Source organism: Dendrobates tinctorius, unplaced genomic scaffold, assembly GCF_039654945.1.
Source record: "Dendrobates tinctorius isolate UK_male_01 unplaced genomic scaffold, ASM3965494v1 ptg000127l, whole genome shotgun sequence".
Lineage (NCBI taxonomy): Eukaryota > Metazoa > Chordata > Amphibia > Anura > Dendrobatidae > Dendrobates > Dendrobates tinctorius.
Window position 1 is genome coordinate 572106 of NW_027361795.1, and position 576716 is coordinate 1148821.

Here is a 576716-nt window from a genome sequence, read left to right on the forward strand (position 1 = left end):
ATGGAACAATGAATTTGGAACTTTATAAGCAAATTCTAAAGGAAAATATCAGGAAATCTGTCCATGAGCTGAATCTCAAAAGAAGGTGGGTAGAGATAAGCAAACCCGAACTATAAAGCTTGGGGTTCACACAGGACACTAGTGTCCGGTGTTGAACTCTGAACACGGGTTTCTCCTGGAAATCTGTTTTACAGTTTGGGAGTTCATGGAGGAGTGAGAGAGAGAGAGAATTTCCAGCTTGAAAGGTCCCAATTGATTACTATTGGGTTCGGGTTCAAGTTCGGGCACAGTTCTGGGACCCAAATCGAACTTGAACTTCCATGGGTCTGTTCATCTCTAAACATGGGTCATACAGTAAGACGACAACCCCTCTAAAGCATATAAATCATTCTACAAAGGAATGGTTAGGAGAGGACCCACCAACATAACAGAATTGAAGCGGATTTGTAGGGAAAAATGGACTAAAGTTCTTAAATGCAGATGTGCAGGACAAATCAACAATTACATGTTTAGATGCAGTTATTGCAGCTCAAGGGGGTCATTAGGGATGAGTGACCCCAAACTGTAAAGTTCAGGGGCCGTACCAAACACCTAGCGTCTGGTACTGAACGCCGGCACAGACTTTTTACTGTACGCCTGGTTTCCTGTTCGGGTTCGCCAATCAACAAGCTTTTAGACTGTGGGCACTTCTTCAGCCACCACAGCCATGCCAGGTTTGCACATGCTTTGACTGGCTGGCGAACATTACCGTATGTGGTCAATTGGGGGAAACAAATTTGTAAAAATAAAATTCAAATAAAGCATTAAAAAATATTTTGACACTGAAAATGCTGTTTTATATATAGACTAAATAACTAAACCAAAAAAGTGCACATTTGACCCAAACTATAAAACTACGATAACCTATACAATTTATTATTATGCATTTATATAGCGCCATTTATTCCATGGCACTTTACATGTGAAAAGGGGAAATATAGACAAGTATAATAAACATGTGTAAGACAAGGGACACACAAGTACAAAAGGAGAGGGGACCCGGCCCGCGAGGGCTCACAGTCTACACGGATATGGGTGAGGATACAGTAGGAGAGGGTAGAGCAAGTCGTGCAGTGGCTCAGTAGACCGAGGATCATTGCAGGCTGTAGGCTTGTCGGAACAGGTGGGTCTTCAGGTTCTTCTTGAAGGTTTCCGTTGATGGTGAGAGTCTGATGTGTTGCGGCAGAGAGTTCCAAAGTATGGGGGAAGCACAGGAGAAGTCTTGTATGCGGTTGTGGGAAGAAGAGATAAGGGGGAGTAGAGAATGAGATCTTGAGATGATCGAAGGTTGCGTGTGGGTAGGTACCTAGAGACCATGTCACAGATGTATGGAGGAGACTGGTTGTAGATGGCTTTGTATGTCATGGATAGGGTTTTGAACTGGAGCCTCTGGGCAATAGGAAGCCAGTGAAGGGCCTGGCATAGGGGGGAGGCTGGGGAATAGTGCGGAGACAGGTAGATTAGTCGGGCAGCAGAGTGTAGGATGGACTGGAGTGGAGCCAGAGTGCTAGAGGGGAGGCCAGAGAGTAGGAGGTTGCAGTAGTCAAGGCGGGAGATGATAAGAGCATGCACTAGTGTTTTTGTGGTTTCGTGGTTGAGGAATGAGCGGATCCGGGAAATATTTTTGAGTTTGAGGCGGCAGGAGGAGGCGATGGCTTGGATATGTGGTTTGAAAGAGAGCGCAGAGTCGAGGATCACCCCAAGGCACCGAGTGTGCGGGACTGGGGAAAGAAAGCAGCCATTGACATTGATGGATACTGGTGGAGGGGTAGAGTCAGATGGGGGAAAGATGATGAATTCTGTTTTGTCCATGTTCAGTTTTAGAAAGCGAGCAGAGAAAAAGGCTGAGATAGCAGACAGACATTGTGGGATTTCAGTCAGTAAGGAGGCGAAGGTTGGGTCCAGATAGGTAGATCTGCATGTCATCGGCATAGAGGTGATACTGCAAACCGTAGGATTCTATGAGCAGTCCCAAGCCGAAGGTGTAGATGGAGAATAGTAGGGGTCCTAGGACAGAGCCTTGAGGAACACCAACAGACAGGGGGCGAGGTGAGGAGGTGGTGTGTGAGAGGAAGACACTAAATGTTCGGTCTGTTAGGTATGATGAGATCCAAGATAGGGCCAAGTCTGTGATGCCATGAGATGAGAGAGTCTGTAGCAAGGAGAGAATGGTCTACGGTGTCGAAGGCAGAGGACAGGTCCAGGAGAAGGAGGACAGAGTAGTGTTGCATGCTCTTGGCGGTTAGTAAGTCATTAGTGACTTTAGTTAGGGCAGTTTCAGTTGAGTGATGCGGTCGGAAGCCAGATTGTAACCGGTCAAAGAGGGAACAGGAGGAGAGGTGGGAGGACAGTTCAAGATACACATGCTGTTCCAGTAGTTTTGAGGCGTAAGGGAGAAGAGATATCGGGTGATAGACACAAAGGATGGATCAAGGGAGGGCTTTTTGAGGAAGGGTGTGATTGAGACATGTTTGAAGGATGAGGGAAAGACACCATTTGTAAGTGAAAGGTTGAAGAGGTGTGTTAGAGATGGGATGAAGACTGTGGCCAAGTTAGGGATGAGGTGAGATGGGAGTGGGTCGAGGGTGCAAGTGGTGAGGTGTGATCTTGACAGAAGGGTGGAGAGCTGATCTTCTGTCATGGTGGAGAAGCTGGCTTTTGCAGAACAGGGCTGAGCGGCTAAGAGGGACATTGGTGGCTGCGGGCCAAAGTTTTGTCTGATCTTGTCGATCTTCTGCTTAAAGGCTTCAGCAGAAATGAGAGGAGGGGGAGGAGGTGCTGTGGGACAGAGTAGAGAATTGAAAGTGTTGAAGAGTTGTTTAGGGTTGTGAGACAGGGAGGATATGAGAGATGCGAAGTAAGTTTGTTTAGCGGCAGAGAGCATGGACTTAAAGCTGGCAAGAGACTGCTTGTATGCGCGGAAGTGCTCAGTAGAATGGGTTCTCTTCCATCTCTGCTCAGCAGCCCAGGAAACCCGTCTCAGTTCTTTGGTCAGGCTGGTCAGCCAGGTTGTGGTCAGACAGGGGGAGGGGTGAGTTATTGAGATTAGTGAAGGAACAGAGACGGGTGAAGATAAGGTCCAGCATGTGACCATCTTTGTGAGTGGCCGCAGAGGACCATTGAGTTAGGCCAAGGGAAGCCATGAGCGATAGAAGTTTAGAGGCAGCTGGGGTGGAAGTGTCAATGGGGATGTTGAAGTCGCCCATGATGATGGTGGGAATGTCAGCAGAAAGGAAATGGAGTAGCCAGGTGGTGAAGTGGTCGAGAAATGTGGAGATGGCTAGTTCTGGGGGGCAGTAGATGACAGCCAGTTGGAGGGGGAATAGATGCGGACAGAGTGCACCTCGAATGAGGGAAGAGTAGCGGAGGGTGGCAAAGGAATTGGGGTAAAGGAGCAGGTATCGTAGAGGAGCAAGCCAACTCCTCCACCACATTTGTTGCTGGGACGAGGGGTGTGAGAGAGATGGAATCCACCATAGGAAAGCGCAGCTTGAGAGGTTGTGTCAGATGGAGTGAGCCAGGTTTCAGTGATGGCAAGGAAGGAGAGTTTGTTGGTGATAAAGAGGTCATGGATAAACGATAGCTTGTTGCAGACAGAGCGTGCATTCCATAGTGCTCCAGGTAGGAGGACCAGGGGAGTGGGGGCTGGATGAATAGGTATGAGGTTATCCTGGTTGCAAAAAACTGTAGAGGATCGTGGCAGGATGTTAGAAATGAGTGTGGGGATGTGTTGAGGAGGGCCAGGATTTGGGGATACATTGCCAGCAATGAGGAGTAGTAGACAGAGCATTAAAAGGTGGGAGCAGGATAGGACATGATGTGGCCGTGTGTGTCTGGAGAAAAAGGATTGTATGTGGAGGAACAGTTGTGACGAAGAGGTGAAATGGCTGGGAAGGATGGAGTGGGAAATGACTAGTTCCTTACTGGGTGGAGGGATTGCAGGAGTTAGGGAGAAATAGAGTAGCATGGGGGTTATAGTAAAAAGATGGCGAAACATTGTTGTGATGTTATAGCCCGTTACCTTGCAGTCAAATTCCAGTCCAATTCTAGTCTTATTCAGAGTACTTATAAATCTGTACTTTGAAATATGGATTTTGAAATAGATGGAGCCGACAATGTCTGGAGCAGACCCATGGTGCTGAATATATGTGCAGCTAAACACAATCAACTGTGAGTGAAAGTGGGGTGTAACTGCCCAGGCCAAATGCACAGAGTTAAGTAAAAGTCATAAAAGGGGGAAGGGGTTATACAGACCACTTAGATATGTGGCAGAGATATCAAGAATGGAGTACAATTCTGGATACAAGAAGATGGGTAAGCAATGCATACCATATAAAAATACAATGCAGTTCACATGGGGCATTCAGGAGCATGGGAGAGAGGGGTGGAATTCAGCAATGCACACCATATAAAAATACAATGCAGTTCACATAGGGCATTCAGGAGAATGGGAGAGAGGGGTGGAATTCAGCAATGCATACTTTGAAATATGGATTTTGAAGTAGATGGAGCCGACTACGTCTGGAGCAGACCCGTGGTGCTGAATATATGTGCAGCTAAACACAATGAATGCCATTTAAAAAAACTAAAACAAACACTACAAAAATGTTCAAAAAATGATCAAAAGGTGTAAAGAAAAAATGGTATCACTAACATTTTCAGGAGCTTTGCTATGTATTACAAACTGAAAGCGCTGCACTAACAGACAAACTTGCTACATCATGTTCTAAGCATGGTATAAGCAGGTTTGCTACGTCTGGTAACCTGGATGGCACCATGGCAACGATCGGCCCCTTGCGATGACGTCGCGGCGGCGCCAATAGGAGAGCAAACAGGGCCCCCTCTCTCTGCTTGCCTGCTAAATACTGCTATCGATATCGATTGCACTATTTAGTTGGCTAAAGTGACGGGATCGGTGCTTGCACTGCTCCTGCACTGAGTGTTGGGTGTCAGCTGCAGGTTCTTAAAAGGTCGTAAAGTGGTTAAACCAGTTTTTCCACTCTTAAGCACCCATGTCACTGACAGTACTATGTGTAAAAATAAATTTGTATAATCTGCAACCGTGTTTGCTTGTGTACTTTGCCTAAAAAAAACTTAAAAAAAATGAGGATAGAATCAAATAAGGATCATGGACATGGCTATCAAATTCTTGATTTTTGCCATCTTGTTGCCTTTCTTATTTCATATTGGTATCATCGGCTGGAAATAAATATTCATTCTGGTCACATACAGTGGGTACAGAAAGTATTCAGACCCCTTTACATTTTTCACTCTGTTTCATTGCAGCCATTTGGTAAATTCAAAAAAGTTATTTTTTTCTCATTAATGTACACTCTGCATCCCATCTTAACTGAAAAAAACAGAAATGTTTGCAAAATTATTAAAAAATAATTTTTTTTTTGTTTTTTTTCAGTGAAGATGGGGAACAGAGTGTACATTAATGAGAAAAAAAATGAATTTTTTGGAATTTACCAAATGGCTGCAATGAAACAAAAAGTGAAAAATTTAAAGGGGTCTAAATAATTCCGTACCCACTGTACAGCTCTTCCACAGTCCATAACTTGATACCATTTTTCCATACATTAATTGACAAATTCACTTTTTTTATGGTGATCTGTAGTCAGAAATTCATAAAGGCAGGCAAAATTAACTCATTTAATGAGCATTTGCAGTTTCACTGTACCATCCGTGTTTGCAGGGTATTAGTGGGAGACTGTATTGTACACTACTGGAGCTGTAATTACCATGGTTGCTAGCATCAGATTTGGTCTCCAATAAATGCTCATTAAAGGATTTAACTACTAAACTCTAAATTATGGATGTGGTCCCCTTTAATCAGGCTGCCACTCTGGAAGAGACCCCAGATTCTCATTACCCATGTGTACTCTGCACCACTGCTTGTGGAAGTACTGTGCCCAATAACGTTTGTGCACTCAGAAGCCGGGTCTGTACGACCAGTGGGCATAAAAAAATTTTTTTTTCTACAATTGTGGTTGGGCCTAATACTCATTAAAGGATTTCACTACTCATTCCAATTACAGAGCCTCTAAATTGTCATGCATGGCTATTTTGTCACACTACATCAACTGCTGACTAAGTTGGGAATTGGTTAATTTGCTTGACTGCTGCTTTCCTTGGATGTGGTACCCGTTTATCAGGCTGCCTCTCTGGAAAAGAGCCCTGATTCTCCATTACTCGCCTGTGGGAGTACTGTTCCAAAAGCTGCTGTGTGTACTCTGCAACTCAGCCTGTGGTGGTACTGTGCCCCATGGTCTGGGGTTGAAATTTTTAATTAGCTTCTGTGGGGTTACTCTGCTCAATAGTCTGGAAGTATCACAGTTCTGGGACTCGTAAAGTCATTTACATCGGACTGGAACATTTTCTTCCTGGTAAGAACCCTGGAAAGACGTATGTTGTCCATAAAACTCACAGTCCTTGTTTTGTGCACCTGAACCTGCAAACCAGCAAGAAAACAAAAAATTAAAATTAAACATTTTTGGCTGTAACAGGATTCCTTAGCGTCAAGGGTATTGCTTTTAATTCCTTTGGTACTTCTTCAATTGCACCATGGGGATTATTCACACCACTTTCTTCATGAGACAAATCTGTATCCTGCCAACTACGCCAAATGTAATAGGTCCCAGGGTGGTAGTCATGGGCGAGTGAAGTACTATGGCACCCCGGCTCGCTACAGAAATAAGGGGGACCTTTGGGTTCCTGAGTGTACTGTATGTGGAGTGCAGTGTTTTGGTGAGGTAGATTTTCATACTTCTGATTTGCCTACCAAGGCGCCAATTCTTTTGGTCTTCAGAATGAGACAGCCACATCAGTACTTGCAAAGTCCTCTTTACTTATCAACACATTCAAATACAGGAAGTAGCGTGTAGCATGCTTTCTTTGATTTCAGGCAATGACACTTTCACAGCAATAAGAGACACAGACACAGTTCTTACACTACATATCACAAAGTGTTTCAGCCCTAAAGCCCCCGTCTCATATAGTGAGATTGCTAGCAAGATCACTGAAGTGTCACTGATTTTGTGATGCAACAGTGACCTCGCCAGCGATCTTGCTACATGTGACATATAGCGGCGACCGGGCCCCCGCTGCGATCTCGCTGATCGTGCTCGAATGTCCTGGGCCATTTTTTCATCGTCGATGTCCCACTGGCCAGCACACATCGCTGTGTTTGACCTGACGAGCGACCTCTTTGGCGACGCAGAACTCAGGGATGCAGGCTGGAATCATTCAGAAAAGCTGCTGTGTGACAAGGTACCAACGACCGCCGAGGATCGCTGGATGGCTGCTGCGTCACTGAAGAGATCTGCCTGTTTGGCAGCTTACTAGTGACCATTTAGCGATGCACCAGCGATCCTTACCAGGTTGTATCGTTGTCGGGATCGCTGGTGCATCGCTAAGTGAAACGGGGCCCTTAGGGTAATTCAGTGTCCTTAGAACCTTGGCGCAAGGGAGCTACTGCTCAAACTTAATGTTCCAGCTACCTAGCTATCCTGAATACACCTTTTAGACAAGGCTTTGTGTTCTACCGGGTCCTCTCTTTATCATGACCCCAGTTTCTGGCAAATAAGAAAATAGAAACAGAGTAAAATTCCATTATCCCCAACTGGAGTATTCACTCATGTTTGCCTGCTTTGAACAATAATATTTTCAAGGTGAACACAGTTCAGGTCCCCGGGACACAGGCAACAGCATTGGGGAGGCTTCCCAAGGGGCTGGGACTGCAGCAAGCCTCATGGGGGGACCACCAGCTCGACCAAAGATCATACTACCGGTTTTTTGTTGTCGGCTGCTATAATGTACGCAACTGGACCTGACATTTTGGAGCGGTGGTGTAAAACATGTTCTGTGGGTGAAATTCATAATCAGCTTCTGTGGTGAATTGTGCCTCATGCTCTGTGGGTAAAATTTGTTATCAGCTTCTGTGGGGGGACTGTGGATACACCCAGCTACATTCAGGACACAACTGATCAATTGAATAAACTATGAGCAATAGGTCTTCTACCTGAAGGAACCATTCTGGCCACCATGTATGTTGAATCTTTGAACTCTAATATCCCACACCAGGATGGATTAAATGCCTGCAAAATCTTCATGGAAAACACTGGGAATGATGTTGATTCTGTGGTGAAACTCACAAAATTCATCCTCACCCACAATTACTTTGAATTTCACAACAAGATCTATCTACAGGACACTGGCAGGGCAATGGGAAGTAAAATGGCTCCACAGTATGCAAATCTTTTCACGACCATGCTTAAAAGCAAATTTTTGTCTTCATGTCCCATCAGGCCTCTGGCTTACTACCACTACATTGATGACATTTTAATCACCTGGACGGAGTCTGAGCAACAGCTAAAGACGTTCAAGGAACAGTTTAATCAATTTCTTCCCACCATCAACTTAACACTCAACTACTCCAGCATGGACTTTAACTTTTGGACACCATCATTAAACTAACGAACAATGAAATAGAGACATCCCTGTATCAGAAGCCAATCGACCGTCCAACATACCTTAAATGGGACAGTTTCCATTCAAAACACATAAAAAGCTCTATTGTCCACAGCCAAGCCATCAGATACAATCATATATGTTCCAACCCCATAGATAGAGAGACAAACACCTTTGTCGCCTCAGAAAGACCTTTTTGAATCAGGGCTACCATCCAAGAACAATTGAAAGCCAAATTACAAGAGCCACCAGAATATCAAGGACTCACCTGCTACATTACAAAGCTAAAGATGAAAATAACTGGGTGCCTCTATAGCTGCACGGAAATTACAACCTTTACTACAAAAAGATGCTCGATTACAATCCACATTTCCAGACCCCCACTACTGTGCTTTAGGCAGCCCCCAAATCTAAGAAGCATCATTGTCAGAAGCTCCTTGTCCCCTCCAACAGCTGCAGGAACCTTTCCTTGCAACCAGAAAAAAATGTAAAACCTGTCCATTTATAATGACCACGGATAAGATAAAGCTCCCCAATTCACATCAGGACTGCAAGATCCCAGGTACTTTCAGCAGCTGCATCACATCGAATGTGACAACCCAAAAGAAAAAGTGTTGTGAGTTCATTCTCCCCTTCACCTTTGATGTCTGATGAACTCCCTCTGCTGGTGAAGAGAGGTAGTGAAATTGATTGGGATGGGAAGAACCTTTCATCTGAACAGGCAGTGTGATTGGACATCTGGAGTTCCTGAGTGGATATAAGGCAGCCGATGACCTGCAGGGCTGCTGGTGATCATTTCTGCTTTGAGCTCTAGTGTTTTGAGTTCATTTTCCCCTTCACCGTCGATGTCTGATGAACTCCCTCTTCTGGTGAAGGAAGGTAGCGAGGCTGATTACCAAACACCTGATCTGGTAGATGATGACTGGGTAACAGGAACTTCGGACTGGATATAAGGCAGCCGACGCCCTTCTGAGTCGCTGGTTATTTCTCTGCTGGATTCTTGGAGACCAGTCTGATTCCTGCTTCCCAAAGATAAGTTTTTGCTCTGCTATTGAACTTATTAGTTTTGTTTTGTTTACCTTGTTTTTTGGAGTTCAGCCATCCCCGATCGGGGGTGTGCTGAGTTCCATTTTTGTCTCTGATCAGTTTGTCTTTTTGCTCTGTGTTCAAAATTTACCTGAGTGCCGATAGTCATTTTGAAGTCCTAGCGACTTCAGGGCCTGTTTTTCCTATCAGACGGTTGGGACATTTTTTGGTAGGGTTTTTTACGGATTGCAGACAGCAGCTTTTCTATCCTGTCCTTTTTAGTTAGCTTGGGCCCCATCGTTTGCACAACCAATCTTTCTATCTGTGTTAGTGTTTTCATCTTGCTTCACCGTCATTATATGTTGGGGGCTGCCTATTGCTTTGGGGTCTGCTCTGGGGCAGTTTAGATTTCCCCTTTCTTTCTTTAGGCCTATTTAGTTGTTCGGCTGTGATCGAGGGGTCTAGGGCATCGTAGGAACCCCCCACGGCTACTGTTAGTTGTTGTGAATAGGATCAGGGGTCTGCAATCCGATAGCTACCAACCTCTCCGGTTTTTTAGACTTAGCTTGTATTTATGTTTTTTCCTCCTTCGGTGACTCATTCATAACAGAATCACCAGCCATACCGCAGATCCTAGGGTACTCAATAGCAGGAAAGAATTGTAAAAAAAAAAAAAAACGTTTGTCAGAATTTTTTTTTCTTGTGTAGATTTTTTTCTCTATGTCTCTGAGGCTGTAGGGGGAATTTTTTTTTTCTTTCTCATTGGAGATGAAGCAATTGTCTGATCGTGTGGAGCAGCTCACTGCTGAAGTGCGGGGAATTTCCACCTATCTTGCTCATTCACATGCTGCTGAACCAAAGATCCCTACTCCTGATGTGTTTTTTGGGGATCGGTCTAAATTTTTGAATTTTAAGAATAATTGTAAATTATTTTTTGCCTTGAAGCCTAACTCATCGGGGAGCTCTGCGCAGCAGGTTAAAATTGTCATCTCTTTGCTGCACGGCGATCCCCGGGATTGGGCGTTTTCTTTGAAACCTGATGATCCTATTCTGACTGATGTGAACGCATTTTTTCGGGCCTTGGGGTTGTTGTATGATGAACCTAATGCTATTGATCAGGCTGAAAAGGCCCTGTTGGCATTGAGCCAGGGTCGGGATTCTGCAGAGTTGTACTGTCAAAAATTCCGAAAGTGGGCGGTCCTTACTACCTGGATTGATGGTGCCATGGCAGCTCTCTTTCGGAAGGGGTTGTCAGAAACCGTAAAAGATACTATGGTGGGATTTCCTGTTCCCTCTGGTCTTGACGATTCTATGTCATTAGCCATTCAGGTTGATCGTCGTTTGCGTGAACGCTAAACTGCACGAGAGGTGTTGCCACCTGTTGAACAAATGTCTGAACCTATGCAATGTGATGGCCTTTTGTCTAGGGCGCAACGTCAGGAGTTGAGAAGGCGTAATAAGCTGTGTTTTTTCTGTGGAGATGCCTCTCATATTATTTCTGTCTGCCCTAAACGAGAGAAACGTTTTGCACACACATTTGCTGTGGGTGGTGTTCAACCTAAGTTTCTTCTGGCAATTACTCTGATCTGCTCCCTGTCCACATTTTCCGCTAAGGCTTTTGTGGATTCGGGAACAGCTCTGAACCTGATGGACTTGGATTTTGCTAAACGTTGTGGGTTTCCTATGACACCTCTGTGGACGCCTATCCCTTTGAGGGGTATTGATGCTACTCCTTTGGCGAAGAATAAACCTCAGTTTTTGACCCAGGTGGTAATGCGGGTCGCCCCAGACCATCATGAAAATTGCAGATTTTTGGTGTTGCATAATTTGCATGATACCATCGTTTTGGGGTTTCCCTGGTTGCAAATCCATAATCCAGTTTTGGATTGGAAATCTGTGTCTGTGGTGAGTTGGGGTTGTCGGTGTGCCCTTAGTGACGCTCCTATTTTCTCCACCTCTCCCCAGTCGCATCATGTTCCTGACTATTTGGCTGATTTTTATGATGTATTTAGTGAGAATGAGTCTGCGTCTTTGCCTCCTCATAGGAGTTATGACTGCAATTGAGCTGAGCCCTGGGTGTAAATTTCCCAAGGGTCGACTTTTCAATTTATCTGTACCCGAGCACGAGGCTATGCGATCCTATATTAAGGAGTCGTTGGAGAAGGGTCATATTAGACCATCCTCTTCACCCTTAGGTGCTGGGTTTTTTTGTGGCCAAGAAAGATGGTTCATTAAGGCATTGTATTGACTATCGTTCCCTCAACAAAATTACTGTTAAATATCAGTATCCATTACCCCTGATTTCTGATCTATTCTCCAGAGTTAAAGGTGCTTGCTGGTTTACCAAGCTTGACCTCAGGGGGGCGTATAATCTTATTCGCATTAAGCAGGGGGATCAATGGAAGACGGCGTTTAATACTCCGGAGGGACATTTTGAGTACCTGGTGATGCCTTTTGGGCTCACTAATGCCCCTTCTGTCTTCCAGTGCTTCATGAACGATATTTTCCGAGACTTTGTGGATAAATTTTTGATCATCTATCTGGATGATATTTTGATCTTTTCCAAGGATTGGGACTCTCATGTGGAACATGTTCGGACTGTGTTCCGGATTTTGAGGGAGAATTCCCTGTATGTCAAGGGATCGAAATGCCTTTTTGGTGTATAGAGGATTTCATTTTTGGGATTTATTTTGTCTCCGTCAACTATTGAAATGGACCCGGCCAAGGTACAGGCCATTTATGATTGGGTTCAGCCCCCTTTTTTGAAGGCCCTCCAGAAGTTTTTGGGTTTTGCTAATTTTTATCGTAAATTTATAGCTAATTTTTCTGGTATTGCCAAACCATTGACTGATTTGACTAAGAAGGGGGCTGATGTGCTGAATTGGTCTCCGGAGGCTGTTTCTTCTTTTCAGGAGCTGAAGCGAAGGTTCACTTCTGCTCCGGTTTTGCGGCAACCTGATCTCTCACTCCCGTTTCAGGTAGAGGTGGACGCTTCTGAGATTGGTGCAGGAGCTGTTTTGTCCTAAAAGGATCCTGTAACATCTAAAATGAATCCCTGTGCTTTCTTTTCCCGAAAGTTCTCCCCGTCCGAACGCAACTATGATGTGGGGAATCGGGAACTGTTAGCCATGAAATGGGCATTTGAGGAGTGGAGACATTGGTTGGAGGGAGCTAAACATCAAGTCGTGGTCCTTACTGACCACAAGAATTTGATTTACCTGGAGTCGGCCAAACGCTTGAATCCTAGACAGGCTAGGTGGGCCTTGTTTTTCACACGTTTTGATTTTGTGGTCTCTATTCTTCCGGGCACTAAGAATGTCAAGGCATACGCCCTCTCTAGGTGTTTATTTGCTGATTCTCCTATTGTGACCAAGCCTGCTAGCATCTTAGGTGAGGGGGTAGTTCTTTCTGCCATCTCGCCCGATTTGAGACGTGCTCTGGAAGAGTTTCAGGAGGACAAACCTGAGCGTTGTCCCATTGGAAAATTGTATGTTCCTGACCAGTGGAGGAAGAGAGTGATGTCTGAGGTTCATTGCTCCGCATTGGCTGGTCATCCAGGTATTTTTGGTACTAGAGATTTGGTGAGTCGGTCTTTTTGGTGGCCTGCCTTGTCTCGTGATGTCAGGAATTTTGTGCAGTCCTGTGGGACTTGCTCTTGGTCTAAACCTTGTTCTCGCTCTAGTGGGTTGTTGATGCCTTTGCCGGTGCCCAGGAGGCCATGGACCCATATTTCAATGGATTTTATCTGATATGCCTGTCTCTCAGAGAATGACTGTTATTTGGGTGATTTGTGATAGATTCTCTAAGATGGTCCATCTTGTACCACTCCCTAAGTTGCCATCTTCCTCAGAGTTGGTGCCCTTGTTTTTGCAACAGGTGGATCGCTTGCACGGGATTCCTGAGAACATTGTATCTGACAGAGGAGTTCAGTTTGTTTCTAGATTTTGGAGAACTTTCTGTTCCAAGCTGGGAATTCAGTTGTCCTTCTCCTCTGCGTTTCACCCTCAGACCAATGGGCAGACGGAGAGAACAAACCAGACTTTGGAGTCGTATTTGAGATGTTTTATTTCTGCTGATCAGTTCTGCCACTTTGATGTCACCTTTTTTTTGTAACTTTGGGTTTCATCCTCGATTCTCTTCAGGGCAGGTGGAGTCTTCTGCCTGTCCAGGTGTTGACACTGTGGTGGAGAGAATGCACCAGATTTGGGACCAAGTGGTGGATAAGTTGTCTCTCTCCCAGGAAAAGGCCCAGCGGTTTTCCAACCGGTATAGGACCATTGGTCCCCGGTTTAAGGTGTGTGATATGGTTTGGTTGTCATCAAAGAATATCTCTATGAAGGTGGCTTCTCCAAAGTTTAAACCTAGATTTATTGGACCTTACAAGATTTTGGAGATTCTTAATCCGGTCTCTTTTCGATTGGCTCTTCCTGTTACATTCAAGATCCATAACGTGTTTCATAAGTCTCTGTTAAAGAGGTTTGTTGAGCCAGTAGTTCATGTGGCGGCACCTCCTGACCCTGTATTGGTTGAAGGTAATGTGGAATATGAGGTTGAGAAGATACTGGATTCTCGTCTGGCTCGACGGAGACTCCAGTATTTGGTTAAATGGAAGGGTTATGGCCAGAAGGACAATTCTTGGGTCCCTGCATCTGATATTCATGCCAAAAGATTGGTTCGTGCTTTTCATCGGGCCCATCCTGATCGCCCTGGTGGCGTGGATGAGGGTTCTGTGACCCCTCCTCAAGGGGGAGGTACTGTTGTGAGTTCATTCTTCCCTTCACCTTTGATGTCTGATGAACTCCCTCTGCTGGTGAAGAGAGGTAGTGAAATTGATAGGGATGGGAAGAACCTGTCATCTGAACAGGCGGAGTGTGATTGGACATCAGGAATTTCTGAGTGGATATAAGGCAGCCGACGCCCTGCAGTGCTGCTGGTGATCCTTTCTGCTCTGAGCTCTTGCATCCAGCTTAGTTCCTGTCTACTAAAAGCTAAGTTTTTGCCCTGCTATTATTCCATGAGATTTTGTCTGGTTTCCTTAGTGTTTATGTTCAGCCAGTCCTGGTTGGGACTGGCTGAATTCCATTTTTGTCTCTGATCAGTTGATCTCTTTGCTCTGTTTTCAGAATATACCTGAGTGCTGATATAGTGATTTTGAAGTCTAGCGACTTCAGGGCCTTTTTCCCTATCAGACGGTTGGGACATTTTTGGTAGGGTTTTTTGCAGATTGCAGCCAGCATCTTTTCTGTCCTGTCCTATCTAGTTAGTTGGGCCCCATCGTTTTCTCAGCCTGTCTGTCTGTGTTTGTGTTTTCATGTTTTTCACCGACAATACATGTTGGGGGCTGTCTATTGCTTTGGGGTCTGCTCTGGGGCAGTTTAGATTTCCCCTTTCCTTCTTTAGGCTTATGTAGTTCTCTGGCTGTGACGAGGGGTCTAGGGCATCGTAGGAACCCCCCACGGCTACTGTTAGTTGTGGTGTATAGGATCAGGGGTCTGCAATCCGATAGCTACCAACCGCTCCAGTTTTCTGGACTTAGCTTGTATTTTTGTTTTCTGCTCCGGTGACTCATTCATAACAAAAAAAGAGTACACAAAGCTGTTTTCAAAATATCATAATATTATTTTATTTAATAAAAATATTGTATAAGATACATATAAAAGCATTAACTGGACATTATTGCAAAAGACATAAGCAGTGATGCATAAAATGGTACATAATATCGATTTAAAGGATTGGGTCCATCATAACCCCAGTATAAAAATAGTGAACACTTAGTTACACAATTGTTTTAAGTGCAAATAAAGTGAAAAAGTGCACACTTGACGATAATGAATTTGAAAAAAATCTATCTATGTCACTCCAAAAGACCTTCAATATTATAAACCAAAAATATGTAAAAGTGCACAAAAACAAAAGGGGGAAAAGATTTTTTCTTTCTTACCCAGGTAAGTCCAAGTGTACCACATGTGTAAGAGCCCCAACGCACGTTTCATGTCGGCTTCCTTTTTATTTAGTGCTCCTATTTTGTATACCCCTATGCTGATACCTAGAATATATATTTCGGACATGTGTGGACAGCCCTTTTCATCTCATAAACTCCTGCTATCCTCTGGAATGTACTAATGGAAATACTCCAATCGGCAAATATGGATGTATTCTTAAAATGTATGGTCTATATATGTATTTTCACATTTTTTCATTATTTATATATGAAGGTGATTACTATTTCACAATATATATTGTTGTTTTTGTATTAAAAACTATATGTGCACTATATTTATTGTATTATTTACATTATCACTTGTGTGTATATAATTTGAATATTATATGTGTTTATACTCTCCCTGATGGGTGCGCATGGCCATGGTGTGTGTGAGTCGGGGCACCATCGTGGGCGTCTGTCTGGCATGCCTGGCATTCTGGTACTATGGTGGCGGTTGTGCCTGTTGTGTCTAGAGGCCTGGGGGTGGTGCTTGTCGGCGCATACACCATTGCATCATGCACCAAAATACATCTTGGAGTGCACATGTTTGCAATGCTCATTTGGAGCGTTTTTTATTATGCCTATTATAATAAGTAATTTTAGTGTATTCAATTTAGGTGACCATGGTGATGGAACTTTTTATGGTACATGATTTTGGGTGAAACGTCACTTCCGGTTTCACGGGGTCTATGGTGATAGTTTTGTAAACATAAAACCCCGCATTTGGTACTGGGAGTGACGTTACTTCTGGTATAGGTGCCGATGGGATAATCACTTTTATGAATGGATAGTGGTGCTTATCTTGATTAGTTTTTGGCGACTTTTTTATATATGATGCGTGATATGGAGTAAGATTATCATGGTGACATTTTTATTATATTTTTCACACAGAGTTGTATGTGAAAACGTCATTTCCGGTTGTGATGGCTCTATAAATGAGAACCTCGCATGGGGAATTGTGGATGACGGCACTTCCGGTGCAGGCAAAGATGGGATGTGCGCTTTAATAAATAAATAAACAGTGGCGCTTGCCTGGATTATTCTGAGCGATTTTGTTATATATGGTGTCGTGTGTGAATCATGATTATTATGGTGACATATTTTAATATATTGTTATATGGAGTATCTTTGTTTGAGAACGTAACTTCCGGTTTTGGTGGTTAACAGGGTGATGGCTTTGTGAGTAGAATCTTGCAATGGATACTGGGAAATTACATCACTTCCGGTTTGGGTGTTGATCGAACATGAGTAACAATTAAGTGTCATTAGGGAACAGGTGTAGGGGTATATATAAATATGGGCTAACACACAGTAGGAGCATAGTAGAGGAAGCCGACGCGAAACGCATGTTGGGGCTGTTACACACGTGGTACACTAGGACTTACCTGGGTAAGAAAGAAAAAAATATTTTCCCCTTTTGTTTTTGTGCACTTTTACACATTTTTGGTTTATAATATTGAAGGTCTTTTGGAGTGACCTAGATAGATTTTTTTCAAATTGATTATCGTCAAGTGTGCACTTTTTCACTTTATTTGCACTTAGTTACACAATTGTTTAATTGTTTTAAGTGTTCACTATTTTTACACTGGGGTTATGATGGACCCGGTCCTTTAAATCGATATTATGTACCATTTTATGCATCACTGCTTATGTCCTTTGCAATAATGTCCAGTTAATGCTTTTATATGTACCTTATACAATATTTTTATTAAATAAAATAATATTTTGATATTTTGAAAACAGCTTTGCGTACTCTTTCTTTTGGGTTGTTATACTTATTTTGAGTATTGCTGTTGCCTTATATGGCGATTTTATAACATCTGTTTCTTTTTGGTGTTATCACATCTAATGTGGTGTACTTAATTATTTGTACTAAATGTCCTACTGGGGGTCTGTATGTGGGGGAGACAGGGCAAAAACTGAGAACAAGGATGAATTCTCATCGCCACACAATAAGAGAAAAAAGAATGGATCTACCTGTGACAAAACATTTTTGTATTCCCGGTCATAGCACGATGGACATTAAATTACTTGTTTTATAAGGTAATTTCACATCTCAGAAAGACAGAAGGGTCTGGGAGTACAAACTCATGATGACCTTTGCCACACTGCAGGAATGAATGTGTCGCATTGGATTTATGTCTTATGTCTTTTTACATCAATTAAGGAATTTGCCCCTCAGACCTTATGGGGGCATCACAACACAGGACCAGAGTATAAAACATTCACACTCCTTATCTATGAACTGTTCCAATAATTATGGCCACAGCTGTTTATCACTCTCCCACAATGATAAATTTCTGCTTCATGTCACTTGTCTTATCTATTGCATTCTTTCTTTCTTTGCTGTGTTGTGTATAAATATGTGATTCTTCAGATTTTGCTTTATTCTATGCCTGATGAAGAGACCTGGGTAGTCTTGAAAGCTTGCAATCTGTTCCCATCTTTTCAGTTAGCAAATAAAAGGTATCAACCACTGAGGACTCTCAATTCTAAATATTTTTCTATCTACTGGCCAACACGGTACAAAGATATATATCTTTCCTGTATGTGAGGGTGAAACTTTTAACTGGACTGCCAGTAGTAAGCCTCAATCTCTGTGAGGGTACTGTTAATTTTTTATGTTATTCATTTACTTCCTACTTTTTAGTCAATTCCCTATCCAATTTTTTTTTTTGCAGTGCAATTATCCTGCTCTTAACTACATTTTGCTTACCATAGGTCTTTCTCCGACCATTTTACAGCACTGAAGTTCCGGTCCCATTGACTTATATGCGGTTCGGTATCCAGAGCCAAATTCGGGTCCTGAACCATACTTTTTAAAAAGTCTGTCCGAACCCGGCGAACCCAAACATCCACGGGTTCACCCATCACTAGTGGTCATACGGGAAACTGAAAACAATGGTCCACATTCGTCACCCATAGACATGTAATATTGGATCAATTTTGTCTAAACAAAAATGACAAAGTCTAATATTTTTAACTCATTTATTTTATTTGGTTTTCTGTAATTACTTTTAGGACTTGTATGAAAATCTAATGTATTTTTACATCAAATTTATGCACAAATATGGAAAATTCTGAAGGGCTCACAAGCTTTCAAGCCCAACTTTAGATAAATATAAGATATATGTGGTTACTTCCTGATGAAGAAGTAATTTTAACCCCTTTCTGACATCAAACGTACTATCCCGTCCATTGGACCCGGGCCCCTATGCCCATGGACGGGATAGTACGTCTAGCGCGATCAGCGGCGCCCACGTGGTGAGCGTCGCTGATCGCGGCCGGGTGTCAGCTGATTATCACAGCTGACACCCGGCACAATGTGTCAGGGGCGGTCACGGACCGCCCCCGACATGTTAACCCCTTGCACACCGCGATCAAACATGATCGCGGTCTACCGGGAATTAAAGGGAAGCATCGGCAGGGAGGGGGCTTCCTCCGTGCTTCCCTGAGCCCCCCACAGCAGCGCAATGTGCAGTGCTGCTGCGGGGGGCTCTTTCCCTGCAGGCCCCCAAATCCAAGATGGCAACGGGGGCCTTCGGGGAACTGCAGGGAGCTGACTTCCTCAGTGCCTGCAAAGCGTAGGCATGAGGAAGTCTGCAGCAGTGCCTGTGACAAATCGCTGATATGTCACAGTGATCTGTGATGTGACAGATCAGCGATTTGTCACAAGACAGTGATGTGCCACCTGGGACAATGTAATAAAGTTAAAAAAAAAAGTGTTAAAATAATTTTTAAATAAATTAGAAAAAAAAAAAAATATTCCCCAATAAATCAATTTTTTGGAAAAAAAACAAGCAAAAAAAAAAACTATAAAAGTACACATATTAGGTATCACCGCGTCCGTAACGACCCGTCCTATAAAACTGTCCCATTAGTTAACCCCTTTAGCGAACCCCTTAAAAAATAAATATAAAAAACTAAGCCAAAAATAATGATTTATTATCATACCGCCAAACAAAAAGTGCAATAACGTGCAAAAGACGCATATAAATATCCATGGTACCGCTGAATATGTCATCTTGTCCCACAAAAAACGAGCTGCCATACAGCATCATCAGCAAAAAAATAAAAAAGTTATAGCTCGCAGAATAAAGCGATGCAAAAATAATTATTTTTTATATAAAATAGTTTTCATTGCAAAAACCTCCAAAACAAAAAAAAAATCACCTAAATGAGGTATCACTGTAACCGTACTGACCAGAAGAATAAAACCGCTTTATCAATTTTAATGCACACGGAACGGTGTAAACGCACCCCCCCAAAAGAAATTCATGAAACGCTGGTTTTTGTTCATTCTGCGTCCCAAAAATCGGAATAAAAAGTGATCAAAAAATGTCACATGCCCGAAAATGGTACCATTGAAAATGACAACTCGTCCCGCAAAAAATAAGACCTCACACATCTCGGTGGGTCAAAATATGGAAAAATTATAGCTCTCAATATGTGGTGATGCAAAAACTATTTTTACAATAAAAAGCGTCTTTTAGCGTATGACAGCTGCCAAAAATAAAAACCGCCATAAATAGTAAATCAAACCCCCCGTTATCACCCCCTTAGTTAGGGAAAATAATAAAATTAAAAGAAAATGTATTTATTTCCACTTTCCCATTATGGTTAGGGCTAGGGTTAGGGCTAGGGTTAGGGCTAGGGTTAGGGCTGAGATTAGGGTTAGGGGTGTGTTGGGGTTCGGGTTGGAGTTAGAATTGGGGGTTTCCACTGTTTGGGCACATCAGGTGCTCTCCAAATGCAACATGGCGTCTGATCTCAATTCCAGCCAATTCTGAGTTGAAAAAGTCAAATGGTGCTCCTTCCCTTCTAAGCTCTGCCATGCGCCCAAACAGTGTTTTACCCCCACATGTAGGGTATCAGCCTACTCAGGACAAATTGGACAACAACTTTTAGGGTTCAATTTCTCCTGTTACCCTTGGGAAAATAAAAAAATTGGGGACTAATTGATCATGTTTGTGGAAAAAATACAATTTTTCTATTTTCATGCCCGGACATTATAAACTTCTGTGAAGCCCTTGGGGGTTCAAAGTGTTATCCACACATCTAGATAAGTTCCGTGGGGGGTCTAGTGTCCAAAATGGGGTCATTTGTGGGGAGTTTCAATAGTTTAGGTACATCAGGGGCTCTCTAAACGCAGATGACACCCGCAGACCATTCCATCAAAGTCTGCATTCCAAAACGTCACTACTTCCCTTCCGAGCCCCGACGTGTGCCCATACAATAGTTTTCTCCCACATATGGGGTATAAGTGTACTCAAGAGAAATTGGACAACAACTTTTAGGGTTCAATTTCTCCTGTTACCCTTGGGAAAATAAAAAAGATTGCTGACTAAAAGATCATGTTTGTGGAAAAAATACGAATTTTTTATTTTCACGCCCGGCGTTATAAACTTCTGTGAAGCCCTTGTGGGTTCAAAGTTCTCACCACATATCTAGATAAGTTCCTTGGGGGGTCTCGTTTCCAAAATGGTGTCATTTGTGGGGGGTTTTCACTGTTTTGGTACATCAGGGGTTTTCCAATCACGACATCGTGTCCGATCTCAATTCCAGCCAAAAGCGTCAAATGGCGCTGCTTCCCTTCCGAGCTCTGCCATGCACCCAAATAGTGGTTTACCCCCACATGTGGGGTATCAGCATACTCAGGACAAATTGCACAATAACTTTTAGGGTCCTGTTACCCTTGGGAAAATAAAAATTGGGGCTGAAAAGATCATTTTTGTGGAAAAAATATGATTTTTTAATTGTACCGCTGTACGTTATAAACTTCTGTGAAGCCCTTGTGGGTTCAAAGTTCTCACCACATATCTAGATAAGTTCCTTGGGGGTCTAGTTTCCAAAATGGGGTCACTTGTGGGGGGGTTTCCACTGTTTAGGTACATCAGTGGCTCTCCAAACGTGACATGGCGTCCGATCTGAATTCCAGCCAATTTTGCATTGAAAGAGTCAAACGGCGCTCCTTCCCTTCTGAGCTCTGCCATGCGCCGAAACAGTGGTTCCCCCCCACATGTCAGGTATCAGCGTACTCAGGACAAATTGCACAATAACTTTTGCAGTCCAATTTCTCCTGTTACCCTTGGTAAAATAAAAAAAATTGAACCTGAAGTATTTTTTTTGTGAAAAAAAGTTAGATGCTCATTTTTTTTAAATATTCAAAAAATTCCTGTGACGCACCTAAAGGGTTAATAAACTTCTTGAATGTGGTTTTGAGCACTTTAAGGGGTGCAGCTTTTAGAATGGTGTCACTTTTGGGTATTTTCTATCATATAGACCCCTCAAAGTGGCTTCAAATGTGATGTGGTCCGTAAAAATAAAATGGTGTTGCAAAAATGAGAAATCGCTGGTCAATTTTTAACCCTTATAACTTCCTAACAAAAAAAACATTTGGCTCCAAAATTGTGCTGATGTAAAGTAAACATGTGGGAAATGTTAGTTATCAAGTTTTTTGTGTGCCGTATCTCTGTGATTTAAGGGCATAAAAATTCAAAGTTGGAAAATTGCGAAATTTTCAAAATTTGCCAAATTTCCGTTTTTTCACAAATAAACGCAAGTTATTTGAATGAAATTTGACCACTATCATAAGTACAAAATGTCATGAGAAAACAATGTCAGAATCACCGGGATCCATGGAAGCATTTCAGAGTTATTACCTTATAAAGGGACAGTGGTCAGAATTGTAAAAATTGGCCCGGTCATGAACGTGCAAACCACCCTTGGGGGTGAAGGGGTTAACCCTCCGTCAGGAACAATATTCGCACTAACTCGTAATGGAACAATGTGCCTGTCAAGCGCAGGCTAGAAAAATGCCTAGAATATCTAATTTTCTCAATTTCAGTGATATAAAAGTGATCAGAGACCTTCATAGGGATGTAATAAAAGAGACTACACATTATCAGGTGCAAAACAAACCCATTTACTCAGCATAAAAGTAATAACTTTGATATACACAAATTTCAAAACTCCTGAGAAGTACACTTTCATTTGTAAGAAAATCTGCCTTATTTATATGAAATATCCACAAACCTTTCTCTATCCATTCATAAAACAAGCTAAATAAACAATAGTAATGACTAAAAACATTACATACCAACCTTATAAAGTGTGATGTGTTAGGGACCAATGAGCCTGAGAAGCCAGCACAGCTATATCTTCCTTCCTGAAGCTCTGCAGACCAACTGTGGTATCAGGTTTCACACAGCTAGAGCCAGGAGACTATCTAGAGGGAGGGGGTTTCCTGAAAATCTGGTGAGAAGGGAGAAATGAAAGTAGAAGAGCTGCGCCTTTCAGATCCATTGTTCCTGACGGAGGGTTAGACTTCGAAACGCGTCGAATAAACCACAGGCAATCTGTTACACCTTGTTTGGTCTGACGTCTCTATAAACTCAGCAGTGCAGAATTACTCCACAGAAATCCTTTTATGTCCAACTTTAGATAAATGGCATAGTAATATATAGACAGATATACATTTTTATTGAGTGATTGCAGTAATCTAAGCCGCAGTTCTATAGACCCATTCTAGCACGAGCTGTGTCTCAGGAATATAAATAAATCCTTTTATTAAATCCTGCACTATGAGTCACAGCTTCTATAATGATACAAAGCTTTTACAAGTGGCTTTCCGTAATACTTTGCAGTGCAATATAAGCTAAATAACTGTGTTTATGGATAATAAATGGAACATCTAGCTAAAATGTTTTCCACCCTTTTCTTTATATTGAATCTAAAGTGTGCAGGGTGGTCTCACTGTCCCTTAACCAAAGACATGCACAGACAGCTGAGAACCTATGTACTAGAGCAGTGGATAGGACCCAAATTCCTTAGTATTCCCAGTACCAAGTGTAAATGCTAAAAAGGCAAAGATTCAGTTCCTCCGAAGTTGTAAATGGAAATAGTCTTGAAGTTAAAGGATTGATCAAGGGTGCAACTATAAGGCTGTGTTCACACACAGCTTTTTTTAGCGGTGTTTACCGTGGTTTTCGCTAAAAAACCGCTAAAAATAAGCTGCACAGTCATTTCTATGCATTTTGCACTTTTTGTGCACATTGATGTTTTTTACCGCGAAAAAAACACATCGCGGTAAAAAACGCAGCATGCTCATTAATTTTGCGGATTTTTCCGCGGTTTTGGCTTCTTCCATGTGTTTAGAAACCGCTGCGGTAAAAAACGCATCAAAAACGCATCAAAACAGCGCAAAAAACCGCCGCGAAAAATAGGTGCGGTTTCTGGGAAAGGATTCAGGTTTTTGTGCAGAAAATTTCTGCAACGTGTGCACTTAGCCTAAAAGATGCAGGGGATGCAGTTGCACCCTGGCTCTGGAACCTAAGGGTGTGTGCAGACGCTGCGGAATCCGCTGCGGATTAATCCGCACGGATTTTGCAAAAACCGCAGATAAACCGCAGGTCAAAAGACCTGTGGATTATCTGCGGTTTTGCCTGCGGTTTGGTCCTGCGGATTCACCATCTCCACAATGGTGGAGATAGGAACCCGCTGCGGATTCCACAGAAAGAATTGACATGTCAATTCTTTCTGCGGTTTCAAAACCGCAGCAAATCCGCGCGGATTTTTCCGCAACGTCTACACAGCGTTTTTTTTTTACCATTCATTTGAATGGTACTGTACACCGCAGCTAAAACTGCTGCGCGTCCGCAGCGGCCGAAACCGCTGCGGAAACGCAGCGGAATCCGCAGCGTGTGCAGTGCACATACTCTAAGGGCTCCAATGGTTACTTGGCCCAAATTTAAAAAAAAACAATACAAATAGAAACCCATGGTAGTTGGGGACCCTGTTGGAGATTTTACATTGTGGCCCTGGAGCTTCAAGTTCCACCAGTGAAATTGATCTACAGTAGTAGAAAGTTTATGCTGTTAGGAATACAGTACCTGCCGTAGACGCAATCATCCTCCTCCGGTTTCCAGACATCCCTGCTGGTCTTTCCGTGTTGGTGGTGGAGCTATCACACACTTGGATGGTGCAACTACACATGGTGGTTTTTTGTGTGTTGAAGAGGTGAGTGATTGGGAATGTGGGACACCGCGCTTCCCATTTATTTCACAGCCCATGACTTATGGATATGGGACGGACCCCCACTCCATCTTAAAACCACCATAACTACAGTAAACCTAGGCACTAGAATAAATACACAACACATTATTTTGGTTGTCAAAATGGCCACAGCTTTATTTAAATCACAGGATTAAAACAATCACAGTAGGAGTAAGGTGAAGTGCTAGTACATTGGGATTCACAAGTACTGTGATATCCCCAGCTGTCTGACATACAGAACCAGGACAGACAGCCATAAAGGGGCAGCACGCACTGGCTTGCCATTCAAGCAGAGCCAGTAAACGTTCAGGGCACCAATGACCCTATTATCCTCACTCCTGTGCTTAACCACTGTGCCCGCCCCTGATTGACGTTACCATTACAACGTCCTTGAGGCTGGCCACCAAAGCTGAGCCTGTTCACCACCATGAGGTTTTACATCCTCTATTAGTTAAAATGAGTCCACCTTAACTTGCCTGCAACTTACACCTGACTCCTAAACCGCAAAGCTGTGACGGGTTATAAATTCACATTTGACACCATTTTTTTTTTTTTTTTTTAATAAATCACTTTAGTAAACTTATAAACTAGAAGTCCCTGCAAAAGCATTAAGGGGACTAACTTGGCAAACCTCCGACTCACAAAGAGTCATCCTACAGCACTCAGGAGAGGAAAAACCCCCTGTGGAGGAAACCTCTAGGGAACCATGGCTGATGGATGGCCCTTCCCTTGGGCTTAGAAGGTTAATGCTGTTAACTCTTTATAGCCATGATAAAATTGAACCTGGAACAAAATATACAATGGTAAATTCAAAAATACAATAAAGCATTCATCATACAAGCAATAATTAAAACATTTTTGGACAATGATTATAAACAGGGCGGGTGGGCGGGAAATGCTTCCTCCTGTTCATCCTGTGCAAGAAAGAGGGAGAGACACAGATTTCCTGCTCTATAAAAGCCCCACCCTCCTCACAGTAACCCACCAGGCACATACATACTGTGCTTCTTACTCTTAAAGCAACATCCCTCGTGCTTAAAAATCTACACCACTATACCAAAAAAGCTGCAGGAGTAAAGGTCCACCCATCCCCAAGTCATGTCCTCCTCCGCCTATGGCTACAGTGGTTTCTTGACTTATGGATATGGGACGGACCCCCACTCCATCTTAAAACCACCATAACTACAGTAAACCTAGGCACTAGAATAAATACACAACACATTATTTTGGTTGTCAAAATGGCCACAGCTTTATTTAAATCACAGGATTAAAACAATCACAGTAGGAGTCAGGTGAAGTGCTAGTACATTGGGATTCACAAGTACTGTGATATCCCCAGCTGTCTGACATACAGAACCAGGACAGACAGCCATAAAGGGGCAGCACGCACTGGCTTGCCATTCAAGTAGAGCCAGTAAACTTTCAGGGCACCAATGACCCTATTATCCTCACTCCTGTGCTTAACCACTGTGCCCGCCCCTGATTGACGTTACCATTACAACGACCTTGAGGCTGGCCACCAAAGCCGAGCCTGTTCACCACCATGAGGTTTTACATCCTCTATTAGTTAAAATGAGTCCACCTTAACTTGCCTGCAACTTCCACCTGACTCCTAAACCGCCACCAGAGAGACCATTTGACACCTTACATGGACTCGACCCCCATCAACCATGCCTAACAAAGCCATCAACCATTTCTACATGCTATGGAAAGTCTGTGCACACAAGTAATAAAATTAAAATTCCAGAGCTCTGACAGATTAATTTTATCAGTGCCATGCTACCAAGTTATGATCGATTATACGGTAACTACAGCAAAATAACAGTTGCTAAACATCCTGCAATGAGGATCCCATAATGGGGAATGTGGAAAGCATACCATAATTAAGGTCGTAGCCACAATCTGAATACCTGTATAATGACATCTGTCATGCCTCAAAAAACTATTATACCGCACGTATTGTAGCCAGCTCTAATAATTCACCAAATCACAGATTTTAGTTCTAGAAACCACCATTATTTACAGTAGCTGTGCAGTAAAATTTCTTAAACCCACTTACTATCACTACCCGAAAAGTGATGAACATATCAATAGAAAGATATTATAAATAGGGAGTAATTAAAAACTATACACAATATAACATTATAACCGACCATAAAATAAGGTTCAGAATATCTGGAAGTAGTAATTTAAATAGACCTAAAGCAGAAAAAGTCTACAAAGGCATTATTAATAAAACTGCCACGCCATTGTTAGTTGTTTTTTATGCGCTTGATAACATTTACTGTTGACCTCTCCAACTGGGTCAAAGGCATTGGGAATAGGCATATTGCCCTTTGTGTTAACGCACTTGATTACTTTACCCTTAGCCGCTCCCACTGGCTCAAGGGCACCGGGAGTAGGCATACTGCCCTTTGTGTTAATGCACTTGATTATACCCTTAGCCGCTCCCACCAGCTCAAGGGCATCAGGAATAGGCATATCGCCCTTCATGTTAATGCACTTGATTACTTTACCCTTAGTCACTCCCACTAACTCAAGGGCACACAGATTAGGTACATTGCTCTTCAGTTTCATGCACTAGATAACTGCATTGTCCAGACGACAACCTTGTTCTCTTCTCCCCTCCAGCCGCTGTTCCTGGCTCAGAGGAGCCAATTTATTCTGTAGGCATGCAAAGTATGATTGCTATGACCCCAGGGACTTTACCCTAACAAGGTCCTATACAATATAAATGCTTCTGGAGACCAGGGGGCCATACCATGATGGTTACCCCCTCCACACCAGGGGGCCATACACGAGATGGTTACCCTCCACACCAGGGGGCCATACCTGAGATGATTACCCCTCAAAACCAGGGTGCCATACCTGAAATGGTTACCCTTCCAAACCCAGGGGGGGTCAGCGGCCAGTTTATTAACAAATAACATAAACATTTACAATAAGTATTAAATACACAATCTTATTTGACATGAGGGGAGGGTTCTTGGAGCCCCAAAAATTCTGGCTAAATATTTGGCAAAAACACAAGAACTTAAAAATCCACGTTACCCTCAGCCGTAACCCACCAGCTCGAGGGCACCAAACATCCCGTTCCGGGAAGTCCAACCACCAAAAGCTCCCGGGTAACACCCCGTCCAGAGTTACCCGTCCAGAGCCGTAACCAAAAGCCAGATCCAGAATTTTGACTTCCAATTCCTTGTCGCTGATTCAGCGTCAACTCCAAGAACCCCACCCCAGAGGTCCATACTTAATATGGTTACCCCTACTGACCAATTTATAAATAACTTCCAAGGACCTACTAAAATGAAAACAATTAACTTTTTTTTTTTTTTTTTTTTTTTTATTTTTTTTTTTTTTCAATTCATGTTCTTATTAAAATAAACATAAAATAAACATCAAAGCATAAATAACATTAACACGCTGGTGGGGGGGGAAGTCCTTGAAGCTCCCAAATCTGGTGATTACCAAACATAAAAATGTACCAACAATTGCTCCCAGCCATTACCCCACTGGCTCGGGTGCACCATAGCCACAAGGGTTCCAAGGTTCACTTGAATTTCCTGGGGATCCGACAAACTCTTGCCGAAACTCCCCTCCACCTTTCACCAGGTCCAGAACCATATTAACTTCCAAAAAGAGGAATCCATATCCCAATGGATCCCCGAGACCAATTTCTAACCAACTTCAAGGACCCCCCAACCACCAGGCTCCAGGTAATCCACTCAGGCCTGTGCTATCCGCCATCTTAAGTAATATAAAATAAGCACTTGGTGGGTATACACCGATCCGTTTATTTTTTTAATATAATTATTATTCACACCTTTATTAAAACAAACATACCATAAAACAACAAAGCATAAATAATATTAACACGCTGGTAGGAGTCCTTGAAGCTCCCAAAAATCTGGTGATTATCAAACATAAAGTGAACATAAAATGTACCAACAATTACTCCCAGCCGTTACCCCAATAGCTCGGGAACACCATAACCACAAGGGTTCCAATGTTCACTTCAATTTCCTAGGGATCCGACAAACCCGTGCCGAAACTCCCCTCCACCTTTCACCAGATCCAGAACCATATTGAATTCCAAAAGGAGGAAACCATATCCCAATGGATCCCCAAGACCATATTTAACTAACTTCAAGGACCCCTCCAACCACACAAGATGTGGGATAAGTGAGGGTGAAAACCATGCAGGTTTAGAAACCAAGGTATACAACAGGTTAATAATGGAAAATATCCCATCGTAAGGTCCAGAAATAGACAGAGATGGGCAATGCTGTGTTATATGCTGTAACAATAAATGAGAAGCCGCCTGCTCCTCTACAGCAGTTACAGACAGACACTAATCACCAGCTGCGCATAAATGGTAAGAAATATATAGGTCTAATATAAGCTGCCTGCAGCCATAGGTGTGTGAGCAGAAAACTGCAAGTTCTGAATCCCAGTCAGTCACTCTACTACATACAATTACAATAGATGAGAGACAGGGCTGAAAACTGGGCCCATGAGGTGTCCTCCAGAGCAATGTGCAGCATCACACAAGGAGTGCTCACTCACTGCCCGCCATGTGCTGAGTTATTAGTGCCCACTCACTGCCCGCCATGTGCTGAGTTATTAGTGCCCACTCACTGCCCGCCATGTGCTGAGTTATTAGTGCCCACTCACTGCCCGCCATGTGCTGACTTATTAGTGCCCACTCACTGCCCGCCATGTGCTGAGTTATTAGTGCACACTCAAATGTGCCGAGTTACTCCACGATTATTTATTTTACACGATAAAACATAATCCATTCAGGCCTGTGCTATCCACCATCTTAGGTAATATAAAATAAGCTCTTGGTGGGTATACTCTGATCATGCAACATACGAGGGGGAGGACTAAAGGCAGCAATAGCTACAGAAATTAAGCACTAAGCTGGAAGTCATGTGCAGATTATATGTACAGCCAGGAAAATGACCTGGAGACACAGGATGTCTATACCCAGCATGATCCGTATATAGCAGAGTGAGGAGTGATATCATGTATACAGACCTGTGGTACAGGTTAAGTATACAGCACAGGAATAGAGCCTTTACTCATATACCACATATAGTGAGTAACCTGGTTACACTGGATCTGTACACCCAGCCTCACAGTATATAACAGAGATGAGGTCTCATACAGATCTGACTCCATAACTGGGAAGGGGGGTAATCAGCACACAGCAGGGTCAGTATACAGTGCACTGACATGAAGTGCAGCCTCTCATCATCATACATATACCATCCCCCGACTGCTCCTCTCACCAGTGTCTTTAACCCCTTCACCCCCAAGGGTGGTTTGCACGTTCATGACCGGGCCAATTTTTACAATTCTGACCACTGTACCTTTATGAGGTCATAACTCTGGAACGCTTCCATTGATCCCGGTGATTCTGACATTGTTTTCTCGTGACATATTGTACTTCATGTTAGTGGTAAAATTTCATTCAAATAACGCGTTTATTTGTGAAAAAAATGGAAATTTCGCAAAAATTTTGAAAATTTCGCAATTTTCCAACTTTGAATTTTTATGCCCTTAAATCACAGAGATACAGCACACAAAAAACTTGATAAGCAACATTTCCCACATGTTTACTTTACATCAGCACAATTTTGGAACCAAAATTTTTTTTTGTTAGGAAGTTATAAGGGTTAAAAGTTGACCAGCGATTTCTCATTTTTACAACACCATTTTATTTTTAGGACCACATCACATTTGAAGCCACTTTGAGGGGTCTATATGATAGAAAATACCCAAAAGTGACACCATTCTAAAAACTGAACCCCTTAAGGTGCTCAAAACCACATTCAAGAAGTTTATTAACCTATTAGGTGCGTCACAGGAATTTTTTTGAATATTTAAAAAGAAATGAACATCTAACTTTTTTTCACAAAAAAAATACTTCAGGTTCAATTTTTTTTATTTTACCAAGGGTAACAGGAGAAATTGGACTACAAAAGTTATTGTGCAATTTGTCCTGAGTACGCTGATACCTGATTTGTGGGGGGGAACGACTGTTTCGGCGCATGGCAGAGCTCAGAATGGAAGGAACGCCGTTTGACTTTTTCAATGCAAAATTGGCTGGAATTCAGATCGGACGCCATGTCACGTTTGGAGAGTCCCTAATGTACCTAAACAGTGGAAACCCCCTACAAGTGACCCCATTTTGGAAACTAGACCCCCCAAGGAACTTATCTAGATATGTGGTGAGAACTTTGAACCCACAAGGGCTTTACAGAAGTTTATAACGTACAGCGGTACAATTAAAAAATCATATTTTTTCCACAAAAATGATCTTTTCACCCCAATTTTTATTTTCCCAAGGGTAACAGGACCCTAAAAGTTATTGTGCAATTTGTCCTGAGTACGCTGATACCCCACATGTGGGGGTAAACCACTATTTGGGCGCATGGCAGAGCTCGGAAGGGAAGCAGCGCCATTTGACGTTTTTGGCTGGAATTGAGATCGGACACCATGTCGCGTTTGGAAAACCCCTGATGTACCAAAACAGTGGAAACCCCCCACAAATGACACCATTTTGGAAACTAGACCCCCTAAGGAACTTATCTAGATGTGTGGTGAGAACTTTGAACCACCATGGGCTTCACAGAAGTTTATAACATAAAGCCATACAATTAAAAAATCATATTTTTTCCACAAAAATGATCTTTTCACCCTCAATTCTTATTTTTCCAAGGGTAACAGGACCCTAAAAGTTATTGTGCAATTTGTCCTGAGTACGCTGATACCCCACATGTGGGGGTAAACCACTATTTGGGCGCATGGCAGAGCTCGGAAGGGAAGCAGCGCCATTTGACGTTTTTGGCTGGAATTGAGATCGGACACCATGTCGCGTTTGGAAAACCCCTGATGTACCAAAACAGTGGAAATCCCCCACAAATGACACCATTTTGGAAACTAGACCCCCTAAGGAACTTATCTAGATGTGTGGTGAGAACTTTGAACCCCCATGGGCTTCACAGAAGTTTATAACATAAAGCCATACAATTAAAAAATCATATTTTTTCCACAAAAATGATCTTTTCACCCTCAATTCTTATTTTTCCAAGGGTAACAGGACCGTAAAAGTTATTGTGCAATTTGTTCTGAGTACGCTGATACCCCACATGTGGGGGTAAACCACTATTTGGGCGCATGGCAGAGCTCGGAAGGGAAGCAGCGCCATTTGACGTTTTTGGCTGGAATTGAGATCGGACACCATGTCGCGTTTGGAAAACTCCTGATGTACCAAAACAGTGGAAACCCCCCACAAATGACACCATTTTGGAAACTAGACCCCCTAAGGAACTTATCTAGATGTGTGGTGAGCACTTTGACCCCCCCAGTGCTTCACAGAAGTTTATAATGCCCGGGCGTGAAAATAAATAATTCGTATTTTTTCCACAAACATGATCTTTTAGTCACCATTTTCCGGAGAAATTGGACCCCAAAAGTTGTTGTCCAATTTGTCCTGAGTATGCTGATACCCCATATGTGGGAGAAAACTACTGTATGGGCACACGTCGGGGCTCGGAAGGGAAGTAGTGACGTTTTGGAATGCAGACTTTGATGGAATGGTCTGCGGGTGTCATGTTGCCTTTGGAGAGCCCCTAATGTACCTAAACAGTGGAAACCCCCCACAAATGACACCAACTAGACCCCCCAAGGAACTTATCTAGATGTGTGGTGAGCACTTTGAACCCCCCAGTGCTTCACAGAAGTTTATAACGCCCGGGCGTGAAAATAAAAAATTCGTATTTTTTCCACAAACATGATCTTTTAGTCACCATTTTTTTATTTTCCCAAGGGTACCAGGAGAAATTGGACCCCAAAAGTTGTTGTCCAATTTGTCCTGAGTATGCTGATACCCCATATGTGGGAGAAAACTACTGTATGGGCACACGTCGGGGCTCGGAAGGGAAGTAGTGACGTTTTGGAATGCAGACTTTGATGGAATGGTCTGCGGGTGTCATGTTGCCTTTGGAGAGCCCCTAATGTACCTAAACAGTGGAAACCCCCCACAAATGACCCCATTTTGAAAACTAGACCCACTAAGGAACTTATCTAGATGTGAGGTGAGCACTTTGAACCCCCAAGGGCTTCACAGAAGTTTATAATGCCAGGGCATGAAAATAAAAAAATCGTATTTTTTCCAGAAACATGATCAATTAGTCCCCAATTTTTTCATTTTCCCAAGGGTAACAGGAGAAATTGGACCCCAAAAGTTGTTGTCCAATTTGGCCTGAGTATGCTGACACCCCATATGTGGGAGAAAACTACTGTATGGACACACGTCGGGGCTCGGAAGGGAAGCAGTGACGTTTTGGAATGCAGACTTTGATGGAATGGTCTGCGGGTGTCATGTGCGTTTGGAGAGCCCCTGATGTACCTAAACTATTGAAACTCCCCACAAGTGACCCCATTTTGGACACTAGACCGCCCACGGAACTTATCTAGATGTGTGGTGAGCACTTTGAACCCCCAAGTGCTTCACAGAAGTTTATAACACTCGGACGTGAAAATAAAAAAATCATTTTTTTCCACAAAAATGATACTTTTGCCCCCAATTTTTTATTTTCCTAAGGGTAACAGGAGAAATTGGACCCCAAAAATTGTTTTGCAATTTGTCCTGAGTAGGCTGATACCCTACATGTGGGGGTAAAACACTGTTTGGGCGCATGGCAGAGCTTGGAAGGGAAGGAGCACCATTTGACTTTTTCAACTCAGAATTGGCTGGAATTGAGATCAGACGCCATGTTGCATTTGGAGAGCCCCTGATGTGCCCAAACAGTGGAAACCCCCAATTATAACTCCAACCCTAACCCCAACACACCCCTAACCCTAATCTGAGCCCTAACCCTAGCCCTAACCCTAACCCTAGCCCTAACCCTAGCCCTAACCCTAAGGCTGTGTGCACACGCTGCGGATTTTGCTGTGGTTCCGCAGCGGTTTTGGCTGCTGCGGACCCCTGTACCATGATTCCCTATGGGAATCAAAAACCGCAGTGCAGACGGTGCGGAATTTTCCGCGCGGATTATCTGCGGTTTTCAATCCGCAGAAAGAATTGACATGTCAATTCTTTCTGCGGATTCTCCTGCGGTTTGCCATCTCCTCTATTGAGATGAAAAACCGCAGGACAAAACCGCAGAGCAATCCACAGGTAAAACCGCAGGTCTTTTGACCTGCGGTTTCACCTGCGGATTTTACAAAATCCGCGCGGATGAATCCGCACCTAATCCGCAGCGTGTGCACACAGCCTTACCCTAACGGGAAAATGGAGATAAATATTTTTTTTGTTTTATTATTTTTCCCTAACTAAGGGGGTGATAACGGGGGGTTTGACTTACTATTTATGGCGGTTTTTATGTTTGGCGGCTGTCACACGCTAAAAGACGCTTTTTATTGTAAAATAGTTTTTGCATCACCACATTTTGAAAGCTATAATTTTTCCGTATTTTGACCCACTGAGTCATGTGAGGTCTTATTTTTTGCGGGACGAGTTGACGTTTTTATTGGTACCATTTTCGGGCACGTGACATTTTTTGATCGCTTTTTATTCCTAATTTTGGGACGCAGAATGAACAAAAACCAGCGTTTCATGAATTTCTTTTGGGGGGGTGCGTTTACACCGTTCGGCGTGTGGTAAAATTGATAAAGCGGTTTTATTCTTCGGGTCAGTACGGTTACAGAGATACCTCATTTAGGTCATTTTTTTATGTTTTTGTCGGTTTTATGCAATGAAAACTATTTTATATAAAAAATAATTATTTTTGCATCGCTTTATTCTGTGAGCTATAACTTTTTTATTTTTTCGCTGATGATGCTGTGTGGTGGCTCGTTTTTTGCGGGACAAGATGACGTTTTCAGCGGTACCATGGATATTTATATGCGTCTTTTTGATCGCGCGTTATTTCACTTTTTGTTTGGCGGTATGATAATAAATCATTATTTTTTGCTTCGTTTATTTTTATTTTTTAAGGGGTTCGCTAAAAGGGTTAACTAATGGGACAGTTTTATAGGGCGGGTCATTACGGACGCGGCGATACCTAATATGTGTACTTTTATTGTTTTTTTTTTATTATTTCCAAAAAATGGATTTATTGAGGGAATATTTTTTTTTTTTTTTCTAATTTATTTGGCGATTTTTTTAAATTTATTTTTACTTTTTTTAATTTTTTTTTTACTTTATTACATAGTCCCAGGTGGGACATCACTGTCCTGTGACAGATCGCTGATCTGTCACATCACAGATCACTGTGACAGATCAGCAATCTGTCACAGGAATTGAAGACTTCCTCTTGCCTGCGCTTTGCAGGCACTGAGGAAGCCAGCTTCCTCAGGTCCCCGAAGGCCCCCGTCGCCATCTTGGATTCGGGGGCCTGGAGGATAGGAGCCCCCCGCAGCAGCGCTGCACATTGCGCTGCTGTGGGGGGCTCAGGGAAGCACGGAGGGAGCCCCCTCCCTGCCGATGCTTCCCTTTAAGGCTGTGTGCACACGCTGCGGATTTTGCTGCGGTTCCGCAGCGGTTTTGGCCACTGCGGACCCGCAGCAGTTTTTGCTGCGGTGTACAGTACAATGATTCCCTATGGGAATCAAAAACCGCAGTGCAGACGGTGCGGAATTTTCCGCGCGGATTATCTGCGGTTTTCAATCCGCAGAAAGAATTGACATGTCAATTCTTTCTGCGGATTCTCCTGCGGTTTGCCATCTCCTCCATTGAGGAGATGAAAAACCGCAGGGCAAAACCGCAGAGCAATCCGCAGGTAAAACCGCAGGTCTTTTGACCTGCGGTTTCACCTGCGGATTGTACAAAATCCGCGCGGATGAATCCGCACCTTTTCCGCAGCGTGTGCACACAGCCTAACATGTTTGATCGCGGTGTGCAAGGGGTTAACGTGTCGGGGGCGGTCCGTGACCGCCCCTGACACATAGTGCCGGGTGTCAGCTGTGATAATCAGCTGACACCCGGCCGCGATCAGCGGCGCTCACCACGTGGGCGGCGCTGATCGCGGTAGACGTACTATCCCGTCCACGGTCATACGGGCCCGGGTACCGTGGACGGGATAGTACGTCGGATGTCAGGAAGGGGTTAATACATGGGACAGCCCAGCTCCACCATAGTAATGGCAGACACTGTATGTGTCCCTGCTCTGTCCTATCATACATAAACCCAGAACTCATGGAGACTCTGTATAATACAGCAGTAATGTGGTATATCAGAAATGTCTGCTGGGAGGTCACACAAAAGCTGCCTCTGCAATAAGTGAGGGAACATGGCAGCTACATGAATTACTGAGGTAATCTTGCTCCCAGATATGATGTAGGAGCTGATACTGTACACACTACACCATGTCTGAGGTGAATGCAGAGTCGTATATCAAACACGTCTGCAGGGAGGTCACAGGGAAGCTCACAGTCTGTGAGGAAAATGCAGCATGCACATGAGGGACATGGCAGCTACATGAATTGCTGAGGTAATAGTGATCCCATACATAATGTAGGAGCTGATACTACACTAGTACATATGTCTGAGGGGAATGTGCTCCTGTCATCTGTAATGTTAGGTGATAACCCCAGTATTATACTCCCTGACACTGCAGACATGCTTCCTCCTGTTCATCCTGTGCAAGAAAGAGGGAGAGACAGATTTCCTGCTCTATATAAGCCTCACCCTCCTCACAGTAACCCCCAGGCACAGACATACTGGGCTTCTTACTCTGAAAGCAACATCCCTCGTGCTTAAAAATCTATACCACTACACCAAAAAAGCTGCAGGAGTAAGGCTGTGTGCACATGCTGCGGATTAGGTGCGGATTCATCCGCACGGATTTTGTACAATCCGCAGGTGAAACCGCAGGTCAAAAGACCTGCGGTTTTACCTGCGGATTGCTCTGCGGTTTTGCCCTGCGGTTTTTCATCTCCTCAATAGAGGAGATGGCAAACCGCAGGAGAATCCGCAGAAAGAATTGACATGTCAATTCTTTCTGCGGATTGAAAACCGCAGAAAATCCGCGCGGAAAATTCCGCACCGTCTGCACTGCGGCTTTTGATTCCCATAGGGAATCATTGTACTGTACACCGCAGCAGAAACTGCTGCGGGTCCGCAGCGGCCAAAACCGCTGCGGACCCGCAGCAAAATCCGCAGCGTGTGCACACAGCCTAAAGGTCCACCCATCCCCAAGTCATGTCTTCCTCCGCCTATGGCTCCAGTGGTTTCTTGAGACATGGGATGCTGTGTCTCCCAGTTGCCAGGCAAATCAGGACGCTGCCTTGCCTGGTATAATCCAATGGTGGGAATGTGTGCACCTTGCTGTTCAGGTGAGCAGGGAGTGGCTCCCTGGAAGTGACTGGGAGGAAAACATCTCCTGATTTTTATCAGTAGCATTGGGCTGGCTATTTTAAGACTGCTCCTTTCCAGTCCAGAGCTGGTTATTCAGTTCTCTAGCATAGTGGTGGGGTGAGTGATTTCTGGTGAAAGTCCAGGTTGCTTTATGGTCATTTCCTGTTCTTCTTCCTTAGCTATTATCTTTGGGTTCCCTTTTGGCTTTCATTTTAGTTTAATGCTGCTAGCTTAGAATTTACTCTGGCATCCTGACTCTGGTAGAGTTTGAGCCGAGTGTCATCTGAGTGTGATCCGATTCTTTCGCATGACAGAATCGAGGCAAAGGTGCGAAGAAGATGGAGAACTTAATTTCTCCATCTTCTCCATTGTCTCTGTGCACGTACATCAGACTGCAGTTGGATGACATCCGAGTGCAGTCCAAAATTTCACGGCCATAGACTTGTATTCCCCAAGTTGGAGCTGTGACTATCATGCTTTTGTCTTATTTTTAATTTACCTAAAAAATTTGATACTTTTATATACATCGTATTTCTGAATCTGGATTTACCATTTTCGACTACATATTGGTCTTTTTACGGTACTGTTGGATTTTCTGAGCTCCGGACTCTTCTATGGGTGAGCTGACATAATCCCCTTTCTTATCTTTATCCCATAGACTTGTATGAATGCATCTAATCCGAATATCTGAGCTACTAGGAGTATGCTGCTATTGTTTTCTCATGTCGAATTGGCATTAGAAAATAATCACAGGTCTGCACTGCCCCGCAGTATAACATTAGGCTTAGTGCTATCCGATGACATATCAGATAGCAATCTGCCATGTTTAACGACAGTGTGAGTGAAACCTAATAGTCATGTATGAAGGCCCATCATACTGTATTACGGGCTGTGTGAAGATCACAGTTGAGGGAGTAGAATGTGTTCGGATCACCATACTTTGCCAGGGGATAGGAAGAGAGGTATAGTGGGGTCATCATACTGTGCATGTGGAAGGGTATTGTTATTGGTATCATGCTTCATGGGTGCAATGAAAAGAGAATCTAGAGCTTCAATAGGAAAATCTCTTTGTAAGGGCTGAAAAGTTGTGAGAATTGCTCTTCTGTCACCTCGCCATGTATTAATTCTTTTTTTTTTTACTTTGCCCCATTGTGTATTACAGATCCCTATAGCTGGGATGAGGATTGTGCAAAAAGATGCAGCGGATTATTCATGATACTCTCCAAGCGTGTGACAACAGAGCTTCTTTAGTCAGGAACAAACAGGAACAATATATAAGCTTAATAAATCAGGAATAAATCATTTTTGTGTCTCTATCTGTGCAGCATCTACAGCAGGCTGCTTCTCTCATACACACACAGGAAGCAGGAAATACAGTCACATGCTCTCCCTGTGTGAGCCTCTGGGAGTTTTTTTTTTGTTCTAACTTTATGAACAGCATTCAAATCTATATATAGCACAAAAACCCATAGGTGAAAAAATGGCACAACTCACTATAGTGATAAACCACAGAAGAACATAAACAAGTATAACATGCCAGTAAAGTTAATAAGTCTTTATTGATAATAGACTGCTATATAAAAGTAAACAGTTAATGTACAAAATACAATTTCAAGGTCACTACAAACATGTAATAGGAGTAAACAGTGCCAAAAGCCCGACCTACTAATTATGTAAACATAGCGCACAGTGTAATTCACAGATGTAACCATAAACTAATTAGCATTCCCTTAGTATTGGCTGCCAGTACACAATAGGCACTATTATGTTGCCTAAGAATGGCTACTGTGGTAACAAAGCTAAGTCTGGGCACTTACATATGAATGGTGGTCTGCTAATGAGGTCATCCACAGGCACCTCAACGCGCGTTTCGTCCCTTCATCAGGAGGCGAACCTCCTCTGAGAGTGAGATCTCCTGATGCAGATATCTTAAGATATAGCCTTTGAGTTTCTTTAAGATATTGAAGAATTCTCTTAATTGCATTCCAGTCTCTTTGGCCTGGCTTCACGTCGGCAGAGAATTCAGACTGTGGCTGTGATATCCGGATGAGTTTTGATTGCTATGTACAGAAGCACCCCCACTGCTTGCCTGTAACTCTCATTGCTGGGCAGCAGATCTTCTTCTCCTTCCTACTTTAAGTAAGACGGATCCATTGGTGCAGATGCACCTTTGGCTTTTGACATTCCAAACTGATTTAGGAAGTGTTCTGACCATATAAGAAAGGCATCTAGCTGGGATACCTTTGTTTGGCCTTTCTGATCTCCTGACTGGAGGTTGACCTGATTCTTCTGTGTCTTCCTTGGTGGCTTCAGAGCTAATTCACACTTCAGTGCTTTCCTTTTCGGTGTCTGGGTTTGGTGATAGATTCTTGTTCTTGCTTCTTAGGTTGAATAACTGGTTTAACTTCATGAAATTTGAGCGATACTGAATTTTCATCAATCACTACATCTCTACTGATTGTTGCTGTGTTGGTCTCTGGGTGCAGGATTCTGTATCCCTTTTGAGTTTCGCTATAGCCCACCAGGACTCCTTGTTTTGTGTGTGATTCTCACTTTGAACATTTTTCTTTGGGAATATACATAAAGGTTTTGCTTCCAAATATCCTGAGGTGCTTTAGGTTAGGCTTCTCGCAGTTCTATAGCTCATATGGCGTTTTACTTGTGGCTTTACCTGGCACTCTGTTTTGAAGATAGCAAGCTGTCATGATGGCTTCTCCCCAATACGTTGTAGGTAGATTTGCATCTAACAACATACTTCTTCCACTTTCACAGAGATTATGGTTATTTCTCTCTGCAATGTCATTTTGTTCTAGGTTGTCTGGAATGGTAGTCTGGAACATAATTCCATCCTTTTTCAAAATGGTTTGCACCTTACCACTTGTAAATTCAGTTCCATTATCTGCACGCAGGGCATTTGGCATTCATCCAAATTTGTTAAACACTACAGCAAGATATTCTTTAAGTTTCTGTGGAACTTCATCCTTACTGTGTAGCAGGTAGGTGACTGTATATCTGGAGTAGTCATCAATAAATGTGAGAAAATATCTCTTCTTGCTAGGAGTTTGAACACTCATTGGACCACATACATCTGTATGTATCAGATCCAGTGGCTGTGCAGATCTAGTGGTGCTTATTTTAGGAAAGGATTTTCTGAACATTTTCCCTTTAAAACAGCTAGTGCACTTTGTTATGAATGAGTCACCGGAGGAGGAGAAAACAAAAACACAAGCCAAGTCCAGAAAACTGGAGAGGTTGGTAGCTATTGGATTGCAGACCCTTGATCCTTTTCACACAACTAACAGTAGCCATGGGGGGTTCCTACGGAGCCCTAGACCCCTCCTTCACAGCCGGAGAACTAAATAAGCCTAAAGAAAGAAAGTGGAAATCTAAACTGCCCCAGAGCAGACCCCAAAGCAATAGACAGCCCCCAACATGTATTGTCGGTGAAAAGCAGATGAAAACACAAACACAGACAGAAAGACAGGTTGAGCAAACGATGGGGCCCAACTAACTAAATAGGAAAGGGCAGAAAAGATGCTGGCTGCAATCCACAAAAATTCTGCCAAAATAATGTCCAACACGTCTGATAGAAAAAAGGCCCTGAAGTCACTAGACTTTAAAATCACTATATCAGCACTCAGGTATATTCTGAACACTGAGCAAAATATCAACTTGACCAGAGACAAAAATGGAGCTCAGCCTGAACCAACGAGGGCAGGCAGAATACAAACACTAAGTAAACAGACACAATCTCATGGAAAAATAAGAGAGCAAAAACTTAGCTTTCAGAAGACAGGTACTGAACTGGTTTGCAAGAGCTCAGAGCAGAAAGGATCACCAGCAACCCTGCAGGGCATCAGCTGCCTTATATCCACTCAGTGATTCCGGGTGTCCAATCACGCTCTGCCTGTTCAGATGACAGGTTTTTCCCATCCCAATCAATTTCACTACCTCTCTTCACCAGCAGAGGGAGTTCATCAGACATCAACGGTGAAGGGGAAAATGAACTCACAACAGCACTTCATCATTTGACTATACTGGTTGATTTCAATACCATTTGCAAGTTGAGCTAGCTTCCTTACTGCTTGTGGGTCTCTGTGCCTAAGATGTCTGTGCCATACATGGATACAGTTCTTATGCAGCTCCTGTCTAGCACTGTAGACTCTTTCTTTGCATTTTAGCTGATAAGTTTCATCTTGGATTTTTCTTTCTGCAAGAGTGTGACCCTTCTTTGAGATGATGCAGCTGTTATATCTAAAAGCAACAACATTACCCTTTTGCGTGAGCTTCTTTACTGACAGAAGATTGCTTTCAAGGCTCGGAACATAGAGAACATCCTTTATTGAGATCTTTCTGCTTTGTGCTGAGGAAACTGGACAGTGAATGTCTCCTACTCCTTCTGAAGTCATATAGTGACCATTAGCTAAGATGACCTTTTCTGACTTGCTTTCATTAAGGTCAGTGAAGAAATCCTTGTTACTTGTCATATGGCTGCTTGCACCAGAATCTATACACCATATATGCTTTGCAGATGGGCCTGTACTGGCATTAAACGCAGCTTCAACACATGCAGAGACTTCCATTACAGCTGTTTTAACCCTTTGATGATTGTGCTGCTTTTTAAGCTGACTCATTCTTGCTTTCCAAATTCTGTAGTCTGCTTTAAGGTGGCCAGGCTTTTTACAGACAAAACATTCACAAGTTTCTCTTAGATTGCTCTTACATTTAGGGAAATGCTGTTTCAGCTCTGGATTCATTACTTCTGCTTACATGCTGCATTTTCTCTTGAATTCAGCCACAAATTTGCATTTAATAAACTCTAGTGTCAGCTCATCATCTGGCTGTGCATCTAGTGCAGTCACAAGTGTGTCATAACTCTTTAGAAGACCACTTAATAGAAGTGCAGCAACATGGAAATCTTTAATTTCTTCTCCAATACTCCTGAGACGCTCCTCAATCTCTAGGGTGTTTCTTATATAGTCCTGCATATTCTGTCCATCACTTAGCTTAGACTGATGCAGCTTTTTCATGAGATAAAGCTTATTGCTGAGATTTGATCTTTCATGCACTTTCTGTAACTCATCCCATATCTCCTTTGCAGTTGCACACTTGCATATATGCACAATCTGATTATCATCTACACTGAGGGAGATCATGCTTTGTGCTTTCTGATCCTTCTCTAGCCAGTCTTCTGGTAATAGATGAGGCACTTGTTCCTGAGTATATTTCCATGTACCATCTCTTATGAGCAGAATCTTCACCTTGAATTTCCAAGTCTTGTAGTTCTGGTTAGAGAGTCTTGGCACTGAGAACTTGACAGGATTGCTGCTAGTGGACATCTTCTCTGTTGCTCTGTGCTGCTTTTGCTTTGGGCTTCTGTTGCTGTGTTACTTTGGGGTTCTGTGTCACTCTGGGCCTATAGCCTGTTGGCAGCAGATTATTCAGGATACTCTCCAAGCGTGTGACAACAGAGCTTCTTTATTCAGGAGCTATCAGGAAAAATATGTGATAAGCTTAATAGATCAGGAATAAATAATTTGTGTGTCTCTATCTGTGCAGCATCTACAGCAGGCTGCTTCTCTCATACACAGACACAGGAAATCAGGAAATACAGTCACATGCTATCCCTGTGTGAGCCTTTGGGAGGTTTTTTTGTTCTAACTTTATGAACAGCATTCAAATCTAGCAACTAAACACTCAGACTGGAATGGAGTTGTTGCACCAAACATATGCCAACACATTTAATCCCAATCTGACCCTGAACCTGAGAAAGAGGGTTATAAAGTATGTAAATTGTTCTATTATATATGCAATATGCCATTAGTTCTGTAGTTGTGCTCAGAAAAATTTAACAGGAAACACTTGAGAAAACCCCTTATTGTATGGGTAGTTCAGTGCAGAGATAAATTAGAGGCTAATGTTAATTAGAAATTCTATTTTATTATTATCTCACAAAGTGGCATTCTCCATTGGCTACCAGATGTATAGTGTGTTCCATGCAAATACTGTGATTTCTGTGTAAACTGTATGTTGTAACATATTGTGAAACTTGCTGACAGGCAGCACTCAAATGGTTAACATGTCATCTTAGTGGCTTTTTTACATGACTCAACGCTGCTTCTTATGTAGAAGTATCTGGAAAGAGCTGGAACAAGCTCCCCCAGCAGTCAGCCAATGTCTGCAGCTGAAAAGATTCACAGGAGAGAGAAGTTAGTAAAGGGAGGCAGACTGCATCAAGGAGATCTTGCTCTCCCCCATGACTCCTGGGTCTAAAAGCGACTGATAAGGAAGGAAGGGAGCTGACAATCTTCAGATTGGAAGGATTTCTATTGCATCTCAGGAAGAAAAAAATTCCTCAGAGGAGAATATCAGCTTAACCCTAAAGGCCCCTTTACATTTAGCGATGCACCAGCGATCCCGACAACAATACGACCCGGTCAGGATCGCTGGTGCATCGCTAAATGGTCGCTAGTGAGCTGCCACACATGCAGATCTCACAGCGATGTAGCAACGTAGCAGTGGTCGTTACTTACCTCTCAGACGCTGCGATCCTGATGTCCTCCCACCCGCGTCCACGTGTCGCTCGTCGGCGCCAGCATGAAGCGCCCAACAAGAAATGGAGCTGCACGATCTCACACGATCAGCGACAGACAGTGGGGTAGCCGGTCGGAGGTAAGTATCACACATAGCGATATCGGTAGCGATATCGCTGCTGCGTCACAAAATCGGTGACGCTTTAGCGATATCGGTAGCGATATCGCTATGTGTAAAGGCCCCTTAAGTAAGGACTATTATGTGAGGATTACCAGAGAGACAGTCTAAGGGCCCCGTCACACATAGCGACTCACCAGCGATCCCAACAACGATATCAACTTGTCAGGATCGCTGGTGAGTTGCTACATGATCGTTGGTGAGCTGACAGACAGCCTCACCAGCGATCAGCACCAGCGACGCCGAGCACGCGGCGTCGCTGTGTACTTTAGTTACCAGCGCGCTGATGAAGGGAGCTGGTATCTAAAGTACACATCAGGTTTCTAAGCACCGCCCGGTGCTTAGAAACCCTGCGTTTACCTTAGTTACCAGCGCACTGATCGCTGGTCTCCCGTCTGTCACACGCAGCGATGCGTGCTGGCCAGCGGGAGACGAGCGATCAAAAAAATGTCCTGGCCAATCCAGGATGATCAGCGATAACCGGCAGGGGGGGCGGTCGCTGGTAAGTCACACACAGCGATCTCGCTGGTGAGATCGCTGTTGCGACACAAAACTTGTGTGACTCAGCAGCGATCTCGCTAGCGAGATCGCTATGTGTGACAGGGGCTTAAGAACCAGTGAATTGTATTGTTAAGACAAGTATCTCACATAGATCTGCCTGTCTGCATGTGTGGGTCAACCTCCAACTATGAGTGTAAATTTGACCACCAATTACCTACTATTTGTATATAGTTATTTACCCCATTAACATTAGTCATTCTTTCATGTTAACCCTGCTTCTTCATGATTGGGTATTAGCTGCATAAACAACCACCACTATCATACTCTACTTAAAGATACAGCTATTGTGCAAAATTATTATTAGCCCCATTGCCCTCTCTGATGTGTGTAGATTAGGTTTTGGTTATTAACAATGTGATTTGAGGCCCATCTCCAACTATCAGACACGCACCTATCGTCGCAACAAACTATTTCTCACTGTTACTTTTTTTTTATATTTTTATTGGGGAACTTTGTAGGTGTGTAATTGGAGAGAGGGAAGATGCTCAACATGACAGAAAGCTTGGCCAAAGTGATGCAGATTATAGACCTCCAGGCAGATTACAGACCTCCAGAAGCACAAACCGTCTGCCAAGCACCACATAACGTTACCATCCAGGTAACTTTTTAAAGATAAACTGCTAGATACAAAAGTAAAGAGCACTTTATATTTTGTGCAAATTTATGAACCACATGTGCTACTTTGAAGAATTTTGAAGAAATTGTCACAAAATAATTCAGCGGATATAATAAAACAAAAAGAAAATAGACTTTAAGAAATTGCAAATGATGGAGCAGGCCCAGTGACTAGAAAATAGTGGAAAAAAATACTGAAAAATGGCAAGAGTTAGAACTTCCAAGGTTCACCTCCAGAGCCATATAAAGATTTAAAGATTTTCCAAGACTTCTCCAAAGAGACAATGGACGCAAGAAGGTCCTTCAGAGATTTGACCTCTAAACTTAGAGAGCTCAGAGTGTCATATAGATGAGGTTTCCCTACCAAGCTATTAGTCTGGTATAATGACAAAAACTACCCCATCTACACTCCACATGAGGGTCAGAAGTTCATTAAATTTCTGATGGATGACCCAGTATTTAGGGATAGGGATTAGGACTGATTTTTATCTTATGTTCGAATTTCCATGGTGTATACTATTAATTTCCTTTTCATGAATATGAATATCTTATGACCCGTATTTACGGTTTATTGATGTCACTGTGGGAACTTGCCACTTAATTTTTTCTCACTTTTTCCCCCACACTAAGGTGAGACACCAACCGGTTTGGAGTCCTCCAGGAGAATGCTCAAGTTCCTAATTTTTTTTTTCTGTATTTCACTGTTTTGCTTGTTTCCATTTTTCTTCTTTGATATTGCACTCTAACGATGAAAATCTTATCATACAATGTTAGGGGGCTCAACAGTCCGAATAAGAGGAATGTGGTATGGAAGGAGATCAACCGAACCCGTGCCGAATTGATATGCCTCCAGGAGGTTAAACTGGCCTCCGATCAACACCCGATCTTCCAGCACAAGAACTTTCCATACATGTACACGTCACTGTCCACAAAGAAAAAGGCTGGGGTCATTACACTGGTAGGTGGCACCATACCTTTTCAGCTCATCAAAGAGATACCAGACTCATTGGGCAGGTTTCATATACTCATATGCTTACTCCATGAAAGGCCATGCACAATAGTGAATGTATACGCACCTAACAAGGGACACATTCGTTTCTTGAACAAGCTAATCAAAAAAATAGACAAAGTCAAAACAGGTGATCTGGTCTTACTAGGCGATTTTAATATTGTCCCAGATAGTAGCATGAATTCATCCTCATTAGTTCGCCACACGGTTCCAGCTTTGAAAAACTGGTTAATTCAAAATGAGCTTTATGATGCTTTTCGTTGCTTGAACACATCGTCTCGTGAGTATTCTCACTTTTCAGATGTACATAAGACAGCATCTGGAATCGATCTACTACTTACTAATATATTTACTTTAACCAAAATTAAAGATATACGGTTCATGCAAAAGACCATCTCAGATCATACCCCGGTTCTCGCTGAGTTCCTCGTGGGTCCTCCCTCTGACAAGCCATTCCGCTGGAGACTTAACCCAGCCTTGTTATATATACCAGAGTACAAGCAAGAGATAGAAAACGTTCTCTTAAACTACTTCAAGGAAAATGTATCTGGTGAAGTAAATCAGTTCACGGTCTGGAATGCCCATAAGGCGGTCCTGAGGGGATAACTTATGCAGATCCTCTCTAAACATAAGAAGAGAAATAGGGAAAAAATTACAAACCTACAGGCCCAAATTAATGATCTAGAAAAAAAACAAACCAACTTGAAAGTTCCTTCCCAAACCATCCAGGCTGAGATTTTGAGACTCAGACAGAAATCTACCAGGAATACGATGCAGCCATCAAAGCATCTAGGTATAAATTGTATACATCTCTCAACAAGCCTACCAAGTTTATGATGAGGAAATTAAAAAGAGAAAGAATAAAAAAAAAGGATAATTAAGATTGTATCTCCCTCGGGTGATCCCAAAATTCACCCTAGGGACATGGTCAACTCGTTTGCAGATTTCTTTAAAAATCTTTATAACCTGAAAGATGACCCCCAAACACCGGTGGTTAACTCGAATTTTGTGGATTCTTTTCTACAGAGTATCGATTTACCAAGAGCTGATGAGCTGGACATGAATTATGTCAATAGCCCTTTTACAGAGAGTGAAATAGTTGACGTTATCAAGAAACTGCAGTCCCAAAAATCACCAGGGCCGGATGGCTTCTCTGGGGAATACTATAAATCCTTTTCAAAAATTCTGGCTCCACAGTTGGCTTCCATCTTTGGTCTGGCATCCTCTCGGGGTTCCTTCCCAAAGGAGATGTTAGAGGCAACAATTGTCATGATTCCAAAGGAGGGGGGAGACCCTGAGAGGATACAGAACTATAGGCCAATCTCGCTCATAAACAGCGATATTAAAATCTACTCAAAGATCATCGCAAACCGACTAAAAAAATCCTTCCATGTCTGTTGGTGAATGATCAAATAGGGTTCACAGAGGGCCGCCAGGCCTCAGATGGGACTAGAAGGGTGTTGAACCTGATAAATTTAGCTAACAATTCGAGAACCAAAACTGCTTTTCTGGCACTGGACGCCGAGAAGGCGTTCGATAGACTAAACTGGCTATATTTAAAAACAACTCTCACTAGATTTGGCTTTGACGAGAAGTTTCTATCAACAGTCTTCGCCCTATACTCGGGTCCTAGTGCCAGGATCTATGCAAACAACTTCCTTTCTGACTCGTTTGACATTACTAATGGCACAAGACAGGGGTGCCCCCTGTCTCCCCTTCTATTTGTGCTTGCCATAGAGCCCCTAGCCGAAAAAATTAGATTAAACAATGATATTAAAGGCTTTGAAATGCCATCACGAAATTTTAAAATCGGATTATTCGCAGATGATATCTTCCTCACACTTTTTGATCCCGCAAATTCCATTAAAGCCCTTTCAGATGAACTAGAAAAATTCTCTATAGCATCCTATTTTAAGATAAACCCACACAAATCCAAATTTATAACTCTAAACATGAAACAATCCGAAATTAACTAAATAAAGACTCAAACCCAGTTCATTTGGGAGGAAAAAGAGATTGTCTGTCTAGGGATTAGACTAGCAGGATCAATCCAAGCCACAGTTAGGGCCAATTTAGACAGCATTATAAAGACTATTACAGGCAATCTATCCTTTTTGGCTCAGTTAGAGACTTCCATTTTTGGGAAGATTCTGGCAGTCAAAGCCTTTATCCTTCCCAAAATTTTTTACATATTTAGGACTTTGCCAGTTAGCTTTCCACGCCAATCCATTGATAAAATTCAAGAGCTCATCCGACTATTTATTTGGAAAGGTAAGAAAGCAAGAATATCTGCAGACTTACTTTATAAAAATAAAAAACATGGGGGCGCAGGACTGCCCAACATATACGCTTATTATCAGGTCTCACTTATTAAACAGAGCTGGCACTGGTTTATAGAAAACATGACACATCCGGCTTGGTATGGCTTGGAGAGAGATGCTAGTGATAGAGGTTCCACGCAAAAGCTTTTCTTTCACTTCCTTCTGTAAAAGCACAGTGCAAACTCATTGCATCCTATATTTCGGTCGATAATCTCAGCCTGGAGGGAACTCATTAAGCTGACTAAAAATATCAAAAAAGCAGAGCAAATCTTAAAACTTACCCCTATCTTGATTTGCACTGATGGATGATCTCCCGATGCCAGAGGTATGGGGGAAATCTGGAATCAAAAAGGTGGGGGATGTTTTTAGTGGAGTTCTTGAAATTCAGTGAGATCAAGGCTAAATATAATCTACCATCATCTGAGCTGGTCTTTTACACCATGTTGAAAGACAGAATTTTGAAAATCATAAAAGGGAAGACTTTAAATTATGAAATGCCTACTTCACTGTTGTGCAACCTTAAAAATAAAAACCTCTGGAGTCTGCGTAATTTGTATATATCTGTCGTCAAGGACCTAATGAGCCACAAAAACATATACATGAAGAGATGGGAGTCCGATTTAGGTGCTGATATCCGTCTCGAGAAATGGAACGATGCCATCAAATTCACTTACAATTCAACATATCAATGGGTCTTCACGAGGGTTATTTTAAAATGTTAAATAGGTGGTACTATACCCCGACAAGATTATCACATTTTAACACAGAATTATCTTCCTTGTGCTGGAAAGGCTGTGGACATCAAGGGAACCTCTACCATATATTTTGGGGTTGTTCAAAGATCAAAAACCTCTGGTTCCAGGTCACACAGCACATTAACCTCATTGCTAAGGACTTCACAATTACGCCTGAAAGACATGGAACAATTTGATGATTCGGTAAGACATATTATCATCCACATCCTCTTAGTGACTAAGACCATGTTAGCACAAAGGTGGAAGAAAGTCGAGGTTCCTAAGTTTTCGGACATACTTGATAAAATAGGCCAACATAGTGATTTAGAATTCAGATTTGCGATTAACAACAATCACATCCACAAATATACAAAAAAATGGAAGACTTGGAACAACAAATTCCATATCAAATACACCTATTAAGAGGTATTATATTTTGAGGCCTAAACATGGCCGTTGTAGTACTGGGATGTCGTATCTCCTTCCAAGAATGTTACCCCATAATAAGGATTGTCGATTTTCTTTTCCTTTTTTGTTGTTATTTGCTATATGCTATTTAATGCCTATTTGTGGGTTCTCTAGTTTTAAATTTTTTCCGTACCTGTACAAGGTTCTTTACTTCCCATTCCCTTTTCTCCCTTCCTTCCCTTACACTGTTTAATGACTGAAAACCAATAAAATTATTTGAAAAGAACTTCCAAGGGTCTCTGGGCAGATGAGCTGGACCCATGCAATAAGTCCATCTATGTACGCAACAACGATGAAGAAGGTCAGTTTTTAATATGTTCAAATCCTTGATCCTTTGAGTAATAAGCAATAAAACTTTTTTTCTGGCTTAATACAATAGTAAAAAGTAAAATCAAATAATAATGACCCTGGAAAGATGCGGGTGCATATGGTGAACTTAATGTCCCGTATTCATCTGCTGGAGGTTAGAAAAGTGTCCTTTTGGCCTTCACCAGTGTGATGTGCACTGGCATACCATGTGCCATGCTTTCCAATACAGCGGGCCCCCACATAAACCAATTTACACAGTTTTTAAACATTGTGGCCAATGTATAACATTATATTCAGTGACAAGTGGAAAGTGTTTTCTTCCAGATGTGAGCACGGCCTAAGGTATATGGGCAACTTTAAACTGGATTACAACCAGAATATTTTGTAATAACAGGGGTTGCAAAAATAGGGGTAATAATGCTCTGTAAAAAAGAGGGGTTGCAATAAGAGGTGTTATGATATGTTCACACTTTTTTCCATTTGGTTCTAGAGCAAAAAAAGCACAGCATTTTACAGTCCCAGCAAAGTGGATGAGATTCCTGAGGTCTCGTACACATGCTTCTTATTATTAAATTGCAGATTTGACGTTTCAAACCTGTAGCATGTGAATTCTTTCTGCATTTTTGCAGCGTTTTTCACCTATTCTAATGAATGGGAAAAACACATAAAAATGCATAAAACATGGCAAAAATGCAGGCTTGTTTCACCTAGCATTTTTCTGCCAAGAGTCATGTTTTTGATGCAGAAATGTTTGCAGCAAATTCTTAATGTGTACACATACCTTTATAATGCCTTGAAATAAGAGTGGTTGTAATGAGAGGGGTAATAACACCTTAAAATAAGAGGGGTTGTAAGAGGAAGAATAGTAATGCTTTGTAATAAGAAGGGTTGTTATAAGAAGGGTAATAATGCCTTGTAATAAGAGGGGTAATAATAGTGCCTTGTAATAAGAGGGGTTGTAATAAGAGGGTAATGCGTTGTAATAAGAGGGGTTGTTATAAGAAGGGTAATAATTGTAACAACCCTGCTGGCGTCACTGCATGGCCTCCCATCCCCCGCACATCAACTTACTCACTGCTCCGGGTCATGCTGTGAATTCTGTCTGTTGCCAGTTCTGTGCTCTGTGCCTCTGCTCTTCTGTATGTTTCCTGGCTATGTGTGTATAGGGGGGTGGCGCCAGAACTCTCTGGTTCTTATGCAGTCAGGGTGCACCTGTCTAATCTGTCCCTGACCAATCACCTAGAGCCCTTGACTATTTAGTTCCGCCACACCCACTGAAACATTGCCTGTGCAATGTCTTAACTCAGCTCCTTGCTGCTGAGCTAGCCAGGCCCTGTCCTATGTCTTGCCTTCTCTGAAGGCTCTTATTGCGCATTACTGTGTCTTGGTACCTTGCTTAGTACTTCTCTGTCCGCCTGCCAGGAGGCAGAATATTCTGGTCTTTGTGTCTTTGTCCCTGTGTCTCTGTCTGAACTCAGTCTTACCTCTGTCTGTCAGTCTCCTTGTCTTTGGCTTCCTTCTCTGCTGTGTCTTTCCTTGTGTCCTCCCTATCATAGGCTCTGCTCTCTTGCAGATCTGCCTGCGCTGCTCTCTTGCAGCTCTGCTCTCTTGCCTCTCTGCCTGCTCTGCTCTCTTGCCGCTCTGCCTGCTTGGCTCCCTAGCCGCTCTGCCTGGTCTGCTCCTTAGCCACTCTGCCTGCTCGGCTCCTTAACCGCTCTGCCTGATCGGCTCCTTAGCCGCTCTGCCTGCTTGGCTCCTTAGCCGCTCTGCTTGCTCGGCTTCCATGCAGCTCAGCCTACTCAGCAATCCTGCGGCTCCGCCTATTCCACACTCCTGCAGCTCCGCCTACGCCGCACTCCTAACCTGTTCCAACATATTCCACTCCTTCCTGCCTGTATCCATACCTGCACCTCTTGTGTGAACAGGTCCAAACCTGTTCCTTCATATTTCACTCCTTCCTGCCTGCATCCATACCTGCACCTCCTGTGTGAACAGGTCCAAACCAGTTCCTTCATACACCACACCTGCTTGCCCTGTGTCTCCAAGCCGTGCCTGCTTGCCCTGTGTCTACAAGCCGTGCCTGCTTGCCCTGTGTCTCCAAGCCGTGCCTGCTTGCCCTGTGTCTCCAAGCCGTGCCTGCCAGTTTACCAAGCCGTGCCTGCTTGCCCAGTGTCTCAGCCTGCCTGTTAGTCACACCTGTCCAAGTGACTTGTCCCCGAGTGGGATCAGCAGCCACAGCCAGACACCACCCTGGAGTGGCACCTGACAGCTACCTGCTGCACAAGCCTGACCTCACCATCAGAGGCTCCAGTGAAGACCGAGGTAGCTGCCGTAGTTACGCCCCTTCCAGGGTAGTCTGGTTTGTGGCACAGTGGGGCCACAACCCCCCGGCTCGCGCCATTCAGCCAAGGCGCGAGCGTGACAGTTTGCACAGGCCATAGTCCCCGCTGAGTCCCATGTCCTTCCGCTCGCAGAGCATGATGAACTTTCTCCCTGCCAGTGTGAGCCACCGGAAGAGTTTGTTCCGCCTTGCGTGGTTCCAATTGTTGAGACTTCTGAACCACTCATAGTATCCAAGGCCATCTATGAGCAGCTCCAGGCCTATGAAGAGCATGACCCAGCAGCCCCGCCTAGGTTCTATGGGGACCCCAAAGAATGCCAAGGGTTCCTGAAAAAGTGCCTTCACTACATCCTGCAGAATGCAGCTTGTTTCCCATCTGACCGGGTCAAGGTGGGATACATCATGTTTCTCTGCCTTCAGGGAGCTTTGGTGTGTTTAAGTCACCAGTCATACAGAGTCAGTGTCTGGTCTCTGTCATACAGCTCCCGAAGCCGGCGTGGGAATCGTCTAAAGGTGGCCGAGCCCTCTTTGAGAACAGTCTAGTCCTGCAAGGACAACTAAAGCTCCAGGTTGGAGCTTTGTATACAAAGAAGTTCATCTTCCACTTGCTGACTGGTATGCCCATGGGTCATTCTGATCCAGAGATTCTAGTGCCCGTTTATGTCTGGAGACCCAGCATGGCACCACACTTGAAACAACCTAGTGACAAGAGGTGTCTGGTTCCCTTGCGTCGCATTCAGTCAGCAAGGTCGTCTTCTTAGCCTGGTTTGCTAGTCGCCGAGTCAAGGTGTGAGGATGCCTCTGAAGAGGGGGAGGCGGTCTCAGTCTCCTCACACATCCCCAGTGACTATACCAGTGTTCTGCTCCCAAGAGCACCCCTGCCTCTTGATTGTCTTCCCCAGGATAAAGGGTTGAAGGTGGATCCAGAGTGTATGCTGTGGGGATGTGGCTCGCTTAGGTGCAGCGGGAGACAAATGTGAGACAGGTTCTTCCACAGTGCTTGCAGTTTATTCACAGCATAAACGCACAAGGCAACGTAACAGCAAACAAATAGCCTTTTAGCTCAGGCAAAATAACACAATGTCCGTAGTTGTAGACTCACAGCAGGAGTCTCAGCACACATGGGAGGCTTAGTCCTCCCCACACACAACTCCTTGGTTCAGGAGCAGGCCACATTATAAGGCTGTAGCCACACCCACGTTCCCAGCAGCTGACTGGTCACCTGACTGTGACCTCACCACAGGTCCTTCAAACAAAAACAATAACAATATCTGTTATGCTTTACTTCTGCCTTACATTATAGAGACAAGCCATTTATGAGACACATATCTCCCATCGATTACACGACCCTTAGCCCTGCCACATACCTCCCCCCTCTGCCTAAAGCCGTGGGGCTTGGCATTTTCACCTACCAGGCAAGGGATTCTGGAGAGGGCATCGGCATTCCCATGTAGCTTCCCGGCCCTATGCTCTACATGGAAGCTGAAGTCTTGTAGGGCTAAGAACCAGCGGGTGACCCTAGCATTCTTGCCCTTGGTTTCCCTCATCCACCTGAGTGGGGCATGGTCGGATATTAACCTAAACTTCCGTCCCACCAGGTAGTACCGTAATGTGTCCACTGCCCATTTTATGGCCAAACACTCCTTCTCTACAACTGAGTAATTTCTCTCACAAGAAGTCAACTTCCTACTCAAGTAGAGAACAGGATGCTCCTCCCCACGTATCTCTTGGGAAAGGACAGCTCCTACCCCGACATCTGAGGCATCTGTCTGGAGGACAAATTCACGTTTAAAGTCTGGGGCCACCAAAACGGGTTGCTTACAAAGCGCTCCCTTCATTTCTTGGAAGGCTGACTCTGCTTCTTCGGACCAGCTGACCATCACTGACTTTGTTCCTTTAAGCAGATCAGTTAGAGGTGCAGCCATTGTGGCGAAGTTTGGGATAAACCTCCTGTAATATCCCACAATCCCCAGGAAGGCTTTAACTTGCTTCTTTGACAGAGGTCTTGGCCATGTTTGAATTGCCTCCACTTTATTGATTTGGGGTTTGATCTCGCCACGCCCCACTACATATCCGAGGTACTTGGCTTCTTCTCTCCCCAAGGCACACTTCTTCGGGTTTATTGTAAACCCTGCCTCTCTTAGAGCGTCAAACACTGCTTGGACCTTTTCCAGGTGAGTCTCCCAGTCCGGGGTAAAGATGACGATATCATCCAGGTATGCAGCAGCGTATAGCTTATGAGGTGCAAGGATTCTATCCATCGCCCTCTGGAAGGTTGCTGGAGCTCCCTGTAGGCCAAACGGCATCCGGACATACTGGAAGCACCCGTCTGGTGTGGAGAATGCCGTCTTCTCCTTGGCTTCCTGTGCCATGGGGATCTGCCAATATCCCTTGGTCAGATCCAAAGTGGTTATGTACCTGGCAGGTCCAAGTCTCTCGATGAGCTCATCAACGCGTGGCATGGGATAAGCGTCGAACTTGGAGACCTCATTCAGCTTCCGGTAATCGTTGCAGAACCTCCATTCACCATCAGGTTTTGGGACCAGGACAATCGGGCTCGACCAGCCGCTCTTGGATTCCTCAATGACCCCGAGCTTCAACATACGCTGCACCTCCTTGGAGATTACCTCTCGCCGGGCCTCAGGAATACGATATGGTTTCACGTTCACCCGCACATGTGGCTCGGTCAGAATTTCGTGCTCCACCACCTTCGTGCACCCCGGCAACTCTGAGAACAGGTCCCGGTTTTTCTGGAGTAACTCCCGGCACTGCTGCTTCTGGGCCTTCGATAGAGTCTCCGCTATGGTAACGGCTCCAACCTCCCCTTCTAGGTTGCCCAGCAAGCACGGAGTTACCGCTGGCTCTCTATCTTGCCACGGCTTGATAAGGTTAACATGGTAAACCTGGTATGGCTTCCGTCTTCCGGGTTGGTGGATCTTGTAGTTTACGTCTCCCAGTTTCTCCACCACCTCATATGGCCCTTGCCACTTGGCCAAGAACTTACTTTCCACCGTCGGGATTAGCACGAGAACTCGGTCTCCCGGATTGAACTGCCTCACTCTGGCTGACCGGTTGTAGACCCTGGCCTGAGCCTCTTGTGCCTGGCGGAGATGTTCTTTAACAATGGGCATCACCTTTGCAACCCTCTGCTGCATCAGTGCCACATGCTCAATGACGCTTCTGTGGGGCGTGACTTCGGCTTCCCAGGTTTCCTTGGCTATATCTAGGAGACCTCGCGGATGCCGGCCGTACAGAAGCTCGAAGGGGGGAGAACCCCGTGGAGGCCTGGGGAACTTCACGGATAGAAAACAGTAAATACGGTAAGAGACAATCCCAGTCTCTACCATCTTCCTCTATGACTTTTCTCAGCATGCTCTTCAGGGTCTTGTTAAACCTCTCAACAAGGCCATCTGACTGTGGATGGTACACTGAAGTCCTCAGCTGGGAAATTTGCAAGACTCTGCACAATTCTCTCATCACCTTGCTCATAAAAGGTGTCCCCTGGTCGGTCAGGATCTCCTTCGGCAAACCCGTCCGGGAAAACACATGGACCAGCTCATGGGCTATACTCTTCGCAGAGGAGTTTCTCAGGGGAATGGCCTCAGGATAGCGTGTGGCATAGTCCAGGATGACTAATATATACTGATGGCCCCGAGCTGATTTAACTAAGGGACCGACCAAGTCCATGGCAATTCTCTCAAATGGCACCTCAATAATGGGCAGTGGCACAAGAGGGTTCCGAAAATGAGATGTGGGGGCAGTTAACTGACATGTCGGGCAGGACCTGCAATAGTTTACTATTTCCCGGTGACACCCAGGCCAATAGAACCTCTGTACAATCCGTTCCTGGGTTTTTTCCACCCCCAGGTGTCCCCCCAAGATGTGTGAATGGGCCATGTCCAACACTTTTCGTCTATAGGGGCCTGGTACTATTAACTGCTCTGCCACCTCCTCCCTTATTTTCGTGACCCGGTACAACAATTCCCCACTCAACATAAAATGGGGAAACCTTGTGTCTGCTCCCGGCTCTTGTGCAACCCCATTAATGACGGTGACATTGTTAAAGGCTTCCCTTAGTGTGGGGTCCCTATGTTGGGCAGTCCCAAAATTCTCCCCAGCCACCCCTAACTCCGGGATGTCAGGTACAGGGGACCCTTCCTCTTCATCCCCAACAAGGACACATAAAGGGAACTCGTCTGCCTCTGGTGGTGGCGATACCTCAGTGGGGTGGATTGGTTCCCTGCTCTTGCTAGCACACTCAGAACCCATCCCCCACAGATCCCAAAACAGACAGAAATCCCGGCCAATAATTATGGGATGCAACAAGTCTCGAACAACGCCAACTTCATGCGACTCGGTGCCATGCGCCGTTTCAATCTTCACCCTAGCCATAGGGTAGTCCTTTGCATCGCCATGTATGCACCGAACACCAATCTTTTTACCCGGGAGTATGTTTAGAGGAAAACTGGCCCTCACAAGGGTCACCAAGCTCCCGGAGTCCAGAAGCGCCATTACTGCTCGACCGTTCACCTTCACGGGACACGCTTGTGGCCCCTTGTTAGGTAGCGAGTTCACACTGCAAGCTGGATATGCATAGTATGAACTACGGCGTCCCATGCTGCAGTCCATCTGCTCGGTGGTCTGGGGACAACGGGCCGCTATATGTCCTGGCCCATGACACTTCCAGCAAATAACACCCGAGGGGACCTTGGGCACCGCCTCCCCCGCCCCTTTTGACCTTGGACGCACCACCCCTTTTTGTGACTCCGCCCCCTGCTGGGACCCCCAATATGGAATGGGCTGCTTCCCCAAGGAACCTTCCATCCCCTGGTATCTCTCGACCAGCCCAACCAGTTCATCAGCATTTTGGGGATCACCCTGGGCAACCCAAGTCTGTAGAGGTCTCGGCAGAGAATGCACAAACCGATCCATCACAACTCGCTCTACCATCTGTGCAGGGGAAGCCGACTCTGGCTGCAGCCATTTCTGGACCAGGTGCAACAGGTCAAACATTTGGGAGCACGGGGGTTTGTCCCGGTGATAGGCCCAACGATGCACTCTCTGTGCCCTGGTAGTCATTGTTACCCCCAAGCGGGCGAGAATTTCCGCTTTTAATTTGGGATACTCTCTGGCATCTTGTACCGTCAGGTCAAAGTACGCCTTCTGGGGCTCCCCCGTTAGGTAAGGGGCCAGTACCTCCGCCCACCGCTCTGGCTGAAGTTTTTCCCTCAGCCACCCTCTCAAACACCGTCAGGAAGGCCTCCACATCATCCTCAGGGGTCATTTTTTGTAATGCGCGTCTTACCGCCTTCTCGACGTCGGTGGCATCAGCCCGACCTGGGGTTGGGGCGCTCGTCCTGCCCTCCTGGATGGCGGTTGCCAGAAGCTGCATCTGCTGCCGTTGTTCCTGCTGGCTTTGCTGGAACTGCTGCCGCTGCTCCTGCTGGCTTTGCTGGATCTGCTGTAACAACAGCTTGTTGGTTTCCTGCTGCAGTGCCTGGGACTGGACCAGGTGTTTCATGAGGTCCTCCATGATTCCAGGCAATGCTTGTTGCCCCGCTGCAAACTTCACCCAGGACATGCAGCAACTGTCTCAAGTCTCTGCTGGGACCGCTGCCCGCATTCTCCACCAATTGTGGGGATGTGGCTCGCTTAGGTGCAGCGGGAGACAAATGTGAGACAGGTTCTTCCACAGTGCTTGCAGTTTATTCACAGCATAAACGCACAAGGCAACGTAACAGCAAACAAATAGCCTTTTAGCTCAGGCAAAATAACACAATGTCCGTAGTTGTAGACTCACAGCAGGAGTCTCAGCACACATGGGAGGCTTAGTCCTCCCCACACACAACTCCTTGGTTCAGGAGCAGGCCACATTATAAGGCTGTAGCCACACCCACGTTCCCAGCAGCTGACTGGTCACCTGACTGTGACCTCACCACAGGTCCTTCAAACAAAAACAATAACAATATCTGTTATGCTTTACTTCTGCCTTACATTATAGAGACAAGCCATTTATGAGACACATATCTCCCATCGATTACACGACCCTTAGCCCTGCCACAATGCCTTCAGCTCCCCTGTGGCCTAGGGGTGAAGGTCCCAAGACAGAGCTTCACTCATCCTCTAACCAGGAAGATGTGGTCCAGTTTTTTCAGGGTAACAGGCTGAAATGGCTCCCTGTATGTATGCCTCCAGCTTCCATGTGGCAGGTGGATGAAGAGGTTGGAACAGTGGCCTATGTATCTCCATTTCTCACCCTCCTGGAGGAGGTCAAATTTTCTTTTTACAACGAGCTGAAATTGGACTTATTGAAGGTGTCTTCAGTTTCCAGCTGGCCGGCTGATGTAGGGATCAAGTCTGAAGCTTCCAGGTCCCTACTTTCTGACAATCAGGAGGACGAAGTCCTTGTACCCTCTGTGTTGGAAGCTGTTGGGCACCAAGAGACTGGGCACTCAGTGATTCCGGATGGCACGCCTACTTCACATCACCTGAAGGATGCCCTGTCAGCCTGGACTGTGTGTGGTCCAGTACTCCTTCTTCTGGTCATTCTGGCAGGCTTGAGGAAGAGGGGCTGTAAAGGGGGGGTACTGAAACAACCCTGCTGGCGTCACTGCATGGCCTCCCCTTGTCTACGAGTGGGATCAGCAGCCACAGCCAGACACCACCCTGGAGTGGCACCCGACAGCTACCTGCCGCACAAGCCTGACCTCACCATCAGAGGCTCCAGTGAAGACCGAGGTAGCTGCCGTAGTCACGCCCCTTCCAGGGTAGTCTGGTTTGTGGCACAGTGGGGCCACAACCCCCCGGCTCGCGCCATTCAGCCAAGGCGCGAGCGTGACAATAATGCCTTGTAATAAGAAGGGTAATAATAATACCTTTAATAAGAAGGGTTGTAATAAGAGGGGTAATAATAATGCCTTGTAATAAGAGGGGTTGTAATAAGAGGGGTAATAATAGTGCCTTGTCATAAGAGGGGTATTAATAATGCCTTGTAATAACAAGGGTTGTAATAAGAGGGGTAGTAATGCCTTGTAATAAGAGGGGTTGTTATAAGAAGGGTAATAATGCCTTATAATAAGAGGGGTAATAATAGTGCCTTGTAATAAGAGGGGTTGTAATAAGAAGGGTAATAATGCCTTGTAATAAGAAGGGTAATAATAATACCTTGTAATAAGAAGGGTTGTAATAAGAGGGGTAATAATAATGCCTTGTAATAAGATGGGTTGTAATAAGAGGGGTAATTCCTTGTAATAAAAAAGGTTGTAATAAGAGGGATGATAATGGCTTGCAATAAGAGGGTGGTAATAAAAAGAGTAATATTACCTTGCAATAAGAGGGGTTTTAGTAAGAGGGGTAATAATGCCTTGTGATAAGAAGATATATAATTAGTGCAAATTAACAAACAGGCAATCCTCTTGTGTTTCGGCTGTCGAACACCCGAGAGACATGCAGCAGCGGGAACTCAAACATATTTTTCGAGCACACCAATGACACTCGGTTAGCACCTTAGCATGCTCATATAACACCTTATCCCAGCACGTTCGCTCATCACTCTTTACAATAGAAGGGATAATAATGCCCTGTAATACGGTTTATGATAAGAGAGGTAATAATCCCTTGTAATAAGAGGGGTCTGGCACAGAGAAGTGGACCTCATGTGAAGCAGTAGTTTGCCAACAAATTTTAATTATTTAATTACAAACCAAGTAAAATTGTTTCCTATTTGCTTATGATCAGTTAGTCACTCACTGATATGGCATGCACTCAAGGAATGGATGCCAATAAGCAGGAGATATGTAAGTTATATATATGATTGACAGAAAAACAGCCTGGGCATGTTAATAAGCTATCTGGACTTGCACTACAATCCTCGGCTCCCTCGGCGGCTAGCCCTCTTGCATACAAATAAAGCCACTCAGAACTCCAGTGGAGGTACTGTATGTTGTGTGTCGCCTTCCTCCTCCTCTGTAAATGCTGCTTAGTAACCATTCAGTGGAGGAAAACCTGCTCTCCTCATCTCTAATCCTTGATTCTTGCTAACAGAGGTGCCAGGTCGATTCCGATACACTAGACTGGGACTGATCATCCAAGCAATACAATCTTCTCTACCAATTTTCTGGTAAGGAGCCTATAATGATTATTTTCTATTGACTAAATCCATGTAGCTTCCATATCTTAGATTCATGAAGCCCCAGCATAGACTTTCCAGCAGTGAGTTGAGGAAATCTATGAAATATTATTCTTGTTTCTGAATTGTCAGATGAAGTTTCCTGCAGAGGAATGTCGTCGTTCTTGTCACTCAATAGCCGGCTGATTTCTTGCTTCCGCTGCTACTAATTGTATTTGACATCTAACAATTGTGTCAGTGCAATGCAAGACTTAATCTCCCGTCATAACGCATAGCGCGTCGTAAAAGTGTTGACGTCAATCAGAATCGAAGACAATGATTAAGTCAGTGATGGCCAAGTGTCGGCATAGACAGCACTGCGATGCCGAGTGCAAACAGCTGCAGTGATAACTTCTGTATTTTCTACATCCAGAGATGGAAAATATTGCTTGCTTTTCTTTAACGATTGCAAAAGTAAAGATGTTTTATATGGAACATAAGAAAAGCACCTATTGAAACTAATACGCACCAAAACTATCAATACCAGATCATTGATATGGGTCACCTATACCTATAGAGTGCAAAAATGTAAATTTGACTCCTGCCATTGGCTTACTACAGTGAATGCTACAAAATCTGACCTACGAATATTGAATAATCATTCAAAAATAAATATCAATATAATTTTATTAACCATACTACACTAAAACACAAAAAATAAGTGGGGAATGACAGAATAAAAGTTCATAAAAAAGCATCAGATGAACTAACCGCATGTACGGCCGGTATGTAATCTGAATCCAATAAGGGTTGTACATTGAAAATAGGATACCATGCAATGTTATAGAATAATGAATAAAAATATAATAAAATGGCACATGCAAAGAGAGATGAAAGACAGAATTAAACACACTAGACACCTGGACCTGTTGAAGTGAAATAAGCACGCGAAACGGCTGTTGTCCACCACAGAACCGCCTCCACAATTTTAATCTTGATGTATTGAATAAGCAAGATTTTTTTTTTTTACCGGAAATCAGAGGGCCACCCCTTCATTTCTTCTCTTGGATTAAACACACTATCTCACATAAGGTAAAAGTAGACCCCATATTCAAAATACCATTGCAATATTGTCAATGTAAACATCCCTTTTGTGTAATAAGGCCACCCAAACATTGAATTTTTGGATATCCTTTTACACATTAACAACAAAGGATTGATTCAAAGACACGTTTTGTAAACATATGTCAGCAAATACGCTCCTGCCGCCCTCTGGTGACGTGTATTCGACTCTGGACCGCTGACGTCACTTCCGGTGACGCACATCAGGTTAGAGCATCATTGTATCATTACGGGGCGCTCATTTCACCAGAGCGTGTCATCTCTGAGACATCGTGCACTCCACTGTGGGACTCACTGGTGTTTCTTGCGTTCCACCTTTGAATGTGGCTCTCACTTCCTTTGCATGCAAAATGCAACACATGCCAATGTACAGTATCTTGCAAGCACGTATAGATAGACTGCTTCTTCATTGGCCACTTAATAAAACCGCCATCTGATATCTATATACTATTTCCTATCTTGATCCTCCCTTCCTCGATTTTGCTTAAATAGTAACTACTTACTTAAAAAAAAATGACTCCTTGAGAGAGGTAAGGCGAAACGTACATTAGAGTTTTGGGGTCTCCATTGTTAGGTCGGTTTGTTATACAAATGGTATGTTTACATTGACATTATTTGTGCTGCATTTTACCGTATGTGAGATAGTGCGGGTTAATCCTCCCTTTCATCTCTCATTGCAGTTGCTATTTTATTATACAGTGGGGCAAAAAAGTATTTAGTCAGTCAGCAATAGTGCAAGTTCCACCACTTAAAAAGATGAGAGGCGTCTGTAATTTACATCATAGGTAGACCTCAACTATGGGAGACAAACTGAGAAAAAAAATCCAGAAAATCACATTGTCTGTTTTTTTTTCATTTTATTTGCATATTATGGTGGAAAATAAGTATTTGGTCAGAAACAAGCAATCAAGATTTCTGGCTCTCACAGACCTGTAACTTCTTCTTTAAGAGTCTCCTCTTTCCTCCACTCATTACCTGTAGTAATGGCACCTGTTTAAACTTGTTATCAGTATAAAAAGACACCTGTGCACACCCTCAAACAGTCTGACTCCAAACTCCACTATGGTGAAGACCAAAGAGCTGTCAAAGGACACCAGAAACAAAATTGTAGCCCTGCACCAGGCTGGGAAGACTGAATCTGCAATAGCCAACCAGCTTGGAGTGAAGAAATCAACTGTGGGAGCAATAATTAGAAAATGGAAGACATACAACACCACTGATAATCTCAGGTCAGGAGAAGAAGGACAGAGTAGTGTCGCTTGCTCTTGGCGGTTAGTAAGTCATTAGTGACTTTAGTTAGGGCAGTTTCAGTTGAGTGATGCAGTCAGAAGCCAAATTGTAACCGGTCAAAGAGGGAACAGGAGAAGAGGTGGGAGGACAGTTCAAGATATACATGCTGTTCCAGTAGTTTTGAGGCGTAAGGGAGAAGAGATATCGGGCGATAGTTATACACAGAGCATGGGTCAAGGGAGGGCTTTTTGAGGATGGGTGTGATTGAGGCATGTTTGAAGGATGAGGGAAAGACACCATTTGTAAGTGAAAGGTTGAAGAGGTGTGTTAGAGATGGGATGAAGACTGTGGCCAAGTTAGGGATGAAGTGAGACAGGAGTGGGTCGAGGGCACAAGTGGTGAGGTGTGATCTTGACAGAAGGGTGGAGAGCTGATCTTCTGTCAAAGTGGAGAAGCTGGCTTTTGCACAACAGGGCTGAGCGGCTAAGAGGGGCATTGGGGGCTGCGGGCCAAAGTTTTGTCTGATCGTGTCGATCTGCTTAAAGAAGGAGGCAAAGTCTTCAGCAGAAATGAGAGGAGGGGGATGAGGTGCTGTGGGATTGAGTAGAGAATTGAAAGTGTTGAAGAGCTGTTTAGAGTTGTGAGACAGGGAGGATATGAGAGATGTGAAGTAAGTTTGTTTTGCGGCACAGAGTGTGGACTTAAAGCTGGCAAGGGACTGCTTGTATGCGTTGAAGTGCTCAGTAGAAAGGGTTCTCTTCCATCTCCGCTTAGCGGCCCTGGAAACCGATCTCAGTTCTTTGGTCAGGCTGTTTAGCCAGGGCTGCCTGTTGATTGTTTGAGTTTTGCTTTGCATGAGGGGGGCAGCCGAATCAAGTGTTGCTGTCATTGTGGTGTTATAAAAAGTGGCAGCAGCATTCTGTGTCATGAAGGGAAGCTATGTCTGTAAGAGGGAGAAGGGACTCAGAGAGTGATTGTAAATTGAGGTGTTTGAGATTCCTGCAAGGGTGAGCAAATTTATGGAGCGGGGGTTGCGCAGTAGGAGAGGAGGGGGAAGAGAATGTCAGTAGGTTGTGGTCAGACAGGGGGAGGAGTGAGTTATTGAGATTAATGAGGGAACAGAGACGGGTGAAGATAAGGTCCAGTGTGTGACCATTTTTGTGAGTGGCCACAGAGGACCATTGAGTGAGGCCGAGGGAAGCCCTGAGCGATAGAAGTTTAGAGGCAGCCTTGTCAATGGGGATGTAGAGGTCGCCCATAATGATTGTGGGGATGTCAGCAGAAAGGAAATGGAGTAGCCAGGTGGTGAAGTGGTCGAGAAAGGTGGAGATGGCTAGTTATGAGGGGCGGTAGACGACAGCCAGTTGGAGGTTGGAGGGGGAATAGATGCGGACGGAGTGCACCTCGAACGAAGGAAGAGTAGCGGAGGGTGGCAGAGGAATTGGGGTAAAGGAGCAGGTATCAGACAGGAGCAAGCCAACTCCTCCACCACGTTTGTTGCTGGGGCGAGGGGTGTGAGAGAGATGGAATCCGCCATTGGAAAGCGCAGCTGGAGAGGCTGTGTCAGAGAGAGTGAGCCAGGTTTCAGTGATGGCAAGGAAAGAGAGTTTGTTGGTGATAAAGTGGTCATGGATAAGTGATAGCTTGTTGCAGACAGATCGTGCGTTCCATAGGGCTCCAGGTAAGGGGGTTTGGGGAGTGGGGGCTGGATGAATGGGTATGAGGTTATCATGGTTGTGAAGACGTGTAGAGGATCGTGGCAGGGTGATAGAAGTGAGTGTAGGGATGTGTTGAGGAGGGCAAGGATTTGGGGATACGTCGCCAGCAATGAGGAGTAGTAGAGCATTAGAAGGGGGGAGCAGGATAGGACATGATGTGGCCGTGTGTGTCTGGAGAAAAAGGATTGTGTTGTGAGTTCATTTTCCCCTTCACTACTGAGGCCCGAGGAACTCCCTCTTCTGGTAAAGAAAGGTAGTGAGCCTGATTATCAAACACCTGAGGCTGATGATGATGACTGGCTGAGTGGAGTTACTGACTAGATATAAGGCTGCCGACGCCCTTCTGCCCTGCTGGTGATTTCTCTTTGGGATCCTTGGAGACCAGTCTGAATTCCTGCTCCTCTAAAGCTAAGTTTGCTGCTCGGCTTTTTGCATTTGTGCTTTGACTTTGTTTTGCTTTGTTTTTCTGGATTTCTGCCATTCCCTGCTGGGGTGTGCTGAATTCCTTTAGCTCTGTCTTCTGAAAATACCTGAGTGCTGATTTAGTTTTTGAAGCCTAGCTGCTTCAGGGTCTTTTTCATATCAGCTTGTTGGCTTATGTCTTTGATAGGGTTTTTGCAGATTGCAGACAGCAGCCTTCCTGTCCTTTCCTATCTAGGTAGTTTTGGGCCCCGGCTTTGCTCAGTCTATCTTTCTGTCTGTGTTAGGGTTTTCATCTTGCTTCACCGTCATTATATGTTGGGGGCTGCCTATTGCTTTGGGGTCTGCTCTGGGGCAGTTTAGACTTCCCCTTTCTTTCTTTAGGCCTATTTAATTCTCCGGCTGTGATCGAGGGGTCTAGGGCATCGGAGGAACCCCCCACGGCTACTGCTAGTTGTGTTGATAGGTTCAGGGGTCTGCAATCTGATAGTTGCCAACTTCTCTGGTTTTCTGGACTTAGCTTGTATTTCTGTTTTTGCCTCCTACGGTGACTCAATCATAACAGGATTGTATGTGGAGGAACAGTTGTGACAAAGAGGTGAGATGGCTGGGAAGGATGGAGTGGGAAATGACTAGTTCCTTACTGGGTGGAGGGATTGCAGGAGTTAGGGAGAAATAGAGTAGTATGGGGGTTATAGTAAAAAGATGGCGAAACATTGTTGTGATTTTATAGTCCGTTACCTTGCAGTCAAATTCCAGTCCAATTCTAGTCTAATTCAGAGTACTTAGAAATCTGTACTTTGAAATATGGATTTTGAAATAGATGGAGCCGACAACGTCTGGAGCAGACCCATGGTGCTGAATATATGTGCAGCTAAACACAATCAGCTGTGAGTGAAAGTGGGGTGTGACTGCCCAGGCCAAATGCACAGAGTTAAGCAAAGGTCATAAAAGGGGGAAGGGGTTATACAGACCACTTAGATTTGTGGCAAAGATAACAAGAATGGAGTACAATTATGGATACAAGAAGATGGGTAAGCAATGCATACCATATACAATACAATGCAGTTCACATGGGACATTCAGGAGCATGGGAGAGAGGTGGAAATTCAGCAATGCATACCATATACACTACAATGCAGTTCACATGGGGCATTCAGGTTAAATCAAGGTGTGATCATGTGTGTAATTATATATATATATATACAGTGTATATATATATATATATATATATATACACACACAGGTCCATATATATATGGGCAGAGACAACATTTTTCTAATTTTGGTTCTAGACATTACCACAATGAATTTTAAACAAAACAATTCAGATGCAGATGAAGTTCAGACTTTCAGCTTTCATTTGAAGGTATCCACATTAAAATTTGATGAAGGGTTTAGGAGTTTCAGCTCCTTAACATGTGCCACCCTGTTTTTAAAGGGACCAAAAATAACTGGACAATTGACTCCAAGGCTATTTCAAGGACAGGTGTGGGCAATCTCTTCAATATGTCATTCTCAATTAAGCAGATAAAAGGCCTGGAGTTGATTTGAGGTGTGGTGCTGGCATTTGGAAGGTTTTGCTGTGAAGGAAACAAGCGGTCAAAGGAGCTCTCCATGCAGGTGAAGCAAGCCATCCTTAAGCTGCAAAAACAGAAAAAACTCATCCGAGAAATTGCTACAACATTAGGAGTGGCAAAATCTACAGTTTGGTACATCCTGAGAAAGAAAGCAATGGTGAACTCACCAATGCAAAAAGACCTGGGCGCCCACGGAAGACCACAGTGGTGGTTGATTGCAGAAAAATTTCCATGGTGAAGAGAAACCCCTTCACAACAGTCAACCAAGTGAACAACACTCTCCAGGAGGTAGGTGTATCAATATCCAAACCTACCATAAAGAGAAGACTGCATGACAGTAAATCCAGAGGGTTCACTGCACGGTGCAAGCCACTCATAAGTATCAAGAATAAAAAGGCTAGACTGGACTTTGCTTAAAAACATCTAAAAAAAAAAGCCAGCACAGTTCTGGAAGAGCAATCTTTGGACAGATGAAACCAAGATCAACCTCTAGCAGAATGATGGAAAGAGAAAAGTCTGGCGAAGGCATGGTACAGCTCATGATCCAAAGCATACCACATCATCTGTAAAACATGGCGGAGGCAGTGTGATGGCTTGGGCATGCATGGCTGCCTGTGGCACTTGGTCACTAGTGTTAATTGATGATGTGACACAGGACAGAAGCAGCCGAATGAATTCTGAGGTTTTCAGAGCCATATTGTGTGCTCAGATCCAGCCAAATGCAGCCAAACTGATTGGTCGTCGTTTCATACTACAGATGGACAATGACCCAAAACATAAAGCCAAAGCAACCCAGGAGTTCTTTAAATCAAAGAAGTGGAATATTCTTAAATGGCCAAGTCAGTCACCTGATCTCAACCCAAATGAGCATGCATTTCACTTGTTAAAGACTAACTTCAGACAGTAAGGCCCACAAACAAACAGCAATTGAAAACCACCGCAGTGAAGGCCTGGCAGAGCATCATAAAGGAGGAAACACAGTGTCTGGTGATGTCCATGAGTTCAAGACTTCAGGCAGTCATTGCCAACAAAGGGTTTTCAACCAAGTACTAGAAATGAACATTTTATTTACAATTATTTAATCTGTCCAATTACATTTGGTCCCTTTAAAACAGGGTGGCACAAGTTAAGGAGCTGAAACTCCTAAACCCTTCATCCAATTTTAATGTGGATACCCTCAAAAGAAAGCTGAAAGTCTGAACTTCAACTGCATCTGAATTGTTTTGTTTAAAATTCATTGTGGTAATGTCTAGAACCAAAATTAGAAAAATGTTGTCTCTATCCAAACATATATGCACCTAACTGTATATATATATATATATATGTATGTGTATATATATATATATATATATATATATATACACAGTATATATATATATATATATATATATATATATATATATTTGCACCCTGGGCACATCCTGGTATATAGCTTGGTGTATATGTCCCTTATCCTGGTGTAGATGTCTCTTATCCTGGGCCCCATTCTAATATATATATATATATATATATATATATATATATATATATATATATATATATATATATATATAAAGCTCAAAGTGTGTGTGTATGTACAGTCATGGCCAAAAGTTTTGAGAATGACACAAATATTATATTTTCACATGATCTGCTGGCCTCTCGTTTTTATGTGTGTTTGTCAGATGTTTTTATCACATACAGAAATATAATTGCAATCATATTATGAGTAGCATAAGGTTATATTGACAGTTAGAATGAGTTAATGCAGCAAGTCAATATTTGCAGTGTTGACCCTTCTTCTTCAGGACCTCAGCAATTCTCCCTGGCATGCTCTCAATTAACTTCTGGATCAAATCCTGACTGATAGCAGTCCATTCTTGCAAAATCAATGCTTTTATTTTGTCTGAATTTGAAGGTTTTTGTTTGTCCACCCATCTCTTGACGATTGACCACAAGTTCTCAATGGGATTAAGATCTGGGGAGTTTCCAGGCCATGGTCCCAAAATCTCTATGTTTTGTTCCCTGAGCCATTTAGTTATCACCTTTGCTTTATGGCAAGGTGCTCCATCATGTTGAAAAAGGCATTGTTGATCTCCAAACTGCACTTGGACGGTTGGGAGAAGTTGCTCTTGGAGGACATTCTGGTACCATTCTTTATTCATAGCTGTGTTTTTAGGCAAGACTGAGAGAGAGCCCATTCCCTTGGCTGAGAAGCAACCCCACCCATGAATGGTTTCAGGATGCTTGACAGTTGGCATGAGACAAGACTGGTGGTAGCGCTCACCTGGTCTTCTCCGAATAAGCCGTTTTCCAGATGTCCCAAACAATCGAAAAGGGGATTCATCAGAGAAAATGACTTTACCCCAGTCCTCAGCAGTCCACGCCCTGTACCTCTTGCAGAATATCAGTCTGTCCATGATGTTTTTCCAGGAGAGAAGTGGCTTCTTTGCTGCCCTCCTTGAGACCAGGCCTTGCTCCAAGAGTCTCCGCCTCACAGTGCGTGCAGATGCACTCATACCTGCCTGCTGCCATTCCTGAGCAAGCTCTGCACTGCTGGTAGCCCGATCCTGCAGCTGAAACACTTTTAAGAGACGGTCCTGGTGCTTGCTGGTCTTTCTTGGGCGCCCTGGAGCCTTTTTGGCAACAAGGGAACCTCTCTCCTTGAAGTTCTTGATGATGCGATAGATTCTAGGCAAATATTGAGTTTGCAAGTAATTGCTGTTAAGCTGATCACTCTTTATAACATTCTGGAGTATATGCAAATTGCTATTAGAAAAAATGAAGCAGTAGACTTTGTAAAAATTAATATTTGTGTCATTCTCAAATCTTTTGGCCATGACTGTATGTGTGTGTGTGTGTGTGTGTATGTTTGTATGTCCGGGATAGGCATTCGCACCGTCGCAGCTACAGCCACAAAATTTGGCACAGTCACACGTCTGGACCCCGAGAGCGTCCTAAGCTATGTTGTGAGGCGAAATTTTAACCCTGCGCGTTCCAATTCACCAAACAATTTTGCCCCTATATACATACTGGGAAAAAGTGTGTGCGCGTCAAGCCCCGCCCCTCATTATGATGTCCTAATGCCCCTATTTGCATACTGGGGAAGCAGTGTGTGCGTATCAAGCCCTGCCCCTCATTATGATGTCACAATGGTTGCCATGGCGACGCTGATGTCATCATAGGTTGCAAGCCCTGCCGCCGCTCATTATGATGTCATAATGGTTGACTATGGGATGAAGGATGTGTGATGGGTATATGGGCAGTGGACTATGGGATGGGGGATATGTATGACGGGTATATGGGCACGGGACCATGGGATGGCGGATATGTATATGGGCATGGGACTATGGGATAGAGGATGTGTGATGGGTATATGGGCATTGGACTATGGGATGGAGGATCTGTATGACGGGCATATGGGCACGGGACTATGAGATGGCGGATATGTATGATGGGTATATGGGCACGGGACTATGGGATGGAGGATATGTATGATGGGTATATGGGCATGGGACTATGGGATGGAGAATATGTATGATGGGTATATGGGCACGGGCCTATGGGATGGTGGATGTGTGATGGGTATATGGGCACTGGACTATGGGATGGAGGATATGTATGATTGGTATTTGGGCATGGGACTATGGGATGGCGGATGTGTGATGGATATATGGGCATGGGACTATGGGATGGAGGATGTGTGATGGGTATATGGGCATGGGGCTATGGGATGGAGGATGTGTGATGGGTATATGGGCACAGGCCTATGGGATGGTGGATAATTAGAATTTGTTATAACTAACCACAGTTAGTTACTATGCCCGGGCAGCGCCGGGCTCTTCAGCTAGTATATATATATATATCCCTTATCCTGGCTATCATCTTGGTATATATGTCCCTTATCCTGGGCTCTGTCCTGGTATATGTACAGTATATATCCCCCATCCTGGTTTTTGTTCCAGTCATGTGCACACCAATGTCAGCTGCTGGCCTCTGACTGCCTCTGCACTTCACTTCTGCTGAATGTGCATCTGAGGATGCACATCCAGTTGATGTTTGTGCTGTGCTGGCAGGCCCCTCATCCTCACAGGCCTAGTCATGGTCGCGACCTCTGAGACCGTGATCCTTACACCCCTGATTCTACAACATCCATTCACTTTTTGGCAACCATGCAGTCCTACAGAATGGTAGCTGCTCTTAGCTGATTATACAGTGGTAGTTTGTAGCCTTCAATGTTAATTTTTCATAGCATAATGCTAAACATTAGCAACATATGATTGCCTGGGAATGTAATAGTTTGACAGTGTCTAGTTCCTGGATTGATGTGCTTATGGTGGGATGACATCTGCAGGCTCCATTGGGAGACACTTTGTGGTAGATTTAGTTATATTTATTGAACTAAAGCACAGCATGCTTTTTTCTTGTAAAATGTTGTAAAATGTTGGAAACCTAACAAATCCCAATTTAAGTCAGTGGGTCATCTGGCACTGTTGGTGTCCAGAATGTGACAGATCTATTTGTGGCATGAATTACATTGTTCTTTTCTTAATACAGAACAGTATAATAATAAAACATGAGCACTAATAAAACATAATATTTAATAATTGCAGCCGCAATGCAACCAAAAAACAATACAATATATAACTTCCCATCCAAAAATGGCATAAACGCAGAGAAAAAAACTACTAAGTACGTTTTACCAGAACAAGCAAAAATGTCTGCAATAGTATAAATGGATTATAAATTGTCCTGACAGTGATCAGTTTTGCAAAGGTGGTCTGTAAGACAAGACCCACCAAACTAATAGGAGGATAAATCAACACTTCATGTCATCCTGCAAAGATTTAATCCATATACTGAATCCATATATGAATTAATAAATAAAGGAAGATACAAATTGAAGCACTCTCACCCATATTTAGGTCCAAAGGAGTCACTGCATATCAGTCCACGTCTCAATGGCTCCAATTGCCAGTAAGCAGTGGTCCAGTTGTAGGGAGATTGAGCTGACGGACAGGTTTGTCTGTAGTGAGAGACGGAGAGATAGCGCAGTGAAGGCTGAGATACAGAGAAAAGGGTGTTATGTGGTAGTTTGACCATTGGAGGGCAGTGGGGAGTATAGAAGGGTGACTGTGTAACTGCCATGGGTCAAGGTAACTGCCATTCATCAGAGGTTACTGTCAGGTGATAGTGGGCGGAGCTACTGGGACTGGGAGTGTAAGAGGTCAGGGAAGGTTCTGGAAGTTCCAGTCATCAAGGGGAGCTCACAAGAGAGGAGGGTCTGCTGTGAGGAGAGGCAGCAGAGAACCCTCAGAGAGAGAGACTTACAGTGGAGACGGTCACGGGGGGTGACCGTTGGTCAGAGGTTACTGTCAGGTGATAGTGGGCGGAGCTACTGGGACTGGGAGTATAAGAGGTCAGGGAAGGTTCTGGAAGTTCCAGTCAGCCAGGGGAGCTCACAAGAGAGGAGGGTCTGCTGTGAGGAGAGGCAGCAGAGAACCCTCAGAGAGAGAGACTTACAGTGGAGACGGTCACGGGGGTGACCGTTGCTCAGAGGTTACTGTCAGGTGATAGTGGGCGGAGCTACTGGGACTGGGAGTATAAGAGGTCAGGGAAGGTTCTGGAAGTTCCAGTCAGCCAGGGGAGCTCACAAGAGAGGAGGGTCTGCTGTGAGGAGAGGCAGCAGAGAACCCTCAGAGAGAGAGACTGACAGTGGAGACGGTCACGGGGGGTGACCCAAAAGGACAGTGGCTGCGGACAGAGACATACTGTGAGTGTCAGGTGGATGGCATACTCTAAAGGGTGCAACGCTGTGGTGAAAGTGCCTAGGGAAGCCACAGCGGGAAAGAGCCATAGAGGACGCCACGAACGGTAAAACAAGGAAGAGAAAGTACCTCGGTCTGTGTAAAAAGTGAAGTGTGGACTAATCCTGTGACAAAGTACGGTGGTCGTCCAGAAAACGGCCAATAAAATCTGAACTGTTGGACACAACCCTTGTCTCTGTCTCGTGTCTGCCGACGCCAAGAGGTGGGTCACCCCCCAGTTCTGTGGGATCAGCATCACAGCACACCTTCCCCGCTTATCCGCACTATCATCAGAATCTCCTCAGCACCACCTTAATCGCCACCCTCAGCCGTCAGCCCCGTTGGCCCTCGCCACCCCTACACAGTAATAACCCTAAAAGGTCCTGTTATAAATATGTAGACCCTGGTTAACCTGAAAACTCCAACCCTGACAAGGGCAGTGCCCAGCTCTCCCTCCACAGATAGACACCCTAGGCTATCACCATGTGCTCCCAATGCGTTTCTTCCATTTGGGTTGATCAGGGGAATTGCAATGCATGTGTCCATCTAGTTAAAATCCAGGGCTATAGTGCTATCTTTCCTGTTTTGGAATGTGCACCTATCAAAATGGCACATCATAGTACAGGTAGAAAAACTGTAGGGGAACAAAAGTGCACAAGACCATAGGATGATACCTTTTTATGTGCAAAGGAAAGTAAAAGGAAAGTGCTCACCTGAGCAGGTTGTCTGCAGGCACAACTCATGTGAATAACTGAAGATATCAGCTGCTGCTGCCTCATGGCTGGGGATCATCTCCTCCAGGATAGTTGACCAGTTGACCAGTTTGGACAATAACACGATGTCGAGCTGCTGTAATGAAGAATCCATAGGATCAAGATGAGTTGAACGGTTTTTATTTCCACATTGCGTTTCAACACTGGACTTGCATTTTTTTCAAGTGAATAAACAAATTGCAGGTGTTTTTTTCACTTGAAAAATATGCTAGTCCAGCTTGGTCCTAAGGATTCTTCATCAGCCTGATATCGTCTTAGGCTGGTTTCACACTTGCGTTTATTAGCGCTGCGCATCGTGCGCTATCGTGCGCATGCGCATTGCTCCCCTATATTTAACATGGGTGCGCACGGACTAGCACATGCACACGTTCGTATGCGCTTTCGTGCGCATGCGTTTTTGTAGTGTGCGCCTGGGCGCGCCGGACGCAGCCTATTGCATTTTTGATCCGTCCGACTTGTCTCAAAAAACGCATGTGCATGTTAGCGCACAGCATGCACAAAAAAACAGCACTACAGTCTATGGGAATGCATACGTGCGCTAGGACATGCGCACACATGCGTTTAAAATCTCATGCGTTTTTTGTGTTAACATGGGGATAAACTGGTTAAATCGCATGCGGAAAAAAACAGCAAATGCATGATGCGTTTTTTGCATGCGTTTGGTATGCGCACGAGGCGCAGCGCAAAAAAATGCTAGTGTGAAACTAGCCTTAGTACAGAACATATTAACTGAAGTCAAAACTCTATGCAAAATGACAAGGTGTCTGTGGTAAAACAATAATGTAACACTGGTAACTTACTGGTCAGACTTAATATGCAAATTGCCTCTTCAGAGAGAAAGAGGACTTTTACTCTGCAGCGCCACCTATTGGTAGTAACAATCCTACAAGTCACAATCAACCCTTTAACGAGTCTTGTAATATGACTTAGGATAACAGCCAAATCAGAATCTCAATTTGCAGACACGGTGTTTCGGGCTATTGGCCCTTGTCAGTGTAAAGTATGAGATCTGATTTGTCTAGGTGAGAGACTCTGGACTGAGGTCTTAGGGGTAAGGTTTCTCCTTGTGGAGAGTGACATACCAGCTCTGGCTTGTCAAGGTAAGGAGGCTTATTTGCCGTGCAATGCTTGTTTTTGGGAATAGAACAAGTAAGAGAACAGTGGAAATTTTCTGCACCAAATGTCCAGAGTGGAAAGCCACTGGATATTCCAATTGAATACTATAAAGCCAGTAGGGTTTAATAGTGAGATCGAACTTTTTGCTTTCATGAATTGATTGAAGGAAAGTATATTACAGCATATAAGAGGCTAAAAGAAACCTGGAGCACCACCTGTATATGCTTATCAGATATTGATTGATTGAAGGAAAGCTAGTTACCCCACACAAGAGGTTGACAGTAACATGGTATGACACCTATATGAACTGACCAAGTCCAGAGGAGATGCAATTCTCTGTTGAAGAAGGATGATACCTTCGAAATGCGTAGGATTGGCAAACTTCTTTTTCTTCCCAGGACCTTCTGTAATGGGTGACGTCACATTGTTTTAGGGCAGATCGCTTACGAGGCATTCAGCTGACACCAGCGCTACCAGACGGAGGGCTGCAGAGAGATTTTGACTTGCTGATCATTCATCCATAAAGACGCTTCTTAATCTTCATGAGTGGAGGAAGAGACAACATTGACTGATGATCCACAATCATTTTGAAACTGGGGCCCCTGAAAGCTTTACATTTTGTAATATTGTATCCAGAGGACACATCACTGTGAATCCTGAACAACCGTTTTTACAGATAAGAAAACCATTTCTTGTAAGTTACCAGTGTTACTCAATTGTTTTACCGCAGAGACCTTGCGCACTGCTGCGCAGTCTGCATTTTGTACAACTTTATTAGAATTCAGTCGGGCAGGGATTAGCAGGTAACTTGCCACCAATAGCAGCAGAACACTCAACAAGTGGGAGCACTGATATTAATTATCTATTTAACTTCTGAATTCAAAACTTGAAAATAGCAGTACTGTTATTGTTGAGTGATCGTTGAGTGATCAGATTAAACCAAAGATGCAATAGACAATGATCCTCAATTCGAAGAACATGGGACCATTATTTACTCACCTAATAAGATATGTTACGTGTCCAAAAGATTTCATCTAAGAAGTTGGGGAAGCAAAAGAAATAAAACAAATGAAAAATAAACCAAAATATTATGGTTCAACATCAGATTTAAGATATACGTGGAGAACATCTTAGTTGATAGCAGGTACATACTTTATTAAGACTAGAAAATTTGTTCGGCTTCAGTTCCAAATATGATCAGAATCGAATATTGGTTTTGCGATATTCGTCGAACACAGCTGAACTTCATTAGAGCCAATGGGAGTAGAAATTACAGAATACAGTGGGGAAAAAAAGTATTTAGTCAGTCAGCAATAGTGCAAGTTCCACCACTTAAAAAGATGAGAGGTGTCTGTAATTTACATCATAGGTAGACCTCAACTATGGGAGACAAACTGAGAAAAAAAAATCCAGAAAATCACATTGTCTGTTTTTTTTTCATTTTATTTGCATATTATGGTGGAAAATAAGTATTTGGTCAGAAACAAAATTTCATCTCAATACTTTGTGATATATAATTTGTTGGCAATGACAGAGGTCAAACGTTTTCTGTAAGTCTTCACAAGGTTGCCACACACTGTTGTTGGTATGTTGGCCCATTCCTCCATGCAGATCTCCTCTAGAGCAGTGATGTTTTTGGCTTTTCGCTTGGCAACACGGAATTTCAACTCCCTCCAAAGGTTTTCTATAGGGTTGAGATCTGGAGACTGGCTAGGCCACTCCAGGACCTTGAAATGCTTCTTACGAAGCCACTCCTTTGTTGCCCCGGCGGTGTGCTTTGGATCATTGTCATGTTGAAAGACCCAGCCACGTTTCATCTTCAATGCCCTTGCTGATGGAAGGAGGTTTGCACTCAAAATCTCACGATACATGGCCCCATTCATTCTTTCATGTACCCGGATCAGTCGTCCTGGCCCCTTTGCAGAGAAACAGCCCCAAAGCATGATGTTTCCACCACCATGCTTTACAGTAGGTATGGTGTTTGATGGATGCAACTCAGTATTCTTTTTCCTCCAAACACGACAAGTTGTGTTTCTACCAAACAGTTCCAGTTTGGTTTCATCAGACCATAGGACATTCTCCCAAAACTCCTCTGGATCATCCAAATGCTCTCTAGCAAACTTCAGACGGGCCCGGACATGTACAGGCTTAAGCAGTGGGACACGTCTGGCACTGCAGGATCTGAGTCCATGGTGGTGTAGTGTGTTACTTATGGTAGGCCTTGTTACATTGGTCCCAGCTCTCTGCAGTTCATTCACTAGGTCCCCCCGTGTGGTTCTGGGATTTGTACTCACCGTTCTTGTGATCATTCTGACCCCACGGGGTGGGATTTTGCGTGGAGCACCAGATCGAGGGAGATTATCAGTGGTCTTGTATGTCTTCCATTTTCTAATTATTGCTCCCACAGTTGATTTCTTCACTCCAAGCTGGTTGGCTATTGCAGATTCAGTCTTCCCAGCCTGGTGCAGGGCTACAATTTTGTTTCTGGTGTCCTTTGACAGCTCTTTGGTCTTCACCATAGTGGAGTTTGGAGTCAGACTGTTTGAGGGTGTGCACAGGTGTCTTTTTATACTGACAAACAAGTTTAAACAGGTGCCATTACTACAGGTAATGAGTGGAGGAAAGAGGAGACTCTTAAAGAAGAAGTTACAGGTCTGTGAGAGCCAGAAATCTTGATTGCTTGTTTCTGACCAAATACTTATTTTCCACCATAATATGCAAATAAAATGAAAAAAAAACAGACAATGTGATTTTCTGGATTTTTTTTCTCAGTTTGTCTCCCATAGTTGAGGTCTACCTATGATGTAAATTACAGACGCCTCTCATCTTTTTAAGTGGTGGAACTTGCACTATTGCTGACTGACTAAATACTTTTTTGCCCCACTGTATGTTCAGGACCGATCATAAGACATACATTCGGCACGAATAGTGTTCAAATATGGCACGAATATGTCAAAATCAGATTCAGGGATAAAATCCGAACAAATCGCTCATCTCTAATTAAGACCCAATTTTTTTTCTAGCTGCAAGGTCTTCCCTATAAATCACGATGACAGCTAAAGCATGTAGACTAGACCTCATTGGGTTATCTTTACAAGGGGAAGACAAATCTCTAGCAAAATCAACTACATAACCTTGTAAATTGAACCGTGTGATTACTGAAGATGTCAAATATAGAGATATTTTACAGCATCTTTTTAGACTAAGGGACAGATTTACATAGACCAGACACCTCCAAACCTTTGTTACAAAGACAATAACAAACAGAGAATATGGTTATATAATGAGTGTACCACACAAGCGAGAATTCCACTACTGAGCATTGCAGGTATTTTTCATATGTTGTTGGTATGAAGAATATCATGGATGACCTCTGGTGGTGGATGGAGGTGGAATGAGTCCTTAGTAGAACGTACAGAATGCTGCTCTCTTAGATCATTTGTGTTATGGCTGCTTTGGTCCAGGGCCAAAGTAATCTATATATAAGATGATCTAAGAGATCAATAATTTTATGTTTCCATCATTAGACTGTGCTTATTACATAATAGATCCTGACAGACCTCCTTGGGTGCAGTGCTATGGCGATTTACTGTGACTTGTTGAGATGTAGATCATGGTGTACTTTTCACATACTGCATACTTAAAGGGAACCTGTCAGCAGGATTGTGCACAGTAACCTACACACAGTGTCAGGTCAGCCCATTATACTGATTACAATGATACCTTGGTTGATGAAATCCGTCTTGTGGTTGTTGTTTAATCTTTATTTTTAGTTTTGAGCTAATGATATGCTCGTGCTCCGGGGCGGCCTGAGGGAGTGTCTTCATGTGGAGATAGCCGAGAGCTGCTACTGCGCAGACACGGGTGGCACCATCTTGGAGGAGGATTTTTTTCTCCAGTAAGATGGCGCTGCATGCGCAGTAGCAGCTATTGAATCACAGCTATATACATTGATAGCTGCTACTGCGCAGGTGTGGCGGATGCCATTTTCAAATTGATTTTTTTCTAGCTGAATAACATCAAGAATAGGTATTTTTGGGACATGAAATGTGATTATACTGCAGAGCACATGCCACGTCCGGCACCAGCCTGCAGAAGGTTTTTTTTTTAGTATGTACAGATATTCATTATGCAAACTAGGGGGCAGATCAGTAAGGGATCAGTGACCTGTCAGTGGTCTGGATGACGAATACCTAATCAGAGCACCACATGAAGACCCCCCCACAGGCCACCCCGGAGAATGAGCATATCATTAACTGAAAACTACAAATAAAGATTAAAGAACAACCACAAGACGGATTTCATGAACCAAGGTATCATTTTAATCAGTATAACGGTGCCGACTAGAGTTGAGCGATTTTTGGTTTTTTAGGGTCGCGTTTCGTTTCGTGAAACCCGACTTTTCCAAAAGTCGGGTCGAGCAAGATCGTCCGATTATAGGGAAAAGTCGGGGTCGTCCCGAAACACGAAACCCAATGTAAATCAATGGGGAATAAAAGTCGGCAGTGAGAGGAGGACAGGAAACACACCTACAGTGCCCATTTGAATGCCAAAAGCATCAATTCTTCTTACTTAAGCTTGTCAACCTTAATTAACTTCATAATACCAGTTGCGCACTGAAAAATGGGGGTTATTTGGCTAAAGTTGTGGGGGGGGAGGGCTGGCTGCAGGTTTTCATGTGCCCTGGGCGAAAGAGCGCCCCTTTAACACATACCACAACTCATCATGCTCCGATACGGCAGATAAATAGCGGTATAGTACAATGAAAAATACCTCACTTTTTACATCTCATGACGAGGCCCATCTATTTCTCCATACAGAATCATTGGTCCCATATAATGTTTGAAACAGTATATGATGAGCTCCACATAATGCTACAGTATATGTTGGTCCCCATGGATGAAGCTCCACTGTCTTATGGGCCCAAATAATGCTCCAAACATAATGGGCCCCATTTCTAATGCTCTAGTGTATAATGGGCCCTGTAAATGCTGCTCCAGTGTCTGATGTCCACCTTTGGAATGTTCCAGTGTATGGTGGGCCCCATCTATCATTCTCCAGAGTATAGTGCTCCCCAAAAATTGCTGTCCCAACATAGAAAACAATCAAATAAGTCTCCTCGCTAGGGAATCCCTGTACTTGTCTGGACAGGTGCTGTAGCTTGCTTAACAGCTCGCCAGCCGTTCTCACGCCCAGTATGGATTGCACGTGATTGCATAAAGGTTAGAAAGGGTACCGTATCCCTGAATAACATGTATGGATAGCGTACACATTCAAAATATATGTCTCAGGAGGCAGGCTCAGACGGTGTCAGGCCCAGTATGGATTGCACGTGATTGCACAAAGGTTAGAAAGGGTACCGTATCCCTGGATAACATGTATGGATAGCGTACACATTCAAAATATATGTCTCAGGAGGCAGGCTCAGACGGTGTCAGGCCCAGTATGGATTGCACGTGATTGCACAAAGGTTAGAAAGGGTACCGTATCCCTGGATAACATGTATGGATAGCGTACACATTCAAAATATATGTCTCAGGAGGCAGGCTCAGACAGTGTTAGTCCCAGTATGGATTGCACGTGATTGCACAAAGGTTAGAAAGGGTACCGTATCCCTGGATAACATGTATGGATAGCGTACACATTCAAAATATATGTCTATACAGCATGAGGCAGGCTCAGACGGTGTTAGGCCCAGTATGGATTGCACGTGATTGCACAAAGGTTAGAAAGGGTACCGTATCCCCGGATAACATGTATGGATAGCGTACACATTCAAAATATATGTCTATACAGCATGAGGCAGGCTCAGACGGTGTTAGGCCCAGTATGGATTGCACGTGATTGCACAAAGGTTAGAAAGGGTACCGTATCCCTGGATAACATGTATGGATAGCGTACACATTCAAAATATATGTCTATACAGCATGAGGCAGGCTCAGACGGTGTTAGGCCCAGTATGGATTGCACGTGATTGCACAAAGGTTAGAAAGGGTACCGTATCCCCGGATAACATGTATGGATAGCGTACACATTCAAAATATATGTCTATACAGCATGAGGCAGGCTCAGACGGTGTTAGGCCCAGTATGGATTGCACGTGATTGCACAAAGGTTAGAAAGGGTACCGTATCCCTGGATAACATGTATGGATAGCGTACACATTCAAAATATATGTCTATACAGCATGAGGCAGGCTCAGACGGTGTTAGGCCCAGTATGGATTGCACGTGATTGCACAAAGGTTAGAAAGGGTACCGTATCCCTGGATAACATGTATGGATAGCGTACACATTCAAAATATATGTCTATACAGCATGAGGCAGGCTCAGACGGTGTTAGGCCCAGTATGGATTGCACGTGATTGCACAAAGGTTAGAAAGTGTACCGTATCCCCGGATAACATGTATGGATAGCGTACACATTCAAAATATATGTCTATACAGCTTGAGGCAGGCTCAGACGGTGTTAGGCCCAGTATGGATTGCACGTCATTGCACAAAGGTTAGAAAGGGTACCGTATCCCTGGATAACATGTATGGATAGCGTACACATTCAAAATATATGTCTATACAGCATGAGGCAGGCTCAGACGGTGTTAGGCCCAGTATGGATTGCACGTGATTGCACAAAGGTTAGAAAGGGTACCGTATCCCCGGATAACATGTATGGATAGCGTACACATTCAAAATATATGTCTATACAGCATGAGGCAGGCTCAGACGGTGTTAGGCCCAGTATGGATTGCACGTGATTGCACAAAGGTTAGAAAGGGTACCGTATCCCTGGATAACATGTATGGATAACGTACACATTCAAAATATATGTCTATACAGCATGAGGCAGGCTCAGACGGTGTTAGGCCCAGTATGGATTGCACGTGATTGCACAAAGGTTAGAAAGGGTACCGTATCCCTGGATAACATGTATGGATAGCGTACACATTCAAAATATATGTCTATACAGCATGAGGCAGGCTCAGACGGTGTTAGGCCCAGTATGGATTGCACGTGATTGCACAAAGGTTAGAAAGGGTACCATATCCCTGGATAACATGTATGGATAGCGTACACATTCAAAATATATGTCTATACAGCATGAGGCAGGCTCAGACGGTGTTAGGCCCAGTATGGATTGCACGTGATTGCACAAAGGTTAGAAAGGGTACCGTATCCCCGGATAACATGTATGGATAGCGTATACATTCAAAATATATGTCTATACAGCATGAGGCAGGCTCAGACGGTGTTAGGCCCAGTATGGATTGCACGTGATTGCACAAAGGTTAGAAAGGGTACCGTATCCCTGGATAACATGTATGGATAGCGTACACATTCAAAATATATGTCTATACAGCATGAGGCAGGCTCAGACGGTGTTAGGCCCAGTATGGATTGCACGTGATTGCACAAAGGTTAGAAAGGGTACCGTATCCCTGGATAACATGTATGGATAGCGTACACATTCAAAATATATGTCTCAGGAGGCAGGCTCAGACGGTGTTAGGCCCAGTATGGATTGCACGTGATTGCACAAAGGTTAGAAAGGGTACCGTATCCCTGGATAACATGTATGGATAGCGTACATATTCAAAATATATGTCTCAGGAGGCAGGCTCAGACGGTGTTAGGCCCAGTATGGATTGCACGTGATTGCACAAAGGTTAGAAAGGGTACCGTATCCCTGGATAACATGTATGGATAGCGTACACATTCAAAATATATGTCTATACAGCATGAGGCAGGCTCAGACGGTGTTAGGCCCAGTATGGATTGCACGTGATTGCACAAAGGTTAGAAAGGGTACCGTATCCCCGGATAACATGTATGGATAGCGTACACATTCAAAATATATGTCTCAGGAGGCAGGCTCAGACGGTGTCAGGCACAGTATGGATTTGACGGCCCAAATTACACAGCGAAGGAGCAGGGAGAGGTAAAGATTGCAAATGCTGGGGCCCTGCCCAAGCAAGGGGGGCCCACTCGTGGGCGTCGGTACTGGCACTGGGCCCCTCATAGTACAGCGGTGTGTCTGACGGCGGGTGTGCACCACCACCGTCAGAGACACTTGATTGCACTATGAGGGACCCTGTGCCAGTGCCCGCGCCCAAGAGTCGGCCTACCCACCTGTCCAGGGCAACGGCACTCGCACGGTGTCATGCGGTAGGTGGTGACCCCGGCCATGGGGGGGAGGCAGCACAGTTAGGGAGTTTTAGAAAGTGGCATATGTTGATGTTGGACATTCAGCTGATGCAAAAGGCGAAATAGGTGAAGTACCAGGAAGAGGTGGACCAAAGCAAGCCATTTTTCTGTCACCCTATGTGTCATCAGGGGAAGGTGGGACAAAATCCTTGGAAACCCATGCGTGGTTCATTTTAATGAAGGTTAGATCATCCACATTTTGGGTTGACAGATGGGTCCTTTTTTCTGTCAGGATTGATCCAGCTGCACTGAAGACTCTTTCCGATAGCACACTTGCAGCTGGGCAAGCGAGCTCCTGTAAGGCATATTGGGCCAATTCAGGCCAGGTGTCCAGTTTAGCGGCCCAATAGTCAAAGGGGAATGACCTGTGTGGGAGAACATCGATATGGGAGGAAAAGTAGTTTGTAACCATAGTTGACAGCTGCTGTCTCCTGTCACTTTCCATCGATGCAGTATTACCAGTTGTGTGAGCGGTATTTGAAAAATCAGTCCACAACATTGTAAAATAATGCTTATCCTGTAAAATACTCAGGACTAGTTACCAGATAAAAATATAGTGGTTTATTTGGATTCTTCCATCAAAGAAAGGTTATTACAGAAAAACAGGTGAATAAAAATAAGTGAAAGAGAAATTGTCCATTGTTCATACTCTGAGATCCCACATGGCAAAAGCAACATGTATTCTTCTTTCTCTCCGGGATCTCACATGGCAAATGGCGTCTGTCTCTCTTAGTCTTCTTTGTACTAAAGTAACATACCAGCTGTTATGTCATGTCATGGCCCAGCACAGAAGACATCTTCGTGTCTGTCTCTCATGATGGTGAGGGAAGAAGAGCGACCTCTACAGTTAGCCATGAATTATATACGTCTCCTAAAGCACGTGGTCTCTACATATATGGAGCTGTCTTTCTACCATGAGCCAAGCTTAAAAATAGCCTATGTCGTGTAAGCTAAAGCAATGTACAGAACTGAGTCTTATAAGAAATTAACGGATTATTAATATTTAACAATTCCCCCTTTTGAGGGAGACAGACATTAATTGGAACCCTCAAACTATAATGAGATCTTTTTTTTTTTTTTTTTTTCCCTTCTTTTCTTCTTCTTTGACAAAATAATTTAATATCAATAACAATAATAATATCAGATTACCATTATAAGTACTCAATGACATAATTTATGTGAATTCATGTTATGGTAAGCCGTGAACAATATTCATATAAAATATGTATAATTATACTTCCCTAAGTCTAAATTGAAGCATCTCAGGTCCAGTCATCATCATCTGATGTCATCTGGTCTTCATTTTGATGTCTTCTGTCTTCTTCTTGGTTCTTTTAAAACCACAGTTTTTCTCTAGCATATAGATGTTGTAAAAATTGTGTTGTGTATCAAATCAAAGTCCATAAATTCAAATGTTAATACGAAAACAAAGTCTATGCAGCTTTAATATCTGTGTAGTGTCACCTTTAAAAACCTGGGCTTACATTGGCTCGCCTTGGATATTCTGGAATCCTTCATCAGTACTGGTCTTTGAACAGGTGTGACGTCTTTGGTCAGCAAAGCAAGGGTTAAAATGACTCTTCCTTGCTAAACATAGCACCATAACCAGTCCTTGTCCTAATGCACAGGACATATGTCAGGGTTGTAGCTTCCTGACAATTACCTTATTGTTCACCAGCTTTACATCGAAGCTTTACAGGTGATTGAAAACTTCTGGAACTTGATAAGAACGTGATAACACAGTTCACATCAGCATCGTAGGATCATCGTCCTCTGGTTGTCAGGTTAGACACTTTAATTGTGACTGTCAGTGGTGGATACTGCACTTGTAATTAACACAGTCTTACTGAGAAGTCATAGCTTTGTTACCTTCTGGGACTTCTGGATCGCGGCATTCTTCTTCTTGCAACTGATAAGAATCAATTTAAATATGAAAAGTCTTTATTAACGTAATTTCAGTATCTTGCTTGAAGTCTTCATTCCCTAGTCTATACCAAATCCGGTAATTTTCCTATCCTATAATATCACAGCGTACCATAGCAATCAGTAATATCCATATAATTATTATCAGAATTTGTACCATATATAGATTTCAATGTTTGAAATATTAAACCAATAATAAGTGATAATACATTATTATCCATATTTTTTCATGTGATAGAACATTTTTATGTCATAGGTGTAATTACCTTTTTCAACCCATAGGTGTCACTGTGTTTTATGTGATCAGTGTTTTCATCTTTATTAATAAGGAATATATTTATTATACTAATAATATGTAGGAATGTATAGCCATGAACCAAAATAAGAATATATGAGTGAGCGAATGAATGAATAAAAGAATTGTTGCATATAACTCAGAAGTGAAACATTTTCCTTTGTAATGAAACCGTATCATTGTTATATTTAATGAAGCAAAATTCTATAGTAGATATTACTTTACTATTGATGAAAGAAAAAATAAAAATGTAAGAATTAAAAATAAAAATAGAATAAAAAATTGAGAATTAAAAATAAGAATAAGAATAAAAATAAAAATAAAAATAAGGCCTTTATGTTGATGCAGAGTAGTTATGTCTTCAGTGACATATACCCTTAATATTTCCATGATCTGGATTATTTCATAATTGTCATAAACTTGTGTTACCAAAATATTCAAATTATACAACTTTGCTTGTAATTCCTCTTAGTGTAAAGAAATGACTCTTTATAATACTTATTATTATACCCAATACTTATACCATTGTACCTTATTAATATTTTTTTTCCTATTAAAATGTGTGAAGAAGAGGTATTAATCAAATGTGATGATGTAGTCAGGATCAAAAACATATTTTCCCCCTTAATACCAAAAAATATTGTTTCATGAAATAATTCATTTATCAAAACCAAAATTAAAAATAATTAATTTATAAATTGTGTAAATATTATACTTGCTTATACCATTATTTGTCTGAAGATGTGTAACCATCAAAATTAATTTGAATATCATAAAATTATCCTTTGGAAAAATTAATTTGCATAAACCATTTTGATGTGCGATTGCACTTTGCACTTATCCACTATTAACTAAATCAAGAAATAATAATTACTATAGAAATATAGAAATATATGTTGTATAGATAATATTTCATTATGTATCTTAATATTCTAATAATTTAACTGATCTGCATATTTCTCCTAAAGATAAAAGCTTTTGGGGTTTTTTTTTTTTTTTTTCCTCTCATGCATTCAGGATCCTGAGGCCTCACAAACATATCACATTACTCGCTCAGCAGCTGCTCATACACTCAGTCACTGTCACTCAGACTGTGTCACATATTTAAGTTTAAACCATGTACCTCACATACGAAGGTGTGATGAATACACGTATTTTAACCCAAATTATCCTAATTATCAATGCATTGTAAACTATTTCAATTTAGTCTTCATATTTCTTTGAATATTCCTCCACATTACATAAATATATGTTGTATAGCTATACTTGACATTTAGGCCTGGAAAAAAAAAAATTCCATTGGTTTGCAAAAGTTGAGACCCCCTTGAAAATTCTTTCCCTATGGAACAGGGACATAGTATACTGGTCTGGTATACTTATTATTAGAACAAGGTTGAAATTTTCACCTGTTGAGGTTGTCATTCAAGCCATGCAGGAAAAGGCATACACCCAGAACACATTTAAAAATGCAATTAGTTATTTCCTTTTAAGGGTTAGATATATAAAATCATGCAATTATTGCAACTTCCTGTGTAAATAAAGGCATAAATCCTTATAAGAGAATTTTTCCCGATTAAGTCCTGCTTTGAAATGAAAATTCTAAGGAAACATAAAAAATAAGGTTAATATCATATTCATAATTCTATATATTATTACTGATGTAGATTTTAATTTTCATAAAAAAAAAATACAGTTCTACTATTTCCACTTCTACAAACACTCTATATATACAGTATGAATATGTATATATCCACAAACCATAAAACTACAGGATTATAACCTATAAAATAATTACATATAACTCACTAATTGTATAACACTGTTACACAATATATATAATTACTTTTTCTAGCCAATTCCTACACCCATACTTATTTCTCTGCAAAAAATATCCTGAAAGGTTCTTGCCATTTTAAAGCTGATAGATTCTTGGAGCAGAGTATTCAGTTTACAGGCCATGATGTCACTCACCACCTGTTTCTGTCTGTCAAATTCGGCCATCTTGGTTACAGAAAGAAGATCAAAACTCATCATTTTTCTTAATTCAATTTGTGTCTTTTCGGTGTTCTTTTGCATCATTCCATATGGCTTATAACAAACATGTGATTTTCTTTTTCTTTCTTCGTAGATTTGATTTTGGGGAAAACTCATTTTAGAAGGCTTTGCTAATACCGGCTTCTGATAAGATTTTACTCTGCCTGTCTTCACAAAATTAGCACAATTTACTTTCCTTTCACGATTCTCGTGTTTTCTGGCAAAATCAAGGGATTGCGCACATTCAAACAAAGAATCTTTTTGTGACGCAATAACACGAGATGCAGGATTTAAAAACCAAAATTTGCTTACAAAACTCCTTATGAGGGACTGTGTTTTGACATTCTCATTCAGGATTTTGTACAAACGTTCATATATGGACATAAACGTAAAAATACATTCCTTCCGACCAATCCTTAATTTTTGAAGAATATCAATATCTGGATGATTTTCATTTGATGAACAAAAAATGAGAATTTTTAATCTGTCCTTATCAGTTAAATTCTCATGTGTTTCACCAGATAACTTTAAAGTCAATCTCCTAGCAAAGTTTACAGGGATCCACATTTTGAACAACTGATTCTTCTCCTCGTTAGATAAATCAAATTTATCAACACAACTTTCAAAAACCTCAGAGTTTCTACAAACATCTATTTTGTTTTCATATGCAGGAATTATTTCGCATATCTTAAGCAAAATTTTTCTTACTTTCCTTCGGGTTTGGGCCTGTGAGTCGTCTATTTTTAGTGGTACGTCTTTCCCTTGTACGTCCTCTACGTCAGTTCTGAAGTCTCCTCCTACTTCTCCATCTTGTTCCACGTCTGCAAGGTCACCTTCCATGGCTGCTGCTACTTGTAACTGTTTCTCCACATTACAGTAAATCTCGGGAATATCACTATCCTCTACACAATCATTTTTAGATTTCTCTGACACAGATCTATGAAATATATCTACCATCTGTAGAATATTTTTTAATCTCTCTCTTTCTCTATTGAAAAACTTAGAATCTAACCTTTGATTCTCGAGTTCACACTCGGCATATAAACTTAACCATAAAACTTCTGAATTAGAATTGTCTGCAGACTTAAATTTCAATCTACTCTGCTTAGCATAAGAATTAATTACATCCATTTCTCTTACCTTGAAATTTCTCAGCTTGTCCCTTTGATAGACAACGCTGGGCTCTTGTCTTGGTTTCAGCACGTCTGGCACTTTGGCACTTGTAGTACTTCTCAATCTATCTGGCAATTCTTACTTCTAGGTTCTGTGTGATTCTTGTAAGTAGTGGAATTCCCGATAACTTGCACATATGATTTGACGTTAGCAAAGTCCAATCCCCCTTGTGGGCAAGTTGAGGGAAATCCGCAAAAAAGTACAAAAATTCAGATCTGGCTGGCTCTCCAATGTAAAATAATGCTTATCCTGTAAAATACTCAGGACTAGTTACCAGATAAAAATATAGTGGTTTATTTGGATTCTTCCATCAAAGAAAGGTTATTACAGAAAAACAGGTGAATAAAAATAAGTGAAAGAGAAATTGTCCATAGTTCATACTCTGAGATCCCACATGGCAAAAGCAACATGTATTCTTCTTTCTCTCCGGGATCTCACATGGCAAATGGCGTCTGTCTCTCTTAGTCTTCTTCGTACTAAAGTAACATACCAGCTGTTATGTCATGTCATGGCCCAGCACAGAAGACATCTTCGTGTCTGTCTCTCATGATGGTGAGGGAAGAAGAGCGACCTCTACAGTTAGCCATGAATTATATACGTCTCCTAAAGCACGTGGTCTCTACATATATGGAGCTGTCTTTCTACCATGAGCCAAGCTTAAAAATAGCCTATGTCGTGTAAGCTAAAGCAATGTACAGAACTGAGTCTTATAAGAAATTAACGGATTATTAATATTTAACAAACATTGTCATGAAACCCCTGTCTCCAACGCCACTTCTGCTGTGTGCACCACGAACACCTCTGCCAAGCTGCCCCCGGCCCGTACGGCTCGTGTGAGAACCATCACCGCTGCTGTGTGCTGGGAATGCCTCAAGCAACCGATTTACCAGAGTTGCTTGTTTATTAGCCAATATTAGGTCAAGGTTCTCCTGTGGCATGATGTTTTGTAATTTGCCTTTATAGCGTGGATCCAGGATGCTGGCCAACCAGTAGTCGTCATCGTTCATCATTTTGGCAATGCGGGGGTCCCTTTTTAGGATCCGCAAGGCATAATCTGACATGTGGGCCAATGTTCCCGGTGTCAATGATGCACTGCGAGTGCTGGGTGGAGGAGCACTTTCTGGCAAATCCACATCCCTCCAGTCACGCACAAACCCTGTACCAGACCTTGCCACGCCAACATTTTCACTTGCCCCACGAGATGCATCCTCCTCCCCTAAGTAATCATCCCCATCATCCTCCTCCTCCTCTTCTTCCTCCACCTCATCCAGGAGAGGTCCCTGAGCAGACAATGGCTGAATGTCATCAAGGATTCCCTCCTCCTCTTCCTCCTCATCAACATTGGCTGCAGACGCCTGCTCCTTAAGGTGCGTCAAAGTTTGCATGAGCAGACGCATAAGTGGGATGCTCATGCTTAGGATGGCGTCGTCTGCGCTTACCAGCCGTGTGCATTCCTCAAAACACTGAAGGACTTTACAAAGGTCTTTCAGCTTCGACCAGTGCACGCCTGTCAACTCCATGTCTGCTCTCAAAGTGCCTGGCCGTGTATCCTCCCACAAATGCATTATGGCCTGCCTCTGCTCGCACAGCCGCTCCACCATGTGCAGGGTGGAGTTCCACCTTGTTGCAATGTCGATAATGAGGCGGTGGTTGGGAAGGTGGAGCAATCGCTGCAGCTTCTGCATACGAACGGAGTGTACAGGCGACCGGCGGATGTGCGCGCACAGTCTTCGCACCTTCTGGAGCAGGGCTGTTAACTCCGGATAATTTTTGAGGAAGCACTGCACCACCAGGTTCAAGGTGTGAGCCAAGCAAGGTATGTGGCTGAGTTTTGAAAGGGCTATGGCTGCCACAAAATTACGGCCGTTATCACTAACTACCTTGCCTGCCTCAAGATGTACACTGCCCAGCCATGACTCAGTTTGTCGCTTCAAGTACTCGGCCAGCACCTCGGCGGTGTGTCTGTCGCCCAAACACATCATCTGCAACACAGCCTGCTGACGCTTTCCACTAGCTGCTCGATAGGGGGACACATCGTGTGCAACAGTGGCAGCTGCAGATGGAGTGCTCGTACGACTGCGCTCTGTGGACGAGCTTTCGCTTCTGGAGGAGGAGGAGGAGGAGGAGGGTCGAACGCCTACAGCCAACTGTTTCCTATACCGTGGGCTAGGCAGCACTGTCCCACCACCGCTGTCCCCTGTGGACCCTGCATCCACCACATTAACCCAGTGCGCAGTGATGGACACGTAACGGCCCTGGCCATGCCGACTGGACCATGCGTCAGTTGTGAGGTGCACCTTTCCGCTCACTGACTGCTTGAGTGCATGGACAATGCGGTCTTTCACATGATGGTGGAGGGCTGGGATGGCTTTGCGAGAGAAGAAGTGGTGACTGGGTAGGTCATAGCGTGGTACTGCATAGGCCATGAGTTCGCGGAAAGCTGTGCTTTCCACCAACCGAAAGGGCATCATCTCAAACGAGATTAGTTTGGCAATGTGGGCGTTCAAACCCAGTGTACGCGGATGAGAGACTGAGTACTTTCTTGACCTACTCATAGTGTCTGGGAGGGTGAGCTGGACTTGAGAGCTGCATATGGTGGAAGTAGCGGTGGACAGGGCGGACTGAGAGAGGGTTGATGATGGTGATGGAGTTGGTGTTCTTTCTGATGGCCTAGAATCAGTCTTTCGTTGATATAACAGTGGGATTCCCTGACTGCTGTGGTCTTGCAACGACACCTCAACATTTGCTGCTGTGCTAACCGGTGGGCTTACAGTGGGGGAAACAATGTAGCGTTGCTGACTACCTTCGTTGTGATCAGTTGCACATGTGGCACTTGAGGTTTGGTGTTGTGTCCACGCTTGCAAGTGCATGCTGGTTAAATGTCTAAGCATGCAACTGGTATTCAAATTTTTCAGATTTTTCCCTCGGCTAAAGGTCTTTGCGCACTTCTTACAGATAACCTTGGCCTGATCATGAGGATTTTGTTCAAAAAAGTGCCACACTGCACTCTTCCTACTTTGGCAGACATTTTGCGGCCTAGCACGCTGTGATCTTTTGACCCTCTGGACAAGCTGTCCAGCAACTCTTTTGATGTTTGGAACCTGTCTTTGGAGTGCTCCGGGCCTGCCAGATAACAGCTGTTGCGATGTCGATGTCTGCTGTGGATGCTCCTCATCTGAGCTATTGGAAGCAGCACCCTCTTCCCCCAGTGGATGCCAATCTGGGTCAACAACTGGGTCATCCATCACCTCCTCTTCTATGTCATGTGCACCTTTCTCTGTGTCACCATGTATGGTGGTATAGTGTGCGGGAAGGGGCACCTGAGTCTCATCAGGGTCAAAATCTGGCTCTGTACACTGCGAGGACAATGTAGTGCTCTGAGTGAATGTACCAGCAGAATCATCCATCAGCGGCTGTGCATCAGTGCACTCCATGTCAGATTCATCTTGGCCTGGGTAATTCACCATTTCACTTGATAATCCAGGCATGGTATGTGAAAACAGCTCCATGGAGTAATCAGTAGTATGGCCTGCGTCATCCTTCAATCTTGGTTGGGGTGAAGGACACAAGGAAAGGTGTGGTTCATGAACATGAGCCTCCAATGACGACTCAGTTCTTTTACTTTTTACAACTGAAGAAGAGGAGGCGATAGAGCTGGAGGCTGAGTCAGCAATGTAAGACAAAACTTTTTCCTGATGCTCTGCCTTTAAAAGCGGTTTGCCAACTCCTAGAAAACTAAGCGTTCGAGGCCTTATGTAGCCAGACGATGACGCAGGGTCAGCACCTCCTGCATTCGGTCCTATTTTGCTCTTGCCACTACCATCAGATCCACCACCAACACCATCATTACCAGCTGCCAACCCCCGCCCAATTCCACGGCCTCTTCCACCAGCCTTCCTCATTTTTGGTAGAAATGTAGACAAAATCCAACAAACTATATAGTAATGTAAAACAAGGTACAAGGTGTCTATAGGACAGGGGAGATTTAGAATTTCTGCACACACTTGTGGACAGTGGACACTTTTGGATTGTGTGAGGCCCACTGATATCTGAGCGCTATGTGACACGCTCGATGGCACAGCTGCCTGTGACCAAAGTGACGAGAGGATAATGAAGATTTTGAATCTCTGCGCACACTTTTGGACACTGGACACTTGTGGATTGTGTGAGGCCCACTGATATCTGAGCGCTATGTGACAGGCTCGATGGCACAGCTGCCTGTGACCAAAGTGACGAGAGGATAATGGAGATTTTGAATCTCTGTGCACACTTTTGGACACTGGACACTTGTGGATTGTGTGAGGCCCACTGATATCTGAGCGCTATTTGACAGGCTCGATGGCACAGCTGCCTGTGACAAAAGTGACGAGAGGATAATGGAGATTTTGAATCTCTGCGCACACTTTTGGACACTGGACACTTGTGGATTGTGTGAGGCCCACTGATATCTGTGCGCTATGTGACAGGCTCGATGACACAGCTGCCTGTGACAAAAGTGACGAGAGGATAATGGAGATTTTGAATCTCTGCGCACACTTTTGGACACTGGACACTTGTGGATTGTGTGAGGCCCACTGATATCTGAGCGCTATTTGACACGCTCGATGGCACAGCTGCCTGTGACCAAAGTGACGAGAGGATAATGGAGATTTTGAATCTCTGCGCACACTTTTGGACACTGGACACTTGTGGATTGTGTGAGGCCCACTGATATCTGAGCGCTATGTGACACGCTCGATGGCACAGCTGCCTGTGACCAAAGTGACGAGTGGATAATGGAGATTTTGAATCTCTGCTCACACTTTTGGACACTGGACACTTGTGGATTGTGTGAGGCCCACTGATATCTGAGCGCTATGTGACACGCTCGATGGCACAGCTGCCTGTGACCAAAGTGACGAGAGGATAATGGAGATTTTGAATCTCTGCGCACACTTTTGGACACTGGACACTTGTGGATTGTGTGAGGCCCACTGATATCTGAGCGCTATGTGACACGCTCGATGGCACAGCTGCCTGTGACCAAAGTGACGAGAGGATAATGGAGATTTTGAATCTCTGCGCACACTTTTGGACACTGGACACTTGTGGATTGTGTGAGGCCCACTGATATCTGAGCGCTATGTGACACGCTCTATGGCACAGCTGCCTGTGACCAAAGTGACGAGAGGATAATGGAGATTTTGAATCTCTGCGCACACTTTTGGACACTGGACACTTGTGGATTGTGTGAGGCCCACTGATATCTGAGCGCTATGTGACACGCTCGATGGCACAGCTGCCTGTGACCAAAGTGACGAGAGGATAATGGAGATTTTGAATCTCTGCGCACACTTTTGGACACTGGACACTTGTGGATTGTGTGAGGCCCACTGATATCTGAGCGCTATGTGACACGCTCGATGGCACAGCTGCCTGTGACCAAAGTGACGAGAGGATAATGGAGATTTTGAATCTCTGCGCACACTTTTGGACACTGGACACTTGTGGATTGTGTGAGGCCCACTGATATCTGAGCGCTATGTGACACGCTCGATGGCACAGCTGCCTGTGACCAAAGTGACGAGAGGATAATGGAGATTTTGAATCTCTGCGCACACTTTTGGACACTGGACACTTGTGGATTGTGTGAGGCCCACTGATATCTGAGCTCTATGTGACAGGCTCGATGGCACAGCTGCCTGTGACCAAAGTGACGAGAGGATAATGGAGATTTTGAATCTCTGCACACACTTTTGGACACTGGACACTTGTGGATTGTGTGAGGCCCACTGATATCTGAGCGCTATGTGACAGGCTCGATGGCACAGCTGTGACCAAAGTGACGAGAGGATAATGGAGATTTTGAATCTCTGCGCACACTTTTGGACACTGGACACTTGTGGATTGTGTGAGGCCCACTGATATCTGAGCGCTATGTGACACGCTCGATGGCACAGCTGCCTGTAACCAAAGTGACGAGAGGATAATGGAGATTTTGAATCTCTGCGCACACTTTTGGACACTGGACACTTGTGGATTGTGTGAGGCCCACTGATATCTGAGCGCTATGTGACACGCTCGATGGCACAGCTGCCTGTGACCAAAGTGACGAGAGGATAATGGAGATTTTGAATCTCTGCGCACACTTTTGGACACTGGACACTTGTGGATTGTGTGAGGCCCACTGATATCTGAGCGCTATGTGACACGCTCGATGGCACAGCTGCCTGTGACCAAAGTGACGAGAGGATAATGGAGATTTTGAATCTCTGCGCACACTTTTGGACACTGGACACTTGTAGATTGTGTGAGGCCCACTGATATCTGAGCGCTATGTGACACGCTCGATGGCACAGCTGTGACAAAAGTGACTAGAGGATAAGGGAGATTGGATTGCTTTTAAAAAAAGCAGTTTGCGGAGCAGTGGGTAAACAGCAATGCCAGCGTGTCAGGAAGCCTTAGAAGGCAGCCCAACAACCAACACCACTGATACACCACAATATAGCCTCCCCTTGCACTGCACACACAGTGACTTGTGTGTTGTGCAGGCCAAATCGCTAGCAGCAGAAGCAGTTTTTTTGTCTTCTTCCCTGCCTATCGCTCTCCCTACAGAATCAGCAGCAACCTCTCCCTATACTAAGATCGGCAGAAGTAAGATGGCGGTCGGCGTGCACGCCCTTTTATACCCCCTGTGACGCCCACCAAAGCAAGCCAATCACTTGCATGCCCTTCTGAAAGATGGTGGTGACCCGTGCCTAGGTCATCACGTTGCCCACAGTGTCCGTGGATCCTGATTGGCTGAAAAAGAGCGCAAAACAAACTTTTGAAACGCGACTTTGGCGCTTAAGTCGCCGACCTCGTGGCCGACCTCATCCTAGGGTCGGGTTTCGTTTCATGAAACCCGACTTTGCCAAAAGTCGGCGACTTTTGAATTTTTTCGACCCGTTTCGCTCAACTCTAGTGCCGACCTGAAATTGAAGGTTACCGTGCACAATCTTGCTGACAGGTTCACTTTAAAGGCTTTTTTTCTGCTTTCTTTCATCTGAAATATTGCAAATTATATTATAAAGTGCGTGGTTCAGTGCTTGGCCCCCTGTGTATTCATATATGCTTAAATAGATATCTTTCAGGCATTTGTTGCATGCTTTTATGTATCTACAAATTTAATGCCATGGTAACCAGGATTACAGTTTCTGTGGATAATAAGGAAAAATAACAGTTACATGAAATTGAATTATTTTCTAGTTTTGTTCCAAATACCCGTCAGGCATCTTTCTGTCTACACCCAAAGTACGGTCTAATTAACACCTCTGAAATGGCTAAGGATTACATTACTGCTTTACATTAGCACACAACCTCCCTCAGTGAAATGGTGCACCTAGAAATCTAACATTGGGGGGTCCCTGAGCAATGGACACCCCGACAAATGCATGGCAGATTCTCAGTCCCTCTCTATTGAACTCCGCATCTAGTGCTGTTACACACGGTCTGACCTCATCCTCATCTTATCTAATAAGATGTGGAGACTGAGGAGATGCAGATGAACAGCATTGACAGCATTCACTCTCATCAGATTTCAATGTAGAGTAAGTGTAGAAAAACACATCAGCCATATTAGTACAGAATATAAAATTGGGGTAAGTGAGTTATCAAACTCCAAATGGGACACAAACATAAATGCAAGCCTAAGACTCCATCCCTAAATAAATTTTGACCTCTAGGAGCAGTGGCGTATCTAGGGGGGGCAGCCGGGGCAGTTGCCCCGGGCGCAGCCAGCAGGGGGGCGCAGTCGGGCCGCCTAATGCAGCGGTCCGCAGTGTCCTCCCTGGCGGCTGCGTTCTGCCGCCCCCCGCCTGAGAGTCGGCGGTTCTCTGTGTCAGCTGTTAAGCTGACAGCCGGCGCAGAGAAGGAGGCCGTGCCGGCTCCCAGCGAGCAATTGTACTGGCGTCTATACAGACGCCTGTACAATTGAAGCTCTGACCGCCGGGCCAGAGCGACGTCAGCAGCGTGATCATGTCATGTGATCACGCTGCTGACGTCACTCCCCGGCGCCCAAAGCAAACGCTGGTGGTAAGTGTGCTCCACTGTGGAGCTGAAGAACCACCAAAGATGGGAGATGAGGGGGAGTTAATGAGTGGAGATGGGGGGGATTTGTAGAGGGGATGGCGGTTAATGTGTGGGGGTATTTAGAGTGGGGATGGGGGTTAATGAGTGGGGATGCCATGGGGTTAATGTGTGGGGGTATTTAGAGTGGGGATGGGGGTTAATGAGTGGGGATGCCATGGGGTTAATGTGTGGGGGTATTTAGAGTGGGGATGGGGGTTAATGAGTGGGGATGCCATGGGGTTAATGTGTGGGGGTATTTAGAGTGGGGATGGGGGTTAATGAGTGGGGATGCCATGGGGTTAATGTGTGGGGGGATTTGGAGTGGAGATGGGGGTTATTTAATGTGATGGGGGTTAATGAGTGGGGATTGGGTTAATGTGTGCGGGGGTTAATGAGTGGGGATTGGGTTAATGTGTGCGGGGGTTAATGAATGGGGATGGGGATTAATGTGTGGGGGCGTTAATGAGTGGGGATGGGGGTTAATGTGTGTGGGGGTTAATGTGTGGGGGTATTTGGAGTGCAGATGGTTATTTAATGTGTGGGGGGATTTGGAGTGGTGATGGGGTTAATGAGTGGGGATTGGGTTAATGTGTGCGGGGGTTAATGAATGGGGATGGGGGTTAATGTATGGGGGCGTTAATGAGTGGGGTTGGGGTTAATGTGTGGGGGTATTTGGAGTGCTGATGGGGGTTAATGAGTGGGGATTGGGTTAATGTGTGGGGGGATTTGGAATGGGGATGGGGTACTTAATGTATATGGGGGATTGGGGATGGGGGGATTTAATGTGTGGGGAGATTTGAGGACACAAAATAAAGAGTATGAATGAGGAAACAGTATGGGGGATTGGTGCAGACAGTATGGGGAGCGAATGGGTTAATGTAAGTGGACACAGTATGGGGAGTCGGGGATATGTGTGAGCAGACAGTATAGAGAGTGAGGGGGTAAATATATGAGGAGACAGTATTGTGAACAGGTGGGATGTTAGAGGAGACAGTATGAGGAGGGAGGGGAATAGTGTGAGGGGACAGTATATTGCAGACATTTTTTATTTAGGAGCATTATAATGACACTTCTATCTTTAAGGACATCGTGTGGAGATTTGCTGCAGAAGACCGGAGAAGATGGAAGTCTACAGAGACGGCTGTGGATGAGAAAACTCATCATGGGGTCTAGAAGAAAAGGAGACTGACTGCAGAGACGACGTCATCTATAAGGTACTTGGATGTAAATGTTATTTGTGATACTGACTAATTCTCATGTTTTTATTTGTTAGGAACATTAAAGGGGTTGTCCAGGTTTGTACGGAGTCTGCTGTCATTCTATGTGACTGCAGACGTCTGAATTCTCACAGTGCTCACTGAACGCTGTTAGGATTCGATTCTCTCATGCCGGTAATTTACATCCATGCGGTCACATGCTGACTAGACATGTGTGGCCTCACTCAATGAAAGTGAACGGAGCGAGGCCGGGCACGTCTAGTCGGAATGTGGCCAGAAGTATATACAGTGGGGAAAAAAAGTATTTAGTCAGTCAGCAATAGTGCAAGTTCTACCACTTAAAAAGATGAGAGGCGTCTGTAATTTACATCATAGGTAGACCTCAACTATGGGAGACAAACTGAGAAAAAAAAATCCAGAAAATCACATTGTCTGTTTTTTTTTCATTTTATTTGCATATTATGGTGGAAAATAAGTATTTGGTCAGAAACAAGCAATCAAGATTTCTGGCTCTCACAGACCTGTAACTTCTTCTTTAAGAGTCTCCTCTTTCCTCCACTCATTACCTGTAGTAATGGCACCTGTTTAAACTTGTTATCAGTATAAAAAGACACCTGTGCACACCCTCAAACAGTCTGACTCCAAACTCCACTATGGTGAAGACCAAAGAGCTGTCAAAGGACACCAGAAACAAAATTGTAGCCCTGCACCAGGCTGGGAAGACTGAATCTGCAATAGCCAACCAGCTTGGAGTGAAGAAATCAACTGTGGGAGCAATAATTAGAAAATGGAAGACATACAAGACCACTGATAATCTCCCTCGATCTGGTGCTCCACGCAAAATCCCACCCCGTGGGGTCAGAATGATCACAAGAACGGTGAGCAAAAATCCCAGAACCACGCGGGGGGACCTAGTGAATGAACTGCAGAGAGCTGGGACCAATGTAACAAGGCCTACCATAAGTAACACACTACGCCACCATGGACTCAGATCCTGCAGTGCCAGACGTGTCCCACTGCTTAAGCCTGTACATGTCCGGGCCCGTCTGAAGTTTGCTAGAGAGGATTTGGATGATCCAGAGCAGTTTTGGGAGAATGTCCTATGGTCTGATGAAACCAAACTGGAACTGTTTGGTAGAAACACAACTTGTCGTGTTTGGAGGAAAAAGAATACTGAGTTGCATCCATCAAACACCATACCTACTGTAAAGCATGGTGGTGGAAACATCATGCTTTGGGGCTGTTTCTCTGCAAAAGGGCCAGGACGACTGATCCGGGTACATGAAAGAATGAATGGGGCCATGTATCGTGAGATTTTGAGTGCAAACCTCCTTCCATCAGCAAGGGCATTGAAGATGAAACGTGGCTGGGTCTTTCAACATGACAATGATCCAAAGCACACCGCCAGGGCAACGAAGGAGTGGCTTCGTAAGAAGCATTTCAAGGTCCTGGAGTGGCCTAGCCAGTCTCCAGATCTCAACCCTATAGAAAACCTTTGGAGGGAGTTGAAAGTCCGTGTTGCCAAGCGAAAAGCCAAAAACATCACTGCTCTAGAGGAGATCTGCATGGAGGAATGGGCCAACATACCAACAACAGTGTGTGGCAACCTTGTGAAGACTTACAGAAAACGTTTGACCTCTGCCATTGCCAACAAAGGATATATCACAAAGTATTGAGATGAAATTTTGTTTCTGACCAAATACTTATTTTCCACCATAATATGCAAATAAAATGAAAAAAAAACAGACAATGTGATTTTCTGGATTTTTTTTTCTCAGTTTGTCTCCCATAGTTGAGGTCTACCTATGATGTAAATTACAGACGCCTCTCATCTTTTTAAGTGGTGGAACTTGCACTATTGCTGACTGACTAAATACTTTTTTTCCCCACTGTAAATCACATACTTGTGCTGACATGACTGTACATCGGCAAGGGAGAATCCTAAATGTGTGCAGTGCATTCGTTGTGAGAATTCAGAAGCTGCAATGTCAGGATTCAGCGCTGCAGGTTCCAATAGTCATCACATGGACACTTCACTCATGTGCGATTTTCATACTTGACAACGAGCTTCTCTTCCTGCTTCTCTCAGTTTTTTACTGAACATTGAGAGCATTAGGAGGAGCAGCTCGTGGGTACATGGCTAAGTGTGCAAGTTGCATATGTACTTGGGGGGGGGGCGCCAAACCGAATTCTTGCCCCGGGTGCCAGAGAGCCTAGATACGCCTCTGTCTAGGAGGTCATTGGGTGGTGAACCCCTTTAAGTATTAGGATACTGTGGGCCTTGGTGATACGGAGCTTTCCACATTTAGGGATGTGGAAGAATTGCAAAAGTACACAGTACAAGAACAGATTCACTTACAGGAGGCTTCAATACAGTGGGGCAAAAAAGTATTTAGTCAGTCAGCAATAGTGCAAGTTCCACCACTTAAAAAGATGAGAGGCGTCTGTAATTTACATCATAGGTAGACCTCAACTATGGGAGACAAACTGAGAAAAAAAATCCAGAAAATCACATTGTCTGTTTTTTTTTCATTTTATTTGCATATTATGGTGGAAAATAAGTATTTGGTCAGAAGCAAGCAATCAAGATTTCTGGCTCTCACAGATCTGTAACTTCTTCTTTAACAGTCTCCTCTTTCCTCCACTCATTACCTGTAGTAATGGCACCTGTTTAAACTTGTTTGTCAGTATAAAAAGACACCTGTGCACACCCTCAAACAGTCTGACGCCAAACTCCACTATGGTGAAGACCAAAGAGCTGTCAAAGGACACCAGAAACAAAATTGTAGCCCTGCACCAGGCTGGGAAGACTGAATCTGCAATAGCCAACCAGCTTGGAGTGAAGAAATCAACTGTGGGAGCAATAATTAGAAAATGGAAGACATACAATACCACTGATAATCTCCCTCGATCTGGTGCTCCACGCAAAATCCCACCCCGTGGGGTCAGAATGATCACAAGAACGGTGAGCACAAATCCCAGAACCACGCGGGGGGACCTAGTGAATGAACTGCAGAGAGCTGGGACCAATGTAACAAGGCTTACCATAAGTAACACACTACGCCACCATGGACTCAGATCCTGCAGTGCCAGACGTGTCCCACTGCTTAAGCCTGTACATGTCCGGGCCCGTCTGAAGTTTGCTAGAGAGCATTTGGATGATCCAGAGGAGTTTTGGGAGAATGTCCTATGGTCTGATGAAACCAAACTGGAACTGTTTGGTAGAAACACAACTTGTCGTGTTTGGAGGAAAAAGAATACTGAGTTGCATCCATCAAACACCATACCTACTGTAAAGCATGGTGGTGGAAACATCATGCTTTGGGGCTGTTTCTCTGCAAAGGGGCCAGGACGACTGATCCGGGTACATGAAAGAATGAATGGGGCCATGTATCGTGAGATTTTGAGTGCAAACCTCCTTCCATCAGCAAGGGCATTGAAGATGAAACGTGGCTGGGTCTTTCAACATGACAATGATCCAAAGCACACCGCCAGGGCAACGAAGGAGTGGCTTCGTAAGAAGCATTTCAAGGTCCTGGAGTGGCCTAGCCAGTCTCCAGATCTCAACCCTATAGAAAACCTTTGGAGGGAGTTGAAATTCCGTGTTGCCAAGCGAAAAGCCAAAAACATCACTGCTCTAGAGGAGATCTGCATGGAGGAATGGGCCAACATACCAACAACAGTGTGTGGCAACCTTGTGAAGACTTACAGAAAACGTTTGACCTCTGTCATTGCCAACAAATTATATCACAAAGTATTGAGATGAAATTTTGTTTCTGACCAAATACTTATTTTCCACCATAATATGCAAATAAAATGAAAAAAAAACAGACAATGTGATTTTCTGGATTTTTTTTTCTCAGTTTGTCTCCCATAGTTGAGGTCTACCTATGATGTAAATTACAGACGCCTCTCATCTTTTTAAGTGGTGGAACTTGCACTATTGCTGACTGACTAAATACTTTTTTTCCCCACTGTATATGCTTAGGGGCTACAAAGTCTCTCATGAGGCAAAGCGCTTGATGGCTACAATCAGGTAGCAGTTTGAAAAAAAGGTAGATAGTTGGTTTTTGTGTTGATGGCTCTATTTTTCAGCACAGCTTTTAAAAGTACAAATAATGCTGACAATGTTAACAGTGTCGCAATCGATGCTGCCCATTACTGGTCCGGCCTACATGGTATTTGCCAGATTTACCATTTGGCCAGTCCAACTCTGATTATGAGAGTTCTGGACCCAGATCCCAGAAAACTTCCTAATGAGTACTGTTGACTCTTAAAAAGGACCAGTGACCTTGTTTTCCATAGGTAAACATTCGTCGGCAACTTTTAGACCTTCTCCATTTAGCTCCGGCAACCCTTTCATAGGAGTCCACCTGCCCCACAAGCTAAGGAAAATGCTGAATGTGCTTGTCGTACGACATATGATAACCCGATGGGCATCTCTAGACTGCTTGGAGCCTCATCTGTGCCTGCAATGACCTCTGCTTCTGCCCCGATTGACGCAGATGTCTCCTTTGACATCCACACAGCCTGTTTCATCTACTCAGGCCTTGTCTACTACTGTGTGGGTGTGATAGTTGGACAGGCTATATGAGTGATGCAGGAGCCAAGTTAATTAAGGCAGAGAGTGGGTGATCGCGGGCACAGAAGTGGCGCCAAGCAAAGTCTGGAGATGCCCAATGGATTAGTATACAGAGAGGAACAATTATAAAAACAAATTTCCTAAGCCTCAAGGCAGTAGAACTCTTACGAGGTTTCCACAAATACAATTAGTCAGTTCTAAAGATGTGGGATATATAGAGAACACACAGTGACAGGTTCTTTTTAACTATTAGTGTTACGTATTTTCTGATCTTACATATTAGCCAATTGGTGCAAGTTTTCTATACTGTGTTAACTAATAGAAGAAGAATGTGTATCTGTTATATGCAACCCTTACATAGACATGCACTGTATGAGCATAGTATGAATCTATGAGCATTAGGAACATTTTTGTAATGTTATTTAATATTTAGCAGATTTTGCTGATGGTAAATCATTGAGGGGTAGAAGAAGGTTATTGTCAAAGTGAATCTATGGAAGGGTTCTTAGGCGTGTATAGGTAAAAAGATGGCAACGTAGTGTGCAGCACTGTCAGATGACAAAAAATCTGGATGAGGCAGCAAATCTAATCCTTGCCTCTCAGTCAATATTATAATGGCTCATATTGTAATATACAGGGTCGAATTATTCATAAGACAAGCAAGGCTGAAGTCACAGGACCCCGTAGGAACTTGGGGCACATCACTTTTTTTGTTGAGGCCCTGTTACCTGCACAGTAGGACTCCAATGCTCAAAGACATTTTGCACTCATCGGACCTATAGACCATTAGATGCCTTCTTCCTTATTATGTCCCCATAAGTAATAGAATCATGAGTGTACCCACAGGCCATTAGAATAAGCCAAAAAAGGTATTACTTATAGGACTATATACAGAAAATAGGGCTATGTACTATATCTAGAACTCAGGGTCAGGCTGTCAGCTGGAGACAGAACAGTGCGCTGGGCCTATAGTTTAGGCTCACTGACCAGTTGTAGTTCCAATATAAAATAGCATATCCTTTAAGGCCCACTTCACATGCACGTGTTCCGGTTTTCACATGTACCGTAGACACGTATCCACACGTACGTTTTCCAGTATTGGTATCATACGGACGTGTAAACGGGGCCTAAAGCAAGGTCTCAAACTGAAATGAGGACTGCATTATTAAATTTAAGCTGAGCTACACGGCGACTTTAGTTGCGGCAAAGACAAAGTCCCACACACAGATGTGCACCAGACCAAAATATATAATTAGCCGCTGTACAACCCACTATTCAAAATATAAATTGATAGACCACTCTGTGCTCCCCCATTAACTATAATTAGCCCCTTTTCCTATGCAATAAAATTATAAATTATTAACCACTGTGCCTCCCCCCAATTCATTACAAGTCCCTGTTCTGAGTCCCCCTCAATTAATTGTGATTCCATGTCCGCTCTCCTGTCCCTCCTGTATCATGCTCTCCTTCACTGTGTTATAAAAAGGAGTCACTCCCGATCCCTCGGCACAAACTTGTCTGAGCCTAAAAAAAAATATCTTTTAGAAATGTTTCTATATATTTATTTTAAAGTCTTGGTCATTTGAATCACTTTTCGCCACTCCTTTCCTTTAGCATCTTTAAATCATGGGTAATTTTTATCTTACTATGCCAAAAACGGATCTTTTAATTAAATTATACGGATATTGATTGTTGAAAAGACCCCCCTTAAAATTCTTAATAAGATATTTATCTTCTAATTAACATGTTTGATGCATCAGATCTTGTGAGGGGGGTTTATATACAGCTGATATTCAAGGCGAAGTACATTTTTATAATCATACTGTAAGTCCGGGGATGCACAGCTGAAGCAGGCATTCCATCAGTCCACGTAGGAAGGAAATCTGACCTAACCTCTGCGTCAGTGTGGATGTGGCATCGTAACTACATCTGGAGACAGATGTTCTCAGCTGGCTCGTTGGTCTAGGGGTATGATTCTCGCTTAGGGTGCGAGAGGTCCCGGGTTCAAATCCCGGACGAGCCCTTATTTTATTTTTACTTAATATTGACATAATTATCCATTCTCAATACTTTAGCACGAGTTGTAAAACTTAAGTTCTTTGCAAAGTGCAAAAAGATGAAGATCTCCATCTTGACATATCAGAGCTGGTTCTGGGTCACATCTGGCATTGTTTCCACACATGAGAGAGCACCGTGTGCCTAGTGACATGTATAACCCATTCACAACTTTTGATGTAAGATTACATCAAGGTCGGGAAGGGGTTCCCACGAATTTACGTCCTAGTGATCATGCAGGCACAGGAGCTGCCAGTGATCAGAGTACTAAAAGCTAAAGTCCTACAGAGGGACGAAGTAAAAAAAGTAAAGAAATTTTAAAAAAATCACAGAATGAAGAACAAAAAAAAAGAACAATATACTACTAATAAATATTTATGAAAAAAATAAATAAGCAAAAGCAGTACACATATTTGGTATTGCCGCATCCAGAACAATCCAGTCTATAAAACTGTAACGCTATTTAACCCCTTCACTGAACATCATAAACAAAAAGAGGCAAAAAACTTTGCTGTTTCATCATACCACTAAAACAAATTTAAATAAAACATGATCAAAAAGTTGAATGTAAAAAAATTGGATGGCTAAAGACATTATCTTGTCCTGCAAGAAGCAAGCCACAGTACAGCTCAGTCAGCAGAAAAATAAAAAAGCTATAGCTCTCAGAAAAGAGCGATGCAAACCAAAAAAAATTTCTATAGTTTTATTGTGCAAAATTGCCAAAGTATGGAAAATTGATATAGAATCATAGAATCGTAGAGTTGGAAGGGACCTCCTGGGCCATCTGGTCCAACCCCCTGCTCAAAGCAGGATTCGCTAAATCATCCCAGTCAGATGTCTGTCCAGCCTCTGTTTGAAGACTTCCATTGAAGGAGAACTCACCACTTCTCGTGGCAGCCTGTTCCACTCATTGATCACTCTAACTGTCAAAAAGTTTTTTCTAATATCTAATCTGTGTCTCCTCCCATTCAGTTTCATCCCATTGCTTCTTGTCTTTCCTTGTGCAAATGAGAATAAAGTTGATCCATCTACAATATGACAGCCCTTTAGATATTTGTAGACAGCTATTAAGTCTCCTCTCAGTCTTCTCTTTTGCAAACTAAACATTCCCAAATCCTGCAACCTTTCCTCATAAGACAGGGTTTGCAGACCAGTCACTATTCTGGTCGCTCTTTTCTGAACTTGCTCCAGTTTGTTGATGTCTTTTTTAAAATGTGGTGCCCAAAACTGGACACAATATTCCAGATGAGGTCTGACCAAAGAGGAGTAGAGGGAAATAATGACTACACGTGATCTAGACTGTATGCTTCTGTTAATACATCCTAGAATTGCATTTGCCTTTTTTGCTGCTGCATCACACTGTTGACTCATATTCAGTCTGTGATCTATTAGTATACCCAAGTCTTTTTCACATGTGCTGTCACTTAGCCCTATTCCTCCCATTCTGTATATGCTTTTTTCATTTTTATTGCCCAGATGTAGTACTTTGCATTTCTCCCTGTTAAAAACCATTCTGTTAGTTGCTGCCCACTTCTCCAGTTTATTTATATCTTTTTGAATCTTCTCTCTCTCTTCTCTCGTATTAGCTATCCCTCCTAGCTTTGTGTCATCAGCAAATTGAATCAGTTTACCCTCAATTCCTTCATCTAAATCGTTGATAAAGATGTTGAACAATACAGGGCCCAGGACAGAGCCCTGTGGTACCCCACTTGAGACATTCTTCCAACTGGATGTGCAGCCATTTACGACCACTCTTTGGGTCCGATCACTAAGCCAGTTATGAATCCACCTAACAGTTGCCTTGTCCATTCCATACTTAGTCATTTTTTCAATAAGGATTGTATGAGATACTTTGTCAAATGCTTTGCTGAAGTCAAGATATACTATATCTACAGCATTTCCTTGATCCACCCTATCAGTGATTCCATCATAGAAGGAAATTAAGTTAGTCTGACATGACTTATTAGTTACAAACCCATGCTGACTCTGTTTAATCACTTCATTCTTATCCAGGTACTGACATACAGTACATGTTGTTTAATAATTTGTTTAAAGATCTTTCCTGGTATAGAAGTCAGACTCACCGGCCAATAGTTGCCTGGGTCCACCTTCTTCCCCTTTTTGAAGATAGGAACAACATTTGCTCTTCTCCAGTCTTCTGGCACTTCTCCTGTTCTCCAAGAATTTTCAAAGATTATGGAGAGGGGTTCAAAAATTTCTTCTGCTATCTCCTTCAGTACTCTGGGGTGTAATTCATCTGGACCTGGAGACTTGAATTCATTTAGGTTAGCTAAGTGTTTCCTCACTATCTTTCTGTTTATAGATATCCTGAATTCTTCTATTCACTTAAGAGGACAGTGAAGAACAGTTGATGTTACATTTCCTTTCTGAGAGAAAACAGATGCAAAATAGGAATTTAAAAGTTCAGCCTTCTCAACATCCTGTCTTACCATTTCATCATTTTCATCCTGTAAAAATCCTATAGCATCTTTGACTTTTCTTTTACTTTTGACATATCCCCAAAATCCTTTATTATTGCTTTTGACATCTCTTGCAAGCCTCAATTCATTTTCAGCTTTAGCTAATCTGATTAGTGCCCTGCAGGTTCTGCAGACAGCATTATATTCTTCTTTAGATATGCCTCCCTCTTTCCATTTTATAAACATTTTTTTCTTCCTTTTTAGCATGTGCTTAAGTTCTGTGTTCATCCATGCTGGTTTCCTTAAATGCTTCCTATTCTTCCCTCTTTTCGGAATTGTTAACAACTGTGCTTTGAGAATTTCATTTTTCAAGATTTCCCATCCTTCCTGGACATTTTTGTCTTTAAGGATATCCAGCCATTGGATCCCTCCAATTCTCTTTCTAAATCCCTTAAAATCTGCCTTTCTGAAATCTAACCTTGACGTCTGAGTCTTCACAGGTCTTCCGCCTCTAGTTATCCAAAATTCTAAAATAGCATGGTCGCTACCTCCTAGGGTCCCAGCCACTTTTACCTCCTCAACCATTTCCTCCCTGTTTATAAGGATTAGATCCAAGGTAGCAGTTCCCTTTGTTTTCTCCCCTACCTTTTGGAAGATAAAGTTGTCAGCAAGAGAAGATAAGAATTTCCTTGACCTGTTAGTTTTGCCAGAGAGATTCCCAACAAATGTCTGGATAGTTGAAATCTCCCATGTCAACTATGTCATATTTTTTGGAGAACTTGGCCATTTGATGCATAAAGAGTTCATCCATGTCTTCAGCTTGCACAGGCGGCCTGTAGTAAATGCCTACAATGGTGTCCTTTCCATTGTTCTGTCCTTGTATTCTTACCCAAACAGTTTCCACAGAACTCCCAGTCTCTAAAGCTTCAATCTCTGTGCAGATATACACGTTTCTAACATACAATGCGACACCTCCTCCTCATTTATCAAGTCTGTTTCTTGCAAATAAGTTGTATCCTTCTAGTCTTGTATTCCAATCATGTGTATTGTCCCACCAAGTTTCAGTGATTCCAATGACATCATATTTCTTTTCCTGTGTTAGTAGTTCCAATTCTCCTTGTTTGTTGCCCATGCTTTGTGCATTAGTATAGAAACATTTTAGTTTGTGATAGGTTTCTCTTTCTCCAATATTTTTATTAATTAGATTCTTTTGTCTTTGTTCTTCCTTTCCACTTCTAATAGCAGAGTTCTCAATAGCATTTGTCAGGTGTATGGCTTTTTCTGGTCTTTTGCTTCCCTTCCCACATTGTTCTAGTTTAAAGCTCTCCTTACAAGTGTAGCAAGGCAACTTCCAAATACATGTTTTCCAGTCTTCGTAAGGTGCACCCCATCTCTAGCAAGTAGTCCATCGTATAAGTAATTCACTCCGTGATCCAGAAATCCAAATCTTTGCTGATGGCACCATCGACGTAGCCAGTTGTTCACCTGCAGAATCTTATTCCACCTCCTTGTTCCATGGCCATCCACTGGGAGGATGGAAGAGAAGACCACCTGCACTCCCAGTTCTTTCACTTTCTTGCCTAAGTCTTCAAAGTCTCTGCAGATGGTTTCCAGGTCATTTCTTGTGGTGTCATTTGTCCCCACATGTAGTAGCAGGAATGGGTAGTCATCTGTAGGTCTGAAGAGTCCTGATATCCTGTCAGACACATCTTTAATTTTTGCACCTGGAAGACAGCACATTTCTCTTGAAGTTATATCCGGTCTGCAGATAGCGGCCTCTGTTCCTCTCAACAGGGAATCCCCCATGACCACCACTCTCCGTTTCTTCTTCACAACATTTTTCTTTCTCCATCCAGGAGGACTCTGAAGGCGTACAAGGTTGCTGTTTGTGGGCAAAGTCTTATCCTGATGTATTTCTTCATCGTTTTCCTGCGTGAGAGCCTGGTACTGGTTCCTGAGAAGTATGGGTGCTGACTGCCTCCTGATCCTCCTGCTTCTCTGGGTCACATGTCTCCATTCCTCTGTTTCTTCAGGTGCACTTCGAATTTCTTCTCTTTCTGTAACATGAAGAGATAATTCTGCTCTGTCTAAGAACTCTTCACCTTCCTTAATGATCTTCAACGTAGCTAACCTCTCTTCGAGATTTTGCAACTTTTCCTCCAACAGGGACACAAGCTTGCATTTGTGGCATGTGAAGTTTATCTTTTCCACTGGTAAGTCTGTGAACATGTAGCAACAAATGCAGCTCACCAAATGGCTCCTGGCCGCTTCCATATTGAGATTTCTTAAAAAAGATGAAAGATGAGCCAAAATTCCAATTTCCTCTTTTCAGCTGCAACGGCCAAAACCCAGTGATCGTTGAGCTCGCGGAGACTCTTCACTTATCCCAGAAGGCACTGGGAATATGCAAATGATCTCCTCAAGACTCTTCCCCTGGTTTTCCGATTTCCTCTTTTCAGCTGCAACGGCCAAAACCCAGTGATCGTTGAGCTCGCGGAGACTCTTCACTTATCCCAGAAGGCACTGGGAATATGCAAATGATCTCCTCAAGACTCTTCCCCTGGTTTATAAATGTGGTATCTCTGAAATCGTAATCACAGTGGCTTAACTAGAGTCTGCTCAAAAAAATAAAGGGAAAAATTAAACAACAGAATATAACTCCAAGTAAATCAAACTTCTGTGAAATCAAACTGTCCACTTAGGAAGGAACAGTGATTGACAATCAATTTCACATGCTGTTGTGCAAATGGAATAGACAACAGATGGAAATTATTGGCAATTATCAAGACACATCAATAAAGGAGTGGTTCTGCAGGTGGGGACCACAGACCACATCTCAGTACCAATGCTTGCTGGCTGATGTTTTCATCACTTTTGAATGTTGGTTGCGCTTTCACACTCGTGGTAGCATGAGACAGACTCTACAACCCACACAAGTGTCTCAGGTAGTGCAGCTCATCCAGGATGGCACATCAATGCGAGCTGTGGCAAGACGGTTTGCTGTGTGTGTGTCAGCGTAGTGTCCGGAGGCTGGAGGCGCTACCAGTTGACAGGCCATTGCACCAGGAGACGTGGAGGGGGGCGTAGGAGGGCAACAACCCAGCATCAGGACCGTTACCTCCACTTTTGTGCAAGGAGGAGCAGGAGGAGCACTGCCAGAGCCCTGCAAAATGACCTCCAGAAGGCCACAAATGTGCATGTGTCTGCACAAACGTTTAGAAACTGACTCCATGAGTATGGTCTCAGGGCCCGACTGCCACAGATGGAGGTTGTGCTCACAGCCCAACGCCGTGCAGGATGCTTGGCATTTGCCACAGAACACCAGGATTGGCAAATTCGCCACTGGCGCCCTGTGCTCTTCACAGATGGAAGCAGGTTCACACTGAGCACATGTGACAGACGTGACAGAGTCTGGAGACGCCATGGAGCGCGATCTTCTGCCTGCAACATCCTTCAGCATGACCGGTTTGGCAGTGGGTCAGTAATGGTGTGGGGTGGCATTTCTTTGAAGGGCCGCACAGCCCTCCATGTGCTTGCCAGAGGTAGCCTGACTGCCATTAGGTACCGAGATGAGATCCTCAGACCCCTTGTGAGACCATATGCTGGTGCGGTTGGCCCTGGGTTCCTCCTAATGCAGAACAATACCAGACCTCATGTGGCTTGAGTGTGTCAGCAGTTCCTGCAAGATGAAGGCATTGAAGCTATGGACTGACCCGCCTATTCCCCAGACCTGAATTCGATTGAGCACATCTGGGACATCATGTCTCTCTCCATCCACCAACGTTAAGTTGCACCACAGAATGTCCAGGAGTTGGTGGATGCTTTAGTCCAGGTCTGGGAGGAGATCCCTCAGGAGACCATCCGCCACCTCATCAGGAGCATACCCAGGTGTTGTACAGAAGGGAGGTCATACAGGCATGTGGAGACCACGCACAATACTGAGCATCTTTTCTATGTCATGAGGCATTTCCACTGAAGTTGGATCAGCTTGTAATTTGATTTTCCACATTGATTTTGAGTATGATTCCAAATCCAGACCTCCATGGGTATTCATTTTGATCTACATTGATTATTGTTATGTTTTATTGTTCTGAACACATTCCACTATGCAATGAATAAAAATTTGCAACTGGAATATTTCATTCAGAGATATCTAGGATGTGGTATTTTAGTGTTCCCTTTATTTTTTTGAGCAGTGTAGTTATCATTGATAATAGTATGGCAACAACAAACCCACAGCACCAGAATATGCGGTGGATCTGTATGTCTTCTATTATTGCTTCTTCTTAAATATTATAAAACAAAAGCACTTCAGCACTAATGAAAAATACATTACAGTAAGGTTTAAGAGAAAAAAGTGGAGTGATTACAAATATAATTTGACTTATCCTCTTGAAAGAGTGTATTGCAGAGTAAAAATCTGACTGTGCGGGCATCTACTGTATTTCCAGAACAGTGATACATCTTTGGGAGATTCTGGTGACTGTTTCATTAGCCGGGATGCAGTTCATTCATTGAATGATGATAAAGGTGGCTTATGAGCTCCTATACAAAAAATCAGGTAATTAAAAATGATTAATTTATTAGTGATGGCACTTATGTATTCATGGTACAATAAAAAGATAAAGCTGACAGATATACAGTCTAGCAGTTATGAAATAGTGCTGGATTTGTGTGGAAGGATAAAGCATTGTGAACGCTTAATGCAACTGCTAGGCAAAAAAAACCCTCTTTTCTATTATACATATATGAATTATATATAAGTGTATTATTAAAGTATTTGTTGGTCTTATGGATCACGAGTCATTACAGTTAAACGGGTTCTTAAAGGAAAACTGTTGCAAAATCCATAATGCCTCTTTACTTACCAGGGTAATCCATCATAAAGTGCTGTCTTCTGCCCATCATGAAGAACTATTATGCAAAATAGAAAAAACACGGCACTCAATAAGAGGAGAGAGGTGCACAAGTCAGGTATCCAGCCAACTTACAATGTAGTACAAAAACGGTGCTTCTCCTAACAGCGCGTTCACCCTCCCTGTGACACACTTGCCTCCCTGGGCAGGACAGACCATTTGGATAATCGCAGCAACCAGTTGTGGACATTTATGCCTGTCACAAACAACACAGGATAGTTTCCTGAATATATTACAGTGCAAATTTCTGGACACCCACACCGATTATTGGATATACCGGTCACTGCATAACTTAAGGTGTCAATCCTATGGGTCTAGTGATTTCCTGCATGAAGGGTGCCCCTTCATCCTCAGTAGCTGCTGTTTCTCAGATGTGTTTCTCCACATTATTAATGAATATACCCAGTACTGAATAGTGCCTACTTACGACAGCGGTTCTTTAATAATAATATTGGAATTTTCCATTACAGCTCCTCTCAGTTAAAACCAACTGAGAAAAAATTCTGTTTTTGATGAAGGTCAATTGTATGACCGAAAACGTTCAAAGGAGTATATTGAACTGGATGCTTTTTACAATAAAGGAGCTGTCAAGTCATTTTTTCTTTTGAGTGCCAAGTTTTTGTACTACATCATGAAGAACTGATAGGGTTTACAACGTTTCAAAGTGTTTTATGCCAGTTTTCCAACCAAAAAACCTTGATGAATTGCCCTCCATTGCACTTTGAGTAAAACCAAAGGAGGATAGGAGACCCCTAAGAAATTACAGTGGGAAAAGAGTATTTAGTCAGCCACCAATAGTGCAAGTTCTCCCTCTTAAAAAGATGAGAGAGGCCTGTAATTGTCATCATAGGTAGACCACAACTATGAGAGTCAAAATGAGAAAGCAAATTCAGACAATCACCTTGTCTGATTTGGCAAGATTTATTTTTTAAATTATGGTGGAAAATAAGTATTTGGTCACCTAAAAACATGCAAGATTTCTGGCTCTCACAGACCTGTAACTTCTTCTTTAAGAGGCTCCTCTGTTCTCCACTCATTACCTGTGGTAATTGCACCTGTTTGAACTTGTTATCAGTATAAAAGACACCTGTCCACAACCTCAGACAGTCACACTCCAAAATTCCACTATGGTGAAGACCAAAGAGCTGTCGAAGGACACCAGAAACAAAACTGGAGCCCTGCACCAGGCTGGGAAGACTGAATCTGCAATAGGCAAGCAGCTTGGTGTGATGAAATCAACTGTGGGAGCAATAGTAAGAAAATGGAAGACATACAAGACCACTGATAACCTCCCTCAATCTGGGGCTCTACGCAAGATCTCACCCCGTGTGGTCAAAATGATCACAATAATGGTGAGCAAAAATCCCAGAACCACATGAGGGGACCAAGTGAATGACCTGCATAGAGCTAGGACCACCATAACAAAGGCTACCATCAGTAACACACTATGCCGCCAGGGACAGATCCTGCGGTGCCAGACGTGTCCCCTGCTTCAGCCAGTACATGTCCGAGCCCATCTGAAGTTTGCTAAAGAGCATTTGGATTATCCAGAAGAGTATTGGGAGAATGTCATATAGTCTGATGAAACCAAAGTAGAACTGTTTGGTAGAAACAAAACTCATCGTATTTGGAGGAGGCAGAATGCTGCGTTGCATCCAAATAATATCAAACCTACTGTGAAGCATGAGGGTGGCAACATCATGTTTTCGGGCTGTTTCTCTGCAAAGGGACCAGGAAAACTGATCCGTGTACATGAAAGAATGAGTGGGGCCATGTATCGTTAGATTTTGAGAGCAAACCTCCTTCCATCAGCAAGGGCATTGAAGATAAAATGTGGATGGGTCTTTCAGCATGATAATAATCACAAGCACACCACCAGGGTAACGAAGGAGTGGCTTCGTAAAAAACATATGAAGGTCCTGGAGTGGCCTAGCCAGTCTCCAGATCTCAACCCCATAGAAAACCTTTGGAGGGATTTGAAAATCTGTTGCCCAGCGACAGGCCAAAGCATCACTGCTCTAGAAGAGATCTGCATAGAGGAATGGGCCAACATACCACCAACAGTGTGTGCCAACCTTGTGAAGACTTACAGAAAACGTTTGACCTCTGTCATTGCCAACAAAGGATAAAAAAACTGAGATGAACTTTTGTTAATGACTAAATACTTATTGTCCACCATAATTTGAAAAATAAATCTTGCCAAGTCAGACAAGGTGATATTCTGGATTTGTTTTCTCATTTTGACTCTCATAGTTGTGGTCTACCTATGATGTTAATTACAGGTCTCTCTCATCTTTTTAAGTGGGAGAACTTGCACTATTGGTGGCTGACTAAATACTTTTCTTCCCCACTGTATTTAGTGGAAACACACTCATACTATTTCTTAGCATGGGTTGCCAGCACCCAGAGAAAGACAAGCATCTTGTGCCTTTTAACCCATGGACCGTTAGCACTCCCTGATTCCCTGCTGCCAGTCTAGTAATGAACTTCTTATCCCTCAAGCACGTTTTGTATTTTGAGAAAACACTGATGATGTGATATTTTTTACTTTTTATTTTTTAAGTACATTTTGTTTTTTCTTATTTATTTAATTATATTATTAGTATTACCTTATCACTAAACCTATTACAATCTCTAGCCCTAGTCCTAATTAACACCTTAGTCTTCCTCCTACCCTAGTCCTATCCCTATCTCTAGGTCTAACTCTAACACAACTTTGGGTTAGAAAAAGGTATATAAAAACGTAAAGTTTATTACAATGCTAGTGTTTTTTTTATTTACAGGATACATTTAAGTAGAGAAATAGAATTTGGCACTCAACTTACATGCAGAAAACTTTTTAATGCAGTCCAGAAAAATAAACATTTCGGTCATCAGTCGACCTTCTTCAGTAATCTGCAGTGTATAACAATTGTGTATTTGAACAAAAATACATCATAATCATGGTAAAATAAACAACAGAAAAAACTGTATTCATAACAAGATACATAATTATGAGGAAAGAATGGGATGGAGGAAAAGGAAAAAGGAACCTTCCCGACTGCTGCAAAACGATGTTAGAGTATCAGTGCCTCAACTATAGTGCAGAAGAAGAGTCAAGGTCAGGTATGTATTGATATTCAGATAATGTTCTGTATGGAATATAGGAAAAAATAGAGCGCATTCAGAGAGAATAAATAAAGGCATCATGGTGTCTTAGTATGAAAACAGTCCTGACCTGGGAAGCATGAAAAAATAATCTTGACCTGTAGGTCATGCAAAAATAGACCAATATATTGTCTGGTTTATGTCCTATTCTGAAAAGAGAAATGGTTGTTTTAGTACCAGTCAGTACTTACAAAAATGGGAATATAATTAGAGTAATTACAGGAATATTACCAGGTAATATGGTAGTGCGCCCAACTAGAGATGAGTGAATGACTAAATGGTCTGTAGAAAGAAACGGTTGTTATTATATAAAAGAGTGGGATGAGAACTATGCTGATCATGAGTGAGGTATAATCACATTGCATCTTACCATTTGTGGTCAGTGGCCATGTCCCTGCATCCGACGCGGTGTCCACCGCTTGTCAGAATGTCGGGCACCGCGAATCTACAATCAAATATAGGGTAGGGGCGGGACACAGCGTACCAGAAGTACGGTCCCGGGAGTGAGGTATGCGTTCCAACAGGTGGTAGAATGCATTCAAGAGTGTATGTTCCGTGACCGGTGCGTCACCAGAAGAAGTGTGTGTGTGCGTGCCATAGCTAGTGGAGTGCGTTCCACAGCCAGGCAACTGAGGCAACATGAGCAGTGTATGTTGAACTGTCAATGTAATAAAAGGATATCCAGGTCATTATATGGAAAAGCAGCCAGGTAGGGATGGAGGAGCCGGGAAGGTCTGAGGGAGAGGAGGATCAGGCAGTGAATTGCAGGACGAGCTCAATAAAGGCGACTCTGTGAAAAAAAACAAAAGATGATTAGTAATAGAAGTAATAGCAGGAATAACAAACTACAACAACAAATTGCCTATCCTGGTAATGGTATGAAATAATGGAACTGCATAATGGTCAAATCATAATATATAAATAATAAAAATAATAATATGAAAACATTAGCACTACACCAACCAAAATGTCTATCTTGACACTAGATAAATGACAATATATCGTACTCTCTGTTAAGACCCTTATGCGATAAGGTCTGCAACTCATGAATCCAGAATGCCTCTTTTTATTAAGAGCATGTATGCGGTCACCACCCCGCCTGGGAGGCGGAACATGTTCTATAACCTGGAATCTTAATTCAGTGATGCTGTGTCCCATAGTGATAAAATGAAATGGTAGTGGTAGTAGCATATTCTTACACCTAATTGTGGACTTGTGTTTCGAGATGCGAGCTTTAATAGGTTGTGTGGTCTCACCAATATATAGGAGGCCACAGGGTCACTTAATCAAATATACTACATAGGCCGTGTCACACGTGGAAAAATCCTTAATGTAGTATTTCTTCCCAGAATGTGGGCGAAAGAAAGAGTCACCCTTAAGAACATTGCTACATTGATTGCAAGGTAGGCAAGGATAAGTACCAGTTTTTAGCGCATGTAGGAACCTCTGTAGTGTGGTTCTGCCTCTGGGACCAATAGCAGCCTTGACAAGTGAGTCACAGAGATTGGGAGGGCGTTTGTAACATGGTAAAAAAGGTTTTCTGAATTTGGCAATATTGGGGTATGCTGTATGCAACAGTCCCCAATGTTTTCTGATATTCTGATGTAAATTATGTGCAAACCGATGATATGTATCCACAAAAGGAACATGTTTATCCATTGATTGGCGAGGGTGTTGAGTAGGTTTAATGGCATCATGCAGTAAATTAGGGGGATAGCCTCGTTCCCTAAATTTGGTATACATTTCATCGAGTCTCTTGTCATTCTGTACAGGATAAGAAACGATTCTCTGTACTCTCTTAAACTGGGATCTTGGAATAGATTTCTTAATGGATATGTGGTGGAGGCTCTGAAAATGAAGGAGGCTATTTTTGTCAGTAGACTTGATGTAAAGATCGGTGCTTAACATGCCATGTTGATCTTTGAGGACAGATATGTCCAAAAAATTAACCTGACTTGTATCATATGTGATAGTAAAGGATAAGCTGGGCCATGCTGAGATGAGTTTAGCAAAAAAATGAATCAAGTGTCGGGGATGTACCGGTCCAGATGCAAAACACATCATCAATGTAGCATTTCCAAATCAGACAATGTGATTGGAAGAGAGGATTAGGGTATACTATGTCCTCCTCAAAAATAGCCATGTAGCTATTAGCATAGGGCGGAGCTAAGTTAGAGCCCATAGCAGTCCCTTTCGTCTGGAGGTAAAAAGCATTCTCAAGCATAAAATAATTTTTGGTAAGGACTAATGTTAATAATTTAAGACACATATCAGTGACTCTGGGGTCTGTGTCAGATGAGGTAAGTAGACCTCAGACATATGAAATTCCTTATGGATGAGGAATGGATGTGTAGAGGTCCTTAACATCCATAGACACTAAAAGGGAATCCTTGGGTAGATTGCCCAATTTCGAATTTGCTGTAAGAAATCACCTGTATTAAGTAAGAAAGATGGTAATCTTCATATTAATAGAGTCAATATCTTTTCAAGAAAAATAGACGGAGAAAAATCGAATCTGTCAAGACCACAATCGGACAGCCCGGTGAGCATTCCAGATTTTTGTGAACTTTAGGTAACATATAGAACACTGGAATGATAGGGTTAGTCTTAGTCAGAAATTCCTGCGTTTTAGCATCAATAACATACTGATTAACATAATCTATAAGGATATTATAAATAGTATCCCTGATCTCCCCAGTAGGGTCTGATGTCAGTTTGATATCATTATCACTTAGTTGTAGAGATGAGCAACTTTGCCTTTTTTCGGGTCGAGTCGGGTTTCATGAAACCCGACTTTCTAAAAAGTCGGGACGAACGAAATCGGCTGACTATAGGGAAAAGTCGGGGTCCGACTGAAACACAAAACCCAATGCAAGTCAATGGGGAAGCAAAGTCGGCAGGGAGTGGAGGACAGTAAACACACCTACAGTGCCCATTTCAATGCCAACGACATCAATTCTTATTAAGCTTGGCAACCTTAATTTACTTTATAATAATAGTTATGCATTGAAAACTAGGGGTTATTTGGCTAAAGTTGTGGGGGGTAGGGCTGGCGCCAGGTTTTTGTGTGCCCTGGGCCAAAGAGTGTCAGTGCGCCCTTTTAACACATACCACAATTCACAATGCTCCGATACGGCACAGAAATATAGGTATAGTACAATGAAAAATACTTCACTGCTTACATGACATGACTGATATCCATTTTAAATTCTACAATAGCTCAAAAAACGGACAGTATATTACTCCATACAGTATTATGCCACCACCTAGTGCGCCATACAGAATAATGAGCCCCATATATTTCTCCATACAGAATAATTGGTCCCATATCATGTTCCATACAGTATATGATGAGCTCCACATAATGCTACAGTATATGTTGGTCCCCATGGATGTTGCTCCACTGTCTTATGGGCCCAAATAATGCTCCATAGAGTCCATATATAATGGGCCCCATTTGCAATGCTCCAATGTATAATGGGCCCCATAGATGCTGCTCCAGTGTCTGATCTGCCCCATTTAGAATGCTCCAGTATATGATGGGCCTCATGGATGATGCTCCAATGTATGATGGGCCCAAATTATGCTCCATATATAATGGGCCCCATTTCTAATGCTCCAGTGTATAATGAGCCCCGTAAATGCTGCTCCAGTGTCTGATGTCCACCATTTGGAATGCTCCAGTATATGATGGGACAAATGGATGATGCTCCAGTGTATGATGGGCCCCATATATCATTCTCCAGTGTATATTGCTCCCCAAAAAATGCTCCCAATATTTAAAAAAATTAAATACCTCTCCTCGCTGAGCACTGCTCTACTCTGGACTCCTCAGCATTGCCATTTTAAAGCTCTCTGCACTTGTACTGTTTCGGTAGAGGGCATACAGACGTGATGTCATCGCGCTCTGTAACGTGAATGTCACTGTCAGGAAAGGCGGAAGATGTCACGGCCTTGGCGCAGGGAGAGGTAAGTATTGCAAGTGCTGTGGCCCTGAGCAAGCATGGGGGGCCCACTCGTGGGCGACGGCACTGGCACAGGGCCCCTCATAGTATGACGGTATGTCTGACGGCGAGTGGGCCCTCCCACCGGCAGAGACACTTTAGAGTACTATGAGGGGCCCTGTGCCACTGCCGTCGCCCATAAGTAGGACCCCCCACCTGCTCAGGGAACCGGCACTTTCATCTGCACCTTCCTCTGTGTGACCGTGCAAGGTGGTATAGTATGCAGGAAGGGGCACCTGAGTTTCATCAGTGTCACATTCTGGCTCTGTAGAGTCCAAGGGGAATGTAGTGCTGTGGGTCAATATACCAGCAGAATCATCTAGCAGTGGCTGTGCATCAGTGCACTCCATCTCCAATTCATGTTGGACTAGGGAATTCAGAATTTCACTTGTTATCACAGGCATGGCCTGTGAAAAGAGCTCCATGGAGTAATCTGAAGTTTGGGCTGCCGCATCCTTCACTTTTAGAGGGGGAGAAGGAGACGAGGAAAGGGGTGGTTCCTGACCAGAAGCCGGCACTGACGACTCAGTGCTTGCATTCTTTTAAACTTCAGAAGAGGAGGTGATAGAGCTGGAGGCTTTTTCGGCAATGTAAGGCAAAACCAGTTCCTGATGCTCCGGCTTTAAAAGCAGTTTACCTACTCCCAGAAAAGGGAGCCTTAAAGGCCTTCTTGTGCCAGCTGATGATGCAGGCTCAACACCTCCTGCCTTAGCTGCTATTGTGCTTTTGGCAATACCAGCAGATGCACCACCTCCACCATCAGTAACCGCTGCCCCCCCCCACACCCACGTCTGCAGCCTCTTCCACCATACGTTATAATTTTTGTGAAAATGGACTACAAATACCAGCAGATATATGGTACTGTTTCAGATGGGGACAGCTCTATACAGTCTAGGGATAATTGTAAATCTCCGTATATATTTCATGAGTCAGACACAGATGGTCACAGACTCAGTATGGATTAGACAATAATATAAAAATTTGGAAAAGGGTACAGTATCACTAGATACAAGGTATATATAGTATAGTTTAAACATACTGAATCTCCGTATACATTTCAGGAGGCAAACACAGACGCTCTCAGGCCCAGTATGGATCCGACAACAATATAGAAAGTTGAGAAAGGGTACTATGGCGCCCCTGAGAGTACGGTCACCACAGAGGTACTGCACCTCATCCAAAGGTGTGGTATCCCACCCTCAGGTAAGGAGGGATCACCACTCATGACTCCTAACCTGCACTCAACACACACACACTAGTTAGTCAGTGCTTTCCGGGTGTACCCGGCGGGAGGATGGCCTCATCCCAGACTGACTAGGAAAGGGTGTTGGGGGTTAGTGTGGAAGGTAGGTACAGTGGTAGGAGCTTAGGTAGTGGAGTGATTGTGGGCATCCAATCATAGAGAGCAAGCTGACAGTTGATGGGTGGAGCTAGTCTGAGGTAAATGGATCTTTCTAGAGAGTTTTCAGTCGGTGACAGGACAGAGCAAGAGCAGGATTGCTGTGAGAGGGCTGAGGGTCTTGTCCAAGCTCCTAGACTGGAAGGAAGGTGTCCTTGGGGCACGGGAAGTGCAATAAGCCATCAGTGAAGCCTGTTTCTGGAGAAGGAAGGACCAGGCCTCGTTGGGGAAGGTGACTCCTGAAGGTAGTGGAGAAATACAGAGGTCAGCTAGAAAGACTGAGGCTGAGGTAACTTTAAGTGCCTCAGTTGCAGCCGCATTCAATACTCAAAAAGGCAGCAGCTGGAATAAAGGACCCCGGAGCCTGACCCACGTCGCCCGGTGTGATCCGTGGCTGCCGGCTTGGGACACGGTTTGCGAAGGCGCACAGCAGGAAGGAAGGGAGAGATCAGCGCAGAGACACGGCCTAGAAAGGATACACAAGGAGGAGTCTTGAACAGGTGTTCCTGATCTACCTTGGAGTTTGACGGACACCTCCCTCGGATGACACAGTACCAATCGGGTCATCTTGTGCACAAAACTTTTGAAGAAAAACTCAGAAACTGCACCCAACTGTGTCCTTGGTGGCTTTTACAACTCGCCGCTACACACGCTACACTCACCATCACCGTCAATGGCTCACAAACACCATCTCAACTGCCCTGGGATACAGCTCTGCCCGTGGAGAGCTTCATCATCTTGGCTGCTTTAACACCGGCCCAGAGGATCTGCATTGCAGCGTCGGCTACCCTAGCCGAGTACCACGGGTGGCGTCACGATCCCCCTTTTCCAATTTAATTATCATACCATCTTCCCCCTCATCTGAACTGTCATCTTCTTTATTGGACACCCAGGGCCACGGACCAGGTCCCAATCACCACCGTGACATACTTCCCCCTTACAAGAGCCTGAAAGGCCCGGTACTGAGTAACCCCTGGCCTTGCGTGGCGTTTCATTTTAACACCAGATAACAGGGATATATTGTATAGTTTCAAAATTATAAATCTATGTATATATTTCAGGAGACAGACACAGACGCTGTCATGGCCAGTATGGATTCGACAACAATCTAAAAAGTAGAAAAAGGGTACAGTATCACCAGATCCAAGGTATATATAGTATAGTTTTAACATTCAAAATCTCTGTATTTATTTCAGGAGTTAGACACAGACGCTCTGAGGCCCAGTATGGATTACACAACAATATAAATAGCAGTAAAAGGGGAATGGATCCCAAGCGTACTGCTGTATACAGTGTTGGGGTCATTTGGCGATCTACATATATATTTCAAGATTAACACACAGCCTCTCTCACGCTCAGTATGGATCACACCATAATATAAAAAGAAGATCCGCAAGAAATAATCACACATGTGTGCCAATGTTCCAGGTGTCAATGATGCACTATGAGTGGTGTGTGGAAGATGAATTTCGGGCACAAAGGGTACTGGATCAACAGATACAAAGTATATATAGTATACTTTGCACATAGACTTTGCACATAGGCTTTGCACATAGACTTGCCTCTGCACCTAGCATTCACATGGTATGTCCATCCACCCAGCTCTCCTGCTCTCCTGCTGTCTGTCTATGAAGGACACACAGTGCGTCACCCAGCTTTGCACATAGACTTGCCTCTGCACCTAGCATTCACATGGTATGTCCATCCACCCAGCTCTCCTGCTCTCCTGCTGTCTGTCTATGAAGGACACACAGTGCGTCACCCAGCTTTGCACATAGACTTGCCTCTGCACCTAGCATTCACATGGTATGTCCATCCACCCAGCTCTCCTGCTCTCCTGCTGTCTGTCTATGAAGGACACACAGTGCGTCACCCAGCTTTGCACATAGACTTGCCTCTGCACCTAGCATTCACATGGTATGCCTTTCAGCTAACCCCAGCTTACCCCAGTGTTATTTATGACCTTGTTTACTCTGGCTTGATCATATACATCTGGTCCACTCTTAATTGTCTGGCCAAGATGAGCAGAGACCACTCCTCTCTGCTTCACACCTGACTGCACTTAGTTGTACATATATTGCAGAGTACAAGTCTGCATAGACTTCAGTCTGCATTGTGATTGCTATAAGTGTGTGCTAGAAGTGTGAAGATTAATTTAAGAATTAAAACCAGAATTGAACCAGAAGGGAACTGAAGGTAACTGGACACAGTCACTGTAAACAATGTTTCTGTTTGTTTTCACTTTCACCCCAATAATCCTTCACTTTCTGCTAATTCCCCTAATCCCTACTCCTAGTAAGGAACTGTTCATCTCTTCTTCAATCCTCCCCATCCACCTCACCTCCGCCTCAAAACTGTTCCTTAACATACAATCCTCTGTCTCCAAACACAGACAGCCCCCTCATGCCCTCTCCTGCTCCCACCTGCTAACACTTTCTCTGCTCCTTCTCACTGCTGGTGATATCTCTCCAAATCCTGGTCCTCCTCACCACATTCCCACAGTCATTTCTACCTCCCATCCACGCTCTATCACAACCTTCCGTAACCTCTCCAACCTTATACCCATTCACCCAGCCCCCGCTTCCCCAGTCCCACTAACAGGAGCTCTGTGGAATGCTCGCTCTGTCTGCAACAAGCTTTCCTACATCCATGATCTTTTTGTTACTACCAAACTCTCCTTCCTCGCCATCACCGAAACCTGGCTCACCCCTTCTGACACAGCCTCTCCTGCTGCACTTTCGTATGGCGGCTTCCACCTTTCTCACACCCCCCGCCCCAGCAGCAAACATGGTGGAGGAGTTGGTTTTCTCCTGTCAGATACCTGCTCCTTCACCCCAATCCCACTGCCACCCTCTGTTACCCTCCCTTCCTTTGAGGTGCACTCTGTGCGCATCTACTCCCCCTCCAACCTCCAACTGGCTGTCATCTACCACCCCCCAGGGCCAGCCACCACCTTCTTTGACCACTTCACCACCTGGTTACTTTATTTCCTTTCCGCGGACATCCCTACTATCATCATGGGCGACTTCAACATCCCCATTGACACTTCCCTCTCAGCTGCCACTAAACTTCTATCTCTCACTTCCTCCTTCGGCCTCACTCAATGGTCTTCTGCAGCCACTCACAAAGATGGCCACACACTAGACCTCATCTTCACCCGCCTCTGCGCCCTATCTAGCCTCTCTAACTCACCTCTTCCTCTCTCTGACCACAACCTGCTCACATTCTCTTCCCTCTTCACTCCATGTCTACAATCCCCACCCCACAAACTTTCACACCCTCGCAGGAATCTTAAACACCTTGACCTACACTCATTCTCCGAATCCCTCCTCCCTCTTACAGATATAAGTTCCTTACACAATGCGGATGACGCTGCCGCTCTATATAACACCACAATAGCTGTAGCTTTGGAATCCGCTGCCCCACTTACACATACCAAAACTCGCAAAATCAACAGACAGCCCTGGCACACCAGCCTGACCAAAGAGCTGAGGCGAGCTTCCAGGGCTGCTGAGCGCAGATGGAAAAGATCCCACTCCAACGAGCATTTCATCGCATTCAAACAGTCCCTCACTACTTTCAAGACCACACTCGCCACAGCTAAACAAACCTACTTCTCATCTCTCATATCCTCCCTGTCTCACAACCCTAAACAGTTATTCAACACCTTCAATTCTCTCCTCCGCCCCCCAGCACCTCCTCCCTCCCCACTCATCTCAGCTGAAGACTTTGCCTCATTTTTCAAGCAGAAAATTGATAACATCAGGGACAGTTTTGGTCAACAACCCCCAGAGCCCTTCCTCCCGACTTCCCAGCCCTCCACCTTCAAAACCAACTTCTCCACCATTACAGAAGATCGACTCTCCACTCTACTCTCAAGATCACATCTCACCACCTGTGCACTCGACCCGATCCCATCCCACTTCATCCCAAACCTCACCACAGTCTTCATCCCAACCCTAACCCATCTCTTCAACCTATCACTAACAACTGGTGTTTTCCCCTCAAGCTTTAAACATGCCTCCATCACACCTATCCTCAAAAAGCCCTCTCTTGACCCATCCTCTGTATCTAGCTATCGCCCTATATCACTTCTCCCATACGCCTCCAAGCTACTGGAACAACACGTCTACCTTGAACTGTCCTCCCATCTCTCTTCTTGCTCCCTCTTCGACCGCTTACAATCTGGCTTCCGGTCACACCACTCCACTGAAACTGCCCTTACTAAGGTCACCAATGACCTCTTAACTGCCAAGAGCAAGCGACACTACTCTGTCCTCCTCCTCCTGGACCTGTCGGCTGCCTTTGACACAGTGGACCATTCCCTATTATTACAGACCCTCTCATCCCTCGGCATCACAGACTTGGCCCTCTCCTGGATCTCATCATACCTAACAGACCGGACATTCAGCGTCTCCCACTCACACACCACCTCCTCACCTCGCCCCCTATCTGTCGGAGTCCCACAAGGTTCAGTCCTAGGGCCCCTGCTGTTCTCTATTTACACCTTTGGCCTGGGACAGCTCATAGAATCTCATGGCTTTCAGTATCATCTTTATGCTGATGACACACAGATCTACATCTCTGGACCAGATATCACCTCCCTACTAACCAGAATCCCTCAATGTCTGTCCACTATTTCATCCTTCTTCTCCACTAGATATCTGAAACTCAACATGGACAAAACAGAATTCATCATCTTTCCCCCATCTCACGTGACCCCCCCTACGAACCTATCAATTACAGTAAATGACTGCCCACTCTCCCCAGTCCCACAAGCTCGCTGCCTCGGAGTAATCCTTGATGCTGATCTCTCCTTCAAACCACATATCCAAACCCTTTCCACTTCCTGCCGACTTCAACTCAAAAATATTTCACGCATCCGTTCATTCCTCACCCAAGAATCTGCAAAAACCCTAGTCCATGCCCTCATCATCTCTCGCCTTGACTACTGCAACCTCATGCTCTGCGGCCTCCCCTCAAACACTCTCGCAACCCTCCAATCTATTCTAAACTCTGCTGCCCGACTAATCCACCTGTCCCCCCGCTATTCCCCAGCTTCTCCCCTCTGTCAATCCCTTCACTGGCTCCCAATTGCCCAGAGACTCCATTACAAAACCCTAACCATGACATACAAAGCCATCCACAACTTGTCTCCTCCATACATCTGTGACCTCGTCTCCCGGTACTTTCCTGCACGCAGCCTCCGATCCTCACAAGATCTCCTTCTCTACTCCCCTCTTATCTCCTCTTCCCACAATCGCATACAAGATTTCTCTCGCGCATCACCCCTACTCTGGAACTCTCTACCACAACATATCAGACTCTCACCTACCATCGAAACCTTCAAAAAGAGCCTGAAGACCCACCTCTTCCGACAAGCCTATAACCTGCAGTAACCACCGATCGACCAAACCGCTGCACGACCAGCTCTACCCTCGCCTACTGTATTATCACCCATCCCTTGAAGATTGTGAGCCCTCGCGGGCAGGGTCCTCTCTCCTCCTGTACCAGTTATGACTTGTATTGTTTAAGATTATTGTACTTGTTTTTATGTATACCCCCCTCACATGTAAAGCGCCATGGAATAAATGGCGCTATAACAATAAATAATAATAATAATAATAATAATACTTAAAATACAAAAGAATATCCGTATGTATTTCAGGAGGCAGACACATATGCTCACACGCTCAAAATGGATTTGACAATAATGTAGCGAGTTGAAAAAGGGTACAGAATGACCAGATAAAAGGTATATCAAGTATAGTTTAAACATTCTAAATCTCCATAGACATTTCATGAGGCAGACACAGACGCTCTCAGTCCCAGTATGCATTAGCCAAGAATATAAAAAGTTTAAAAAGGTTACTGTATCACCAGATACAAGGTACATGTAGTATTGTTTAAGCATTATAAATCTCCTTATTTTCTCAGGAGGCAGACACAGACGCTCTCAGGGTCAGTATTGATTACACAATATAAAAAGCAGTAAAAGGGTAATGGATCAGAAGCGTACAGCTGCATAAAGGGTTGGGGTAATTGTAAATCTCAGTAGATATTTCCAGAGTCAGAAACAGACTCTCACTGGCTCAGTATGGATTAGACCACTATATAAAAAGCAGTAAATGGGTAAGGTATCACAAGCGTACAGCTGTATGCAGTGTTGGGTTAATCTTAAATCTACAAATATATTTCTGGAGTTACAGACAGACGTTCACAGGCTCAGTATGGATTACACAAGAATATAAAACTTGAGAAAGGGTAATGTTTTACAATCATTCAGCTGCATACAGTGTTGGTGTCATTTTAAATCTCCTTATATTTTACCAGACTAAGGCACAATCTCTCACAGGCTCAGTATGGATTACACCCGAATATAAAAATGAGAAAAAGGGAAATGTATTCGAAACATACACCAGTATACAGTGCTGGAGTACTTTGAAATCTTCGTTTATATTTCAGTGTCAGTTTGCCAGTCCAGACTCTCCGCTAGAGCAAGGTAAATGGAAAAAAGTACAGACGTAAAGTCGAGTGATTTTAGATGTTTTTGAATTACGGGAAAACCTCCTGGGAGAATTCGCAGAGGCGATGCTGACCATCAATAACACTAACTGTGGATACAGATAAACGCAAATTAGTGAAGAAAGGGTTGCTGTATTGCTGAAGCATTCATCCCATCACTGTAACTCGTCTCCATCAAATTATGATCACAGGGAGAGCTGTAGACATGGTCCTCACTGCCTATCATGATCTGTCTGGTCACTTTGGAGTGTAAAACACACAAGCCACAGGCCGTAGGGGATTCTATTGGATTGCCATGAGAGGAAAAATGGTGGCAGGAATGTCACAACACGTCTGTGACTATCACAACTGTGAAAGGTGATCATAAAGCACCACTGCATCCGCTTGTAAGCTGATGTCCATTACAAATGGTAGCCATTGGTAATCTGAAGGTAGAGGCCAGCAGGGCAGGACATAGCTACATCTTAACCATCATTGATCAGTACACCAAATTTGTAGTGGCCATCCCTGTGACGGATTTAACTGGCCAGACTACACAGCGGTGGAGCAGGCAAAACCAAAGGAAAAAAAAAGTGTGTATATACCCTAATGAAAATAAATAAGTAAAAAAGCAAGTGCATTAAATAACAGTGGTGGAGAAGGGAGAGGTAAGTATTGCAAGTGCTGTGTCCCTGAGCAAGCAGGGGGGACCCACTCGTGGGCGCTGGTACTGGCACAGGGCCCCTCATAGTATATCAGTGTGTCTGACGGCGAGTGGGCCCCCCCACCATCAGAGACACTTTATTTTACTATGAGAGGCCCTGTGCCAGTCCCGTCGCCCAAGGGTGGGGCCACACACCTGTTCAGGGCAACAGCACTTGCCTGGTGCGGCAGGTGTTGACCCCGGGGCTGGGGTGGGGGGGCAGCCAATTTCGGGTGGTTTAAAAAAGGGCATATGTTGATGTGTAGGCTGGACTTTCAGCTGCTGCAAATGGAGGAATTGGAGAAGTCAGAGGAAGAGGAGGACAAATGCGAGCCTTTTTTCTGGCAACTTATGTGTTATCAGGGGAGGGTGGGACAAAATCTTTTGAAACCCATGCATGGTTCATTTTAATGAAGGTTAGATCATCAACATTTTGGGTAGACAGATGGGTCCTTTTTTCTGTCAGGATTGATGCAGCAGCACTGAAGACTCTTTCAGATAGCACACTACCAGCAGGGCAAGCGAGTTCCTGTAAGGCATATTGTGCCAATTCAGGCCATGTGTCCAGTTTTGAGGCCCAATAATCAAAGGGGAATGACCTGTGAGGGAGAACCTCGATATGCGAGGAGAAGTAGTTTGTAACCATAGTTGACAACTGCTGTCTCCTGTCACTTGCAATCAATTCTGCATTAGCTGTCGTGTGCGCGGGACTTGAGAAATCAGACCACAACATGGTCAGGAAACCCCTGTCTCCAACGCCAGTTCGGCTGTGTGCACCACGAACACCTCTTCCATTTTGCCCACTGCGGCTTGTGGGAGAACCAGCTCTGCTGCTGTGTGCTGGGACTGCCTCAAACAATCTGTTTACCAGAGTTGCTTGTTTGTTAGCCAATATTAGCTCTAGGTTCTTCTGTGGCATGATGTTGTGTAATTTGCCTTTATAGCATGGATCAAGGATGCTGGCCAACCAGTAGTTGTCATCCCTCATCATTTTGGCAATGTGGGGGTCATTTTTTAGGATCTGCAAGGCATAGTCACACATGTGGGCCAATGTTCCAGGTGTCAATGCTGCACTGCCAGTGGTGGGTGGAGGAGCGCTTTCTGGCAAATCCACATCCCTCCAGTCACGCACAAACCCTGTACCTGACCTTGGCACGCCCACATGTTCTCTTGCCCCCTGAGAAGCATCCTCCTCCCCAAAATAATCATCCCCCTCATCCTCCTCCTCATCTTCCTCTTCTTCCTCCACCTTGTCCACGACAGTTCCCTGAACAGACAAAGGTTGACTGTAATCAAGGCTTCCCTCCTCTTCCTTCTCCTCCTGTTGCTCATCAGCTGCAGACGCCTGATCCTTGATGTGTGTCAAAGTTTGCCTGATCAGACGCATAAGTGGTATGCTCATGCTTATGATGGCGTCATCTGCGCTTACAAGCTGTGTACACTCCTCAAAACATTGAAGGACTTAACAGATGTCTTTCAGCTTTGACCACTGCACACCCGACAATTCCATGTCTGCCCTCAAACTGCCTGCCCGTGTATCCTCCCACAAATGCATTACAGTCTGCCTCTGTTCACACAGCCTCTCAACCATGTGCATGGTGGAGTTCCATCTAGTAGCAACGTCTATGATTAGGCGGTGCTTGGGTAGGTTGATTGATCGCTGCAGCTTCTGCATAAGACTGGAGTGGACATTTGAGCGACGGATGTGCGAGCACAGTCTTCGCACCTTATGGAGCAGGGCTATTAACTCCGGATAATTATTTAGGAAGCACTGCACCACCAGGTTCAAGGTATGAGCCAGGCAAGGAATGTGTGTGAGTTTTGAAAAGGCTATGGTTGCCACAAAATTCCGCCCATTATCACTGACTACCTTGCCTGGCTTAAGATGTAGACTACCCAGCCATGACTCAGTTTGTCGATGCAATTAGTCAGCCAGTACCTCCGCTAACTTCAGTCGGAGCAGGTGCACATGTGCTACCTGAGCTTTTGTAGTCCATCCACGCTTGCAAGTGCATGTTGGTTTAATGTCTAAGCATGCAACTGGTATTCAAATTTCTTAGATTTTTCCCTCTGCTAAAGGTCCTTCGGCACTTCTTACAGATAACCTTTGCGTCATCAGTAGGATTTTGTTCAAAAAAGTGCCACACTGCACTCTTCCTACTATGGTACAAATTTTCAGGGCTTGCATGCTGTGCTAATTTGACCGTCTGGCCAAGCTGTCCTGCAACTCTTTTAGTTTTCTTGCCAAGTGTTTTGACAGCTATGGGCCTGCCGGATAACCGCTGCTGCGATGACGATGCCTGCTGCAGATCCTTCTCCTGATCTGACCTATTGTCACCAGCACCCTCTTCCCCAATGGATGCCAATCCGGGACAACAACTGGGTCATTCATGACCTCGTCTTCAATGTCATCTGCACCTTCCTCTGTACCTTCCTCTGTGTCACGATGTAAGGTGGTATAGTATGCGGGAAGGGGCACCTGAGTTTCACCAGGGTCTGATTCGGGTTCATTAGACTGCGAGGGCAATGTAGTGCTGTGGGTGAATGTACCAGCAGATTCATCTAGCAGTGGCTGTGCATCAGTGCACTCCATGTCAGATTCATCTTGGACTGGGGAATTCAGGATTTGACTTGATAACCCAGGAATGGTATGTGAAAAGAGCTCCATGGAGTAATCTGAAGTGTGTGCTGCAGCATCCTTCACTTTTGGTGTGGGTGAAGGACACAACAAAAGGTGATGTTCCTGACAAGAGGCCTGCACTGACGACTGTGCTTGCAGTTTTTGTAACTTCAGAAGAGGAGGCAATAGAGCTGTAGGCTGTTTCGGCAATGTAAGCCTAAACCTGTTCCTGATGCTCTGGCTTTAAAAGCGGTTTACCTACTCCCAGAAAAGGGAACCTTAAAGGCCTTCTTGTGCCAGATGATTATGCAGGCTCAACACCTCCTGCCTTAGCTGCTATTGTGCTTTTGCCAGAACCAGCCGATGCACCACCACCACCATCAGTAGCAGCTGTGCCCCCCCCGCCCAAGTCTGCGGCCTCTTCCACCAGACTTCCTCATGTTTGGGAAAATGTACCAAAAATACCAGTAGCGTACAGCTGTGTAAGGTATATGTAAGAAGTGAAATCTCCGTATATATTTTGTGAGTCACAGACGCTCACCCAGTATGTATTTCACCGTAATCCAACAAGCAGATATACGGTACTGTATCAGAGGTGTACAGCTGTATACGTTGTTTGTGAAACTGTCAATCTCCGTATATGTATTTACGGAATGTCACACACACATGCTGACTCTGTGTAGATGTGACAGTAATAAGAACACCAGATATCCGATACTGTTTGAGAATCGGACTGCTCAATACGGTGTATAAAGAAATGGAAATGTCCGTATATGTATTTATGGAGTGTCACACACACACGCTGACTGTGTAGATTTGACCGTAATAAGAACACCAGATATCTGATACTGTTTGATAATCGGACAGCTCAATACGGTGTATAGAGAAATAGAAATGTCCGTATATGTATTTATGGAGTGTCACACACACACGCTGACTCTGTGTAGATGTGACCTAATAAGAAAACCAGATATCCGATACTGTTTGATAATCGGACACTACAATTTGGTGTATGTATGGAAAAATGTTAATCTCCGTGTATTTTTTTACGGAGTCACACATATATAGCATGTATTTGTCCGTGATACCAGCTGGTACACGGTAGTGTGTGAGGAGCATACACCTCTATATTGTGTGTGAAAAAATGTACGCTCAGTATCTACTGTGCAGAAAAAAGGAATAAAAGGATTTTTGCTTTTAAAAAAGCACTCTGCACAGCAGTGTGCAAACAGCAAGGCAGCTATCAGGGAGCCTTATAAGGCAGCCTAATAATCAACAGAGCTGCTGCACACAAATATATCCTCCCCTGTCACTGCACACTATACTGTTGTGTTGTACAGTGACATTCGCTATCAGCAGAATCAATTTTTTTTTCTGGCCTGCCTAAACACTCTCCCTATTGAGAACGAGCAGTAGCAACCTCTCCCTATGCTAAGATTGGCAGAAGTAAGATGGCGGTTGGCGGTCACGGCCTTTTATAGGCACTGTGACGCCACACAAAGCCAACCAATCACTTCAATGCCCTTCTCTAACATGGTGGGGGCCGCTGCCTATGTAATTGCGTTGCCCACAGTGTGCGTCCTTGATGATTGGATGAGAAAAGGCGCTGGAAGCATTGTGGGTAACGCAACTTTGGCGCGCGGGTCGGCGACCTCATGGCCAACCTCACGCTATGGTCGGGTTTCAATCGGTGAAACCCGACTTTAGCCAAAGTTGGCGGATTCTGAATTTGGCCGACCCGTTTCGCTCAACTCTACTTAGTTGGCGTAAAGCTTCATTAACGTAATCTGTTTTATTCATCACAACGATAGCTCCGCCCTTATCTGCGGGTTTAATGATTATCTCTTTATCGCTGCGTAATGACTGTAAGGCCTGAAAGTCCAAAGGACTTAGGTTAGAAGGAAAATGTCGTCTGCCATTTTCCATATCCTGTCGTAATTTATGGAAGGCATTGTCAATAAATTGGATAAAGGTCTCAGCAGCATATGACCCCTGGACTTTTAGTTTGAAGACCTAGAGTAGTGATGGAGATCAGGAGAGAGCTAGTAGAAGAAGCTGAAATAGGCCATTCATTAGTAGTAGAAAAATGAATGAATAATCTAATACGGCGAAAGAATCGCTGTAAGTCCATGTCCATATCGAAGGTATTGAGTTTATACGATGGACTGAAAGAAAGACCTTTTTGTATTAGATCATGTTCTGCAACACTCAATGTCCATGATGATATGTTAATGGCGAGTGTACAGGTACCTGGGAGTGTGTCACTCTGGAGAACTCGGTATCTCTTCTTTTGCTGGCTTCGGTGAGTCTTCTTCTTTGTCGTCGTTTTCTTTGGCATAAAAAAGGCCAGGTCCTGAACGAACACCTCGTCTGTCCGACTCTAAACCTGAAGTAGAAGGATCATTAGAAGAGCGAAAGTCTAATCGTGAACTACCCGATCGAGGGATGGATTTATCCTGCCACTGATACACATGATTATTATCATAATCGTCGGCGTCCCTTTAAAATTTAATCCTCTTTCTATGTTCAGTGTCATGCCTGTGTTGGTCAGTGACAGTATTAATCCTCTCCTTTAGGGCATTGCGTTCATCAGGTGTACCAGCTGTAGTTAGTTGAGATTCTATGTTTTTAATAGTCTCTTTTGTGAAGGCAATAGCTCCCTGTAAATGTTCCACTGTAAGTGGCGGATTACAATGAGGTCCATCTGGGTGGTATCCCAGGGCCTAGTGGTGTGGGGGGCCCACTAGCCCTGGGTAAATTGCCCCATTATAATCCGCCATGGTCTCTATGGCAGAAAATCAGCTGGAGTGTACAAGGTTTAATGGATGTCCTATGTCCCCCCCATGTTACCCCCGACACATCACAGCAGGGCCATGGGTGCAGGCAGTAACCAGGAGGCGCTATGAGAGGGGAAGAAGCAGTGAGGAGGTGGGGAGTGGCTGCCTAATGATTCTTTACTCTATCCTTGTTTCCTGGTCTAGATTTGTGTGATAGAGCAGCAGCACAGAGATGACAGCGAGCGGCGGCCAGGACTAGCTGTCACACATGTCCTCTCCGCAGCCGGAAATCATCATCATTGGCTCAGTAATACTGCAAATCTCTTCCTGCTGCCAAACTCTCTGCCCCCTGCAATCTCTGCTGCAACCGGACTGGCACTGAGTGGGGCGCCCGGGCATGCAGGAGGGATACCCGCCTCTGTGTGGAGCTCAAGGCCAGAGCAATGCAGAGGGATAAAGGGTACAGCCGGATGAGTCAGTCCCTGGGGCCACCCGGCCTGCCGGGGTGCAGGTAAGACCTGGCCGCTCAGTGCTGCTCAGGGGGGCGGTAGCTGCAAGTTCACTCACTTCAGGCTGGGAATGCTTGGGATACTTCTTGCGATATTACTCTTCTAGGGTGTATCTCAGCAGAGTTATGGAAGTACCTCAGTGTGGAATAGCATTATACAGGGAGTCCAGTCATCTCCATAGTGGGTGGTGGGGAGGTCCTGGGGTCAGTAGTAGCCGGTGACAATGAGGGGTCATAACATTGTTACATTGTAGCCAGGATTTAACCCTTTCTCTGGGAAGGTGTCCATACACAGACGGCCGGTAACCAATCATCATAGTGGAAGTCGTCTGTTTCCATCAACTTTGTTATATGTGGGCAGTGGGCACCTCTAGTAAGGTGGGCATGAGATGGCGGGTCTTTTCACCTCTTCCTCACACATAAGTTACTTTGAGGTGTACTTTATTCCTGCCACATTTCTTTCTTAGCCTACTGAGAGAAATGTTTTGACCAGTTGAAAGTTATACAACCTGAGGATTGTGCATGTGTGTGCTGCCCGCATGCAGTAATATGTGTGTGTGTGTGTGTGTGTGTGTGTGTGTGTGTGTGTGTGTGTGTGTGTGTATATATATATATATATATATATATATATATATATATATATATATATATTTTACTCCGATCCCTATATAAACCCTGCTCCTCCGACCGACGTCCACTTTCCCATGCTCCTATTCTAATCCTGGGGTCTTTTTTGTTCCCCCTTGGTCCTCCACATGCTGAACATCTGGGACATGACTAACATTGTGCAATGTGCGCTTGTTCGTTGCCAGATGCATCGTTGTGTCCAGCGTGTAAGAAGGCGACTTGTCTGTGGCGTTAACCCCTCTGCTGCCATGTTGGACACAGCCTGTGACGAGGAGCGTCTATTCCTGTGTATCCGGCCACAGGCTGTACATCGGAGGCTGCTTCTTCTATCTGGGGAAGTTCATGAAGCAGACGCCTCTGTGTGACTCATGTGAAGTAACTTGTCTGACAGGTCATGGGTCCAGGTCAGCAGGTGATTGCAGACTATTAGCTGGTTTCGATGTTAGGTATAGGTGAGTCAGGACTAGATGTTGGGTGGAAGCCTTCCAGTATTTGTAAGGCCTCGTGCACACGCTGAGTATTTGGTGAGTTTCTACCTCAGTATTTATAAGGCCTCGTGCACACGCTGAGTATTTGGTGAGTTTTTACCTCAGTATTTATAAGGCCTCATGCACACGCTGAGTATTTGGTGAGTTTTTCGCTCAGTATTTGTAAGGCCTCGTGGACACGCTGAGTATTTGGTGTTTTTTACCTCAGCATTTGTGAGGCCTCATGCACACATTGTGTATTTGCTGAGTTTTTTACCTCAGTATTTAACCCCTTCCCGCCTCTTGACGCACCGTATGCGTCATGAAATCTAGTGACTTCCCGACCCTGTCGCATGACCGGGGGGCCCACAGAGTCTGAACAGCCCGGGGCCCTGGCTACCTTTAATCCACCCCTGGTAAGCGTCATCAGATCAAATGAACATTTGTTCAGAATAAGTTCAAATTTGTGGCAATAATTAGAATAATCACTGAACAACATAGGGCGAAGTGCAACTCTAAGTCCCCTCGGGATCCTTTGGACACAGAGATACTCTGTAAGTGTGGCACAGTGAAGTTCGAGGCTGATCCGATGTCGCAATTCCCGCTCTAGATTCCTTCCCCTCGTCTCTCTTGGGGGGATTTTTAGAAAATCGCTGGAAAGATTCAGCTTAGAAAGAATATTCTTAGTTTCATCTGGGTTGTATGGGATGACATGGTGAATAGCGTGCACACGTAAAGGTGAAGACAGCAGAAAGTATATCGTGGCACAGCTACAGCGGTGCACAGATAGGTTCCCAAGCCAATATGATAGAGAAATATAGTGCAGAAGAAGAGTCAAGGTCAGGTATGTATTGATATGCAGATAATGTTCTGTATGGAATATAGGAAAAAATAGAGAGCATTCAGAGAGAAAAGATAAAGGCATATAGTTGAGGCACTGATACTCTAACATCATTTTGCAGCAATGGGGTAGGTTCCTTTTTCCTTTTCCTCCTTCCCATTCTTTCCTCACAATTTTGTATCTTGTTATGAATACAGTTTTTTCTATTGTTTATTTTTGCTATGATTATGATGTATTTATGTTCAAATACACAATTGTTATTCACTGCAGTCTACGTTTATTGTTCTGGACTGTATTAAAAAGTTTTCTGCATATAAGTTGAGTGCCAGATTCTATTTCTCTGTCATATTGGCTTGGGAACCTATCTGTGCACCACTGTAGCTGTGCCACGATATACTTTCTGCTGTCTACACTTTTTAAGTAGGTCTCTGTTTCTCCTGACACAACATTATAAGAGAAAGTAGGCTTTTTTATCTCAGTTAATTCTTGCGCAGAGCAAAGCAGTCAAAATGAGTATCCCATCAGCTGTTCAGCTCCATATAGGCAGCAAACTAGAAGAACAGTTTCTCAGTACAATCAGAACTATGTTATCTCATTCTCTGTAGAACACAACATTATGACGAAGTAATCTTGATGACCAGTGATGTGCTCTGCATATTCACTCCTGGCGGCAGTAAGCAGACAGCCTTACTCTGCTGCTCCTCTCTGCTGGGCATTGGACACTTAGGGTATGTGCACACGTTGCGGATTCTGCAACAGATTTTTCCGTGCGTATTTTGCTAAATCCGCAGGTAAAATGACCTGCAGATTTCCTGTGGATTTCCCCTGCATTTTTACACCTGCGGATTCCTATAATGGAGCAGGTGTAAAAACGCTGCGGATTCCGCACAAAGAATCGACATGCTGCCGATTCAAATCCGCAGCAAATCTGCGTGTAAAAATCTGCAGCATGTGCACAGCGTTTTTTGTTTTACATAGAATAGAATGGTACAGTGCACCGCAGGAGAATCCGCAGGGCCAAATCCACTGCAGATCCGCAGTAGAATCCGCAACGTGTGCACGTAACCTTACTATACTCCTATGCAACTAGATATGAATGGAAGATTGCCTGTTGGTAGGGGCTGGTGCTTTGGTCACTTTGACAATGGTAGGCCAAATTTTTGTGCCCTTATATAATTTAGCATTTTGGTCAACTTCTCCTTTAGCCCTCTATACTACTGCACGCTGATCTATTATGTATAATATACTTATTCCCATGCAGTAAATCTGCTGTCTGCTCTTTAATCTTACAACAAATTGAATTTTAGATTCTCTCTTATATGTAAGTAAGTATGTAATATGTCATCTTTTGCTAAGATTAAATGACTGAGAACTGTGTAATTGATGTACTGTACATGTTACATTATGTAAAGACTATTTGAAAGGAATCAACCACATCATGATATATGCATATTTGTTAAGGAAAGATTGGATGGACTAATCGGGAGCAGCACAGAAAACCAATGGGACGAAAACCTGAAAAAAGGTCAAATGGTAGAAATAGTTCATATTGAAAAGTCTTTATTGATGTACAATAGGTACATGGTGGCAAAGAAAAGTGTATACATACATAATTAATTATATAAAAAGTGAACCAAGAGGTACTATGGGACAATAAGCATTGCTGGACTCATATCAAAAGAGCAAATATCCAGGTTAGTGTTGTTAGGGTGCCCAACATACACAGAGGAAAATTCTGAAGTAGCAGGTATTGTACATGAAGAAACAAAATGTGACATGTAAAATTGAGTGCTAGCCACAGTGTGTATCATATAAGGTTCAATGCTGACTGTGGTATAACATATGTGGTGTCACTATTACATATGCCCTTAGACCTGTGAGTGTACATTACAATCTTGCACATGCCCTATATGTCAGGTGTGCATAGTCTATCACCACCATATTGCACATAATGTTTGGACATAATTGAATGGAAAAATACCTTAATGTATGTGAAGCCCAGCAGACAGTATAGCACTCACCCCGACGCGCGTTTCAGTGCGTCCTTCATCAGGGGCGGGGAACATTGAATTATCAGATCAGACCACCTTTTTCCATTGCTCTATGGTTCAGATCTGATGCTCACATACCCACTGTAGACATTTGCCGTGGTGCATTGTTTGGTCTTACACCTTTCTATGTATCCAGCAGGAGCGGGCTGAATAGTGGTGTAGAGGGACAGGTCAGTCTGCTAGTAACACTCAGGACTGACTGACCACCTAGTGCGTCTACAACACTGTACCAGGCATTAAAATCTCACACTGCTCGGTACAAGCTGCAGCTGTAAGTCAGGCTGTTTGACAGAGATTGAATACACTTGAACTCCCACTCTTTAGCTAAATTTAGCTGAACTTATAACATGTTCATGTTAATAATAGGATTAGATAGCCATTACTATATGGACTTTCAAAGTACATTCACCAGTCTCATCAGGTCTAAGAGACCTACTAATAATGAATGTATTTTCGCTTGTGAAATCTAATGACACATCTGCTTTAGGATCATAGTGAAATGGTGAAATGCCTGTTATAAAAGTTACTGTCTACACAGTAGAAAGAATGAAGTATTCTGACAATTTACTCAAGATATGATCTGTCTTGGGGAGAACGTATTATACTGCTGTGTGTATACATAAAATATAGATTTCTACATTATTTCTTTGAAAGTATTATTGAATGAATATAATGACTCAGTTGACAATTCTGAATGACAAATGGTAGGAGAAAAGAAGTTGCACAATTACCCACTGACCTTGGACCACCCCTGCGTATGAGTCAGTCTTTTAATGGAAATAGTCATCCTAACTATATAGTGACATGCGGCTTTTTCCTTTAATGATATAAACATCAAACTGATCACCCAGTGTACAGAGAAATGAAAAAGTGTTTGATACGAATAAACTGATTTGTTTTCAGCTGGGGTGGATAGGTACAGTTTTTGCAGTTGATAAAATGAAAAAGTTGTGTATAAAACTGGCAATCACAGAAACTATTAAATAAAACACTCCTGTAGGGAGCCGTTATATGTTTTAATAATGATATTCACACTGAGAAGGAGAGCAAAATACTTTTTCGATAAAAATCATATATTCACATCTGGAAATTTGCTTTTTACCCCAGCTCTTTTCAAGTCTCAGTCTACCATTACACAAGAACTTTCAATTCCACATCTTAGAGGGATTGTAGTCTAAGATACATTAGGATACAGTAGGATAGGTCATCAATAAAAAATTATTATTAGGGTTTAGACAGCCGTAACTCACACTGATCAGCTGTTACCAGGTCCCTCAATCATTTGAAGTACTCAGTGCTGTACAGTGCTGCGCTGTATAGCAAGGCCACAATGGCTCTATACACCGTATAGTGGCCATTCTGTGGTACTGCAGCTCAGATTATGATCAGCGGTACGATTATTACCACCAATCACATAAGAGCATGAATCAGCAGCTGTTACTGGAAGTAAAAAGTTTACCGCTGGTCACAGGCATTGGTTTATGAGAGAGTACTACGCCCATCCGCCTATGCCTGCAGTCGCTGGTAACAACAAGAGCAGGTGCTACTAATGGAAGTATTTATCAGCCGGCACCTGCACTATAAATAAAGAATTTTAAAAAATTACATAGGGTCTGTTCTATTTTTGATCACCAGTACTGGCAAAACTGACAGCTGCAGGCTGCAACCCTCAGCTGGAGAAGTCTGTGTTCAAAGTCCATTCCCAAACACTAGGTGTTTGGTACGGACTCTGAACTTTGCTTTTCGGGTTTGCCCTTCTCTAATCGTGGGCAACTCTTTTAACCCATGTAGTATCTCCAGCACATTTTGGGGGAAATCTGCAGTGCAATTTAATGACAGAAAAGTGGATTCCAAAAAATCCCACTCTACAGTCAGCATGAAAATTTCCAGGGAGGAAATTGTACTGTAGTAAAAAGGTTTTAAATTTAACAGCATTTCAATATCTAATGCAAATTGAGGATTGAAGAAAACTTTTACTAGAGCCACTCTCTACAAGAACAATGCTGGTCATTTGCCAGCGCCCTGTCTGCTCACACTCAGCCTAGAACATGGATGAATTCTCATCACCACACAATTAAAGAAAACATAATTGATCTACCATTTTTGTAGCCTTGATCACAACATAATAGTCATGAAGTTGCTGTTATTGAAAGGGCACTTCACAGACCAGAGAAACAGAAGAATGTGGGATTACAAACTTGTGACGACCTTTGACACTCTCAGTGCAGGAGTGAATGTGTCGCATGGATTTATGTCTTTTTCCATCATATAAAGAATGTGCTCTGCAGACCATTTGGGGTCATCACAACCCTGGACCAGACCTCAATAAGGGACAATAAAACTTTCACACTCCTTATCTATGAACTCCACCAATATTTAGCTGTTTTCACCCCTTCCCTTATTGATAATTCTGCATCATGTCAAATGTCTTATTTACTGCATTATTCATGTTGTGTATAATTATGTAACTCTTCAGATTTTGAGTTATACTATGCCTGATGAAGAGAACTGAATAATCTAAAAAGCGGCTGTTTAATACCATCTTTTCAGTTAGCCGTTAATAGGTATCAACCACTAAGGACTCTAAAATGTTAATATTTTTCTATTTACTGGCAAACACAATACAAAAGTATATTTTCCCAGCTCACACTCACATACTCAAAAGGGCCTATTTGTCTTATCCATTTTGTTCACTCCCTACCATGGTGACTCTATGAATATTATTGTGTCAGTGCTATTTATGTACTTCTATGTTCTCTAGTGCCCTATATTTCATAGAATCATAGAATGGTAGATTTGGAAGGGACCTCCTGGGTCATCTGGTCCAACCCCCTGCTCAAAGCATATTTACTAAATCATCCCAGACAGATGTCTGTCCAGCCTCTGTTTGAAGACTTCTATTGAAGGAGAACTCACCACCTCTCGTGGCAACCTGTTCCACTCATTGATCACCCTAACTGTCAAAAAGCGTTTTTCTAATATCTAATCTCTGTCTCCTCCCATTCAGTTTCATCCAATTGTTTCTAGTCTTTCCTTGTGCAAATGAAAATAAAGATGATTCTTCTACAATGTGACAGCCCTTTAGATATTTGTAGACAGCTATTAAGCCTCCTCTCAGTCTTCTTTTTTGCAAGCTAAACATTCCCAAATACTGCAACCGTTCCTCATAGGACATGATTTGCAGACAGGTCACCATTCTCTGAACTTGCTCCAGTTTGTTGATGTCTTTTTTAAAATGTGGTGCCCAAAACTTGACACAGTATTCCAGATGAGGTTTGACGAAAGAAGAGTAGAGGGCAATAATGACTTCACGTGATCTAGACTGTATGCTTCTGTTAATACATCCTAGGGTTCTATTTCACTTTTTTGGTCTGCACCACACTGTTGACTCATGTTCAGTCTGGGATCTATTAGTATACCCAAGTCTTTTTCACATGTGCTGTTGCTTAGCCCTATTCCTCCCATTCTGTATATGCTTTTTTCATTTTTATTGCCCAGATGTAATACTTTGCATTATTTCCTGTTAAAAAAGCATTCTGTTAGTTGCTGCCCACTGCTCCAGTTTATTTATATCTTTTTGAATCCTCACTCTCTTCTCTAGTATTAGCTATCCCTCCTAGCTTTGTATCATCAGCAAATGTAATCAGTTTACCCTCAATTCCTTCATCTAAATCATTGCTAAAGATGTTGAATAATACAGGTCCCAGGACAGAGCCCTGTGGTACTCCACTTGAGACATTCTTCCAACTGGATGTGCAGCCATTTGCGACCACTCTTTGGGTCCGATCACTAAGCCAGTTATGAATCCATCTAACAGTTGCCTTGTCCATTCCATCCTTAGTCATTTTTTCAATAAGGATTGTGTGAGATACTTTGTCAAGATATACTATATCTACAGCATGTCCCTGATCCAACCAGTCAGTGATTCCGTCATAGAAGGAAATTAAGATAGTCTGACATGACTTATTAGTTACAAACCCATGCTGACTCTGGTTAATCACTTTATTCTTATCCAGGTACTTAAATGCATGTTGTTTAATAATTTGTTCAAAGATCTTTCCCGGTATAGAAGTCAAACTCACCGGCCGATAGTTCCCTGGGTCCACCTTCTTTCCCTTTTTGAAGATAGGAACAACATTTGCTCTTCTACAGTTTTCTGGGACTTCTCCTGTTCTCCAAGAATTTTCAACGATTATGAAGATTGGTTCAAAAATTTCTTCTGCTATTTCCTTCAGTAGTTTGGGGTGTAATTCATCTGGACCTGGAGACTTGAATTCATTTAGGTTAGCTAAGTATTTCCTCACTATCTTTCTGTTTATAAGTATCCTGGATTCCTCTATTCCCTTAATAGGACAGTGAAGATCAGTTGATGTAAAATTTCCTTTCTGAGAAAAAACAGATGCAAAATAGGAATTTAAAAATTCGGCCTTCTCAACATCCTGTCTTACCATTTCATCATTTTCATCCTGCAAAAATCCTATAGCATCTTTGACTTTTCCTTTACTTTTAACATATCCCCAAAATCCTTTTTTATTGCTTTTGACGTCTCTTGCAAGCCTTAATTCATTGTCAGATTTAGCTAATCTGATTCGTTTCCTGCAGGTTCTTGAGACATCATTATATTCTTCTTTAGATATGCCTCCCTTTTTCCATTTGATAAACATTTCTTTCTTCCTTTTTAGCATGTGTTTAAATTCTGTGTTCATCCATCCTGGTTTTCTTAAATGCTTCCTATTCTTCCCTCTTTTTGGAATTGTTAACGATTGTGCTTTGAGAATCTCATTTTTCAAGATTTCCCATCCTTCCTGGACATTTTTATCCTTAAGGATATCTAGCCATTGGATCCCTCCAATTCTCTTTCTGAATCCCTTAAAATCTGCCTTTCTGAAATCTAACCTTGAAGTCTGAGTCTTCACAGGTCTTCCTCCTCTAGTTATCCAAAATTATTTTTCCTTCTTTTGTAGTCACCACTCCCTTTGCGTTCTCTGTATACTGCTATCTACCATCTCCACAACACTAACTTGTCCTGCAGTTTTTGGTTTGTCCCTACCTTTGGCAGATTTCTCCAACCCATTTTTCTCCCTCTGACCCCCTCCATTTCTATGCTGCTATTAGCCCCTTCCTGATATGCGCTGTATATATACGGCACTGTGGGAGCTGCGTTCCCAAAAAGCTCTGTACATGTACAGCACCACGATCATGAGGGCTCATGCTGAGAGCTGCTATGATCTGGTGTGGGTGTCAGCTCTACATGAGAGCTGACACCCTGCAGCATTGCTCACAATTGTTGCTAGCACCGATCATGGGCATTTAACCCCTCTGATAATGCTGTTAATAGTAACAGTGACATCAATGAGATCCTGTAGGGAGGGGGCTCCCTGCGTGCTTCCATCAAGACACAGCGATGCGATCGCGTTGTCCTGATAGTCTCAATGGAGACCCCCAGCCCCAAAATGGCTGCAGGGTCCTTCAGGGAAGGTGACTTGTCAGTGCCTGCTCAGAGCAGGACCTGAAACACCTCCTTCCCTGCCTGTCAGACACTGTTCTGATACTCTGCAGTGCGGAAGCATTGCAGAGTATCAGATCACTGATCTGATACTGTACAGTGATATCCCATCCTGGGACAATGTAAAATAGTACAGTAACACTGAGCGCTTATATCGGGGTTTCCGTGTAAATCTCGGAAATACATGATTCAGACAGAACCTCCGGCGGAAGTTCTCCTACAATTAGGCAGATGAAGGCACTGTGGACACCATCTGACCTATGATTCGGTGGTGTCTGTCTTTTTAGGTGAGTATAAAAGCATGGTCGACCACAGTTTTGTGCACTTCTGAAAGAAATGACAGCAGTAAACAGAGTCCAGATGGAATCCACAGTAACTTTGCTGCCTCATTATAGTGAATGGTTCTTTCGGGGGTTTCATCTGAATCATGTCACTCAGAGATTTAAATGGAAATCCCAGAGTGAGTGCTCAGTGTAGAGAGCCAGATAAACGTGATCCTAAATGTTATGTAAAATGTTTCCAATAAAAGCTTCAACTCAATCCACAAAAAAAGCAAATCCCCACTCTGCCATCTGTTAATGGAAAAATAGGGGGCTTCCATGTTACTGTTAGTGCAAAGGCTCTAGAAAAGCAAAATGGCTTCCCACCGCCAAAAGAAATTTAGCAAATTTTGCGCTACCATATCTAAATGTACCCCCTCCCTTCCTAGCCCCAGTGTGTCTAAACCACATTTAGCTGCCACATGTTTGGCATTTCTGTAGTGATGAGAGCCCATCTAATTTAAAGATGCTTGTCTCCAGAAGCATAGGCTGGGCATAATGTACTGGTCACTATAACATACTGGTCACTACAGCGTACTGGTCACTACAATGGCAGTTTTCAATTTTCACTCAGCAACATCCACTACTTCTTTTTTCTGGAAAACAGACACAAAGTCAAAATCGTCACTATACCTGTAGATAAATTACAAAAGAGGTATAATTTCCAAAATGGGGTCACTTGAGGGAGGAATCTGCTTTTCTAGCACTTAGGGGCTCTTTATATTTTATTTATTTTAGAAAAATCTGCGCTCCAGGAGTCAACTAGCGCTCCATCCTTCCCGAGTCTCGCCGTGTGGCTAAGCAGTACTGTACATCCACATATGTGGTATTTCAACACTCAACAGAAATTGTGGGACAAATTTTAACAGCATTTTTACCAATTTCCCAGTGTGAAAATGTAAAACTTGGGGCTAAAACACAATTTTGGTGGAAAAAAATGTAAATTATTTTTTCTTCACTGCCCACTGGTATAAATTTCTGTGACATACTTGTAGTGTCAATATAATCACTGCACTCGTAAATGAATTTATTGAACAGTTTAATTTGTAAAATTTGGTCACTAAGGGCCCCATCACACATAGCGACTCACCAGCGATTCCGACGATATCAACGTGTCAGGATCGCTGGTGAGTCGCTACATGATCGCTGGTGAGCTGTCAAACAAACAGCTTCACCAGCGATCAGCACCAGCAACACCGAGCTCGCTGCGTCGCTGTGTACTTTAGTTACCAGCGCGCTGATGCAGGGAGCTGGTAACTAAGGTACACATCGGGTTTCTAAGGGACGTGCGTCACTTAGAAACCCGATGTGTACCTTAGTTACTAGCTCCCTGCATCAGCGCGCTGGTAACTAAGGTACACATCGGGTTTCTAAGTGACGCACGTCCCTTAGATACCCGATGTGTACGTTAGTTACCAGCTGATCGCTGGTCTCCCGCCTGTCACACGCAGCGATGCGTGCTGGCCAGTGGGAGACCAGCGATCAAAGAAATGTCCAGGGCTTTCCAAGAGCGATCAGCGATACCGGCAGGGGGGCCAGTCGCTGATCGCTGTCACACACAGCGATTTCGCTGGTAAGATCGCTGTTGTGTCACAAAACCTGTGTGACAGGGCCCTTAGGGGGGATTCTGCTGTTTTGACACCTCAGGGTCTCTGTCAATGTGACATGGCACCTTCAAATTAGTGCAGCATTGTAATATGGTGGGCCTTTCCTTCTGAGCTTTGCACTGTGCCTCAAAAGTAGTTTTCAACCACATATGGGGTATCAGTGAATGCAGGAGAAATTATACAACAAATTTTGGGGTCCATTTTCTCCTGTTACTCTTGTGAAAATACAAAATTTGGAGCTAAAAAATGATTTTTGTAGGGAAAATATGATTTTTTTTATTTTCAGGGCTAAACTTCTGTGAAGCACGTAGGGGTTCAAGGTGCTCAATACACATCTATATAAGTTTCCTAAGGGGTCTAGTTTCCAAAATGATGTCACTTGTGGGGATTTTCACTGTTTAGGAACATCAGGGGCTCTCCAAACACAACATGGCATCCGCTAATTATACAAGCAAATTTTACATTCAAAAAGTGAAATTGTGCTCTTTCCCTTCCGAGCTCTGCCATATGCCCAAGCAGTGGTTTTCCCCCACGTGTGGGCTATCGGCATGCTAATATTAAATATTTATTTTATCCTTACACATTCCATTAATTCCTGTGAAGCACCTGAAAGGTTAATAAACTTTTTGAATGTGGTTTTGAGCACCTTGAGGGGTTCAGTTAATGTCAATTTTGGGTATTTTCTTTTTTTTTCTATTTTAATTTTGGTTTACTGTGTATTTGAGTTTTACATCCCTGGTCTATTTGGAATGAAGAATAGAGGGGTCCTTGTACTGTACATGCCCCATTAGAGGTGAGTACCCAGCAACAGGTTCGAGAGAGCGTGATTAAAAACAAAAATTTATTATAATTTCATTAAAAGGTAGAAAAAATAGACGCAATCCCCAGGATCTGTGCCCTGTTAAGCCAGTAGACAGACGCGTTTCGATCTAGGTAGTTCTTATTTATGGTCTTGCATGGTTTCATATCACAAGTAAATGTTCTGAATAGTAAAGAAAAAGCATTAACTCTAAAGGTCCCGTTACATTTACCGATGCACCAGCGATCCTGACAACGATACGACCTGGTCAGGATCGCTGGTGCATTGCTAAATGGTCGCTAGTGAGCTGCCAAACAGGCAGATCTCACCAGCGATGCAGCAGCCCGTCGGCGGTCGTTACTTACCTGTCAGATGCAGCGATGATGATGACTTCCGCCTGCGTCCATGCGTCGCTAGTCGGCGCCAGAGGGGTGCCAGTGGGACGCCAGCGAGAAGAAAATGGCCCAGGACGTTCGCGCGTTCAGCGATATCCAGCGGGGTGCCAGGTCACAGGTACGTGTTACATGTAGCAAGATTGCTAGCGATATCGGTGTTGCGTCACAAAATCGGTGACGCTTTAGCGATCTCGCTAAGTGTGAAGGGGGCATAAGAGTGCTGACATCACCTTGATGGTGATTTAAAAGTGCTGATATGCACCTGACGATCTGCGGGTTGTACTGTTCTGGGAATCATAAATGTGTTCAGAGACGCGTCTCCGTAACATTCTTGTAGTACAATCAACATATTGTATATTGTACTTGGTGCAAGTAATGGCATATGCTATATAGGTTCTGCCACAGTTGTTAAAAAAATCAATTCTATACTCTTTGCCATCAGCAGAAGATATGATTGTTTTAGTGTTAAACACATACATACATAATCCGCAAGATTTTTTTCCACATTTATAGGACCCATATGCTCTACTGTACCATAAGCCTAGGTATAGGACTGGCATACATACCCTTATGAAGGCCTCTTCATGGTTTTGCCTTTGTGATCATTGTGAGATGTTGAGAAGTGATCTTTTCTGTGCTGCAAGGGATATTAGACATAATATACCAATTCTAATGTGTCAAGCAGTGTCCACACAAACCATCAGAAGGCATTTTCATTACAGTAGGCCAAAAGCCAAACACCCAGCTACAGGTGTACCATTAACCTCATGCCACTGGTCTCAAAGGTTATCATGGTGCAGGGAAAGAGCAAAGCAGGCTGAAACAGAGGTCTACCTTCTTCAGCAATGAGGCCTGTTATGAATGAGTCACCGGAGGAGGAGAAAACAAAAATACAAGCTAAGTCCAGAAAACCGGAGAGGTTGGTAGCTATCGGATTGCAGACCCCTGATCCTATATACCACAACTAACAGTAGCCATGGGGGGCTCCTACGGTGCCCTAGACCCCTCATCACAGCCGGAGAACTACATAAGCCAAAAGAAGGAAAGGGGAAATCTAAACTGCCCCAGAGCAGACCCCAAAGCAATAGACAGCCCCCAACATGTATTGTCGGTGAAAAACAGATGAAAACACAAACACAGACAGAAAGACAGGCTGAGCAAATGATGGGGCCCAACTAACTAGATAGGACAGGACAGAAAAGATGCTGGTGGTAAGCCGCAAAAAACCCTACCAAAAATGTCCCAACCGTCTGATAGGGAAAAAGGCCCTGAAGTCGCTAGACTTCAAAATCACTATATCAGCACTCAGGTATATTCTGAAAACAGAGCAAAGAGATCAACTGATCAGAGACAAAAATGGAATTCAGCCAGTCCCCACCAGGACTGGCTGAATACAAACACTAAGGAAACCAGACAAAATCTCATGGAATAATAGCAGGGCAAAACTTAGCTTTTAGTAGACAGGAACTAAGCTGGATGCAAGAGCTCAGAGCAGAAAGGATCACCAGCAGCCCTGCAGGGTGTCGGCTGCCTTATATCTACTCAGAAATTCCAGATGTCCAATCACACTCCGCCTGTTCAGATGACAGGTTCTTCCCATCCCAATCAATTTCACTACCTCTCTTCACCAGCAGAGGGAGTTCATCAGACATCAAAGGTGAAGGGGAGAATGAACTCACAACAGTACCTCCCCCTTCAGGAGGGGTTACCGAACCCTCATCCACACCACCAGGGCGATCAGGATGGGCCCGATGAAAAGAACAAACCAATCTTTCGGCATGAATATCGGATGCAGGGACCCAAGAATTATCCTCCTGGCCATAACCCTTCCATTTAACCAAATACTGGAGTCTCTGTCTAGCCAGATGAGAATCCAGTATCTTCTCAACCTCATATTCCACATTACCTTCAACCAATACAGGGTCAGGAGGTGCCACCACAGGAACTACTGGCTCAACAAACCTCTTTAACAGAGACTTATGAAACACGATATGGATCTTGAATGTAACAGGAAGAGCCAATCTAAAAGAGACCGAATTAAGAATCTCCAAAATCTTGTAAGGTCCAATAAATCTAGGTTTAAACTTTGGAGAAGCCACCTTCATAGAGATATCCTTTGATGATAACCAAACCATATCACCCACCTTAAACCGGGGACCAATGGTCCTATGCCGGTTGGAAAACCGCTGGGCCTTTTCCTGGGAGAGAGACAACTTATCCACCACTTGGTCCCAAATCTGGTGCATTCTCTCCACCACAGTGTCACCACCTGGGCAGGCAGAAGACTCCACCTGCCCTGAAGAGAATCGAGGATGAAACCCAAGGTTACAAAAAAAAGGTGACATCAAAGTGGCAGAACTAGCTCTATTATTTAAAGCAAATTCCGCCAAGGGCAAAAATGAAACCCAATCATCCTGATCAGCAGAAATAAAACATCTCAAATACGACTCCAAAGTCTGGTTTGTTCTCTCCGTCTGCCCATTGGTCTGAGGGTGAAACGCAGAGGAGAAGGACAACTGAATTCCCAGCTTGGAACAGAAAGTCCTCCAAAATCTAGACACAAACTGAACTCCTCTGTCAGATACAATGTTCTCAGGAATCCCGTGCAAGCGAACCACCTGTTGCAAAAACAAGGGCACCAACTCTGAGGAAGATGGCAACTTAGGGAGTGGTAGAAGATGGACCATCTTAGAGAATCTATCACAAATCACCCAAATAACAGTCATTCTCTGAGAGACAGGCATATCAGAGATAAAATCCATTGAAATATGGGTCCATGGCCTCCTGGGCACCGGCAAAGGCATCAACAACCCACTAGAGTGAGAACAAGGTTTAGACCGGGAGCAAGTCCCACAGGACTGCACAAAATTCCTGACATCACGAGACAAGGCGGGCCACCATAGAGACCGACTCACCAAATCTCTAGTACCAAAAATACCTGGATGACCAGCCAATGCGGAGCAATGAACCTCAGACATCACTCTCTTCCTCCACTGGTCAGCAACATACAATTTTCCAATGGGACAACGCTCAGGTTTGTCCTCCTGAAACTTTTCCAGAACACGTCTCAAATCGGGCGAGAAGGCAGAAAGAACTACCCCCTCACCTAAGATGGTAGCAGGCTTGGTCACAATAGGAGAATCAGCAAAGAAACTCCTAAAGAGGGCGTCTGCTTTGACATTCTTAGTGCCCGGAAGAAAAGAGACCACAAAATCAATACGTGTGAAAAACAAGGCCCACCTAGCCTGTCTAGGATTCAAGCATTTGGCTGACTCCAGGTAAATCAAATTCTTGTGGTCAGTAAGGACCACGACTTGATGTTTAGCTCCCTCCAACCAATGTCTCCACTCCTCAAATGCCCATTTCATGGCTAACAGTTCCCGATTCCCCACATCATAGTTACGTTCGGATGGGGAGAACTTTCGGGAAAAGAAAGCACAGGGATTCATTTTAGATGTTACAGGATCTTTTTGGGACAAAACAGCTCCTGCACCAATCTCAGAAGCGTCCACCTCTACCTGAAACGGGAGTGAGACATCAGGTTGCCGCAAAACCGGAGCAGAAGTGAACCTTCGCTTCAGCTCCTGAAAAGAAGAAACAGCCTCCGGAGACCAATTTAGCACATCAGCCCCCTTCTTAGTCAAATCAGTCAATGGTTTGGCGATACCAGAAAAATTAGCTATAAATTTATGATAAAAATTAGCAAAACCCAAAAACTTCTGGAGGGCCTTCAAAGAAGTGGGCTGAACCCAATCATAAATGGCCTGTACCTTGGCCGGGTCCATTTCAATAGTTGATGGAGACAAAATAAATCCCAAAAATGAAATCCTCTGTACACCAAAAAGGCATTTCGATCCTTTGACATACAGGGAATTCTCCCTCAAAATCCGGAACACAGTCCGAACATGTTCCACATGAGAATCCCAATCCTTGGAAAAGATCAAAATATCATCCAGATAGATGATCAAAAATTTATCCACAAAGTCTCGGAAAATATCATTCATGAAGCACTGGAAGACAGAAGGGGCATTAGTGAGCCCAAAAGGCATCACCAGGTACTCAAAATGTCCCTCCGGAGTATTAAACGCCGTCTTCCATTCATCCCCCTGCTTAATGCGAATAAGATTATACGCCCTCCCTGAGGTCAAGCTTGGTAAACCAGCAAGCACCTTTAACTCTGGAGAATAGATCAGAAATCAGGGGTAACGGATACTGATATTTAACAGTAATTTTGTTGAGGGAACGATAGTCAATACAAGGCCTTAATGAACCATCTTTCTTGGCCACAAAAAAACCCAGCACCTAAGGATGAAGAGGATGGTCTAATATGACCCTTCTCCAACGACTCCTTAATATAGGATCGCATAGCCTCGTGCTCGGGTACAGATAAATTGAAATGTCGACCCTTGGGAAATTTACACCCAGGGCTCAGCTCAATTGCACAGTCATAACTCCTATGAGGAGGCAAAGACGCAGACTCATTCTCACTAAATACATCATAAAAATCAGCCAAATAGTCAGGAACATCATGCCACTGGGGAGAGGTGGAGAAAATAGGAGCATCACTAAGGGCACACCGACAACCCCAACTCACCACAGACACAGATCTCCAATCCAAAACTGGATTATGGATTTGCAACCAGGGAAACCCCAGAACGATGGTATCATGCAAATTATGCAACACCAAAAATCTGCAATTTTCTTGATGGTCTGGGGCGACCCGCATTACCACCTGGGTCCAAAACTGAGGTTTATTCTTCGCCAAAGGAGTAGCATCAATACCCCTCAAAGGGATAGGCGTCCGCAGAGGTGTCATAGGAAACCCACAATGTTTAGCAAAATCCAAGTCCATCAGGTTCAGAGCTGCTCCCGAATCCACAAAAGCCTTAGCGGAAAATGTGGACAGGGAGCAGATCAGAGTAATTGCCAGAAGAAACTTACGTTGAACCACCCACAGCAAATGTGTGTGCAAAATGTTTCTCTCGTTTAGGGCAGACAGAAATAATATGAGAGGCATCTCCACAGAAAAAACACAGCTTATTACGCCTTCTGAACTCCTGACGTTGCGCCCTAGACAAAACTCTATCACATTGCATAGGTTCAGACATTTGTTCAACAGGTGGCAACACCTCTCGTGCAGTTTTGCATTCACGCAAACGCCGATCGACCTGAATGGCTAATGACATAGAATCGTCAAGACCAGAGGGAATAGGAAATCCCACCATAGTATCTTTTACGGTTTCTGACAAACCCTTCCGAAAGAGAGCTGCCAAGGCACCATCATTCCAGGTAGTAAGGACCGCCCACCTTCGGAATTTTTGACAGTACAACTCTGCAGAATCCTGACCCTGGCTCAATGCCAACAGGGCCTTTTCAGCCTGATCAATAGCATTAGGTTCATCATACAACAACCCCAAGGCCTGAAAAAATGCGTTCACATCAGTCAGAATAGGATCATCAGGTTTCAAAGAAAACGCCCCATCCTGGGGATCGCCGCGCAGCAAAGAGATGACAATTTTAACCTGCTGCGTGGAGCTTCCCGATGAGTTAGGCTTCAAAGCAAAAAATAATTTACAATTATTCTTAAAATTCAGAAATTTAGACTGATCCCCAAAAACACATCAGGAGTAGGGATCTTTGGTTCAGCAGCATGTGAATGAGCAAGATAGGCGGAAATTCCCCGCACTTCAGCAGTAAGCTGCTCCACACAATCAGAAAATTGCTTAATCTCCATTGAGAAAAAATTCCCCCTACGGCCTCAGAGAAATAGAGGATAAAATATACACAAAAAAAAAAAATTCTGACACTTTTTCTCTTTTTTTTTTTTTTTTTTTTACAATTCCCTCCTGCTTTTGAGCACCCTAGAATCTGCGGTATGGCTGGTGATTCTGTTATGAATGAGTCACCGGAGGAGAAAACAAAAATACAAGCTAAGTCCAGAAAACCGGAGAGGTTGGTAGCTATCGGAATGCAGACCCCTGATCCTATACACCACAACTAACAGTAGCCGTGGGGGGTTCCTACGGTGCCCTAAACCCCTCGTCACAGCCGGAGAACTACATAAGCCTAAAGAAGGAAAGGGGAAATCTAAACTGCCCCAGAGAAGACCCCAAAGCAATAGACAGCTCCCAACATGTATTGTCGGTGAAAAACAGATGAAAACACAAACACAGACAGAAAGACAGGCTGAACAAATGATGGGGCCCAACTAACTAGATAGGACAGGACAGAAAAGATGCTGGCTGCAATCCGCAAAAAACCCTACCAAAAATGTCCCAACCGTCTGATAGGGAAAAAGGCCCTGAAGTCGCTAGGCTTCAAAATCACTATATCAGCACTCAGGTATATTCTGAAAACAGAGCAAAGAGATCAACTGATCAGAGACAAAAATGGAATTCAGCCAGTCCCAACCAGGACTGGCTGAATACAAACACTAAGGAAACCAGACAAAATCTCATGGAATAATAGCAGGGCAAAACTTAGCTTTTAGTAGACAGGAACTAAGCTGGATGCAAGAGCTCAGAGCAGAAAGGATCACCAGCAGCCCTGCAGGGTGTCGGCTGCCTTATATCCACTCAGAAATTCCAGATGTCCAATCACACTCCGCCTGTTCAGATGACAGGTTCTTCCCATCCCAATCAATTTCACTACCTCTCTTCACCAGCAGAGGGAGTTCTGTTGTGAGTTCATTTTCCCCTTCACCTTTGAGATCTGATGAACTCCCTCTTCTGGTGAAGGAAGGTAGTGAGGCTGATTACCAAGCACCTGGGCAGGATGATGATGACTGGGGGACGGGAATTACTGACTGGATATAAGGCAGCCGACGCCCTTCTGCCTTGCTGGTGATCTCTCTGAGGGATTCTAGGAGACCAGTCTGATTCCTGCTCCTCAAAAGCTAAGTTTTCTGCTCTACTTTTTACATTTGTGTTTTGGTTTTGTTTTGCATTGTTTTCCTTGATTTCTGCCATTCCCTGCTGGGGTGAGCTGAATTCCTTTTTGCTCTGTCTTCAGAAAATACCTGAGTACTGATATAGTCTTTTTGAAGCCTAGCGTCTTCAGGGATTTTTTCCCTATCAGCTGTTGGCTCTTGTTTTGATAGGGTTTTGGCGGATTACAGACAGCAGCTTTTCTATCCTGTCCTATCTAGTTAGCTTGGGCCCCATCATTTGCTCAGCCTATGTTTCTATCTGTGTGAGTGTTTTTTCATCTTGTACCACTACCTAAGTTGCCATCTTCCTCTGAGTTGGTACCCCTGTTTTTGCAACAGGTGGTTCGCTTGCACGGGATTCCTAAGAACATTGTATCTGACAGAGGAGTTCAGTTTGTGTCTAGATTTTGGAGGACTTTCTGTTCCAAGCTGGGAATTCAGTTGTCCTTCTCTGCTTTTCACCCTCAGACCAATGGGCAGACGGAGAGAACAAACCAGACCTTGGAGTCGTATTTGAGATGTTTTATTTCCGCTGATCAGGATGATTGGGTATCATTTTTGCCCTTGGCCGAATTTGCTTTAAATAATAAAGCTAGTTCTGCCACTTTGATGTCACCTTTTTTTGTAACTTTGGGTTTCATCCTCGATTTTCTTCAGGGCAGGTGGAGCCTTCTGCCTGCCCAGGTGTTGACACTGTGGTGGAGAGAATGCACCAGATCTGGGACCAAGTGGTGGATAAGTTATCTCTCTCCCAGGAAAAGGCCCAGAGGTTTTCTAACCGACATAGGACCATTGGTCCCCAGTTTAAGGTTGGTGATATGGTTTGGTTATCATCAAAAAATATCGCTATGAAGGTGGCACCTCCGGACCCTGTATTGGTTGAAGGTAACATGGAATATGGGGTAGAGAAGATACTGGATTCCCATCTGGCTAGACAGAGACTCCAGTATTTGGTTAAGTGGAAGGGTTATGGTCAGGAGGATAATTCCTGGATCTCTGCCTCTGATATTTATGCCAAAAGATTGGTGCGTGCCTTTCATCGGGCTCACCCTGATCGCCCTGGTGGAGTGGATGAGGGTTCGGTGACGAATGTTGCTCGTGCGTAGCCTAAAGTGCTACTATGGCCTGCAGCATCTCCAAATTTGTTTCCCATCAAGCAATTGTAAAGCGGGCTGCTTTGCGGGATGTTGATTATTTGCGTACCCAAGTACATTCATTGTGGCAGAACATTCCTCAAACAGCCATTAATAACCTCATTGATAGCATGTAAAGTTGTTTAAGTGTGTGTATTTCTGCACATGACGTTCATACTCGATACTAAATAATTTGAAATGTTTTGAAAATCATGTTTCAAACTTTGTAGCATTGGCATGTTATCAATATGTCTATCAATTCTATGTTTTCCAGAATTTCCTTCTTCATGTTGCAATTTTACGGATAAACAGTGTTTATAGCACAAATGCAGGTCGGGAGAGATTGAAGCTGCATTCCAAAAGATCAATGTGAACACTGGCTTTTATTCACCCATAGCCATTACAGAAGCCATCAATGTTTCAGCCCCTCATTGGATCATTTGTGTGGGGACATAATAATGATAATAGCAATCATAATAATATTAAAAGCATATTTGTTTAATTGACAGCTATCCATTCAATTTATGAATTAAAGGGTTTTCTCTCAAGCAAAAGTTAATTTTCATCAATAGATCTTGGAATAATAATAATTTCCACACTTGGATGTGTTTAAATAAAATGTTCCTGTGCTGAGATAATCTTATAAATGTGCCCCTGCTGTGTACTGTGTAATGGCTGTGTCTTACCGTACAGGGACATGGTCTGATCTTACCACAGCTCCTAGGCAAGGGAGGGAGCAGAAAAATATACAAATATAACAGCATGGGATTACAAATAATTCTTTTTGTGAGCTAAAACATTTCTCTGCCTGTCTTTAATCCCTTTCCGACGTCAGGCATTATAGTACGCCGATGTCGGACACCCTCCCTTTGATGTGTGCTCTGGTGGTGAGCCCACTTCTTTCCCAATACATGTCAGCTGTTTTGAACAGCTGATATATGCCCGGAACAGCTGTGGGTGGAATCGCAATCCACCCGCGGCTATTAACCCATTAAATGCCATTGTTAAACTCTGACAGAATCATTTAACAGGAGATTCCGGCAATCGCGCCAACGGTGACCCCTGTCACGTGATTGCGGGTCATAGATGAGTCGACATGGTAACCAGAGGTCTCCAGGAGACTTCTATGGTTGTCACTGTCGGATTACTATGAGCGCCGCCAGGTGGTCAGCGCTCATAGCAAGTGAGCAATTCAGCTACATATAGGCGATCTGATCATTGCCTATATGTAGCAGAGCCAATCGACTTATGGCAGCTTCTAGTTTCCCATGGAGACTATTGAAGTATGCCAAAAGTGAAAAAAAAAATGTTTTAAAAAATATAAAAAAAATTAAAAAATATAAACGTTGAAATCACCCCCCTTTCATCCTATTCAAAATAAAACAATATAAAAAAATCAAACATACAGATATTTGGTAATCGGCACATTCAGAATTGCAGGATCAATTTAAAAAAAAGGAATAAACTGATCGCTAAACGGCGTAGCGAGAAAAAAGTCAAAACACCAGAATTACTTTCTTTGGTTCTACTTTGAAGAACCTAGAATATAAGACATACAATATTTTCAGTTGTTTCACACTTTTTTGTTAATTATATAATTCCACGTGTGTTAATTCATAGTTTTGATGCCTTCAGAGTGAATCTACAATTTTCATAGTCATGAAAATAAAGAAAACTCTTTGAATGAGAAGGTGTGTCCAAACTTTTGGTCTGTACTGTGTATATATATATATATATATATATATATATATACACTGTATATGAGAGAGAAAGATAGCAGAGTAGCCAGTAATTCATTTGTCAGCTTTTGTAAAATAATTGCAAAAGCCGACAGGATATAAGACATGGTTTACATATATTAAACCATTTCATTTCTTTTTTATTTTTATATGTCCCTGACTAATAATTAGATTAGGGTATGTTGGTCAAATTTGGGAGATGTAGGTGTTAAATTAAGGGGTTAATTCGTAGAAAAAATTTGCATGGGCTTGTGCGCAAATTTCACAACCAGAGAGGGAAAGCAAGTGATTGAGAGCATATTTTATTAGCCTAGAGAGGGACCATTGTTTTAACCCCCCTCCTGGCTAAAAAAAAATGTGCCCCCAGCCACCCCAGAAAAGGTGCATCTATAAGATGTGCCTTTTCTGGCACTTAGCCTCTCTATTCCCATTGCCCTGTAGCGGTGACGAAAGGGTTAATGTCACCTTGCGTTTGGAAGGTGACTTTAAGCCGATTAATTATGGAGAGGTGTCAATAAGACACCTCTCCATTATTAACCCTAGACTAGTAAAGGGTTAAAAAAACACACACAGACATTAATTAAAAAGTCTTTTAATGAAATAAAGACAACAAGTTTTGACCACATTTTATTGCTCTACTATTCCAAAATAAAACCATGACCTGCAAAAAAATAACATAAAAAAGCAACAATATCCTTACCTCTCCGCCGTTCAGTCATGTCCCACGCTATAATCCTTCACAAGGGGTTAAATAATTTACAATGAGGACCAGTGCTAATACGACCAGCCACACTGTAAACTACTGCAGAATGACTTAGTTCAGTTCAGCGCAGCCTCACTGGCTGCCCGGAGATGAACTAAGAAGTGTGGGAAATTTTCTGACTTTTTTCCCACGCTCATCAGTTTACCTCAGGTCAGCCAGGGGACTCCCCGCAGCCTCAGTGACAGGACACTTGGCATTTGCCACAGAACACCAGGATTGGCAAATTCGCCACTGGCACCCTGTGCTCTTCACAGATGAAAGAAGGTTCACACTGAGCACATGTGACAGACATGACAGAGTCTGGAGATGCCGTGGAGAGCGATCTGCTGCCTGCAACATCCTTCAGCATGACCAGTTTGGTAGTGGGTCAGTAATGGTGTGGGGTGGCATTTCTTTGGAGGGCCGCACGGTGTTGGGCTGTGAGCACAACCCCCATCTGTGGACGTCGGGCACTCAGACCATCCTCATGGAGTTGGTTTCTAACCGTTTGTGCAGACACATGCACATTTGTGGCCTGCTGGAGGTCATTTTGCAGGGCTCTGGCAGTGCTCCTCCTGTTCCTCCTTGCACAAAGGCTGAGGTAGCGGTCCTGCTGCTGGGTTGATGCCCTCCTATGGCCCCCTCCACATCTCCTGGTGTACTGGCCTGTCTCCTGGTAGCGCCTCCAGCCTCTGAACACTACGCTAACAGACACATCAAACCTTCTTGCTGCAGCTCGCATTAATGTGCCATCCTGGATGAGCTGCACTACCTGAGCCACTTGTGTGGGTTGTAGAGTCTGTCTCATGCTACCACGCGTGTGAAAGCACAACCAACATTCAAAAGTGATCAAAACATCAGCCAGAAAGCATTGGTACTGAAAGTGGTCTGTGGTCCCCACCTGCAGAACCGCTCCTTTATTGAGGGTGTCTTGATAATTGCCAATAATTTTCATCTGTTGTCTATTCCATTTGCACAACAGCATGTGAAATTGATTGTCAATCAGTGTTGCTTCTTAAGTGGACAGTTTGATTTCACAGAAGTTTTATTTACTTGGAGTTATATTCTGTTGTTTAAGTGTTCCCTTTATTTTTTTTGAGCAGTGTATTTCTATACTTCCATACATCCACGTATGATGTTATTGATATTATATAATTGCACTCACTTTTATGTAAATTGCTTCGATGTAAAATGGAGAATGTAGCTCTTGAGTCTTCTTTGAGAAGATGTGGATATTAATGCTTCACAACTGTATCATATGTTTTCAGGAAGAAAGAATGACATAGGTTCAAAGTGAAAATGTTGATAAACAGATATTGTGCTGAGATATTGAGATAAAAGGGTTCAATGGATAGTAGCATCTAAGTGCATAAAAGGCGAGATGAATGCGCTTTCAGCAACACTGAAATTGTTATCACACAGCAGCAGTTTTACAAAAACCTATCTAGATTTTATTATGGTCAGTCATATTGACGGGAAACATCAAATAGTGAGCACTCAATGTAGTCTGCCCTTGTTAGAAATGTTACTGTCTTTTTATGTCACATCAGACTGCAGCTATTTAAAAAAAAAAGAGAGAGAAAACAATAGCAAAGAAAAAAGGCATGAAGAATAGCACTGAATTTAATGTTTAAATATAACTCTTTTATATTGAACAGCATCAGTATTCGCACTGTTGAATTTAACCCCTGAAGCCATGTAGTTTCAATCCTTGAAAACTTGCAGCCAGATATGTAAACCTGAAGTCTGTTCAAAAATTCCAAAGAGGATGTCCGGCCTTAGACTATGTGACTGCAGACTTGTAGCGCTGTGAGCGGCCGGCCATTTGACTGCAAGTATGTGATTTGCATACTTTTGGCCACATTCCAACTAGACGTGTCCAGTGGGAGAGGAAGGAAGGATTTGATCCAGCAAAAATTTGATATTTTTCTTTGTGTGTATGCATCTTTTTGCCTTCATTGAAACCAACTATAGTGCCAGTTTTAGTAGTTGTTTTGCCATTTGTAGCTGGTGGGATTGGGGGTACTAGGCAAGTTGCAAGTTGTGATAGTAATAAAAATAATATACCTTACCTTTTCTGCGTCCAGCACTGGCTCTTTGCCACTGCTCCAATCTTTATTGTTTGTTTGCAATGCTGATATCACATTAATAGCGCTATAAACATTGACTGAGCTCAGCGGTTCTGCCAGTATAGCCAGCACAAGCCACTGACCTCCCTGACTAGCTGTAGTTCTGTTAATGTGACATCAGTGCTGCAGATAAAAAACAAAGATTGGGGCTGGGACAGAGAGCCACCATGGAGAACTGGCACTGAACCCTGGAAGTGAAGTAATTGTCATGTATGTACCATCTTCTTCTGGGACCAGTGCTACATCTGAGATTAGAAGAGCACAGGTCCTCTTTAAATCTACAAGGCCATTCATGAGTTAACAAGTATTTTGTGCCATGAAAAGAGTTTAGAGATCCTAGTGGTGCTTATTGGAACCCCACTCTTTCATTATACAAACCTGTGCCTGGCTTCCCTCCGTGCAAGCAATAGAATCTTCATTCTGTTCTGGGCTGCATGGGACAAAGTGTTCTGGAGAGTTGCACTTGTCATTTTGAGATTGTTGTATGCGGTTTGTTGTGAATACCTCTTGCTTCCCCTTTTTGGCATTCCTTCATGTTCTTTTTCTTCCTTGTTACTGTGCTCCCATCTTCCCTTTCTATTTTATCCTGTGTCCCTGTCATTTGATTGTGCCTTGGTTTTCCCTGTCTGTCCAGCTGGTGATACCCCTTTTACTGCTGCCCTTTCCTTTCTGGGGGTAGGGTGGGAACTGGATTTCATAGTAGCTCAGAGAGGTACGAGAATCGGACAGGAGTAACCCCGGGGTAAGGGATATATTAGAGCTTCCCTAGATTAGGGACAGTATAGGGTCCTTCTTTCCCGGCATGCCTACACCCACAGGGTGACAGTAATACTCGGTTTGTTTTTTATATATCTATTACAGCTAGAGTTGAGCGACTTTTGGTTTTTTAGGGTCGAGTTTCGTTTCGTGAAACCCGACTTTTCCAAAAGTCGGGTCGAGCAAGATCGGCCGATTATAGGGAAAAGTCGGGGTCGTCCCGAAACACGAAACCCAATGTAAGTCAATGGGGAATAAAAGTCGGCAGTGAGAGGACAGGAAACACACCTACAGTGCTCATTTGAATGCCAAAAGCATCAATTCTTCTTACTTAAGCTGGTCAACCTTAATTAACTTCATAATACAAGTTACGCACTGAAAAATGGGGGTTATTTGGCTAAAGTTGTGGGGGGGTAGGGCTGGCTCCAGGTTTTCATGTGCCCTGGGCGAAAGAGCGTCCCTTTAACACATACCACAACTCATCATGCTCCGATACGGCAGAGAAATAGCGGTATAGTACAATGAAAAATACTTCACTTTTTACATCTCATGACGAGGCCCATCTATTTCTCCATACAGAATCATTGGTCCCATATAATGTTTGAAACAGTATATGATGAGCTCCACATAATGCTACAGTATATGTTGGTCCCCATGGATGAAGCTCCACTGTCTTATGGGCCCAAATAATGCTCCAAACATAATGGGACCCATTTCTAAAGCTCTAGTGTATAATGGGCCCTGTAAATGCTGCTCCAGTGTCTGATGTCCACCTTTGGAATGTTCCAGTGTATGGTGGGCCCCATCTATCATTCTCCAGAGTATAGTGCTCCCCAAAAATTGCTGTCCCAACATTGAAAACAATCAAATAAGTCTCCTCGCTAGGGAATCCCTGTACTAGTCTGGACTCCTCGTCATCCTCATCTTCCATCTCACTGCACAGTATTTCAACCTTGCAAGTGCTGTGATCCTGAGCAAGCAGGGGGGGCCCACTCGTTGGCGATGGCACTGGCACAGGGCCCCTGATAGTACGGTGGTGTGTCTGATGGCGGGTGGGCCGAACCTGCACTTTCATCTGCAGCTTCCTCTTTGTCACCGTGTAAGATGGAACTGTATATGGGAAGGGTAACCTGAGTTTAATCAGGGTCAGATTCAGGCCGTGTAGCGTGCAAGGGGAATGTAGTGGTCTGGGTCAATGTACCAGCAGATTCATCGAGCAGTGGCTGGGCATCAGTGCACTTGTGTCACCCCCAGGAGTACGGTCGCCACAGTGGCATTACCTTCCTCCTAGGGAGTGTGATGTCATGCTTGGGAGCAACGAAGGATCTCTCTAGCAGGTTAACTGATTGGGCGGCGTTATTCCCACGAGTCATGACCCTCCAAACAGCGTTCATGAAGGCAAAGTGTTTGTTTTACGTGGGCAGTATGGTTGCAAAGCTGAACCTTAAAGGAATGTCCAGAAGGGCACCACCAGGAGTGGAGCCTTCGGTTAAATTCGACTCCACCTGGGAAACCTCAACCATGCCAGCTACAGAACAGATGCACACATTGCAAGCTTAATTCCGTTAACGAACGAGACTCCGTCATGCCCCGCGGTCCGAGTCCGGCTTACTAGAGGGACACGTGAGGCTCTGGCACATGAGATTGGCCAATAACTGGTGTTATGCCCTTACATGTCCGTGGCTGCATGTGCGCTATACTGAAAAGGCCAGCGTTTGTCGCTTACAGGTGCAGATAACCCGCTGAACAACGTTAGTGATGGGGATCACTGATTACAATTATTACCCGCGAACGATGATTTCCCAGTAAGTGCAGGTCAACCGCAGTTCCGGAATTAGGCCTAACCGTCATTCCTGAAAAAATGAAAAACTTACATGTGCAAACCACAGGTGCTGTAGCTTGCTTAACAGCTCGCCAGCCGTTCTCACGCCCAGTATGGATTACACATGATTGCACAAAGGTGAGAAAGGGTACCGTATCCCCGGATAACATGTATGGATAGCGTACACATTCAAAATATATGTCTATACATCAGGAGGCAGGCTCAGACGGTGTTAGGCCCAGTATGGATTGCACGTGATTGCACAAAGGTGAGAAAGGGTACCGTATCCCCGGATAACATGTATGGATAGCGTACACATTCAAAATATATGTCTATACATCAGGAGGCAGGCTCAGACGGTGTTAGGCCCAGTATGGCTTGCACGTGATTGCACAAAGGTGAGAAAGGGTACCGTATCCCAGGATAACATGTATGGATAGCGTACACATTCAAATATATGTCTATACATCAGGAGGCAGGCTCAGACGGTGTGTGGCCCAGTATGGCTTGCACGTGATTGCACAAAGGTGAGAAAGGGTACCGTATCCCCGGATAACATGTATGGATAGCGTACACATTCAAAAGATATGTCTATACATCAGGAGGCAGGCTCAGACGGTGTTAGGCCCAGTATGGCTTGCACGTGATTGCACAAAGGTGAGAAAGGGTACCGTATCCCCGGATAACATGTATGGATAGCGTACACATTCAAAATATATGTCTATACATCAGGAGGCAGGCTCAGACGGTGTTAGGCCCAGTATGGCTTGCACGTGATTGCACAAAGGTGAGAAAGGGTACCGTATCCCAGGATAACATGTATGGATAGCGTACACATTCAAAATATATGTCTATACATCAGGAGGCAGGCTCAGACGGTGTCAGGCACAGTATGGATTTGACGGCCCAGACTACACAGCGGAGGAGCAGGGAGAGGTGAAGATTGCAAATGCTGGGGCCCTGCCCAAGCAAGGGGGGCCCACTCGTGGGCGTCGGTACTGGCACTTGGCCCCTCATAGTACGGCGGTGTGTCTGATGGCGGGTGTGCACCACCACCGTCAGAGACACTTGATTGCACTATGAGGGACCCTGTGCCAGTGCCCGCGCCCAAGAGTCGGCCTACCCACCTGTCCAGGGCAACGGCACTCGCACGGTGTCGTGCGCTAGGTGGTGACCCCGGCCATGGGGGGGAGGCAGCACAGTTAGGGAGTTTTAGAAAGTGGCATATGTTGATGTTGGACATTCAGCTGATGCAAAAGGCGAAATAGGTCAAGTCCCAGGAAGAGGTGGACCAAAGCAAGCCATTTTTCTGTCACCCTATGTGTCATCAGGGGAAGGTGGGACAAAATCCTTGGAAACCCATGCATGGTTCATTATAATGAAGGTTAGATCATCCACATTTTGGGTTGACAGATGGGTCCTTTTTTCTGTCAGGATTGATCCAGCTGCACTGAAGACTCTTTCCGATAGCACACTTGCAGCTGGGCAAGCGAGCTCCTGTAAGGCATATTGTGCCAATTCAGGCCAGGTGTCCAGTTTAGCGGCCCAATAGTCAAAGGGGAATGACCTGTGTGGGAGAACATCGATATGGGAGGAAAAGTAGTTTGTAACCATAGTTGACAACTACTGTCTCCTGTCACTTTCCATCGATGCTGTATTACCAGTTGTGTGAGCGGTACTTGAAAAATCAGTCCACAACATTGTCATGAAACCCCTGTCTCCAACGCCACTTCTGCTGTGTGCACCACGAACACCTCTGCCAAGCTGCCCCCGGCCCGTACGGCTCGTGTGAGAACCATCACCGCTGCTGTGTGCTGGGAATGCCTCAAGCAACCGATTTACCAGAGTTGCTTGTTTATTAGCCAATATTAGGTCAAGGTTCTCCTGTGGCATGATGTTTTGTAATTTGCCTTTATAGCGTGGATCCAGGATGCTGGCCAACCAGTAGTCGTCATCGTTCATCATTTTGGCAATGCGGGGGTCACTTTTTAGGATCCGCAAGGCATAATCTGACATGTGGGCCAATGTTCCCGGTGTCAATGATGCACTGCGAGTGCTGGTTGGAGGAGCACTTTCTGGCAAATCCACATCCCTCCAGTCACGCACAAACCCTGTACCAGACCTTGCCACGCCAACATTTTCACTTGCCCCACGAGATGCATCCTCCTCCCCTAAGTAATCATCCCCATCATCATCCTCCTCCTCCTCTTCTTCCTCCAACTCGTCCAGGAGAGGTCCCTGAGCAGACAATGGCTGAATGTCATCAAGGATTCCCTCCACCTCTTCCTCCTCGTCAACATTGGCTGCAGACGCCTGCTCCTTAAGGTGCGTTAAAGTTTGCATGAGCAGACGCATAAGTGGGATGCTCATGCTTAGGATGGCGTCGTCTGCGCTTACCAGCCGTGTGCATTCCTCAAAACACTGAAGGACTTTACAGAGGTCTTTCAGCTTCGACCACTGCACACCTGTCAACTCAATGTCTGCTCTCAAAGTGCCTGGCCGTGTATCCTCCCACAAATGCATTATGGCCTGCCTCTGCTCGCACAGCCGCTCCACCATGTGCAGGGTGGAGTTCCACCTTGTTGCATTGTCGATAATGAGGCGGTGGTTGGGAAGGTGGAGCAATCGCTGCAGCTTCTGCATACGAACGGAGTGTACAGGCGACCAGCGGATGTGCGCGCACAGTCTTCGCACCTTATGGAGCAGGGCTGTTAACTCCGGATAATTTTTGAGGAAGCACTGCACCACCAGGTTCAAGGTGTGAGCCAAGCAAGGTATGTGGCTGAGTTCTGAAAGGGCTATGGCTGCCACAAAATTACGGCCGTTATCACTAACTACCTTGCCTGCCTCAAGATGTACACTGCCCAGCCATGACTCAGTTTGTCGCTTCAAGTACTCGGCCAGCACCTCAGCGGTGTGTCTGTCGCCCAAACACATCATCTGCAACACAGCCTGCTGACGCTTTCCACTAGCTGTTCGATAGGGGGACACCTCGTGTGCAACAGTGACAGCTGCAGATGGAGTGCTCGTACGACTGCGCTCTCTGGACGAGCTTTCACTTCTGGAGGAGGAGGAGGAAGGTGGAACGCCTACAGCCAACTGTTTCCTATACCGTGGGCTAGGCAGCACTGTCCCACGACCGCTGTCCCCTGTGGACCCTGCATCCACCACATTAACCCAGTGCGCAGTGATGGACACGTAACGGCCCTGGCCATGCCGACTGGACCATGCATCAGTTGTGAGGTGCACCTTTCCACTCACTGACTGCTTGAGTGCATGGACAATGCAGTCTTTCACATGATGGTGGAGGGCTGGGATGGCTTTGCGAGAGAAGAAGTGGCAACTGGGTAGGTCATAGCGTGGTACTGCATAGGCCATGAGTTCGCGGAAAGCTGCGCTTTCCACCAACCGATAGGGCATCATCTCAAACGAGATTAGTTTGGCAATGTGGGCGTTCAAACCCAGTGTACGCGGATGAGAGACTGAGTAACTTCTTGACCTACTCATAGTGTCTGGGAGGGTGAGCTGGACTTGAGAGCTGCATATGGTGGAAGTAGCGGTGGACAGGGCGGACTGAGAGAGGGTTGATGATGGTGATGGAGTTGGTGTTCTTTCTGATGGCCTAGATTCAGTATTTCGTTGATATAACAGTGGGATTCCCTGACTGCTGTGGCCTTGCAACAACACCTCAACATTTGCTGCTGTGCTAACCGGTGGGCTTACAGTGGGGAAAACAATGTAGCGTTGCTGACTACCTTCTTTGTGATCAGTTGCACATGTGGCACTTGAGGTTTGGTGTTGTGTCCACGCTTGCAAGTGCATGCTGGTTAAATGTCTAAGCATGCAACTGGTATTCAAATTTTTCAGATTTTTCCCTCGGCTAAAGGTCTTTGCGCACTTCTTACAGATAACCTTGGCCTGATCATGAGGATTTTGTTCAAAAAAGTGCCACACTGCACTCTTCCTACTTTGGCATACATTTTGCGGCCTAGCACGCTGTGCTATTTTGACCGTCTGGACAAGCTGTCCAGCAACTCTTTTGATTTTTGGAACCTGTCTTTGGAGTACTCCATCACCTCCTCTTCAATGTCATGTGCACCTTCCTCTGTGTCACCGTGTATGGTGGTATAGTGTGCGGGAAGGGGCACCTGAGTCTCATCAGGGTCAGAATCTGGCTCTGTACACTGCGAGGACAATGTAGTGCTCTGAGTGAATGTACCAGCAGAATCATCTATCAGCGGCTGTGCATCAGTGCACTCCATGTCAGATTCATCTTGGCCTGGGTAATTCACCATTTCACTTGATAATCCAGGCATGGTATGTGAAAACAGCTCCATGGAGTAATCAGTAGTATGGCCTGCGTCATCCTTCAATCTTGGTTGGGGTGAAGGACACAAGGAAAGGTGTGGTTCATGAACATGAGCCTCCAATGACAACTCAGTGCTTTTACTTTTTACAACTTCAGAAGAGGAGGCGATAGAGCTGGAGGCTGAGTCAGCAATGTAAGACAAAACTTTTTCCTGATGCTCTGGCATTAAAAGCGGTTTGCCAACTCCTAGAAAACTAAGCCTTCGAAGCCTTATGGAGCCAGACGATGACGCAGGCTCAACACCTCCTGCATTCGGTCCTATTTTGCTTTTGCCACTACCATCAGATCCACCACCAACACCATCATTACCAGCTGCCAACCCCCGCCCAATTCCACGGCCTCTTCCACCAGCCTTCCTCATTTTTGGTAGAAATGTAGACAAAATCCAACAAACTATATAGTAATGTAAAACAAGGTACAAGGTGTCTATAGGACAGGGGAGATTTAGATTTTCTGCAGACGCTTGTGGACACTGGACACTTGGATTGTGTGAGGCCCACTGAATATCAGAGCGCTGTCACAGGCTCGATGCAACAGGTGTGAAAAAAGTGACTACAGTATAAGGGAGATTTTGAATTTCTGCAGACACTTGTGGACACTGGACACTTGGATTGTGTGAGGCCCACTGAATATCAGAGCGCTATGTCACAGGCTCGATGCAACAGGTGTGAAAAAAGTGACTACAGGATAAGGGAGATTTTGAATTTCTGCAGACACTTGTGGACACTGGACACTTGGATTGTGTGAGGCCCACTGAATATCAGAGCGCTATGTCACAGGCTCGATGGCACAGATGTGAAAAAAGTGACTACAGGATAAGGGAGATTTTGAATTTCTGCAGACACTTGTGGACACTGGACACTTGGATTGTGTGAGGCCCACTGAATATCAGAGCGCTATGTCACAGGCTCGATGCAACAGGTGTGAAAAAAGTGACTACAGGATAAGGGAGATTTTGAATTTCTGCAGACACTTGTGGACACTGGACACTTGGATTGTGTGAGGCCCACTGAATATCAGAGCGCTATGTCACAGGCTCGATGGCACAGGTGTGAAAAAAGTGACTACAGGATAAGGGAGATTTTGAATTTCTGCAGACACTTGTGGACACTGGACACTTAGATTGTGTGAGGCCCACTGAATATCAGAGCGCTATGTCACAGGCTCGATGCAGCAGGTGTGAAAAAAGTGACTACAGGATAAGGGAGATTTTGAATTTCTGCAGACACTTGTGGACACTGGACACTTGGATTGTGTGAGGCCCACTGAATATCAGAGCGCTATGTCACAAGCTCGATGCAGCAGGTGTGAAAAAAGTGACTACAGGATAAGGGAGATTTTGAATTTCTGCAGACACTTATGGACACTGGACACTTTTGGATTGTGTGAGGCCCACTGAATATCAGAGCGCTATGTCACAGGCTCGATGGCACAGGTGTGAAAAAAGTGACTACAGGATAAGGGAGATTTTGAATTTCTGCAGACACTTGTGGACACTGGACACTTTTGGATTGTGTGAGGCCCACTGAATATCAGAGCGCTATGTCACAGGCTCGATGGCACAGGTGTGAAAAAAGTGAATTGTAGAATTGGGCAGAATAGGAATCTCCCTAGAGTGTAGGTCTGTAAGAACGGAACAAGTCCTCCACTTCTCATTCCACAGTGACACACAGATAGCTTCACTGTGGCTGTGATAACAGCCGTTACACGGTACTGTGTGAGGAGCGTACACCGCTGTATGGTGTGAATAAATGCACGCTCAGTACCTCAGCAGAACAAAAAAAAAAATTGGGATTGCTTTTAAAAAAGCAGTTTGCAGAGCAGTGGGGAAACAGCAATGCAGCTGTCAGGAAGCCTTAGAAGGCAGCCTAACAACCAACACCGCTGATCCACCACAATATAGCCTCCCCTTGCACTGCACACACAGTGACTGGTGTGTTGCACAGGCAAAATCGCTAGCAGCATAAGCAGTTTTTTTTTCTTCTTCCCTGCCTAACGCTCTCCCTACCGAATCAGCAACCTCTCCCTATGCTAAGATCGGCAGAAGTAAGATGGCGGTCGGCGTGCACGCCCTTTTATAACCCCTGTGACGCCCACCAAAGCAAGCCAATCACTTGCATGCCCTTCTGAAAGATGGTGGTGACCCCTGCCTAGGTCATCACGTTGCCCACAGTGTCCCTGGATCCTGATTGGCTGAAAAAGAGCGCAAAACACACTTTTGAAACGCGACTTTGGCGCGTAAGTCGCCGACCTCGTGGCCGACCTCATCCTAGGGTCGTGTTTCGTTTCATGAAACCCGACTTTGCCAAAAGTCGGCGACTTTTGAAATTTTTCGACCCGTTTCGCTCAACTCTAATTACAGCTTATAGTGCAAGGAATTATGAAAAGGACAACCATATTTAGTAATAAATAACCAGACAAAATTGTTCATCATAATATGAAAAAACAAAATAAAATAAATAAAAAAACACATAAATAAGAGCATTAAAAACACACACAAAAACAATAACCACTTAACAATTTATCAATTGTATTAATTCAGTTTTTTTGGAATCAATATGTATTTACAGATGTCCAGAGCCTGTTTAAGTGAAATAGGAACTTTAGCACCACTAAAGAAAATGAGACAGTAGGTCTTGTTGCAGTGTTAATTTATTTTGATCCATCAAGGAGTCAAAAAGAGATATTGACCATATCTCCTTCATCAGATCCTGTTCCTGATTAGCCCAAAATTACTGGAAAATCTGAAATATATGAATCAATTTCCCACATAGTTGACTATTAGTTTCACAGATTCCTGCGCCACTTTGAGCACCTTGGCAGCCAACTAATCACATTGCTATTGCTGGAACGATTGTAACCTTTATGGATATTATCATTTCTGAAAACCCTTTGTGTGAACTTATGGTAATGTTGTTCAACCTGATTCTCTAATTCATTAATCTGGTCACAGTTCCTATGAGCATGTAGGAATTGAGCAGCGAGTCCATGCATGTAAAAGAAAAATGACACTTCTGTTTACAATATATTTTAGTACAAATCATCTCAGTGGAATCTGTAGAAATCTTGAAATTTAGAAAATTAATAGATTTTTGATTAATGCAATGTGTGTTTAATATTAACTTTATTATCATTCATGTGTGCAATAATAGCAACATATCATCAAAAAACTGCATCCCTGATACAACTGAGCCTCCCAGAAGTGAAGCCATTACTTGGACGGTCCCTTTTCCACAATCCAAGAAACAAGTTGACATATGAGGGTGTGCAAATCATGAAATTTGCAATGTCTTAATTTTTTTGGAAATACTTGTACTTGTGAGGAAATCATTATAAGTCAATCATAATCTAGAGTAAAGGCAAAAGAAGTCCAAATAAATGGTACTCAATACCCCGCATTAAGCCATGTGTGTTCTATACACTCAGTGTTGCACAGAGGCATATCTGGGGTGAGATGGGGCGTGTGCCCTGGGTGCAGCTGGCGGGGGTGCAGTAGGGTCACCTAATGAGGCTGTCCAAAGTGTCTCCCCCGGAGGCTACATTTTGCCACTCTTCGGACTGTGAGTCAGCCATTCACTGAGCTAGCTGTCAAGCACACAGTATGGTGAGTGGGGGGATTGGTGCAGACACAGAATGAGAAGCGAGGAGAAAATGTATGCAAAAATAGTATGGGAAGCAAGGTTGATGGGATGAGTGCAGACACAGTATGGGGAGCTGGGACTCAGGAAGATGTGTGAGGAGGCAGTATGGAGAGTGAGAGGGTAAATGTATGAGGAGGGAGGGGGAAAAATGTGAGGAGACTATTAACCAGAATAGTGCGAGGAGACAGGAAGGGGAGGAGAAAAGTGTGAGTGACCACATAATAAAGACTGAGTAGTGTGGGGGGGTAGTGTAAGGGCACAGCCAGGAAGTGATAGTAAGCCAAGAAGGGGGAGTGTGGGGAAGGGGGCACAGTATAGAGACTGGGCCCTATAGGAGAGACAGTGTGAAAAGATAGTGTGAAGAGATGGCCAAGTATGGAAAGGAGAGGGCAATGTGGAGAGCATGAACCATAAGATAGACAGTGTGGGGGTCATATTTTGTGCAGGGAATATAGTGAGGGGCAATCTTTTATTTAGGAGGTCAGTGTAGGGCAGATATTTTAATTCAGAAGCCTTATAATGACACTGCTGTCTTTAAGGGTATCATGTGGGGATGTGCTACAGAAGTCTGAAGAAGATGGAAGTCTGCAGAGTGGATGAGAAAGCTCATCATGGACAAGATGAAGAAATGAGAACAACTCCAGAGACAACATCATCAAGTACCTGGATGTAAATGGGTTTTTTTGTGATACTAATTCTCATGTTTTTATTTATGTTAGGAGCATTAAAGGGGTTGTACAAGTTTGTGGGGAGTCTGCAGTCATTCTATGTGACCGCAGACTTCTGAATTCTCAAAGTGCACACTGCACGCTGTCAGGATTCTCTCATGATGGCGATTTGCATACATGTGGTCACATGCTGACTAGACATGTGTGGCCTCACTCAATGAAAATGAATTGAATGAGGTTGGATATGTCTAGTAAGAATGTGGCTAGAAATATACAAATCTCATACTTATGCAAGCTAGAATCCTAAAAGTGTGCAGTGCACGCACGGTGAGAATTCAGACTCAGCTCAAACCTGGACCAGTCCTTTAATTATAAAATGAAGCCCTATAGTATGCCAATCGTAACAGCGTGTAATACACTCACTGTCAGGATTCAGCTCTGCTTTCTGATTCCAGCAGTGATCACATGGCCACTTCACTGATGCGATTTTCAATCTTACGGTCACGTGACAAGTAGCTTCTTTTCCTGCTTCTCTGTTTTTCCCTGAACATTGAGAGAATTAGGAAGAGCGGCTTGTCGGCATGTGACTAAGTGTGCAAATTGCATATGTGCTTGGAAACCTACAATACCAAGATACACCTCTGATGTATGTAACTAAATGTATGCCTGGTTCCAACACAACCTCATCAAGATGCTGTAAAACCTCCTCTAATGCCCCTGTCTCCACTCCAGAGTCGGTCTCAAAAGTTGCCTGGAAAAATCTAATGACATCATCACTAAAGGCCTTTTAAGTCCAACTTGGAAGTTGATGTGTGTCTGAGTATTAAGTAGCTTAATGTTCAATTACTTTATGCTTTAGAGTTTGTCCTATCAGTTCTCTCAGCTTGCAATCATCTCAGCAAACTATTGTTTGTTCTTCCATCTGCATCTACTTCATGGCTCAAACCTTTAATTAATCATCTCTCTGCTGTAATCTTAATATACTCATCTCTGGACTATTTCACCACTGCTGTCAGCAGCTATCCATTTATTTGCTGACTAACGCTTTGTCTGCTGTAAGCATAACAAATTTCTCTCTGTAGATACTCACAATACTAACATTACTGCAAGTCCCAAATTTACTATACAGTTACTGTGTTTCTTTCCTGACTCTGTGTTGTCTGCTATACCCTGCTGTGATGACACTGCATTTATCCTTAATCCTGTAAATTCAATAGATGAGTAGATATACGCTATTATCTTTATGTTGACTTTGGAGTTTATGTGTTTTCTTTGGTTGATCAAGAAACAGACTATTGTTTGTATGAGCATTTAACATTGACTTTTGAGTTGATGTTTGTTGTAAATTTTTATCTGTTATTTTGGATGACAGGGATGCAGGGTAATTGAACAATAGATGTTTGTTAATCTGTTGATTACACATTGTACCAGGAAAACTAGTTTGCTTTTGACCTGCAAAATAGAGCAGGATGAACTATGCAGGTTGGCTAAATACTCAAACAATTAGAGTTCCACCTTCCCCCTGACCTGTGGATGATGACCCACAGAAGTAGATATAAAAAGTGATTTTCCATCCTTCCGAGAAAACCGAAGACTCTTTACAAAACCACAGAAAGGAATATTCTACAGGATGTCAGCTTAGGGGACCACAGCCCCAGCTAGAAGAACACAGATCTGCTCTATTGACCATCGCTAAACCCTCAGAGACGTTTTGAAGAATCCAGGTTGTGACAATCAGGTCACGTGGCCAACTACCTCACTGCTCTCGGTCAGCTTCCTAAGCTTGCCGTTAACTGCTCTCTGTGGGTGCCCACTAAAAATAGGGGACCACTAGTTGGGGTAGTAAGCCCTGGAATCCCCGAAGTCACAGCTGCTTTAATCCCAGTGAGTCCGCAGAAGGATAAGATTCTGTAATTCTGTAATTATACACCATCTGGAGTGTTTGCTGGGACCGTTTTATATATTATTGTCTGTTGGTGGTTCAATAAATTATTGCCACACTCTCTTACCCTCACCCTGGAATTGTCTGAGAAGTATGATGCCCACGGAAAAGGAGAGTGGGATGAGCCCTGGCCCGTGCGGTCTTGGGTCACCAGACAAGACCACCCACTGACCCCCAATGTCTCCACATCTGCCCCACTTGTCATCCTGCTGTCCTAGTTCACAAAGACCTGCCAAAGCAATAAAGGTCCCCCAGGTGATTCATGTAAATCTTTACATATCGTTTGGAGAAGTTAGGTGTTGTACCTTAAGGCCCTCACATACATTTTTTGAAATAAAATCACCCTTAAAATCAAGGTCCAGCATTGAAAAAGTTGGAGGTGTAAAGATTTTGAGGGAACCTCTGGTAATTATTCGTAACAAGACTCATCCTTCAATCATTTTACATCTTGTGGAATTTCTGTGCAAATTTCCTCAGCAATTTTATAAAAATCCATACAGAAATCCGTAGAACCAATCTTTTCCAAATGGGGCAGATACCATACTATTAGAGTTTTGCTAGATATAAAATCTTATTACGTGATACACATCTATTCCCCTACTAATTGCATTGCTGGAATTAATATTGAAAATGTACATTCAACTAAATATGTAATCTATGAAGGTCAGGTATTGGGTATAGCCACACTCACAGAATATTGTCTCAAACTGGGATAAGGTTAGATCTACATGTCCTGGTAAAGCTTAGGATCACACCTGAGTCAGCAAAAGAACAGCTTCTGGAGTCTCATTACGACTTTCTATAAGCAGCTTCCCTTCCAACAGTTAAACAATGTCACAGATTATCTATGCTAAGTACAAAATATTTCTTGAACTCAGCACACTTAGCTATCAGACTACTGAAAAGCCCTCACATCATGTTTCATATACAGGTCTTTTCAAAGCAGCAATTCTATTTAAAACTATAGCTAGGCATCTTCTGGTGCAAAGATCAAGTGTGCGCCGCCATTTGCGAGCACACAACTTGAACCTAGCGAAATCACCCCCGTCATAAATTTAAACTATAAGCCGACCCGTGTATAAGCCGACCCCTCTAATTTTGCCACAAAAAACTGGGAAAACTTATTGACTCGCGTATAAGCCTAGGGTGGAAAATTAAGCAACTACTGGTAAATTTCAAACATAAAAATAGATGCCAATAAAAGTAAAATTAATTGAGACATCAGTAGATTAAATGTTTTTGAATATCCATATTGAATCAGGAGCCCCATATAATGCTCCATACAGTTCATGATGGCCCCATAAGAAGCTCCATACAAAATACACCCCATATAATGCTCCATAAAGGTTAATAATGGCCTCATAAGATACTCCATAGATTATGCCTTCATAAGATGCCCCATAAGATGCTCCATAGAATATGCCCCCATAAGATGCTCCATAGAATATGCCCCCATAAGATGCTCCACAGAGTATGCCCCCATAAGATGCTCCACAGAATATGCCCCCATAAGATGCTCCACAGAATATACCCCCATAAGATGCTCCACAGAATAGGCCCCCATAAGATGCTCGACAGAATAATCCCCATATGCTGCTGCAAATAAAAAAAGACATACTCACCTCTCCATCGCTGCTGGCTCAGGACCTGGCACCTGAGATATTCACCTGTCCACATTCCCACACTGTTCACCGCTGTCTGCCACGTCATCTCTCAGTGACGTTCAGGCAGCAGAGGGAACAGCGCGCACTAACAACGTCACCACGCCCTCTGACCTGAACATAACAAACAGAGGACATGACAGACAGTGGTGAGCAGCGTGGGGATGGGGACAGGTTAATATCACTATACTTACCCCCTCTTGGCGCGGTCTCTGCAGCCCCGTTCTCCCAGGGTCTCCTGCACCAGCTTTCAGCGGTCACATGATACCGCTCATTAAAGACATATGTGCATATTCATGTCTGTAATGATTGGTACCACGTGACCGCTGAAGGCAGGCACCGCAGACCATGGGACAAGCAGGGGGGCTGCAGAGACTGCGCCAGGAGGGGGTAAGTATGATCTCTGACACCCCCGCCTCCCCTCCCCCGCCGACCTCAGGTATATGACTCACATATAAGCCGAGAGGGGGACTTTTCAGCCCCAAAAAATGGGCTAAAAATCTCGGTTTATACGCGAGTATATACGGTATTATTATACATTTATATAGCGCCATTTATTCCATGGCGCTTTACATGTGAAAAGGGGAATATAGACAAGTACAATAAACATGTGCAAAACAAGGGACACACAAGTACAGAAGGACAGAGGACCCTGCCCGCGAGGGCTCACAGTCTACAGGGATGGATGAGGATACGCTAGGAGAGGGTAGAGCTGGTTGTGCAGTGGTTCAGTAGACTGAGGATCATTGCAGGCTGTAGGCTTGTTGGAACAGGTGGGTCTTCAGGTTCTTCTTGAAGGTTTCCGCTGTTGGTGAGAGTCTGATGTGTTGCGTCAGAGAGTTCCAGAGTATGGGGGAAGCACGGGAGAAGTCTTGTATGCGATTGTGGGAAGAAGAGATGAGGGGGCAGTAGAGAAGGAGATCTTGAGAGGATCGAAGGTTGCGTCGGGAAGGTACCGGGAGACCATGTCACAGATTTATGGAGGAGACAGGTTGTGGATGGCTTTGTATGTCATGGTTAGGGTTTTGAACTGGAGCCTCTGAACAATAGGAAGCCAGTGAAGGGCCTGGCATAGGGGGAGGCTGGGGAATAGCGGGGAGATAGGTGGATTAGTTGGGCAGCAGAGTGTAGAATGGACTGGTGTGGTGCCAGAGTGCTGGAGGGGAAGCCAGAGAGTAGGAGGTTGCAGTAGTCGAGGCGGGAGACGATAAGGGCATGCACTAGTGTTTTTGTGGTTTCATGGTTGAGGAACGCGTGGAAATATTTTTGAGTTTGAGGCGGCAGGAGGAGGCAAGGGCTTAGATATGTGGTTTGAAAGAGAGTGCAGAGTCGATGATCACCCCAAGGCACCGAGTGTTCGGGACTGTAGAAAGCGAGCAGCCATTGACATTGATAGATTGGTCTGGTGGAGGGGTAGAGTGGGATTGGGGAAAGATGATGAATTCTGTTTTGTCCATGTTCAGTTTGAGAAAGCAAGCAGAAAAGAAGGCTGAAATAGCAGACAGACAATGTGGGATTTTGGTCAGTAAGGAGGTGAGGTCAGGTCCAGATAGGTAGATCTGCGTGTCATCGGCATAGAGGTGATACTGCAAGCCATTGGGATTCTATGAGCTGTCCCAGGCCGAAGGTGTAGATGGAGAAGAGTAGGGGTCCTAGGACTGAGCCTTGAGGAACACCGACAGACAGGGGGCGAGGTAAGGAGGTGGTGTGTGAGAGGTAGACACTAAATAATCGGTCTGTTAGGTATGATGAGATCCAGGATAGGGCCAAGTCTGTGATGCCAAGAGATGAGAGAATCTGTAGCAGGAGGGAATGGTTCACGGTGTTGAAGGCAGAAGACAGGTCCAGGAGAAGGAGGACAGAGTAGTGTCGCTTGCTTTTGGTGGTTAGTAGGTCGTTAGTGACTTTAGTTAGGGCAGATTCAGTTGAGTGATGCGGTCAGAAGCCAGATTGTCACCGGTCAAAGAGGGAACAGGAGGAAAGGTGGGAGGACAGTTCAAGATATTCATGCTGTTCCAGTAGTTTTGAGGCATAAGGGAGAAGAGACATCGGGCGATAGTTAGACACAGAGGATGAGTCAAGGGAGGGCTTTTTGAGGATGGGTGTGATTGAGGCATGTTTGAAAGATGAGGGAAAGACACCATTTGTAAGTGAAAGGTTGAAGAGGTGTGTTAGAGTTGGGATAAAGACTGTGGCAAAGTTAGGGATGAGGTGGGACGGCAGCAGGTCAAGCGCACAAGTGGTGAGGTATGATCTTGACAGGTGGGTGGAGAGCTGATCTTCTGTCATGGTGGAGAAGCTGGCTTTGGAAGAACAGGGCTCAGTGGCTAAGAGGGGCATTGGGGGCTGCGGGCCAAAGCTTTCTCTGATTGTATCGATCCTCTGCTTAAAGAAGGAGGCAAAGTCTTCAGCAGAAATGAGAGGAGAGGGAGGAGGTGCTCTGGGATGGAGTAGAGAATTGAAAGTGTTGAAAAGCTGTTTAGGGTTGTGAGACAGTGAGGATATGAGGGATGCAAAGTAAGTTTGCTTTACGGCAGAGATTGTGTACTTCAAGCTGGCAGGGGACTGCTTGTATGCGTTGAAGTGCTCGGTAGAACGGGTTCTCTTCCATCTCCGCTCAGCAGCCCTGGAAACCTGTCTCAGTTCTTTGGTCAGGCTGGTCAGCCAGGGCTGCCTGTTGATTGTTCTAGTTTTGCTCTGTGTGAGGGGGGCAGCCAAATCAAGTGTTGCTGTTATTGTGGTGTTATAGAAGGTGGCAGCAGCATCTGTGTCATGAAGGGAAGCTATGTCTGTGAGAGGGAGAAGGGACTCAGAGAGTGCTTGTAAATTGAGGTGTTTGAGATTTCTGCGAGGGTGAGCGTAGGAGAGGAGAGGAAAGAGAATGTCAATAGGTTGTGGTCAGACAGGGGGAGGGATGAGTTAGTGAGATTAGTGAAGGAACAGAGACAGGTGAAGATAAGGTCCAGCGTGTGACCATCTTTGTGAGTGGCCGTAGAGGACCATTGATTGAGGCCAAAGGAGGCAGTCAGTGATAAAAGTTTAGAGGTAGCTGAGGTGGAAGTGTCAATGGGGATGTTGAAACTAATAGAGGTACCTGCTACTAAATGCAGTACATACTGCACACATACATATAGTATACCACCAACACTGATAGTGTTGCTACACTGTACACAAACATAGTACCTTCTAGATCACAGATGCTCAAAGTGTAAAGTACTTTGAGTACCATGTATCATGTACTATGTTTTAGCGCTGATCTGGATGAATACAAATAACTTCTACTGTGTCATGATCCAGGATGGGATTTCGCTTTGGCCCATCTGGTCAGACAGGGGGTTAATTGTTTCTGCCTCTCTCTGGCAGAGGGCGGCTATTTAATGCTCACTAGACCTAGGTCCGGTGTCAATTAAACTTCTGCCCTCGGCTGAGTTAGTTGACCTCTGATGTACGTGTGCCTTGTGCCTGATTACTTGTTGCTTGTTTAGTTTTGATCCGGTTCTGTCCCTGTTACGAGTTCTGCCTGTCCCTTTTGTACCGCACCGCTCTCTCGTGTATGACTCTCTGCTTGTGAGTTGACTATTCTCTGCTCGTCCCTTTGGTACCGCTCTGCCCTCTTGTGTATGACCTTTGGCTTTGTCTGACCTCCCATCTGTATATCCCTCCTGTACCTTGTTTGCCCGTACTGTGTATGACTTCCATTTTGCCTGACTCTGAGTTGTTGTATGGTGTCCTGCCATCTCTGAAAGAAGGATGCTAAGCCCCGCCCCCTTGCAGTTACATGACCGTAGGTCCTGTGCCAGCTTGCTAACTTCAGCATCCACAGGTCCTGTGCATCTTTACTTTCCGGCGCTGACAGGATCCTGACACTGATAGTCTGAAGCACGCATTGTCACCACTGCTGCCCTGCTCCAAAGGTATCTTTGAGCACTGTTTTTGTACTCAGGACATGCGCACTGGCTCAGTGAGCGAGTGTAGTGCGGTGTTTCTGACATTATAACTGACCATTACCATTTTTTTTCTCTGCTCCCTTTCTCCTGTGTGTGTGATGGATCCTATGCACGCTCTTTCTGAGCAGGTAAAGCACCTGACTTAGATGTCTCAGAGACTCCTAGGGGAACAACTAGCCCTGGCTCAGTCTGGCTCAGTCTCAGCAGCTGATCGCTGACACTGTGCAGGGAGTTTTATCATCAGGGGCTCGGGAGGTTACAGTAATTTCCCCTGAATCTCCGGTTAAGTTACCGGATACTTTTTCTGGTGATAGAAGGGAATTCAAAGTGTTCAAGGAGGGCTGTAAGCTTTTTTTCCCTTGAGACCACACTCCTCGGGGGATGAAAGTCAGAGAGTAGGGGTCATTATGTCTCTGTTAAGGGGAGCTCCCCAGGCATAGGCTTTCTCCCTTCCTACCACTGGCCCTGAGTGTATGACTGTGGAGGCATTTTTTGAAGCCTTGGGGCATATTTATGATGAGCCTGATCAGATGCGTATGGCTGAGGACAGGGTGATGAGTGTGTGTCAGGGGAAGCACTCAGCCGAGTGGTTCTGTTCAGAGTTCAGACGCTGGGCTGCTGAGGTCTGCTGGAATGATGCCGCCCTCCAGGGTTTGTTCCGTAGAGGCCTGTCTGAACACCTGAAAGATGCCTTGGCTCTCCACCCTCCGCCTGATTCCCTGGAGGAGGCTATGACACAAGCCGTCCGAATGGATCGCAGGCTACGGGCCAGGGGAGTGATGCAGGTCAAAACCCCATTATTTTCTCAAGGAAGGGGAGCCAGTCTTACATTGGAAACCATGGAGATGGGAACTATCGACTTCAAGGAGAAAGGAAAGAGACAACGGCGTTTTGGAAAATGCTGTTTTTTCTGTGGAGATTCTGGACATTGGAAAAAGAATTGCCCTTCTTGTCCACCAACCTGCAAGCGACTGAGCCCGGGTGATTGCCGTGGAGGTCACTCAGGCTCTCAGGTACCCTTTTCTCCATTTTCCAAAATGATGTTACAAGTGGAACTTTGTTGTGGGAATGTCTCCAGAACCACTTCTGCTTTTGTGGATTGTGGATCGTCGTTAAACTTTATTGACTCTGACTTGGTGTCCAGGTGTAAGTTAGGGACAGTTAGGTTGGAGACTCCTATTCACGTTGTTGCCATTGACAAAACACCAATGGCAAAAAATGATGTCATATTTCGTACAGAAGAGTTTCTCCTTACACCAGGAACATATTTCATGTTTTATTATGGACAACCTGCCTGCGGGACTAGTGTTGGGGTTCCCCTGGTTGCAATTACATAATCCAGTGATCAATTGGGAATCTCGGGACATTGCTAAATGGGGTCCCTATTGTTCTGAAAAATGTCTGGTTACTGTGTCTGTGTCGTCCGTGAGTCTGGAAGGTATTCCGGAGTGCCTAAAAGACTATACGGATGTTTTCTCTGAAAAAGAGGCTGAGGTTTTACCACCACACCGCCCTTTTGATTGTGCCATTGACCTGGTTCCAAGTGCTAAATTGCCCAAGGCCCGCTTGTATAACCTTTCGGGTCCAGAACAGGCTGCGATAAAGGAATACATTTCCGAGAGTCTCCGTAAGGGACACATTCATCCTTTTGTTTCTCCCGTGGCGGCGGGGTTCTTTTTTGTAAAGAAAAAAGACAGTGGTTTACGCCCACGCCTCGATTTTCGTGAGTTAAATAAGATAACTGTGAGGAATACGTATCCCCTCCCACTTATTCCTGATTTATACAACCAGTTGTCCAGAGCTAAGTGGTTTTCGAAATTAGATCTAAGGGGAGCGCATAACCACATCCGAGTCCGGGAGGGAGATGAGTGGAAAACTGCTTTTCTCACTACTGAAGGGTTGTTTGAAAATTTGGTCATGCCTTTCGGTCTGACCAATGCTCCAGCGGTCTTCCAAAATGTCATAAATCACGTGTTTTCCGATTTTATTGGACGGTTTATGGTGGTGTATTTGGATGACATTTTGATCTACTCTCCTGATAAACAGGCTCACATTGGCCATGTTCGGGCAGTTCTCCAAAGGCTTCGAGAGAGCTGTCTCTTTGCTAAACTGGAGAAATGTTTATTTTTTGTTCAGGAGCTGTCTTTTCTGGGATTCATTGTGTCTGCTGAGGGGTATCGCATGGATCCTAATAAGGTGCAGGCCATTGTCGATTGGGTTCAACCTTGTGATTTAAAGACTCTGCAGCGTTTCCTAGGATTCGCCAATTATCGCAAGTTTATAAGAGGGTTCTCACAGGTGGTTAAACCCCTCAGAGACAAGACTCAAAAGGGGGCCGATATCAAGAATTGGTCAGCCGCAGCGATAGCGGCGTTTCAGTTTTTGAAAAAATGTTTCATGTCTGCTCCGGTTCTTATTCAACCGGACCAGTCTGAACCATTTATCGTTGAAGTAGACGCCTCAGAGGTGGGGGTGGGGGTGGTATTGTCCCAGGGACCCGCCACTTTGACCAATTTGAGACCTTGCGCCTTTTTCTCAAAGAAATTCTCCGCGGAGAGAAACTATGATGTTGGGAATCGAGAACTTCTGGCCGTAAAGTTGGCCTTTGAAGAATGGAGACATTTTTTGGAGGGGGCTGTCCATCCTATAACAGTAATTACGGATCACAAAAACCTAGCTTACATTGAGTCAGCTAAAAGGTTGACTCCCAGACAGGCTAGATGGTCACTTTTTTTTCCCAATTCAACTTCTCGATCACTTTTCGGCCAGGGTCCAAAAATGTCAGAGCTGATGCCTTGTCACGCAGTCTTGATTCGGTGTCCCCCCCGAACCTCCATCCTCCATTCTTCAGCCTGGGGTGGTGGTGGCAGGTGTCTCTAATATGTTGGAACGGGAGATTCGGGAAGCCCAGTCTCTTGCACCTCTGGCTAAGCCGGTGGATAAACTTTTTGTGCCAGCTCAGTTTCGTCTCATGGTCCTCCAGGAGTTCCATGACTCAGTTCTGGGTGGACATCCAGGGATCTCGGCTACCTGGAAGGCCATTGCTAGAGTATTCTGGTGGTCTTCTTTAGCCTCTGATGTTGGGGAATATGTGTCTGCATGTGATGTTTGTGCCCGTGCAAAAACCCCCCCATAACCGGCCGGCCGGGGAATTGGTACCACTGCCAGTTCCTGAGAGACCATGGACGCATTTGTCCATGTATTTCATCACCAACCTTCCCCCCTCCAAGGGTAATACCACTGTTTGGGTTGTGGTAGACAGGTTTAGTTAACAGGCACATTTTGTACCATTGGCAGCTCTACCTAATGCGGAAACATTGTCCAGATTGTTTGTTGAGCATGTGGTGCGGTTGCATGGGGTACCCTTGAATGTGGTGTCTGATAGAGGAGTGCAGTTTGTTTCCAGATTTTGGAGGACTTTTTGTAAGAGGTTGGGTATTGGTCTGTCCTTTTCATCCGCTTATCATCCAGAGACTAATGGGCAGACCAAGCGGACCAATCAGTCTCTGGAGCAAATTCTGCATTGCTTGTCCTCAGCCCGGCAGGATGATTGGTGTTCTGTGTTACCGTTGGCCGAGTTTGCGTTTAACAACCGCTTTAACCAGTCTACGGGTACATCTCCCTTTTTCTGCAATTATGGGTTTCATCCTCATTTTGGAGAATTTTCCCGTTTGATCTCTGGGTGCCCTGGGGCGGATGAGACTATCCAGCGGTTGGGGGAGGTATGGCGGGAGGTCCAGAGTAACATTACGAAGGCCCAGGATAAATTTACATTTTTTGCAGACAAAAAACGATCCGTGGGACCGGTGTTTCTGATGGGGGATAAGGTATGGTTATCTACCAAGAATATAAGGCTCAAGGTCCCCTCTGCGAAGCTTGGACCTAAATTTATTGGTCCCTATGAAATTATAGAAGCGGTTAACCCGGTAGCTTTTCGGTTGCGTCTCCCACCATCTCTACGGATCCCCAATGTTTTCCATAGGACCCTTTTGAAACCTGTGAGGTCCTGTGGGGAGGGATCATCAGCCTCCCCGCCACCGGTTTTGGTAAACGGGCAGTCTGAGTACGAGGTGGAACGAATTGTCGACTCTAGGTTGGTCCGTCGTGCCCTTCAGTATCTGGTACATTGGAAAGGCTACGGTCCTGAAGAACGGTCGTGGGTTCCTGCTTGATCGGTTCATGCAGATCGGTTGGTCCGGGCCTTTCACGTCAAGTATCCTGAAAGACCTGGGGGTCCAGTGGCCCCCCCATTGAGAGGAGGGTACTGTCATGATCCTGGACGGGGTTTCGCTTTGGCCCGTTCTGGTCAAACAGGGGGTTAATTGTTTCTGCCTCTCTCTGACAGAGGGCAGCTATTTAATGCTCACTAGACCTAGGTCCGGTGTCAGTTATACTTCTGCCCTCGGCTGAGTTAGTTGACCTCTTGTGTACGTGTGCCTTGTGCCTGATTACTTGCTGCTTGTTTGGTTTTGATCCAGTTCTGTCCCTGTTACGAGTTCTGCCTGTCCCTTTTGTACCGCACCGCTCTCTCGTGTATGACTCTCTGCTTGTGACTTGACTATTCTCTGCTCGTCCCTTTGGTACCGCGCTGCCCTCTTGTGTATGACCCTTGGCTTTGTCTGACCTCCCAACTGTATATCCCTCCTGTACCTCGTTTGACCGTACTGTGTATGACTTCCGTTTTGCCTGACTCTGAGTTGTTGTATGGTGTCGTGCCATCTCTGAAAGAAGGATGCTAAGCCCCGCCCCCTTGCAGTCACATGACCATAGGTCCTTTGCCTGCTTGCTAACTTCAGCGTCCACAGGTCCTGTGCATCTTTACTTTCCAGCGCTGACAGGATCCTGACACTGATAGTCTGAGGCACGCATTGTTACCGCTGCTGCCCTGCTCCACAGGTATCTTTGAGCACTGGTTTTGTACTCAGGACATGCGCACTGGCTCAGTGAGCGAGTGTAGTGCGGTGTTCCTGACATACTATATATGATGCAAATAAACATACTACTTACAGTACACTTTACATACATCACACACAGGTAGGTATACAGTGCATTCACATTACACATAAATTATACAACACATATATATTGTGGAAGGTCAGCTCTCTTAGCTGATCCTCGAGGTAGACACAGGCACACATGGGGTTAAGGTCTCTGGGTGGTTTATTGTATCATAAACCAAAAACCCAAAATCGTAACAGAAAAACAGCCTTTCTGGCTCAAAAGAAAATAAACCGTTCATACTAAGGCTACTTTCACACTTGTGTTTTTTTGCTGCACGTTTTTTGCTGCACGTTTTTTGCACACACAAATGTATGAAAAAATGCATCATGCGTTTGTGTGTGTTTTTTGGTGCATTTTTTTTTTAAAAAGCATGCTTTTTTTGCGCATACATGCGCATTACAATGCGCACGTATGTGCACCCATAGACTTTAATGGGTGTTTTGCTGTAAAAAAAAACGCATTGCATGCGCATGCGTTTTTTGGGGGCAAGTCGGACGCACAAAAAATGCAACAGGATGCATTTTGTGCGCCCGAGCGCACACTGCAAAAAAAACGCATAAGCATACAAACGCGTACGTGCGCATATGTATGCGCACATATGCCCACCCATGTTAAAGTATGGGGAAAAAAGCATGCTTTTTTTGCGCTAAAAAGCAGCGCAAAAAAACGCAAGTGTGAGACCAGCCTTAGTCCTGCACTGCACTTCTGGGACAACACATAGGGCAGATCTCACAGGAGCGTCAGCCTAGAGGCTTCTTTGCCTCTACACAACACAGAGGAAAAAAAGACTGGCTGGACATTCATTTCCACAGCCACAAACCTTGAGGTGGAGATATGTTGAGTAGGCGTCCCGCCTATCTCTTACCTACTCACCTAGAAGCCTGCCCATAACATGGCTGCTTCACTCCTTCAGCACATATCATGCTGAAAAGAAACTTATGGGTTTCTAGATCATGGGGGAAAGCAATCTCTGTGACACGTATCTCCCCTCACATACAGTGCCAGTGACCCTGTCACATATTCCCTCCCTCTGCCCAAAGAAGGGAGCTTTGGCACTTTCAGACACCAAACAGGGAATTCGAGAGAGGGCATTTCGTTTCCATGTGACTTCCGGGGCATGTGTTCTACATGGAACTTGAAATCCTTGAGGCCTAAAAACCACCTAGTCATCCATGCGTTCTTATCCTTTTTCTCTTAACCAACTCAGAGGGGCATATTCGGACACAAGTTTGAACCTCTGGCCTAGTAGATAATACCTCAATGTATCCACGGCCCATTTTATGGCTAGACACTCCTTCTTGACGATGGCGTAGTTCTTCTCGCATGGCAAGAGCTTACGGCTCAAATATAGGATGGGATGTGCTCCACTTATTACTTGAGACAGCACGGCTCCCAAGCCAACTTCTGAGGCATCCGTCCGAACTACAAACTCTTTGCTAAAGTCTGGTATGACCTAAACCAGATGTTTATGCAGAGTTCTCTTCAGTTCCTAGAACGCCATCTCTGTATCATCAGTCCATTTAACTATCATCGATTTGGTACCTTTAAGAAGATCTGTCAATGGCACAGCGATCATAGCGAATTTCCGAATAAATCACCAATAGTACCTCACAATGCTAGGAAACGCCCTAACTTGCTTCTTTGAAAGCTGTTGCGGCCACTCTAGAATCACCTCGATCTTGTTGATTTGTGGCTTAATTTTGCCTCTCCCAACGACATAGCCTAGGTACTTGGCCTCTTCCTTCCCTATGGCACATTTTTTCGCATTTATCGTGAACTCCGTATTTCTTAAAGCATCCAGAACTGCCTGTACCTTTGGCATTTGACTAGCCCAGTCAGGGCTAAAGACCACTATGTCATCGAGGTACGCTGCGGCATACTTCTTATGCAGAGCCAGGATGTGATCCATCGCCCTCTGGAAGGTGGCCGCGGCCCCCTGCAGACCCAAGGGCATCCTGGTGTATTGAAAACACCCATCAGGTGTCGAGAAGGCCGTCTTCTCCTTGGCACTCTGGGACATGGGGATCTGCCAATAGCCCTTTGTCAGGTTCAGGGTTGTAATATACCTCGCAGGTCCAAGTCTCTCAATGAGTTCATCCACACGAGGCATCGGGTAAGCATCAAAACTAAAAACTTAATTCAGCTTGTGGTAGTCATTGCAGAAATGCCACTCACCATCAGGCTTCAGTATGAGGACGATGGGACTTGAGCATCCACTTATCGACTCTTCTATCACCCCAAGGTCTAGCATCCTCATCACCTCATTGTATATCACCTCTCTCCATGCTTCCAGAATTCTATAGAGCTTGAGGTTCAGCCTTACGTGCCGTTCTGTCAACACGTCATGTTCAACCACCTGTGTACGCCCTGGCAACTCTGAGAGTAGGTCCAAGTTCCACTGCAACAGTTCCCGACACTGTTGCCTCTGGGCTGGCATCAGAGTCTCTGCAATGGTGACATCGTCCATGGTTACTTTGGGACTGGCTCCCAGGCAAGGGGTGTCCCGCGATTCTCATTGTCGCCAGGATTTTAGCAAGTTCACATGATAGACCTGGTGGGGCTTCCTTCGCCTCAGCTGGTATACTTTGTAATTAACTTCACCCAGTTTTTCCACCACCTCGTATGGGCCTTGCCACTCGACTAGGAGCTTGCTCTCTACCGTGGGGATAAGAACTAGCATGCGGTCCTCTGGCTGGAACTGTCTAAGCCTTGCTGTTCGGTTATACACCTTTGCCTGTGCCTCCTGTGCTTGGAGAAGATGCTCCTTCAAAATAGGCATCATTTTTGCCATTCTCTCCTGCAGCTGTGCGACATGCTCTATGATGCGCCAGTGTGGCGTGACCTCAGCTTCCCACATTTCCATGGCGATGTCCAGGAGCCCTCGTGGATGTCGACAATACAGGAGCTTGAACGACGAGAAGTCAGTAGAGGCCTGGGGAACTTCCCTGATGGAGAAGAGCAGAAACTGAAGCAGGTAGTCCCAGTCTCGACGGTCCTCCTCAGTGACCTTTTTGAGCATGGCTTTCAAGGTTTTATTGAAGCACTCTACTAGGCCGTCGGTCTGTGGATGGTACACTGAGGTTCGCAGATGGGCAATCTGGAACACCCTACAGAGTTATTTCATAACCTTGCTCATGAAGGGGCTTCCCTGGTCTGTCAGAATCTCCTTTGGCAGGCCCATCCTATCAAAAATATGGAAAAGTTCCCTGGCGATACTCTTAGTCAAAGAGTACCTTAGGGGTACTGCTTCAGGGTACCGGGTCGCATAGTCTATGACCACTAGGATATATTGGTGCCCTCATGCATACTTAACTAGAGGACCTACTAGATCCGTGGCAATTCACTCAAATGGAATCTCTATTACCAGTAACAGGACTAGAGCACTTTTGAAGCACACAGAGGGAGTGGTTATCTGGCAGGTGGGGCAGGACCTACAATAATTCAGGATCTCCGATAACATCCCGGCCAATAGAACCTCTGCAGTATTCTCTCCTGCATTTTCTTCACCCCCCGATGTCCCCCCCAAAATATGCGAATGGGCCATGTCTAGAATTCTCTGCTGGTATGGCCCTGGAACCAACAGCTGCTCCATTATTTCACCTCCCCTCAGTGTAGTCACTCTATACAACAATTCGCTATTGACTGCAAAGTGTGGGTACCTGGTTTCAGCCCCCCGCTCTTGAGCAACCCCATCAATCACAGACACATTTTCAAAGGCTCTTTTTAGAGTAAGATCCTACATTTGAGCAGTCCCAAAATTTTCCCCAGAAACCCCCAGCTCAAGAACCTCGGCCTCACTGGTCACAGTTTCGTACACATCATCACCAACTAGGACACACAAGGGGAACTCCGCAACCTCTGACTGCGATGGGGATTCTTCAGGGTGGCGCTGGCTCCTGCCTGAGCCACTGAGCATCCCTGCCTTCCCCACAAGTCCCAGAACAGTCTGAAGTCCCGCCCAATTATCACGTGGTGTAGTAAGTCTCTGACTACCCTGACCTCAAGGAACTCGGTACCATGGCTCATTTTAATCAACTGTCTAGCAACAGGATAGTCTTTGGCATCCCTGTGGATACAGCATATGCCCACGTTTCCCTAGGATCAACTGGTGGGGAAGAGTGGCTCTTATCAAGGTCACCAAACTCACGGAGTCTAAGAGTCCTGATAACCAGTACTCTGTTTATGGTCACGGGGCATGACTGCGGCCCCTCTCCAGGCTGACAATCCACACTGCAGGCTGGGTAGGCGTAACATGAGCAGCGCCTGCCTAGGCTACAATCCATCTGCTTGGCAGACATAGGACAACGGGCCGCTATTTGTCCAGGATCGTGACACCGCCAGCAGATCAGGTCTTTACCAGCATCCTTTTGGTAGCCCCTCAGCAGCTCCTTGGGACCTTGGACTCCCCCAGTGGTAGCTCTGTTACCTCTGTTTTGGGACTCTGGCTCCTGAGTTGCTGGGTATCCCAGTATGGAGATGGTCCACCCCCTGGATTCGACAGGGACCTCTCAATCACCTGGTATCTTTCTACAAGGCTAATCTGGTCTCCTTGGGCAATCCATGTCTGCACCAGTCTGGGGAGAGAGTGAATAAATCAGTCCATGACTACCTGTTCGACCATCTAAACTGGAGTGGAGAACTCAGGCTGAAACAATTTCTGGACCAAATGCCCAGTGATGAACCCTTTGGGCTCTGACAGATATCATGACCCCTGAGTGTGTCAATATCTCCGTTTTCAACTTGGCATATTCCTGGGCATCCTGCAAGGTCAAGTGAAAATAGGCTTTCTGGGGTTCACCTGCCAGCACCTACACAGCTCCGGGGGGCAACCTCTCCTGCTCTGCAACCTGTTCAAGAACTGTCAAAAATACCTCTATATCATCCCCTGAGGTCATCTTTTGCATGGCTCGTTTTACTGCCTTTCGGACGCAGGAGTCATCACCTTGATGTGGGGGAGGGGCAGTTTCTCTGCTGCGGACCTCTCCCATCAGGAGTTACATCTGCCTTTGCTGCTGTTGCAGCTGTTGCATTAGGAGTAGAGTTGAGTGAAATGGGTCGAAAAATTTCAAAAGTCGCCGACTTTTGGCAAAGTCGGGTTTCATGAAACGAAACCCGACCCTAGGATGAGGTCGGCCACGAGGTCGGCGACTTACGCGCCAAAGTCGCGTTTCAAAAGTTTGTTTTGCGCTCTTTTTCAGCCAATCAGGATCCACGGACACTGTGGGCAACGTGATGACATAGGCAGGGGTCACCACCATCTTTCAGAAGGGCATGCAAGTGATTGGCTTGCTTTGGTGGGCGTCACAGGGGTTATAAAAGGGCGTGCACACCGACCGCCATCTTACTTCTGCCGATCTTAGCATAGGGAGAGGTTGCTGCTGATTCTGTAGGGAGAGCGTTAGGCAGGGAAGAAGAAAAAAAAACTGCTTCTGCTGCTAGCGATTTTGCCTGTACAACACACCAGTCACTGTGTGTGCAGTGCAAGGGGAGGCTATATTGTGGTGGATCAGCGGTGTTGGTTGTTAGGCTGCCTTCTAAGGCTTCCTGACAGCTGCATTGCTGTTTACCCACTGCTCTGCAAACTGCTTTTTTAAAAGCAATCCCAATTTTTTTTTTTGTCCTGCTGAGGTACTGAGCGTGCATTTTTTCACACCATACAGTGGTGTACGCTCCTCACACAGTACCGTGTAACGGCTGTTATCACAGCCACAGTGAAGCTATCTGTGTGTCACTCTGTGAGAATAAGTCGAGGACATGTTCCGTTCTTACAGACCTGCACCTACTAGTTTTGTCTAGCTTTCAAACAGTTAAATATATTTGCTGTTTGATCACATTCAAAACTATAGAGAGACAGCGTGTGTCAGTCCGTATACTTAAAAAACACGGAGCTTGACAATTTTACGTACACCGGACAGCCGTGTACGTGCACGCTCCTCTCAGTACCGTGTAACGGCTGTTATCACGGCCACAGTGAAGCTATCTGTGTGTCACTGTGGAAGGATAAGTGGAGGACTTGTTCCGTTCTTACAGACCTACACTCTAGGGAGATTCCTATTCTGCCCAATTCTACATACACCTTGTAGTTTGTGATACACTAGCCAATTTCTGCCTGTGACATAGCGCTCTGATATTCAGTGGGCCTCACACAATCCAAAAGTGTCCAGTGGCCACTAGTGTGTGCAGAAATTCAAAATCTCCCTTATCCTGTAGTCACTTTTTTCACACCTGTGCCATCGAGCCTGTGACATAGCGCTCTCATATTCAGTGGGCCTCACACAATCCAAAAGTGTCCAGTGTCCACTAGTGTGTGCAGAAATTCAAAATCTCCCTTATCCTGTAGTCACTTTTTTCACACCTGTGCCATCGAGCCTGTGACATAGCGCTCTGATATTCAGTGGGCCTCACACAATCCAAAAGTGTCCAGTGTCCACTAGTGTGTGCAGAAATTCAAAATCTCCCTTATCCTGTAGTCACTTTTTTCACACCTGTGCCATCGAGCCTGTGACATAGTGCTCTGATATTCAGTGGGCCTCACACAATCCAAAAGTGTCCAGTGTCCACTAGTGTGTGCAGAAATTCAAAATCTCCCTTATCCTGTAGTCACTTTTTTCACACCTGTGCCATCGAGCCTGTGACATAGCGCTCTGATATTCAGTGGGCCTCACACAATCCATAAGTGTCCAGTGTCCACAAGTGTGTGAAGAAATTCAAAATCTCTGTGATCCTGTAGTCACTTTTTTCACACCTGTGCCATCGAGCCTGTGACATAGCGCTCTGATATTCAGTGGGCCTCACACAATCCAAAAGTGTCCAGTGTCCACTAGTGTGTGCAGAAATTCAAAATCTCCCTTATCCTGTAGTCACTTTTTTCACACCTGTGCCATCGAGCCTGTGACATAGCGCTCTGATATTCAGTGGGCCTCACACAATCCAAAAGTGTCCAGTGTCCACTAGTGTGTGCAGAAATTCAAAATCTCCCTTATCCTGTAGTCACTTTTTTCACACCTGTGCCATTGAGCCTGTGACATAGCGCACTGATATTCAGTGGGCCTCACACAATCCAAAAGTGTCCAGTGTCCACTAGTGTGTGCAGATATTCAAAATCTCCCTTATCCTGTAGTCACTTTTTTCACACCTGTGCCATCGAGCCTGTGACATAGCGCTATGATATTCAGTGGGCCTCACACAATCCAAAAGTGTCCAGTGTCCACTAGTGTGTGCAGAAATTCAAAATCTCCCTTATACTGTAGTCACTTTTTTCACACCTGTGCCATCGAGCCTGTGACATAGCGCTCTGATATTCAGTGGGCCTCACACAATCCAAAAGTGTCCAGTGTCCACTAGTGTGTGCAGAAATTCAAAATCTCCCTTATCCTGTAGTCACTTTTTTCACACCTGTGCCATCGAGCCTGTGACATAGCGCTCTGATATTCAGTGGGCCTCACACAATCCAAAAGTGTCCAGTGTCCACTAGTGTGCGCAGAAATTCAAAATCTCCCTTATCCTGTAGTCACTTTTTTCACACCTGTGCCATCGAGCCTGTGACATAGCGCTTTGATATTCAGTGGGCCTCACACAATCCATAAGTGTCCAGTGTCCACAAGTGTGTGCAGAAATTCAAAATCTCCCCTGTCCTATAGACACCTTGTACCTTGTTTTACATTACTATCTAGTTTGTTGGATTTTGTTTACATTTCTACAAAAAATGAGGAAGGCTGGTGGAAGAGGCCGTGGAATTGGGCGGGGGTTGGCAGCTGGTAATGATGGTGTTGGTGGTGGATCTGATGGTAGTGGCAAGAGCAAAATAGGACCGAATGCAGGAGGTGTTGAGCCTGCGTCATCGTCTGGATCCACAAGGCCTCGAAGGCTTAGTTTTCTAGGAGTTGGCAAACCGCTTTTAAAGCCAGAGCTTCAGGAAAAAGTTTTGACTTACATTGCTGACTCAGCCTCCAGCTCTATCACCTCCTCTTCTGAAGTTGTAAAAAGTAAAAGCACTGAGTCGTCATTGGAGGCTCATGTTCATGAACCACACCTTTCCTTGTGTCCTTCACCCCAACCAAGATTGAATGATGACGCAGGCCATACTACTGATTACTCCATGGAGCTGTTTTCACATACCATGCCTGGATTATCAAGTGAAATGGTGAATTACCCAGGCCAAGATGAATCTGACATGGAGTGCACTGATGCACAGCCGCTGATAGATGATTCTGCTGGTACATTCACTCAGAGCACTACATTGTCCTCGCAGTGTACAGAGCCAGATTCTGACCCTGATGAGACTCAGGTGCCCCTTCCCGCACACTATACCACCATACACGGTGACACAGAGGAAGGTGCACATGACATTGAAGAGGAGGTGATGGAGTACTCCAAAGACAGGTTCCAAAAATCAAAAGAGTTGCTGGACAGCTTGTCCAGACGGTCAAAATAGCACAGCGTGCTAGGCCGCAAAATGTATGCCAAAGTAGGAAGAGTGCAGTGTGGCACTTTTTTGAACAAAATCCTCATGATCAGGCCAAGGTTATCTGTAAGAAGTGCGCAAAGACCTTTAGCCGAGGGAAAAATCTGAAAAATTTGAATACCAGTTGCATGCTTAGACATTTAACCACCATGCACTTGCAAGCGTGGACACAACACCAAACCTCAAGTGCCACATGTGCAACTGATCACAAAGAAGGTAGTCAGCAATGCTACACTGTTTCCCCCACTGTAAGCCCACCGGTTAGCACAGCAGCAAATGTTGAGGTGTCGGTGCAAGGCCACAGCAGTCAGGGAATCCCACTGTTATATCAACGAAATACTGAATCTAGGCCATCAGAAAGAACACCAACTCCATCACCATCATCAACCTTCTCTCAGTCCGCCCTGTCCACCGCTACTTCCACCATATGCAGCTCTCAAGTCCAGCTCACCCTCCCAGACACTATGAGTAGGTCAAGAAAGTACTCAGTCTCTCATCCGAGTACACTGGGTTTGAACGCCCACATTGCCAAACTAATCTTGTTTGAGATGATGCCCTATCGGTTGGTGGAAAGCTCATGGCCTATGCAGTACCACGCTATGACCTACCCAGTCGCCACTTCTTCTCTCGCAAAGCCATCCCAGCCCTCCACCATCATGTAAAAGACCGCATTGTCCATGCACTCAAGCAGTCAGGGAGTGGAAAGGTGCACCCCACAACTGATGCATGGTCCAGTCGGCATGGCCAGGGCCGTTACGTGTCCATCACTGCGCACTGGGTTAATGTGGTGGATGCAGGGTCCACAGGGGACAGCGGTGGTGGGACAGTGCTGCCTAGCCCACGGTATAGGAAACAGTTGGCTGTAGGCGTTCGACCCTCCTCCTCCTCCTCCAGAAGCGAAAGCTCGTCCACAGAGCGCAGTCGTACGAGCACTCCATCTGCAGCTGCCACTGTTGCACACGAGGTGTCCCCCTATCGAGCAGCTAGTGGAAAGCGTCAGCAGGTTGTGCTGCAGATGATGTGTTTGGGCGACAGACACACCGCCGAGGTGCTGGCCGAGTACTTGAAGCGACAAACTGAGTCATGGCTGGGCAGTGTACATCTCGAGGCAGGCAAGGTAGTTAGTGATAATGGCCGTAATTTTGTGGCAGCCATAGCCCTTTCAAAACTCAGCCACATACCTTGCTTGGCTCACACCTTGAACTTGGTGGTGCAGTGCTTCCTCAAAAATTATCCGGAGTTAACAGCCCTGCTCCAGAAGGTGCGAAGACTGTGCGCGCACATCCGCCGGTCGCCTGCACACTCCGTTCGTATGCAGAAGCTGCAGCGATTGCTCCACCATCCCAACCACCGCCTCATTATCGACATTGCAACAAGGTGGAACTCCACCCTGCACATGGTGGAGCGGCTGTGCGAGCAGAGGAAGGCCATAAGGCATTTGTGGGAGGATACACGGCCAGGCACTTTGAGAGCAGACATGGAGTTGACAGGTGTGCAGTGGTCGAAGCTGAAAGACCTCTGTAAAGTCCTTCAGTGTTTTGAGGAATGCACACGGCTGGTAAGCGCAGACGACGCCATCCTAAGCATGAGCATCCCACTTATGCGTCTGCTCATGCAAACTTTGACGCACCTTAAGGAGCAGGCGTCTGCAGCCAATGTTGATGAGGAGGAAGAGGAGGAGGGAATCCTTGATGACATTCAGCCATTGTCTGCTCAGGGACCTCTCCTGGACGAGGTGGAGGAAGAAGAGGAGGAGGAGGATGATGATGGGGATGATTACTTAGGGGAGGAGGATGCATCTCATGGGGCAAGTGAAAATGTTGGCGTGGCAAGGTCTGGTACAGGGTTTGTGCGTGACTGGAGGGATGTGGATTTGCCAGAAAGTGCTCCTCCACCCAGCACTCGCAGTGCATCATTGACACCGGGAACATTGGCCCACATGTCAGATTATGCCTTGCAGATCCTAAAAAGGGACCCCCGCATTGCCAAAATGATGAACGATGACGACTACTGGTTGGCGAGCATCCTGGATCCACGCTATAAAGGCAAATTACAAAACATCATGCCACAGGAGAACCTTGACCTAATATTGGCTAATAAACTAGCAACTCTGGTAAATCGGTTGCTTGAGGCATTCCCAGCACACAGCAGCGGTGATGGTTCTCACACAAGCCGTACGGGCCGGGGGCAGCTTGGCAGAGGTGTTCATGGTGCACTCAGCAGAAGTGGCGTTGGAGACAGGGGTTTCATGACAATGTTGTGGACTGATTTTTCAAGTACCGCTCACTAGAGTTGAGCGACTTTTGGTTTTTTAGGGTCGCGTTTCGTTTCGTGAAACCCGACTTTTCCAAAAGTCGGGTCGAGCAAAATCGTCCGATTATAGGGAAAAGTCGGGGTCGTCCCGAAACACGAAACCCAATGTAAGTCAATGGGGAATAAAAGTCGGCAGTGAGAGGAGGAAACATACCTACAGTGCCCATTTGAATGCCAAAAGCATCAATTCTTCTTACTTAAGCTTGTCATCCTTAATTAACTTCATAATACAAGTTACGCACTGAAAAATGGGGGTTATTTGGCTACAGACTGTGGGGGGGAGGGCTGGCTCCAGGTTTTCATGTGCCCTGGGCGAAAGAGCGCCCCTTTAACACATACCACAACTCATCATGCTCCGATACGGCAGAGGAATAGCGGTATAGTACAATGAAAAATACCTCACTTTTTACATCTCATGACGAGGCCCATCTATTTCTCCATACAGAATCATTGGTCCCATATAATGTTTGAAACAGTATATGATGAGCTCCACATAATGCTACAGTATATGTTGGTCCCCATGGATGAAGCTCTACTGTCTTATGGGCCCAAATAATGCTCCAAACATAATGGGCCCCATTTCTAATGCTCTAGTGTATAATGGGCCCTGTAAATGCTGCTCCAGTGTCTGATGTCCACCTATGGAATGTTCCAGTGTATGGTGGGCCCCATCTATCATTCTCAGACGGTGTTAGGCCCAGTATGGATTGCACGTGATTGCACAAAGGTTAGAAAGGGTACCGTATCCCCGGATAACATGTATGGATAGCGTACACATTCAAAATATATGTCTCAGGAGGCAGGCTCAGACGGTGTTAGGCCCAGTATGGATTGCACAAAGGTTAGAAAGGGTACCGTATCCCCAGATAACATGTATGGATAGCATACACATTCAAAATATATGTCTCAGGAGGCAGGCTCAGACGGTGTTAGGCCCAGTATGGATTGCACGTGATTGCACAAAGGTTAGAAAGGGTACCGTATCCCCGGATAACATGTATGGATAGCGTACACATTCAAAATATATGTCTCAGGAGGCAGGCTCAGACAGTGTTAGGCCCAGTATGGATTGCACGTGATTGCACAAAGGTTAGAAAGGGTACCGTATCCCCGGATAACATGTATGGATAGCGTACACATTCAAAATATATGTCTCAGGAGGCAGGCTCAGACGGTGTTAGGCCCAGTATGGATTGCACGTGATTGCACAAAGGTTAGAAAGGGTACCGTATCCCCAGATAACATGTATGGATAGCGTACACATTCAAAATATATGTCTCAGGAGGCAGGCTCAGACGGTGTTAGGCCCAGTATGGATTGCACGTGATTGCACAAAGGTTAGAAAGGGTACCGTATCCCCAGATAACATGTATGGATAGCGTTCACATTCAAAATATATGTCTCAGGAGGCAGGCTCAGACGGTGTCAGGCACAGTATGGATTTGACGGCCCAGATTACACAGCGGAGGAGCAGGGAGAGGTAAAGATTGCAAATGCTGGGGCCCTGCCCAAGCAAGGGGGGCCCACTCGTGGGCGTCGGTACTGGCACTGGGCCCCTCATAGTACAGCGGTGTGTCTGACGGTGGGTGTGCACCACCACCGTCAGAGACACTTGATTGCACTATGCGGGACCCTGTGCCAGTGCCCGCGCCCAAGAGTCGGCCTACCCACCTGTCCAGGGCAACGGCACTAGCACGGTGTCGTGCGCTAGGTGGTGACCCCGGCCATGGGGGGGGAGGCAGCACAGTTAGGGAGTTTTAGAAAGTGGCATATGTTGATGTTGGACATTCAGCTGATGCAAAAGGCGAAATAGGTGAAGTACCAGGAAGAGGTGGACCAAAGCAAGCCATTTTTCTGTCACCCTATGTGTCATCAGGGGAAGGTGGGACAAAATCCTTGGAAACCCATGCGTGGTTCATTTTAATGAAGGTTAGATCATCCACATTTTGGGTTGACAGACGGGTCCTTTTTTCTGTCAGGATTGATCCAGCTGCACTGAAGACTCTTTCCGATAGCACACTTGCAGCTGGGCAAGCGAGCTCCTGTAAGGCATATTGTGCCAATTCAGGCCAGGTGTCCAGTTTAGCGGCCCAATAGTCAAAGGGAAATGACCTGTGTGGGAGAACATCGATATGGGAGGAAAAGTAGTTTGTAACCATAGTTGACAACTGCTGTCTCCTGTCACTTTCCATCGATGCAGTATTACCAGTTGTGTGAGCGGTATTTGAAAAATCAGTCCACAACATTGTCATGAAACCCCTGTCTCCAACGCCACTTCTGCTGTGTGCACCACGAACACCTCTGCCAAGCTGCCCCCGGCCCGTACGGCTCGTGTGAGAACCATCACCGCTGCTGTGTGCTGGGAATGCCTCAAGCAACCGATTTACCAGAGTTGCTTGTTTATTAGCCAATATTAGGTCAAGGTTCTCCTGTGGCATGATGTTTTGTAATTTGCCTTTATAGCGTGGATCCAGGATGCTGGCCAAGCAGTAGTCGTCATCGTTCATCATTTTGGCAATGCGGGGGTCCCTTTTTAGGATCCGCAAGGCATAATCTGACACGTGGGCCAATGTTCCCGGTGTCAATGATGCACTGCGAGTGCTGGGTGGAGGAGCACTTTCTGGCAAATCCACATCCCTCCAGTCACGCACAAACCCTGTACCAGACCTTGCCACGCCAACATTTTCACTTGCCCCATGAGATGCATCCTCCTCCCCTAAGTAATCATCCCCATCATCATCCTCCTCCTCCTCTTCTTCCTCCACCTCGTCCAGGAGAGGTCCCTGAGCAGACAATGGCTGAATGTCATCAAGGATTCCCTCCTCCTCTTCCTCCTCATCAACATTGGCTGCAGACGCCTGCTCCTTAAGGTGCGTCAAAGTTTGCATGAGCAGACGCATAAGTGGGATGCTCATGCTTAGGATGGCGTCGTCTGCGCTTACCAGCCGTGTGCATTCCTCAAAACACTGAAGGACTTTACAAAGGTCTTTCAGCTTCGACCACTGCACACCTGTCAACTCCATGTCTGCTCTCAAAGTGCCTGGCCGTATATCCTCCCACAAATGCATTATGGCCTGCCTCTGCTCGCACAGCCGCTCCACCATGTGCAGGGTGGAGTTCCACCTTGTTGCAATGTCGATAATGAGGCGGTGGTTGGGAAGGTGGAGCAATCGCTGCAGCTTCTGCATACGAACGGAGTGTACAGGCGACCGGCGGATGTGCGCGCACAGTCTTCGCACCTTCTGGAGCAGGGCTGTTAACTTCGGATAATTTTTGAGGAAGCACTGCACCACCAGGTTCAAGGTGTGAGCCAAGCAAGGTATGTGGCTGAGTTTTGAAAGGGCTATGGCTGCCACAAAATTACGGCCGTTATCACTAACTACCTTGCCTGCCTCAAGATGTACACTGCCCAGCCATGACTCAGTTTGTCGCTTCAAGTATTCGGCCAGCACCTCGGCGGTGTGTCTGTCGCCCAAACACATCATCTGCAACACAGCCTGCTGACGCTTTCCACTAGCTGCTCGATAGGGGGACACATCGTGTGCAACAGTGGCAGCTGCAGATGGAGTGCTCGTACGACTGCGCTCTGTGGACGAGCTTTCGCTTCTGGAGGAGGAGGAGGAGGAGGGTCGAACGCCTACAGCCAACTGTTTCCTATACCGTGGGCTAGGCAGCACTGTCCCACCACCACTGTCCCCTGTGGACCCTGCATCCACCACATTAACCCAGTGCGCAGTGATGGACACGTAACGGCCCTGGCCATGCCGACTGGACCATGCATCAGTTGTGAGGTGCACCTTTCCGCTCACTGACTGCTTGAGTGCATGGACAATGCGGTCTTTCACATGATGGTGGAGGGCCGGGATGGCTTTGCGAGAGAAGAAGTGGCGACTGGGTAGGTCATAGCGTGGTACTGCATAGGCCATGAGTTTGCGGAAAGCTGTGCTTTCCACCAACCGAAAGGGCATCATCTCAAGCGACATTAGTTTGGCAATGTGGGCGTTCAAACCCAGTGTACGCGGATGAGAGACTGAGTACTTTCTTGACCTACTCATAGTGTCTGGGAGGGTGAGCTGGACTTGAGAGCTGCATATGGTGGAAGTAGCGGTGGACAGGGCGGACTGAGAGAGGGTTGATGATGGTGATGGAGTTGGTGTTCTTTCTGATGGCCTAGAATCAGTCTTTCGTTGATATAACAGTGGGATTCCCTGACTGCTGTGGTCTTGCAACGACACCTCAACATTTGCTACTGTGCTAACCGGTGGGCTTACAGTGGGGGAAACAATGTAGCGTTGTTGACTACCTTCGTTGTGATCAGTTGCACATGTGGCACTTGAGGTTTGGTGTTGTGTCCACGCTTGCAAGTGCATGCTGGTTAAATGTCTAAGCATGCAACTGGTATTCAAATTTTTCAGATTTTTCCCTCGGCTAAAGGTCTTTGCGCACTTCTTACAGATAACCTTGGCCTGATCATGAGGATTTTGTTCAAAAAAGTGCCACACTGCACTCTTCCTACTTTGGCAGACATTTTGTGGCCTAGCACGCTGTGATCTTTTGACCCTCTGGACAAGCTGTCCAGCAACTCTTTTGATGTTTGGAACCTGTCTTTGGAGTGCTCCGGGCCTGCCAGATAACAGCTGTTGCGATGTCGATGTCTGCTGTGGATGCTCCTCATCTGAGCTATTGGAAGCAGCACCCTCTTCCCCCAATGGATGCCAATCTGGGTCAACAACTGGGTCATCCATCACCTCCTCTTCTATGTCATGTGCACCTTCCTCTGTGTCACCGTGTATGGTGGTATAGTGTGCGGGAAGGGGCACCTGAGTCTCATCAGGGTCAGAATCTGGCTCTGTACACTGCGAGGACAATGTAGTGCTCTGAGTGAATGTACCAGCAGAATCATCCATCAGCGGCTGTGCATCAGTGCACTCCATGTCAGATTCATCTTGGCCTGGGTAATTCACCATTTGACTTGATAATCCAGGCATGGTATGTGAAAACAGCTCCATGGAGTAATCAGTAGTATGGCCTGCGTCATCCTTCAATCTTGGTTGGGGTGAAGGACACAAGGAAAGGTGTGGTTCATGAACATGAGCCTCCAATGACGACTCAGTGCTTTTACTTTTTACAACTGAAGAAGAGGAGGCGATAGAGCTGGAGGCTGAGTCAGCAATGTAAGACAAAACTTTTTCCTGATGCTCTGGCTTTAAAAGCGGTTTGCCAACTCCTAGAAAACTAAGCGTTCGAGGCCTTATGTAGCCAGACGATGACGCAGGGTCAGCACCTCCTGCATTCGGTCCTATTTTGCTCTTGCCACTACCATCAGATCCACCACCAACACCATCATTACCAGCTGCCAACCCCCGCCCAATTCCACGGCCTCTTCCACCAGCCTTCCTCATTTTTGGTAGAAATGTAGACAAAATCCAACAAACTATATAGTAATGTAAAACAAGGTACAAGGTGTCTATAGGACAGGGGAGATTTTGAATTTCTGCACACACTTTTGGACACTGGACACTTTTGGATTGTGTGAGGCCCAATGAATATCTGAGCGCTATGTGACAGGCTCGATGGCACAGCTGTGACAAAAGTGACTAGAGGATAAGGGAGATTTTGAATCTCTGCACACACTTTTGGACACTGGACACTTTTGGATTGTGTGAGGCCCACTGATATCTGAGCGCTATGTGACAGGCTCGATGGCACAGCTGTGACCAAAGTGACTAGAGGATAAGGGAGATTTTGAATCTCTGCACACACTTTTGGACACTGGACACTTTTGGGTTGTGTGAGGCCCAATGAATATCTGAGCGCTATGTGACAGGCTCGATGGCACAGCTGTGACAAAAGTGACTAGAGGATAAGGGAGATTTTGAATCTCTGCACACACTTTTGGACACTGGACACTTTTGGATTGTGTGAGGCCCACTGATATCTGAGCGCTATGTGACAGGCTCGATGGCACAGCTGTGACCAAAGTGACTAGAGGATAAGGGAGATTTTGAATCTCTGCACACACTTTTGGACACTGGACACTTTTGGGTTGTGTGAGGCCCAATGAATATCTGAGCGCTATGTGACAGGCTCGATGGCACAGCTGTGACAAAAGTGACTAGAGGATAAGGGAGATTTTGAATCTCTGCACACACTTTTGGACACTGGACACTTTTGGATTGTGTGAGGCCCACTGATATCTGAGCGCTATGTGACAGGCTCGATGGCACAGCTGTGACCAAAGTGACTAGAGGATAAGGGAGATTTTGAATCTCTGCACACACTTTTGGACACTGGACACTTTTGGATTGTGTGAGGCCCAATGAATATCTGAGCGCTATGTGACAGGCTCGATGGCACAGCTGTGACAAAAGTGACTAGAGGATAAGGGAGATTTTGAATCTCTGCACACACTTTTGGACACTGGACACTTTTGGATTGTGTGAGGCCCACTGATATCTGAGTGCTATGTGACAGGCTCGATGGCACAGCTGTGACCAAAGTGACTAGAGGATAAGGGAGATTTTGAATCTCTGCACACACTTTTGGACACTGGACACTTTTGGATTGTGTGAGGCCCAATGAATATCTGAGCGCTATGTGTCAGGCTCGATGGCACAGCTGTGACAAAAGTGACTAGAGGATAAGGGAGATTTTGAATCTCTGCACACACTTTTGGACACTGGACACTTTTGGATTATGTGAGGCCCACTGATATCTGAACGCTATGTGACAGGCTTGATGGCACAGCTGTGACCAAAGTGACTAGAGGATAAGGGAGATTTTGAATCTCTGCACACACTTTTGGACACTGGACACTTTTGGATTGTGTGAGGCCCACTGATATCTGAGTGCTATGTGACAGGCTCGATGGCACAGCTGTGACCAAAGTGACTAGAGGATAAGGGAGATTTTGAATCTCTGCACACACTTTTGGACACTGGACACTTTTGGATTGTGTGAGGCCCAATGAATATCTGAGCGCTATGTGTCAGGCTCGATGGCACAGCTGTGACAAAAGTGACTAGAGGATAAGGGAGATTTTGAATCTCTGCACACACTTTTGGACACTGGACACTTTTGGATTGTGTGAGGCCCACTGATATCTGAGCGCTATGTGACAGGCTCGATGGCACAGCTGTGACCAAAGTGACTAGAGGATAAGGGAGATTTTGAATCTCTGCACACACTTTTGGACACTGGACAGTTTTGGATTGTGTGAGGCCCAATGAATATCTGAGCGCTATGTGACAGGCTCGATGGCACAGCTGTGACAAAAGTGACTAGAGGATAAGGGAGATTTTGAATCTCTGCACACACTTTTGGACACTGGACATTTTTGGATTGTGTGAGGCCCACTGATATCTGAGCGCTATGTGACAGGCTCGATGGCACAGCTGTGACCAAAGTGACTAGAGGATAAGGGAGATTTTGAATCTCTGCACACACTTTTGGACACTGGACACTTTTGGATTGTGTGAGGCCCAATGAATATCTGAGCGCTATGTGACAGGCTCGATGGCACAGCTGTGACAAAAGTGACTAGAGGATAAGGGAGATTGAATTGCTTTTAAAAAAGCAGTTTGCGGAGCAGTGGGTAAACAGCAATGCAGGAATGTCAGGAAGCCTTAGAAGGCAGCCCAACAACCAACACCACTGATACACCACTATATAGCCTCCCCTTGCACTGCACACACAGTGACTGGTGTGTTGTGCAGGCCAAATTGCTAGCAGCAGAAGCAGTTTTTTTGTCTTCTCAGCAGGACAAAAAAAAAAAATTGGGATTGCTTTTAAAAAAGCAGTTTGCGGAGCAGTGGGTAAACAGCAATGCAGGAATGTCAGGAAGCCTTAGAAGGCAGCCCAACAACGAACACCACTGATACACCACTATATAGCCTCCCCTTGCACTGCACACACAGTGACTGGTGTGTTGTGCAGGCCAAATTGCTAGCAGCAGAAGCAGTTTTTTTGTCTTCTTCCCTGCCTAACGCTCTCCCTACAGAATCAGCAGCAACCTCTCCCTATACTAAGATCGGCAGAAGTAAGATGGCGGTCGGCGTGCACGCCCTTTTATACCCCCTGTGATGCCCACCAAAGCAAGCCAATCACTTGCATGCCCTTCTGAAAGATGGTGGTGACCCGTGCCTATGTCATCACGTTGCCCACAGTGTCCGTGGATCCTGATTGGCTGAAAAAGAGCGCAAAACAAACTTTTGAAACGCGACTTTGGCCTCGTGGCCGACCTCATCCTAGGGTCGGGTTTCGTTTCATGAAACCCGACTTTGCCAAAAGTCGGCGACTTTTGAATTTTTTCGACTCGTTTCGCTCAACTCTTCTGCTCACACAACTGGTAATACTGCATCGATGGAAAGTGACAGGAGACAGCAGTTGTCAACTATGGTTACAAACTACTTTTCCTCCCATATCGATGTTCTCCCACACAGGTCATTCCCCTTTGACTATTGGGCTGCTAAACTGGACACCTGGCCTAAATTGGCACAATATGCCTTACAGGAGCTCGCTTGCCCAGCTGCAAGTGTGCTATCGGAAAGAATCTTCAGTGCAGCTGGATCAATCCTGACAGAAAAAAGGACCTGTCTGTCAACCCAAAATGTGGATGATCTAACCTTCATTAAAATGAACCATGCATGGGTTTCCAAGGATTTTGTCCCACCTTCCCCTGATGACACATAGGGTGACAGAAAAATGGCTTGCTTTGGTCCACCTCTTCCTGGGACTTGACCTATTTCGCCTTTTGCATCAGCTGAATGTCCAACATCAACATACGCCACTTTTCCCTAACTGTGCTGCCTCCCCCCCCCCATGGCCGGGGTCACCACCTAGCGCACGACACCGTGCGAGTGCCGTTGCCCTGGACAGGTGGGTAGGCCGACTCTTGGGCGCGGGCACTGGCACAGAGTCCCTCATAGTGCAATCAAGTGTCTCTGACGGTGGTGGTGCACAACCGCCGTCAGACACACCGCCGTACTATGAGGGGCCCAGTGCCCGTGCCTGCCTCCTGATGTATAGACATATATTTTGAATGTGTACGCTATCCATACATGTTATCCGGGGATACGGTACCCTTTCTCACCTTTGTGCAATCACGTGCGATCCATACTGGGCCTAACACCGTCTGAGCCTGCCTCCTGATGTATAGACATATATTTTGAATGTGTACGCTATCCATACATGTTATCCGGGGATACGGTACCCTTTCTCACCTTTGTGCAATCACGTGCAATCCATACTGGGCCTAACACCGTCTGAGCCTGCCTCCTGATGTATAGACATATATTTTGAATGTGTACGCTATCCATACATGTTATCCGGGGATACGGTACCCTTTCTCACCTTTGTGCAATCACGTGCAATCCATACTGGGCCTAACACCGTCTGAGCCTGCCTCCTGATGTATAGACATATATTTTGAATGTGTACGCTATCCATACATGTTATCCGGGGATACGGTACCCTTTCTCACCTTTGTGCAATCACGTGCAAGCCATACTAGGCCTAACACCGTCTGAGCCTGCCTCCTGATGTATAGACATATCTTTTGAATGTGTACGCTATCCATACATGTTATCTGGGGATACGGTACCCTTTCTCACCTTTGTGCAATCACGTGCAATCCATACTGGGCCTAGCACCATCTGAGCCTGCCTCCTGATGTATAGACATATATTTTGAATGTGTACGCTATCCATACATGTTATCCGGGGATACGGTACCCTTTCTCACCTTTGTGCAATCACGTGCAATCCATACTGGGCCTAACACCGTCTGAGCCTGCCTCCTGATGTATAGACATATATTTTGAATGTGTACGCTATCCATACATGTTATCTGGGGATACGGTACCCTTTCTCACCTTTGTGCAATCACGTGTAATCCATACTGGGCGTGAGAACGGCTGGCGAGCTGTTCAGCAAGCTACAGCACCAGTGGTTTGCACACGTAAGTTTTTCATTTTTTCAGGAATGACGGTTAGGCCTAATTCCGGAACTGCGGTTGACCTGCACTTACTGGTAAATCATCGTTCGCGGGTAATAATTGTAATCAGTGATCCCCATCACTAATGTTGTTCAGCGGGTTATCTGCACCTGTAAGCGACAAACGCTGGCCTTTTCAGTGTAGCGCACATGCAGCCACGGACATGTAAGGGCATGACACACCAGATATTGGCCAATCTCATGTGCCAGAGCCTCACGTGTCCCTCTAGTAAGCCGGACTCGGACCGCGGGGCATGACGGAGTCTCGTTCGTTAACGGAATTAAGCTTGCAATGTGTGCATCTTTTCTGTAGCTGGCATGGTTGAGGTTTCCCAGGTGGAGTCGAATTTAACCGTAGGCTCCACTCCTGGTGGTGCCCTTCTGGACATTCCTTTAAGGTTCAGCTTTGCAACCATACTGCCCACGTAAAACAAACACTTTGCCTTCATGACCGCTGTTTGGAGAGTCATGACTCGTGGGAATAACGCCGCCCAATCAGTTAATCTGCTAGAGAGATCCTTCGTTGCTCCCAAGCATGACATCACACTCCCTAGGAGGAAGGTAATGCCACTGTGGCGACCGTACTCCTGGGGGCGACACAAGTGCACTGATGCCCAGCCACTGCTCGATGAATCTGCTGGTACATTGACCCAGACCACTACATTCCCCTCGCACGCTACACTGCCTGAATCTGACCCTGATGAAACTCAGGTTACCCTTCTCATATACAGTTCCATCTTACACGGTGACAAAGAGGAAGCTGCAGATGAAAGTGCAGGTTCAGCCCACCCGCCATCAGACACACCACTGTACTATCAGGGGCCCTGTGCCAGTGCCGTCGCCAACGAGTGGGGCCCCCCCTGCTTGCTCAGGATCACAGCACTTGCAAGGTTGAAATACTGTGCAGTGAGATGGAAGATGGGGACGACGAGGAGTCCAGACTAGTACAGGGATTCCCTAGCGAGGAGACTTATTTGATTGTTTTCAATGTTGGGACAGCAATTTTTGGGGAGCACTATACTCTGGAGAATGATAGATGGGGCCCACCATACACTGGAACATTCCAAAGGTGGACATCAGACACTGGAGCAGCATTTACAGGGCCCATTATACACTAGAGCATTAGAAATGGGGCCCATTATGTTTGGAGCATTATTTGGGCCCATAAGACAGTGGAGCTTCATCCATGGGGACCAACATATACTGTAGCATTATGTGGAGCTCATCATATACTGTTTCAAACATTATATGGGACCAATGATTCTGTATGGAGAAATAGATGGGCCTCGTCATGAGATGTAAAAAGTGAAGTATTTTTCATTGTACTATACCGCTATTTCTCTGCCGTATCGGAGCATGATGAGTTGTGGTATGTGTTAAAGGGGCGCTCTTTCGCCCAGGGCACATGAAAACCTGGAGCCAGCCCTACCCCCCCACAACTTTAGCCAAATAACCCCCATTTTTCAGTGCGTAACTTGTATTATGAAGTTAATTAAGATTGACCAGCTTAAGTAAAAAGAATTGATGCTTTTGGCATTCAAATGGGCACTGTAGGTATGTTTCCTGTCCTCCTCTCACTGCCGACTTTTATTCCCCATTGACTTACATTGGGTTTCATGTTTCGGGACGACCCCGACTTTTCCCTATAATCGGCCGATCTTGCTCGACCCGACTTTTGGAAAAGTCGGGTTTCACGAAACGAAACTCGACCCTAAAAAAACAAAAGTCGCTCACCTCTAATTAGGAGTTAATTAGTCTCCACCTGGTGCTGTTGTTGTTGGCTCATAATCAGGTGCTTGAGTAGCTCGTCCATTTTGTCCCACCACTGTTCCATCTCCGTAGCTGCCTTAACCCAGGAAATACGATTTGTCTGCCACTGCTACACATGTTCCTGGAACCAGGGCTGCCACTAGGAATTTCAGGGCCCCATACTGGCAAAATATTCGGGGCCCCCTTGAGACTCCGCCCAGGCTCCACCCAGCCCCGCCTCCACCCCTCAAACTGTCCACAGTCCCACCGCTCTCTCTTGGAAAAACTCCACTTCTCACCTATCAGACATTAACAGTTCCCATCACTAGATCACACATATAGCCAGCAGCTTTTGCTTTGGACAAAAGATTTTTTTAAACCGCCACCATAACAGGGTAGACACTTTTGGCCGGGCTCTACGCTACTGTAACCTATTAAATATTTGATAAAATATGCAATACAATTTAGGTATATTTTAATTTATTTTTCAATTTTTAAAATGACCAATAATATCACATACAAGGAACAAATACCGCTACACCATGTCCAGAACACATATTACCACCACATAGTGACCTATAATACCACATACAAGGAACAAATACCGCCACACCATGACCAGACCACATATTACTACCATAGTGACCGAATAATATCACATACAAGGAACAAATACCGCCACACCATGACGAGACCACATATTACCACCGCAAAATGACCAAATAATAGCACATACAAGGGACAAATACCACCGCACCATGCCTAGACCACATATTACCACCACATGGTGACTGAATACTACAATACTGATCATTAAAAAAAAACATAATACTATCACCATAAGTGGCATTATACACAGGAGATCTGTACTTAGTATGCAGTCTGTGCACAGGTAATACAGTGATCACCGGTAACATTATACACAGGAGCTCTGTATATAATGTACAGGTAACACAGTGATCACTGGTGACATTATACACAGGATCTTTGTATATAGTATACACTGTATACTGTCAGTGTACAGGTAACACACTAACTCACCAGTGATGTCTCTAGGTGAAGTCCTTCATCCTTGCTTTTCATTCATCCAGTACAGATCTCCATCACTTCTTCCAGCCAGGGCTCGTCTCTGCAGGAAATAACACAGTTATCTAGAGCTCCGATTGCAGAACACATTACTTATTTTTTCCCAACTTCTACATTACACCACATGAAGAAAAAAAGGCGACATAGTGTCGCTCTGCACAGTAACAGGACCGCCCCCCTCCATTTAAAACAGTATCCTCAAAAAATTAAATACATCACTGCAGTAATAATATCCCTTAATTAGCCCCTATGGTAATAATATCCCCCATCCTGACCTCTGTGTGTCTCATTCATGGCTTTAGCCATATGTTCTCCCATCCTGCCCTCATGAGTATCCATTCTGCCTCCATATGATCTCTATCGTATCCATCCTGCCCCATGATCCTGTGCGATCTGTCTCCAATCATGCCCCGTATCTCCATTCTGCCCAGTGTCTCCAATCATGCCCCGTGTCTCGCATTCTGCCCCCATGTCCAGCATTCTGCCCCCAGTGTCCAGCATTCTGCCCCCAGCGTCCAGCATTCTGCCCCAATCTCCAGCATTCTTCCCCATGTCCAGCATTTTGCCCCAGTCTCCAGTATTCTGCCCCACGTCCAAAATTCTGCCCCATGTCCAAAATTCTGCCCCATGTCCAGAATTCTGCCCCATGTCTAGCATTCTGCCCCAGTCTCCAGCATTCTTCCCCAGTCTCCAGCATTCTGCCCCATGTCCAGCATTCTGCCCCAGTCTCCAGCATTCTGCCCCATGTCCAGCATTCTGCCCCACTCTCAAGCATTTTGCCCCATGTCCAGCATTCTGCCCCCATGTCCAGCATTCTGCCCCAAGTCCAGCATTCTGCCCCAGTCTCCAGCATTCTGCCCCATGTCCAGCATTCTGCCCCATGTCCAGCATTCTGCTCCATGTCCAGCATTCTGCCCCAGTCTCCAGCATTCTGCCCCATGTCCAGCATTCTGCCCCAGTCTCCAGCATTCTGCCCCATGTCTGGCATTCTGCCCCATGACCGGCATTCTGCCCCATGTCCGGCATTCTGCCCCAGTCTCCAGCATTCTGCCCCATGTCCAGCATTCTGCCCCAGTCTCCAGCATTCTGCCCCATGTCCAGTATTCTGCCCCCATGTCCAGCATTCTGCCCCAGTCTCCAGCATTCTGCCTCATGTCCAGCATTCTGCCCCAGTCTCCAGCATTCTGCCCCATGTCCAGCATTCTGCTCCATGTCCAGCATTCTGCCCCAGTCTCCAGCATTCTGCCCCATGTCCAGCATTCTGCCCCAGTCTCCAGCATTCTGCCCCATGTCCAGTATTCTGCCCCCATGTCCAGCATTCTGCCCCAGTATCCAGCATTCTGCCCCATGTCCAGCATTCTGCCCCAGTCTCCAGCATTCTGCCCCATGTCCAGCATTCTGCTCCATGTCCAGCATTCTGCCCCAGTCTCCAGCATTCTGCCCCATGTCCAGCATTCTGCCCCATTCTCCAGCATTCTGCCCCATGTCTGGCATTCTGCCCAATGACTGGCATTCTGCCCCAGTCTCCAGCATTCTGCCCCATGTCCAGCATTCTGCCCCAGTCTCCAGCATTCTGCCCCATGTCCAGTATTCTGCCCCCATGTCCAGCATTCTGCCCCATGTCCAGCATTCTGTCCCAGTCTCCAGCATTCTGCCCCATGTCCAAAATTCTGCCCCATGTCCAGCATTCTGCCCCAGTCTCCAGCATTCTGCTCCATGTCCAGCATTCTGCCCCAGTCTCCAGTATTCTGCCCCAGTCTCCAGCATTCTGCCCCATGTCCAGCATTCTGCTCCATGTCCAGCATTCTGCCCCATGTCCAGCACTCTGCCCCCGGCCCCCCGAATCGCCGCTGTCAAAAAAAAACAAACAAAGCAAAAAAACAAGTTCTCCTTACCTGGCTGCGCTCCAGCGGCGGGTGAGGCTCCGTCCCTTCAAGCTGCTTAAGCGCGCTCTAGCCAGTAACTGACAGTGACGTCAGACGCCGGCGATGTGCGCGCTGCTGCTGACGTCAGCTGCCAGCCTCCGATTGGCTGTTAACTATTGACGTGCGGGCCAATGGGCCCGCATGTCAATAGCATTTAGCTGCTGCCCGCAGCACTGCGCTGAGGGCCCGGTTTACCTGCCGGTAGGGGCCCGGTGAGCAGAGGAGACTGGGCCCGACGCGGGCCCCCTCTGCCCACCGGGCCCCATATGCCAGTCAGTAAGCCCTGATGGCGGCCCTGCCTGGAACGTTTGCCCGCATCCAAAACACCACGTGTGGAAGGTTGGCTCACTTAGCTGTTCCTCGAGGTAAACACAGGCACACGTGGGGTTAAAGTCTCTGGGTGGTTTATTGCATCATAAACCAAAAACCCAAAATGATAACAGAAAAACAGCCTTTCTGGCTCAAAAGAAAATAAACCATTCATAAAACAGTCCAGCCTAGCACTTCTGGGACAACACATAGGACAGATCTCACAGGAGCGTCAGTCTAGAGCAGTGATTCCCAAACTCCAGTCCTCGCGGACCCCAACATGTCATGTTTTCAGGATTTCCATAGTGTTACGCATGTGAGAGAATTCCTGATGCCTTGATGATATGTATATCATCTGTGAAATACTAAGGAAATCCTGAAAACATGACCTGTTGGGGTCCCCGAGAACTGGAGTTTGGGAACCACTGGTCTAGAGGCTTCCTTGCCTCTACAATCTACATAACACAGACAGAGGAAAAAAACTGTCTGGACATTTATTTCCCCAGCCACACCCTTGAGGTGGAGATATGGTAAGTGGGCATCCCGCCCATCACTTACCTACTCAAGCAAAAACCCTTCCATAACATGGCCGCTTAACTCCTTCAGCACATATCATCCTGAAAAGAAACTTATAGGTTTCTAGATCATGAAGGAAAGCAACCTCCGTGACACATATCTCCCCTCACATACAGTGCGAGTGACCCTGTCACAATATATATATATATATATATATATATGTAACTAACTGTGGTTAGTTATAACAAATTATAATTATCCTCCATCCCATAGTCCCGTGCCCATTTACCCATCATACATATCCACCATCCCATAGGTCCGTGCCCATATAACCATCATACATATCCTCCATCACATAGTTGAGTGCCCATATACCCATCACACATCCTCCATCCCATAGTCCCATGCCCATATACCCATCACACATATTCTCCATCCCATAGTCCCATGTCCATATACCCATCATACATTGTCGCCATCCCATAGTCGAGTGCCCATATACCCATCACACGTCCTTCATCTCATAGTCCCATGCCCATATACCCATCATACATATCCTCCATCCCATAGTCCCGTGCCCATATACCCGTCATACATATCCTCCATCCCATAGTCCAGTGCCCATATACCCATCACACATCCTCCATCCCATAGTACCGTGCCCATATACCCGTCATACATATCCTCCATCCCATAGTCCAGTGCCCATATACCCATCACACATCCTCCATCCCATAGTCAACCATTATGGCATCATAATGAGCGGCGGGGCTTGCAACCTATGATGACATCAGCGTCGCCATGGCAACCATTATGACATCATAATGAGGGGCGGGGCTTGATACACACACACTTTTTCCCCATTATGTAGATAGGGGCAAAATTGTTTGGTGAATTGGAACGCGCGGGGTTAAAATTTCACCTCACAACATAGCTTAGGACACTCTCGGGGTCCAGACATGTGACTGTGCCAAATTTTGTGGCTGTAGCTGCGACGGTGCGGATGCCAATCCCAGACATACACACACACATACATACACACACTTGAGCTTTATATATTATATATATATATATATATATATATATATATATATATATATATATATATATATAAACACTACACATACTTACCACTTGTTACATAATCAGCCACTTAATTCTCAGTGGCCCCTGACAGAAGCATCAGACAGTATTTCTTTTTTCGTTATTTCATAGTTTTAGAAGACACTAGTTTATCAAATGCAACCCATAACCTAACATGATGATCCAGAGGAAGGCAAAAGCCCATGAGGCAGATAGTAATTACGACATATTAGTGGAAAAATTTCACATCTGTAAAGGCAAATACCCATAACATTCAATATAATATTTTTCAAGAAAGACATCAGTCCCTCTTGGTACTTATTACGTGAATCAAACAGAGTTTAAAAATCTCACTGCTCGTACAGTAAAGAATCATAGCTTATGATGATTGAATCTTCTTTCCTCCTGATGCAGAGGATACCACCTTGACATCATTGCAGGCATAGATGTAAAAAGATCATTGCAAAGATCTCAGTATTATGCTTCATATATTTGAATATTGCAATTAGATAGTCTCTTAGCATTCATTTCTCCATACAGAATTTAATAACCAAGTTTGATAACCTGTGTTGCTATTGCAGCTCTCTCATTCACTTAATAACCTTGGTCGCCCTTCTCTGCTCCTACTCTAGTTCCGTAGTGTCTATGTTATACACTGGAGCCCAAAATTGTACACTGTATTCCAAATGTAACCTGACTAGTGACTTGTATAGAGGAAAAATTATATATTCTTCCCATGAGCTTCTATACCTCTTTTAATGAAACGTTTTGAACGACAGTTTTACCCAGTGTTTTGCTATTTAGAACATAACTGTACATGTATTTCCTCCACTCAAAAGCTTGTCTTTAATTTTATCAATGTTAAACTTCAATTCTCATTTCTCTGGCTAAGCTACCTGCTTCTCCATATCCCTTTGTAATATTAAAATATCCTTCTCTGTGTTCATTAGCTTACAGAGCTCAGCATTACGTGCAAATATTAAAATTCCATTCCACATCCCTTCCTATCACTGAAACATTATCATAATAAAAAGCAGAGGGCCCAGTGCTGACCCTGTAGCACCCCTCTGTTAACTCTTTCCCAGTTACAGTTTTTTCTATGAAAGGTGTTTTATTATTTACAGGAATATTGGTGATGACAACTTTGAGTATTAAAACATAACTTTAAGGCCCCGTCACACACAGCGATCTTGCTAGAGAGGTCGCTGATTTTGTGACGCCACAGCGATCTCGCCAGCGAGATCGCTGTGTGTGACGGGGATCAGCGACCGGCCCCCCTGCCGGTTATCGCTGATCATCCTCGATCGGCCTGGGCCATTTTTCGATTGCTGGTCTCCCGTTGGCCAGCACGCATCGCTGCTTGTGGCAGCGAGAGACCAGCGATCAGCGACGCTGGACATAGGTTTCTAATGTAAACATCGGGTATCCAGGAGTCGCGGCTCCTGGATACCCGATGTTTACATTAGAAACCAGCGTCCAGCGTCGTCGGTCCTGATCGCTGGGGCTGTCTTGTGACAGCTCATCAGGGATCAGCCTAACGATGTCCCAGCGATCCCATCATGTCGGATCGTTGGTGGGATCACTGAGATCGTTATGCGTAACAGGGCCTTAAATGAATCATTAAAAAGATTGCGGACACCAGTGTAATCACATAATACCATCTAACAAATTTATGAACCAAGATAGCCAATGCCTGTTAGAATTGCACATAAACCCACTTTTGTAGGCTATATGTGGACAGAAATATACATTAAAGAAATCCATACACCCATATGTAGGCAAGTGAATCTCCAGTCAATAGTAAATTCCCAAATAATTCTGATATTAATTAGTGGTGTAAACAGACAGACACACACCAGATATATCCGTGTGTGTATATATATATATATATATATATATATATATATATATATATATATATATATATACACATACATAGTGTTTGAGTAGATGCATCACCATTAGTGGTAGATCCCACTCAATAGTTATAGATCAAAATCCACCATTGTTCAGTGCCTGCCTACCACACAAGGTCATGTACAATATAGAATACAAAACTTGTTTGCTGTTTAGGATATGTAAAATGAAACAATCTCACCCATCTATCCATCCTTGCAACCACGGCTTTCCTTCCTGCTGGTAGGACAGCATTCCAGATTTACACCTATTGGGCTTTACATATACTAACCAGGCCTGGTTCCCCAAGACTACTGCCCTAACTAGGGTAGTCCACAGCTGTCCCTAAATAAAAACATCCTGCGTTTCCTCTATGTGCCTCCCAACGCGTTTCCTCCATTCAGCTTCATCAGGGGATTGTAATGCACTTATCCGTCTATACTACATCTCAGGTTATGGTGCTGTCGCTAAAGTGAGGTCAGTTTCTCTTTGGGATGTAGAGTGAGCTTATTGCTTCTCCTTTCCCCATGTCTTTTGTTCTTTCATTATTTCTGACAACTTTGGGCATTTTTAGACCAGTAACTCTTGCCAATTTCAATCAAATTTGGGTCATTTTAATTCTATGCATGGTCTCTTTAAGTTCCATAAGAATTTCAAATAAATTCCTGAAAATGACATGCCTACATACCACGATTGCTGCCATGGTGATGACAAGGTCAAGATATGAACTCATATTTTACCGTTACAGTTATGTTTTCAGGCAGATTACACAAAGCAAAGACATTAGGAAAGCATTTACTGTGCAGGCAGAATGGAAGCTGAGAGCTGCTTCTCACACCAGGTACGGGCAAATTCATTGACCTTCTGCTCCTCTGCCAGCGCACATTGATGGACACCCAAGGAGATTGAAATTGTGCGGATTTGTATTTTAAGATCACACATGTCTGTCTCGTCCCTGATCGCTCGTATAATCTGATAGGACACTCCTCTCATTAGCTTCAGTGGCAAAGCTTCCCGAAGACAACATTATTTTAGCCTTGTGTTTGCCAGGCATACAAGAGCAGCTTGTCCGTCCCGGACTTCAGGTAGGAATTATTTTATACTAGTTGCTTCATGCTATCAAATCCACTGAATCTCCCATAAACCTAAGGAAGACTTTAGTGCTTGATTGTCTACACAAGTGCCCCAGGCTGCATGGTTTGTGCCTTAGAGAGTATTTCTCGCATCCCTGAGAAATCAGGCGGAAGAATACGCTCCGATATTACATAATTACCATTAATCCTCATTAACACAGTCTGAAATGTTTCTGACAATTTTTTTAATTACTCCTAAAGATCAGATTCAGTTGTTCGGCTCCATTAGACTCATCACTAGTGTTGAGCATTCCGATACCGCAAGTATCGGGTATCGGCCGATACTTGCTGTATCGGAATTCCGATACCGACTTCCGATATTTTTTCAATATCGGAATTCGGCATCGGAATCGGAAGTTCAGTTGATTGACGGCCTGACGTCATCATGATGCGCGGTGTGTGCGCATCATGATGCGCCGTCATTTCGGGCCTTCCGGGGGTCTCTGCCAGCCTGCCGGGGGGCTGTGCCGGCCTGCCGGGGGGCTGTGTGGACTGCCCGGGGTCTGTACCGGCCTGCCGGGGGGCTGTGCCGGCCTGCCGGTGGTCTGTGCACCCTGTGGGGGTCTGTACCGGCCTGCCGGGGGGCTGTGCCGGCCTGCCGGGGGGCTGTGCTGATGTCCGGGGGTCTGTGCAAGCATCGTCCGATGGGACTACAAGTCCCATCGGGCGATGCCTGCTACCATGACAGTGATTGACACATTAGCCAATGATGGGACAGTAGTAGTCCCATCATCCGGCTAATGTGTTAAATGTTAAAAAAAAAAAAAAAAAAAAAAAAAATACTACATGCATGCTACATACATACTACATGCATGCTACATATATACTACATACATACTACATACATGCTACATACATACTGCATGCTACATACATACTACATACATACTACATACATACTACATACATACTACATATATACTACATACATACTACATACATGCTACATACATACTGCATGCTACATACATACTACATACATACATACTACATACATACTACATACATGCTACATACTGCATGCTACATACATACTACATACATACTACATGCATGCTACATACATACTACATATATACTACATACATACTACATACATGCTACATACATACTGCATGCTACATACATACTACATACATACTACATGCATACTACATATATACTACATACATACTACATACATGCTGCATGCTACATATATACTACATGCTACATACATACTACATGCATGCTACATACATACTACATATATACTACATGCATGCTACATACATACTACATACTACATATATACTACATACATACTACATATATACTACATACATACTGCATGCTACATACATGCTACATACATACTACATACATACTACATGCATGCTACATGCATGCTACATACATACTACATGCATGCTACATACATACCACATACATACTACATGCTACATACATACCACATATATACTACATACATACAATACATTCATACAATACATACATAGACATACAGTACATATAACATAGAGTAACATACTTACCAATACTTGTCACATTGTTCCCCGAAGCCATTGTCTATTCCGGGATAAATATTAACATAACAAACCACAAAAATACTCACCCACGATCCGAAGCAGTCCACGAGTGTGTCCCACGACGATCTTGGGTAGAGAACTGCAGCATCAGATGATGCTGCCGTTCTCTACGGGCTGCAGGAATCCAATGACGGAAGGTAGGTATCCTTCCGCACTGTATTCCTCCGCCACTTAAAAAAAAAAAGTCCCTAGTCTCACTTTATGCCATTGCTGTGTGGGAATTTCCCACACAGCAATGGCATAAAGTGAGACTAGGGACTTTTTTTTTTTTAAGTGGCGGAGGAATACAGTGCGGAAGGATACCTACCTTCCGTCATTGGATTCCTGCAGCCCGTAGAGAACGGCAGCATCATCTGATGCTGCAGTTCTCTACCCAAGATCGTCGTGGGACACACTCGTGGACTGCTTCGGATCGTGGGTGAGTATTTTTGTGGTTTGTTATGTTAATATTTATCCCGGAATAGACAATGGCTTCGGGGAACAATGTGACAAGTATTGGTAAGTATGTTACTCTATGTTATATGTACTGTATGTCTATGTATGTATTGTATGAATGTATTGTATGTATGTAGTATATATGTGGTATGTATGTAGCATGTAGTATGTATGTGGTATGTATGTAGCATGCATGTAGTATGTATGTAGCATGCATGTAGTATGTATGTAGTATGTATGTAGTATGTATGTAGTATATATGTAGTATGTAGTATGAATGTAGTATATATGTAGTATGTATGTAGCATGTAGTATGTAGCATGCATGTAGTATATATGTAGTATGTATGTAGTATGTATGTAGCATGCATGTAGTATATATGTAGTATGTAGCATGTAGTATGTATGTAGCATGCATGTAGTATGTAGCATGTAGTATGTATGTAGCATGCATGTAGTATATATGTAGTATGTATGTAGTATGTATGTAGCATGCATGTAGTATGTATGTAGCATGTAGTATGTAGCATGCATGTAGTATATATGTAGTATGTAGCATGTAGTATGTATGTAGCATGCATGTAGTATATATGTGTTATGTATGTAGCATGTAGCATGCATGTAGTATGTATGTAGTATATATGTGGTATGTATGTAGCATGCAGTATGTATGTAGCATGCATGTAGTATATATGTAGTATGTATGTTGCATGTAGTATTTATGTAGTATGAATGTAGCATGTATGTAGTATGTAGTATGAATGTAGCATGTATGTAGTATGCATGTTGTATGTATGTAGCATGTAATTTTTTTTTTTTTTTTTTTTTTTTTTTTTACATTTAACACATTAGCCGGATGATGGGACTACTACTGTCCCATCATTGGCTAATGTGTCAATCACTGTCATGGTAGCAGGCATCGCCCGATGGGACTTGTAGTCCCATCGGACGATGCCTGCACAGACCCCCGGAGCCTGCACAGACCACCGGCAGGCCGGCACAGCCCCCCGGCAGGCCGGCACAGCCCCCCGAAGCATGCACAGCCCCCCGGCAGGCCGGCACAGCCCCCCGGCAGGCCGGCACAGCCCCCCGGAGCCTGCACAGCCCCCCGGCAGGCCGGCACAGCCCCCCGGCAGGCCGGCACAGACCACCGGCAGGCCGGCACAGACCACCGGAGCCTGCACAGACCCCCTGGCAGGCCGGCACAGCCCCCCGAAAGGCCCGTACAGACCCCAGAGAGGCTGTACAAGGGCAGGAAAGGGTTTTTCTTATTCCGATACCGGAAGTCCCATAGACTTGAATGGGACTTCCGGTATCGGAATCGGCGATACCGATACTTTTTTTAAAGATCGGCCGATACCATCCGATACGATACTTTGAAGTATCGGACGGTATCGCTCAACTCTACTCATCACTGCTTATATTGTTTGACCAGCTATTACAATCATGACTCAATCATTCAAGGGTGTAGTTGCTGCCTTCAAACTTAAAGGCCACGGTCACACGTTCAGTATTCGGTCAGTATTTTACATCAGTATTTGTAAGCCAAAACCAGGAGAGGAACAATCAGAGGAAAAGTAGAACAGAGACACGTCACCACTTCTGGATTTATCACCCACTCCCGATTTGGCTTCCAGATACTGAGGTAAAGAACTCTCACAAGGTTGTCAGACAGATAAGTGATGTTCTTGGTGCCCGGTTGCTTAAAATACTCCATTTTGGATTTTTTTTATTAACTCCCATAAGATTTAAAGAGCAATCAGAACAAGCAGTTTTTAGAGTTTTTATTACTTTAGTTTATAACTACATAAGTTAGGTTTTATAATATGGCCCATTACTAGGAGGAGGAAAGTGTTCACTTGATGAAGGGTTAGATTGTTTCAGTTTGACGCTAGGTAATAAGTAAAAGTCATATAAAGGTGCCCATACACCTTCATTTAATGGCCACAGATTTTCTTCCTGATACCTCGGTACACCAGCGATTATTTTCAACATGTTTGCAGCTTCCACACTCATCTGATGGGGACTTACCGTCTGCAGGAACAATTGATCAGGCATGTTGTATCCAACATGTCCGATTCTTTTTTCCCAACTTCTGCTGTTGGAGAAAAGTTGGGACAAATCCATAGACGCGAGAAAGACCAGTGATTTTCCTAATGATTTTCCTAATATAAAGGAAGCAACCAAACATCGTTCAACAACAAGGATGAGGAAATGGTTTTCTTAAAGGGATCTTGTCACGTTGAAAATGGGATCTGATCTGCAGGCAGATGTTATAGAGCCGGAGCAGTTGCTTGGATTGATATAGACATTTTTTAGGAAAATATTCACTAAGCCTTGCATTTTATTCATTTAAATTACTGGTGTTTGTATGCATATGACTCCAGTGGGCGGCCCTATTCCATGATTGACAGTCTTCCATGTTTGACTGTGCATGCAGAGAGAGCTGTCAATCACTAGTGGGACCGCCCACTGGGCTCATGCACACAAACACCAGGGATTTCAATGAATAAAAGAGAAAAAGAGAGATTAAGACAAGTTACACTGAATCTTTTCCAACAATCTATATATTATTCTTTTCAGCTTCTAAATATCTATAACATGCCATTCGCAAATCAGACTGAAAGTGTGACATGACAGGTTCACGATAAGAAAAATGGGGATATTCTATTCTGGGATTGCACCTTTAAGAGGGTTTTGTGCTGGAGTACACTCGCGTAGTATTTGTTTCCCAATTATTTCTGGTATATCGGCTCTGTCATTCTTTCACCATGCAGCATGTACATATGTCTCAGTTATCTTTATAAGTGAGTTTTTATGTCTTTAATATTTTATACTGTTCTCCAAGCTATTAATGTTTTATGTATTCATCATTTTTTATTGTTGTACCACATTGTATCTCCAGGGGGAGGTGGATTGAAATGTTATTGTATCTTATAGATTTTGATATGCTGAACATGAATATGTGCTCCAAAAGTCTGTATCACGTAAGGTTTTTAACCCCTTCATGAACGGAACTTTTTTCGATTTTTCGTTTTCGCTTTTCGCTCCCCTTCTTTCCAGAGCCATAACTTTTATTTTTCCTGCAATATGGCCGTGTGAGGGCTTATTTTTTACAGGACGAGTTGTACTTTTGAACAACACCATAGGTTTTACCATGTCGTGTACTCAAAAATGGGAAAAAAATTCCAAGTGCGGTGAAATTGCAAAAAAAAGTGCAATCCCACACTTGTTTTTTATTTGGCTTTTTTTTGCTAGGTTCACTAAATGCTAAAACTCATCTGCCATTATGAATCTCCAGGTCATTTCGAGTTCATAGACACCAAACATGTCTAGGTTCTCTTTTATCTAAGTGGTGAAAAAAAATTCCAAACTTTGCTTAAAAAAAAAAAAATTGTGCAATTTTCCGAGACCCGTAGCGTCACCATTTTTCATGATCTCGGGTTGGTTGCAGGCTTATTTTTTGCGTGCCGAGCTGATGTTTTTAATGATACCACTATTGTGCAGATACGTTCTTTTGCTCTCCCGTTATTGCATTTTAATGCAATGTCGCAGCAACCAAAAAAACATAATTCTGGCATTTTGATTTTTTTATCGCTACGCCATTTAGCGATCAGGACAATTTTTTTTATTGAAAGATTGGAAGATTCTGAACGCGGCGATATCAAATATGTGAAGGTTTGATTTTTTTTATAGTTTAGTTTCATTGGGGCGAAAGGGGGAGTGATTTGAACTTTTATGTTTTTTTATTTTTTTATATTTTTAAACACTTTTTTTTTTACTTTTGGCTTGCTTCAATAGCCTCCATAGGAGGCTAGAAGCTGCTATAGCGCGATCGCCACATGGTGGTGCTCATAGCAATCTGCCATCAACAACCATAGAGGTCTCAAGGAGACACAGCGATGACCCCTGATCATGTGACGGGGGTCGTCGCTGTGCGTACTTCCAGACCAGCATCCGGAAGTGCATTTAAATGCCCGCTGTCAGAGTTTGACAGTGGCATTTAACTACTTAATAGGCGCTGGTGGATCGCGATTCCACTCACGCCTATTGCGGGCACATGTCAGCTGCTAAAAACCGCTGTCATGTCGCGGCTTTGAGGTGTGTTCACCGCCAGAGCCCACCCCAAAGCGGGGGATACTGCCAGCTGACATACTATTCCGTCACCTGGCAGTTAGGGGTTAAGAAACAGCAGTTTATAGTCTACATTATGACGTCTGAGACACTACATACATGTGCATCGATGTCAGAAGCAAAAGCAATTGTTCAAAAGTGTTTTGGAGATGACTTTCATTTATAATTCGTGTCAGATGCTTCTCGAATAAGATTCCAGCAATAGTCAGCCAGCATTGACTGTTGTGAGTTCATTTTCCCCTTCACCATTGAGGTCTGATGAACTCCCTCTTCTGGTGAAGGAATGTAGTGAGGCTGATTACAAAGCACCTGGGCAGGATGATGATGAATGGGTGACGGGAATTACTGACTGGATATAAGGCAGCCGACGCCCTTCTGCCTTGCTGGTGATCTCTCTGAGGGATTCTAGGAGACCAGTCTGATTCCTGCTCCTCAAAAGCTAAGTTTTCTGCTCTACTTTTTGCATTTGTGTTTTGGTTTTGTTTTGCATTGTTTTCCTTAATTTCTGCCATTCCCTGCTGGGGTGAGCTGAATTCCTTTTTGCTCTGTCTTCAGAAAATACCTGAGTGCTGATATAGTCTTTTTGAAGCCTAGCGTCTTCAGGGCTTTTTTCCCTATCAGCTGTTGGCTCTTGTCTTGATAGGGTTTTAGCGGATTACAGACAGCAGCTTTTCTATCCTGCCCTATCTAGTTAGCTTGGGCCCCATCATTTGCTCAGCCTATCTTTCTATCTGTGTGAGTGTTTTTTCATCTTGCTTCACCGTCATTATATGTTGGGGGCTGCCTATTGCTTTGGGGTCTGCTCTGGGGCAGTTTAGATTTCCCTTTCTGTCTTTAGGCTATGTAGTTCTCCGGCTGTGATCGAGGGGTCTAGGGCACCGTAGGAACCCCCCATGGCTACTGCTAGTTGTTGTTGATAGCTTCAGGGGTCTGCAATCCGATAGCTGCCAACTTCTCTGGTTTTCTGGACTTAGCTAGTATTTCTGTTTTTGCCTCCTATGGTGACTCATTCATAACAGAATCACCAGCCATACCGCAGATCCTAGGGTACTCAATAGCAGGAAATAATTGTAAAAAAAAAAAAAAAAAAGGTGTGTATATTTTTTCCTTTATATCTCTGAGGCCGTAGGGGGAATTTTTTTTCCTCTCAATGGAGATAAAGCAATTGTCTGATTGTGTGGAGCAGCTCGCTGCGGAAGTGCGGGGAAATTCCGCCTACCTTGCTCATTCACATGCTGCTGAACCAATGATCCCTACTCCTGATGTGTTTTTTGGGGATCGGTCTAAATTTTTGAATTTCAAATATAATTGTAAATTATTTTTTGCCTTGAAGCCTAACTCGTCAGGGAGCTCCTCTTTGCAATCCCCAGGATTGGGCGTTTTCTTTGAAACCAGATGATCCTATTCTGACTAATGTGAACGCATTTTTTCAAGCCTTGGGGTTGTTGTATGATGAACCTAATGCTATTGATCAGGCTGAAAAGACCCTGTTGGCATTGAGCCAGGGTCGAGATTCTGCAGAATTGTACTGTCAAAAATTCCGAAAGTGGGCGGTCCTTACTACCTGGAATGATAATGCCTTGGCAGCTCTTTCGGAAGGGTTTGTCAGAAGCCGTAAAAGATACTATGGTGGGATTTCCTGTTCCCTCTGGTCTTGACGATTCTGTGTCATTAGCCATCCAGGTTAATCGGCGTTTACGTGAACGCAGGACTGCACGAGAGGTGTTGCCACCTGTTGAACAAATGTCTGAACCTATGCAATGTGAGTTTTGTCCAGGGAGCAACGTCAGGAGTTCAGAAGGCGTAATAAGCTGTGTTTTTTTGTGGAGATGCCTCGCATATTATTTCTGTCTGTTCTAAACGAGAGAAACGTTTTGCACACACATTTTTCTGTGGGTGGTGTTCAACCTAAGTTTCTTCTGGCAATTACTCTGATCTGCTCCCTGTCCACATTTTCCGCCAAGGCTTTTGTGGATTCGGGAGCAGCCCTGAACCTAATGAACTTGGATTTTGCTAAACGTTGTGGATTTCCTATGACACCTCTGCGGACGCCTATCCCTTTGAGGGGGAATGATGCTACTCCTTTGGCGAAAAATAAGCCTCAGTTTTGGACCCAAGTGGTAATGCGGGTCGCCCCAGACCATCAAGAAAATTGCAGATTTTTGGTGTTGCATGATTTGCATGATACCATTGTTCTGGGGGTTTCCCTGGTTGCAAATTCATAATCCAGTTTTGGATTGGAAATCTGTGTCTGTGGTGAGTTGGGATTGTCGGTGTGCCCTTAGTGAGGCTCCGGTTTTTTCCACCTCTCCTCAGTCGCATGATGTTCCTGACTATTTGGCGGATTTTTATGATGTATTTAGTGAGAATGAGTCTGCGTCTTTGCCTCCTCATAGGAGATATGACTGTGCAATTGAACTGAGCCCGGAGTGTAAATTTCCCAAGGGTCGGCTCTTCAATTTATCTGTACCCGAGCACGAGGCTATGCAATCCTATATTAAGGAGGCGTTGGAGAAGGGTCATATTAGACCATCCTCTTCACCCTTAGGTGCTGTTTTTTTTCGTGGCCAAAAAGGATGGTTCATTAAGGCCTTGTATTGATTATCGTGCCCTCAACAAAATTACTATTAAATATCAGTATCCGTTACCCCTGATTTCGGATCTATTCTCCAGAGTTAAAGGTGCTTGCTGGTTTACCAAGCTTGACATCAGGGGGGCGTATAATCTTATCCGCATTAAGCATGGGGATGAATGAAAGATGGCGTTTAATACGCCGGAGGGACATTTTGAGTACCCAGTGATGCCTTTTGGGCTCACTAATGCCCCTTCTGTCTTCCAGTGCTTCATGAACGATATTTTCCGAGACTTTGTGGATAAATTTTTGATTATCTATCTGGATGATATTTTGATCTTCTCCAAGGATTGGGATTCTCATGTGGAACATGTTCGGACTGTGTTCCGGATCTTGAGGGAGAATTCCCTGTATGTCAAAGGATCGAAATGCCTTTTTGGGTACAGAGGATTTCTTTTTTGGGATTTATTTTGTCTCCGTCAACTATTGAAATGGACCCGGCCAAGGTACAGGCCATTTATGATTAGGTTCAGCCCCCTTCTTTGAAGGCCCTCCAGAAGTTTTTGGGTTTTGCTAATTTTTATCGGAAATTTATAGCAAAATTTTCTAGTATTGCCAAGCCGTTGACTGATCTGACTAAGAAGGGTGCTGATGTGTTGAATTGGTCTCCGGAGGCTGTTTCTTCCTTTCAGGAGCTCAAGCGAAGATTCACTTCTGCCCCGGTTTTGCGGCAACCTGATGTCTCACTCCCGTTCCAGGTAGAGGTGGACGCTTCTGAGATTGGTGCAGGAGCTGTTTTGTCCCAAAAGGATCCTGTAACATCTAAAATGAATCCCTGTGCTTTCTTTTCCCGAAAGTTCTCTCCATCTGAACGTAACTATGATGTGGGGAATCGGGAACTGTTAGCCATGAAATGGGAATTTGAGAAGTGGAGACATTGGTTGGAGGGAGCTAAACATCAAGTCGTGGTCCTCACTGACCACAAGAATTTGATTTACCTGGAGTCGGCCAAACGCTTGAACCCTAGACAGGCTAGGTGGGCCTTGTTTTTTACACGTTTTGATTTTGTGGTCTCTTTTCTTCCTGGCACTAAGAATGTCAAGGCTGGCGCTCTCTCTAGGAGCTTCTTTGCTGATTCTCCTGTGGTGACCAAGCCTGCTACCATCTTAGGCGAAGGGGTAGTTCTTTCTGCCATCTCGCCCAATTTGAGACGTGCTCTGGAAGAGTTCCAGGAGGACCAACCTGAGCGTTGTCCCAGCGGAAAGTTGTATGTTGCTGACCAGTGGAAGAAGAGAGTGATGTCTGAAGTTCATTGCTCTGCATTGGCTGGTCATCCAGGTATTTTTGGTACTAGAGATCTGGTGAGTCGGTCTTTTTGGTGGCCCGCCTTGTCTCGTGATGTCAGGAATTTTGTGCAGTCCTGTGGGACTTGCTCTCGGTCTAAACCTTGTTCTTGCTCTAGTGGGTTGTTGATGCCTTTGCCGGTTCCCAGGAGGCCATGGACCCATATTTCAATGGATTTCATCTCTGATATGCCTGTCTCTCAGAGAATGACTGTTATTTGGGTGATTTGTGATAGGTTCTCTAAGATGGTTCAACTTGTACCACTCCCTAAGTTGCCAGCTTCCTCTGAGTTGGTGCCCCTGTTTTTGCAACAGGTGGCTCGCTTGCACGGGATTCCTGAGAACATTGTATCTGACAGAGGAGTTCAGTTTGTGTCTAGATTTTGGAGGACTTTCTGTTCCAAGCTGGGAATTCAGTTGTCCTTCTCCTCTGCTTTTCACCCTCAGACCAATGGGCAGACGGAGAGAACAAACCAAACAATTGACATACTCCACTTTCCCTGGTACCGTTTCTCAATCAGCGCAATGTCTTGGTGAAATCTTTCACTGTGTTCATCGCTATCGGCACCAAGATTGGCTGGAAAAAAGTCCAAGTGAGAATGTAGAAAATGCATTTTTAGTGACATGTTGCATTTCATCAAATGATATGCTGTGAGCTTGTTGTCCACAAGTTGTTCAAAGTTCGGTGCCCTGCTGTGGCCAAGGAAGTTGAAGGTCACATCTTTAAAGGCTCTCCATGCCACTTGTTCAGCACCTTCATAGAATCATAGAATCATAGAATCATAGAATCGTAGAGTTGGAAGGGACCTCCTGGGCCATCTGGTCCAACCCCCTGCTCAAAGCAGGATTCGCTAAATCATCCCAGTCAGATGTCTGTCCAGCCTCTGTTTGAAGACTTCCATTGAAGGAGAACTCACCACTTCTCGTGGCAGCCTGTTCCACTCATTGATCACTCTAAATGTCAAAAAGTTTTTTCTAATATCTAATCTGTGTCTCCTCCCATTCAGTTTCATCCCATTGCTTCTAGTCTTTCCTTGTGCAAATGAGAATAAAGTTGATCCTTCTACAATGTGACAGCCCTTTAGATATTTGTAGACAGCTATTAAGTCTCCTCTCAGTCTTCTCTTTTGCAAACTAAACATTCCCAAATCCTGCAACCTTTCCTCATAAGACAGGGTTTGCAGACCGGTCACCATTCTGGTCGCTCTTTTCTGAACTTGCTCCAGTTTGTTGATGTCTTTTTTAAAATGTGGTGCCCAAAACTGGACACAATATTCCAGATGAGGTCTGACCAAAGAGGAGTAGAGGGAAATAATGACTTCACGTGATCTAGACTGTATGCTTCTGTTAATACATCCTAGAATTGCATTTGCCTTTTTTGCTGCTGCATCACACTGTTGACTCATATTCAGTCTGTGATCTATTAGTATACCCAAGTCTTTTTCACATGTGCTGTCACTTAGCCCTATTCCTCCCATTCTATATATGCTTTTTCCATTTTTATTGCCCAGATGTAGTACTTTGCATTTCTCCCTGTTAAAAACCATTCTGTTAGTTGCTGCCCACTTCTCCAGTTTATTTAAATCTTTTTGAATCCTCTCTCTCTCTTCTCTAGTATTAGCTATCCCTCCTAGCTTTGTGTCATCAGCAAATTTAATCAGTTTACCCTCAATTCCTTCATCTAAATCGTTGATAAAGATGTTGAACAATACAGGGCCCAGGACAGAGCCCTGTGGTACCCCACTTGAGACATTCTTCCAACTGGATGTGCAGCCATTTACGACCACTCTTTGGGTCCGATCACTAAGCCAATTATGAATCCACCTAACAGTTGCCTTGTCCATTCCATACTTAATCATTTTTTCAATAAGGATTGTATGAGAGACTTTGTCAAATGCTTTGCTGAAGTCAAGATATACTATATCTACAGCATTTCCTTGATCCACCCAATCAGTGATACCGTCATAGAAGGAAATTAAGTTAGTCTGACATGACTTATTAGTTACAAACCCATGCTGACTCTGTTTAATCACTTCATTCTTATCCAGGTATTGACATACATGTTGTTTAATAATTTGTTCAAAGATCTTTCCTGGTATAGAAGTCAGACTCACCGGCCTATAGTTACCTGGGTCCACCTTCTTCCCCTTGCAAAAGACCATCAAAGCTACTGTCATTCATTATATCTCTGATCTGTGGGCCAATAAAAATACCTTCTTTATTCTTTGCATCACTTATTCTTGGAAATTTCTGTCGCAAGTAAGGAAAGGCTTCCGATTCTTTGTTCATTGCTTTGACAAAATTCTTCATAAGCCCAAGTTTAATATGCAAAGGAGGGAGAAATATCTTTGCTGGATCAATGAGAGGATTATGTTTAACAATCGTCTGTCCAGCAACCAGGTTTTCGTGGAGTGACCAGTCCTTTCTGAAATATTGCATTTCTCGTGCAAGACTGTCCCACTCACAAATAAAACAAGAATACTTCGTATATCCAAGCTGCAGTCCAAGAAGAAGTGCAACAACTTTTACATCACCACATATGTTCCAGTTATAATTTCTATTAATGTGGGTCAACAGTATTTCCATATTCTCATACATTTCTTTCATGTGTATGGCATGTCCAATAGGTATAGAAGGATAGATATTTCCGTTGTGTAGTAAAACAGCCTTCAGACTTAAAACTGACGAGTCAATGAACAGTCGCCATTTCTTCGAGTCATGTTCGTATCCAAGAGCACCAAACAACCCCAAGACGTCGTTGCAAAAGGTTAAACTGTTGACATGGTTGAAAAATTGATTAAGGTCTTCTTGACGACTGCGAAAAACAGAAACTCTTGTTCCTGGTAATAAGAGTGTCACGGAGTTACCGCGACAGAACAGAGCGGGAAGACCGCAGCGTCTGACGGCTCCTGCTTTGAAGCTGAGGAGAAGCACTCCTCCGGCATATTAAGGGTGATTGTTTTCTTTGAGCAGGACAGGGGTTAATCTGCCATGTGGAAATCCCTGCTACCAGCTGTGCTTGGTTAACCACTCCTCTCTCCTATAAAAGCTAGGTCTGCTGGCCAGATCTTGGTCTAAGTTAATGTCACGCTGCTACAATGTAGGTAGGTGCAGGCTCCACTAGATGGCAGTGGAGTGGAGACAGGGGTGCACCTAAACAGAGCTGGCCTACAATGCGGCAGTGAGGCTACCACAGGTGGCACAGTTGTGACAGAAGGCTGGCGAATAAACTGGGACCAGGGTGCCCCTAGTGTCAGGGCCAGGAAAGGTGCTACTGGTCCCAGTTTACTCGCCAGCCTTCCGTCAGAGAAATTGTACTAAAGCAGCTACATTTTATATGGGGTTAATCAAAATCGCTTTAAATGATTGACTACTATTTAACATGAGATTGGCTAATTCTGAACACAACCACATAGCCAATTAAAAGAGGGCGTTAAAACTTATACCACATTATTTTAGTTTTTTCCATATTTTATTATCCCCTTAAAAATGTTTTCAGCTTATTTGTTACATGATCTCTCTGCTCTCTCCATATCATTGGGACAGCAAACGGCATTGAAGGTCGTGACCAATTCAGCCATGCTCTAAGTATGTCAGTATTGTCTTTTGATTCCTCCCCTGCCCAGGAGATGTGGTATTCTCCGTACACGATCAGCTGAATGATTCATTGCGCCTGCGCGGAATTCGCACAATAAGTGCTTGCATATATGTAGATCAGCGATTTATGTTATTTCAGTGGAACATTCAGAATATACTGTTTCAGAAAAAGTTCATATATGAGTTTTTAGAATTATAACAGAATTTTATAATGTTTCGTATCATTTCTCAAAAAATGTACGTGATAGGAAAAATCTGAAGTCATTTCTGAAATCAGCATGAAAAAATCTATCAGGGACACTCAAAATTGTCCAAGGGACAAAACCTTGGTAACAGTGTAATCTGTTATGTCGTATCCCCTATGTTGCTGGGTTTTTACAATATGTTAGAATGGAGGAACAATTTGTAAACTATTTTTCAAAAGTATGGATATATCACCAAGTATCAACTCTTTCTTCAATTTCAAAATTGTATCACTGAAAATGTAATTTCTTTCCGCAAGTAATGCAGCTCATCAGCTTCAAAATTTTTCTATGTGCAGCCCACTTACCTGGCTGAGTTTGAGACCCCCGCTATATAATGTCAGGGTTTCCTACATACTGTTTGCAAAATTTCAGTGTATATGTGAAGTTAGGATTTTATACTTATCATACTTATTTATACTCATTATCTTAAATTAGTATTATAGTACAGAAAAATTGTGTGTTATGTCGGATGTTGAGCGAAATTTATGATACGTTCCTCCAAAACTGCAAAAATGCTCTTGTGAGTTGTTTCATTGGATGAAATCTTTTAGCATTTTATTCAGTCATATGCTAGCTTTACATGGCTCTAGAAAAGCTTGCTGACAATGAATGTGGCTGTCATTATAGCCCTTTTGGAATTCGTTATTTAGCTACAGAATTTGTGTGGGGGGTAATGGCCAACTTGTTATTTCATACCAACCTTCCATATGGATCATCAGATAGCTGGAAATTGTTCTTACTAATCAATTCCCTGTGTTAATTGGTGGAAACGCATGGTATACGGCCACTATTCTTTGATAAAGGAAACCTGTCACTTGATTCATGCTGCCCGAACCATGGGCAGCATCAATCATAGCCTGCCTGCATGATCACAGCCAGTTATGTTTTTACTCTGAACTGCTCCAATGTATCAGAGAAAACATAGCTTGGGGAGCCGGCCCGAGGACCATAGGGAGAGTCCTAATTAGTTTGGGTAACCCGTACCACAGGTCAACTTCTCCCCAACTCCCCCAAAGTGATTGACATGTCTCTCGCTATCTACCCACATTAGAAATCAGGTGGATGAATACACTCCGCCATTATATAATTCCCATTAATCAGCATTAACATATTTAGAAATGTTTCTGATATGTTTCACTCAAGAGGAGCAGTTCGCGAAGAAGCTGGTCATGGGAACAGTCAAGGTCTTTCTCTACGTTCCCCGAATGGTTCTTCAAACTATGTTCTCTTTGAAATGCCATAGAATTTCAGAGTAAAGTACCTGGCCGTAATTATGCAGCATGCCTCTGATTCCTACTGCCTGTGGTTTGGACATATAACCTGAATTGTGCGCCGTCATACCACCATATAGATGTAGACACACAGAGCTTGGTCCTACAGCTAACACATTCAGTATATATTGGGAGCCTAACCTAAAACAGGGATATATATAAAAATATAACTGTCATTGGTTTAGTTTTCAGTTACTGTACATCGTTTTCATTATTTTCTCGTTCTTCTGTGTGCCAATGCTGTTTAGTAAGGAATATGATAGTTGCCACCCATTTCGGTCTGTCACGGCAATTTTAATATTTTTTTTCCTTAATAGACGAGAAAAAAAGAATCCACATGGATTTTAGCAAGTAGTAACAAACAGGTCCATTTCTCTGAATGTGTTTTGTGCCAGTCGGGATGGCTCCACAGAGTTCTCTGTTTAGAACAGAACAGATGGAGTTCTATAAAGTATATTTAGAAGCTTGGCATCTGTGTGCGTTCTGTTTATTGGCAGATTAGGGAAACCGCCAAGAGTCTTTTTTACCAGATACTACATTTTAAGGTATTGCTAGTTGTTCGACTTTCAACTATTTAAAAGCATGAATATAAATAAATCATTTATATATAAAGACGTTATACCAAGGTTTTGTTATATAAAAAAATTATACCAAAAAGAATAATTTCAGAACTTTTTCTACCATTACTGTCACCCAGACTATGTAAAAATCCATTGAGAAATAAGCTGAAAACATTTTAAGGGGATAATAAAAAATAGAAAAAAACTAAAAAATTGTGCTATAAGTTTGAACACCCTCTTTTAATTGGATATGTGGTTGTGTTCAGAATTAGTCAATCCCATGTCAAGTAGTCAATCATTTAAAGTGATTATGATTAACCCCATATAAAATTTAGCTGCTTTAGTACAATTTCTCTGACATTTTCTTAGTAGTATTTTACAGCAAAAGTCATGGTATGAAAACAGCTTACAACACAGCAAAGGGAGCTCATTTTTGAAAGTTATCAGTCAAGAGGAGGGTACAGAATTTATTTTAAAGACATTAGATGTACATGGGATGATCATCAAGAAGTGACTTAAATTTGAACAACAGTGACATTACCTAGAACTGGACGTCCCTTAAAAATGTATGAACAAAAATGAAATAAAATTGGTCTGGAAGGCTGCCAAGAGGCCTACAGCAACATTAAATGAGCTGGAGGAATTCCTGTCAAGTACTGATTGCTTACTGCATGTGATAACAATTAGTGATGAGCGAGTATACTCGTTGCTCGGGTGTCCTCTGAGTATTTTGGCGTGCTCGGAGATTTAGTTTTCGTTGTCTTATCTGCATGATTTGCAACTTGTATTCAGGCTGAATACATGTGGGAATTCCCTAACAAACAGGCATTCCACACAAGTAATCAGTCTGTCTAGCAGTTGCAAATCATGCAGATGAGATGACGAAAACTAAATCTCCGAGCACGTCAAAATACTTGGAGGACACCCGAGCAGGCTCGGGAAAACCCGAGTAACGAGTATACTCGCTCATCAGTAATAACAAGCTCTCATATTCTTCATATGTCTGGTGGGTCGGGTAGAGTTGCAAGATGGATGTCTTTTCTTACAAAGAGAAACTATCCAAGCTTGACTATGATTTGCCAAAATATACGTCAATTCAGCCAAAAGCCTGTGGGAATACATGTTGTTGTCTGATGAACTAAGGATGAACTTTTTGGCTATAGTTCCAAAAAGTATGCTTGCCACAAAGCCAACACTGCGCATTACTAAAAGAACACCACACCCACAGAGAAGCATAGTGGAGGCAGTAATATGTTTTGGAGCACTTTTAAAGCTGCTGTAACTGGAGTTTTTGTCAAGGTGGAGGGAATGAGCAGTTCTAAATATCAGTCAATTTTTCATCAAAATCTTCAGACCTATGCTAAAAAGCTGAAGATGAAGAGGAATTTCACCTTTCAAAATGACAAGGACCCTAAGTATACCTCAAAATTAACAAAAGAATGGCTTCGCTAAAGATGATGTGTGAACATATATTACCATTAAAATACAACACTTTTATTCAAGATTGCTAAAAATTCACCAACCCAGTGTATAAGCAGTAAAAATACCACAAGCTAATATAAAATAACCTGTCTAAAACCCTACGATATCCTGCTGTCCCTTCCTGACAGTGGAGATTGGTACCCTAAAAGATACGATTGTTTGGCACCCCCGCTCCGCCGTGGCTGTCCCAGACTAATCCCGGTAACCCCTAATAGTCTACAGGTGGGAAAACAATGAGCAAAATAAAAGGGATGAAAGGATAGAACTTAATTATCTAAGGTATAAGGCTGACAGGTTATGCAATAATAACTCTTCTATAAAAATAGGTCAAATAAACAATGGTCCTTATCTTAAGGTATGATGCCCTATAGCAGAAGCTGTATAACGGCAAGAACAATGATATAACTCATGCAGGTATGATACATGAGTTATGGGGGTCAGAAAAACAACAAATATGACAATAATCTCCCCACCAGAGAAAAGACAACTGACCATATAACAAGAGTAGACAGAGTCTATTGCAAGATTCACATAGCAATAATGGTCAGGGACAACGAAGATTTGTCCATAATAGTTCCCAACCAAATGAATGTCAAGAAAAAACAAAGCGGGGGGTTTAACCCCAACTTAGCTCCAGCCTCGACGTGTTTCCCCGTCTTTACGGTTCATCAGGAGGCCCAATGAGGAACCCAGCAATGCCACAGATGTGAGGTGTCCGGATGAAAAGGCATACCTGACTAAACTTGTGTGCAGCAGGTTTAAATATCCCACAATGGAGACGGGGACCAATCATGGTCAGCCTTCAGAAACCCGCCCATTACCCCAAAATTCACCGGGTATTATTATAATCCAGACATTATTTTAATAATATCAATTGCCCAATGTGTCCACACCCTATTCCCACTGGTGCGTTAGTGCGGCTTATAACTAGGCATACTAATATAATAGATATATGAGAATACGCTCCGACCTGAGATGCCGGTGCTTCCTGTAATACAGTGATGAAGATGATGAAAGTTTTGAAACTGTCCTACCAGAGCCAAGACCTGAATCCAACTGAAAATCTGTGGATTGATCTGAAGAGGGCAGGAGATGTCCTCGCAAGCTGAAAGATTTTGATCGCTACTGCAATGAAGAATGGGCAAAGGTTTCCAATTCTATAAGTGCAATTCTGATATACTCTTAGCCAAAACAACTGAATGCTGTCATAAATTCAAAAAGCACTTCAACAAAGTAATAGTTTAAGGGTGTGCATATTTATGCAATCACATTATTTTAGTATTTTCTTTTTCTTTTTCCATCCAAAAAGATTTCAGTCTGTTTTTTAATTGAATTGTGCAGATTATTTGTGACATTGAAGGTGGAAAATGTTCTGAAATTATTCTACTCGCTATGATTTTTTTTAACATGACAAAAAACTGCTACTTTAACAGGTGTGTACGCTTTTTATATCTACTGCATAGGAAGTGCATAAGTTTTCCAAATACCAACTGACTGATGCTCCATGTAGTTGTACAATGGACAATGACTACGGATAAGACAAATGAAAATCTGTTGAATGCAATCATCATTATTTTAATGCCATGCACAAATTGACACTGAAAGGGAATCTGTCAGCAGGTTTTTGTCACCTAGTCTGAGAACAGCATAATGTAGAGACAGAGACCCTGATTCCAGCGATGTGTTACTTACTGGGCTGCATTCTTCAGTTTTGATATTATCACTGTTTTATCAGCAGGAGATTATCAGTAGAGGACTAGTCGTGTGCTATGCATAAGCCAGCCCCCACTTCTGATTGGCAGCTTTCTTTTACTTATACACAGTGTACAGAGAAAGCTGCCAATCATTGGTGTGGGTGATGTTATACAGAGCTCAGCATTCACAGAAATGGTAGATCTGCAGCAGATAATACTGTGATTTTAATAAAACTACAAGAAGCAGTCTAGTAAGTGATACATCTCTGGAATCTGTGTCCTTACACCTAGATCTTGTTACTCTCATATGGAGGGCAAAAACCTGATGACAGATTCCCTTTAAAGGAATAACTAAAGACATTACAGCACAAGGAAACACATATAGACAGAATATTCTAAATTGGGGTTGTAACCGTGAACATGCCAGCCACATAGGCTCCAGTTCACAGGATTGTGGGCAGTGAGTACAGTACAATCACATTATTGCTACTATTTGCAGGGAAAATTCGCCTTCTTTCTACATTGACAAAATACAGGCACCATAAATGATACCTGGAATCAGCTGATTATGCCAAGAGCAGTTGTGGGGAATTGGATTATCCCTCTATTGCTGCCTCTCTCACCCATCAGTCCTGCTCTGAAAGGGATCGATTCCTGTGATAAATGTATTTTAGCGCTGTTCCCTAATATAAAACTACAGGTTAACCATAGGTGAACTTTCATATTAAACAAATGCAATTTCCATCTACAGACTATCGCAAATCACATGTGCTGTAAGTCTTAGCACAGCGTACAGTCTGAAAGAGAAACATTACACATGAGATATAAGGGCAGCTCGGATCTGGAAGGTAACGTGTCAGCTCATTATGAAGAAATGATCAAAAACTATGTATTTCCTCTCAACCAATTATCTATTCCAGGAATCCTGGAATTCAATAAAAAACAAATGAAAACCCAACAGAAGCAATTAAAGTCAATGGACCCATCTGGATTCATCAGTTTCTGATTAAAAACAGATACAGCATAGTTATATTAAAGGGAATCTGCCACCAGGTTTTCGCTATCAAATCTTAGAGCAGAAGAATGTAGAGACAAAGATCCTGATTTCAATGATGTGTCACTTACTGATCTGCTTGCTGTCATTTGATAAAATTATTGTTTTGTCTATTGAAGATCTATCAGTTCTGAGCTCTCTATAACCCCTCCCACACTTCTGATTAACAGCTTTCTGTGCACACTGTGCATTGGCAGAAAACTGCCAATCAGTGATGGAGCTCATACTTACTGTGTGTGCCCTGGCAATTCCAGTCATGGCTGAAGATGACGATGTCATCCAAGTAGGCTGCGGCATGCTTCCTATGTGGCACCAAGATATGATCCATTGCCCTCTGAAAGGTAATGGGGGCCCCCTGCAGGTCGAAGGGCATCCTGGTGTAATGGAAGCTGCCATCCTGTGTTGAGAATGCCATCTTCTCTTTGGCACTCTGCGACATGGGGATCTGCCAGTATCCCTTCATTAGATCGAGGGTTGTGATATACCTCACGGGCTCAATATGTTCATCCACGCGGGACATCGGGTACGCGTCAACACTGGACACCTCATTGAGCTTACGGAAGTCGCTACAAAACAGCCACTCGCCACTGTACTTCGGTACGAGGACGATGGGATTGGACCAGCCACTTTTTGATTCCTCTATTACCCCAAGGTCCAGCATCCTCTTCACCTCTTGTGAGATTATCTCCCAGCGTGCTTCGGGGATTCTGTAGGGCTTTAGGTTCACCCTTACATGCGGCTCTGTAAGTTCGCTGTGTTCAATAACCTGTGTGCGCCCTTGCAATTCCGAGAACAGATCACGGTTCTGCTGCAGCAGTTCTTGACATTGCTGCTTCTTGGCCGGCATTAACATCTCTGCAATCATGACCTCCTCAACCTTGGCTTCGGGACATGCCCCCAGGCAAGGAGCTTTCAGTGATTCACGGTCCTGGCAGGGTTTGAGCAGGTTCACATGGTACACCTGGTACGGCTTCCTGTGAAGGGGCTGGTGTATCTTATAATTCAAGTCCCCGAGTTTCTCCACGACCTCATACAGACTTTGCCCTTGGCCAGGAACTTGCTCTCCACTCTTGGTATGAGTACTAACATGCAGTCCCATGGCTGGAACTGCCACAGCCTCGCTAATCAGTTGTACACCATTGCTTGGGCCTCCTGTGCCTGAAGCAGATGTTCGTTCACGATAAGCAGATGTTCATTCACATGCTTTGGTGTGGCATGACTTCAGCTTCCCAGGTCCTTGGCAATGTCCAGGAGCCCTCGTGCATGTCGGCTGTCCAGACGCTCAAATGGTGAGGACCCCATGGATGCCTGTGCAACTTCTCTAATGGAAAAGAGCAAGAATGGGAGCAGATGGTCCCAGTCTTGATTGTCCTTCGCATTGACCCTCTTGAGCATGGCCTTCAAGGTCTTGTTGAAGCGTTCCACCAGGCCATCAGTCTGCGGATGGTACATGGAGTTTCGCAGCTGGGCGATCTGGAGGACTCTGCACAGCTCCTGCATCACTTTGCTCATAAACGGCGTTCCACGGTCCATCAAAATTTTCTTGGGCAAACCTGTCCTGGCAAAGATGTGTACCAACTCCCAAAAAATACTCTTAGCTGAAAAGTTCTTCAGTGGCACTGCTATTGGGTATCGGGCCACATAATCCATGACAACCAAGATGTATTGATGACCACATGCTGACTTAACAAGAGGACCTACCAAGTCCATAGCAATTCAAATGGAATTTCTATCATCGGCAATGGAACTAAGGGACTTCTTAAGTGAGACACAGGGGCAGTTATCTGGCAAGTAGGGAAAGACCTACAATCTAGAATCTTTCAGGAACAACCTGGCCAAAATGACTCTGCAGTACTCTCTCCTGAGTTTTCTCTACCCCTAGATGACCACCCAGTATATGTGCAAGGGCCATATCTAGAACCCTCCGCAGGTACGATGTTGGAACTAACAGCTGTTAATCAATTTCTCCACTCCTCAATTTGGTTACCCGATACAGCAGCTCTCTAGTCACTGCAAAATGAGGGAGCCTGGTGTCAGCCCCCAGTTCTTGAGCAACCTCACTACATACAGTGACATTTTCAAAGGCATATTTCAACGTGAGATCTAGAAGCTGAGCAGTCCCAGAGTTCTCTCCGAGTACCTCTAAATCAGGGAAGCTGGGCTCCTCAGATACAGTCTCGTCCTCCTCTCCAGCGAGGACACAAAGGGGAAACTCCTTCACCTCTGCTCCAGACAGAGTTACCTTCAGAGAAACCTGGCTTTTAACCAGGGCACTCGGTACAGCCCCCTTCTGCCACAAGTCCCAGAATAGAGAAAAATCATGACCCAGAATGACAGGATGGATCAAGTCTCTCACTACCCTAACCTCATTGGTCTTGTCACCACAGTCTGTCCCTATGGTTACTCTAGCTACAGGGTAGTCCTTAGCGTCTCCATGTGTGCAGCGGACACCCACCAACTTATTGGGGATTAACTGATGGGGCAGTGCAGCGCTGATTAGTGTCACCAGACTTCTAGAGTCCAACAGCCCGAGGATCCTCACACCATTGACGAAGATGGCACACGATTGGGGACCGTTGCTGGGTTTACAATACACACCGCAGGCCAGGTAAGCATAATATGAGCACCATCTGCTGAGACTGCAGTGAATAGGTTCAGGAGGCATATTACACCGGGTGGCTACTTGCCCAGGATTGTGACACTGCCAACAGACCACATCCTTCATCCCAGTCTTAGAAGTTCCCTCAGTGGGATTGGGTCGTCCCCCAGTTGTGGGCCTAGCCACTGTCTTTGGTGAGGCTGCCCCTTTTGTGTATCGTAGTACAGGGACATAGTAATGTCTGGTCTCCCCAGGGATTTCTCCACCACCTGGTACCTCTCAATCAGTCCAACCAAATCATCTGCATTCCAGGAGTCGCCCTGGGCAACCCAGGTCTGTATTGGCCTGGGCAGGGAATGGATGAATCTGTCCATCAACACATGCTCAACCATCTGTCGATGACTCTGGCTGCAGCCGCTTTTGGACCAGGTGTAGCAAATCAAACATCTGTGAGCCAGGTGGTTTATCGCCAGCATATCTCCAATGGTGGACTCACTGAGCCCTTACAGACATTGTCACCGCCAGGAGTGCCTGTATCTCAGTATTTAACTTCCCATATTCCTTGGCATCCTGGAGGGCTAAGTCATAATATGCTTTCTGGGGCTCCCCAGTCAGATATGGCGCCAGTACCTCTGCCCACTGCTCTGGCGGAAGTCTCTTCCATTCAGCCACCTGCTCATAAACTGTCAAGAAGGCTTACACATCATCCCCCAGGGACTTTTTCTGCACAGCTCACCTTACCATTTTCGGCCGTATGCCTCACCTTCTGAAGATGAGGAGGAGACCACTGGCCTTACCCGGACCATCTCTGCGAGGAGCTCCATTTGTTGCGTTAGTGCCTCCTGCTGTCGCTGCTGCTGAGATCACTGAAGCTGCTGTATCAACAGCTTATTAGTCTCCTGTTGTGCTAGTTGTACCTGCTGACTTGCAAGTTGGTGTTGTTGATGCACCTGCACGAGATGGTTCACCAGCTCCTCCATGTTGCCAAACGTCTCGTGCTGGATGGTGGATTTCACCCAGGACATGTAGTTGTTCTCAGCCTCTATCCAAGTTCCTAGATCACTGCCCACATTCTCCACCATGTGTGATGGGTTGTCACGCTAGGTAGAAGCCTTTAGGTAGACTCAGGAGCACGTGCAAAAAAACACCAGTGGGTTTATTATATGCAGCATAAGCCACGGTGTTGAAAGCAAAACACAACCCTCCAGGCACAACAGAAAACAAAAATAATAGCATGCAGTTTAGTCCTCCTTTGTGCGAGGTCCTCCTGCACAGTGTTAGGGAAAACCATTCTCAGTCCTCACTTCTGTGGGAAGTACAGCCTCTCCCCACAGCACCACACACAGACTGAACCACAGGTCCAGGTATATCATCACATGTGCTGGTCACGTGATCATGACACTACTGCAGGTCCTGCAGGGAAAAGGGTACGGTGAGCACCCTCCCTCCTGCACTGCGGGTGCTCACATGAAACTGGCCCATTAAACTCTGTACATGGCCTCTCAGCACATAGTGTGTTGGAAGCACAAAGCACTCCGGTTTCACATCACTGACGGCTGCATGCGCAGTGACACATACCTCCCTTCCTATAGAAAGCCAGTGACTCTGTCACAATATGTATAGCATATGAAGCTATAAGTAACAGTTTTTACATCAAATAATTCTCATTCAGTACATCTCTGCACTTTTTGTATCCATTTTTCTTTAATATTCTCTCTGTTAAATCGTATTTTCCATTATATTTGGCCCAAAGCTCATTGCTTCTGTCCTCCTTAGACTATTCCCATAGCATAATCTTATCAATCAAGCCCTAATCAATTTGCGCTATATCTTTCAGGTTGGATTTTACAGCAGCTAAAATGCCAAGTGCCAAGTTGACTGCATTTTCCCCAGTTGGTAAGACAATTTTCTTTTAAGTAGATTTTAAGACAGCTATTGAATGTTAAATAACCTTAGATTTGCAAAAATTAAGTGGTTATTCTTTCTGTCCTATTAAATTATGTGGGACTTCTACTGTATGTCACTTAATTGTCACTTTTGAGATCTTACTTCTTTTGGACGAGTTTGCATAACATGCTCCAAGTCTTGGAGATTGGATGGATTATCCGAAAGACAAAAGGAGCATACTCTGCACCCCATATGGACTGGAAAAAAACATAAATGTAGAAATTTTTGCAAATTTATTAAAAAAGAAAAACTGAGATATCACACGGTCATAAGTATTCAGAGTGTACATTAATGAAAAAATGAACTTTTTTGAATTTACCAAATGGCTGCAATGAAACAAAGAGTGAAAAACTTAAAGGGGTCTGAATACTTTCCATACCCACTGTAAATGTTTTAAAATTTGCCAAAAAAGGAATATTACACAGTTTCAACTCATTCATAGATTTGGTAGGAAAAGATGTTTCGGACCCGGTCCATTGGCCGTGTCAGTAATCTGTGGTCATTGGACTGGAGCCATGAGAACTGCCTCCTACCTGAGTGCATGCAAGACCCTTATTTTTATTAACCAGCACATGTGCGTGACGCAAAAACAATGTACCAAGCCGGATAATCATAAGCCAGAGACACCATCCGATAGAAGGCCATTTTCATGACTCCCATGAAATTTTAAATGTGGCCAATAAAATGGGTCCTGCAAATCGATTTGAACCATCCCTACTCATATATATTGTATTAGTGAGGACCTGAAATCATTTTTTTCTATTTTTTCTGACCTCTTATCATATCTGATCACAATGGAAATGGAAGAAATACAATAGACAAGCTTTTCTGTTTGTATCCAAAGGATGGAACAGAAATTTGATGACTTCAGCTTCTTTATCATGGATCAACCATATTGGAAGGCAACATTCCCAGTCCTTGGTTTCCCACCATAAAAAACAGGCTGCCTTTATGTCAACTCAGTTTTTGAATTCTGCCATCATTGGTTGCAACTGGTAACAATTATCTGATATGCATTGCTAACGTCATTTAGTGGTTCATTAAATCACCTTGCTACTGGGGGCCACTTTCCCAATGATACTGCAAAAGCCATCGGCACAGAAAATTACGTGAGAAAGCAGCCTCCTATCTGCTGGTATAACTAACCATCCGAACATCCGTCAAGATGTAATACTGCAACCCAGATTATCTTTTTTCTAAGTAACCAAAGTTTCCAATGCTTATACAGTATATTCAAGTGTTTTTGTCAGTGTGAGGATATTAGTCCTGTATAATTATAAAAACAATAATTGTAATATCCATCTATTCATGCAAAAAAAAGAGAGCTGCACTTTGATTAGAGAGTGACTTCAAATCCCAGGACCCCAACTCCGCATCCCCCAAATTGGAAGTTTCCCTTAATTTTTATAAAATTCTCAATGTATACTTAACTTTTTATGGTTACTAGTAAATCTGATAACAACCCATCCTACATCTGCAGAATTTGCAGTATCCACTATAGAAAAGATGAGCCGTAAAGAAGAGGAGAATGCTTGCATTTGGAAGAAACAAACCAACAACATACGTGAAACCTTCGTATTTATGGAAGTTCTTGGATCGTAAGTAATACAATCAATTTTTTCTGTAATATATTTAGGTTTCCGTTATGCTACATCTGTTCTTTTCTTTGGCTGAGGGCATGTCTTTATTAGAATGCTGTGATGTGAAGCAAATAACACTATCCAAAAGTTTTGTCCATCTACACCCTTAAAGAGGACCTTCCACCAGATAAAAAGTGGTCAAGTTGTGTTCTTATTTTATTGCCACTGTTCTCCTACTTATTCTGCCATTTTTATCCACTATACAGTTCTTGAGAAATGGTCCTTTTTATTAGTGCTCATATTTATGATCTTTACAAAGGGGGTGGTAATTGCCTTACCAGGTAATAATACAGAGCAGCCTCAAGACGCACCCCCAGGGAATAATGTGTGCAACACCCCCTTAGTCAAGATTATAAAAACTGGCACTAAAGATAAAGTTCCAAAAGTCTGGAACTGTATGGTGGATTTAAAAAACAAAACTCTTTAGACATAGGAGTTTCACCAACTCTTCCCCTTCCCCAATGGCAGACATTAGGGAAAAGTCTGATCAGTTAGGTTGGATTGTCAACCTACCTGTTCCTTCATCATCAGGCTATGACTTTTCTCCATATCCTCATTGAAATAGCTGTCAGTCAAACAATAACTTGCTTCCTATAGAAGCCCAAATTTATCATTTTCATATTTATCATATATTTAACACTACATATTTCACATACACTACACATGGTTTCTTCTTCTTCAGCATGCTCTACAGAATTCAGTCTACGTTTGTCAGGTTATCATAAGCAGGTGAACAGGTTGTTATTCATACCAGAATGCAATCAGGAGGCATTACATGGGCCGCACATCCCTGCTGAAAGCATTTAATGTCCCTGCCCGCCATTTACCTGCTAGGAATCCTAAGAATCCGTTAAGAGAACTTGGTGTTAAATAGGGAATTTAAATGCAATAGTGCTGACTTAGATCTAAGATATGTTTCCTAGAAGTATTTTGCAACTACTTAAATCTTTAGTGAACTATATTAAGATACAATGCCTGATGATTGTTTTGCTTCCCAAAATGATATACTAATGAAATGACCCATAATATACCCAGGACAATTTTTTCAATTCTGACCAGTGCCACTTTATTTGGCAATAACTCTGGAACGCTTCAACGGGTCCCACTGATTTTAAGAATGTTTTTTCATGACATGTTGTACGTCATACTAGTGGTGAATTTAGGTCAATATGACTTGCGTTTATTTATTAAAATGTAAAACAATTGACAAAAAAATTGAAAATGTTGCAATTTTCAAACTTTTATTTTTTATGCTCTTAAACCAGAGAGTTATACCATACAAAATAGATAATAAATAACATTTCCCACATGTCTACTTTACATTAGCATCATTTTTGAAGAATTTTTTGTTAGGAACTCAAAAGGGTTAACAGTTTACCAGCATTTTCTCATTTTTCCAACAAAATTTGCAAAAACATTTTTTTAGGGACCACATCCCTTTTGAAGTGACTTTGAGAGTCTATGTGACAGAAAATACCCAAAAAGTGACGCCATTCTAAAAATTACACTCCTCAAAGTGATCAAAACCACATTCAAGACGTTTATTAGTCCTTTAAGGATTTCACCTGAATTAAAGTAATGTGGAATGAAAGTATAAAAATTTTACTTTTTCCAAACAAAATATTGATTTAGCCACAAATTTTTAATTTTAAAAAAAGGGTAACAGGAGAAGTGAACCATAAAATTTGTTGTGCAGTTTCTCCTGAGTATGCAGATACCCCATAAGTGGTGGAAAACTACTGTTTTGGTATACGGCAGGGCTCGGAAGCGGAGGAGCACATAGATAGTGGATACCATGTTGTGTTTGCAGAGCCCCTGATGTGCCTAAACAGAGGAAACTCCCCCACGAGTTACCCCATTTTGGAAACTACACCCTCAAAGATTTTTTTACAGAGCTGTGGTGAGCACCTTGAACCTGTAAGTGCTTCACGGAATTTTATAAAGTTGAGTCAAGAAAATAAAAAATCACATTATTCCCACAAAAATGTTGCTTTAGCCACTAGATATTCATTTTCTCAAGGGTAAGAGAAGTAAATGGATCAAATAATTTTTTGTGCAATGTTTCCTGAGTACATTGATGTCCTATTTGTGGTTGAAAGCTACTGTTTGGGCACATGGCAGGGCTCCAGAGGGAAGGAAAGAAAGAAAAAATAATTACATTTTTACCACTAAAATGTTGTGTTAGCCCCAAATGCATCATTTTTATAAGGACTAAAAGAAAAAATGGACCTCACAGTTTGTTTCCCCTGAGTGCACCAATACATGTAATCGGAAAAATTTTTCAGGCACAGTGGAAAGCTCAGAACGTATGGAGCAGCGTATTGTAGTGCACATTTTGTGGACTGGTTTGTGGGTGCCATGTGACATTAGCACAGTCCTTGAGGTGTGAGAATAGCACAACCACTCAAAAAAACCCATTCTCACAACCTACACCTCTCAATGAATTCATCTAAGGGTGCAGTGATCATATTGACACCATGGTCGTGTCACAGAATTTTATTCCATTGGGCAGTGAAGAAAAAAATAAATTTTTACCATAAAACATGTTGTTTTAGCCCCAGATTTTAAATTTTTACATGGGAAAATGGGGAAAAATGGCGACAAAATTTGTCCCACAATTTCGACTGAGTGAGGCAATACTCCATATGTGGCTGTATAGTACTGCTTAGCCACATGGCGAGACTCGGAAGGGACAGAATGGTATTTGACTCTGGAAGAACAAATTATCATAAAATAGTTTGCGGACTCCATATACAGAAACCCTAAGTGTCAGAAGAGCAGAATTCCCCCTCAAGTTACCCCATTTTGGAAATTACACCCCTCTTGGAATTTAAATACAGGTGTAATAACGATTTTGACTCATGTGTTTTTTCCAGAAACAGGCAGCAGTGGATGTTGCTGGTTGAAAACTACAAATCTATCTTCACTATTGTGCAACCTTAAAAATAAAAACCTCTGGAGTCTGCGTAATTTGTATAGATCTGTTGACAAAGACCTAACGAGCCACAAAAACATATGCATGAAGAGATGGGAGTCCGATTTTGGTGCTGATATCCGTCTCGAGAACTGGAACGATGCCATCAAAAACACTTACAATTCCAACATATCAATGGGTCTTCATGAGAGTTATTTCAAATTGTTAAATAGATGGTACTATACCCCGACGAGGTTATCGCATTTTAACACAGAGCTATCTTCCTTGTGCTGGGGAGATTGTGGACACCAAGGGAACCTCTACCATATTTTCTGGGGTTGTTCAAAAATCAAAAACCTCTGGCTTCAAGTCACACAGCACATTAACCTCATTGCTAAGGACTTCATCATTTCACCCGAAAGAGCACTTCTTTCATTAGACATGGAACAATTTGATGATTCGGTAAGACACATTATCATACACATCCTCTTAGTGACCAAGACCATATTAGCACAATGGTGGAAGAAAGCAGAGGTTCCCAAGTTTTCAGACATACTTAACAAGATAGGCCAACACAGCGATTTAGAACGCAGATTTGCGATTAACAACAATCACATTCACAAATACTCAAAAAAATGGAAGACCTGGAACAACAATTTTCATGTCAAATAGACTTAACAAGAGGCACAATATTTTGAAGTTTAAACCTGGGCGCTTTAGTACTGGGATGCTGTATCTCCTTCCAAGAATGTTACCCCATAATAAGGATTGTCGATTTTTTTTTTCTTTTATGTTATTCGATATATGTTATTCTATGCCTATTTGTGGGTTCTCTAGTTTTTAAATTTTTTTTCCGTATCTGTACAAGGTTGTTTATTCCCACTCCCTTCCCTCCCTTCCTACCTTCCTTTCCCTACCCTGTTTATTTCTAAAAAAATAATAAAATTATTTGAAAGCAAAACTACAAATCTGTTATTGTAGTGCCCAGTACATTGCAAAGCCCAGTAAATTGTAGTGCTCATAATTTATAGTGCCCATACATTGTGCCCTGCTCGTGATCTTGGATACATATTCCCATAAATTAGGAGGGCTCTCATCCTAACAGAAATACCAAACATGTGGATGGTAAATGTGGTTTAGGCACACTGTGGGGCTCAGAAAGAAAAGGGGCAGTTGGATTTGGGAGCGCAGAATTCGCTGGATGTATTTGGGGGGTGAGGAGCCATAGCGCTTTTCCAGAGCCTTTGTGCTACTAATAATGTGGAAGCCCCCTATAATTCAGTTAACAGATGACAGACCTGAGTGAGGTCTTGGTTTTTTTGTGGATTGAGTTGAAGATTTTGATGGGAACATTTTAAATAACATTTAGGATCACATTTATCCTGTGCTCTATGCTGAGAAATTACATTAGGGTAAGTATGATGTGTTTTTTTTATAGGAACCATGCATACAAGGACAGGGATGGGGAGCCATGCATACAAGGATAGGGGATAAGGAGCCTTGCATACAAGGACTGGGATAAGGAGCTATGCATACAGGGATGGGGAGCCTTGCATACAAAACAGGGATGAGGAGCCATGCATACAAGGAAGGGGACAGGAGCCATGCATACAAGGACAGGGATGGGGAGCCTTGCATACAAGGACAGGGATGGGAAGCCATGCATACAAGGACAGGGATGGGAAGCCATGCATACAAGGACAGGGATGGGAAGCCATGCACATGTAGGGTTGGTGGGCCGGACTGGGGGGTGGTCCCTCTTTTACCGCGTAGAGATGTAACAGAGACAATTTGGAGGCAGGTTTCGGGTGCAACAGGTCCAAGTTTAATTCTCTCGCTGTCCACCTGACGGCCTCTCAGGACACAGCAATTCTCTTCAAGGCCCGCCTATTACAATACACATTACACACCGTACAATTCACCAGGGATGTATATGTACGTACCGTCCCTTTCCACTTATTGACGCTCCTGACAGGTCCGTCACTGTGGCCGCCTTAGGCCCGTAAACCAACAGTAATTTTACTGGTCAGACGCCTTCCTCAATACGGTATGTTTTATCTCTGTGCCTCGTCTATATTGTGGTCTTTGTGTCAGGACCACCCCCCTGACTTTCTCTCTCTCCTCAGTCCCCCTAGTTGGGTTTTCCTCACAGTGCCACAACTGTCACAGTGTCCTCGTCACTTGAGCTACCCCTGGGGACTGGAACTTTCTGGAACCGTCCAGTCCACTTTATATCTTTCCTGGTTCCCTCTAACTCCGCCCCCCATGACCAACGGTTTCTTAAGCCCTAAGCTGATGTCAAGTCCTATGCTCACACTCCTCTCTGCCCTCTAATGGTCAACCCAAGGTACTGCACGTCCACTACACTTTCCTAGCTGTTTCCCCACTGCAATAACTGACACCTGTCTAAACTGTGCAAACCTTCCTTTCTCTATTCTGACAAGTCCGTCCGTCCGTCAGGTCACTTTCCCTACACACACAAGGACAGGGATGAGAAGCCATGCATTCAAGGACAGGGATAGGGAGCCATGCAGACCAAGATAGAGATGAGAAGCCCGTGTATACCAGGATAGGGATGAGGGGACAATGCATACAATGCAAAATTAGATGCTTCGGCTTATACTCGGGTCGATTTATACACAAGTATATACAGTACACAGAGACTCGGGTGTATAATTTTTACACATTTATGCTAACAAAGTGTGGAAGGTCGGCTCACTTAGCTGCTCCCCGAGGTAAACACAGGAACACGTTTGGTTAAAGTCTCTGGTCTATTACTTCATAAACCATAAAGCCCAAACTGTTAACAGAAAAAGGCCTTTCTGGCTCAATTGAAAGTAAAAGTTCCACATAAAGACGTTCCCAGTATGGCTCCCGCCTTTTGGGACAATACATACGGCAGCTCTCACAGAAGCTTCAGTCTGGACGCTATCTTCCTCCAAACACAGCAAAGATAAAAAAAACGGCTGGACATTTAACTCCCTCCAGCCACAGCTTGGAGGTGGAGATATCGTGGGTAGGCGTCCTGCCCACCTCTGACTTACCATGAAAGCCAGACCCATATAGCAACTGAATTGCTCTCAGCACATATCATGCTGGAGGAAAACATGGCTTTCACATCATGCAGGATAACAATCTTTGTGACACATATCTCCTTTCACATATGGTACCAGTGACCCTGTCACATATTCCGCCCCTGCCTAAAGTCGGGCGCTTTGGCACCTTCAGACACCAAACAGGGAATTCGAGAGAGGGCATCTCTGTTCCCGTGTAACTTCCCGGGTCTGTGTTCTAAGTGGAACCTGAAATCCCGGAGGCTTAAGAACCACCTCATCACCTGTGCATTCTTACCCTTTTTCTATCTGAACCATCTCAGAGTTGCATGATCTGACACAAGTTTGAACCTTTATGGCTAGACACTCCTTCTCGATGATGGTGTAGTTCTTTTTGTGTGACAAGAGCTTTCGGGTCAAATTCAGGATGTGATATTCTTCTCCATTTATTTAATGAGACAGCAAGCCTCCCAAACTGACTTCTGATGCATCCGTCTGGATCACAAACTCTTTGCTGAAGTCTGGTGCGATCAGAACCGGATGTTTACACAGAGCGCGCTTCTGTGTCATCAGTCCATTTCAATATCGTTGATTTAGTGGCTTTAAGAAGATCTGTCAATGGTGCTGTGATTATGGCGAAACTTGGAATGAATTGCCAATAATACCCCACAATTCCAAGAAACACCCTCAGTTGCTTTTTGGAAAGCGGTTGCAAACACTTTTGAATCGCCTCAATCTTATTTATTTGCTGCTTAATTTCGCCCCTCCCAATGACATAGATTAGGTACTTGGCCTCTTCCTTCCCTAAGGCGCACTTTTTCGGATTTATAGTGAACCATATACTTCTTAATGCATCTAGAACCGCTTGTACATGTGGCAGATGAGTGTCACGTGCCCCGTCCTGTGTGACACGGCCAGCAGGCCGGTAGCTAATACAACAGGACGGGGCACGTGTAATTGTCCAGTGTGACGCGGCCCGCAGGCCGGTAACTAATACAACAAGACACAGGGGATAGGGAAACATATACAATGGTAGGCCCTGCGATAGGGAACGGGGGATGTGGAGACCTCCTGCACTCCCCTGAGTCAGTGTCCCTAACACTCCTAACGTTTCCTATACAGGATCCTCACCTGTCGCTGATCAAGATACCTGTCACCCTAGCACACCCTACACCTATTCCTTACTAGAGAGCTGGGTGGTGCAGGCACTGGCCCCACCGCTGTACTAACATCAACATGAGGAAAAGTGACAAACAGGGAAACACTTAGCTTTGCTCTGATGCACTTGCTCCAGGCAACAGAGTCCAACGCCTGAGTGCATCTTCCTCCCACCGTGTCCAACACCTGGGTGTACTGTCCAGCAACGGAGTCCAGCACCTGAGTGCAGCTGTCCAGCAACGGAGTACAGCAACTGAGTGCAGCTCTACACCATAGCTGCCACTCCACCAAGCTTTGCAAGAATTCTTCACTGACACCATAGCTGCCACTCCACCATGCTTTACACCAAGTCCTTGCTGACACCATAGCTGCCACTCCACCATGCTTTACACGAACTCCTCGCTGACACCATAGCTGCCACTCCAGGACTCTGACTGGGCTGTCCTGGACTCTCCTCAGCTCCTTCCTTCACCCAGCATGGTTAGAAAAGAACAACAATATCACCAATGTGACTCAGAACAACTGACACACCTTTATTGAGTAAAAACACCTGTTAGTGATTCCCGTGCAATTACACTAACCACAACCGGGGGAAAACTATCTCTAAAAACACCAGTGCAATGATCATACTGGCCACCGGGGCAAAACTATCTCTAAGCACACAGTGCAATGACCATACTGGCCACCGGTGCAAAACTATCTCTGAGCACACAGCTCAAGGAAAAAAAAAGGTTACTTTGTGCATTATCTGTCATGATCCAGCATGGATCATGACAATGAGTAGACCAGTTAGGGCTAAAGACCACAATGTCTTCGAGGTACACTGGGGTATACTTCTTATGTGGAGCCAGGATACGATCCATTGTCCTCTGGAAGGCAGCCGGGACCCCCCTACAGATCGGAGGGCATTCTGATGTATTGAAAACACCAATCAGGAGTCAAGAAGGCTGTTTTCTCCTTTGCACTCTGGGACATGGGGATCTGCCAATAACCCTTTGTCCAGTCGATGGTTGTAATGTACCTCACAGGACCAAGTCTCTCAATGAGTTCGTCCACATGAAGCATCGGGTACACATCAAGTCTTGAGACTTCATTCAGCTTGTGTTAGTCATTACAGAACCGCCACTTTACTGTTGGGCTTTGGCATGAGGATGATTGACTCAGCCATCCACTTTTCCACTCCTCTATCACCCCGAGATCTAGCATCCTCTTCACCTCATTTGAAATCACCTCCCGACGTGGTTCCGGAATTCTATATGGCTTGAGGTCATCTTTTGCATGGCTCATCTTACCGCTTTCCAGACGCACGAGTCATCACATCACCTTGAGGTGGGGGAGGGGCAGTTTCTCTGCTGCGGACACCTCCCACCAGGAGTTCCATCTGCCTTTGTTGTTGTTGAATCTGCTGCATCAGGAGTTTATTTGTCTCCTGCTGTACCTGCTGCTGCTCACGGAACTGCTGCTCCTGGCACTGCTGCTGTTCACGATGCAGTTGGTGTTGCTGCTGTTGACTAAGGATCAGGTGCTAAATTAGTCCCTCCATTTTGTCCGACTGTTGTTCTTTCTTCATAGCCATCTTAACCCAGGACATACAGTTTGTCCACAGCTGCTACCCATGTTCCCGGAACATTGCCGGCATCCGAAGCACCACTTGTGGAAGGTCTGCTCACTTAGCTGCTCCCTGACGTAGACATAGGAACACATTTGGGTAAAGTCTCTGGGTGGTTTATTGCTTCATAAACCATAAAGCCCAAACTAGTAACAGAAAATAGCCTTTCTGGCTCAAATAAAAGTACAAATTCCATATAAAGACATTCCCAGTATGGCTCCCATTTTCTGGGACAACACATATGGCAGCTCTTGCAGGAGCTTCAGTCTGGACTCTTCCATCCTCCAAACACAGACAGAGAAAAAAAAATTGGCAGGACATTTAACTCCCTCCAGGCACACCTTGGAAGTGGAGATAAGGTAGGTAGGCATCCCATCCATCTCTGACCTACCCACCATGAAAGCCAGACCCATATAGCAACTGGATTGCTCTCAGCACAAATCATGCTGGAGGAAAACTTATGGCTTTCAACATCACGTGGGCACCAGTGACCCTGTCACAAAAGCTATATGTCAGCTTGATTTTTGGGGCACAAGATGGCGTTTGCAGTGATACTATTATTATTTCCATTTGATTTTTTAATCACATTTTATTCCACTTCTTGTTTGGTGGTATGATGAAAAAGCTAGTTTTTGCCACTTTTTTATTGAATTTTTTATGGTGCTTGCTGAAGGGGTTAACTATTATGAGTCTGACAGTTTTAGAGTTAAATATGTGTATTTACTAGTATAATATTTTTTCTTTTTTTTGCTCTTTATTTTGTGATTTTTTTTTAAATATTTTTACAAATTTGTTCAACTATTTTTTTTATTTTTTTTACTTTGTCCATCTATGTGACTTTAACTGTTTTACTCTGATCACTGGTATAATGCTCCTGGCATAATCTAACAAGCTTGCCATAGCTGGCTGGCCCAGAGTACGTAATGACAATGATCAAACCCATGGAGCTTTCGATCAGAAGGGAGAGGGAGTCCTCTTATTCTCTCAGTCTTCTAAATGCTGCGATCGATATCGTGGCATTTAGGGGGTTAAATGACTTTGTATGATGCGGGCATTGCTCCTGACAGTGACAGCTGTGTCCCTGCTTTAACTTAAACTGAGCTCCCGGTAGCAATCACAAGGGCACAGTTCCTGTTCCTCACATGATCAATATAATGTACTCATAGGTCGGGAACCCCTATCCAACCATGACGTATGGTTACGTCAAAGGTTGTGAGGGTGTTATTAAATAGCTCCCTGACACAGTATGGTGCCACAAAAACCTCCACAAAGCATGATGTCCGCACATCTATCCACATAGTTTATTATCCCCATCACCCCCACACACAGTATAATGCACTGACAGATCTCCCACACAGCGTGATGTTTCCAGATCTCCCACACAGTATGATCTCCCACTGCCCCAAACATACACAGAACGATGACCCACACATCTCCCTCAGTATGATGAGCCACAGCCCTCCACACACAGAGTGTGATGCCCCCATAAATCACCCAAAGCAATATGATTCCCCACATCTCCCACACAGTATGATAGACCCCACAACCCCCACAAACAGTATGATGGACACCACAACTCCCCACATAGTATGATGGACCTCATATCCATCTACACAAAATACGATATTACCCACAACTTCTTATATAGTATGATGAAGCTGACAGCACCCCACCCACACAGTATGATTCATCACAGCTCCCCACACACAATTGATGGCCAAACTGACCCCACACACTATGACAAGCTCACAGCCCTACACAGAATATGATAGGCTGATAGCCCCTCACAGCTCATCACACAAGTATGATGTCTCCACAATTCCCCACACAGTATGATTACCCTCACAAATTCCTCCAGCTATTGACAATTAAAAATTGATATAAGTAAAAAAATAAAACAAAACTACTCACATAACCCTGTTTCCCTGATGTATGTGGACTAAGGCTCACGCAGCAGATGCAGTGTGGTGCGGAAAACCACTGTTCCAGGCCTTTGGCTGCTTCGGTTGGAGGGCCCAAAGGGAAAAGCCAAAGTGACATGACCCCACTTTGCCCGGGTATGGTGTATATCAATAAAAGGCTATATATTGCACAATGGCAATGTAGTACCAAGATACCTTCAGTCCATCTGTCTGGGATGATTTAGCGAATCCTGCTTTGAGCAGGGGGCTGGACCAGATGGCACAGGAGGTCCCTTCCAACTCTACGATTCTATGATTCTGATTCTATGATTCACTAATGAGCAAGCCTGATTCTTCCCTGAGGAAGCTGCAACATTTGAATGCAAAACGCGCGTCAGGGTATGTGACCGGGATCCAGGTGGGATCTTTCACTTCAAAGGGTAATTATTCCCGATCTTGATTTTCATGACACTTGTTAAGAAATGACTTGCACAGAGTGATATAGTTATATATGGATATTAGACACGGATGCACTTTGCACTAGTTCACTATATTTAAAGGCATATGCAACTAATATTGGGGATACTTTTGAATGTTCATTTGCATTATCCTTGATCTCTCTGTTTTTCTAACTATTTAATCTCGACATGTATCTTTGGCTATTTATTACACCTATGGATACAGTCACATTGTATATGATGGAACCCATATATTTATTGTTTATAAGCCATGAGTAATATAATAGCTTTTGTAATTTACTATCAGGCTACTTTTAATAATAATAATAATAATAAATTTTATTTTTATAGCGCCGACATATTCCGCAGCACTTTACATTTCAGAGGGGATTTGTACAGACAATAGACATTACAGCATAACAATAATCACATACAGTAGATTATAACACATACCAAGAGGAAAGAGGGCCCTGCTCGCAAGCTTACAGTCTATGAGGAAAGAGGGAGACACGAAAGGTGGGTGGTAACTGTTACCCTGAATTGTATGGACCAGTCATAATGTTAAGTGTGTAACAGTACAGACACAGAGGGCTAATGGAGGCATAAAACATGTGGGAACATGATGCGGGGAACCTGGTTATGGTAAAACTTTTGGCTCTGCCACACATGGATAGATTAGGTTAATGTGTTGGGGTGGTAGGCCAGTCTGAATAAATGCGTTTTCAGGACACGCTTAAAATTGTGGGGATTGGGGACTAATCGTATTGACCTGGGAAGTGCATTCCAAAGAATTGGTGCGGCACGTGTAAAGTCTTGGAGACGGGAGTGGGAGGTTCTGACTATTGAGGATGCTAATCTCAGGTCATCAGCAGAACGGAGGGCGCGGGTAGGGTGGTATACTGAAACAAGGGAGGAGATGTAGGGTGGTGCTGAGCCATGGAGGGCTTTGTGAGTGAGGGTAATAAGTTTATACTGAATTCTGGAGTGGATGGGTAGCCAGTGTAATGACTGGCACAAGGTAGAGGCATCAGTGTAACGATTGGTGAGGAATATGATCCTGGCTGCAGCATTCAAGACAGATTGGAGGGGGGAGAGTTTGGTAAGAGGGAGACCGATTAGAAGAGAGTTACAATAGTCAAGACGAGAATGAATAAGAGAAACAGTAAGAGTTTTTGCAGAGTCAAAGGTAAGAAAAGGTCGAATTCTAGAAATGTTTTTGAGGTGCAGATGACAAGAGCGAGCCAGTGATCGAATGTGGGGGGCAAAGGAAAGCTCGGAATCAAGTATGACCCCAAGACAGCGGGCCTGTTGCTGGGGAGTAATAGTGGAACCACACACAGAAATGGCAATGTCGGGTATAGGTACATTAGTAGCGGGAGGAAACACCAGGAGTTCAGTCTTTGACAGGTTCAGTTTCAGATATAGTAAGGACATGATATTAGACACAGCGTTTAGACAATCGCCGGTGTTTTCTAGAAAGGCTGGCGTGATGTCAGGAGAAGAAGCGTATAATTGGGTGTCATCAGCATAGAGATGGTACTAGAAACCAAATCTACTGATTGTTTGACCAATAGGGGCAGTGTACAAGGAGAAGAGGAGGGGACCTAGAACCGATCCTTGGGGGACCCCAACAGTAAGGGGAAAATGAGAGGAGGAGGAACCGGCAAAAGATACAGTAAAGGAGCGGTCGGAGAGATAGGAGGAGAACCAGGAGAGAATGGTATCCTTGAGGCCAATGGAACGGAGCATAGTGAGGAGGAGCTGATGATCCACAGTATCGAATGCTGCAGAGAGATCTTTTATTTATACTCTTTTAATTATACTTCTCAATAAATTCTCAATAAGTTCTTTTAATTATACTTTTCAATAAATATTATTTTTTTGTGTATTCATTCTTGCAATTTTTGGACTCTTTGTTTCTCCTTTGTTGTAATGAGCAAACCTGATTCTTCTGAGCGAACAGCTGCAGATAAATGTATGTTTTCCAGCCATACAAATGTCAAAAGGAGGCAATGTGAATGTGGAATAGCCTGAAACTATTAAGCCCGAGATCATTGCTATGCTTAGATCGCACAGCCCTGGATGCACAGATACTGAAGCTTTGATGATGGTCGCTTCATATCACTCAGAGAGAGATTGACTCCGGTATCCAGGCAACACAAGCACCATTATCATTACCGGGAGACTGCGCCGCATTCACTTTACAGCACTGTAATTTAAGGGAAAAAACACTTGGTGGGGGTTCCAGTCATGAGCGGTTCTAGCAGTTGTCTGCTTCCACTTTAACGTCTGCCACCAGAAAAACAAACATTGAGCAAATGATGGTTTATAAAGATGTCACTTATCTAGTCCTCTGGTAGTAAATAGCCACACGACTGCTGCTATTCACTCTTCTTCTTTACTTCTTTTTGAAGAGTATTCAGTAGTGATGAGTATACTTGTTGCTCGGGTTTTCCCGATCATGCTCGATTGATCTCCGAATATTTTGGCGTGCTCGGAGATTTAGTTTTCCTCGTCTCATCTGCATGATTTGCGACTTGTAGACAGGCTGAATACATGTGGGAATTCCCTAAAAAATTGTTCTAATTAACCATTTTATCCCACCTAGCCACGGACTGACGGCAGCGATCGCCTGCCGCCGTCACAATCTGCTCCCCTTCCCTCCGATCCCCCCGCAGTCCGATCACCTCCCCTCCCTCCTGGTACCCTCTGAGTCCCACTCTGGCTCCCGGTGTCCCGCCATCCCGGATCATGGGCGCCGCCATCTTGGAAAATGGCGGGCACAAGCGCAGTGCGCCTGCCGGAATCTGCAAAGCTGCAGATTCATTCATTTATTTTGATCACTGTGATAAACTCTCACAGTGATCAAAATAAAAAAAAAGTAAATAACCCCCCTTTATCACCCCCATAGGTAGGGACAAACAATAAAATAAAGAAAATATTTTTATTTATCCAATAGGGTTAGAATTAGGGTTAGGGTTGGAATTATGGTTAGGGTTGGAATTAGGGTTAGGGTTAGAAATAGGGTTAGGATTAGAAGTGGGAGTGGGATTAGGGTTGGAATTAGGGTTAGGGTTGTAATTAGGGTTAGGATTAGGGTTAGGGTTGAAATTAGGGTTAGGGTTGGAATTAGGGTTAAGATCAGAGTTAGGGGTGGGTTGGGGTTGGGATTAGGGTCAGGGTTGTGATTAGGGTTATAGTTGGGATTAGGGTTAGGGGTGTGTTGGGGTTAGGGTTTGAGTTAGAATTGAGGGGTTTCCACTGTTTAGGCACATCATAGTGTCTCCAAACGCGACATGGTGCCACCATTTATTCCAGCCAATTTTGTGTTCAAAAAGTCAAACAGTGCTCCCTCCATTCCGAGCCCCAACGTGTGGCCAGACAGTAGTTTACCCCCACATATGGGGTATCAGCGCACTCAGGAAAAATAGCACAACAACTTTGGGGGTCTAATTTCTCCTGTTACCCTTGGGAAAATAAAAAGTTGGGGGCTGAAAAAATTATTTTTGTGAAAAAAAATTATTTTTTATTTTCACGGCTCTGCGTTATAAACTTCTGTGAAGCACTTGGGGGTTCAAGGTGCTCACCACACATCTAGATAAGTTCCTTGGGTGGTCTAGTTTCCAAAATGTGGTCACTTGTGGGGGGTTTCCACTGTTTAGGCACATCAGGGTCTCTGCCTATGTAACATGATGCCCGCAGACCTGTCATGATCTGCTTAGTCCATGGGATTAGGTAGTTCAGAGGTTAATCTGGACGGCCTCACTCTGAGATTCTGGGAGGCTTTTTATAGCCTCATTGTGGACTCATTCCTCGTCGCTTATACTCAGATCCTTGGCCGAGTGTTTGTGACCCTGGTGTGCTTTGTGACTGTTCTGTCCCTGTTACGAGTTCTGCCTGTTCTGTTTGTACTGTGTTGCTATCTCTGTGTATGACTCATTGCTTACGTTCTGACTAGTCTCTGCTTGCTCCTCTGGTACCACGCTGCCCTCTCTGTGTACGACCCCCCCGCTTGTATGACCTGAGTTCCCCTAATCTTTACTCCAGGATTCCTGTAATAGAATCCTACAGTCATCTACTGCAGCAGGACGCTAAGCCACGCCCCCTGTTGTCACATGATCATAGGTCCTTGTACTCTTTACTACCTTTAGTGTCGCAGGTCCTGTTCTCAGAACTTTCCCTGCAGTTTCAGACCCCGGGCCCTCCCGTAGTCTGGGTGAGTGACCCTGCTCAGCCGCGGCAGTCCGCCGGCGCTGACAGGATCCTGATAAGACCATTCCATCAAGTCAGCATTACAGAACATCACTACTTCCCTTCCAAGCTCTGACGTGTGCCCAAACAGTGGTCCCCCCACAAATGGGGTACCAGCGTACTCAGGACAAACTAGACAGCAACTTTTGGGGACCAATTTATCCTGTTGCCCTTGTGAAAATAAAAAATTGTGGGCTAAAAATTATTTTTTGAGGAAAAAAAAGATTTTTTATTTTCATGGCTCTGCGTTATAAACTTCTGTGAAGCACTTGGGGGCTCAAAGTGCTCACCACACATTTAGATAAGTTCCTTGGGGGGTCTAGTTTCCAAAATGGGGTCACTTGTGGGGGGGTTTCTACTGTTTAATCACATAGGGGCTCAGCAAACATAACATGATGCCCGCAGACCATTCCATCAAGTCGGCATTTCAAAACGTCACTACTTCCCTTCCGAGCCCTGACGTGTGCCTAAACAGTGGTTCCCCCCCACGTTTGATTTTTTATTTTCACGGCTCTATATTATAAACTGCTAGATGGGGTCATTTGTGGGGGTGCTCCAAAGTTTAGGCACACAGGAGCTCTCCAAACACGACATGGTGTCCGCTAACGATTGGAGCTAATTTTCCATTCAAAAATTCAAATGACGCTCCTTATCTTCTGAGCCCTGCCGTACACCCAAACAGTGGTTCCCCCCACATATGGGGTACCAGCGTACGCAGGACAAACTGGACAACAACTTTTGGGGTCCAATTTAAGGGAAAATAAAAAATTGTGGGCTAAAAAATCATTTTTGAGGAAAAAATGATTTTTTATTTTCATGGCTCTGGGTTTATAAACTTCTGTGAAGCACTTGGGGGTTCAAAGTGCTCACTACACATCTAGATAAGCTCCTTGGGGGTTCTAGTTTCCAAAATGAGGTCACTTGTAGGGGGTTTCTACTGTTTAGGCACATCAGTGCCTCTGCAAACGCAACATGACGCCCGCAGAACATTCCATCAAAGTCTGCATTCCAAAATGGCGTTTCTTCCCTTCTGAACTCTCCCATGAGCCCAAACAGTGGTTCCCCCCACATATGGGATATTGGTGTACTCAGGACAAATTGAAAAACAACTTTTATGGTCCAATTTCTCCTGTTACCCTTGTGAAAATAAAAAATAGCAGGCTAAAAAAAATCATTTTTGAGGAAAAAAATTATTTTTTATTTTCTCTGCTCTGCGTTATAAACTTCTGTGAAGCACTTGGGGGTTCAAAGTGCTCACCACACATCTAGATAAGTTCCTTTGGGGGGTCTAGTTTCCAAAATGGGGTCAATTGTGGGGGAGCTCCAAGGTTTAGCACTCTCCAAACGCGACATGGCAACCACTAAATATTCCAGCATATTTTCCTTTCAAAAAGTCAAATGGCGCTCCTTCCCTTCTGAGCCCTGCCGTGCGCCCAAACAGTAGTTTATGACCACATATGAGGTATCGGTGTACTCAGGAGAAATTGCCCAACAAATTTTATGATCCCATGTGAAAATGAAAAAATTGATGCTAAAAGAAAATTTTTGTTGGAAAAATTAAAATGTCCATTTTTTCCTTCCACGTTGCTTTAGTTCCTGTGAAGCACCTGAAGGCTTAATAATCTTCTTGAATGTAGTTTTGAGTAGCTTGAGGGGTGCAGTTTTTAGAATGGTGTCAATTTTGGTTATTTTCCGCCATATTGGCCCCCTCAAAGTGACTTCAAATGTCAGATGGTCCCTAAAAAAATGGTTTTGTAAATTTTGTTGTAAAAATGAGAAAATGATGGTCAACTTTTAACCCTTATAACTTCCTAACAAAAAAATTTGTTTCTAAAATTGTGCTGATGTAAAGTAGACATGTGGGAAATGTTATTTATTAACTATTTTGTGTCACATATCTCTCTGGTTTAACAGAATAAAAATTCAAAATTTGAAAATTGCAAAATTTTCGTCAAATTTCCATTTTTTCACAAATAAACGCAAAAACTATCGACCTAAATTTACCACTAACATGAAGCCCAATATGTCACAAAAAAAAATCTCAGAATCACTAGGATGCTATGAAGTGTTCCTGAGTTATTACCTCATAAAGGGACACTGGTCAGAATTGCAAAAAATGACCAGGTCATTAAGGTCAAAATAGGCTGGGTCATGACGGGGTTAAAGGGGCTGCCCTAGTCTACTCTAAACCATAAGTGTCAACATTTAACCAATGTCATAGCAGTTCCAACAATTATTGCACCTTGTCTTCCAAAAATACTTATGAAGCTAAGCATAGCTCCTATTACTGTATTGCTAGCCAATGACACCAGTGTAACAACAACACCAAGCAATTATTCAGGATTTTTCCACTAGTCACAATAATTAAGTAAATCACAACTTAACAAATGTTGTAGAATGTTATGTGGGAGATAGGCTACTTTCACACTTGCGTATGGCAGAGCTGCGGAGGGATGCGGACTTCCTCCTTGAAGCTCCACCCACTGCCGCACCTCCTCCATTCAGCACCACCTACGACGACATGTGGCCTGCGTACCCTTACTTTAGCATTGAGTACACAGGCCATGCCAATGTATGGGATGCCTCTGCATGGGTCGTTTTGACGGTGCGGCGACCTGCGCCGAATGCAACATGTTGCATTTTGCTCTGGTCGCCGCACCATCAAGGCGATGCATGCAGAGGCATCTGCATACATCGGCATGGTCTGCGTACCCAATGCTAAAGATAGGGTACGCAGGCCGCATGCCGATGTAGGCGGAGCTGAAAGGAGGAGGTGCTGCAATGGGTGGAGCTTCACAGAGGAAGTCCGCATCCCTCCGCAGCTCTGCCATAAGCTAGTGTGAAACTAGCTATAAAAAGGTTTGCTAAGCTTCTTGGCCAAACACAAGCCCCTTTTAGAGCTCAACCCCCTCCACACCATTTTCCCACCCCTCCACTCCATGTTCCTCACCTTTTCATGTTTCATGCCCTCCTCTCCATTGTGCGATTGGACATGAAAAAATGAGAATCCTTATGGAATCACTGGCTTTTTGGGGGGTTAAAATGCCCAAGAGACTAGCAAATCAGCTCTTATTCAGGAAGCCTCCTAGATATATAAGGAAAGCTAATATATGTGGTAAATGCAAACAATTAGAATTGCCCTTCTGGCAGCTAGTTAGATCAATCCAACTTCTAGAGCATGTGGTCCTAGTTAGAGTTGAGCGAAACGGGTCAGTCAATTTCAAAAGTCGCCGACTTTCGCAAAAGTCGGGTTTCATGAAACGAAACCCGACCATAGCGTGAGGTCGGCCACGAGGTCGGCGACCATGGTGCCAAAGTCGCGTTTCAAATGATGCTTCAGCGCCCTTTTTAAGCCAATGATGGAGGACGCACACTGTGGGCAACGCGATGACATGGGCATCGGTCACCACCATCTTTGAGAAGGGCATGCAAGTGATTGGCTTGCTTTGTGTGACGTCACAGGGGCTATAAAAGGGCGTGCACACCGACCGCCAACTTACTTCTGCTGATCTCAGAATAGGGAGAGCTGCTGCTGATTCTGTAGGGAGAGCGTTAAGCAGGGAAGAAGATACAAAAAACTGCTTCTGCTGCTAGCGATTTGCCTGTACAACACACCAGTTAGTGTGCAGTGACAGGGGAGGCTATATTTTGGTGCATCAGCTCTGTTGGTTATTAGGCTGCCTTATAAGGCTCCCTGATAGCTGCATTGCTGTTTTCACACTGCTGTGCAAACTGATTTTTTAAAAGCAAAAATACTTTTCATCCTCTTTTTTGCCCAGTTACCAAGCGTTCATTTTTCCACACTTTTGTGTGCAGCAGTCCTGCTTATTAGGCTGCCTGCTGCCATACTTGGGACTGAGAGCATCATTGTCAGCTTGCTAAAATCTCTAGGGAGATTCAAATTCTTCCAAGTCCTACATAGACATTTTATACACCATCCAATTTCAGCCTGTTATATTGAGGTTTAATCTACACTGGGCCTGAGATAATAGTTCAGTGTCCTCAAGTCTGTAGGGAGATTCAAATTCTCCCCAGTCCTATGTAGACATTTTATGCACCATCCAATTTCAGCCTGTTATATTGAGGTGTAATCTACACTGGGCCTGAGGTATTAGTTCAGTGTCCTCAAGTCTGTAGGGCAGTGGCATAGCGTGGGGGGGGCGGTCCGCCCCAGGCGGCACATGTGTGGGGGCGGCGGAGCAGCAGCAGCAATTTCTCACTGTGGGAGAAACGCAGAGGCAGTGAGGCACAGTGGAGTGCAGCGGCGGGCAGGAAGAAATCACAGCAGCTCCGCTGCCTGCAAGAGGGAATAGCAGGCAATGATGGGATAGCAGGGTGATGGAGCAGGCAATGATGGGAGTGATGGAGCAGACAATGATGGGAGTGATGGAGCAGACAATGATGGGAGTGATGGAGCAGACAATGATGGGGTGATGGAGCAGACAATGATGGGAGTGATGGAGCAGACAATGATGGGAGTGATGGGGTGATGGAGCAGGCAATGATGGGAGTGATGGAGCAGACAATGATGGGAGTGATGGGGTGATGGAGCAGGCAATGATGGGAGTGATGGGGTAATGGAGCAGGCAATGATGGGAGTGATGGAGCAGACAATGATGGGAGTGATGGGGTGATGGAGCAGGCAATGATGGGAGTGATGGAGCAGACAATGATGGGGTGATGGAGCAGACAATGATGGGAGTGATGGAGCAGACAATGATGGGAGTGATGGGGTGATGTGAGCAGGCAATGATGGGAGTGATGGAGCAGACAATGATGGGAGTGATGGGAGTGATGGAGCAGACAATGATGGGAGTGATGGGGTGATGGAGCAGGCAATGATGGGAGTGATGGAGCAGACAATGATGGGAGTGATGGGAGTGATGGAGCAGACAATGATGGGAGTGATGGAGCAGACAATGATGGGAGTGATGGAGCAGACAATGATGGGAGTGATGGAGCAGACAATGATGGGAGTGATGGAGCAGACAATGATGGGAGTGATGGGGTGATGGAGCAGGCAATGATGGGAGTGATGGAGCAGACAATGATGGGAGTGATGGGGTGATGGAGAAGGCAATGATGGGAGTGATGGAGCAGACAATGATGGGAGTGATGGGAGTGATGGAGCAGACAATGATGGGAGTGATGGAGCAGACAATGATGGGGTGATGGAGCAGACAATGATGGGAGTGATGGAGCAGACAATGATGGGAGTGATGGGGTGATGGAGCAGGCAATGATGGGAGTGATGGAGCAGACAATGATGGGAGTGATGGGGTGATGGAGAAGGCAATGATGGGAGTGATGGAGCAGACAATGATGGGAGTGATGGGGGTGATGGAGCAGGCAATGATGGGAGTGATGGAGCAGACAATGATGGGGTGATGGAGCAGACAATGATGGGAGTGATGGAGCAGACAATGATGGGAGTGATGGGGTGATGGAGAAGGCAATGATGGGAGTGATGGAGCAGACAATGATGGGAGTGATGGGGTGATGGAGAAGGCAATGATGGGAGTGATGGAGCAGACAATGATGGGAGTGATGGGGGTGATGGAGCAGGCAATGATGGGAGTGATGGAGCAGACAATGATGGGGTGATGGAGCAGGCAATGATGGGAGTGATGGAGCAGACAATGATGGGAGTGATGGGGTGATGGAGAAGGCAATGATGGGAGTGATGGAGCAGACAATGATGGGAGTGATGGGGGTGATGGAGCAGGCAATGATGGGAGTGATGGAGCAGACAATGATGGGAGTGATGGGGGTGATGGAGCAGGCAATGATGGGAGTGATGGAGTAGACAATGATGGGAGTGATGGGGTGATGGAGCAGGCATTGATGGGAGTGATGGAGCAGACAATGATGGGGTGATGGAGCAAGCAATGATGGGAGTGATGGAGCAGACAATGATGGGGTGATGGAGCAGGCAATGATGGGAGTGATGGGGAGAAGGAGAAGGCAATGATGGGGAGAAGGCAAGGGTGGGGGTGATGGGGAGAAGGCAATAATGGGGGTGATGGAGAGGGCAATGATGGGGTTGTGGGGGAAAAATAAATGATGGGGTGGTGGGGGAGAATGCAGTGATGGTGGTGGTGGAAAGGGCAATAAATGGGGGTGGTGGAGGAGAAAGCAAAGATAGTGGTGGGGGAGAAGAAAATGATGAAGGTGGTGAAGAGGGCAATGATGGGGTGGGGGAGAGGACAATAATGGGATGTGAGAGGAGGACAATGAGGGGTGTGGGGGATTGGGATGGGAGGAAGGGGGACTTATAATGGCCTTAGGAACAGGGGGAGGTGGAGGAAGACATTATCGTTTATTATGCCTAACACAGTCCCTTAGTATATAGTGTACTCACTAATTCTGTATAACACCATCCTTAGTTACATAGTTTCCTCTTTTATTATGTATAACACCATCCCTTATCACGTACCATCCTCTCTAGTCATATATGATGCCGTCCCTTATTATATAGCTTCCTCTGCTGTTATGTATAGTGCTGTATCTTACATAGTGTATTCTTGTTAATTTTGTTATTTACAGTGCCCTCTTTTATTACATAGTCCCCTCTCTTTTTAGATATAAAATGACTGCTGATCGAGGAGCCGGTGACCAAACTACCAGTCCATCAGCTCCTCCATTAGAAAGGAAGCTTTCCCATGCTCCATCAGCCATCATTGCATTATACAGCTAAGGCCTCTTTCACACATCAGTTTTTTGCCTTCAGGCGCGATCCGGCTTTTTTTTGTAAAACCGGATCCGGCAAAATGCAATGCCGGATCCAGTTTTTCCCCATTGACTTGCATTAGCGCCGGATCGTGCCGGATGCCATTGCGTTTCATCCGTTTTTTGCCGGATCCGGCAACTTGTCTCATTCCGGCGTCTGGAAAAAAAACGGCTACTGTAACGTTTTTTGTCTCCGGCGAAAAAGCCGGAAGCGCCGGATCCGGCGCTTCCAGCTTTTTGCTACAATGAAAGTCTATGGGCGCCGGAATGCGCCGGATCCAGAAAAAGACGGATCCAGCCACCGGATCCGGTTTTTTTAAGTCTGCGCATGCTCAGATCCAATTGGCCAGCCCCCAGGAACAGATATAACCTGCTAGACGGATCCAGCAAAAAAACGGATCCGTTTCTACAGTTCTCCAAAATTTATGCCGGATCCGTTTTTTCTAAAAATAGCCGGATCCTGCCTGACGGCAAAAAACTGATGTGTGAAAGTGGCATAACAAGACAGGACGGTATGCAATAAAAAACAGGGCTCTATATAATCCAATATGTAAGGTCTGTCACATTATTAAAAATTATTATTAAAAAAGCCATTAGGTCTTCATCCAGCATCATCAAGCTAATACATACATATATATATAGAGAGAGAGAACTGCAAGAAGATGAAAGTCTAGAAATAATAACAGCAGAGTTAGTAGCAGACTAAAAACTAGATCTTTGAGTGTAGTGTGGGCTCTTCGGATGCTTCCGGATTATCAACGACCAAAGGGGCGGCAAATTTTTCGACCGCCCCGGGCGCCACAAACAGTTGCTACGCCACTGCTGTAGGGAGATTCAAATTCTCCCCAATACTATATACACCTTGTACCTTGTTTTACAGTACCATATTGCTGGTGGTATTTTGGGTACATATTCCCAAAAATGAGGAAGTGTGTTGGAAGAGGCCATGGAAGTGGGCGTGGGTTGCCAGCTGGTAATGATGGTGTTGGTGGTGGATCTGCTGGTAGTGGCAAAAGCACAATAGCACCTAATCATAGAATCGTAGAGTTGGAAGGGACCTCCTGGGCCATCTGGTCCAACCCCCTCCTCAAAGCAGGATTCGCTAAATCATCCCAGTCAGATGTCTGTCCAGCATCTGTTTGAAGACTTCCATTGAAGGAGAACTCACCACTTCTCGTGGCAGCCTGTTCTACTCTTTGATCACTCTAACTGTCAAAAAGTTTTTTCTAATATCTAATCTGTGTCTCCTCCCATTCAGTTTCATCCCATTGCTTCTAGTCTTTCCTTGTGCAAATGAGAATAAAGTTGATCCTTCAACAATGTGACAGCCCTTTAGATATTTGTAGACAGCTATTAAGTCTCCTCTCAGTCTTCTCTTTTGCAAACTAAACATTCCCAAATCCTGCAACCTTTCCTCATAAGACAGGGTTTGCAGGCCGGTCACCATTCTATTCGCTCTTTTCTGAACTTGCTCCAGTTTGTTGATGTCTTTTTTAAAATGTGGTGCCCAAAACTGGACACAATATTCCAGATGAGGTCTGACCAAAGAGGAGTAGAGGGAAATAATGACTTCACGTGATCTAGACTGTATGCTTCTGTTAATACATCCTAGAATTGCATTTGCCTTTTTTGCTGCTGCATCACACTGTTGACTCATATTCAGTCTGTGATCTATTTGTATACCCAAGTCTTTTTCACATGTGCTGTCACTTAGCCCTATTCCTCCCATTCTGTATATGCTTTTTTCATTTTTATTGCCCAGATGTAGTACTTTGCATTTCTCCCTGTTAAAAACCATTCTGTTAGTTGCTGCCCACTTCTCCAGTTTATTTATATCTTTTTGAATCCTCTCTCTCTCTTCTCTAGTATTAGTAATCCCTCCTAGCTTTGTGTCATCAGCAAATTTAATCAGTTTACCCTCAATTCCTTCATCTAAATCGTTGATAAAGATGTTGAACAATACAGGGCCCAGGACAGATCCCTGTGGTACCCCACTTGAGACATTCTTCCAACTGGATGCGCAGTTATTTACGACCACTCTTTGGGTCCGATCACTAAGCCAGTTATGAATCCACCTAACAGTTGCCTTGTCCATTCCATACTTAGTCATTTTTTCAATAAGGATTGTATGAGAGACTTTGTCAAATGCTTTGCTGAAGTCAAGATATACATATACTATATCTACAGCATTTCCTTGATCCACCCAATCAGTGATTCCGTCATAGAAGGAAATTAAGTTAGTCTGACATGACTTATTAGTTACAAACCCATACTGACTCTGTTTAATCACTTCATTCTTATCCAGGTACTGACATACATGTTGTTTAATAATTTGTTCAAAGATCTTTCCTGGTATAGAAGTCAGACTCACCGGCCTATAGTTGCCTGGGTCCACCTTCTTCCCCTTTTTGAAGATAGGAACAACATTTGCTCTTCTCCAGTCTTCTGGCACTTCTCCTGTTCTCCAAGAATTTTCAAAGATTATGGAGAGGGGTTCAAAAATTTCTTCTGCTATCTCCTTCAGTACTCTGGGGTGTAATTCATCTGGGCCTGGAGACTTGAATTCATTTAGGTTAGCTAAGTGTTTCCTCACTATCTTTCTGTTTATAGATATCCTGGATTCTTCTATTCCCTTAATAGGACAGTGAAGAATAGTTGATGTTACATTTCCTTTCTGAGAGAAAATGCAGGAGGTGTTGAGCCTGCATCATCATCTGGCTCCACAAGGCCTCAAAGGCTCCCTTTTCTGGGAGTAGGTAAACCGCTTTTAAAGCCGGAGCTTCAAGAACAAGTTTTGGCTTACATTGCTGACACAGCCTCCATCTCTATCGCCTCCTCTTCTGAACTTTCAAAAAATAAAAGCACTGAGTCATCATTGGAGGCTCATGGTCAGGAACCACACCTTTCCTTGTGTCCTTCACCCCTACCAAAAGTGAAGGATGCGGCAGGCCACACTACAGATTACTCCATGGAGCTCTTTTCACATACCATGCCTGGGTTATCAAGTCAAATCGTGAATTACCCAGGCCAAGATGAATCAGACATGGAGTGCACTGATGCACAGCCACTGCTAGATTTTTCTGCTGGTACATTCACTCAGAGCACTACATTGTCCTCGCAGTGTACTGAGCCAGAATCTGACCCTGATGAAACTCAGGTGCCCCTTCCCGCATACTATACCACCTTACATGGTGACACAGAGGAAGGTGCACATGACATTGAAGAGGAGGTGATGGATGACCCAGTTATTGACCCAGATTGGCATCCATTGGGGGAAGAGGGTGCCGCTGCCAATAGCTCAGAAGTGGAGGAGGATCCGCAGCAGGCATCGACATCGTAACAGCTGTTATCTGGCAGGCCCGGAGCAGTCCAAAAACGGGTTACAAAAACCAAAAGAGTTGCAGGACAGCTAGGCCAGACTGTCAAATTAGCACAGCGTGCAAGGCCTCAAAATGTCTTCCATAGTAGGAAGAGTGCAGTGTGGCACTTTTCTCAACAAAATCCTAATGATCAGGCAAAGGTTATCTGTAAGAAGTGCGCAAAGACCTTTAACCGAGGGAAAAATCTGAGAAATTTGAATACCAGTTGCATGCTTAGACATTTAACCACCATGTACTTGCAAGCGTGGACGGACTACCAAACCTCACGTACCACATGTGCAACTGCTCCCAATGAAGGTAGTCAGCAACGCTACATAGTTTCCCCCACTGTAAGCCCACGGGTTAACACACCACCAGCAGCAAATGTTGAGGTGTCGTTGCAAGGCCAAAGCAGTCAGTCACAATTTTATTGCTATGAAAGACTGAATCTAGGCCATCAGGAAGAACATCAACTCTATCACCATCATCAACCCTCTTTCAGTCCGCCATGTCCACCGCTAGTTCCACCATATGCAGCTCTCAAGTCCAGCTCACCCTACGAGAGACTATGAGTAGGACAAGAAAGTACTCATCCTCTCATCCGCGTACACTGGGTTTGAACGCCCATATTGCCAAGCTAATCTCGTTAGAGATGATGACATACTGGTTGGTTGAAAGCGAAGCTTTCCGTGAACTCATGGCCTAAGCAGTACCACGCTATGACCTACCTAGTCGGCATTTCTTTTCTTGCAAAGCCATCCCAGCCCTCCTCCTTCATGTGAAAGACCGCATTGTCCATGCACTCAAGCAATCAGTGAGTGGAAAGGTGCACCTCACAACAGATGCATGGTTCAGTAGGCATGGCCAGGGCCGTTACGTGTCCATCACTGCGCACTGGGTTAATGTGGTGGATGCAGGGTCCACAGGGGACAGTGGCGGTGGGACAGTGGGTGTAGGCTTTCGACCCGCCTCCTCCTCCTCCTCCAGAAGCGAAAGCTCATCCACAGAGCGCAGTCGCACGAGCACTCCATCCGCAGCTGCCAGTGTTGCACGCTCGGTGTCCCACTATCGAACAGCTAGTGGTAAGCGTCAGCAGGCTGTGTTGAAGATGATGTGTTTGGGCGACAACAGACACACCGCGGAGGTACTGGCCGACTACTTGCAGCAACAAACTGAGTCATGGCTGGGCAGTCTACATCTTGAGGCAGGCAAGGTAGTTTGCAATAGCGGCTAGAATTTTGTGGCAGCCATAGCCCTTTCAAAACTCTTACACATACCTTGCCTGGCTCACACCTTGAACCTGGTGGTGCAGTGCTTCCTCAATAATTATCCGGAGTTAACAGGCCTTCTCCAGAAGGTCCGAAGACTTGCTCGCACATCCGCCGGTCGCCCGTACACTCCAGTTGTATGCAGAAGCTGCAGCGATTGCTCCAGCTTCCCAAGCACTGCCTAATTATCGACGTTGCAACAAGGTGGAAATCCACCCTGCACATGGTTGAGAGGCTGTGCGAACAGAGGCAGGCCGTAATGCATTTGTGGGAGGATACATGGCCAGGCACTTTGAGGGCAGACATGGAGTTGTCGGGTGTGCAGTGGTCGAAGCTGAAAGACCTTTGTAAAGTCCTTCAGTGTTTTGAGGAATGCACACGACTTGTAAGCTTAGAAGACACCATCATAAGCATGAGCATCCCACTTATGCGTCTGCTCATGCAAACTTTGACGCACATTAAGGAGCAGGCGTCTGGAGCCAAGGAGGATGAGTAAGAGGAGGAGGGAAGCCTTGATGACAGTCAGCCATTGTCTGCTCCGGGATCTCTCCTGGACGAGGTGGAGGAAGAAGAGGAAGAGGAGGATGATGATGGGGATGATTATTTAGGGGAGGAGGATGCTTCTCGTGGGGCAAGAGAAAATGTTGGCGTGGCAAGGTCTGGTACAGGGTTTGTGCGTGACTGGAGGGATGTGGATTTGCCAGAAACTGCTCCTCCACCCAGCACTCACAGTGCATCATTGACACCTGGAACATTGGCTCACATGTCAGATTATGCCTTGCAGATCCTAAAAAGGGACCCCCGCATTGCCAAAATGATGAACGATGACGACTACTGGTTGACCAGCATCCTGGACCCACGCTATAAAGGCAAATTCCAAAACATCATGCCATGGGAGAACCTTGACCTAATATTGGCTAACAAACAAGCAACTCTGGTAAACCGTTTGTTTGAGGCATTCCCAGCACACAGCAGCGGTGATGGTTCTCCAACGAGCCGTAGGGGGAATCATGGAAGAGGTGTTCGTGGTGCACACATCAGAAGTGGCGTTGGAGACATGGGTTTCATGACCATGTTGTGGACTGATTTTTCAAGTCCCGCTCACACGACTGGTAATACTGCATCGATTGAAAGTGACAGGAGACAGCAGTTGTCAACTATGGTTACAAACTACTTCTCATCCCATATCGATGTTCTCCCTCACAGGTCATTCCCCTTTGACTATTGGGCCTCTAAACTGGACGCCTGGCCTGAATTGGCACAATATGCCTTACAGGAGCTCGCTTGCCCTGCTGCTAGTGTGCTATCGGAAAGAGTCTTCAGTGCTGCTGGCTCAATACTGACAGAAAAAAGGACCCGTCTGGTGAGCCACAATGTTGATGATCTAAACTTCATTAAAATGAACCATGCATGGGTTTCAAAGGATTTTTTCCCACCTTCCCCTGATGACACATAGGTTGCCAGAAAAATGGCTCGCTTTTGTCCTCCTCTTCCTCGGACTTCTCCGATTCCTCCATTTGCAGCTGCTGAATGTCCAACATCAACATATGCTGTTTTTTAGACCTCCCTAACTGGGCTGCCTCCCCCCCATGGCCGGGGTCACCACCTAGCGCATGCAACCGTGCGAGTGCCATTGCCCTGGACAGGTGGGTGGGCCGACTCTTGGGAGCCGGCACTGGCACAGGGTCCCTCATAGTGCACACCCGCCGTCAGACACACCGGCATACTATGAGGGGCCCAGTGCCAGTACCGACGCGCTCGAGTGGACCCCCCTTGCTTGGGCAGGGCCCCAGCATTTGCAGTATTTACCTCTCCCTGCTCCTCCGCTGTGTAGTCTGGGCTGTCAAATCCTTCCCTGGGACTGCCACTACAAATTTGGTGAACTGATAGATGATGGTTAAGTCGTAGCTATGCCCTGTCCTGCTGGCCGGGCTCTAGCTTCAGATGATCAATGGCTTCCATTTCTTATGGACGTCGACTCACAATGAGATGCAGTGGTGGTTTATCATCAGCTTTCACAGTTTTCCTACTCACAGATGTGTGACATTCCTGCCCACATTTTTAAATGTGCCCTCTCATGCCAATCCAATAGAATCACCTACAGCCTGTGGCTTCTGTCTTTTGCACTCCAAAGTTACCTGACAGATCATGATAGGCAGTGAGGACCATGTCTACATCTCTCCCTGTGATCAAAATTTGATGGAGATGAGTAACGGTGATGGGATCCACGGTACTGCGATACAGCAACCCTTTCTTCACAAAGAACTGTTTTCGCTGTCTCCACACACAAAGTAATTGAGGGTCAGCATCGCCTCTGAGAATTCTCCAGGGAGTTTTTCCCCGTGATTAGTAATTCCTAAATTTCTGCAATCACTCGGACTTTATGTCTGTACTTTTATCCATCTCGTTTCCTCTTGCGGAGAGTCTGGACTGTGTTTCTGAGACAGAAAAATATATGAAGATTTAAAAATACCCCAACAGTGTATACTGGTGTACGCTTCAAAAACATTTCCTTTTTTCTACTTTTTAGATTGTTGTCTAATCCATACTGAGGCTGTGAGTGTCTTTGTCGTACTCCGGAAATAAACACGGAGATTTAAAATGTTTAAACTATGCTATATATACCTGTTATCCGGTGATACTGTACCCTTTCTCAACTTTCTGCAATCTTGTCGAATCCATACTGTGCCTGAGACCGTCTGAGTCTGTCTCCTGATTACAGATGAGTGGTGTTTGAGTGAAACTGTTGGCCAAGTTCAAATTCTAGCTGTTTTGGGCGGTGTTAGATCCGTTCGTCGAACTACAACACTTTGATTAAAATTCGGCTGTTCAAGTTTCCGTTCGAGAACGTTTCGTTAAACAAAAGCGTATCTTTTTTTCACATTAATAATGGTTTTCAATGATAATAGACAGTTTTAGGGTATAGTAGCGGTGTCTGGTAGCCAGCGGTGCAGTACACCTGTGAAGGAGCTACACCGTGTGTGTTTCTAATAATTTTTTACCGCATATTGTCCTGAAAATCCTTTTGGGCCTAGTAACTGTGTCTGCTACTCAGAAGAGGAGCCCACGCGTGGACCGAGCTATGCCGCCTGTTTATGAAAGAACCAGTTTTTGACTGCACTTACACCACTTAATACTTTGGGCCTAGTAACTGTGTATGCTACTTAGCAGAGTTGGCCACCCATGAACCAAGCTATGCCGCCTGTTTATGTAAGAACTGTGTGCTACTCAGCAGAGGAGCCCAGCTGTTAAGCAAGCTACAGCACCTGTGGTTTGGACACTTAATTTTTTCACATTCTTTCTGGAATGCCGTTTAGGCCTAATTCCGGAATTACGGTTGACCTGCACTTACTGGGAAATGCTTGTTCGCGGGGAAGAATTGTAATCCCAGATCCCCATCACTAATGGGGTTCAGCGTGTTATCCGCACCTGTAAGCGATACACGCTGGTCCTTTCATTGTAGCACGCGTGCAGCCCCGAACATGTAAGGGCATGACGGACCTGTTATTGGCCGATCTCGCGTGCCAGAGCCTCGCATGTCCCTCTAGTTAGCTGGACGCGGACCGCGGGGGCATGCCTGAGTCTCGTTCCTTAGTGGAATTAAGCTTGCAATCTGTGCAGCTTTTTGTGGATGGCATGGTTGAGGTTGCCCGTGTTGAGTCCAATTAAGCCGCAGGCTCCACTCCTGGTGGTGCCCTTCTGGACATTCCTTTAAGGTTCAGCTTTGCAACCATACTGCCCCCGGAAACCAAACACTTTTCCTGACAGTGACATTCTGGTCAAAGAGCGCGATGACATCACGTCTGTACGCCCTCTGCCTAAACAGTCCAAGTGCAGAGAGATGGAAGATGGGGATGATGAGGAGTCCAGAGTACAGGGATTCCCTAGCGAGGAGACTTATTTAATTGTTTTAAAGGTTGGGAGCAATTTTTGGGGAGCACGATACTCTGGAGAATGATATCTGGGGCCCAACATACACTGGAGCATTCCAAAGGTGGACATCAGTCACTGGAGCAGCATTTACAGGGCCCATTATACACTGGAGCATTAGAAATGGGGCCCATTATATATGGAGCATTATTTGGGCCCAAAAGACACTGGAGCTTCATCCATGGTGAACAACATATACTGTAGCATTATGTGGAGCTCATCATATACTGTATCAAACATTATATGGGACCAATGATTCTGTATGGAGAAATATATGGGCCTCATTACTCTGTATAGCGCACTATGCAATGGCCATAATACTGTATGGAGGAATATACTGTCTGTTTTTGGAGCTATTGGAGAATTTAAAATGGATATCAGTCATGTGATGTAAGAATTGAAGTATTTTTCATTGTACTGTACCGCTATTTCCCATTGACACTCTTTGGCCCTGGGCCCATGAAAATCTGGAGCCTGCACTATCCCCCCCCCACAACTTTAGCCAAATAACCCCCAGTTTTCAATGCCTAACTATTATTATAAAGTAAATTAAATTAAGGTTGACAAGCTTAAGGTTGACAAGCTTAAGGAATAAGAATTGATATTTTTGGCATTAAAATGAGCACTGTAGGTGTGTTTCCTGTCCTCCACTCCCTGCCGACTTTTCTTCCCCATTGACTTACATTGGGTTTCGTGTTTCAGTCGGACTTCGACTTTTCACAATAATCAGCCGATTTCATTCCACCCGACTTTTGCGAAATCGGGTTTCGTGAAACCCGACTCGACCTGAAAAAAGGCAAAGTCGCTCATCTTTAGTCCTAGTATATATGAGGGGACTGTTATAGCTTAATCTATGGACATAACATTGATAGCCTGTGCACTGTAAGCTTGATTTCTAAGAGGGGAACTTGGCCAACATCTATTTTCACATCCCTAAACACCTTACATATAGGTCCTTAGAGTGTGTGCATGTGGTTGCATTTTGGTTGCAGACACCTTCAGAATACATTCTGCCACAATATGTGCGGCACCAAACTCCTTTAACTTCATGATGAAGAAAACAGACGGTTTTGAACAAACCAAGTCTTGTTTACTGAGTTTAGAACATATATACAATGGATAGCAGAAATAATGTGTTGGCTGTTTCTTCTGCATTACCTGACAGAGTGCATAACAGTTTTAGATGGAAGTGACGCGCCCCAGAGGCCGTGGGATACTCAGCGCCGGGCCCATTAACTTCAATGGGAAATGTCACAGTGGCAGTGACCCAGTCCGTGGCCTCAGGCGGTCATGTAAAGGGGTTGACTTAAATGGGGATAAAGTTTATGTAGCGATTCGTGACGCCACCTGTGGTTTCTGGTCAGATTGCATTGTTGCTTCTCTGGGATAGATGTTGGGTGCAGCTAAGATGTTGAAGCCCTCCACAGGTAGAGCTGTAGTCCCAGGGCAGTAGAGATGAGTTGGCAGAAAGTGAGGTTGTGTAGAGAGAAAGATGTAGCAGTGCTGGACGAGTGGCGCAGAAGGAATGCGGAGGACACAATGGCTTGCAGTTCAATGGGCTTTACTCACAGTTCTGCTGTACACACAGATGCCGGCTTCAGTGCTGCGTCCTCCAGGTGAGGGGCCCAGCCATCTTCCAGATAAGATGAAATGCACCTTTCCTGCTTTCCCTGTCAGTGTGTGCCTTTCCTGGCCATCTCCAAACAATATGCTGCTTTTAGCGCTTTACTTCCACTTCAGCACTTCACAGTTATCGTTCTGGGCCAGCAGCTGCGAATCCTGCTCAGACAACGCCTCACTGTTTCTGTGACTCTATATAGCCGCCTTTCCAGTTGGACTAACTGTTGTAGGGGCGATGGTCCATAAAGTAACCAAAGCTGTCGGCTTGCTAGTGTCACCCTGAAGAATGCGATCTAGGCTAGGGGGCCGTTCCCTTTGCGTCCAGTTTCTCCCTCCACCTGACCTGTAGTCAGTGTGGAAAAGGGACCCACGGGGAGTTCGCTCCAGCCTTCTTCCCTAGGGAGCATCCCTTGTATTCCAATCCGTCCAGCAGCCTCTAAGCAGTAGAACTGCTGCTTTCCCTCCCTCAGAGGGATCTGATCTCACTTTCTATCCTGCTTCCACTCTAAGCTAAGCTCCGCCCACCTCGCAGCACTCTTCGTGTTCCAAGCAGGGAGCCATAAAGGGTGCTCTGCTACACTACTGGTGTATGTGGGGTGTTGGAATCTGCGTGGGTGCACCCACCTTACCTGGTAGTGGGGTACCACACCTCTGGGTGAGGTGCAGTACCTCTGTGGCAACTGGATCCTCAGGGGCGCCACAGAAGCACATTACTTGTGAGGGATATTACATATACATAACAGGTTACGATGGGGGCCTCCATGTTCCCTGTACAGGGCCGCACGGGTTAATGTCTTTTATTGTGACCACTGTACCCTAGCTGCATGCTTGTGAACAGTGTAAGGAAGCTCTCTTTAGCTACCACCTTACAGATATGATCGAGCCTGGCTGATCCTGTATTTTTTCACTAGGACCTCCGGGTCTGGTTAACACTGAGACTTGCTTTAACTGCTCTTGCATAAGTACCCAACTTGCCTGCTTGGAGGAGAAACTGACATTTTTGTTGCTTGACAATTAAGGATTCTGCTACCTTTTTTTGATCCTGCTCTTCTCTGCACATGCCAAATATCCAACATCATACAGGGAACAGGGAAAGGAATGAGTGGTGCCTCACCAGAATCCAGATGAACACTGGTGCCAGGAACAAGTGGCTGGATACCACTCATTAACTATATAAAAAGAAAGTAAAGAAGGTTCCAGCACCAGGCGTCTCTTCATTAAAATCTTTAATATTTTATTTCCATGTCAGGAATAAAACATCATGTGGGGACACAGCCCCTAAACGCCTAATGAAGAGATGCTTGGTGCTGGAACCCGGTTTCCTTTCTTTTGCTACATGCCAAATATGGCTGACAATGTTGAGAGTACAGTTCCTTTTTCTGTAGCTAAATTAGACTGACTGAAAAACAGGAGCTAACTCCTAGTGGCCCACTTACTCCTCCCCAAACAATGGACTGGCTTTACAGTTAACCCTGTCCACCCCTACTTTCAGGAAAACTGCAGCCTACATAAGGATAAAAACACACAAACCAACTGGTCACATTAAATACACATTCAGAAGTCTTCAAAGACGATGTTCAGACATCTTCTCCACCTTTATACATTTGTATGTCTAGTCATTGAATCTATAGTTTTGCTAATAGCCAGAGCTGTGAACAGCCGTAGCTGTGACAATTACTAATAGATTATTATGCATCCATCATTATACTTTTATCTATGTGCCATATGAAGCATAAGATTGCCTCTAATTTCATGCATAATGGGCATAAAACAAAATGCAAAAGCATTCATGTGATATAACCATAATGTAGCACTGCTCCAGCATGTCATAGCATTGTCTAGTAATATGTGATCACAATGGGTTAGCCTTTACTTTTAGTTCTCAAATTATTAAAGCATTTCCATTAAAGAGATATCCCCGTCTTAATAAATGTGTATTGTTATATAAGCAATTTTACAATTTACTGCTTATTAAAATAAATTTTCAGCCTTTCTTGAGATATTAACACTTTTCTTTTCTTTAGAAAACAGCTTGTTGCCTTGGAGACCGACCACTGGTGCTAGACAGCACAACATGCAGTGTTTACAAACTATTGAGTTTTTAGGCTATGTGCCCATGCTAGCATTTTTAAACGCTTAGGAAACTGATCACCTTCCCAGAAAACGCGCGTCTTTTTTCCGTGCGATTCTTGCGCGTTTTGTGCAAAAAAGCCGTGCGTTTTTTACGCGTTTTTTGACGCGTTTTCTGGGAACATGGGGGGAGGCTAAAAACACTCAGCAATGCAGAAATTAATGAGCATGCTGCGTTTTTAGCCACTAAGCGATTCCTGAGCGGTTAAAAATGCATGCATTGGCACAAAAAGCCAAAAAAGCACGCAAATTAATTTGAAGCATCTTTTAAGCGTTTCTGCAGCTTCTGATCCGGCACAAACGCTGCGGAAACGCTTAAAAAAGTGCAACGTGAGCACACAGCCTAAAGTACAGATTTGAAGCTGGCCAAGATCTTGTTACCTCCTCTAGGCCAGGTTCAGCACAGTGCATTGCAAGCTAAACAGCAGTGGTGGTCGGTCACCTGGGCAATGTGCTGTAAGCAAAAGAAAAATGTTAATATCATGATGATCACAACTGATAGATTAGAATCAACCCCTGGGATTCATAGACTTCTGAGGCATTTGTGTTAGATTCCTTAGGGCCCCGCTACATTTAGCGATGCACCAGCGATCCCGACCACGATATGACCCGGTCAGGATCGCTGGTGCTTCGCTAAATGGTCGCTAGTGAGCTGCCACACAGGCAGATCTCAGCAACAACGCAGCAATGCAGCAGCGATCGTTACTTACCTGTCAGACGCGGCGATGATGACGTCCTCCGCCTGCGTCCACACGTCGCTCGTCGGCGCCAGCAGGAAGCCGCCGACGAGAAATGGACCAGGCCGATCTTGCGCGATCACCGATAACTAGAGGGGGAGCCGGTCGGAGGTAAGTATCACATGTAGCGATATCGCTAGCAATATCGTTGCTGCGTCACAAAATCGGTGACGCTTTAGCGATATTGCTATGTGTAAAGCCCCCTTTAGTCTCTTAGTCAATTGGCCACATTGATAATTGATAACAATCAAAACTGAAAAGCAGTTTAGTGTAATACATCAGAAGTTTGCAGGCAGGTTTCATAGATAATGGCGCAGTCTCTAATATGGATAAAGAGACCCTGTCATTTAAAATAACGCTATTAACATGCAGATTTGGGGTTAATCTGCAGGTTGATAGCCTTCTGACACTGTGTGGCACCTGCACTGAGAGCCCCGCTGCCAGGAGGAAATTAAGTTGATTACTCAGTAGCACTCCACTTCCAGTCATATTTATGGCACCGGTTTCAATCACCACTCAGTGTATAGAAAATGGTGGCTGCAACCATGCCCCCTTCAATGACTGACAGCCGGTCCTAATGGTCCTAATGAGAGTCCTCTCAGTGCAGGCGCCACACAGTGTTAGAACACTATAACCTGAAGATTAACCCCATATCTGCAGGTTAATAGCATTATTTTGCATGACAGCTTCCCTTTAGCATCTGTTTAGTTGAACTAGGTTATGAGTCAAGAGTGCTCAAAATTTTGCATCCTCCCATTTTCCTTTTTGTAATTTTTAAATTTAAAAATGATAATATATATATATAGTGGTGTAGTAACCACTGTGTCCACTAGGGGGCGCTGTGTGGAGGTCTCAAGAGAGAGGATGAGTGGCAGAATCCTGAAGGACGGTTGTGTATCTCAAGTTGGTTGGCCTTGAGAAGGAGACTTAGGTATGTGTGTTGATCAGCAGTGATACTGCTGAGGTGCTGCTTTAATATGTCAGGGAGAAGTCTCCAAGTAACTAGGGAGATGGGCGGGCCTGGTTACCTGCAAACCCATCCAGGGGGTGTGTTTAAAGAACACTGTTGTAAAGGGTGTAAATGCTTGAAGGACCTGTGATGAGGTCAGAGTTATGTGACCCGGTGGGCGTGGCTATGAACCATATAATGTGGCCAGGGTGAGTCACATGGGGTGAATGCTGGGACCAGGTTGGTCCAGTGTGGAAGGTCCCATCTGAGTGAGATGGGGCTGCCTTCTGACAGCAAGTGAACGCTGTGTTAATGGCTGCATGTGCCTGGTAATTCCCTGGAGGGAATGGACGACTGCAGCATGGAGAAAGAACCATGCGTGAACCCTGACGGGTGAGATAACTGAGAGGCTGAAGAGCCTGAGTAATGGACATTGTGTAACCTGTGTGACCACAGGCTTAGCAGAGTGAAGCTCTGTCATGGACGCTATGCTGATTATATGATCTTTATGCTGCTGTGGGTTTATGATGCTGAATAAACCGCATGGACTGTTTTGGTTTAATGGAAAACCTGTGCCGGACGTGATTTATTGGCTGCTAAGCGAGTATCCCCTACCCGAATGACAACGCTACCTTACAATATATACTACAGTTAGGTCCATATATATTTGGACAGAGACAACATTTTTCTAATTTTGGTTCTAGACATTACCACATTGAATTTTAAACAAAACCATTCAGATGCAGTTGAAGCTCAGACTTTTAGCTTTCATTTGACGGTATCCACATTAAAATTGGATGAAGGGTTTAGAAGTTTCAGTTCCTTAACATGTGCCATATATATATATATATATATATATATATAGTGCTGGGCAAATTAATTGGGACAAAGCATCTTTTTAAGTAAAATCGTAAGTTGGTTACCAGTCAGTGATTCAAGCCAGTTTTAACTGCTTTGAACAGGTGTGAGTGCCTGTTCAAAGCAGTTAAAACTGGTTTGAATCACTGACTGGTAACCAACTTATGATTTTACTTAAAAAAAATGCTTTGTCCCAATTAATTTGCACAGCACTGTATATTGCCTAAAATATAAACCAAAGTGTCATCTTTAACTTTAGACCTTTTAGAGATCATTTCATCTTTATCTTGCTTAACTTTTCACAATAACAGTATTTTTGACCAGGGGTGCACAAACTTTTACATGCCACTGTATTCTTGTGTCATATTGTTCTACGTTAAAATTGTTAATGCTACTGTTCATATAAAATCATGAAATTGATTATCGAACATTTTATTGTAAATTTGATGAAATTTTCTTTGTACAGTATATTCTGGGTCCAGTTCCTCAAATTTTTATGCCAACATCCTGGAGTAAAAAGCTTTAAAAGTCACATAATTTTGGTGCAACTAGTGGTTATGCTAAAATGATTAGACTTTTGGCATTCTTACGCCATTTTTTCCCAGCTCTGACAAAGTGAGCAGAGCTGGGGCAGGACAGGTGCGTGGAGACCACTGCTCGTCAGATTTATGATCAGTGGCGACATTTGCTACACAACAAATTTTACTCCAATAAGGATTGGAATAGGATTTGGGTCGAGGTACAGAGGGGCACATCACTTGTAAAACATTACTGATTCAAAAATGGGTGTAATCCTCTTCAAGAATTCGAAGCATCGGACTCCATCTCATCTCCTCATCAAGACTGTCAAGAACAACACTAGTCTTGATGAATTGGGCCCTGTGAATTCATGTATTCATAGTAATTTGTATCATTTATTGGATTTTCACACTGAGCACACCTACTCCTCAGATTATCTGTGTGTGTGAACACCATGTTCGATGTCACGAAGTGTCAATCGCTATAGAACCATATCATTCAGGATTCTCATCCTATATACGAGGGGCGATCCAAAAGTAATGATAATCGGTTATTTCTATTGCACACAGAAATTAAAATAAAATGTTTTCTTCTCTGTTAGGTACCCACTAGTCCAGGAAAAAAAAATCACTTAAATAGGCCACGATTCCCGGGAGCTACATTCATTTGAATATGAACTGCCAAGGAGTGAACATCAAAATGGAAAAAAATGAGCTCAGAGCTGTCATCAAATACCTCTGCTTGAAAAAAATGTCTACCAAAAACATACACAGCGACTTAGTGGAAACATTGGGGGACTCTTCTCCATATTCCACAGTTGCACGCTGGGCCAAGGAATTTAAGCTGGGAAGAACATCGACGGAAGATGAACATCGCGAAGGACGCCCATCCATGTCCCTCAATGAAGAAAATGTGAAAAAAGTTGAAGTTGTGTTGGCAGATCGAAGAGTGACTATCAGGCATGTAGCTGAGGTCACAGGGATCTCATATGGCAGTATTCAAAGAATCCTTGCAAAAGAATTGCATATGAGAAACGTCTCCGCGCGTTGGGTGCCAAAAATGTTAACCGACGAGCAAAAGAAGAAACGAGTTGACATTTCAATAGCAAATCTCGAAAAGTTCCAAGCAGACAAGGAGAATTTTTTGTCACTTTTTTGACCATGGATGAGACCTGAATCTACCACTTTGATCCCGAAACTAAACAACAATCGATGATATGGAAACGAGCCGACGAACCGACGCCGAAGAAATTCAAAGTGTCAAGCTCAGCAGTGAAGGTTATGGCGTCCGTTTTTTGGGACGCTGAAGGAATTATTATGGTGGACTATTTGGAGAAGGGAGCCACTATTACGGGCTCCTACTACGCAGAACAAATAAGAAGATTGCGGGAGGCTATCAAGGAGAAAAGGCGCGGCAAACTGCGGGCTGGAGTGCTGTTTCACCAAGATAAAGCACCGGCTCACAAAGCTGCAGTTGCCATGGCTACCATTCAAGAAGCGGGCTTTGAACTGGTGGAACATCCCCCCTATTCCCAGATCTAGCCCCCAGTGACTTCTTTCTCTTTCCTCGGCTCAAGGAACACCTTCGGGGCAAGAAATTTGGCGACAATAGCGACGTGATAACCGCTGTTGGGGAGTTTTTTGAGGGTCAAGATCAAGAATTTTTTTCGAAGGGAATTCTAAGTTTAGAAAAGAGATGGACTAAATGTATAGACTTGTTAGGCGACTATGTAGAAAAATAAAAAATTTTTTTGACTATATTCATTGTGTTTATTATTGATTATCATTACTTTTGAATCGCCCCTCGTAAATGCTGGTATGACATTGTTTGCTTGTCATCATGAGTTACGATCATATCGCCTTCATCATTTAGGAGATTATTGGCTTGTGTAAACGAACCCTTGGTTTTAAAAATATTAAGAAAAATGTTGTGACACTCACCATGTTGAAGTAAATTTCAAAAGCCCTTTATTTGACCTTTAGGGTGCAGGCATTAGAATTGGACATGGAGGCTAGGGAGGAATGCGGTGAGTGCAGGAGTGGACGACATCCGTTTCGCTTGTTACAGCTTCAACGGGACTTAAACCCGTCCACTCCAGAAAAATTTTTCTTAATATTTTTATGATGACATGTTCTTTTCCTTGCTGAGCACCACAGACCTGTTGAAAATGCTGCATGATATTCAGTTAAATAGAGGAAGATTGTTTATCACAATGTGTGTGAAAAAATTACTCTCTAGCGCGGTTCACTTTTTTCTTGGCTTGAACCCTTGGTTTTGCATCAAATTTTGGCCTTTTTCAAGGTTTGGTAAATTTTTGATCATTTAGGCAAATTGTGAAGGAAAAAAAACATTAATTGTAACGTTTTGTAAAATTGCGTTTACACCTTTATTTAGCCAGGGAGATCAGTAGAAGCCGTGTATAAATATATAATAAAAATTAGAATGAGAGACTTAAAACGTTCAGTTTCAGGCTTTGTACTATTGAAAATAGACAGTAACCTATCTTTATGTAGTTAGAAAATGAGAATGTAGGTAAGAGAAACCACATATGGCTGGTGAAAGTAGGGCAGGGGGGATGAAGATAATTTGTAGATAAGGCTTTGCCTGGTCAATCCAGGTTTACAGATGGTAAAGGTTTGTTGCATAAGTCTTCCTTGTGTAACTAGGATTTCAGATTTAACTTTTGATATGCTGAAATGGCTCACAAGCAAATTGTCCTTCAAGTCAAAGCTAATAAATGGAGGTTTGGCCTGTTATACTTACAGTTTACTGTTCATGGTAATTGAAATCTGTGAATGTTAAAGACTTTCCATTATCACATAGCCAGTCTAAAGCCCCTGTTACACATTGCGATATCGCTAGCAATATCGCTGTAGTCACCGATTTTGTGATGTTGCAGCGATATTGCTAGCGATATCGCTGCATGTGATACTTACCTCCGACCGGGTCCCCCGCTGGTTATCGCTGATCGCGCGAGAAGCTGCTGGACCATTCCTCGTTGGTCACTTCCTGCTGTGACGATGAGCGACTCGTGGAGCCGGGCGAGAGGACGCAGGATCGCCGCGTCTGACAGGTAAGTAGCGATCCCCGTCCCCTGAGTGGCAGCTCACTAGCAACCACCTAGCGATGCACCAGCGATCCTGACTGCGTCATATCGCTAGTCGGGATCGCTGGTGCATCGCTAGGTGTAACGGTACCCTAAGGGTCCCGTTTCACATAGCAATGCTCCAGGGATCCCGACAACGATACGAACTGGTAAGGATCGCTGGTGCCTCGCTACATGGTCGCTAGTAAGCTGTCAAACAGGCAGATCTATTCAATGACGCAGCAACGATACGGCGATCCGTATAGCAACCTTGCCGGTCGTTGGGACTTTGTCACACAGCAACTATTCTGATGACTCACGCCTACATCCCTGAGTTCTGCTTCGCCAACGAGGTCACTCGTCGTCGTCAAACACAGCGATGCATGCTGGCCAGCGGGACGCCAATGATCAAAAAATGGCCTAGGACATTCGAGCACGATCAGCAATATCCAGCGGGGGGGCCGGTCGCCGCTATGTGTCACACGTAGCGAGATCGCTGGCGAGATCGCTGTTCTTTCACAAAATCTGTGATGTTTCAGCGATCTCCCTAACGATCTCTTTATGTGAGACGGGGCCTTTAGGCCAAATGATATAACTCGCAATAAAGTAGGCACATATCAATCAAATTATTGTATCCTGGTAGTTTCCTGGTCCTTTCCTTTGACTGAGAATAACGATAGAAAAAAGGCAAACTGTTTTTATTTTCTTTGTTTCTAAAAGAAGATTCTAGAGTCTTCTTCTTTTACTTATCCTGCAGCCACAATAGATTTGGAACCACCAAGGACCCCTGACAAAGCATTTGCAAAATGCACATTGGTTCCTTGGTGGGTGAGTAAGTTACTCTTTCTTATGTGTGATTCCTCAGCTTTCCCATTGGGGTTTACTCTGTACGTCATGTGCACATAACTTGCCTGTTTCTACGCACTCTGCCTACAATTTATGATACTGTGGTGCCCCTGAGGATCCAGTTGCCACAGAGGTACTGCAGCTCACCCAGAGGTGTGTTACCCCACAACCAGGTAAGGTGAGTGCACCCTACCAGATTCCAACACCCACTCCCCACACACACCAGTAGTGTAGCAGAGCACCCTTTATGGCTCCCTGCTTGGAACACGAAGAGTGCTGAGAGGTGGGTGGAGCGTAGATTTGGAGGGAGAATCCTAGGCTGAGATTAGGACAGTTTCCCTGAGAGGGAAGGCAGGTGAATGATGTGTCTGCAGCAGCTCCTGACTGTATGGGGAGCGCCAGACGAATTGGACTACAAACAGCAGATTCTTCACAGGGAAGATCGGTTCTTCCAGGGACACGGTTGGAAAGTTATTGCGTGAGTCCCATTCCACGCTGACGGCCGTCAGGTGGAGGAAGGAACCGGACTGGTCGCAAAGGGAATGGCCCCTAGTCTAGATCGCATTTCTCTGGGTGCCACTAGCAAGCCGATAGCTTTGGTTTCTTTATGGACCATCGCCCCTACCACAGTTATTTCAACTGGAAAGGCGGCTATATAGTATCACAGAAATGGTGAGGCATTGTCTGAACAGGATTCGCAGCTGCTCGCCCAGAACGATAATTATGAAGTGCTGGAGTGGAAGTAGGCGGAAAGGCAGCATTTAGTTTGGAGATGGCCAGGAAAGGAACACACTGACTGGGAAAGCTGGAAAGGTGCATTTCATCCTATCTGGGAGTTATCTTGACCCCTCACCTGGAGGACTCAGCACTGAAGCGGGTATCTGTGTGCGCACCAGACTGTGAGTAAAGCCTTTGGAACTACATGCCATTGTGTCCTCCACTTTATTCCTGCGCCGCTCCGCCAGCACTGCAACATCTTCTCTCTGCACTAACTCACCATCTACCAATTCATCTCCACTGCCCTGGGACTACAGCTCTACCTGTGAAGGGCTTCAACATCTCAGCTGCATCACATCTGTCCCAGAGAAGCAACACTGCACGCTGGTCATTCTGACCAGAAACCACAGGTGGTGTCATGAATCACTACATAAACTTTATCCCCATTCAACTCTGCCCCCTTTACATGACCACCTGAGGCCACGGACCGGGTCACAGCCACTGTGCCATTTCCCATTGAAGTCAACAGGACCAGCGCCGAGTATCCCACGGCCTCTCGGGCACGTCAATACCATTATAAAATAATATATTTGATAAATTCTTGTTGTGCCTGGGCAGGGGAATATTGAATTACCGATTTTGTTGTGGAGTCTCATTATTAATGTGTGACCTTCAAATATCTCTATTACGGATTACTACATATTGTATGCACATATAAATTTGTTCATATATATCTACCCGGGCTAATAGAAACCTTTTGATATTATTACATGATAATATATCTGATAAAACATTTGCTATGCTGGGCAGTATGAATATTGAATCACCCCACTCATTATAGTGCCCCCATTTTCTCACCCACCATTTTATGTGTCTGTCTTTTGGATTTTATAAATGTTGATTCCAATTAAATATACAACTTTGATTATTCTTTGAAATTAAATTAGTCCTGGCATTTTTTTCTTTTTCAGTGCTTATACTGCATGATATCCCCACAGTGAATTCCCTCCACAGTCCCACCTCAAGCACATTACACAAATTATGAATACAAGACAGTGTCTCCACCAAAGTATGATGCTGCCAAAGTAACCCCAACACAGTATGATAGCTCCACAGCTCCCCTATACATATGGAGACACCACAGCCCCCTATACACAGTATGATGGTCCCTAACCCCTCCACAAACAGTATATATGACACTCACACATAATAAAAAGATGTTCCTTACAGCCCCAACATGCAGTATGACGGGGCCCACATCCCTCTTAATAGTATGACGGCCCCTACACACAACAGGTGTCCCTCACAGATGTCACAGGCAGTGTGAGAGCCCCCACACACAATATAATGCCACCCACGGCTCCTCACAAAGTGTGATGTCCCTTACAGCCTGAACAGTATGAGGTGCCCCAGACAGTATGAAGGATCCTACACATATTATGATGTCCCCCGCAGCCCTCCACTCAGTATAAGGACCCCCACAGTCTCCAACACATTATGGGGACACCCACACATAATTTTCTCCACTGTCTGCTCTGGTCAGTGCACTGGAGGCTCTGTCCGCACAGAATGATCGATGTCCCTTTAAATTCTGAAACATGCTAATGGCAATTGGTTTCCTACAGGACATTTCTTATAACATCTTAAAGGCTATGTACAACTTTGCATACATTTTTTTAAATTGTTCATATTGCTTCTTAAATGCAAAGTTAAAGGGGTTGTGCCCTTTCTGAAAAAGAAGATCTTGGTTCACAAGCCCAGTTTGCTACTAAAAGAAAAAAAAAACCTTCTCTGGTTCACTGCTAAGGTTCTGCCGCTGCTCCTGATGTCTGTAATTGACTGCTGTGCCGACACGCTGAACGTCGTTACCGCTAAGCTCAGTGATTGGCTGCAGTGCTTTTGACGTGATGTCAGTACTGCAGCAAATTACAAATACCGGGAGCAGCAGTGTATACTCAGCAGTAGACCCATGGATGATGAGGAAAGTGTAGTTTACTTTTCAGAAATAAAATGTGTATGGAGACTGGGGTTTTCAATTCCTTGCAGCAATTTTCTAAATAGTATTTACTAAAAGCAATTTCTATTTTGCTGCTGCAGAGCATCTGTAAGTCTTTTATCTAGCTGAGTGCTTTTGCAAAACAATTACAAATCCATCAGAACTCATGATTCTGATAGCTTCCCTGGCTATTCCCTTCCTTATCTTAGCAAAAAAGGAAAGCAAAAGAAATGAAAAAAAGTGCCAGATAGAAGCTGTGCTGAAATATGAGCTAACAAAGACAGCAGCACCCTGGATAACACAGATTTCACATCCAGCCTACATTACTGAGAGAATCACTCCCTCAAGAGAAAAAGCCGAAACTTACACATTCCTACTTTACTGCAGGACAGTGTACATTTTGGGTAGTCCTTGTCTTTTTCATTTTTAGAATAACAGTAAACGTTCCACAGAAATGAATGATCTTACATTCAGGATTTATTTCCCATTGCTTAAATAATGCTGACATATTCTGTAGCGCAGTACACAAGGCATGGAAAAACTATCAGGATGGATTTTTCTTTTTCGGGAAGCAAAGCAGATTATACTTTGCTCATTGTCAGCGACATTTTTAACAAGTCTGCTTTTGCATCGCCAATAAATGCTCCGTGTCTGCCCAGGTAGAAAAAAAATGTTCTTGTAACACAAGAGTTATTTCCCTATGGACATAGGTAATTGAAATAGTGAAAAGCTGTAGAAAAGCAATCTGATGCAAGAGCAAAACATGATCACATTGTAAGAAGAAGATTAAATGAAGCCGAGAATTGTATCCACTTCTGTGGAGCGCATTCCTGATCCCTGCTAGTGCCACTCCACAATGCACAAAATATAGGATGAGTTTTCATAATTGACATATAAATGTTTTATTTCCCAAAACATTCGCAGCTGTTTGATGCATTTTAGTTACTGACCTAAAATCACATGAACACTGAGCCCCCAAATCATAGAATAATCATAAAGCAATCCGCCTTCTCAGCACCTGTAAAGGCCAGGGACATCTTTTGGCATGAAAAAAAAAAAGATTTTACTATGTTAGTTTCTTAAGTTAATGAAGTTACGCTAAGTTTCAGTTGGCAAGCTTAATTTGTTCATTCGTTTTTAGATCTCGAGTTATACAGTGACTCCTTCCCAATATTATATACTACATACTAATACACTAATAATATACCATAATGAACCACTAAGTGAGTCCATCTTTTGAGAAACATTAGTACTGTCTCTTTGTCTTCTTAACCCCCTTCTATAACATGATGCTGGCAGATCAGATTGCATGTTCAATGTGAGTACCCTGAAACACAGTGTCTGCAAATTGAGATGTTGTTTTTGGCTTTTCATCTAAAGGGCCAGTCACACTAAGCGATATCGCTAGCAATATCGCTATAACTAGTGACGTTATAGCGATATTGCTAGCGATATCTCTGTGTCTGATACTTACCTCCGACCGGCTCCCCCGCTGGTTATCGCTGATCGCGCGAGAACGTTCAGGACCGCTTCTCGTCGTCAGCTTCCTGCGGCGCTTCCTGTGGAGAGACGAGCGTGGAGCCGGGCGGGAGGATGTCAGGATCGCCTAGTGTGACAGGTAAGTAGCGACCCCCGTCCCCTGCGATGTCGCTGGTGAGATCTGCCTGTGTGGCAGCTCACTAGTGACCACTTAGCGATGCACCAGCGTTCCTGACCGCGTCATATCGCTGGTCGGGATCGCTGGTACATCGCTAAGTGTGACAGTACCTTTAGTCATGTGGCAAGGTTCGTTAGAGAGTCGATATTGACTTTTAGGATTGCTACTTCCACTAGAGTTCTAGTCCTCTCGCTCTCTGAAGAGACAATTTGCATATTTCTCAGGGGAGCATTGCAAGGCTTGAAAGTTTCCTCACCTTCGCATGTCAGGCTTGACATGTCACTCTCCACAAGGAGAAATGTTACAACTTGAATCCAGGTTCCTTTTAAGAACACAATTGATAACAATGAACAAGATGTTCCCGATTACATCTAAAGGCTTCTTATGACTATGTCCCCATCTGTAATCATCCGAAGTTAAAGACATTGAGGGACTTAGTGAGGATTAGTGGCTGCTAATCAAGGAAACAGGTACTTGATGCCAGTGAAGCAACCGCGATTAACCAGTATGAGCACAGAAAAAGCTCAGCTGATTCCATAATAAGGCAATTTAGATCTATAAATGACTACAATATGCACTACAGAATAAATGATGGAAAAAGAATTTGAAATATTAGAAGTATGATGTTCACATCCTCGGGGGAGAGTTATTAAACAATTTATTAATCAACTTACACCAGTTTTCTGGCTGAAAAAAGTTTAAAATGTTGTTACATGCGAGCAAAACATTGCAATTTTTTTCCACTTTTACTCTGCTCTCCCCACTTTCATAAAACTTGCCAAGCTCAGTGGGAGACGCACAACAATGTGAGGCTTAAAGCGAACCTGTCAGAAGGATTTTGCTAAGTAACCTAGAGATACTGTCAGGTTGGAAGTGTTATACTGATACTGGGGTGAAGAAATTTGTCTTGTGGTTCATGTGTAATTAGTGTTAGAAGTTTGCAGCTAATGATATGCTCGTGCTGCGAGGCGGGACTGTAGACAAAGTCATCTTCCTGCTCTATGCCTGAGAAACAAAGAAGAGACCTGCCCACAGTCCAGCCCCGAAGAACAAACAACCTGTCTCTATGACGAAGAACATGTTTGTGCTTCGGGGTGGGACTGTGGTCAGGTTTTTTCTTACTGTATCTTTTGCCAGTTCCTCAGTAAGTAAGTACAGTAAGAAAGTACCCTCACTTGTCTTCCCTTCTTTTGAGGTCCATGCCGTCAGACTCTACACCCCCTTCTCCATGCGAGTGGCGGTGGTGTATCGTCCTCCCGGCCCCTCCCATCAGTTCCTGGATCATTTTGCCACTTGGCTTCCACATTTTCTCTCCTGTGACATCCCTACCCTCATCATGGGTGATTTCAACATCCCCATTGCTCTTCCCCTCTCACCATCTGCTACTCACCTTTTATCTCTAACCTCCTCATTTGGCCTTTCGCAGCTTACTAATTCTCCAACGCATGAAGACGTAAACTCCCTCGACTTGGTCTTCTCTCGGCTTTGTGCAGTGGATGATTTTGCAAACTCCCCTCTCCCGCTCTCTGACCACAATCTTCTTTCATTCTCTATCAAGAACTGCCATGCTGCTCAGGTCACCCCCACTGTCCATACTTATAGAAACATACAGGCCATTAACACCCAGAAACTTATGAAGAACTTGCCGTCTTCATTGGCCCCTATCTCCTCCCTCTCCTGTCCTGATTCTGCATTGAAGCATTACAATGAAACACTTCAAAGTGCCCTGGATGAATTTGCACCCCCTATAAATAGAACACCACAACGCAGACGGCGACAACCCTGGCACACGGTGCAAACACGTTTCCTGCAGCGGTGCTCCAGGTGCGCCGAACGTCTGTGGAGAAAATCCAATCTACCCGAAGATTTCATCCATTTTAAGTTTATGCTTAGAACATACAACACTGCCCTTCACCTCTCCAAACAAACCTATTTCAACACCCTCATCACCTCACTGTCCAATAACCCGAAACGTCTCTTTGACACTTTTCATTCTCTACTCAATCCAAGAGTACAGGCCCCAACCACGGAGCTCCGAGCTGACGATCTGGCCAATTACTTCAAAGAAAAAATTGACCAGATCCGACAGGAAATTATCTCCCAATCACCTCATACCATGCACTGTCCTCCCTCCCCCACTGCATCGAACTCACTCTCTGATTTTGAACCAGTCACAGAAGAAGAAGTAAGCAGGCTCCTTGCATCTTCTCGCCCAACTACTTGCACCAGTGACCCATTTCCGTCACAGCTCCTTCAGTCCCTTTCCCCTGCTGTCACCCCTCACCTAACTAAAATATTTAACCTCTCTCTCTCTTCTGGTATTTTTCCCTTCTCATTTAAGCATGCCATCATACATCCACTACTTAAAAAACCATCCCTCGACCAAAACTGTGCCGCTAACTATAGACCTGTCTCTAATCTTCCCTTCATCTCTAAACTCCTGGAACGCCTGGTCCACTCCCGTCTTATCCGCTATCTCTCAGAAAACTCTCTTCTCGACCCTCTCCAATCTGGTTTCCGCTCTTTACACTCCACTGAAACTGCCCTCACTAAAGTCTCTAATGATCTGCTAACAGCTAAATCAAATGGTCACTACTCCATGCTAATTCTCTTGGATCTCTCTGCAGCATTCGACACTGTGGATCATCAGCTCCTCCTCACTATGCTCCGTTCCATTGGCCTCAAGGATACCGTTCTCTCCTGGTTCTCCTCCTATCTCTCTGACCGCTCCTTTACTGTATCTTTTGCCAGTTCCTCCTCCTCTCATCTTCCCCTTACTGTTGGGGTCCCCCAAGGATCGGTTCTAGGTCCCCTCCTCTTCTCCTTGTACACTGCCCCTATTGGTCAAACAATCAGTAGATTTGATTTCCAGTACCATCTCTATGCTGATGACACCCAATTATACGCTTCTTCTCCTGACATCACGCCAGCCTTTCTAGAAAACACCGGCGATTGTCTAAACGCTGTGTCTAATATCATGTCCTCACTATATCTGAAACTGAACCTGTCAAAGACTGAACTCCTGGTGTTTCCTCCCTCTACTAATGTACCTATACCCGACATTGCCATTTCTGTGTGTGGTTCCACTATTACTCCCCAGCAACAGGCCCGCTGTCTTGGGGTCATACTTGATTCCGAGCTTTCCTTTGCCCCCCACATTCGATCACTGGCTCGCTCTTGTCATCTGCACCTCAAAAACATTTCTAGAATTCGACCTTTTCTTACCTTTGACTCTGCAAAAACTCTTACTGTTTCTCTTATTCATTCTCGTCTCGACTATTGTAACTCTCTTCTAATCGGTCTCCCTCTTACCAAACTCTCCCCCCTCCAATCTGTCTTGAATGCTGCAGCCAGGATCATATTCCTCACCAATCGTTACACCGATGCCTCTACCTTGTGCCAGTCATTACACTGGCTACCCATCCACTCCAGAATTCAGTATAAACTTATTACCCTCACTCACAAAGCCCTCCATGGCTCAGCACCACCCTACATCTCCTCCCTTGTTTCAGTATACCACCCTACCCGCGCCCTCCGTTCTGCTGATGACCTGAGATTAGCATCCTCAATAGTCAGAACCTCCCACTCCCGTCTCCAAGACTTTACACGTGCCGCGCCAGTTCTTTGGAATGCACTTCCCAGGTCAATACGATTAGTCCCCAATGCCCACAATTTTAAGCGTGTCCTGAAAACGCATTTATTCAGACTGGCCTACCACCCCAACACATTAACCTAATCTATCCCTGTGTGGCAGAGCCAAAAGTTTTACCATAACCATGTTCCCCGCATCATGTTCCCACATGCTTTATGCCTCCATTAGCCCTCTGTGTCTGTACTGTTACACACTTAACATTATGACTGGTCCATACAATCAGGGTAACTGTGGGTACCTTTCGTGTCTCCCTCTTTCCTCATAGACTGTAAGCTTGCGAGCAGGGCCCTCTTTCCTCTTGGTATTTGTTATAATCTACTGTATGTGATTATTGTTATGCTGTAATGTCTATTGTCTGTACAAATCCCCTCTGAAATGTAAAGTGCTGCGGAATATGTCGGCGCTATAAAAATAAAATGTATTATTATTATATTATTATTTCTTGGTTTCTCTGGCTTAGAGCAGGATAGAGCAGGAAGATAAGACTCTGCCCACAAGTTCTGCCCTGGAGCATGAGCATATCATTAGCTGCAAACTTCTAACACTAATTACACAAGAACCACAAGACGAATTTCTTCACCCCGGTATCATTTTAACAGTGTAACAGTCAGCCTAACAATATCTGTAGTTTACTGAGCACAATCCTGCTGATAGGCTCAGTTTAAGGTGGCCATGAAATCTTAATAAAGTCATTGGGATGGACTGGACATGCAATGTTACGACATTTTCCAAAAGAAGTTGAGGAATAAAACATAATGTCTGAACCTTTTTCCTCAAGGTAGCTAATTCACTGTCAAAGGTGTTTGACAGTGGTGTATTACCCTCTCTTCACTGTGGAAAAATGTATTCTCAGATAAATCAAGCATGTATGTATATAGCGGATCATGAGTAATAATTGTTGACTGACAGTTTTTGAATATATATGAAAACCTTTGCCTATGTTCACATCTACATTCCTTAACATTTAAATTACAACACCAAGAGGGTAAAGTATTAGCATTATAAAAATCCCAGTATCGACAGACATGTTAATGTTATGCAAATTCTGAAAAAAAAAAATGGAATAAAAATGTTCAAAACATGTATGAGCTCCACATGTAGACATACCCACATTTACATGCCTTGGTATTCCATTAATGAGGTTATTAATGGTTGTTGAAGGAATGTTCTGCCACGCTGAATGCACTTGGGCATCTTCTGCTGGCAGATATTTTTGCAATTGCCAATCCATGACATCCCAGATATTCTTGAAGGGATGTAAATCTAGAGATGCTGCAGATCATGGTACCACATTTAGGTCATTCAGGCTTCTCAGAATAGCAAAAACAACATGTGGCCTGGCAATGTTGTGCTGAAAAATGGCTTCTGGGACACTGTAGAGAAAAGTCCGTAAATCTGGTTCTTTGATTAATCCATTTTGGACTGCAAGGGAAATAGGATATCACATTCCAAGCCTAAAGCATCACACAATGTCTACAAAAATGATCAGAAGGCACTTGCACGACATTGAGCTCCAAACCAGAAGTTGAGCTACAGGAGTTCTATTGACTTCACACAACCAATCTCAAAGGCTCATCATACTGCAGAGCAAATTGGCACAGCAGCTTGGAATGGAAGTCTATAGTCTTCAGCGATAAGTTCTACCTTTGTCTTTGGCACAGTGATAGCCAGAGATTGGTCTGGAGACCACATGGGCAAGCTTTCATAAAGGCCCTACTAGCCAACCATTCCACTAGACTCACTAATTCTTCCTCTCTGCCTTCTCCTAAATTTAAGTAGAGACAGCACTACATGACTGAATACAGGGTACCTCATGTGCGGCACCCTGGACTCAATGGTGCTCTAAAAATAAATAATAATTATTATTATAATAATATTTTCCATCTGACATGTCTCTGAGAGTTTGACGTGAACCTCTCCACATCTATCTTCAAGCTTCAAAGGCTCCCTACCTCTACCTCACAGATGCAACACACAGTTTTCAGCGTCTACAGCATGCAAGCAATACTTTGTACTCTTTGGTATGTTGACCTCACACTCCAACTTGACACATCCATTTTTTAACACACAACTTCTTCTGACGTTGCTCTTCAATGCCACTTTCAATCTGTCAGTTTAAACCTTATGGGTGTCTGGTCTTCCAACCCGGGGAAGACAAACTCTCTTTCAGCAACTTATTGTGGAACTCCTTTTCCAAATGTGGTCAGATAATTGTTGTAGCATAAGGTGGCCACATAGCCCACCCAGCAGCCTACAAACTAAATAATTAAAGTAGCCCCCAAAAAATTATTGTTATGCATTAACCTAGAAGTAATAACAAAATTATGCAGCCAAGATGATTTGAAGTTTTGATTTGAAATTCTCCTTTATACAAAGCTGATACATTAATTTATTTTTTTCTCTCCTGCAGTGGAGCCTTCTCTGAGGTTTTTCTAGTAAAGCACAGAGCTACTGGGCACCATTATGCACTGAAGTGTATAAAGAAAGTGAACAGTTCAAGAGATCGAAGCTTGGAAAATGAAATTGCAGTGCTGAAGAAGTAAGACTTCTATATGTCACATATGTTGAATCGAGTGTTAATACATATTCCAACTAATTGCTCTGGGCTCACTTGATTATCAAAAACATTCCACTTCAAGACAAAAAGCTTATCTGCTAATGGGATTGGCCTGGACTTGTGGACTGTGATATTGATGACTGTTCTGTCGGATAGATCAATATCAATCGGTGAAGGTCCAAAACCCATCATCCCCACAATTCAGCTATTATCAGTCTCAGCAGTGGCTGGATGTACACAGTGTACAGAACTGGAACACCAAAGTTCTGTTCACTGTGTACTAGTCATTATCAGGCAGAAGTTAAGTTCCCAAGAATGGCTGCCACACAGTATATAGAGTTGTGCTGTTCCAGCTAATGCACTGTTTTCATCTGGTCACTGTCAGAGATGATAACAGCTGATCATGAGGATGCTGGGTGTCAGACCTCCATCAATCGGTGAATAGGTCATCAATGATTTCAGTTCTGGACCAACTCTCTAATAATCAATTTAGGAAGCATGTTAATCAGTGATTGACTTTAAAGAGCTTTTGCACTATACTGTTATAAATACTTTTATGCCCAAAAATACAAAAGTATTGTACGAGAGATACCTCTATTGGCTAACCAGAAAAACTATATTTTCATTCTTTCAGAGCACAGAGGTTCCTTCATCAGGCAGGTTAAGAGCACAACATTTAAGAGATACTACAAAATATTCTGTTGTAACATCTTTTAATTATGTTCTTGTCTCAGTCATTCATTTGTAAAGTTGCCTGGTAAAGGAGTTTCTGTGCTCTGAAAGATTGCAAATATAATATTTCTAATTAGCCAATAAAGGTAACACTCCTAGGATACTTTTGTCTTTTTTGGTCATTAAAGTATTCAATTTTTCTGGCTAATATGGTGACGCAATATAATGTGCACTAAACTGTGATATGTTTTCACCCACTGGTTGGGATCTGACTGCCGGGATCCTCACTGTTTGTAGATTGATGGGGCTAGTTATATGGACTGCTCCTTTTAAAGTTTTTCTTGCACAGCAATGTTCTCAACCACTTGCGGTGCAGCACAAGTCTTTTGAATTGAATGGAGCCATGTGGTAGACAAAAGCCATAATATTGTATGATGGGATCAGCTAACCACAATTTTAAGCCTGTATTTTAGCAACAACATACTAAAGCCACACTGATTAAATTTTTCAAAGTTGATATTCCCAATGTTAGAATAAATGGGTTCTCCGAGGATCTATTGATGACTGATGACTTTAGGAATTTTTAGGGTTAAACCAAAACACATTTCTCTCACAAATAAAGTGTTTCCTGTTTCAAACACCACAATCAATTGTATCAAAGTACCGTAACTGAACATTTTGTCCTTTTCTCATCAGGATTAAACACGATAACATTGTGATACTTGAAGACATCTATGAGAGCTCTTCACACTTCTACCTTGTTATGCAGCTGTAAGTAATCTGTATCGGTTACTATAGCTAAATTCACTTTTTTACTACAATATAATATTCTCTAAGGTTGAAATATTCTAGGACAGCAGCCCCTAAAGTTGGTGCCATGACAACCAGTATGGCTATGTTCACACACAATGTTTTTGCAGCTTTGTTTATGCATATATGAGGTTGCTTTTCACAGTACCAACAAAAGCTTATGAGAAAGTAAGAAATCTTATGCACACGCGTGTTTTTCCTGCGTGAATTTGGGAATTGTCAATTCTTTCAGCATCTTTGCAGCATTTTTTACAGCTTTTTTTCACCCAAAGAAAGCAATGAGAAGTGCAAAAATACCGCAGTGTTTTTTGCTGTATTTTTGGTGAATAAAGCAAATATTATTAAACATGTACTCTAGACAAATCACACATGCAATCAGCACAAAAAATAGATTAAAATGTTGCCAAAATGCTAAAAAAACCTGTAATTTACTTTCTATAGTGAGCACAGGAGGTTCTTCAGCACCTTCTTATGCTATCTTGACCAACAATCAATTGGTTTGGTCCAGGAAAGAGGAACATGGCAAAATTATATTAACACATCTCTATTGTGACGCTAGTCACTTCTCATGGACTAGCCAAAAGGCAGTCGTCAAGAGGTCCAAGGTCAAAAGCCAGGAAGGTGTGTCAACGGCAGAAGGATAAGACAAACAGATAGTGATTGGTAAGGTCCGGGGTCTGGTAACTAAAGTCAGAATACATCAAAGGCAAAAGGGGTCATACAAACAAGTAGTTAAAAGGCAAATCCAAGGTCCAGCAACAAAAGATCAGAATATCATAATACAGAGCACAGAATAAGCACACAACTGACGTTAAGCTACAATTGGCAGCTATCTGACCTTGCCAACCAGTTAAATAGCCTGGCAATTATCTGGAAATAAAAACACCTGGAAGAAACCCAAACACAACACTTACAGCCCGATATGTCCCTGCTATCCAAAGTGTGGCTGAGCTGTCATCCACAGCTTCCCAGAACACATCGAGTGACGCAATCGTGACATCTATTAAAGAGAATCTGTCACTAGGTTTTTGCTTCCCAATGTAAGAGCTGCATAAAGTAGATGTAAATACCCTGTCATTGGGCTTTTTACTGTAGTTTTGGTAAAACACTATTTTAGCTGCTACAACCCTGCTAGCATTCTGTATTTTAAGCTCTTACTGTATAGTCCTCAAAATTGCTTTGACTTATATCGCCTCCCACCCTCCAACATTTGATTGTCAGGTTTCTGCCTTTGCACAGTGTAGGCTAGACTGTGCTCAATGAGAGGAATAGCAGATCTGATGCAGGTAAGGCCTCATTCAGACACACAACCTCAAGATGTCTTCCCCAACATTTTTATTTGAGAAAGCTTATTATATGAATGATCTTCGAAAATAATAGAAACACAATAGTAATCTTATCACAAATAATACCCACATCAGATGAATAACTCCTGCTTCTCGAGCTGATAAAGAACCTCTTTTTGTGGCCATGGAAGTTCAGATTACTTGGAAAATCAGCCATATGCCAGCACATGTACAGAATGATGTAGAATTCCACTAGCACTGATATTAATTTGTAAAAATTTGTAATAAAGTAAACTTTAAAATGTATAAATATTGGGCTCATACTTCCAAAATGTAAATCTTTCTCTCTGTATAGTATGGCATAGTGTTAATATCACCCACCTCTTTCCAATCATAGGGTATCGGGAGGAGAACTTTTTGATCGTATCTTAGAACGGGGAGTGTACACCGAGAAAGATGCCAGTAACGTCATCCGCCAAGTTCTCTCGGCTGTAAAATATCTTCATGACAATGGCATTGTTCACAGGGACTTAAAGGTAAAAAACCCAGAACATATCACATTCTGACAAAAGAAAAAATTCTAACCATTTTTATTAAACTGCACTGTAATGAAAAATTATAGGTTTCCCTTTTTATTCATTGAAAATAAAAAGACCCAAATCCATAAAAATGCATTAATCCTTGTGTAAAAATCAATATAAAAACAGATATTGTTACTCCTATACAACTACAAATGTCCACCGTGCAATTACCTTGTATATTGTGCCTTGCAGCCAGAAAACCTTCTTTACCTCACTCCAGATGAAAACGCAAAGATTATGATAACAGATTTTGGTCTTTCTAAAATGGAAGAAACAGGGATTATGTCTACGGCCTGTGGCACTCCAGGATATGTTGGTATGCTTTATGATTCTTAATATATACTTACTAAACTATAGAAATTGACAAACAGTATCTCTGATCTGCACCAGACATCTAGTTACAGTCCTATCTTCGAAAAAAGGAGCCCTGGGGCTAAAAATGTAAGGCGGTGAGAGTCTAGACCAGAGGATCCAAACTCCCGTCCTCGCAGACCCCAACAGGTCATGTTTTCAGGATTTCCATAGTGTTACACATGTGAGAGAATTCCTGATGCCTTGATGATGCTTCCATCACCTGTGAAATACTAAGGAAATCCTGAAAACATGACATGTTGGGGGCTGTGGGGACTGGAGTTTAGGAAACGCTGGTCTAGACAGTAGTCTCATACATGAGATAGCTAAAGCTGCATTTACACTGAAAAATATTCATAAGCAAGAATTCTTAAAAACTCTCACTTCACGATTATCTCGCCATGTAAACAGGCAGCTGATCACCCAATGAACAAGGAAAACGCCCATTCATTGGGTGAAATAATCTTTTGTGATCATCATTCTCAGTATTGCATATTCGTATTTCCCTGGGAGCATTGCACCTAGGATTTCACTGATTGAGCGCCTTTGCCGGCTGCCGCAGTGTTTTCTTTGACTGGTCTCCCTGAGGTCAGTGATTGTTTCGTGATGTTGGTCTACCCCGAAACAGCTGTCCGTGGATGGATACCTGGCCTTGGTATTTCCCTTGTCATATCTGTAAACTCATAAAGAGCTGAATATTGACTTAAAGGGCCACTTAATATGATGGTAATGGTAGTTTCCGAAAGGAGCCACCCCTTGGCTGGGTCCTCCCCTGGAGGAAGATCTGGCTAGTCCCATGTTTGAGACTCTTAAATGAGGCTCCACAGACTTTATTTGCATATTCGTATTTCCCAGGGAGCACTGCACCTAGAATTTCACTGATTGAGCGCCTTTGCCAGCTGCCGCAGTGTTTTCTTTGACTGGTCTCCCTGAGGTCAGTGATTGTTTCGTGATGTTGGTCTACTAGGCATTGCTCCCACCTAGCCAGAATCCTACTCCACACTGATGAGGGGCAACACCTCGAAACAGCTGTCTGTGGATGGATACCTGGCCTTGGTATTTCCCTTGTCATATCTGTAAACTCGTAAAGAGCTGGATATTGACTTAAAGGGCCACTTAATATGGTGGTAATGGTGGTTTCCGAAAGGACCCTTGGCTGGGTCCTTCCCTGGAGGAAGATCTGGCTAGTCCCGTGTTTGAGACTCTTAAATGAGGCTCCACGGACTTTATTTGCATATTCATATTTCCCAGGGAGCATTGCACCTAGGATTTCACTGATTGTGCGCCTTTGCCGGCTGCCGCAGTGTTTTCTTTGACTGGTCTCCCTGAGGTCAGTGATTGTTTCGTGATAGTGAAAAGTAAAAAAAACTTTAAAAAAAATAGGGGGAGCCCCCCCACAAAAGGTGGAAATCACCTACTAAAGCCTTAATGGCTCTTAGCAGAAACAATTATAGCTGTCCCTAGGGATGCTGAAAACAGCTGATCAGTCGGCGTTCCAGATGTCGAGCCTTCACTGATCTATTCTCACCCAAGGATAGGACATCAATATCATAAAACTAGAAAACCCCTTTAGGCCATGTGAAGTATTTGGTCAGTATTTTCCCTCAATATTCGTAAGCCAAAATTAGGAGTGGGCAAAAAATACAAAAGTGTTTTGGCTTATAAACACTGATGTAAATACTTACCAAATACTCAACGTGCGAACATGGCCTTAGTTAGAATGATTCTTTTTTTTTTAAAGGTTTCAATTGAGTTCACAATATTACTTAGAAGAATTTGAAAAACAAGGATAACATAGTTTTGTGCCTGGATTAGTCATTTTAGGTTGAGTCTCATTTTTTATTTATATATTACTCAACAAGAATCCAACAGAATATATTTACGGTAATTAATTTTTGCATGGTTGAGACAAAATACATTTTTTTTTCATTTAGCTCCCGAAGTCCTTGCACAAAAGCCATATAGTAAAGCAGTGGATTGCTGGTCTATTGGAGTCATAACTTATATTTTGTAAGTAACTCACTTAGTATGTATTCTTGCACGTGTTTCTGATTTTTGCTTGCCATTTTCGAGGTGCTAAATTAACAAAGCATATTACATTTGATTGAAATGACTGTGACTGTGACCGATGATTGCTTTTTGATGGTCACAAGAGCTTTAAATATTAATACTGTAAATGCAGAATATGAGCAAAGAAAGTAGGAAAATGTGAAAGGACAGCAGTGAATGCATATGAGGTTTATAACATGGCCAAACATAAAACATGTTTTGTTCTGACGTTTAGGCTTTGTGGATACCCCCCATTCTATGAGGAATCGGAGTCTAAACTCTTCGAGAAAATTAAAGATGGATCATATGAGTTTGAATCACCATTTTGGGATGATATTTCCATATCTGGTAAGTGTATATTTTATTATGTCGATATGGAACACATTTGCTCCTAATAAGAATACGTAAAAAAAATACAATAATATATATAGTTGCACTAGAAATCTTCGAGTTTTGCTTTGTGACTTTTTGGCTGTCTTAATTTCTTAACTATAGGCTTTGATACATTTTTTATTCTAGCCAAAGATTTTATCAGAAACCTGCTGGAAAAAGATCCCAAGAAACGATACAACTGTGAAATAGCTCTGAAACACCCATGGTGAGATGCCGTTCCTTGAGTCCTCTCTGAAGGGCAGGTTGATTTTCCCATAATTTAACCACATGGACAGCTGTTAGATAGGAATCGAGTGGCACTTTTTGGTGCTACCCATCTATCCTAAGTGCGATATTAAGCCCTCTGTCCTAGCTGAATAAAATCGAAATGATCCAATAAACACGTATAGCAATTTGGAAACATCTCAGTATTATATTCGTGTCTACCAATTATGATCATCTAATTAGGCCACGCTTAGCAGAGGGAATTACAGACCGATAAAATATGGCGTTCTTGTAAATAGCTTTCTGAAAGCAGAAAATTAATCCTAATGTGTCTGCCGACAAAGAGAGTCTATGTATGTTACTGATAATATGTCCTTGCTCACACATTATATAGAAATGGCTATTCTTCAAATAGTAAAACAAGTCCTGATCATAAATCATGATGGACTTGCTGAGAGCGGGAAAGTCGTTAATTGACACTTTGGACATTAGAAAATTTAAGGTTAATTTTAATATGAAAGTGAAGCATACTTAGCTGAGATCATATAGCCAATGCCTGATACATGCTGCCAGTGGATTGGGTAGCATAAATCAGCCGTCAGGTTCACTTTAAGCACAAGTCAAAAAGACAACCCTTTCTTTAAAGGGGTTGTCCACATTCAGGAAAGTAGGCCTTAAACTTCTAAAATAGCTGAATTAGATCATTTAGCAGGTACTCTCCCGCCCTGCATCAAGCACTTGCTTCGGTTTCCTTGTTTTGGCTGCGGCAATGACGTCAGGTCAATAGCACTTACAGTATGTCACCTCTCTAGTAAGCCACCGAGCTCAGTATTCTTGCACTGAGCTCAGCTAAGTATGACATCAACATGTGCACAGTCGCTGAGATTAGAGACTGGATGGAACAGTGACGCGTGCTATTGACGTGATGTCAGTGAAAACCCTAACACTGGAGCAACATCGGGAAGCTGGTGCTGTATCTGTGGAGGGTAAGTTTGAGTTTGTTATTTTACTAAGTTTGGGCCTACTTTCCTGAAAGTGGACAAACCCTTTAAATGTCAGGCATCTTCTCTAATCCTGGCAATTAGCTGTTAGCGTCTGTTGAAGCTGCATCAGGCCACACAATTACCACTCGGAGACCAATCTGGAGCATCACATGGCAGCTGCTCAATTGAATGGCTCCACGTGTGATGCGTGGGCAGACAGCATCTACCTTCTACTTTCTGAGAGCTAATTCAATATTTTTTTCTCCCATATATTCCAAAAAAAGTATTAAGTATGTTGTTTAGTACATTAACGATGGACTTTCATACACTGCAGGATTGCTGGGAATACAGCTCTCCATCGAGACATCTACCGCTCAGTCAGCATCCAAATCAAGAAGAACTTTGCTAAAAGTAAATGGAAGGTGAGTAATGCTATATTGATTCATATTTTTTTTACTATCGCCATAACTTCATTAATTCCATTTATCACCATGAACAAAAAGGGGATTTATGGTCTCAAATAGGAAACAAGAAATAATATAATAGCGAAATGGCAACGTTATCACCTTGCATCTTTTTAGTGCATGGTAAACATTGGTTAACCCCTCCATACTGATCTATAAACACATATTTATGGGGCAGAATTATCAAAAGTGTCCAAAAAGAAAATCATCTTTGATACCCATTACAACCAATCACATCACAGCTTTCATTATGCTACAGCAGTTTATGAAATGAATGCTGCGCTGTGATTGGTTCCTATAGGGCAGCAAAGCCATATTTTCTTTTAGCCACCCTTCACACATGAGGCCTCCATTGTAAGTGCATGGGATTTTATCTGAAAAACTGAGCTCTGATTCATATAGAGTAAACTAGCTAGATAGAATATTTGAGCTTCGAACTACATGATGTTAAAACGTGGATGATGAAATTGGGGGAATCATAAATTATGATGAACATAGTATTAAATCCATGGCGAAAGTAGTTAAACTATAAAATCTATAAACTATAAAGTGGATACTATCCTTTGGGATGTGAACTTTTTTGTATTTTCTTTTTCTGAAAGGAATAATAAAATAAATAATAATATAATTTTATATCTCTTTTGCAGCAAGCATTTAATGCAGCAACAGTAGTTAACCATATGAAAAAAATGCACATGCATACTGATCAGGGCAGCCCGGGGTCTACTTGTGAAGAAAAGAATGGACTGCCCACTATCAAAGTGACTGATGCCACAAGACCATGTTCTCCCAGTACCATCAGTGAAGAGCATAGACGCCCCCATGATAACTATACATTGCATGCTAGCAGAGAAGTAAATGTACGTGATGCAGCCAATGTTAGAAGTAATTCTGATCTAAAGAAAGCTGGTTCCTCCAAGAATACCAATCAAGTGAATCAACAGTTTCAGCAAAGCAATTTATCTCATTGGGTTTCAAGTGAACAAAATTCAACAGATTGTCAAATGTCCCCCAAGCCAAGCCATGAGGTTCAGAAATCTAAGAAACCAATGAGAAATGTAAAACAAAATAGTGCTACACAAACCAGCCCAGTGCATCCAAAGTCAAGTGAAACAATTCAAACCTGTAGTATGAAGGATGGCTATTACATGACCCAGGCCAACCAGGCTTCCAAGGTTATCACTGTGAGCACACCAACTAATTTTAATATAAATACAAAAGTCAAGCATTCTAAACCAAAACCTAAAAGTCCTTCTCAATCACTTGATCTCCCCTCTTCGCCTAACTGTAAAAGTGATCCGCATCACAATTCACTACAGAAAACACCATCATCGAAAAAGTCAGCTTCACCAACTACTGTTACAACTGACACTAGTCAAAAGCCTCCACCACAAGCAGGCCTAAATTCACCTCCAAGAAAGGACTCTGATAAAGAAGCTAGTTGTTCTAAAAGCCCAAGTAAGAAGGGGTGTGCTCAATCCTCTCTCCAGGAAGGCACATCAAATAAAAACAGCACTCCAAACAAGGTAAACCTGGACTATGATATCTTGTGCATGGACCTCCCTCAAGGCAAACCTTTGGACTTATCAAATGGGACTGTGAAGAATGAGAAAATTCCAGTTGCCACTAACATATTTGTGACTAATGGCATCTCGGTAGAAACGTATGAGAAGGGAAAACCTATTTCATGTCCAGAAACTGGTCAGATGAAGAAAAGTCACAAGAGACAGTAAGTCAATCTAAACAACCCCATACTAACAGCTTAAAGTAGGCACAGAGCCAAGTGAAATAATGTCTGACAGAACAGAGTGGAAACCCTTTATTTCGTAAATAGGGACAGTAGATACCAAGCAAACCTGGGAAAACGGTATAATTTTCGAGATACCCTATCTGATCTCGTCAAATATTGTAGATTTGTCAAACTGAGATTTGGGTAACGAGGACCGTGCTATGATTCTATTACCCAGGGGCCTACAACATACCTGAAGAGCGCCTTGTTTGTAGAATAAACCTACTATCTCATTCCTTAATTTTTCAGTACAATTTTGAATTTCTTTATTGCTCTAATGGAGCTTTAAAAACTCTCTATTAAAGAGATTATCGAAAGATTTGAGGTCTGGATGTTAAGGAACAAGATATTTTTAGACTCTCACTGTTCTACAACATTTTAATTTGATAATTTGTTTTCGGAATAAAACTACGCAATAACAAAATAAATTCAGTGCTTGTAGGACCCCTTGGTGATTTTCTATAGAAACATCATGATGTTCCCCAGTAATAATAATACGGCAATAAGTCATTGTTTGCTGAAGGCTAAATGCTTTCTGTATAGAGATTTCACATTATTGCTCACAAAAGTAAATGAGGGGACAGGGACCAGAGAGCTGCTAAGTAAAGATCATTTATCAGTATTTTGGTCTCCAAGAAACACTATTAGTGTTTTCCCTGAAAACCCATTAAAGGGCTAGCTCTAATGAAATTTCACGAATGCAATTAAAGTAACTTGGTGATCTAATATGTTTTGGAGAAATAAGTGCCCCAATGAAAAGGTACTGTAACCTCGGCCCAGCTTGCACTTGACACAGGAGCAGAGCTGGACTGGCCCACCAGAGAACCGGAGAATCCTCCGGTGGGCCATGGATTCTTCTTCAGGAGAGTTCATAGTGCAAACCTTGAGTGAGGGAGAAAGGTGGGCCCTCAGAATCAAATCCTCTGGTGGGCCCAATGTTCTTCAGTCTGACACAGCACAGGATTGAGTTTCCTGTGCCAGCAGAAAGGCGGCTAGCTTCGATATTGAAATTAGCCAAACAGCTCCTCCTCACATGGTGTGGTAACACAGGGAGCTCTGTCATATGCAAAGCACCAGTGGAACAAGCTTCTAGAACTGAAGACAGGCACAAAAATTTTAAGATGGGGAACTTTTGTTAATTAAGATACATTAGTACATATTACATTGTTTATTTTTAACAGCATTTATACAGATTTTTTTTACATGTATGAGTCCTTTTCATGAAATTAATTTTTAATGGAATCAGGTTTTTGCTATGTAATCTGATGAAAGCATGAGGTAGTGGCTGAGACACTGATTACAGGGATGTGTCACTTATTAGGCTGTGTGCTGTTGTTTGAATACAATTAGTGTGTTATCAGCACAAGATTATCGCTGTCCTGACTACATCTCCCATGCATCCTGGTCTGACTCCACCCCCAGCACTGATTAGCACCTTACAGCTGGGGTCAGACTTGTGAGAAACTCACTCGAGTCTCGCATCTCAATACCCAGCACTGCCGCCGGCCCTCGGGACCAGAGTGTGCGGCTGCATAAAAAGACATGCAGCTGCACACTCCGTCCTGAGTGCCAGCGGCAGTGCCGGATATTGAGATGCGAGACTCGTGTGAATTTCTTGCAAGTCTGATCCCGGCTTACTGCCAATACACAGTGTAACCAGAAAGCTGTGGTGTGGGCAGGGTTATCTTTCAGAGCACTGCTACATGCTACAACAAAAAAACTTTACTTGTGTCAGAATGACGACACCCAGTAAAATAAGTGATACATCGTTTGACTCAGGGTCTCTTTTCCTACATTATGCTGCTCTCAGAGAAGGTAACAAAAATCTGCTGACAGATTCCCTTTAAGCATCTTCTGACATGACAGAAGGTGCCATTTTTAAGAATATATAGATTGTGAATCCCACTGATTGGTAGAATAATGGCTATATAATGTCATTTACATTTTTCGCTACCCAGACATAGCTGATACACTCACAGACACACAAGTCTGTTGTTGGGATATTTAACATCTGGTTTACATATTTAGTTGATATACCTAGTTTTTTATATCCAGATGGAATGAATATGAGGATTTGTGAACTTGTTTCTTATAAGTGATGGCAGACAACAAACATTTCAATGACAAATCAGAACATAAAGCCATTAATATCACTTTATTATTGTAAGATTGAGCACTGAAGATGAGTTAAATCATCAAAATAAAATTCACCATAGAATGAATAATTTCTTGAAAAAAGGGTTTTGCAATCAAAGTTTATTAGCATGATGCATATGTAAAACAATATTCAGTTTATATAATGATATTCAGGGACTTTTAGAGGAGGGCAAAGTCAGATAATACTATAGAAATACTATAGAAACTGATCACAATGACAAAATTACCTGCCATTTTTCAGTTATTTAAGAAAAGGTGAATATTGTGGTGGAGATATACTGTATTTGTGCAAACATCATAATTCCTGTGTTTTAACTCCACTCCATGGATGGTTGGCATACAGGCGAGTGATGGTCCAGACTACATCCATAGACTGCAGCTATAAGAAATAGGGAGCATAACTGGGATAGGGAGTGGTAAAAGTACATTCACAGACTAAATAGGGTAGGAGGTGTCCACTCCTAAACTATATCCTCGGACTGTTGTTTTAGGGGGATTGGTGGTAGTAAGGCTGCAATCACAGGCTGCTGTTATAGGGGATAGAAGGTGTTCAGACCACATCAACAGATTGGAATTATAGGGGATAAGGGTGGTAAAGTTTACATCCATAGTAGGCTGTTATAGAGGATAATCAGTGGTCTAAATGACATCCATAAACTGCAGACTGCTCTTATAACGGACAGGCGATGTCCCAGACTATATCTACAGCCTGAAGTTATAGGATACAGGCAGAGTTGGACTGGTCCACCAGAGAACCGGAGAATCCTCCGGTGGGCCATGGCTTCTTCTTCAGGAGAGTTCATAGTGCAAACCTTGAGTGGGGGAGAAAGGTGGGCCCTCTGAATCAAATCCTCTGGTGGGCCCAATGTTCTTCAGTCTGACACTGGATACAGGAGATATTCCAGTCTACATCTACACACTGTTATTAAAGGGGATAGGAGGTATACATCTGTAATGCTCTGGGACATACTAGCTGGCGATTGTTTCCTTTTCTCTAAACACTACAGAAAAAAGGGGCCTGGCTGGGTGTCTGTGTTGATACCACTTGTAAACGCAACTAGATATCACACTAATAGAAACCAATACGTGAAAAATGGTACCAAAAATTGGTACTTACTAAATAAAAGTACCATATATCTTTATTGTAAAGACAATTAAAAATATAATTAAAAGAAAGGTGCTAGATGAAACAAATGGAGAGGGACTGCAAAGCCCTGGGGTATCCTACAACGAAAACCCACTGATGTACTCAAGCCCCAAACAGTAGAATCCAATTCAATCACAAAGGTGCACAGGTAATAATAATAGTTGCAATACACAATGTAAAAAACAACATGTGAAAACTGGCAGTAATAGCAGCAAAATAGCAGTATATAGTAGTCATAGGACAATGTAACCCAATTTAATCAAAACACTGCCATGAATGCATGCATATGAAGTATATAGAGGCAAAATGTCCCAATATTGACAATACTGAAAATAGCCGCTATTAGCCAAAAATGTGCAGCACCTGGAAACTTGTGAAAAATAAATAATTAACAGGGCATTACATACCTAGTAAAGGGCTGGTGGAAATCCCTGGGCATCCCTCTGCCCCGACACACGTTTCGCTCTGCTTCTACAGGAGGCTTGTCAGGGCAGGGGGCATACCAGTTTAAATAGTAAGTTCACACAAGTGATTGGGCAGTTCTCATGCAGTAATGCTGTCATGTGAAGAACCTGCATGTAACTGCGCATGCGCCCCCACCAGGAGGTCCTACTAGCCCCAATATATTGGAGCTATATGATTAGCCAAGTACAGAGCTAGTCGGTGCATGTGCCTGCCAGTCAGACCTGCGTCAACAATGGGAGGGACAAAATATCAAAAACTTGGCTCTCAATGGGAGGGACGGCAGGCGGTCATGTGTGTCGGAGCGCCAAGTCATCTATAGATGACACTAAAGCGCCGCTACACTGGTCTAATTTATGTACTGCTATTTTGCTGCTATTACTGGCAGTTTTCACATGTTGTTTTCGTTGTAGGATACCCCAGGGCTTTGCAGTCTCTCTCCATTTGTTTGATCTAGCACCTTTCTTGTAATTATGCTTTTAATTGTCTTTACAATAAAGATATACTTTTATTCAGTAAGTACCAATATTTGGGACCATTTTTCACATATTGGTTTCTATTAGTGTAATATCTAGTTATTTGTGGTATGTGAACCCTTATGAGACACGGGTTATGTTATTTGGGGCTAGTTATTGTGATTAAATTGCAAATTCAACTGCAGACCACATACTACTGCGTCACATGGCCGCCAGGACCCAACAAAGCAGAGCTGAATAAGAGAGACAGGAGTAAAAAAAACAACTTTTCTATACAAAATGAACTGATAACCCACGTAAACATGCAGTAGCAGGTATGGCACTTAAACAATACATCTTCTGCACATATCAGAGGTATAAGCTTGATGGATACATGATGTGGCGGCACATTTCCGATATGACTGATTACACTGAATGGTTACTATGAGAGCATCCATCATCCTTTGTGAGGGCTGCACGGGTAGAGGTGTATCAATATGACCCCTCACAATGTTTCTCAACTTCCAGTTCATATGGGCCACCCGCATGTTGTTGTGCCACTGTATCTTTGTGCCTATTCACACTTGCTACAGCTCCTTATGAGATAATGTGTCCCAGCCTGGCCAGTTTTCACTGTGTCCCTCACTATAACGTTTGACCTTCTTGTCTAGTATAGATAGTGCTTCCTGTAGGAACCCCACTTGCCTGCTATTTAGGACTACTTCTACCACTTAATACTTTTCTTTACCTCAGAACTTGCTACCTGAGTATAGTCTCCTCTCTTCTCCACTCACCCTAAATTAATGCTGGTCTGCCCTCAACAGTTGCTTTTCTTTTCAGTTCTTTCCAACAACTAGCTGACAAACAGGAACTCAATCACCTATAGTCACTTAATTCCTCCCAACATGGACAGACCTAACTATTAACCAGGTCTGCGGGTTAACTAACAGTTGCAGGCTACAAAATAGATAAAACAACATATAAAACAGGACCATGCATTATATTAGTATACCTTCAGTAGGTGTGTCGACAGCTCTTCCACTCCTTTACACTTCCACAAACTGCTATTAAAGGAGATACGAGATGTTCCAGACTATATCCATAGACTGCTAGTAAAGTAGGTGAGCCTGACTACATCCACAGACTGCTGTCTTAGGCCTGTTTCACACTTCAGTTTTTTTATGTCAGTCAAAATCCGCCACTTTTAGAAAAAAACAGATCAGCCCATTTTTTGGCGGATCCGTTTTTTTCCCCTATTGATTTGCATTAGTGGTGGATTTTGACTGATGGTCATCCGTTTGCTCCGTTTTTTGACGGATCCGTGAGAATTTTATTGGCTCCTGGGCGGACAAGACGGACACTGCAACGTTTTTTTTTAGTTGACGGTCCGCTATTTTTAACAGCGCATGCCCGGAATCTGTGCTCCGGGAACAGTGTTAACCCTGTATTGCCGTTTCCGGAGCCGCGAAAATTCTCTCTCTCTCTCTCTCTCTCTGTATTGCCGTTCCGGGAGTCGCGAAAATGCGCTCTCTCTCTCTCCTCACTGGAACTCACTTCGAGTGTCGCATCGACATCGCGAGGTCACAGCCCGAGATCCTTGCCTGGGAGCCCGCGAGATCGTACCAATGAGATTCTTGCCTGGGAGCCCGCGAGATCGCACCGATGAGATCCTCGCCTGGGAGCCCGCGAGATCGTGCCGATGAGATCCTCACCTGGGAGCCCGCGAGATCGCACTGATGAGATCCTCGCCTGGGAGCCCGCGAGATCGAGGCGAAGGCCGCGGTCACTTTAAATCACGCCGCTTTCCATCTTCCACGGATCCGTACTACAACGTGGTCCGCTGTCATCCGGACATCACTAAACGGAGACGGATCAGTTGTTTTTCACCTTTGGCGGATTTCAGCTGACCGCCGACAACGTAAGTGTGAAACAGGCCTTAAGGAATAAATACAACAGCCTCTGGAACACATTATTCACAAGAATTACACTACTGTTCCGTGTAAAAATGTGAGGAACTTTGTGCACAGTTTGATCAAATCATATGAGCCTATCTGCTAACGGCAAGGTAACATTTTCATTCGCCGGTAAACTCGGACACTTTGATCAAAAAATCCACAATAGGCTCAAATTTTTTTTATGTGTGAAGCAATATAGGAATTCATGTCTATAATATTGTGTAATATTTTGCAGAGTGCTTTTACCTGTGGATATATGTTTGTATTGCAACTTACATATTGCATATTCATTTAATACTATAGGTAGGACTGAACAATTCTATATTTTTAGATCTGGTGATCCAGATTACATCTGGGTCGCCCTCACACCCAGGGTTGTGGGGTACTCGGTACCGGGCCCGATGGTCCTCAATGGGAGATGTCACGGTAGCTGGAACCCGGCCCGTGGCCCTGGGCTCCCATTGTAAGTGTTCAGTGTCAAGGTGTAAGTCGTGACGCCACCTGTGGTGTTCGGCAATGAAGATGTAAGCCGACGCTGCAGACAGATCCTCTGGGACAGGTGGTGTGGTGCAGCAGTGATGTTATAGCCCTCCACAGGCAGGGCTGTAGTCCCAGGGCAGAGTAGGTAAAGTGACATGTAGATGGTGTAGTGTCAGGCGCAAGGGATGTAGCAGTGCTGGGCAGGTTGGCCAGGAATAAATGGAGGAAACCAGGGCATGTAGTTCCAAAGCTTTACTCACAGTCTGTTGTACAAACAGGTGCCTGCCTCCGTGCCGTGTCCTCTGGGTCAGGGACTCAGTCAAACCTCCAGGCCAGATGGAATACTCCTTTCCAACACTCCGCCAACATATGTGCCTTTTCTGAACGTCTCCTCTTATAGCGCCTTTGAGTGAAGTACTCCTAGTACTGAGTTACACTGGAGTTCCTCCTGTCCGATGTTCTTATGAACCCTACTTGTACGGCAGACAGCTGTAGCCTGCTTCGGGGACTTCTTGCTACTAAGTCCCGGCTCACTATCCAGTTGCTGTTGTGTCCCCAAGACTTGTGTGGGAATAAAGTGGTTACTACTTCTATTCCTCTGGTGTCTGCTGCAGGACCATTAGTATCCATACAACCTCGGGGACCGGGCCCCGGCCTTGCGCTTGGAACTTCTAGGAAGGGTTCTCTTCTAACCCACGTCCTCTGTTCCCTTTTACTCCTCACGTTCCGTACTAGTCTTTCTTTCTATGGAGAATCAGGCTTTCAGTCTATGTTGCTCTCTCTCTTCCTTTCCCGTGCCAGCAGACCCAGGTCACTGGGATCTGCTGCAGCACTTCCATCCTTCAATCCCTCTCTCCAGGGATCTTCTTCTTTCCAACTCTCTAACCAACTGACTTGTTGTCCTAAACTCTTCCCGCTCTTTGTAATGTAATCTAACTCCACCCACCTACCAGCACATTTCGTGTTCCAAGCAGGGAGCCACCAATGGGTTCTTTGCTATACCCCAAGCAGGGAGCCGCCAAAGCTGCTTTGCTACACTACTTTGTGATGTGGGGTGCAGGTGTTGGAGTGTGGTTGGGATACCACACCTCAGGAGGAGGTGCAGTACGTCTGTGGCGACTGAGCCTCAGGGACGCCACATACCCCCTTGTTAAACACAGCACGTCCGCGGGCTGCAAGGAAAACAAAGTTGACAATATAGGAACATACAAAATTTTGTAATGCAAAATAAACAGTTCTTATCTAACCTTCTCAATATGAGAGGCAATCATTCTTGAACGTTGCAAACAACTCTTAATTAACTATCTAAAGTCCTAATTCAAAAAGTGCTTTTGGCAATAAGGGTACCGTTACACCTAGCGACTCACCAGCGATCCCGACCAGCGATATGACGTGGTCAGGATCACTGGTGAATCGCTGGGTGGTCGCTAGTGAGCTGCCACTCAGGCAGATCTCACCAGCGACATCGCAGGGGACGGGGATCGCTACTTACCTGTCAGACGCGGCGATCCTGCGTCCTCCCGCCCGGCTCCACGCGTCGCTCGTCGTCACAGCAGGAAGTGCCGCAGGAAGTGACCGACGAGGAATGGTCCAGCAGCTTCTCGTGCGATCAGCGATAACCAGCGGGGGAGCCGGTCGGAGGTAAGTATCACATGCAGCGATATCGCTAGTAATATCGCTGTAACGTCACAAAATCGGTGACTTTACAGCGATATTGCTAGCGATATCGCAGTGTGTAATGGGGGCTTAACTCACTACCACTTCAAGTATTCTGCATATCTTCTACTTTCCATCATTAACCTTAAGTGATAACCGCCGATGCCTGGTCCATCACCTACATCTTTCAAATCTTTATTCTCATTTCTCATTTCTTTATTAAAACATTCCTATAAAAGTTACTGTGACTAACTACATTCTTCATAAAAGTTGTTTTCTATCTATTAATACTTTCTTAAGACACATTATCAAATACTTCACATCAAAAGCTTCAATAATTCTTTTAAGTGCTGGACACCGCTCCCAGCTGGGATCTCTTGCAGTGTCCTTTGATTGGAGCTATGCTCCAGGTGAGGTAGTCTTTATCTTCAAAAGGTCTATGCAAAACCAAGAAAGGGCAAATAAAGAGGTGCAAACTATTTACATTTACAGTTCCGGATCACTCAGCATCCATGATCTCCACAGTTCAAGTGCAAAGGCTGCCAATGGAACTAGGCAACAACTGCCTCAACAGATAACATAATCAAAAAATAGGAAGATATTAGAGAAAAAAAACTGAAAAAAAACAGGCACAATGGTGCAAATACCCTCCTGGGCAACAAAGTTAGTTTACTGTAGATTACTAATGGTGATCCCCTCCTGGGGTGAAAAACGAGTTGGCAGACCGCAGGTACTTTTCTTCCCAAAGGGTGAAATTGGTGACCTCCTGTACTTTCGGCTGCGGGACTGGTGCTGATGCAGCTTGGCTTATGGGGCAGATACTCTCACAGCCTTGGTGATGGCTGTGGGTGCAGCCGCTGCGACCGCTGTACACCCCAAGGTCTTCCCAGGTGCAGGGACGCCAGACATACCTGGAGCCTCCTGGCGGCACTCCGGTGCAAGTTGGAGATAGCCGGCGGCAGCGGGGATATCCACTGGGATGGGCTGGTGAGGTGGCAGAGGCGCCGGTGGAGCAGATGGCGGCTCCGGGTCCACGGGGGTCTCCGGTGGGATCTGCGCAGCCGCGTCAGGTCCAGGCGGGAGCTCCTCTTCCTCCGCTTCAGCTTCCTTGGCAGCATGGAGCGGCAGGGAGATGCCCACAGACGCTGCCGGGGTCATTGCAGCCGTCTCAGGTGCTAAAGGGTCTTCCTGGGGGAGATCCGGTACAGCGGTGACAGGTACCGGTGTTGCAGGTACCGCAGGTGCAGGCCCCTCCTGGGCGCGCTGCCGGTTCAATGTCCATAACGCTTCCTGCCTCAGTCGCAGGTGGCACGTCAGCTGGGCTATCTCGTCCTACAGCTGTTGGCGGTTCATCCTGGAAGCCGGGTCAGAGCCTTCAGCCATGGCGCCGGGGAGATTCAGCTCAACCTCCTCGCGCTCCGCAGGCCTCTTCCCTTCTCCTTCCAATATGGCGTTCTGGCGTTCTTCCCGCCTCGGCTCTTTTCCCGCCACTGGCTTTCGCTCCTCCTTCTGGGGGCGGCGTCTTCTTCCAACTCCTCCATACCAAGCCAGTATACGAACCCCTCGGGGGTGGGCCATGTTGCTGTCGCATAGAAGTTCAGACAGGGGAGGCCCAGGACAGTTCGCGGTCTTTTCTTAGGACCACCCATGTTATCACGCTCATCTTCACCGCGCAAGCGGCCATTTTTAACATTCATCTCACAGTCTATTAAATTGGGTCTTCTGCACATTTTCAAAAACTTTGAGTCTTAGGCACACAGAACACGATGGCATCGGGTCTCGTCATCCTGTTAGTGACGCCAAAAATGGGTCACCCTCACATCCAGGGCAGTGGGGTACTCAGTACTGGGCCCGATGGTCCTCAATGGGAGATGTCACGGTAGCTGGAACCCGGCCCTTGGCCCTGGACTCCCATTGTAAATGTTCAGTGTAAAGGTGTAAGTCGTGACGCCACCTGTGGTGTTCGGCAATGAAGATGTAAGCCGACGCTGCAGACAGATCCTCTGGTACAGATGGTGTGGTGCAGCAGTGATGTTATAGCCCTCCACAGGCAGGGCTGTAATCCCAGGGCAGAGTAGGTAAAGTGACATGTAGATGGTGTAGTGTCAGGCGCAAGGGATGTAGCAGTGCTGGGTAGGTTGGCGCAGGAATAAGTGGAGGACACCAGGGCATGTAGTTCCAAAGCTTTACTCACACTCTGTTGTACAAACTGGTGCCTGCTGCCATGCCGTGTCCTCCGGGTCAGGGACTCAGTCAACCTCCAGGCCAGATGGAATACTCCTTTCCAACACTCCGCCAACATATGTGCCTTTTCTGAACGTCTCCTGTTATAGCGCCTTTGAGTGAAGTACTTCTAGTACTGAGTTACACTAGAGTTCCTCCTGTCCGATGTTCTTATGAACCCTATTTGTACGGCAGACAGCTGTAGCCTGCTTCGGGGACTTCTTGTTACTAAGTCCCGGCTCACTATCCAGTTGCTGTTGTGCCCCCAAGACTTGTGTGGGAATAAAGTGGTCACTACTTCTATTCCTCCGGTGTCTGCTGCAGGACCATTAGTATCCATACAACCTCGGGGACCGGGCCCCGGCCTTGCACTTGGAACTTCTAGGAAGTGTTCTCTTCTAACCCATGTCCTCTGTTCCCTTTTACTCCTCACGTTCCGTACTAGTCTTTCTTTCTATGGAGAATCAGGCTTTCAGTCTACTTTATGTTGCTCTCTCTCTTCCTTTCCCGTGCCAGCAGACCCAGGTCACTGGGATCTTCTGCAGCACTTCCATCCTTCCATCCCTCTCTCCAGGGATCTTCTTCTCTCCAACTCTCTAACCAACTGACTTGTTGTCCTAAACTCTTCCCATTCTTTGTAATATAATCTAACTCCACCCACCTCCCAGCACATTTCGTGTTCCAAGCAGGGAGCCACCAATGGGTGCGTTGCTATACTCCAAGCAGGGAGCCGCCAACGGTGCTTTGCTACACTTCTTTGTGATGTGGGGTGCAGGTTTTGGAGTGTGGTTGGGAGTCTCCATCTTACCTGGATGGTGGGATACCACACCAAGGAGGAGGTGCAGTACCTCTGTGGCGACTGAGCCTCAGGGGCGCCACACATCCATAGCCTGGTGTTATAAGGGATGGATTAGACAACATGCTGCTGTTATAAGGGATGGATTAGACTACCTACTGCTGTTATATGGGATGGATTAGACTACATACTGCTGTTATAAGGGATGGATTAGACTACATACGGCTGTTATAAGGGATGGATTAGACTACATACTGCTGTTATAAGGGATGGATTAGACTACATACTGCTGTTTTAAGGGATGGATTAGGCTGCATACTGCTGTTAAACAAGTGAGTAAAATAAAATGTACGAAGACAAACATCCATGACTTTTACTTCTACTTTTTTCTATGTATGACCAACTTTACTATACATTATGTCATCTCATTTCTATTATGACTTTTAGGACTTTTATGAATGGTGTTACAGGATCGGGGAAATCCACAAACTACACACACTGTGGCAGTGGACAAACGGGGGTCTGCTCAATTATGTGATCAATGCAACAATGCATGGACTTACAGCATTTCATCGTGAGTATATATTATGACAAGGATTATTAGAAATATGTCATCTCACATATGGTAATGGCATTTCTGACCCATTCCATTTTTGTAAGTTAGGCAAAGATTTGGACAGTTAATGCTTTCACATGAGAATTGCTGGATCCATTATTATTACACCTGTCAACAAAAATGCTGCGATATTTTCCGCTCCGTTTAACTGTCCAAGCAAAGTGAACGCCACTTCGTCTAAAACCACTGTTAAACATTGTGGTGTTGGCGTTTTTTTTTCTATATAGGAATCAGTTGGAAGCCTGAAAAAAAATGCATGTTAATTAAACATGTAAAAAAATAAACAGTTGCTTTCTAAGTGCAGAATCAAAGCTTTTCTGTACTTAAAAAAAACATTAAAAATGTTGCTTCGAATTTACACCAAAAATGCATCAAATAAGGGGGAAAATGCATTACAAAAGCAGTAAAAATGCAATAACAAGAGAAGGAAAAAATGCAGCATTTACCGCAAAGTGTGAAAACGGCCTTACAGACACAAAAAAAGCAAGACCTCATATAGTCAAGCTTAAGTAAAAATGAGAAAGTTATAGCTGCGATAACTATGAGTGAATAAACAAAAAATTAAATCAATAGGTCCCAACCATCTCAGATATTTCAAGACAGTCCCGGATTTGGGTCTACGCCCTGCAGTCTCGGGCGTCTGCTGACTGTCACTCACTACCACCGCCCCCCTAACATCTCCTCCTGGCAGGGGAGAAAGAAAGGATAAATGGGTGTAGCGAGGGGTGTGGGTAAAAATATTCCGCGGTGGTTTAGAAAATACCGCCTTTTGCAATAACTGGTCTGCTAAAGATTTTCAGTCCATTGTTTTGCCACAACATTTGTAGTTACAATATTGGTCCAGATAAACTCACACAGATTATAATGATTGTAGTGATATTTTACATATCTAAAAGCAATTTTATAGTTATGGCAGATCTAGAATTAAAGTGAAAGAAACTCGGCACTCAATATGGCAGTAACGGAACAGAAAGCTTTAATGGCAATCCAATACAAAAATAATTAATGTTTTGGTCCCTAAATCTGGGCCTTCATTAGAAACTAATTTCCGTAGTGTGAGTGGATATTTGCAGTGTAGCAGCACATTGGCGGTGCGACCTCAGTCCAATGGAATGGCGGTCCGGATTTAGGGACTAAAAAGTGAAATATTTTTGGTTTGGATTACCATTAAAAGTTTCTGTTCACTCACTGCCGTTTTGAGTGCCAAGACTCTTTTAGCTATATCTATGGAATGGACTAAAGCACTGCATTCTCCTTGTGACGTATATCTCTACAGTAGACTTAGAATTAAAGGGATTGTTCACTTTGAACAATCCTTTTGTTATTAGGGTCACCTTACCTTAGACTAATAAAGTTCTCAACATTTGGTATGTTGACCAAATGACAGCATGGCCTGAGTTCATAGGCCACCAAACCTCACTATATAGCACAACGCCAATGGTTCCATAAGCAAATAAAACTTCTTACCTAACGTTGATTTGCTGATATTTTTTACATTTTGGCCTTTGACATTTCCATCAATCATGACTTATAAATCTTTCTTTCTACAGAAGGGCTGCACAGTAATCTATGTACTGAAGCCAAACATTGATCAGCTTCAAGGGGAAGCTCTCTTACATTTCCTCTTTGAGAACATGGCTTGGATAACGAAGGCATTTTCCGGGGGAAACACAGGAGTGGTATTTGTTATGCAGGGGCTGATCGCTCAGCCAGGAGATACAATTACCTCTGCAATATGGCCGTGGCTAGGCTTGAAAACCATCTACAAGTAACCATGGACATTACAAGGAGGATTGTCATTATGTGTACAATCAAGACTTTTTCCTTGTGCGACATATGTACAATTATAAATCTAACGGGCAACAATGCCTTGTACATGACGTGCTTGCAGGTGTAGCTTTATATCATTTTTAATTCGTGTATTGAGGAGTTATAGAGACCATCGGGAGACTTTCACAGCTGTCCATTGTGTTTGATGTTACACTTGTGGACGCATGACCACGATGTTATGGTAAGACTATGGTAAGACTAAAGCCCATTGTTTCATGCATGACTGTAAGTAGGAGCACACAATACATAGAGTATCTGTCTATCAGGGAAACATAATGCAGTCATGTCATGAAGAGATGAGGAATTGATATATTCAATGAATAGGCCATTTCGCTTTAGAAAAAGTTGTTAAATGTTGAGCTACTGACAATATACAAGAGCAAAAATACACCAGCAAATATATTCACAATGCTACACAAGACACGGCACTTCCATTATATAGACCTGTGTTTTTTTTTTCTCTCGCAGTAATTATTTTGATGTTATGTACAGTATATTGAGTATTGACAACTTGGCATCACCTTGTGCCAAGAGCTTAGCCACTTTATCATAGTGTTATTGCTCAGGCTTGGAATCATGATTATTTGAGACGCAAAACTCTATTTATAGCTTTTTAATGCAGTAATTTTATTAAAAATTGACAAGTATGCCTTTGTAAATATAAATGAATATAAATGCAGTGAAATGGTTCTGCTTCTGTAATTCAGAAATAAATATGACTTTTTTATGTGGAAAGCCATGGCTGTGATTTATTTATTGTCTGTGGAGTCTGTTAGTGCTTCTCTGTTTGTCCTACATCTTGGCCTAAAGGTTCACACTGGGATGAGCTTATCCTAAACAATTCTTATCAGCATTGATTTTCCAGGATGTGAGATTATCAGCCTTATTAACTGCACATCTCATACCTGACACATTGATTCACCCATCTTCTGAGGATAGTGAAGGTTCACCTTTGCATCTCTTCTTACTTTGCAACATCTCATATAACAATACAAGAGCATTTGGAGGATATCCAAGATAGGCAAATATAACAAAAGGAATATAATGGTTAATTTGTAACCCAATTTTCAGTGAACAACTTGCTAAAATTTTTACTTTTTTTCATCAATTTTCTAATGTGTTTTTTTTTTAGAGTTTTCCCATGTAGCTACTTTTCTCAGCCAGTGGAGTGGTCAGCGACCAGATTAACTGATTGTACTAAGGGTACCGTTACACTTAGCAATGCACCAGCGATCCCGACAACGATATGGATCGCTGTTGCATCGCTAAGTGGTCGCTAGTGAGCTGCCACACAGGCAGATCTCACAGGGGTCGGGGGTCGTTACTTACCTGTCAGACGCGGTGATCTTGACGTCCTCCCGCCCGCGTCCACGCGTCGCTCATCGGCGCCACAGGAAGCCCAGCAGGAAGCGCCAGACGAGAAATGGTCCAGGACTTTCTCGCGTGACCAGCGATAACCAGCGGGGGAGCGGTCGGAGGTAAGTATCAGACATAGCGATATCGCTGCTACGTCACAAAAACCAGTGACGCTACAGCAATATTGCTAGCGATATCACTATGTGTAACGGGGGCTTAAGACTAGGGTGTCACCAACATATATTCTTTCATTAAAGAGAATTGGGTCAATTATGCAGATCACACTCTGATCAGCGTCTGATCAAAGTTTGATCATAGTGTGATTCGATTCTCTTGGATGAGGAGAAGATGAAGAAAAAACTGCCTCCATCTTCTCCATTTTGTCAGTCAGTAGAAATTGGACTGCATAGAGATGTCATCCGAGTACAGTCTCATGGTTTCTATGGGCTCATTGACTTGCATGGCCGAGTGCGATCCGAAAATCGGATCAAGCTCGGGCAAGCAGCGATTTTTTTCCTCCGACTGGCTTGGTTGAAGGAAAAAATCTAACATTCACATCCCCAAAAAATAACATTGGTCCAAGTGCAATCTGATGTTTTGCCTGATTGTACCGAAAACATGTCCACGTGCACGAGCCGTGACTGTGATGTGCAGGATTTCTCTGTAGTAGTTGGCTCTGCCCAGGTCCTGTAACACTTAATTTATGCTGCAGGAAATTTTGGCTGCTTTAACATGATGAATAAGAGTTTAGTTGGGTCATGTTATTCCTGTTAGTTTTGAGACTGACGCAAATTTGGGGTTTCACAAAGCTTGCTGCTTCAGTGTGTTTAGATCTTTATTCAGACATTTCTAAGTTTACTAAAGTACAATTATAAGCTTTTCATAAGTTTTTAAACTTATTAATGACAAATGCATCCAGTTTATGCAAAAACTCAACATTTACAATGCTGACACTTTCTTTTTCATACTTCTGGAATTTGCTCCGACATAATGTATATCAGCCAAATCCTAACTGACGGATATAAAAACACTGGTAAGGTAATATGGTAAAGAAAAAAAATATATAATTATACCTAATTTCCTTGCTCAGAGCAATTATTATAATGCGAAGATTAGCAACGTTTTCATAACATAGACAAAAGAAAATAAACTAATGAAGTTTAAACGGGTATTCCCATCTCCAAGATTCTATTCCAATATCTAGTAGTAATAATAATAATAATAATAATAATAATAACAAATGCCTTTAATTAGAAATGTAGTATAGTTTTTCTGATTTGCCATGTCTCATGGTTACGACCACTGATATAGTGAAAGTTGGTTACAACCACTAGCAACTAACTATGGATACTTAAGGTCCTACAATGCCTGCACATGAGAAAAGAGACATAGCAAATCCAAAACACCTTACAACAGAGATTAAAGGAATACCAAAATTGTTATTCGTTTATATATGTTGAGCCAACTACTGTTCACATTTGGATGTAGCATTTATTTGGTCAAATAATGGTGGTTGAAGGGAAAAACACCGTGAACACAACTTAAGTAATGGTGCTAAAGGTTAGGTTCCCAAATCAAGTAGTTATAAGTTATAACCCTAGCACTCAACTTTAGGATATTCAGAATAATATTTATCGTAGTACGTAAAAAATGTTTGTCAAATTTTGACCTTCAGTTACGTAGATGTCAGACATGCAGTGGATACTGTGTCTGGAGGAACGTCCTGCCTCATCTACTGGCAGACACAAGGCTGTGGGACGGATCTCCCCAGTAAACAGCATACGTGCATATGTTGCCTCATCTACTGGCCTCTATAAGCATACTACAACAGGCAGTGGGACGGATCAACCCAATTAAGAGCACATGAATCTTCACAATAGGTTTAATACCTATTACCACTGTAAGGATTCGACTCGCTTAGGTGCAGCGGGAGACAAACATGAGGCACGTTCCTTTAAAAGTTCACCAGGTTTATTGCTCCATAAACCATAGGCAGCACATTTCTACCATGAGCAGCGCTCTATCTGCAGCCTCAGACACAGGAAGGCTTCTCCTTCCTTGGAACACAGACGACTTTCTGTAGTGTCCCACCTGGACACATGGAACAGCCTTCAGCTCAGGCAAGAACCAACATATGTGTCCATTGTTTCAGGCTCCACAGGCCACTTTCGGTAGTGTCCCAGCTGGACACATGGAAGTCTGTCCACACTCTGACAGACTCCCTCACATGTGCTAAACACCTTAATTACATAGCCCTGTAACCACACCCATAGGTGAGGTATGGATCACATGAGCTGGTCACATGGTCAGGACTTCACCACAGGTCCTGAACATACACATATCTTCAGGCAAAATGGAGTACAGTCCGCACCCAGTGCACTAAATGACATCTTTAGTGCTCATGTACACTATAGGCAAAATACTCCGGGTTGCATCGCAGGGAGCATCCCTCCATGTGACATATCTCCCATTAACCACGCGATCACCTGTCACACCACATATCCCCCTCCTCTGCCTAAAGCCGTGGGGCTTGGCACTATTACTTGACCAGAGATCCTTCTTGGTCGTCTCTGCCAGTCAAATCATCTATCAAAGTCAGGCCCTGCTAGTGAACCCTTCAGTAGGCGTCCATTATTCGACTCTGTCTTGTTCTTTGATAAAGATGTGCCCATGTCAGACCACCCGCATCCCCGGCGGTCAGTATGGTGTTGCGACTCCCTTGCCCCCATACCTCTTGTCTGGACTGACTCTTTGTCACCACTTCTTCTACAGGGTCTCCCACCTAGGTCACTCAGCTCTGAGCTAACTGAGGCATCACTACTTCCTCTTCCATCAGGCCACCTATTGTCCTCTCTCTGCTGGCCATTTCTCCTAATGTCTATAAGGTCCCGAGAGCAGCCCTTCCATTTATCTCTATGTACTCTCTTATCTCCAGCTTGAGGACTTCCAGTCTTAAATGAACCTCTTTGCCTTTCTATACCACGAGTTGAAGGAGGCGGCCATCTTCTTTCCATTTCCTCCAGCTCTCTACTGATATGTTTCCTCTCAAGTCTTAGCTGCTCTACTTCTTTCAGGTATGACACGCGATACTCCAGGAGCATCCGGATATTCCCAAGGCTCTCCATGGACCTGACAATGAGGGATGGAACCATCCCATCTTCACCCTTGTCCTGGGCTTCGTCATCAGCCGGAATTCTCACTCTCATCACGCCAGACCTGTTCACCATGTCCTGCATCACGTTTCCAAACCTTCCGATGACTTTCCTCACCAGACCTCCGGGCACTTGAATGATGTCTTCTGCAATGCCCTGCTGACTTTGAACTTTCCTCGCACACTCTAAACATCGAGCGACTTCTTTTTTTTCCAACAAGATCATCTGCCTTGTGCGGAGGCATTGTAGATGCATATCCCTCAGGATAGTAACCCGCTTCCTTGTGACTTCCTTAGATGACAGTATGACCAGCTGCTTCGTCTCTGGTGCCCAGATCACACTACATGCTTCTATAACCTTCCTAAAGGCCTCATGCACACCTTCCTCAGCACAGGCTTCCTGCATGTCTTCGGGTACCTCCATCACGCACTTGAAGGTCATGGACTTGCTCTCATCCTGGACAGATGGCTCTGGGTTCCCCACGGACACTTCCCTCAAGATATCTGTCACGATCGGATGACTGTCTTGTGCAGCCCTTGGCTCACCATCTTCCTGAGATTTACAGTCTTCAGGACCCTTTTCCAAGATGGGCTTTGGCAGTTCTGCCTTGCTATCAGTCGGGCACGGCCGCTGTACGTCTTCGCCCATCCACTTCTCCCGCAGAAGACCTTTTACTACGACACTGAGTTCTTGCAGAACCTTATCTCGCTCCTCTGCCAGGTAGCAACGCTGATCCTCTCTCCTGAGAATCTCCTGTTGATGCTTCTCTTGGGCCTCTCTGAGCACCTCCATATCTTCCAACAGGGTCTTGTTCATGGTTTTACACGCTGACAGGTGACCTCTGAGCTCAGAGACTTCCTTCTCCAGCTCATCCACTCTGTGCTCAGCTGCTTGCCTTAGGACTCTTTCCCGTTCGACATGTTCTGTTACAGTCTCCTTTATCAGTTGTATTTCACGATCTTGTTCTCTTTTGGCCAGCACGTGTCTCACCACTACCTCTTTAATTATATCATCAAAGGGTACCACTGGGTCAGTCACACCAGTCGAGTGAACCCTCCAGTTACTGTCCAGCACCAATGTGTCTAGTCCAGTCGTCTCATCTCCCAGCCCACCATCTGTCTTATCACGAGACGTCAGGTCCGTAAGTTGGGCAGATGTACTTCTTCCTCTGGTCAGTTTTACCTCTGACCTGTCCATGTCAGGAGCAGTCACTGTCTCAGTGTCTGCTTGCCCCACAGTCGAAGCATCTCCATCGTCCGACCAAACGTCATCAAACAAAAGAAAGTCCCGGCCCCTCTCCCAGGCATAGACTAAGTACCGTGGTATCCCTCTACCTTGGCACTCACCACCTTTGGTCCCCTCAAACACTACTGTGTCTACTGCGTAGTTCACCGTGACCCCGTGTTTACAGTGAACCCTGACGTTTTTCTCGGTCAGAGAGAAACCGAGAGGCGTTCCTGTCAGAGTCACCTGACTCTCAGTCCAGCCGACCAAAGGCTCCTTCCCGGTGCAGCATCATTGTACACATCTGTGGCCCGTCATTACTCCCTGGAAAGGATATTCCACATTCTGAAAAAGACCTGCACATACACTGCGGTACTCCAGACATACCTACTGAGTCACCCAGTGCTGTCACTTCTTCAGACTTGGCCCCTTTCTGGACCACCACCCCACTTTGGGTTGCCACTCCAATTTGGGTCACCGCCCCCTTTTGGGACTCCACCCCTTTTTGGGTTACCATTCCAATTTGGGTCACCGCCCCCTTTTGGGACTCCACCCCTTTTTTTGGTTACCACTCCCTTTTGGGTCACCGCCCCCTTTTGGGACTCCACCCCTTTTTGGGTTACCACTCCCTTTTGGGATTTCCCCATGTCCGTTCTGCAGAACTTCTTATGCCACAGTTCACACCACACAGTTTGTCTCTCACGATACCAGACAAGTCCTTGCTGGCACCACCACAGCTTCTGCTGTCACAAACCACCGGCACCTCCAGCTGCCGTTCACACACACACACACAGCGGCTGGTGTCACTGCAGTTCCTGCTGCGCCGTCTTCGTGGACGCGCCGATCCACCGGAAGCCGCTTGTCCCCTTCGTAACCCCGCCGGGTTACCGGAAGCCGCTTGTCACCCCTTAATAGTTGTGTAAAGCCACAACTACTGTATCCGCTTAGTCACATGCAATAAAGCTGCAGCAGGATGGCGTAGACAGACAGCGTCTGCTATCAATGCTCCCAGGGCAGATCCCAAAAAGAAAACACCAGGTCCCTGTGCTGCGAGATCTTCGTGACCGCTCTGAGCCACAGCAATCTGCCTTGCAAAAAAAACCTTCGTCACCGCTCTGAGCCACAGCAATCTGCCTTGCAAAAAAAACCTTCGTGACCGCTCTGAGCCACAGCAATCTGCCTTCAGGTTTTGCAGAGGAAAAGAGAAGAAAAAAAAAAAAAAAAAAAGAGAAAAAAAAACACATGCACAGTCTCTCACGTGTCCTGTCCGTGTGCCACTCAGGACGTACCGTCTCCACCTGAGAACGTCCAACACACAGGGCACACCGGGTGCTATTCAGGGAGCCGACCCTCCTCCCAGGGTCTCCCAACACACCGGCCTCACCAGGTCCAGGGGCTCAGCGGGAGCTCTTCAGGACATCCGTCTCCGCCTGAGACTGCCCAACACACGCCTCACCAGGTCCAAGGTCATATCACGTGTTCCAGGGATCCGATTCCTCTCCCAGAACCTCCCAACACTGACCCTCCAGGACCTTGCTCACTGACCCCTCCAGGGACACAGTCTCTCACTGACCTTGATCACTGCAACACAGACTCCTGTCTGTTACCTGTGTCTCCTCAGAGGTATCCCACAAATATTAATAGTCACTTTCTCTGACCTCGGTCAGTATTACTCACAGTTGTCAGACCGTCTGCTCTCCTGGCTCAGAATCGCCAGCACTGCCACATGTGCTTCTGGGAGTCGCTGCCCGCAGTCTCCACGAATTGTAAGGATTCGACTCGCTTAGGTGCAGCGGGAGACAAACATGAGGCACGTTCCTTTAAAAGTTCACCGGGTTTATTGCTCCATAAACCATAGGCAGCACATTTCTTCCATGAGCAGCGCTCTATCTGCAGCCTCAGACACAGGAAGGCTTCTCCTTCCTTGGAACACAGACGACTTTCTGCAATGTCCCACCTGGACACATGGAACAGCCTTCAGCTCAGGCAAGAACCAACATATGTGTCCATTGTTTCAGGCTCCACAGGCCACTTTCGGTAGTGTCCCAGCTGGACACATGGAAGTCTGTCCACACTCTGACAGACTCCCTCACATGTGCTAAACACCTTAATTACATAGCCCTGTAACCACACCCATAGGTGAGGTATGGATCACATGAGCTGGTCACATGGTCAGGACTTCACCACAGGTCCTGAACATACACATATCTTCAGGCAAAATGGAGTACAGTCCGCACCCAGTGCACTAAATGACATCTTTAGTGCTCATGTACACTATAGGCAAAATACTCCGGGTTGCATCGCAGGGAGCATCCCTCCATGTGACATATCTCCCATTAACCACGCGATCACCTGTCACACCACACCACGTATTTGGTACAGTACGTAACTGAAGAAGGTCAAAATTTGACCGAAACGTTTTTTACGTACTGCAATAAATATTCTTCTGAATATCCTAAAGTTGAGTGCTAGGTTTATAACTTATAAATAATGGCGGTTAAGATATGTTCCCTAAATATTAATGGCCTTAGAAGCCGTGGAATTGGTTATTTATGTGGAGAGTGACAATGACTTCTAAATGTAATATTTTGTGTGCTTAGTAAACTCCCATTGTCCAGGATGCGTGTAGAGGTAGATGTCCTCTTTCTCCACATGTGATTCAGGCCAGTTTAATGAAAAAAAAGAAGCAGTGTTACTAGTTGTAAATCGCTCTTTCGTTTTTCTCCAATAAATGTGGAGTTAGATTCACAAGGGAAATACATAATTCAAACAAGTTCCGTCGGCAATGTAATTTATACCATTGTGGTAGTGTACACAACCAATAATTCTCAGATAAGTTTCTTACATAAGCTAATGAAAAATGTTAACAAACATATTAGAGTTGTGGAAGTGTCAAACTTTGTTGTGCTGAAGAGGAACATATCACGAACCACTAATGCGCTTGGAGGACAAGCAGAAGAGGGACTCAGTGCAAAAACAGTACATGGGCTCTTAGCAGTCCAGTAGCTCATTATAATGCACAATTCCACCTGCTTTGGAGGTGGAGGTGGCCCCCTTACCTCTCGGGCCCATGGGCAGCTGCACAGGTTGCACCAATGATATGTCCACCCCCGAAGTTATTTTTAAAGTAAGGCCGGAGTCACACTACCGTACAATACGGGCAAGTGCTATGTGAGCAAACATCGCATAGCACTCAGACCAGCGTTAATCTATGGGGCAGCTCATATCACTGTATTTTTTCTCAGGCGTATTCGACATGTGTGTAATGCTGTATAATGCTGGTGAATGTACGTGTATATCATCCGAGACTCTCCAATGCAAGCCTATGTGTGCAAGAAAAACTCAGACGCCACACAGACCATTCGTCTAGCTTGTGACAAATATGCACATATTTTCCTCATTTCAGCCCAATGAGCCATTAAATTCAATGGGGAAAATCAGTGAGAAATGAAAAGCCATACAGATACATTGCTGCGAGAAAATCGCATCATCACATTGCAAATGCATTACGCACGGATGACCATATGGAGAACACATGTGCGACTCTCGGTAGGGACACTAGGACCAATTTTCCATACGTTTAGTGTGACCCTGGCCTAACTAATTTTGTGGAGGAGAGGAGGAGTCTGATTTGTAAGTAGTTAAAAAATGTGTTAGTAGGATTTTGGAATTGGGAGTTAAGATCCTGAAAAGTTAAAAATTGGGCATGATCATGCCTTTGTGTTCCCAGAAGGAGAGGAAAAAGCTTGGGATAAAAAAATATAATTACACAAAAGGGGAATGATTGTAATATTATTTGTTTTTTTGTTTGTTTTTTTATCAATAGCTGCTTTCCATTATTTCATAGTAGGAACAAATGTGGGATGAGGAGGTATTGGTAGGGAAGGTTGTGAATGGTAAGCCCATAGTCATGTCATTAATGGAGTGGAAGTGTTCTGTCTCCGACATCTAATTCACAATCTTTGATTATCTGTTTGTTTATATTTCCAATGATTTACTGTTGAATATACAGAATGTACAGTTTTTCATAGATTCTATTGTTTCCAGTGTTTCTGCTCCCTCTAGTGGCCAGAGTCATAACCGCAGTCTAAGGCTGGTTTCACATTCGCGCTTTTTAAGCGCACGCACGGCCGGGGGTAGCTCCGCCCCCGAGCCGGCTCTCTGCCCGGCGTGCCCGCCCCTTCCTTGTAGCGCCGCCTCCTAGCGCACAGCGGCGCCTGCGATCGGCGCACCCTATCTTTAGCATAGGGTGCGCAGATCGTACGCAGGCCGTGCGCTAGTTGCGCTTTGACCTGCGCTGCGCACTTTTGATGGTGCGCCGTGCGCGCCAAAATCCGAAAAGTTTGATTTTGGCGCGCACGGCGCACCGGCCGTGCGTGCGCTTAAAAAGCGCGAATGTGAAACCAGCCTTATTGTGTTATTTTACTTTCACTTTCAATGAATCTTTTCCCTCCTTTTGCAGTGCATTCTGGTAAGCTTTGCACTGCATTATGATAAGCTTGCAGTGCATTCTGGTAACTTTTGCAAAGGATTATTGTACTTTCCCTCCAGTTTCTCCATTTTCCTTCAGCCTGCATACAAGAAGCATCTCATATCTCTTCTCCCCTTGTGATTGCATCGCTAGTACGTATTCATGCTTTCTGTAGCTATTTCCTGTCCTATTTTACAAATCAGCAAAAAGAGAAAAAACTGTGAAACATAACTTTTAATGTTGTATAAAAGCTACCAAACGATAAAGTGCAATTAAAATAAACCACTAAATCAGTTGCCACAGACTATACAGTGGAGTGTCTGTTTGTATTAGCACCCCAGATCACCCAAAGTACATACATGTGGCTAATTCCATGTCCAAAAGTAACATAACCTGGACAGACTGATACAACTAGATAAAAGACAATGTGAATAACAACCACAGTCTTATCATGAACGGTTACTTAACCAGAGGCATGTATAGCCCCTATCATGCTTAACTAGAACAGAAAAATAACTCATTCATGTCTAGAGAGGGGACATCAAAAACCAGAACAGTGGTCCATAAATGTACTCAATAAAGGAAGGATCTCACCCATATGTCTGGAAGATGCCAATAATCAGATGTCCATCAGAGTTGAGACGAGTCAGGAAGCAGGGAATTACCCTAATCAAACCCTGTAGGGGCTAGCAGACCTGACCACCATAACTCCCGCCCTAACAAGGGCAGTCCACATCTGACCCTCACAAAAATAGCCCTGCAATGTCCCTATGCATCCCGACGCGTTTCGTCATTTATTGACTCTTCAGGGGATCTAACTGCAAGTGCTGGACTTAACACATAGTAACCAGACTCCCTCCTAGGTGACAATGGAGTGAGACAGCTTGTAACAATGGGCTAAATATAGCCTGTTAATCAGGATAAAACACACTCACCTGAAATTCACTCAAACATTCCCCACAGGAAATCACTGAACCTTAAGACGCCATGAATGCTACACCTGCTCCACTCATGGCGTGTATACTAACACAGACACCGCGGTCCCAGCTGCCATACTTCCGGTTTACACGTTATACCCGAAACCAAAATGGCCGCGGGGACTTCCGGTCATGCGCAATTCCATGACCATCATACTCAGCCGCCATACTTCCGGTCCGCTCATTATGCCCGAAGCTAAGATGGTCGCTGAACTTCCGGTCATGCGCAATTACATGGACATAAGACCGCTTTACAAATATCAGAAACAGTGACAATCCAGGCGTCAGTAAAAACCCACGCCTGCATATATAACGCGGTCAGACCTAATCCGTTCCTGCTATTATGCAAATGTATCCATCATAATTACATACGGTAACGAATATGAATAGGATCGTAACTCCGTATTCATCCGTTATGCGCAAACCTGCTGAACCAATGACAGTACAGCAGAATGGAGGGTAAAAGGTAGAGCAAATTGAAGTGGGAGGATTAAACCCTCGAACATAGAATATTTCAGTAGCCAAACAAAAAGATTGAGTGGGTATTTCACAGTATATACAAAGAAGATAAAATCACACAATTCACACATATATGTACATCCTAGATATAGCAGCTATAATTAAGTTGATCATTAAGCCCCCTAGGGGTCATGGTGTCTAAGCAAAAATCTGTCCTCCAAGGCTTTTAGTCGGGAGGAATTATATGTCTTGAAAAAAGGTCTCAGCTTTGTCCCCAGTACAGATTTTGATCTGTTTCGATCTGTGAAAGATCTAAACTTGTTTTTACGCAAGTTACGCTGGAGGAAGTTTTTCCTTCAGCAGGATAATCGTACTTGTGCTGATATGGGGATTCCGTTGGAGTTACTGTCGGATGTACGCCTATTAAATCGTATTGAGGATATTAATCCCAACGATGTTGGAAGGGGTCCTTTTACAGACCTAAAAAATAAAAGCATCAAAATGCCTCCTCCTACTGGAGACTTCTCTGCAATTGACATTTTTGAGAACTTAGTCAAGCAAGACTTGAAATCCTTAAATGGAAAAAAGATGTTTTCCAGGTACTATTGTACCAAGGCAGAGATGAGAGTTATAAATAGGCTTGAACAGGATGACCACATTGTCATTAAACCCTCAGATAAGGGTGGCAATGTGGTCATCCTTGATGCTGTACAGTATTCCACAATGTGTGAAACATTGCTTGAAGATAGAGTGAGCTATGAAATTCTGGCTCATAATCCCACCTCTGAATATCTGATGGAGCTCAGAGATATCCTGGACCAAGGTTTATCTCTGAAGGTCATTGATAAATCTGAATTTGATTTTTTAATGCCAAAGGATACAACGATGGCTACTTTTTACTGCTTACCAAAATTACACAAGGGCCTATCGCCTTTAAAAGGCAGGCCCATAGTATCGGGTATTGGCAGTGTAAGCCATAATATTGGCATTTATTTAGATCGTGTCCTAAAACCTTTTGTTGCTTCCTTGCAGTCTTTTGTACAGGATACCCCCGATCTTCTTCGGAGAATCAAGGGATTGTGTATTGACTCTGAGGTTAATTTGGCTAGTATTGATGTCGAGGCCTTGTACACCTCCATACCTCATGATAAGGGATTGGAAGCCGTCATGTATTTTTTAAATACTAGAGGCTGTCAATATCGGACCCATAGTGAATTTGTTATTAAACTACTTCGATTTTGCCTTACCAGGAATTTTTTCATATTTGACTGGAAGATTTACCACCAGCTCAGGGGCACCGCCATGGGGAGCCCGTGTGCCCCGGCGTATGCAAACCTGTTCCTGGGCTGGTGGGAGGAGACTATGATCTTTAGGAGTGGCCTTGAGGCCATGGGTTACATTGAACTATGGGTTCGATATATAGACGACATCCTTATATTATGGAGGGGCTCCACTGATAGTTTTTTGGAATTTGTTAGTCTATTGAACCACAATGATTGCGGCCTTTTCTTTACCTCAGTGATTGATTCGTGTTCTTTATCTTTTCTTGACATTTTGATTGAGAGGGGTAGTGATGGCATTATCTCTACATGTACTTACAGGAAACCTACTGCTACAAATGCTCTCTTGAAGTGGGACAGTAGTCACCCGGTGCATCTTAAACGTGGTGTACCTAAGGGTCAATATCTAAGAATTCGTAGAAACTGTTCCACAGAAGAATCTTTTGAGAGGCAGGCGAAGGAACTGAGAGATAGATTCTTGGAGAGAGGTTACCCACTTGATGTTTTGAAACGAGCATATAAAAATGCGAAGGGTAAAAATAGACTAGAACTCCTTAAATCTAGACCATTGATTGAGAATAAAGGCAAAACGAGATTAATTACTACTTTTGACAATGGGTCCGAGGAGGTACGGCCATCCTCGCTAAGCATTGGCCTATCCTGCTGATGGATAAAGATATTGGAAGAGAATTGTCTACACGACCCTTAATTACATATAGAAAAGGCCATTCATTGAAAGACCGTCTGGTCAATAGTCATTTTTCCAGACCCACTAATACTACCTGACTGTCTACGAATGTTAAAGGTTGTTATAGATGTGGTCACTGTGTTGTTTGTCCCCACATTATTTCTGGTAGTGACTTTGTTAGTAATGTCACAGGACAGCAATTTGAAATCAGAGAGTTTATTAACTGTAGCAGCAAAGGAGTCATATATAAAGCCACCTGTTTGTGTGGTAAGGAATATGTGGGTAAAACTATCAGGGAGTTCAAACGTAGGGTGGGGGAACACATTGGGGATATCACCCATAAAAGAGATACCCCCATTTCGCGTCATATTCATCAGTGCCAGGGTGGAAATATTAACTCCATTCGGTTTTTGGGCATTGAAAGAGTTAAAAACCACTTAGAGGCGGTAATTGGGATCGTATTGTTCTACAAAAGGAGACAAAATGGATTTTTTGCTTAGACACCATGACCCCTAGGGGGCTTAATGATCAACTTAATTATAGCTGCTATATCTAGGATGTACATATATGTGTGAATTGTGTGATTTTATCTTCTTTGTATATACTGTGAAATACCCACTCAATCTTTTTGCTTGGCTACTGAAATATTCTATGTTCGAGGGTTTAATCCTCCCACTTCAATTTGCTCTACCTTTTACCCTCCATTCTGCCGTACTGTCATTGGTTCAGCAGGTTTGCGCATAACGGATGAATACGGAGTTACGATCCTATACATATTCGTTACCGTATGTAATTATGATGATACATATGCATAATAGCAGGAACGGATTAGGTCTGACCGCGTTATATATGCAGGTGTGGGTTTTTACTGACGCCAGGATTGTCACTGTTTCTGATATTTGTAATGCGGTCTTATGTCCATGTAATTGCGCATGACCGGAAGTTCAGCGACCATCTTAGTTTCGGGCATAATGAGCGGACCGGAAGTATGGCGGCTGAGTATGGTGGTCATGGAATTGCGCATGACCGGAAGTCCCCGCGGCCATTTTGGTTTCGGGTATAACGTGTAAACCGGAAGTATGGCAGCTGGGACCGCGGTGTCTGTGTTAGTATACACGCCATGAGTGGAGCAGGTGCTCATGTAACCGCGCATGACCGGAAGTCCCCGCGGCCATTTTGGTTTCGGGTATAACGTGCAAACCGGAAGTATGGCAGCGGGGACCGCGGCGTCTATGATGATATACATGCCATGAGTGGAGCAGGTGTAGCATTCATGGCGCTTAATGTCAGTTATCACAGGTGGCGTCTTAAGGTTCAGTGATTTCCTGTGGGGAATGTTTGAGTGATTTTCAGGTGGGTGTGTTTTATCCTGATTAACAGGCTATATTTAGCCCATTGTTACAAGATGTCTCACTCCATTGTCACCTAGGAGGGAGCCTGGTTACTATGTGTTAAGTCCAGCACTTGCAGTTAGATCCCCTGAAGAGTCAGTAAATGACGAAACGCGTCGGGATGCATAGGGACATTGCAGGGCTATTTTTGTGAGGGTCAGATGTGGACTGCCCTTGTTAGGGCGGGAGTTATGGTGGTCAGGTCTGCTAGCCCCTACAGGGTTTGATTAGGGTAATTCCCTGCTTCCTGACTCGTCTCAACTCTGATGGACATCTGATTATTGGCATCTTCCAGACATATGGGTGAGATCCTTCCTTTATTGAGTACATTTATGGACCACTGTTCTGGTTTTTGATGTCCCCTCTCTAGACATGAATGAGTTATTTTTCTGTTCTAGTTAAGCATGATAGGGGCTATACATGCCTCTGGTTAAGTAACCGTTCATGATAAGACTGTGGTTGTTATTCACATTGTCTTTTATCTAGTTGTATCAGTCTGTCCAGGTTATGTTACTTTTGGACATGGAATTAGCCACATGTATGTACTTTGGGTGATCTGGGGTGCTAATACAAACAGACACTCCACTGTATAGTCTGTGGCAACTGATTTAGTGGTTTATTTTAATTGCACTTTATCGTTTGGTAGCTTTTATACAACATTAAAAGTTATGTTTTACAATTTTTTCTCTTTTTGCTGATTTGCCATTTATGTTATGAGAAATTGTGGATTTGTATTCCACTAGGTGCTGTATTTCCTGTCCTATATTAGCCTGTTTAATTAGTTCTGCCCCTGGTCAGCTATTAGTGTACAAATGCTCATTGATAATGCACTATGTATAATATGTATTCCTGATGTACCCTGTACTGACTGACTGTATATATATTATGTTTTGCTTGTAGATTCACCACAACAATATATCAAGTTCAATAAAAGCACAGCCTCAACCTACAGTCTCCTTATTGGACCCCGGTATAGCGGTTTAACTGACTGTTTAGCTGCAAATAAAGTCTGCCTTATTCAATGAGGACAGAACAGGAAGAGACTATTGATTGTTCAATTGCTGGCCAGCTAATATGCCGTGAGCTCTCTATACAGTTTTGACTTGCTTTATTATTGTATAATAACAGTGATTAGAGGGTCTTTTATTCCAAAATTTCAATGTTTTGTTCACCAAGTCATTTAGTTATCATATTTCATCTTATGACATGGTGCCCTATCATACTGTAAAAAGCTTTGCCCATTAACCATATTGCTAGATCACTGGGAGAAGTTGCTCTTTGCTTGTTTAGATGCAACTCTGTATTTATGGCAATGTTCTTAGGAAAAACTGAGTCCAATCCCTTAAATGAAAAGCAACCCCACACATGAATGATCTCTGGATGGTTTGTTGAATATATCACACATGACTCCTGGTAGCAATCCCCTTTTTTACTATGATCAATTATTCTTGCATATGTCCCAAACAGTCTGAAGAGGGCTTCATCAGAGACCATAACTTTACCCCAGACCTCTGCAGTCCAATATCTAACCTTCCTGCAGAATGTAGGACTGTTCTTGATGTTTTTCTTGGAGAGAAGCAGCTTGTTTGCTGCCCTTCTTGACACCAGGCTAACCACCAAAAGCCTTTGCCTCACTGTGCTTGCAGATGCATTGATAACTGCCTGCTACTATTTCTGAGCAAGCTCTGCATTGCTGTGCAATTGATCCCAAAACTAAATCCTAATTTGGAGCCCTGGCACTTGCTGGACTTTCTTAGGCATCCTAAATTGTTCTTCACAACATTTAAATCTATTTAAAGTTCTTGATGATGCGATAAATGGTTTACTTAGTAGCAATCTTACAAGCAGGAAAATCCGTGATCTTACAAGCAGCAAAATCCGTGCTTGTAAAGTCCATTTGATGTGAATGGTACTATAACTGCATGTGTTTACTTGGGGATAACCTTGAGTTACAGCACCAGCCCCCTTTTAAAGCATCAAGTCTGCTTTTATAATTCAGTCAGCATGACAGAATGACATCAGCTGCCTTGTCCTTGTTAACGCTTTCTCCTGAGTTAATGAGAAGATCACTGAAATTATATAAGTAAGCAATTTTACAGCAGGGCTGAAATTCTGTGGAAATGAGTTTTTGTGATTAAGTTAATTTTCATGGAAAGGAATAACTCTGCAATTTTTCACAATTCATCTGATCACTGTTCATGACAATCTAGAGTTAATAGAAATTCTAAAAGCTTAAAGCATCATGCTGTCATGTCGGACGCTGTTCACACCACAGCATCCGGCAGGCAGAGGTAGTTCCACCTCCAGCCACTATAGCCTCAGTGGCGCCGGCCTGATCTTCAGGCTCTCGGGGGTTAATCCTGCTGGAGACCAGGTTGGATGGTTAGTCACGCCCACGGTCTTTAAATAGTCATGCTGGCCTATGGGCGTCGCCGATTATAGCTTGTGTTTCATACCAAGTGGTTCCGGTCTGGAGTGGAGGTGTTCAAGAGAGAGATTCATATCTGGTGTCGTATGATCCGTCGTTATCCTTTCTCCTTCCCATATTTGTGTTTAGTTGTGCCCTGTTCACATTACTGTTTATTCCTGTGTGTGTGCGGCGCAGTGCAGTTTAAGTTCTCCCTGTCTGTCATTATTTGTGTGGGAGCTTTGGTGGTGACTTCTCACTGGGTGGAGGGTGGATGGTTAAGTGCAGGGCTGAGCAGGAGATAAGGAAAGGTCGGAGGCTCAGGCATTTGCACCTTCAGCAAAAACCCTGGGTTGAGGGTCAGACAGGGTTTCCCCTAGTAAAGGGACACCACAGGGGCCCCGGGTATTTCAGCCTTAGTTGAACTAAGCCCCCGTGACATTATAATCGGCCCACATTTTTTCAGGAGTCCATGGATCCATTAGATTCCATAACCCGCCAGTTGGCGGCGCTGTCCATACAGGTCTCCGAGTTGAATGGGGCAGTTCAGCAGCAGGGTCACACCGGCGGAAAACTGTTAAGCTCAGAGGGTATGGAGGAGACCCAACTGAGCGTATGCATATCCTCCATGATGGTATCTCAATGTATGCTCCCTGCCAAGGTTATTGTCGCCGGCAGAGAGCTACCTATATCAGTGTTTGTGGATAGCGGTTCCACCACCAATCTCATAGATGAGGAGTTTGCACACACCGCCGGGTTTAAGATTGAAAAACTTCCTCACCCCATACAGGTGGTGACCATTAATGCTGTTCCCCTCCCTCAAGGGGAGATTACTGAGTTTGTGGCAGAGGTGAAACTCCACATTGGGGTCCTACATTCTGAGTCGGTTACATGTAGGGTCCTCCGTAATCTCCCAGCTCAAATGGTCCTGGGTTTTCCATGGCTGTCCAGGCACAACCCGGTAATTGATTGGAAAACTCAGGACATAGTACAATGGAGTGGTTTCTGCCAAGACAATTGCTTGGCCACATGTGTGTCCGCCGTGACGCCCAGCCTGCCGGAGGCTTTGCAGGATTTCGCGGATGTTTTCTCTGAGAAGGGTTGCTCAGAACTGCCTCCACATAGAGCCTATGACTGTGCTATTAGGTTAAAACCCGGGGCCAAATTACCTAAGGCCAGGATGTTTAATATTTCTGGTCCTGAGAGACAAGCTCTGAAAGACTACATCGCGGAGAGTCTGAGCAAAGGTCACATCCGGCCTTCGTCCTCGCCTGTAGCCGCGGGGTTTTTCTTCATTAAGAAGAAAGATGGGGGGTTACGCCCGTGTCTGGATTTCCGAGAGTTAAACCAGATTACTATCCGTGATCCCTACCCAATGCCGTTGATCCCGGATTTGTTCAACCAGGTAGCGGGGGCAAAATGGTTTTCCAAGCTGGACCTCAGGGGGGCGTATAACCTCATAAGGGTCCGTCAGGGGGATGAGTGGAAGACGGCGTTTAACACTCCTGAGGGTCATTTTGAGAGTCTGGTTATGCCGTTTGGGTTGACCACCGCGCCTGCCGTTTTCCAACATTTTATTAATGATGTCTTTGCTCATGTCCTGGGGAGATTTGTGATTGTATACCTGGATGATATCCTCATTTATTCTAGCGATCGGGACACTCATTTGCAGCATGTTAGGCAGGTGTTACAGTTGCTCCGGGAGAACCAGCTCTATGCTAAGCTGGAAAAATGTTTATTTTTTGTCCAGGAGTTGCCCTTTTTGGGATATATTGTGTCCGCAGCTGGTTTTAAAATGGACACCGCTAAGGTGCAAGCGGTGTTGCAATGGGAGAGGCCGGAGAGTCTGAAAGCACTCCAGCGGTTCCTTGGGTTTGCGAATTATTATAGGAAATTTATAAAACACTTTTCGACTGTCGCCAAACCGCTCACGGACATGACAAAAAAGGGTGCCGATCTGGCGAACTGGCCTGAGGTGGCTATACGTGCATTTGAGCGTCTGAAGAATAGTTTTGCTTCAGCCCCCATTCTGGTGCAACCAGACGTGTCTAAACCTTTTGTGGTAGAGGTTGATGCGTCGGAGGTGGGAGTGGGGGCAGTACTGTCTCAAGGCTCGTCCTTGAGCGAGATGCATCCATGCGCCTACTTCTCCAAGAAGTTGTCGCCGGCCGAACGGAATTATGATATCGGCAACAGGGAGTTGTTGGCCATCAAACTGGCTTTTGAGGAATGGCGACACTTCTTGGAGGGGGCGGCTCACCAGGTCACAGTTATCACCGACCATAAGAATCTGCTCTACCTGGAGTCGGCCAAGCGTCTGTCTCCTAGGCAGGCTCGCTGGGCATTGTTTTTTACTCGTTTCAATTTTCTTGTGACGTACCGTCCCGGGGCTAAAAACACCAAGGCGGATGCTTTGTCTAGGTGTTTTCCGGGGGGAGAACCTCGGGAAGAGCCGGTACCCATCCTCCAGAAAGGGGTAGTGGTCTCGGCTCTCACGACTGAGGTAGAGGCGGAGATTGCCGAGGCCCAAGAGGAGGTACCACCAGGACTTCCCGCCAACAAATCATTTGTACCCCTGAATCTTCGGCCTAAGGTGTTGAAGGAACACCACGATTCGGTACTGGCTGGTCACCCAGGGGTGAAGGGCACCTTAGAGCTGGTATCGCGTCGTTTCTGGTGGCCCAAAATCCGGCAGGACGTGGTCTCGTACGTGGCAGCTTGCATCACGTGCGCTAGGGCTAAGTCACCCCGAACCCGTCCTGCTGGCACGCTACAGCCTCTGGGGGTACCCAATAGGCCATGGACAGAAATCTCCATGGATTTTATCACTGACTTGCCAGCCTCGGCAGGGAACACGGTCATCCTGGTGGTGGTTGACCGTTTTTCAAAGATGGCGCATTTTGTGGCGTTGTCCTCTTTGCCCAATGCTAAGACGTTGGCTCAGGTATTTGTGAAGGAGGTGGTCAGACTCCACGGAGTACCGTCTGACATAGTATCTGATAGGGGTACGCAATTTATGGCGAGGTTTTGGAAAGCTTTTTGCTCAAGGTTGGGGATCAAGTTGTCACATTCATCGGCGTTTCATCCACAGTCTAATGGACAAACTGAGCGCATGAACCAAAATCTAGAACAGTATTTACGATGCTTTGTGTCCGACAACCAGGAGGAGTGGTCTACTTTCCTTCCTCTGGCCGAATTCGCATTAAATAATCACCGCCAAGAGTCATCAGGAGAGTCTCCATTCTTTTGTGTGTACGGTCAACATCCTCAGTTTTGTACCTTACGTCAGGGTGACTCCGGGGGTGTCCCGGAGGAGGATCAGCTAGGAGCCCAATTGTCATCAGTCTGGAGGCGGGTGAAACAGCGTTTGTTGAGCATGAGTGCCAGGTACAAACGGGTGGCTGACAGTAGACGCGTGCCAGGTCCGGACCTGTGTGTGGGTGAATGGGTGTGGTTAGCTACGAAGAACATAAAATTCAAAATCCCTTCTTTAAAACTGGGTCCAAGGTTTATTGGGCCTTTTAGGATTTCTGCCATCATTAACCCAGTAGCTTATCGGTTGGAACTTCCCGCGGTGTACAAGATACACAACGTGTTTCACAGGGCTTTATTGAAAAAGGTGGTAGGCTTGGTGGACACGACGCCGATGCCACCTCCAGTCATGGTGGATGGCGAGTTAGAGTTCGAGGTCGCCAAGGTAGTGGACTCTCGAGTAGTACGCCGTACTCTTCAGTATTTGGTGCACTGGCGGGGGTATGGTCCAGAGGAGAGGTCTTGGGTTCCAGCCTCAGACATACATGCGGATCGGCTGGTCAGTTCTTTTCACCGTCGTCATCCGGACAAGCCAGGTCCTATGAGTCTTGAGGGCCCTGGGGTCCCTCGTAGAAGACGGGGTACTGTCATGTCGGACGCTGTTCACACCACAGCATCCGGCAGGCAGAGGTAGTTCCACCTCCAGCCACTATAGCCTCAGTGGCGCCGGCCTGATCTTCAGGCTCTCGGGGGTTAATCCTGCTGGAGACCAGGTTGGATGGTTAGTCACGCCCACGGTCTTTAAATAGTCATGCTGGCCTATGGGCGTCGCCGATTATAGCTTGTGTTTCATACCAAGTGGTTCCGGTCTGGAGTGGAGGTGTTCAAGAGAGAGATTCATATCTGGTGTCGTATGATCCGTCGTTATCCTTTCTCCTTCCCATATTTGTGTTTAGTTGTGCCCTGTTCACATTACTGTTTATTCCTGTGTGTGTGCGGCGCAGTGCAGTTTAAGTTCTCCCTGTCTGTCATTATTTGTGTGGGAGCTTTGGTGGTGACTTCTCACTGGGTGGAGGGTGGATGGTTAAGTGCAGGGCTGAGCAGGAGATAAGGAAAGGTCGGAGGCTCAGGCATTTGCACCTTCAGCAAAAACCCTGGGTTGAGGGTCAGACAGGGTTTCCCCTAGTAAAGGGACACCACAGGGGCCCCGGGTATTTCAGCCTTAGTTGAACTAAGCCCCCGTGACACATGCTGTCTGAAAGGCAAAATTTGTGTCAGTCTCAAATTCTGGCCATGTCTGTACACTATAATTTTCAAAAGAATATTCCAATTTTATTAAACCGAAACAGACTAGGGAAACTCAATGTAATGAATTGTGTCTTTATTTTTCTGTACAGGTTGTGATAAAAATAAATACATATAAGATGTTATCCAGTTAAAAAGTCTGTGACACAATACATTTGGCTTGGACCTTAGCAGTTAAGCAATAGCAACCAAGGGTTGGACAGACAACAGTAATGGGGTATTCTCATCTCCAAGATCCTATCCCAATATGTACTAGGTGTAACAATAATAATATCAGCAAATAACTTCAATTAGAAGTGTAGTATAGTTCTTCTGATTCGCTACATCTCTTACCATGTGCAGGACATTGCGGTAGCTTAGGTATCTATGGTTATGACCATTGTATAGTAATAGTTCGCTATTTGCTATTGGTCGTAACCATTGATACCTAAGCTTCTATAATGTTCTTCATATGGTGATATAGAGAAACTGAAGAACTATACTACATTTTTAATTTGCGTTATTTGCTAATATTATTTTTACACCTACTATATATTGAGATAGGATCTTGGAGATGGAAATACCCTAAGTAATCGTAAAACACTGTAACAACTTCCAATAAATCCAAAAACAATGAAACTAGCTGGTTATAAAAAAAATGTAAACTGAAAACATTTTACAATACACGTGGACACGTCATTTATGTAGAAATATGAGCTGCCCGAAGCATTAGAGGGCATATTTATCAAGCTAAATGCATCAGAATTCTGACATAATTTGCACCAATATCTGTCTTTCATTCATTTTACCATATGTATGATCAGTTTTAGGCAGAGGTCAGACTTGCGAGAAACTCGCACAAGTCTCATACGTCAATACCCGGCACTGCCGCCGGCACTCGGGACCGGAGCGAGCGGCTGCATAGAAAGACATGCAGCCACACACTCCGTCCCGATTGCCAGCAGCAGTGAAGGGGATTGACGAGCGAGACTCGTCCGAGTTTCTCGCAAGTCTGACCCCAGTTATTACTACTTGTCTAGGGGCTGTGGCCTTGTTAATAAAGGAGTGTGGCTTATTGGAGACAGGGTGTGGCTAAACAATACTTAAAATTAGGCAGATTTATCAAACAGTAAGAGCCACTGCTTGTGGTGCTTTTTAAGACTCTAGAGTCTAAGTTTGCACTCTCTAAAAAGTAGCCAGTTTTTACAGATATGTCCCATTATGTTGTTGGCAGAATCAGCTGTAATTTTGGAGATATGCCAACATTTATGCATAGAAAATGAATGGGAAAGCGTGGATATGATCTGCGCCGCCGGATAACTGAAGGTCCCGAAATATTCATGTACCAAAGTGTAGTTTACGCAACTCGTTTCGAAGTGCAATGACTTCTTCATCAGGAAATGCCACATACATACAGGCACAGGGTACATTGAGGTCAATCCGGCTCCAACAACGCCACTGTTCTCGCAACTGTTATTCAGCGGCACAGAATCCACACTTTCCCATTCACTTTCTGTCACATAGTGAACTGTGGATCTGCTGCAGCGGATAATCCTGTACACTACAATAATAACTCCATCTGGTGAGTACAATCTAATTGTATCAGCCTCAAATATCTTGGATAAGGCCCTATTCCAAGCTATTTTCTCTAACAGCAGTTATTGAACATTTATGCATAGACAGCGAATCTGTTACTAAGATCACTGCATCCCCAGAATCTGTGTATATGAGCATTCAGGTCTTTGAAATGTAAATTTTTATATTCTACCTGTTGCTGCATTCCCAAGTAATTAGTATTTTCAGTCCTATGCAAATAAAGTGGTAAATGCTGTGGGAGTGACAGAGCACATTACATTGCTCAATTTCCCCAGGTTGTTTCTCCGCTTAGCACCAGCTACTTTGGCTTTATTGGTAATGCACTGTCTGATTTCCTTGAATGGTGCCTGACGACACTTAGGTAGTAACCTTATCAATCAAGCTGACAAGGCTTTGGGGGGCGATGGGGAAACAACATAGGGAGGTAAAGGTTCCTTAAGTGCTCTGTCATGAACAGTACACATAATGCCTCATTTGCAAATTAAAGAATATGCTAATTTGAGAAGGCAGCAACAGATAAAAGTTATAAAGGTGTAGATAGATTTACATTTCAAAGCCCTGCATATCCATATATATGGTTTGGAGAAGTTGAACTTACTGATAAATTCTCATTAAGACACCTTTGGCAGAAAATAACACTTCTCAGTAACAATACTGGTTTATAAGATGAAATATATAGAAAAGCACCAAATACAGTAAAGACAAAGATGTTAAATTGCACATGCTAGTTTATAGTGAAGCAGAATGTTAGTAGAAACAATTCAGTGAGAACAGAAACATCAGTCTGGCTGGGAGATTTACTACAATTACCAAGGCCCTGGGCATTGGTATTTTGGTGTAAAGAAATTCAGTATTATTTTTGCTTGATTTCTGATGTGAAGTATACACACTTAGATCTCAATTCATTAAAATGGAATCTGTCAGCAGATTTTAGCCACATAATCTGAGAGCAGCAAAATATAAAGTCAGAGACCCTGATTCAAGTGGTGTATCACTTACTCCAGCTGATAGACAAGGAATACCTGTTTTATCAGCAGTAGACTATCACTAGATGACTAGTAAACTGACTGTTATGCAATTCTCTATGTTAATGAGCTCTGTATAATCCCTCCCCCACCAGTGACTGGAATTATACTGCCTATGCACAGTGCACGCAGTTGCCAATCAGTGATGTGAGCAGGCTGATACAGAGCTCAGCATTGATAGAACTAGCAGATCTCAGCAGATAAAATAGTGATTTTATAAAAAAAAATACAATACGCAATCAAGTAAGTGATGCATTGCTGGAATCAGGGTCTCAGTTCCACCATCATGCTGTTCTAAGATGGAGTAGTAAAAATCTAGAGACACATTCTCTTTAACCTCTTAACGACCGCCGATACACCTTTTAACGGCAGCAGTTAAGGGTACTTATTCCTCAGCGCCACTTTTTAACAGCGCTGAGAAATAAGTGGATAACGCCCCCCAGCGTCTGAAATTCTGAATTCATGATTCGGGTTGTTTTTTACCGACCCCAGTGTTGCAATCACCATTATTCACAGAATAACAGCGACTACAAAAAAAAAGTCCGATTTCAAATTTCTCTCTCCTCTGATGTGATCTAGCACATCAGAGGAGAGAGAAATGGGGTCCCTCAGTACATCCGGTGTCTCTGGACCCTCCTGCATCCCCCAGTGATGTCCCGTGGCCGTCGACACCCAGCAACAATAGGAAATTTATCGGTTAATTTTGATCACTGTGATAGGGTCTATCACAGTGATCAAAACGATAAAAAAAGGGTAAATCAACCCCCCTCTTTATCACCCCCTTAGTTAGGGAAAAATAATAAAATAAAAAAAATATTTATTTCCATTTTTCCATTAGGGTTAGGGTTGGGACTATTGTTAGGGTTGGGGTTAGAGCTAGGGTTGCAGTTAGGTTTATGGTTTGGGTTATAGTTGGGGTTATAGCTTGGATAGGGTTTAGGTTATAGTTGGGGTTATAGCGAGGGTTAGGGTTGGGCTATGGTTATGGTTGGGGCTAGGGTTAGGGTTGTGTTGTGGTTATGGTTGTGTTGTTAGGGTTAGGGTGGTGTTGGAGTTAGGGTTGTAGTTAGGGATATGGTTAGGGTTGGGATTAGGGTTATGGGTGTGTTGGGGTTAGGGTTGGAGTTAGAATTGAGGGTTTCCACTGTTTAGGTATATCAGGGGGGTCTCCAAACGCGGCATGGCACCCGCCATTGTTTCCAGTCAGTTTTTCCTTCAAAAAGTCAAATGGTGCTCCATCTCTTCTGAGCCCTGTCATGCACCCAAACAATGGCTTTTCCCCACATACGGGGTATCGGTGTACTCAGGAGAAATTGTACAACAAATTTTGTGGTCCATTTTCTCCTGATAAAATAGAGGAAAATCCAGCTTCATGAAAAAGTGAAAAATCCATTTCTTTATTCACTTAAAATTTCAGAGATAGAGGATACAATATCAGAATAAATAGCAGCAAAAAAATGCATTATCAACGCGTTTCTGGTGTCGCAGCACCCTTAGTCATGATATTGTATCCTCGATCTCTGAAATTTTAAGTGAATAAAGAAATGGATTTTTTCACTTTTTCGTGAAACTGGATTTTCCTCTATTTTGCTTTGTTCCATGCCCTGACACGGCGGATCCGTGCTCCGAGTTCCATGATGTCATACTGGTAAGCTGGACTTTATTCATTTTCTCCTGATACCCTTGTGAAAATAAAAAAGTTTGGTTCCAAACTAATTTTTTGTTGAAAAAAGTAAAATTATCATTTTTTCCTTCCACATTGCTTTAGTTCTTGTACAGTAAATCATCTGAACTGTTAATAAACTTCTTGAATGTGGTTTTGCGCACCTTGAGGGGTGCAATTTTTAGAATGGTGTCACTTTTGGGAATTTTCTGTCATATTGATCCCCCAAACTCACTTCAAATGTGAGGTGGTCCCTAAAAAAATGGTTTTGTAAATTCTGTTGGAAAAATGAGAAATTGCTGGTCAACTTTTAACCCTTATGAAGAAAAAGAAATTATGTCTCCAAAATTGTGCTAATGTAAAGTAGACATGTGGGAAATGTTATTTATTAATTATTTTGTGTGACACCACTCTCTGATTTCAGGGTACAAAAATTAAAAGCTTGAAAATTGCAAAATTTTAAAATCTTTTGCCAAATTTCCATTTTTTTCATAAATAAGCACAAGTCATATCATAGAAATTTCACCACTAGCATGAAGTACAATATGTCTCGAAAAAACAGTCTCAGAATCAGCGGGATCTGTTGAAGCGTTCCAGAGCTATAACCTCATAAAGTGACACTGGTCAGAATTGTAAAAATTGGCTTGGTCATTAAGTACCAAATTGGCTCTGTCACTAAGGGGTTAAGACTGGCGTTGTGCATGTAACTTGCACTCGCGTCCTTCAGAAATGTTACTCCAGTCAGGGACTGGAATACATTTCTGGCTGAAGTAAATTTTAATTAATTTGCCAGCTGAACTTCTCCATGCCCCATCCTACCCTTGCTGAGCCCACTTTGTCATAGCTGGTTGGGGTTGGTGAAAAACCAACAAAAATCACAAATCTTTTTACAACTTCAGATTGCACAAAAATTTAGAGACATTTCTGGGTGCTTTATGCTAGAATTCTAGCATAAACCTTGCGGAATTAGGCCCATACTTTGAATCTTGGCTAAAGGACAGAATATTGATCAATTATGCTTTGCAATAAACTAATGTAACATAAAAAATGAACGACACAAGAAATTTACTATAGGTTGATTCACCAGTGCCAGTGTATGTACATAGCTCCAAAGTGGGGGAATTCTGCTTGGTTATGTCCAGTGTTCTGTGTTACGGGGGCTAGCTACATGTCTTTTTAGGTGGTTATGGTTAACAGATAAAGGAGTAGAATAACTACTGAATTTTTATTTTATTTCTTTTTTGTCTCTAAAAACTGCATAAACACTGAAAATGACACAAGTAATAGCACCCTTCAAGGGTGTTAAAAATCACCCATACAATTTTGACATAAAGCTTGAAATATTGACCATTTGTTCACAAGCGGAGAATGAAGAGTTTTCAAGTAAAATTTTGACACAGAAAAATGGAAATGTCACATTGCTTTTAATCCCTGCAGGTTGCATAAAAGGCAGCTCTGGTACGGATGTGATCTCGGAGGCTCCTGACCTCATCTTCCATGCCCTGCAACTCAGATATTTTATTCATCACAGACTGCTGGCCCATTCGAAGCTCACCTTCAATTTCTGAAAAAAAGGAAATAATCTAAGATAATCTCAAAAGAACAATTTAGGGTTGAACTAACAGCATCATGGATTTCTTGTCAATCTCATTTGACACATTTTCTTCAGCCACATCTCATCATTTTCTTCCAGTAATGAGAATTCATAATGTCCACTGAGGTGTGTCAGCTAATAATAAGAAAAGACTATCTGAGAGAAAAATATTGGTCAGTACTTGTGTTTTATCTATAAGTTAAATTTATAAATTGATTTGGGGTAACATTCCAGAATGAGAAACGTCCAGAGAACATTCCAGAATGATAAACGTCCAGGGAACATTACAGAGTGAGAAACTTTCAGGGAACATTACAGAGTGAGAAACGTCCAGGGAACAATCCAGAGTGAGAAACGTCCAGGCAACATTACAGAGCGAGAAACGTCCAGGGAACATTACAGAGCGAGAAACGTCCAGGGAACATTACAGAGTGAGAAACGTCCAGGGAACAATCCAGAGTGAGAAACGTCCAGGGAACAATCCAGAGTGAGAAACGTCCAGGAAACAATCCAGAGTGAGAAACGTACAGGAAACAATCCAGAGTGAGAAACATCCAGGAAACATTACAGAGTGAGAAACGTCCAGGGAACAATCCAGAGTGAGAAACGTCCAGGGAACATTACAGAGTGAGAAATGTCCAGGGAACATTACAGAGTGAGAAATGTCCAGGGAACATTACAGAGTGAGAAACGTCCAGGGAACATTACAGAGTGAGAAATGTCCAGGGAACATTACAGAGTGAGAAACGTCCAGGGAACATTACAGAGTGAGAAACGTCCAGGGAACATTACAGAGTGAGAAACGTCCAGGGAACATTACAGAGTGAGAAACGTCCAGGGAACATTACAGAGAGAGAAACGTTCAGGAAACATTACAGAGTGAGAAACGTCCAGGGAACATTACAGAGTGAGAAACGTCCAGGGAACAAACCAGAGTGAGAAACATCCAGGGAACATTACAGAGTGAGAAACGTCCAGAGAACATTCCAGAATGAGAAACATCCAGGGAATATTCCAGAATAAGAAACATCCAGGGAACATTCCAGAATGAGAAACATCCAGGGAACATTCCAGAATGAGAAACGTCCAGGGAACATTCCAGAATGAGAAACATCCAGGGAACATTCTAGAATGAGAAACGTCCAGGGAACATTCCAGAATGAGAAATATCCAGGGAACATTCCAGAATAAGAAACGTCCAGGAAACATTCCAGACATTCCAGAATAAGAAACGTCCAGGGAACATTCCAGAATGGGAAAGGTCCAGGGAACGTTCCAGAATGAGAAGCGTCCAGGGAACGTTCCAGAATGAGAAGTGTCCAGGGAACATTCTAGAATGAGAAACGTCCAGGGAACGTTCTAGAATAAGAAACGTCCAGGGAACATTCCAGAATAAGAAATGTCCAGGGAACGTTCCAGAAGGAGAGACGACCAGGGAACATTCCAGAATGAGAAACGTCCATGGTACATTCCAGAATGAGAAACGTCCGGGGAACATTCCAGAATGAGAAACATCCAGGGAACATTCCAGAATAAGAAACGTCCAGGGAACGTTCCAGAATGAGAAACGTCCAGGAAAGGTTCCAGAATGAGAAACGTCCAGGGAACATTCCAAAGTGAACAAACATATTGCCCTAAGCTAAGTTCACACAGACTGTTTGCCCTCTGCCTGAACAGTCACAGCACAGAGAGTCGGAAGATGCCAACGCTGAGGAGTTCGGAGAGGAGCAGCGAGGAGAGGCGAGGATTTCATTTTTTTATATATGTTTGGAGTAATATATGGGGTTCATCATATCGGGCCCATCATATACAGTGAGGGAAACAATTGATCCCTTGCTGATTTTGTAAGTTTTCCACTGACAAAGACATGTTGTAGAGGTTAGAGTGGCTGACTGATTACTTGAGTCTGTGGACAGGGGTCTTTTATAAAGGTGACTATGTAAGACAGCTGTCTTTAATGCAGGTAATGTGATGATTAGGAGAGTCTAACTAGTCTGTAGGAGGCGGAACTCTTAATAGTTGGTAGGGGATCAAATACTTATTTCTCACTTCAAAATGCAAATAAATTTATATAATTAATTCAATGTGATGTTCTGGATTTTATTTTTGACTAGCTACGGTTAGTTATAACAAATTATAATGATTATATCTATATATAAAGCTGAGTGTAGAGCCCCGCCCACTCCCCATAGCCACATTCACTATAATATCCCACATCATCCCGTCATCCAGTGCTACCGGACTACTACCCCTAATATCCCACATTATCCCATCAGCCAGAGCCACCGGACAACTACCACTAATATCCCACATCATCCCGTCACAGCCGCCAGGCTACTACCCCTAATATCCCACATCATCCCATCAGCCAGAGCCACCAGACTACTACCCCTAATATCCCACATCATCCCATCAGCCAGAGCCACCAGACTATTACCCCTAATATCCCACATCATCCCGTCAGCCAGAGCCACCGGACTTCTACCCCTAATATCCCACATCATCCCGTCAGTCAGAGCCACAGGACTACGCCCCCTAATATCCCACATCATCCCGTCAGCCAGAGCCACCGGACTACTACCCCTAATAACCCACATCATCCCATCAGCCTGGAGGCTGAGTGGAATGGTACTAACTTCCATACCGGGGATCCCTTTAAGAGAGGCCTGGCATCAGAACCAGAGCGCTGAGTGGATTTGCCCTGACTTCCATACCAATGATCCCATTAATAGAAGCCTGGGGTGAGAATTGGAGCACTGAGGGCTTTACCCTAACTTCCATACCAGAGATCCCTTTAAGAGAGGCCTGGGGTCAGTACCAAAGCGCAGATTGGATTTGCCCTAACTTCCATACCAGAGATCCCTTTAAGAGAGGCCTGGGGTCAGAACCAGAGCGCTGAGTGGATTTGCCCTGACTTGCATACCAATGATCCCTTTAATAGAACCCTGGGGTCAGAATCAAAGCGCTGAGGGATTTGCCCCAACTTCCATGCAGGAGATCCATTTAAGAGAGCCTGGGGTCAGTACCAAAGTGCAGAGTGGATTTGCCCTAACTTCCATACCAATGATCCCTTTAAGAGAACCTGGGGTCAGAACCACAGAGCTGAGTGGAACGGTCCTAACTTCTGTACCGGGGATCCCTTTAAGAGAGGCCTTGGGTCAAAACCAAAGCTCTGGATGGATTTGCTCTGACTTCCATACCAATGATCCCTTTAAGAGGGAAGATGTGCCTATAGGATGGAGGATGTGTGATGTGTATATGGGCATGGGAGGGGGTATTAATTTTTGTCATGTGTTCTCTGCTCCTTTTTGGCGGGCAGACAATGGCTGGGAGCTTATGTTTCCAGGGATGCTAGATTTCTCCCACCATGTCAGTGTCTGCTGAGGTGTTGTCAAGTGGGGAAACTTGCTCATAGCAACTAATCACAGCTCAGCTTCTTTTAACCAGCTCTGGTGAAATGAGAGATGCTTAGTGATTGGTTGCAAGGAAAACTGTTGCTCATAGCAACCAATCACAGCTCAGCTTCTTTTGAACAGCTCTGGTGAAATGAAATTAACTTTTGTTCACGAGAAATCTCCATTAAGAACAAAATCCATAATGACAGGGTGAACGGTGGTCTGTTTTTTGAACAACGAATGATAGAAATCTGTAGCAACTTCCGTGGGGATCTTGACAGTGAACAGAAGGCCTATGGCAATCTTACGGGGAACATATTGTAAGACTTGTAGACGCTTGTACAAAATGTGTGGGAAGCTTTCAGAGGAATATAAAAACAGGAAGACGTCAGACTGTGCCATTCATTATGTTTCTCCCACAGTAAGCTGGTATTAACCCTCTGACAGATTGAAACCCTCCAGTAACATAAATTATTAATAGAACCAGCTCCTGCGTAAGATGCACATTTTGACTAGCAGGCACGGGGACACACAATTTTCTCTTACCATTCATCCTTTTGAGCATTTTCTCTGATTCTCCGAAAAGCTGATCAGCCTCCATCTTGATATCTTTGACCTTCTGTCCCTGGGCACCAAGACTGGATGCTTGGCCTAAGCGGTTCTTTAACAAGGCATATTTTTCCTGTATAGCGTCTAGACCCTAAATGATAGAAATAACAGAAATAAGGGAAACATGTAACAGGGCTGCCCAACATGTCGAGGACATTGCTCCAGTGCGGCTGGTAGGTGATGTGACTATATCTCCACTCACCCATTTATGAGGGCAAGGCTCTCATTAAAGTTATTCGAGGAAATTGACCGAAATGTTTAGAAAATAAAGAATACGGGTAGAGAAAAGTGAAAATGTTTGCTACTATCCTGTTTTTCCGAAAATGTTCGACATTTTTACTTCGCTCTCCGCACTTTTTTTTCCTATTTTTAAGAAACGGGGCAGGTTGTTTCAGAACATAAGAATGTATATGGCCTCCCATAGCCTGATACATTTAGGATAATTTACACCAGAGATTTTCCAGCACATGAACAGATCTTCTAATAAATGTCTCATTTACTCCAGTGAGCTACGAACAGTGTACAAAATGTGGTTTTAGTAAAGTTTCCGCATTGTCAACATTTTAACATGAGTTATAGGCACAAAATTCTGTTCAGATTCCTTTTTAGCAGATCATTGCAGCTGAATAAGATAATGGGGGGTCTTTGAAGTCACCATTAGGAGGGGCTGTCTACTGGTTATTACTCTTCTATTGGTGCAGGAATATAGTAGGCTCTATAGCCCCCTCTAATGGTAGGTGTAGGTAATCAAAATGGTATTTATGTATTGGATTTAGTTCCCTATAATACAAATTCAAGCCCCAACCATGGTTGAGGTATTTTAAGGAATAAATCAGTGTAATCATCGAGCAAGGGTGAATATTCTCTATTATTATCCATAAAAAGGTTGTCCGATAAACACCACATAACAACTATCCAAAGGATAGGTGATAAATGTGTGATCACTGGTGGTCTGACTGTTGGAACCAGTGTCGGACTGGGGTGCCAAGAGCCCACCGGTAACATTGACTTTAAGGGTGGCCCACTTTTCACCTGCATACAAATTTGACACCACCCTCATTCACAAATTTACCTATATTTCTATCTAATACAAAATCTGGGTAGTTTGGTTAATGAATGAGATGCTGCTTTTTTTCTGTACAGAGTGAATAAAGTGAATTATGCCAAATACTGCCCTTACAGTGTAGTTGGAGGCCCAGATCTGCACAGGGGCCCACCAGGGAATTCCCCTGTTTCCCTATGGGCCAGTCCGAGTCTGGTTGGAACCACCACCAATGATGAGAACGGAAAACCTCAAACTCCTCGTGTGAATGGAGCTGTAGTGTAGTATACACAGGTCTAAGCAGTCACCCCACCAATCATATATTTGTCATCCTGTATATAGATGATAATGTTGCCTGTGGGACAACCCCCTCAGTGAATTTCACCAATCTGTACCACTTTACCTGTTGTGCATCCATAGCTTTCCTTTGGGCTCCATGAGCTGCTTGGTTGGCCTGACCAGCATGCTGTAGATTCTCTGCAGTTTTCTCACGCAAATTCCCAACTCGCTGTGTAAAGGCCTGAAGCTGATCATGTACATCTGACAGCCCCCTTTCTACAGGGCCCAGAACTTGTTCAATCTGTAAAGATAATTTATTCTGGTTACTTTTAAAAATAGAAGAAAACAAATTTTTTTTTGACATATAATTTAAAGAGACTCTGTCACCAGATCTAAATTGTCCGATTTTTGCTCTTACCACCCCCAAAAATTCCATTTTTTTTATATATAGTTACATATAGTTCCAGATATACAGGCCTTTTTATTTAGTGCTATTCTTTATGGCCTTTACCAAGTGGGTGTTACTCACAGGATTCTCTGGGGCGTGTCTTTAGGCTGCTCTGTATTAATACCCTCTAGCCACACCTCCTTGTAAAGACCATAAAATCTTTGGAACCATATGGTGGATTAAAATTAAAAAAAACAATACTCAAGGGAACAAGGGCCATAAAATAAGAGCAACAACTGGCCACTTTAGTTCTTGGAACAGGTCCTCTTTCAGTTATACAATAGATTATCCTCCTTGTACACATGTGAACCTTTCCATTTATAACCTCATTGTCACACTGTTGCTATGCAGGTAAATGCAAGCACCACTAGATGGCAATAGAGTGCAGGGAGGACTGCACACAGCAAGAGCAGACCTGCAGTGTAGCAGCGAGGCTACAGAAGCAGGTGGCAGCAGAATAGTTAAATAAGCCGGGTCGATATTAGTCTGTAGCCCAGTACCAAAGGAATTAACAAATACAGAGTCAGAAACAAGCCAAATGGGTTAGTACCAGTTAGGAGCAGATATACCAAAGACAAGAGACAAATAGCAGGTCAGGGTCCAAGCCAAGTCAAATACCAGAGAGTCCAAAACATGAAAGGGGGAACCCAGAGTCGGGACAGGAAGAGGGGAACAAAAGAAATGCGGGCAAAGTCAGCAACCGCAGAAGGACATATCAGGGTATACACGGAGTCAGCTACTCACGCCGTAGACAGAAACTATAACTGACACCGCCTGCAGGATGCAGTGAAGAGAAATAGCCAGTCTGGCACCAGAATGAAGCAGAGAAAAGTTAACCCTTGACATGATCAGACCGGGAAAGGGAGACAGGATAGAAAACCCGGCCTAGATCATGACACTCATGATAACGACAATATCCCCTAATGCGACTGGAGAACATGGTTAGATGTAATCAGTTGATAAAGATATCTTCTGATTATTGTACAGTTATTGTTCTCAGTCACTAAAGGGGCGCATTATGTTTTGTAATAAAGTAGGTAATCCGTATTATGCCTCACCTCTTGCAATCGATCCTGGATTTGCCGCAAAGATGTGCTAGATCCACGTATTTTGTCTTCAGCTTCCTGGAGAATTTTCCTTGCTTGTCTAATGTCGCCTACCACACCATCCACACTTTCTTCAACATTGACTGCTCGGTTCCTAAGAAGTAAAAACATAAAGAAAACTATAATTAAGGACCCAAATTGATTTCAACAATACTAGTAAAAGGGACTGGATGACTTGCCTTCTACCCTGATTCCACAGTTCTTACCCGATAAGGCCACTAGTCATAAGGACTCCAATGCCTTTGTGTCTACCTGGCCATACACAATAGATAAATCTTATCAGGGTCTGCTCTGCAATTGTACTGAGCAGCTTGCGTTTCCAGTGCCTTCCACCCAGGAGAAGGATTTTGCTTGTTAAAAGGGCTCTGTCAGCACAGAATGACTGTTCAAACCAAGTACAGGTGCTCGGTGGGGGTCATTCCGTCTATCTCCACCCTTCTCTGGCCCTATGAAGCCAGAGCTGTCAATCAAAGAAGAGAGGGTGGAGATTGAGGGAAGCCAAGCAGGTGGGAAGGTGTATATAAATGATTGGCTCCACCGTAAAACATCAAGCGGTGGGACTTACTTACGTTGAACAGTCATTCTTTGCTGACAGAGTCTCTTTAAATTTCAACAGTATTTATTTGTCAATGTATGTGTATGGCCATTTTCAAAGGGCTTTCTCACCAGTAAAGGGAATCTGTCATCTGATTCATGCTGCCCAAACTGCACAGTTGCAGCCAGAAGTGTTTTTCTCTTAAGTACTCCAGAGTTTCAGAGAAGATCCAGCCTGAGACTGCAAGGAGGAGGCGGGGAACCTCATGTGCCTTCTCTCTCCTGGACGCTGTTCGCAGTTACATGTGGCACCTCATTGTTATTGATGTGATATGTAATGTAATGTCTATACATTGTGATGTTGTTTACTGTTATAGGAATAGGGCTAGAATAGGATCTTAGATAGCATAGGACCATAGTGAGGTAGAATAGAGGAGGGGCACATTAGAGACAGAGAACAGTATAAGAATAGAGTAGAAGATAGGTAGCACAGGGGTTAACTAAATGGGAGGAAAAGCACAGAGCAGGGAAGTATAGTCAGGATACTTCCTGATTAGAGTGAGAAGCCAAGGCAACCGGTGCATGCAGTGCACGAGACAATTACAGGCCGTGGGGATAAAGCTGCAGAAGGTATTAATGGACGCCAGGCTAGAGAGTAGTGAAGATGGGCACCAGCTCATCAGAACCATCCTCAGGAAGGATCCGGGGTCTATGACCAGGGGGGGAGTCGCTAGGATGGCACTATCGGTGCCTTTCCCGATTGGAACCGGACAAGGGGCTGACAAGGAGCTGGTGACGCAGGAATTATGGATGGGACACGGATTGTCCACAGAGATGGCAGGGATTGCCAGGAGAACAGAAAGAGAGGATACAGAAAGAATGGAGTCTGCCCAAAAGGCAGGGAAAGTGCAGGTTATGCTGCTCTGTGTGAATTGTGCTGCCAAAGTGATGAGTGGCCATGTTATCAGTAAAGTTGAACTGTTTGAAAAGGAGAAAAGGACTGTGACTCTGCAGTGTTTTATGGAACCTGGAAACACGAAGCTGAAGTGACAAAAATCGAGGGGACTCCAGCAACTGAAGTGAGTACTCTGCTGCACACATCGCACACACAATGGAAAAGACTTTGTATCTCATCTGTAGGGCACCAGGGTGTGGGAACCGTAAAGCCCGTTGCCACGACTACCACCCTGGCCACCTTACAAGACTGTAGCCAGAGACAAGACAAGTCTGGCATTGTCCCTAGCCAGCTCTTCCCAGCAATCTAGATGATTGACAGAGAGAGACCTGTTAATCACGTGAAGCAATTGCGAGGAGAAGCCAGAAGGAGCATGTCAGAGAAAAACATACATGGCTAGAATTGTGCAGTGAGGATATGATTCATGCCGCCTGCAGAATGGGCAACATGAAGCAGATAACAGGTTCCATTTAAAAGTTATGGCACCCATGACCCACAGATACTCAAAATAAAGAGCCACCATTCTCACGCTCTTCCATACTCCTACACCTCATATAATGGCATTGATTCACTAGCAGTATATTTTATTTATTTTACTCATTTATATAGCGCCATTAATTCCACAGTGCTTTACAGACATTATTGATACTGTCCCCAATGGGGCTCAAAATCTAAATTCCCTATCAGCATGTCTTTGGATTGTCAGAGGAAACCAGAGAACCAGGAGGAAACCCACGCAAACAAAGGAAGAACATACAAACTTGTTGCAGATTTTGTCCTTGGTGGGATGTGAAACCAGGACCCCAGTGCTGCAAGGATGCAGTGCTAACCACTGAGCCACCATGTCGCATTAGGAGTATATCATGTGGAGCACCATTGTGCAGTAGTTATCATGATTTGCAGTACTAATACTGTATGGCAATCGGAAAGTTTTAGCTTATTCGGTATTTGTTGTGTTCTTCATTGACATATTTCTTTCATGCATCATATTTCGGGACTTACCTGGCTTCCTCAGCCTCACTTTGCAGTTTCCTTGCTTTGGCGATATCCTCTTTAGTCTGTGACAAGACCGTGTCAACATTCGGTAACTTTCCGGCTATGTTACGTATCTCACTAATTTTTCTCTGAAGTGAGGAAGGATCGGGAAGCTTGAGAGACAAGACATACTCGCTGATCTCTTGGATGGTGGCTGGATCTGTGGACGGCTCTGACAACAGACAAACGAGAAATGACCGTTGTGTTCTTCTCCTCCATTAATGCAGCGCAATTACAATTACTTCCCAGTAACCAATACATTAAGGCTTTAATTATCAATTGTTCCAGTTCGTAATATTTCTTCATTATTTCAAAGTGACTTTAAATTAAGGACTCAAACAGCTGTCTATGCAAGGTTATGAGGATGTAATCAATGGCAATGGCCAAAATGGTTATTTTTCAGTAATGCCTTGGTTCTGCCCCCTCCCGTGTTCTCCATTACCCTATAGACCCATTTGTGAATCCCATAAGAAGAGGCAGGTAGGTTACAGGACTTGTCATCAGGTGAAAAGTGACCAATTTTTGCTCTTATATTATTCCCGCAGCTCCCCTGATTTTTCGCTCAGGTCTCTGAACAAATGCACTACAGGATGCAGACAACCCATATAGCAAAGATGTTGCAAAACACAGCTGCAAAATACTAAATAGACAGCCACTCACGACCTACCCATTCATGGAGGGGGTGACTGCTTAGTATACATTTGCACAGTAGAGGCCTGTATAGGGCACTGCTCACATGTAGGTAATGCATAGTGTCTGCTTCACAGTCTATTAGTCACGGCCATACTGTCGATCAGGCAGGCTGGCCAGTACTCTAGATGCACCCCATATGAACACCCCTGTATACAAGACCCAACGTGCTGAGCTTGGCTGCACCCTGAAAAATAAAGTGCACAAAACACATATAAATATGTGAGGTATTGGTCGATATTTTGGCCATAATATGGAAGCTCACAAACTAATGTCACGGGTCCTCACGCTTGCGGGTCCTATCACTAAATTAATAGCAAAGCCACAAAAGAGGACTAAAATCCTCCAAAAATTCAAAAATACAGCAGTTAAAGGGGCAGCATCACTTACCTGCCCAGGTCTTTGAACAAATGCACTACAGGATGCAGCCAGCCCATATAGCAAGATGTTGCAACACACAGGTGAAAAATCCAAAATAGACAGCCACTCACCACCTACCCATTCATGGAGGGGGTGACTGCTTAGTATACATAGACTTTGCTACTAAGTTTTTATATAGAGAGGACATGGGCACAAGACATTTTTCATCAGCTTCTGCCTGTTGACCCCGTAACAGTAGAATATTTTTGCTTGCAATATGTAAATGTAAATCTTTTCTCTAATGAGATCCCACATTAATTTGCTTTTATGTACATTGCTTCAGAACCCATATTTACATACCACAAGTATTGTATGAACACTGCACAACTAGAGCTATGACCAGGGTTATCATATGTTGTGCTGAAACCGAGGCTTATGCCGGCTTGTCCTTGTACTGTAAAATCCTCCACTACCCCCATGACCTGCAGGAACACAGTTTACTGTATAAGCCACCTGTGACATAGTTTTTAAAGCTCATCTGAGGCTAATATCTGACAGTAATACTGGCCACAAGAATGATCCATAATTTCTGAAACTCCAACTACAAGACGAGCTGAATAACCATGGATTCGTGTAGTACAGACATCTTTGTTCCATAAGGGGATTGTCCATTGAAATCAAAGGTGGGACTGTGATGTGACTGCCAGCAGTGCTGTGAAACTTCAGGTTCCGTGATATTATTCTGTGCTGGGAGCAGGGCCGGCCCGAGAGGTTACGGCGCCCTAGGCGAAACTATTTTGTTGCGCCCCTACTATTCTTGGCAGTAGATGAAAACTTGGGATATAAATTTAGGAGCAAAATAAACCACAACAACAATGATTAATTAACTCTCTTCTAACTCTTTAATCTTCTGAGAAGTTGTATAGGACAAATATATGCAAAGTAATCAATAACACAAAACAAAAACGACCATAGGGTATTAAAATTTTTGTTTCCTTGCCTTTTTTTTGAAAAGGATGACACTAAGTCACCGAGATTAATTTGTTTAGCAACTTCAGATTCTATCGAAATTGTTGCCAACCCAGCCAACCTCTCTTGCGTCATATTTGCCCTTAAATATGTACACTTTTCTTTCCATCCCTAAAACTTTTTGCCTTTTGAAAAGATTTTTTATAATTTTTTCTATTTTTTCTCTGGCGCCCCCTTTGGGTTGGCGCCCTAGGCGGCCGCCTAGTTCGCCTATACGTTCAGGTCGGCCCTGGCTGGGAGATCATACGTTCAAACACACTATGGACCCGATTCATCAAAGCTCTTAGGCCAGAAATCTGGCAGAAAAAGTTTAAAAAGTCGCAAAATTTGGACCCAACTCAAGCTGCTGCAAAATTTAGCAACTTTTGGCATTCTTACGACATTTTTGCCCAGCTCCAACAAAGCAGGTGGAGATGGCGTTGTCACCACCAATCATCAAACTCATGATGGGCAGCAGCGTTTACTATGCCACAAATCTTACTCCAGCAGGGACTGAAGTAAGATTTGTGGCGAGGAGCGCACCACTCATCATGTATGCCTCTTAATGAATCAGGAGTCTAGTTCTCCACCCACCCCCTAATCAAGACCAGTGTGAAGATTGCTGGTCTAGATGAGTTGAGGCTAATTGGTTATTGCATTTGTGCCATTTTATTCTCTAGTTTTTGGTGTTTTGAACCTTTTTTCTTTACTCCAAACTCATCTTTCTATTCAAACCTTTTTTAAAAGTCACTTTTTTATGTATTCACCAAGTTTTTTGTTTAGCATGGCTCCATGGATAGAGATTAGTTACCAGATGTTATCACCTGAGTCATCATTTGCCATTTTTCAAAAAACCAAAAAATTTGACACAAGTGTGAAAAACCCCCACAAATGATGAATTGGGCCCCATGTTTTCAATAAAACAGTTTGTGATAATGAACAGTCACTTCATTACATTAAAAGGAATCTGTCACCAGGTTTTTGCTACCTGATAGCAGCATGATGTAGAGACACAGACACTGATTCCAGCAATGTCACTTACTGGGCTGCTTACTGTAGTTTTGATAGAATCATTTTTTTTTCATCAGGAGATTATCACTAGGGGACTAGTAAACCTTCTACCATGTAGTCATCCATATTCAAGAGCTCTGTATAACTGCATCCCCATCATTGATTGGCACTTTTCTGCCTATGCACAGTGTACGCTGAAAGCTGCAACTCCGTGGTGTAGGTGGGGTTATACAGGACTCAATATTCAGAGGACAACTAGTTCTGCAGTAGTGTTTAATCAAAACTGCAGTACCCATCAAAGTAAATGATACTTCACTGGAATCCAGGGTCTCTGTCTGTACATCATGATGCACTCAAATTACATAGCAAAAACCTAGTGATAGATTCCCTTTAAGAAAAATAAAGAATTGTAGCAATATTAGGGAATTTAGTCATTTTCCTTCATTATCTGGTAATGAATTAAAGCAGAGAAGGACGTGGGCGGTGAAAACACACATCTAGTATCTATTCAAACTCAATAGGAAAAGGTTACCAGGATTTCGTTAAAAACAAGATGTGTTCACAACCCACAGTCATCTCTACGGTATGTACTTTATATTAACAATGATCTGACAGCTCACATACTCCGTCATTCATTTTCACCCTGCACAGTTCAATGCCTTCTTCTCACTCCAAAGAAATAAGAGTGCTTGTCTGCTACTCGGGAGGTATGATCTAGTTCAGGAAAGTAATCCCATGGAGGTGCGCTGTTATTAATATGATAAGCCGACATTGTGAAAAGTCAGCAGCTTGGCTTATTGCTCAGACATGTAGTCAGATTAAGTCGTCTGCACAGGTAGCACCTGATTGTACCGCACGGGTCCAAGCTCTGCACTCAACATGTCCTCTATATTCTGAACACATTTACGAGTCACCATGCTCTTCAATGGAAAAATAGTCAACATTAGGCCACGTTCAGTATTTGGTCAGTATATTACCTCAGTATTTGTAAGCCAAAACCAGTAATGGGTGATAAATACAGGAGTGGTGATGTGTTGCTATTAGACTTTTCCTCTGATTGTTCCCTCCTGGTTTTCGCTTATAAATACTGAGGTAAAATACTGACTAAACATTCATAGTGTGAACGTGGTCTAATGAGACACAAATGCTCCTTACCGGTCAAGAAGTCTCTGATTTGCTGTATAAACTGTCTGGTGCTTCCAATATCTTGTTCCATGCGGCTCCTCGTCCGGGTCACTTGTTGTGACAGCTGTTGGGCACTATCCTTGATTTGATTGGATGTTTTTTCAGCTTCTTGTATCTGTGAAGCAGACATTGCGGAACACAAGTGAGTTTGTATCCCTGTCCTCAAATGGATGGTGCACTTTGGACAATCCCTTTTTTGATAGAAAACACAAAAGTAATTTAATCGCAGTTTGTCTTGATGCTAGATCCCATGTTACTCAGTTGTAGCATGCCAATTATTTTTTTCCAAAATAAATAACCTTAAAGGGTTTGTCCGGTCTTTTAATAAATAACTGCAGTCACTCTGCGTGACTGCAGACTTGTGAATCCTCACAGCATGTGCACCGCACACTGTCAGGATTCTCCGGTGTCAGCGTCGAGAGCCGCTACATGTGGCCTCAAGTATGCGATTTGCATGTATATGGCCACATTCCGGTCATCTGTATCAATAAATCATCATCATCATGATTCATTGGCATACCATAAGGGCGAGTCCAGGCGGTGCCATTGAGCGCACGAGGCCAACCCTGATCACATGAGCAAGATCATGGGTGTATAAGGCCACATTCACACATTCAGTAATTAGTCAGTATTTTACATAAGTATTTGTAAGCCAAAACCAGGAGAGGAACAATCAGACGAAAAGTATAATAGAAATGGGTCACCCTCCCAGGGCTGTGGGGTACTTGGTACCGGGCCCGATGAGCTTCAATGAGAGATGTCACGGCAGCTGGGACCCGGCCCGTGGCCCTGGGCGGCCATTGTAAAAAGGGGAAAGTCTATGAATGATTTGTGATGCCACCTGTGGTGTTCGGCAATGAAGATGTAAGCCGACGCTGCAGACAGATCCTCCGGGACAGATGGTGTGGTGCAGCAGTGATGTTATAGCCCTCCACAGGCAGGGCTGTAGTCCCAGGGCAGTGTAGGTGAAGTGACACTTAGATGGTGTAGTGTCGGACGCAAGGGATGTAGCAGTGCTGGACGTGTTGGCACAGGAATAAGTGGAGGACACCAGGGCATGTAGTTCCAAAGCTTTACTCACAGTCTGTTGCAGGTACAGGTGCCCGCATCCGTGCCGTGTCCTCTGGGTCAGGAGCTCAGCCAACTTCCAGGCAAGATGAAGTCCTCCTTTACAACACTCCGCCAACATATGTGCCTTTTCTGAACGTCTCCTCTTATAGCACCTTTGAATGAAGTACCCCTAGTACTGAGTTACACTGGAGTTCCTCCTGTCAGATGTTCCTATGAACTCTACTTGTAAGGCAGACAGCTGTAGCCTACTTCGGGGACTCCTTCTACCTAGTCCCGGCTCACTATCGTTGCTGTTGTGCCCCCAAGTCTTGTCTGGGAATAAAGTGGTCACTACTGCTATTCCTCTGGTGTCTGCTGCAGGACCATTAGTATCCATGCAACCTCGGGGACTGGACCCCAGCCTTGCGCTGTGAACTTGGGAAGGGTTCTCTCTTCCAACACTGATCCTTAGTCCTCTTATTCTCCTTACGCTCCGTACTAATCCTTCTTCCCAATGGAGAATCAAGCTTCCTTTCTCTGTCTCTTTCCTGTGCCAGCAGACCCAGATCACTGTGGCCTGCTGCAGCACTTCCTTCTTCCATCCCTCTCCCGGGGATCTTCTCTGTCTCACTCTCTGTCCTTCTAAATCCTCACTCACTGACTGAATGAAAGACTGAACTGAACCGAACGCCTGACTCAACTCTTCCCGCTCTTTTATGTGAACTAAACTCCACCCACCTCCCAGCACGTTTCGTGTTCCAAGCAGGGAACCCCAAGGAGTGCTTTGCTACACTCCAAGCAGGGAGCCGCCGAAGGTGCTTTGCTACACTACTTTGTGGTGTGGGGTGCAGGTGTTGGAGTATGGTCAGGTGTCTCCACCTTACCTGGATGGTGGGATACCACACCTCAGGAGGAGGTGCAGTACCTCTGTGGCGGCTGATCCCTCAGGGGCGCCACAGAAACACGTCACCACTTCTGGATTTATCGCCCACTCCTGGTTTTGTCGTACAAATACTGCGGTAAAATACTGACCAAATGCTGAGTGTGTGAACATGGCGTTACATACTGCCAAAGCTGTGCTGCTATTCAGACTTACATGGTAATGTGAATTGGCTACATGCATTTAGTCACAGTCTCAACATCATAAAATGAGTGTACGGTCCGGTTTACCATCTGAGTGTTTTTCAGCATTTGGTTATTCAGGTCCTGGAGTTCTTTGGCAGTTTTCTCGGTGTTCCTTAGCGCATTCATGGACAAAGGAAATGCTCCTCTGCAATTGGATCCCACCTTGCACAAGGTAACATTGCTCCTGTGACACACCATGCCAGGGCAGCTCTCTGGTGTGCAGGATTCTGTTCTTACACCTTCACAGATCTGCAAAAAGTATTGAAACCAGTCAGTTTTGTCTAAATAATCCATCTGAAACAACATTTGTGACACCGTAACATGACATACTGGGTGGGTTTATCAAAAATAAGTGACAATGTGGGTAATGTCTTGTAGTGGTGCTAAGAAGAGTCATATAAGATTCATATGTAAATCTGCAGGTAAAACAGTGAGGGTGAGGCCAAGTTTACACGAGTGTAGAAGAAAAATCGTCCAATTTTTCATCGGTATGGCATCTGTTTATATAGATCAGCATTTATTAAAATTTTCAAGACCAAATACAGTTTTTTATATTAAAGAATCGCAATGTGTCTGCAAAAAAATGGTTCCTAACAGATAATCTACCTAGGATACAATTTTTTGGTGCACCTGTTTGTATAGGCGAGTCTCAGACAAAATACTGAGAAGGCTATGCTGCAATTCTGTTCATACAGACATTCGGTCCGTGTAAAAAACGGAATTGGTCCGAGTGTGGTCGGACCGAAAATACAGTGGTGTGAATGTAGCCACAATGAGATATCTACAGTAGTAGCTCTTCTTCTATCCCAATGGTCCAATCAGTCCTAAAATTTGGCTATACTTAACCGAAAACAGATAATCTTATACAAGACAATTTTATTATGTTTATATCTTGAACTTGCAGGTTTAATCAGATAATCTAGAAGTAGCTATAACAGATTGGTGTAGGTAGAGTTAGTAATATTATAAATAATTAATAAACTACTCCATGTGATGATATACATTAATAAGAGTTGCCTATATAATTACCCGGTTGATGGTCGGAGTCAGGTTTGGGTAGGTCAGTTCATCTTTCAGAATCTCAAGGTCCATTACTGATTCCTTTGTCTTCCCTTCAAGGCCATTAACCCCTCTTCTGCTCTCCCTTGATTGGGATATAGTTGTCTGAGCCAACGCCACCCTCTCGGTTGCCTCTAGTGATGACTGGTAGGCTGCATTAATGCTACTGAATAAACCTACAAATATAATGCAAACCTTTCGAGTGAATCACACGTTGTGTTTGAAGGTGTTTTTTCCCCAAAAAATGAGTAGAACTAAGGGTATGTTTACACGGACACATTTTCTAATGCAGGTTAAAACACAAAACTGTGGCAAATCTGCCTTGGATTCCACTCTATATAAAGTGTAAAATCGGTGGTGAAAAATTGCAGCATATGTTCTTGATCAATACTCATTGCAGATATTTTTTTTTCTGCAGTTTGTGGGTAAGGTCATGTGCACACATTGCGGATTCTGCTGCGGATTCACAGCGTTTCAGGCTCTGCGGGTCCGCAGCAGATTTAGCTGCATTGTACAGTACCATTGTTTTCAAAGGTAAACTGAAAAACGCTGTGCACATGCTGCGGATTTTTCCGCATGGATTTGCTGTGGGTTCAAATCCGCAGCATGTCAATTCTTTGTGCGGAATCCGCTGCGGTTTCACACCTTCTCCATTGTATAGCTGTGAAACCACAGGGCTAAACTGCAGGCTAATCTGCAGGTAAACCGCAGGCCTTTTGACCTGAAAATTTACCTGCAGATTTTTCCAAATCTGCGTGGAAAAATCCACAGCACCTAAAACTACGTGTGCACATAGCCTGACATTTGGTAAAATCGCAGCTACTTTGCTGCTAAAGTAGATGTAAATTCTACAGCACATCTGCCAAGGGTGAACATACCCTAAAGGAGATCATACCAAGCGAAGAAGCCTACCTAAGGCATTTGTAGAGATGCTGTTCCCTTGTTGGGTGACTTTCCTCTGATAAAGCTCATTAACAGTGTTAAAATCAGTCCTCAAGGAATTTATGTCAGCTGAAAGGGAACCATAGCCGTCCACCAAGTGCTGGTCGGGATTTAGTTGGCCCATGTCTCCTCTGTAAAATTCAAGAAGGAAAGTTTGAGAAAATGTTTCACATGTCAATTGCGTTAAGTTATTGACCCACAAGCAATATTTATCCCCTAGTCCGACCATTTACAAACTCCACAGATCTCGAGAACAAGGTGAGAAAAGTCCTGTGTGAATGGAGCAGTAATGTGCTCCACTCATTTCTTTGGGACTAGGGAAGCAGTGCACATGTAGGACCACTATGTTCTTAAGCAGTTATAACATTTACCTCATTTTTGTCAGATGGTTCTCTGTGCGCAGGAGCTCACTGTCTGAGATACCAGATCCACTAGATAGGCTCTGGATACGCTGAAGTTCAGCTTCAACACTGGTCACCCGAGGTCCAAAGTCCACATCAAACTTTCCGACTTGTCCGGCTGTTATATTATGGAAAGTTTGCACCTGTGTGCTTAAGGCTCTGAGCTCATAATCATAAAACTGGAAGCAGGAATGGCAGGGCTTGCAGTTGGGGAATGTATCATAGTAGCCTCTCTGGCAAGAATCACACCTTTCTCCCACAAATCCTGGTCGGCACAAGCATTTCCCAGTTGCCTTATCACAACCATTTTCAAGTGTCCCTTGGAAGTTACAGTTACATTCTGCATGTAAGAAAAATGGATGTAAAGTATGACATTCACAGGTCAGAAACCATAGACTTTGTCATCATGCTCTTCTTATCATATATGCATTTCTGATGGACACTGTATATACATTACATATAACTAATCTTCTCTATTAGGAAATGACTTATTCTGCTGTGATATAATACAATACGGAGAGTATGCTCTACTCTAGACACCCCCAAAGCACTAAGCAAAGGAGGACATGACTTTGGGAGAGGGAGACCTATAACTCCTGCAGCTCTGTTGTAAATTTGTGTAGCTTTTAAGCAAGGATGTTTTTGGTTGTATAGGATGCAGTAGACTATGCGTATGCCTAGTATTTTACTATGAGGAGGGTGCGGTTTATGAAGAGATGTAATGTCCTGCCTTATCTCTCTCTTCGTCTTCCTCTCACCAAAAAACAAAAAAAACTTGGCGAAACATTTCCCTCCTGCCCTGTTATAATCACTATTCTACTACTATTTATTTTACCATTACTTGTAGAACGATGCATGTCTTACAATATCTGTTAAATTAGCTATTTTATATCTGCCAATATGTCCAGTTCTATCATTCGTCAGGGCTGACGAAGGCTTAGCACTGAAACGCGCGTTGGGGCTGGGCGTCTATCCCAGGATCAATATATACAGCACACATTGTAAGTTATTTACTATTTATCGCCTTAATTTTGTTTACGGCATATTGCTTTCCTGGTCAGCAGACATACAGATCATTCTGACACCTGCTGTGTCTTTGAGTACCACTTGTATTGTCTGCATAGTCATACTAACACCTATTGTTCAATTGCATAATTGCACTGCACTTTATTTATATGATCCTTATGGGCATATTAGCACTTACTGTTTTATTATAAAACTGCACAGCACTTTATTTACATTTTATGATGCACTTTACAAATTTATATATAGAATTTTTATTTATTACTTGTATGCACATTTTTCACATAATTATTTTCTGCACTGTTATGTGAACTGCATGACCTATTTGGGTGGTACTGCCCATGTAAAAACTAGATATAATTTTTAATTATATGTATATTTCTTCAGTATACAGTATGTATAAAAACTTGTTTTATTCCATATATTGATACCTGTTTTAATATTTGATTTTATCTGATTGTAACAATAAATACTGTACTCTAATTTGGGACTTATGGTCGTTATGTTGTCCTTTGTGTGTTACTTTCTTGTACAAGTATAAAAATACTTCTATGTAAACATGATGATAATTAAATTCGTTTTGCTTTGAAGTTCTTCTTAATGTGCATGTATTAATAATTCAAATAAATTCAAATTGAGAACTTATCACTAAATTGAACTTAAGCTGCTGCAGAAATGAGTTCTCACTACTGACATCATGTGAGTGGCGAAACAAACCTCGACATCCGGACTGTAGGGTACCATACATTCTGTCCGGGCATTCAGTGCAGATTTGGCCACCAAAGCCCTCCCTGCAGAGACATTGTCCAGTGACCTACATGGAGCAAGATAAGATTTATTGTTATATATTTATATACCTAATCTCTTCACATGCTATAAGTAGTAATCTATGCTATTACATTCATGATAAATCATATTGGTATAATCTACTGTGTACTGATTTATAACATCTGAATACATATGTATATGCATTGCCTGGAAAATGCAGCCTATATATACAGGTGTTTCTCTAAAACCTCGTACATTATATAGAGCTATTACAAACAGAGTGATCAATTTCTGTTAATGTTGATGATTATGCCTTACAGACAATCAAAACCCAAAAGTCATTATCTTAGTAAATTAGAATACTTTATAACACCAGCTTGAAAAATGTTTTTAAAATCTGAAATGTTGGCCTACTGAAGTGTATATTCAGTAAATGCACTCAATACTTGGCCGGGGCTCCTTTTACGCCATTTACTGCATCAATGCGGCGTGGCATGGAGGCGATCAGCCTGTGGCACTGCTGAGGTGTTATGGAAGCCCAGGTTGCTATGATAGCAGCCTTCAGCTCGTCTGCATTGTTGGGTCTGGTGTCTCTCTCATCTTCCTCTTGACAATACCCCATAGATTCTCTATGGGGTTAAGGTCAGGCGAGTTTGCTGGTCAATCAAGCACAGTGATACTGTTATTTTTAAACCAGGTATTGATACTTTTAGCAGTGTGGGCAAGTGCCAAGTCCTGCTGGAGAATGACATTTCCATCTCCAAAAAGCTTGTCGGCATGTGGAAACATGAAGTGCTCTAAAAGTTCCTGGTAGACGGCTGCGCTGACTTTGGTCTTGATAAAACAAAGTGGACCTACACAAGCAGATGACATGGCTCCCCAAACCATCACTGATTGAGGAAACTTCATACTAGACCTCAAGCAGCTTGGATTGTGTGCCTCTCCACTCTTCCTCCAGACTCTGGAATCTTGATTTCCAAATGAAATGCAAAATGTACTTTGTTCTGAAAGCAACACCTTGGACCACTGAGCAACAGTCCATTTCTTTTTTTCCTTGGCCCAGGTAAGACGCTTCTGGCATTGACTAATGGTCATGAGTAGCTTGACACAAGGAATGTGACACTTGTAGCCCATGTCCTGGATACGTCTGTGTGTGGTGGCTCTTGAAGCAATGACTCCAGCAGCAGGCCACTCCTTGTGAATCTCCCCCAAATATTTGAATAGCCTTTTCTTAACAATCCTTTCAAGGCTGCGGTTATCCCGGTTGCTTGTGCACCTTTTTCTACCACACCTTTTCTATCCACTCATCTTTCCATTAATATGCTTGGATACAGCGTTCTGTGAACAGCCAGCTTCTTTAGCAATGACCTATTGCGGCTTACCTTCCTTGTGGACTGTGTCAATGACTGCCTTCTGGACATCCGTCAAGTCAGCAGTCTTCCCCATGATTGTGGAGCCTACTGAAAAAGACTAAGGGACCTTTTTAAAGGGAATCTGTCACCTCAATTTGGCGCGGTATGTAAATGAGTTGTGTCCAGTCCGATGGGCGGTGTTGTGGCTCCTTCCCTCCACCCCTACTTGGCTGCTGTATGCAATCTTTCTTGGGATTCCCGTAGTTGGCGCATTGCAATATCCTATCACACGTGCGCAGTATGCTTTGCCCAACTGCGGGCAAAGCCGAAAAGCAGTAGTGCGCATGTGCCGGTGAACTATGGCCCAGAAGTATTTTGCTGCCATTTCTGTGTTCCGGGACATAGTTCACCGGCAAAGCATACTGCGATAGGATATTGCAATGCGCACGCGCACAGTCTGGACGCCAACTACGGAAATTCCAAGAAAGATTGCGTACAGCGGCCAAGGAGGGAAGGAGGTAAAACACCGCCCATCGGAACGGACACAACTCATTTACATACCACGCCAAATTGAGGTGACAGATTCCTTTTAAATGCTTAAGAAGCCTTTGCAGGTGTTTTTTGTTAATTATTCTAATTTACTGAGATAACGACTTTGGGGTTTTCATTGGCTGTAAGCCATAATCATCAACATTAACAGAAGTAAACACTTGAATGTTTCACGTTTTATATTGAAGAAGTGAGATAAATTAACTTTTTGATGATATTCTAATTTTATGAGAATCAGCTGTAGTCCTCAAGAGACTCCTTGTTCACATATCCACTCATCATCCGTTAGAATGGCTCCAGCAGCAATCAGTTGACAAAAAAAGGTTGTGCAGAGGCAACTTTTTAGACTGTCTAAAAAACCTGATTTCAACTGGATCTGTTTTTTAAACTTTCAAGTCTGTGGAAAACAGATCCATTAAATAGAGATGTGTTTTCTTCCATTTGAAACTGATCCTGTAAGCAAAAAACGGATCCTTTTCAAATGGGTTTCAGTGTGGAGTTTGAGTGTGGGCTCTGCGTGTGGAGAACAGCTCTTGATGACATTTTAATATTTCCATGAAGATTACTTTTGATCCCAGGATCTCAGACTATATATAGTATAATCTTTATCCTGCTGGAGGTGCACATTCATTATCAATATATTTACATTTATCAGTGATTTAGTATGCAGATATATTCTGTATATTCTTATTTAAATCAGTGATAATTAGTTCCATAATCTCGTCTGTCTCATTAGCCCAGGTTCTTCATGCCAAGGGTACTCTTTGATCCAAGCAGTCTCATCTGCACTGCGTGACCCTAAAATATCTATTTCTTGCTTATTTCCACCACTGCTTAGTAGTAGAGTGCACACCAACCCATCTGATACACGGCTGCTTCAGTTCTTTCCAATGTATCCCTGTAAACACATACATTTCATTACTCCTCAGAATAGCCTAGGACCTTTACTTAAAGCCTTTCTGCCACATAAGAAGTCTTATATCAAAGCAAATGTGCATTAATCTCATTCTGATATTTAAACTGCACCTCTACTTATAAAGCAACCCTCCCAAAACAGTGTTTCTCAACCCTAGTCCCCAAGTAGCCCCAACAGGTCACAACTGGAGCATATTCCAGGAAGAGAAGATGAGAAGCACTGACGCAAATTAAGGCAGGTAGGCAACACTAAAGAAATGACATGACCTGTTGGGTATATGTAAAAACAAAGTCTATTCTAAAATATTAGGGAATTGCATTATTTATGAGCATTAATACCCATAGATATGTGACGAACAGCCCACCATACGGGCGACTGACGGTGGTCCCACTGCCACCAAAACGCGACGGACAGCGGACCCTGTGTCACCACTATGTCACAATCCCACCACTGACACGGGTGTATCAGCGGACGGAGGGACACGACACACTGGCGGCACACGGCTATCACAGGCGCAGTGGGGGCTTATCTTAGTTATCCCACCACTGGCACCGTGTGACCAAAAATATCCAGCAAGCTAATCTCGCTCTACAATTTGCCTCAGGGGGTATTTTGGGTGCCCCACCACTGCTACCAATCTTCTAAGTACTGCGGGGATTTACGTACATCCCACATTCTCAGTTCCACTTTGGAACTCGCAGCTCTCCGGCGCCCCCCGTACCCTCAGGTCAGTCAGGGAACTGCACCTAGGATAATTAGTCGCCGGACGGGCTGCCTGTTGTGAACCGGCAATTAGGCTTCTGCAGTAAGGGAATTATCAATGCTGTGGCCGCAGCCCCTCATTCAGCAATATAAGACCCTTCTGTACTGCCAGCAAGCCGCAATCACCGTACACAACGTGCTGCCACCAGCTCCTGGTTTCTCTGCTTAAGTTATAGACTCAAGGGAGGGGTTCGAAGCCAACCCGACAAATTAGTAGCGATTATCTAACAAAGGTGTATAGTTCGATTCTTAGAGCATGGAGACAGAACTAAATAACTATCATTTATTTTCCGAAAGAGGACAGTGATTATACAGATAAAAGTTGCTATAAAGTTGAGACATTAATTATGTACAGTTACAAATATAAAATAAAAGATGGATGAACATAGAAAGTACACTCACGGTTGTTCATGGCTCTTTAGGCAAAACCATGCGGCGGAGAAAGAAGGCGGAGCCACACATCTCCACTCATCTGGAGTTCTTGTCAGCACGGACTGCAGCTCATTCTCTGAATCCCTCCTCCCTCTCACAGATATAAGTTCCTTACACAATGCGGATGACGCTGCTGCTCTATATAACACCACAATAGCTGTAGCTTTGGAATCTGCTGCCTCACTTACACATACCAAAGCTCGCAAAATCAACAGACAGCCCTGGCACACAAGCCTGACCAAAGAACTGAGGCGAGCTTCCAGGGCTGCTGAGCGCAGATGGAAAAGATCCCACTCTGAGCACTTCATCACATTCAAACAGTCCCTCACTACTTTCAAGACCACACTCGCCACAGCTAAACAAACCTACTTCTCATCTCTCATATCCTCCCTGTCTCACAACCCTAAATAGTTATTCAACACCTTCAATTCTCTCCTCCGTCCCCCAGCACCTCCTCCCTCCCCACTCATCTCAGCTGAAGACTTTGCCTCATTTTTCAAGCAGAAGATTGATAACATCAGAGACAGTTTTGATCAACAACCCCCAGAGCCCCTCCTCCCAACTTCCCAGCCCTCCACCTCCAAAACCAACTTTTCCACCATTACAGAAGATCGACTCTCCACTCTACTCTCAAGATCACATCTCACCACTTGTGCACTTGACCCGATCCCTTCCCACTTCATCCCAAACCTCACCACAGTCTTCATCCCAACCCTAACCCATCTCTTCAACCTATTACTAACAACTGGTGTTTTCCCCTCAAGCTTTAAACATGCCTCCATCACACCTATCCTCAAAAAGCCCTCTCTTGACCCATCCTCTGTATCTAGCTATCGCCCTATATCACTTCTCCCCTATGCCTCCAAGCTACTGGAACAACACGTCTACCTTGAACTGTCCTCCCATCTCTCTTCTTGCTCCCTCTTCAACCGCTTACAATCTGGCTTCCGGTCACACCACTCCACTGAAACTGCCCTTACTAAGGTCACCAATGACCTCTTAACCGCCAAGAGCAAGCAACACTATTCTGTCCTCCTCCTCCTGGACCTGTCGGCAGCCTTTGACACAGTGGACCATTCCCTATTATTACAGACCCTCTCATCCCTTGGCATCACAGACTCGGCCCTATCCTGGATCTCATCATACCTAACAGACCGGACATTCAGTGTCTCCCACTCACACACCACCTCCTCACCTCGCCCCCTATCTGTCGGAGTCCCACAAGGTTCAGTCCTAGGACCCCTGCTCTTCTCCATTTACACCTTTGGCCTGGGACAGCTCATAGAATCTCATGGATTTCAGTATCATCTCTATGCTGATGACACAAAGATCTACATCTCTGGACCAGATATCACCTCCCAGAACCAGAATCCCTCAATGTCTGTCCACAATTTCATCCTTCTTCTCTGCTAGATTTCTGAAACTTAACATGGACAAAACAGAATTCATCATCTTTCCCCCATCTCACGTGACCCCCCAACAAACCTATCCATTACAGTAAATGGCTGCCCACTCTCCCCAGTCCCACAAGCTCGCTGCCTCGGGGTAATCCTTGACGCTGATCTCTCCTTCAAACCACATATCCAAGCCCTTTCCACTTCCTGCCGACTTAAACTCAAAAATATTTCACGAATCCGTTCATTCCTCAACCAAAAATCTGCAAAAACCCTAGTCCATGCCCTCATAATCTCTCGCCTTGACTACTGCAACCTCCTGCTCTGTGGCCTCCCCTCGACCACTCTCGCACCCCTCCAATCTATTCTAAACTCTGCTGCCCAACTAATTCACCTGTCCCCCCCCGCTATTCTCCAGCTTCTCCCCTCTGTCAATCCCTTCACTGGCTCCCCATTGCCCAGAGACTCCAGTACAAAACCCTAACCATGACATACAAAGCCATCCACAACCTGTCTCCTCCATACATCTGTGACCTCGTCTCCCGCTACTTTCCTGCACGCAACCTCCGATCCTCACAAGATCTCCTTCTCTACTCCCCTCTTATCTCCTCTTCCCACAATCGCATACAAGATTTCTCTCGCGCATCACCCCTACTCTGGAACTCTCTACCACAACATATCAGACTCTCACCTACCATCGAAAACCTTCAAAAAGAGCATGAAGACCCACCTCTTCCGACAAGCCTATAACTTGCAGTAACCACCGACCAAACCGCTGCATGACCAGCTCTACCCTCGCCTACTGTATTCTCACCCATCCCTTGTAGATTGTGAGCCTTCGCGGCAGGGTCCTCTCTCCTCCTGTACCAGTTATGACTTGTATTGTTTAACATTATTGTCCTTGTTTTTATGTATACCCCTCCTTACATGTAAAGCGCCATGGACTAAATGGTGCTATAACAATAAATAATAATAATCCTTAAAAATTTATTAGATTTCTTGCTTGTGTAAATACTGTAGATGGATGTCCTTATACTCTGTAATATAAGTCACATCTGGAAATAATGATTTCCTCATTGTTCTGATCAAGCTCAAATGCACTCGTTCATAGATTAAAACCTGCACCTTAAAGGGGTTGAAACGTCAAAACAAGTCATCACCTTCCCATTCGATAGGAGGTAACTTACTGATCGGTGGGGTTCTGATTGATCAGACCCGCAGCGATCAGCAGAACAGAGAATTGTTGTCCCCGTTACAAGATAGAGCATCCAGTCAGATGCTCCAGCATCGTAGGGAATGAATAGCGTGGCGATTGAGTGGTTGAGTGCACACATTGTCACTCTATTGCAACTGGGATAAAGTTTCTCGTTCTGCCCATCGGTCCGGGTCCTAGCAGTCAGACCCCCACCGATCAATAAGTTATGATAAGTGATAATTTGTTTTTGCCTGACAAGATTTAAGACCTTTACTAATACATATTAATGGCAGGTGGATCCTAAAATTTCAGGGCAGGGCATAATATATATAGGGGTCTCCTGAAGGATCAGGCGTACTGAATTACAACACCTTATGCTCTGCTAATATTTCTGCACCGTATAGCTGCTAATGTAACATATGAAGATAGCTCTTACCTGATTACATTGGAGGCTGTAGGAATTCCTAACATGGCAGCCACACATCTGACATCCTCTTCCACTGTCAATATTCCAGTAGTGAGAGATGCACTGGTCACAACGCCGACCTGTGACATTTGGAAGACACCGACACTGTCCTGTTTCACTGTCACATGGTTGGTTTCTCTCGGTGCCTTGGGGATTACAGTCACACTCTGGAACAACATGGAGCATAGCAATGATAAAGTTGTAATCCCAGTGGCCTACAGGCCATACCCCATAGTTACTACCATTGGTGTTGACAATTCAGGGACACTACTGCCCCACCCAATGTCCCCCAGGACCGTTTCAATGCTGCTCAGAAACTCCTATTTATGGGTAGGGGCTATGTAAGCCTGCATCCCTTTTCAGCCCAAGACGCTGCAAAAATTTTTGGAACTGTCCTGGCAAATTTAGGCCATTTGGCATGTATGAAAGAATCTATAATATAACGGGCTAAGCGTCACTCTGAGGATATTATATAAAATATTCAAATTTTATTAAATAGCACAAAAAATAAAAAGAAACAGCAAACCATACAGAAAGTGGAAAATAACATGACACCGGGTGACAAACATAAGAACTATAAAATGACTGGTACAATAATGTAGCACATGAGGGAATATAAAACAATTCTTAAAGTGCTGGTGCAGCAAGCAGAAATAGATAATATAAATGATATAATCTCACATATTAGAGCCTAATAGCATGTTAAATGAAGCCTGCAGCGACATTATGCACAATGAAATAGATGAAACCCAGACATTGCTGCATACCAGGATAGGGGGGTGAGAGGACCATGCATACCAGGATAGGGGGGTGAGAGGACCATGCATATTAGGATAGGGGGGGTGAGAGGACCATGCATACCAGGATAGGGGGTGAGAGGACCATGCATACCAGGATTGGGGGGTGAGGGAACCATGAATACCAGTATATGGATAAGGGGGTACCATGCATACCAGGATTGGGGGGGTGAGGGTACCATACATACCAGGATAGGGATGAGGGGTGCAGCACATACCAGGATGGGAGACCATATACCAATAAAAATACCCGCCACCTGGGCGTAGAACGGGTTCATAGCTAGTATGAATATTTTAAGCAAGATGACATTTTTAAACCCCACTTTAAAATACATAATGATGATCAGAAAAGTGGTTTTCTAAAAATCTGGAATAGATGTGCACATCTGTGATCTGAAAATTAGAAGTTAATAGGGAAACAAAATGGAAAATATGGGGAGAACATACAAACTCCATGCAGATGTTGTCCTTGATGGGATTTAAATCGAGGACCCCAGCGCTGCAAAGCAACAGTTTATAGAAAATGTGCCCAACCTTTTGGCTCGGGAGCTACATGTAGATCATGGCCCCGTTATGTGTGGCTCGCCAGCTTGGTGCATTAGCACTAGGTCTAGCAAACAGCTATGAAGAGAAGATCTGCAGATGGTGCCTTTTGTGAGTTGCATAGAAGAACAGATCTGAATGTGCATGGACAGTACTGGTGGAGTAAAAGGTGGCTATAGTAATAGCTTGGTGAGCAAAAATACCTAAAGGAGATAGAATGGGAAACTTTGGATTTAAGTATAGGGACAAAGGCACAAGGTACTTTCTGAGTAGTAGCTTTGTGTTACGCTGTGGACACAGGTGACGAGAGTGGACCCACTGGACCGTGGCGCCGAGCTCTCCCCGAGGGAGCGCACCAAGTGGACCGACCCCTATACAGGGACCGTTAGGGAACAGACTCGGGAAGTTCTAGCGCCACGGCAGCCAGGACCAGGGGTCGGCTCAGGAGGGTGAACAAGTGATGAGGAACAGAGGAAGGTCCAGAGAGGAACCAGGGTGACCAGGGTCCAGAGGCTGCGGAAGAGGAAGAAGGACGGAGGAAGGCGGGGGTCCAGGAAGAGGCGAACTGAAAAGGAAGGAGACACAGGGGTTAGGCAGGAGGAACGGACCGGAGGGACAGAGGAACACTGAGGACACAGGCAGAAGACACAGGAACTAACAGGAGGCACAAGACACAAGGAATAAACTAGAGCTCAGCTAGCAAGGAACAAGCAGCAGGGAGCGCGGCCTAGACAACCGAGAGGCAACTCAATAGTCAGGCGCCTCCACTAAGGGAGGGCGGCCTGAAATACCTGGTGGTGGCCTCTGATAGGTCGGGGGGCCGGTCCGGGTCAGGTCACGGCAGACAGGTGGCTGCCGGTAGGAGCGTGCGGCTTATCCCTCCGGCACGTGCGCAGAGGCACAGTTCGCGGCCGAGGGAAGTGGAGGAGAACGTCGGGACGCCGGCCGCCGGAAAGCAAGGAGAGCGGAGGCGCGCACGCAGGACGCGTCAGAGGAGAGAGTCGGGGCAGAAGCAGGAGCGGTGAGTATGGCAGCGGGAGCGGCGCTAACACTTTGGCTGTCGTATACCTGTAATGGGGGATCCATGTGTCATTTCAATGGGGAGGGGGCACTGGATATGGCTCTCAAGGGAAGTAATGCTGGGAACAACTGGTATATACAATAGCTGAGAGCTGATTGAGATAAAATATATTGACTTCTGAAAAGCTTTCGTACAAATATGTTGCATATCGCCGTATGATCATGTGGCGCCCCTGAGGCTCAGTCGCCACAGAGGTACTGCACCTCCTCCTGAGGTGTGGTATCCCACCATCCAGGTAAGATGGGGACTCCTGACCAAGCTCCAACACCTGCACCCCACACCACAAAGTAGTGTAGCAAAGCACCTTCGGCAGCTCCCTGCTTGGACTGTAGCATAGCACCCCTTGGTGGCTCCCTGCTTGGAACACGATACGTGCTGGGAGGTGGGTGGAGTTTAGTTTCACATAAAAAGAGAGCGGGAAGAGTTTAGGTGATTCAGTCAGTCAGTGAGTAGTTGTGAGGAAGTGAGTGGTGGAGAAGAAGATCCCTAGAGAGAGGGATAGATGGATGGAAGTGCTGAAGCAGATCCCAGTGATCTGGGTCTGCTGGCACGGGAAAGGAAGAGAGAGAGCAACATAGACTCAAAGCCTGATTCTCCATAGAAAGAAAGACTAGTATGGAACGTGAGGAGTAAAAGGGAACAGAGGACGTGGGTTAGAAGAGAACCCTTCCTAGAAGTTCCAAGTGCAAGGCCGGGGCCCAGTCCCCGAGGTTGTATGGATACTAATGGTCCTGCAGCAGACACCAGAGGAATAGAAGTAGTGACCACTTTATTCCCATACAAGACTTGTGGGCATAACAGCAACTGGATAGTGAGCTGGGACTTAGTAGCAAGGAGTCCCTGAAGCAGGCTACAGCTGTCTGCCGTACAAGTAGAGTTCATAAGAACATCGGACAGGAGGAACTCCAGTGCAACTCAGTACTAGGAGTACTTCATTTAAAGGCGCTATAAGAGGAGACGTTCAGAAAGGCACATGTTGGCGGAGTGTTGGAAAGGAGTGTTCCATCTGGCCTGGAGGTTGACTGAGTCCCTGACCCGGAGGACACGGCACAGAGGCAGGCACCTGTTTGTACAACAGACTGTGAGTAAAGCTTTGGAACTACATGCCCTGGTGTCCTCCACTTATTCCCTGCGCCAACCTGCCCAGCACTGCTGCCTCCTTTACGCCTGACACTACACCATCTATGTGTCACTTCACCTACACTGCCCTGGGACTCCAGCCCTGCCTGTGGACGGCTATAACATCACTGCTGCACCACACCATCTGTCCCAGAGGATCTGTCTGCAGCGTCGGCTTAACATCTTCATTGCCGAACACCACAGGTGGCGTCACGAATCATTCATAAACTTTCATCACCATAAGCACACTGAAACAACTCCATTTACAATGGGCGCCCAGGGCCACGGGCCGGGTCCCAGCTGCCGTGACATCTCCCATTGAAGCTCATCGAGCCCGGTACTGAGTACCCCACAGCCCTGGGTGTGAGGGCGACCCAATCACCACATACAAAATCCAGGCATGGGCCCTTTACCATGAGCCTGTAATTTCATAGTTGGGCATACAGAGAATTTCCTGTCAGACTCCCTATAAATCTGGTAGAAAATGATTATGGCATGCTCCATCAGATGCTCCATGTATTCCCCTCTAGAAGTAGAACAGAGGTGTAGAGAGGTTCATGTACAGCCCTAGGCTAGATAGGACAGTCGCGGGAGAGTGTTTGGAAGCTTCTTCTTTAGTGATTGATATCACGAAGGCAAATATAAGGCAGCGCCATCCTCCTGCTGAAATTTAAAGTAAGTTTAACGACTGAAAATTATGGTGACATTTTATATATTTTCTGCAATGTTCTAAAGTGTTAATATTCTATGATTCTGACTATTATTCTGCACTAAATAGGGTTAGAGCAAATTAATTTGCAAGTCCCGGTGTTTCAGCCATGTACGAATCTGAGATCACTGGCCGAGAGTCTTGGGGACTGCCTCCTAACTCTCGACATCTGGGGCTGCAGATTAACCATCAGGGCGCAATGTCACATGTATCACGCATCAAAGAAGATCTCCTGCCAGGTCAGCTAATCAAAGGAGGATCTAGGGATGCAGACAGATCAGAGGCGGTTCTCAGAGCTCCCGTCCATTGGTCACAGATTGCTGACGTGACTGACGGACCGCGTTCTGCAAATCAATTCACACCAACTCTGGTTCTCAACAACAGAAGAAAATAAAACATGGCGATACCAAGTGAGGGGTTTATCATCTGTGCCTTGAGTGATCAGTCTCTTACCGGTACAGCCACGTGGGTTGGCAGCATTCAGTTGGTAGTACCCTGGCTTGCACTGATCACATCGCTCTCCACCAACATTTTCTTTACAGATGCATCTTCCATTCATAGGATCACAGCTACCACCTTCTACACTGCCCTCGGGATCACAATCACATGCTAAAAAACAAAATATATTCACACTTAAAACAAAGGTGAAAAACCTACGCTTTACCACTTAGACTTAAATTATGGATGAAGTAACATGTGATTACGAAATACATTAGATTGCAAGCATGAGGCCAACCAGCAGGTGGCGCCAAATTTTAGCAGGTCTACATAATAATGGCCCATCTAATAAAACGATTTTCAAAGCTCCCAAGAGAAGCAAACCTGAACTCCTAAAATCTGGTTGATGTGTTATTGACTTGCCGTCCTGACCAACCCCCCCCCCCCCCCATTTGTATAAATAAGGGCTCACAGATGCAGGCGTCCCTATGGCTCATATCCTTATTGGGGTTCCTATAATAGTCAGCTCGGCACCTCTCGCAGTTCCTCCCGGTAGTGCCATCAGCACAATCCTCACATACGCCTCCACTCACTCTGCCGCTGGCTTCATACACTGCGGCATCAAAGCGACATTTGTCGGAGTGGTTGTTGCAGTTACAGCCTGAAATTGGGAAGAAAAAGTCAGTATTACTGGATGCACCACATTACAAAGAACCATCTAATTCCAGGACCACAATCTTTGCTGATTAATAGTTTACAAGATGACATAATAATATGTTAATTGTTTCAAACAATATATGGTATTTCACCCAGCAGATGGGTACATTACAGCTGCTGACAGTCCATTAGCCTAGCATCCATTGCAGTTTTCAGAGCATACCACCAGATGGCGATAGCAGACTGTATGCAACATGTCATTCACTTGCCTGTATACATGGAGACAAGCTGGCTATATACAGGGAGTGTATCATCTTCGTTCTTTACTAATGAATACCAGATCCTGATTGTTATTATTTCTTCACTTACTTGTTATTATTTTCTCTTTGCAGATTTTTCTGCATTCTATCTTTTGTACATGAACATAAGTGCGGCCATATTCCCAGATCTGCTGTAGCCATCATCATTTAGTGATATTATACCTTACAGTAGTCATGATAACCATAGGAAGCTGCAGTTTGGAGAAGTCTCACTCATTTCTATGGGAGAATTTTTTTTGCAGGAAGGGAGAGCTGTGATCATCACCTCTTGACTATGACACCATGATATATAATTGCTATTTTTTATTATTTTTCATTGTAATCCTGCCCTTGATGATAATCTGATGACCAGGGGTGTACCGTACATAGAAAAAAGGGGGCCCAGTAGCAGAAGTCCTAATTGGTGTGACATTAATGTCTTTATATCCGCTAATGAATTTGGAGAAATCCACAATTTTTCAGCTACACAAATGAGATGTTAAAGGGAACCTGTCGGCAGGATTGTGCTCAGTAACCTACTGACAGTGTCAGGTCAGCGCCGTTATACTGATTACAATGATACCTTGGTTTATGAAATCTGTCTTGCGGTTGATGTTTAATCTTTATTTTAAGTCTTCATGTGGTGCTCTGATATGAAGACTGTTGACAGGTCATTGATCCCTCACTGACCTGCCCCCATAGTTTACATAATGAGCATTATATATACATACTGGGGGAAAAAAAACTGCAGGCAGGTACCGGCCGTGGCACCTGCGTTGCAGCATAGTCGCATGTGTACTCTGCTTATAATAAATGTGCTAGAGGTTATTCTGATAGTATAAAAAAAATTTTTAAATAGCAGCGCCCACTGCACCTACATAGTAGCAGCAATCGGTGTATATAGAGGTGATCCAATAACAATTCCGCAGGTGCCGGCAACGCCACTTGGAGGAGGAAATTTGTTTTTCCTTCTGTAGCAAGATGGCGTCGCAGGTGCCTGCACAATTGCAGCTATCGGATCACCTCTATATACACCGATCGCTGCTACTGCACAGGCATGGTGGGCACCATTATCAATTTTTTATTATACTATCAGGATAACCTCAAGCACATTTATTAGGTGAAGCACGAGCATATCATTAACTCAAAACAGAAAATAAAGATTAAACAACAACCACAAGATGGATTTCATCAACCAAGGTATCATTTTAAAGGGAATCTGTCACCTACCCTTTGGCGGGCGATGAAAACGAGGTCGGTCTGGTCCGATGGGCAGTGTTCCCGATGTGTGCCGCCTCCCCATCCTTGCCCGCCGTCAGCAGGTTATTTCTGAATTGGAGTAGGTGTGCGCCATTTTTTGTGCGTGCACTAAGCATTCATAGCTAGCGCACGCGCAGTATGCTTTGCCCGACTGCGGGCAAAGCCGAAAAGCCGGACTGCGCATGTGCCAGTTAACTAAGCCCCGGAACACAGCAAAATACTTCCTTTAATCACTATAACGGCGCCGGCCTGACACTATGTGTAGGTTACAGTGCACAATCCTGCTGACAGGTTCCCTTTAAGTGCTTTTTCAAGCTGAGGTTATTTTCATCTGCAGCTGAATACGACTGGTCAGGAAACCTAGTAACTGTGTAGATCATCGCTTTCCTTGCTTCTGTTCACTAAGGTGCCATGCCAAAGGTACTAGCTTTAGCATGTGTATGTTTCATCCAGGTACAGCTCTGGCAAAAATTAAGAGACCACTGCAAACTTTTCAGTGTGTTTGATTTTTCTCTTTATAGGTATATTTTTGAGTAAAATGTAAATTGCTCTTTTATTCTATAAACTACTGACAACATGTCTTCAAATTTCCAAGCACTAAATTTTGCATTTATTTTCAGAAAATGAGAAATGGTCAAAATAACAAAAAAATTCAGTGCTTGCAGACCTCAAATAATGCTAAGAAAACAAGTTCATAATCATTTAGAAACAACAATACTAATGTTTTAACTCAGGAAGAGTTCAGAAATCAATATTTTGTGGAATAACCATGATTTTTAATCAACGCTTTCATGTGATTTCACCATGCTTTCCACCAGTCTTTCACACTGCTTTTGGGTGACCTTATGCCACTCCTGGTACAAAAAAATTAAGCAGTTCTTCTTTGTTTGATGGCTTGTGTCTATCCATCATCCTCTTGATTACATTCCAGAGGTTTTCAATGAGGTTCAAGTCTGGAGACACATTGATTGACCTAGCTGTGTGGCATAGCGCATTGTCCTTCTGGAAAAACCAGCTCTCAGAGTTGGGGAACATTGCCTGAGCAGAAGGAATCAACTCTTTTTCCAGGAAAACCTTGTATGCGGCTTGATTCATACGTTCTTTGCAAAACTTAACCTGCCAAATTCCAGCCTTGCTGAAGCATCCCCAGATAATCACCGATCCTCCACCAAATTTCACAGTGGGTGCAAGACACTGTGGCTTGTACTCCTCTCCAGGTCTCCGTCTAACCATTAGACGACCAGGTGTTGGGCAAAGTTGAAAATTAGACTCATCAGAGAAGATTACCTTACTCCAGTCCTCTATGGTCCAATCCTTATGGTCTTTGGAAAACTTCAGCCTGGCTCTCCTTTGCTTCCCATTGATGAATGGCTTTTTTCTACCTTTACATGACTTGAGCCCTGCTTCTAGGAGCCTGTTACGACATGTTCTTGCAGTGCACTTCACCCCAGCTACCATTTGCCATTCCTTTCGTAGGTCACTTGATGTCATCCTGCGGTTGCTGAGTGACATTTGAATAAGATGCTGGTCATCCCAGTCAATGGAGAGTTGTTTTCGCCCTCTGCCGGTCTGTAGCTTTGTTGTCCCCAATGTCTGCTGCTTGACCTCATTGTAATGGACCATCTTAGAAATTTTAAGGATGGAGGCAACATGACGCTCGCTGTATCCCTCTGCTAGTAAAGCCAGAATTGAGCACTTCTTTTCCTCACTTAAGACTTTTCTTTTCACCTCCTTTGGCATGGTTAAAAGTTATTTTTATCATTCCTATTACGGTACTTTTGGGATATTACTAGCACTTGATTTGCCATCCAGCTTGTCCTATTGCAAGAGGATTGTGAACACCACAGCAGGGTTTTTTAAACTTTCCTTCATTAAATAAAATTTGGTTCAGGTGATTACCTAATCAGGAGCACATTAAGTAGAATGAGGTGTACTCTGGTTGGAATTCATCTGACACTGGAATGGAATGGCTTTCAGATATATAGAGAAGTTGATTTTTATAAAACTGTGCAGAGGTCTCTTAATTTTTGCCAGAGCTGTATGTAAGAACAACAAGCAGGACACCTAACCACATGTGGTAATACAACATGTATCCTCCGGAGGCAGGGTTTTGTTAAGTGCGCTGGCTGTGATGGAGCACTTAAAATCTCATTTGCATATTTTGAAAATCATGGACCAACGTGGTTTTCTTTCACTGGCCTACATGCCCATATAAAACAGGGTCGATCTTGATGCCAGACTCCCTGTGAAGGTCAATGAGCACTTGTAAGGTGCTGATTACAAATGTAATAATAGAGCTGTATACTCTGGCAGTTGTTCACCGAGGCTCCGAATGTTCCTTACAGCTATGTGAACAATTCTGCTATTTTTACCTCTGTAAAATAATTTAGGGCAAACACTAAGGACGAAGTAATAACAAAACCAGAAATGCCAAAATAATTTGGATGGCAAAGTCCATGCTATAGTGCATACGTAACAACAGAAAGGGACGATCATCAGAGATGATTAACAAAGGTCACTGACCATCAGTGCAATTCTAGGAAGATTTACAGGATTCACATCTGAAGAATGACATTCATTCACTCATCACAATAATCGGTGGAAACAAGCAAAAGAAAAACTGCAGAAAAAGTATAAAAGTAAAATGAAGAATATGTTATGTGATGCTTTCCTGGCTGTATATTATTGCCATCTAGGTGACCTCTCACCGCCATACTGGGCACTTACGTTTGCACACATTTGGGTTGTTTTCATCAGCTGGCCTCCAGGGCAGGTCATTGTAGAGGTCAGCACAGCTCTCACAGTTTACTCCAGCTGTGTTATGTTGGCATGCACATGTACCATGTACCTGCAAGAATGACAAATAAAATGAAGAATTCATGACTTATAGTATATTATTAGGAGAGTTACTAATTGTCCGATCCTCTTGTACACATATAGTAGCAAATCATAGACCTTGTGCATTCCTAATAATTGTATAAACTACTGTAGGGGGGAGAGTTTCCGCTGTGTAACTGGGCTGGAACCAAGGGAGCTGTCACCAAGGTTCCAAGGGGAACTGTTTCTGGTAGACATAATTAGAGAACGGACCAGAGACAGTTCTAGAAGGAGTGGGGGCGGAGCAGTTATAAAAGGAACGCAGGACACCAGCAGGGGGCATTCGACGGAGCGAGGGAGAAAGAGCAGGAAGCCTAGGTGGCGCCAGAGTGCCGGAAGAAGTCAGCACCTGCCAGGGAGATTGGATGGGGACTCACCGGTGGGGACTCACCGGTATCAGGGAGAGGACATCACCGAGCAGCACAGCAGAAGCAGAGGGACGCTGACCGGACGCCCATGGTCGCACTCCAGACACCGAGACCCATGACCGCCGCGGCCCCTGCCCGCTGCCACCCACGGCCGCCACTGCCTCACTCTGTTCCGCGGCTGCGGCCTGCCCGCTGCCACCTGCGGCCGCCACTGCCTCACTCCATTCTACGGCTGCAGCTTGCCTGCTGCCACCCGTGGCCGCCGCTGCCCGACTCCAGCCTATGGCCCACCAGCTGCCGCCCGCGGTCGCCGCTGCCCCACTCCGTCCCGCAGCTGCGGCTTGTGTGCTGCCATCCGTGGCCGCCTCTGCCCTGGTCCACACTGCGTCTGCGGCCTGCCTGCTGCCACCCATGGCCGCTGCTGTCCGACTCCAGTCTGCAGCTGCGGCCCGCCACCACCCACGGTCGCCGCTGCCCCACTCCGTCCCGCAGCGGCGGCCTGCCCGCTGTCTCCCGCGGCCGCTACTGCTCGACTCCAGCCGGCGGCTGTGGCCAGCCTGCTTCCACCTGCGGCCTCCACTGCACGACTCCAGCATGCGGTTGCGGCCTGCCCGCTGCAGCCCGCGGTCTCCGCTGTCCCACGGCTGCGGCCTAAGTGCTGACATCCGCGGCCACCTCTGCCCCGGTCTGCACTGCGGCTGTGGCCCGGATGCTCCACCCCGTGGTGGCCACTACCCCGTTCTGGTCCGTGCCTGCAGCCTATGCGTTCTGGCCCACGACCGCCACAATCTCGCCTCCACCAGGGGGCCCAACGCTGAGGGACTCTCCTGGGGCCTGTTGTGCCCCCTCTACACCTGGGCGTAGGAATGCCAGAAGCTTGCATCAACTCCTCGTAGGTTGGGCCTAGCGGCTGAGACGCCGAATGGACACCTCCCGGACAACAACTCTGCAGGACATCAGAGAAGGTTAAGTGACACTTCGTCGTTAGCTAATTATAGTTCCTGGACTCATAGTTGGCCATATCGCGGCCATATAATTACCAGCCCTGACCGGGTAGTTAATATCGTGTTATCTGTGTGTATTATTGTTTGAATCCCTGCGAGGAAAACTATTGTCAGCTTGCCAGTTACCCAAAAAACCCACAACAGTTGAATTTAAGTTTGCTCCGGCTCCGTCTTGTCACTGCATCCTGCGTAGCTGCGAATACCACTCTACTATTATATTTGGATCATTAATATGGCACCCACTAGCCAATAGGTGCTCATTGTATACCTCTTTGCAACTCTAATATTTTACTTGTAGTAAGTAGTCCCCTGTCCTGCATATAGGAGAAAATTTGCTGATCGCGGACGATGAATGGGGACAGTGTTGCCAAGAACAGGGCTCAAGAACTGGTTTCTCCAGACTCTGCCATGTCCCGTTTTGAATGGTTCAGAAGAGTGTAAGCTCCTTGTATTGTCTGAGTTGTAAACCACTCTGGTATTTCAAGCAGTCTGATTGACAATGCATAGAGTGGAGGCTGAGCATGTGCATTAAAGCCTATGATCTGTAGAGTCCTTTTATCGAGTTCCAGAACCTAATTCTCAGAATCGTATCAGTTCGACCCTCACCGATCAGGCCTAATTTATCCCTTGGATAAGAGATAATTTACTATAATGGAACTCTTAAAGGGGTTGTCCACTCCTAGGACAACCCCTTCTCAAACCTCACACTTGGCCCTGATAAGTTAAAAAAAAAAACTATCCTCACCTCCTGTGCCGTCACTCGCTCTCCCCGAGGCTCCCGTGCGGTTGTTGTGACACATGACCCCAGCACCCAATTAGCGCTGGCATCACTGTCCCCACCTTCGGACAAATTGAACATGAAGAGGAAGTCAGAGATCAGCCGCAGCCCAGACTTCCTCTTCATGTTCAATTTGTTCGAAGGTGGGGAAGTGATGCCAGTGCTAATTGGGAGCCTGTGTCACATGTCACAACAACGGCACGAGAGCACCGGGGAGACCGAGTGCCAACACCATGGGAATGGCGCCAGCACGGCATTTAAGTATAAGCTTTATTTAGTTTATTGTGGCCAAGTGTGGAGTATTGCAAAGCTCCACTGCTTGGAGCTTTGAAGACAAGGTAGCCTGTTACACTGCATATCATGTTATTGGTGTTTTCTCCATTATTAAAGGCATAATGATACATTATACTGCTTCACAGAGGAAGCATAAAGCAGCTTACAGCTAATATGGGCCCTTAGAGACTCTGTGTACTGCTGAATAGTGTCTGCATAGGCAGCTTTGAGTGTTTAGTAGTTGTTTTGACTATTAGTCTGTTTTATATTCAGGACAGAAGAAATGCTGTCAAGGGTGGTCATTGTCTTCTGGGGAAACCAGAAGTTGTGTATTGAATCTCTGGAGTCACTTCTCTTATAACAGAGGCGAACCAATAAATGATTTGATACCTATTCACTTCAATATGAGCTGAGCTGCAGTACCTGAGAGTGGCCACTACACAGTGTATGGAGCTGTGGTGTTTGGCTCCATTCACTGTTCACATAAAGCCCCCGCCGGAGCTGTTAACACCGGTAGGGGTGCCTGAGGTCCCAAGGATAAATCAAAGATGCTATAGGATATTTACAGGATGAAAAGATGAAGTGGTCAAAAATGATGTTGAGAAGGCTAAACTTTTACAATGATATTTTGCATTTGGATTCTCTAAGACTAGTTTCACACTAGCGTTTCGAGGCACAGCGGATGCTCGCCGTGAAGCTCCGCCCCCTGCTGCGCCTCCTCTGGTCAGCTCAACCTATGGGCACATGATGCTGCATGTGGCCTGAGTACCCTATCTTTGGCATTGGGTACGCAGTTCGTGCGCAGGTATGCTTTTGCCGGCGCATGCATCCTTTTGACCGTGCGCTGGCCACACCAAAATGCAACACAATGCATTTGGCGTAGGTCGGCACACCATCAAAAGGACGCATGCGCCGGCAAAAGCATACCTGTACCTGCGCACGGCCTGCTTACCCAATGCTAAAGATAGGGTACGCAGGCCGCATGCAGCGTCATGCGCCCATAGGTGGAGCTGACTGGAGGAGGTGCGGCAGGGGATGGAGCACCTCAAAACGCTAGTATGAAACTAGCCTAAGAAAGCGAATGTAACATCAACTGATCTTCACTGTGCAATCAAAGGAATAAAATAATCCACACTATCTATAAACAGAGAGATGGGGAGAGAACACTTCACCAATTTAAATTAGTTTAAATCTCCTGGTCCAGATGAATTACATCCTAGGGTACTGAGAGAGTTAGCAGAGGAAATTGCAGAACCACTGAGCAACAGCACAAGTGAAAAAGACTTGGGTATACCAATAGATAACCGACTTCACAGGAGTCAACAGTGTGATGCAGCAGCAAACAAGCAAACACAGTTTTAGAATGTATTAAGAGAAGCATAGAGTCTGCATCATGCAAAGTAATTATCCCGCTCCACTCCACTTTGGTCAGACCTCATCTGGAATACTGTGTCCAGTTCTGGGTGCCACAATTTAAAAAAGACATCAACAAACTGGAGCAAGTTCAGAGAAGAGTTACCAGGATGATGAGCGGACTGCAAACTTAAAGGAGCTGGGAATGTTTAGCTTGCAAAAAAGAAGACTGAAATTTAATAGCTGTCTACAAATATCTGAAGGTATGTCACTGTAGAGGGATCATCTTTATTTTCATTTGCACATGGAAACACGAGAAGCAATGGAACGAAACTGAAAGGGAGAAGATACAGATTAGATGTTAGTAAAAACTTTTTGACAGTGAGGGTGATCATTGAGTGGAACAGGTTGCCACGAGAGGTGGTGAGTTCTCCTTCAATGGAAGTCTTCAAACAGATGCTGGACAGACATCTGTCTGGGATGGTTTAGTGAATCCTGGATTGAGCAGGAAGTTGGACCCAATGATCCTGGAGGTCCCTTCCAATGCTAACAGTCTATTATTCTATGAATCATCTGTATCAAAAGTCTGAAAATCCCCTTTATTTCATTTCATCATGACAACCCCACATGTAGAGTGGTGTCACTAAAGTTTTATATACCACAGAAAAAACTTTGAAGTAGGCTGCTCCAACCACGTGCAGTATACCCCAAATTAAGTCACCCTTCACTCTTTTCCTGTATATTACATAAAAAGGGGTTGTCCCAGCTTGTGACGAAAGTCTGCTGTGTGACTATAGACTGCAGAATTCCAGGGTCGATCACAGTTACTGTATATACCCTAAGACCACATTCATTACATGCGGTTTATGCATAAGAAAAACTATATCCACTACAAAAAAATATACAGAGCTGGGCATAGTGCAGCAATAATGTAGTTTTCTAGGATCTTTAACCGTGCAAAGAGACGTATTACACTATTCTCTAATCTAGTAATGCAAAATATCTGATCACTTAGCACATGTCTGGACCAACTAATGTTTGATGCAGGTCATTTTACTGTACGTATAGCAATAATTACATATACATTATATAAACATGATATTCACCTGGATGTCACCGAATGGATCTCTTTCTAGCTCATTGTCCGATACGCAGCGGTCTGCGTGGCCATAACAAAAGCAACTGCCGTGCACCCGCATCTCATTGACTGCATAGAACGCGCTGGGCTCGCGATATCTCCGAGGTGGCAAGTGTGTCAATTGAGTGAAATTGAGTCTCAGGTTGGTGAACTGTCCAAGTTCTGCAAAAATAAAACCAGACCAAATAATCATCGTTCATATAAATTGCAGTCAGAGCAAAATGATCCCGGTTGAAAGGTCAGTCAATGTGCTTGTAGTGTCACCCTCACCATGTGTGATCGCATCATGTCCTGTAAGAGGACCATAAAGAAGGGATTTATTTCAATATCAGGATATTTTACAATTACTTAGCTATGTCATCATACGGTTACATGGCGGTCACTGTTCACTTATTTGGCATGAGTGTCTGCAAGTTTTCCAAACACCGGGGAATGGTAAAATCTGTATCCTCCCATTGCTCCACCACTGAACTCTATTCTAAATTGCAACCTATAATCTGATATAATCATACAACCACAGTCATTTATCAGCAATGATTAGGATCAGCGAAAACAAGTAGTAGTATAATATGATATAATATTATGTAATAGAGAAATACAATGGATTATAGCCTTACCATGGATTTGCTGACTTTTAGAGACAGGAGCAGAGAAAGTCATTGCCATAGGGCTAAATTGTATCTGTAAATTAATTCAAAAACATTAACTGATGATAAGGCTTCCAGCTTTAATAGATAATGTTACAATATGTTTCTTTAAAGGGAATCTGTCACCATGTTTGTCATACCTCAACTGAGAGCAGCATGATGTAGGAAAAGAGACCCTGATTTCAGTGATGTATAACTCAGTTTACTGGATGCAGCAGTTGTGACACAATCAGAGTTTTTAGATGTAGGATGCAGCAGAGCTGTGAAAGCTAACCCCGCCCACACCAGGCTCTCTGTATACATAACTATTGACAGTGAATGACTTATCAAAAGAGGGGGCGTGGTCGGTTTAGCAAGCTCAGACCAGCTCGTCAGGGCAATGATAATCACCAGGTAATAAAATCTTCATTGTAAGAAAACAACAGCACACAGCTTGATAAGTGACACATCGTTGAAATCTGTGTTTCAGCCTCTCTCCCCTGCAGTCTTCAGATTACATAGCAAAAAACAGCTGACAGGTACTCTTTAAACCGCCTTGCTGTGGGACCCATGTATGAAACCGGATGAAAGAAAAAATTATTAGCGCTGTGTGTTAGGACATAACAAAATGGACTCACAGCCCCCAAAAGAACTTCAGCTGACTAATAATCTTTGGCTTGTGTGCTGCATCCACCTTCTTCAAATGTCATCAAAGATTGGTTGTGTTTAAGTGGGGTGACTGACATTCACTCCATAATCTGGCAGTCAATGTTGCTGCTGTACAAGGGTCTTGCAAATCTGTTTCCTAAACTCTACTATTTATATTTAGGCTCTAATTCATCAACAAAAATGCATCAGAATTCTACCATCAAATGGTTTGAAACGTTGCAAAATTTTTGCGCAATACAGACTTGAGCCAAAGTTTTGTAACTTGGTATTTTCACACCGGTTTTGCTCAGCTGGGCCAAAAATGACCTGAACTGGGTATGGGACAGAGCTGGAATGGGAACGTGACACCACAGCTTATTTAATTCACCAGAATTCTCACTCCAGTCTCTGAGTGAAATAGGATTTGTGGAGAGGCGCACGGGAGGCGAACGACGATGTTCAGCCTCTCGATAAATCAGGAGCGTGTCACTTCAATACACATCCTGAATCAGGACCATCGTTCCCAATTTTGATTTTTTTTCTCATATTTATTCTGAGAACAGCGATATATTTAGCATTTTCCCATATTTAGGCAGCTAAATATGGAAAGTGGCATTTCCAATCTACTTTTACCACACACTTACAGTATTGATCTCCGCTGTATACTCTTCATCACAATTTTGAAGACGAGGTGGTGACATTATTCACCCCCTATAGGCCGCACTATAGATAATATTCACCAGAGAATATTCTATTTTTACAGAATTCCTTAGGAATCTATCACTTCACAAACTATAGAATTAGCGCAAATAAAATTGTACAAATCTTTTATCATGTCATGTTCACCACAAGAAAACAGGTGCTGCCTTCAGTTTACCTTGCCCCCATGTCTCGGGTTCCCTTGAAGTTCTTGACACCGTACATCCTCTAGGTTCTGGGGTCGACCTTGTCTTACGTAAGGGAATAAGGCAGCGCAGTTAAAGGCTAAATACTGATACACCTGCCAAGTCTTCCCAGAGTCAGAAGAACGCTCGATCAGCATGCCAGCTGGCCGGGGGCTCTGTAAGGATCAAATGAAAGGAGGGCACGAGGTTAAAGAGAGACAGAGAATTAATAGGGGTAATACTGCATTTTGATAACAGCTCATGGCAGCTGTGCTATCATTTCCTAGGATCAGGACCACATTTCAATAGTTTTTACTTGTGCCTACAGTATGTGCCACAGAAAAGGGCAGTGATTGTATAATATTAATTTTACAATAAATTTGAGTTTCTAGTTGGTTGAGTGTCATTAAGGAAACCTGGGATATTTTTTTCCACATGTACGCAACATATATACTGTTAAATGGGTTGTCCACTCCTAGGACAATCTCTTAAACTAAATGTTGGGCCCCGATAAAATAAACAAACCTATACTCACCTCCCGTGAGCGGTGTTGGCACTCGTGGTTCCGGGGCTGTGATGCCTTGGTGCATCAACGCCCGGCGCCCAATCAGTGCTGGCATCACGTTCTCCGCCTTCGTACGAACTGAACATGAAGAGGAAATCCGGGCTGTAGCTGATCTCGGACTTCCTCTTTATGTTCATTTTGAAAGAAGGCAGAGAAAGTGATGGTGGCACTGATTGGGTGACGGGCGTTGATGAGCCAAGGCATCACAGCCCCGGAGCCACGAGTGCCAACACCGCTGGAACGGAGCCAGCACAGGAGGTGAGTGTAGGGTTATTTAATCAGGGCCAAACATTTAGTTTAAGAAGGGGTTGTCCTAGTAGTGGTCAACCCGTTTAACAGTATGTATGTTAAGTACATGTGAAAAAGAAAATGTCCCAGGCTTCCTAAAGAAGTTAATGACGCTCCACCAAAGATAAAAAAAAAATATATTTTTTAGAGTAAAGTAAAGGAGAGTCATTATGCCGGACCCTGCCTGTCAAAACATGTCTTCCGTGTATACCAAAGGGACTTACCCTAAAATCCAAAGTGACATCAGTGAGCTGAAACTTCCTGTTCAAGTCAAATTGCAGTGAAACGGCATCAACTCCTGTATAGAGAATAAAGAACATCACACGCATGAGTGACAGGCTAACCCTGGGGATTACCATTTTATGGAAAAGTCTGGCTCTGTTATGCTGTTTGCACTGTTTAGTAAGGAAAGAGAGAATTCAACCTAATGAAATAGTGATCTAAGTGAAAATCACTCTATGCCTTAGCTCATGACCCAACACAGCAAATGGACAGCGGTTGTCTTCATAAAGAACCCATGTAAGGAGAATAGATCAGCAGGCTTTTGATAACCCACCTGAGAGCAGCATAATATAAGGGCAGATACTCTGATTCCAAAGATTGCCACTTACTGGGCTCTATATTACCTCACCCACACCACTGATTGCCAGATTTCTGTGTAAACTGTGCATAGGCAGTAAGCTACTAATCAATAGTGAGATGGGGGAGAGGGGTTATACCTAGCTAATGAAATTTTTATTGAACTGCATGGAGACTGGCCCTGATTGTGTGAACAGGTATCACCAGACCTCCATCTACCCAATGGCTGAGGATCCCAGAGGTTGGAACTGAAATTTTCATTTGTAACTATATAATTGATTCATAGGATAGGACAGCTTTAAGTATGTGCATTACTAATAAGGTCTGTATGAATGCATGCATTTACTCACATCTGGTGTACAACTCGCTATCTCAAGATCTATATGCTTACCTCCTAAAATATTCTGTGGGTAAACATTCTGATGTTTTAAGACAACAAAAAGAGGTTTTCAAAATGCTTAATTGACAAATAGATGATCTATAGTTGGAGTCAACACTAGGGATTTATTGGGGCTGATTTACGGTCTGCCATACAAGTATCTGTTTAGAACATACCGTTTTCAGATTGCCACCACCGAAGATGACCAGTTGGTGAGACCACATTAATGATCCGATGGCTCACTGCTGAAAAGGGATCTCGAGAATCACAGCGACAACATTGCAACTGGCCCTGGAAGAAGAGAAGTTATTTTTAAGCTTTGTACAGAGCAGCCATAGATATTATCATTGGCAATCACATCGTAATGCTGTTCAATCCTGCCGCTAAAGATCCTTAAAGGGAATCCGTCTCCAAGTTTTTGCTATCCTATCTGAGAGCATCATGATGTAGTAGCAGAGGCTTAGATTCAGAGATGTGTCACTTACTGGGCTGCTTGTTGCAGTTTTATAAAATCACAGTTACTGTATACAGTGGCAGGTAAAAGTTTGGGCACCTCTGGTCAAAATTACTGCTATTGTGAACAGTCAAGCAAGTTGAAGATAAAATGATCTCCAACAGGCCTAAAGGTAAATATGACACATTTCCATTGTGATTTTATGAAAATGACACTATGCAGCCCAGTAATTGAAACATCACTGGAATCAGGGTCATGCTGCACTCTGATTAGATGACAGAACCTGGTGACAGAGTCCTTTTAAGAAAATTAGTGTTTGGCCACTTTTTGGTCAAAATATTAATATGCCATAAACAATTAGGACACGGATAGTACTGTATCCATAGCAATCAAGATGGTGGTAATCAAAGCTTCCAGCTGTCCCTCATCTTATTCCAGTTCTGGCCTAAATATGAAGGACTTTGCTGCCTGTGCATGTGCTAAATATTTTCAGTGCCTCTGGAGAAGGAGCTGGGGCCAAGAGACAAGGAAAGGTCACATGGATAAGTCAAGTGACAATCATCATCCTGATTTCTATGGGAGCAGAGGTAATTAAGAAGTGGGGTAAGCAATGAGGTTTGGGACTTTCGGTATAAAACACAATTGTTTATGCTGTATTCGAAAATTATTAGAATATGACCAACTACTCTAAAGGCACAACACTACAGTCAGTACAAGATGTTTGCTTTCTGCCAAGAACAGTGCCACACCTCTCTATGGGTTGTGTCTGGTGCTGTGGCTTACTGTATTTCCATTTAAGTGAGTGGACAAGTGTGGCTCTATTTTTAGAAGAAAATAGCCATTTTTTTTCTAATCCTAAAAATAACTCTTTTACTCCAGAAATGGTTTGAACAGGTTTTGGAAATGCATTTCACCACCCCAATTCAATAACGGCTGAGTTGTGCCCCACGCCCTATTTTACTTCCTGCATTCATTTTGAAAATGATTGATCTAGCAGTAGAGATGGGAGAATATGCAGGTCAATCGGCCAGGGTACACTGGACGGGAGGAATATGAATCCCCTCATCGCCTGAGATTTCAGGTTCCTCTTTTGATTAGCCGGTCTGGCGTGAAGTTTTGTGTGCGTCACAACCCAATGATGATGTGCCCATCATGAAGTCAGCCCTTACTAATGGAAACAAGAACAGAGAGGTTAGAAGATTCACATATCTCCTGCCCAGGGGTCACAGATTAGTGTCCCGAGCCAATCGACTTTCCCATGTCCGTCTACCGCCACTGTGTCAGCATCAGCAGGTAATACTGTGCAGCTGCTTACTAATGGCATACTTGAATATGTCAAAATAATATGGCAGCAGGGTGGCTTGGTGGTCCTGGGTTCAAAACCCACTTAGGACAACATCTGCAAGCAGTTTGTTTTCCCTGTGTTTGTATGGGTTTCCTCCTGGTACTCCGGTTTCCTCCCACACTGTAAAGACATACCAATAGGGTGTCACGATCCATTTTTGGCTGCATGGCAGCTCTGGTTCCACTATAATATAAATGTAGCTTTTTTCCTTTCATGCCAGCAGGGGTTAATGTCAGAGATTCTCTGGAGACCAGTCAATTAGTGAGAAGCTCTCTGCTGTCTGTGTGCATAAGCCGGCGGTGTTTGGTCATGTGACGCCGCGCGCGATGTGTCTTCCGGGTTGCGGTGGCGGCGCATGCGCCGTCATGCTCCTTGCCCGGAATTGAACTCACTATAAATGGATGTACCGGCCACTAGCATATCCACCCCCTGACAAAGGAGATCAACTCCGAAACGTGCATCGGGGCGCGTTACTAGGCACCATTTGCTGGCTCACCAGGTAATTGTTCATTCCTTGGTTTCCCCCTTTTTTCCATTGTGTGGCGTTCCACTTCATCACGTATTGGCATTCATTGTCCATATTATCTGTGCACTTTATCTTTTGTTGGCCTTCGCCAACATCATCTTTTGCTACACATTGCACTATATTTATTTTTGAATTTTTTTAGGGGCCATTATATGCATTTTTTACCTGTTCATTATTGAGCCAGTTTGGCATGGTTATTAGAAAAGCTCTATTATAAAGCCTATTATATAATTATAATACCATGTATACATTTGGGATGCCTTTTTATTCGTTCTAAGTGTACACCTATTGTTGTTTTATATTTTAATAAAGGCCATTTTTCTGATTATTCTATTTTGTGTGTTCTTTTATATTATATATTACACACATAATATTATCCCTTTGATACCCTGCCGGTTTCATCTTCCACCATACCCAGAGTGTACAGTGGTTCTTTCACCGGATGGTCTGCCCTCCATTTTTTTTGGAGGGGTTGTTCTGATATATAGTTTCCATTATATATTTTATTAATAATTATTTATTTTAGAATACTATCCTCACTGTTTTAATTTCTGTGTGCATAAGCTGTTTGAGGTCCAGGTTCTGTATCCTCTGCTGGGTGGATTTTGCAGCAGAACCTTGGAAGCTAGGTATGTTTTCTCCTTGTCTGTCTCGTGCTTGTCACCACCCCCTGTATTGAGCCATCTGCAGTGGCGATGCTACCTCCCTTGCCGGCTAGGGCAGTGGAAGGTCACAGCGAGGGACGAGGTTCGTGACGGTGGCGGGGGGAGGACCCGCCTAGGGCTTAGGTGAGTGAAGAGACAGGCTCAGGTTGGAGCTCAGGAGGTGTCCCATCCCTCATTACCTATCGGTAGGGCCTTCCACTCCCCATTTCCATCTTCATTGTTGGTGCTCGTTTTGTCATCCGTTGGACTTAACTGAGTTGGTTTCGTGACATAGGGAATCTAAATTGTGAGCCCCAATGGGGACAGCGGTGATAATGTCTGTAAAGCACTGCAGAATAAGATAGCGCTTTTTAAGTGAGTAAAATAATAAAAAATAGCTATTATACCCATAGTTTGTTATTGTGCCTCTTGGTACAGTCTGCAATATATTATATCAATCCTCCTAATAGAATTATATTGTAAAATCTGTCTTCCTATTAACTCTGCCACAGATGCACATTTTAGTGGTCCAGCTCCAAACACCATTCAGTATTTATTTACCCAGCAGACGTCCTTACTCATTCATTCATGATGATCATGTGCCCTGTACATCACTAAATGAGACTCCTGGGTTCAGGGCAAAGGCACAGTCAACTTTTACCCAAGGCAATGCCTTTGGTATTACTTACAAATGAACCAGTCAAGAATACATAAAACATAATAAACAATTGAAAAAAAGATATAAAAGATACAAGCAATAAGTGTAAACATATAAGAAAGCAATGCTAATTCTGAAAGGTCTTACTAGTATTACATCAGTGTTATTCTATCTATTCCTAATATATGGCTAAATTTCATGGTGAAGAATAATCACAGAAAAGCAATCTATATATTAAGCGTATTACATAGGAAGCCCCTTTTGCATTGTTAGGCCATACAGGTTTCATACATTTCAGCAGGGTAGACGGAGGTGTACAGACGCGCTACGAGTCGGCTTTCAGTTGATGTAGGATGAAAAAAGGATCAGACAGGTAACTCAGGATCAATACAAGATGGAAACCTTTTTGTACTCAGCTACATATAAAGTGTATACCCCAGGTTAGGGGTAGTATAAAAAATAAAAAAAAAAAAAAAAAAATTAAAATCTGGGTAATCCATATATAAATCCATAAGCATTCTATACAAAAGTCTTATGAGGCATGTTTGGAAAATTTTTACAATTTTTATTTAAAAAATAATAATACAAAATAAAAAAAAAAAATCTGGAGAAGTCAAGATATCAATCTATATCCAAGCATCATATACAAAAGTCTTATGAGACATGTTTGGAACATTTTGTTAACTTTTAAGGTATAAATAAAAAAAAAAATAAAAATACATTTTAAAAAATGAAAGGAAAATAAATAATTAAAATACTTTCTGAGGAAGTCTATATTAAAATCTATAGACAAGAATTTCATACAAAAGTCCTAAGAGGTATGTTTGTAAGATTTTACTAAGTTTTATTATTATTATTATTTTTTTTTACAGTACAAAAAATAAAAATATATTATAAAAATAAGAAAAATGTAGATGAAAAAAATTAAAAATACTATCTGGGGAAGTCCATATATACATCTATATACAAGTATTCTATACAAAAGTCCTATGAGGCATGTTTGGAACATTTTAGTTTACGGGCAGGAACCCTATAAATAGTATGGCTAGGGTCATAGGTAACAGGGTGAAAGGTATCTAGGGTAATGAAGTGAAATTTGTCAAGGACCACAAACAGACCTTTGTAGTGACTGGAGCCATGTAATGAACTAGGTGAAAGGTTACTGGGTAAAAAGTCATTCTGTATACGGCTTGCTGGGGTCTGTGCAAGCTGACTGCCGAAAATTCCCACAGGCACAGCTGCCCATAACAATACAGCGTTTCTATGGACGGTCACATTTCTTCAATAACTGTCATATTTAAGGGACTTTTTGTGCTGTAATTTATGCATGAATTTATAAAACTTCATGACGACAATGCCTTTACCAGGACCTTTTGCGCAAGTGTGTACAATGGGTATTGGGCGTTCTTGTGTCTAATTGCTGCCCAGACATTTACTTAACCCAAAGAAGAGAATGGTTAAATGTGGGGGGAGGTCTGAGAAAGTTATCCTCTGCGTGTAAGCAGATACCTAGTCAATGAGTGTAACAAGCTTATTTTGTAATTCCTAAGTACCGTCATTCTCTGTCTATATCTAGAAGCCCATTCAGAGAAATTACTTATTTAAGGGTAGAGGGTTGACTGAGGAGAAAAATCGATGTAGCAGGAGAGCACAACATTTTTTGATCCAAAGGCCACATTGTCATACTGAACCAATCCAAAGGGCCCAAAAAAATGTACAGGAGAACTTGCATTAATACATCACCAGAACCATCGTCAGTAAATGAATACAACATTAAAACCAAATGTTGAGTATTTAAGAAGGATTTCTAGAGTTTTTGCTCCCCAAAAAATCAATGTGAACACACCCAAACTTACAGTGAGTTTTTGAAACAGAAACTCAACCAAATCCACTTCATAATCTCAAAAGAAAGTTTTGAGGATTTTTCAGTTTTAACATGAAGAACATTATGGATTGCTACATGATCAGAACCACTGCCAGTACATGAATGCAGTGCCACAACCATCGTCAGTACATGAATGCAGCGCAGGTCCCCTGTTAGTACATAAGTGCAGCACCAGAGCCACCGTTAGTACATGAATGCAGTGCCAGAACCACCGTTTGTACATGAATGCAGCACCACAACCATCATCAGTACATGAATGCAGCGCAGGTCCCCTGTTAGTACATAAGTGCAGCACCAGAGCCACCGTTAGTACATGAATGCAGTGCCAGAACCACCGTTTGTACATGAATGCAGCACCACAACCATCGTCAGTACATGAATGCAGCGCAGGTCCCCTGTTAGTACATAAGTGCAGCACCAGAGCCACCGTTAGTACATGAATGCAGTGTATGGACCACCGTCAATACATGAAAAAAGTAACATCTGAAAGACGCGAATACAGCTGAATACATGAAGATGAGAACCAGTGTGTCCATGTTCAACGCGGGCTGGACAACATCTTTCCATGGCCCACATGTGGCCTGCAGGCCGGACTTTGCGCGGGCCTGCTCTGTAACAAAAATTAAGTTAAGGGGTTCCTCTCCAAAACACTTGTTAACTCCAGTCCATGAAAAATGGGATATCTCAATTGTTTCTGTGTCCGACTGCTGGGGCCCTTAGCAATCCTGAGATCAGATCTCTGGAACGTCATCTTGAACGCAGCAGAGGTGCGCATTCTCAGACTTTGCTCTATTAATTGGCAATGGATCTGTCACAGAAAGCCATATTTCTCCAGCTGTCCTATAGGCAATGAATGGAACAGAGATCGAGAATGCTCACCTACACTCCATTCAAGATCGTTCTGCAAAGCCCCATTCTCAGGGTTCAAGACCATGGAACTTGCAATCACTGGGGTACCAGTGTTCATACCCACAGCTATCAGTAAGTTACCTCTTATCCTGTACAACCATAGCATATAAAAACATTGCTGCATATATGGGATAATTTGCCCATCTGTCTGTACTCATCTGCTTCTATTATATTTTGGCCAAATTCCTTTTTTGTGGGTCAAGGAGAATAAAAACATGCAGGTTTCAATGCTCATTAGAAAATTAGGCTGCCTCTATGGCATGTATGTCCTTGGTTAGTTGCTTGGGATGTAATGCTGGCATTGTACACCTTGTTGGCAGAATGTAAAAAGCTGACATTTGCTTACACTATCACTCCAAGGGCAACCTATATGACCTATGCGACTGCAGTCTAGTTGACGCTAAAGAGGCTGTCCATTTTGAAAAAATCTTCCCCCAGGTGCAAATTGTCAACAAAATAAAGATGCCATTTACTCACCATCCTTGGGTCCAGCACTGAGGCTCTGGAGTTACTCCCATTGTTCGCTATTGGCAGCGGTGCTGACATCACGTTGATAGCGAGGCAGCTAATCACTTAGATCAGTGTTGCTGAGTAGTGATGAGTGAGTATACTCGTTACTCGTGATTTCCCGAGCATGCTCGGGTGATCTCTGAGTATTTGGATGTGCTTGGAGATTTAGCTTCAGTCGCCGTAGCAGCATGATTAGCAGCTGCTAGACAGCCTGAATACATGTGGGATTCCCTAACAAACAGTCAATCCCCACATGTATTCAGGCTGTCTAGCAGCCCCAAATCATGCAGCTACGGCGACTGAAACTAAATTTCCAATCACATCCAAATACTGGGAGATCACCAGAGCATGCTCGGGGAAACCAGAGTAACGAGTATGCTCGCTCATCACTAGTGCTGAGGGGTTGTTCCATCTACATAGGCAGCGCTAATGAGTTCACTAACATGACGTCAGGGCCACAGCCAATGCCGGACAGAGACTTAAATCTGGACACGGGGAGACTGAGTAAAATGCAGCCAAGGTTAAAGATTTTCTGATAGGGGACAAGAGACCTCCTTTTAATTGAAGATCTTTAATCTCTCATGTCTCTGAGTAGGACAGACATCAAAGCAGCTAAGGTCTATACACTAGCTGAGAGACAACTGAAAATTGGAAATCAAGCCTGCAGAGGGAAAACTGCTAAAACATGCAGAATACAGGATATATAATAGTGTTATTCCTCATGTCACACACAATGATTATTCTGAACAGTAACCTAAAAGTACAGGTGCACGATAAAACCAGAAAAGCCAATGTGCTCAAATACCATCATAAGGTTTATGTCTTCTCCAAGTGTGATTTGTGTTATTACACATTGTCAGACTATATTGTCTCGTTTATCATTAATTTCCATTAACTCCTTTATTATATAAACTAGCGATTTTCACTTTCATAGCATCATTAAATTCTGGGAGTCATAATAAATTCCGGAAAGATGAATGCCGATGATGCAGACTGCCCTCATTCCACTCCTTTGCCTCATTTACTATATCATCCCGTAAATAGCAAATCTATCAATGTTCCAATCTGATGACTGTGACACTGACGTCTGCATCTTGTTCCAAAAGCGGCAGAAGAGGAAACTGAATTAGTCATAGATTGCAGCCGTCTCCATAGTCGTATAACCTTTGTTCTAATATTTTGATACAATTGTGATTTGCCGATAGTTGTTGGCTGTGCTGGAACAAGCGGTAACAAGAGGGCTATGTAACGAGACATCATAGGACATTTGCCTCACATTTTGTACAATATCTCATTCTGTAGATATAGATAATTTAGTGACAAAAAATGTATAATTGGTGGAGAACGGTTGAACTTGATGGACCTATAGGGCTTTCTTCAACCTAGTTGAGAATAAATCCAAATTTTTGCACCTAGCCTGGCACACTCCTTTATTCACTTCAATTGCCTTTATTTCTCTCAATCTCTGTACATTAATACTATTATGTCTTCACATAGCCAATAAGAAACAACTGGACTCATATCATATTCTTGATCAATATGATTGGTTTTCCCTGATATCTATAGTACACTGGTTTTATACTCATTTATATATACTATTAGTGGTAAGCAAGGACCATTTCTACATCATGTTTATGAGTTTTTTTATGTGGCTTGTCAGGATTTCAGGAATTTACTTCTTTAGTTTAAAGCTCTGATTAACTTTTAGTCTAAGCCCTGACCTGATACAATCCTCCTATGTGTCCTTCACACTTAATGCTTGTCAATCAGTCCAGGGGCTAGCTTGTTATCTGCAAGAGGGTTTGTGAAGATCTAGATGAAAAGTACAATACGATGACGACCGTTTTCCATAAAGCATCTTAAGATTGATTCCTTGAATGCAAATTATCCTTTGAAAATCTTTTTCACATCAATACCTCTGTTTTCTGACAATTTTCCATCTTCTAAGGTGAGAGTGTATAGCTAGTATACACCAGAATGTTATATAACTGTAGAAACAAGACATAGGCCACACATCCAAAAATCACACATTGATCTTTTGCGGCTAAAATTTTGTTTTTATAAAAATGAGCATGAGGTTCTTAGTTGAACGTTGTGATCAGACTGTATGAACAACACCAAAGACAAGACAATGTGTGCATATACCCTAGTGAAAATAAATAAGTAAAAAAGCAAGTGCATCAGATAATTAACATAGGGTACTTAGTAAACACTGTTTTTGATCAAAAAAAGCATAAAGCTGTCCCACTGCAACAAGGTATGCCCAATTAGAAAAGTAACTACACTCTAAAGTTAAAACCTACCTAGTGTGAAGAGTGGCAGAGAGTCACCGGGTCCCAACTGGAAACCCAGCTTTGGAAGGACAATATATGAACTGCCCAGCTCAGTGAAAAGGGGGCCACACCCTATTTGTACGGAATACAAAAACACTGAAAAAAGACAGAAAACTGAGCCAGAGTATGACCTGAATAACATGCATGATGTAAGAGCATGTTCACACTGGCCACAGAAACAAACAAAACCAAAGAAAAGACAATGTGTGCCTATACCCTAATGCAAATAAATAAGTAAAAAAGCAAGTGCCTTAGATGATTAACATAGGGTAGCTAGTAAACACTGTTATTGATGTGTCTCATTCTTTTTCAGGATTCATGGGGTTCACATGGGTTGAATTCATGCCAAACATAAAATTATAGTGTATTTGTTTTGCTTGGACCAATACTCCTCCCATGTGGCTCAGACGTTTTTAATTAGCAGGAGACTGCAAGATGGGTTCCACCTATTTTTGCTCTCGGTTTACAGTCCGAGATCTTGTTGAAGGTGAGTTTTTCAGCTCCTTTTACTTGCAGTCGGCGCTATGTGGCCATTGTTGCTGTGGTACTGTGCCTATGGTGTGGCGTGGCCTGGAGCTGTCGGGGCTTTGCCTTGCAGCATGCGGTTCACCAGGTCTCTGTCCCTGCTGGTGCGCTATCGCTTGGGCAAAGAGGATGTCAGGAGGCTGTCTCTATGTAGAGAAGAGTAGTGAAGGAGATGCAGAGTATTCTCAGGTTCAGTGGTGCTCACAGAGCTCGGATCCCCACTAATCACATATTCATGCTTTTGTCAACTGGTTTGCAGACTACAGACTGCCATAAACTAGAATCTAAAACTAACATTGGTTTTCCAGTCAGGACAAAGTACTTTCCTTATGTAACTATAACTTCTGGAGTCCAGGCTGTTATCGGGGGCAAAAAAACTGCCAGCTAAGGGGGTCAAATGGCATTCATTAACATCAGTGGGTGACTGATCATTTAATATATAGCTGTCTAGAGCTCTTCAAGGCAAGAATCACTTTGCTCTGTGTCTTATGGCCAATAGAGGGCAGTGCTGAGCCAATGTCCTTTTTCTGTGTCACCATAATATGGCATATATACTTCAATAGTCTTGATTGCAGACTCCCTGTAATGGTGGTGCAGGCTGCCCTATTGTTTGTATACTTTAGCTCACTCCTGCAAATTGAATAAATTGTGACAATAAAGCATAAGAAAATTCACAATATTGCAATATTGCTGGTCTAGGTATTCTTGAAGTACGTGTTTACGTTGTCAGTGAATAATGGATAGAAATTTTAAGGATATCAGAAAAACTAGAATGCTTTGGTGTAAACTGGTGTAATGCAAGTGAACAGAGAGACTACACCCAGAATGTACAAAGTATTGAATTATGGCTTATGGGCTGTGGAAGAATTGCCCACACTGCAGCTCTGAATATCTACTGATCACGCCAAAAAGTGCGCAACAAAGTATCAAATGAGGACAATAAACTCCAGACTATAGTCTGCACGTATCTATATGCACATTGCATAATGTACAAAGCACAGCTGAGAACAGAGATAAGCTGTCAACACTGGACGTGAGAGGATAAGAGTTTGAGAGAGTTTGTCAGAAAAGTATTAGAACCACCAAGAGAGATACCCTACAGATAGTCAGTAACTCAGGATGACCACTGTCCAAAAGCAATATTAGGGTATGTAACTCAATAGAGGGTGGGCGTCTACCTACATGAGAAAGAAGCCACAGAAACGTGTAGTTCAGCCTCTAGGAATTTTTCAGCTACCATACCATTAATTACTGCGGTTTAGCTTCCTTATGTAAGCGCCTGTAGCTTCCACTGGCAATAACACATTATGAAAAATTAAAGGAGATATCCAGGACTTTGTAAAATGTGCCTAAGTGCTAAAGGACAGCCTGTCTGTTGTAGCCGGCACTGTTCTCTGCCTATACAGAGCGGTCAGTGACTGCACCTGCTGGCGATACAGCTGCTTTCTGTCAACAGAGCAGCACTTCTTCTTCCAGCCTGCTCTGCTGACAAGGCAGGACTGCAGGCGTCATGCTTGCTGACAGCCGGCTCCTCCAGTTAGGCAGCAGGGATCCGGATGTCAGACTGACATTGGAAGTCCGGCTCTGTCAGAGCAGAAAAGAAATTGCTTCTCTGGAGGTTCGGAAGTCACTGAATCACCGGCAGGAGCGCTCTTTGCCGGCAGAGAATGGTGCAAGGCACAACAGGTAGGTAAGTCGCAACCACTTGCATGTTAGTGCTTATGTAGGGTCGTGGGCCGGGCTGGGGGGTGGTCCCTCTGTATACCGCGCAGTGACGTACAGACACAAGATAGAGGCAAGTTTCGGGTGCAACAGGTCCAAGTTTATTTTCCACCGTCCGACTGACGGCCCTCACATCACACGCAATATCTTTCTCACGGCCCTCCGTATTCAGGGCCGCTTCACACACTGTACTTTACACCAGGGACGTATTTATATGTACCGCCCCTTTTTCACTCGGTGACGATCCTGTCAGCTCAGTCACTGTGGCCGCCTTAGGCCCGTACACCATCAGCACTTTACTGGTCAGTTTCGTAGTTCCAAATACGGTATCCTACACCCAGAGCCTCGTCTATACTGCGGTTCTCCTGTCAGGACCACCCCCCTGACTTCCTTTCACCTCAGTCCCCCTGGTCTGGTTTTCCTCACAGTGCACAAACTGTCGTAGTCCTCCTCTCACTGGAGCTCCCCCTGGGGACAGGAACTTTCTAGAACCCTTCTGAGAAATTTATATCATTCCCGGATCCCTGTAAATCCGCCCCCCATGACCAACGGTTTCCTAAGCCCTAAGCTGTTGTCAAGTCCTTTGCTCACACTCCTCCCTGCCCTCTAATGGTCAACCCAAGGTACAGCACGTCCACTACACTTTCTCAGCTGTTTCCCCACTGTAGTAACTGACTCCTGTCTAAACTGTGCAAACCTTCCTTTCTCTGTTCTGACACATCTGTCCGTCCGTCAGGTCACCTTCCCTACACTTAGGCACATTTTTTTTCTTTTTTTTGCAAGGTCCCAGATATCTCCTTTAAAGAGGTCTTCCATTTCTAAAAAAAACATTGTCCCTGGTGCAGTTTCTGTCTAACAAACTGCACCTGGGGAGAGTGGTTCTCTGAAAACAGAAAACCCCATGAAATACTATGAATCCATTTGTTATCACCACTGTGCTGCTTTACATCACAGACATGTCAATGATCTCATATTTTTAATATTGGGAATGTGCTCAATACACTTGTTTTGTCAACACTACAGCTAAAGCCGTGTTCAGACTTGCCAGAAACTTGCACAAGTCTCGCATCTCAATACCCGGCACTGCCGCCGGCACTCGGGACCGGAGCGCCTGGCTGCGTGTCTTTCTATGCAGCCGCACACTCCGGTCCCGAGATGCGAGACTCGTGCAAGTTTCTCACAAGTCTGACCCTGGCCTAAGGCTAGGTTCACATTACATTAAGCAGCCCGTTCAACGCATAGTGTTGATGGGCTGCGTTAACGGTATAGCATAACGCGATCACTTTATGCTATACCCAATATCGCAGATGAATCATCTGTGCCAGCACCGATGATTCATCTGCGCTAGCAGTGACAAAGCCTCAGATGCTGCAGCCCCTGTCCGAGGCTCCGTCAGGGAATGACAGCACGTTTACGCCATGCGTCGCGATGTGCTCGACAATTGGGCTGAATGGCAGCCTTAACGGACTGCATTATACTATGGTGTAACGCAGTCTGTCTAACGGACTGCCTAAACGCAGTGTGACCCCAGCCTAAGTTTTCCGACGCTTTCACACATATGAATGTTCTGCTTTAATGAACCTTTGTGTGTTTTCAATTGAGTTTGGTGATAAACCACTGTCAAACACATCGGGCAGCCATTTCCTAAGAATACAGAGACCCAGCATATAAATTCAAATTGCCTGCTCCTTCACAACCCTAAGATCACCTGTCAGGGAAAGTTGGGAATCCTATTACGTAGTAGATGTTTGCTTAGAATCATCTCCTCACCTCCTCATAAACATGTATGTTTGGATTGGCAGAGCTTGCATGTTTAATTTAAAAGTTAGTTAACATATGCAAAGCTCTTCAGTCTCTGTAACAATTTGGATACCACTCGAATGTTCTGTGTGAAATCCAATTTTTTTATTAACCGTATTTATTTTTTTATGAAGTGAAGATTTTTCATCTGTATTGTAGTCCGTATGCCATCAGTATAGCATGTGTATGGCATTTGTTTCCATTCATTAACAGTTCAAAAACATGACAATATCATATATGTGATGCAGCAGCAAAAAAGGCAAATGCAATTCTAGGATGTATTAACAGAAGCATACAGTCTAGATCACGTGAAGTCATTATTTCCCTCTACTCCTCTTTGGTCAGACCTCATCTGGAATATTGTGTCCAGTTTTGGGCACCACATTTTAAAAAAGACATCAACAAACTGGAGCAAGTTCAGAAAAGAGCGACCAGAATGGTGACCGGTCTGCAAACCCTGTCTTATGAGGAAAGGTTGCAGGATTTGGGAATGTTTAGTTTGCAAAAGAGAAGACTGAGAGGAGACTTAATAGCTGTCTACAAATATCTAAAGGGCTGTCACATTGTAGAAGGATCAACTTTATTCTCATTTGCACAAGGAAAGACTAGAAGCAATGGGATGAAACTGAATGGGAGGAGACACAGATTAGATATTAGAAAAAACTTTTTGACAGTTAGAGTGATCAATGAGTGGAACAGGCTGCCACGAGAAGTGGTGAGTTCTCCTTCAATGGAAGTCTTCAAACAGAGGCTGGACAGACATCTGACTGGGATGATTTAGAGAATCCTGCTTTGAGCAGGGGGTTGGACCAGATGGCCCAGGAGGTCCCTTCCAACTCTACGATTCTATGATTCTATGATTCTATGATTCTATATAGCTTCCTATGTTAATAAAGGCAATGTATCAGTAAAAATCAGATTCTATACTGTTGATCTGTTTAGGATCCCTTTTTTACTTTTTGGCACACCCGTAAATTTGAATAGGTGAGACTAGCGCGTGCCGAGACTGTTTTCACATTTGATCATTGTGAAAATCTGTCATCCAAAGCCAGACAGAGACATTTTTCATGCAACAACGCACATTTTGCTATGTACACTGCTTTTCAATCGGTTATGTCCAGTCCAGGAAAAAAGGAATTGGCTAGACACAACTATTGTATGTGAAGGAAGCCTAATGCGAGAATGGAGAAAGTAGCTCTGATGCCTAAATACACATAAGGTTATTGTTCATTCCTGGCCAAATTAATGGGATCAGGCAACTGTTATATGATGTTTTATAACATGCACTAAAACATGTAAAAAAATATTATAACTCTTTAGTAGATAATCTTTTACTTGGCATATAAATTCCAAACATTAATCAACTTTTATTATCTATACAGTGGATGTGATATGTGATGGTGGGCCCAATCTCAAAGTAGACATGTGCAGGCAGAAGGTCTATCGGTCCAACTCACTCTTACTACAGCTCAAGATGTCAAAACTACCAGTGCTCTGAACGCTCCCCTGTACACTTTGTAGCTGCCCGCGAAGGCCGAATAACATAATGCAATGAATACTTCAAATTGCTAGTACTTGGTGTGCAAAAGCTATACAACATACTATATTAAACTCCAATTTATGTCATTTGGATTCACCAAACTTTTTGGGCTGGGTGGCAAGGTTTTCGTGCAATTCATTAGGACTGCTGACAACAGACTTTGCTCCAGTCCCCAAAAACAATTAAATTGTAACCGCTACTGAAAAAATTACATCTGCTCCTACACTTCTTTGGTATTCTACAAAAAATTGTGAAAATTATTGAAAATTATATTGTTTCAACACTGTCAAAAAATGAGTTTGTTTTAGCAATTCTGTCTCAATGTATAAGCATGCAATTACTATCACAGAAAAATTCACTTCACGTAGTAAGATCCATTTAGATGCCAGCGAAACCACCAAGTTTTGCAAGAGGAAGATGCTTCAGGACAAACCATCATCTTTTTTCTTGAAGCATCTTTTAGTATTTTTTTGCACGCTTCCGCATTGGGGCACATCTGATTCGTATGAAGAATATTCAGATCACTTCTATTAACTGCTTCACGTCTTTGGAAACCTGAAGCAGTTAAAAGAACCTCCAAAGACTGAACATAGTGTATAAGCAGCAAGTTGTTTCTGCATTGCAATGCATGGGTTCTGTTTTTAACATTTATTAAGCCCCTTTCTAGGTGACATCGTGTGCACATATTTTTAAAGTAAAGTCAATCAACTTTTCATTGTGTACTCAGATTGTCTAAGGAAACCAAGAATGAAAGGAAAACATGCAATGCTCCGGCAGGATAAGTTTCCCTACCGGGCACAATTTGCTTTTTCATGAATATTGAACATTTGCCTCTTCAGTAATTAATTTGCTGACTACACCTATTGATTTTGTATTTTCTCAGGTTTCATTACTGAACAAGCTGCCAGTATATAGAGTGGTATTGTATATCCAGACAGTAAAACATATTCAGTTCCTAGCCTGCATGACCTTCCCCTGCACATAATACTGTGATTGTGATCTCACCAGTAGAGTGAAAGCAATCACTATTCTCTACATGTCGAAACTATTAAATTACATAATACTAAACATAGCAATTTTCCAATTAAAACTAAGGACAAGGAGAAATTGCTATGTGCATGTGTAAACGTGTCTGTCGCTGGGTTTTAAACAAGACTTGCCTTCACATAAAGCAAGAGCATAGAAACCACATGCTGATGGGACATGTGATGTAAAGGGGTCTAGGATGAAAACATTCGACATCTTGAAATTTGTTCTTACATTCCAAATAGTTGAAATAGTCTGCAGAACAAGCAATCTATGAGAGCTCATGATTGGTCTGTAATTTCTAGGACCACCTTGTAGAAGAACTAGCACCACTGTCCATCTTAACAAATGGTATAAGTTCAATGATGAGTTCCTCACAATACCTGCTAATTGTTTGATATCTGCATTACAGCTAAACCCCTGAAGGCACTCACCGTCTCCAGAATTCATGTAGATGTTACTTGACACGTGAGCTAATTCCACTGCTAAATCCCTCATGGTGTCTTACCAGCCTAAAGCAAAATCATGGAAAAATACTCTATCCTATAATCTATAAATGGGCAGGTGAAGAATCATTGAGATTATCTACAACAGTTAACGTCCCTCCCTTCATATTACCTCATTCATCACACTATTTCTGGTACATGGTTGTTTACAGCTTCAGATTACATTGGCTTAAGCGTGAACCAAAGCCTACCTGTGGCATCACCAGAGGGTGGAACGAACATAATAATAAATGACAGCGCTAAATATCCAGAATTCAGGGTTCTGAAGAGTTAATAGCTGTCAGCCAGTAATTAAAGTCTAAGGGATTCAAACCTATTTTCACGCTAAATACCATAAATTGGTGCATAGAAAGGTCAGTCTGAGAAGTGAGAAGGTATGCCAACCTGTACGGGCAGTTGTACATACATTCAAATAAAAGCTTCACTTCTCTGTGAGATGACACGGACACTGAATGATATGTGATATACTAACTTCTAGTTTCTCAGTCTATAATCCCCCATTTAGGCATTAAGTACATAATTGCTCAGAAGGTTTCCTAAGACCTTATGATGAACACCACTTCATACAGCTCAGCTTTGTATGGAGCTTTATTAGCACTGCCATTCTAGTGATTTCTTATGGTGGTACATCAAGGTTTGGTTTTATTTTGTGGGATTCCAATACAACATCATGTCATGCTACTTCAGATGGAAGTATTTTCCTTTACAAGCATTTATACTAGAGGATACTAAAACCCTCTTCTTATGTTAATGTTGCTTTGTTTGCTATAATTAGGTATGTCCTAAAAAACTGAGACAATAATACCCTTCTACATCCAATACCGCTACAGTAAGATTGTATTTATACATTTATACTTGCCATACTACTTTAGCAACTATTCCACTGAACATGTTGGGGTGTCTATAAACCCAAATGCCTCCATACACATTAGACTAATTAAGGCTGAAGACACCGATATTGATGGGTTTGGTCTACTGTCTAATGTGCATGGGGACCTCAAGTAATTGTCAGGGGAGTTACGGATCGGGCAGGTCTGATTTTGGTCTCATGATCTTTAAGTTCTCCAGAGATGTCACCATTGGAGATGTCTATCAGTGATCACTTGGTGAGCACAGGAGCTCTCAGCAGAGCAAGAGCTCTTGTGTTTTGGTAAAGTAGGGCGAGATAGCTGCCAGTCAAAAGATAGTTTGGCTATTTGTCATCTAAAGTGTATGGAGGCTGTACATAGGTGTCAGACGAACTCTCACACAATCTACAACTATATATATATATATATATATATATATATATATATATATATATTGAATGGGAAAAGGAGAAAAAGCTGCTGCCAAACCCTCCTGGTGTAAGCTTATTTTCAGGGTGAGCCAAAGGTATAGGCATTACAATTTAAGCTAACCAATCCTTATTTCAACATTGTCTTCCAAAAAAAGAGTCAGGAGGCTCCTTTACATTTTAGATGGTTGGCTCTGCCGAAAAAACAGTACAACCACAATTTATATGGTACAAAATGTGGGATAAGGCAAAATAATAGAAAGGAAAAATATAATACATTATATTATAATATTCTGAACTGATAAACAGATTGTGACCTCTGGCCAATCTTTTTCTTTAACAGCTTTATCAGCTTATATTGGGATGTTGACAATTTCTGCAATATAAATTGCTCCTCATACAGCATAGAGGAGCACTATATGAGCATTTATCCAGTAGCCTGGACTGTGAAGGGAGTATGCAGAAAAGGAAAGAAATGTATGGCGTGGGGGGGGTTATCTGCAGGTCTGGTTAATGGAAAGCAACATTGTAATGAAATAATGTAATATCACAAATGCAAAGCCTGTAAGATTTGATGGAAGTGGAAGGATTTTATGGACTCTGGGCAGATTGCAGCACACGAGCGCAAAACCTGTGATGAAACCTTCCCAGACATGGTGGACTCGGGTACAAGTCTACAGCAGTCCTGGGGTCAGCACGTTTTGTACCTAACAGCACATGACTCATAAGAAATCAATGCTAAATTCATTAAAAAAAATCTACACAGTCTGAAAAGCGGAGAAATCACAGACAGACAATATTTTTCGTATGCACATTAGAAAAGCATAATAAATTAGGATTTTAAGTGACATATGTCTCCCTTCCATAATGTTGCTGTGAACACTATCTGCATTTACAGTTTACTGTAAAATGATAATTTGAGGCATAATAATCTTTAGTTTCTACAGATTCAAACAATTAAAGGACAGATTAAAAAATTATTATGAACAGGAGAATATTAGGGACTTATTTTTTCGGGCAGTCCATGAATATCTAGCTGGTAGGGAGGCAGAAATTCCAGATTTTGTGCCTTGGAACAAATATATTCCAAATATATTCTAAACCTACCAACTAACCTATCATGACTGAGTAGGAGGCGGTCTCAGTAGCATTGTGGAAGTCCGTCCATGTGCATCCCATTGAGACAGGCTTTGGAGAGACGTAACTGTGACTGGAAAGTGGAACTATCGGACAGAACGTCAAATGAAGGTGACAGACGAGATCATATCACCACTTTATGGACAACAGGAATAGAGCTAGAGCAGTGGAGAAATGTTTCATAAATAACTACCTATTGTTCAAAGCAGGTTTCTATGTTAATTTTTTTTTTTTTACAATGTTGATATTTTTTTTTATTCAGATCACAATCTGTGCAAAAAAATAAATGGAGATCTTGCAATTTTCACACTGTTTACTGGAGGTAGTTTAGATTTATACTTCCAGTTCTGTTTTTTTTTTTTTCAGAAGCCTCATTACCATCACAGACAGGATTACAATGAGAGGTAACAACTATATGCATAGCTAATAACATGACTTTGAGTGACAAATTTTACACCTTTTCCAGCCCAGAGCAGAACAATTCTTGCTTGCAATATAGAGTCCTGCTAAACATGCAGACACCTTCTAAAACATTCCAGAAACATAATTCCATGAAGAGTTATAGAGATACTATACATCCTAACCAAACATCGGGTATATATCTGACATTCTCAGAACATTGCGAACGCCCGCCTTGGTCTCAACCCGTTCTAGCACCAAGGGGTATGGAGACGCATAGAAAAGTTCACAGAAACCTGATAGCAAAACTGTGTTTGGTCTTAATGCATAGCAGGGGCCTGGCATGATCCGATGGCACCAAAACCTCCTTCCTAGGACTATCTATTAAGAAATTATGCTTCATCTTTTTTACCTGCAGGGGCAAGGAGAGGGGATTTAGGTTCAACCCAGAGGGCAGGAGGGGAGTGATCTAAAGGGAATAAAAGCTAGTGTAAGGCCATGTGGTCTCAATCTGTTATGCATGCGGTCCACTTCAACAGTGGAGACCACATTAAGTAACATTCTTTGAAGGACCTAGGAGACATCTGGCAGCCCATGCCCCCTGTGGCACCAGCACACACATGACAGAACATCACCTGGTAATTGACATGATCCATCTGCTTATATATTTTGTCATGCCATTATTGTTTGTGCATATCTGACCATTGTGTATGTATAACCATTGTGTATTTAGTGTATTGTCTAGTGTTCCCTTAAGGTGATTAAATATATAATTTAACCATGGACTGCTCTTTTATCTTGATCCATGAATCCACAAGTCCATTTCTCGTTTTAACTTCCTGTGCTACCGGGTCTGGTTTCTGGCCCTATATAATCCTGTTAACAGACCATGCTTATACCTAACGAGAAACTGGTGGCAGTCCTCTCAGCCTGTCAGGGTTGTGAGCAAGTGTGGGGCCATGTCAGTGACTGCGTAGGCCACATCCTCTCACTTACCATGCCTCCCTGGGCCCGTGTGGACAGGGGGCATCTGTGTAAGACTGTACCAAGATGACTTTACGTGTCCCTAAGGTCTATTGAACGTCACGTTGGTGACAGTGGGGAGACCGCATTACATGATTCATCTAACGTAATAGTGACATTAGACAGAGTGGCCAGGTGCAGGTTCATCACTATAGACATTGTTTTCAATATAGGTGAATGGGAAGAAAACTGTGATATAAAAATATTTAAGAACACACAAATGTTAGCTCTTCATTCGGCTATATAGAGATGTATGTATTTGGGTGAATAAATAAATAAAATTTAGATTATTACTTGGTTATATGATCTAGTAAATCTAAGGCTCCAATGAAGTGCTGCAGCCAAAAACTCCAGTAACACTAAGCTGCTGCGTTTTTTTCACTGCTAATCTGCACAATCACTTAAAGAGTAACTTAAAGGTATTTTTTATAAAAATTCTTTATCATGAATAATTATAAAACTTTGCAAGTTACTTAACTGGAAAATTCCTGTAAATAATTGCATGCAAGTGGTTTCCAAACCCCTGCTTTTCTCAAGTCTATTTGTCTGCTTTCAGCTGCATTGATATCAAACCATACTCATTTGGAGTACAGATGATGGCAGTGATGGGTCAGGACCTGCTTCTTCCTGTGAGGGTTTTGCCTATCAGAATAATGTCCCACAGAAACTTATGTCCACAGTTAGTAACAATGGCGCTGAACTGACCCTTTCACTGCCATCATCTGTACTCCAAATAATTATGATCTGGTGCTGGTAATGTGCATGAGAATTTCCTGAAAGAACAGGAAATAGGAGTCTAGAATAGCAATTTCAACTTTTTTTAGATTGTAGTATGAAAAATAAAATATTGACCAGCATTTTTTTAGCAGAGATATAAATAAGAAAATTATTTAAACAGTCTGTCATTTTATGATGACACATTGCTTTTGAGCATAACACTGGTCAACACAAAAAAATCATCAGCAAAGGTGATATGTCTGTTTCATGGAGTTTGATGTGTTGTTTCCAAAAATATACTTAGTTTTGCTCTATCGCATAAAGTTTCTGCGATAGAAATATTTTTGTTATTACGTTATTTTTGCATTTTCAATGGATGTGGTTTTTCCTATGTTATTCCCATTTCTTTGCTTGTCTTACGTAATTGTGAATTTTCTTACAGGGACAACATCAGTAAAGGATTTAGTGAGTTTTATGGGATGGAGTATTGACAGTGCAGTCCACCAATGACTGGTTCTCGGAAAGTCACATGTTATGGGGAGGAGCTAACTTTTATGAGGCGGTAAGATTTGAATCAGTCAGAAAAGGATGGTGATGGCAGCAAGGACTGGTATGTGAGACTCTGACAGGAGACAGGCCTCTACAGGGACCTGAGCCCTGCCACAGGGAGATGGAAGGGAAGGCGGTGGACAACCGCCATTGTGAGAGGATTTTCACTGCATTTCTGGGAGGGCAAGTCTCCTCAGAGGAAAGAAAACAGCTCAGCCACTGAGGTGTAACTGAGTGAGGGTCTCCACAGAGAGAGAAACTGAAAGCAGCCAATATCACACTGAGAAACTGCCTGTCAGCAAATGTTCATCTGTAAGGAACAGGCTGACCCGTGGTTCTGGGATTTTTTGCTCACCGTTCTTGTGATCATTTTGACCCCATGGGGTGAGATCTTGTGTAGAGCCCCAGATTGAGTGAGATTATCAGTGGTCTTGTATGTCTTCCATTTTCTCATTACTGATCTCACAGTGGATTCATCACACCAAGCTGCTAGCCTATTGCAGATTCAGTCTTCCCAGCCTGGTGCAGGGCTACAATTTTGTTTCTGGTGTCCTTTGACAGCTTTTTGGTCTTCACCATAGTGGAGTTTGGAGTGTGACTGTGTAAGGCTATGTGCACACGTAAGCATTTTTTTTGTGTTTTTTAAGCGTTTTTACCAACAAAAACACTTAAAAACGCTTACAAGAAGCATCCCATTTATTTTAATGAATTCTGCACTTTTTGTGCATATTGATGCATTTTTTTCCGCGAAAAAAACGCATCGCGGTAAAAAACGCAGCATGTTCATTAATTTTGTGGAAAAATCCGCATTTCTAGGTATCTTCTATGAGACTGAGGACGCGTGGAAAAAAACGCATAAAAAATGTGCAGGAAAACGCGCAAAAAACGCACAGAAAAAAGCGCGGTTTCTGGGAAGGAGTCCGGTTTTCTGTTAGGAATTTTCCTGCATACGCGTGCACATACCCTAAGGGGGGGCCAGGTCTATAGTTGTGGCCAGGGACTCTAGAGCATCAGAGTCCAGGCCTTCTCTCACAGAAAAGGAAAGTCCGCTATTTGGCATACCTGCGGCTCCATGTTTGGGTCCCTCTGGGCACTTCCCAAGTGGCAAAAGCCCCTCTTCGAGGCAACTCCCAATAACTGAGCACTATACAACAGAACACAACATATTTACAGGAAATGGTAACACATAAAAAAGTGTGGCAAAACCATTAATTCTGGGTGGTAATACATGACGACATGTAGCAGTACCACCAGATTACTAGAAATACAATATCAGACATTAAGAACTAAGGAGGCAGAACAAGGAAGTAATATTATTTCACCCCCTTACAACTGTTTGAGGGTGTGGACAGTTGTCTTTTATACTGATAGCAAGTTCAAACAGGTGCCATTACTACAGGTAATGAGTGGAGGACAGAGGAATGTCTTAAAGAAGAAGTTACAGGTCTGTGAGAGCCAGAAATCTTGCACGTTTTTAGGTGACCCAATACTTATTTTCCATCATAATTTGCAAAATAAATCTGGCCAAATCAGACAAGGTGATTTTCTGGATTTGTTTTCTCATTTTGACTCTCATAGTTGTGGTTTACCTATGAGCTATGATTTCAATTACAGGCCTCTCTCATCTTTTTAAGTGGGAGAATTTGTACAATTGGTGGCTGACTAAATACTTTTTCCCAACTGTAGTTATCTACCAGATTACCTTCAGTAAAATCAGTTGTAAATACAAGCTGCCTCTGTTATCTCTGGGGAAATATCTGAGTCCAGTTTTGGGCGCCACATTTTAAAAAAGACATCAACAAACTGGAGCAAGTTCAGAAAAGAGCGACCAGAATGGTGAACGGTCTGCAAACCCTGTCTTATGAGGAAAGATTGCAGGATTTAGGAATGTTTAGCTTGCAAAAGAGAAGACTGAGAGGAGACTTAATAGCTGTCTACAAATATCTAAAGGGCTGTCACATTGTGGAAGGATCAACTTTAGTCTCATTTGCACAAGGAAAGACTAGAAGCAATGGGATGAAACTGAATGGGAGGAGACACAGATTAGATATTAGAAAAAACTTTTTGACAGTGAGTGCGATCAATGAGTGGAACAGGCTGCCACGAGAAGTGGTGAGTGCTCATTCAATAGAAGTCTTCAAACAGAGGCTGGACAGACATCTAACTGGGATGATTTAGCGAATCCTGCTTTGAGCAGGGGGTTGGACCAGATGGCCCAGGAGGTCCCTTCCAACTCTACGATTCTATGATTCTACATATAGTCAGTCGGCTCATCGCATTTTTTTTAGTTTGTCACCACCACTGAACTGAACTTACTCTACTGATTGATCTGATTGATAGAAGAAAAATGCCCCAACAGTGTATCAATCATCCAAACAGATTCTGCTATGTGTGTGGTTCTTTTACACCAAAAGGCCAATTATGTTCAATCACTCATGATATTCAAAAGATGTACCAGATATAAGTGTCCACTTGGTGATCAAGACAAAAGCTGGGCCCCTCATGTGATATGATCAAGTTGTTCAAATGGTCTTTGTGACTGGTTGAATATGAGGAAAGTGGCTATGCCATTTGCTGTTCCCATGATTTGGAGAGAACCCATAAATCATAGTGATGACTGCTACTTTTGTTTTGTCAAACTGAAGGGCTTTTCTACAAAGAACGAACATAAGATTAATTGCCATGAACTTGAATCTGCGATTAGGCCAGTTCCACATGATGGTACCTTGCCAATTCCTGTACCACCGTTGTCTGGATTGGATGAAAATGAATTAGAATATGAAGACTATGGAGCTGAAGCTACTTGTGAAGACATGGAGACCTCAAGTCAAGATGAGTATGTACCTGATGGAGCAGCCAAGCAGCCAGAACGCTTTACTCAACATGAGTTAAATGATCTCATCAGAGGCCTTTCATTGTCAAAAGATAAAGCTGAACTTCTTGCATTTAGGTTGAAACAGAAGAATCTTCAATCTTCTACATGATGATGTCAAAGTGTGTTATTAACGAAACAGAAGTAACACTTTAACACAATTTTTCACAGTTGATGGACCAATGGTGTATTGTAACAATGTGAATGGCTTCTTTGAAGAACTGAATCAAGAGTATTTTGTTGCAGATTGGCAATTATGTATTGGCTCATACCAGAGAAGTTTGAAAGCAGTGTTGCTTCACAATGGAAATATGAAACCATCAATCCCTATTGATCACTCATGTCATCTAAAGGAAAGTTATGAAAATCTGTCAGTTGTTTTGGATGCTATACATCAGCAGTGGCATATCTGTGGAGATTTGAATGTCTGCTAATGGGAATGCAAGGAGGTTTCACAAAATATTGTTTCTTCTTGTGTTTATGGGACAATAGAAATACAGTAGAGCATTATGTTCGTCGTGACTGGGGACAGAGAAACATCTATGCTCCAGATAGAGACAATGTTCAGGATAATCCTTTAGTTGCTCCAACAAAAATCTTTCTTCCTCCACTACATATAAAGTTGGGTTTGATTAAAAACTTTGTGAAAGCCACGGCAAAGACAAATTCAAAAGGGTTCCAGTACATTTCACAGAAATTCTCCAGCATTTCACCAGCAAAACTGAAGGAAGGGGTATTTGTTGGTCCTCAGACCAGAGAGCTTATGAGAGATGATGTGTTTGAAGGAACTCTAAATGATAAGGAATTGAGATTTTGGAAAAGCTTCAAGTGGATCTGTGAAAACGTCTTAGGAAAACAAAAATCTCCAGAATATGTTGAAGGTGTTGAGGAACTGCTAAATGCATACAAGTGTCTTGGATGTCGCATGTCTCTGAAAGTGCACTTTTTGCATTCACATTTAGATTTCTTCCCTCAAAATCTTGGGGATGTAAGCGATGAACAAGGTGAGGGTTTCACCAGGACATTAAAGTAATGGAACACCGCTACCAGGGTTTTGGAATGACTCAATGATGACAGATTACTGCAGGATGTTATACAGTATAGGGACAACCCTGAAAAATCATATCCACGACAGTCTAATTTCAAGCAGGTTTAATTTCTGCTCATATTTTGGTTTCTGTTTTGCATGTGAAATTATTTTGGTTCAATAAAACTTTTGCAAGGTGAAGCATTTTTTTCTGATATGTAGATTACTGTTTTCTTAATGTCACCAGTATATTTCCTGTACCTTATAATAATGATGCTGCTCCATGGAAACTATACGTGCTACAGAAAAACTACAGTATTTACATTTTTTAAATCAGGACAAAAAGATGATTCAGAAAAGTACAAAGTCACCTGTGATGATTAGAAAAAAATATTTGTTTGTAGACCTGTGATTGATTATAGAAAATAACTAAAGTTATTATTTTATATCTAAGAGTTAATGACCTCCATAATTTCCTGACAGATTGCGGCTGTCAGTGGAGATAGGGGAGTTGCAGTAACAAATCTGAATTGCCGTAGGTTGCTGATACTTATGCCTGAATATAATATTACTAATGCCTTAGCTATGATATTGATATGAGAACAACACGCCAAATTCCATTCTGGTGCAATCTGACCATTTCTACATTCTATCCATAGAGTCGGCTGCACTTGGATGTTAGCCGGCACTCTCGGAGTCTGAGCACGTATTACCAGCCTGTGGATGAAGTTACAAAAAGCTGCAGACTGAGGATGTGAAATGTGAACCGCGGGAATGAAATGATGACATTAGCACATTTTAGCCACACTGGGCTCGACAAATGATCAGTTCTGCCAGCGCCAGTACAAACCCAAGGCCTTATCTTTAATATAGGTCATGGGGAAGGAGACTTAAAAAAACTATTAAAATGACAGTCACTCTTTATTTATTTTTCATAAATCACTAGTACTCATGAGAATGAAAACTTTTCCTCGTGCACTGATCATTCATTCACAAAATTCTATATACATGCATAAAATCTGTCTTTAGAGAAAACAGATTGTCCCATTATTTAGATTGGAGATGGAAGTTGGTGCTCATAAAGTTCTATGGATAACCGTAACTGTCATGTCAGAAGATCTTTCACGTTCAATTCAGGGGTAACTTCTATATTCAATTAAATCAGATTTCCCCATTACAGAGATAGGAGATGACAGTTGGTCCTTTTGAAAATCTGTGGAGCGGGAAGGAGCTCCTTAGGGTGCATCAGCATCTAGAGTAACTTAGGGTGCATCTGCATCTAGGGTACCTTAGGGTGCATCTGGATCTAGGGTAACTTAGGGTGCATCTGCATCTAGGGTAACTTAGGGTGCATCTGCATCTAGGGTACCTTAGGGTGCATCTGCATCTAGGGTACCTTAGGGTGCATCTGCATCTAGGGTACCTTAGGGTGCATCTGCATCTATGGTACCTTAGGGTGCAGCTGCACCCTGCTCTTTGCCGAACATCAAAAAATCTGCCGCTTGCGATGGGATAGTGGCCGCTCGATTGTGAAAAAAAGATAGTGTGATCATTGGGTGGTGGTGAGCCAAACTGGCTCACCACGGGTGCACACAGTTATCAACAGCATGGAGAAGCACCCCGAGTCTACATAATACTGCATTTTACAAGCCTATAAAAAGAACCTTCTAGAAGAATGGTCCTTGTCAAGAAAAAGTAATTATCAGCAGACCAAATTATTATTTTTTTGCTGCCATTTTCCAGAGTGGTTACCGTACTTGTTTAGAACCTGTCTGGGTAGAATAACATGTTATAATGACCATTACAGTGGTATAGGAATGGGTGTGCAGAAACAGACACAGTCCTGGAAAACAGGTAGGAAAGATCAGTTAGAGACTTTGCACTTTACCGTTCGGTCCACCTGTTTGCCGGCATGATATCATTTTTGGCTTCCGCAACTGCTAGTTCAATAATGCAATAACAGTACTTCCCATAATAATAATCAGTAACCTTTGTAATGGACTGCAGACAACATGTAGAAACCTATAAATGTAGTGTTGTAAGCTATAAGGTATCACAGGTCCCAATGGTAATTACCGTATGATACCGATGGTAATTACTGTTTGATACTGTACCATGCAGTATGTTGGGAACACAAAATAAGTGCGTTATTCCTGAAACCTCCAGCCAGACGACCACTTTAATTGCTCAAGTGCTATCTGTGTTTTTATATTCTATGGGGTCGTGCACATGTTGCTTTTTTTGTGTCTATGGGTCCGTGAAATAAACTTAACTGCACTCTGATGACACTTTTTTTTTCTATCCACCTATGAGTAAATCAGATCCCCCTCTGATCAAACCGTCGTGTGACCCTTAAACTAATGGCATATCTTTTCCAAACAAGACTGAAAATTCACCTACTGTATGAAGACGTTTCGATCAAGACCCAGGAACATTTATCTGACTGAGCATATTCCATATATCTAAATTTGGAAGTGCTGGAAAATTATGTTAATGATGTGTCATAAAGCCGTGGCTTTAGCTTGTGAAGCTTTCTGGGTGTGTTTTGGCCTTTTGACAATATAGAAGCCTTCAAGAATATGCCAAGGTCACCTTGTTGGGCAGGCCTGATGCCAAACTGGATCTTTTCCTAAGGTCATGAATATTTATGGTCTACACAAACACAACATTGAGCTTGTTTTCTTCATGTATTATAAACTGTACTTCATCTAGGACACCTCTTTTTGAAGGTAATGATAAGCTCGTTGTTATGAAGTAATGGTATAATTTCATGATGTTTTTGTATATTTAATACAGCCAAAAGAGAGGATAATTGATTAAGATATTGACTAGAGCAAAAAAAAAACGACATCCATGTCCAACCTCATCACATGTGAGAAAATTGTACTACAGGCACTATGTGCTATGTACAAATACTGTAAGTGCAGACTTATTCTTCAGTTCTATGTTTTGCATTATAAGGTTAGTAAATTCCGATCTATGAATAAAATGAAAAAAGATTATTTTTTTCACTGACATGATTACTATTGAAAATAAAGAATTTTTTATATTTACCCTAAAAGATTTGAGCTATCAGTATACGGAGCTACAATTAGGTTTTTAGACCCAAAACTAACATCATCTATGTAAAGCATCTGAAATGTAGATCATTTCTAGTATAAGTTCGTTTACCAACTCTCTAGAAATCCATCACGGAATGTTTATGCAAATAACTTCCCCATCGCCGAGAGCCAGACCGGCACTTACAGTGCTCCATCCTCTATCCCTCTTTCTTCTCCTGCCAGTGATTGACAGGCCATTCTTCTGTGTGACCTTCTCCTCCACCCTAGATCTTGCACAGGCAGTGTCATTCGCAGGGACACCACATATGCAGTAAGGTCCTGACAACATTGTGAGAGCTGAACTATTGATCTCCGCATGCAACGTTCCCGAGAATGACAACGCTTGTCCAAGACCTCAGGGGTGGAGCAGGTCACAGAGTAAGGTGATCTATCAATCAGTGACAGGTGGCGGACAGGGGGAGGAGAAAGAATGAAAGAGGCCAGAGAGCTGTAGGTTCAGGGCCAAGCCCGATGTATTTGCAATTTCATTTACATTAATATTTGGTGCCAGATTTCTAGAAAATGGAGAAACAGACTTATAAAACAAAAATATGGATGCAATCAACATTTCAGATGCTTTACATTGATGACTTTAGTTTAGGGTCCAAAAACCTGGTGACAGGTTCCTTGCTATTCCACCATCAAAGCAACTGATTCCTTACGGAACCGAAAAGTTAACATAGCTTATTCTTTAAGTAAAGTGACAATAACTCAATAAGCAGGTAAGAATTGAAACCGCTTAAAAATCTGCATATAATACCCAGGGGTAAGCTGCAATGATTTGGCTATGATACGTCAATCAGGGATAATTGCTATGGATGACACTGCATCAGATGTGCTCGTTGATCTGATCATAACGTTTTTATCACAGACCCTCATCATCCTCGTATAGAAATATTTCATATAAGTCTGCAATCCGGTTCCCTAAAGCATCATTGTAAGACACAGATGTGGGAATTCAGTATGGGGAATTTCTACAATAGAGGAACACAAACAATACTCTCGTGTAATTCTGAGAAAATATTTTTACTATGCAAACTGTATTTCCAATTAAACCAATAAAATTATGCTAGTTCCACTTCTAAGAACTGAGAAGTCAAAATAAACAAATTTGAAAAAGAATATTGTGAGGGTATAATATGCCGACCATTAAAATATGCTAAAAGTTTTTACATAAAGGCACAGTAGATATGTGCCTAAAGGCAGATCCGGGGGAAGGGAGAATTTATACATTTGATTTATATGTTAAATTATACAATTCTATTGGAGTGTTTCTGAGTAAGCGTACTTAGAAAAGCCAGCCGATATCTAATTCAAGTATTAAATCTAATGACAGCTTCCCTTTAGGACAGGGCTAATTTATGTTTTTCCCTCCTTTGTTTCAGAGACATTTTTCTTCTTCCCATCAACATAGCCATCTGAGGGTTTATTTTGAGGGCCAATTTTTGGTTTCCTATGACACTGTTCACTTCACTATAATGTGCTAAAAAAATAGGAAAATAAATTCTAATTAGGGTGAAATGCTGAATAAAAAAACTAAATTCCACCATTTCTTTTTATAGGTTTTGTTTTTACAGTGTTCAGAGTGCGGTAAAAATTATCTAACAGGTCAGTATAATCTTTCCGATCAGTATAATTGTGGCAATACCAAACATATATACACTTTTAACTTAAATGAAAAAAATTTTGAGGACTTTTTTTATCATAACGACATGTATATAGAAATCACTGAAAGCTGCAAATTCTATAAATGTACTATAGAAGCCATGTATAGATGAGCAGAAGTATTATATCTTGGAACAAAGCCATCTTCTAGATATCTTCAGCTTGCAAAACTGTATGTTTCGATACCACTCATTTTGGCACAGAATCCAGACAGTACACACGGAGGCCATGGTTTGTGTGGCAAGCGCCGACCTCTGTCTCTGTTACAAAATTAATTTGCACTCACACAGCCAAGTGACAAGTCAAAGGTTTATTTGACATTTATAGACAAGATTAACCCTACAAGGGTAACTGGCATTATTTAATTCCATCAACTTTAAATATAATATATATATACAGTATATATATATATATATATATATATATATATAGCATTATTAGAAGCCAAAAAAGTCATGTATAATGTTTAGAGGGAAACTGTCGGCAGGATTTCACCTCCAAACTATGTAGATTTTTCAAAGTCAAGTCCTACAGTAACTTTACATGGCCAGTCTGTTCTTCCGATACGGAGATATAAGCATTTGATTTGAAATGTAAATGATGCTGAAGGACTATAGTAGATCTGATGCCTCAAGTCTCTCCAGCTCTATTCCCAGCATCACCTACTCTTGCTCGATTTGCATCCTCTATGGTGTGTGACGTCAGGCGAAAAAAAATCTGTCACTCAAGCAGGAGGAGGCGTTGCTGGGCTGGGAATAGAGCTGGAGTGACAGAGGCTTCAGATCTACAGTATCATTTATATAACAATTCAAAAGCTGGTTTCCCACTAATGGAAGAACAGACTGGCCATGTAAAGGTATTGCTGGACTTGTCTTTGATAGAGGTGCATGTGCATATCAATAGTTAGCGGGTGAAATCCTGCTGACAGATTCCCTTTAAATAAGGCTAGATGCTATATTTGAGAAACAGAAAATGCGGACCAGCACCCCAGTTAGTATTAATTATTATTTAATATGACTATTCACAGAAAAAAACACTTTTAAAACAATTCCGTTATTTATTACTCATTAAAACCTAGGTTGACTAAAATCCATTACTATATCCAAGATCCCACATCATTATCACCCTAGCGAAAAAACATTAGTCTTTGTAAAAACAAAAACCAGGACTCTCACATATACGTAGGGAATATAGCCCTATTTATCATCTAGTTTCAGTCCTAACCGACTGCGGAGGTTGGCACCGTAATAATGTGCAAATGGCGCCACCTGGTCCACGTCGACTTACCCTGTTAATCCCTATTGGGCCCTGTGTGAAAAAAAATATATATACAACAATATAGGAGCTCTATATGAAAAGTTCTGCAACAGTCTGGTAACTCATTGTTTGAGTAGACATGTAGCATAGACTAGATGGTATATTCAAGAGTTCTTCATAAGATGCTCTACACCAGTTACTTAGTCAATAATTACCAATACAATTGCTTACCTGTCCTAATATTTACCTATATAATATAGCTGTGGGGTCTGTCGATGCACTTCTAGCTTCTCAATCTCACACTGCATTTCTTGCCTAGCACAACCCTCCACTGGCAGATTGACTGGTCAGGGGCAGTGTTTCAGAGCAAATTTCCCGTCAATAACCCAGGGAAGGGTGCTGCTAGGCAGGAAATGCAGTGTGAGGTTGAGAAAGCTAGAAGTGCATTGTCACACCACAATGCACTTCTAGACACAACTTCAAAATGTGATCTCTCGCTGCTGGAGCAGTACTTTGGAGCTTTGAAGGGATTGACTAGCTTATCTTTTAAAGGGCTATAGAACTATATAAATGGTTCCATGGTTTGGAAGAGTAAGATTTTCTGAAAAGTTCCCACTAAATGAGTGTTCTATTCTTCTGTGTTCAGGAATCCGGGAGGCAGTGAAGTGGTGCACTCTTGAAGATTGACAATTCGAATTGTCTCCCATGCTGCTAGTATTGCCTCTGCGGCATTGGAGAAGCATAGAGCCTGAAATCAACGTATGTTCCTTGCCAAGATAACTGCTAATCTGAATCGGCAGAGAGTTCGGTAACTTAGGCAACCTAGAATTAAAAATCCACCCGTTCTTAAGCACAGAGAGGATTTTTCATAAGAGGTAAATTGTAAAGTTGCTTGTCTTTACAAAAGGGGTGAGGAACCTTCTTTCAGCCCAGTGCCATTTGGATACGTATGTAGGGAAGGTGACCTGATGGACGGACTGACTGGTCAGATTTAAAAAGGGAAAACAGCTAGGAAAGTGTAGGTGACGTGCAGTACCTTGAACTGACATTAGAGGGCAGGGAGGATGTGAGCATAGGACTTGACATCAGCTTAGAGCTAAGAAACCATTGGTCATGGGGGGCGGAGTTATAGGAAACCGGGAAAGTTATAAATTTGACAGGAGGGTTCCAGAAAGTTCCAGTTCCCAGGGGGAGCTCAAGTGATGAGGAGACTGTGACAGTTGCCGCACTATGAGGAAAACCCAACCAGGGGGACTGAGGAGAAAGGAAGTCAGGGGGGTGGTCCTGACACGAAGTACCGCAGTACAGACGAGGCCCCGGGGAAACACATACCGAGTTGAAGACGATACCTGACCAGAAAAATTACTGTTAGTGTACGGGGCTAAGGCAGCCACAGTGACCGAGCTGACAGGAACGTCGTTAAGCAGAAAGGGACAGTATGTGTATTTACGTCCCTGGTGATAAGTACGGTGTGTGTGTAATGGGGCCTGGACACGGAGGGCCGTGAAGAGAATTGGCGGTGTATTGTGAGGGCCGTCAGTCGGATGGCGGGAAATAAACTTGGACCTGTTGCACCCGAAATCTTGCCTCCAGCTTGTGTCTGTACGTCTCTGTGCAGTATCCAGAGGGACCACCCCCCAGCCCGGCCCACCGACCCTACAAGTACACCATTCTTCGGGGCCATACAAATTGTGCTCTAACTCCACCCACAAAGTACGCTTTTATGCTGGTGTCAGGACGTAACCTTTCAGTGCATGAACCTCAGCGTTCAGTGGTGAACATTGCGTGCTCATGTTCACAGAGCAAGAAGAAATTATTGGTCCAGTGGCCATCAAAACACAGCTACCAGCCCAAGCATTGTGGTCCACGGGAATCTGCCCAGAGGCCGGAGATAAGGTCATCGAGGGCCATAAATGGCCATCGGGCCAGAGATTCCCCATTCCTGCTTTACAAGTATTTTTGCAATTTTAACCATTTAAGAACATGAGACTATCCCTTTACGAAGCAGAGATTTAACTTCTAGTACCCGAGTCTCACTGTAAAATCTGTAAAATTGTTTCTTACCACTTGTTAGCTATAGTAATGCTGTTCTGTGGCAAATGGGCTACTGGGTCCTCTCAATCACAAGGGCTAAACTGCAACTGTTGCCTCTGCAGTCCTATAATTTTAACCCTGTGTGTTCCTGAATAATTTACAATTACAGAATACAGATTATATCATTTTATCTTTAATAGAGCTGTTTCAGGTTTGTCGACCCTAATCAGTGCAAAACAAAGAATAACTTTATAAAGTAGAACTTATAGTAAAAAAAAAAAACAGAATTGCAAGTAAACGTTAAATCATAATCCATTTGCATAAGATCACCTAAAGTACATATATGGCAATAACGACGTGATATTCAATAAAGAAGACCACATAACCCCATTATAAGTCTGCATATTTCTATGACTTCAGGTTTTAGCGAGCCCAGCAACAAGCACGTGTACCAAAGTCTGGTTTATAGATAGAAACTAATCCGCCAACTAAAGCACAAGGCAATCATATTAAATGAAAAAGGGAATAAAGCAACTCTCAATTCCTCTCCAAGGGTCAGAAAGATCAGACGCGTTTTACAAAATAAGTCTGCCATTTCTACTGTTTGACTGTGTGCAAGGGGCAGCGTCCTCTAAGCTACTTTCTTCGTGAACTGCGCTGCCCTAGGCATGGAAAGCCGCCCCTAGTCACACAACCCATATTAAACAGTTATCAAGTGGAAGTTATGTAAGTGTATGAAAGGTTACATATTAAAAATAGACTTGCTGACAATAGTGAGATTTCAGGACGGCTGTCTCGCTCAACAGTAATAACTGCAACTTCAATTGCCAAATGATATTGAATAACTCTATCAGTGTGTCTGAGATGGCTGATATTCTGCATAGCCACTTGACCAATGTAACGGGTAAAGGGGAGATAATGTTTATTGTACAATAAGTCAAGAAGTTTTCTGGGTTTACAACGTTGATGGCTTGTTCTTAGTGTAGGTCATCAGTATCACATCTGTAGGGTTCTGACTTGACCAGCTGTACAATCACTGAAGCCCCGTCAATGCTTACATTGCCCCATCCATCTGGACGACATGTACTTAGTAAGTGTGTCGTGTGATAATGGGAAGTTGTCCCAATCACCTTGTAGAACAACGACAAACTAGACTTAGACCATGGGTCTCAAACATGCAGCCTGCATGCCGTAACACAATTTCTTGCAGTCAAGGATGGATTATAATGATGGCAATATGGATTAGTCTCCAGAGTCCAGGGTTCTGGGGGTGGGGGGTCCATGATCCGATTGCCCTCCTTGTAGTATTTTTTAGCTCCTTTGGTGGCGTGAATTGCTAGGCAAGTCACATTCTCGGCTTCCTTTCTGGTGTGTTCTCGATTATTCAGCCTAAGCGATGACATCACGCTGGGTGTCTGCGTAATTAGACAGATGCCTGGCCGGAAGAGGCCTACACAGCGGAGTACTAATTGCAATAAACTGGGGGTACAATTGTGATAAACTGTGGATGGGGGTGGGAGAGAACATATAATTGCAATGAATTGGGGATAGGGTTATGAAAGAGGACATGTTATTGCAATTAATTTGGTGGACAGGACAGTGTCTTTTAATGAATTGGGTAGGGAGAGAAGCATTGTGAATAATTAATTTATATTTTATTAGATTGGGGAAAAGGGGCTAATTATAGTTAATGGGGGGCACAGAGGATTTATATTTTGAGTGGTAGGTTGCACAGGGGCTATTTATATATTATGGTGTACCTGTATTCAGGGCTGCAGTTGAGGAGACTTGGTCTCTATCAGGGCCAAAGTAGTCTAAATTTAACAATGTGGCCTTCACCCTAACAGGAATTTTTTAAGTAACCCTGGAATCCATTTTAGTTTGAGACTCCTAACATTGTAAACATTGAAGTGTCGGCAGCACTCACAAAAGCGCTGCGGTCCCTGCAAACATCTAATCAACATGGCCGCACGAGTCAGACCACCCTGATCTAATATTGACAAGATTTTATCCTCTAAGAATTGATCCAGCTTACACACACAGACACATACACCCATTTCTGAACAATCAAGGGTCTAACAGAATGGAAGCTTATATGCAGAATGAATGTACCAACCTCTCCAAAGGGAGTGCAGGAACTTTCTGGCCTTTCCATTCCACAAGTGGAAGAAGCCCTCAGGAAATCCGTTCTTCCTATAAGAAGATCTCCTGTTGCAGGATAACATCCTCCACGAGAACAGTCTTGCTGTGCATTTACAAGTGATGCAAAACCTACATAAAATGGAAAATTGACATTATTGAAATAATAATTGCAAAATATACTGTATCTCTAACGAAAAATATATTAGACATATTTTTAAGACATCATAATAAATGCAATACCGTCCTTTGAATTCTCTATTTACCATGAAAGGTCTTAATAATTGATTTTGATAAATTTTCTATAGGAATAATGATCTTTAATTAATATTTGTTTTGTTCTGGATACAAGTAATTGAGGAATCCATGTTCAGACTGATTTGCTTGGACATCTACATGATCCCTCAAGGGAAAAAAGCAAAGACAGAAACATAATCATTAAATACCCTGCAGTAAAGCAATAAATAGCATAGTGCAAGAAAATAATATACATTACTTAGGTAAAATGTTTTTATGATTAAAAAAAATGCAAAAGCCACCCCACCACTTCACGGTGACCGTAATTGGGACAGTCCTAACTCTAATATATTAAAAATCTTACTGTTTGTCTAGTGACATGCATGTATTTAAGGGCTGAGAAGGACTTAAGGCCAAAACACACAGCGAGATCGCTAGCAAGATCGCTGATTTTGTGACGCCACAGCGATCTCGTCAGTGATCTCGCTGTGTGTGACACACATCAGCGACCGGGCCCCCTGCCGGGAGTCGCTGATCGTGCAGGATCGTCCTGGGCCATTTTTTGATCGTTGTTCTTCCGCTGGCCAGCACGCATCGCTGCGTGTGGCAGCGGAAGCCAACGGTCAGAGAGGTTCCCAGCGCTCTAAGCAGGCACTGGGAGCTGGTATCTAAGGTAAATATCGGGTTACTAAGCGGCGTGCGTCACTTAGTTACCCAATGTGTACCTCCCGGCGCGAGCACGCATGTTTCTAAGGTACACATCGGGTAACTAAGTGACGAGCGCCGCTTAGTAACCCGATATTTACCTTAGATACCAGAGTCCTCGCTGGTGCTGATCGCTGGTGAAGTTGCCTGTTTGGCAGCTCACCAGCGATCATGTAGTGATGCACCAGCGATCCTGACAAGGTCGTATAGTTGTCGGGATCACTGGTGCATCTTTAAGTGTAACGGTACCTTAAGTCCGGCTAGTGGACATAAAGCCATTGGAAACCACATCAAAATAATGCCCAGCTCAAAGAAAGGCAGGCCACACCTTTACATTAACATGATACAAACAGACTGAAAAAAATGTGGTCTATCACATTAGGACTGTCCCAATTACGGTCACCGTGAAGTGGTGGCATGGCTTTTACATTTTTTTAATCAAAAAACATGTTGTTAACCAAGTACCATATATTATTTTCAAGCACTATGCTATTTATTTATTGCAGGGTGTTTATTCATTATGTTTTTGTCTTTGTTTTTTTCTGTTTAGTGGCCAATGTCAACATGCACTTACATGCTGCATGTACACCAGTTTATATCCCAGTTCATACCTGTTGGATTTTTTCAGTATGATCCCTCAAGGGAGCCGTTTATAGATTTAGGTTCTCAGGCCACCATTGGCCAAGACAGTAAGGGTATGTGCACACATTGCAGATTTGCCTGCAGAATTTTCTGCACGGAATCTGCATGTCTTGGCAGAAAATGCAGGTAAAAATCCCTTTTTTTTGGTGGATTTTGTACTTTTTTTTGTGCGGATTTAGTGCGGATTTGTTGCGGATTAGCATGTGTTTTTACCACTGCGGATTTCATTAATTCAATGGGTGTAAAACGCATGCGGATCTGCAAAAAGAATTGACATGCTGCGGAAAATAAACCACTGCGGATATCGTGCAGAATTTTCCGCAGCATGTGCACAGCAATTTTTTCTCATTGAATAACATTGTTTGGTCTCACACTTGCGGATCTGCAGCGATTCCAAGCGGAAAATCCGCTGGGGATCCACAAAAAATCTGCAACGTGTGTACATACCCTAAGAGCTTCCTAATGATTTTTTCCATTTCAGTCAGGTATAGTTGGGTCGCCCTCCCAGGGCTGTGGGGTACTTGGTACCGGGCCGGTGTCGGCGGGATGTGTCACAGCAGCGGTGACCCGGTCCGTGGCCCTGGGCGCCCAAGTAATAGGAAGATGTGAATGGTGGAATGTAGTTAGATGAATAGTTCGTGATGCCACCTGTGGTGCTCGGCAAGGGAGGTGTTAAGCCAACGCTGCATGCAGATCCGCTGGGACTGATGGTATGGTGCAGCAAAGATGTAAAAGCTCCCCACAGGTGAAGTTATAGTCCCAGGGCAGTGTAGATGATGTTGGCACGGGGATGTAGCAGTGCCAGAAAGGTAGAAAGCAGACAAGACACAGCGGGGTGCAATTTCTGTACCTTTACTTGATAAATGCAGTCCAGGTCCGGATTACAGATGGTATTGGAGCAGGCTAGCCTGGAAGCAATTCAGGGATTCTCTCTCAGCAGATGGGCTGTGCAGTCTCCTTACTAGCGCCTTTAAATGTGAAGATCTCCTATTACTGAGTTACACTGGAGTTCCTCCGGACAGATGTTATAGAATCATAGAATCATAGAATCGTAGAGTTGGAAGGGACCTCCTGGGCCATCTGGTCCAACCCCCTGCTCAAAGCAGGATTCGCTAAATCATCCCAGTCAGATGTCTGTCCAGCTTCTGTTTGAAGACTTCCATTGAAGGAGAACTCACCACTTCTCGTGGCAGCTTGTTCCACTCATTGATCACTCTAACTGTCAAAAAGTTTTTTCTAATATCTAATCTGTGTCTCCTCCCATTCAGTTTCATCCCATTGCTTCTAGTCTTTCCTTGTGCAAATGAGAATAAAGTTGATCCTTCTACAATGTGACAGCCCTTTAGATATTTGTAGACAGCTATTAAGTCTCCTCTCAGTCTTCTCTTTTGCAAACTAAACAATCCCAAATCCTGCAACCTTTCCTCATAAGACAGGGTTTGCAGACCGGTCACCATTCTGGTTGCTCTTTTCTGAACTTGCTACAGTTTGTTGATGTCTTTTGTAAAATGTGGTGCCCAAAACTGGACACAATATTCCAGATAAGGTCTGACCAAAGAGGAGTAGAGGGAAATAATGACTTCACGTGATCTAGACTGTATACTTCTGTTAATACATCCTAGAATTGCATTTGCCTTTTTTGCTGCTGCATCACACTGTAGACTCATATTCAGTCTGTGATCTATTAGTATACCCAAGTCTTTTTCACATGTGCTGTTGCTTAGGCCTATTCCTCCCATTCTGTATATGCTTTTTTCATTTTTTTTTCATGTTTTTTCACGTTCTCAAGAATCTCACTTGCACGGCACACAGCTGTAGCCTATCTTGGGGACTCCTCACTCTTGAGTCCGGGCTCACTATCCAAGCTGCTGTTGTGCCCTCAAGTCTTAGATGGGAGCAGGGCATTTACAGCCTCCTACTCCTCTGGTGTCTGTTGCAGGACCATTAGTATCTGTACAACCATGGAGACCAGGCTCCAGTTCATGTGCTCTCTCCAGAGATGAGCTCGTCCTCTCCGCTCTATCTCAGTGCTCCTTCCACACGTCTGCACACTTCACCCTCTGCAGACTAACTAACCACTCCTTCCTCTTGGCCCTCAGAGAGCACTCCTCCCCTTAATCCCTGTTCAGAGTTCCCCCTGCTGGCCTGAAGTGGAACTGTGTTGCATGCATAGTTTGACTGCGAGAGAGACCCATCATTGCCTCCAAGCCTGGCATTACCCTCCCCTGGAGGAAGGCAAAGCCACTGTGGCGACCATACTCCTGGGGGCGCCACATACTGTTTGTAGAAAAAAAAGCTTTGAAGACTGGATTTCCAAGCTTGTATATGGGATCTGAGCTGTCCATTGGAGAAGTCATTCTTTTTTGTTTAGTTGATATTCCCCAGGTCGGGTGTCATAAGTCACAGTCGGTACATGCGCAGTAAAACTGAGGCGTACAGAACTTGGCTTCACCTCTACATTGTGCATATGTCTGATGCTATTGGATGTGGCTTGTGATTACATACCTACCCAGCCAAAAACTCCAGGGAACAGCACCTGTATGACTGTATACATGCTTGGGAATATAGCCTTAAGGCTATGTACCCACTTATACAGAAAATTCCTGACTGAAAACCGGACTCCTTCCCAGAAAACGCGCGTTTTTCTCCGCATGTTTTCCCGTGCGTTTTTTGCGTGATTTTTACGCGTTTTTTTCTGGAGCGTGCCCAGTCTCATAGAAAATAGTTAGAAATGCGGATTTTTCCTCAAAATTAATGAGCATGCTGCGTTTTTTACCACGATGCGTTTTTTTCGCAAATAAAAAGCGCATCAATATGCACAAAAAGTGCAGAGTTCATTAAAATGTAGGGGATGCTTCTTGTAAGCGCTTTTTAAGCATTTTTGCCTGTAAAAACGATTAAAAAACGCCAAAAAAAACACATGTAGCCGCACGCTCCGGTACGAGTGCCGGCGGCAATGCCGGGTTTTCATGCGAAATACTCGCATGAGATTCATGCAAGTCTCTCGCAAGTGAGTATGAGCCCTTAGACTAAGTTCCCTTGATAAGTATTTGGTGCGTTATTTACAAATTTTTCTCCAAAGACTTTGCTGACATGAAGAAAGATCATGTGTAATATCTATGCATTTTTTAGTGTGCTTTTACAGTCGATAAACTAAAAAGGCACATGACTTAATCAATAAAGTTTAGCAACGATAACTAAGGGCATTTTTGCCAATTGTTGTAAGGGAGAAAAAATGCAGCATTTTACAGTACCAACAAAGTGATCAAGATTTCTGAAATCTGATGCCCATGATGCCCTTTTTTTCCTTGCATATTTGAGTCATCAAAGTATGCTTTTAACTATTTTATCGTTTTTTCAGCCGAAAATTTTGCATAAGAATTCCATCAATGGATTACAAGACCACGGAGACATGGATCGTAATATAAAGGTATGGAAGTTATCATCATTACAGGTACTTTACCGTGATGATGTTACTTTGGGGTGTAAACACCTACTGACAGGTTCCCTTTAATAGATGCATGAGAATCCTTAAAACGTTTCCTATTCTAGGCCTGCACAAAATATTTTCCATAAAAAGCACAATACGTATAATTAGTGGAGAATAGTCTGCCCCGAAGGCACATAGTACCAAGCCTTACCTAGCAGTGTGATGCAGAACCACATCCTTTGTTCCTGAGCTCTGAACACCTGTGAATGAAATTCAGAATAACGCCATAAGATTCTCTGTCCTGCTCTTTACTGCTGAGAACCATCTGTTTTTATACAAGTTTTTATAAATGTTTCTATAAACTTCCTGTGTAACTAGAACCTGATTCAGAATATCTTTTATAGAAAGTCTCTAGTTACAGAGCCCATGCAACATGTGTGGCTTCACAGAGGAACCAGATAGATATCAATATGGACGGGGGTACTTACCAGATTTGCTCCTTATTTTTAAGGGGTTGTCCACATGTTGAGACAACTTTTTTATTTTGACTTAGATGCATGTATAATTGGTGCCAAGACATATTTTTCCAATTTGGTTTCATCAAAAATTTGGACTATTTTCCTTCTATAGCCTCTATGTCGCACTGTGCATTGCTGGTTGCAGAGCTAATTGAGATTCCATCAGCCAGCCCACTATGAGATCTGACGGGGAAGTTTTACTGTAACTTTTTATATGTCTTTTTCTGAGATCCTTTCAGCTAATTTATGACCATAGACCACACAAAAGTACAATATGCAGGGAAACAAAGCAGTAAACGGTTTAAAATTTTCAATGAAACTCAATCACAAAAATGGCTTTTTTGCCTAAAATACATGCATTTAAGTAAAAGAAAAAGTATTCTGAGAGTTGGACAACCCCTTTAAATGAGACAGGAGAAGTAAATTATAGCAAGTTGATTATGACTTATCTAACTTGAATACTTGTGTTAGCAGCGTTGACGCAAAGCAATCACTCTGCATGTAATGTAATAGATTATATTCCTGGTGCTTACATGATCATAAATGAACTACATAGCAAAAACATGGCAGACAAATAGCAATTACTATAACTTGACCTGGAAATTCATATGAGAGCATCAAAACTGGCAATTTAGAAGAAAGATCTAGGATTGGCAAGTTGTCCAGAGGACAAGATTACTCTATGGATCTTTCCGGTGTCCTTTAGTGTTTTGGGGGTGAGATTATCAGGTCAGGTAATAATTTGTCACTAATCATGAAATGGTCTACTAAAAACCCTAAAGGTCATTAGATATTTGTTGGCAGGTCCAGTCAATTTGTACATGCTGCGCTTATAATCCAAGGTCAATACCTTGTAATAGACATTAGATTATCATCAAACCCCACTAAAAAATTGTTTAGGCCTGCCAACAAATGTCGTTGACTATCTTGAGTATCTTTAGGAAAGCCAGATATCATTCACAGGACCTACACTTTTTTCGGGCACACTAAAGTCATATCTTATAAGGACACCATCCATGAGTAAGGACTTTTTTTTTAGTCTGAAATGCATAGGAAATTACACCAAGCTTTGAGTTATTGTGAGTGGCAAGGAATAAAAGTTTTTGAAATATTTTAATCAAGACTCGGCTGGAAAGTCTTTGTTATGCACACTAAAGTTACACCTTGACAAAAAAAGGAAGAAAAGGATCCACATAGCTGTATGGATAAAAATATGTAACTTTATTTCACATGCTTAAAAAGGGGCATCCAAACAATTAAAAAACCATGCCCATTCTGATGTACGTTTCTGGCTGAAGCCCTTAGTCATAGAATGTGAAAGTTGCTCCTTATAAGGACACAAGACCCTGAGATAGAGACGTGGCACTATTGATAATATCCACATACTTACAAAGTTGACATTGTCAAATTCTGGTTGTAACTCAACCAATGGATTTTTTTGGTAAATCCTTTAAGACTATTTTGTTGATTGGGGATTAAAAAGTGCCAGTGATATCCTTGTGTTCTGTATGTCAATTCCACAGAGCTCAGTAGTGTTAGGAACCCTCCTAACAGACCAGCAATATATTATATATCCATTGATTTGTCGTAAGAGCCAGCTAGGTAACTCCCTATAATGTGTATCAGATGTCCCGTAAAGCTCCCTGTAGACAGAAGCACAGTTATTATTCAAAGTTCACAGCATTGTGAGACTCACCTGGACTTTCACTTTTCTCTAATATCGTCTTCTGGGAGCTTGTCTCTTTCTCCACCCCAAATCCCAACTGCACTTTTCCTTCCTGGAACTGGCTTTTTAAACCTGGGCTCACCTAGAAGCCTCCGCAGTCTCTCTGATAAGGGAGTGTGTCAGTATCCTCATCAGACGCACACACCCAAACACGGTTACTCATCACATACCTCATCCTAGACACAGCATGCCTGCTCCAACTCCAGGCAGTACAGGTACACGATACTGTATATAATACTGTACCTCTGTAGCGTGCAAGTCTTCCTGGCACATTGACAATTATTCATTATGGGTCTATCATTCACCCCCAGGTGAGAACCAGCCAATAGCTCTTAGGAGCAAACTGCACATTTTGGGAGAAGAGCTGGAATGTACTCTTCGTTCTCCAACATATACCGATGAAACGAGGCTGCTAAGATAGGCAGTTGGTGTGAAGTTTCCACCCTGGCTAAAGCTTTACTAGAGCAGCCCAATAAGTGAAGAAACCAAAAGTCTTCAGTGGAAGTAACAGTAAAATCTTCGATTCTTTTGCGTCGGACCTCAAAGTTATTAGAAGAGACGCAATATAGTTTGGCCTTTTCATAATACAGAGAATATTCTGTTACGGTTCTGCACATATGTGGACCATTGTATTTTTTCTATTATTTATTTTGCTCACTTATATAGCGCCATCATACTCCGCAGAGCTTTACGGACATTATCGGCACTGTCCCCATTGGGCTCACAATCTACATTCCCTATCAGTATATCTTTGCATAACATTTGACATACTATTTATGGATTCATATTGGGAGTTGGCGGTCAACGATATAAAAAAAAAAGGACTTTAAAAAAATTCTAAAATGACTTATGACATATAAAAATGTTTTTTTCCCATTTCTGAGGCTGTTTGTAGGCAACAAAATCCTTTGACCTTGATTAATCGAGGTATTTTTGCTAGTTTTCTGTAGTAAAACACCTTAATTTGACCCCAGTTACGCCACATTACCCGACTGAAGTACAATTCTGCTGGAGGCACAAACCATTTAAGAAATGTGCCCGATTCCTTAAGTGGTGTATGGCGCTAAGAAATTAGGTGCATCGATTCATACTCAAGGGAGCCTGTGCGCAACGCTAGCCTAAATGTATCACTTTATTTATGAAGAAGGTAAGTACAAAGTGGGGTGCTGAATGAGACAAAAATGTAAAAAACTATTTCACAAATTGAATATGATGAAATGTCTATATATCTTCCAAAAATGTTATCTTCTTAACAAAAGGAAGAAGAAGAAGAAGAAGAAGAAGAAGAAGAAGAAGAAGTGTCAATGGCACTGCAGTGAGCTCAGCGGATTTTAGTAGCTTGTGCCATCAAACCAGGGAGAGATGTTGAGCTAACTGGCTGCAGTGCTGTATACATGATGTCAGCGCTGCAGACCGTAACAGACACCAGAATCAGTGATGGACCCAGTGAGTGTAGCAAATATATATTTTTTAAAACTGTAGCGGGAAACAGAGGTCTATGGAAACCAGAGAAACTCTTTAGCCATCTAATGTGCCACTTTACCTTGTTTATATGAAGAACAATGTTGTGCCAAGTAATGTCAGGGCAGGATGGGGCTGGCAGGTAAAGTTTACATGAGGATTTGTAACCTGCTTATCTGGTCTTCCAGGATTTGTTAGTACATCCAGGTCATGTCACCCAGGAGGTAAAAAGACATTTATTAAACTAAGCTATATTAACAAATTACCTCAACACAGATATAAATCTCCTGTTATTTCATTTGATTATTCTTGGCTTCCTACAGTTGCTTCAACTTTATCTATAGTGATCGCCAATGTCGGACTGGGTTGGCAAAAGCCCACCAGTAACATTGATTCTTGGGGCCCACTGTTCAGCTACATGCAAAAATTAGCATGACCTTAGGACACAAATTTACTTTTGCTTCTATGTAATATTAATTTGGCTAGCTTGTTTAAGGAATAATTAGATTATACCTTTTCCTGCCATGTAATATCACTACTCAATTAGACTCCTTCATTCACAGGGGCCTACTGGAGGATTCTCCTGCTCTCCTGTGGGCCAGTCCAAGCCTGGTGATCATACATACGACTGCAGTGGCAATGTTGGCATAAGGGTTGAATTGTCTGAATGGAAGAATCAGCTTTAGTCAAAAAATACATTAAATTAAAAGTTGGTCAGACTCACTAATTTTGGTGGAATTGGCCAACCATCTAAAGCCCATGCAGAGTAAACCGAGAACTGACAAACGAGGTCCCCTCTGCTCCAAGTCCTTCTCTCCAACTCTACATTGAAGCCTTTTCACAGGAATCAGGGGCGCCGCACTGACACCACAGTTACCGGGACTTCGCACAAGGGTCAGTATCTCTAGACAGGTCACTGTCTCAACACAGGGCACAGTCTCATAACAGGCCATGGTCTCTGCACTGGCCTCATTCTCTATCTGAGCCACAGTCTCAATGCCTCCGCCTCTGCACGGGTCTCAGTCTTTCCACAGGGATCAGGACGCACCTTTACTGTCACTGCAGCACCCGGTCTCATGTATTCACGGTCTGCAGTCTCTGTGCGCGGTACCCTGGTCTTTGTCTTGTGAATGGGAGCTCTGTCTCTCTCCTGGTCTGCGTCCGCGTCCTCTCCTGACTGCTGCGCAGGCTGCTCTGAGGAAAACGCACGCACTTTTCCCGCTCTCTGCTCGGCTCTCTTCCTGCATCCGACTCCTTTTCTGTCCCCTAGTGAACCTGCTGCCCTGCTCAATGGTTCTGGGCACGGGGCAGAGGAGGCAACCCTCCCCCTGGCTCTTCCTGCACTTCAACCCCTTACATTCAAGTCAAACGTGATCAATTTTTGCTTTTACTTTATTCTTGCTGCTACCCTGAGTAATCCATTTTTTATTTATTTTAAATTTACCATACATTTCCATGGATTGGGGCTTTCTTATTTAGCGCTAATTTTTAGGGGTTTTACAAGGGGGTGTGGCTCACAGGGTAAGAATGCAGAACAGCCTAAAACATGCCCCAAGACATGGGTCCTCAAACTACAGCCCGCGGGCCACATGCGGCCCGCCAAGGACTTTTACCCGGCCCCCCGCCAGGCCGACAATGAACTCATGAACTGCACTGCAGTTCAATGCCGGCGGGCCCTGTAATCGCGGGCGGGACGAGGCGCCGAGGAAAGGTGTTACGCAGCCCTCCGTATGCAGCAGAGCACAGTGCACACAGACGGCGTGATTGTCATCACGCCCCCTGCGCGGCCTGATGATGTCACGCCGCCTGTGTGCCTGTGCAGGAAGAAGACTGAGATGAGCGGGCGCCTCTTCAGAGCAGCGGGGGACATAGGTGAGTACTTTTTTTTTTCACCGCCGGGTCCTATTGGGGTCATTTACCTGCCTAATGGGGACATTTACCTGCCTAATGGAGACCTGTGCTGCCTATTGGGGACATTTACCTGCCTATTGGGGACCTTTGCTGCCTATTGGGGACATTTACCTGCCTTTTGGGGACCTGTGCTGCCTATTGGGGATATTTACCTGCCTATTGGGGACCTTTACCTGTCTATTGGGGACCTTTGCTGCCTATTGGGGACATTTACCTGCCTTTTGGGGACCTGTGCTGCCTATTGGGGACCTATGCTGCCTATTGGGGACATTTACCTGTCTATTGGGGACCTGTGCTGCCTATTGGGGACATTTACCTGCCTATTGGAGACGTATGCTGCCTAATGGGGACCTGTGCTGCCTAATGAGGACCTGTGCTGCCTATTGGGGACATTTACCTGCCTAATGGGGACATTTACCTGCCTAATGGGGACATCTACCTGCCTAATGGGGACATCTACCTGCCTAATGGGGACTTGTGCTGCCTAATGGGGACCTGTGCTGCCTATTGTGCGCACAGGAATTTATTCATAATTTTTTTTAAACTATATTCCGGCCCTCCAACGGTCCGAGGGACCGTAATCTGGCCCCCTGTTTAAAAAGTTTGAGGACCCCTGCCCCAAGAGAATCTAGTGAGTCACACACCCTGGTAAAACTATACAAATTAGCACTAAATAAAAGGTCCATCTCTAGAACCATATGGCAGACTTAAAAGACATAAAAAAACAGAATAGTAGGAGGAACAAAATAAGAGCAAAACTGGTCACTTTTGACTTGGGGACAGGTCCGCTTTACCTGATATTCCACTCCCATATGAGGCCTCACTTGATATTTTTCTAGGACTTTTTATTGTTCTTTTTTTTTAAAGAATAACTGTTTGCAATATATATGAATGGATGCTATAACTACATTATTGAAAACTGTTTTTTTTTACCAGATTGTTATAATTGGCAGCCTTTTTTGTTGCTCACGGGAAGCAACCAGAGTTCAGCTTTTCAGTTTTAAACAGCTCTGTTAAAATGAAAGCTACACTGTAATTGGTTGCTTTGGGCAAGAAGAACAGTTTTTTTTTTCAGGTTATGTGCTCACGACATCTATTTCAGTGGATTCCGCTTGAAATTCGCCTTGAGGCTGTGTACCCACGTTAGCGTTTTTAAACGCTCAGGAAACTGATCCCCTTCCCAGAAAACGCGCGTCTTTTTTCTGCGCGTTTCTTGCGCGTTTTTGATGCGTGTTTTCTGGGAACATTGGGGAAGGCTAAAAACTCTCAGCAATGCGGAAATTAATGAGCATGCTACGTTTTTAGCCGCTAAGCGATTCCTGAGCGTTTAAAAACGCATGCATTGGCACAAAAAGCCAAAAACGCATGCAAATTAATTTGAAGCTTTTTTAAGCGTTTCTGCAGCGTCTGAGCCAGCACAAACGCTGCGGAAACACTTAAAAAAATGCAACGTGGGCACACAGCCTAAAAATCACTTAAAAAACACTTAAAAGAATGAACATATGCACTGCATTGTCAGATCAACTTGCTGTACACATGTTCCTTCTTGCTGAAGTTCAACCGCTTCAGTCTTTGCAAGATGTAAAGCAGCGAAAAGACCATTATTCAGGCGGCTAATATATGGAAGCCATTCAATATTTTATATATACACACAGTTTAAAACAAAAAGACGGTGGTGACAAAGCAACCACAAAACTGACCAATACAACACCAAACCAGCATTTGATCATAGTGTGATCACAACGTGATCAGATTCTCTTGGATGAGAAGATGAGAAATAAATGTCTCCCATCTTCTCCATTGTGTCAGTCTGTTGAAATTGGACTGCACTTAGATGTCAGCCAAATGCAGTCCAATATTTCTACAGACTCTTTGACTTGTATGACCAAGTACAATGCGAGTATTGGATCAACATTGGCCATGCAGTGATTTCTTTTCCACTGACCACCTCTGTCTGAGGAAAAAAATTGGATACTTGCACGATCCCATAGATTAACATTGGTCCGAGTGCGATTCAGCAAAACGATTATTACAGTCATCTGCATGAGCCTTAAATCTCATTCATTTACCTCACATCTGACAGTCAAAAGAGATGACCAAACCCCATCCTCCATACTAGTTGGAGCAGGACTTGTGGGAAGAAATAGTTAATGTTACATTTCAGAAGAAGTACAGGACACCACCCTAATGACACAAATAACATACCCTGGAGGTAGAAAAGATCTCATGATCTGACTGGGTGATTTCCTGTACTGCTCGCTGTGGAGCCTCCATTGCTGCACCTCCCAGGGTGTGTCTCTCGTCTGCACTCAGGTAACGAAAATCTGCTTCTATTACACATAGCCAAAATGAAGTCACTTCCCTAAGTTACTGCAAACAAACAATTTTAGGAAACACAGCTACCAAAAGCTGGGGGTGTCCATAGGCACTAAAAAAAAGCAGTCATAAAATGCTCATAAATATCAGAAAAATGCAATTTATTATAACCTGTACAGAGAATTCTTCAAATTCTGAGAACAATTAATACTGAGATGTCACAAGCTAATTTTTTTCATTGTTCAACCCTTTTTACACTTGTATTATGGTTTTCAATACGTTCCTGCACCAATTCGCTAAATTAATTTACTTTTCATTGAGTTTTGGAGTGCGTTTTTATTGTGTTTATTTCGGCTGTTTTTTTCATCTCCACGAGTCAGTTTACAAATGCGTAAAGAAATACGTTTTAAAAAAAGCGCTGTGGGCATAAGATTTATATAAATCCCATCCACTTTGCTGGAATGCTCAGTGATCCCCAACCTTTCTGCCTTGAGAGCCACATTAAGCTTTGAGAAAGGGTCATGAGCCACATTTAGGTCCAAGAGAGAGTCAGGAGCCACATCCAGGTCCCGCCCACCTCACAATAGTGAGATACATTGCCCCCGTTACTGGTATAAGGACAGCCAAAGCTTTTTCACTGACATTACACAAAGGCAGTATACCAAGAGCCAGGTGTTCCCACAAGACCCCCACACACTGTCGCATCCAGCTTTAAGAATCTCCTCTTGACACTTCACATCATCCGGTCTCCACCGTACCATACTTAAATTATTTCCAAACCCCCAAGGCCAGAATATGCACATTTAGATCTGCTCTTCTGTACTGGGCTACTCAGAAAATTCACCATCTGGAGATCTGCTCTTCATAGTTGTTTGCTAGACCTGATGCTAATGAACCAAGCTGGTAGGCAGCTTCGAGTCACACATCAAGGGCCCGCGGCCACATGTGGCTCCCGAGTGACAGGTTGGGGACTGTGATGGAAGCTGTTGTACCACATTATAATGGCTTGTTACATGAACAGAACACGTCCGTATACACACATGGTCAAAATTGTTGGTACCCCTTGTTTAATGACAGAAGAACCCACAATGGTGACAGAAATAACTTGAATCTGACAAAAGTAATAATAAATCAAAAATCTATGAAAATTAACAAATGAAAGTCAGACATTGCTTTGCAACCATGCTTCCACAGAATTAAAAAAAAATAAAACTCATGAAATAGGCCTGGACAGAAATGATGGTACCCTTAACTTAATATATTGTTGCACAACCTTTTGAGGCAATCACTGCAATCAAATGATTCCTGTAACTGTCAATGAGACTTCTGCACCTCTTGACAGGTATTTTGGCCCACTCCTCAATAGCAAACTGCTCCAGTTGTTTCATGTTTGAAGGTTGCCTTTTCCAGAAGGCATGATTCAGCTCTTTCCAAAGATGCTCAATAGGATTTACATCATAGAAGGCCACTTCAGAATAGTCCAAAGTTTTCCTCTTAGCCATTCTTGGGTGTTTTTAGCTGTGTGTTTTGGGTCATCATCCTGCTGCAAGACCCATGACCTGCAACTGAGACCAAGCTTTCTGACACTGGGCAGCACATTTCTCTCTAGAATCCCTTGATAGTCTTGAGATCTCATTGTACCCTGCACAAATTCTAGACACCCTGTGCCAGATGCAGCAAAGCAGCCACAGAACATAACAGAGCCTCCTCCATGTTTCAAAGTAGGGATAGTGTACTTTTCTTGATATGCTTCATTTTTCCTTCTGTGAACATACAGCTGATGTGCCTTTCTAATAAGTTCCATTTTTGTCTCATTTGTCCATAGGACATTCTCCCAGAAACTTTGTGGCTTGTCAACATGTAGTTTGGCAAATTCCAGTCTGGCTTTTTTATTATTTTTTTTCAACAATGGTATCCTCCTTAGTCGTCTCCCATGAAGTCCACTTTGGCTCATTCAACAATGGATGGTGCGATCTGACACTGACGTTCCTTGAGCTTGATGTTCATCTTTAATCTGTTTAGATGTTTTTCTGGGCTTTTTTGTTACCATTCGCATTATCCATCTCTTTGATTTGTCATCAGTTTTCCTCCTGCATCATGTCCAGGGAGGTTGGCTACAGTCCCATGAAGCTTAAATTTCTGAATAATATGTGCAACTGTAGTCACAGGAAGATCAAGCTGCTTGGAGATGGTCTTATAACTTTTACCTTTAGCATGTTTGTCTATAATTTTCTTTCTAATCTCCTGAGAGAACTCTTTCCTTGGCTTTTTCTGGTCCATGTTGAGTGTGATACACACCATGTCACCAAACAGCACAGTGAGTATCTGTAGCCATCTATACAGGCCCACTCACTGATTCCAAGATTATAGACACCTGTGATGCTAATTAGTGAACACACCTTGATTTAACATGTCCTTTTTGTCACATTATTTTCAGGGGTACCATCTTTTCTGTCCAGGTCTATTTCATGAGTTTATTTTTTTTTTTAAATTATGTGGAAGCATGGTTGAAAAGCAATGTGTCACGAGCACTTCAGAGGTGACAAGCTATCATCCTGCGTCAGGCCTCAGAAGGCATTCTGGTATCCGTATCTGGCGATTCAGCTAAGTGTTCCCGTTTGTCTCACCTTACCGTCTTTAGTTTAGCGGGGACTGCCCAGCGCGCATCTCCCTCCTGTTCCCTATTCAGGACTAGGTCCCAGGGAGATTCAGGGCCTCAGGTTCTGGCTCGGCGATTGGTGAGGAACCAATATAAGGACTCGGTAGGTGTTATAGGGAGATATTAGATCTAGCCTAGGGGTCTCCAAATCCCTTCCTTAGTGTCTGGGCCCCCTTCACAATTTCCCTTTATGCTACACTTGGTTTTCCCTCACCATGCGTGACATTATTACCCACCACACTGTTTGGAGAAAAAAAAAACTGACACGTGGTTCATTTGTGCATGTGTTTTGTTTGTTTTGTGTTTTTTTTATTGGGTTTTTTTTCTCTCTCTCTCCCTTTGGAGATGAATGCAGTCACTGAGTTGGCTGAGCAACTACATTGTCTGTCACTGGAAGTGACTGATCTCCGTCGGGAGGTTCTGCAGCAGCAGCAGCAGCTGCAGGTCGCCAGTGTTGGGGCCTCTGCTGCTGGGCCGCTCTCCCTGACAGATTTTCAGGAGGCAGGGACAAGTTTTTTGTGTTTAAAGAGGCCTGCAAATTGTATTTCAAACTTCATCCCTACTCATCTGGCAGTAGAGAGCAAAAAGTAGGGATTGTGATTTCTTTATTGCAGGGAGATCCACAATCCTGGGCTATTACCTTACCACAGGACTCTGTTTGCCTCCAGTTTGTGGAGGGATTTTTTGGGGCCCTGGCCCTCATTTATGACGACCATGACCGAGTTACCCTGGTGGAGTCTAAACTTCGCTGCCTCCTGCAGTGAAAACGTTCAGTAGAGTCATATAGCTTTGAATTCCGTAGGTGGGCAACGGACACAAAATGGAATGATGCAGCTCTTAAGAGACATTTTGTGAGGTTCTTTCTGAAAAACTAAAAGATGTTCTGGCTATGTATGAGGCTCCTGTGTCATTGGAGGTGGCTATTTCGCTTGCTATACATGTACTGTAGATAGACGCCTTCGGGATCGGTGGGTAAGACCACTTTCCCCAAGTCCCTCTGGTGGGAGTTATTCCCCTTTGTCAAGGGATCAGCCTGGTGGTGAATCTGTGTTGGGGAGGAGGTAGAACCCATGCAGTTAGGAGGGTCCACCACCCCGTACTTCTCCGCTGAGAGTCGCAAGAATAAAGATGTTTATTTTTTCTGCGGGAAAAAGAGTCTTTTTATTGGAGCCTGCACTTTGGTAACAAGGCAAAAGGGTACTCGTTTAACCCTTGGTGGTCTGGAGTTAGATAAGCAGGTCGTGCATTTTTCTTTTGCTTGCAGCTCCCAATTTGTCCTGTCAGCAGAGGTGGTGCTAGGGCGCAAGGAGCTGGAGTCAGTATGGTGGACGCCGAGTTTGTAAGAACTCATGGTCTTGCTTGCCGTACATTAGCTAAGCCTATTCCCATTTTCGCCACTGATTCAGTTCCACTTGCACAGAAGACTCTCAGACAAATTGTTCATAATATAAAACTGAAGGTGGGGCCAACTCATTCTGAAATAATTCCATGCTATGTCCCCTCTCCAGTTGTGTTGGGTCTACTCTGGCTGGTCAGACATAATCCGGTGGTGGATTGGCAAACCAGGGAAATCATTGAATGGGGAGATTACTGTCAGGAGAACTGTCTGAATGTTTCCCTCTCTGCGGTCTCTGGTGAAATCTTGAGAGGATTTTTGAAGGGCTTTGAGGATGCCTTTTCAGAGAGGGGGAGTCAGGAGCTTCCCCCACATCGTGCATACGATTGTCCCATTAACCTGATCCCTGGAGCTAAACTGCCCAAATCCAGACCATATAATCTTTCTGGCCCTGAGAGACAGGCTATAAAGGAGTTCATTCCCGAAAGTCTGGAGAAGAGACACATCAGACCCTCATCTTCACCCGTTGCGGCGGGGTTCTTCTTTGTGAAGAAGGATGGTGGCTTACTTCCCTGTAAAGATTTCCGGGAATTAAATCAAATCACCATCCGAGACCCATACCCTCTGCCTCTGATTCCAGATTTGTTCAGTCAAAGGTGGTGGGAGCTAAATTGTTCTCCAAGTTGGACTTAAGGGGGGCTTACAATCTGGTTAGGATCAGAGAGTGGGACGAATGGAAAACTGCCTTCAACACCCCTGAGGGGCATTTTGAGAGCCTGGTTATGCCATTCGGTCTCACTACTGCCCCTGCAGTTTTCCAGCACTTCATCAACGACATATTTCATCACTTGGTGGGCAGGTTTGTGGTGGTCTATTTAAATGACATTTTGATTTATTCGCCGGATGTTGAGAAAACCTCAGGGGCATGTTAAACAGGTTTTTCAGATCTTAAGAGATAACAAAATGTACACCAAACTGGAGAAATGTGTTTTTGCCGTACAGGAGATACAGTTTTTGGGATATTTGTTGTCATGTTCAGGGTTTCGGATGGATTCGGAGAAGGTCCGTGCTGTTCTGGACTGGGACCGTCCTGAGAACCTGAAGGCCTTGCAGCATTTTCTGGGCTTTACGAATTTTTACCAAAAATTCATTCGGAATTATTCTGCAATTGTTAAACCCCTTACTGACATGACAAGGAAGGGGTCGGATTTTTCTAATTGGTCAGAGGCCGCTCTGAATGCTTTTTCTTCCCTAAAAGACTGTTTTGCCAAGGCACCCATACTCAGTCAATCCGATGCCTCTCAGCCATTTATTGTAGAGGTTGATGCATTGGAGGTGGGGGCTGTGTTGTCTCAGCGTCCGTCTCCTGGTATATGGTACCCATGTGCATTCTTTTCGAAAAAATTGTCCTCGGCCGAGAGGAACTATGACGTGGGCAACAGGGAGCTGTTGGCAATTAAATTGGCATTAGAAGAATGGCGACATTGGCTGGAGGGGGCTGCCCATCCTTTTACAGTTATAACTGATCACAAAAATCTCGCATATCTGCAGTCGGCCAAGCATCTGAACACGAGACAATCTAGGTGGTCGTTGTTTTTTATGAGGTTCAATTTCGTGGTCACTTTTTGCCCCGGGGTCAAAAATGTTAAGGCGGATGCTCTTTCTAGGAGCTTAACGGGTGGGGGAGACCAAGAGATTCCAGTACGATATTGCAGGAGGGGGTAGTTGTTTCGGCACTATATCCTGAACTGGATGCTGAGGTGTTGGGGGCACAGGGATCGGATGCCCCTGTCTCCTGTCCTTCAGGGAAGCTATTTGTACCCCCCAATCTGTGCTGTATGGTTATTAACGAACACCACAACTTGGTGCTAGCAGGGCATCCAGGGGGTAAAGCAACTACGGACCTTCTCTCGTCGTTTTTGGTGGCTGGGGTTGCAACGGGATGTGGTAGAACAGGTGTCCACATGCAGTACTTGCGCTCGCTGTAAGGTATCGCGTACTCACCCATCTGGTACTTTCCTCCCATTACCCATTCACTCCAGGCCTTGGACACATCTTTCCATGGATTTCATCACGGACCTACCAGTATATGCGGGTCAAACGGTGGTGTTGGTGGTTGTGGATAGATTTAGTAAAATGGTCCGCTTCGTCACATTACCATCACTTCCTAATGCCAAGACTCTGGCCCAGGTTTTCATTAATGAGATCGTAAGACTTCACGGGGTTCCCTCCGATGTCGTGTCTGATTGGGGAACCCAATTTGTTTCCAAGTTCTAGAGGGCATTCTGTTCTTGACTGGGAGTACAGCTGTCCTTCTCTTCAGCCTTTCATCCCCAGTCGAACGGGCAAACAGAGCGGGTCGACCAGAATTTGGAGACATACCTCAGGTGTTTCATCTCTGAAAACCAAGAGGATTGGTCGTCTTACTTACCATTAGCTGAATTTGCAATTAATAATCACCGTCAAGAGTCCACTTGCAGGTCACCATTTTTTGGTGCATATGGTTATCATCTACAGTTTGGTACCTTTAATGGGGGAGAGGCTTCAGGAGTTCCGGAGGTGGAGCGTTTCGCATCGTCTCTCTCTTCCGTGTGGCAGGGCGTCCTGAAGAATTTGAGAATTATGGGAGACAGGTACAAACGTATGGCTGACAGGAAACATGTGCCAGGTCCGGCCCTGAATATGAATATCTTTGTGTGGTTGTCCACTAGGAATATTAAGTTAAAGATTCCTTCTTGGAAGTTGGGACCCAGCTTTATTGGTCCTTATAAAATATCTGCTGTCATAAACACAGCGGCGTTTCGTCTGTTGCTTCCTCAAGCTCTCAGAATTCACAATGTTTTTCATAGATCTCTTCTTAAGAAATGTGTGAACCCCATTGAGTCCTCATCCCCACTGCCCCCCCCAATTTTGGTAGATGGCAATTTGGAGTTTGAGAATTTGAGGATTGTTGATTCTCGTCTCCTTCGTTGTTCCTTGCAGTTCTTGGTGCACTGGAGGGGTTATGGTCCAGAGGAAAGGACGTGGGTGGCAGCGTCAGAGGTGAATGCCCCCAGGTTGGTTAGGGCATTCCATACCTCACATCCTGAGAAACTGGGTCCTGAGTGCCCGGAGGCCACTCATAAAAGGGGGGTACTGTCATGAGCGCTTCGGAGGTGACAGGCTATCATCCTGCGTCAGGCCCCAGAAGGTCTGAGCGCCTGTCCATACAGACTGCTCCCTGAACCATCTGTCTCTAGGACCCAGAGTCGACCTCCTCCTGCCCTGAGAAGTTTGGATCTATTTAGTTTGTAGCTCAGCTGTGACCCAGTGCGAGTAATAGCTTCATTTCCACTTCTGCTTGCTAGAGTGTTGGACCTTCTCAGAGTGCTCCAGTTTGGGGTCTGGAATCCCTCTTCTGGTATCCATATCTGGTGATTCAGCTAAGTGTTCCCCTGTTTGTCTCACCTTACCGTCTTTAGTTTAGCGTAGACTGCCTAGCGCGCATCTCCCTCCCGTTCCCTATTCAGGACTAGGCCCCAGGGAGATTCAGGGCCTCAGGTTCCGGCTCGGCGATTGGTGAGGAACCAATATAGGGACAAGGTAGGAGTTCTAGGGAGAGATTAGATCTAGCCTAGGGGTCTCCAAATCCCTTCCTTAGTGTTTGGGCCCCCTTCTCTACTTCCCTTTATGTCACACTTGGCTTTCCCTCACCGTGCGTGACACAGTGTCTGAATTTCATTTGTTTATTTTCATAGATTTCATAGATTTTTTATTTATTATTACTTTTGTCAGATTCAAGTTATTTCTGTCACCGTTGTGGGTTTTCCTGTCATTAAAAGAGAGGTACCAACAATTTTGACCACGTGTGTATACGGACGTGTTCTGTCCATGTAACAAGCCATTATAATGTGGTACAACAGCTTCCATCACAGTGTTTTTCAATCTGACAAAACTTGGTTTTCGTGGATGGAAGCGCTGTCCTAAATAGCCACACAGCTGTCGACTGCAGCCCTAACATAAACAAACTATACTAATAAAAAACTATTTACATGTGCATGTAGCTCTTTAAAAGCTATTTCATTATTATCTGTCACCACTGAATCTGCTGTGTCAAGTACAAGAACTCGACAGTATCTTTTTAGGAAACGGAAGATTGAAAACAATAAGAAACAATACAATTAAAGACGCTAGACTGGGATGATGACATAAACAATGGAGCATTCAACTTTGAGGGTAATCAACTTGTCTTCAATTGTTTTGACAAATGAACAAATAGATGTGCTAAGTCTTGGTCTTTCTTTTTTACCTAGTGCAAAATTTGACTTTTTTCAGCCATGAAAGACATTCATCTTTTTGGTAGAAAATTAAATTTCAAAAAGATGTTTGATAGTGCCGATGAAAGGTATGACTTTGACACAATTTCAAAACAGGAGGCCTTGTGGATCCTTGAGAAACTCTTCCAAGAACGAGTTGGACAAGAACAGAGTGAGTACCCAGCCTCATTACTCCCTAGAGTAATCAAATTTCCTCAGACATCACTGTGTCTACGGCTGTGTGCACACGCTGCGGATTAGGTGCAGATTCATCCGCGCGGATTTTGTAAAATCCGCAGGTGAAACCGCAGGTCAAAATACCTGCGGTTTTACCTGCGGATTGCTCTGCGGTTTTGCCCTGCGGTTTTTCATCTCCTCAATGGAGGAGATGGCAAACCGCAGGGGAATCCGCAGAAAGAATTACATGTCAATTCTTTCTGCGGATTGAAAACTGCAGATAATCCGTGCGGAAAATTCCACACCATCTGCATTGCGGGTTTTGATTCCCATAGGGAATCATGCTACTGTACACCGCAGCAAAAACTGCTGCGGGTCCGCAGCGGCGAAAACCGCTGCGGAACCGCAGCAAAATCCGCAGCGTGTGCACACAGCCTACCTGTCGAAATGTTTATTAAATTGGTCTCCTGTGAACTTAGACAAATCCCTGAATCCATTTAGAATGATAATCTTACCAAGCCACAATGCCTTGCTCTAAAGCAACTCACGAATTTGAAGGAAATTGTGATAAAACCTTCTGACAAAGGGGGCAATGTGGTTGCTTGGCCAACTATAATATATGAACGTGAAATGTTTAAACAGCTACGTAACCCAATCTGCTACAAAAACATTAAACTATAATCCACTGACACAATATAGAGGCCAACTACTCACCATTCTTGATAGAGCCAAGGAGAAAGGTATATTCACTAAAAATCAAATTGATGGACATACTATAAAAGATCCCATGATTGCAACCATCTATTTATTACTAATAATAGACAAGGACCTGCAGAATCCCCCTTGGTGACTCATAGTATCAGATAATAACAATCTATGTGAACCTATTTGCAAACTGATCGATTTCTAAAAGCTATGGTGGAAAATCTTCCATCTTTTATTAAAGATAATAAGGATGTTGTGCTCAAATTGGATGGTGTCCATTTGGATCCCGAAATTCTCCTTGTGACTTGCGATGTGGAATCACTGTACACTTACATTAAGATTACATTAAGCACAATCAGAGACTACATGCAGTAAGAACTTTCTGCCACATGGATAAAAGTGATTTGATCTTGGATTTACTGTCATTTGCCCTCACACATAATTATTTCCTTTTCAAAGATTCTTTTTACCTCCAGCCCGGGGAACCGCTATGGGAGCAGCTTGTGCACCCTCATATGTAAATTTATTTCTGGGCCTAAGGGAGATGGAAATTTTCTTACAGATCCCATCCCACTCATCCAACATGTGAAATTTTGGGGCCGTTAAATCGATGAAGTATTGAGGGTTCTATGGTGTACTTGGAAAAATTTATTGCACAGGTGCTTCTCACAAAATTAGAATATCATCAAAAAGTTAATTTATTTCAGGTCTTCTATACAAAAAGTAAATCCCATATATTTTATAGAGTCATTACAAACAAAGTGATCAATTTAAAGTGTTTATTTCTGTTAATGATGATGATTATCACTTACATCCAATGAAAACCCAAAAGTCATTAAAGTCATTATCTCAGTATATTAGAATAGTTAACAAAAAAACATCTGCAAAGGCTTCCTAAGTATTTAAAAAGGTCTCTTAGTCTGTTCAGTAGGTTCCATAATCATGGGGAAGACTGCTGACTTGACAGATATCCAGAAGGCAGTCATTGGCACACTCTACAATAAGGGTAAGCCACAAAAGGTCATGGCTAAAGAATCTGGCTGTTCATGGTGTGCTGTATGCAAGCATATTAATGGAAAGTTGAGTGGAAGGAAAAACTGTGGTAGAAAAAGATGCACAAGCAACCGGGATAACCGCAACCTTGAAAGGATTGTTAAGAAAAGGCCATTCAAAAATTTGAGGGCAGATTCACAAGTAGTTGACTGCTGCTGGAGTCATTGCTTCAAGAGCCACCACACACAGATGTATCCAGGACATGGGCTACAAGTGTCGCATTCCTTATTTCAAGCCACTCATGACCAATAGACAATGCCAGAAGCGTCTTACCTGGGCCAAGGAGAAAATGAACTGGACTGTTGCTCAATGGTCCAAGGTGTTGTTTTCAGATGAAAGTAAATTTTGCATTTAATTTTGAAATCAACATCCCAGTGTCGGGAGGAAGAGTTGAGAGGCACACAATCCAAGCTTCCTGATTTCTTGTGTGCAGTTTCCACAATCAGTGCTGGTTTGGGGAGCCATGTCATCTGCTGGTGTAGATCCAGTAGACCCTGTGTTTTATGAAGACCAAAGTTAGCACAGCCGTCTATCAGGAAATTTTAGAGTACTTCATGCTTCCCTTTGCCGACAAGCTTTTTGGAGATGGAAATTTCATTCTCTAGCAGGACTTGGCACCTGTCCACACTGCCAAAAGTACCAATGCCTGGTTTAATAAACAAACATTATCACTGTGCTTGACCTCATAGAGAATCTATGGGGTACTGTGATGAGGAAGATGAGAGACACCAGACCCAACAAAGCAGATGAGCTGAAGGCTGCTATCAAAGCAACCTGGGCTTCCTTAACACCTCAGCAGTGCCTCAGGCTGATAGGATCCATGCCACGATGCAGTAATTGATGCAAAGGAGCCCTGACCAAGTATTGAGTGCATTTACTAAACATACATTTCAGTAGGCCAACATTTTGGATTTTAAAATAATTTTTCAAGCTGGTGCTATAAAGCATTCTAATTTACCGAGATAATGACTTTTGGGTTTTCATTGGCTATAAGCCATAATCATCATTAACAGAAATAAACACTTGAAATAGATGAATCTGTTTGTAATGACTCTATATAATATGAGTTTCACTTTTTTTAATTTAAGAACTGAAATAAATTAACTTTTTGATTACCGTATATTCTAATTTTGCGAACAGCATCTGTGTTTTTTCCTAAGTACTTAGCAAGAGTTCTAATGATAGAGAAGTCATAAAAGGAGGTGTTGAGAAATTATATGTTGGTCTAGTTAATTATTGTTATGATAACGATCAACCCAAACAGTCTGTACATCATAAGTGAAATTCAAAGACAAGCTTAACCTTTAAATTCTTATTGTTAAGAAAAAGTGTGCCATAAACCCTGTGAACTCCTTCATTTTACAATTGTCTACAGCCCTAACATATTTCATTTTTTCCACAAAAGTAACTACTAGTAAAACGTTGGCCATAATACCAATGGGCCAACACTGGATCGGTCAACTTTAAAAATTTTCTTCTAACAAAAAGAAGTATCCTGAGTGATGCATACACCGATATCCCCATCAGTTCCATGAAGAATGAACAGAACAGTACTGGGTGTTCACAATCTCTCCTACATTTGAATAGGGGATAGAAGTGTCCCATTCTCACAACTATGGGGGGACACAGTGGTTGGATCCACACTGATCTAGCAGGTATCTTCTATACTACAGATATAGAATGACGTCTAACTGGAAGACCCCTTTAGTTTGGTATGTAAGGAGGTTGAAATATGAAACATTGATTTGTTGCAAACATGCACTGCTCATGTACACTCTGCTGTAGAATATATCATTGACATATATCTTTATATGCACCATATACATCAGTGTATACAATTGTAATCACAATTATTCAACCTTCATTGCAAATTTGGTTATTTAGCAAAATTCACAAACCATTCAAACAACAACTATTCGAATACCTCAGCACAACTAATATAGCAAGTGGTTGTACTGACTATTGCAGTCTCAGAAATATTGATCCCTTTGAATAGTATCCCATAAACCATGGCAAGTTTTGTGTTTTCTCAGGTACATCTGATGCAATAATCAAGACTTCCATTAGACGCATCAGATGCACTTGGGGTAAATCAAATTACCTGAACTGCAGAGACCAACATTTTTACTCTTACCAATGATGATCTTCCTGCTACCACTGCCATAACTGTACAAGGGTCTGAGGTTACTCAGAATTTCCAAACAAGTGAAACTTGGTAATGTAGTAAGATTGGGTGATACTGATGACGGGCACTGTAGTAGTTTGGTACCCGGTAATGTTATAGAGTTACACTTATGAGCCAAAGGGTAACCATGTTTTGAACTTTTGACTTTCAGGCTCCATATCTCACCATTCACTACTGCTTTTATCGTGAGACTATCAAGATTTTACAATCACCTCATACATAAATTTGACTATTTAGCATATAGTTATGCGGATTCTTGTCACCTCACTATATTGTTATTGTTTTGCTCCTGGTGGTGGAAAAATATTTTTCTTCCTTCCTACAAAATACAACCTGTTCTCACGTTACCTAATAGCTCAGTGTATTATTATGTTGCTTCCCAAGCAAAACGTCATTGTTTCGAATCAAGGAGCAGCCATGTAGATTTCTCAAGAAAAGAGAAACAGCATCATCCAGCAAATTTTATTTTGACATAATCCATTAATATATTAATGACCAGGGAGGAGTAAGGGGACTGGTGAGACCCTTTATAACATCTCATCGTCAGACCCCAGGAGAAGCAATGAATATTGCAGATCTGTCCATATTTCCTGCAGCGTTCTCCTCCGCTAGAAGCTCTCACGGATCCAATTCGTAATTGGGCCTGTATTTTGTCCCTTTTATTTTATACTGTTTTGGGCCTGTGTATGTCTTTTGTTATTTCACCTTTTGTAACCTTTTTTAAGCACTGTTCTTATTCATTTATTTTTGTAAATTAATTCCTAAATTTGGTTTTTGCTAATCTAAAAGTACCCACAAACCCTGAAGAGGGCGAGAATAGTTTGATTGTGTTACCCTGTGTATGCCAAAGTGCAAGAAGACTACCAATCAGGTGCTCGTGAAAACTGGGTGGCATGTATGCTAGTGTATTACCCAGTACAGGTGTTTCACTGGCCTATTAAGATGACGAGCAGGTCCGACATAGTCCACCAAATCTAACAAAGTCCACTAATGGAAATGTGGCGCCCCTGAGGCTTCAGTCGCCACAGAGGTACTGCACCTTCTCCTAAGGTGTAGTGCCCCACCATCCAGGTAAGGTGGGAACTCCTGACCATGCTCCACACCTGCACCCCACACACAGGATAGTTCAGCAGGGACCCATCCATGCTTTATGCTGGAAAGGTCATAGGGTGCCTTTTGTGGTCCCTGGCTTCGTAACACGAGAGGTGCTGGGGAGGCGGGTGGAGTTAGATATAAAAGAGAGGGAAGGTGTAGGATTTCAGGTCAGTCTGACAGAAGGTCAGTCTGGGGTGAGTCCCAGAGAGAGAGCAGGCTGACAGCAGGTCAGCCTGAGAGGAGCTCAAGGCGGAGGAAGGCAGTCAGTCAGGAGAGGCTGAGGACTGATCTTAGAAGAACGAGCTCCTCAGGGAAGGAAGAGAAGGAGAAAGAGACGTAGACTACAGATTCCGTAAGAGAGAGATAGAACAGAACTGAACGAAGGAGAATAGAAGGATGGTGGGAAGCAGGTTGAGAAAGAGAGAGAACCCTTCCAGTCCAGAGAGCGCAAAGGCCGGGGCCCGGTCCCCGAGGTTGATTGGAACTTTATGTCCGGCAACAGACACCAGAGGAGTAGTGAGCCGCTAACGCCTTGCTCCCATCATAGACTTGGAACACAACAGCAACTGAATAGAGAGCCGGGACGTAGTGAGGAGTCCCCGAGCAGGCTACAACTGTCTGTCATACAAGTAAAGACTAGGAACACCTAGAGAGAGGCATTCCAGGGTAACTAAGTACTGGAGTGCCTCGCACCTAATGGCGCATTGAAGGAGTCGTTCAGCAAGGTACATGTTGGCGGAGTGTGGAAGGGAGAATCCTATCCTGCCTGGAGATTGGCTGGAGCCCTGACCTGGAGAACACAGTACGGAGGCAGGCAGTTGTGTGAACTGCAAACAGTGAGTAAAGCTTTGGAACCGCATACTCTGGTGTCCTCCAGTTATTCCAGCACCGCTACACCTGGGTACCAGCCTCCATACCATTCTGTGCCTCTCCTCATCCATTGCACCTACACTGCCCTGGGACTACAGCTCCACCTGTGGGGAGCTATACCATCTCTGCTGCACCACACCATTAGTCCCAGCGGATCTGCATGCAGCGTTGACTCACCACCTTAGTTGCCAAACACCATGGGTGGCGTCACGAACTATTCATATAAACTCTAACACCATTAACATCACCGCCATTGATATTGGGCGCCCAGGGCCACGGACCGGGTCATCGCTGCTGTGACACGTTCCCGCCTTGACGCCGGCCCGGTACCGAGTACCCCGCTGCCCTGGGTGAAGCCCGCAGGGGCGACCCAATTTTGGCATCACGAACAGGATGACGAGACCCGATGCCATCGGGTTCTGTGTGCCTTGGATTTACAACTTTTGAAAATGTGCAGAAGACCAAATTTAATAGACTGTAAAATGGACATTAGAAATGGCCGCTGGCGCGGAGAAGAAGGGCGTGAAGAGATGGGAGGTCCTAAGAAAAGACAGCAAAGAGTCTTGGGCCGTCCCTGCCTGAATTACTATGTGACTGATGCATGTCCCACCCCCCCGAGGGGTTCGTATACTGGCTTGGTATGGAGGCACGGGAAGAAGACGCCGCCCCCGGAAGGAGGGGCAGAGAAAGCCAGTGGCGAGCAGAAGGGCGGAGCAAGAGGAAGAACGCCAGAATGCCATTTTGGAGAATGAGGGAAGGAGGCCTGCGGAGCGCGGGGAAGTGCAAACCCACCGGCGCCATGGCTGACGGCTCCAACCCTGAAGCTGGCATGATTTGCCGGCAGCTACAGGATGAGATCACGGAAATGACTACCCGTCTGCAGCTAAGAAGAGAGGTGCTGGAGAGGCTGAGACGGCAGCGCGCCCCGGCGGGGCCTACATCAGCGGTACCCTCTCCATCGGTACCTGCCGCTGCCGCACCAGAATGCTCCCCGGCAGCGTTAACTTTCACCTCCACGCTGTCCGTGCAGCTGCATCCCGCTCGCCCAGAGAAGTCACCGGAGGACCCAGGAGCTGAGACCGTGCTCCCGCCCTGACCTGTTGCGGCTGCGCAGGTCCTGACCGAAGCCCCCACGGACCCGGAGCTACCATCCACTCCGTCACCGCCTGCACCGGAGCAGAGGCCGCACCACCAGGAGGCCCCAGGTATGTCGGATGTTCCTCCACCTGGGAAGGCCTTGGGGTGTACTGCAGTCGCAGAGGCTGGCCAGGTCGTCCTGGATCTGGTCTGGGATCGGGATGCTGGTGCTGTGGGTGAAAGCAGGTCCCGGGAGGAGCAGAATGAGGCCTATTGCCGAGCCACCATTACAAAGCTGGCAGCGGAGTACTGGGAGAGGGAGAAGAGGAAGCAGGCTGTGTTGGGCCCGGATCTGGCCCGGAAGGAGAGGGCCCGTGCAGGTCATCATGGCCCCTGGGATGCAGCCGGATGGGGGCAGGTGCTGAATGTGAATAAGGAGAGGGGTTTTGGATTCATCGCGGACCCCAAGCGCATTGGTGACCTGTTCTTCAACCGGCGGGATGTGGCGTCCCATCTGAGGAGAGGGCATCCAGATAGAGACCTGCAGGCTGGGGAGTATGTGACCTTCACCCAGCATGAAGGACTTCGGGGGTGGTACGCCCTGAATGTGCGACGTATCCCTGCAGAGTTCATCGAGAGGTACCTGCCATCGAAACCAGTCAATGCCCCTCCATCCACCGGTACCACTCAGACTACTCCGGTACCTGATCCTAGGAACCAGGCTGCTCTTGCAACACCTCCAGTTCGGCAGCCCAAACCAAAGATCCCTGGCTTGACACCGTGGGAAGAGGACTACCTAAAAATAGTCAATGACTATCTCGAATATGGAGATGGTTCCGCTTCCAGAACCCCAGGAGGGGACCACAATTGAAATTACATTTACTAAATCTCGTTACCCAGGAGGGTTTGTTGCACCAGTTGTGCTTTGTTGCTTTTGCTATCATATTTTTCCGGTAGCACTTTTGTTGCCTGTTTCTACAAAAGGAACTGTGGAGATCATGAACGCTGTGTGATCCAAAACTTTCTTGCAAATAGTTTGCACCCCTTTGGGTGCTCTCTCTTGGTTTTACATATAGAAAGACTTTTTGCGAATATAATGTTTCTGCATGGACTCTTTTCGAAGAATGATGTCCACCTCAAGGGACATTGCAAGATATCCCGGCTGGGAGCAGTGTTCAGCACCTTACAAGAATTTTGAATGTTTTAAGATAACGTATTTGATAATGTTATGTCTTATGAAAACCAAATGTCTTTTATAGAATATTTGATACAGAGAATTAGAAAAGTTTTGAGATAGAATGTGAGAATTGAATAAAGACTGAAGAATTGAAAGTGACAGGTGACAGGCCAAGTGTAGATGGTCAGTGTCTTGCGTCCAGTAGAGGAAAGAAAGAAAAAGAGAATAATTGATAGAAAATGTAATAAAGAAAATGTGTTCAGTATAGCACTTTGAATTAAGAATTGCACTTAAGTAAATTTTTGATATTAAGATAGGAAGTTAGCCTGTTTGTAACGTTTAAGAAATGTGCCTCCTACATTAGGAAGATTAGATAAGTATTGTTGAATAGCATTTAAAAAATTTTGTGTGTTCCTGTATTGTACCTTTTGTTGTCTTACAGCCCGCGGACGTGCTGTGTTTAACGGGGGGGATATGTGGTGCCCCTGAGGCTTCAGTCGCCACAGAGGTACTGCACCTTCTCCTAAGGTGTAGTGCCCCACCATCCAGGTAAGGTGGGAACTCCTGACCACGCTCCACACCTGCACCCCACACACAGGACAGTTCAGCAGGAACCCATCCATGCTTTATGCTGGAAAGGTCATAGGGTGCCTTTTGTGGTCCCTGGCTTCGTAACACTAGAGGTGCTGGGGAGGCGGGTGGAGTTAGATATAAAAGAGAGGGAAGGTGTAGGATTTCAGGTCAGTCTGACAGAAGGTCAGTCTGGGGTGAGTCCCAGAGAGAAAGCAGGCTAACAGCAGGTCAGCCTGGGAGGAGCTCAAGGCGGAGGAAGGCAGTCAGTCAGGAGAGCCTGAGGACTTGTCTTAGTGGAACGAGCTCCTCAGGGAAGGAAGAGAAGGAGAAAGAGATGTAGACAGAAGACTACAGATTCCATAAGAGAGAGATAGAACGGAACAAAGGAGAATAGAAGGACGGTGGGAAGCAGGTTGAGAAAGAGAGAGAACCCTTCCAGTCCAGAGAGCGCAAAGGCCGGGGCCCGGTCCCCGAGGTTGATTGGAACTTTATGTCCGGCAACAGACACCGGAGGAGTAGTGAGCCGCTAACGCCTTGCTCCCATCATAGATTTGGGACACAACAGCAACTGAATGGAGAGCCGGGACGTAGTGAGGAGTCCCCGAGCAGGCTACAGCTGTTTGTCATACTAGTAAAGACTAGGAACACCTAGAGAGAGGCATTCCAGGGTAACTAAGTACTGGAGTGCTTCGCACCTAAAGGCGCATTGGATGAGCCGTTCAGTAAGGTACATGTTGGCGGAGTGTGGAAGGGAGAATCCTATCCTGCCTGGAGGTTGGCTGGAGCCCTGACCTGGAGAACACAGTACAGAGGCAGGCAGTTGTGTGAACTGCAAACAGTGAGTAAAGCTTTGGAACCGCATACTCTGGTGTCCTCCAGTTATTCCAGCACCGCTACACCTGGGTACCAGCCTCCATACCATTCTGTGCCTCTCCTCATCCATTGCACCTACACTGCCCTGGGACTACAGCTCCACCTGTGGGGAGCTATACCATCTCTGCTGCACCACACCATCTGTCCCAGCGGATCTGCATGCAGCGCTGGCTCGCCACTTTACTTGCCAAACACCACGGGTGGTGTCACGAACTATTCATATAAACTCTAACACCATTAACATCATCGCCATTGATATTGGGCGCCCAGGGCCACGGACCGGGTCACCGCTGCTGTGACACGTTCCCGCCTTGACACCGGCCCAGTACCGAGTACCCCGCTGCCCTGGGTGAAGCCCGAGGGGGCGACCCAGAAACATGAAAATATAAACACAGAGAAATAAAAAAAGACACTGTCCCTCATTCATCACTTTATTTGTAAAACAGTTCCCACTCATGTGCGCCATAGTCCACCGAATCTGACATAGTCCAAAGTGCAGAGGAACCAGGAACGTTTGAAGAGCATTGACGTTACTGATGCCATCGCACTTTAAGAGACGTCACACCTTGCACAGCTCAGCGGGACCCAAGAGTGACTGCTGCTAAAGTTTTTGGAGTCTCAGAATGAGGCTCCATAGGCTCTGGACGACGGATTTGGAGAACTTTGTGTGAAGCGCTGGACTGCATTGGACCTGCAGTCCAGCGTCTACAGACAATGTCATTGGGACAGTGTCTTGCTTTTATGTCTCTCTGTTTATGTTTTTCAGGTCTCCAGTTGTGGCCTACGTCAAATTTGGTGGACTACGTTGAACCTGCATGGGAACTTTTTTTTTCTCTATAAAAAATAAGCTCCTGATTTCTATAAATCCAATAAACTCCACAGAGTACAATTTGCCAAGGGATTGTGAAATTATATAGATATTTGTCTGTCTGTCTATCTACAGTAGTTCATTTCACTCAGCAGTACACAGGTAGAAAACAGGAACTCTGTCTCTTTATATCTTCTGTTGGTTCATTATATACATATACTGTACGTATGCATGTTTTTCTCAATATCTGACATGAAATCAGAATAAACCTTTCCCATTTTAGGTCAATTAGGATTATCATAAATATTAATATTTGCCAAATGCCAGTGTAATGAGAGAGAGAATGTTTTAAGGCATTTTTATAACTTACCTCAAAGTCAAAAGTTTACATACACTAAGATTACTATGCCGTTAAACAATTCTGGACTGCCCATATGATTACAGTCATGGCCAAAAGTTTTGAGAATGACACAAATATTATATTTTCACATGATCTGCTGGCCTCTGGTTTTTATGTGTGTTTGTCAGATGTTTTTATCACATACAGAAATATAATTGCAATCATATTATGAGTAGAAAAAAGGTTATATTGACAGTTAGAATGAGTTAATGCAGCAAGTCAATATTTGCAGTGTTGACCCTTCTTCTTCAGGACCTCAGCAATTCTCCCTGGCATGCTCTCAATCAACTTCTGGATCAAATCCTGACTGATAGCAGTCCATTCTTGCAAAATCAATGCTTTTATTTTGTCTGAATTTGAAGGTTTTTGTTTGTCCACCCGTCTCTTGATGATTGACCACAAGTTCTCAATGGGATTAAGATCTGGGGAGTTTCCAGGCCATGGTCCCAAAATCTCTATGTTTTGTTCCCTGAGCCATTTAGTTATCACCTTTGCTTTATGGCAAGGTGCTCCATCATGTTGAAAAAGGCATTGTTGATCGCCAAACTGCTCTTGGACGGTTGGGAGAAGTTGCTCTTGGAGGACATTCTGGTACCATTCTTTATTCATGGCTGTGTTTTTAGGCAAGATTGAGAGAGAGCCCATTCCCTTGGCTGAGAAGCAACCCCACACATGAATGGTTTCAGGATGCTTGACAGTTGGCATGAGACAAGACTGGTGGTAGCGCTCACCTGGTCTTCTCCGAATAACCCGTTTTCCAGATGTCCCAAACAATCGAAAAGGGGATTCATCAGAGAAAATGACTTTACCTCAGTCCTCAGCAGTCCACTCCCTGTACCTCTTGCAGAATATCAGTCTGTCCATGATGTTTTTCCTGGAGAGAAGTGGCTTCTTTGCTGTCCTCCTTGAGACCAGGCCTTGCTCCAAGAGTCTCCGCATCACAGTGCGTGCAGATGCACTCACACCTGCCTGCTGCCATTCCTGAGCAAGCTCTGCACTGCTGGTAGCCCGATCCCGCAGCTGAAACACTTTTAAGAGACGGTCCTGGCGCTTGCTGGTCTTTCTTGGGCGCCCTGGAGCCTTTTTGGCAACAAGGGAACCTCTCTCCTTGAAGTTCTTGATGATGCCATAGATTGTTGACTGAGGTGCAATCTTTCTAGCTGCGATACTCTTCCCTGTTAGGCCATTTTTGTGCAGTACAATGATGACTGCACGTGTTTCTTTAGAGATAACCATGGTTAACAGAAGAGAAACAATGATGCCAAGCACCAGCCTCCTTTTAAAGTGTCCAGTAGTGTCATTCTTACTTAATCATGACAGATTGATCTCCAGCCCTGTCCTCATCAACACCCACACCTGTGTTATTGGAGCAATCACTGAAACGATGTTAGCTGGTCCTTTTAAGGCAGGGCTGCAATGATGTTGAAATGTGTTTTGGGGATAAAGTTAATTTTCTAGGCAAATATTGACTTTGCAAGTAATTGCTGTTAAGCTGATCACTCTTTATAACATTCTGGAGTATATGCAAATTGCCATTAGAAAAAATGAATCAGTAGACTTTGTAAAAATTAATATTTGTGTCATTCTCAAAACTTTTGGCCATGACTGTATAAATTTTAAAAAACTGACAGTCACATCCAAACATAAACTATGTGTGAACAGGTGCCTACCTAGAGTCACCAACTCACACACAATCAAACAAATAAAGCAGCACTCTGTAGTGCCATAGCATGCAAATATGAAAATTGAATTGCATTACTGTACTAGAAACATGAAAAATTGAGAATGCTTGGTGCATAAATTGGCTATTTCACGTGTACCTGGAAGCCAGTTTAAGTCGATTCTCGTTTCCAGGACCTAACCTAAAGCCAATCCTCTTAGGGGCCCCTAACACATAGCGATATCGCTTGCAATATCGCTGTAACGTCGCCGATTTTGTGACGTAGCAGTGATATTGCTAGCGATATCACTATGTCTGATACTTACCTCTGACCGGCTCCCCCGCTGCTCATCGCTGGTCGCGCGAGAACGTCCTGGACCATTTCTCGTCAGGCACTTCCTGCTGGGCTTCCTGTGGCGCCGACGAGCGACACGTGGACGCGAGCGGGAGGATGTCAGGATCGTCGCGTCTGACAGGTAAGTAATGACCCCGACCCCTGCTATGTCGCTGGTGAGATCTGCCTGTGTGGCAGCTCACTAGCAACCACTTAGCGATGCACCAGCGATCCATATCGTTGTCGGGATCGCTGGTGCATCGCTAAGTGTAACGGTACACTTAGACTAAAGTCTCCATCTGTATGGAACCTACTGTGAATCTTCTCTTGGAATGAAATCTGTATCTATGTGGAGGGGTAGGGTCCTGCTGTGATTAAAAATGCCTGAGGCTAAGGGGCGGAGTGCTCATTCAGAAGGCTAATGAATACAAATTTTTTAAAAACTGACCGTCACATCCAAACATAAACTAGGTCTGAACAGATGCTTACCTAGAGTCAACAACTCATATACAATCAAATAAATAAAACAGAACTCTGCAGCGCCATAGCATGCAAATATGGAATGTGAAAATTTGAGAATGCTTGGGGCATAAATTGGCCAACATCTGAGTTAGCTAGAGACACACCTGTGGATATATTTCAATGCACACCTGACACATTGCTTCTTTGTGTAGCATCATGGAAAAATCTAGAGAAATCAGCCAAGATATTAGGAAGAGAGTTGTTGACTTGCATAAGTCTGGCTCATCCTTGGGTACAATTTCAAGATACCTTGTGTTAGGTGTCATGTTATGATTGGGTCACAGAGGAGGAAAACAAGACCAAGCTAAGTCTCAGAAAACCAGAGAAGTTGGTAACTAAGCGGATTGCAGACCCCTGATCCTAATCCCACAATTAGAAGTAGCCGTGGAGGGTACCTACGATGATTTTAGATGCCTCGTCACAGCCGGAGGACTAAATAAGCCTAAAGCAAGAAAAGGGAAAATCTAAACTGCCCCAGAGCAGACCCCAAAGGAATAGACGGCCCCCACACATGTATTGATGGTGAGACAAGATGAAAACACAAACACACATAGGAAAATAGGCTGAGCAAATGATGGGGCCCACACTAACTAGAAAGGACAGGAAAGGAAAGATACTGTCTGCAATCATGCCAAAAAACCCTGCAAAAATGTCCAACACTTCTGATAGCAAAAAGCCCTGAAGACACTAGACTTCACCCACTATATCAGCACTCTGGCATATACTGAGAATAGAGCAAAAAGAGGCCAATCTAATAAGGGACAAAAAGCAAACTGGCACATACAGCGACACAAGAATGGAAATTCAGCACAGCCCCAGCCGAGGCTGGCTAACCACACAAAAACTGAATAGACCAAGCCAAATCAAGTATGAACAATAGCAGATGACACTTAGCTTGAGAAGGCAGGAACTGAACTGGAAACTAGAACCTCACAAGGCAGGAAAAAAATCACCAGCATGGGAAGAGGGAGTCGGCTGTCTTAAATCCAGTCTGAGACTCCAGATGTCAAATCCTCGTCCTCATTATCAGGTGGCAGGTCTGTGTTAATTAGATCAGCTTCATTACCTCCTGCCACCACCAGAGGGAGCCCGAAAAGAGAACTCACAACTCCTCTGTCAACACAACCAGCTCCTTCACCAGAAACCAGAAGCAGACCAGAAAAGGAGTTCACAACAGTACCCCCCCTTGAGGAGGGGTCACCGAACCCTCATTCACGCCACCAGGCCGATCAGGATGGGCCCGGTGAAAAGCATGAACCAATCTATTGGCATGAATGTGAGAGGCAGAGACCCAAGAATTATCCTCCTGGCCATAACCCTTCCATTTTACCAAATACTGGAGTCTCCGTCTAGCCAAGCGAGAATCCAATATTTTCACTACCTCATATTCCACATTGCCTTTAACCAATACAGGATCAGGAGGTGCCTCCATAGGAACTACTGGCTCAACAAACCTCTTCAACAGAGATTTATGAAACACGTTATGGATTTTAAACGTGACTGGAAGAGCCAATCGGAAAGAAACAGGACTAAGAGTCTCCAAAATCTTATAAGGTCCAATAAATCTTGGCTTGAAATTTGGAGACGCAACCTTCATAGAGATATTCTTTGACGACAACCAAACCATATCACCCACTTTAAACTGGGGACCAATAGTCCTATGCCAGTTGGAAAACCGATGGGCCTTTTCCTGAGAGAGGGACAACTTAGCCACCACTTGGTCCCAAATCTGCTGCATTCTCTCTACCACAATGTCCACACCTGGGCAGGCTGACGATTCCACATGCCCTGTAGAAAATCGAGGATGAAACCCAAAGTTACAGAAAAAGGGCGACATCAAAGTGGCAGAACTAGCTCTATTGTTTAGCGCGAATTCGGCCAAGGGCAAAAATGAGACCCAGTCATCCTGATCAGCAGATGTAAAACATCTCTAATAGGACTCCAAAGTCTGGTTTGTTCTCTCGGTCTGCCCATTGGTCTGAGGATGAAACGCAGAGGAGAAAGATAACCAAATTCCCAAATTGGAACAAAAGGCTTTCCAGAATCTGGAAACAAACTGGACTCCTCTGTCCAACACAATGTTCTCAGGAATCCCATGCAACCGAACCACCTGTTGTAAAAACAAGGGCACCAACTCAAGATGGCAACTTTGGAAGTGGTACAAGATGGACCATCTTAGAAAATCTATCACAAATCACCCAGATAACAGTCATCCTCTGAGAGACAGGAAGATCAGAGATAAAATCCATTGAGATAAGGGTCCATGGCCTCTTGGGCACCGGCAGGGGCATCAACAACCCACTAGAACGAGAACAGGGTTTAGACCGAGAACAAGTCCCACAGGACTGCACAAAATTCCTGACATCACAAGATAAGGCAGGTCACGAAAAAGACCGACTCACCAAATCTCTGGTACCAAAAATACCTGGATGACCAGTTAATGCGGAGCAATGAACTTCAGACATCACTCTCTTCCTCCACTGGTCAGGAACATACAATTTTGCCATAGGACAATGCACAGGTTTATCCTCCTGAAATTCCTCCAGGGCGCGTCTCAAATCGGGCGAGATGGCAGAAAGAACTACCCCCTCACCTAGGATGGTAGTAGGCTCGGTCACAATAAGAGAATCAGCAAAGAAACTCCTACAAAGGGCGTCAGCCTTAACATTCTTAGTGCCCGGAAGAAAAGAGACCAGAAAATTAAAACGCATGAAAAGCAAGGCCCACCTAGCCTGTCTAGGATTCAAGCGTCTGGCCGACTTAAGATAAATCAGATTCTTGTGGTCGGTGAGGACCACAACTTGATGTCTAGCTCCCTCCAACCTATGTCTCCACTCATGGCCAACAATTCCCGATTCCCCACGTCATAGTTGTGTTCAGATGGGGAGAACTTTCAAGAAAAGAAGGCACAGGGATTCATTTTAGAAGTCACAGGATCTTATTGGGACAAAACAGCTCCTGCACCAATCTCAGAAGCATCTACCTCCATCTGAAATGGAAGTGAAACATCAGGTTGCCGTAAAACCGGAGCAGAAGTGAATCTCCGCTTAAGCTCCTGAAATGCCGAGACAGCCTCTGGAGACTAATTCAGCACATCAGCGCCCTTCTTGGTCAGATCAGTCAGTGGTTTGACAATACCAGAAAAATTACCTATAAATTTACGAAAGAAATTAGCAAAATCCAAAAACGTCTGGAGAGCCTTCAAAGAAGAGGGCTGAACCCAATCATAAATGGCCTGTACCTTGGCTGGGTCCTTTTCAATAGTCATCGGAGACAAAATAAATCCCAAAAATGAAATCCTCTGTACATCAAAGAGGCATTTAGATTAGAGTTGAGCGAAACGGGTCGAAAAATTTCAAAAGTCTCCGACTTTTGGCAAAGTCGGGTTTCATGAAACTAAACCCGACCCTAGGATGAGGTCGGCCACGAGGTCGGCGACTTACGCGCCAAAGTCGCGTTTCAAAAGTTTGTTTTGCGCTCTTTTTCAGCCAATCAGGATCCACGGACACTGAGGGCAACGTGATGACATAGGCACGGGTCACCACCATCTTTCAGAAGGGCATGCAAGTGATTGGCTTGCTTTGGGGGGCGTCACAGGGGGTATAAAAGGGCGTGCACGCCGACCGCCATGTTACTCATGCTGATCTCAGAATAGGGAGAGCTGCTGCTGATGATGATTTTGTAGGGAGAGTGTTAGGCAGGGAAAAAGACACCAAAAACTGCTTCTGCTGCTAGCGATTTTGCCTGTACAACACACCAGTCACTGTGTGTGCAGTGCAAGGGGAGGCTATATAGTGGTGTATCAGTGGTGTTGGTTGTTGGGCTGCCTTCTAAGGCTTCCTGACATTCCTGCATTGCTGTTTACCCACTGCTCCGCAAACTGATTTTTTAAAAGCAATCCCAATTTTTTTTTTTTGTCCTGCTGAGAAGAAAAAAAAACTGCTTCTGCTGCTAGCGATTTTGCCTGTACAACACACCAGTCACTGTGTGTGCAGTGCAAGGGGAGGCTATATAGTGGTGTATCAGTGGTGTTGGTTGTTGGGCTGCCTTCTAAGGCTTCCTGACATTCCTGCATTGCTGTTTACCCACTGCTCCGCAAACTGCTTTTTTAAAAGCAATCCCAATTTTTTTTTTTGTCCTGCTGAGAAGAAAAAAAAACTGCTTCTGCTGCTAGCGATTTTGCCTGTACAACACATCAGTCACTGTGTGTGCAGTGCAAGGGGAGGCTATATAGTGGTGTATCAGTGGTGTTGGTTGTTGGGCTGCCTTCTAAGGCTTCCTGACATTCCTGCATTGCTGTTTACCCACTGCTCCGCAAACTGCTTTTTTAAAAGCAATCCCAATTTTTTTTTTTTGTCCTGCTGAGGTACTGAGCATGCATTTTTTCACATCATACAGCGGTGTACGCTCCTCACACAGTACCGTGTAACGGCTGTTATCACAGCCACAGTGAAGCTATCAGTGTGTCACTCTGTGAGAATAAAACGAGGACATGTTCCGTTCTTACAGACCTGCACTCTAGGGAGATTCCTATTCTGCCCAATTCTACATACACCTTGTAGTTTGTGATACACTAGCCAATTTCTGCTTGTGACATAGCGCTGTGATATTCAGTGGGCCTCACACAATCCATAAGTGTCCAGTGTCCACAAGTGTGTGCAGAAATTTAAAATCTCCCTTATCCTCTAGCCACTTTGGTCACAGCTGTGCCATTGAGCCTGTCACATAGCGCTCAGATATTCATTGGGCCTCACACAATCCAAAAGTGTCCAGTGTCCACAAGTGTCTGCTGAAATTCAAAATCTCACTTATCCTCTAGTCACTTTGGTCACAGGCACAGCTGTGCCATCGAGCCTGTCACATAGCGCTCAGATATCAGTGGGCCTCACACAATCCAAAAGTGTCCAGTGTCCACAAGTGTGTGCAGAAATTCAAAATCTCCCTTATCCTCTAGTCACTTTGGTCACAGCTGTGCCATCGAGCCTGTCACATAGCGCTCAGATATTCATTGGGACTCACACAATCCAAAAGTGTCCAGTGTCCACAAGTGTGTGCAGAAATTCAAAATCTCCCTTATCCTCTAGTCACTTTGGTCACAGCTGTGCCATCGAGCCTGTCACATAGCGCTCAGATATTCATTGGGCCTCACACAATCCAAAAGTGTCCAGTGTCCACAAGTGTGTGCAGAAATTCAAAATCTCCCTTATCCTCTAGTCACTTTGGTCACAGCTGTGCCATCGAGCCTGTCACATAACGCTCAGATATTCATTGGGCCTCACACAATCCAAAAGTGTCCAGTGTCCACAAGTGTGTGCAGAAATTCAAAATCTCCCTTATCCTCTAGTCACTTTGGTCACAGCTGTGCCACCGAGCCTGTCACATAGCGCTCAGATATCAGTGGGCCTCACACAATCCAAAAGTGTCCAGTGTCCACAAGTGTCTGCAGAAATTCAAAATCTCCCTTATCCTCTCGTCACTTTTGTCACAGCTGTGCCATCGAGCCTGTCACATAGCGCTCAGATATTCATTGGGCCTCACACAATCCAAAAGTGTCCAGTGTCCACAAGTGTCTGCTGAAATTCAAAATCTCACTTATCCTCTAGTCACTTTGGTCACAGTCACAGCTGTGCCATCGAGCCTGTCACATAGCGCTCAGATATCAGTGGGCCTCACACAATCCAAAAGTGTCCAGTTTCCACAAGTGTGTGCAGAAATTCAAAATCTCCCTTATCCTCTAGTCACTTTGGTCACAGCTGTGCCATCGAGCCTGTCACATAGCGCTCAGATATTCATTGAGCCTCACACAATCCAAAAGTGTCCAGTGTCCACAAGTGTGTGCAGAAATTCAAAATCTCCCTTATCCTCTAGTCACTTTGGTCACAGCTGTGCCATCGAGCCTGTCACATAGCGCTCAGATATCAGTGGGCCTCACACAATCCAAAAGTGTCCAGTGTCCACAAGTGTCTGCAGAAATTCAAAATCTCCCTTATCCTCTCGTCACTTTTGTCACAGCTGTGCCATCGAGCCTGTCACATAGCGCTCAGATATTCATTGGGCCTCACACAATCCAAAAGTGTCCAGTGTCCACAAGTGTCTGCTGAAATTCAAAATCTCCCTTATCCTCTAGTCACTTTGGTCACAGCTGTGCCATCGAGCCTGTCACATAGCGCTCAGATATTCATTGGGCCTCACACAATCCAAAAGTGTCCAGTGTCCACAAGTGTCTGCAGAAATTCAAAATCTCCCTTATCCTCTCGTCACTTTTGTCACAGCTGTGCCATCGAGCCTGTCACATAGCGCTCAGATATTCATTGGGCCTCACACAATCCAAAAGTGTCCAGTGTCCACAAGTGTCTGCAGAAATTCAAAATCTCCCCTGTCCTATAGACACCTTGTACCTTGTTTTACATTACTATATAGTTTGTTGGATTTTGTCTACATTTCTACCAAAAATGAGGAAGGCTGGTGGAAGAGGCCGTGGAATTGGGCGGGGGTTGGCAGCTGGTAATGATGGTGTTGGTGGTGGATCTGATGGTAGTGGCAAGAGCAAAATAGGACCGAATGCAGGAGGTGTTGAGCCTGCGTCATCGTCTGGCTACATAAGGCCTCGAACGCTTAGTTTTCTAGGAGTTGGCAAACCGCTTTTAAAGCCAGAGCATCAGGAAAAAGTTTTGTCTTACATTGCTGACTCAGCCTCCAGCTCTATCGCCTCCTCTTCTTCAGTTGTAAAAAGTAAAAGCACTGAGTCGTCATTGGAGGCTCATGTTCATGAACCACACCTTTCCTTGTGTCCTTCACCCCAACCAAGATTGAAGGATGACGCAGGCCATACTACTGATTACTCCATGGAGCTGTTTTCACATACCATGCCTGGATTATCAAGTCAAATGGTGAATTACCCAGGCCAAGATGAATCTGACATGGAGTGCACTGATGCACAGCCGCTGATGGATGATTCTGCTGGTACATTCACTCAGAGCACTACATTGTCCTCGCAGTGTACAGAGCCAGATTCTGACCCTGATGAGACTCAGGTGCCCCTTCCCGCACACTATACCATACATACACGTACCATACACGGTGACACAGAGGAAGGTGCACATGACATAGAAGAGGAGGTGATGGATGACCCAGTTGTTGACCCAGATTGGCATCCATTGGGGGAAGAGGGTGCTGCTTCCAATAGCTCAGATGAGGAGCATCCACAGCAGACATCGACATCGCAACAGCTGTTATCTGGCAGGCCCGGAGCACTCCAAAGACAGGTTCCAAACATCAAAAGAGTTGCTGGACAGCTTGTCCAGATGGTCAAAAGATCACAGTGTGCTAGGCCGCAAAATGTCTGCCAAAGTAGGAAGAGTGCAGTGTGGCACTTTTTTGAACAAAATCCTCATGATCAGGCCAAGGTTATCTGTAAGAAGTGCACAAAGACCTTTAGCCGAGGGAAAAATCTGAAAAATTTGAATACCAGTTGCATGCTTAGACATTTAACCAGCATGCACTTGCAAGCGTGGACACAACACCAAACCTCAAGTGCCACATGTGCAACTGATCACAACGAAGGTAGTCAGCAACGCTACATTGTTTCCCCCACTGTAAGCCCACCGGTTAGCACAGCAGCAAATGTTGAGGTGTCGTTGCAAGGCCACAGCAGTCAGGGAATCCCACTGTTATATCAACGAAAGACTTATTCTAGGCCATCAGAAAGAACACCAACTCCATCACCATCATCAACCCTCTCTCAGTCCGCCCTGTCCACCGCTACTTCCGCCATATGCAGCTCTCAAGTCCAGCTCACCCTCCCAGACACTATGAGTAGGTCAAGAAAGTACTCAGTCTCTCATCCGCGTACACTGGGTTTAAACGCCCACATTGCCAAACTAATCTCGTTTGAGATGATGCCCTTTCGGTTGGTGGAAAGCGCAGCTTTCCGCGAAATCATGGCCTATGCAGTACCACGCTATGACCTACCCAGTCGCCACTTCTTCTCTCGCAAAGCCATCCCAGCCCTCCACCATCATGTGAAAGACCGCATTGTCCATGCACTCAAGCAGTCAGTGAGTGGAAAGGTGCACCTCACAACTGATGCATGGTCCAGTCGGCATGGCCAGGGCCGTTACGTGTCCATCACTGCGCACTGGGTTAATGTGGTGGATGCAGGGTCCACAGGGGACAGCGGTGGTGGGACAGTGCTGCCTAGCCCACGGTATAGGAAACAGTTGGCTGTAGGCGTTCGACCCTCCTCCTCCTCCTCCAGAAGCGAAAGCTCGTCCAAAGAGCGCAGTCGTACGAGCACTCCATCTGCAGCTGCCACTGTTGCACACGAGGTGTCCCCCTATCGAGCAGCTAGTGGAAAGCGTCAGCAGGCAGTGTTGCAGATGATGTGTTTGGGCGACAGACACACCGCCGAGGTGCTGGCCGAGTACTTTCAGCGACAAACTGAGTCATGGCTGGGCAGTGTACATCTTGAGGCAGGCAAGGTAGTTAGTGATAACGGGCGTAATTTTGTGGCAGCCATAGCCCTTTCAAAACTCAGCCACATACCTTGCTTGGCTCACACCTTGAACCTGGTGGTGCAGTGCTTCCTCAAAAATTATCCGGAGTTAACAGCCCTGCTCCAGAAGGTGCGAAGACTGTGCGCGCACATCCGCCGGTCGCCTGTACACTCCGTTCGTATGCAGAAGCTGCAGCGATTGCTCCACCTTCCCAACCACCGCCTCATTATCGACATTGCAACAAGGTGGAACTCCACCCTGCACATGGTGGAGCGGCTGTGCGAGCAGAGGCAGGCCATAATGCATTTGTGGGAGGATACACAGCCAGGCACTTTGAGAGCAGACATGGAGTTGACCGGTGTGCAGTCGTCGAAGCTGAAAGACCTCTGTAAAGTCCTTCAGTGTTTTGAGGAATGCACACGGCTGGTAAGTGCAGACGACGCCATCCTAAGCATGAGCATCCCACTTATGCGTCTGCTCATGCAAACTTTGACGCACCTTAAGGAGCAGGCTTCTGCAGCCAATGTTGATGAGGAGGAAGAGGAGGAGGGAATCCTTGATGACATTCAGCCATTGTCTGCTCAGGGACCTCTCCTGGACAAGGTGGAGGAAGAAGAGGAGGAGGAGGAGGATGATGGGGATGATTACTTAGGGGAGGAGGATGCATCTCGTGGGGCAAGTGAAAATGTTGGCGTGGCAAGGTCTGGTACAGGGTTTGTGCGTGACTGGAGGGATGTGGATTTGTCAGAAAGTGCTCCTCCAACTAGCACTCGCAGTGCATCATTGACACCGGGAACAGTGGCCCACATGTCAGATTATGCCTTGCAGATCCTAAAAAGGGACCCCCGCATTGCCAAAATGATGAACGATGACGACTACTGGTTGGCCAGCATCCTTGATCCACGCTATAAAGGCAAATTACAAAACATCATGCCACAGGAGAACCTTGACCTAATATTGGCTAATAAACAAGCAACTCTGGTAAATCGGTTGCTTGAGGCATTCCCAGCACACAGCAGCGGTGATGGTTCTCACACGAGCCGTACGGGCCGGGGGCAGCTTGGCAGAGGTGTTCGTGGTGCACACAGCAGAAGTGGCATTGGAGACAGGGGTTTCATGACATTGTTGTGGACTGATTTTTCAAGTACCGCTCACAAAACTGGTAATACTGCATCGATGGAAAGTGACAGGAGACAGCAGTTGTCAACTATGGTTACAAACTACTTTTCCTCCCATATCGATGTTCTCCCACACAGGTCATTCCCCTTTGACTATTGGGTCGCTAAACTGGACACCTGGCCTGAATTGGCACAATATGCCTTACAGGAGCTCGCTTGCCCAGCTGCAAGTGTGCTATCGGAAAGAGTCTTCAGTGCAGCTGGATCAATCCTGACAGAAAAAAGGACCCGTCTGTCAACCCAAAATGTGGATGATCTAACCATCATTAAAATGAACCACGCATGGGTTTCCAAGGATTTTGTCCCACCTTCCCCTGATGACACATAGGGTGACAGAAAAATGGCTTGCTTTGGTCCACCTCTTCCTGGGACTTGACCTATTTCACCTTTTGCATCAGCTGAATGTCCAACATCAACAAATGCCACTTTCTAAAACTCCCTAACTGTGCTGCCTCCCCCCCCCATGGCCGGGGTCACCACCTAGCGCACGACACCGTGCGAGTGCCGTTGCCCTGGACAGGTGGGTAGGCCGACTCTTGGGCGCGGGCACTGGCACAGGGTCCTTCATAGTGCAATCAAGTGTCTCTGACGGTGGTGGTGCACACCCGTCGTCAGACACACCGCCGTACTATGAGGGGCCCAGTGCCAGTACCGACGCCCACGAGTGGGCCCCCCTTGCTTGGGCAGGGCTCCAGCATTTGCAATCTTTACCTCTCCCTGCTCCTCCGCTGTGTTGTCTGGGCTGTCAAATCCATACTGTGCCTGACACCGTCTGAGCCTGCCTCCTGATGTATAGACATATATTTTGAATGTGTACGCTATCCATACATGTTATCTGGGGATACGGTACCCTTTCTAACCTTTGTGCAATCACGTGCAATCCATACTGGGCCTAACACCGTCTGAGCCTGCCTCCTGATGTATAGACATATATTTTGAATGTGTACGCTATCCATACATGTTATCTGGGGATACGGTACCCTTTCTAACTTTTGTGCAATCAGTTGCAATCCATACTGGGCCTAACACCGTCTGAGCCTGCCTCCTGATGTATAGACATATATTTTGAATGTGTACGCTATCCATACATGTTATCTGGGGATACGGTACCCTTTCTAACCTTTGTGCAATCACGTGCAATCCATACTGGGCCTAACACCGTCTGAGCCTGCCTCCTGATGTATAGACATATATTTTGAATGTGTACGCTATCCATACATGTTATCTGGGGAAACGGTACCCTTTCTAACCTTTGTGCAATCACGTGCAATCCATACTGGGCCTAACACCGTCTGAGCCTGCCTCCTGATGTATAGACATATATTTTGAATGTGTACGCTATCCATACATGTTATCCGGGGAAACGGTACCCTTTCTAACCTTTGTGCAATCACGTGCAATCCATACTGGGCCTAACACCGTCTGAGCCTGCCTCCTGATGTATAGACATATATTTTGAATGTGTACGCTATCCATACATGTTATCCGGGGATACGGTACTCTTTCTAACCTTTGTGCAATCACGTGCAATCCATACTGGGCCTAACACCGTCTGAGCCTGCCTCCTGATGTATAGACATATATTTTGAATGTGTACGCTATCCATACATGTTATCTGGGGATACGGTACCCTTTCTAACCTTTGTGCAATCACGTGCAATCCATACTGGGCGTGAGAACGGCTGGCGAGCTGTTAAGCAAGCTACAGCACCTGTGGTTTGCACACGTAAGTTTTTCATTTTTTCAGGAATGACGGTTAGGCCTAATTCCGGAACTGCGGTTGACCTGCACTTACTGGGAAATCATTGTTCGCGGGTAATAATTGTAATCAGTGATCCCCATCACTAACGTTGTTCAGCGGGTTATCTGCACCTGTAAGCGAGAAACGCTAGCCTTTTCAGTGTAGCGCACATGCAGCCACGGACATGTAAGGGCATGACACACCAGTTATTGGCCAATCTCATGTGCCAGAGCCTCACGTGTCCCTCTAGTAAGCCGGACTCGGACCGCGGGGCATGATGGAGTCTCGTTCATTAACGGAATTAAGCTTGCAATGTGTGCATCTGTTCTGTAGCTGGCATGGTTGAGGTTTCCCAGGTGGAGTCGAATTTAACCGTAGGCTCCACTCCTGGTGGTGCCCTTCTGGACATTCCTTTAAGGTTCAGCTTTGCAACCATACTGCCCACGTAAAACAAACACATTGCCTTCATGAACGCTGTTTGGAGGGTCATGACTCGTGGGAATAACGCCGCCCAATCAGTTAACCTGCTAGAGAGATCATTCGTTGCTCCCAAGCATGACATCACACTCCCTAGGAAGAAGGTAATGCCACTGTGGCGACCGTACTCCTGGGGGCGACACAAGTGCACTGATGCCCAGCCACTGCTCGATGAATCTGCTGGTACATTGACCCAGACCACTACATTCCCCTCGCACGCTACACGACCTGAATCTGACCCTGATGAAACTCAGGTTACCCTTCCCATATACAGTTCCATCTTACACGGTGACAAAGAGGAAGCTGCAGATGAAAGTGCAGGTTCGGCCCACCCGCCATCAGACACACCACCGTACTATGAGGGGCCCTGTGCCAGTGCCGTCGCCAACGAGTGGGCCCCCCCTGCTTGCTCAGGATCACAGCACTTGCAAAGTTGAAATACTGTGCAGTGAGATGGAAGATGGGGACGACGAGGAGTCCAGACAAGTACAGAGACTTATTTGATTGTTTTCAATGTTGGGACAGCAATTTTTGGGGAGCACTATACTCAGGAGAATGATAGATGGGGCCCACCATACACTGGAACATTCCAAAGGTGGACATCAGACACTGGAGCAGCATTTACAGGGCCCATTATACACTAGAGCATTAGAAATGGGGCCCATTATGTTTGGAGCATTATTTGGGCCCATAAGACAGTGGAGCTTCATCCATGGGGACCAACATATACTGTAGCATTATGTGGAGCTCATCATATACTGTTTCAAACATTATATGGGACCAATGATTCTGTATGGAGAAATAGATGGGCCTCGTCATGAGATGTAAAAAGTGAAGTATTTTTCATTGTACTATACCGCTATTTCTCTGCCGTATCGGAGCATGAAGAGTTGTGGTATGTGTTAAAGGGGCGCTCTTTCGCCCAGGGCACATGAAAACCTGCAGCCAGCCCTCCCCCCCCACAACTTTAGCCAAATAACCCCCATTTTTCAGTGCGTAACTTGTATTATGAAGTTAATTAAGGTTGACAAGCTTAAGTAAGAAGAATTGATGCTTTTGGCATTCAAATGGGCACTGTAGGTGTGTTTCCTGTCCTCCTCTCACTGCCGACTTTTATTCCCCATTGACTTACATTGGGTTTCGTGTTTCGGGACGACCCCGACTTTTCCCTATAATCGGACGATCTTGCTCGACCCGACTTTTGGAAAAGTTGGGTTTCACGAAACGAAACTTGACCCTAAAAAACCAAAAGTCGCTCAACTCTAATTTAGATCCCTTAACATACAGGGAATTCTCCCTCAAAATCCGGAACACAGTCTGGACATGTTCCACATAAGAATCCCAATCACTGGAAAAGATCAAAATATCATCCAGATAGATGATCAAAAACTTATCCACAAAGTCCCGGAAAATATAATTCATAAAGGATTGGAAGACAGAAGGGGCATTAGTGAGCCCAAAAGGTATCAACAGGTACTCAAAATGTCCCTCTGGAGAATTAAACGCAATCTTCCTTTCATCCCCGTGCTTGATGCGAATAAGATTATACGCCCCCCTGAGGTCAAGCTTAGTAAACCAGCAGGCACTTTTAACTCTGAAGAATAAATCAGAAATCAGGGGTAACGGGTACTGATATTTAACGTCATTTTGTTAAGGGAATGATAGTCAATACAAGGCCTTAATGAACCATATTTCTTGGCCACAAAAAAACCCCAGCACCTAAGGGTGAAGAGGATGGTCTAATATGACCCTTCTCCAACGACTCCTTTATATAAGAGCACATGTTCGGGTACTGATAAGTTGAAAAGCCGCCCCTTGGGAAATTTACACCCAGGCATCAACTCAATTGCACAGTCATAACTCCTATGAGGAGGCAAAGACGCGGATTTACTCTCACTAAATACATCAGAAAAATCAGCCAAATAATCAGGAATATCATGAGACTGAGGAGAGGAGGAGAAAACAGGAGTGTCCATAAGAACACACTGACAACCCCAACTCACCACAGACACAGATTTCCAATCCAAAACTGGATTATGAGTTTGCAACCAGGGAAAACCCAGAACAATAGTATCATGCAGATTGTGCAGCACCAAAAATGTACAATTTTCCTGGTGGTCTGGGGCGACCCACATTATCACCTGGGTCCAAAACTGAGGTTTATTCTCTGCCAAAGGAGTAGCATCAATACCCCTCAAAGGAATAGGCGTCCACAGGGGTATCATGGGGAAACCACAACGTTTAGCAAAGTCCAAATCCATCAGATTCAAAGCTGCTCCTGAATCTACAAAAGCCTTAGTGGAAAATGTGGATAAGGAGCAGATCAGAGTAATTGCCAAAAGAAACTTAGGTTGTACAACCACAGCAAATGTGTGTGCAAAGCGTTTCTCTCGTTTAGGGCAGACAGAAATATTGTGAGAGGTGTCGCCACAGAAAAAACAGGGTATTACGCCTTCTAAACTCCTGACGTTGCGCCCTAGACAAAACCCCATCACATTGCATAGGTTCAGACGTTTGTTCAAAAGGTGGCAGCGCCTCCCGTGTAGTTTTACGTTCAGTTCACGTAAACGCCAATCAGCTTGAATGGCTAATGACATAGAATCATCAAGACCAGAGGGAACAGGAAATCCCACCATAACATCTTTTACGGTCTCTGATAAACCCGAAAGAGAGCTGCCAATGCACCATCATTCCATGTAGTAAGGACAGCCCACTTTCTGAATTTTTGACACTATAACTCTGCAGAATCCTGACCCTGGTTCAATGCCAATAGGGCTTTCTCAGCCTGATCAATAGCCTTAGGTTCATCACACAACAACCCCAAGGCTTGAAAAAATGTGTCCACATTAGTCAGAATAGAATTTTCAGGTGTCAGGGAAAAAGCCCCATCCTGGGGATTGTCGCGCAGCAAGGAGATGACAATTTTAACCTGCTGCGCAGAGCTCCCTGATGAGTTAGACTTCAAGGCAAGAAATAATTTACAATTATTCTTAAAATTCTAAAATTTAGACCGATCCCCAGAAAACACATCAGGAGTAGGGATTTATGGTTCACCAGCATGTGACTGAGCGAGATAGGCGGAAATTCCCCGCACTTCAGCAGCAAGCTGCTCCACACGATCAGACAATTGCTTAATCTCCATTAAAGAAAAAATCCTCCTACAGCCCCAGAGAAAAAGAGGAAAAAATACATATAAAAAAAAAATTCTGACACTTTTTTTTTTTTTTTTACAATTCTTTCCTGCTTTTAAATACCCTAGAATCTGCGGTATGGCTGGTGATTCTGTTATGATTGGGTCACCGAGGAGGAAAACAAGACCAAGCTAAGTCACAGAAAACCAGAGAAGTTGGTAACTAAGAGGATTGCAGACCCCTGATCCTAACCACACAACTAGAAGTAGCCGTGGAGCATACCTATGATGATTCTAGACGCCTTTTCACTGCTGGAGGACTAAATAAGTCTAAAGCAAGAAAAGGGAAAATGTAAACAGCCCCAGAGCAGACCCCAAAGGAATAGACAGCCCCCACACATGTATTGACGGTGAGACAAGATGAAAACACAAACACAGATAGGAAAATAGGCCGAGCAAATGATGGGGCCCACACTAACTGGAAAGGACAGGAAAGGAAAGATACTGTCTGCAATCATGCCAAAAAACCCTGCAAAAATGTCCAACACTTCTGATAGCAAAAAACCCTGAAGTCACTAGACTTCCCCTACTATATCAGCACTCTGGCATATTCTGAGAACAGAGCAAAAAGAGGCCAATCTAATAAGGGACAAAAAACAAACTGGCACATACAGCGACACAAGAATGGAAATTCAGCACAGCCCCAGCTGAGGCTGGCTAACTACACAAAAACTGAATAGACCAAAACAAATCAAGTGTGAACAATAGCAGAGGACACTTAGCTTGAGAAGGCAGGAACTGAACTGGAAACTAGTTCCAAAGGAGGCAGGAAAAAATCACCAGCATGGGAAGAGGGAGTCGGCTGTCTTAAATCCAGTCTGAGACTCCAGATGTCCAATCCTCGTCCTCATTATCAGGTGGCAGGTCTCTGTTAATTAGATCAACTTCATTACCTCCTGCCAAAACCAGAGGGAGCCCGGAAAGAGAACTCACGACTCCTCTGTCAACACAACCAGCTCCTTCACCAGAAACCAGAGGCAGACCAGAAAATGAGTTCACTACAGTGTCGGGTTCTTGTCGCTGCACAGCAGGAATCCTTATCCTTGCCTTCAGCAGTCTCCCATTCCTCTTTGGCCACAGAGGAGGCAGATTCGTCGATCCCGGCGCTAAGCTCAGACTAGCACTGTGGGTTTGGTTGCTGCTGCCACCTCTGGTCCAGCTATATCAACGCATGCTGGTCAGCAGCGAGCTACTCCAGCGACTAAGTCCTCCTTTCGGTCCACTGAGCATGCCAGTGGGATGATTTCCCATTGGAGATCGGAGGTCCCATGCTCAGGTCCTTCTCCAGCTTGGATTGGACCATCAGGAAGGTCCCGGAAGGACGCTGCTATAAAAGGGTCGCATGGCCACTCGGCCATGCTCTAGTATAGACTGCATTATCAGACTATGTGGAGTGAGTGTTGCATCCATGTATGAATGTGTCTGGTGAATGACTTATTACGAAACCCCTACCCTTGTACGCATGTGTTGTGCAGCTTAGCCTGTTAAGCACTGAGGCTTAGGTGTAGGTAGTGGCAGAGTCTGACTGGCATCAGTGTCCACCGGTGGCTCTGCACGCCACGGTGCACTTGCTCGACACTCCACCATAGTCAACATCTATAGTGGCATCCACAGCTGCAACGCCGCACGCTCAGAAGGTCTAGAGGGACTCTGACCCCGTGTCCTTAGGGCAGAGTTTTGTGACCCCATTCTGTGAGCTCCATTGCTGAGCTCTGTGAGCTTAAACAGGCTCCGGCATTTATGTTCTGCCGTAGTGCGGCTCTGTGTGGTAACAGAGTTCACCCTGTACACACCAGGTGACGTTAACCCATGTGTTCTTCCTTTATACCGCCATTTTTATTTTTTTTTCCGTATATGTACCTACTTACTGTCAATGTAATGCCTTTATGCATCTGTATCTGTACTTGTTCCTGCCTTGCTGCTGTAATGCTCTGAATTTCCCCATGGAGGGACGATTAAAGGATTATCTGATTATCTTATATAGCGTCCGCCATTACCGAGCAGCAGTTACCATCTCTGCACGGTGGACCCCGGGCTGCGAACGCACCTTATACCTTCTTTATTATTTGGTGCGTTCCGCCAGCCCGTAACACCTTGTTTAGCTGTATAAACAATTATATGCTAGTACAAACAAGATGGGAATGTCCAGCCATCATACCGCACAGGAAGGAGACGGGTTCTGTGTCCCAGAGAAGAATATGCTTTGATCTGTCATCTGCATATCATCCCAAGGACAAAAGCAAAAGACATTGTGAAGATGATGGCGGAAGCAGGTAAGATTGTGTCAATATCCACAGTGAAACAAGTACTGTATCAACATGGGCTGAAAGAACACTCTGCCAGGAAGAAGTCATTACTCCAAAAGAAACGTAAAAAAGCCAGATTAATATTTGCAATTACACACAGGAAGAAAGACGTTAATTTTTGGAGACATGTCCTGTGATCTGATGAAACTAAAGTGGAACTTTTTGGGCATAATGATCATCGTTACATTTGGAGGAAAAAGGGAGAAGCTTGGAAACCTAAGAACACCATGCCAACTGTGAAACACGGTGAGGACAGCATCACGTTGTGGGGTTGTTTTGCTGCAGGAGGGACTGGTGCACTTCACAAAATAGATGGCATAATGAGAAAAGAAGATTATGTGGCAATACTGAAGCAACATCTCAAGACATCAGCGAGGAAGTTAAAGCTTGGGCGGAAATGGGTCTTCCAAATGGACATTGACCCAAAGCATACTGCCAAAATGGTAACAAAGTGGCTTAAGGATAATAAAGTCAATGTTTTGGAGTGGCCATGACAAAGCCCTGATCTCAATGCTATTGAAAAATTTATGGGCAAAGCTGAAAAGGCAGGTGCGAGCAAGGCGACCTACAAACCTGGATCAGTTACACCAGTTCTGTCAGGTATACTTCTAGTTTCAATTGTAGATGGTATAAACCAACATGAAGGGAAAAATAAACACAGCCCCTTGGGCAAAACAGAAAAGCCAAAAAAAAAAAAGAAATTACCGGAAGCGGTTGGTCGCAGTTATTTTGGCTAAAGGTTGTGCAACCAAGTATTAGGCTGAGGGTGCCAATACTTTTGTCTGGCCCATTTTTGGAGTTTTGTGTGAAATGATCAATGTTTTGCTTTTTGCTTCATTCTCTTTTGCGTTTTTTCATTTAAGACAAATTAAATGAAGATAATAATACCAAAGAATTTGTGTTTGCAATCATTTTCAGGAAGAAACTGACTATTATCTGACAGAATTGCAGGGGTGTTAATACTTTTGGCCACAACTGTAAACGTCCATCCACCGAGGCCATGTAGCTGAGGATATGATTCTGAGCGTCACGCTGCTGCGCCAGCTCCTGTTGTAGGCCAGCCAGCTGAGCAGCGTTACCCGGGTCAGAGGATTGGAGAGCGGAGAAGCACGCATCCATAGATTTCATAAAGGGCATTATGCGCGTCTGATTCTCCCATTAAAAAACTAACTCTTTCTGAGTGAGTAGCTGTGACCCCAGCGGGGTCCATGGCCTGTTTATCTGTTATGGTTGTGCTATGATGGGAAAGGATACTGAAACAACTCTGAAGTGGACCCTCTGGGTCACGGCTCCAGAGCCCCCGCGGGTGAGCGGACCAGGTGGAGCCACCCCCTATACAGGGAGTGTTAGGGGAAGGCCCACAGGAGATGAAACAGTGACAGCCGGAGCCAAAGGGGTGACTGGGGTAGGTAAACAGGGAGACAGAGGTAGAGAGCCTGGGCAGTAGCAGGACTGGAAGTTGCTGAGACCATGGAGTGAGAGAGACGTAGAGACCAGGAGGACCAGGGAATGACGGAGGCTGGAGGCTGCAAGAGAGAGAGAGATATGTAGTAACAGCGCGGACAGTACCTTCAGAGTGGACAGACAAGGAGACCCACAGACCAAAGGTACAAAGAGGCTACCAGGGATGGTGGTACGGAGGAAGACACAGGAGCAGGGCCAGAGACTTGGACACAGAGCAAGCAAGAGAAGGAGTACACGAAAGCTGCCAGAGGTAGTGCAGACAGTAGATAAGGTAGCTGAGAGGGGCCTGCAGGAAGAGTGAACGCTGGCCGAGAGGACAGTGTCACCGCACCAGATAAACAGGCGTCTTACCTGGGAAGATGCAGAGAAGAAATAGACGGTGGGCGCCGCCATGTTGGGGGCGGGGCCAGCCGCGTCACAGATCCCAGGAGTCAGAGCGCCTGGTGGACGCAGGTGCACTGAGCCGACGCCGGGGACACCGAACGTCAGGAGCAGGAGCACGCTGTGGAGCGCGCCGGGATCGTGCAGGTAAGTAACGGCGTCAGCGGGGAGGCGTGACAACACCATCTGTCCCAGAGGATCTGGCTGCAGCGTCGGCTCAACAACATTCGTTGCCGAACACCACAGGTGGCGTCACAATTGATTCATTCATAAACTCTAATCATCATAAGCACACTGAACATTCCCCTTTTACAATGGGCGCACAGGGCCACGGGCTGGGTCCCAGCTGCTGTGACATCTCCCATTGAAGCTCATCGGGCCCGGTACCCAGTACCCCACAGCTATGGGAGGGCGACCCATTGGTACTAGAGAAGAGCAAATGTGCTCAAATAAGGCGTTAACCGAGCATATTCGTGAGCATATTCGTGTGCTAACCGAGTGCCTTTGTAGTGCTTTAATACTATGTTCGAGTCCCCGCTCCTACATGTCTCATGGGTGTTTGAGAGACGAAACACATGCAGGGATTGCCAAACAAATATATGCATTATCATTATTGTAGTGACACACAGATTAAACCAATATAATTAGGATGTGTCACAGTGGAAAGGTGCATGCACTCCCAGCTCTGTGCTACTCATTGCATTTGTTGCTCTGCTTCTTCTTGTGTCAGGCCACTATACTGAGTCCTTTTGCAGCTCTTCTAACTCTGCTGCATTTCCCTGCTGTCGCCACATGGCTATAGGGAGATGCAGGCAGATCTTGCAGGAACTTAACCTTGCTGTGTCCTGCAACTTCCTCAGTGTATCCCTAGACAGCATTGGGTTTATTAGTCAACTTTGTAGATTGTGAGCCCTCACGAGATGGGTCTTCTCTCATCTTGTACCAGTCGTGACTTGTATGGTTTAAGATTACTGTACTTGTATGTATTATGTATAACCCTCCTCACATGTAAAGCGCCATGGAATAAATGGCGCTATAATAATAAATAATAATAATAATCACTCCTCCTATCAACCCTTGTCTGAATGTTGGTTCGTAGTTATTTAGTCTGCTAATGTCCTTGTTTGTATTGTTTCTCCCGTTTTCGACCGGCTTGCATACCAGTCCTGTCTGATCTCTTCACTCCTGACCTCAGCTACGTATGTAGAACCTGTGATGCCTGCCCTGACCCAGGATTGTCTGACCACATCTTTGCATTTGTCCTCCTGTACTTCATACCATTGTCTCGACCTTCCAATCAGCTGATGTAGACCCAGGGACTGTCCTGGAGTGGTACCTGGTGACTAACTGCAGCCAAGTCTATCATCACAATCAGAGGCTCTAGTGAATACTGGGTAGTCACTTAGTTACGCCCCTCTGGGGTAAGCCTGGCCCATAGCACGGTGGATCCACAGCCACCAGCATTACAGGATGCGCATCTTCAGTTCTCAAAAACATGCATTGCTCGGCTTGGGAGCCCACATATACACACACAGGTCTTTCACAACTCCCATTTTGTGCTAAAACTCTCTGGTGCTTTATTTTACAAATAATTGAGATCACATAGCAGTTCTTACATTTTATGATAAGCTGAAATTATTGGCTCATGTGCCCATATCACTACAAGTGGAATGAGTAAGAAAAAATGGAGTTTAATGGTGCTGTCTCTGGAAAACAGAATAAAACTGCTAGATTTATTAACAGTAGCTAAAAAACAAAATACAAGACAATGGTTATGGCTACTACAGGATGAAATATGGAGTCATCATACCCATAATCACACATGAAAAAACAGTGTATCATAATAGAGGATGCCCTCAGAAGCTTAAGAAGATATGGGACATATGGAGCTCATCGGGGTATATGGTCTTTCACAACTGATGTGTTATTTATATTAGCAGTTAAAGGTTACTTATAGTTTGGCGATGTAGGTGGAACTCTTACGGTGGGCAGCAGAAGGTTTTATTGTTATTGTTACATCTGAACAGTCTAAATTCTGATCATAGAAGGGTAACCTGTATATTGTTTCTATGCTTCTTCAACACAAATTAGGTTTTAAAATGTTTTGCTAATATCAAACTCTGCAGTGATACGTCTACCTGAACAACTCCTTTTATATACCTTTTGAAGAATAATGCATATTGCTGTACTTTAGTTTCCTACTTCTTAATAAGTCTTTTGGAATACATGTATAAAGCTAGTTTCAAACTAGCGTTCGGCAGGGCTGCGTACTTCCTCCTTTCTTCCTCTATTAAGCTCCACCCACTGCCACACCTCTTCCATTCAGCTCCGCCTACGTCAGCATGCATCCTGTGTACCTATCTTTAACATTGGGTACGCAGGCCATGTGAATGTATACGGATGCCTGCGCATGCGTCGTTTTGACACTGGTCCCAATGCAGCATGTCAAAACAACACATGCGTAGGGATCCGCATACATTTGCATGGCCTGTGTACCCAATGTTAAAGATAGGTACGCAGGACGCATGCTGACTGCTGACTTATGCGGAGCTGAATGAAAGAGGTGCGGCAGTGGGCTGGGCTTAACGGAGGAAGAAAGGAGAAAGTATGCAGCCCTCCGCAGCACTGTCGAACGCTAGTGTGAAACTAACCTTATTGTTGTGGAAAAAAGACCATCCAAATTTTTAAAATCTGACTAGTGTCACTTTATATGGTAATAACTCTGGAACGTTTCAACATATCTCGTTGATTTTGAGATTGTTTTTTCGTGCCTCACATACTTTATGATAATGGTAAATTTAGGTCTATAGGTTTTGCATTTATTTATAAAAATATCCAAAATTTTACGAAAATTTCAAAAAATGTGCAATTTTCAAACCTTGATTGATTATTCCTTTAAGGCACTGTGTGTGCAGTGCAAGGGGAGGCTATATAGTGGTGTATCAGTGGTGTTGGTTGTTGGGCTGCCTTCTAAGGCTTCCTGACAGGCTGGCATTGCTGTTTACCCACTGCTCCGCAAACTGCTTTTTTAAAAGCAATCCAATCTCCCTTATCCTCTAGTCACTTTGGTCACAGCTGCGCCATCGAGCCTGTCACATAGCACTCAGATATTCATTGGGCCTCAAACTGCTTAAGCAATCCCAATTTTTTTTTTTTGTCCTGCTGAGAAGAAAAAAAAAACTGCTTCTGCTGCTGATAGCAATTTGGCCTGCACAACACACCAGTCACTGTGTGCAGTGCAAGGGGAGGCTATATAGTGGTGTATCAGTGGTGTTGGTTGTTGGGCTGCCTTTTAAGGCTTCCTGACAGGCTGGCATTGCTGTTTACCCACTGCTCCGCAAACTGCTTTTTTAAAAGCAATCCAATCTCCCTTATCCTCTAGTCACTTTGGTCACAGCTGTGCCATCGAGCCTGTCACATAGCGCTCAGATATTCATTGGGCCTCACACAATCCAAAAGTGTCCAGTGTCCAAAAGTGTGTGCAGATATTCAAAATCTCCCTTATCCTCTAGTCACTTTTGTCACAGCAGTGCCATCGAGCCTGTCACATAGCGCTGAGATATCAGTGGGCCTCACACAATCCAAAAGTGTCCAGTGCCCAAAAGTGTGTGCAGATATTCAAAATCTCCCTTATCCTCTAGTCACTTAGGTCACAGCAGTGCCATCGAGCCTGTCACATAGCGCTGAGATAACAGTGGGCCTCACACAATCCAAAAGTGTCCAGTGTCCAAAAGTGTGTGCAGATATTCAAAATCTCCCTTATCCTCTAGTCACTTTTGTCACAGCAGTGCCATTGAGCCTGTCACATAGCGCTGAGATATCAGTGGGCCTCACACAATCCAAAAGTGTCCACTGTCCAAAAGTGTGTGCAGATATTCAAAATCTCCCTTATCCTCTAGTCACTTTTGTCACAGCAGTGCCATCGAGCCTGTCACATAGCGCTGAGATATCAGTGGGCCTCACACAATCCAAAAGTGTCCAGTGTCCAAAAGTGTGTGCAGATATTCAAAATCTCCCTTGTCCTCTAGTCACTTTTGTCACAGCAGTGCCATCGAGCCTGTCACATAGCGCTGAGATATCAGTGGGCCTCACACAATCCAAAAGTGTCCAGTGTCCAAAAGTGTGTGCAGATATTCAAAATCTCCCTTATCCTCTAGTCACTTTTGTCACAGCAGTGCCATCGAGCCTGTCACATAGCGCTGAGATATCAGTGGGCCTCACACAATCCAAAAGTGTCCAGTGTCCAAAAGTGTGTGCAGATATTCAAAATCTCCCTTATCCTCTGGTCACTTTTGTCACAGCAGTGCCATCGAGCCTGTCACATAGCGCTGAGATATCAGTGGGCCTCACACAATCCAAAAGCATCCAGTGTCCAAAAGTGTGTGCAGATATTCAAAATCTCCCTTATCCTCTAGTCACTTTTGTCACAGCAGTGCCATCGAGCCTGTCACATAGCGCTGAGATATCAGTGGGCCTCACACAATCCAAAAGTGTCCAGTGTCCAAAAGTGTGTGCAGATATTCAAAATCTCCCTTATCCTCTAGTCACTTAGGTCACAGCAGTGCCATCGAGCCTGTCACATAGCGCTGAGATAACAGTGGGCCTCACACAATCCAAAAGTGTCCACTGTCCAAAAGTGTGTGCAGATATTCAAAATCTCCCTTATCCTCTAGTCACTTTTGTCACAGCAGTGCCATCGAGCCTGTCACATAGCGCTGAGATATCAGTGGGCCTCACACAATCCAAAAGTGTCCAGTGTCCAAAAGTGTGTGCAGATATTCAAAATCTCCCTTATCCTCTAGTCACTTTTGTCACAGCAGTGCCATCGAGCCTGTCACATAGCGCTGAGATATCCGTGGGCCTCACACAATACAAAAGTGTCCAGTGTCCAAAAGTGTGTGCAGATATTCAAAATCTCCCTTATCCTCTAGTCACTTTTGTCACAGCAGTGCCATCGAGCCTGTCACATAGCGCTGAGATATCAGTGGGCCTCACACAATCCAAAAGTGTCCAGTGTCCAAAAGTTTGTGCAGATATTCAAAATCTCCCTTATCCTCTAGTCACTTAGGTCACAGCAGTGCCATCGAGCCTGTCACATAGCGCTGAGATAACAGTGGGCCTCACACAATCCAAAAGTGTCCACTGTCCAAAAGTGTGTGCAGATATTCAAAATCTCCCTGATCCTCTAGTCACTTTTGTCACAGCAGTGCCATCGAGCCTGTCACATAGCGCTGAGATATCAGTGGGCCTCACACAATCCAAAAGTGTCCAGTGTCCAAAAGTGTGTGCAGATATTCAAAATCTCCCTTATCCTCTAGTCACTTTTGTCACAGCAGTGCCATCGAGCCTGTCACATAGCACTGAGATATCAGTGGGCCTCACACAATCCAAAAGTGTCCAGTGTCCACAAGTGTCTGCTGAAATTCAAAATCTCCCTTATCCTCTAGTCACTTAGGTCACAGCAGTGCCATCGAGCCTGTCACATAGCGCTGAGATAACAGTGGGCCTCACACAATCCAAAAGTGTCCACTGTCCAAAAGTGTGTGCAGATATTCAAAATCTCCCTTATCCTCTAGTCACTTTTGTCACAGCAGTGCCATCGAGCCTGTCACATAGCGCTGAGATATCAGTGGGCCTCACACAATCCAAAAGTGTCCAGTGTCCAAAAGTGTGTGCAGATATTCAAAATCTCCCTTATCCTCTAGTCACTTTTGTCACAGCAGTGCCATCGAGCCTGTCACATAGCGCTGAGATATCCGTGGGCCTCACACAATACAAAAGTGTCCAGTGTCCAAAAGTGTGTGCAGATATTCAAAATCTCCCTTATCCTCTAGTCACTTTTGTCACAGCAGTGCCATCGAGCCTGTCACATAGCGCTGAGATATCAGTGGGCCTCACACAATCCAAAAGTGTCCAGTGTCCAAAAGTGTGTGCAGATATTCAAAATCTCCCTTATCCTCTAGTCACTTAGGTCACAGCAGTGCCATCGAGCCTGTCACATAGCGCTGAGATAACAGTGGGCCTCACACAATCCAAAAGTGTCCACTGTCCAAAAGTGTGTGCAGATATTCAAAATCTCCCTTATCCTCTAGTCACTTTTGTCACAGCAGTGCCATCGAGCCTGTCACATAGCGCTGAGATATCAGTGGGCCTCACACAATCCAAAAGTGTCCAGTGTCCAAAAGTGTGTGCAGATATTCAAAATCTCCCTTATCCTCTAGTCACTTTTGTCACAGCAGTGCCATCGAGCCTGTCACATAGCGCTGAGATATCAGTGGGCCTCACACAATCCAAAAGTGTCCAGTGTCCAAAAGTGTGTGCAGATATTCAAAATCTCCCTTATCCTCTAGTCACTTAGATCACAGCAGTGCCATCGAGCCTGTCACATAGCGCTGAGATAACAGTGGGCCTCACACAATACAAAAGTGTCCAGTGTCCAAAAGTGTGTGCAGATATTCAAAATCTCCCTTATCCTCTAGTCACTTTTGTCACAGCAGTGCCATCGAGCCTGTCACATAGCGCTGAGATATCAGTGGGCCTCACACAATCCAAAAGTGTCCAGTGTCCAAAAGTGTGTGCAGATATTCAAAATCTCCCTTATCCTCTAGTCACTTTTGTCACAGCAGTGCCATCGAGCCTGTCACATAGCGCTGAGATATCAGTGGGCCTCACACAATCCAAAAGTGTCCAGTGTCCAAAAGTGTGTGCAGATATTCAAAATCTCCCTTATCCTCTAGTCACTTTTGTCACAGCAGTGCCATCGAGCCTGTCACATAGCGCTGAGATATCAGTGGGCCTCACACAATCCAAAAGTGTCCAGTGTCCAAAAGTGTGTGCAGATATTCAAAATCTCCCTTATCCTCTAGTCACTTTTGTCACAGCAGTGCCATCGAGCCTGTCACATAGCGCTGAGATATCAGTGGGCCTCACACAATCCAAAAGTGTCCAGTGTCCAAAAGTGTGTGCAGATATTCAAAATCTCCCTTATCCTCTAGTCACTTTTGTCACAGCAGTGCCATCGAGCCTGTCACATAGCGCTGAGATATCAGTGGGCCTCACACAATCCAAAAGTGTCCAGTGTCCAAAAGTGTGTGCAGATATTCAAAATCTCCCTTATCCTCTAGTCACTTTTGTCACAGCAGTGCCATCGAGCCTGTCACATAGCGCTGAGATATCAGTGGGCCTCACACAATCCAAAAGTGTCCAGTGTCCAAAAGTGTGTGCAGATATTCAAAATCTCCCTTATCCTCTAGTCACTTAGGTCACAGCAGTGCCATCGAGCCTGTCACATAGCGCTGAGATAACAGTGGGCCTCACACAATCCAAAAGTGTCCAGTGTCCAAAAGTGTGTGCAGATATTCAAAATCTCCCTTATCCTCTAGTCACTTTTGTCGCAGCAGTGCCATCGAGCCTGTCACATAGCGCTGAGATATCAGTGGGCCTCACACAATCCAAAAGTGTCCACTGTCCAAAAGTGTGTGCAGATATTCAAAATCTCCCTTATCCTCTAGTCACTTAGGTCACAGCAGTGCCATCGAGCCTGTCACATAGCGCTGAGATAACAGTGGGCCTCACACAATCCAAAAGTGTCCAGTGTCCAAAAGTGTGTGCAGATATTCAAAATCTCCCTTATCCTCTAGTCACTTTTGTCACAGCAGTGCCATCGAGCCTGTCACATAGCGCTGAGATATCAGTGGGCCTCACACAATCCAAAAGTGTCCAGTGTCCAAAAGTGTGTGCAGATATTAAAAATCTCCCTTATCCTCTAGTCACTTTTGTCACAGCAGTGCCATCGAGCCTGTCACATAGCGCTGAGATATCAGTGGGCCTCACACAATCCAAAAGTGTCCAGTGTCCAAAAGTGTGTGCAGATATTCAAAATCTCCCCTGTCCTATAGACACCTTGTACCTTGTTTTACATTACTATATAGTTTGTTGGATTTTGTCTACATTTCTACCAAAAATGAGGATGGCTGGTGGAAGAGGCCGTGGAATTGGGCGGGGGTTGGCAGCTGGTAATGATGGTGTTGGTGGTGGATCTGATGGTAGTGGCAAGAGCAAAATAGGACCGAATGCAGGAGGTGCTGACCCTGCGTCATCGTCTGGCTACATAAGGCCTCGAACGCTTAGTTTTCTAGGAGTTGGCAAACCGCTTTTAAAGCCAGAGCATCAGGAAAAAGTTTTGTCTTACATTGCTGACTCAGCCTCCAGCTCTATCGCCTCCTCTTCTTCAGTTGTAAAAAGTAAAAGCACTGAGTCGTCATTGGAGGCTCATGTTCATGAACGACACCTTTCCTTGTGTCCTTCACCCCAACCAAGATTGAAGGATGACGCAGGCCATACTACTGCTAACTCCATGGAGCTGTTTTCACATACCATGCCTGGATTATCAAGTGAAATGGTGAATTACCCAGGCCAAGATGAATCTGACATGGAGTGCACTGATGCACAGCCGCTGATGGATGATTCTGCTGGTACATTCACTCAGAGCACTACATTGTCCTCGCAGTGTACAGAGCCAGATTCTGACCCTGATGAGACTCAGGTGCCCCTTCCCGCACACTATACCACCATACACGGTGACACAGAGGAAGGTGCACATGACATAGAAGAGGAGGTGATGGATGACCCAGTTGTTGACCCAGATTGGCATCCATTGGGGGAAGAGGGTGCTGCTTCCAATAGCTCAGATGAGGAGCATCCACAGCAGACATCGACATCGCAACAGCTGTTATCTGGCAGGCCCGGAGCACTCCAAAGACAGGTTCCAAACATCAAAAGAGTTGCTGGACAGCTTGTCCAGAGGGTGAAAAGATCACAGCGTGCTAGGCCGCAAAATGTCTGCCAAAGTAGGAAGAGTGCAGTGTGGCACTTTTTTTGAACAAAATCCTCATGATCAGGCCAAGGTTATCTGTAAGAAGTGCGCAAAGACCTTTAGCCGAGGGAAAAATCTGAAAAATTTGAATACCAGTTGCATGCTTAGACATTTAACCAGCATGCACTTGCAAGCGTGGACACAACACCAAACCTCAAGTGCCACATGTGCAACTGATCACAACGAAGGTTGTCAGCAACGCTACATTGTTTCCCCCACTGTAAGCCCACCGGTTAGCACAGCAGCAAATGTTGAGGTGTCGTTGCAAGACCACAGCAGTCAGGGATCCCACTGTTATATCAACGAAAGACTGATTCTAGGCCATCAGAAAGAACACCAACTCCATCACCATCATCAACCCTCTCTCAGTCCGCCCTGTCCACCGCTACTTCCACCATATGCAGCTCTCAAGTCCAGCTCACCCTCCCAGACACTATGAGTAGGTCAAGAAAGTACTCAGTCTCTCATCCGCGTACACTGGGTTTGAACGCCCACATTGCCAAACTAATCTCGTTTGAGATGATGCCCTTTCGGTTGGTGGAAAGCACAGCTTTCCGCAAACTCATGGCCTATGCAGTACCACGCTATGACCTACCCAGTCGCCACTTCTTCTCTCGCAAAGCCATCCCAGCCCTCCACCATCATGTGAAAGACCGCATTGTTCATGCACTCAAGCAGTCAGTGAGCGGAAAGGTGCACCTCACAACTGATGCATGGTCCAGTCGGCATGGCCAGGGCCGTTACGTGTCCATCACTGCGCACTGGGTTAATGTGGTGGATGCAGGGTCCACAGGGGACAGCGGTGGTGGGACAGTGCTGCCTAGCCCACGGTATAGGAAACAGTTGGCTGTAGGCGTTCGACCCTCCTCCTCCTCCTCCTCCTCCAGAAGCGAAAGCTCGTCCACAGAGCGCAGTCGTACGAGCACTCCATCTGCAGCTGCCACTGTTGCACACGATGTGTCCCCCTATCGAGCAGCTAGTGGAAAGCGTCAGCAGGCTGTGTTGCAGATGATGTGTTTGGGCGACAGACACACCGCCGAGGTGCTGGCCGAGTACTTGAAGCGACAAACTGAGTCATGGCTGGGCAGTGTACATCTTGAGGCAGGCAAGGTAGTTAGTGATAACGGCCGTAATTTTGTGGCAGCCATAGCCCTTTCAAAACTCAGCCACATACCTTGCTTGGCTCACACCTTGAACCTGGTGGTGCAGTGCTTCCTCAAAAATTATCCAGAGTTAACAGCCCTGCTCCATAAGGTGCGAAGACTGTGCGCGCACATCCGCCGGTCACCTGTACACTCCGTTCGTATGCAGAAGCTGCAGCGATTGCTCCACCTTCCCAACCACCGCCTCATTATCGACATTGCAACAAGGTGGAACTCCACCCTGCACATGGTGGAGCGGCTGTGCGAGCAGAGGCAGGCCATAATGCATTTGTGGGAGGATACACGGCCAGGCACTTTGAGAGCAGACATGGAGTTGACAGGTGTGCAGTGGTCGAAGCTGAAAGACCTTTGTAAAGTCCTTCAGTGTTTTGAGGAATGCACACGGCTGGTAAGCGCAGACGACGCCATCCTAAGCATGAGTATCCCACTTATGCGTCTGCTCATGCAAACTTTGACGCACCTTAAGGAGCAGGCGTCTGCAGCCAATGTTGATGAGGAGGAAGAGGAGGAGGGAATCCTTGATGACATTCAGCCATTGTCTGCTCAGGGACCTCTCCTGGACGAGGTGGAGGAAGAAGAGGAGGAGGAGGATGATGATGGGGATGATTACTTAGGGGAGGAGGATGCATCTCGTGGGGCAAGTGAAAATGTTGGCGTGGCAAGTTCTGGTACAGGGTTTGTGCGTGACTGGAGGGATGTGGATTTGCCAGAAAGTGCTCCTCCACCCAGCACTCGCAGTGCATCATTGACACCGGGAACATTGGCCCACATGTCAGATTATGCCTTGCGGATCCTAAAAAGGGACCCCCGCATTGCCAAAATGATGAACGATGATGACTACTGGTTGGCCAGCATCCTGGATCCACGCTATAAAGGCAAATTACAAAACATCATGCCACAGGAGAACCTTGACCTAATATTGGCTAATAAACAAGCAACTCTGGTAAATCGGTTGCTTGAGGCATTCCCAGCACACAGCAGCGGTGATGGTTCTCACACGAGCCGTACGGGCCGGGGGCAGCTTCGCAGAGGTGTTCGTGGTGCACACAGCAGAAGTGGCGTTGGAGACAGGGGTTTCATGACAATGTTGTGGACTGATTTTTCAAATACCGCTCACACAACTGGTAATACTGCATCGATGGAAAGTGACAGGAGACAGCAGTTGTCAACTATGGTTACAAACTACTTTTCCTCCCATATCGATGTTCTCCCACACAGGTCATTCCCCTTTGACTATTGGGCCGCTAAACTGGACACCTGGCCTGAATTGGCACAATATGCCTTACAGGAGCTCGCTTGCCCAGCTGCAAGTGTGCTATCGGAAAGAGTCTTCAGTGCAGCTGGATCAATCCTGACAGAAAAAAGGACCCGTCTGTCAACCCAAAATGTGGATGATCTAACCTTCATTAAAATGAACCACGCATGGGTTTCCAAGGATTTTGTCCCACCTTCCCCTGATGACACATAGGTTGACAGAAAAATGGCTTGCTTTGGTCCACCTCTTCCTGGTACTTCACCTATTTCGCCTTTTGCATCAGCTGAATGTCCAACATCAACATATGCCACTTTCTAAAACTCCCTAACTGTGCTGCCTCCCCCCCCATGGCCGGGGTCACCACCTAGCGCACGACACAGTGCGAGTGCCGTTGCCCTGGACAGGTGGGTAGGCCGACTCTTGGGCGCGGGCACTGGCACAGGGTCCCTCATAGTGCAATCAAGTGTCTCTGACGGTGGTGGTGCACACCCGCCGTCAGACACACCGCTGTACTATGAGGGGCCCAGTGCCAGTACCGACGCCCACGAGTGGGCCCCCCTTGCTTGGGCAGGGCCCCAGCATTTGCAATCTTTACCTCTCCCTGCTCCTCCGCTGTGTAATCTGGGCCGTCAAATCCATACTGTGCCTGACACCGTCTGAGCCTGCCTCCTGATGTATAGACATATATTTTGAATGTGTACGCTATCCATACATGTTATCCGGGGATACGGTACCCTTTCTAACCTTTGTGCAATCACGTGCAATCCATACTGGGCCTAACACCGTCTGAGCCTGCCTCATTCTGTATAGACATATATTTTGAATGTGTACGCTATCCATACATGTTATCCGGGGATACGGTACCCTTTCTAACCTTTGTGCAATCACGTGCAATCCATACTGGGCCTAACACCGTCTGAGCCTGCCTCATGCTGTATAGACATATATTTTGAATGTGTACGCTATCCATACATGTTATCCGGTGATACGGTACCCTTTCTAACCTTTGTGCAATCACGTGCAATCCATACTGGGCCTAACACGGTCTGAGCCAGCCTCCTGAGACATATATTTTGAATGTGTACGCTATCCATACATGTTATCCAGGGATACGGTACCCTTTCTAACCTTTGTGCAATCACGTGCAATCCATACTGGGCCTAACACCGTCTGAGCCTGCCTCATGCTGTATAGACATATATTTTGAATGTGTACGCTATCCATACATGTTATCCGGGGATACGGTACCCTTTCTAACCTTTGTGCAATCACGTGCAATCCATACTGGGCCTAACACCGTCTGAGCCAGCCTCCTGAGACATATATTTTGAATGTGTACGCTATCCATACATGTTATCTGGGGATACGGTACCCTTTCTAACCTTTGTGCAATCACGTGCAATCCATACTGGGCCTAACACCGTCTGAGCCTGCCTCATGCTGTATAGACATATATTTTGAATGTGTACGCTATCCATACATGTTATCCGGGGATACGGTACCCTTTCTAACCTTTGTGCAATCACGTGCAATCCATACTGGGCCTAACACCGTCTGAGCCTGCCTCCTGAGACATATATTTTGAATGTGTATGCTATCCATACATGTTATCTGGGGATACGGTACCCTTTCTAACCTTTGTGCAATCACGTGCAATCCATACTGGGCCTAACACCGTCTGAGCCTGCCTCATGCTGTATAGACATATATTTTGAATGTGTACGCTATCCATACATGTTATCCGGTGATACGGTACTCTTTCTAACCTTTGTGCAATCACATGCAATCCATACTGGGCCTAACACCGTCTGAGCCTGCCTCCTGAGACATATATTTTGAATGTGTACGCTATCCATACATGTTATCCAGGGATACGGTACCCTTTCTAACCTTTGTGCAATCACGTGCAATCCATACTGGGCCTAACACCGTCTGAGCCTGCCTCATGCTGTATAGACATATATTTTGAATGTGTACGCTATCCATACATGTTATCCGGGGATACGGTACCCTTTCTAACCTTTGTGCAATCACGTGCAATCCATACTGGGCCTAACACCGTCTGAGCCTGCCTCCTGAGACATATATTTTGAATGTGTACGCTATCCATACATGTTATCTGGGGATACGGTACCCTTTCTAACCTTTGTGCAATCACGTGCAATCCATATTGGGCCTAACACCGTCTGAGCCTGCCTCATGCTGTATAGACATATTTTTTGAATGTGTACGCTATCCATACATGTTATCCGGTGATACGGTACCCTTTCTAACCTTTGTGCAATCACGTGCAATCCATACTGGACCTAACACCGTCTGAGCCTGCCTCCTGAGACATATATTTTGAATGTGTACGCTATCCATACATGTTATCCAGGGATACGGTACCCTTTCTAACCTTTGTGCAATCACGTGCAATCCATACTGGGCCTAACACCGTCTGAGCCTGCCTCATGCTGTATAGACATATATTTTGAATGTGTACGCTATCCATACATGTTATCCGGGGATACGGTACCCTTTCTAACCTTTGTGCAATCACGTGCAATCCATACTGGGCCTAACACCGTCTGAGCCTGCCTCCTGAGACATATATTTTGAATGTGTACGCTATCCATACATGTTATCTGGGGATACGGTACCCTTTCTAACCTTTGTGCAATCACGTGCAATCCATATTGGGCCTAACACCGTCTGAGCCTGCCTCATGCTGTATAGACATATATTTTGAATGTGTACGCTATCCATACATGTTATCCGGTGATACGGTACCCTTTCTAACCTTTGTGCAATCACGTGCAATCCATACTGGGCCTAACACCGTCTGAGCCTGCCTCCTGAGACATATATTTTGAATGTGTACGCTATCCATACATGTTATCTGGGGATACGGTACCCTTTCTCACCTTTGTGCAATCACGTGTAATCCATACTGGGCGTGAGAACAGCTGGCGAGCTGTTAAGCAAGCTACAGCACCTGTCCAGACAAGTACAGGGATTCCCTAGCGAGGAGACTTATTTGATTGTTTTCAATGTTGGGACAGCAATTTTTGGGGAGCACTATACTCTGGAGAATGATAGATGGGGCCCACCATACACTGGAACATTCCAAAGGTGGACATCAGACACTGGAGCAGCATTTACAGGGCCCATTATACACTAGAGCATTAGAAATGGGGCCCATTATGTTTGGAGCATTATTTGGGCCCATAAGACAGTGGAGCTTCATCCATGGGGACCAACAGATACTGTGGAGCTCATCATATACTGTTTCAAACATTATATGGGACCAATGATTCTGTATGGAGAAATAGATGGGCCTCGTCATGAGATGTAAAAAGTGAGGTATTTTTCATTGGACTATACCGCTATTTCTCTGCCGTATTGGAGCATGATGAGTTGTGGTATGTGTTAAAGGGGCGCTCTTTCGCCCAGGGCACATGAAAACCTGGAGCCAGCCCTCCCCCCCCCCACAGTTTGTAGCCAAATAACCCCCATTTTTCAGTGCGTAACTTGTATTATGAAGTTAATTAAGGTTGACAAGCTTAAGAAAGAAGAATTGATGCTTTTGGCATTCAAATGGGCACTGTAGGTGTGTTTCCTGTCCTCCTCTCACTGCCGACTTTTATTCCCCATTGACTTACATTGGGTTTCGTGTTTCGGGACGACCCCGACTTTTCCCTATAATCGGACGATCTTGCTCGACCCGACTTTTGGAAAAGTCGGGTTTCACGAAACGAAACCCGACCCTAAAAACCAAAAGTCGCTCAACTCTAATCACCACCATTTGTAAAATGTTTTTTGTTCTTAGCATTTTAGAAGGTTTAACAATGTAGAAGTATTTTTTCATTTTAACAAGGAAATTTACAAAACCTATTTTTTTAGTAACCTGTTCAGTATTGAAGTGACTTTGGGGGTCCTATATATTACAAACTCCCCAAAGTTATACCATTTTAAAAACAGCACCCTTCAACGTAATCATTGTTGTTTCAAGGTAGTTTATTAACCTTTCAGGTGATTTTCAGGAATTAAAGTTTCATAACAGGAATGAAGATATCTGTTTTTATCATCTAAATGCTGATAACTTCTGAAGAGGCCGCTGTAGCCGGCAGGCTTTAAGGCCATTATTTGGCCATGGATTGACATGGCAAACATCACCACCACACGATCAAGATATCAGGTTGCTGGTGGGGTTAAAGATGGAGCCACCACACTCTATTAACCATCTAGATGCTGTAGTCATTATTGACAGCAGTATTTAAGGGGTTAAACAGCTATAGTCGGCACCAAAACTGATTGTGGCTGATGCAGCAATTTGTCAGCTATAGTGTACTGCCGGGGGATGCTAGTCTCTTATATTGCAGGTCAGTAAAAAGAGGTATTGGTGGTCACTAAGGGGTTAAAACTCAAAAAGGGGGATATGAAAGAATGCTTTGGATCTGCTTCAAGTTCAACTACCTTTCATAAATCAGGGGATTTTATTCCGTCTTCCATGGATAATGCTCTAAAACTCCATTTTTTTATCCATTCCAATCATCTCGAACCCAATTGGTGTTCAGTAAGGAGCGGCAGCAGTCCCACAACGCAATGCTAGCTTGCATAACACCTTTTATGTGTTTAACTACCAAATCTCAAACAATATTACCTAGTATATCTCCCCGATACCCTCTGATACCTCCACAGTGATAGTCTGCTATATCGATGTAAGAGACTATACCTTGCTAATAGTAACCAAGGGAGACATTTGTACAACTGTGTACCTGCTCCTTCTTTGTCATCAGAATGGTCTGGCTTGTAAAGAGATTAATCTCCTTGATTTGTAGATGAAGCTGTATGTTTTGACGCATGATCAGTTCTCTTTCTTCTTCATTCTTTTACACTCACATCTTTCATGTAAAGTTGATCTATGGTTTAGTTGAATAAAGAATATATATAAAAAATAATTTTTTTTAGCATACAGAGTACAAAAAACATATATGAATACATTAAAAAACATTGAGAAACTACAGAAAAACAATTGGTGGGTAAACCTGGATAATAAAATATACACAATAGTAAAGAATAAGATGTATAGAATCATAGAATGCTAGAGTTGGAAGGCATCTCATGGGTAATCATATCCAACCCCCTGCTCAATACAGCACAGGATTCACTAAACCAACTCAGACAGATGTCTGTGCAGCCTTTGTTTGAAGACTTCCATTGAACAAGAACTCTCCACCTCTTGTTCCACTCATTGATCTCCCTCACTGTCAAGATTATTCTAATATCTAGTCTGTATCTTCTCCCTTTCAGTTTAATTCCATTGCTTTTCATGTTTCTGTGTGCAAATGAGAAAAAGAATGATCCCTCTACACTGTGACATCACTTCAGATATTTCTAGACATTCCCAGATCCTTTAACAGTTCCTCGAAGGACATAGTTTACAGTCTGATCACCATCTTAGCAACTTCTCTGAACTTGCTGCAGTTTGTTCATGTCTTTTTTTAAAATGTGGTGCCCAGAACTGGACACAGTATTTTAGATAAGGCTTGACCATGGAGGAGTAGAGGGGGATAATTAATTCACGTGATCTAGACTCTGTGCTTAACTTAATACGTATATCCTAGAACTGTGTTTGCCTCTTTTGCTATCCCTCCTAGTTTTGCATCATCTGCAAATTTGATTAGTTTACCTTCATTTCTCTTATCTAGATCATTTATAAAAATGTTGAACAACACTGGGGCCAGGAGAAAGTCTTGTGGTACCCCACTTGAAACACTCTTCCATTTGTAAGAGCAACCATTTATTACCACTCTTTGAGTATGATCACTGAGCCAGTTATAAATCCACCTAACCATACTATTGCAAATCCCACATAGTCACTTATTCATTTTGTCAATAAGGATAGCATGAGATACTTTGTCAAATACTTTGCTAAAGTCTAAATATACTATATCTACCACATTTTCCTGATCCACCCAGTCAGTAATTCCATCATAGAAGGAAATTAGATTATTCTGGCATGACTTGATTGCTACAAACCCATGCTGTCTCTGATTAATTACTGTATTATTATCCAAGTACTTACATATATGCTATTTAATAATTTGCTCAAAGATCTTTCCTGATATGGAAGTAAGGCTCACTGGCCTGTAATTTCCTGGCTCCATCCCCTTTACTTTTTTGAACATAGGGACAACATTTGCCCTTCTCCAAACTTCTGGAACTTCTCTTGTTCTCCAGGACTTTTCAAAGATTCTGTCAAGACGTTCTGCAATTTCTTCTGCTAACTCTTTCAGAACCCTAAGTTGTAATTCATCTGGACCAAGAGATTTAAATTAACTAAGTGTTCCCTCACCATCTCTTTGTTTATTGAAAGGTCTGGATTCTTTTATTCCTTCGATGGCACATGAAGATCAGTAGATGCTACAATTGCTTTCTTAAATAACACAGATGAAAAATAGGAATTTAAAAGTTCAACCTTCTTAACATCATTTTTGACCACTTAACCCTTTTCATACTGTAAAATTCCTATAGCATCTCTAACTTTTCTTTTGCTTTTAATAGACCTCCCAAATCCTTTTTTACTGCTTTTGATCTCACATGCAGCCTCACTTCATTACTGGCTTTAGCTCTTCTAACACTTGCCCTGCATTCACTGCAAACAGCATTATATTCTTCTTTAGATATGTCCCCTCTTTCCATTTAATATACTATATATATTTAATCTTTTTTTCCTTTTTAACAAGTGACTAAGTTCTGTGATCACTCATCCTGGTCTCTTTTAAATGCTTCTAATTCTTCCTTATTTTTGGGATTATTAACAATTGTGCAGTGAGAATTTCATTTAGCAAAATCTCCCAACCTTATTAAACATTTCTGTCCTTTAGAACATCCAGCCATTTGATTTTTCCTACCTTCTTTCTGAGTCCAATTTTAAAGTCTGAGTCCTCACTGGTCTTACTCCTCTTGTAATCCAATAATCGAAGATAGCATGATCGCTGCCACTTAAGTTCTGAGGGACTTTTACTTACTAAACCATTTCCTCCCTGTTGATAAGAATTAGGTCCAGGAGTGCAGATCCTCTTGTTCTCTCTTCTGCCTTTTGAAAGATAAAGTTGTTAGCAAAAAATTCTGGACCCATTACTTTATGAAAGAAAGAAAAAAATCTGTGTAATTAAAATCTCCCATGATTACTATGTCATACTTTTTTTGAGAACAAAGACATCTGATGTAGAAAGAGTTTATCCATATCTTCAATCTCTTCAGGTGGCCTATAGTAAACACCTGCAATAGTGTCCTTTCTGGTCTTCTCTCTTTCTATTCTTAGCCAAACGGTTTCTGCAGAGCTACCAGTCTCTGAAGCTGGGATCTCTATGGAGATATACCTTTTCCTAACATACAATGCAACACCTCCTCTCCTCTTATTAATCCTGTTTCTAATAAATAAGTTGTAGCCTTCAAGGTTTGTATTCCAATCATGTGTATCATCCCACCAAGTTTCAGTGACACCTATGACATCATATCTCTCTTCCTGTGTTAGCATTTCCAATTCTCTTTGTTTGTTTCCCATGTTCTGCACATTTGTATGGACACATTTCAGTTTGTAGTCGGTTTCTCTTGCTCCTCTATTTCCATTCAGAGTTTGTTGGTTTTGTTCTTTATTTCCACTTCTAATAGCAGGAATATCAAAAAATTCATTAGCTGCATATTTTTTCCTGGCCGAATATTTCCCATCCCTTATTGCGCTGGTTTAACCCCTTCACCCCCAAGGGTGGTTTGCACGTTCATGACCGGGCCAATTTTTACAATTCTGACCACTGTACCTTTATGAGGTCATAACTCTGGAACGCTTCTATGGATCCCGGTGATTCTGACATTGTTTTCTCGTGACATATTGTACTTCATGTTAGTGGTAAAATTTCATTCAAATAACTTGTGTTTATTTGTGAAAAAAATGGAAATTTGGCAAAAATTTTGAAAATTTCGCAATTTTACAACTTTGAATTTTTATGCCCTTAAATCACAGAGATACGGCACACAAAAAACTTGATAACTAACATTTCCCACATGTTTACTTTACATCAGCACAATTTTGGAACCAAAATTTTTTTTTGTTAGGAAGTTATAAGGGTTAAAAGTTGACCAGCGATTTCTCATTTTTACAACACCATTTTATTTTTAGGACCACATCACATTTGAAGCCACTTTGAGGGGTCTATATGATAGAAAATACCCAAAAGTGACACCATTCTAAAAACTGCACCCCTTAAGGTGCTCAAAACCACATTCAAGAAGTTTATTAACCCTTTAGGTGCGTCACAGGAATTTTTTTGAATATTTAAAAAAAAATGAACATCTAACTTTTTTTCACAAAAAAAATACTTCAGGTTCAATTTTTTTATTTTACCAAGGATAACAGGAGAAATTGGACTGCAAAAGTTATTGTACAATTTGTCCTGAGTACGCTGATACCTGATTTGTGGGGGGGAACGACTGTTTCGGCGCATGGCAGAGCTCAGAATGGAAGGAGCGCCGTTTGACTTTTTCAATGCAAAATTGGCTGGAATTCAGATCGGACGCCATGTCAGGTTTGGAGAGTCCCTGATGTACCTAAACAGTGGAAACCCCCCAAGTGACCCCATTTTGGAAACTAGACCCCCCCAAGGAACTTATCTAGGTATGTGGTGAGAACTTTAAACCCACAAGGGCTTTACAGAAGTTTATAACGTACAACGGTACAATTAAAAAATCATATTTTTTCCACAAAAATGATCTTTTCACCCCAATTTTTATTTTCCCAAGGGTAACAGGACCCTAAAAGTTATTGTGCAATTTGTCCTGAGTATGCTGATACCCCACATGTGGGGGTAAACCACTATTTGGGCGCATGGCAGAGCTCGGAAAGGATGCAGCGCCATTTGACGTTTTTGGCTGGAATTGAGATCGGACATCATGTCGCGATTGGAAAACCCCTGATGTACCAAAACAGTGGAAACCCCCCACAAATGACACCATTTTGGAAACTAGACCCCCTAAGAAACTTATCTAGATGTGTGGTGAGAACTTTGAACCCCCAAGGGCTTTACAGAAGTTTATAACGTACAGCGGTACAATTAAAAAATCATATTTTTTCCACAAAAATGACCTTTTCACCCCAATTTTTATTTTCCCAAGGGTAACAGGACCCTAAAAGTTATTGTGCAATTTGTCCTGAGTATGCTGATACCCCACATGTGGGGGTAAACCACTATTTGGGCGCATGGCAGAGCTCGGAAAGGATGCAGCGCCATTTGACGTTTTTGGCTGGAATTGAGATCGGACATCATGTCACGATTGGAAAACCCCTGATGTACCAAAACAGTGGAAACCCCCCACAAACGACACCATTTTGGAAACTAGACCCCCTAAGGAACTTATCTAGATGTGTGGTGAGAACTTTGAACCCCCAAGGGCTTCACAGAAGTTTATAACATAAAGCCGTACAATTAAAAAATCATATTTTTTCCACAAAAATGATCTTTTCACCCTCAATTCTTATTTTTCCAAGGGTAACAGGACCCTAAAAGTTATTGTGCAATTTGTCCTGAGTACGCTGATACCCCATATGTGGGGGTAAACCACTATTTGGGTGCATGGCAGAGCTCGGAAGGGAAGCAGCGCCATTTGACGTTTTTGGCTGGAATTGAGATCGGACACCATGTCGCGATTGGAAAACCCCTGATGTACCTAAACAGTGGAAACCCCCCACAAATGACACCATTTTGGAAACTAGACCCCCTAAGGAACTTATCTAGATGTGTGGTGAGAACTTTGAACCCCCAAGGGCTTCACAGAAGTTTATAACATAAAGCCGTACAATTAAAAAATCATATTTTTTTCCACAAAAATGATCTTTTTACCCTCAATTCTTATTTTTCCAAGGGTAACAGCACCCTAAAAGTTATTGTACAATTTGTCATGAGTACGATGATACCCCACATGTGGGGGTAAACCACTATTTGGGCGCATGGCAGAGCTCGGAAGGGAAGCAGCGCCATTTGACGTTTTTGGCTGGAATTGAGATCGGACACCATGTCGCGATTGGAAAACCCCTGATGTACCTAAACAGTGGAAACCCCCCACAAATGACACCATTTTGGAAACTAGACCCCCCAAGGAACTTATCTAGGTATGTGGTGAGAACTTTAAACCCACAAGGGCTTTACAGAAGTTTATAACGTACAACGGTACAATTAAAAAATCATATTTTTTCCACAAAAATGAGCTTTTCACCCCAATTTTTATTTTCCCAAGGGTAACAGGACCCTAAAAGTTATTGTGCAATTTGTCCTGAGTATGCTGATACCCCACATGTGGGGGTAAACCACTATTTGGGCGCATGGCAGAGCTCGGAAAGGATGCAGCGCCATTTGACGTTTTTGGCTGGAATTGAGATCGGACATCATGTCACGATTGGAAAACCCCTGATGTACCAAAACAGTGGAAACCCCCCACAAATGACACCATTTTGGAAACTAGACCCCCTAAGGAACTTATCTAGATGTGTGGTGAGAACTTTGAACCCCCAAGGGCTTCACAGAAGTTTATAACATAAAGCCGTACAATTAAAAAATCATATTTTTTCCACAAAAATTATCTTTTCACCCTCAATTCTTATTTTTCCAAGGGTAACAGGACCCTAAAAGTTATTGTGCAATTTGTCCTGAGTACGCTGATACCCCATATGTGGGGGTAAACCACTATTTGGGCGCATGGCAGAGCTCGGAAGGGAAGCAGCGCCATTTGACGTTTTTGGCTGGAATTGAGATCGGACACCATGTCGCGATTGGAAAACCCCTGATGTACCTAAACAGTGGAAACCCCCACAAATGACACCATTTTGGAAACTAGACCCCCTAAGGAACTTATCTAGATGTGTGGTGAGAACTTTGAACCCCCAAGGGCTTCACAGAAGTTTATAACATAAAGCCGTACAATTAAAAAATCATATTTTTTTCCACAAAAATGATCTTTTCACCCTCAATTCTTATTTTTCCAAGGGTAACAGCACCCTAAAAGTTATTGTACAATTTGTCATGAGTACGATGATACCCCACATGTGGGGGTAAACCACTATTTGGGCGCATGGCAGAGCTCGGAAGGGAAGCAGCGCCATTTGACGTTTTTGGCTGGAATTGAGATCGGACACCATGTCGCGATTGGAAAACCCCTGATGTACCTAAACAGTGGAAACCCCCCACAAATGACACCATTTTGGAAACTAGACCCCCCAAGGAACTTATCTAGATGTGTGGTGAGTACTTTGAACCCCCCAGTGCATCACAGAAGTTTATAACGCCCGGGCGTGAAAATAAAAAATTTGTATTTTTTCCACAAACATGATCATTTAGTCACCATTTTTTTTATTTTCCCAAGGGTAACAGGAGAAATTGGACCCCAAAAGTTGTTGTCCAATTTGTCCTGAGTATGCTGATACCCCATATGTGGGAGAAAACTACTGTATGGGAACACGTCGGGGATCGGAAGGGAAGTAGTGATGTTTTGGAATGCAGACATTGATGGAATGGTCTGCGGGTGTCATGTTGCCTTTGGAGAGCCCCTAATGTGCCTAAACAGTGGAAACTCCCCACAAATGACCCCATTTTGAAAACTAGACCCCCTAAGGAACTTATCTAGATGTGAGGTGAGCACTTTGAACCCCCAAGGGCTTCACAGAAGTTTATAATGCCAGGGCATGAAAATAAAAAAATCGTATTTTTTCCACAAACATGATCAATTATTCCCCAATTTTTTTATTTTCCCAAGGGTAACAGGAGAAATTGAACCCCAAAAGTTGTTGTCCAATTTGTCCTGAGTAAGCTGACACCCCATATGTGGGAGAAAACTACTGTATGGACACACGTCAGGGCTTGGAAGGGAAGTAGTGACGTTTTGGAATGCAGACATTGATGGAATGGTCTGCGGGTGTCATGTTGCCTTTGGAGAGCCCCTAATGTACCTAAACAGTGGAAACCCCCCACAAATGACCCCATTTTGAAAACTAGACCCCCTAAGGAACTTATCTAGATGTGAGGTGAGCACTTTGAACCCCCAAGGGCTTCACAGAAGTTTATAATGCCAGGGCATGAAAATAAAAAAATCGTATTTTTCCCACAAACATGATCAATTAGTCCCCAATTTTTTTATTTTCCCAAGGGTAACAGGAGAAATTGAACCCCAAAAGTTGTTGTCCAATTTGTCCTGAGTACGCTGACACCCCATATGTGGGAGAAAACTACTGTATGGACACACGTCGGGGCTCGGAAGGAAAGCAGTGCCATTTTGGAATGCAGACTTTGATGGAATGGTCTGCGGGTGTCATGTGCGTTTGGAGAGCCCCTGATGTACCTAAACTATTGAAACTCCCAACAAGTGACCCCATTTTGGACACTAGACCCCCCCACGGAACTTATCTAGATGTGTGGTGAGCACTTTGAACCCCCAAGTGCTTCACAGAAGTTTATAACGCTCGGACGTGAAAATAAAAAAATCATTTTTTTTTCCACAAAAATGATATTTTTGCCCCCAATTTTTTATTTTCCTAAGGGTAACAGGAGAAATTGGACCCCAAAAATTGTTTTGCAATTTGTCCTGAGTAGGCTGATACCCTACATGTGGGGGTAAAACACTGTTTGGGCGCATGGCAGAGCTTGGAAGGGAAGGAGCACCATATGACTTTTTCAACTCAGAATTGGCTGGAATTGAGATCAGACGCAATGTTGCATTTGGAGAGCCCCTGATGTGCCCAAACAGTGGAAACCCCCAATTCTAACTCCAACCTGAACCCCAACACACCCCTAACCCTAATCTCAGCCCTAACCCTAACCCTAACCCTAGCCCTAACCCTAACCCTAGCCCTAACCCTAGCCCTAATGGAAAAATGGAAATAAATACATTTTTTTAATTTTATTATTTTTCCCTAACTAAGGGGGTGATAACGGGGGGTTTGATTTACTATTTATGGCGGTTTTTATTTTTGGCAGCTGTCGCACGCTAAAAGACGCTTTTTATTGTAAAAATAGTTTTTGCATCACCACATATTGAGAGCTATAATTTTTCCGTATTTTGACCCACCGAGTCATGTGAGGTCTTATTTTTTGCGGGACGAGTTGACGTTTTTATTGGTACCATTTTCGGGCATGTGACATTTTTTGATCGCTTTTTATTCCGATTTTTGGGACGCAGAATGAACAAAAACCAGCGTTTCATGAATTTCTTTTGGGGGAGTGCGTTTACACCGTTCCGCGTGCGGTAAAATTGATAAAGCGGTTTTATTCTTCGGGTCGGTACGGTTACAGCGATGCCTCATTTAGGTCTTTTTTTATGTTTTGTCGGTTTTATGCAATGAAAACTATTTTATATAAAAAATAATTATTTTTGCATCGCTTTATTCTGCAAGCTATAACTTTTTTATGTTTTCGCTGATGATACTGTGTGGCAGCTCGTTTTTTGCGGGACAAGATGACGTTTTCAGCGGTACCATGGATATTTATATGCGTCTTTTTGATCGCGCGTTATTACACTTTTTGTTTGGCGGTATGATAATAAATCATTATTTTTTGCTTCGCTTTTTATTTTTATTTTTTAAGGGGTTCGCTAAAGGGGTTAACTAATGGGACAGTTTTATAGGGCGGGTCGTTACGGACGCGGTGATACCTAATATGTGTACTTTTATTGTTTTGGTTTTTTTTTTATTTTCAAAAAATGAATTTATTGGGGAATATTTTTTTTTTTTTTTACTAATTTATTTGGCGATTTTTTTTAAATTATTTTTACACTTTTTTTTAAATTTTTTTTTTACTTTATTACATAGTCCCAGGTGGGACATCACTGTCCTGTGACAGATCGCTGATCTGTCACATCACAGATCACTGTGGCAGATCAGCAATCTGTCACAGGCAGTGCACAAGGCTTCCTCATGCCTGCGCTTTGCAGGCACTGAGGAAGCCAGCTTCCTCCAGGCCCCCGAAGGCCCCCGTCGCCATCTTGGATCCGGGGGCCTGGAGGAAAGGAGTCCCCCGCAGCAGCGCTGCACATTGCGCTGCCGTGGGGGGCTCAGGGAAGCACGGAGGGAGCCCCCTCCCTGCCGATGCTTCCCTTTAACTTCCGGTACACCGCGATCATGTTTGATCGCGGTGTGCAAGGGGTTAACGTGTGTCGGGTGTCAGCTGTGATAATCAGCTGACACCCGGCCGCGATCAGCGGCGCTCACCACGTGGGCGCCGCTGATCGTGCTAGACGTACTATCCCGTCCATGGGCATAGGGGCCCGGGTCCCATGGACGGGATAGTACGTCTGATGTCAGGAAGGGGTTAAAGCTCTCTTAAAAAGTGCAACAAGACGTCTACAAAATACGTGTTTTCCTGTTTTTGTGATGACCTGCTCTCCCAGTACCTTCACTTTATGTAGGGTAATGACTACAGTATCTCAATCAGAAAATTTAGAAGCACAAGATGAATAAACAGTTGGTACATAACACATTTTTTATATATCTACAAAAAAATCTATACATCTATAAATTGCATATATTTCAATTGTTGCAAGAGCAAAAAAACCTCAAGTATTATAAATCTGCATATGTGCTGCAATTACCTTGTAGAGTGATAGCAATTTTCAGACACTTCGAGCAACCATAAATACTTGTGTGACTTGTCAGTATCTGTTATTTTGCAGTTTTGTGACTGTTCTTAGAACCGAATTTGGGCTGTGAAAAAAACCTGTCAATTAGCAGACCGTCTGAACACAAGTTCCAAGTCATAGGCATTTAACATTGTAGTCTATTTCAGCAACAATAAGCGCAACTTGCCACCTGCAACAAGAAATCTATCAGGATCGAAGTTTTTTGGATGTTTGCTTTACAGTTATTAAATTTCATGTCACGGTGTATCACCATCATCTTTATGTTGTATGACATACATCATCATGTAGCTCAAATCTAACTTTTTACTTGGCCATAGATACCCCTACCTTCTGCAGGGTACTTTTAATTTTTTATTTTAATCATACCTAAGGGTTTTCCTCTACCACAAAAATAGATCTCTTCGGTCATCCAAAGTTAAAATTCCTTTCTCTCCTGAACATGTGGGTTCTTTATTTTTAACAATTTACCAAAAAAATTGATTTGGTAATTTTATTGAATTTGTTAGCATTTTTGATAACTTAATAATAAGTCAGATAATGTGGGAAAAAAAACAGTAGCTGCCAATTTTCCAGTTATTTTTTGACTCCTAAAATTTAAGTATGAAAAATGAATAGTCATTATTCATTTACATCTCCAATATGCTGTGATAACGCAGAAAAAGAGCAACAAAATGAGAGCATTGTCCAAATTTGTATGGACATGACTTTGCTGAAAAAATATTACCAAATGCTCCCCGACACTTATGATAGCATCCTTCTGCTTTGGACCATGAAGCCTATGGATCTTTAACTACTGAAAAACTGTTAGTAGCACAGTATGATCTCACCATGAATTAGTGAGATCCTTTGAGATCCTTTGTCAAAACAAATGTGTAGCAATCAAGCTATAAGACATTTCCCAGCATTATAATCATGTAGTCTAATTGCCACAAGATACCATCAATCACCTGTAAATTCATTTGTCAGGAAGGACGTGCTCTTAAAAATGTTTGTCTATTGGAAGCTTGGTAAGTTGGTAACTTTAGATGGAATGGAAGACTTGACACACAATCTCTAAGTTGTTTTTTTGTGTTTAGGGCATACACTATGAACAATGTCCCACAATCTTGTCTGCCTCTAATTTTAGACTGAGGATGAAGTAGAAACTGTCTTTTGACTACTACACTGGTCCAAGGTATACAAGCGTGTACGTTTAATGATGGAGAAGCCAAAGAACTGGGCAAAGGAGTGCACTCTGATGCATAATCAGAATCAGTGTGAGCCTCTATGATCCACAGTTAATAACCTTTCTTTAGTCATCTGATTATGAAATGACTATTGTATTTTGAAACAAGTGTTGACTGTTATACAGAATGTGAGTCATCTGGTAAAGATCTACTAGAAATGGTCAGCCTTTGAGTCATCCATTTACCTTTTGATATACAACTTGAATAACCTCTACCCAAAAGTTCATTTTACACACTTGAAAGCAATGATACACAAGCTTGCCTTTAGAAGTGATCCTTTTGAAAACCATTTTTTTGGATATCATATAACAATAGTTTATCACAATCTACTTGCTTTTTTTTTGTAAATTTATAAACTTTATACCCTAAGGTCTCATGCACATGGCAGCATTTTTCATTCTTTTGTGATGCGACAAAACATCGGATTAGACTCGGACAAATGTTATTCTAAAGGGTTTGAGCACGTGTCTGATTTTTTTTCCACATCATGCCTAAGTTGGATGCAATTAATGGATCGCATTCGTCCATGCACGTTAATGAGACCGTGACAAACATCAGACTGGACTCAGGTGACATCTGAATGTAGTCTGATTTTCACAGACTGACACAATGGAGTAGATGTAAAAAAAATCTATCTATCTTCTCCTCATTGGATAAAATAATGACCGTACTCTGATCAGAATTTGATCAGAATGTGATTTGCATAATTGTCCCAATTCTCTGGGATAAGAATAAAAGTGTGTCAAGACATGGCGGTCTGAAATAAGGGAGAGGGGGCATGAAACTGTCCCTGGAGCTGGGGTCCTCACTATACCTGTCTCAGGGGTACTCTGAAATTATTCCCTCCCCCACCCAGTGAGGTATGGGACAGACGTGAAACGGATAGCACAAACAAGACAGACAGGGGAATGAAAGGAAACTGCAATCACACAAAAATGATCATGAAACAACAAACTGGAGAACAAGGGAAAAATAGGAGCGGATCAGGAAATATACACACACAACCAAAACCACGCAAATAGCTCCTAGAGTTAACAACAACTAACTGACACAAATAAGGACTACTCTTTCACCACCAAACTGAGTAGTTGAAAGCTATCATCAACAGGGAACAAAGGAAGCAGTGAGTTTTAGATATAAGTCCCTGCAGAGTGATAAGATAGGCTAAATGGAAGATGGAAAATACTTGATGTAAAAAAGGAGTGAATGAAAAGACAAAGGGTAATCTGCACTTGGACAGCAACTGAATCTCCAGATGCTCAGCGGATAGAAACACCTGCAGATAAACACAAGACTGAGGTTGCACAATACACTGATGTGACCCTAGCCTAAGAGTCAAAACCAATATAAGAACGAAAAAGATGATAAGGAAATAAGAAATTTGGGGGAAATAAGTATTTGACCCCTTGCTGATTTTGTAAGTTTGCCCACTGACCAAGACATGAACAGTCTATAATTTTAGGGATAGGTTAATTTTAACATTGAGATAGAATATCAAAACTAAAATCCAGAACATCACATTGTATAAATTTTATAAATTTCTTTGCATTTTGCAGTGAGAAATAAGTATTTGATCCCTCTGGCAAACAAGACTTAATACTTGTTGGCAAGCACAGTAGTCAGACATTTTTTGTAGTTGAAGATGAGGTTTGCGCACATGTCAGGAGGAATTTTAGTCCACTCCTCTTTGCAGATCATCTCTAAATTGTTAATATTTTGAGACTGTTGCTTAGCAATTTGGAGATTCAACTCTCTCTGTAAGTTCTCTATGGGATTAAGGTCTGGAGACTGGCTAGGCCACTCCATGACCCTAATATGCTTATTTTTGAGCCACTCCTTTGTTGCCTTGGCTGTATGTTTTGAGTCATTGTCTTGCTGGTAATCCAAACCACAACCCATTTTTAATGTCTTGGTGGAGGGAAGGAGGTTGTCACTCAGGAATTTGATACATGGCTCCATCCATTCTCCCATTGATGCGGTGAAGTAGTCCTGTGCCCTTAGCAGAGAAATACCGCCAAAACATAATATTTCCACCTCCATGCTTGACAGTGGGGATGGTGTTCTTTGGGTCATAGGCAGCATTTCTCTTCCTCCAAACACAGCGAGTTGAGTTAATGCTAAAGAGCTCAATTTTTTGTCTCTTCTGACCACAGCACCTTCTCCCAATCACTCACAGAATCATCCAGGTGTTCATTGGCAAACTTCAGATATGCTTGCAGATGTGCCTTCTTGAACAGAGGAACCTTGCGGGCACGAATTTTAAACCTTTACGGCGTAATGTGTTACCAATGGTTTTATTGGTGGTTGTGGTCCCAGCTGCCTTGAGATCAATAAAAAGTCCCCCCCGTGTAATTTTAGACTGATCTCTCACCTTCCTCATGATCAAGGATACCCCACAAGGTGAGATTTTGCATGGTGCCCCAGATCGATGTCGATTGACAGTCATTTTGTATTCCTCCCATTTTCTTACTATTGCACCAACAGTTGTCTCCTTCTCACCCAGCATCTTAGGTATGGTTTTGTAGCCCATTCCACCTTTGTGCAGGTCTATGATCTTGTCCCTGACATCCTTAGAAAGCTCTTTGGTCTTGCCCATGTTGTGGAGGTTAGAGTCTGACTGATTAATTGAGTCTGTTGACAGGAGTCTTTTATAAAGGCGACTATCTAAGACAGCTGTCTTTAATGCAGGTAACAAGTTGATTAGGAGCTGTTCATGTCTTTGTCAGTGGGCAAGTTTACAAAATATGCAAGGGATCAAATACTTATTTCCCCCACTGTAAATAGGTCAGCAATAACTTAAATTCATCTCAATATGCAAAACTTTTCATATAGAAACTCCTAAAAGGATAAGAGAAATCTGTTAGCACCACCCCGACTTCCCGGAGTGTCAGTTCACTCAAGCGTGCTGCAGGTGGTCTCCGAATGCTTCCAGCAGCACTTCCAGCCGGGCCTCTGGCCATATTCTAAGGGCATGTGCGCGCTCCCGCCCTCTTAAAGGGCCAGCACGTGCACTTGCTATTTCCTCCCCAGCCAATGGTTTTGAGGCATTAAGTATGTATTGCTTCCTCTCCACTGGAAAGGTGCTTGCGCAACCTTCCTGTTTCAGTCTAGGTTGTGTAAGGTCGCATACAAGTGCAAATCCTGCCTGCTGTACTCTAAGTACAAATCCTGCAAACGGTACTCTAAGTGCAAAGCCCACTTGATGCACTCTGAAAAAGATCCTGCTTGCTGCACTCTGAACCAGATCCTGCTTGCTGCACTCTGAAGCAGATCCCGCTTGCTGCACTCTGAAGCAAATCCTGCTTGCTGCACTCTGAAGCAAATCCTGCTAGCTGCACTCTGACACAAACTCTGTCTTTGACACCAACTCTGTCAGCTGCACTCTGATGCAAGCTCTTCCAACTGCTTCATCCAGTCTGTTCTTCGGGTCCGTTGGTCTGCCCTGGAGTGGTACATGGCGTTCATCGGGAGCCAAGTCTAACCTCACCATCAGAGGCTCTAGTGAAAAGTCAGGTGATCGCTTAGTCATGCCCCTGCAGGCTCTCCGCGGTCCGTGGCACAGTGGTTCCACAAACCATGCACGTGACAACATCTGAGATAAGATTTATTGTTTGAATAATTACCAGGCATGGTCACTTACAGTATTACAAATGAAATGCTTAAGGTGTTCATAGATCTTCAAAAAATAAGCCAGCCAGCTGACAGTTATTCCTCCTGTCACCCCATAGATATGCACACTCAGTTCAGCTTAGAGTGCGTGCGTTTTCATCAATGAAAGAGGACTGGTCACTGGTGGCAGCTTATCTCCTTTGAAAACAAAAGGAACATTGAAATTGCACATGACCAAACTCTTTCCATACAGGGAAAATAGTCAGATTTTTTGTGATTGTTGCAATATTACATGTTTTTCTCCTTCATAGGGAAAAATGAGCTACAGACATTGTGTTACACTAGCCTAATTATTTGTGACTCCCTAGATGAGCCTCATTCTATTATGTCCCACCAAAGACATCTGCAAGGACTTTGTATGTTCTCCCCATGTTTGCGTGGGTTTCCTCCAGGTACTCCTGTTTCCACCCACACTCCAAAGACATACTGATAGGGGCTTACAATTTACAGTAAGTTTCCTACGAGGACGATTATGGTAATGTCTGTAAAGTGCTGTGGTATATAATGGTGCAATATAAGCAATGAATAATAAATTAAAGATTTGGACATCTTTCTATTCCATTGTTATAAAATTGGTAAAGTTAGCATGAAAATAAGCAAGTTTGCAATCAACTTGATTGTTTTATCTGATGTGGTTCTCCTGCTATGAGAACTTTTATCTTACATAGTGTACAGTTTCATGCCAAGGAGATCGATCACCAGAGCCTCACGGAGTATGGCAGCAATTATATTCAAGCTGAGAAGTAAACTACAGAGTTCCCCAATCACCACTCTCCAGCCCATTGATTTCTATATAGCAGTTAGCTGCTCACCTCCCCAACCCTTGTTGTAAGCTCTTGACTAGAGATGAGCGAACATCGTTGGCTACCTCCTTATTCGACAAGCTATAATGCTTACTGAAGAAGCTACATCGGGATACCTGGAGCGCTCCCGATAATCAGCTGTTTGGCGCCGCAGCTGCATATGTCTCGGCTGTGTGACAGTCACAAAACATGCATGGAGAACCTGGGTGTGGTGACTGTCACAAAGCTGCGACACATGCAGCTGTGGCACCGAACAGCTGATTATCGGAGGTCTCCAGGTATACAGGTTTCCAATGCAGCTTATTCTCTAATCGCTATCGCTTGCCGAATAAAGAGGGAGCCGACGATGTTCACTCATCTCTACTATTGACCTGTAATAAGTACTGCAAAATCACAATCTTCTTTCTCCCACCATTTGCAGTTTTCACTTAAGCCCTGTGCTTGTTCACAGACAGTGTAGCTTTCAGAACAAGCACTGACAGACCATTAATGTGTCAGAAGCATAAGCTCAACACTAGGATAAAGCTATTCAGTGAGAACTGTCACTCAAGAAAAAGCGCCTGCCCAGCCAACAACTAGGAAGTAAACTGGAGATCTGTGTGCTGCAAAATGCAAGACTTGAGTACAACCCTTTAATGAAATCCTCAAAACATTGCATTAGAATAATGTAATGAATAGAGATGAGCAAACCTTTTAAGTTTCGGCTTGGCTATGATCACTGAACTTCCCAATGTTTGCCTAACATGATCGCCGAACAAAACCGAACACCGTTGAATTCAATGGGAGGCAAAACCAAACGCATTGACAACACCTTCAAAGGGGCTCAAATTAGGTGCAGACATCAGAAAAAGTGTCATCAATTGCACTATAAATTCAAAACAAAATTTAAAAAATTGACACGGGTTCCCTTCTATTTTTTATAACTAGACAAGCAAAAATGACAGCTGCAGGTTGCAACCCTCAGCTGTTAGCACTGACAAGAATAGAGGGGTCTCCACGCTTTTAATTATTTAAATAAATCATTTGAAAAAACAGCATGGGGTCCCCCTCCATTTTTGACAACCACCAAGCTAAAGGAGAGAGCTGGCGGCTGCAATTCTCAGGCTGGTAAGAGGCCATGGATATTGACCCCCTAGTCTAAAAATAGCAGTTCGCAGTTGCCCAGAAAAGGCACATCTGTTATGGCCCTTTGCCCGGCCCTTCCCACTTGCCTTGTAGTGGTGGCAAGTCGGGTTCATATTTGTGGGGTTGATGACACTTTTGTATTGACAGGTGACATCAAGCCTAGAGGTTAGTAATTGAGAAGCATCTATAAGACACTTCCATTACTAAACCCATAGTGACATTGTATAAAAAAACACAGAGCCAGACTAAAATCCTTTAATTGAAAGAATTACAAAAACACTATCTGGTGGTGATATATATTTAAACCTTAGTTTGCACTCACCTAATTTTCACAACGTTCAGGCCTATATGACTCATCAGAATTAACAGCTGCCGCAGATCCACAAGTCAAATCACTGACAGATTCAATGTAGATAAATGGAAAAAACGTGGATATCACCCGCGCTGCTGTAACAATAGATATCCAGGCAAGTAGATGATGAACGATGGTTATTTATTTGTCATTTCTCAACACGTTTCGAAGTCAGAGCGACTTCTTCCTCAGGAGATGGTACATGGGTGCACGGATGGCTCCCAAGAATTATCTTCTGGTCCGTAACCCCTCCATTGCACCAAATATTGCAATCTTCCTCTATATCTTCTGGAGTCGAGAATTTTGGCCACAATGTACTCTTCTTCACCATGGACTTTTTCTGGTGGAGGCGGTGGCTAAGTTCTTCTTGGAAATGGGTTTCAATGAATGGTTTGAGCAAGGATACATGGAATACAGGATGTATTTTCAGGCTGTTAGGAAATTTTAAACGGAAAGCAACTGGGTTAATTTGTGCAAACATTTGAAAAGGCCCTATTAATTTTTTCCCAAATTTTTTGTTAAAAATTCTTTGGTGTCCAGTATTCCCCAAAAATTGTTTTAGGTTATAATGGTATAGTCAGCGTTAGATCTCTCTTGAGGTTTGGTAAATATTCTGGACGGAGTATCAGCCTTGCCATTTCTTGAACCAGGCTTATAAGAAATTTAAAAAATTGAACCTGAAGAAAAACAAGGCCCAACGTGCTTGTCTTGAAGACAACCTCTTAGCTGTACGGATGAATTCTAAATTTTTGTGGTCAGTAAGGACAGTCACAGGATGATTGGGCCCTTCCAAAAGACCAAAAGATGTCTCCATTCGGATAAGGTGACTTTAACCCCTTTCTGACATGAGACGTACTATCCCATCCATGGGACCCGGGCCCCTATGCCCATGGACGGGATAGTACGTCTAGCGCGATCAGCGGCGCCCACGTGGTGAGCGCCGCTGATCGCAGCCGGGTGTCAGCTGATTATCACAGCTGACACCCGGCACAATGTGTCAGGGGCGGTCACGGACCGCCCCCGACACGTTAACCCCTTGCACACCGTGATCAAACACGATCGCGGTGTACCGGGGGTTAAAGGGAAGCATCGGCAGGGAGGGGGCTCCCTCCGTGCTTCCCTGAGCCCCCCACGGCAGCGCAATGTGCAGCGCTGCTGCAGAGGGCTCCTTTCCTGCAGGCCCCCGAATCCAAGATGGCGACGGGGGCCTTCGGGGGCCTGCAGGAAGCTGGCTTCCTCAGTGCCTGCAAAGCGCAGGCATGAGGAAGCCTTGTGCACTGCCTGTGACAGATTGCTGATCTGTCACAGTGATCTGTGATGTGACAGATCAGCGATCTGTCACAGGACAGTGATGTCCCACCTGGGACTATGTAATAAAGTAAAAAAAAAATAAAAAAAGAGTGTAAAAATAATTTTAAAAAAATCGCCAAATAAATTAGAAAAAAAAAAAAAATATTCCCCCAAATAAATCCATTTTTTGGAAATAAAAAAAAAAAAACAATAAAAGTACACATATTAGGCATCGCTGCGTCCGTAACGACCCGCCCTATAAAACTGTCCCATTAGTTAACCCCTTTAGCGAACCCCTTAAAAAATAATAATAAAAAACGAAGCAAAAAATAATGATTTATTATCATACGCCAAACAAAAAGTGTAATAACGCGCGATCAAAAAGACGCATATAAATATCCATGGTACCGCTGAAAACGTCATCTTGTCCCGCAAAAAACGAGCCACCACACAGCATCATCAGCGAAAAAATAAAAAAGTTATAGCTCGCATAATAAAGCGATGCAAAAATAATTATTTTTTATATAAAATAGTTTTCATTGCATAAAACCGACAAAACATAAAAAAATGACCTAAATGAGGTATCGCTGTAACTGTACTGACCCGAAGAATAAAACCGCTTTATCAATTTTACCGCGCGCGGAACGGTGTAAACGCACTCCCCCAAAAGAAATTCATGAAACGCTGGTTTTTGTTCATTCTGCGTCCCAAAAATCGGAATAAAAAGCGATCAAAAAATGTCACGTGCCCGAAAATGGTACCAATAAAAACGACAACTCGTCCCGCAAAAAATAAGACTTCACATGACTCGGTGGGTCAAAATACGGAAAAATTATAGCTCTCAATATGTGGTGATGCAAAAACTATTTTTACAATAAAAAGCGTCTTTTAGCGTGCGACAGCTGCCAAACATAAAAACCGCCATAAATAGTAAATCAAACCCTCCGTTATCACCCCCTTAGTTAGGGAAAAATAATAATATTAAAAAAATGTATTTATTTCCATTTTTCCATTAGGGTTAGGGTTAGGGCTAGGGTTAGGGCTAAGGTTAGGGTTAGGGCTAGGGTTAGGGTTAGGGCTGAGATTAGGGTTAGGGGTGTGTTGGGGTTTGGGTTGGAGTTAGAATTGGGGGTTTCCACTGTTTGGGCACATCAGGGGCTCTCCAAATGCAACATTGCGTCTGATCTCAATTCCAGCCAATTCTGAGTTGAAAAAGTCAAATGGTGCTCCTTCCCTTCCAAGTTCTGCCATGCGCCCAAACAGTGTTTTACCCCCACATGTAGGGTATCAGCCTACTCAGGACAAATTGCAAAACAATTTTTGAGGTCCAATCCTGTTACCATTGGGAAAATAAAAAATTGGGGGCAAAAATATAATTTTTGTGGAAAAAAATGATTTTTTTATTTTCACGTCCGAGCGTTATAAACTTCTGTGAAGCACTTAGGGGTTCAAAGTGCTCACCACACATCTAGATAATTTCCGTGGGGGGTCTAGTGTCCAAAATGGGGACACTTGTGGGGAGTTTCAATAGTTTAGGTACATCAGGGGCTCTCCAAACGCACATGACACCCGCAGACCATTCCATCAAAGTCTGCATTCCAAAACGTCACTGCTTCCCTTCCGAGCCCCGACGTGTGTCCATACAGTAGTTTTCTCCCACATATGGGGTGTCAACGTACTCATGACAAATTGGACAACAACTTTTGAGGTCCAATTTCTCCTGTTACCCTTGGGAAAATGAAAAAATTGGGGACTAATTGATCATGTTTGTGGAAAAAATACGATTTTTTTATTTTCATGCCCGGGCATTATAAACTTCTGTGAAGCCCTTGGGGGTTCAAAGTGCTCACCTCACATCTAGATAAGTTCCTTAGGGGGTCTAGTTTTCAAAATGGGGTCATTTGTGGGGGGTTTACACCGTTTAGGTACATTAGGGGCTCTGCAAAGGCAACATGACTCCCGCAGACCATTCCATCAATGTCTGCATTCCAAAACGTCACTACTTCCCTTCCGAGCCCTGACGTGTGTCCATACAGTAGTTTTCTCCCACATATGGGGTATCAGCGTACTCAGGACAAATTGGACAACAACTTTTGGGGTTCAATTTCTCCTGTTACCCTTGGGAAAATAAAAAAATTGGGGACTAATTGATCATGTTTGTGGAAAAAATACGAATTTTTTATTTTCATGCCCGGGCGTTATAAACTTCTGTGAAGCACTGGGGGGTTCAAAGTGCTCACCACACATCTAGATAAGTTCCTTGGGGGGTCTAGTGTCCAAAATGGGGACACTTGTGGGGAGTTTCAATAGTTTAGGTACATCAGGGGCTCTCCAAACGCACATGACACCCGCAGACCATTCCATCAAAGTCTGCATTCCAAAACGTCACTGCTTCCCTTCCGAGCCCCGACGTGTGTCCATACAGTAGTTTTCTCCCACATATGGGGTGTCAACGTACTCATGACAAATTGGACAACAACTTTTGGAGTTCAATTTCTCCTGTTACCCTTGGGAAAATAAAAAAATTGGGGACTAATTGATCATGTTTGAGGAAAAAATACGAATTTTTTATTTTCATGCCCGGGCGTTATAAACTTCTGTGAAGCACTGGGGGGTTCAAAGTGCTCACCACACATCTAGATAAGTTCCTTGGGGGGTCTAGTTTCCAAAATGGTGTCATTTGTGGGGGGTTTCCACTGTTTAGGTACATCATCGCGACATGGTGTCCGGTCTCAATTCCAGCCAAAAACGTCAAATGGCGCTGCTTCCCTTCCGAGCTCTGCAATGCACCCAAATAGTGGTTTACCCCCACATGTGGGGTATCAGCGTACTCAGGACAAATTGCACAATAACTTTTAGGGTGCTGTTACCCTTGGAGAAATAAGAATTGAGGGTGAAAAGATCATTTTTGTGGAAAAAATATGATTTTTTAATTGTACGGCTTTATGTTATAAACTTCTGTGAAGCCCTTGGGGGTTCAAAGTTCTCACCATACATCTAGATAAGTTCCTTAGGGGGTCTAGTTTCCAAAATGGTGTCATTTGTGCGGGGTTTCCACTGTTTTGGTACATCAGGGGTTTTCCAATCGCGACATGGTGTCCGATCTCATTTTCAGCCAAAAACGTCAAATGGCGCTGCTTCCCTTCCGAGCTCTGCCATGCGCCCAAATAGTGGTTTACCCCCACATGTGGGGTATCAGCGTACTCAGGACAAATTGCACAATAACTGTTAGGGTCCTGTTACCCTTGGAAAAATAAGAATTGAGGGTGAAAAGATCATTTTTGTGGAAAAAATATGATTTTTTAATTGTACGGCTTTATGTTATAAACTTCTGTGAAGCCCTTGGGGGTTCAAAGTTCTCACCACACATCTAGATAAGTTCCTTAGGGGGTCTAGTTTCCAAAATGGTGTCATTTGTGGGGGGTTTCCACTGTTTAGGTACATCAGGGGTTTTCCAATCGCGACATGGTGTCTGATCTCAATTCCAGCCAAAAACGTCAAATGGCGCTGCTTCCCTTCCAAGCTCTGCCATGCGCCCAAATAGTGGTTTACCACCACATGTGGGGTATCAGCGTACTCAGGACAAATTGCACAATAACTTTTAGGGTCCTGTTACCCTTGGGAAAATAAAAATTGGGGTGAAAAGATCATTTTTGTGGAAAAAATATGATTTTTTAATTGTACCGCTGTACGTTATAAACTTCTGTAAAGCCCTTGTGGGTTCAAAGTTCTCACCACATATCTAGATAAGTTCCTTGGGGGGCCTAGTTTCCAAAATGGGGTCACTTGTAGGGGTTTCCACTGTTTAGGTACATCAGGGACTCTCCAAACGTGACATGGCGTCCGATCTGAATTCCAGCCAATTTTGCATTGAAAAAGTCAAACGGCGCTCCTTCCATTCTGAGCTCTGCCATGCGCCGAAACAGTCGTTCCCCCCCACAAATCAGGTATCAGCGTACTCAGGACAAATTGCACAATTACTTTTGCAGTCCAATTTCTCCTGTTACCCTTAGTAAAATAAAAAAAATTGAACCTGAAGTATTTTTTTTGTGAAAAAAAGTTAGATGTTCATTTTTTTTAAATATTCAAAAAAATTCTTGTGACGCACCTAAAGGGTTAATAAACTTCTTGAATGTGGTTTTGAGCACCTTAAGGGGTGCAGTTTTTAGAATGGTGTCACTTTTGGGTATTTTCTATCATATAGACCCCTCAAAGTGGCTTCAAATGTGATGTGGTCCTAAAAATAAAATGGTGTTGTAAAAATGTGAAATCGCTGGTCAACTTTTAACCCTTATAACTTCCTAACAAAAAAAAATGTTGGTTCCAAAATTGTGCTGATGTAAAGTAAACATGTGGGAAATGTTATTTATTATGTTTTTTGTGTGCCGTATCTGTGATTTAAGGGCATAAAAATTCAAAGTTGGAAAATTGCGAAATTTTCAAAATTTTTGCCAAATTTCCGTTTTTTTCACAAATAAACGCAAGTTATTTGAATGAAATTTTACCACTAACATGAAGTACAATATGTCACGAGAAAACAATGTCAGAATCACCGGGATCCATGGAAGCATTCCAGAGTTATAACCTCATAAAGGTACAGTGGTCAGAATTGTAAAAATTGGCCCGGTCATGAACGTGCAAACCACCCTTGGGGGTGAAGGGGTTAAAGGGAATCTGTCACCTATTTTTTCGTATACAAGATTCAGCCACCCCCATCAGGGGCTTATCTACAGCATTCTGTAGCCTGAAAGAGAAGAAAAACGAGTTATATTATACTCACCCAGTGGCGATCCAGATCTGGTACGGGTCCGAGGGGTGTCGCTGTCCGGTCTGGTGCCTCCCATCTTCTAGCAATGATGTCCTCTTCTTTGCTTCCCGTCGTGGCTCTGGCGCAGGTGCACTGCTCTGACCTGTTGAGGACAGAGCAGAGTACTGCAGTGCGCAGCCGCCGGAAGTATGTCATTGAGATAAACAACAAATCGATCCAAGAAATCTTGAAAAACATCATTAAAGAAGTGCTGATGGCAGGGGCGTTGCTAAGGCCAAAATGAATAGCCAGGTATTCAAAATGTCCATATCTAGCTCTAAAGGCAGTTTTCCACTCATCTCTCATGATAATTCATATGAGATTATAAGCCCCTCTTAGATCGAGTTTGGTAAAAATATTGGCAACTCAGGAATTAAGGGAGCAGGTAGCAATTTTTAATGGTAATCTTATTTAATTCTCTGTAATCAATACATGGCCATAAGGTTGAGTCCTTCTTTTCTACAAAAAACAAGGGTGCTCCAGCTGACAAAGAAGAAGGTTTGAATTAAGCCTTTCTCTAAATTTTCATCTAGGTACTCCTTAAGTACTTCCAATTCTGGTTCAGAAAGATTATAAATTCGCCCAAACAAAATGGATGCTCCAGGAAGCAATTCAAGAGGACAGGTGTAAGAAAGATGAGAGGGCAGTTGTTCGGCTTTCTTCATACGACAGACCTCACTGAACTGTTGGTGCTGAGGTGGTAGTTTATCATAATTCTGATGAGAAATCTTGGATACTTAAATTGGTTTGAGAACAGATAAATTAGCATGGCAATTGTTTTTACAGTACTCAGAGGGAAAGGATTATATATTGAAAACCAGGGAATTCCTAGAATAACTGGAAATTTTGGAGAGGAAATAAGATGGAAACTAACCGCTTCATGATGGTTTGGTTCAATACAGACTTCAAGCTCAATTGTCTCTTGAGTAACAGGTCCAGAAGATAAAGGTGATCCATCCACAATTTCCATATCGATTGGCATGTATTTAGTCCCACTTGCTATGTTATTATCGAGTGTAAATTGTAGGTCCATAAAAATTCCTCCTGCTCCAGAATCTAACATGGCAAAGCATTGCATTTTTTGGCTCCCAATTATGACCTGTATGGGAACGAAAAATGAGACAACGGTTATTTCTCTTTGCCTTTATCCTGCATTACAGATGTAAAGGTCTAAATCGCTTTCAGTTTCAGCATTTGTGAAAGCTATGGTTTTTTTTTATTAGGACAATTGATGGCAAAATGTCTAGTGCCCCCACAATAGAGGCATACATTTTCTGTACATCACCTCTCCATTACATGTTGGTGTTTTAAAGCTGACTGAGTAAAGGAATAGTTAGGGGTGATTCCAAATATTCGCAGTCTTTCCTTCATTCGTTCAGTGAGTCTCTGATCAATTCTGATTAGTGATGAGCAAGCACTAAAATGCTCGGGTGCTCGCTGCTCAGGTCGATCAAATTGGAATACTCGGGTACTCGACCAGAGCAATGAGCCCAATGTTAGTCTATGGGAAATCTGAGCTTTTTTGCCAAGACCCCCCCCCACCCCCGAGGTCTTTCTAGGGTATCAAAACATCAGAAATGTATGGGGACAGAGCCCAAATGACATGGGAACATCATGGGGATCGCCCCTGGAAGCATTTATGACTCCTAGATCACTGCTGTAATCAATGCTGTCAGAGTGTGACGCCACTTTTACAGACGCACACAAAAATATACAAAAACAAAACCAAAATTTATTTTACAGGGAAATATGCTAAGGAACATCCTTTCCAGGGTAATAATTTGTATGTAAGGCAAAAGATATAACTCCCCAAAAAATGCTACTCCACCACTTTGGCAATGTTTTCCATGTAGCGTTTTTATGCGTTTTCCAACGTTTCCATTGCTTTCAACTAATATAAATGCATTTACTGGGAAATGACATTGTAGCATTTTACCTTAGCTGGCCATGTGGTGTGTGACACATCATCAGACACATCTTGTATCATTTATGAAGGAGTGACTCTTAAAGTTACAAAGCCTATTTTTATAGGGGCATCAGTCGGCATCACTATTCTTAACCCCTTCCCGACCTGTGACGCCACATAGGCATCATGAAAGCCGGTGCCAATCCGACCTGTGACATCTATGTGGCATCATGGCGAGATCGCGTTCCTGCGGGTCGGGTGACCGGGGTTACTGAAATGTCACCAGATCCGCAGGTACAGGAGGACCTGTACTTGACCCCGGGGGGAGGCTTTGCCCCCCCGTGGCTACGATCGCTATGATTGGCTGTTGAAAGTGAAACAGCCAATCAGAGCAATTGTAATATTTCACCAATGAAACTTGGTGAAATATTACAGTCCAGCCATGGCCAATGCTGCAATATCACCGGCCATGGCTGGAGATTGTGATCTGCTGCCCCCACTGACTGACGGTGGCGATGTGCCGCCGCCGTCAGTATTTCCTCCCCTCCGTCCTGTCCTCCGCTCCCCCCGCCATCCCATTCCACCTCCTCCCCCGGCACCTTCCAGAGACGCTCCCGGAGTCCCTCTGTCTCCAGGCCTTCCCCCATTGGCGCCGCCATCTTCTTCCAGTAAAAAAAATGGCGGGTGCATGCTCAGTGTGCCCGCCGGGATCTGCCAACCGGCACTCAGCAGATTCCATTCATTCATTCATTCCAGGTACATTTTGATCACTGCGATAGACCCTATCACAGTGATCAAAATAAAAAAAATAGTAAATAAAACCCCCTTTATCACCCCCTTAGGGAAAAATGTATGTAAACAAATGTATTCATTTTCATTTTTCAATTAGCGTTAGGGTTGGAATTAGGGTTATGGCTAGGGTTGGAATTAGGGTTAGGTTTAGGGTTAGGGGTGTGTTGGGGTTAGGGTTGGGATTAGGGTTAGGCTTGTGGTTATGTTTATGGTTAGGGTTGGGATTAGGGTTAGAGGTGTTTTGGGTTTAGGGTTTTTGTTAGGGTTTGGATTAGGGTTAGGGGTGTGTTGGGGATAGGGTTGGGATTAGGGTTAGGCTTGTGGTTATGTTTATGGTTAGGGTTGGGATTAGGGTTAGAGGTGTTTTGGGGTTAGGGTTGTGGTTAGAGTTAGGGTTGGGATTAGGGTTCGGGGTGTGCTGGGGTTAGGGTTGGAGTTAGAGTTGAGGGGTTTCCACTGTTTAGGCACAGCAGAGGCTCTCCAAGTGCGACATGGCGCCACCATTGATTCCAGCCAATTTTGCACTCAAAAAGTCAAACGGTGCTCCCTCCCTTCTGAGTCCCGATGTGTGCCCAAACAGTAGTTTTACCCCAACATATGGGGCATCAGCATACTCAAGAAATTTGCACAACAACTTTGGGGGTCTAATTTCACCTGTTACCCTTGGGAAAATAAAAAATTGGGGGCTAAAAAATCAATTTTGTGGAAAAAAAATGATTTTTTATTTTCATGGCTCTGCGTTATAAACTTATGTGAAGCATTTAGGGGTTGAAAGCGCTCACCGCACATCTAGATAAGCTCCTTGGGGGGTCTAGTTTCCAAAATGGTGTCACTTGTGGGGCTACTGTTTAAGCACATCAAGGGCTCTGCAAACGCAACATGACGCCTGCAGACCATTCCATCAAAGTCTGCATTCCAAAACGGCACTACTTCCCTTTCGAGCCCCGACGTGTGCCAAAACAGTGGTTTCCCCCCACGCTTGGGGTACTAGGGCACTTAGGACAAATTGGACAACAACTTTTGGGGTCCAATTTTTCCTGTTCCCATGTGAAAATAAAAAATTGCAGGCTAAAAAAATCATTTTTGTGCAAAAAAAATGATTTTTTATTTTCACATCTCTGCGTTATAAACTTCTGTAAAGCACGTGGGGGTTCAAAGTGCTCACCACACATCTAGGTAATTTCCTTGGGGGTCCTTGGGGGATCCATTTTATTCTTTTGCCCATGTTAAAATGAAAAAAATTGATGCTAAAAGAAGATTTTTGTGAAAAAAAAGTACTTTCTCATTTTTACGGATCAATTTGTGAAGCACCAGGGGGTTCAAGTGCTCACTATGCATCTAGTTAAGTTCCTTGGGGGGCCAAGTTTACAAAATAGGGTCACTTGTGGAGGAGCTCCAATGTTTAAGCACACAGGGACTCTTCATACGCGACATAGTGTCCGATTGGAGCTAATTTTCCATTCAAAAAGTCAAATGGCGCTCCTTCCCTTCCGAGCTCTGTCGTGGGCCCAAACAGTGGTTTATGGCCACATATTAGGTATCAGTGTACTCAGGAGAAATTGCCCAACAAATTTTAGGATCCATTATATCTTGCTTCCCATGTGAAAATGAAAAAAATGATGCTAAACAAACAATTTTGTCGGAAAAATTAAAATGTCCATTTTTTCTTTCCACGTTGCTTTAGTTCCTGTGAAGCACCTGAAGGGTTAATAACCTCCTTGAATGTAGTTTTGAGTAGCTTGAGGGGTGCAGTTTTTAGAATGGTGTCACATTTGGGTATTTTCTGCCATATAGACCCCTCAAAGTGACTTCAAATGTCAGGTGGTCCCTAAAAAAATGGTTTTGTAAATTTTGTTGTACAAATGAGAAATTGCTGGTGAATTTTAACCCTTATAACTTCCTAACAAAAAAAAATTTTGTTTCCAAAATTGTGCTGCTGTAAAGTAGACATGTGGGAAATGTTATTTATTAACTATTTGTGTCACATATCTCTCTGGTTTAACAGAATAATAATTCAAAATTTGAAAATTGCAAAATTTTCAAAATTTTCATCAAATTTCCAATTTTTTCCCGAATAAATGCAAAAATTATCAACCTAAATTTACCAATAACATGAAGCCCAATATGTTGCGAAAAAACAGTCACAGAATCGCTAGGATACGTTGAAGCATTCCTGAGTTATTACCTGATAACGGAACACTGGTCAGAATTGCAAAAAATGGCCAGGTCATTAAGGTCAAAATAGGCTGGGTCATGAAGAGGTTAAAGGGCCATTCTAAAACAGTGTGTCTCCTATACAGTTATTTCCTATGAATTGTGTGGGTGAGCTGCCAAAAACTAGGATGCACCCCAAAACCCCTTTCACGAGATTTACAGGAGTGCCTGAAAAAATGTTCCCATTATAAGAGAGTGAGTCTCCCATAGTGTTTGCCTATGCATTGAATGCAAGGGCTGCCTTGCCCCAAAGTTACATGCATCACAATAACCCTTGGAACACACATAGAGGTGGGCCTCCTGAAAACAATGTTCCCATTATTAGGAAGTGGGTCTCCCATAGTGCTTATGGATCGCCTGCCAGGGCAGTGGGGTACTCGGTACCGGGCCAGTATCTCAGAGGGAATTGTCACAGTAGCGGTGACCCGGTTCATGGCCCTGGGCGTCCATGTAAAAGGGGTTAAGCGTGACTGATTAAAGTTTATAAGTGAATGATACGTGACGCCACCTGTGGTGCTCGGCAATGAAGGGGTTAAGCCGACGCTGCAGGCAGATCCTCTGGGACAGATGGTATAAGGCAGCAAGATGTAATAGCTCCACACAGGTAGAGCTGTAGTCCCAGGGCAGTAATGATAGGTGTTGAGGAAGAGGGTGCAGTGTTAGGCACAGAGATGTAGCAGTGCTAAAGGGGTTGCAGGAAGAAGGCAATGACATGACAGGGTGCAGTTTCCTTTACCTTTGCTTTGCTTTGCAAGTGCAGTCCAGGATCCAGATTACAGATGGAACAGGAGTTGACCAGCCTGGAAGCAACTCAGGAATCTCTCTATGCAGATGGGTTGTGTAGTCTCCTTTCTAGCGCTTATCTGAGGTACATGCAGTACTGAGTTACACTGAAGTTCCTCTTGCTTGCTCTCTTTTAGAACCCCCTCGTATGGCAGACAGCTGTAGTCACCTTCTTCTGGCTCACACGTTGCTGTTGTGCCTCCGAGTCTTATGTGGGAACAGAGCATTTACAGCTTCCTATTCCTCCAGTTTCTGCTGCAGGAACATCAGTATCCATACAACCTCGGGCACCGGAATCCGGAACCATGCGCCACGCTAGAAGTGAGCCTGAACTCTGCTCAATCCTCCAGCTCTTCTCCTCTCATCCACACACTTCGCCCTCCTCACACGAACTAACTAAACTTCCTCTTCCTGGCCCCCAGAGAGCAGCTCCTCCCCCAGCTTTGGTTCAGAGCTCCCTCTGCTGGCCTGAAGTGGGAACTGTGCTTTGTGTTGTATTTACCTGATAGAGAGACCCTTTATTGCTTCCAAGCATGACATCACACTCCCTAGGAGGAAAGTAATGCCACTGTGGCGACCGTACTCCTGGGGGCGCCACATTTGCCCATGCACTGAATGCAAGGCCTCCTCACACGAGCTAACTAAACTTCCCCTTCCTGGCCCCCAGAGAGCAGCTCCTTCCCCTGCTTTGGTTCATTGCTCCCTCTGCTGGCCTGGAGTGGGAACTGTGCTGTGTGTTGTATTTACCTGATAGAGAGACCCTTTATTGCTTCCAAGCATGACATCACACTCCCTACTCCTGGGGGTGCCACATTCCCCCTAGTGCAATTCAGTAATCCCAGACTGAAGAAAACATGCAAAACATATTAACATATGAACAATTGTAAATGTAACAGGATTTCAAAAATGAAAAATTTCAAAAACCAAAGGTCCAAATATAGTCCTTTTGATGATTAGTCCATGCGTCAATGTCCATGGTCCATTTCCTGAGCAGTTGGTAAACTATGTGCAAGTAGAATTTTGACCACACATAGTCCTGTGGTACAATTGTCCATCAAAACAAAATAAGATCTTCTAAAAGGGTTCTTACAGAGTCTCTGTAGGCACATAAACTTGAAAAGTTGCATATTTACATGTACAGTTTACATTTTCTATTTGCACTTTTCTCTCTATATTTAACTGGGATCTCAAATTTTGTACTACGGGTAGATCTGCGTAGCATGGGTACTTCTAATGGCCTATTTAGGTTTAGTGGGCCTGTTACTGCTGTTGGTAAACTGGGTAGTAGCCGTCTACGAACTCTTAGACTCTCTGTGGGCATGACAGATTCACCACTGGCAGGGCGAGGATTCTCTGGCTCCACTGCTGGTGTGGCATCCGCTGCCTGAACTTCCTGATTTTCAGAGTTGTCTTGAGTCTCTGCTACTTCAGTTGCAGTAGGCTGGGGAAAGATTAGGACAGGAACCTCGATGGCTTGATCCATCCTTGTCCAGTTTACAGGAAATTCTCCAAGTACAGTGTTGACCTTTTCTTCTTCTTCTATGGGTTGAAGGTTGTTTTGTTCTCCCATCCTTTCCTTTAGCTGGTCAGGGCACAGTTTCAGATGATCCCTCGATACTGCTGATGAGGTTTCTCCTCCATCCTTACTGATAAGGCACACTTTGGTGTTGTCGAAGTTTGATGGTAAGACGGTGTAGGGTTCAGCTTCCCATTGGTCATCCAGTTTATGCATCCTCCTTTTCCTCTTTAGGACTTGTTCTCCTGGTGACAAGGGGACTGCAGGTGCATGTTGATTGTAGTTCTTCTCTTGTTTTTGTCTCGCCTGAACCAGACTCTTTTTACACACTCTTGTACTCTTCGGTATTGTTGCTGCCTCTCCATATCCCAGTCAGCATCTGGTGATGTTACCTCCGGTGTCAGGACTCCCATATCCAAATCAAAACGCAGCTTGCCAGGCCTCGCTCTCATTAGGTATGCGTGAGTGCAGTTGCTCGAATTCACAGGAATGTGATTGTAGAGGTCTACCAGATCTGGCAACTTCTCTGGCCACAGATTCCTCTCTTCCAAAAGCAAGGTCTTCAGTAGATTGATCACCACCTGATTCATCTTTTCACACATGCCATTGGTCTGTGGATGGTACGGTGTTGTCCTGATCTTCTTGCAACCGTACAAGTTACAGAATTCCTGAAACACTTCTGCCTCAAAGGCTGGACCTTGATCTGTAAGCACTCGCTCGGGATATCCGTGTGGTCGACAAAAGTGCTGTTGGAATGCCCTGGCTGCTGTCCTGGCTGTTTGATCCTTGACAGGCACGACTACCAGGAATCTTGAGTAGTGGTCAGCGATGGTAAGAGCATAAACGTAGCATGAACGACTTGGGACCAGCTTCACATGGTCCAGGGCGACCAACTCAAGTGGTTGTTTGGTTATTATTGGCTGCAAAGGAGCTCGCTGGCTGTTACTGTCCTTCCTGCGCAGGTTACGTCATCCACACTCCCGGCACCAATTTTCAATAGCCTTCCTCATACCAGCCCAGTAGAATCTCTCCCGGAGCAAGGCCTCCAACTTCTTCCATCCAAAGTGTCCAGCTCCATTGTGGTATGCTTCCAAGACCATTGATGCCTCCCTCTTTGGAACTACCACTTGCCAGACCAACTCATGAGTGCAGGCATTGATACTCCTCTGGCACAGCTTTCCCTCATAGAGGAACAGCCTGCCTCTTTCCTTCCACAACTGCTGGGTTTCTTCAGGAGCATCTGGACCTGGGCGTGAGTCAGCTTGTGACAGTAGCTCCTTTACCAGGCGGACTGCGGGGTTGCTATCCTGCGTTTCTGCCCAGTCATGATGAGGCAATGGATTTAGGGTGGCCTCTTTCACGATAGACCATCTGTTTCTCACTCCTTGGGCACATTGGGCCGCAATTGGCCGGTGGAAGGCAGGAAACTCTATTTCTTCGAGTGCCTCAGGGTCTTCTCCTGCATCTAGCAGATTAGGCATTCTGGACAGTGCATTAGCATTGGCATTCTTGTGCCCTGCTTGGTACTTGATGGTGAATTCATAGTTAGACAGCCGGGCCATCCGTCGCTGCTCCAGTGCACCTAGTTTTGCAGTTTCCAAGTGAGTCAACGGGTTGTTGTCCGTGAAGATGGTAAATTTGGCTGAAGCTAGGTAATGCTTGAATCGTTCAGTCACAGCCCAGACTATGGCGAGGAACTTCAGTTTGAAGGAACTGTAGTTGTCAGGATTCCTTTTAGTGGGACGAAGCTTCCAGCTGGCGTAGGAGATCACTCTTTCTTTGCCATTCTGTACCTGTGACAGTACTGCTCCCAGTCTCACGTTGCTGGCATCAGTATACAACACAAAGGGTTGGTCATAATCTGGGAAGTCCAGAACTTCATCTCCTGTGAGAGCCATCTTCAGTCAAGTGAAGGACCTCGCCAGTTCCTCATTCCATTCAAATGTAGGACTCTTCCTCCTGGCTTTCTTAGGCTGGCCCACCAGAAGATTTTGTATAGGCGTGGCTATCTCAGTGAAGCCTTTGATGAACCTTCGGTAGTAGCCTACCAACCCGAGGAATTGACGCACCTCTTGGAGGTTGCTGGGCTTCTGCCAGTCCCGGATGACAATGACTTTGTCAGGATCCAGTGCCACACCTTCTGCACTCACTACATGACCGAGGTACTGTACCTTGGGCTTCAGGAGGTGGCATTTGGATGGCTTCACTTTCAGGCCAAAGTTGGACAAGGCTTCAAACACCTCAGCCAGGTGCTCCAGATGGTCTTCATAAGTCTTGGAGAAAACAATGACTTCATCAAGGTACAACAGGACTGTCTTGAAGTTCTTGTGTCCAAGACAGCATTCCATTAGCCATTGAAATGTCCCTGGGGCGGTGCAGAGCACGAACGGCATGTAGTAGAACTCGCAGAGACCCATTGGCGTAGTAAACTCTGTTTTCTCCTTGTCTACCTCTGCCACGGGAACCTGCCAATACCCACTAGTGAGATCTAAGGTGGAAAAATAGTTAGCAGTTTTAAGTGCAGCTAATGGCTCCTCAATTCTGGGTAATGGGTAGGCATCCTTATGTGTAATGCTGTTAATTTTTCGGTAAGCAACACACATTCTCATGGCACCATCTTTCTTTTTCACAAAGACTACTGGAGCTGCCCAGGGGCTACAACTGTCTCTGATCACCTCAGCCTCCTTCATTTCCCACAACATACTTTTGACATATTGATATTGTGTTGGGGGTATAGGTTGGTACCTTTCTTTAATGGGTGGATGATCTCCAGTTGGGATATAGTGTTGAACCCCTTTTGCCTTCCCAAAGTCTAGAGGGTGTTTACTGAATACCCGCTCATACTCCTGAGTCACTCGGTAAACCCCACTCTTTTGGTATGAAGGGGTGGAGTCAGTCCCCACCTGCAGTTGCTGACACCACTCCTCCAGCTGCTTTACAGAGTCATTGTCTCCTGCCTGGTCGGACAAGACCAAGGGCTCTGCTGCCTGTATGATGTTGTTACTGACGGTAAGCAGCTTAGCAACTGTGGCATACCAAGGTATTGAGGCCTCCTCTTCCCCACAATTCAAGAGGCGTACAGGTACTCTCCCTTTGCGGACATCTACTACCCCTCTGGCTGTCAGGACAGTGGGCCTGCTATTAGAATACACTGGCTCTACCAATGCTTAGTAATCTTTTCCTCTGAGGCCGATGGCTGCCCGACACCAAATTAACATTTCACATCTGGGGGATATCGCAATGAGGAAAGAATCACTCAATCTGACGCTGCCAATTTCTCCGCCAGACAGTTCTACCTGCTGTCTTTACATCAGGGCCTTGATCTCCTTCTGCAGGACTCGTTGTTCACTGGAACCAGCAGTCTCGGCTACCTGTTGCAACAAAACAATTACCTCGGAAAGACAATTTTCAATCACATTAGTACCTAAGGTTATCATTGGGTTACATTCTCGTCAATCAATGTCTACAACTATCAGACCTTGAGATTTTAACTCTACTCGCCCCACTTTAATGGTAATATCTTTACATCCTACTTGCGGCAAAGACTGACCATTGCTGGCAACTACTGTCAGTTCATCTCTTGGGCCGCGAGTAAGTTCAGAGTCAGCCCAATACCGCTTGTAAAGGATATATGGCATAGTTGTCACCTGAGAGCCAGTGTCCAGCAAAGCGTTCATGGGGATGCCGTCAATCACCACTGGGAGGACCGGTCGCCCTCCAACATACTTGTCTCGCCAGTTCTTTGGGCCTTGTGATCCCACTCCCGGGGGTTGGCCCTCTCCCCCGGGGTGGCAGAATCTTGCGATGTGGCCTGCCTTGCAGCAGCGACGACAGATGGGACATCCATTCTGGTCATTGCGATCGTTGTTTCTCCCTCGGAGTGGCAGGATCCTCTTCTTCCATAGCCATGGGACATCCTCTGGACTGGAGGCCAGCTGGATCTTCTCCTTTGAGGACACCTGCATTAACTGCACAGTTTTGGCAAGTGCAGCCATACTTTTGGCCAGCTCTTGGATCTGAAGGCGCAGTTCTGTAGATGGATCATTATCCAGAGTCTGTGCATCAGCCTCCACAGGGCTTGGAGGGAAAGATGCTGCTCCTTGGTTGTATGTGATTGCTGGGCGCCTAGGGGGCGCTGGACAGCTGACATTTGGTTCATGCATCACCCGGATAGCCCTGTCTTTAAAGTCTGTAAAGTCTAGATCAGGGTTCTGTAGGGCTATCATGCGCAGCTGTGCTCTGTGGGTACTGATAGGAGTCCCTCAATAAATTGCTCCTTTAACAGCCTGTCTCCATCTTTCACACTGTCTGGGTCAATATGCTTTATGGCTCACAACGCCTCCTGCAGGTTAAGAGCATAGTCCCGTATACTGTCCTGCACTCTCTGCTTACACCCAAAGAATCTCATTTTTATTTCAGCTGCAGTGCAGGGCGTCAAAGGTGCTTCTTAGCTTAGCCAGAATCTTTTTAACAGTCTCTTTATCAGTGTCCTGCCAGGCTTTTACTTCCCTTTGTGCTGCACCAGTTAGCTGCCCAGTTTCTGGCTTTCAGACAGAGGATACACCTCAAACAACTGCACAGTCTCTCTTTAAATTCACTCAGGGTATGTGACTTCCCTGAGTACTGCGGTAACCAGGCTGCTCCAGGTATATAGGGCATGGACAGTGGCATTATGGGGACTGCTGCGATGGGCGCTTGTTCCTGCTGTGCTCTGGAAGCGGCGCTGGCCGCTGGATTCTGCGGTGCCATTGGGGCCGCAGCTGCGCTGGCCCCTGCATCTTGTGGCGCTGTGGGGGGTGCGGTGACGTTCACTGCTGCATCTTCTCTTGCCTCTGACATTCTCCTCCCCCCTAGTTAACGTTGGCGAGGCCCTGGGTTGTGCTGGCTTACCAGTTGCCGCTCCGCAGGCTGGATGATCGGGGGATGCCAGGACTGCAGGCCTCTGCTTCTCAATTCCTGCGCGCTTGTTTCTTCCCGCACAGCACTTCACTTTTCACGTTCCCCGGCTGGCTCTGCCCACGACGGCCCGCCACTTTTGTTTCCCACGCGCGCCAAGTGGTGGGGTAATGGCAGCAATGGCGCAATAGGCCTATGGCACACACACAGTCTCTGGCACACAGGACCCGGGGACACCGGGCTTCTTAAATCCTGTTCGTGACACCAAAACGGATCGCCAGCCAGGGCAGTGGGGTACTCGGCACCAGGCCAGTATCTCAGAGGGAAGTGTCACAGTTGCGGTGACCCGGTCCGTGGCCCTGGGCATCCATGTAAAAGGGGTTAAGCGTGGCTGATTAAAGTTTATAAGTGAATGATACGTGACGCCACCTGTGGTGCTCGGCAGTGAAGAGGTTAAACCGACGCTGCAGGCAGATCCTCTGGGACAGATGGTATAAGGCAGCGAGATGTAATAGCTCCCCACAGGTAGAGCTGTAGTCCCAGGGCAGTAATGATAGGTGTTGAGGAAGAGGGTGCAGGGTTAGGCACAGAGATGTAGCAGTGCTGAAGGGGTTGCAGGAGAAGGCAATGACACAACAGGGTGCAGTTTCCTTTACCTTTACTTTGCTTTGCAAGTCCAGTCCAGGATCCAGATTACAGATGAAACAGGAGTTGGCCAGCCTGGAAGCAACTCAGGAATCTCTCTATGCAGATGGGTTGTGTAGTCTCCTTTCTAGTGCTTATCTAAGGTACATGCAGTACTGAGTTCACTGAAGTTCCTCTTGCTTGCTCTCTTTTAGAACCCCCTCGTATGGCAGACAGCTATAGCCTCCTTCTTCTGGCTCCCACGTTGCTGTTGTGCCTCCAAGTCTTATGTGGGAACAGAGCATTTACAGCTTCCTATTCCTCCAGTTTCTGCTGCAGGAACATCAGTATCCATACAATCTCGGACACCAAAATTTGTAACCATGCGCCACGCGCTCTTCTCCTTTCATCCACACACTTCGCCCTCCTCACACAAACTAACTAAACTTCCTCTTCCTGGCCCCCAGAGAGCAGCTCCTCCCCCAGCTTTGGTTCAGAGCTCCCTCTGCTGGCCTGGAGTGGGAACTGTGCTTTGTGTTGTATTTACCTGATAGAGAGACCCTTTAATGCTTCCAAGCATGACATCACACTCCCTAGGAGGACGGTAATGCCACTGTGGCGACCGTACTCCTGGGGGCGTCACATTTTCCCATGCACTGAATGCAAGGCCTGCCAAAAATTAGGAGGCACGTGTAGGAAGGCCTAATAAAAAAATGTTCCCATTATAAAGGAGCGGGTCTCCTTTACTTGGGATGCCCATACACTAAGTGTATGGGGTGACAAACATTTCCCCCTGTGGGACACATATTTTTTTAAATTTTTTGACGGGCATCTTAAAGACCCTTTCAACAAACTAGAGTGGCTGTATCAGCACTGAACATGGTCACCCTCGTGTTCTAGTGCTGGTGGATGGTGAGGATGAGGAGAAAGAGGAGGATGACACCAAATAGCAAAAATCAGGAAGCATATACCGATGTGTGGGTGTGAAGAGGTGCATGGGAATACACCTCCCAAAAAAAGACACTGTATTGAAGGTTATGTTTCGCTGTTATCGTTCGGTGGTGTAGAGAAGTCTGGCCCAATCCAGCCCTTGTTCATTTTTATAAGAGTCAACCTGTCTGCATTTTCAGTTGACAGGGGAATGCACTTATCAGTTATAATTCCACCAGCGGCACTAAAAACACGCTCTAACAAAATGCTAGCGGCAGGGCAGGCCAAGATCTCCAAGGTGTAGAGAGCCAGTACATGCTACGTGTCCAGCTTGGATACCCAATAATTAAAAGGCACCGAGGAATCACGGAGGACATTGGTACGGTCAGCAAAGTACTCCCTCAGCATCTTCCAAAACATTCCATTCCTTGTGACATTACCCCGCGCCTCTGGGCCAGGGCCTAGGGTTCGGCCCACAAAGTCGAGTGCTGTGCCTGATCATGCTGGTGGTGGTCAGGCTGTTAGTTTTGCTACCTCTGCTGATGCGGGCATGGCAGTCGGTGCAAATGACCTGTTTGTGGTTATCAGCAGAGTCTTTAAATAACAACCAGACTTGGGAAGACCTAACAGTTGTACTGCCAACTTCCGTTGTGCTGGTGTTATGAGGAACGGTTGCCCTCCCTCTGTCTGCGGCCAACACACTGCTTCTTCCTGCCTGTTGGGGTGCTACGCCGCCCTTCCCCTGTGTGCTGCTGTCCTCACTCTGCATGTCCTCCTGCCAGGTTGGGTCAGTTGCTATATCCTCCACCACCTTGGATTCCACTTCTGCACCCTGGTCCTCCTCCTGACTTGCTGGCAATTGTCTCATCATCGCCCACCTCTTGTGACACATTTCCACCATTGCCTTCGTGTGACTGTGGCTGCTCAAATATTTGGGCATCGCTACATGAGATCTCATCTTGCCCCACTTCAAGTGCTCCGGGCGAGAGGCCAGAATCTATAAATGGAAAACTGAACAGCTCCTCAGAGTGTCCAAGCGTGGGATGAGTTGTCTCCGGGCACTCGTCATGGCGGGAGGAAAGAGGATCAGGGTGACGAATATGCGGTCCAGACTCACAGATACTCAGACTTGACCGTGTGGAAGACAGGGTGCTGTTGGTGGTGGAAAAGTGAGTGGAAACATTATCTATGAATTCGGACAGGAAGGTCATGCTTGAAGATGTCGGTGTTTGATGTGGCACAATTTGAGCTTGCCCACAGCCTCGGCCTCTGCATGCACCTTCACCATTACGTCCACCTCCCCGTCCCTTGCCACACACCTTGCCCATTTTAAATGGACTACAATATTTTCCACCTTCACTACAAATGGCTGAATTGGTAGCGAACTTGTATGTGATCCGTGTGCGGGAAAACCACACTTTAAAATATCTGGACTGTAGGTAAAAATGTATTTTTGGTTATCAAACTGGTTTTAATAACTAGGGTAAGACACAGCAAAAGAGGAGAATGGAGGCCTGAAATGCCACAATTTGTTGCCCACAGATAGATCAGGCGTCTGACGGAGATACCAGACTGTTCAATATGTTTCCTGTACTTTTAAATTTTTTACCCCAAACTAGTGTATAGAAATAGGATCACAGACAGCAAATACAGTGGAATGTAGCCCTGAAATGGCACAATATGTAGGCCACGGATAGATCTGGCATTTGACTGAGATGCCAGACTCTTCAATATGTGACCTGTATTTGTACAATTTGTACCCCATAATAGTGTATAGAAATAGAGTCAAAGACAGCAAATACTGTGGAATGTAGCCCTGAAATGGCACAATACGTAGGACACAGAGAGATCTGGCGTTTGACTGAGATACCAGACTCTTCAATATGTGGCCTGGTTTTTTTTTTGGCCACCAAAATTGTGTCAATAAGTAGGCTATGACACTACTAAAAAAAAATTCTTTGGAGGACTAAAATTGTAAAATATTTAGCACAATGATATGGGCTGTGTGTGGCGGACAAAGCACAGTGTTAAATATATGAACTGTAGCTAAATATTTTTTTGACAGATAATTATTTTTCTGCCAGCTAAATATTTTTTGGCAGCAAAATGGTGTCAAAAAATTGGATAAGACACTCCAAAAAATACTACAGTACCACAAAAAATGCCAGCATTTTCTGCGCACTCAGATGTGATGCCTGGGATGAGCAAGGGCATTTAAAATTGCTGTATTTTCACACTGTAGTATTACAAGGATCTAGCTGTAGTCTGCAGTGTCAACAAGCAAATGGAGAAAAGGACTGTTGGTTTAGCTGGATTTGTGGATTCTATGATGGTATACCCACACTAACTAATAAAAGCACAAATCTATCCTTATCTCAGCAGCAGCTCTCCCTGCACTATCTGATTCCAGACCTGACTGTGATGAGCATGGCGGCATCAGGTCTCTTATAGAGACCCGAGCTCCCACCGAATAATTCTGGAAATGCTCAGTGCTCGCCAAGTACCGCGAGTATAGCAATACTCGGCGAGTAACGAGTAGTGGCGAGCATGTTCACTCATCACTAATTCTGATGCAAAGTTAAATAAAGTCCTCTAAATTATCAGGGGTCTTAAACCCTTGCAAGTTCATCCTCAATTAGCTCTGATAATCCTTGTCAAAATTGACTCCTCTGGGCAGCTAAATTCCATGTGGTGTCTGCCATCCAGCAGCGGAAATCGGAGGTATATTCAGCTGCAGAGCACCGCCCTGGACGTACAGTAAGTTATGCAAGTTGGTTTCAGCTGTAGAACAACTACTCGGGTCATCAAACACTTGATTCATAGCAGTGATGAAGGAAGCCAAGTCATTTAGGAGGTCAGAATTCTTTTCCACATAAGGTGAGACCCATGCAAGAGTCTCATCAGTCAGGAGATTAATGATGAAAACATTTTACCTATCACTGGTAAACACAGAAGGTTGCATCTGGAAATAGATACAACATTTATTAAGGAATCCCCACTGAATTTTGCGGGCAGTGACATACGTGCACTTGATTCCAAGTCTGAGTTGTGCAACTCAATAATTTCGTTTTGCTGACACAACACCTGTGTTTGCAACTTAGATCATTTTTCTTGGTATGTAGCACCAAAATTCTGAAATTCGGCGACTTGTTGCCTCAGTTGGGCTGCAACAGCCTCCATTTTGTGTGCAAGATTATTCTGTTTAGCACTCACCTGAGTTGCAGTAGTGATAATGCAATCACTAGGGGCAGCACCAGCAGGTAGTGTCGTCAGGATATAGCCAGAGGTTGGTACACGGAGCAGCAGTAGGATCTTGAGCAGAGGCATAGCTAAGGTTTTGGTTCAGGGGGGGCGAAACTTCTGAGTGGGCCCCTAAGCAGGTAACTTTGATTACAACTCGGTGACGCACCCTAATACTGGATGATGTAGGAGACGACTGCGCTGATACGGAAAATAATCTCTATATAAAGACCAATGTGGATATTACCGCCATATGGTCAGTGGTAAATACCAGTCCTACAAAACATACAAGTGATTACTGCACAGTTATAGTTGGTGACTTACCGCTGACGTTCTTTCTGATGGAGTCGTTCACTTTTCACGTCTTTACCCCAATGCTGAGCCGCTGCTGCGGTATGTGACCCTATTACTGCACCTGACACCCCAATATTGAGCCACTGCTGCCGTATGTGTCCCTATTACTGCACCTGATACTCCAATACTGAGCCGCTGCTGCCATATGTGTCCCTATTACTGCACCTGATACCGCAATACTGAGCCGCTGCTGCCGTATGTGTCCCTATTACTGCACCTATTGTGTGGTTCTGTGTGACCTCTAATTTCTAAAGCATCCCTCTATAATATAGTAATGCCGGGTGCAAGTGCCCTAGAAAACAGTGCTCACATTTTGCCCCATAGAATGTAATATTGCCCTGTGTGTGCCCCTTTGACAGTCACAGTAACCTGAGTTCCCCTATAACAATAAGTGCCCACTTTACATTTAATAATGTCCTGAGTCTCCCCCCTGTACAGCTCCCCTATACACAGTATTATGCCCCCTCACTGTATACATACTGACCCCTTAATATCCCCCAATGATGGCTCCAACACAGTATGATGGCCCCCTCACTGTAATCCCCACACTGTATGATGGCCCCCTAGATAGCCTCCATATAGTATAATACACCAGATAGTCCTCAATATAGTATATTGCAGCCCCCATAAGCAGACTGTAATGTAAGGCAGCACCCCCCCTATAGTCAGACTGTAATATAAGGCAGCCTCCCCATCCCCTATAGGCAGACTGTAGTGGATCGCCCTCACCCAGGGCAGCGGGGTACTCGGTACCGGGCCCGTTGGTTTCAATGGGAGTTGTTACGGTAGCTGTGACCCGGTCCGTGGCCCTGGGCGTCCATTGTAAAAGGGGAATGTTGAGCGTGTGGATGATGATTAAAGTTTATAAGTGGATGATTCGTGACGCCACCTGTGGTGTTCGGCAATGAAGATGTTAAGCCGACGCTGCAGACAGATCCTCTGGGACAGATGGTGTGGTGCAACAATGATGTTGTGGCCCTCCACAGGTAGGGCTGTAGTCCCAGGGCAGTGTAGATGGAGAGGTAGTGAGGAGAGGAGAACAATGTAGTGTTAAGCACAGAGATGTAGCAGTACTGAGTGGGTTGGCGCAGGAATAAGCGGAGGACACCAGGGCATGTAGTTCCAAAGCTTTACTCACAGTCTGTTGTGCATACAGGTGCCCGCATCCGTGCCGTGTCCTCCGGGTAAGGGGCTCAGCCAACCTCCAGGCAAGATGAAGTACTTCATTCCAACACTCCGCCAACATATGCCTTTTCTGAACGTCTCCCTTCTTGCGCCTATAGTGAAGTACTCACAGTACTGAGTTACACTGGAGTTCCTCCTTTCTTTCAGATGTTCTTAGAACTCTACTTGTATGGCAGACAGCTGTAGCCTGCTTCGGGGACTCCTTGCTACTAAGTCCCGGCTCACGCACGTTGCTGTTGTGCCCCCAAGTCTTGTGTGGGAATAAAGTGATGACAACTTCTATTCCTCCGGTGTCTGCTGCAGGACCATTAGTATGCATACAACCTTGGGGACCGGACTCCGGCCTTGCGCTGTGAACTTGGGAAGGGTTCTGCTCTTACTCTAATCCTTAGTCCTCCTCTCCTTACATTCCATACTAATCCTTCCTTCTTATGTAGAGAGTCAGGCTTTCTATGAATCTCCCTTTCCTGTGCCAGCGGACCCAGGTCACTGAGGTCAGCTGCAGCACTTCCTTCATCCATCCCACTCAGGGGATCTTCACTCTTCCACTGACTCTATCAGACTCACTAAATCCTAAACTCTTCCTGCTCTTTTGGTGCCAACTAAACTCCACCCGCCTCCCAGCACGCTTCGTGTTCCAAGCAGGGAGCCACCAAAGGGTGCTTTGCTACACTACTGTGTTGTGTGGGATGCAGGTGTTGGAGCGTGGTCAGGTGTCTCCACCTTACCTGGAGGAGGTGCAGTACCTACTGTTCAATTGGCAGTAAAAATGTTTCGTTCAAAACACCTGTTTTTCAGCTTGTTTTCTGGTGTTCTTTACACTTTTTTCAGCTTTTTTTTAAAGTGAGGATGATTGCTTTGTCTACAGTATGTTTAAGACCACGTTTACACATTGAGTATTCGATCAGTATTTCACATCAGTATGTGCCTGTGCAAGTCAAAACCAGGAGGGTGAGAAATCCAGAAGTGGTGACGTGATTCTACTATACTTTTCCTCTGATTGTTCCACTGCTGTTTCTGCATTAGAAAGCCTGATGTGAAATCCTGACCAAATACTGAACGTGTGAACGACACTTAATAGTTTAATTCACCAAAACCACTTAAAAAATTGCAGCAAAAATTACCGTTACAATATCTGCAGCTCTCTTTTTTATTCTTTCATTGCTTTCTAAAGGTGAAAACACACTGAAAGAAGTGACACGCTGCAGATTTAAAAAGTGCTACAGTTCTGAAATTCAGTCAGAAAAAAAACAAGCGCATGCAGGAGATTTCGGAAATCTCATATGTTTTGCTGGCACTTTAAAAAGCTGCTCTTGGCCACGTTCATATGCAGAATTTCTGCAGCTTTTTCTTCTGCAAATAAGAAGTTTACAGCATTTTATAGCACAAGCAAAAACTGAGATTTTCAGAGATCTCCCGCGCACCCTTTTATTTTCTCCTGACTGAATTTCACAACTGCAGCGTTTTTTAAATCTGCAGCGCGTCACTTCTTTCAGCAATTTTTTTCACCCGTAGAAAGCAATGAAAAAGTTTTAGAAAAGCTGCAAATGTCATGACGTTGTTTTTCGCTGCATTTTTGGTGAATAAAACGAACTTTATTAAACATGTACTGTAGACAAAATGAATACTATACAAAAAAAAAAAACAGCAAAAGCTCTAAGGGTCTGTGTCCACAATCAGTAAACTCTGGATGCTGCGTACATCCACAGCATCTAACCTGCAGCAGCCAGATGTTACAGCATAGTGGATGGGATTTCTAGAAATTCCATGTCCACTATGCATCCACATACGCCCGCACTTCACCTGCGGAAATGGACATGCAGCATGACTCTCCAGACCGCAGCATGTCAATTTATCTTACATAGATGCGAGTCTCCGCAAGAGAAATCTCACCCCTACGATGTATTGGACGCAGTGATTTCGCATGGTTCAGTGTCCACATGTGGAATCACCTAGGTTCAAAAGATGGCAGCACTTTAGACGGAGCACAAGTCCGCTGCGTCCAAAGTGCTGCCATTTCCAGATCGTCTGCACATACCCTAAAAAATGGGCATTTTGAAAGCAGTGTTTTTACTGCCAAGAGATGCTGAGAGACACCAAAAATGCTGATTCCTATGCGCACCTGTGCTAGTACTATATATATGTATGGTTTACCCTTATTATTTCACATGGGAATTCATTTATTTCTATATCCTAAATCCCCTGATTCAGTAGACAATATCCCTGTCTTGTGTCATCCAGACAGTAGTGACAGGAGGTCGCCCTGTCACATTACAAGCAGTGATTAGTGACTGTGGTCAGAGCTGATGCTGATCGCTGCTGTATGTGGCTGTGAATCTTGATCCTGCAGCAATCAGCACACAGCTCTGGGAACACAGTGAGTAAATCACTGTACTCTGACCTGATATTGCTGCTCTTACCAGGTTCTGTGGCTTCACTTAGGCATATCCATTCTCAGGACAGTGCTAGGAGCAGCCATGACTCAGGGCCCCATCATACATAGCGACACACCAGCAATCCCGACAACGATATCAACGTGTCAGGATCGCTGGTGAGTCGCTACATGATCGCTGGTGACAGTGGTGAGCTGTCAAACAGACAGCTTCACCAGCGATCAGGACCAGCGATGCCGAGCGCGCGGCGTCGCTGTGTACTTTAGTTACTAGCGCGCTGATGCAGGGAGCTGGTAACTAAGGTACACATCGGGTTTCTAAGGGACGTGCGTCACTTAGAACATCAGCGATGCGTGCTGGCCAGCAGGAGACCAGCAACCAAAAAAATGTTCAGGGCTTTCCAACAGCGATCAGCGATACCGGCAGGGGGGCCGGTCGCTGATCACTGTCACACACTGTGATCTCCCTGGTGAGATCGCTGTTACGTCACAAAACTTATGACTCAGCAGCGATCTCGCTAGCGAGATTGCTATGTGTGACGGGGCCCTAAGGAGGAGACATACAGGGCTGCAGTCATCTGCTGTGCTGTAATTGGCCCCTCCCCCTCACTCTCAACTTTTAACCTAACTGCAGGGAGAGACAGGGGGGCTCAAGGGGCTTTGCGAGAGACACTCCAGGAATTCAGAGCACTGCACAGCATTATTCACTGCTGTACACCCTCTGGGCGCTTCATAAATGGACTGCAGATGCAGGGGGTCCCCTTTGTAGGTGGGGGCCCCAGGCATCTGCCTGGTCTGCCTGGTCCAAACGCTGGTCCTGGGCACTGGAGATCAGCACAAACAGTACACAATGTCATCCGTGTGCCAGTGTGCACGTGTGTGGGACGTTTTCTGGCCCGTGCTGTTACTGGAAACACTGAAATCTGAAAAGCATTAGTGGAAACATGATGATTTATCGAGCTTTGACCAAATTTTGACGAATTTTAGGATAAATGCTCGAGAACCGAACACAATTCCGAATGTGCAATGTTTGTGCCAAATTTGAGATTGGCGAATGTTTTCCTAACAAGTTTGTTCATCTCTATTAATGAACAAGAAAGGATTCAATATATGAATAGACTTCTACTCTTAATAAAAATGCAATACTACAATATGGATATTGAACTGCATTATTATCCAATAGTGGATATTCCCTATCATTGAGATCCTAAGACTATGAACTAAATCGCAATGTGTAAATTAGGAACAGAAATCATCTGGAAGAGTACAAACATTTTGTCCCAGCTAAATGTATACAACTTATGATAGACTTTCATTGTGAGATCAAACTGACTTTGCTGAGAAATAAAGCTTTTCACAAGTCATTGAGTGCATCTTCTTCAGTAATCTATGCAATATCTGTGAACTGAATTATTCAAATATGAGAGCTGTTATGGAACATATTATAACTGTCTACAAAGGAAATGAAAGAGAATAAAATAATTGCTAACACAGATAAGAAACATCAGTAGAGCTACTCTGTTTAATATTAGCCTTAACTAGACCCACAGGCATTTATTGTGTTCAAAGTCTAAAGGAAATCGACCCTTGCTCACGATTAGAACATGTGGAACTGGAAGTGACAATGGTCAGGCAGACTGGATTTCATTGGCATACTGGCAGGTACAGATCACCTATGCAAGCAGCGTGACTTGGAGGTCATTGTACGACTACGTTCATTCGTAAAATATAAAATACAAATAAATTAATATCACAGTCTTGGATTTATTGTGCAAAACAATTAACCCCTTAATGACCAGGGGAATGTCAGTTTTTGAAGAGCCCCTGATGTACCTAAACAATGGAAACCCCCCCTACAAGTGACCCCATTTTGGAAACTAGACCCTTCTAAGGAACTTATCTAGATGTGTGGTGGGCACTTTCAAACCCAAAGTGCTTCATAGAAGTTAATAACGTAGAGCCATGAAATAAAAAATCATATTTTTTCCATAAAAATGATCTTTTCGGCTCCAATTTTTTATTTTTATAAGAGTAACAGGAGAAATTGGACTGCAAAAATTGTGCAATTTGTCCTGAGTATGCTGATACCACATATGTGGGGGTAAACCACTGTTTTGGTGCATGGCAGAGCTCTGAAGGGAAGGAGCGCCATTTGATTTTTTCAACGCAAAATTGGCTGAAAATGAGTTTGGACGCCATGTCGCATTTGGAGTGTCCCTGATGTACCTAAACAGTGGAAACCTCCCACAAATGACCCCCACTAGAACCCTCAAGGAATGTACTTAGATGTATGGTAAGCACCTTTAACCCAAAGGTGCTTCACAGAAGTTTAAAACATAGAGCCGAGAAAATTAAAAATCTAATTTTTTCCTCAAAAATCATCATTTAGCACCATTTTTTTTATTTTAACAAAGGTAGCATGAGAAAATGGACCCCAAAAAATTGTTTTGCTGATACCCCATGTCTGGGGGAAGACCACTGTTTGGGCGCATGGCATGACCCGGAAGGGAAGGAGAAAGGTTTGACTTTTTGAACACAAAATTGTCTGGAAGCAAGAGTGGATGCCATGTCACTTTTGGAGGGCCCCTGATGTGCCTAAACAGTCGAAAACCCCCACAAGTGACACCATTTTGGAAATTAGACCCCTCAAGGAACTTTTCTACTGTAGATGTGTGGTAAGCATCTTGAAACTTGAGCTAAGAAACTTAAAAAAAAACACATTTTTCTGCAAAATTTTTATTTAGCCCCAAATATTTTTCTTTCTCAAGGGCAACTGGAGAAAATGGACCCCAGAATTTGTTGTGCAATTTGTCCTGAGTGTGCCAATACCCGATGTGTGGGTGAAAGCTACTTTTAAGGCACAGTGTAAAGCTCAAAAGGGAAGAAGTTCCATATTATAGTGCAGATTTTACCATTATAGTTTGAGGGTGACATGACCCACTGGGAGATCCCCTGAGGTGCCAGGACAGTAGAACCCCCATAAGTGACCCCATTTTACAGACTAAACCTATCAATGAATTAATCTAAGGGTGTAATGATCATATTAATACCAAGGGTGTGTCACAGAATTTTACAGTTGTGGCAAAAAGTATTGACACCCCTGCAATTCTGTCAGATAATACTCAGTTTCTTCCTGAAAATGATTGCAAACACAAATTCTTTGGTATTATTATCTTCATTTAATTTGTCTTAAATGAAAAAACACAAAAAGAATTGTCCTAAAGCCAAGTTGGATATAATGCCACACCAAACATAAAAAAGAGGGTGGATAAAAGTATTGGCAATGTTCGAAAAATCATGTGATGCTTCTCTAATTTGTGTAATTAACAGCACCTGTAACTTACCTGTGGCACCTAACAGGTGTTGGCAATAACTAAATCACACTTGCAGCCAGTTGACATGGATTAAAGTTGACTCAACCTCTGTCCTGTGTCCTTGTGTGTACCACATTGAGCATGGAGAAAAGAAAGAAGACCAAAGAACTGTCTGAGGACTTGAGAAACCAAATTGTGAGGAAGCATGAGCAATCTCAAGGCTACAAGTCCATCTCCAAAGACCTGAATGTTCCTGTGTCTACCGTGCGCAGTGTCATCAAGAAGTTTAAAGCCATGGCACTGTGGATAACCTCCCTAGATTTGGACGGAAAAGAAAAATTGACAAGAGATTTTAACGCAAGATTGTGTGGATGTTGGATAAAGAACCTCGACTTACATCCAAACAAGTTCAAGCTGCCCTGCAGTCCGAGGGTACAACCGTGTCAGCCTGTACTATCCGTCGGCGTCTGAATGAAAAGGGACTGTATGGTAGGAGACCCAGGAAGACCCAACTTCTTACCCCGAGACATAAAAATGCCAGGCTGGAGTTTGCCAAAACTTACCTGAAAAAGCCTAAAATGTTTTGGAAGAATGTTCTCTGGTCAGATGAGACAAAAGTAGAGCTTTTTGGGCAAAGGCATCAACATAGAGTTCACAGTAGAAAAAAAGAGGCATTCAAAGAAAAGAACACGGCCCCTACAGTCAAATATGGCGGAGGTTCCCTGATGTTTTGGGGTTGCTTTGCTGCCTCTGGCACTGGACTGCTTGACTGTGTGCATGGCATTATGAAGTCTGAAGACTACCAACAAATTTTGCAGCATAATGTAGGGCCCAGTGTGAGAAAGCTGGGTCTCCCTCAGAGGTCATGGTCTTCCAGCAGGACAATGACCCAAAACACACTTCAAAAAGCACTAGAAAATGGTTTGAGAGAAAGCACTGGAGACTTCTAAGGTGGCCAGCAATGAGTCCAGACCTGAATTCCATAGGTATTTGTAAGGCGGTTTATTGTAGTACACGAAAAAAGACGTTTCGGTCAATGTGACCTTCTTCAGTTACTCTGTAGACGCCACAATTGGTCTACCAGGTGGTTTCTCCAGATTTTTATGGACTTTTGGGAGAGTGTAAAAAACAGGAGTGATGGGGTTTTTATTACTGAGAAAATCACAAGTTTTCTGATCGAGAATCCCCAGATCCGAGTATTTCTGGAGGATGGTATTAATTTGGCGGCTAATATCAAAAGTGGGATCCCACGGCAGCGTATGGTAAATTGAAGTGTCATTCAATTGTCGCATTATTTCGGACAAATACATGGATTTATCCATGATTACTAGGGCCCCACCCTTGTCAGCCGGTTTTATGACTATGGAGTTGTCCTCCTGTAAGGACTGAAAGGCATGTCGTTCCTCAATTGTAAGGTTGGAAGGATAAAACAAAGTACCCCTATCAATATCATTTCTTAATGATTGAAATGAGTTCTGTACAAAATTGATGAATGTTTCAACTGCATGCGAGGCATGTGGGGGCCGGAACAAACTTTTATTATGTAGGCCCAAGCTTTGGGAAGACAAAAGTTTAGGGTTGGTTGCCAATGGGGGATCATTATTATCAGGTATCGTTGAGAAATGAACCTTAAGTCTTATAAGACGGAAAAAACGTTGGAGGTCCATATCTAAGTCAAAAGTGCGACATCTGTAAGATGGGCAGAATGAGAGACCCTTTTGTAGGATGGCATATTCTGTGATACTCAGGGTTCTTGAGGAGATGTTGATCACCAGATTGTCCGTACCTTGGATCGGGTGATTCGTCCTTGGTCCTGGTCCCTTCTTGTGTCTCTGTCCCCGCCTTGTCTTCTTCTGTAGTTGTAATGCCGGCGTGAACCTAAAAAAGGAGCTGAAGTAGAAGCAGTTAGTCCTTGTTCCTGGTCTGAACCGGAGATGGAATAATCTGTCGATAATTGATGGCTTGGTCTGGTATTTGTGGATCTTGAGCTGTCCTGCCATCTGTAGACCTGGTTGAATTTATAGTCCTCTGCATCCCTGGCGAAATTGTTCCTCTTCCTAGTTTCGATATCCCGTTTATGGCGGTCAATACGTACTTGAATCTCAGCCTTTAGAGAACTTAGTTCTTCTGGTGTACCAGTTGCTGATAATTGGGTTTCAATGACCTTCACACGTTCAGAGCTGGTTATAACCACCTTCTGGAGGTATTCAACTGTGAGAGTTATTAGGTCGAGAGAACACTTGTTAAGGATTTGTTCAAATTTAGCACAAAAGTCAGGAGATTTCCGAAAAAGTGTAGGTCGCAGAGGAACCCGGAGACCTCTAGGAATCCGTTGGACCCGTAAATACTCAGACAAAGTAGCACAATGCAATTCTGAATTGGTAAGAAATCTTAATTCCCGTTCCAAGTCCCTACCACGGGTTTCACGTGGGGGAACTGGTGCAGGAATTGACACCCAGCCATGATGGGCTATGCCCGTCATTGGACGTTAAGGGGTGAAAATGCCCGGTCAGAGATTGACAGTCGCATTTAACTAGTTAACAGCCGTGGGTGGATCGTGATTCCACCCACAGCTTTTTTGGGCACATATCAGCTGTATAGATCAGCTGTCATGTTCCCAGAAAGGTGCAGGCTCAGCACCAGAGCCCGCACCAAACAGTCCGGTAGGGGCGTACTATTATGCCCAATGTCAGAAAGGGGTTAAAGAAAGTTTCCCCATTTTCATTAAAGGAAAATGTTCCCACAACCAAAGAAAAATGTATCTCCTGTATGCATTTTCATTTTTAGCGTATGCCAAAATATACTTCCATATAGCAGAACTACCTCTTGCCAATTAATTAGTAAGAGAACCGTGCAAGTTATAACCATTGTTGAAGGGTATGTGCTCATGTGGTCTTTTTCAGTTGGGCCCGTTCTGAAACTCACCTGAAAAAGTGCCCAGAAAATGCTCAAAAGAATTAACATAAGCATTTCTATGCAAAAATGAGTTGCTGTTCATATTTTCAGCCTTTTTCAATGTATTTTAACTGCTTCAGGCTTCCAAAGATGGTACTCCAGTAAGGAATGGTGAGATGCCAAGTAGGGTTCCAATCTGTGAATATTAGTAAGGGCTCATACTCATCAGCATTAATAAAATCGGTCTGATGCTGTGCAAGTGTCGTGCGAGTATAATGCGATTTTTCTCACCTAGCATCCGTATGACATCCATATGACTTTTGCATGCAATTTGTATGCAATGCGATTTTTCATAGAAAGCTCTCTTTAAATGACATAGAAAGTGAATCTAACAAAATATTCTTCAACACGTAGATAAGTAGAAATATGTATGTGAGCTATATAATCATTGCTTTGCTTGTGTAGCTTACTGTAACTGTATTTAAATCGGAAAAAAATTAAAGGAAAAAATGGCATGGGGTCCCCTGAAAATTTTTATAACTAACTGAGCGAAAGCCGACAGCTGGGGGCTGATTTTTATAGCCTGGGAAGGGGATAAAAAAAAACCCTGGTGCAGTTTCAAGTGGGATTATAGTATTGGGTTGAAGTCACCTTTGTTTTGGCAGCTGACATCAAGCTCAGGGATTAGTAATGGAGAGGTGTGTATAAGAGTCAAATTGCAACAATAACACAGCCTGAATAAAGTCTTTTGTTTGAAATAAACACTCTCCCCTCTTTTACCATTTAAATTAAAAAAAAAATAAAAAAGCAAACTTATACTCACCTGCCTGACGATAACATAATTCATTTGTCTCTTGACGAGACAACCTCTGCTACATCTAGATGGCATGCTGAAAGTTGGCATGATGTGAGCTTCTAAAGCTTCTATAAAGAAGCAACAGTGTGTCGAAGTGACGTGTCGATGTGACATGAATAAGGTCAGCAGAGCTCATAGCCGTTCAATTCCGTTCACCTCACTGACGTCACCACGTGAGAACTTTCTAATAATGTAATGTTTTGTGGTCGTCTTAATACATGTCTTTCCTTTACTATCCACTGGGCTTGATGTTAACAGCCAATACAAAGCTGACATCAACCCAACTACTATTACCTTACTTGCCACTGCACCAAGTGGGAAGAGTGGAGGCTAAGTGACAGAATTGGCACATTTTACGGATGCGCCATTTCTGGGGCAGCTGAGAGCTGTTGTGTTTATTTTGGGAGGGGGCTGATATCCATGGCCCCTTCTTAGCCTATTAGTATCAGCCCGCAGCTGTCTGCCTAACCTTTGCTGGTTATTAATAACCTGTGAAGCCCCATGTTTATTACCTCCTTTCCAGGCTATTGACATCTGCTGTCCACTTTCTCTCAGCTAGTTAGTAACATGTTGGAGGATCCCATTCCATTTTTCTCTTTAGGTTATTGAATTATTAGCTAAATACATGGACATTCAACTACACACGCACTACACTAATTAAATCTGTCACTGGCATCTTACTATCTATTTATTCAATGTATACACACGTGGCCAAAATTGTTGGCACCCCTCATTTAATGACAGAAAAACCCACAATGGTCACAGAAATAATTTGAATCTGATAAAAGTAATAATAAATCGAAAATCTATGAAAATGAACAAATGAAAGTCAGACATTTTCACATAATTTAAAAAAAAATAAACCAGAGCCATTTTGTTGAAGAAATTTTTTTTTAACACAATATTAACCCCTTAACGACTGCCGATACGACTTTTAACAGTGGCAGTTAAGGGGCCTTATTCCTCCAGCACCTCATGCTCCTTTTTACACAGCCTCCTCCTGCACCTCACACTCCTCCATTATACACAGCATTTTTCTGCAGCACAGGTTTTCTCCTTTATAGTCGCCTCCTCCGGCAGCACCTCACACTCCTTCCATATACAATTGGAAACACTTGATCCCGAGAAAAATTGCACTAACTGCAATAAAGCGTATCATATACACATCCTACTCCTTCTGCAACACCACACTTTTCTCCTTTAGACCTAGTTCACACGTTATTTGGTCAGTATTTTTACCTCAGTATTTGTAAGCTAAAACTTGGAGTAAAACAATCAGGGGAAAAGTATATTAGAAACATGTCACAACTTTTGTATTTTTCTCCAAGTCGTGGTTTTGGCTTATAAATACTGAGGTTAAATACTGACCAAATACTGAACGTGTGAATGTGGCCTTATACACAGCCTCCACCTGCAGGGCCTCACTCTTCTCTATACACAGCCTCATAATGCAGCAGCACCTCATTTCTCTCATCTTCCCATCACGCCTCTCATTTTCCCACTCACATCTCTCATTTTCCCCCTCACGTCTCTCATTTTCCCCTCACGTCTCTCATTTTCACCTCACACCTCTCATTTTCTAATCACTCCACTATTTTCTCCTCACAAATCTTAATTTTCCCCTCACACCTCTCATTTTCCCCTCACACCTTACTCCTCACTTCCCCTCACACATGCACAGCAACTTCCTGTTATGAGCACAGTGGTGTAATCCATGAGGCTCCTCCCTTTCCCTTTACAACATGCCTCACAGGAGCAACTCCATTCTAGACACGACGGAGCTAGATGTGGCTGCCGCACACTGATATTCTGAAGGCGATGGCCCTGATTGTAGCTCACATTGCAGCAGGTGAGTTTTGCAGGGTGGCTTTTGAGGTGAATGTGTCTCTGCCCATGTGCGCTAACAACATGGGCCATGTGGACGGGGCTTTGCATGTGAAGCGAGTGTGACTATACGGAGTGGGAGGGCTATATGGAGTGGGCATGGCTTGATACATACAAACGTACACATACATATATTATATATATAGATATATGGACATCTATGGTTTTATTTATTTGGCTGGGTGCATTGGATGGGTTGTTATCAACATCTCATACGAATTTCATATTAATAGCACCTTTAAAAATATATTTATTTTGAAAATTGGTGATGTTTTCAATACTTAGTGACCACCAATATGTCTTTTTACTAACCTCACAAATCAGACAACAGCATCACCCAATGGGTGAAAATGCAGCAGCTCTCAGCTGTACACTATAGCTGACACCATGCTGCATCAGCCTTCGATTAGTATTTAACCCCTTAGACGCTGCTGTTAATAGTTACTATGACATCTAGATGGTTAATAGCGTGTGCGGGCTTTCTCTTTAACCCCATCGACATTCTGAGATCATGATTGTGTGGTCCTGATGTTTGCCATGGAAATTCATGGCTAAATAATGACCTTAGAGTCTGCCGGCTATAGTCGCCTGTTCAAAAGTTAGCAACATTCAGGTGGTAAAAATATATTTTTTTCTTCCTGTCATGCCACTTTATATTAATCCCTGAAAAGCATTTGAAGGGTTAATAAACTACCAGATGACCGTGTTCAATACGTTGAGGGGTGCAATTTTTTTTAAATGGTATCATTTTTGGGGATTTTTAGATATATAGGTCCCCCACAGCCACTTACAAACTGAATAGATCCCTTAAAAAGTAAGTTTGTAAATTTCCTTGAAAAAATGAAAAATGTATACTACAATTTTAAACCCTCTAACATTCTAACAAAATAAAAGAATATTTTAAAATTGGTGCCGATATAAAGCAGACATGAAGTAAATGTTATTTCATGGCTATTTTATGTGGTTTGTCTGTCTGGATTAAAGGGAAAATCATTAAAAGTTTGAAAATTGCTACTTTATAGAAATTTTTGTCAAATTTCTGATGTTTTTATAAATAAACGCAAAAAATATTGACAAAAATTTACTATTAACATAACATACAATGTGTCATGAAAAAACATTCTCAAAATGACTGAGATCTGTTTAAGCGTTCCAGAGTTATTACCACATAAAGTGACACTGGTTAGTTTTGAAAAATTTGACCCAGTCACTAAGTGGTTAACCCACTGTATATAGACAAAACAGGTCATCCCCTGACATTGGGGAATTTCATTAACAGTATCCCCAAAGGATAATTTCTTTGCCAATCTGCTTAGATGAAGAATCCTTTGATAAACAATTGCAATTGAGAAAAAACAAAATATATTTAAAAACTTCTAAGAGCATAATTTTCATCTGTGAAACAGCCATATCATTATAGAATCATAGAATGATAAGAAGGGATCTCCTGGGTCATCTGGTCCAACCCCCTGATCAAAGTAGGATTCACTAAATCATCCCAGACAGATGTCTGTCCAGCCTCTGTTTGAAAACTAACATTGAAGGAGAAATTACCACCTCTTGTGGCAGCCTGTTCCACTCATTGATCACCCTGTCAAAAAGATTGTTCTAATAACTAATCTGTGTCTCCTTCCATTCAGTTTCATCCCGTTGCTTCTAGTCTTTCCTTGAACAAATGAGAATAAAGATAATCCTTTTACAGTGTCACAGCCCTTGAGATATTTGTAGCTATTAAGTCTCCTTTCAGTCTTCTTTTTTGCAAGCTAAGCATTCCCAAATCAGGTAACCGTTTCTCATAGGACATGGTTCGCAGACTGGTCACCATTCTGGTCCCTCTTCTCTGAACTTACTCCAGTTCAGAGTTAGTAGGAGTAGGCATAATCTATAGGCGTTAGGTTCTCCTCATCTGCTGCGATGGCTGGAACACCAGTCAACGTGGTCCTGGGTAAAGTAGAAAGCAGAATCTAACCAGATAAGTATTCCTAATATGCACTGGAGGTCCAGTGCCTAGAGCAGCAGGTCGCAAGGGATGGGCCAGAAACAAGTTTTTGTGTTTTTTTAGGGTTTAACAAGTGTTTTAACATGTTCCACTGGACCAATGCTTCCAGAGAAAGGGAAGGAGAAAGTGTAAGAGTCCTGTGCACTCCATGCAGTGAATGTCACTACACTGATATTCACAGCAAAGGAAGCACCACTGAGGAACAAACTTTGTATACTGTGCCTGTCACTTCTCAGCTCCAGTGCTTCACCTCATTCTGTCCATAAAAATTGTATTGCATACACAGTATTTGTGTAGTTCTATTATTAACGAGGCAGGTGTACTCGCGAGTGGGCTAGTGAAGTGGGGTGGGGAATGGAGCAATATGTGACGTCATACCTGTCACAAGTGTGTCACGCCAACCTGGGAGATCTGGGGCTAGAAGACCACTTTGTATTGTGAATAAAAGATCTTCCATTTAGCCTAGGTGTTCGGATTCCATATTAAATTAATTTGTTTTCCTTTGGTGTTGAAGAGGTTAGCGACCTTTTCTATGCTGGTCAGAAATATGCAGCTCTATTTCAGCTGCTTCTGATCTGTTCATTACCTCTTCCTATAAAACCTGGCCAGACCTTCCCTGTCTTGCCAGTGAAAGCTCTGATTCCTTGCCTTTTTTTGAGATGCTGTGTAGAATAGGAGTTTGTTGTTGCTATTGGAGATTTGTCTTCTTGTGATGTGTGCTTAATCTAAGTGTTTGGAGAGAAGTTGGTGTGGAGGTGTTCGGTAGTACAGTCATGGCCAAAAGTATTGACACCCCTGCAATTCTGTCAGATAATATTCAGTTTCTTCCTGAAAATGATTGCAATCACAATTTCTTTGGTATTATTATCTTCATTTAATTTGTCTTAAATGAAAAAACACAAAAGAGAATGAAGCAAAAAGCAAAACATTGATCATTTCACACAAAACTCCAAAAATGGGCCGGACAAAAGTATTGGCACCCTCAGCCTAATACTTGGTTGCACAATCTTTAGCCAAAATAACTGCGACCAACCGCTTCCGGTAACCATCAATGAGTTTCTTACAATGCTCTGCTGGAATTTTAGACCATTCTTCTTTGGCAACCTACTCCAGGTCCCTGATATTTGAAGGGTGCCTTCTCCAAACTGCCATTTTTAGATCTCTCCACAGGTGTTCTATGGGATTCAGGTCTGGACTCATTGCTGGCCACCTTAGAAGTCTCCAGTGCTTTCTCTCAACCCATTTTCTAGTGCTTTTTGAAGTGTGTTTTGGGTTATTATCCTGCTGGAAGACCCATGACCTCTGAGGTAGACCCAGCTTTCTCACACTGGGCCCTAAATTATGCTGCAAAATTTGTTGGTAGTCTTCTGACTTTATAATGCCATGCACACGGTCAAGCAGTCCAGTGCCAGAGGCAGCAAAGCAACCCCAAAACATCAGGGAACCTCCGCCATGTTTGACTGTAGGGACCGTGTACTTTTCTTTGAATGCCTCTTTTTTCTCCTGTAAACTCTATGTTGATGCTTTTGCCCTAAAAGCTCTACTTTTGTCTCATCTGACCAGAGAACATTCTTCCAAAATGTTTTAGGCTTTTTCAGGTAAGTTTTGGCAAACTCCAGCCTGGCTTTTTTATGTCTCGGGGTAAGAAGTGGGGTCTTCCTGGGTCTCCTACCATACAGTCCCTTTTCATTTAGATGCCGACGGATAGTACGGGTTGACACCATTGTACCCTCGGACTGCAGGGCAGCTTGAACTTGTTTGGATGTTAGTGGAGGTTCTTTATCCAACATCCGCACAATCTTGCGTTGAAATCTCTTGTCAATTTTTCTTTTCCGTCCACATCTAGGGAGGTTAGCCACAGTGCCATGGGCTTTAAACTTCTTGATGACACTGCGCACGGTAGACACAGGAACATTCAGGTCTTTGGAGATGGACTTGTAGCCTTGAGATTGCTCATGCTTCCTCACAATTTGGTTTCTCAAGTCCTCAGACAGTTCTTTGGTCTTCTTTCTTTTCTCCATGCTCAATGTGGTACACACAAGGATACAGGACAGAGGTTGAGTCAACTTTAATCCATGTCAACTGGCTGCAAGTGTGATTTAGTTATTGCCAACACCTGTTAGGTGCCACAGGTAAGTTACAGGTGCTGTTAATTACACCAATTAGAGAAGCATCACATGATTTTTCGAACAGTGCCAATACTTTTGTCCACCCTCTTTTTTATGTTTGGTGTGGAATTATATCCAATTTGGCTTTAGGACAATTCTTTTTGTGTTTTTTTCATTTAAAACAAATTAAATGAAGATAATAATACCAAAGAATTTGTGTTTCCAATCATTTTCAGGAAGAAACTGAGTATTATCTGACAGAATTGCAGGGGTGTCAATACTTTTGGCCATGACTGTACATGTGTGTTTATCTCCTGGTCCCTGTTCCCATTTAGTTTATTCCTCCCTGTTCGTATCCTCCTCCCTATTGTTGGTTGGTGCTTTTGTATGATAGAGGGTTTCCGTTATCCCTGTTTTATCTTTTGTGTCTTGTTCACATTACATTTCTGTCCCATGCTCCAGGTTAGTGGGGGAGGGGACAGACCAGGGATTAACAGGAGCATAGTGAGATCAGAGACTTGGGCCATTCTACCATCAAGAGTACCCCCGGGATAGGGATAATTAGGGTCCCAGTTCCAGGGACAGATTGAGGCCCACCTCCCCTACCTAAGACCTCCGCAGCGTGAAAATAACATTTTTGAGAATGACATAGGGATGCATAATGCTGATGGGACATTGTGTTTTTGCTCTATATAGCATACATAACGAGGTACCTGGGGTTATATAGATGTCAGCAGCTGTCCTCTACCTCCCTTATCTGAATTACAGAGCAGAGATGACATAGGGGGAACACAGAGTTTTGCTATTTGGAGGCTGCATTGCTCTGAACAGCTAAAAAATCAGTGATCCTTCTAAAATACCCAATGAGAGATGATGTAAGAGAGCCTGCAAGTAATTTTCAAAGCCACTCTTTTCCAATCAATACTCATAGTTCAAAGAGCAATTCAGAGTGGAAGCGTCTGCTTTACTAGACCAAGTACTGGAAATGTCACAAATTCACTGTCTTTCTATGAAGTAAGCATGTATAAACACTCCTCAACATTAAAATTGCAAAACCAAGAAAGAAAAGTCATGGAATTCTGGAAATCACAGAATCCTAGACATGTTAATGATATGCAAATAATGAAAGACTAGAAAAAAATTAAAATATATGGATTTATTTAGTATTGAGTGTGAGGTTATTATTGGTTGTTAAGAGATTATTATTGACAGCTCCATTTGCAATTGCCAGCTAACGTCACAGATGTGCTTAAAGAGAAACAAGTCCAAAAACACGGTAGGTCAAGGTAGCACATTGGGGCCACGCAGACTGCTCACAGTAGCACAAATGGGTCGCCCTCTCAGGGCCGTGGGTTAATCGTTACTGGGCCGGTGTCGGCGGGATGTGTGACAGCAGCGGTGACCCGGTCCGTGGCCCTGGGCGCCCAATTAATAGGGGGAGTTTGAATGGTGGAATGTAGTTAATGGAATAGTTTGTGACGCCACCTGTGGTGTTCGGCAAGTGAGATGTTAGGCCGACGCTGCATGCAGATCCTCTGGGGCTGATGGTGTGTTGCAGCCAAGATGGTGAAGCTCCCCACAGGTGGAGCTGTAGCCACAGGGCAGTGTAGATGTAGCGGGAGAGGAGAGGCATAGGCGGTGTAGGAGCTGGTACCCAGGTGTAGCAGTGCTGGGTGTGTTGACGCAAGAATCAATGGAGGACACCAGGGCTTGTAGTTCCAAAGCTTTACTAACAGTCTGTAGTACACACAGGTGCCTGCCTCCGTACTCTGTCCTCCGGGTCAGAGGCTCAATCAACCTCCTGGTCAGATGGAATGCTCCCTTCCAACGCTCCGCCAACATGTACCTTTCTGAACGTCTCCTCTTATAGCGCCTTTAAGTGTGAAGTACTCCTAGTACTGAGTTACACTGGAGTGCCTCCTGAATGATGTTCCCAAGAACTTTACTAGTACGGCAGACAGCTGTAGCCTGCTTCGGAGACTGCTAACTCCTGAGTCCCGGCTCACAATCCAAGTTGCTGTTGTGCCCCCAAGTCTTAGATGGGAGTAGTGCATTTACAGTCCACTACTCCACTGGTGTCTGCTGCAGGACCATTAGCATCCATACAACCTTGGGGACCGGGCTCCGGCCTTGCGCTTAGAACTTCTAGGCAGGGTTCTCTCCTAACCCACGTCCTCTCTGTTCCTTTTTTCTCCTTCGTTCCGTACTAATCTCTCCCTCTTATGGAAGATCCAGTTTCAGTTCAATGTCTTTCTCCTTTCCTTTCCCGTGCCAGCAGACCCAGGTCACTAACGTCTGCTGCAGCGCCTCCTTCCTCCATCCCTCTTCCAGGGATCTTCTTTCCTCACTCCTCTCTGAGTGGCTTCCTCTCTCAGACTGACCTGTAATTCTAAACCTCCCTGCTCTTTTATATATTCTCAACTCCACCTGCCTCCCAGCATGTTTCGTGTTCCAAGCAGAGTGCCACCAAAGGTGCTCTGCTACACTCCAAGCAGGGAGCCGCAATGTGGCTTTGCTGAACTACTCTGTTGTGTGGAGTGCAAGAGTTGGAGCATGTGGAGCCTCCAACTTACCTGGATGTTGGGGCACCACACCTCAGGAGGAGGTGCAGTACCTCTGTGGCGACTGAGCCTCAGGGGCACCCATTAAACACAGCACATCTGCGGGCTGCAAGGCAAACAAAGTTGACAACACAGGAACATACAAAATTTTGTAATGCTAAACAAACATTTCTTATACTAAACTTCTCAATGTGGGAGGCACTTCTTGAACGTTGCAAACAGTTCTTAATTAACTATTTAAAATCTTAAGTCAAAAATGCAATTCTCAATACAATACGTAATTCAAAGTGCTATTATCTGTTACTCACTATCACTTCAGTATTCTTCATCAACACATTTCTTTCCATCTTTAGTGTACATTTTCTACTTTCTTTTAACTCTTGTCATGAACCCAGTGCAGGTTTTTGAGCTGCACGTCAGGGGTTAATGTCTGGAGCTCAGTGCAGGTTTTGACCTGCACACATGGGGTTAATGATGGTGGCCTCTTTCTGGTTCTGGGAGAGCTTCTTAAACCCCTGGGAAGCTTCAATCCCTGCCAGTTATACTTTTGCCTTTGGCCTAGTGTGCTGACCCCTGTGTGCCTGTGCCTGTTTGTTGTTATAGCTTGTTTATATGGTTCTGACCTGGTTCTGTTTCCCGTTGTGAGTTTGCCTGTTGATTCTGTACTGTGTTATTATCTCTGTGTATGACTCATTGCTTGAGTCCTGACTACTCTCTGCTCGCCCCTCTTGTACCTTGCAGCTATCTCTGTGTGTGACTCATTGGCTACGTCCTGACTATTCTCCCTGTCTATGCCCCTTGGTAACTTTGTCTTGCAGTTACCTTGCTAGGAGTTCTCTTGCTGCTCCTAGCTTCCTGGAGTTTAGGCCACGCACCTAGTAGTCACGTGCTTGAGGTCCTGCGGCTCCGAAGTACGCATCTACTCGGCTGCTGCCCGCTCCACAGGTATCGTTGAGCACAGTTCGCTTTACTCAGGACACGCGCACTGGCTCAGTGAGCAAATTCAGTGCGGTGTTCCTGACATTATAATTGGCCTGCAATCTTTTTTTCTCTCTCCTCACTTCTGCAGCATGGACCCAATGTGTGCTTTATCTGAGCAGGTGAAATGCTTGACGCTTGTCACTGCAGAAGCTTAGTTTGGAACACCAAGCTCTGGCCCAGTCGCAACGGCGGGTTGAGGACTCAGTTCAGGGGGTACTTTCAGCAGGCTTCCAGCAGGTGGGGAATAGAGATATCATTTTGGTCCCACCCGAATCCCCGGTTAAATTGCCAGATACGTTTTCTGGTAACAAAGATGATTTCAGGGCATTTAAGGAGGGCTGTAAGCTCTTTTTCTCTTTGAGACCTCGCTCTCTGGGGATGAGAAACAGAGGGTGGGGGTAGTTATGTCCTTGCTTAGGGGGTCCCCACAAGCCTGGGCATTTTTGCTTTCCTCTTCTGCCCCAGAGAGAATGTCTGTGGATGCGTTTTTTGAAGCCTTAGGGCTTATTTATGATGAGCCTGATAGAGTGCGGTTGGCTGAGGACAAGGTGATGAGTGTCTGTCAGGGGGAGCACTCGGCCGAATGGTTCTGTACTGAATTCAGACGTTGGGCAGCCGAGATTTCCTGGAGTGATGCCGCCCTTCGGGGGCTGTTCCACAGAGGCCTGTGTGAACGTCTGAAGGATGCTTTGGCACTCCATCCTCCGCCTGACTCCCTGGAGGATGCCATTACCCAAGCGGTTCGCATGGATCGCAGACTGCGGGCTAGAGGCATTATGCAATGGGAAACACCATTATTCTTCAGTGGAGATGAGACACGGACTCTTCCTGTGGCTATGGAGGTGAGCTCTGTCACCTGTGAGGAAAAAGAAAGAAGACGCCGCCGGGAGAAGCAGTTGTGCTTCTATTGTGGGGAATCCGGACACTGGACGAAGGACTGCCCCTCCTGTCCGTCATCCTCCAAGATGGCGGGAAACGACTAGGTCTGGGTAGTAGTCGAGGAGGCTACCCAGACCTTCAGGTACAATTTTCCTCACGTGCAATAATGGTGCTGCAGGTGGAACTGGAACTTGGCTATGGTCCTGTTCAGACTACTGCTTTTGTTGACTGTGGTTCTGCTGTGAATCTGATTGATACCAAAGTTATGACTCTCAATAAGATAGGGACAGTCAGGCTTCAGGATCCTGTTAAACTTGTGGCAATTGACTCGTCTCCTCTTACCCAGGGCGGTATCTGTTGCAGGTCTGAACTTTTTTCTCTAAAAGTGGGTTCCACTCATGTGGAAAAACTAAGTTGTCTTGTGCTAGATAACTTGCCTGGAGGACTGGTACTGGGGATGCCTTGGCTTCAACGCCATAATCCTACCATTGATTGGGTTACAGGGGAAATCACTCAATGGGGATGCAACGGTAAATGTGGTAACCTGGGACATCTTGTTAACACTGTTAAATCCGTGTCTGTGTCGTCTTTTGGTCTGGAAGGTATTCCGGAGTACCTGAAGGATTTCGAAGACGTTTTTTCCGAAGGCGAGGCTGAGGCGCTGCCACCACATAGACCCTACGATTGTGGCATTGATTTAGTACCCGGTGTCATGATACCAGTGCTGGGTGACCGGCACTTCAGGGGTTAATGTTTTGATCTTAGTGCAGACTCTTACCTGCACACCTAGGACCTATTATGGTGGCCTCTCATTGGTTCTGGGAAAGCTTCTTATAGCCTCAGGAAGCTCCCATCCCCCGTCAGTTATACTCTTGCCCTTGGCATTGTGTGGTGACCCCTGAGTGTGTTTGTGCTGTGTTTTGGTTGCTTGATAATCTCTGTATGACTCGGTCTGTTCTCTGGATATTGCTTTGGATTCTGCTTGGTACCTTCCATGTCTGTTTGGTTTTGACTTCTGCTTGGCCCTTACTATCCGCTCTGTCTCATCCTTAGTACGTTACTGCTATCTCTGTGTATGAACCCCATTTTGCCTGACTCTGAGTAATTCTGTATAGTGTCTTTCCATCTCACTAAGCAGGATGCTAAGCCCCACCCCCTTGCAGTCACATGACCGTGGGTCCCATGTCTGCTTGCTAAACTTCAGCATCCACAGGTCCTGTGTATCGGTACTTTCTGGCTGTACCTGACCCCGGTACCCCTACAGTGCGGGTGAGTCCCTGCTCAGCGGAGGCTACACGCTGGCGCTGACAGGATCCTGACACTCAGGACACGCGCACTGGCTCAGTGAGCAAGTGCAGTGCGGTGTTCCTGACACCCGGAGCCAAGTTACCTAAGGCTCGATTGTTCAATTTGTCTGAGCCTGAGCGCCAAGCCATGACGGAGTACATAGCTAAGAGTATCCGCAAAGGGCATATCAGGCCTTCTGTGTCACCTGTGGCAGCAGGATTCTTTTTTGAAGAAAGATGGTGGTTTGCGGCCGTGCCTCGACTTTCGAGAACTTAACAAGTTAACGGTTAGGAACACTTACCGGCTTCCCCTCATCCAGACTTATGTAACCAGTTAGCGGGGGCCCAATTGTCCTCGAAGTTAGATCTGCGGGGGGCCTACAATCTGATAAGGGTTCGGGAAGGGGACGAGTGGAAAACTGCATTCCTCACATCCGAAGGACTCTTTGAGAACCTGGTTATGCCGTTTGGATTAACTAATGCATCCGCTATTTTCCAGAATTTCATCAATGTTGTGTTTTCTGACCTGATAGGCCGTTTTGTTATTATTTATTTGGATGACATTTTGGTGTATTCCCCGGACAGTCAATCTCACTTGCAACATCTAAGGACAGTTCTCCAGAGACTAAGGGAGAACCAATTGTTCGCTAAATTGGAAAAATGTTCGTTTTTTGTACAGGAACTGTCTTTTTTGGGGTTGATTGTGTCCTGTGAGGGGTTTCATATGGATCCTAAGAAGGTGTTGGCGATCGCTGACTGGGTTCAGCCTCGAGATCTCAAGGGGCTCCAGCACTTCTTAGGATTTGCGAACTATTATCGAAGATTCATTAAAGGTTTCTCTCAAGTGGTTAAACCACTCACAGATCTTACCCAGAAGGGCGCTGATGTAAAAAATTGGTCTGTACTCGCTAAGGAGTCCTTTTCAGTGATTAAGAAATGTTTCATGTCTGCCCCGGTGTTGGTACAACCAGACCCGTCCAAACCATTCATTGTGGAGGTGGATGCTTCTGAAGTGTGGGTGGGGGCTGTGCTGTCCCAGGGTCCGGCCACCCTTACCAATCTCAAACCCTGTGCCTTCTTCTCCAAGAAGTTCTCCTCAGCTGAGACAAACTATGATGTAGGCAATAGAGAACTTTTTGTGGTCAAGCTAGCGTTTGAGGAATGGAGGCACTTTTTGGAAGGGGCGGCTCACCCTATCATGGTTGTCACGGATCACAAAAATATGGCATACCTTGAATCTGCTAAGAGGCTTACTCCTAGACAAGCCCGTTGGTCACTTTTTTTTTCACGATTTCAGTTCTCCATTACTTTTCGACTTGGGTCCAAAAGTGTTAAAGCGGATGCCTTGTCCTGAAGTTTTGATCCAGTGTCTCCCCCTGAGCCGCCGTCCTCCATTCTTCCCCCAGGGGTGGTAGTAGCGGGGGTCTCAACTGAGTTGGAACAAGAAATTCTAAGGGCTCAGGCCCTAGCTCCGGCAACCAGGCCAGGGGATAAACTGTTTATTCCAGATTCGTTGGGGCCTAGACTTCTGCAGGAGTTTCATGAGTCTAGGCTGAGTGCTCATCCAGGTATCACGGCCACTAGAGAGGCAGTAGCCAGGGGTTTTTGGTGGCCTTCACTAAGGTCCGATGTCAATGATCTTGTTTCTGCTTGTGGCATGTGTGCCTGTTCCAAAAGCTCGCATAACCGACCGGCTGGGGAACTCATACCTTTACCGGTTCCTGATAGGCCATGGACTCACCTTTCCATGGATTTTATTACCGGCCTTCCACCTTCTAGGGGTAATACCGTGATCTGGGTGGTGGTAGATAGATTTCTAAACAGGCCCATTTCATTCCCTTGGCAGCATTACCCTTAGCAGAAACATTGTCAAGGTTGTTTGTGCAGCATGTGGTCCGATTGCATGGGGTACCCCTGAATGTTGTGTCTGACAGAGGTGTGCAGTTTGGGGCAAAATTTTGGAGGGCGTTCTGTATGAAATTGGGCATCTCACTCTCCTTCTCATCGGCATATCACCCGGAGAGTAATGGTCAGACAGAACGCACCAATCAATCTCTGGAACAAATTCTCAGGTGTCTGACCTCCGCCAGACAGGAGGATTGGTGTGATGCGTTACCATTGGCGGAGTTCGCTTTTAACAATCGGGTGAGTCAGTCCACCAACATGTCCCCATTCCTGATTAACTATGGGTTTAATCCGCATTTTGGGGAGTTTTCACGGGTGGATTCCGGTTGTCCAGGGGCAGAGGGGTCCGTTCAACGGTTAAAAAACCTCTGGGATGAAGTCCGGCATAATATCTCTCGGGCCCAGGGGAGATACAAATATTTTGCTGACAAAAAGAGAACTTTGGGAGACATGTTTCTGGTGGGAGAGAAGGTCTGGCTCTCCACATGTAACATCAACTTAAAGGTACCATCAGCTAAGTTGGGACTAAAGTTCATTGGTCCATACGAGATTATGGAGATAGTCAACCCAGTAGCATATAGGTTACGTCTCCCCGCCTCTTTAAAAATATCCAATGTGCTCCATAAATATCTGTTGAAACCCGCAGGGTCTGTCAAAGAGGACTCTGAGTCTGTTGTTCCTCCAGTGCAGGTGGAGGGTCAATTGGAGTATGAGGTTGGACATATTGTGGACTCTCGGCGGGTGCGCCGCTCTTTGCAGTACCTGGTCCACTGGAAGGGATATGGACCAGAGGAGCGCTCATGGGTCCCTGCTCGCTCTGTACATGCAGATCGCCTCGTTCGGGCTTTCCATGTCAAGTACCTGGGGAAGCCTGGGGGTCCAGAGGTCCCCCGTTGAGAGGGGGGTACTGTCATGATCCCAGTGCAGGTTTTTGAGCTGCACGTCAGGGGTTAATGTCTGGAGCTCAGTGCAGGTTTTGACCTGCACACATGGGGTTAATGATGGTGGCCTCTTTCTGGTTCTGGGAGAGCTTCTTAAACCCCTGGGAAGCTTCAATCCCTGCCAGTTATACTTTTGCCTTTGGCCTAGTGTGCTGACCCCTGTGTGCCTGTGCCTGTTTGTTGTTATAGCTTGTTTATATGGTTCTGACCCGGTTCTGTTTCCCGTTTTGAGTTTGCCTGTTGATTCTGTACTGCGTTATTATCTCTGTGTATGACTCATTGCCTGTGACCTGACTACTCTCTGCTCGCCCCTCTTGTACCTTGCAGCTATCTCTGTGTGTGACTCATTGGCTACGTCCTGACTATTCTCCCTGTCTATGCCCCTTGGTAACTTTGTCTTGCAGTTACCCTGCTAGGAGTTCTCTTGCTGCTTCTAGCTTCCTGGAGTTTAGGCCACGCCCCTAGCAGTCACGTGCTTCAGGTCCTGCGGCTCCGAAGTAAGCATCTACTCGGCTGCTGCCCGCTCCACAGGTATCGTTGAGCACAGTTCGCTTTACTCAGGACACGCGCACTGGCTCAGTGAGCAAGTTCAGTGCGTGTTCCTGACAACTCTGAGTGACAACCGAGGTGCCTGGTTCATCACCTACATTTTCAATTCTTTATTCTTTATTCAAAACATTCCTAATTCTATATAAAAGCCATTTCCTAGTTACCAATACTCTCATAAGACGCATCATTATAAAATACTTCACATTAAAACTTTCAACAATTCTTGTAAACGCTGGACACCGCTTCCAGCCAGGATCTCTTGCAGTGTCCTTTGATTGTAGTCATACTCCAGATGAAGTAGACCTTATCTTCGAAAAGTGTCTATGTAAAACTTAGAGAGGGCACCTAAAGAGGTGCAAACTATTTACAATAGCAGTTCTGGACCATTCAGCGTTCATGATCTCCTTAGTTCAAATGGAAAGGCTACCAACACAACTGGGCAACTCTGGGAAAATAAACTAGGACATGATAACCAAAAATAGGAAAACTGGTGCAAAAAATGGAAAACAATGGCACAACTGTGGAAATACCCTCCTGGGTAACGAGAGTTATTATTTTACTAGTCTAGTGGTTGTTGTCCCCTCCAGGGGTTTCTGGACTGGAACCGCTACCAGATGTGATACTTTGGGTGTCTTCATCCTGTTTCTGGTTGCGTGGTAAAAGCATGTATTCTGCCTCCCAAAGGGAGAGATAGGGACTGGTCGGGGTAATTGAAAGGGCCATAGAAATGTCAACTGCTTGTGGGGACGGCATATCCGCTACCACTGACGGCACTGCTGCTGCTGTCGTTGATTCAGCCGGTGTTGACGCTGCCACCTCGGAGTCCGATTCTTCTGTGTCCTTCGGGACCTCAGCCAGTGGCACTGTGGTCGGGGATTGCCGGCGGAGGTCAATTGGGCCATCCCTATTCGTGGGTTCCGCTCCCAAAACCAGGGTCAGACCTGGAGCGGTAATCATGCCTGGCGCTCCCAGCTGCGGTTCCGGCCCCGGTACCTGGTGGTGGACGGTGGCAGCCGCAACTCCCGGAGTTGTTGATGGGGCGGACCGCGGTTGAATTCGGGCAGGGGAAAGGCCGGTTTCGGTCGGGGTCATCTGTGGAGGTCGGTGCAACCGCGCCCAGTCCAGATGGGGACGCGATCCCGGCCCTCCATTCTGCTCCAGAGTCCTCATATATCTCCTCCGGACGGGACTCATCCAATGGCAATATCGGTTTGTAAGGTGGTGGCGGACGCTGCAGAGGATGTATCAGCGGTCGCAGCCTCCACAGGGGCGGCCTGGGGGCAAGTGACTTCTCCTCCCCCCGTTCTTCTGTCTTCTTTTCTCTTTCCATCATGGCGTTCTGGCGTTCTTCCTGTCCCGGCTCTTTTCCCGCCACTGGCTTCCGCTCCTCCTTCTTGGGGCGGCGTCTTCTTCCAGCTCCTCCATACCAAGCCAGTATATGAACTCCTCGGGGGGTAGGCCATGTTGCTGTCACATAGTAATTCAGGCAGGGGAGGCCCAAGACCATTCACGGTCTTTTCCTAGGACCTCCCATATCGTCACGCCCTTCTTCTCCAGGCTGTCGGCCATTTTTAGTATTCATTTCACAGTCTATCAAATTGGGTCTTCTGCACATTCTCAAAAGCTTTAAGTCCAACAAATCTTAGGCACACAGAACCCGATGGCATCGGGTCTCGTCATCCTGTTCGTGACGCCAAGTTGGGTCGCCCTCCCAGGGCCGTGGGGTACTCGGTACCGGGCCGATGTCGGCGGGATGTGTCACATCAGCGGTGACCCAGTCCGTGGCCCTGGGCGCCCAATTAATAGGGGGAGTTTGAATGGTGGAATGTAGTTAATGGAATAGTTTGTGACGCCACCTGTGGTGTTCGGCAAGTGAGATGTTAGGCCGACGCTGCATGCAGATCCCCTGGGGCTGATGGTGTGTTGCAGCCAAGATGGTGACGCTCCCCACAGGTGGAGCTGTAGCCCCAGGGCAGTGTAGATGTAGCGGGAGAGGAGAGGCATAGGCGGTGTAGGAGCTGGTACCCAGGTGTAGCAGTGCTGGGTGTGTTGGTGCAAGAATCAATGGAGGACACCAGGGCTTGTAGTTCCAAAGCTTTACTAACAGTCTGTAGTACACACAGGTGCCTGCCTCCGTACTGTGTCCTCCGGGTCAGAGGCTCAATCAACCTCCTGGTCAGATGGAATGCTCCCTTCCAGCGCTCCACCAACATGTACCTTTCTGAACGTCTCCTCTTATAGCGCCTTTAAGTGTGAAGTACTCCTAGTACTGAGTTACACTGGAGTGCCTCCTGAATGATGTTCCCAAGAACTTTACTAGTACGGCAGACAGCTGTAGCCTGCTTCGGGGACTCCTAACTCCTGAGTCCCGGCTCACTATCCAAGTTGCTGTTGTGCCCCCAAGTCTTAGATGGGAGTAGTGCATTTACAGCCCACTACTCCACTGGTGTCTGCTGCAGGACCATTAGCATCCATACAACCTCAGGGACCGGGCCCCAGCCTTGCGCTTAGAACTTCTAGGCAGGATTCTCTCCTAACCCACATCCTCTCTGTTCCCTTTTTCTCCTTCGTTCCGTACTAATCTCTCCCTCTTATGGAAGATCCAGTTTCGGTTCAATGTCTTTCTCCTTTCCTTTCCCGTGCTAGCAGACCCAGGTCACTGAGGTCTGCTGCAGCACCTCCTTCCTCCATCCCTCTTCCAAGGATCTTCTTTCCTCACTCCTCTCTGAGTGGCTTCCTCTCTCAGACTGACCTGTAATTCTAAACCTCCCCGCTCTTTTATGTATTCTCAACTCCACCCGCCTCCCAGCACTTTTCGTGTTCCAAGCAGGGAGCCACCAAAGGTGCTCTGCTACACTTCAAGCAGGGAGCCGCAATGTGGCTTTGCTGAACTACTCTGTTGTGTGGGGTGCGAGTGTTGGAGCATGGTCAGGAGCCTCCAACTTACCTGGATGGTGGGGCACCACACCTCAGGAGGAGGTGCAGTACCTGTGTGGCGACTGAGCCTCAGGGGCGCCACACAAACATCATACGGCCTGGTGTCATGTTGAAAAATGGTTCCTTGGACATTTTTTAAATGACTGTATCACTGGTTCCATGCTTGATCCATTTTGTATTGCAATCTAAAATGGGCAGGACATAGAAAACTTTAGGCATCAAATGGTTTCTTTTTAAACCTTCAGAATATGTTCACACAAAATTGGTCCACAAGCCAGATGTCCATAAACAAGTGATCCAGTGTCCTTCTGTCACTGCTCTAAAAGGTTATTGTGCATAGCAAGATTGCAATGAAAGCTTGAATAGAGGTCTATCCTTGTCAGTGATGAGTCCTGCTTTGTTTTTGTTAGGAGTCTGATTTCTTCCTTCTCTATGATGAAATCTAGACCCTTACATTCTGCAGTCTCCTGCGTTTCATCTGCGGTAGAGGAGATTGCAGAGGAGAGTGCCTTGCGGCAACTCTCTCCAGAGGCTAAGTCCTCTGTTCCCTCCATTGAGCATGCTCATGGGACGAGCTCCCATTGGAGTTCTGAAGTCACATGCTCAGGTCCTGTGTCTAATCCTATTGGCTCCTCCTGGAGCCTTGGAGATTTCCGGAAGGTCCCGTTTGGTATAAAAAGGGCGCATGGCTGTTCCGCCATGCGATAGTATTTCATACTTGCTGCTGTATGTTTGGTGATGGATGCTTGGACTGACTTATTAAGAAACCCCTTCCCTCTGATAATACGATTGTGTGAGTGTTTGGGTTCAGCCAGTAGCAGCGCTAGCGCCAGCGCGCATATGCTCCATCTTGCTCAGCAGCTTAGCATCTGCATTGCGCCAGCGGCTCAGTTCTTGCCACGCTGCAGTTTCAGCTTTTCTCTGCGTCCGCGGTTGCGACGCTTTGCACTCTGACGGTAGGTCTAGACGGAGTAGTCCTGCTGTTTAAGGCTACTCCTGTGACCATGAACATCGCGTTTGTATCGCTGAGAGTCTGTGACTCTGAACAGACTCAGTGTTTAGCTTATGCTTTATGCCTGCAGCTCTGTGAGCATAACAGAGCTTGCTTTAGTGCACTGGGTGCCGTTTTACCCTTGAGTACATTACCGCCTTAGTTCTCTGCCTCTCTAGCAGCGGTTTTTCCATCCACCGCACGGTGGACCCCGGGTGGCGAAGGCACTTCATTTATTTTTTATTTAGTGTCTTCTGCCACTCCTAACAGTTTTTGATGCAATGATAGCCATAGATTGGTCTAGAGGCCACATGGGCAAGAGGTCTTTACAATCGAACATAATACTGGCCCTACTTCCTTCATTAGGTTGGGGTGTGGCATAATATACAGTAGCAATACCTATCTAGTCTTCATTCCAGGTACACAAACAGCTAAGCGTTACATTGATTTGGTGGTGGAACCAGTGGTATGCTTCGCGTTGCTGGTGCTACGGTGAAGGTAGGATCCTGTTGCAATTAAAAACCACCACATGCTGGAGGGCGGAGTAGCCAACGACAAGGCGGTCTCAGAACTGCTGGAAACCAACACTGTGAACATCGCTAAGACTGAAGTCTGAATTTCTGGGTAGATGTGAATACCTCTATTTGAATTTATGGGAAGGTAGGATGCCAAAACCACAATATGCTGGAGGGCATGAATGAATTGGCCAAATTATGTGCAAAGCGTCTCAGTTTTTCCCTATTATCCAGAAGCAGTATTGCTATTCATATTTCACATTGACATGCTTTAGTGCTACAGAGTGCAACTGCTCCTAGTATGCACCTGTTCACACTAGCTTAGAAGTGCCAGTAAGTCTTTTTTCATTTGTATATTAGCTCTCTGCCCGAGCACTCGGCCCTTCAGCATGTGGTAGTTTTTAAATTCAAGAGAATCCTACCTTCCCATAAATTCAGGCTTTAAAGAGAGGTATTCACATCTGCCCAGAAATTCAGACTTCAGTCTTAGAGCGGTGTTCACACTAGGCACATAGGTTCCCAGCAGTACTGAGACCGCCTAAGCGTCTCAGTTTTTTCCTATTATCCAGAATCAGTATTGCTATTCATAATATTGACATGATTTAATGCTACAGAAGGCAATTTTTTTGTTTATTGTATATGGAGATGGCTGCTCCTAGTATGCAACTGCTCACACTAGCATGGAAGTGCCAGACAGTCTTTGTTAGTTGTTGGTAGAGGTGTTTGGAACGTTGATCTGTGACAGTTACTATATGTTTTGGCTGTGTGCAAATACTCCTCTCCTATTTGCTTCTCCTCACTTTTCTCCCGGTGTTCCTCTCTGTTGTCTGTGAGTGCATATTTGTATGTTAGGTATTTTCATTTATCCCTGTATATCCTCCCTTGTTAGTCTGTTCTGTGTATATACATACACTATTAATCCCCACTTTCCTGGGTGAGGGAGGAGGACGACAGATATAGAGCTAATTCAGGAGCTTAGCAAGGCACGTGGCCTTGGCAGCTTCACCATCAGGAGCAATCCATTGAGCAGGGATAGCTAGGGCGCACCTAGCGTTAGGGACAGGGAAAGAGCCCCTGGCCCTGGGTATTCAGACAACAGTGCCAATGCCATAACAGTAAAGAACAAGTACCCTCTTCCGCTGATCTCTGACCTGTTTGACAGGTTGCGAGGGGCCCGGATCTTTACAAAACTAGATCTATGGGGGGCATACAACCTGATCCGCATTCGCGAGGGAGACGAGTGGAAGACAGCCTTTAATACCAGGGATGGCCACTATGAATATCTGGTCATGCCCTTCAGCCTGTGTAATGCGCCAGCTGTCTTCCAAGACTTCGTCAACGACATCTTCCGCGACATGCTGTCTTCTTCGGTGGTGGTCTATCTGGATGACATACTCATCTTCTCGCCAGATTTGACCACTCACCGGAGAGACGTATGCAGGGTCTTCGACCGTCTACGGGCGAATTCTCTATACGCCAAGCTGGAGAAATGCCAGTTTGAGCAGGAGTCCTTGCCGTTCCTGGGCTACATCATCTCGGCCCAGGGATTGGCTATGGATCCGGCCAAACTACAAGCGGTGATGGACTGGCAGGTACCCCATTCACTCAAAGCGGTGCAGCGCTTCTTAGGATTCGTAAATTATTACCGCCAGTTCATACCGCACTTCTCCACATTGGTAGCTCCTTTGGTTACTCTCACCAAGAAAGGAGCTAATCCTAATGCTTGGTCAGAACAGGTCTCCAAGGCCTTCATGTCTATCAAATCCCATTATGCTGGCGCTCCCATCTTACATCGTCCCGATGTGAACAAGCCATTTATTCTGGAGGTAGATGCCTCTTCCGTCGGTGCAGGAGCAGTCCTCTTTCAGAAGTAGGCTCAAGGTCGGAAGCATCCATGCTTCTTCTTCTCAAAGACCTTCTCACCGGCGGAGAAGAATTACTCCATCTGTGACAGGGAGCTGCTGGCCATGAAGTTGGCCTTTTCTGAATGGAGACATCTCCTGGAGGGGGCTCGATTTCCCTTCCAAGTATACACGGACCATAAGAATCTGGTCTATTTGCAAACGGCCCAGCGCCTGAACTCCCGTCAGGCTAGGTGGTCGCACTTCTTTTCCCGCTTCCGCTTCACCCTGCATTATCTCTCCGGAGAGAAGAACGTCCATGCGGATGCTCTTTCACGCTCGGTGGTTTCGGCGGAAGAGGCTGAGCCTCGGCTTATTCTTCCGCCGGAGAGTTTTTCAACCGTGGCTCCAATTTCACTCGAGTCAGTGCCACCGGGCAAGACTTTGGTGCCTCCTCAGCTACAGCCGGAGGTCCTCGCCTGGGCACATGCCTCCAGGGTGGGTGGTCATTTTGGCAATAAACGGACCACCGAACTCCTGGCAAAGTCATATTGGTGGCCGCATATGGCTCGAGATGTCAAGGAATACGTGCAAGCATGCGTCTCGTGTGCTCGGAACAGACCCTCTAGACAGAGGCCGGCGGGGCTGTTATATCCTCTGCCAGTGGCGGATAGACCATGGGAGATGGTTGGCATGGATTTCATAGTTGGCCTGCCCAAGTCTGGTGGCAGTACGGTCATCTGGGTGGTCACCGACCATTTTTTGCAAAATGGTGCATCTGGTGCCACTCGCACGCTTGCCTTCCGCTCGTGGTCTTGCCACTTTGTTCATTAAGCACGTATTCCGTTTGCATGGCATGCCGGACAAAATCGTGAGTGACTGAGGGCCCCAGTTTGCCTCTCGGTTTTGGAGGGAGCTCTGCAGCTTACTCAGCATCGAGCTAAATCTGTCCTCCGCTTACCATCCCGTGACGAATGGCTTGGTCGAGAGAGCCAATCAAACCTTGGTCACCTACCTACGGCATTTTGTCTCTGCCAGGCAGGATGACTGGGCATCCTTGCTACCCTGGGCTGAATTTGCCCTAAACAATGTGGTGGCCGATTCCACTGGTCAGACGCCCTTCCTCCTAAACTACGGCCAACATCCACGCGTCCCTGTCCCGATGCCAGTGTCCTCCACTGACTCCAGGGTGGCAGACTGGGAAGTGGAGGCCCAGGACATTTGGGATCGCACTCAGGATGCTATCCGTGCTTCTAAGGAAAGGATTAGGGCGTCCGCCGACACTGACTTATTAAGAAACCCCTTCCCTCTGATAATACGAATGGTGACAGAGTGTTGGTTAGTCAGCTCCAGATTGTGGCAAGCTATATGCCACTGTGCCTCCTGCACTGCACACTAGCGTCCAACGGTGTCCGGCCTTCTGGCTCCGTCGTCCAGCGGCTTTAGTTATTGCCACGCTGCGGTAGCAGCGTCCATTGGCGGTTGCGGCTGCAACGCCATCCGCTGGGCTTCCTGTGAAGTTAACAGGGCCAGCTTCCTTATATTTGTTACTGCCAAGCAACTCTGTGTCTAAACAGAGCCGCTCCTAGCGTTCGGGTGACGTTAACCCGAGCGCAGTACTTCACCTTTTGGTACATCGGCCATTGTCCAGCAGCGGTCGTACCATCTACCGCACGGTGGATCCCGGGCGGCGAAGGCACCTCCTATTATTTATATCTGGTGCATTTTGCCGACCCTAACATTACCCTACATTTCCAGCATGTTTTTTTCCCTCTACTGGCTTTATTTTTCATTCTCAGATATCCCTGAGCTAGTGGTCAGATACTAACTACTGTAATGTCTCCTGTTACACAGAGTAGATGATATACTGCTCTTCTGTCTCTAGCACATGTTCCTAACAGTAGTAGCTTAAAAGACAATAAACAGCAGTACCTAGCAGTGTATCTGTAAATCCAGCTTTGTCATGAGGTAAACCACTTATTATAAAGCAATAACATAATCTGTTTCTCTGTATTTCTCTTTCACGCTGCTCCTCCTTTCTCTTCCTCTCTCCCCCTACATAGACTTTAATATGCAGCTGTATTCGGATTCCTCACTGAGCTTTTAGTAGGTCAGATTTTACCAGTTTTTCAAAGGGAATGATCAGCTCAAGAGACAGGGGGGAGAAGTGGCTTATGGGTGGAGAAAGATGCATATTTTTCTGAAAAAATATTTTACAAAATGTATTTTGTTTTGTATTAATTTCTACTATGCAAATTTTGTTTAAACCCTTTCCTACATTAGACGGAATATTCCGTCCATGTGACCTGGGTCCTAAGTCCCAAGGACGGAACAGTACGTCTAGCGTGATCAGCTGCGCTCACGGGGTGAGCGCAGCTGATCACGGCCGGGTGTCAGCTGATTATCACAGCTGACACCCGGCACTATGTGTCAGGGGCGGTCACGGACCGCCCCCAACACGTTAACCCCTGGCACACTGCGATCAAACACTATCACAGTGTACCGGGGGTTTAGGGAAGCATCGGGAGGGAGGGGGCTTCCTCCGTGCTTCCCTAAGACCCCCACAGCAGCGCTATGTGCAGCGCTGCAGCGGGGGTCTCCTTCCCTGCAGGTCCCCAAATCCAAAATGGCGGCAGGGACCTTCGGGGGCCTGCAGGGAGGCACTGCCTGTGACAGATCGCTAATCTGTTGTGACAGATCGCTGATCTGTCACAGCGATCTGTGATGGGACAGATCAGCGATCTGTCACATGACAGTTATGTCCCCCCTGGGACATTGTAATAAAGTTAAAAAAAAAGTGTAAAAGTAATTTATAAAAAATCGCTAAATAAATAAAAAACAAAATTCCCTAATAAATTCATTTTTTGAAAATAACAAAAACAAAAAACAATAAAAGTACACATATTTGGTATTGCCACATCCGTAATGACCCGCCCTATAAAACTGTCCCACTAGTTAACCCCTTTATTGAACCCCTTAAAAAATAAAAATAAAAAACGAAGCAAAAAATAAAGCTTTATCATCATACTGCCGAACAAAAAGTGCAATAACGCGCGATCAAAAAGACAGATATAAATAACCATGGTACCGCTGAAAATTTCATCTTGTCCCGCAAAAATCGAGCTGCCACATAGCGTCATCAGCAAAAAAATTAAAAAGTTATAGCTTGCAGAATAAAGCGATGCAAAAATAATTATTTTTTATATAAAATTGTTTTCATTGCATAAAAGTGCCAAGACCTAAAAAAACGACATAAATGAGGTATCACTGTAACCATACCAACCCGAAGAATAAAACCGCTTTATCAATTTTACCGCACGTGGAACGGTGTAAACGCACCCCCCAAAAGAAATTCATGAAACACTGGTTTTTGTTCATTCTGCGTCCCAAAAATCGGATTAAAAAGCGATCAAAAAATGTTGCGTGCCCGAAAATGGTACCAATAAAAACGTCAACTTGTCCCGCAAAAAATAAGACCTCACATGACTCGGGTCAAAATATGGAAAAATTATAGCTCTCAAAATGTGGTGATGCAAAAACTATTTTTACAATAAAAAGCGTCTTTTAGCGTGCGACAGCTGCCAAAAATAAAAACCCGCCATAAATAGTAAATCAAACCCCCCCGTTATCACCCCCTTAGTTAGGGAAAAATAATAAAATTAAAAAAAATGTATTTATTTCCATTTTCCCACTAGGGTTAGGGTTAGGGCTAGGGTTAGGGCTAGGGGTGTGTTGGGGTTAGGATTGGAGTTAGAATTGGGGGGTTTCCACTGTTTTGGCACATCAGGGGCTTTCTAAACGCAACATTGCGTCCGATCTCAATTCCAGCCAAAAAAGTCAAATGGCGCTGCTTCCCTTCCGAGCGATGCCATGCGCCCAAATAGTGGTTTACCTCCACATATGGGGTATTAGCATACTCAGGACAAATTGCACAATAACTTTTGGGGTCTTGTTACTCTTGGGAATATAACAATTGGGGTGAAAAGATCATTTTTGTGGGAAAAATATGATTTTTTAATTGTACGGCTGTACGTTATAAACTTCTGTGAAGCCCTTGGGGGTTCAAAGTTCTCACCACATATCTAGATAAGTTCCTTGGGGGTCTAGTATCCAAAATGGGGTCACTTGTGGGGGGTTTCCACTGTTTAGGCACATCAGGAGCTCTCCAAACTTGACATGGCATCAGATCTGAATTACAGCCAATTTTGCAGAGAAAAAGTCAAACGGCACTCCTTCCCTTCCGAGCTCTGCCATGCGCCCAAACAGTGGTTCCCCCCACATATCAGGTATCGGCATACTCAGGACAAATTGCACAATAACTTTTCCAGTCCAATTTCTCCTGTTACCCTTGGTAAAATAAAAAAATTGAACCTGAAGTAATTTTTTTTGTGAAAAAAACTTAAATGTTCATTTTTTTTAAAACATTCAAAAAATTCCTGTGAAGCACCTGAAGGGTAAATAAACTTCTTGAATGTGGTTTTGAGCACCTTGAGGGGTGCAGTTTTTAGAATGGTGTCACTTTGGGGTATTTTCTATCATATAGACCCCTCAAAGTGACTTCAAATGTGATGTGGTCCGTAAAAATAAAATGGTGTTGTAAAAATGAGAAATCGCTGGTCAACTTTTAACCCTTATAACTTCCTAACAAAAAAAATTGTGGTTCCCAAATTGTGCTGATGTAAAGTAAAATGTGGGAAATGTTGCTTATTAAGTTTTTTGAGTGCCATATCTCTGTGATTTAAGAGCATAAAAATTCAAAGTTGGAAAATTGCGACATTTTCAAAATTTTCGCCAAATTTCCCTTTTTTTTTTTCACAAATAAACGCAAATTATATGAATGAAATTTTACCACTAACATGAAGTACAATATGTCACGAGAAAACATTGTCAGAATTGCCTAGATCCGTTGAAGCGTTCCTGGGTTATTACCTCATAAAGGGACAGTGGTCAGAATTGTAAAAATTGGCCCGGGAGTTAACGTGCAAACCACCCTTGGTAGTAAAGGGGTTAAACAACAGCAATCATTTAATTATATTTTATTTAACATGGGGAAGGGCCATGCTAGTTTCAGTTGCTGGATGGACCACATACCTGCAAATAAGCTAGATTTGCATACAATTTTAAGATAATTGTTGTTCGTCAGTTATCATACTTAACTTACAGACATGACGCTGTAGGTTAATCCTGTTCAAATAGACAAAATCCATCAACAAGTCTACGTGCGTCAAGCTTGTATTATTACAATTTGAGGGTTTGACCAAAGTCTGATTACATCAGATAACCATAGTTCAAATTTCATTTTAGTCAAGTTTTATATGTACATATATAGCCAATACATATGGTTGAGGTAAATGGGCCTGAGATGTAGTACTCAGATATTCAAGATCATATTAATCCAATCACATATAATGTAGGTAAAAGTTTACCTGTGGTTTTATTTTCAAAGCCAGAAGTGTAAACAAGAGTAAAAACACCTGTACTGTGTGAACTAAACCTTAATCTTAATCCTTTTCAGAAAGACAATAAGATATGCTTTTATAGTAGTGGATCACATTTAAAGCGTTTCTGTTGTTTCAGGTAATTTTTCAGAATAGGTTGTCTTGCGTACATGAGGAATAACACGATTTCTAACCATTATGTAACCACTATTCCTGTATTTTTCACCATTTCTCGCCTATGCAGACTCTATCCCAAATTTTCAGCTCTCTCTGAGATAATGGGTGGAAACTATCTGCTATGATTTTTCCTAATACATAGAAATGGATTCCTGCTCTTTTTTTCTCTGTAGCATGGATGACAATTGACAGCAGTACTGGACTGTGCGGCTGTGAATCTAGCACTAGGTAAAACAGTTGATATATAGTACCTGTGTTTGCCTGTTTTCACTATGTTGAGCGTTCCCCATTCCTTTTCCCACTCCCTTCTCAACAGATTATAATAGAAGGTCAAACCTGACACTTCACTGATGACCAATATGGATTTGAGCTGTTTTTCAGTCTGGATGATCAGTTTTGGGTGTAGGGGAGGAAAAGAAGTAACTCAGAAGTTAAGAAAGAAGCATAGAATTTTTTCAGCAGACCCTCCCACGAGGTCTGTGGGGCAGTAAAATCGCTGAAATGGACAGCAAAAATTCTCAAATGGAATGGAAACAGCATGGGGAAGATACCTGGACATGTCTCTGAATCCCAGGTCGTTGCTGGGAACAGTGTTGTCAGAGTATTATGCCACTTTTACGGACTGACAATAAAACATACAAAACCATAGATAATTGGATTTTACAGGATAAAAAATGTAAAGAAACATTCTTCACAATATAATGACTTGTATATAATTAAAAAAAAAAAGAGAGGACAAAATCTCCACCCCTAAGGCTATGTCACACAGCATTTTTGCTTTTTTCATTGCTTTCAATGGTGAAAAAGACATTCACCAGTAAATATAATTTCAACATTTTACTACCTTATTTGAGCATGTGGTGCGTGCGACATGGTCAGACACATCCTGTTTGATTTAAGATAGAGGGACTCAAACTCACAAAGCCTATGCGGACAATGCAAGAGCTGCCAGGGACTCAGAACTGTATTAGACATAAAGGAGGGTCTCATACACATTCTGTAAAAATTATTAGGTAGTGTTACTCCTATACTTGTGAAACCTTTGTACTAAGTGCAAGGGCTGCCAAAAATTAGAATTAGGGACTGCAATACACCCTGGAAGACAATTATAGGAGGGTCTCAAAATAAATTATTTAACAATTATTAAAAGATTGTGAGTTTTAAATTGTAAAAAGACTTTAAATTTAAAGAAAAAAATTGTACGAAGAGAGAGAATCTCTCAATGTATGGAAATAAGCTATCATGTAGTGGACTGTGGAAGAGATTTATGTGACCAGAAGGAACACAAGTTTCCATCAGATGATACTGGCACTTGACAACGAGAAAAGCAACAAGATGGGAGACAGGAAGAACTTGACTTGCCTTTAGAATACATGTTTGGACGATTTTAAAAACAATGTGAATTGGATTGTAAAAAAATTGGAAGATGAGGCCCTCTCCCATAACTACCGCATACACACAGATGATACGGTTAAACTGAGATTGGCTCATTAAATCAGTACAGTTTGCCTTCTTTTGTGAATTTCTGTCTACAGATGACCATAAACAGCCTGAATCTGTCAATGAATGCATGAAAAATGTCAGGAACACCGCAATGCACTTGCTCACTGAGCCAGAGCGCGTGTCCTGAGTACAAAGACTGTGCACAAAGATACCTGCAGAGCGGGCAGCAGTGGTGACAATGCATGCTCCAGGACCTGAATCACGTGACTGATGGGGGCGTGGCCTAAGCTCCACGGAGCTAGGAGCTGCAGGGAAACTCCTAGAAAGGTAACTACATGACAATGTTACCAAGGGGCATAGACAGATACAGAAACCAGATAAAGCTGAGGTCAAAGCACGAGATAGCAATACAGTACCAAAGGATTTGACAGAATGGATAGTCAGGACGTAGCAATAGATCAGAAAACCAGAACGGGCATTCTACGGTACAATAGGGGTAAACTGTAATGGAGTAATGATAGCCAAGCCAGGAGGTCAGAACCAGAAAAGACAATGGTACCAAAACGAGAGATGGATTACAGAGTGAAGGAACAAACCGGGTCATAAACGGGAAGCAAAGAAACAACGCAGAGTACACGCACACCAGGGGTCAGACACACCAGAACAGCAGTATAACTGACAGAGAATGCTAGTTTGAAGTGAGTATAAATACCCCTCCCAGATCCAAAGAGAGGCCGGCAAAAGTTAACCCTGTGAGAACAGGACATTAACCATGTCCTAACCATGACAGAAAGAAGCTATTATGTGGTGGACTGTGTAAGAGATTTATGTGACCAGAAGGAACACTCATTTCCATCAGATGACACTCATATGTGTCACGCTCACCTCCTCCCCGGCGCCTGTCACTCGCACCTCCTCCCCGGCGCCTGTCACGCTCACCTCCCCAGCGCCTGTTCTCTCTGTGCCTCCTGCGGCTGCTGTCATGACCGCCGCTGCTGCAGCTCCCTCTGGTTGGGCTCCCATCGCTGCTGCTCCATCTGCCTCTGCCACGGCTCCTCTTGCAGTGCCGTCAGCCCCCGACGCATCCTGTGCCTCCACACTGCCCGGGGCCCTCCAGCGCTTCCAGTCGTCTCGGCCCGCCCCCACTGCTGGCACCTGTCCGTCAACTGTCCTGCGGCCAGCCTCTGCCCCCTCACAGGTACGCAAGCGCACAGCTAGGTACGCCCTCTAGACTAGGCATCCTATCCCCTGGCTCCTTGGCACTGCTGCACCCTGACCCGGAAGTTCTGCAGCGTGCCCTATATCAGGCAGCCTCATCCTATGCTGTCCGCCTGACTATCATTTGTGGTATCGGGTCCATGAGCTCCTGCGTTCCTACTGTCTGCGTAGTGTACCTCTCCTCGTCCTCCGCTAGCTTCCCTGTTCGTGACGTACCTGGGTTCCCTTCCAGATCCAGTACGTTCCTGCCTCCGTCTTCCTGCTCCTGTGTCTCGTCCTGTACCTGTTCCTGCCTTCCGCCATTGCCGTCCTCCGTTGCTGTCCACCCCTGTTCCCGTGGCTTCAGCAGCCATCCCTGTGGTCGCCGTCATCTTCCATCTGGTCGCCTGTACGTCTCCAGCCTGCATTCCTTCCTGGCTGTTCCCAGGTATCAGCTTCCGCGGCGATAGTCTCCCCTGGGTCTGCCCCAAATGCTCCCTGTATAGGGGGTGGTACACCTGGCCAGCTCGCCCGAGGGAGGTTTGTCGTCGCGGTCCTGAGGGTTCAACTCCCAGAGGTCTCCAGTCTCACAATAAAAGACAAATAGAAGTAGAACAAGGTGGAAAAAATGACCCATGAGACACCTCCTATAGACCAAGGTTCTTAGGAGACAAATTGGAGTAAATCCTTGTGGAAAGGTCACACGTGGGTCACGTCACCCAGTGTGAACAGGAGCCAACTCTGTTAATTCACAGAGCCGCACGACCGCTGAACGTAGATGCCGGAGCCTGTTTAGCTCACAGGGCCCGGCCAAAAGCGCGCACAGTGTACGGCCACAGAACTCTACCCCAAGGACACGGAGTTAGAGTCCCTCTAGGCCCACTGAGCGTGCGGCGTCGCTGCCGCGGACGCTGCTATAGACACTGACTAAGGAGTGTGGAGCACGTGCACTGAGGCGTGCCGAGTCACTGGTGAGGACTAATGCCTGACTCAAACACTGACCTACCTACGCCTAAGGCTAGGCTGCACAACACATGCGTACCAAGGGTACGAGTCATTCACCAAAGACATTCATACGTGCATACATCACTCACTCCTCATAGTCTGAAAATACAGTCTATCCTAGTGCATGGCCGAGCGGCCATGCGAGCCTTTTATAGCCACGAGCGTCCGGGACCTTCCTGGATTCTCGGATGGGCCAATCCGAACACGAGCAGGACCTGAGCACGTGACCTTCGATCTCCAATGGGAGATCACACCACAGGCATGCTCAGTGGCCCGACATGGGGACTTAGTCCCTGGAGAATCTCGCTGCTGAGCAGCATGCATTGCCATAGCTGTGCCAGAGGTGGCAGCAGCAAGCAAACCCACGGAGCTGGTCTGGGCAGAGCGCCCTCCTCTGCGGCTGGAGAGGAATGGGAGACTGCCAGAAGCAAGGCTCGGGATTCCCGCTGTGCAGCGACAGGAACCCGACGCCTAACAGCATGTGAATAGGGAACTATAGAAAGAGTCAGCGCCAGTCAGTGGCAAGTCATAGGCCACTGTGCACACCGCACCTCTACACTAGCGTCCGATCGTGCCATGCCTCACGGCACTATCGTATAGCGGCTGTGTTTGTTGCTATGCTGCAGTCATCAGCACTTACCGGTGTCCGTGGTAGCGATGCTGCACGCACGGTAGGTCTAGATGAACACCGCCCCCTGTCTTGGGCCCGTGTCCTGTGACCGTATATTGCGCGTGCAATTTAGCTGAGACCTATGAGTCTAACAGGCTCGGCGTTTATGTTACAGCGCCTCTGTGAGCTAACAGAGTCCGCTCTGCGCACATCAGGTGACGTTTAACCCGTGCGCATTATAGCGCGTCTGCCATTACTCAGCAGCAGTGATAACACCTTCTGCATGGTGGACCCCGAGCAGCGAACGCACTTTATTATTTATTTATTTAATGCGTTCCGCCATTCCTAACACTTGGATACCCTATGGTTGTGCGTCACAGAGAAATCAGGGAGGATGCTGGTATGGTTGTCTAGGTACTTATTAACCATCTTCATAAACTTTTCCCTACCTGTCAGAGTAGCAAGTAAATCAGAGCCTGGGTGCTGTGAGGGTCTAACGAAACTGTTCCAGACCTTTGATAGTGTTTCCCTGCCTCTATTGGATCTGGTGTGCGTTTCCTTCCTCTCTACTTCTTAGTTGTCCAAACCACTCTTACCTCTGCAGCCAGCATTGTCAGATGGGAATTTTTTGACCAATTCTTCTGTAAAGGAGTGAGCTTCATTGGATGCAGTGAAGAGCCGGAGGCAGAGAAGGGATAACAGGATTTCCTGAACAGGCAATTAACAAGTAATACTCCACGCAGGAAGGAAAGACTAGTACAGCAGCGGTGGGAATTGCACACAAACACAATGCTTGAGAATAACATATACAAAAACAAGGTACCTTATCGCTTGCAGTTCTTGCAGGGAAAAGGCTGGAAAATCTCCAGACGGCGCAGCAAATCGTGGAAAAAGTCTGCGGCTCTGTTACATAGGAACGAGAAACACTGTCTCCCGATGGTGCTGATGGATCTGGTCCTGCTTGGCTTGAGTGCGCTGGAACATGGAAACAGTCCTTTATGTGGATTCCTCAGGAATGGCGCCGAACACGAGCCGTGGGCACGCTCACAGACCGCGGCGGTCCTTTGAGGCAGCTTATCTGTTACCACAGACAGGACAGAGCTGTCCAAAAGAACAGGGTCAGATGATAACTTAATAGCTTCAAAGTCAATCTTATAGTCAGCACACTGAGGGATGAGTGGCATGGACTTGTCAGCCGGAGCAGCGGAGAGGGAGTCAACCTTCTGTCGCTTTTCCTTCAAATCTGACTAGTTTCCGCGCCCATTCCTCCTTACATTCCCCGCACCCCCTACTGACCAGTGGGAAGGTCCCGATAGTTCCGGCCTCAAAGGGCACCGAAAACCACTGACTCTGTCTCGGCTCATCTTCTTACACTTCAACCATTTTAGTAGCCCTCTGAGCCACAGGAAGGAAAGATGGAAAGTTCTCTTTGTAGCATGGGTCGAAAAGGGTGAACAACAAGTAATCTGTGGTGGCCAAAATACATATAATGCAAAGGTCATATGAAAGACAGTGGGGCATAAAGTCTGCCTTGTGTGCTATTGTGGGGCCCCCAGGAGTATGGCCGCCACAGTGGCTTTGCCTTCCTCCAGGGGAGGGTAATGCCAGGCTTGGAGGCAATGATGGTTCTCTCTCACAGTCAATCTATACATGCAACACAGTTCCACTCCAGGCCAGCAGGGGGAACTCTGAACCTGAATTGAGGGGAGGAGTGCTCTCTGTGGGCCAGGAGGAAGGAGTAGTCAGTTAGTCT

General features: G+C 44.2%; 3 protein-coding genes and 1 non-coding gene across 12 annotated transcripts; 3 read left to right on the forward strand and 1 right to left on the reverse strand.

Annotated features, from left to right (window-relative positions):
- Nucleotides 1-59945: 59945 nt before the first annotated feature.
- On the forward strand, nt 59946-314196 carry LOC141047368 (uncharacterized). 6 transcript variants are annotated; one of them, XM_073542413.1, is made up of 15 exons: nt 59946-60132; nt 96663-96793; nt 236400-236458; nt 237990-238107; nt 289956-290084; nt 291471-291545; nt 293268-293406; nt 293644-293767; nt 295737-295812; nt 296087-296199; nt 296371-296449; nt 297766-297853; nt 298543-299624; nt 311463-311589; nt 313182-314196. In XM_073542413.1, the coding sequence occupies exons 3-14, from the start codon at nt 236422-236424 to the stop codon at nt 311551-311553; spliced, it is 2151 nt and encodes a 716-aa protein (XP_073398514.1). In that variant the 5' UTR covers nt 59946-60132; nt 96663-96793; nt 236400-236421; the 3' UTR covers nt 311554-311589; nt 313182-314196. The 6 variants fall into 6 exon arrangements, with proteins under 6 accessions (XP_073398514.1, XP_073398511.1, XP_073398512.1 ...); XM_073542410.1 differs by lacking the exon at nt 96663-96793 and adding an exon at nt 168843-168972; XM_073542411.1 differs by lacking the exon at nt 96663-96793.
- On the forward strand, nt 103330-103401 carry TRNAP-AGG (transfer RNA proline (anticodon AGG)). Its single transcript has one exon. It is a non-coding gene; the product is annotated as a tRNA-Pro (tRNA).
- Nucleotides 314197-335482: 21286 nt separating the features above from the next.
- On the reverse strand, nt 335483-435551 carry LAMB3 (laminin subunit beta 3). 4 transcript variants are annotated; one of them, XM_073542416.1, is made up of 23 exons: nt 435449-435551; nt 427839-427887; nt 422591-422745; nt 387211-387325; nt 386301-386374; nt 385217-385399; nt 383683-383746; nt 383034-383227; nt 378002-378122; nt 373531-373719; nt 373074-373229; nt 368342-368538; nt 361255-361351; nt 359485-359854; nt 359084-359244; nt 358142-358347; nt 357158-357361; nt 354908-355052; nt 350651-350855; nt 348112-348253; nt 346730-346906; nt 345222-345375; nt 335483-341250 (listed from the first exon to the last, which is right to left on the reverse strand). In XM_073542416.1, exons 1-23 carry the CDS (start codon nt 435515-435517, stop codon nt 341111-341113), a joined length of 3567 nt encoding a protein of 1188 aa, XP_073398517.1. In that variant the 5' UTR covers nt 435518-435551; the 3' UTR covers nt 335483-341110. The 4 variants fall into 4 exon arrangements, with proteins under 4 accessions (XP_073398517.1, XP_073398518.1, XP_073398519.1 ...); XM_073542417.1 differs by lacking the exon at nt 435449-435551 and adding an exon at nt 435313-435381; XM_073542418.1 differs by lacking the exon at nt 435449-435551 and adding an exon at nt 429842-429975.
- A 4906-nt stretch (nt 435552-440457) lies between these two features.
- LOC141047467 (uncharacterized) lies at nt 440458-454443 on the forward strand. Its single transcript, XM_073542577.1, has 3 exons — nt 440458-440889; nt 442537-442610; nt 454401-454443. Exons 1-3 carry the CDS (start codon nt 440458-440460, stop codon nt 454441-454443), a joined length of 549 nt encoding a protein of 182 aa, XP_073398678.1.
- The last annotated feature ends 122273 nt before the right edge of the window (nt 454444-576716 follow it).

What these genes read in the sequence shown, in the direction of transcription:
- LOC141047368 (XM_073542410.1), top strand. Translation starts at nt 168,857, where the DNA reads ATGTGCTACAGAAGTCTGAAGAAGATGGAAGTCTGCAGAGTGGATGAG. An exon ending in ACATCATCAAGTACCTGGAT is followed by an intron (nt 168,973 to 236,399) that starts GTAAATGGGTTT and finishes TATATCTTTCAG; the next exon opens with GTTGGATTTTACAGCAGCTA. An exon ending in TGGCACTCCAGGATATGTTG is followed by an intron (nt 293,768 to 295,736) that starts GTATGCTTTATG and finishes TTTTTCATTTAG; the next exon opens with CTCCCGAAGTCCTTGCACAA.
- LAMB3 (XM_073542416.1), bottom strand. Translation starts at nt 435,517, where the DNA reads ATGGAGGCTCCACAGCGAGCAGTACAGGAAATCACCCAGTCAGATCAT. An exon ending in ACAGCCTCCAATGTAATCAG is followed by an intron (nt 361,352 to 368,341) that starts GTAAGAGCTATC and finishes TGCTCCATGTAG; the next exon opens with GTCACTGGACAATGTCTCTG. An exon ending in AATGCTCAAAAGGATGAATG is followed by an intron (nt 341,251 to 345,221) that starts GTAAGAGAAAAT and finishes CCTTTTTTTCAG; the next exon opens with AAATTGAAGGTGAGCTTCGA.
- LOC141047467 (XM_073542577.1), top strand. Translation starts at nt 440,458, where the DNA reads ATGTTGAGAAAACCTCAGGGGCATGTTAAACAGGTTTTTCAGATCTTA. An exon ending in TAGAGGTTGATGCATTGGAG is followed by an intron (nt 440,890 to 442,536) that starts GTGGGGGCTGTG and finishes TGTTCCTTGCAG; the next exon opens with TTCTTGGTGCACTGGAGGGG. An exon ending in TCAGAGGTGAATGCCCCCAG is followed by an intron (nt 442,611 to 454,400) that starts GTTGGTTAGGGC and finishes TATGTTTTTCAG; the next exon opens with GTCTCCAGTTGTGGCCTACG.